Here is a 511,627-nt window from a genome sequence, read left to right as displayed (position 1 = left end):
ATATTGTCAAGATTGCTCTCAAACTCAAAGCAATTCTCCACTCAACCCCCAGCAGACACAAATTATAGAGATAAGGGTTTTTATTCAGACCAGTTGGTGTCTTAGTCAGGGTTTCTATTCCTGCACAAACATCATGACCAAGAAGCAAGTTGGGGAGGAAAGGGTTTATTGAGCTTACACTTCCACATTGCAATTTATCACTAAAGGAAGTCAGGACTGGAACTCAAGCAGGTCAGGAAGCAGGAGCTGATGCAGAGACCATGGAGGGATGTTTCTTACTGGCTTGCTTCCCCTGGCTTGCTCAGCCTGCTCTCTTATAGAACCCAAGAGCACCAGCCTAAAGGTGGTACCACCCACAAGGAGTCCTCCCCTTGATCAATAATTGAGAAAATGCCCCACAGCTGGATCTCATGGAGGCACTTCCCCAACTGAAACTCCTTTCTCTGTGATAACTCTAGCCTGTGCCAAGTTGACACACAAACCAGCCAGTACAGTTGGGATTTTTATTTTGTCTTGCTGTTTGGTTTTTGATTTGTTGAGACAAGGTCTCACTGTGCAACCCTCGCTGACCTGGAACTCTCTATGTAGACCAGGCTGGCCTCCATCTCACTGAGACCACCTGCCTTGACTATAGCGCTGTGTCACTACTCCTGCATTGCATTTCCTTGACTCTGGACTGCCATCTCCCAGCTCAGCCCTCAAAGGCCCAACCTCTCGGATGGCAACTTACTCTTCCCTAGGGCCCCGGCCCTTGGGACCTGCTGGTCACATGTTCATCAGCTCCATTGTTCACAACTCAGAGTAGAACCCAGAAAGCCCAATGTGGACAGGGTCACTAGATAGGACCTTGTGAACAGGAGAAAGGAAGAGTACAGCATAGGAAGGGTTAAATGTCCCCTTCAGCCAATCTCCCAGGCCCCATCAACCATTCAATTCATGGTAGAACACAGGACACAAGAAGGATCAGAGTCCAAACAGATGGGATAGTTGGAGGTACGTGGAGCTGAGAGAGGAATCTGAGGTGCAGGGGTGGATCTCCAGGGTGCTTCCTTCAGGGCGCTGTCCCCTCCCCTGAGTACAGACCACCCTTCTTCAGTTCACTCAAAGCCATTGGTTCCTTTCTGTTCTTGCTTCTTCAGACCCTTGCATCTGGTCAGGATCTTGTCTGGATACAGTTTGCTTTTAACTTTCTGGGACGTCTCACTCTTAGCAAAGAAACCCAATTTGTTCTAAAAGATGTCTGTCAGCAGAGCTGGAGAGATGGCTCAGAGGTTAAGAGCGTTAGCTGCTCTTCTAGAGGACCCAGGCTCAGTTCCCAGCACCAACATGGTGACTAAGAAGGAGAAGGAGAATTCTCTCTGCACACTTTCATGTTCTCTTTTTGCCTTTCTTTCAGTTTTCCCCACTGTCTTCTTTTCCTAGAATTTGGCTATAATCCTATGTGTTAGTTAGGGTTTTACTGCTGTAAAGAGACACCATGACCAAGGCAACTCTTATTAAAAAAAAAAATTTAATTGGGGCTGGCTTCCCGTTTTAGAGGTTCAGTCCATGGTCATCTTGGTGGGAGGATGGCAGTGTCCAGGCAGACATGTTCCTAGAGGAGCCAGAGTTCTACATCTTGATCCAAAGGCAGCAGCAGGACACTCCCTTCCACACATTGGGCGGAGCTTAACATACGCCCCCCCCCAAAGCCCATCCCCACATGGATGCACTTCCTCCAACAAGGTCACGCCCACTTCAACAAGGCCACACCTCCTAATAGTGTCATTTCTCATGGGCCAGGCAACCACCATATCCTATCTCTTTTCCTTTTTACTTATTTATAATTTGTGTGTGTGTGTGTGTGTGTGTGTGTGTGTGTAAGCTAACAGTCTCCATTGTCTGTCTTCCTTAGCCACTCTCCATCTTAATTTTTGTGACAAGATCCCTCCCTGAGCCTGGAACTTGTCCCTTTGGTCAGGCTGGCTGGCAAGCCTTGGAGAAGCTCCTGTCTCTACCTCCCCAGTGCTGGGATTTCAGCTGTACCGAGCTTGGCTTTTTACATAGGTGCTGGGAACCGAACTCATGCCCTCCTGCATGGAAAGCGCACACCTTACCATCTCCCCAGCCCCTTTTGTCTTGATTTCAGTCATTCTTTAAGAACTCCTCTCTCCGGAGGGCTGTATTTCTGGTGCCCTACCCTGTGGCCCCTCAACTTGACCACAGCTCCCATAGCTTGGGTTTAGTTTCGCATACTGGATACTTCCAGCCTGTCTTCCTGCCTGCTCACCCAAAGTTGAGCCTCCACCACGTGTAGCTTTGCCGGATGGAGGGGAAGGAGTTGGCTTGAGGCAGACTGCAGGGAAGGCAGGAAAACTCAGCCAGGCTCAAACCCTGCCACCCACTTACCTGGATTTTCTGTGCCCACTGGGCTGCAGGAATATCTACAGTTATGTGAGCGCATTGGCCATGTGGCCAGCAAAGGGCAGAGCCTCTTCCAGCTCCAACTAGAAAAACCTTAGAAATAGACTATATACGGATTATGAGCTCATTTGCATGACCAGAGAGAGGATAGCCAAACAGGAGCCCTCCAGAGCCAAAAAGCTCAAAGCATCAAAATAAAAGGGCCTCCCTGTCCTTGAGAAGGAGAAAGGGTCCCAGAAAACCAGACTGTAGGTGTCTGTCTGCAGCATCCCGCATCGGGCTGGTGGCCTGGTTCTGTTGCACATGAAAATGGGCAGGCAGAATCCCATGTGCCATGTGACCGTCTCCCTTCCTCTAACCCCAGCTTCTGCCTTCTCCCCTGACCCCCGACCTGCCCAGCCCCTGTGGCTCACACTGAGGAGCCCTGGGAAGCTCCCACTGCCTTCTGAGATGCTGCTATGGCCTGACTCTTCAGCAACCAGCCCAGATGGAGAGTGGTACTTCAGGATTTAACACTTGAGGTGTTGAGAGCTGATTCACCCGGAAAATGCAGCCTTTGTGTGGGAGAGAATGCAGATTCTCACCTCTCCACAGGACGCTTTTCAAAGGACTACATTCTTTTTAGAGCTAATAAACTCTTAGAGGTGTTCTTCCCCAAACACTTTCTTTCCAAACTGGACACAGGTATAGACACAGGGGAGATGACTTAGTAGGTAAAGTGCTTGTCGCAAAAATATGAGAGACATAAGTTTGAATCCCCAGGAGCCACATGTAGCCAACCGGGATAGTACACCTAAAATTCCTATAGCGATGGGTCATAGAGACAGGAGAGTACCAGGGAGTTTGCAAGCCACCCCGGTGAGCATAGCTGTGAACAAGAGACCAGATCTCAAACAAGTGGGAAGTGAGAATAGACATGAATTGTCCTCTGAACTCCATGTATGTGCTGTGGTGTGTGTATACCTGAGCACACACACACACACACACACACACACACACACACACACACACGTGTGTGTGTGTAGGCACACACACACACATAATAGTCATCATCATCACCATCATCGTAAAAGTTGTGCCAGACTTTTGAAGGCTTAAAGTCAAAGATATTTCTGTAACTCTATAAACATATAATTTTTGTCTTTTGTGTTTTCATGTAAAAGCCATCACCATTGCATGTGACCGATCTTTGGTGGAAATGAATTTTGTGCTATCTTCAGGCACGTTGGGGTCCTGATGCTGAAGCAAAACATGTCATATCCCTGGAGAAGTCAGGACTAAAGCGGTTCTTGAAAACCTGGCTGACCACCTCCACCTGGTTTATCTAGTGGGTGCTCACCCTCGCTGTCTTTAAAAAGAACACCCTGGTGCCTGTCATCATCTAGTGTGATCTTTTCTTTTTACTCTGTTCATAATCTTAATTCCATATCCCAATGCCACCAGCAAAAGAAAGACATCATTGTGGATAAACCAACAAAGCATGCAGGCCTGAGATTCTATTATTGTTGGACACAAAAGCCTGTCTGTGAGCTGTGGAGCCAGGGCACCACATCTTGCGGCAGAGAGAGAAGGGTACTCCCTGTGCCCATGTTCTGTGTGACTGTCCTGAATCTGTAAACAACCAAAATATAACACACAAGTTATGGTTTTTTGCTTTGTTTTGTTTTCTAGCATTGTTAATGAACTCTATGCATTGTTTTTGAAAACCTTCTGCCTTTGAGCTGGGCGTGGTGGTGCACACCTTTAAACCCAGAAGCAGAGACAGGGAGATCTCTGTGAACTCAAGACCAGCCTGGTCAACAGATTGAATTCCAGGACAGCCAGGACTACACAGTGAGACTCTGTGTCAAAAATCAGAAATGGTAGGCAGGTAGACAGATGATAGATAAAACAAACATTTTGAACTGACTCCTCCTGCTGGTTTGAATCGGTGTCCTTTTTGAATGTGAGTTGATATCTGTGTCAGAAAAGGGCTGGAGAGATGGCTCAGCGGTTAAGAGCACCTACTGCTCTTCCGAAGGTCGTGAGTTCAAATCCCAGCAACCACATGGTGCCTCACAACCATCCGTAATGAGATTTGATGCCCTCTTCTGGTGTGTGTCTGAAGACAGCTACAGTGTACTCACATGTAATAAATAAATCTTTAAAATAAGCAAATTCACAGTGTAGTAACCAACAAACCCAATCCCAAGGGCATTGCCCTACACTGTCCTCAAACATCATGGCCTCTGAGGATCAGCAGAAGGTCTGGAGCTTCCACAATCACCTCAGGAGATGGAGAGAACCCTGGAGGCCCTGGGGCAGCAATCAAGTGACTCCATCTGGGGATGCCACTTCTCCTTACAACCCTCTAGTCTGCAGTAGTCACGCAACACCACCCAAAACCGGAGGTAGATCCACGGAAAGAGGGCTCCATGCCTGGGTTTGTTCTCCGGGGAGGAGAGCAGGCTGCTGTCCTGCCTTGGCTTCAGCATATAGGAATCTCATCTTAACTCTGGGCCAGGGAACAGTGTCTGGGGAGTGTACCGACCCGCGGGACCTAGTTATTCGGGGAGCCGAGGGGAACCCAAGCCTGAAAGAGAGAAACGGGCGGGAAAAGGGAGCGAGGCCAAGCAAAAGGGGGTGTCTTGTCAAAGCCTCTTTAATGAAAAGCAAAACGCCTGGTTTTGAACACTCCTTAAGAGGAAGTAGGGAGGGGCTGAGGGGGATGCTAAAAGCACAGAAGGAGGAAAGGTCATCCGGGACGGAAGCTGCTGTGGCTTCCAGCAGCTTTTCTGGAATGCTGGTTCTGCCTAGACAACCCCAGGTGTTCAGCCAGGATGAGAACCAGTTGATCAGCCTTATGTGAAGAAGGGGGTGGTTCAGTTGTAAACTGCAAGGTCAGTGAACTCTCAAGGTGAGAGCTATTGAGGGTCTGCTTTCCCAGAGTTTGGTATCCCACAGGGAGAGATTGTGCAGAAGTACTCAGAAACCTACGCACCAATTATGAGCGAGACTCTGAAGGAGAGCACTTGACTAGATCACTCAGCAGCAGGAGTGCATGCCTGGCATTGTCCCTTACTCCTTGGTGAACAGGAAGCAGAGGGCATGACCAGGAAGGACCACAGACAATATATTTCCAAAGATCCATCCCCAGTGACCCTACTTTCTCCAAGAAGATTCTACCTCCTAAAGTTTCCAGAAGTTTCCAAAATAGCCCCACAGCTAGGTGAGTGGGGGACACTTCATATCCAAACTGACCCAGCATTGAAATAGCACAAAGTTCACACTGGGGGGACGGAACAAGCAAAACAAAACCAATTCCATCTTAGTCATTGTTCTGTTGCTGTTAAGAGACGCCATGACAAAAGCAGTCTTAGAAAAGGAAACATCTCACAGCAGGCTTGCTTATGGTTTCAGAGGTTAGTCCATTATCAGCATGGTGGTAAGCATGGTAGCTTGCAGGCAGGTGCTGGATCAGTGTAGCTGAGAGCTGATACGAATGCAGGGGGACAGAGACTGCTCCTGGTACCTCAAAGCTCACCTCCTCCAACAAAACAAGGCCACACCCCCTAATCCTTCTAATCCTTTCAAACAGTGCCATTCCCTGGTGACTAAACATTCATATATAAGAGCTGATGGAAGCCATTCTTAATTAAACCACCACCAGACCCCAGATGACAACAAGCAAAATGTCTGCCTTCTAGTTCATTCTGCGTACAGAATGATGCCCATCAGAGAAGCCACGCGACAATTACCATGAGACAAGTCACAGCAGGGACTCGCCAAAGTGAATGATGTCATACCTCTGATCCCTGGTCACCTGTGGCCTTTACACTTCCTATCAGGACAGCTAACGTATCTGCAGGCATTGCCAGATATCCTAGAGACAAACAGCCTCTACCATTTGGCTAGAGCCTTCTAGTTTACAGAAGCCAAGTTCAGCTAGACAGAAGAAGGAACCAGGCCTGAGAAGGTTGACGCCTCAGTTTGTGACCATTTGGGTTTTTACTATGTCCACCCCAGTTCCCGAATGACACGGAGGCTTATTTATTTATGAAATAATGCTGAGGCCTTAAGCTAGGCTGTTCCCTAACTAGTTTGTAACTCAACTAATCCGTTTATACTTCTACTCTATGTGGGCCACATGGCTACATGGCTGGTTTCATATGTTTCATATGTCTGACTTCCTCCAAGTCCTGGCTGTGAATCCTCCTGTGCCTGACTATCTCCCAGGGTTCCTCTGTTTCCCTGCTGGACGTCCTACCTTCTAATCCTCCCTCAGCTTATTGGCCACCAGATGTTTATTGACAGGTGATGCTTTTACACAGTACGCAAGAGGTTATCCCTACATGAGTTTAAAATATACTACCACCACTGAATAAATCCTGGGCCTTTCTCTTTGGACCTCAGTTTCCCTATCTGTAAATTGGCAGGATTCAATGGGACAATTTTGGAAATCAATTCAAAGCTTCTGGAATTTTTTTCACTTTGAACCCATTCTAGTTCTTTCCCCACCCAGAAATACACACACACACACACACACACACACGAAGATACCACTTTAACTTTTTTTTCTACTTAACTTTTCCATTCCAATGGATTTGAGGCAAGGTGTCCTATAGCTCAGGTGGACCAAGAGCTAGCTTAGGCTGAGGTGACCTTGAGTTCCTAATCTTCCTGCTGGGACAGAAGGCCTTTATGGCCAAGCACCCATTTAGGAAGAGTTAGAGAATCAAACCCAGGTCCTTTGATGCCTCCCTCAGATAGGCACTCTTGTCTGTTGAGCCTAGGCAATACGAGGGATGGGGTAACCCTAGAGTGGGGAAGCTGGTGGCCATGGTAGGTGGAGAAAGATAGTGTCATGGTTAGTTTTACATCAACTTGAAATAAGCCAGAGTCATTTTTTTTGTTTTGTTTTTTGTTTTTTGTTATTTGAGACAGGGTTTCTCTGTGTGGTCCTGGCTGTCCTGGAACTCACTCTGTAGACCAGGCTGGCCTCAAACTCAGAAATCCTCCTGCCTCTGCCTCCCAAGTGCTGGGATTACAGGCGTGTGCCACCACGCCCAGCCAAGCCAGAGTCATTTAGGAAGAGGAACTCACAATTGAGAAAATGCCCTCCTAAAAGGCAAGACTGAAGTGCATTTTCTTGATTAAAAATTGATGCAGGTGGGCCCAGATCCCTGAGGGAAGTACCACCCTTGGGCAAGTGGTCTTTGATGGTGTAAGAAATCAGGTTGAGCAAGCCAAGAGGAGTGACCTGATAAGCAATGGTCCTTCATGCTCCTGCCTCCAGGTTCCTGCCCTGCTTGAGTTCCTGACTTGATTTCTCTCAGTGGTGAACTGCAATGTGGAACCTAAGTAAAAAGCCACCAGAGGCAGACACAATAGTGTGTGTGTGTGTGTGTGTGTGTGTGTGTGTGTGTGTGTGTGTTTCTACTCTTCAGGAGCTAAAGTAGAAAGTTCTTGAGTTCAAGGGGTCTGGGTCACATAGTGAGTTTGAGACTAGCCTGAGCTACCAAGTAAGATCTTGTCTCAGGAAGGAGGGGGACTGAAACTATAGCTAGCTCACTTGGTAGAGTGTTTGCCTAGAATGCAACTAAGGCAAGGGGAAGTGAGGATGAAGTGGTGGCAACATACACAGGGAAAAGAATATTTGTGTCTAATAATGATGGCGGCTGAATTCTCAGAGCGTTAGAGACACAGCTGAGATGCCGATGGTGGCTTTGAGGTGAGTTTTGGTTACAACAGAATCAACACGTGTGCGTGTGCACACACAAACGCATGCATGCACGTGTGTTGATTTTTTGAGAGTTCAGCTGTGATCAGGAAAAGAGAAGGAAGAGAAGGCCTCACCCTCAGCACTCAGATCCACCTGCCTCGTTTCAGAATCCAATAACGCTTGACAGCGGCCTTGAGGGGGAGTTTGGGGAGTTTAATGAAAAGCTGCTCCCATCTAAACAACTCAGGCCTTTTGGAAAACAGTGGAGAGTGGCCCCTCACCTCCTCCACGATGTCCCTGGATGAGGACAGACTGTACTTGTTGGCTTCTATGTGGTGGTTTCTTTCCAGCTACATTGAGAGTTTTCTGGGTTCCCAGGCTGTGGTGCACCCCAGCATGGATTATTCGGGAATCCTACCAGCTCCCTCATTTCTGAATTCTCCCTGCAAGCGCTGTTTTAGAGTTAACACAGGAGTTTCACTTGGCTGAGGGAATAGAGTGCTTGCCTGACCATGCATGAGGCCCTGGGTCCCATCATCATCCCCAATGGCATGTAGGCAGTGACATTTGACCCTGAGAGAGTTACATCTATAAATCCAGCTCCCTGGAAGAAGAAGTGGAGGATCGCTGAGTTCAAGGTCATCCTTGGCTACATCTGTGTGAAGCCCCATCATTAAATAAAACCCAAACAAACAAACAAAACCTACTGAGACACGATAGCTGGTTTAGCAGTTAAAACCATATACTGCGCTTGCAGAAGACCTGAGCTAAATTCCCTGTGGCCATATTGGTGGGCTCACAACTACCTACTACTCCAATTCCGGGAGATATGATGCCCTCTTCTGGCCTCCAAGGGCAACTGCACTCACATGTACCCATATATGCATAATTAAAAATAAAACAAATCCTTTTTTTTTTTTTTTTTTGGTTTTTTTGGATTTGTTTTTTTCGAGACAGGATTTCTCTGTATAGTCCTGGAACTCACTCTGTAGACCAGGCTGGCCTTAAACTCAGAAATCCACCTGCCTCTGCCTCCCAGAGTGCTGGGATTACAGGCGTTCGCCACTACCGCCCTGCAAAACAAATCTTTTCTAATTGACTATATTGAAAAAAAAAAAAAACTAAACAGGAGCCTTTAGATACCAAGTACTATCTATGACCCCTAGCATAGCTCACTTCAGAAATGTCTAAGTTTGTGACATTTCAATGCAATGTTCTTATCGATGTGTTTAAAAACATGTGCAAGAAAAATCTAACATTTTCAGTAAATTTATGAATGTTATATTGCATGCATAGCTACCATGGGCGGAGGGGGCATTCAGTCCACAGGCTGGAAGCTGGACATACCTAGAGTTTCCAGGAAGATGGAAGAGAGGCAAGAAGGAATCTAGAGATGCCCGTGAATTGAAGGCTAGAGCTAAAGGAAATCACATTATAAAGCCGCATTCCAGATCCTGCATTAGGCCACGGATATCAATCATGGCGACTTGCTATTCATTCTCTATGCAAGGCAAACCGGACTGGGTTAACAGAATCAGCCCCCTGCGGTGCACCTGGAAGCCCAGGGGCTTCTCTCTACTGCCCCAGCTGTCAGCTCCATTGCTCCACACCCCCAGGTGGAAGAAGCTGACATTAGCTGTCACAACTGCGGCCCCTCCCCCACCCCCAACATCTGCCCAGACATGAGCTGTGAGAGCCGTCTGGCAGAATGCTGCTACAAACATTTCCGTGCACAGGGAGAGAGAAACGACTGGAACAGCTGATGCCCAGGGCTCTCCCAGGGCGGTGATGGATTTGAAACACTGCATGATGCCTCGGTAGGCTTCATTTACTGTTTTAAGCCACAGAGTTTCTCCCACAGACTTGGATGAAACAGAAGCCAATCTCCTGGAGGCAAAATCTCCTATCTGACTCCTGAACACACCGGGGGTTTGTCACAGCGGAGTACACTGTGAGGCTAGAAGTTGATTTTTCAAGCTACTCAGGATGGTTTGAATCCAACCATTTCACACTGCCCGGACAGTATCTGACCCCTAATTAACTTTTGGGTTTTTTTTTTTCATACAAATGTTGTTTAAATTTAATTTGAGACAGGATCTCATGTAGCCCAGGCCCAACCTCAAACTTCCTATGTAGCCCAGAATGACTGTGAACTTCTAATCCTCCTGCCTCTACCTCCTGAGTGCTGGACATACACATCAGCTCCATGAAACTAGGTAAGCACTCTGCACTCCTAACGTTTGCCTTTTAATTTTAAAATTAGACCGTATTGGTTTTTAGAGCAATTTTAAATCTACAGCAGAATCGAGCAGCAAGGAGAGAGATCTCATAGGTCCCAGCTATGCATGGCCATCTTGTCCACTGTGCACAGCCTGAATAGAGAGGTACACACATCACACTCTCCAAATGACATTATCAGCCAAAGCCCACAGTCCACACTGGGGCTTTCTCTTTGTGGTGTACACTGAGGATCTGGATAAATGTGTCACAACCTGTGTGTTAGTCTGGGTTTTCTTTTCCATGGCTATAACAAAATACCAGACAAAGAAACTTAAGAAAGGGTTCATTCCAGCTCATGGTGTAAAGTACAGTGCATCTTGGTGGGGGCATCACAGCAGCAGATATACACCAGACCTGGTCACATTTTTCCTGTAGTCAAAAACATTGACCAGTCAGTGTAACTTAATCATCAAAGCCCAGGTCCTAAACTCTAATCTCAAAACCCAAGATGGACAGTTCCTAAGGAATGACACCTATTTCATCTCTGGCCTCCACACGCATGCACACACCACACATATATGCACACATAAATCCATCAAGTTGGGAACTAACAGTCAGAGTGTGTACCACAATCTTAGTACTGCACGGAACAGTGTCACATAAGCCTAAAGCCACCAGGATCAGCCTGCTCTCCCCCAGCCCTTACCTCTAATGGATGCTGATACTTTGAGACAGGATCTTTTATGTAGCCCAGGCTAGCCTTGAATTTGCCATTCTCCTACTTGTACCTCCCAGGTGCTTGGGGTTACAGGCATGTGCCACTCTGCCCAGCTGAGGTCTTCTCACTCTGCCCATGTCTAACAGTATCCAGTTGAAACCCTCCCTTGTCAGCTAATTTTAGATTTTTTTAAGATGAGGTTGACAGAGCACCGTGTCATTGCACTGAACAGCTAGAGGGCCGAATCACTGCTACACTCACTGAACTGCAGAGACAGGACCATGTTTACGGGAGGATGATGCATTAGCATCCTGCCTTCTCTAGGAAAAAATTACAGTCAGGGATTGTTCCTGAGAAAGGAGGTGCTGCCGTGGTGCAGACCTATAGAACTAGCATTTGCAAGGAGGAGGAGGCAGGAAAGTCAGGAGTTCAAGGGCATCCTTGCCCACTTGGTAAATTCCAGGCTAGCCTGAGATACCTGAAAGTCTGTCTTTTGTTTGTTTGTTTGTTTGTTTGTTTGTTTGTTTTAAGATTTATTTATTTATTATATTACGTACACTGTAGCTATTTTCAGATGCACCAGAAGAGGGCATCAGATCTCATTATGGATGGTTATGAGCTACCATGTGGTTGCTGGGTTTGAACTCAGGACCTTCCAAAGAGCAGCTCTTAACAGCTGAGCCATCTCTCCACCCACCCACCCCCATTTTTTTTTTTGTTTTGTTTTGTTTTTTTGAGACAGAGTTTCTCTGTGTAGCCCTGGCTGTTCTGGAACTCACTTTGTAGACCAGGCTGGCCTCGAACTCAGAAATCTGCCTGCCTCTGCCTCCCAAGTGCTGGGATTAAAGGCCACCACTGCCCAGCAAAAGCCTGTCTTAAATAGCAGTAAGCAAAAGCTTTTTATCCCAATAGAGAATAGCTTGTAAAATAACGCAAACCACAGCCTTCAGATCATGAGACTTGCAGACTCTTAGGTGTTGATACATTTTAGAATTCTGATGACTTCTTCCAAAGAGAGGGGCTTTGCAAGTCCTAAAGAGAGATGATTTCTGCTCATCCTCAGTAAGTTCTGAGTTTGGGGCTCTCCCTTTGTAGAAATGGCAGAACTTTCCCCCAGGCAGGGATATTCAGCATCAAGGTAAAGCCAAGTAGGTCAGCAGGGTGACTCGTTTACCCAGGATCACCCTCGACTCCTGGATGGAAATTACAGTGCTGTAAACAGCGTTGGGGAGACCAGCATCTGTGGGTCACTTAAGGGAAAGAGGGGAATGATTCCAGAAATGTCAAAGTGGCCAAGGACCTTCAGTCCATCCCATGATCAGTGACAAGTAAACAACAACAACAACAATAATAGTCCAAACCCACCATGCTTTGTGCGTCGAGATATTTACAAATGAGCGCATGAGTGGATGATTTATTTATTTATTTATTTATTTATTTGCTTTTGCTTTTAAACTGTTTCCTTTGTGGTTTTGGTTTCTCTTGTAGACCAGGCTGGCCTCCAACTCAGGGATCAACCTGTCTCTGCCTCCTGACGGTGGGGAATAAAGGTGTGGCATCATATTACAATTTACTCAGAAGGAAGAGACTCACCCCCAGAGAACCTGACCTTTTTGCCTCTTGAGCCGCTGCTGTGTGTTTGCGCCCATGCATTCTCAACCGCTGGGATCTCCCCAGCTAGCTTTGAGGGAGGGCTGTCAGGCCTCTTGTCACAGCTCCCGCTAGCAATCAGGCAGATCAAATGCACAGACTGTCTAAACACTCCCTGAATGTGGGCCTCTGAACGCAAAAACCAGAAAAAAAGGAATGCAGGTTTTGAAAGCTGTCATCAGTCTCAGGAAAGGTGCCTTTTTGAGATGTGTTTTCAGGAAACATTCAAAGAAAAAGACTGCTTATTTGTAATTGGAATTAGCAAGTGAGATGGCTTCTTCGAAGCTTCTGGGCTCTTCTCCAAGGTTTCCTGGTATTTAGTTGGTCACAAGGCCCTCTGTAATAAAGTAATGTAATTGTCATTGTTTATTATAATGGTAGTCACATGTACTGTTAATGCTACATTCATTATTAAAATATTACATTTCAGCCAAACTTGTCGAAATATAACCACTATCCATAGTTATATGTACATTTGGTAAAAAAAAAAAAAAATGATAGCAAGACTGTCATGTGTGCTCAAGCATGGTTGTGCACACCTGTAATCCCAGCATTTGGGGGGCTGGGGTAGGAGGATTGTGAGTTGGAAGCCAGCCTTGGCTATTGTGAGATTCTGTGTTAGAGAAAACAATAACAAAATAATATCAAGCTTAAAGTGGGGGATGGGGTGTTTTTCCGTGTCGTGTGGATGGACTGATGTAGTCACGGGGTCTAGACAAGTAGGAGAGGGAGACTGGAGTGTCTAGTGAGGAGACATCACTACAGAAGCAGACACCGGACTGGTGCCATTCTGGCTAGAGGCCACATGCCTTGAACTCGGGCTGTTCCAGAGCTGGAAGGCCACAGAAGCAGAGCGTCCTCTAGACCTGCCAGGGGGAGGTCCACGGGACCCACTGTAGCTTCTGCAACTATAAGATGAGGCATCTTCTCTACTGTAAGATATACACTTGTAGTAATTTATTAAAGTCTCTACCTTCTCAGGTTCGATTGATGATGCCTGTCCTTCAACAGTGTCAGCTGGGCAAGGGTGGACCAAGAAGCATCCAGGTGCTGGGCTTGACGACATATTCCTGCAACCCCAGCACTTGAGAGGCAGGAGGCTGAAGAGTTTGAGGTCAGCCTGGGCTCTGTTGGCTTTTCTCAGAACACTGAAGGTTACGGGTACAGTACAGGGTGACCTCAGCTAACACCTGACTCAACAACACACACATTAATAAAGAAAGGAGCCAGGGGCACTAGTAGCTTATCTTGTGACAAAACACCTTGTAGAAGGCAAACGTGAGGGAAGTCTAAGGGAACAGGCTGGAGAGTTTACATTATATCATGGATACGGCTGGAGCATTTACAATGTATCATGGACACAGAAGGCATGGGACCTAAGGCAGAGAATCCCACTACATCAAAGCCAGGAAACAGAGAGGGAGGAATGTTCGAACTCAGGTCACTTTCTCCTTTTTATTCAGTCAAGACCCAGCCCACAGCATGCTACACACTTCTGACCTCAACGGGCCTCAAAGTGCTCCTTGCCACCAGTCCGTGATCTGTGATCAACTGCTCAGGCTTTGAGTTTGTACATCTTCTAACCTTAAACCCCATATAAAAAATATTACATTGACTTGCATGTGTGTGTGTGTGTATGTGTGTGTGTTTGTGTGTGCCAAGACACATGTGTGAAGGTCAAAGAACAACTTTTGGGAGTCATTTCTCTCCTTCCACTATATAGGTCCTGAGTATAGAACTGGGCTAGTCAGGCTCAGCAGGAAGCACCCACTGAGCTAACTACCCTTCAGCTGCACTGCCTATGCAAAATGGTTGAGCCAGGAACCTTGGGAAGAGATGCCCTTGTCACTATCTCCCAATATGATGCTCTTTAGTTAACCTAGAGTCTATTTCTTATCCAGTAATGCCCATATACTGAATCAACTCACCCCATATGCAGAACTTCCTTCAGCTAGATGAATGGGATTCTGATGTAGCCACCGGTATGTGCAAGGGGCAGGAATGCGGTGAGGCTCTGCTGGGTAGAAAGGAGGGATCCAAGAAGTGTCACACGCGATGGCCTGCGCCCTCTGCTCCTGCTCTGCACCCAGCTCCAATGCAACACCCACATCTATCAACGACTGAGCCTCAGTCCACCCATCCTTGTGATTTGGCTGGTCCGACAAACCCCAGCTAATGAGGTATAGGTAGGTCATTTGCTATTCCACAGTCAGGCACTGTGCTTTTACCAGCGCTCAACAGCATGCCAGTTGTTTCTCCAAAAGATATATGTGCCCTGCTGCAGGGGACACAGTCTTGCTCTGAGACATCAAAGACTGGCACTGATATAGTGACTCTCACTCTGGGTCACAGTACAAGCACCACACAATACCCTGTCATGGTGGCTACTTCTAGTCTCACAGACACCATGATACTGACAACATAAAATTGAACAGTTGATGTTCTTGCTGCAGAGTCCTTCCTTCTTGGAGTTCTGCTCAACCCTGACAGCCTTTTATGTGGATTGGGTATTGATCAAAACAGCATCCCCAGATATGGAATGTGCTGTCTCCAATCTCTAGAGAGTACTCCTACATGTCCTTCTCCCTTTAGCAATGGGAAATATAAACTGTGTGTTCTTTATCCAAAATTCTTGACACCAGAATGTATCAATTTCAGGTTACTTTGGATTTGGGAATATTTGTACAGTCATGATAATAAGATGTCTTAGGAATGGGAGCCAAGCTGAAACTCAAAATTCATTCATGTTTTATAAGCACCACATATGGAGAGCTTGAGGGAATTTTATACAGTATTTTTAAAAATAATTTTATACACTGGAATTTCACTTTGGGAGACAAGGGGATGTCTCAGTAAGAATGCTTTCTCTGCAAACCCAAGGACCTGAGTTTGAACCCCCAGCATTGACATAAAAAGCCTAGCATGGTTGGGTTTGTCTGCACCCAAGCATGTGTGTGTGCAGCAGACAGGTGGCTTCTGAGAGCTCAACAGCGGCCAGCCTTCCCAAAACAGCAAGCTGTGCTTCAGTGAGAGACCTTCTCTCAAGGCAGAACAGTGGAAAGAGACATAGGAAGCCACCTGACAGCCTGTTCTTGCCTCTGCACATATGCCCATGGGCACGTGCATGTGCACGCACACACACACACACACACACACACACACACACACTTACACACACATTCTTTCTTGTAGCCGCCAGCAGCTACATGTAAACTGGGTTACCTGTTGAGAGAATTTTGGGGTCATAGGGAAGAGCGGCGAAAAGTACGGCTAAGTCAATGTTCACTGATCAAAGCCGTAAACTTTAATGGCGCCGGACCTTTTAACAGTTTGGGCAAACCCTCCCCCCAGACTCCAGGCTGAGTTCCGGTGGAAGTTGTCTAGCTTCTCTTGGAGGTCTTCGTCTTGACTGCTCCGGCAGCTGGGTGGGTCACCTGTTTAATTCAGGAATCCCTATACCAGGAGGAACAATGAACTTAACCTTTACTACGTGCGCTCCACCCTAAGTGGAGCAGAATCCTGGCTAACTGGGAGAATTTAACCTTGACCAAAGTCAAACTCTGACCAAGTGCAAGACTGCCCCAATATGGCTCTGTACACTTTCTCTTATACACACACATATGCTTACACACATATTCTCTCTTTTATACACACGCATACATACACACACATTCTCTCTCATACACACTCACACACACATTTTCTCTCTCACACACACACATCTTCTCTCCCTTACACACACACACACACACACATGCTCACATACACATTCTCTCTCTCTCTCTCTCTCTCTCTCACACATACACACACACACACTTACACACACACTTACACACACATTCTTTCTCTTATACACACACATATGCTTACACACATATTCTCTCTTTTATACACACGCATACATACACACACATTCTCTCTCACACACACTCACACACACATTTTCTCTCTCACACACACACACACATCTTCTCTCCCTTACACACACACACACATGCTCACATACACATTCTCTCTCTCTCTCTCTCTCACACACACACACACATACACACACACACACTTACACACACATTCTTTCTCTTATACACACACATATGCTTACACATACATTCTCTCTCTTTTATACACACGCATACATACACACACATTCTCTCTCACACACACTCACACACATTTTCTTTCTCTCACACACACACACATCTTCTCTCCCTCACACACACACACACACACACATGCTCACATACACATTCTCTCTCTCTCTCTCTCTCACACACACACACATACACACACACACACACACACAATTTTACCTTTCATTTGGAGTATCATACCAGCACTCTAAAAGCTTTTCACTTTTTTGAGATCAAGGATGGTCTTTAAGATTTAGTAATTTCAGGACTGGAGAGATGGCTCAGAGGTTAAGAGTACTGACTGCTCTTCTGAAGGTCCTGAGTTCAAATCCCAGCAACCACATGGTGGCTCACAAACATCAGTAATGAGACCCGACACCCTTTTCTGGTGTGTCTGAAGACAGCTACAGTGTACTTACATATAACAATCAATAAATCTTTGGGCTGGAGCAAGCAGAGGTCCAAAGTTCAATTCTCAGCAACCACATGATGGCTCACAACCATCTGTACAGCTACAGTGTACTCATATACATACAATAAATAAATAAATCTTTAAAAAAAATTTAGTAATTGCACTGTCTTTGGAGTATATGCTCAAACCAGACCCCTAAAATTATTACTGGTTTGTCGTGTGTGTGTGTGTGTGTGTGTGTGTGTGTGTGTGTGTGTCTACATACATGTGTATAGAAGCCAGAGGTCAATATTGGTGGGTCTCCCTTTTTCATTCTAAACCTTATTTTTTGAGGCAGAGTCTCTCATTGAACCTAAAGCTCACGGATTCAGCAAGACTAACTGACCAGCAAATCTCGGGGATCCTTCTGCCTCTGCCTCCCCAGTGCTGGAATCATAAGTGCACCATGCAGTATCTGGCTGGGGTGGTTTGAATAGGAATGGCCACCATAGACTCATGAGTTTGAATGTTTGGTCCATGGGAAGTGGCACTATGCGGAAGTGTTGCCTTGTTGGAGGAAGTGTGTCACTTTGGGGGCGGGCCTTGAGGTCTCCTATGCTCAAGCTATGCCCAGTGTGGCTCACAGTCTCCTGCCTTTAGATCAAGACGTAGAACTCTGGGCTCCTCTAGCTGCTGCCTGCCTGCCTGCACAAGGCCATGCTTCCCACCCTGAGGATAATGGACGAAATCTCTGAAACTGTAAGCTAGCCCTAGTTAAATGTTTTCCTTTATAAGAGTTGCTGTGGTTGGGGGTGAGGGGCTGGAGAGATGGATCCGTGTAAGGGCACTAGCTACTCTTCCAGAGGACCCAGGTTCAATCCCCAGCACCCACATGGCAGCTCACAGCTGTAACTTCAGGATCTGACACCCTCACACATACATATAGGCCAAACACCAATCCACATCAAAGGAATAAAATTAAAAAAAAAAAAAAAGAGTTGCCTTGGCAATGGTGTCTCTTCACAACAAGAAAAATCCTAACTAGGGCTAGAGAGATGGCTCAGCGGTTAAGAGTACTGACTGCTCTTCCAAAGGTCCTGAGTTCAAATCCCAGCAACCACATGGTGACTCACAACCATCCAGAATAAGATCTGACGACCTCTTCTGGTGTGTCTGAAGTCAGCTACAGTGTACTTACATATAATAAAATAAATAAATCTTTTAAAAAAAAAAAGGAAGGGAAAGAAAACCCTAAGTTACTGGCGTTTTACAGAAAATCCAAATTCAGGTCCTATGCCTGCATGCGAATCACTTTGACATGCGATGCTTTGATTTATCCACCTTCATCTGGAATTTGTGTAACTTACTGACACTTTTAATGTGTTTTTTTTTTCCTCTCATCTGACACATTTTTTGTGTGCCCTTTCTGTTGTTGTTTTGTTGAGACCCGAGTCTTGCTCTGTGACCCTGGCAAACCTGGCTCTCACTATGTAAGCCCCGACTGACCTTGAACAAGTGTTCCTCCTGTCTCCGGGTCCTGAGGTCGGATTATAGGCATACCTCATCAGACCCACCTTCGTACAGCACATTGAGAACAGTGTCATTGGATAGTGTGCCCGAGTAAAGTTCTGAAGAATGTGCAGATGACACAGATCCCTTTGCATCAGGCTCAAACAGGAAACAGAAACCACAAAGTAATTTGACCCTTAAGACTTCAGTTAAAAAGAATCTTTGGGCTGGAGAGACGGCTCGGTTGGTAAAGTACTTGCCATGCCGGCACCGAGACTTGAGCTCAGCTCCCTAGCACCAAAATATAAAATGCAGATGTGCTGGAGAATCCTGGAACCTCAGCGCCTAGCGGGAGGCAGAAGGTTGGGTGGATCCTCGAAGCCAGTTAGCCAATTGGCGAGCTCAAGTTTCAGTGAGAGACCTATGAGGCAGAAAAGCAATTGAGGACTTGACATCTCTACACACATAAATGTATAGGTGCGCGCGCGCGCGCACACACACACACGACAACAAAAAAACACATGCACAGCACACAGAGACTCTTCTCAGGTTGGAGGTATAACTTAGCTGGGAGATGCCTGCTTAGCGATCACAAGGCCCCAGGCTCAGTTTTTGACATCATGTTTTAACCATTATTGCTGTGTAGCTCACGCCTGTTATGATAGCACTTGGAAGGTGGAGGCAGGAGGATCAGATGTCCAAGGTCACTCTCAAGAGCCCGCCTACATTAGGGCAGAGTGAACCCTGGGGTGGCAGTATCTGGGTAGAGAAAGTCCCTAGAGATACCGCTCCAGGCAAGCCAAAGCAGGCAGGGCGAGGGCACCACAGAAGCAGACAGCTCGGAAGCTGGATTGTCGGCAGTGCCAAGCCCAGTGCGCATGCCCTCATCAGGAAAGGCACAGTGAGGTAGACACCAGGCACTGGGTGTGCAGCTGGGCTTAGAGCACCCCTGGCATCCTGTAAGAAGAAGCAAGCGCTGGCCACACCAGAACCAACAGGGAAAGCCTCTGCCTTCTCAAGCTCACTTCAGAGCATTGCTTAACAAAGCCTCACCGCTAGGATGAGTCGCTCACTGAGCCTGGCGCCATTAGCACTGAACAGGTGGTGAAGGGATTGAAGATGAACAGCAAGACACCCAGCCTGACCGGAGTGGTGTGCACCTGCAATCGCAGAATTTAGGAAGCAGAGGCAGGAGAGTTGTTATAATCTGAGGCCAGCCTGTTGTACATCGTGAATTCTAAGCCAGCAAGGATTACAAAGATTTTAAGTTAAGTAATAATAATCGGGGGAAAAGTTCTACAGACTAAATTCTAGCACAGTCTGGAAAATTTAGCACAGTCGGGTTGCAAACGTTTGAGATCTTCCTTTCCGACAGGGAGAGGATGGGATAGATTCCCAGCAGCTACACAACATGTATCTGAAACTATTAATCTCTCCCAGCAAAGACAGCGCCTCTGGCCTGCCGGGCTCTCAGGCTGCTGCTGCTGTGTCATCTTAGATCCTGTGCTTTGTGAGGCAGAGTGGTGATTGGACGGAGCTCTGAAGGGAACCCCACTCCTGCCTCCTCCACAACCCTGAGGGGAGCATCGATCTCCTCAGCTGTCCCATTTGCTTCTCTCTTAGTAGGCTGTCATAGAGTGCAGAAGAGTAGGGACTTTCCAACTGTGTGTGTGTGTGTGTGTGTGTGTTAACCAGGGACGTGGTACAGATGCTCAACTTTTGAGTATATCGATCTCAATTTTTTACATGGGAACCATGGGAATCAGGCTTATAGACTTGTCTTAGTTAGGGTTTTACTGCTGTGAACCGACACCATGACCAGGGCAACTCTTATTAAGGACAACATTTAATTGGGGCTGGCTTACAGTTTCAGAAGTTTAGTCCATTATTGTCATAGTGGGAAGCATGGTAGTACACAGGCAGACATGGTGCTGGAGAAGGAGCTGAGAGTTCTATATCTTGATCCCAAGCAAAGAGAGACCGTGTCACACTGGATGCAGCCTGAGCAGAAGCTACCTCAAAGCTCAAAGCCTGCCTCCACAGTGACACACTTCCTCTAACAAGGCCACGCCTACTCCAATAAGGCCACACCTCCTAATAGTGCTGCTCCCCAGGGGCCATGCATTCAAACACATGACTCTATGGGGGCCATACCTATTTAAGCCATCACAGGACCCCAGGGACTCCTGTCAGTCAACTGTAGGACGAGGTTCCATGTCTATCTAATGAGTCAGAGCCACTATCTAGATGGAGACAAAATAAAGGTCATAACATGTACCCTTTAATAAAGATAGTACTAATTATCCTTTGCGTATTTACTTTTTGTAAATATATGGTCTCATGTAGCTACATTGGCTTTGGACTCACTATGGGGGCCTAGTATAACCGTGAACTTTTGATCTTCCTGACTCTTCCTCCCAAGAGCTGGTATTCCAGGCATGTATCACCAGGCCCGGTTTCCTTGTATATTTATATATAGAAGTACGATTCTCAGAAACATAGAGAAGCTGTAGTCTCAATGGGTGAGGGTTGCCAGCAACGTGGTTTGCTGGAAATAAACACGGGTTGCAACAAACCAAGTAATATTAACCTTGTGCTTACACAGCAAAGAGCCACATCTGCCCTCTGTCGTTCTGGGTCCTATCATGCCCACGGCCGTCAGTGGACATGACTCTATAGGAACGTGTTCTGGGGCTGGAGAGATGACTGAGGAGTTAAGAGTGTGTGTTGCACCCACACAAGGTAGCTCCCAATCACCTGTAACTACAGCTCCAGAAGGACTCAATTCCTCTGGCCTCTGCAGGCACCTGCAGGCATATACCCAGACCCCCACACAGACACACATATAATTAAAAATAATAAAAAGAAGTTTAGCACCCCATGTCCCTTGTGCTGGTGCATACCGGTTATGTCTTGCAGATCCTTTAGGGCATGTTCCCTTCCATTACTCATTAGATTATCATACCTGACTGATGTATGCCGGGACTTCATGCTTGTTTTTATTTAGTTTGTATTTATGCCAGGAGAAAGTGTGGGGAACTCTCACAAGACATTCCGCTGCTTGAAGTTACATGTTAGCCTAGAGGAGGTCTGCATTTTCTTCCCAAATAGATGGACAAGGGCACTCCTGCAGGCTCAGAGCTGTCGAAGGAATCTGGAAATCCAAGGGTTCCAGGAGCACCACCTACGATGCCTTCCTTTTTGAAGAAGGGCTCTGACCTTGCCGTTGACAACCTTGCTGGGAGGCTTGGCCCTTAGTGCTACTCAGCTGACCTGAGCCAACTCCACCCAGTGTGGAGCCCGTCAGTGTTCCAGACACCTGACATGCCACACCAAATATACCACACACCGTGCCCTGTGACATTAACAACTATACTGCTGTGTTCAAACGACCACAGGTACCAGGGTCCTCACTGACTAACTCTAACAACTAACCATCTTACCTTTTACTTTCTTGGACCATTCCTGACACCAATGGCCCTGGGTTGAGGGTCCTCAGCAGCAGTGAGTCTGGGATACAGGATGTTTTGTTAGAATGCTCTGTCCATCAATACGCACCCGAGCTGGAGATAGAAAAAGCTGAGCCTCCACTCACCAGGAAGCAGCCTGGCAGAGCTTACGCTAGCGCCAAAATGCTCCGTAATGAGTGTTTGTTACAGGATCCAAAGGACCCATTTGTTCACTCACATTATCAGTCATTGAATATAGGGTTTCCTAGGACAGGGGAGTTTTTATTTATTTATTGTTTTGTTTTATTCATTTATTTGTTCATTTTTGAGATAGGGTACATGTAGTCCAGGCTGGCCCCAAACTTACTCAATAGCCTGGGTTGATCTTGAGGTTCTGATTCCTTGTCTCTACTTCACGAGTATTGGAATTACAGGCATGCACCACCGTGTCCACTTGAAGCAGGGGACTTTCGTGGCCGAGGCCATCCCTGGAGATCTGAACAGCTCGGAGCCTGTCAAAGGAGAGCTCTCCAACACCGGAGCATGTCCTCCCTGAAGGGATAGCTCCATGTCCACCACAGAGTGTAGCACAGTGATTTAATGTTCTGATAACCATACATAAACATGTCTGCTTTGTAACTGTTCACACGCCTGAGTGTTTATTTCTTTTATTTATGTGTACGCGTATGTGTGCTTACGTGAGTTTGTGTGGACTACATGCGTGCAGATGCTTGTGGAGGCCAGAGAGCACCAGATCCCCTGGAATTAGAGCTACAAGCAGTTGTGAGTCACCTAGCATGGGTGCTGGGAACCAAACCTGGGTCCTCTGTAGGGACAGCAAGCACTCAACCACCGCTCTAGCTCTCTGGCCTGTAATTGTACATATTTTACTTATGCATTTAAAACTATTCTTCTGGAAAGGGGTTTTCTGAGATACCAAATGATTCCATGGTGTAGAATGGGTGGACCACCCTCTGATATAGAAGCATCGGCACCACCTTTCTTAGTAACTGCTTTAGAAACTCGGCTTTAGTAACTTTCCACCCTCCTGCCCATGGTCTTCCAACATATTCATCGCACACATACAGCCCCGTAACAGAGGTCAAGGTCTGTTTTCATTTTCTCAGGGTCCTTTTAGACCCTAGCATAGAATATACAAGACAGAGCCTGGTGTTCCTCTTCTTTCAGACCCCACATCTCCCCTACCTTTACTGCTCTTTCAGTTGGAGATGACTGAGTAAAGGAAGCCTGCCCAGCTGGGGAACAAAGAGCACCTCCTCCACATGCTCCTCCCCTTGCTCCTCCTCCACATGCTCCTCCCCTTGCTCCTCCTCCACATGCCCCTCCCCTTGCTCCTCCCCCACATACTCCTCCCCTTCCTGCAGATGGACCCCTAAGTGGTAATCTAGCCTCATCCCCCCAAAAGAACAAGGACCTAAGAAATGGCAGTGCCACAAAATGGAAGGACCCTGGTCCCAAAAATCCCCCCAGGGAAAGAGAGCTTACGTACCCCAACCTGTGCTACTGCAATCTGGTTAAAAACCATTACAGTTAGGATCCATTTGCTCCAATGCATCAGTTTATTTTGTAAATACATTGGTGGCAGACCTTCCAGACTCTATCGATCTAGACTCTAACTCCATCGGAGACTCTTCAATGAAGGACTTGAAGCCAGAAGAAGGTAATGAATTGGTCTAACCTCACCATGATAGCTAAAATCGGACCTACAGCCTGCTACCTCTGTCAGTTGCCATTCCCTTGTGCCAATCTGCCTTCTATGGTCCTCTGTGCGGGCTTGTGCTGGACCCAAGAGGCCATGAGCTTCCTATTTCAGCAAGAGGGAGGGGCAGAGGGATGAGAGGGGATACATTTTCTGGGCCTGCATTAGTGAGCCATTAGCTACCCACAGTGATCAAATTATCCGGAATGAACACTCAACTCCACATCGCATACATTTAAAGGACAGATTTGCTTAAGACTCTCTCTAGCATTCATTACCACCATTTAGTGTAGGCAAACGTGACCATTCGGTATCAGGGGACTGCAGGGCCATTAGGTCCTTGACAGTTCTCAATCATACTCTATATTAGGAGTTCATAAGGATGAACTTAAATGTGCAGGAGTGTCACTTTGATGATTACTAATGACATATATTAAGAAGGTAAGGTGTAACAAAAGCATTGACCTTGAAAATGATGACATAAATACAATTTATCATTTAGCGAGTGCAATTTGTTACTGTATAAGACACACACACACACACACTTATTAAATTGCCATAGTCAGCTTTGTCAGGCTAACAATTGGCTCCCAAAGTCTTGATGGCTCCTGCAACGAATTTTAATATTTTGTTTATAGTGTATGTACTTTTAAAGAAGTAATTTTTTTTTTTTTTTGGTTTTTTGGATTTGGTTTTTTTGAGACAGGGTTTCTCTGTGTAGCCCTGGCTGTCCTGGAACTCACTCTGTAGACCAGGCTGGCCTCGAACTCAGAAATCCGCCTGCCTCTGCCTCCCAGAGTGCTGGGATTACGGGTGTGTGTCACCACCGCCCGGCAAAGAAGTTATTTTTTAAAAGAAAAATAAAAAGTGGGGCTGGAGAGATGGCTCAGTGGTTAAGAGCACTGACTGCTCTTCTTTAGGCCTTTTACCCCCGAATCTGGGCTGCAGGAGCAGCACCAGGCAGAATGTCTTCCTGGTAGTGAAAAGGAGAGTCAAAGAAACAAACTTGCAATGCCTTAAGTTTCTGTTTGGACATGTGTGCATCACATAACTGGTATCCAGCAAGGGTGTTCGATACCAACACAGGGAAAAGGCAGTTATTAGAGACAATAATAAAGTGCCAATCCTGAAAGATAGATACTAACTCTTCTCTCCTCTCCTCTGAAATAATTTGGCTAAGCTCCTTATACAGGCCAGAAATATCTGTTCTACTTGGGGTGAGCAGAGAAGGCTTTGGTGAAAATCTAAGCTTGAGTTTGAAGCCTAGGCAGGGTGTTCGTGGGCAGGACTGAGAGCAAGGACCTTGTAGACAAAGGGAAGCCCCCAGAGTACGAGGTGGAAAGGAGATGGAGTGGAGTGGTCTCGGTAGCTTCAGTCACAGAGTTGAGGATCCACAAAAGCAGAATGGCGGGAGTTCTCATCAAGGCGGGAGGACCGGATGCCGCCAGAGAGTCTAAGCGCACCTGTTGAAAGCTGAGCACAAGACTGCCACGATTGAAAGGATTATGTCTGAAAACTGATCTGACCAGGAGTATAGCTGGCCTGAGGGAGGGGGAACTGGGAGCAGGAAGACTGCTAAACTTCTAGATGTCCAGAGGTAGGAGTCGTGAAGCAGGGTGGTGGTTCTTGGAAGAATAGCAAAGCCAGATCTGGAACTTCAGGACCTGGGGCTAAAAGATTAGTCCCTGTGGCTGGAGAAGCTCAGCAGTTAAGAGCATTGACTACTTTTGCAGAGGTCCTGAGTTCAATTCTCAGCAACCTCATGGTGGCTCGCAACCATCTATAATGGGATCCCATGCCCTTTTCTGGTGGGTCTTGTATACACACAATAAATAAGTAATTTTTTAAAAGAAAAGTAAAAAAAAGAGGGTTGGAGAGATGGCCCAGCGGTTAAGAGCACCGATTGCTCTTCTGAAGGTCCTGAGTTCAAATCCCAGCAACCACAAGGTGGCTCACAACCATCTCTAAAGAGATCTAATGCCCTCTTCTGGGGTGTCTGAAGACAGCTACAGTGTACTTACATATAATAAATAAATAAATTTATTAATTTTTTAAAAAAGAAAGAAAAGTAAAGAAGAAATTAGCCCCATTTGCATCATTCCAGAATAATTCAGTAATTAAGCTCATATGGAAAAAAAGTTTGTGGTGCTAGAAATTGAACCCAAAGCCCCTCGCACATTAGTTCAAAATTCTATATTTTGAGTGTTCTCCTTATGTGTGTTTATGTATAATGTGCCTTAGGCTTGCCTGGTGCCCTGAGGTTCTGAAAAGGGTGTGGGACCTCCGGGATGTGGAGTTACCATTGTGAGCTATGATGTGGGTGCTGGGAAGCCTGGTCCTCTGCAAGTGAAGTGCTGAGCCGCCTGTCCAGTCTAGGGGTTGGTTTGTTGGTTGGTTCGTTTGTTTGGAGACCCACCTTCACCCTGTAATCCAATCCAGGCTGGCTTGGATTCTACTAAGTAGTCCAGGCTGCTTTTGAACTCATGTCCCAGCCTACCAGAATGCTGGGGTTACAGATGTGAGCCCACATTGGAGTTTGTAAAACAACAGCTGGGATAGCAGTGCACCCCTTTAATCTCAGCACTCCAGAGGCGGAGGCAGGCAGGCGGCTCACTGTGAGCCCTAAAACAGCCAGGGCAACATAGTGAGAACCTGCCTTGAAAAATAAAAAAAAGGGGGGGGCATGCAAATTAAAGCTTCAAGACAAGTTTTCTTCGACTCTCTGGCAAGCGGTAGGTGCTTGCCACTCTTCCTTGCATTTGAACAGGCTCCAGCTGTTCAAGGGAATTGAGCTTTGGGGAGGTAAGAAATGAAGCTAGAGCCACAGCCCACGCTTAGATGGCTGGAAAGAGAACTGAAGGCCGGTTTCAACCAGAAGCCTGACATCCAGCAGGTGGCCATCTCCAGCAGGCACCTTAAAAATTCAGCTCTCGAGCTGTACAAAGGTGTTTCAATAAACGAGATAAAAATAACTCTGTGAAACTGCCTTGCAGTGTGGTAAGCATCATTAGAACTTACCTATTTTAAGATTTTTCTTCCCTAGGGTCACAGTTAAGATACCTAATGGGTTTGAATGCTCCTTGATTTAAAAAAAAAAATTTTCCACGCAAACTGTAAAGTGTATTACGATCAACTTAATCTGTTTCAAGAGGATTTCTCAAGGAAACCATTCACTTTGGCCATTAACCAAAAAAGGTGGAAAGAAAGCAAACAGCTGCCCCTGGGAAAGGGCGCTCTAGCTGGAGGGCCACATTTTGGGAGACTCGAGCAGCCTGGAGCACTTAGGGTCCATGGTGCACCGCCTGGAGAGCCAGCGAAGGTGAACTGAAAAGCGGACGCTCTGGCTGGACCCCGCGGGGACCCAGGGAGGAGACCCCTGGACTAGACAAAGGCTGCAGCTCCGGGAGGCCGGGGTGCGCGTGCGCCGCGGAACGCGCGTGCGCGCGGCGGTCAGCACCGCGGCCCGAGGCGTGGCGGGACCCAGGAAGGGAAGCGCCGAGAGGGGCGAGCCGGGCGGTGCGGGGAGGGGGAGGGCCGTGGGGCGCTCGCGCGCGCCCCCTAGCGGCTTGAAGGGGAGGTGCCCGCACAGGCCTCACTGCCCGCCCCTCCCCTGGGGAGGTTCGCGCTCCCGTGGCTCGCGCCTGCGCTGCCCGCCGGCCTCGGGAACGCGCTCTCTCGGCCGCGCGCACTCGCAGTCTCCGCCACCCACCAGCTCCAGCACCAGCAGCAGCGCCGCCGCCGCCACCGCCCACCTTCTGCCGCCGCCGCCGCCGCCGCCGCCACAACCACCTTCTCCTCCGCTGTCCTCGCCTTCTGTCGATTATCAGGTAAGCGCTGCAGCTCTGAAATCCAGTCCCCTTCTGGCCCTGTGCGCCATCCTCCTGCCGCCCCTCGCCCCAGAGATGGATTTAGGGAGCTGGGCATCAGTCAGGCGCAAAGGCGGGGGTCTCTCTGCGCCCTCGGCGCTGGGGAGCTGAGAAGGAACGCGTGCAAGAGATGCACGCACGCGGGCGAATGCGTGTATCTATGAGTGCTGGGGTCCCCACCATCAGCTCTGCGCAAATGAGGGGGGCTGTGCCCGCAGGGTGGGGCGCGGATGACGGTGAACTAGGGAAGGGGTTGTTCTGTAATCTGGAGCTCAGCCTTTTGCCGCAATGGGCGTGGGTCTGTGTGTAGATGGGGGTCCAACGACGACCCCTGAAACCGAACCTGAAATCTGATTTCTTTGCCCCTGATTGCCATCAGCCCTAAGGAAGCTTTGAGTCGGGTTCTAGAAAAGATGACTGCCTTCATGCCTCTCCTCCACCTCCCTGATAGGGATTCTGACACGGCCTTCCTTCACTGGCCCTGATTTAAGGCGGTGGCCCGCCCCCTCCCCTTTTCCTCCTTCAGAAGCCGGCAGGGGACATTTGGGGGCTGGGAGGAATCGGGAGGATGGGGAGGGGTCCAGGCGCTGTCACTTTAGCCGCCCTTCCCCCTGCGCGCGCTTGGTACAGTGACAGGGGCAGCGCCGTGCCCGAGAGAAGGTAGTGCGCGGCTCCCAGTGTGGGAGCTCGAAGAGGCAGGGGTCACCTGGCCTCGCGGTGTCAGCGGGCTGGTTGGCAGCGGCTCCCCGCTCAAGGGCGCGCAGCGTCGCGGCCAGGCACAGACCCACGCGAGGGCTGCAGGTGCATTTCGGGGCGCGTTTCTTTCTCTGCGTTCTGCGCCGGGCTCCCGGCATGTGCGCTCTCTGCCGGAGGCGCGGACTGGCGTACAGGGCTCGCCCCTCACTGCGGCAGTGGGTGTGGACCTGGGTGGGCGAGGAGGGGGGAGTAGGATGTGTCTCCTCCTGCTGCCACCCCTCCTCCGGGTTTTTTCCCTCTCTGAACGCGAGGTGCCATCTTTTTGCGGCAAGTCACGTCTCTATCGTAGCATGCCAAGAGCTGTGGCCGGGTTTTGGAGGACCGGGCTTGGACCCATGTTAAGAAGCATAGGGTGATGAACACGGAAACCTTGGCGTTTTGCGTCTGCAGCCCTGCGCACTCGGGCGTTCACCTGAGGTCGTCTAGGGGAGCTCGCTGCTTTGTTCATCGTGTGATTTAGAATCTGCGCTCCCAGCCCTGTTTTTGGGGGGGGGTGGGCGGGGGAAGGCGGGGAGCTTTCATTCGACGAGGTTATTTGCCTACGCGCTCGGAGCAACTCCATCCTTTCACCGCCACTCATTTCAGAGCCTTTGTTGGATCTACAGATTTGCGGGGGCACGCATGGAACGGACGTGACCCTGTGCAGCCCTCTCCCCGATTCGGCCCAGAGCCACATGGGTGGGATTCGAGATAGACTCTGGTGTGCAGGAGTCCTAAGAGGAAGCACATCCCTCCCTACACCCAGGCCGTCCTGAGGCCCACACCCCACTAGTGTTTTACTGCCAGGGGAGCCAGCTAACCTGGGGAGATTCGGCAAGCTCGACTCCCCGTCCCTACCCTTACCCCTCCCCCGCACCACCACCTTTGAACCCTGTTGAACCTCCCGGTGGGAGAGTGTGAGGAAAGGGTATGAGATCCCCCCCTGGGATTCTGCGGCCACACCCATCCCTCCCAACCCGCGGAGAGGGGGTTAAGGGTTGCCATAGGAACCACACCAGCCAGAGGAGGAACCTCTGGGCGTTGCCCCCGCCCCTTACTCCGTGGAGATTCAGGACCCTGGGGTAGTCTGATAGTGCCGAAAGCCGCGAGGAAGGAACCCCTCATCTCCGTTCTCTTGGCACTGGCAACCATAGCCATCCAGAAAGATACCTCTAATGTACTTTATTATAAGCGCATTGACTTATATTATTTTATTAATATTATTTAAATGAGAGACTTTTATTTAAAAGTCCACATTTACAACAGTCCTTGAAACCAGAGAGGGATAGAAAGCTAACAGGTCCCAGCCTCCCCACCGTACAGTAAGCTCAGTCTTTGAGATATTCTGGATAATTCTACCGCTGAATACTGGTGCGGGCGAGCAGTTTTGCGATCGACGAGCTTCTTAAGGGCTGAACTGCCCACGTTGGCTGCTCCAATTGATGTGCGTTTCCGAGAATGTCTGGGCTGGAAGGGAGGTGGAACGCCCTCTCCCGGTCAAAATGCGGCCTGAGGCTGTGGCGTCGCGGCTGGGCCCGCCTGGCAGAAATTTCATGAGCATCTGTAAGATAGGTTCAAATACTACCCATCCCTCGCCACACGAAGGGCTGCTGGGAGCAGGATTCTTAATTTGGAAGAAGCCAGGCTCTTGGGGGTGGGCGCGGAAATGGGAAGCCCACAGTTCTGTAGGTGGGAAATTAGCGGGAGAGGGAGAACATTTCTCCCAGTGCAGAAACAAAGATCAGACCACGCGTCTTCGAACTCGCTTCCATTTTGCACTGTGTTGAAGGTCGAGTGAGGTACTTGTGCTGCGCTGGCCAAGGCCCGAATTGTTAAGGAAAGATCGTCCGGGCTGCTGCAAGATCCTTCTGCAGAGTTTGAAAGGCTCCATTTCTGCCTTGCTTTAACAAGCCAGCTTCAATCACCTCAAAAGCTAGAAGTTTGTGCTGAAGCCCGGCTGTGGAGCGCTGAGCCAGTCTGGGCTCATCCGAAAGGGCTCAAGAGCCCAGATCTCACCCACCACCCTCCGCGGTTGTGTGATCCCTTTTAGGTCCAAGAAGCCCTAGTCACCCTCTGGTGTTCAAGAAATTGTAATCCCAAGTCTTTTTTTCCGGCTGGTTAGCATTGGGTGGATGACAGGGTCAGGGACAAACTAACCAAGCCAAGTCCCCTGGGCTCCACAGGACTGCCCAAATTTTTCACGGTCCCTACCCCGCCCCTTCAACTGTCGGATCTCAGCAGAAAAAGAAGTATGGAGCCATCGTAGCTTATTACAATTCTGAGATTTGTATCCTGGGTTTGATGGTACTCCTTGTGTTTGCCACATAAGAATACTTGCCCACTAGCCATTTGCAAAGCCTCTCTAAACAAATGGCTATCCAGATGTGTGCTCATCCCGCGCCCAGCTGCCAGGCTGGCTGTAATGACTGCTGATCTATTCTGCACTGTTTGCCTCACTGGCAGATGTGTATAGATAGATAGTAACCTGGCTTGGCTTCAGGGTTCACCTTTGGGTGATTTGGATATTCCTTAGCTTGACTGGCTGGGTTTTTGTTTTTTTTTTTTTTTTTTTTTTGGTTTTTTTTTTTTTGTTGTTGTTTTGTTTTGTTTTGTTTAAGATGAATGACAGCCCACGGTGTTCCTCTCCGCCCCTGCACAGACCCTGTCTGCACAATTGCACGTTGGTGGAAGGGTGTGGCTTTTAAGTGGCTTCTAGTGTCAGGCTCTGTTCCCCAGAGAGGAACAAAGGAAACAGATAGTGCCCAGGAATTGCAAGAAGAGAACTTGGTTTGATTGAGGTAAGGTCAGACTTGTTCCTGTTGGGAAAATGAGCCCTCGTGCTAAGCAGGCCCTCTAGCTTACTTGTCCTTGGAGGGCTCAATGGGCCTGGGGATGTGACTGGACTGGGGTGGCCTTTGTGTAGACTGACCTTTCCTCCTCCCTTTTAAACATCAGCATGTGCAGTTCATTTGTTGGAGATGTTAAGGGCTTGTTTCATTCCGTCTCCCTTGAGCATGTATAAGGCTTTTGTGATTTCCTGGCTGTGTGTATGAACATGCATTTTTTTTCAATTGGATATATGAACCTTTCCCACTGTGTCTTTTTCTATATTTATTCATTTAAGCTCTTCCTTGGCCCCCTTTTGAAAAAGAATCACTTCAAAAGAATGTTTTTAAATACCTAATGTAAGGCTAGATATAGAATGGGTGTCTGGCCCATCATTGTTTGACAAATAAATGGATAAAATGGAGACACACAGGTAAGGAAGGCATTCAAGAGAACGTAGAGAGGGGTGCAAATTTAAGGTCACAGCATCTGGGAAGCTGGGGGACAAATCCAGTCTGTTTTGTCCATGTGTCCAGTCGGTGCCCACACAGCTGTCTTGTGGGCCTCAGGCCGCACAGCACCCGCAGGTGGCTCACCGGCCCCTTGTTGGGGGATGAAGAGCCCAGAGAGGGCTATCACACTCCACCAACCCACCGGTGGGGGGTGGCCATGTTCCTGCTGCAGGCAACTCAGATGGAGAGCCGCTGTAGAGACACTCATCTGATTACTCAGCACACAGGAGTTAGGGTACCTGGCCAGGCGAGAGGGGGGGAAGTCCCTGGCCCCTAAATGGGGCCTCATAAGGCTTGGGTCTCATAAGACTTGGTAGTCTTTTTCTGGAAATCATGGTCCTCAGTGGGGTTGCTGAAATGTCTGGAAAGTGGGGTATTCTGGGGGCATCTTGTGGGTAAAGGCTGCAAATGCTGTTAAATATTGCAGGACAGTTGCCAAATGTCACCAGCACTGGCACAGAAAAGCCAGTGTTTCTCTGGCACTTTTATCTCAATTATATCTAATGATTGTCCTCTAGGAGTGCTGCGAACTGCTGGAGATGACCTCATATAGTCCTCACAAGAATCTCACTGAATATCAGGACCTGTTACCCTCTGACACATAGGGAAACCAAAGCCCAGAGAGGTGTCATAACCAACTAAGGATACACAGCACAGGACACACAGCTAAACCCCATGAGATTTAATAGAGCTTTGTGGGCTAGCCTGGGAACCTAGTCAGGAACTGGGAACCCAGTTCTTTTGCAAGAGTCTGACTGGATCAGCAACTGGAATAAGTTACAGAGGTGTGGATTTGAGTCCTTGGTGCCTGATTTGAACATCTGGAACAAAGGATTTCCCTCTACCTTGGTACTCTGCTTATGAAACAGAGAGCAAATCTTTCCCAGAAACCTTAACCCCCACCTGACTGATGGATTCTCCACTCATCTGTTGTGTGAAGGGCCAGCCAGGTTTAGCTGGCTCAAACACAACTGTTAATTTAGATTGGGGGATCAAGGGCAGGGAAAATGGGTCAGTTGTTAAAATGCCTGTCCCCCAGCATGAGGACCTTCCTGAGTTTAGATCTCTAGCATTTACAGAAAAGCTGAGTCCTGCTGTATACATCTATTAAACCAGTGCTGGGCAGGGAGGTGGAAACAGGTGGGTCCCTGAAACTCACTATCCAGGAGGCTTAGCCAAATTCACAACCTCTGGGTCACTGAGAAACTTTGTCTCTAAAAATAAAGTATAAAGTTGTACAGGAAGACATCAAATGTCAACCTACATACAAATATGTATATACCACACACAGGGGGAGGGAGAGGGAGTCAGATTGGAAGATCAGTTGGATTCAGCTGTGGCTGGGGTGAAATCACTGAGGTTTAGGGGGTGTCAGGTTCTGTCTTAGATTCTGTCCCCCCCATAGCTTGAGCATTGGCACCCAGCCCCGGAATCGTGGACGTACGTGGAGTTGTGAGCACAAGAAGCCCTCATCGAAAGCATCCCAAGTCTCTGTGGGCACCGTGGGCCCTGGAGGCTGTGCTTACTGCCTGGCCAGACTCCAAAGTACATTTGCATTATTTCTGTGCCACAGTGCCACTGAGATTGCTTCAGCCATGGGCTCACCACTACTGTCCGTGAGAGAGGAGAGGCAGCCGAGGTGGGCAGGCCTCCCTCCTAGCCCGCCAGCGCCAGGGATGGGGGGACACACATACCGTCACACTTGCTTCACTACTGTCACCTTGCCAAAGCAGTTGCCGGCCAATAATTCCTTCCCTGTCTCCTCCACTTGCTAGACTTCTGCCTCTAGGACTCCCAGGGAGCATGGGGCATGGGAGGCAGTGTTGAGGTCACCCCAGCCGGCTGTGGCATCTCAGATTGTTCTCTAGGTGTGTGGATAGATTGGGCTTCTGTAAAAACAAAGCCTCAAGGGACTTGCAAGCTGGTATCTTAACCTTTTACCCTGTGCTCATGTGCCAGCTAAAGAAGCCTCCTCACTAGGAGCCAAGGCCAAGGTCATACTAGAGCAATTTTTAATCGTTTTTAGGAATCGTTTTCAGTTTTCTTTAATTAATTTATTCGTGTATGTACATGCACACGTGTGTATAGGTGAGTACGTAAGGGTGCCCTCAGGGGTCAAAAAGGAGCACCAGATCTGACCTCCTGGAAGTAAAGTTACAGGTGGTTATGAGCCATGGGTGTGAGGACCAGACCTGAGTCTTCTTCAAGAGCAGTACATGGTCCTAACCACTTATCCATCTCTCCAGTCCCTTGGACCTTTAAAATACATGATATATGTCAGGCGGAGGCCAGAAAACAAAGCATCAGGTTGTCTATACATTGCCGTCCACTTTTTTATTTATGTATTTATTTGTTTGTTTATTAAAATTTTATTTTAAGCCGGGTGGTGGTGGCGCATGCCTGTAATCCCAGCACTCTGGGAGGCAGAGGCAGGCAAATTTCTGAGTTCGAGGCCAACCTGGTGTACAGAGTGAGTTCCAGGACAGCCAGGGCTATGCAGAGAAACCCTGTCTCGAAAAAAACCAAATTCAAAAACCAAAAAAAAATTATTTTATGTGTGTGGGTGTCTTCACTGAGCTACGCAATAGAAAACCCCAGGAAATGTGTCTCTTACCTGAGTAACTGGGGAAGTGTTGTAAGTGCCTAGAGAACAGGTGCCCAGCACAGAGGGGGTTTAGAGTCCTTGGGTGCCAGTCCCAGCTTCCCTTCCCTATGGTGAGGCTTAACTAATTGGTAGGCTTTTTTATTTTTAATATATTCATCTGTGGCCTAGGGTGTAACAGAGCCTACCCAGAAGGCTGCCTAGAAGTTTAAATGAGGAAATGTGGTACTCACCATGTCCTGGCGTGTGACTGGTCAGTAAATGGCATCATTACCCAGTATCCTTTAGATGGACACTTGTGATAACATATGGAAGCATTTTGGGTCCCTGGTGTTGGAATACACTGCAGCAGATAAATCACACCAAGTAGGAACCAAGCCCAGATCCTCTGGAACCAGGCATTGTTGTTGGGGCGGAAGTGGATCTCCAAGATCACACACACCCATGTTTTAAGCGTACACAGGGAACTCTTGCGCAGCAAGCACGGAGACTTATCTGTTGTCCTGCTTCTTCCTGCTTCCTTCCTGAAACCTGCATCATGCCAGGATTAGACTGCAAATGCTTCCCTACACACCCGCTGGCTCCCCCTCCCTCCGCCCTTCCCTCCCTCCCTCCCTCCCTCCATCATGGAAAGGGTGACCTGGCTCAGTGTTAGGGCCATTGAATCAAAGTGACTGCTGGTGACTGAGAATGTAATGACAGTATCGGAAGGCAGTGCCTGCGGTGAGATTGCAAAGTGGCTCCCATTCTGCAGAAGTCGGCAGCCCGGTGAGTGGCCTTCGTGGCTGACAGTGTCAAGAGAGACTAATGTTAAGTAATCCACACTCCTGAGAAATGAAGCCTGGGAATTTTAAGCGCCCAATAAACAGAGCAGTGTGTGATCCAACGTAGCAAGCTTGGTGGAACCAAGGCCCAGGTCATCACAGAGCAGGGTTTAATCATTTTTAGGAATTGTTTTCAGCTTTATTTATTTATTTGTTCTTGTATGCAGGTGCACATGTGTGCACAGGCGAGTATGTAAGGGTGCCCTAAGAGGCCAAAAGAGCATCAGGTCTGACTTCTTGGAGCTGGAGTTACAGGTGCTTATGAGGCATGGATGTGAGTGCTGGGGACCAGACCTGAGTCTTCTTGAAGAAGACTCAGGTCTTAACCACTTATCCATCTTTCCAGCCCCTTGAGCCTTTAAAATACATATATACATATGTATTTTATATACCTATAAACATATATGCATATATTATATATACATATACATGTATATACACACATATACATATATATATATATATTTTAAAGACCAAACCTCAATACTTTCTTTAATGTGTGTGTATATGTGTGTATGTGTGTGTGTGCATGCATGCCATAGTTTACATGTGAAGTTCACAGAATAATTTGTGAGGGTCTGTTCTCTCCTTCCAATGTCTGGGTCCCAGAACAAACTCAGGCCATCAGGTTTGGGAACAAGCACTGTACTGTATATATATATGTATACAGTACATATATGTACACATATATGTATATATACACACACATATATGTATATATGTATATATATATATACATATAATTTATTTACTGTTGTATTAATTACTTAATCTCAATCAGGAGTTTCTACCTCACCTTAGATCATTCAGTTCCCAGATAAATGACATAAAACTTTTATGTTTATAATAAGCCTTAATCAGTCAGTACTACAGCTGGAGGTATCCACCTAAACTATTCATGTCTACTTCCCTAGCCATAGCCCTGAGTTCTGACCGGCCGTGTTCCATCTGGGCTGCTCTTAACTCCGATTGGCCAGCCCTTGTGGCCATGTTTTCCTGACTCTCCTACCCCATGGCATCTTTTCCTCTTTCCACCTTCTTTCTCTCTATGCCTCAGACCCCCAGCCTGGGAACCAAAACCCCACCTCTCTCTCTTCTGCCCAGCTACAGACTGTAGGCATCTTTCTTCACCAGTCGGGGATAACTTGTGAGGCAAGGCTACATAGCATCACTTGGGTCTATGTGAGATTCTCCTCCTCCCTAGGGGGCAACCAGGGCCAGTATTTAGAATTACAATACATAGCTACAGACCAAACCTCAACACTTAGTGTGTGTGTGTGTGTGTGTGTGTGTGTGTGTGCCATAGTTCACATGCAGAGTTTATAGAATAATTTGTGAGGGTCTGTTCTCTCCGTCCAACGTCTGGGTCCCAGAACACAAACTCAGGTCATCAGGTTTGAGAACAAGCATTGTACTTGTTTGGCCATCCCACTGGACTTACTTATACCTTTGGGAGGAAAAAGTCTTATTTGTGTGTGCACATATGTGCATGCTCCTGTGGTGTATGTATAATATGTGCATGTGTACATCAGGTAGAGGCCAGAAGACAAAACACCAGGTTGTCCATACATTGCCATCTACCTTATTGGTTTATTTATTAAAATTTTATTTTAATATTATTTTATTTTTTCTTATGTGCATGGGTGTTTGATTTACCTGTGAGTGTACACCATGTATATGCCTGGTGCCCACAGAGGCCAGAAGAGGCTGCTAGGTCCTCTAGGACTGGACTTAGAGGTGTTTGTGAGCTGCCATGTTGCTACTGGAAATCAAACATAGGTCCTCTGGAAGAGCAGCCAGTGCTCTTAACCACTGAGCCATCTCTCCAGCCCCCTATTAATTTTTGAGGCAACATCTCTCGTCGAATCCAGAGCTAAGCCACTGACTAGACTGGCTGATGCATGGGATCCCCATCCCTGTGTGAACTCACAGTGCTGCTGTCACAGATGAGCATCATTAGGGTTGAGTCCCTAGGGCTGGGGGGGGGGGGGGGACTTGGGAGGTAAAGTGCTTGCACATGACCATGAAGACCTGAGTTCAGACCCCCCAGCCCCCACATACAAGCCAGGAGAGGCAGTGTGGCTCCTCGTGCTTTCAAGACTCCCCCCAGCCTCTAGCTTGTATTTATATAAGAAATGTAACTGTTACAGCGAGATATAATAGCCTGGTGATGGTTCTAGTTACCTGATTAGTATAGCAAATAGGATACACAGAGAAGGCTTCAGAACAAGCCCAGAGGACCCTGAGCAGGAGCTGGGTTGTGGCAGGAGGTTGCCCTGGCTGCAGACAGGCCCTGTGGATCCCAGCCTTGAGGAGGTCTTTCATTTCTCCTGAAGAAGCACCTACCCTTTTGTGTGACATTAAAGGCAGGCATACTTCTGCCTGACCATCTTTTGCCTATCTATAAGGCCCCCAGAATACACATCAGACACAACTTTAAACTCCTCTTAGGAAAAAAAGTTTTATTCAAGGTCTAACAATAGAAAGTTTGAAATCCACAAGAAGTGGATCTGTAGTCACTGATGATGGTACTTCCCCTGTGGCCCTTCCACTCCCTGGCATCAAGGAGAAGAGGGACATCCGTGATCTCTGGTCCCTGATCCTCCTCCTCCTTCCAGTCTGTGGCTTGGTGTGGTTTTCCTAGGAAGAGTGGATGATACTGTCCTGGTACCTACACCACAGCTGTGACACAGAAGATCCAGGGATGTACTTTGATCTTGATGTCTTCCTCCCCAGGACACCAAGGGTGTTAGAAAACCTCTGTGTCCATAACAGCCTGTCACACAGTCTGCAGCCAGCATAAGATGATAAGCAGGGAATGCTGGGAAGACTCACAGAAGGCTGCCTTCTCCAGGACAGCTCTTCCATCAGAAGGCTTCAAAGTATATGTAAAATTGAAGGAGGCTTACCAAACAGAAACAAACGAAGCAAAACAAACTAACAAAAACTCTCAAAATTGTTCTCTGTCAAATCTAGCCCTGCCGTTCATTTACATGGCAATTCAGGAGGGGTGTGTGTGTGTGTGTGTGTGTGTGTGTGTGTGTATGCTCGCGCACATCTGTCTGTCTGTCTGTCTGTGTCTGTGTGTCTGAGTATCTGTGTGTGTGCATGTGTGTGTGTGTGTGTGTGTCTGGGTATGTGTCTGTCTGTCACACACCCCAGCCCATCCAGTATTAGTGTTACAGACATCAGCCTCAATGCTGGTTTTTATGTGGGCACTAGGGATCGGAACTTCGCTGTCCATGTATGTGTGGCAGGCACTTTAGCCACTGAGCCACCCCGCTGAGGCTCAGGAACAAATGTTCCCCAAATTATTTTTGTCTTATCTTATCCTTCCCCAATGGCCTTACCTCACAAAAGTGGTTTGCTGATGAACAATAATCTGAGACCAGTCCTAAGAGAAGGCTTCGACTTAAAAACTGTCTTTGGTTACATAGCCATAACTGTGAATATTGACTACTGTATGTCTGAGATTTTTATGTTGAGCTTGCTGAAAACCTGGTCACTTTTTAACTTTGATAGTGGCAGTGCATCAGAATTTAAGTACATTTATGTTAATTGTCAGAGGAAAAGTTAGCAATGTGAGACAGAGTAACCAGCAGATGCCTCTAGGGCCTGATGAAAAACCACAGTGTGGACTAATAGGAGCAGGTCTCTCCCAGAGCTGCCCATTGCCTGGAAGACGAAGACAGCTTTTGGAGGTGTCGCCAGCCTACTTCCTGCCTAGTCTTTTTCCAGGAGAACACAGGAAATACTACATGGCCTCAGTCTGCTGTGACTGCTCTGGTTCAGGCTCTGCCCCGCCCCTACATAGCCCGTTCAGGAGGATGGACTTTGAAAAAGAAAATAAAAATCCCTAAATCCGCTTAAACATGGAAAGATCTTCACACTCTCCCCAGGACCTTCTTTAAGCTGGTTGAATATTCTCCTCCAATAAGCCTCTTGGGAATGATATGCCTCCCAGGTGGCTCAGTGCTGGGGTAAGCTCCTCCTCCTGGCTCCAAAGTCTGTCCCTCCCTCCTCCCTCCGTCCCTCCTCCCTTCTCCTTCCCTCCTCCCTCCCTCGCAGCTGTGCCTGAGAAAAGGCTAGTCAAGGCTACACTGTTCCCTGCAGAGTGTTAATAAGCGCTGAGTACATTCAAATACATACCTTGCCTTTTGGTATCATAAAATATTATAAACAATCACAAGCCAGCGCTTAATGATTAAGATAGAGAATTTCTAACATTTCTTTTGATAAGCAGGATTTGGGACTGTAAATTGACAGTCAGGACCAAGGCTGAGAATAAGTTTTAAGACTTAATCCATCATAGCCACGCCTGTAATCCCAGCACTCTGGGAGGCCAAGGCAGATTTGGATTTCTGAGTTCGAGGCCATCCTGGTCCACAGAGTGAGTTTCAGGACAGCCAGGGCTACACAGAGAAACCCTGTCTCGAAAAAACCAAATCCAAAAAACCAAAAAACCAAGACTTAACCCATCATTTGTCACTGACAAGACTGAACTGCAGGCGCCAGGGAGCTGCTTGCAGTGTGGCCTTGGTCATCACCTACTGCTGCATCCTGAATTTAAATGCCAGTTTCCCTCTGGCTAATAAGAGATTTTTGGCAAAGATGGAGAATTCCTGGACCTCTGTCCTTCATCTGCAAAATGTGAATGATACTGTCTCCCCTTGGAATGGAGCAGGCAGTAAGACCTCAGCCTCGATTCCGCTGGCTAGCCACAGAACTGGAATGAAACAGTTCATGAGAAATCCTTGGGGTAGCTCAGAAGTCAGTGCCCAGGGAGGGGCTGTCCCCTGGGAACCGCTACAGCTCCCTGATCAGAGGTCCCTAGTGGGCTGAGTGCAGCCTGAAATGTCACAGCTGCTGTCACCTTGTTCCTGTTTCTAGCCAGCCGTAGGCAGCTGGTCCTCTGTGGTGAACACTAGGTCAGCCGGGCCCATGCCCAGAAGGATGAACAGGCAGCCACAGTCCAGTCTGTCACCAATTTAGAGAGGAGACCCCCCAAGTCAGGGTGCAGAACAGTGGGTGGGGTGACCTCAAGTGATTTCTAGACCTCTCCGGAAAGGAGCTGGGACTTCCTCTTGGTCCCAAGTTGTGACCCTTGAATGGAATTTCCTGGCAGCGTGCCCAATTTTTATGGGATTTTCTGAGTCTTCCTAATTGGTACAAACTTGACACAGAGCCTTACATTCTAAATTTTCCCAGGGTGGATTCTCCCTGTCAGTCCACGGTAGCATCTGACAGAAATCCACCAAGGAGAGAGCGAATTAGAGCCAGATCTCGACTCTGAGACCATGACACTTTTGTGGCTCATTAACTGCGTGACTTTAATTGAGCCGCAGCTGGGCTGAAGGTCATTGGCTTAGCCCTGTGACTGGAAGTTTTCTCTGTCCTCGTCCCCCCCCCCTCACCCCACCCCACCCCACCCCCCACCCCCCGCCCCCAGCACTGGGGATTGAACTCAGAGCTTCATGTGTTCTATCTCAAAGCTGCATCTGCTGCCTGAATGGAAGGTTTCTGAAGAACGGAGCTGGTGGGAAATCCATAGGTCCAGTGTGTAACCCCATCCTGCCAGGGGCATTGGCTGTACCTCAGTGGGCTTCACTGCCCCTAGACGCTTACCGTCTGGTCCTTCCCACTTGGGCTGTGAAACCTTCCATCCTCCTGTCCCCTGAGTGGTGATCTGCAGTCTTAAGCAGTCCCTCCACACCCTGGAGCCCACCCAGCTTTGTCTCTCCAGCTCTACTTTTGCTGACTCCAAAATGAGTTTAGTCCTCGCCCTGGCATCATTATAGAAACAGTTACAATCCCTAGAGTGAGTTCTAAAGTGATGCCCACTGCAGTTTGTGTGCCATTGCCAAACGCTCCCCAGAACACCATGCTGTCTGCCATGCCCGTGTCTGCCCACAAATCCTGGTCATGTTCTGTCACCTGCTAAGCCAAGCCTGCCCTCATGCCCCACGCAGACCCTGGATTCCGTACTTCCTGCTGCCAGCCAGCTGCCATATCCCCTTCCTGGTTGGCACCCACTTACTTTCCCCATCCTCCATGGCACTGGGCAGGTGGTACCCTCCTCACCAGTATAGACTCTGCAGTCTCTGTCCCCTCTGAGCTGTCCCACCCATGCACCCTAGATCCAGGAGAGGAGCCACACACACACACTTCCTCTCCCATGCATCCCCCCTGGAGTAGCTTATGTCTGGCTGCTGCCCTCTTGCCTTGCTTTGTGTATAATTCCTGTGTCCCCCGGGGTTATCGTCCTCTGGGAGTAGAGACTGTGCATTGCAGGGCACCCCGCTCCCCTGGGGCATGTGCAGTCACCCAACTAGCACTCAGAGCTGGCTCAGAATGTTGTGGGTTTGTTTGGGTTTTTGTTTTGGAGCCTAGACTGGCCTGAATCTCATTGGATAGTCCAAGTGGACGTTAAACTCAAGGCAAACCTCCTGTCTCAGCCTCCTAGGTACTGGATTACAGGATGTGCCTGCTGGCACACTCTGGGTGAACTCGGCTGTGTGTTTGTAGACTGTGCAGGCTGTGCTGGGGGAGCCTGACCTGTTTAAAGAAGACGAGCCTTTCCCTGCTGGTCCACAGTCCCACTGCTCCGAACACCTAAAAATAAAAATCACATTTTCTGTGAGATACTTGATTGCTGTCTGTTCTACTTCAAACCAGTCAATCAACCAGTCTCTCCAGTGATCCAGATCCACTTATCAGTACGAAGACTCACAGAACACGGCAATTACTAGTTGCATTTATTTTGCAGTGGTGGCGCACACCTTTAGTCCCAGCACTTGGGAGGCAGAGGCAGGCAGATTTCTGAGTTCGAGGCCAGCCTGGTCTACAGAGTGAGTTCCAGGACAGCCAGGGCTACACAGAGAAACTCTGTCTCAAAAAACCAAAACAAACAAACAAACAAACAAAAAACTGTGCCTTTGTCCTCATTTTCCCACAAGGCTGGGTCATTTTGCAGAGGAGCAAAGAAATTTGGGGGCTTTGGCAGATGGTGTCTTGAACCCAGGTGTACTCCATGTCAAAGCCCTTGGGGCCTCGTCCACAGGGCTCCATGCTCTCTGCCAGCCCCCTGGGGAGCCAGAGGACCTGTCTGTAGCGGTAAGATTCTGGGAAGCAGGCCCGCATGAATGGCTCACTTGTAACATGAGCCTGAAGAAATTATTTTAACCTGAAAGCAAGCCTCTAAACCAGGCTGCTGCTTCATGGGGCCCATGACGGCAAAAACCAGATTTAGCATCACGGACAGGTCCACCCTGAACAAACTCCACTCTCTTAAAATCTTCCAGCTCACAGGAAGCACGAGAAAACATTCACACCCACCACAGTGCTAGGAGGTTCCCAATGATCAGAGGCTCGGAGGTGAGCATGTAAATAAACTCAGGGAAGAGCCAGCCAGGGTCTTCATGGGGGAGAGTTAGTTAAAGGGGGCAGTTTCCCCGGATGACACAAAGGCATCCTTTGCTGCTGGGAAAAAGGGTGGGTTGATGGGGCAGAAGGAGACTCTGTGGTCCCTCTCTTTCAAAGGTCCTGAGTTCAATTCCCAGCAACCACATGGTGAGGAATGGGATCTGATGCCCTCTTCTGGCATGCAGGTGCACATGCAGATAGAGCACTCATATACATCAAATAAATAAAAATTTTAAAAAAGGTACCAACCAAAAGCGGACAGTCCCACTTAGTGAGTCCTGTGGAGCTGAGAGTCAGTGTCTGTGACAGCCCAAGTGTGTGTGGCAGCAGGTGCAAGGGCGTCTGTCTCCGTGGTCCACTAGATAACCCACAAACTTGTCAAAGGTCTTCACGGCAACTCCAACAGTGAGGTCCCACTTGCGAGTAGGACAAACCCTGCTCCCCAGTGGGTCCCAAACTTCCAAAAAGCACTTGAGAAAAACCTTTCTGGATTTGCTAGAATTGGTGTAATTTGGATGAATTTAGAGAAGATGAGTCGTTTCAAGTTGTGGGTGTTTGAGATCAGTGAGTGACATGGGTCCCCTAAAGCAGGCACAGGAGTCGGGCACGGTGGTGCACGCCTTTAATCCCAGCGCTCAGGAGGCAGAGGCAAGCAGAGCTCTCTGAGTTCAAAGCTAGCCAGAGCAACCTAGAGAGAACCTGTCTCAAAAACAAAAGCGAGGCTCACAAGGAGTGGGCCGAGCCTGCGGGGCTCCGGAGAAGACACCCAAAGAGGAAAGAGCCACATCTTATGTAGCACAGTTTTAGTTTTTACTTTAAAGGAGAAAGCAAACTGTTTCTTTACTTATCGTATGGTACAAACTCACAGACCTGATCGATCCAGCCAGCCAGGCAGGCAGGCAGGCAGGAACCATTTCATAACATAAGATGTGTTTGGGCGTAGGTGTAATTTGTAGGTGCAGTGTTCCCATACTGTTATAATGGGGGATAAGTGAGAAAAATCCCACCGTCCAGGCAGCCCCATGGAGCTGTTGAGGAGTGGGCGGAGCCTGCGGGGCTCCAAGGGCTGCCCTGGGAAGCACGTGACTGCTGGGGCTGGGGTGGTCCAAGGAAGCTGAGGCCAAGACCCACGCTCACCCATGCACATCTCCAGAGATCCACAAGACAGGGGAAGAGGAAGGAACCACATCATCAGGTTAACAAAGCCAGTTAAGTAACTCATCTTCAGGTGCAAGTTATTTTTCCCCCTGAAACTAAAGTCTAAAAATAGGAAAAAGAACATGAAAATAATCGGTAAACTAATGAGTGTTTGTCTATTTCAAATCAAATTGATTTCTCCCCTTTCCCATTGCTGTACCGATTGTGTGTAATTCCAGTGATGGCATCTCATTCCACTGTTTTAAACCGCCCTGGGGACCAGGCTCCTTAGTTCACCCAGTATGTTGAAGGGAGTTTTCCCCCATGTGCCCCCAGCCTCTGGCATTCTGCAGGGCACAGAATGAGTGCTAGGCACCGTTGAGTGGATGAATAAATAGACAACGGATTCCTGACTGAATGTAGCATGAATTAGGGCGGTGCGCAGGGGAATGTGCAGAGACCTATGCACTCATCTCTACCTTCTGGAGAGGAGTTACTGTTCTGCATTTGGGTTTGGCATGCTAACAATAGAAATATGTGCACTCTGTGTGTGTGTGTGTGTGTGTGTGTGTGTGTTACAACCAATTTTTTTGTTTGTTTTTCAAGACTGGGTTTCTCTGTGTAGGTGCGGCTGTCCTAGAACTTGCTCTGTACACTGGACTTGGCTTCAGTTGTCTTTTTAGAAGTTACGTCAGGTGCCTTTAAGTTCCCCTGGACCCTGGAATATCATCATGAGCCACAAATCCCACTGCAGTGTCTGTGAACAGGGTCGGGTCTGCAGCATGGGTGACCGGAATTCCATCTGACTCCTAGAGTTTCATTTCCAGAGAGAGGTGTTAGAGTTGTCAAATTTGGGCTGGAGAGATGGCTCAGCATTTAGGAGCACTGGATGCTCTTCCAAAGGACCTGGGTTTCATTCCCAGCATCCACACAATGGCTTACCACTGCCTGTGTCTCAGAGAATACAATGCCTTCTGCTCACCTCCAAGGGCAGGGGGCATACACATGGTACACACAGGAACATGCAGGCAAGACACCTGTATATTAAATAAATAAATAAATAAATAAATATTTTTTTAAACAGCTGAAATTGGCAAAATGGAACCCAGGGTGTCCAAGAGCTAGAGAGATGACTCACTGGTTAAGAGATCTTCCTGTTATTCCAGAGGATCCGAGTTCAGTGCCCAACTCCCATAGCCTGTAACATCACCTCCAGGGGATTCCAAGAGGCTCTAGAGGCTCTTTTGACCTCTATGGGCCCCGCACCCCTACCTTCTCACACACATACACATAAATAAAACTACAATCTATGAAAAAACACACATGATGTCCAGTTGAATTTGGACAGCCAAAAAAAAAAATCTCATAGGAGTAAGAGGCCACAGAATGTCCCCTAAAGGTATTTGGTCCTAATCCTAAGAGCCTGTGACCTTATTTGCTAAAAGAGTCTTTGCAGCTGTGATTATATTAAGGGTCCTGTGATGAAGAGGGAATGCTGGATTACCCTGGTGCTCTTAGAACAGAAACCGGGGGAGGCAAGCTGTGGCTCAGTGGCAGGGCACTTGCCTGGCATGCGTGAGGTCCTAGGTTCAATCCCTGGGGGTGGGGAGCTGCACCAAGTACAGTGGGGCATGCAGTGTGGTGCCAGGGGCAAATTCAGTGTGATGTGCCCACTAGCTAAGGTAGCTGGTAGCACTGAAGAGGCAAGGGCAGCCTTTGCTCTCAGCCCTGGGGGGGAATACAGTCCCACTGACACCTTGATTGATTGATTAACTGATTGACTGATTGATTGATTGATTGATTGATTTTGAGACATAGTATCACTCTGTAACTCAGGCGGGTCTTAATCTGTATCCCAGCTGGCCTCAAACACGTGGCAATCTTCCTGCCTTAGCTTCTCAAGAATTGAGCTTACAGGCTTGTGCCAACATACCTAGCCTCTGCACTGTGCCTCTGTCACCTGAGCTGCCCCTGGGAAGTTCACAGCCTGTGGGGATCCCTAGCCTTTCAGTCATGGGTGGTGGAGCCCTACTGAATGAGAGCATAGCAACGGGGCCAGAAGACGCCAGAAGGTCCAGATTCCCAGAATAACCTTCAAGGAAAGTGGATCAAAATGCTTCCATCATTTCCTGTCACACCACTCACTGAAAAGCACTGGACTGGAGGCCACTGTTAAAGACTGACAGCCAAGTTTCTTGTATGAGGAGGAGGACTCCCTCCAAGCCAGCATCCAGGTGAGCACAACTTAGGAAAGGTTCCGTTCTATCTTTGTCTTCACACCTGGGCTGCTCCCCACACTCAGAGGATCCACAATTCTAGACCCATCCAGAATAGGCCATAGTTCCAAGGCCCCAGGATTGCCCTCCAATACCAAGGGCTTATAAAAGAGAAAATGTACTTCATGGGAGAAAGACGAGAGTGGGGAGCAGGAAAGGAAAATGAGCATGAAAAGCTATTTAGTTTGCCGAGGTCCAGAATGGTCTGGCAGTGACTGCAGCTTGTCAACCAGGCCGAAGCCTTTGACCGAACCTCACACTCTTGAGAATTCATCTTTCCTGTGTGAGCAAAGGTTACATGTGGGGAATCATCATCTATCATGTGACAGTCGGAGAGGAACTGCCTAAGAGAGTAGTCCTTAAAGAAAGACAGTGTGTCCCTGCATACTGTTGTAGATGCAGGGTTCAACGCATGGTTCCTTGGAGAGCAAGGTAGGCATGGCTGGCACCATTACTTAGTAAAGAAAGGCACGTGCAGTCTATAAAGCCACACTCAGGAGAGCCAGAACTCAGGAGAGACTGAACTTAGGAGACACAGAATTCAGGAGAGATAGAACTCAGGAGACACGGACCTCAGAAGGAGAGACAGAACTCAGTAGGAAAGACAAAACTCAAGAGAACTGGAACTTAAAGAGAGAAACAGAACTTAAAAAGATAAATGGAGATGGAACTCAGTTTCAACGGCAGCCTCTGTGGGGGACAGTTGTGAGTGGGACACAGGGGAGGCCATTTCCACTCTTCCTACTCTCCATTCTTCCCCCCCCCCCCCAGTGTATGCACTGTGCTGTTAAAAAGATAAATATATACACAGAGGATGCACCAGATCACATCAAAGAGAGGATCTGTTGGAAGTTTCTTAGCTGGATTGATTGATTGGTGGGTCACACCAGTAGTTCTAGACTTGTGAGGCTAAGGATTGTAAATTCAGGAAAAACCCAAGAAACAAAAAGAGACCCTGTCTCAACTCCCTCAAAACAGTTTAAGGCCTGCTACAAAGACTGTTCTTTTAAACACACATCCCTCCCCGCAATGGTGGTGACCTGGGTGTCATGCCCGGGAAGAAGTTCTAGTATGCACTAACCATCTTATGTCACAGAGAAACCGGGACGCTGTTGCACCAGGCCCCTGACAGCAAGCCTAAACACGTCACTGCCTACACAGAAGAACCTTCCAGTTAAGTTATGGGAATAGAATAGCTGAGCAGTAGCGGGGCGTGGTTGCACACATCTTTAATCCCAGCAGTTGGGAGGCAGAGGTAGGTGGATCTCTGTGACTCTGAGGCCAGCCTGGTCTATATAGTGATTTCCAGGATAACTAGGACTACAAAGGAGAGAGAGTCTCAAAACAACAACAAAATAACTTAGAAGCATAACACACATGGGTGTACATGTGTCTGTGTAAAACATGCTTACAGACATGTAGTTGAACCCAGGAACCAAAGTGTAGAGGTGAAGATGGGATAGTTGAACAAGGAGCAGTAGGTTAGTGTGTTTAAGTCCTCGCCTTAACGTAGATGGGGACAGTCTACACTACCCACTAGGGAACTGTTCGTCATGTGGCTCCATGGATGAAGCTATCTGTTTTATAATCCCAGATCCTTTTTATATCAAAAATAGCTCCACTGCTATTTTTTCCTCTTGGTGCTGTCACATAGATGACTTCATTGTGAAGCTGCTCCAGGGCCGGTGGCACTTCCCGTTTGGAAGGGGAGGAAATGGATGCCGCCTGTCTCCATCTCCCTTCCTTCCTGGGTGCAGACGCGCGCCCTGCCCCTGCGCAGTCCTTTCTCAGGCAAGATGAGCAGGTGAGCATCATGGTGAGTAGGACGCCTTCTGAATCCCTGCCTGCCCACACCACCCACCCCTCCTTCTTTGGACTCCACACCTGCCCCATTCCTGGGCTTGGTGGGGTTTAACCCTCAGCTGAGTTAAAGGGGCTGAGGTGATGCAGTACCTCAGTGTTCTCAAAGTCTATAGCAAGTGCATGCTGTTACCAGCCTTGCCAGGCTAGCCAAGCACCTGGCAGCCTCAGCCGAGGGAACCTTCCAGATGGGCCGTAGGCATCCAACACAGGTGCCAAGAATGGTGCTCCTCCCAGGCTCCTTCAGGCTCCGACCGCGGGGCTGGTCACCCATGTGGTACAGGTCCCAGGTCTTGGGCCCATTTTTGGAATTTCTATTTGGAGATGTAGGGGTGGCCGCTGAGCCTGGGACAGATGGCACATTCCTGGTTCAGCTCATTCCCTCCGCATAATGAGTTTGTACCAGCATGTTTGCAGATGCTTTCTGGTTTTCTCCTGAAGGAAATCCAGTTCTAAAGTGGCTTGATAGCTTTCCCATGGGCCTTTAGCTCATAGCATCCTCACTGGGCACTGCAGGGGCTGCTTGGCCTTTTTCCTGTGTTGCTTCCAGAGAGCTCTCCTCCCCAGCTTGCTCTGGACTCTCTGTCTGGTTTCCCAACCCAGCACTCACTTAGTAGTGACCTAGCATTACCCTTTGAACTTTCCCAGTCCTCCAAGGATGCCAGACTGTGGCCATCCGGTGGGAATAGGGTGGCCGTGTGGGTGCCTTCCTGTGCATTGGAATCGCACAAACACACCACACAAGCCAGTCATCTTCAGGCTACAGAGGACACATATGGAGTCCACAAGACACTGAGGCACATCTGTAGGGCCATGCTGAGAGTAGCAGGCGATAGAAGGGTTCTAGACACTGACTAGTGTGCAGCTGAGGTCTGCCTGACCCTCAGCGCTGTCCAGCACCTGGAAGCATCACACTGGTTTGCCACAAAGTGGGACTGCAAGAATAACAAATGTTCCTTTTCCTTTTTTAAAGATTTATTTATTATATGTAAGTACACCGTGACTGTCTTCAGACACCCCAGAAGAGGGCATCAGATCTCATTACAGATGGTTGTGAGCCACCATGTGGTTTCTGGGATTTGAATTCAGGACCTCCAGAAGAGTAGTCAGTGCTCTTAACCGCTGAGCCATCTCACCATCCCATAACAAGTGTTCTTAAGCAATGGGCCATCTCATAGAGGTTTTGGTTTGAGACCGGATCTCATGTAGACAGGGCTAACCTTGAACTCCTGCCTCCATCTCCCAAGTGCAGGGACTTTAGACATGTGACACTCCACCTGGGTTTCCATCAGGATAGAGTGTTCCTTTAGGGTGTCCCTTACCTGTGGAAAGCCTGGTATAGAGCCAGTAGTAGGGACGTTCCAGAAGCAATTGTCCTTGTCCACGAACTCCATTCCTGGCCTGAGGCCCTGACAGCCAATATGAGCGTGTCCTCAAACAAACCCAACTTAGCCAGAGTCCAGTGGTTGCTTAGCATTCTCTCCTTGTACACAGGCTTTGAGAGCCAAGAGGCCCAGCTCTCAACCTACAGGGCAGGACTTCTTTCCTTGGAGAGGCTGAGCAGCCTGGAGGGGAAGCTAAGGGTATCACAGAGCGTTTACAATAGTAGGTGGCAGCTCGCTTCCTCTTCTTCCTCCTCTTCCTCCTCCTCCTAGAAGGACAGCCTGTCATGTGACCCAGGACATCAGCTCCTGGGCTCTTTAAGGAACCAAAGCATTCATTTCTATTACACAGGCACAGCTTCCGGTCCCCAGAACGATCCTTAGGCCAGCTCACCCATCTCAACCAGTAGAGCTGCTCCCAGCCCCATGGTCTCCTGAAGTGTCTTAGTCAGAGTCTCTATTCCTGCACAACATGTCAAGTTGGGGAGGAAAGGGTTTATTCAGCTTACATTTCCACACTGCTGTTCATCACCAATGGAAGTCAGGACAGGAACTCAAGCAGGGTTGGAAGCAGGAGCTGATGCAGAGGCCATGGAGGGATGTTTCTTACTGGCTTGCTTCCCCTGGCTTGCTCAGCCTGCTCTCTTATAGAACCCAGGACTACCAGCCCAGGGATGGCACCACCTGAAATCACCCTTGATCACTAATTGAGAAAATGCCTTACAGCTGGACCTCATGGAAGCATTTCCTCCTTTCTCTGTGATAACTCCAGTTTGGTTTTGTTGACACACACAACCAGCTAGTACAATTGACCCCTTATCAACTTGACACACAAACACATCACTATTAAACCTCAACTCTTACTTTCTTATTCACCCCCAAGATCTAAATAACTTTAAAAGTTCCACAGTCTTTACAAATTCTTACATATTAAATTTTTAGTCCCTTTAAAATATCCAATCTCTTTTAAAATTCAAAGTCTTTTTTTTTACAATTCAAAGCCTCTTAATTGTGGCTTCCACTAAAATACTTTCTTCCTTCAAGAGGGAAAAATATCAGGGCTCAGTCACAATCAAAAGCAAAATCAAATTCTACCGTCCAATGTCTGGGATCCACTCACAACCTTCTGGGCTTCTCCAAGGGCTTGGGTCACTTCTCCAGCTCTTCCCTTTGTAGCACACACCTTGTCTTCTAGGCTCCAGATGCCTGTACTCCACTACTGCTGCTGTTCTTGGTGGTCATCTCATGGTACTGGCATCTAAAAACACTGCTGTCTCCACCAATAACACTAGGCTTCACCAATAGCCTCTCATAGGCTCTCTTCATGGTGCCAAGTCTCAACTCCTTGGCATGACCCCTTCAGTCCTGGACCATCAACTTCTACTGAGACTTCACCTTCACCAATGGCTTTCCATGGCCTCTCACAGTGCCGAGCCTCAGCTGCTCTTCATGATCCCATCATGCCTTCAAAACCAGTACCACCTGGGTGACTTACACATTACCAAGTCCAACTGCAGCATAAGGTAAAACCTTGGCTATCTCTGGAACACAGCCTCTGTGCTCTCAGAAAACACTTCCGAGAAGATTTCACTTCAATGGTGCTGGTCTCTTCTTAATTACCACTAATTTCTTAGCTCCAGCTAACCAGCATCAATAGTCCCAGTAATGCAAAGGTTTCATTTTAGTAGTATCTGGTTAATCACAGCTGATTCTTCAGCCCCAACTGACCAAAACCACAGAATCTTCACAATCAAAATAGCAATGGCCCTGATAAGAGTCTTTAATCTTTCCTGTGAAATTTCACAAGCCAGGCCTCCATCTTAACTTAATATTAAGAACTCCAACTCCAACTTAATGTTAAGAACATCTGCACTGTTCCTAACATTATCTTCCAAGCCTCCCACAGAACATCCTACAGAGCTCTTAACATCCCAATGGCTCTTCTAGCTCAAAGTTCCAAAGTCCTTCCACAGTCCTCCCCAAAACATGGTCATGTTGTCACAGGAATACTCCCACTATGCTGGTACCAATTTCTGTCTTAGTCAGGGTTTTACTGCTGTGAACAGAAACCATGACCAAGGCAACTCTTATAAAAGCCAGCATTTAATTGGGGCTGGCTTACAGGTTCAGCGATTTAGTCCAGTATCATCAAGGCTCAGGAAGCATGGCACAGCATCCAGGCAGGCATGGTGCAGGAGGAGTTGAGAGTTCTACATCTTCATCTAAAGGCTGCAAGCAGGATACTGGCTTCCAGGCAGCTAGGATGAGGGTCTTAAAGCCCAGGCCCATAAGGCCACACCCACTCCAACAAGGCCACACCCACTCCAACAAGGCCACACCCACTTCAACAAGGCCATACCTTCTAATAGTGCCACTCCCTGGGCTGAGCATATAGAAACCATAACATAATGATGCCAGGACACCATCCCAGTGGAACGGTAGGGCTTCGACCTGCAAACCACAGACACAGGACACTGCTGCTCCTCTCAAACTGGAGCCAGCTCCTGGCAGAGGAGCAATGCTGCCTGTCATCAGAAGCACAGCATCCCCTCGGGATTCTCACTCCCGTGGCCTCTCTGCAGCTGTATTGGGAGCTAACTGGGGTTGAGACTTGTCTTGATGCCTGAGCGTGGGTGGAGGCAGGTTTGTTTCTTGAGCTCTCCCCAACTTCGCTGCCTGCCTCACCTCACCTCTTTCCTCCTGCCGCCTGTGTCAGACAGGATGGTGACAATATGCACTTCTTGAGTGTTTGAGAGCCAGGCAGAGTGGGGTCAGTAGTCTCTGAACCTCTTCCCCACAGGTCTCCATAAGAAGAGACATTGCTGTGGGTTCTGTGCACCAGGATGACGGCTTCCGCTCAGTCATCTCAGGCTGTCTCTGCTTCAGAGGTAGCATTTGCTCAAGCAGACCTATACAGTGCAGGGAAGAGGGCATTGTAAGGGAGGAGTTAGGGCAGGATGCACAGAGAGCCTTTAAAGAGGCCACTGCTCTCTGATGCCCAAAACCACTTCCAGAAATCTGTCCTTAGTGAGGGAAAAGGGTTACTATTAGAGCAGGCAGGGTGGCCCATGCCTGCCGTCCCCGCACTCTGTAGGCTCAAGCAGGAAGGTCCCGAGTTATAGGCCAACCTGGGCTCCGTAGAAAATTCCTGTCTCAGCAAATGGGGAACAAACAATGGTTTACAGCTGAAGATGCTTGACAAGCTGTTGTGAGCAGTAGAAAATGTCGCCGGGCGATGGGCAGTAGAAAATGTTGCCGGGCGGTGGTGGCGCACGCCTTTGATCCCAGCACTTGGGAGGCAGAGGCAGGTGAATCTCTGAGTTCGAGGCCAGCCTGGTCTACAGAGTGAGTTCCAGGACAGCCAAGGCTACACAGAGAAACCATGTCTCGAAAAACCAAAAAAAAAAAAAAAAAAAAAAAAACAACCCACAAACAAACAAACAACAGCAACAACAAAACCAGTAGAAAATGTCAGACAAGTTGCAATTCCACCCTCTAGCTCAGTAGTTCTCAACCTTCCTAATGCTGTGACCCTTTAATACAGTTCCTCATGTGGTAGTGACCCCCAACCATAAAATACTTTTTGCTACTGTCATGAATCATAATGTAAATATATGATAAGTAGGATGTCTGATATGCAGTCCCCAAACCCCTGCTCTAGGAATAAATATATATTGTAGTACACAGCCATTAGAAAATTGTGTCTGTGGAATCTTTTTATTTAAAGATTTTATTTATGTATTTATGTATTTATTTATTTGTTTATTTATTGTATATGAGTCACTGTCTTCAGACCTCTGCGGTTGCTGAGAATTGAACTCAGGACCTTGGCAAGAGCAGTCAGTGCTCTTAACCGCTGAGCCATCTTGTCAGCCATGGAGATTTTTGACGATGTACTTAGTTTTATTTTTATGTTTGAGCATTTGCCTGCACATATGTATGTGCACCACATGTGTGCTTAGTGCCCACATAAGACAGAAGAGGGCAGCAGATCTCTTGGAACTGGATTGCAAATGGTTATTAGCCACTATATGGATACTAGAAACCAAACCCAGATCCTCTGCAAGAGCTATAAGATCTCTTAATGCTGAGCCATCTCTCCAGCCCTCCAGTGCAATCTAAATTGTTTCAAAATGTATATGAAAGGCTGAGTGTGGTGGTTACATCTGAAATCTCAGCATATGGGAGACTGAGGCAGGAAGGGCAATGCAGGTTCAAGTCCAGCTTAGGCTACATGGTAAGAGCCTCTCTCAACAAACGAACAATCAAAGAAGCAAGCAAGCAAACAGAGGCAAAAGGAAATGGGTGGGAAGATGAACCTGGATGTCTCCATTGGTAGCAAGCAGTTCTACCTCTATACTTCATGATGTAGGCACGTGTTACTTCTTAAGTATGGAGTTTAAAACTAGAGTTAGGACTGTCCAATGGTGCATCTCTGTAGGGCCAACTATTCCAAAAGCTAAGGCAAGAGGATCACTTGACCCCAAGAGTTTGGGTCAGCCTGCATAAGAATAAGATCATGTCTCCTATATTAAATAGGTTGAAAAGGTCTTTTAGAGAACAACACACCTGCCAGTCACTGTGTCTGTAACCCCAATAGCTAAGGCAAGAGGATTTACGTTCAAACCCAATGAGTGCCACATCGTGAGACCCTGTCTCAAGACAAACAAAATGCCAACCAATCCGTGAAGAATGTGGCTGGACAATGGACCCACCCAACTTGAGCCCATGCCCAAAGATTGCCGGAGATGCTTGAAACTAGGAGTGTTTTAGATTGAAGGGGGATGTTGTGGTAGGTTTGGGAGCATTTGTTTAGATATACTAGTTAAATATCCCTGATCTCAAAGCCCTAAATCCAAAATGCTCAGAAATCTGAATTTTTGGAGCATCAAGACGTTTTAGATTTCAGAGACTTCATGGAGAGATGGCTGGGCAGTGAAGGACACTTAGTGCACAATCACAAAGACTGGATGTCGGATCCCAGCACTCAAGTAACAAACTGGACATCCCAAGTGTGCCATTACCCCAGCTCTTGGGAAAACGGGGATAGGAGGATGTAAGGGGCTTTGCTAGCTTCCAGCCTAGCCTAGAAAATGTGGGTGCCAAGGTCAGGGAGAGACCCTGCCACAAAGGAACAGGCTGAGAATGATAGAAAATACTGCCCTCTTCTGGCCTGTACACGCATGTGCATACACAGGCACATACATACATACATACATACACACACAAAAAAAAGTATTTGGGGTTTTGTTTGTTTGTTTTTCTGTTTTTGAGACAGAGTCTCTCTATGTAGCCTTGGCTATCTGGAACTCACTCTGTAGACCAGGCTGGCCTTAAACTCACAGAGATCCACTACTTGCCAAGTGCTGAGATTAAAGGCATGCACCACCATGCCTGGCCGTAGTATCATGTGACTGGCTTAAAGGCTCTGTAGGAAGTAGATTCATTCTTTGAAGGGAAACTTGTCTACATCTTCTCTATGCCAGGTCCCCTTCTCAGACTGAACATCGCTACCCCTCCCCCAGGAAGTTTCTTAGAGACATAGAAGCAGCTGATCCTCACATACTTCAGGGGGAAAATGTGAATATGAATATTCATGCATGCACATATGCACTTTGCTATATGGATAGCATTATATAAATATATACCTAAACAGAGACAGCTGAAGTATGGCCCTTTTAGCAGTAGATAAGGCTGGATCTTGAGCCTGTGGTGTTTATTGTATTGTATTTAAGCAATTCTCCTATACGTTTGAAACTTTCCAAAATGGATCCTCGGGGGAAGGAGTACCAGCCAGCCCTCTGCCCTTTTGCTACAATGGAAATATACTTTGAGTCCACATAATAATTTGTCAGTTTAATTCATGAGTGTTTGGTGATCCTTATGTATTGGGGGTGGGAACTCTTGGGCTGTAGCTGTCCAATGTCCACTCTTCCAGGGCACAGATGTTTCGCTCCACTGACCTGTGGGGTGGGAGGTCCTGGTCTGTGGCTGAGAAGTGCCGACTCAGGCAAGTACACCGGCTGAAGTGCGTGCCTCACAGCAGCCGGCTCCCCCCTGCCCTACAGTGGCCCAGCCTCAGATTCTACCCATTGCCTTTCACCGCCTCTCCCCACCCGGCCTCACAGCCCTTGCTTAGGTTCCTTTCCCCTTTTCTATTTCTATGCCCCCCCATGGCTACCCTGCCAGTATATAGTAAACTAAATAACTGTCCTTGGGCTGGCGAGATGGTCCAGTGTTATTACCACACAAATGCAAACCCAAACATAATGACCTAAGTTTCATCCTCAGAACCCATGGTGGACTGAGAGAACCCACTTCTGAAAGGTGCCCTATGACCTCCACACATGTGCCATGGGACATGTGTGTGCATGCACACATACACATAATTAAAATCCCAAAGGTGTTAATAACTAAAGAATAAGTTAAGTAAACAACCTTCATCTTTATGACAAAGTGAAGCCAGAGTCTCCCTCATTCATCCTCAGCCCTCTTCTGTTCCCAGATGATCTGATTTAGGATTCTTGTGTGTGTGGTTGTTTTGTTTTGTTTTGCTTTTGCTTTCTGTCTTTGTCTTGAACCAGGGCCTTCCATAAGCCAGGCAGGCACTCTACCACTGAGCCACACCTCTAGTCCTTTTTATTATTTGAATTTTAAGACAAGGTCTCGGTAAATTCCCCCAAGCTATTCTTGGACTCCTTATATAGCCCAGGGAGGCCTTAAACTTTTGATCCTCCTGCCTCAGCCTCTGAAGTAGCTGGGATTACAGGCCTGCCTGCACCACAGGGCCCAGCACCAAATGGATGTTCGCTGAGGTGTCCTTGGCGTTTCCAACATGGTCACCCTCTTCACAAGAATCCATGGGAACCTGGGCTTTGCCTTTCTCCCGAATCCCCCTGTGGATATCAGCAGAGCCAGGTAGAGGCTCAGTAGCCGGCAAGCCCACGGTGCGGTGCCTCTGCATCCGGCACTGCCTGCTGTATCATCTTCCAGGCTGGCATCCTCCGTGGACTCCTTAAGACATCAGTAGTTCGCTGCCCTGTAGTTTCCTGTTCTAGCCCCTCTACCTACACAGTCCCTTCCCCCTGCCTCACTTTCCCTGAGAACTCGTCCACATCCTTTGGGTCGCAACATGAATTTCACTTCCCCAGGGAACTTTTCTCCCAACCTGTCCAGGCTTTTGACCTACTTAGGAAAATCCAGAAAGAGCTTGCTAAATGTTACCCACGCCCCAAAGCAAAACCAAAACCTCATTGTTTTCTAATCCTACTTAAACCTCCCCTCTTTCCTGATTTGTTTCCCCACCTGCAATCCATTCCCCTAATTCTCAAGTATAGATTGCCTGGTCATTGTTTGCTGTCACCAGATCCCTGAAGCACAGGCTCCCAGACAGCTGACCATGACGTGCCCACCTCTACCAAGCTAAGTCCATTCCGAATGGGGTCTGGTACTCCAAGGAGGGGTTTTCACGCCTGCAGAATTTGTCTTGTTGCTAAGGACTAAAAGAGGGGGTGGTGAGATGGCTCAGGGGACAAAGAAACTTGCCACCAAGCTGACAACTTGAGTTCAAGTCCAGAGCCCACATGGTGGAGGGACAGAAGGGACCCCTGACCCTCACATGCTTGTGCCATGGCATGTGCACGCACACATACATGAATAGATAAATAGATACAGCAGATTGGTAGGTAGGTAGGTAGGTAGATAGGTAGATATACAGAGAGATAGATAAATGGATGGATGGATGGATGGATAGATAGATAGATAGATAGATAGATAGATAGATAGATAGATAGATAGATAGATAAATGGATGGATAGATGGATGGATGGATAGATAGATAGATAGATAGATAGATAGATAGATAGATACATAGATAGATAGATAGATAGATAGATAGATGGATGGATGGATGGGTAGATGGATGGGTGGATGGATGGATGCATACATACATGCCTACATATATACAAGGGTCTTAGACTTGGTTTCATCCAGTACATGTCACAAGATCACATGACCAGCACATTAAAAACTAGAATTTGAATGCAGCTTCATGGTGGTTTTTTTGGGGGGGGTTATTTTTATTTTGTTTTGTTTTGTTTTGTTTTGTTTTGTTTTGTTTTGTTTTGTTTTGTTTTGTTTGAGTCAGGGTTTCTCTGTGTAGCCCTGGCTGTCCTGGAACTCACTCTGCAGACCAGGCTGGCCTCAAACTCAGAAATCTGCCTGTGTCTGCCTCTCAAGTGCTGGGATTACAGGCGTGTGCCCCCACACCTGGCTAAAGATTTATTTATTTATTATATGTGAGTACACTGTAGCTGTCTTCAGATGCTCCAGAAGAAGGCTTCAGATTTTATTATGGATGGTTGTGAACCACCATGTAGTTGCTGGGATTTGAATTCAGGACCTTCAGAAGAGCAGTCAGTACTCTTAACTGCTGAGCCATCTCACCAGCCCCTTGATGATGTTTTTATTTATGAGTTCATTACGATAAAATTTTATTTGTTTTTTTAAAAAAAAACAATTTGAATTCAGTTTCATGATTTTGTTAAATCTTGAGTTCGTTACAATAAAATTATATTTATTTAAAAAAAAACAAAAAACCAGTAAGCTGGCCATGGTGGCTAAGGCCTTTAGTCCCAGCACTCGAGAGGCAGAGGCAGGCAAATAGATCTACAATGTGAGTTGCAGAGTTCCAGGACAGCCAGGGCTACACAGAGAAAATTGGTCTCAAAAAAAACAAAATAAGAAGAAAAAAAAAAGAGTTAGAATTTAAACCTAGATCTGTCTGCCACAGCCTGTATTTTAATACCTTCCACCCCCAATAACTGTTTGATTTCCAGGATTAGATGTTCTATCTATGACTTTCATCCCCAGAATGTGGTAACTATTGTTTAGCAACGAGCCCACGGTAATTCCAAATGCACCTATTTCTGCTTTGTCACAGCTGTCTGGTCCCTGCCAAGAGACCAGGGAAGTAGGTCACGGCTACGGGGACCACGCGCTGGCTGCTGCTTCTGTTTCCGGGGCTGAGGGATGGCTAAAGCCTGCCAGGAGTATCACCCTCCACGGCCCTGCTTGGGTTTCATATCCTGATCCTGGGAAGCCATGACCAGCTCTCACACTGCTGAGTGTGGCCTTCTAGAATTCTCTGTCTGTGGCTGCTGTGTGAGGCAGTGTCTAGAGGATTGGGCGTTGGCAATAAGCAGGTATCTGATGAGCTAGGAGCATGTCTCTTCATCCTCCTGGGGACCATTGCAAACCGAGAGCTTCTGGGTACTGAAGGAGGGTTACCTTTTAACTCACAATCCTACAGAATAGTCACATCTCTAGTCAGTAGATGCCCAGAGCTAAACTTTGCTTTAATAGCCCACTTCTCTATATTATTTTCAAAAATAATCATAGTATCAGGTGTTTGTAACAATGGCCAGAGAATGAACATTACTTTAATAAACTCTTATGTATTTCACTGTGCCAACAGGTTTTGTTTTGGTTTTGGTTTTGGTTTTTTTTGTTTTTGTTTTTGTTTTTGTTTTGTTTTTGAAAATCAAAGTAAATGGCTGAGCATGATGTATCCCTTTACTCTCAGACTCATGGGGCAAGGACAGGTGGATCTCTGTGAGTTCAAGGCCAGTCTGGTCTACATTATGAGTTCCAGGCCAGCCCAGAGCTACAGAGTAAGACCCTGTCTCCAAACAAAATTAAATACAATACATAAAAATTGTAAGTAAATGTTAGTCAAGATGTGGTGATGCTTGCCTTTAATCCCAGAGCATGGGAGGGAGAGGCGGAAGGCTCAGCAAAAAGTTTGAGGCCAACCTGATCTACGTAATGAGGTCCATGTCAGTCAGGGCTATAAACCAGCCCTGTCTCAACAGCTCACCTCCCTGCAAAATAATGCAGACAAGGAGAAGGAGCTCACCATGGTGACATGCGTACACATACGTGCCTGTCATTCCGGTGCGTAGGACGCTGAAACAAGAGGATTGCCGTGAGTTTAAGACCTACCTGGACTGCATAGCAAGATTTGTCATAAAGGGATGGGGTCTGGGGATATAACTGTTAGAACACTTGCCTAGCATATCTGAGGCCTGGAGTTCAATCCCCACCACTGCAAAGAACAACAAAAGTGTTTATCCATGTATTCCTAAGTTTTGATCTCACCATTGCAACCTGATAGTGTAAAGCTTTGTTTTATTTTGACATTTGTGTGTTTGTTTGTTTGTTTGTTTGTTTGTTTGTTTTTTCAAGACAGGGTTTCTCTGTATAGTCCTAGCTGTCCTGGAACTCACTCTGTAGCACAGGTTGCCAGCCTGGAACTCACAGAGATCTGCCTACCTCTGCCTCCTGGTTGACAGGATTAAAGATATACCATGCCCAGCTTGTTTGTATTTTTGATACAGGGTCTGACTCCATAGCCCTGGCCTGGAACTTGCAGCCAATCCCCTGCCTCAGCAACCTGTGTTGGGGTTATAGGCACGAACCACCATAGAACCTCTCTCTGCTTCATTTAGCAAGCACTAAACCATACTCCATGGAACAGCTTTGCTTTATTTTTATTCACTTTTAAATTTTAAACAGCACATTCTTTGCTTTCTTTCTTCCTTTCTCTCTCTCTCTCTCTCTCTCTCTCTCTCTCTTTCTCTTTCTCTCTCTCTCTCTCTCTCTCTCTCTCTCTCAGTTCCTGTATCCAAGGTTGACTTCAATATCCAAGGTTGACTTCAGATTAGCTATAAAGTCAGTAAGGACCTCAAACTTGACACACACACACCACCCCCGCCTCTCCAAACTCTGGAATACAGGTCTACGCCATCAGATCCAGTTTGTGCAGTTTTGGGGTCCAGCCCAGAGATCTGTACATCTTATAATAGGCACTATACACACTGAGCTATGTCCTCAGTCTTGGAGAAATGGTGTGTGTGTGTGTGCGAGTGTGTGTGTGTGTGTGCGAAGGAGAGATGGCCTAGCAGTTAGTGTTGTCTGCTCTTCTAGAGGACCCAGGTCAGATCCCAGCATCCCTTTCTGTCTCCAGCTCCAGGCAGCTCCCTGGCAACCATGAGACTACAGCACACACTTCTCAGAAACATAGAAAGCTTCTGGCCCAGACTTGGCACAGCCCGCCGGGTGGTGGTGGTGCACGCCTTTGATCCCAGCACTTAGGAGGCAGAGGCAGGCAGATTTCTGAGTTCGAGGCCAGCCTGGTCTATAGAGTGAGTTCCAGGACAGCCAGGGCTACACAGAGAAACCCTGTCTCAAAAAAAAAAAAAAACAAAAACTAAAAACAAAAAACAAAAACAAAAAACAAAACAGACTTGGTACAGCCCAAGAGGAAAAGCCAACTTATTTTCCCTTTGCCACTCACTGACTGGGCCACTTCCCACATCTTGTGTAAGCTCACCACAGTGACATCTGCTCTCCTTCACACAGAGAAGGCAGACCCCGGCCCTGAGGCCATCTCCAGCTTTTCTCCTTTGAGTTTAACCCTTGTGGGCTAATGACTGGGAAAAGCACTAGCAAGCACTTGGCTGTCTCCCCGAGTCTGCATCCCAGCCTCACGGTGACCTCCAGCAGAAGGTCAGCAGCTGAGGCCGTGCTTAGAGGCCTTCTCCTCCTCCCAGCAGCCTGGCAGACTCCCCTGGGTAGCCTGCCTCTGCTCTGTCCTTCCCTCCACCATTCTCTTCCCCTTCTCCTTCTGCTCACTAGGCCTGGCCTCTTCAAGGCTTCCTTATGCAACCTGATGTGTTCTTGGCCTCCTGGAGCAGTGTTCGGTGTGGTCCTGTAGGGGGCTCCAGTGCTCACCACTCCTGTCCTTTGGAACCCAGAGGTGGCAAAGGCATTTGGATTCACAGGACTTTTGGCTTCCCCAACAGTCTCAGGACCCAAATTTGGGAGTGATGCTCTTTGTTAGGAGGCCCAGCACAGTCTCTGGTTCCTGTGGGCCTTAGGGAGCTGTCCCCTGGAGCGGGTGCAGACTTTCATCATTCTTTGGGCCTCACACCTCTCTGATCTGGGTCCTTCCTATATATTCTCTTTCCCATCACTCTTTGCCACCCGTCTGCCTCTCTCTCCCACCTCAGTAAAGCTTGTGTCTTAGCACATGCAGGGCCAGGAAGCGAGGCACGGGAGGAGAGTTTGGAGAGCACTCTGACCTCTGCCACTCTCCCGCTCATTCAAGAGGTGTCTGCCCCATGCACCGTATTGAGAAGTTTCCAGTAGTTCTAAATAATTCATTCAGGAGTCTCTACCCTCAAGATGCGCACCACCAGTGGGAAACCAGGAGCATGGTGTGACGCTGATAACTGCCTGACCAGTGTCAAGTGGAAGACAAGAAAGTCATTGATTCCTGTCGATGTCTCCAGATTGCTAGATTCTAGCACAGTCCTCCAGGGAAGGAGACAGGACCTGGGAGACCAACTATGGAATTCTTCCAAAGAGATTCCTAGATCTGCTTCTGGCGTCCCTAGCTTCTTCTACACTCCCAGCCTTGAAGGGCCAGACTCCTCCAAAACCCACCCTTTGCCCCAACCCCTTCCCTGGCAGCCATCTTGTCTCCTTGTCCATGACCTGTCCTTTCCTGTTCTTGACCATGCTGCTTTAATGGGTTAACCCAGCACGTGGCCTGCCCCTCTCCGTGCAGGGATGGTTGACCTGCAACTCTCGTGGCCCACCTGCCCTAGAGGGCGCCCTCTGGCAGGGCCTTTGTCCTGTGCCTCTGCTCCCTGGTGGGAAGTAGCTCATATTCCACCACTGCCCTGTCTTTTGGGATTCCCACCTCCGCTAACAATCCTGAGATTGTACAAACAACGGGCAAGCCACCTTGACAGTTTAATGCAGTTTAAAATTTCCTTAGTGATACGGTTTAAGCCCAAGCCAGATTGGCGCAGGGACCCCTGTGTACAAGCCATTCCTTGGGATGAAGGGTTGTTTACCCTGTGGATCCTGAGGATGCTACTGGGAGACTGGAGACAGGGAAGCTGAGGCTAACTGGTCACAGGCTCTACTGGCCAACTGAGAATCCTAGCTTCTGCCCAGGCTCAAAGGACATCTCTACTTTTAGACACATCCAAAGAAAAGAAATTTAATTTCATGTCTCTTATGCAACTTTTGATTTCGGGTGTTTTGTTCTTAAGTTGGTGATTTGCTTTTAGACAGTCTCACTGTGTTACTCTGGCTGGCCCGAAATTCACTATGTAGAACAGGGACCAGGCTGGCCTCGAACTCACAGACCTGTCTGTGTCTGTTCCACCTCATTGCTGGGATTAGTCATGAGCTGCCACACCCGGCCCTTATGAAACTTTTGAAAACAACCTCCTGTTCCTCTTCTTTTTTCCTCTTCTTTGTTTTTTTGAAATAGGATCTTGCTGTTTAGCCCAGGCTAGCCTTGAACATATAATTCTGCCTCAGTTTTCCAAGTGCCAATATTATAAGCATGGACCCACCACACCCACCTGTGTATGGTTTTGCTGGTGACTCCTGGAACACTCAAAAACCCAGAGGCGTCATGTAGCATGGTTATAGTTCCCACTGACCGTCTTCCCTCTTGATATATACATGTGCACACAGTATAGCCACATATACAGTACACATGCACACATATGTGCACACATACACCAACATACACACGCTTGTGTGCATATGCACACATACACATACTCATGTACATATGTGCTCGTGCACACACACAAACACATATGCGTGCATGTATGTGCACACTCTAATGTGCTCTCCCTCTCTCTCTCTCTTCTACCCCAGTGAAGTGTTTTGTCATTTTCAATTATCCAAGTAGAATTTCATTTCCTAAGTTCTTTGGACTTCTTTCTCATTCCCTCCTTCCCCCATCTCTCCCTGGATCCCGCTTCCCCCCTTCCCAGCAGCCCCCCTGTTTCTGGACATAATTCCTCTGCAGGCCTTCTTTGGCTCTTTCTGCTGCACGGTGGACGCTTGGCATCCAGCAGGGCTGCCGCTTCAGCAGTGCGTTCTTGAGGTGCAGAACCTACATGTGTGCCCGGGCCTCCTTCTCCTGCCTCTCCCTGACCTAGCTTTCTGCTGAGTCCACTCTAAGTGGTCCAGGTCTGCAGTGCCAGTCCGTCCTCAGTGGGCTGGATCTGGTGCGAGCGTATTTTGTTTTGCCCAAATGAGAGTGTGCCTTATTGCTCTATCAGCTGTCAACATGGCAGATGTTTGAAAACACTACAGTGAGGAAAACAAGTACTCCCAAGGGTGTCTCCTGAGGGGGCGTCTCCTGAGGGGGTGTCTCCTGAGGGGTGTCTACAAGGGGTGTCTCCCAAGGGGACATCTCCCTGCCATACTTTTGAAGAAATGCCTGTTCTTCCTGCAGCCTGGGGGGTTTTGTCTACACTCACAGACATGTTCTCTATGAAAGTGATATTCATGAATAATTACTACTGTTGCTCTTTGCTCTTGAAGGGGCCTTTGTGGGCCCCTCACCCCTCCTACAAAGCAGTTGGCTTCACGAAGGGTGTGCCAGGACAGGGTTTTGGCATGGTCCCCGGGATGTCACGAGACCAGGGGATGATCTCACTGGGTCCACCATCTGCCCTGCCTGGCCAGAGGCTGCATTGGGAGGGCCAAGGGGCACCACGTGCCCTGGGTATTTTCAAACAAGAGCCTTTAGAGAGAGCTGGCAATTATTTTGCTAATGGGTATTTCTCCCCTTGAAGGCTCCCAATTCTATAAAACTCCAGAGGCGTCTGCAAGGACAGCTTCGGGTAGAGTATTATTATAACACAGCCTGAAGCAAACCTATTCCATGTGAGGAACTGAGATGAGTTGGGGCATTTGTTTGGTCTGAAAATACAACTAACTATCTCAAAAAAGTTTGGATGCACCCATAAGGCTTTAATGATAGTTACTAGAGATGGCCCGTATGTTGCTTTTTATTAATGTTTAACCCCCACATCCCCTAGACATCTGAGGCTTAAAGAGATTGAGTGACTGACCCAGGGTCACACAGCAGGGTCACACAGGGTCACAGTAATGAGGGGTCCAGGCAGCCAAGCCAGACCATGCCCTGCCCTGTCGTAACTGGTGACTGCCGTTCCTGCTGCCACCACATAGCAGGGGACAGGGGGCGCAAGCAGATATAATGACACACATCTGTACTCTGAGCATTTGAGAAGCTCAGGAAGAAGATCAAGTGTTCAAAGCCAACCTGGGCTACATAGTGATACCCTGCCCCACCCCTCCACCGAAGAGAGGAGTCAAACCTCATTGTCCTTGACCCACGCTGTCATTTCTTCCGTGTGTTTGGGAGCACTGTTTATTTTCTGTCCATCCAAGACAGCACCAAGTTCAGGTCAGTCATTACGGAGAGACAACCTGCTCCTTAGCCATGGCTCCTAACGCTGGCCCCTCCCCCACACCCCTCAGGACACATCCTCAGACTCAAAAAATAGGGATGAAGACATCTAAAAAATTGCCACCTTCCCTCCCCCCAGTTCTCCTCTTCCTCCCCCGACTTCCTTGTAGTCCCCACCTAATGAAATGTCTTCGAAACCAGAGCCAGTTGTGGCCTTTGTTTCGTGTGGTCTTTCAAACTCCTGCCTCCCCCACTGCTTGTGGGCAAGTCCCCAGCAAGCTGAGACTCTCTGGTGGAAAGTTCCAGAATCAGTTCATCCCCTAGATCTTACTCATCTTCCCTGTGTTCACCCAAGGACTGCACTAAGATCGAGGGGCCAGCACCCCAACCATCCCCTGGAGTTGTCCTTACTCCACCTCTGCTGAAACCACCCCAGAGGTCCCCCACTCCAGAGGGGACCCCCCCTGTCCCTGGATGCCTTCTCTCACCTCTGTCTAAGCAGAGTTCAGGTTAGCCCTGAATGCCTCTCTTCTGAACAATCCTTATCTTCTCTATTTTTTTTTTGAAGTCTCCTTATTGGGTGTCCATGTGTCGTGGTGACAGGACTTTCAGGCTACCACAGTGCAGCCACTAACTAATGTTCCACCATCCACATGCAATATTTTAGTGACACTCACAGCCATCCTGTATGACTGCAGTAACTCTGCCCTGTTACACAAAAAGACCCTGCAGTTTGGATTGGGCAGGTGGCCTCAATGTCTCCCCTCTGGTGAGTTTCCCAGCAGACTAAACCTGTCTTTGTTTGTTTGTTTGTTTGTTTGTTTTGTTTTGTTTGGATTTGGTTTTTTCGAGACAGGGTTTCTCTGTATAGCCCTGGCTGTCCTGGAACTCACTCTGTAGACCAGGCTGGCCTCGAACTCAGAAATCTGCCTGCCTCTGCCTTCCAAAGTGCTGGGATTACAGGCGTGCACCACCACGGCCTAGTTAAACCTGTCTTTCAACTCCACACTAGTATTCTGTCTAGACGGGTCTGAGGAGAGATGTGAACCAAAAATCTCCCTCGGGGTGATTCAGATCCCAAAGCCACAAAGTTGAAGAGTCCATAAGCTGAACCCGCTGCATTCTGGGAAGAGGTGGGAAGAGGTTGGCATCCTAGTGCAGAGAGGCTTGATGCAAAGAGGGCGTCTCTGATCCTGAGGTCTGGCATCAGGGGAACCTGGTTCAAAAGGAGCAAAGGGGGGGGGGGGCTGAGCTCTCCTGTGAGTCTCCCTAAGCCATGAAGATGAGGCTGCGTGCTTCCAGGTGCCGTCAGAAGGCCAGATGTGGGCTGAGGAGGCGGCTCGGTGGGTGCATTAGCTCTTGAGGTCAAGCATAGGACCTGAATTCAATCCCTGTGTAAAGCCAGATACTGTCACACCGAGTGTCTGCAATCCCCGTGAGTCAGGAGGCAGAGACAGGACCCTCCATAAGCTGGCAGAGCAGCTGACCCGACAAACCACAAGGCAGGAGGTGAGGACTGACACCTGAGGTCGCCCTCTGACCTCTCCAGGTGGAGAGTGGAGGACAAAACCTCACCCAGTGTCAGACTGAAGGTGAGGTGATTTAAGGATAGGGTAGAGAGGCGCACAAGTATACCCGGCTATAGAATTACTTGCTCTTATTAAAGGAAAATACGCATGGCTTTCAAAGAGGGAGGCCGTAAAGCAGGTATGGTAGCTCTTGCCTGTAATCCCAGCACTTGGGAGATTGAGACAAGGAGATCAGGAGTTCAAGGCCAACCTGGCCTACATATGAGACCTTGTCTCAAAAGACAGGGGAAAATGGAATGGAGGATTTAAAGCTTCTCATATCCATCTGGGCCTCTGAGTTCAGAGGACTCAGATAGACTTAAGTGGTGACATGTACCACCACAGAGGCTCAGCAGCCCACCGCTACCACCATTAGGATATGTCACATGACAGCTCCTGCCCCCAAATTACTTGGGTCTGGGGTGCGTTTCAGTGACAGCAATTACACTAAACACCCAAACATCTCAGAAAGGAAAGGTAGAGGAAAACTAAAGCCACGTGGGCTTTGCAGCCTTTATCTTTATGTTTTGGGAAGGGAGAGTTGAGACAGGGTCTCACTATGTAGGTCATGTTTGTCTTGAACTCAGAGATCTGCCTGCCTCCGCCTCCCAAGTGCTGGGATCACTGGTGTGCCCTGCCTTTAAGGCTAAACTATTTGGCCTTATCAGTAGTCACAAAGCATTTTAGTTCAAACAAGCAAACAAAATCCCCTGAGTAGTCCTAGCAAGGGGTGGAGATGGCTGGAAGGGAGGGTCAGGTGAGAAGATTAAGAATTCAAAGCTAGCCTCGGCTATATAGCAAGATATTTCAAAAACACTGGAACTGGCGGACAGCAGCCAGCTGACATCAGCCACGAGATCCGTGTGCACACAGCGGCGCCACCTCCTCTCTGAAGCGACATCCCTTCGTCTTTTCCCACAAATGCTGATTGTTCTCTCTCGATAGAGAGCCAGGATCATTTCATCTCCTCAGCAGCATGAGTCTCCTCTGTGGATGCTCAGTTTTCTCACATTTAATTTGGCCATTAATTAAGTGTCTGCTTGACACTTGGGTCTGTTATTGCTCCATTCCAGAATGTTCTGTCGTGAACTGCAATGTGATATGACCATGAGCTCAGAGGTCAGCCTCGCAGGGCACCTGTCCTCTCCAGCCTTGTTAGAGAGACAAGCGATGACATCCTAAAGGATGAGTGACTTCCGAGCTGCCAGGACCTGGCCTGGAGAGGGGATGCACGTAGGCTGTGGAGGGCGATCTTGTCTTTAGTCGAAGCCTGATCCCCTGGCTCTCCTGTGTCCTGACAGGAGGGCGTTCCTGACACCTTGGCTCCAGTGGTGGCAAGCCTGCCTGCTGCTTCAGCGGCCTTTGTGTGGAAAAGTGCAGGAGCTGGACCACAGGCATTTGCATCTAGAGTCCAAGGAGAAGGTCCTCAGCGGAATCCAGGGATTCCCTTGTGTCGAGCCAATGTGCTCACACTCTTTAGCTGTCATCTAACTCACATAACCCAGGCTGGCCTCACACTTGACATGTAGCTGAGGCTAGCCTGGAATTCCCTCCATCTCCCAAGTGCTGGGTTTTAAACCCTGACTCTCTTGGAGACTTTCTTTACAGTTTCAACAAATACCCGGCAGTGGTGGCACACGCCTTTAATCCCAGCACTTGGGAGGCAGAGGCAGGCGGATTTCTGAGTTCGAGGCCAGCCTGGTCTACAGAGTGAGTACCAGGACAGCCAGGGCTACACAGAGAAACCCTGTCTCGGAAAAAAAAAAAATACAGCTTCGACAAATTAATCTTTCTAAGCCACCTGTGGACACAAGCACAGAAACCAGCGGTTGTAGCAATTAAATAAACCAATACCAGGAACCACTTGTAACATGGTTTCTGCCCTTAAGAGAATCCTGCTTCCCTCCTGCAGACCCTGACAGATTCAAGAGGAACAGAACAGAAGCAGAGAAGAGAAACCCCCAGACAGGGTTTCTCTGTGTATAGCCCCAACTGTCCCGAAACTCTCTGTAGACCAGGCTGGCCTCAAACCCAGGAGACCCACCTGCCTCTGCCTCCCAAGTGCAGGGACTAAAGGTGTGAACCACCACAGCCCAGCTCAGCCCTTGATTTTTTTGGAAACCAGGTCTTACTATGTAGTTCCAGTTGGCCTGGCTAGTGGTGTGGTCAAAAATAACCCTTGAGAACAATGTCCATTGGGAGGTAATTTGAAAACTCTATCTCTACTTGTTTTGGTTTTTAACCAAATCTGCTTGCTATCTACTTTTGATTTAGTGGGTTTCTTTGGGGCGATGGGATTGTTTGTTGAGACACATATATGTTCGTATGTATATATGCAGGTAGGTTACCTTGGCTGGCCTCGAACGACCAGAGATCTGCTTGCCTATGCCTCTCAAGTGCTGCTGGGGTTAAAGGTATGTGTTAACTATTCCCAGTTAACACTTTATGGACATAATTAACATGATGTAAATGTGATGTTTCAATAAATTCACAAAGCAATGCAGTCATCCCTCTTATCTGAGACCAGTTTGGGTTTTTAACCCAAGGCTGGTGAGGAGGATCGCTCCCTCCTGCCTTAGGAGCAGAACCTGGCTGTGGCAGATCCGCTGAGTCACAGCGCCGGAGGTGGACCTGGGTCTGGCGTCTGTCGCCCCCTAGCGATGTCTGAGCGCAGCAGAAAACCCCACTTGGTGCTGCCTGGAGCACCGCGGTCCACCCACCCCGCCCCACCCCCCCACCCCCACCCCCACCCAGGAAGCTGCCGGGTCCGGGTCCACAGGCGTCTGCTGTGCTGAATCACAGAGCCCAGACCAGCCTCCCTCTGGCTTCCCCTGAATTTCCCTCCTACTGCCTTTTACAAAGGAATGATGGCTTGTGAGAAACAGAGAGTGATGTGGCACAGTAGCTTAGAAATGGGTTTTATTGGCTAAAGATCTGAGTTCGAACTCTTGCCCTATCTACGCGGGTTACTCAACATCTCAGAGCCTGTTTCCCCAGGTGCTAATTATTAATTCTGGCGTGGTTGTACTTCAGAGATGATGCTGTAAACTGCAGGGGCTGGAGTTTAGAAGCCATTGTATTTAATTATGCAACTACCTAAGAGTGTTGAGCTCCCTCTTTTACCCAAGGAGCTCTCCAGAAACTCAAGTGCTGGTTACTAAACCATTTTGCCAGGAGCAGGACCCAGACGATGAAGGAAGCCTATTGTAGCTCCATCTCAGGCAAGAACCGCCCCCAAGACAAGGGCAGTCTGCAGTCCAGGGGGCGATCCCGTCTCCAGATCTGGGAGCTAGGAAAGACCAGGGCTTTCTTCCTTCCGAAGCCTGAAGGGAACTGCTAATTGGTATTTGTAGACTTCTGCAAGTTGAAGTCCCAGGTGAGGAATCACTCCCCAGACCCCAGCTCCACTGAGAACCTTGCTCCCAGGGCATCCGTCACATCCTCAGTAGACTGAACTGTCTCACAAGCCTGTCAAGTCCCTGTGGCTGCTTGCCTATCGGATTCTCACCCTGCCCACAGTAAGGGTTACAGTGAGCTCAGAGTCTCTACCATGGAAAGAAGCCAAAGGAAGAAGCAGACAATTCAAGAGAGCAAGCAGGGCCCAGGAGGGTTTCAGAGAGGTCGGCAAGGTGGCCAGTTGCTGAGGGCTCCCTTGTCCCCTTCCTGACACTTTAGAGGGCCACCTGAGATGGCAAATGGGCTGTGCAGAAGACAGAAGGGCAGATGGCTTTAAGCCTGAGACGCCGCTGTTCTTCAGGGCCAGAAGGACCTAGAGCTTCCTCCGCATGTCCCTGGGCCCCCAACTGTCTGGGAAATGGCATCTGTTAGGGCGACAATAGTAATGTCAATGGAGATATTTATCTAAAAGGATAGCCTGCAAGGGCTCCCAGGGACCTACGAGGAGGAGCGCACTGTCAACAACTCCCCTCGTCTGGTAAATACTTCCTGGTGCCAGGTCTTGGGGCTCTGAGGCACCAACCCAGGCAGGTGTCCCATGAGCCTCTTCCACTCCTGTGTCATCAGTGTGTGTCACAGGACTGGGGAAAGGGTCATCCCCTCTTGCTCTCCAGGGATCTGTTCTTTCTGGGGTTTGCGCCAGTGGACCCCCAAGGATGTTCCAGAACATTCTTTTCTTTTCTCATCACCCTCCCTTCCTTCCTCTTCTCTCTTCTTTCTGCCTTTCCTACACTGAAAATGGGACACCGGGCCTTGTACATGCTAGCTAGTGTTCTACTGTGGAGCTCCATCCCTGGCTAGGCTCGGCTCCTAGGTCCTGAAACCTCAGCTGACCAACCAGCCGTGCAGGGCATAAAGAAGGAGCAGGATCCTAAGGGTACCTGCATTCCCAGGACTGGGGACCTTCCCTACTTAGACAGTTTTCCCCATCCCCCACAAAGGAAAATAGTGGCCCTTGAGATATGCACAGCTTATTTATTTTATATAGTCAATAGTAGCCTGTATTTTTAAGGATGATTTCACTTCTGCACAGACCCTGCAATTCATCCTGCTTCTGGGGGTGGGGCATGTCTGGGCCTCTAGCCCTGACCAGAGGTGGGATGTGTGCAGGGACAGAGGGATCATTAGGAGCCGGGTCATGGCCTGGACGGCGATGTGTGTGTGTGTGTGTGGGGGGGGGGGGGTTAATGAGACAACTAAGCAGTCAGACACACCCTGGACCACCATCCCCAATCTACGGGTAAACTGCAGAACATCGTCCAAATGCTTGAGGGATTCCTGGCTCTCCAGCTCCCGAGTTGGAATGTATGGAAACTTCTAGAAACAGCTGAAGACAATCCAACATGGAAAGCAAGCTTAACTCCACATTGAGATACAGGATATCCATGGCTAAACCACCCAGAATGTGGGTGAGCTCCTTTGATCTTAGAATCTACACAGGGTCAGGCCTGGTGGGAGCTTGGATGGGGGACTATACAGAAGGGTCACAGTGCAGGGATTCTTGTCGAAAACTCATTTATTTACAGATTTTTAAATTGTTATTATTATTTGGAGAGTATAAAAAATATACCAGAGGGGCTAGAGAGATGGTTCAGTGGTTAAGAGCACTGACTGCTCTTCCAGAAGTCCTGAGTTCAATTCATAGCAACCACATGGTGGCTCACAACCATCTGTAATGAGATCTGATGCCCTCTTCTGGTGTGTCTGAAAACAGCTACAGTGTACTCATCATATATATAAAATAAATAAAATCCTTTTTTAAAAAAAAACGTAAAAAAAAAAAAAGAAAGAAAACATATTATCTGTCTTTTTGAGACTGGCTTAAGACATTAAATATATATACATATATATACACAAACACACATACATGTACACACACACACACACACACACATATATATACTGGAGAAGGGAGGGCTGGAGAGATGGCTCAGCAGTTAAGAACACTGGCTGCTCTTCCAGAGGACTCAGGTTCAACTCCCATTGCCCACATGGCAGCTCACAAGTATCTGTAATTCCAGTTTCAAGGGATCTGACCCTTTCACACAGACATACAGACAGGCAAAACACCAATGCACATAAAATAATTTTTAAAAGAAAAAATATCGCTGGGCGGTGGTGGCACACGCCTGTAATTCCAGCACTCTGGGAGGCAGAGGCAGGCGGATTTCTGAGTTCGAGGCCAGCCTGGTCTACAGAGTGAGTTCCAGGACAGCCAGGGCTACACAGTGAAACCCTGTCTCAAAAAAACCAAATCAAAAAAAGAAAGAAAGAAAGAGAGAGAGAGAGAGAGAGAGAGAGAGAGAGAGAGAGAGAGAGAGAAAGAAAGAAAGAGAAAGAAAGAAAGAAAGAAAGAAAGAAAGAAAGAAAGAAAGAAAGAAAGAATATCCTGGAGAAGAGACATGTCTGGCGAGGAGGACTGAGTGCTTGAGGCTCACCTGGGTCTCAAAAGTACAACAAAGGGTCATGGAGATGGTTCAGTGCATAAAGTGCTTGCAGCACAAGTGTCAGGACCTGAGTTCAAATCCCCAGAAACCACATGAAGCTAGACATGAGAGCATGTGTCTGTAATCAAGGAGCACATTGAGAGATGGGGACTGAAAATGGCTGAGAGAACCTGGCCAGCTGTGCACAGCTGGAAGAAAGCAAGAGACCCTGTCTCAAATAAAGTGGAGAAAGAAGACAGACTCCACAGATTGCCCTCTCACCTCCGCCATATCCTGAGGCACCTAAACACACACAGGTGGAGTTCACACACACACACACACACACATGCATGTGCACTCTCACTCACATGGATTGATTGAAAAGATAATGCGTGCCAGGTGGCTCTGTCGCATACCTTTAATCCCAGCACTCAGGAGGCAGAGGCAGGTAGATCTCTGTGAGTTCGAGGCCAGCCTGATCTACAGAATGAGTTTAGGTGTTGGCTAAGGAGTAACACCTAAAATAGATCTTTGACCTCCACTTACACACTTACACACCAATAAATTAATAATAATTTTTAAAAGTGCAATACCTCTGTATTGAAAGAAAAAAAATCTCCTGGTCTACAAAATGAGTTCCAGGAAAGCAGGACTCTGTTACACTGAGAAACCCTGTCTTGAAAAAACAAATCAGGGGGCTGGAGAGATAGCTCTTCAGTGGGTAAGAGCACTGACTACTCTTCTGAAGGTCCTGAGTTCAAATCCTAGCACCCACGTGGTGGCTCACAACCATCCAAAAAGAGATCTGATGCCCTCTTCTGGTGTCTGAAGACATCTACAGTGTACTCACATATAATAATTAAATATAATTAATTATATTTAATTATATTGATTTTTTAAAGATTTAAATAATTAAATCTTTTAAAAAAATTATTATTGAAAAAACAAATCAAGATGTTACGGAAGCAGGTTGGAGCTGCTGCCGTATCCATGACCCATGGTAAACAGGGAGCGCTTGCTGGCCGGAAAAACATGAGGAGGCCCAGAGACTCAGTTCAGAGAAAGCACCGTGAAGAAGGGCTTCTTCCCGCAAGCAGAGGACTAGGAGACCATGCGGCAGAAGCAGAAAAGGGCATACGGGCAGGAGGAACCCAAGTAGCCTTCTGGTTTCATGCCCAACTCTCCTGTCCCACCGTGCTCCTGTTTCTTCCTGTAGTGCTCACAGGTCCCAGCTCCCATGGCATTCCCAACCTTTGCTCTGAGTCCACAGAGGGTTCCTTTACCTCAGGGGACCTCTCTCCCTCTGGGGTGGGGGTGGGGGTGGGGTTGCTTACCTCTCCCCAGTGATTTTTATTTCTGTGGGGCCCACCTCAAAATATTAAAAGTAGCTTTGTATAAAACAAATTTTAAAAACCCATAAAAACAAAGACTCATGAAAAAATTGTAATTTTAATGGAAGTCAGAGTAGGTGGTAGAAAAAGTTCCCTAGAGCTTATTAAATTTAAAAATTCCTAGTTGTTTGTGTTTTGCTTTGTTTTCCAACTTGACACAAGCTAAAGTTATCTGAGAAGAAGAATGTCCATTGATAAAATGCCTCCATCAGTGTACCTGTAGGCAAGTCTGTGGGGTGTTTTCTTTCTTTCTTTTTTTAAAGATGTATTTATTTATTATATGTAAGTGTACTATATCTGTCTTCAGACACTCCAGAAGAGGTCAGATCTCATTACAGATGGTTGTGAGCCACCATGTGGTTGCTGAGATTTGAACTCAGGACCTTCAGAAGAGCAGTCAGTGCTCTTAACCCCTGAGCCATCTCTCCAGCCCCTGTGGGGTGTTTTCTTGATTGCTGGTTGGCAAGGGCCGGCCTAGCCTACCGTGTGTACTGCCGCCTCTGGGCAGGTGGTCCTGAGTTGTATGAGAAAGCAGGCTGCGCAAGCCATGAAGAGCAAGCCAGTTCGACATGTTCCTCCGTGGCCTTGAGGTTGCTGCCTTGAGCTCCTGCCCTGACTTCCCTCCATGATGTGTGACCTGGAAGTTGTAAGATGAAACCAACCTTGTCTTCTCTGATTCCGTTTTTGGTCATGGTGTTTTATCACGGCAGTATAAACCCAGTGGAAGCAAGTGAATCGAATGGCCAGCTGGGAAAGTGCAGCCTTGGGGAAGGGGCCTCTTCTCTCAAGCAGTGATCTTCAGCAAACAGAACGGCCCGTTGTCCTGTCCCCATAGTGTCCCTTTACCTTATGCCTCTTTGCCTAGCCATCCAGGGCCTTTAGTATACTTGTGGATTTTAATACCCTGCCTAACTACACTCTGACTTTGAAAGTCTTGAAAGTCAATCTACCAGTTTCTTTCTTTCTTTCTTTCTTTCTTTCTTTCTTTCTTTCTTTCTTTCTTTCTTTCTCTCTCTCTCTCTCTCTCTCTCTCTCTCTCTCTCTCTCTCTCTCTCTCTCTCTCTCTTTCTTTCTTTCTTTCTTTCTTTTAGGTTTGGTTTTTCCAGACAGGGTTTCTCTGTGTAACCTTGGCTGTCCTGGAACTCACTCTGCAGACCAGGCTGGCCTCGAACTCAGAAATCCAATCTACCAGTTCCTAAGCCACACTTCCCAAGCCCACATCTTCCTTTCCATCTCCTTTACCCACATCTAGTTCTGGCCTTTAGACATGCTGTCCCCCCATGACAGCAGGTACTCTTACACTCCCATTAACCCTGCACATTGCTGCTAAGTTCACCTTAAGGTACCTCTTTGGTATTGTCCCTGCAGTGAGCAGAGTCCAAACCAGCTGCTTCATCCCCCTCCAGACACGGCTGTGCCCTGACTCCATTCGTTACTGATTGGGTGGGGCTGGAGGGGGAGGTGCCGGCAGATCTTCCCATCCAGATGCGAGGCAGGGTGCTACCTCCATAAAGATACAAGCGCAGTGTGCCCAGGGCCCTGGGCGCCAGAGTCCTGGCCACAGTCAGAACAAAGCAGCCACTCTTTTCCTCCCAGTCTCCTTTCCTGAGGAGAGAGGCCCTGAAATCCCCTTCCCTCCATAGCACTGAACTACTTACAAGTCAACGGCACTTCTCAGTGACGTGGAAAGAGTAGGGAAGGACTGCCTCATTGGCCTCATCTTGTGGTTTCAGATATGAGCTAATGAGATGGCAGAGAACAGGAGACAGAAATGTCACCTGCTTTAGTGGGGGTGCTAAACACTCAGTGATACAGGGCATCAGTTTTGCTGGATGGGAAGTTGGGAAACTGAGACTCTCCTACTGTGACTTTCGGGGCGGGGTGGCTCTCCTTGTCCCCAACCCCACTGCCCTAAGAAGTCAGATCGCCGGGTTCAGCGTCCCACTCACCCACTCCATTGCCTTTTTTCCTCCAGGCTTTGAACTAGTATGGCTGAACCTCGCCAGGAGTTTGACACAATGGAAGACCATGCCGGAGACTACACTGTGCTCCAAGACCAAGAAGGAGACGCAGACCACGGCCTAAAAGGTCAGTAGGCAGACATACACAATGGGCCAGTCACAGAGGAACACAGTCTGTGTCTGCCTCAGCAGGGGCTGGCAAGAGGGGTTCAGGTCCTAGATTTAAACGGGCCTTCCTATCTTATGTCACTAGAGCATCAGGAGAGGGATGTCTCATTAATTCGAATGGGCTAAGAAAAGTAAAAATGTGAGTAAAAATATTCACCTCCCCAGATTGCATGGCAAAGTGGAGGAGAGCTCCACTCTCAGCTCGACAGGCGTCCTTAGCTACACAACCCTGGCCATCCCGACTCGGTCAGGCAAGAGTATGCATGTCACTCTGGGATTCTGAGTATATCCTCGTTAATGAACTGCATTGGGTGGGGTACGGCATGTTGCCACTATCCAGTAATTCCAGTATTCAAGAGGCAGAGGCAGGAGGATTGCTGCAAGTTCAAAGTCAACCTGGTTTGTAGAGTGAGTTGGAGTTCAGCCAGGACTACATAGAGAGATCCTGTCTCAGGCTGTCTCAGGGCTGGAGAGATGGCTCAGTGGTTAGGAGCACTTGCTGCTCTTCGAGGGGGCCTGAGTTTGGTTCCCAGCACCCACGTCAGTCAGCCCACCCCATCTGTTAACCCCACTGTTGGGAAACTGACACCCTGCACCTACATTGCATTCACAGATTTACATACATATGTATGAACAAAAATAATGTAAATTTTTAAAGCACTTCTCAGATTTAGTTTAATTAATTAAAACTGCATCGGCCTCTGCTGAGCCTATAATGTAGTCTTCTACCTATGTTTATTTGGCTTCAAACTCCTTCAGACTCACTGGTTATCCATCTCACTGTGTGCATGTGTGCAGGAGCTGTGGGGGTGCTCAGGGAGACACAGAGAGAGAGAGAGAGAGAGAGAGAGACAGAGAGAGACAGAGAGAGAGACAGGCAGAGAGAGAGACATACAGAGAGAGAGACACACACACACACACACACACAGAGACATACACAGAGAGAGAGAGACACACACACACATACACACAGAGAGAGACAGAGATAGAGAGACAGAGACAGAGAGACAGAGAGACAGAGAGAGAGAGACACACACACACACACACACACACACAGAGAGAGAGAGAGAGAGAGAACATTGCTGATCCTTGGAAGACTCTATGAAGCAAGAGTGTGCTATCCTACCTAGAACTGTTCTCCCCAAAGAAGCCAAAGACACCTGAGAGATTCTCATCAAATTCAGTCTTGCTACCGAGGGTTTAGTAGGCGTGGAGTGACAGCTCTGACTTGGCAGGGGGTATCACAGCACCAACTACAGCTCAGATAAGTGAGTGACACAAGACTGTTTTGAACAGTGACAGGAGACTACACGCTGAATACCCAGTGTCTGAGTGGATGCTAAACACTGGGCTATGAATAGGCGCCGCCAGAAAGCCTGTGGAGTGGGGGAGGTGGTCACAGGGCTCGTGAATTAAAAGGCACTGATGTGTAATTTCCTCCTCTTCTCTCCCTCCAAGGATAATGTAAATGAGGGGGATGGGGCTCCACAGTGAGTCTGAGGCCAGCCTAGGATACCTGAGATACTGTGACAAAACAAAAGAAAATATGGAAAGGGCCCTTCTTTGCCCATGCTCTGAGGGAGGCTGGGAGCTGTTTCACCCCTCGATGTACTTGACTCCTCTTTGCCTTTCTTCTTCCTGCTCTGCTTTGTACATAGCACCAGCTGCCCCTCCACTACCCTAGAAGCCCAGAATCTCACTGTTGCCCAAGGGACAGCCTTCGTCTCCACTGAACGCCCCAGCTGCACTGCCACCTAGCAAGTGCCAACCATGCCCAGTGCTCCCCGCCCATTGAGTCCTCATGGCCCTGGCCAGACTTCACATGACTTTCTGTAGCTCCCTGGAGACCCCACACTATGTCATCTAATCTAGACCTCCTGGACACAGTCCCCGGCAGCTCTGAGACTTGACCATGCTCCCTGCTTTGTTCGGTTATCAGCAGGGACAAAGAGGAGTTTGTTTGTTTGCTTGAAAGGCAGTCTGTCTACATAGCCCTAACTATCCTGGAACTCACTACGTAGCCCTAGCTGGCCTCAAAGTCGTGGATCTGCCAGCCTCTGTCTCCTGAGTGCTGGCATTAAAAGTGTAGATACCAGCCGGGTGGTGGTGGCTCACACCTGTAATCCCAGCCCTCTGGGAGGCAGAGGCAGGCAGATCTCTGAGTTCGAGGCCAGCCTGCTCTACAGAGTGAGTTCCAGGACAGCCAGGGCCACACAGAGAAACCCTGTCCCGAAAAAAAAAAAAAAAAAAAAAACAAATCAAAAAAAAAAAAACAAAAATAAATGAATAAATAAATAAAAGTGTAGACACCACACCCATCCCAAGGGCCATTTCTTGTGTTACAGAAGGCATTGCTGTGGTGAGCGTGGCCAATAGCTCCTCACCAATGTGTGTCCCGCCTCACACGCTCTCCCTGAGAATGGTTCTCACTCTTCACATGGTTGAGGAAACCAGCCCTCATGAGTGTATGGCTTCTATCTAAGAAAGATGTGGTCTCCTCAGTCGGCATGGCTCTGTCCTGAATTCTGTCAGAATTCTGTTTTCAAGGACAACAGATTGAATGGGCTCCAGGTGGAGCCTCTCTTTGCCAGAGAGTGGATGCTCAGCCTGCACCTGATGGGGTGTGTTAGTTATGGTTTTATTTCTATGAAGAGATACCATGACTACAGGAACTCTTACAAAAGGCAGCATTTAATTGGGATTGACAGTTCAGAGGTTTTTAGTCCATTGTTATCGTGAAGCATGGTGGCACACCGGCAGACATGGTGCCCAGGTCTCAGAGCCCACCCCACAGTGACACACATCCTCCAACAAAGCCACACCCACTCAAAAAAGGCCACACCTCCTAATTGTGCCACTCCCTATGGGGGCCATTTTCATTCAAACCCCCACTTTAGATGTTAATCTGTTGTGGAGCATGAAGTGATATTGGACAAAGCCCTCTGATACAATGGGCAGCTGGCTCTTGGAGCCTCTAGAGAGTCTCAGTCAACATCTGCATCATAACAAAAAATAAAGGAAAAAGAACCTAGTGCATTCCCATTGATAGACAGAGCTACCCTAAAAGCTCTTCAACCAAGATGTCTTAGTTAGGGTTTCCATTGTTGTGAAGAGATACCATGACCAAGACAACTCTTAGAAAGGCTGGCATTTAATTGGGGCTGGCTTACAGGTTCTGGGGTTAATTGGGGCTGGCTTACAGGTTCTGAGGTTAATTGGGGCTGGCTTACAGGTTCTGAGATTGAGTCCATTATCATCATGGTGAGAATCGTGGTATCATCCACACAGTCACAGCTCTGGAGTTGCTGAGAGTTCTACATCTTGTTCTGTAGGCAAACAGCAGACTGTCTTGCAAGTAGCTAGGAGGAGGGTCTTAAAGCCCATCCCCACAGTGTCACAGGCCCTCCAACAAGGTCACATCTACTCCAACAAGGCCACACCTCCTAATAGCCACTCCCTTGGCCCAGCATATTCAAACCACCACACAAGATGAGGTAAACACCATCACAATGGCCACCTCCCATGATGGGTCTCACATGCTGGGCAAAGAGCCTTGCTAACACACCGCCATGCTAACTAACGAAGGCCTAGGTGGGGTTAGCAAAGAAAACCCTTCAGCCAAAACAGGCATGAAAGTGAGATTAAAGAGTTCACTGAACTGAGTGATAAGGATCTGTGACCTAAAGGCTGAGAGGCCGGAGGGAAGACAAGAGAGGGCTTTCTGCTCACCCAGGAACAGCTTTCCAGATCCATTGTCAGGTTGTCAGTGTAAGGGCCATTGCCTCTATTGAACTTGGGTAAGTAAAAGGTAAACTTCACGCCGGTGGTGGGAGTGCACGCCTTTAATCCCTGCACTCAGGAGGCAGAGGCAAACTGATCTCTGTGAGGTCGGATCTAGCATGGTCTACAGAGTGAGTTCCAGGACAGCCAGGTCTACACAGAGAAACCCTGTCTTACCCACATCCTCATCCGGGGAGAGACCCCAAGAGTGGAACATGGTTGTTTGTGTTGGGGGTGCTGGTCCCTTCATGGTTTGATCATCAGGCTACAGTACCCACACTAAAGAAATTGCAGCTCAATAAGACACAACTCTCAGGTTCCTCTTGAGGTCTGAGGGCTCACTGTGTATGTTCCAGAGTCTCCCCCACAGCGCCCCGCCGATGATGGATCGGAGGAACCTGGGTCGGAGACCTCCGACGCTAAGAGCACTCCAACTGCTGAAGGTGGGGCCTCCCTACTACCACCACTCCCTTCAGTCTAAGCCTACCTTGCTTTGAGCTCCCCCTCCCAACTCCGCGCTACACTCTACAGCTGCGGCTGCGCATGCGTGCTACCCTCGGCTGCACTCTGCTTCCTGTCCTGCTGGCTGAGATGCGCTTGCTCAGTGCTGTGCGGGGCAGTGGGGACTGGGTCCTGCTTCTATGCCTGGCTCAACAGCGTGCGCCTTGGGCCTCTATTGATTCCCTGGATGTTCCGTGTTGGAGAAGCTGGTCCTTGTAGCCCAGCGGGGCTCACACACGGCTCAGCAGGGTTCCCGGCCTGTATCTGCTACCCTCCATGACCCCCCTCAGAAGCCTCCACCTTACTTTTTTTTCAGGGATTCAAGGCCCAGAATGCTCATTTGGCTGAGGAGGGGGGCAGGTCAGACGTCTCCCCGCACATCCGTTAGGAGCGGGTTTTGGTGTGGAATCTTCATGTCTTGGGCTCTGGACTTTGGGCATGGGGTGTGTTTGGCCTGTCTAATTGTTTACTCCACATATGTGGTGTCTGGGTTGCCGTGAAGCTCCTAGTCTTTCCTGAAATGCTCCCCAGTCGGCCCTCTTGCTTCCCAGGTGGGTTAGTTAGACTACCACTTTGGTTGCTGGAGCCCAAAGGCTCTGCCAACTGGAGTCTTTTTGCCTTGCAATCATAAGATATCCGGACATGGGCACAGCTCCCTAATGCCACATATGCGCTTCTGTATTTGCCTGCGGCCATCACAAGGGTTGGACTGTTCCTTTGCTGTTGAAGAACGGCTGCTGCACTCCCAAACCCTGTTATCGACCTTGGGACAAGAACCATGGCTGGTGAGATGGCTCAGAGGATAAAGGTGTTTACCATGCAAGCCCGAGGACCTGAGTTCGATTCCCCAGAACCTTTGTAAAGATGGAAGGAGAGAACCGACTTCACAAAGTTGTCCTTTCAAGTTTCCACACATGTGATGGCATGTACCCACAGACATATTATGCACGTGTTCCGTAATAATGAATGAAAGACAGGTGGTGGTGGAGGCAGCGCACGCCTTTAATCCTAGCGCTTGGGACACAGAAGCAGGTGGATCACTACTGATGTTGAGGCCAGTCTGGTCTACAGAGTGGATTCCAGGCCAGCCAGGGCTACACAGAGACATTTATTGTTTTAAATAAATAAATAAATAGCCAAAAAAGTTAAAAACAAACAAAAACAGTGTGAAGCAAAGTCACCACAAGGACCCGGAACCCAGATGCGTTGCCAGAATTAAATCTAGAGCTTTCTGTAAGTTCCTCCTGGAAGTCTCCACTTTCATCCCCTGGCCAGACCTGGGTCTTTGGCCACCGTGGGCTTCAAGACTGGGGATGCTGGTCACCTTACTTGTCAACCCACTGGGTAGAAGAAATCAAGGAAAAGGGGCACAGAGAATGCTTTTAGCTAACCGTCCATAACATCTGTCCTTCCGCCTCTCCAGCCTTTCTAGGAGGTTGGAGCTTCCACTCTGAGCCCTTTCTGCAGCCCTGAACGAGGCTCGGGAGTTCTGTCACAGAACGAGAATTTGGCCAGGCCGTCACCCCCTGCATCTGCCTTTGGATAAATCCAGAACATGGCCGTCGAGCTCCTGCCAATCGTTAGGCATGTTGGCTCATCCCTGGAGGATGCAGGTGGCATGGCCCTTAGCCTGGCGAGAAGCTCCTGGCCAGATTTCCCTTGCCCTTCTGAAAGCTGGTGACGCAAGACACTTCCTGCTCATCCTGTTAGAACAGTTCTGCAAGCTGTCTGCCACCCTGAGAAAGCCTTGGAGCCAACGCTGGTGCCGGCTTCCCAAACGTGGCTTTCAGAACTCTGTCACCGTTGTCCAGGGAGAAACAACCCACTCACGCAGTCTGGACCTGTACTTGCGTGGGCCCCCACAAGCCTCATTCGCCCTCAGGGAGGGAGGCAGCCCGGGCTGAGCCCCGCAAGCTGTTTTATCAGCACGAGACAGGATCATAAGGAAACTAGCCTTTGTGGACTAGCAGTGTGGAATTCTGGGAATCCCTTGAAACCGACCACTCCCTGGGTGTGCCTCGCGGGAGAGGCCGAGGGTTCGGGAGGAGCTAACGTGCTGGCCTTGAAAAGATCTTGACCTGTGATCCCTATCTCTTGCCTCATCCGGGAAACTGGATCTAGCCTGGTTATTGCCACTTAAGGACCTCTTAGCCTTTTAATTGTGGGGAGGGTGGGGGCAGGGAGCTAGAAGGTAGAAGTTTTAAAGGTCACCTAGAGATGGCACTCTTGTTCTATACATACGGAAACAAAGGCTGCCCTGACAGAGGGCTTACTCTAAGCCCCACAGAAAAATCCGAGGCTCGTTCTCCGCTTCTTCACACTGCCCTAGTTCCCGCCGCGGTCCCCTGCATTGCGGTGAGGAGCACACACCTGCTTTCGGGATTTCCGCAGGAGTCAGGCTGCGTCCCTTGTCGAACTTACACGACCCCTGTCGGCTTTCCAGGCAGGGGGTACTGTTAGTGCGCTTCCTGGGGAGATGGGCAGGAGGACAGTGGCTCCGCTTCGAGCTGGCTTTTCTTGCATGTGGCTGGCAGGCCCCCTCCCTGCACTGCCCCTGCATAAGCAGAAGGGTGACTACTGGTGGTTTCCAGACGTGACTGCGCCCCTAGTGGATGAGAGAGCTCCCGACAAGCAGGCGGCTGCCCAGCCCCACACGGAGATCCCAGAAGGAACCACAGGTGAGGGTGAGCCCCAGGGCCGCCAGGGCCCAGCTGACCTGCCTCGGACAGGTCATCCTCATAGTCAGATGCAGGATGAGTTAAGTACGTGGCTCTGGTTCCTGGCTATTTAGCAGTGACTGCCTGGGATTCTAACTGCTTCCCACAAGGCTATAGAGTCCTCTGATTCCTTCTGGCCCCCAGCTCAGTCAGTGCGCCTATTAGAAAGGTTCTCAACAGGGTTCTCTGGGGAAGGTTTTCTGCCTTCCTCACATTTTCTCCAGTTCCAGCTACAGTAAGTAGCAGGTCACCTTTAGGGGACAGTTTACCCCCAGCAGCACCAAGCATGCTACAGAGACCACCTAACTGGATCCTTCTGAAGGTCTAATATGGACGCTGTTGTTCTGAAATGTGACCTCTCATCCGTCTGTAGGGCTGTCCGGCCTTCCAGCTCTGTCTTTGTAGTCTGCCCCACCCATGCGGACATTGAGGAATTAGGCAGACGGCGGAAGCAGCAGAAGGAACTCTGGGCTCCAGTGCTCAGTCCTTCAAGAGTCAGTCATCCTGGGGTGGGGGTGGGGGCTGGGCAAGAATCACCACCGCCCAGAGCCCCTGGTACCCTTCCCTTTGTGCTGTGCTGGCGCTGTGGGCTGGCTCGTGAAGAACTCCAGCAGTTAGCAGGATGAAGTTGCCCGTTACCTACTGAGAGACACCCGATCTCCGTGGCAGAGATGGGAACACCCCTTCCTGAGGCAACTGTGCCAGTCAATCCTTTTCTGTACGGTGACCAAATGTCCGACTGAGGCAACCTAAGGAAGGAAGGAAGGAAGGAAGGAAGGAAGGAAGGAAGGAAGGAAGGGGAAGGGTCCGTTAGGGTTCGTGGTTTGAGGGGATGGACTGTATGTGACAGGGAAGGCTCGGTGGTGGTCACGCGGCATCTGCCGTCAGGAAGCAGACAGCAGTGAACACTGGTGTCCAGCTGGTTCTCCTTTTTCCCCAGGACCCCAGCCCATGGGATAGTGACACCCATGTTCAGGGTAGGTCGTCCCTCCTCAGTTAAATCTTTCTGTGAATGCCCCGGAAGACCACATGTGCGCAGAGGTGTGTCTCCTAGGTGGTTCCAACTCCAGCAAGTTGACAATGAAGAGCAACTCCCTAGGAGCCTGTAGCAAGCAAGCCTTCCCTCACACATCCACAGAGAATGCCCATGGTAGGGCCACCCCAGCTGTCCTGGAACTCACTCTGTAGACCAGGCTGGCCTCAAACTCAGAAATCTGCCTGCCTCTGCCTCCCAAGTGCTGGGATTACAGGAGTGTGCCACCACTACCCAGCTCACCCCGGCTTTCAAAATGTGTTTCTGCTTTGCAGAGTGATTGGCTAGTCGTAATGGCTTCTGAGACAGATGGGGTTAGATGTTCTTAAAGCCTGGACAGGCCTCAGCCTGAGCATGAAGGCTACTTGAAGGCCATAGGACACCTTACAGGGTGAGGTTATGGGTCACAAGGTTCTTTTTGTGTCTGGCTAGTCTTTCAAAGTTCTTTTTTTCTTTTAAGATTTATTGTATGGATGTGAGTACACTGTAGCCATCTTCAGACACACCAGAAGAGAGCATCAGATCCCATTACGGATGGTTGTGAGCCACCATGTGGTTGCTGGGAATTGAACTCAGGACCTCTGGAAGAGCAGTCAGTGCTCTTAGCCACTGAGCCATCTCTCTAGCCCCTCAAAGTTTTGTCACTGAAGAAGTTTCTCTTCTATCTGGGATGAGAACTCTAGACTGCCCCACCTCTCCTGGGTAATCAGAAGTGCTTTATAGGCCTCATGGTCTCAAAACAGGCGGCCAAGGCCGGAATGTAGCTCACTTACTTGGCAGAGTGCCTGGTTCCGCATACATGAATCCCAGGGCATTCCCCACCAGGCTATAAACTGAGTGTGATGTGGAGGAAGAAAACCTCACAGCTTATAAACGCTCATCGGAAGGGCCAGTCAGGGGTGATGGTCAGGCCCTCAGCCTTGTTCTAAACTAGCCGCTGCTCTGAGCTACTGTGGAGGCAGGTGGGTAGGAGGAGGCAGCGCTGCTTGGCTCTCTCTGCAGGAGCATAGAGGCTACCCTTTCTCTCATGGAGTATCTCCTGAGTGTCCAGACACCTGACAGAGATGACTCAGTGAGGAAAGCTTTGTTTTGGCTCATGGGCTCAGAGGGTTCATAGCTGTTAGGTCCTGTGGCCTCCTTGGACAGTGCATTGTGGTAGCTTCCTGCAGTGGAGGAAGCTCCTCTTGGCAGATAGAGAGCCGAGAGGAGTAGAGCATTGGGTGTGAGTTTTCCTTCCTTCCTTGTGTTTGTTCATGACTGCTCTAACCCCCAACCGGGATGGTACCACCCACATTCAAGGCAGGTCTTCCCTTCAGCTAGTCCTGTCTGCCTGTATCTCCAGACAGAGCCACAGTGGACCGCAGCAGCCCCTGGGTGACTCTAGATCTAGTCGCGTTGACTGTGAAGATTAGCTACCGCAGAGACCTTTCTTGAATCCTTCCAGCTCCTAGCTCCTACTTCCGTAAAGATGGATTCCTCTGCATTGGGTTGTGGAGGATGCCTCATCCCTCCTCTCAGGGACCCAGCTACCCCATCACCTCTGTGGACGATAACTCATTCCGATAGTGGCCCGTTAGGTATGATTTAAGATGCCCCAGTTCCGTCTCTGACCTGTGCCCACAATTCCATGGTGAAGATGTCGACAACCTTGGCCGCACAGCTGCTCTCAGACTTACAGTGTGCCTTTGATCAGCCACCATAGAAGAGCCAGCCCTTCCCGTATCCTGCTGTGTTCCCAGGCAGGACCCTGACTGCCGTTGATTCAGCAGATCCCAAGGCAGAGGGAACAGAAGCCAAGTGTCCCTCGATGGTACATTCAAGACTATGGGGCCGAGCTGTGCATGCCAGCACATGGCCGTTACCCTAGCATTTGGTAGATTAAGCTGGAAGGATCAAGAGTTCAAGGCCGGCTGAGTTACACAGTGAGGGCAACGCCGGTATGTACTGCATAGCAAGACTTGAGGGCCGCTCCACCTCTTGGTGGGTTTAGGTTTGGTAAGGTTCCCAGCTGTTGATGGTGTTAGGGCCTCACCTTGGACCTTCTTGAGCACACGGTTGCAGCTCCTCGGTGCTCAGTGAAGCTGCTGGGGTGTGCTGTGTGACTCTCTACCCTGGGAGGCTGCCTCCCTGGAGAGCAGGGAACCTTGTACCTCCCCTGGGAACATTCAAAGCCAGTCAAGATACCAACTCCTGCAGCGCCTTCTGCCCTGCCCCTTGAGATGTTTAATTTCCCCATCCCCCTTGCTAAGCTCAGACATTTTACCATCCCCCACCATTTCTGCCTCACATCAAGGACAGGGCATCACAATAGTGGACTAGTATGGGAAGATGAATAGACTCTCTTAGTGCCGGGGGAGCGTTGGAGTCCCAGGAAGCCTCTATGTTTTCTAAGGACTCTGTGACTGATTTGCTGTCTTTCAGAGTCTGTCTTCCTTTTCCTTAACCTTGCTCAGACCAGATCCACACTTGGACTTTGCCTTCTAGGCAGTTGACACTTTGTGTGGCCTGGGCTGTGTTATCTGACAAGGAACTGTCACCTGAAAAGCAGCACAAAAGACCTTGATGTGTCTGAGCTGATATCCCAGTGGGTGGAGAGCTTCTACATTCTCCCTGCAGCCCCACCCTCAGTCGGCCACCTGGCTACCTGTGACGTGGCTCTGGCGCTTTCCTTGTGCTCTAGGTGGTGAGTGTGCTGCTGGCTTGCAGAGACAGACCACCTCCGTCTAGAGACGAGGCCATGGCCCGGCTGGCACTGTGTGCGTGCTTCCGGAAGGCAGCAGCCTCTGGTGTGCCTCCAGGCCTTGAGGTCAGCATGGGCCGGCTAGCTTTGTAAACCTGTGTGCGTCCTCCCTTTGCTGGGTCCTGATTTCCCCTTGTTCCTGAGATTAGTGCTTTACTGCCTTGGTCCAGTTCCTGTGGCCGGGAACTTCCTCAGCCTTCTTTGTTTAAGGTAACTGCTGGCTTCTTAAAGAGAACCTAGAGGCCCCGAAAAGGTGTCCATTGGCCCTGCTGGCCTCGCTTCAGCCACGTGGTGCTGGCTTTAGGTGTGATGTGCAGCAAGGTTTAAAGAGAAGAAACGTAGCAGCTTGGAGCATCTCCTTCATGTCTCCAGACCTTCACCATCCTACAAGACATACCCGAGTCCCTCCTTCAGGTTTCCAATATGGAAATAGAGGCTCAGAGAGGGAGGACAGGGGTGGATCCTAGGTACACACCATCAAGCACAATCTCTCCCTGACCCTAGTCCTCCCGCTATGACTCATCCGGGCATCTTTGTGGAGCCAGGGAGGCAGCAGGACCCCAGACCCCTATGGAAAAGCTCTTTCTTCCTAGGTCGCAGTCACCTGGAAGGTATGCGGGTGCTGTGGATTTTGTTTAGGCACATGCTGTCACCACTGTCCCTAGCCGCAACCATGGCAGAGGAGTAAAACACTGCAGCTGGCCCTGCAGGACATGCACACGTGTCACACAAGGAACACAGGTACGGAGAGCATGGGTTGCAACGAGAAGTAATGACCTCCCTTCTGTCCTCTCTCTTTGCTGTCTCGGACCAGCTGAGGAAGCAGGCATCGGAGACACCCCGAACCTGGAGGACCAAGCGGCTGGGCACGTGACTCAAGGTCAGTGGCCCACATCGACTCTAAAACTCAGAGATTGGGAGGAGGGAGATGGGAGCACTCAGTGGACTCTTCCTTGAAAAGAGGCCTTAGCCCAGGGTCCTAAAGTACAAGTCCAGGAGACCCGAGGGAGTTGCCTGTATCAAAGCCGGGCTCTGTAGACACAGAGTTTTCTAATACCATCCTGGTTCAGGTCTTGCCTAGCCTGGGCATGAGCTCTGTGGGTGATGCTCTCACAAGGGACCCCCTGGCCTGTCAGTCATGTCACCGCTGAACTTGTCCTTTCGAGCTTCCTTCTCTGCAGTCTTCATGCCTTATTTTAATTTTCTTTCAGGAACCAAATTGTTATGTTCAAGATAAGTAGCTTTCTGCGGCTAAGTGTCACAGATACACTCTTTTAAAAGAATTTCCCCCCTAACTTTAGAGAGTCTTAGGAAATGGAGATCTCTGACATAGAGAAGAGCATGAGCTGGCTTTGTTTTCTTTCGGTTTTTCTGGATAAATGAACTAGAGAGTGTCCTGTTTGGCAGCCAGGCTATGGATGGCAGAGGAGCTGGGAGGTGGTGTCCTTTACTCGATGAAGTGACAAGGGATTTGTCTTTGGTTTAGCGGTGCTGGCTTCCTGTGCAGGGCTCTGCCTCACTGACCGCTAGCCGAGTTTGTCACCCTTTAGATGACTTGGTCACTAGATTCCTGAGGAGGACTTGGGGAGACATTTGGTCCTGGCCCTGTGTTTACCTGGGAATTATTTTCCTTGCGCCCCTCCACCACTCCCAGTGAGTCTATATTTAAAAAGAGGGGTTTGTTTTGAGATCCCTCCTAGCCCAAGCTGGCTTCCATTTGTACCCAAGGATGACCTTGACCTTTGACTCTTCTACTTCCACCTTCTTTGGAATGCTGAGGTTAGGTTACCTAGTGTGCCACCACACTCGGGTTTTGTGGTTCTGCACTCAAACTCAGAACTTCTTGTGTGCGGGGCAAGCTTTCTAACGACCGAGCTGCATCCTGGCCCCGGCTTCAGATTTACTGAGTGCTTTACAGATCCCTGGGAGCCGCAGAGACTGTCCTCCGGCCCTGCTCCTCCTTCTTAGTTTTAATTAGGCTTAGGTTCCTCATCAGTTTGCACACACAGCGAAGTATGCATAGTGTGCATGCTTCCTGTGTATGTTTGGGGCCTTGTCTCAACTGAATTGCAGTCTTTGAAGATATTACAGTATGTCAGACTCCAGGACACGCCAGTCAAAAATAATTGCTAGGGAGTTTTTTGTCCTTTCTTTCTTTCTTTCTTTCTTTCTTTCTTTCTTTCTTTCTTTCTTTCTTTCTCTTGTTCATTCGTTCTTTCTTTCTCTTTTCTCTTCCTCCTCTTCTTCCTCTTCCTCCTCCTCCTCTTCTTCTTTTGGAGGGGCAAAGGTTATTTTTTGTTTGTTTGTTTGTTTGTTTGTCTTTTCAAGACAGTGTTTTTCTGTGTATCCCTGGCTGTCCTGGAACTTTCTCTCTGTAAATCAGGGCTAGCCTCGAACTCGCCTGCCTCCGCCTCCGAAGTGCGCACCACTGCCCGGCCTAGGGAGCATTTTCTTTCTTTTTTTAAATGTTTTGAATATTAGTAACCATGTGACTTTACCATCATTTTCTTTTTAAGATTTATTTATTATTATATGTGAGTACACTGTAGCTGTCTTCAGACACTCCAGAAGAGGGTGTCATATCTCATCACGGATGGTTGTGAGCCACCATGTGGTTGCTGGGATTTGAACTCAAGACCTTTGGAAGAACAGTCAGTGCTCTTATCTGCTGAGCCATCTCTCCAGCCCCTGGGGAGAGCATTTTCTTGAAGGTAGTAGAGGTCCCAATTTCTTGGGTGGCATTGTGGTCCATGGCTGTCTTGGCCTCTGGCCTGTGAGCCAGCTTGGTGCCAGACCCATGTTAGCTTCCTAAGGCCTCAATAGTTACCTGAGAAGGAGCAGAAATTGGTGTCCCCCCCCACACACACATACACAGCAGCTGGTGTACGTGGAATGCATTCATTGATCCACTGTCATGTGGCAGCCTTGATACCGGGACCATAATTAAATGTAACTGTGAACTCAACCTGCTGTAAGAAAAGGAGTCAGGGCAGAATTGGGTCCCTTGGTGAGTCAGCCACGCCCAGTCCCACTGGGTTAGACACAGGGGTATAGTGTACATATTACTTATGTGTGTCGAGTTACACATGTGTGAGCATATACATGTCCTCCCCTCTCCTTCCCAGCCCTTATGTAATCAAGAGGCGGGCCTCTTAAGGAAGGCTCCTTCCCTACGGTCATAGCTCAGGCATTTTTCAAATCTGTCAGAGCAGGGCTGGAGGCTGGGTGATTTATGGCACCCTTTGGTTTTTACCTGCTCAGAGAGACAGACAGAGACAGAGAGGCAGGCCACTGTCATAACCCAGCCAAGGCCATCTGGAGCCCAGAATCTTCTAGAGACTTGGGTTCTGTGAATGGTAGCTGAGCCCAGGAACACAGGCTGGACAGCCACAGAGATGCCCGCAGGTTCTGGGCCCAAACACCAGAGGGACCTCAGAGGTCACCAAGTCCAAGCCTCTCTTTTACGGAGAAGAACACTGAAGCCGAGAGAGGGTATTACAGCAAGCTAGAGGCAGACAGGCCAAGAGAGCATTTATTCCCAATGAGCAAAAACAGTGAGCTGGGTCTGAGACAGGCGCCTGTGTCTGTGAGGGGAGTCCCAGTGCCTTCGAGGCGTCTTTTCCTACGGCAAGTACTACGGTACCCTTTAAAACAATCTCTTTACTCTTGATAACCATTTGCCACCACTGCCTCTTCAAACCCTGAGGTGAGAGTTCCCAGCCAGCAGAGAGAGATCCCTGAGAGGCTTCTAAGCAGGAGCTCGGTGTTCAAGTCCAGTATGGACTGAGCACAAAAGTTTCTGGGGTCTCACTGCCACCTCTAGGTGATAAACGGTCAGATGCTCCCGGCTTGGCGATCACTCCGTGTCCCCTGGAGCCTCCCGTCTGCCCAGCCCCTCCTCCACTAGCTGGCCCTATTCAGGATCAGGGACCAGAACCTGCCCAGCAGGGCCTGCCCATTCTACAGTCACCTTCTGCTGGGTATCTCCACACAGAACCAGAGAAGGTCGAGATTTTCTCACAAAGTTTGCTTGTCGAACCAGGGCGTCGTGAAGGCCAGGCCCCTGATTCAGGGATCTCAGACTGGACCCGCCAACAGGTGCCTAGCACGTCTGGGGCTCCCCTCCTGCCGCAAGGCCTCAGAGAGGCTACATGCCAACCTTCGGAAACAAGACCCGAGGAGCTAGAGAGAAGCCACCCGGCCGCTGAGCTGCTGCCGCAAGGGCCACCTCAGAAGGAAGACTGGGGCCAAGACAGGCTGGGGAGCGAGGAGGAGGTGGATGAAGATATCACCATGGATGAATCGTCCCAGGACTCCCCTCCCTCCCAGGCTTCCCTGGTCCCTGGCAGGGCATCCCCTCAGGCTAGCCCTGTCTCTGTCTCCGGGGAGACCGCTCGCGTGCCTGGGTTCCCAACTGAGGGTCCCATCCCACTTGCTGCTGATCTCTTCTCCAAAGCCTCCACAGAGACCCAGGCCTCGCAGCCAGAAGGGCCTGGCTCTGGGCCCATGGAGGAAGGGCACGAGGCCGCCCCCGAGTTCAAGTTCCACGTGGAAATCAAAGCCAGCACGCCGAAGGACCAGGATTTGGAAGGGGCTGCAGTGGCGGGGGCCCCCGGAGAGGAGAAAAAGGCCCAGGGCCCCTCTGTGGGAAAGGGCAGCAAAGAGGCTAGCCTTCAGGAGCCTCCTGACAAGCAACCTGCAGCCGGCCTGCCAGGAAGGCCAGTCAGTCGGGTTCCTCAACTCAAAGGTCTGTGGTTTATGCTCCCCCACTCTTCCCCTGGTACCCTCCAGACCGCGGACACTGTCATGAGCTTCTGGCCTTGACTCCTGCACCCTGAGATTCCAGGATAACCACTAAAGCCACGCCTGAGCCGCCGCCCCCTTCCCAGTCCCTGTCCTCAGCTGCTGGTAGCACGTGTTCCTTTCACGCTTGCCCTCGCCGTTGTGCATGCCACCAGCACCTGTGCTTCCTGCCCTGATTAGTTCTCTGTCACTTGAGATGTATCCCACCAGGGACCACCAGCCCACAGGACATTGGGAGGCATACTGCATAGAGTGGATAACCGCATCACTCATTTTTGAGGGCTTGCGATGTATTTTGACATTCACGATCTAGAACATTCCCAGCGTTCTGGAGTAGGCTTGATTAGCCCCACTTTGCGGATGAGGAAAGCTGATGCGCCTCGGAGCAGTAAACTGGCCTTGTGAGAGATCTTCAGATTAAGTAATGGAAGGAGCCGAGTTCAGAATCCAGTTAGGTCTGCTCTGAAAGGCACCCACCCTTGCTGTGGTCCCCACATCGTCTTCCAGAACAGGCTGGAGTGTGTCCTGCTGGTGCAGAGACAGTGCAGCTGCCTGACTTCTGATGCTCTCATCAGCATCAACAGACAGCTTGTCACATTTGAAAGGTGACAGCTATACCTGCGAACAGCCCAATAACCTCTCCCCCGCCCTGATTACAGCAGTAAGCATATCTTCCAGCCACAAAGTGACCCTCCTCTCAGGGTCCCTGTGTGGAACCCCTTCTGTGTTTGGCATGTGAGCCATTGAGGTGGTTCCTGGTTCCGTGGATAAAGCTACTTACCACCAAACCTAATGATCTAAATTCCATCCCAAAGACCCACGTGGTGCAAGGACATACCACATGCATATAGAGATTAAAGGACAGCTGTGGGAGTCAGTGCTTGGTTGTTCTCTGACTTCCATACACATGCGAAGGCATATATGTCACACACACACAGACACACACACTCTTGTCTACTTATACAAGAAAGAAAGAAAGAAAGAAAGAAAGAAAGAAAGAAAGAAAGAAAGAAAGAAAGAAAGAAAGAAAGAAATGTAAGAATAGACTAGTTGGTATTTTAGAATTGTTTCCAGGACCCAGAAACTGATGTCTCTTAGGCTCAGAGTCAAAATCATCTTTTAACTATGGATTAGACCCTACTTATAGAGAGCACCCCAATATATCATAAATGAAAGAGTCTGTCAGGGTGGTGGCACAGCCTGCCATCCTAGCACCCCAGAGGCTAAGACAAAAGGAGCACTGCAAATTTGAGGCCAACCTGGACTAAATAGTGAGTTCAAGGCTAGCTGGGGCTACATAGCAAGATCATATTTTTTAAAAAGAATCTGAGCCACATGCCTTTAATCAGCACTGTTCTGAGGATGGAGAAGACAGGGATCAGGGGGTCAAGACCAGACTCCACCACATAAGACCACACACACCACATAAGCAAAAACTAAGGCAGAGGGAGGGGGAAACCTGCATCTTGTTTCCAAATCCAAGACGAAGGCGGGCAGATGAGTGCCTCCGTTTTCCAAAATAACCTATGGAATTCTTCTCCTCCAGAGGTCAGTAGGCGTGTCTGGGAAGGGGCAGGGAGGTGACCAAGCCGGCTCAGTCAGTCAACAGGTTCTCCAGCACAGGAGCAAGGATTGAAAAGAGAGACAACACTGCAGCACGGCTCAGTAAATTCTGAGACTGAAGATTTTTTCCAATTCTGAGACGGCAGTTTTTTTCCAATCCACTTTTATACCACTTTAATTACATGCAGGTATTAAGGTCGAGTGGTACAATGAAGAATCAAGCAAGAAATAGTCAAGGAACAAGCAAGACAATCAACACAAAGTCAAGGCAGGCTCGGTGGCGCACGCCTGTAACCCCAGCACTTGGGAGGCAGAGGCAGGCGGATTTCTGAGTTCGAGGCCAGCCTGGTCTACAGAGTGAGTTCCAGGACAGCCAGGACTACACAGAGAAACCCTGTCTCAAAAAAAAAAAAAAAAAAAAAAAACAAAAAACAAAAAAAAAACAAAATAAATAAATAAATAAGTAAATAAACACAAAGTCCCATGATCACTCACTCCTGTGATCACTGTTTCTAAGGATGATCAGGATGTCTGAGCCTACTTCCGTGTCCTAGCCTCAAGTCATAATCATGACTGAAGCCTGCTTCTTTGTCCCACTCTTATGTCTGATTCCAGCCTAGACTTACTTCTTTGTCATGTCCTAATGTTGGATTCCTGCGAAGCAGCCCATTTCCTTGTCCTTGGCCAATGTTAGACTCCGCCAGGCGGTACAGCACCCCTAAGGCTCTCTACAGGGAGGGTATAGTTCCACAGCACAGCGAATTTAGAAAGGAAAAATAAGTCCACAGCCCTAGCGAAGCTTGACCACTTCCACTGTTGTAGGCTCGTCAGAGCCCTTGCTGTGCCGTGCTCGGGGACCCTCTGAGGAGGTGGCGTCCTCTGGATTCCACAAATCTATTTCATGCCACCTGCGAGCATCTCCCTGGACAGGGCTTGTTGAGACCTACCGGGACTCAGGAAATGCTGATCTAGCAGGCTGATTTGCAATGATGATGGTGAGAAGCAGGTACTCCAGTGAACGAGTCTGCCAACACAAAAAAGCAGCAGAGTTTATTAGCTCCGCTGTGGCACAGACACAAAGGCCAACACCGCAGAAACTCTGCACAGTAGCATGCGAGGGAAGCATTGCACCCTAGGGCCGGGGATTACTCAGTCAGGTGTTCTGCTGTCCCTGAGTCTGGGAACAGTCTCAGTTGGAGCTTTTGTGGTTAGTGACAGCCTAGCCTTGAGGAAATGGTGGTTTTTCCCTGAGTCAGAAATGGGCTGGCACAGCCGTGTGTCCTAAACAGAGAACACGGGGTTGACAGAGGAAGGAACGCAAAGAACTCCTATTGCATTGCAGAGTCTCGGGTGCCTGTTGGTTGCACACACAGCCTTGGTGTACCCAGAGTCTGCATACTATGCCCCAGGTGATTCCTCCACGGTAAAACGGAGAGACCTCTGGGTTGGAGAGTCAGCACTGGTCACTCTCTAAGTCCCATCTTCATCCACCTGCAGGGAGCTGCGGGTTAACATGGATGGGCTTCTGTGAGCAGCTTGTGCTCCTGGAAGGGTCCTGGAGTGGCAAGGTGCCCTCAGGGCTGCCTCAGAATAGGAAGGGTTCCTTTGAAAGCAGCTAAGGCTGGTGTGGAAGGTCCCTATTAGTAAGATGCTCTGGGGTTATATTCCACAGCAAAGAGGAAGATACCCTCCCTGGGCTTATCTACTCTGATATGGGGTTTGGGATGGTCAGCATTGGATGGCCAAGAAGGTGGATCCAAGGGTCCTTCCTAGCACTGGGCTAGGAAAATAGAATTGGCTCTCCAATTGGGCCTTGAGGCCCTGGAGGGTAAGTGGGAATCTCACAGGAAAGCAAGGCCAAGCCTGGCCGCAGTAAGAGAAATCCACCACCCTGATCGAAGGATCCAGCCATATAGCCTGGAGCCAGAATGGGCTATTCCCCATCCATGGTCTTAGGGCATTTAAATGGCCCAGCATTCAGTGGGGTTGCCGATGAGGAGAGTGAGCTCCCCACAGCCCACCTGCACCACTAACAGCACCTGCCGCATTCCTCTGCATGTGCCCACCCTCGGCCAGCCTGCTTCCCCTCTTACCAGGCTGCTCTGAGCGATGGCCCCCTGTGCTGTGTGACACTAAAGATATGAGACCTTGAACATTTGAGGACTAAGAAAACCAGCCGGTTTCAGCCAAAGGAAACTCGTACCTCCACCCCTGAACCCTGGCGTTCCCGTGAACTTACGTACAGGGCATCACGTGCACTCTCGTCTTGTGTTTTACCAGCTCGTGTGGCCAGTGTCAGCAAAGACAGGACTGGAAATGACAAAGCCAAGGTAAGCTACTGACCGGCAGGTCTCATTTGCCAAAAGGCTCTGCTTCCTGCCTGTGTTTGCTCTCACTATACTGTGTGGAGAATGTTTGTCACTAGAGTACAACTGTCACTTAAAGGCCATTGCTTTTTACAAAGTCAGTGTGTCTGTCTTGATACTTCACGGAGGGAAGGGTGGTCAGCTGCGCCTAGCTCCTCCCCGTTGCCTATTTCCTGCCATTCCCGCCCCCCCCCCCCCTAGTTTAAATGAAGGTGTTCGTAGTCTGGAGTTGGCGCTTCTGACTCTTACCACTAGAGATCTAGGCTCAGTAAACCCAGAGTGTTTTCATGGACACAGTGTACACTGGGAGCCAGAGAGCCGTGAGCGAGGAAAGAAGTGATCGCCAGACAAAGGCGGAGAGGCTTCTGGGTGAGCGCTCAAAGAGAAGAGCAGGGGCTGGGCGGTGGTGGCGCACGCCTGTAATCCCAGCACGCTGGGAGGCAGAGGCAGGCGGATTTCTGAGTTCAAGGCCAGCCTGGTCTACAGAGTGAGTTCCAGGATGGCCAGGGCTACACAGAGAAACCCTGTCTCAAAAAAATCAGAGAAGAGCAGGGCGGTAAACAGGAGAGGAAGCATCCACGCGTCTGAGCAGGCGCCCAGCGCCTGGCGGGGAAGGAGGAACAGCCGGAGCCGCTGAGCTGTATGGGGGCTGCCTTGGGTTCTGACTAGCAGAGGCTCCTTTAACTGAACTCTGGAAACTTGTGGGTTAGAAAGTGTGGTTCAGGGTAAGCCTTTGCCAGTCTTCTGCAACCAACCCCAGGAGATAAAGCAGCCTGCTTGCCACAGACCAGCCTCCCAAGCCCGCCTGTCTTCTGTTTTGCATCTGTCATCCTCTCCCTCCATGCCTTTTTTTGTCTTAGAAAACCCTGAAGCTGTATGTGTGGTGCTGTTTTCCTGGAAATATCACACCTCAGTCCAGATTGGATCAACTGGACAGTTCCTATGAATGCTGCCCAGATGTCTGGCCTGTAATGGCCTGTAACTGGTGCCAGAGCTCCCAATGAGTCTCCAGATGTGGATGATGCTAGCTAGATTCTGGTAGCAAGAGGTTGAGGACCACTCCCAGGAAGGCCTGTTCTGTGCTCATTCGGGCTTCGCCTCACAGTGCTCAGGAGACAGGCAGCCGGGCCTCGTGCAGGGACTTAGCCCTTTTTAAGATTTATTTATTGTGATATGTAAGTACACTGTAGCTGTCTTCAGACACTCTAGAAGAGGGTGTCAGATCTCATTACAGATGGTTTTGAGCCACCATGTTTCTGGGATTTGAACTCAGGACCTTCAGAAGAGCAGTCAGTGCTCTTAACCACCGAGCCATCGCTCCAGCCCCCCTGCCCCACTTCTTGAAGCAGGAGGGAGAGACAGCTGCTGGTCAGCCGAGATGCTTATCCAGTTCCAGAGTGAGGGACAGGGAGTCCTGGCCTCACTCTTGTCCAAGCATGCATGTATTCATCGGTCAGGTGTACACACGCTACACAGTCCCTGCCCTGGAGTGACTCACGGGAGAGCATGGGGCCAAACCTGTTACAGATCTAGACTGCGTAGAGAGAGGGGTCTTGCCCAGCTAGGAAACAAGGGGCTGCAGTACCCACCCTAGCTTCCTCCAGTGAAAGCAGCCCCAGAGAGTCTGTCCCCTGGACTCTCCTCCTGGTGCTGGTGACACCGATTTGACCCTGACCCCTTCAGTGGGAAGTTTGAGAGATTGAGGAAACACAGTGGAATCTCTGGTCAGGACTCCAGAACAACCCACACTGGCTTCTCAGTTCTGTTTCCTCCCCACTCCCCTTTGGTGTTTGTTTGTTTGTTTAGGCAAGGGTGCTCTGTGTAGCCCTGGATGTCCTGGAACTAGTTCTGTAGACCAGGCTGGCCTTAAACTCAGAGATCTACTTGCCTCTGCCTCCTAAGAGCTGGAGTTAAAGGCGTGCCTCTCAGTTTTTATTTCCATCAGTCTGGTCTCACACCCTTTACCACGCTGGGATCTTACTTCCCAGTCAGAGCATCCAGAAGCAACCATGATGTCAGCCTTTAGCCTCCCAGCTAGATCCTTCTCAGAAGACATCCAGCCACACAGACACCCATTTCCTTAGGTGGAATGTTCTGAAGTTAGTTTTGGCCAGATCAAGATTCCATCGACAGCGTTAATTATACTTGAGTCTTTGTTTAATCAGAAAGTATGTGTGTATATACATGTGCATATGTGTGTATTCATGCATGCGTGTGTGTGTGTGTGTGTGTGTGTGTGTGTGTGTGTGTGTGTATGTGTGTATTTGCATGTGTGTGTGGTAAATGTTTGTGTGTGTGTGTATCTGTCTGTCTGTCGGTCTGTCCTTGGTGACATCTGACAGAAGCTTTTGGTTGACTCTGGCACAATCCTCCTTGAAGTATTAGGGGTTGTTTTGGCGCAGTGGAGAGAGAGGGTGGTGGCAGTGAACCTGCACAAGTGTTTCTCCTGAGTCTGAGCCTCTGGCCCATGTCATGTTAACATTCTTTCTTGAGGAAATCTTGCTGCCTTTTTTCTGATGGTCTCCATGCACTTAGGAAGGTGGGGAGCATCTTTAGACCTGTGTTCTCTAGTCAGAGAGAGCTACAGCAAGGTCCAGTCTCTAGAGGAAGAGTGGACCTGCACGCCTACCTGTGTTCAGCATCTCGTTAGACGTTCTGTGCAATGCAACTTTAATTATGTCCATCCATGTCAGCTGTGTGGCTTGTATGTAGCTGATGGGTGATGCCCCCGGTGCCAAAGGGGACAGAGTTGCTGTCCTTTCTTCCTGGAAGGGTGGCGCAGAGGGCTGCTTTGAGCTGTGACTTGCCTTCTTTGTGTTTAGCTTTTTTTACCCTTTTTTTTCTGTTTTTTTTCCATCCTCCATGTGCTGACTTTCATTTTGATTTTATTTATGTTTATGTTTAAGACATCCACACCTTCCTGTGCTAAAACCCCGAGCGATAGGCCCCGCCTTAGCCCCACAGGCCCCACTCCCGGTAGCTCAGACCCTTTGATCAAACCCTCCAGCCCTGCCGTGTGCCCTGAGCCTGCCACCTCTCCTAAACACGTCTCTTCTGTCACACCCCGAAATGGCAGTCCTGGAACAAAGCAGATGAAACTCAAGGTAAGGAAACCACCTTTGGCGAGACCCAGGCTGCTGTACCATGGCGTTCAAATGCTTTCTTCATAAACTCACAGGCAGTGCTACGTGGTTGAAGGGACAGGGGAGGCACTGGGGACTCGGAGCTTCTTGCCTCCCTCTTCCCTGGGGACAGCAGTCCCTGAGATAACCAGGGGATCCACATTTGTAAATTAAGGCTCTGAGCTGAGCAAGGTACCTAATGCCTGTAACCAATCCCAGCACTGAGCAGGATTCCTGTTAAATCTGAAGCTAGCTCAAGCTGTAGAGTGAGTTCCGGGCTAGCCTGGGCTACAGAGTGAGCGAGGCTTGAGAAATAAGAAAAAAGCCAGGTGTGGTGATGCTCAATAATTCCAGAGCCCTGGAGTAAGAGTCGGGGGTCGGGGGGGGGGGTCACTGCAATTGCCTAGACGGCCAGTAATATATAGAAAGTCTCTTCCTCTTAAAAATAAATAGATAAATAAATGATAAAGAACGCCTCAGCTCCCTCTAGAGTTTTTATGGTAACTGGCCACACCTCGTGGTGGGCGGCATGGCCTCCAGCTGCACCCATCCCAACAGTCCCTTCTCTCCTCCCTTCCTCCCGGGTCTGTGGCTCGCGTGGTTTCTTTGTGTAGCTCATGTCTAACGGTCGTCCTCTGGCCATCGGACCCATAACCACTCACAGTCAGCTGTGTCTGCTCCGCCTCTGGTTCCCGGCTTTCAGCCAGTGTTCACGGCCAAGGGCTCGGGCACACCTAAGGAGACACCGAGACCCCAGGGACTGTGGGGAGAGCAGGAAAAAGACTTGGTTTGGCCGTTTGTGCCTTCCACTGAGGCCTGAAGCACGTGTGGGTCTTCAATGGCCTCTAGTGAACCCAGTCTCTGTCGATCGGTTACATCTATAAGAGTCTGAAAAACGGGTGTCCATCCACCAGGTGTGGTCTTCCAGGGTCAGCCTACCCTGACCCTGATCTTGCTTCAAGCAGTACTGTCATTTTATAACACAGGCTAGCTCACCCTGCATCTAAAAGGATCCTGGTACTTGGCATGCAGGTGAACTGTGGGCTGTGTGCTCCACAAACCCTCAAGACTTGTACAAGACCTTCCCAGCATCTATCCCCACCTTCACCTCCTTCAGTCAAGGTGGGAGGGTGGGGTTGACATTTCCTTGGTGACTGTCACCTTTCCCAGTGGTGAAAACCTTCCACCCTGATTCCGTTTATAGGGCGCTGATGGCAAAACCGGGGCGAAGACAGCCACACCTAGGGGAGCGGCCCCTCCGGGCCAGAAAGGCACATCCAACGCCACCAGGATCCCAGCCAAGACCACGCCCAGCCCGAAGACTCCTCCAGGGTCAGGTGAGAATGCTCTCTGGAGTCTTAATCCAGAAGCTTCCAGAAGGTATAACCCTTGCCTCAGGAGGCCACTGACAATTAGTAACCCCTGGCACCGACTAACCCTGATGGTTTGCTGAGCATGAGAGCATTTGTCTTTTTTTTTTTTTTTTTTTTAATCCTTTGACAATTGTCTGAGGGAGTTAATGAGTCCTCGCCTTTTAATCGGTGGAGAAATCTTGCTCGTTTTACTAGCACGAGGAAAATGCAATCACGTGATTAATAAATTGCAGGGAAGGAGCATGACCTTTAATCGACAGTTCTGGGGAGGATTCTGCTCCCAGAAGGGTTTTGGGTGCTGTGTGACTCTGTCGTGCTCCCTGCTGGTACCCAGGAGGCCTGTGGGTGTCTGGGTCTGGCCTGGCTCTTGGCATTCCTGATCCCTTGGCCAGCGGCAGCCCGCATTGCTGGCACTGTGAAGGGTGTTGCCTGAGAGTTGGCTGTTTTCCCTAAGTAGCTGTGGGTCTGGTGTGGTGCGTGTCTCATACACTGACCCAGGAGTGTTAATGATGTGCTAAGTGGGTTTCCATTCTGACCCTTCTCCCTGAACACTGCTGCTCTCACTCACACAATAGCAGGAGCAGGGGCTCTTCCCGGCTTACCTGAGCTTAGGTGGCTCCATGCTGATTGGCTACGTCTCCCTCACTGGTCCCGGCATCTGTCCCTGTCCCTGCTTGTCTCTTGTGCTAGGTGGACCAGCCAGATGCTGCCACCTGAAGTACTCACAGAGACTCCTGTGAGCCAGATTTATAATGAGGCTGTGGATCTTTTTTTTTTCCTTTTTAAGCTTCCAAGCAACCGCAGAGAAAACTACCCCCTGCAGGGGCAAAACCTGACAGAGGTAATTCTGGGTCCATGGCCCTGAATGGTGGGCAGACCCGCTTGGTGTGTGTTCTGCCCTCGTGCTTGTCTGCAAAGCTGGGAGGGAGTGCTGCTTCAGCCCAGGCTACCCCAAAGAGGCCCAGCCTCGGACCTACTTCTCAAGTGAGGTTTGCCCTGAGGCTTGTATGGACTGCATCCTGTGTGTTCAGATTTACTTTGGGAACTACGGCTGTTTGTGGGATGGGGAACATGTGTCTGGACATTTGGGGGTACTGGAGGTTCCAACCATCTCTAACCTAAGTCCCAGTGGGGAAGTATCACCGATAGGCAGAGGGTTTGCTGGGCTGAGACTTTTTGGTTTGTTTGTCAAGAAATGGCATCACATCAAGCAGTGATGGTGCATGCCTTTAACCCCAGCATTTGAGTGGCAGCGGCAAATGGGATCTTGAGTTTGACGCCAGCCTGGTCTACAGAATGGGTTTCAAGTCAACCAGGGATACACAGAGAAACCCTGTCTTTAAAAAAAAAAAAAAAAAAAAAAGCTGGCTGTGGTGGTGTACACTGGTAGGATTTGCTGAAGGAGGCGGAGGCTGGAGGATCATGAGTTTGAGGCCAGCCTGGGCTACACATTTTTGCCAGGCAGTGGTGCCTGGTCTACAGAGTGAACTCCAGGACAGCCGGGGCTATACCTGTCTCAAGAAAAACAACAACAACAACAAAGGCACCTTGCTCTATTTGCCCAGGTTGGTCCCTTGGCTCAAATAATCCTCCTGCTTTAGCCTCCCAAACAACTAGCACTACAGAAGCATGTCCCCACACGTAACTTTTTCTGTATTTAGCAAGTGCTCAGGCAGTGCACCAGACGCTGAGCTGGACCCTTCGTGACCTCCCTGTCCTAAAGATTTGTTTATTTTTATGTTATGTGCACGGGTGTTTGCCTGGTACCCATGGAAGCCAGAAGGGGGTTTCAGATCCCCTGGAGCTGGAATTGCAGCCGGTTCTGAGCCGCCATGTGGGTGCTGGAGTGGACGATCGATCAGCCAGTGAACTGCTGAGCGATCTCTCTAATCCCCAGATACCCTTCTCATAGGCAACATCTTGAGGACTCTGATCTCTTCCAGATGAGGACACAGGCATAGATGAGAGGGTCACCAGGTCACCCAAGGTTACTTTGGAAGTGTCAGGGAAGGGACACAGTCACAACTACCGTGTATCCCTGGGGATATGGAGGCAGAGCTAAGCCCAGAGTAGCAGCAACTCTCCACGGATCCCCGAGCTTGACGGCTTTAGGGGCTATTGAGACTGGAGCTGGCAGCTGACGCTTCAAGGGAGGTCGGCTGCAGTGAGCGGATTTGCTCCGGAGCCTCTTGCTGTGGGCTGGGAAGCTTGAGACGGACCAGTTTTGCAGGCCCGGTGCCTCTGTCATATCTGGCTGTATCAGATCTGGATGGGGGCCCCGAAATTTGCACACCACAGTCCCACCTCCTGCTACAAACCTCGGAGGTTTTCAAACACAACAGGAAAAACCCATAGGGTGTGGTGGCTAAGGGAACTCTAGGTGTGTCCTGGAAGCAATGGGAGGTGAAGGAGGGAGAGTGGGAAGGAGTCTGGGGAGAAGTCCCGGCGGCTTTCCTGGAAGCTGACGGTATTTAGACAGGGCAAGGGGGAGGGCATCCTGTGCTCCAGCAATGTGGGGCGCGGCTTGTGCAGAAGACTCTGGCCAGGTGATTCTCTCTTCTGCGGCCCCACAGTTAGAGGATCTCCGGGTGTGTGGGGGAAGGGTCGGGAGGATCCCGGCTTGAAGGCTACACTGGGGCCGGGTCACTGCACGCCCCCTCCCCGCCCCCCAGTTAAGAGAAAGACCGGGCAGAAGTGTTTGTGGAATGGCACCCAGTCACATCCTGCCTGAGGGGAGTAACAGGCAGCTGGCTAGAACTCATCTCCTGACTTCAGGACACCTCAGGGCTTGGGGAGAGTTGTACCATCCTTGGGAGGAGGTATGCCCTATATTGGGGCACTGATGAGAAGTCGGTTGTTTTACTGAGAAATAGCTGTCATTGTATCAAAGCGACAGAGCAGGAGCGATGCTTCTCAACAAATGGTCTTTATGGTCTCCCAAATCCCCACCCCACCTGGCAGTGGGTGTCCAGTCCAGTGGCCTCAGGGACTTTGCAGACATCGTCCCCGTCCCCCACCACCACCACCCTGCGCGCTCACATGCCCTCAGCCCCTTCCTCTCTCCCGACTCTCCAGGTGAACCGCCAAAATCCGGAGAACGAAGCGGCTACAGCAGCCCCGGCTCCCCCGGAACGCCCGGCAGTCGCTCCCGCACCCCATCCCTACCAACACCGCCCACCCGAGAGCCCAAGAAGGTGGCAGTGGTCCGCACTCCCCCTAAGTCACCGTCTGCCAGTAAGAGCCGCCTGCAGACTGCGCCCGTGCCCATGCCAGACCTAAAGAACGTCAGGTCGAAGATCGGCTCCACTGAGAACCTGAAACACCAGCCGGGAGGCGGCAAGGTAAGGGCCTAGACGACCATGGCGGGAAGCCAGCCCGGGCCGGTAGCTCCCACCTTAGCCAGAGAAGCTCCCCGCACCCTCAACTGACCCCGCCCCACCCCGCCCCGCCCCACAACACTCAGGCCACCAAAGCGCTGGCTCCTCCCTTCGTCTGCAGAGACCCACCTATGGTAGCCTATGGATTTTGCTGGGTGCCGCCCTTGTGGGCTTGGCTTTTGCCCTCGGTTCTGGGGAAATTCAAGGTTTTAATAAAAGCAGCAGGTTCTACGACTGCATTGAAATTTCTAGATCTCTGGCCCCAGGCACCTGAGGCTCCGTCTTCTTTGCTTTTAGTCACAGGCTGACCGACATATCCTCAGGGTTCCGGAAACCGCAACAGAGAGAGATTATGTGGGTGTCAGCCGACTTAACTCCTCAGCCCTGAGTCCTCTGTGTACCCCTTGATGTCTTTCTTTGAGTCCCAGTCTCCTCTTAGAAGGCACTAGCCCCGTGGGATTAGGGTCACCCTACTGACTTCATTTCAACCGTACCCTAAACGCCTTATCTCTAAACCACATGGTGAGGTTGGGATATCAACATAAAAATAAAGGAACACACAGTATGTGGTCACTTCCCCACCCAGCTCTGGACTGAGGGGAGGCGAGTGTGGGGCACAGAGCTGTTAGCCATTGCTCAGTCTACTGTCTCTGTCTTGTGGGCCGGGGACTTCTGGGACAACACACCTCGGAAGGTGCAAGAGGCGCTCCTCAGAGTCTGCCCTCTGAGGGGAGGCTGTCTACCTCCATCAGAACAGTGGACACCGTTCCTTCCTGCTGTTGAATTTGGTTGGTGCTTGTCACTAGAGGGAAACTGACTACAGCTCCTGTGGGCACCTGCCCTGAACACGGTGCTTTGTTGGGGGAACCCTAGCCCCTTCCATGGGCTCTGCTCTGGGCGGCGTCTGGGCGGCGTCTGGGTTAAAGCTCCCATCACTCTCCGTTCAGCGGCCGGCTTTAGGTTGAGTGCTCTCTCCCTGACATCCCTGGGTGTCGGCTTGGTCCCTTGGCTTGGTCCTAGGTTGTATTAACTCCTCTCAGAGTCACCTGTGCTCTCCTACCCCCAAAGATACTTACCTGCCTCCTTCAGAAGGGGCAGGGCATGGCATTTGGGAGGAAGACCAGTTTGAGGCTAATGAGCTATGTGACAAGACTCTGCCTCAAAGAAGAGGGAGAAGGAGGAGAAGGGAGGGGAGGAGGAGGAGGAGGAGGAGGAGGAGGAGGAGGAGGAGGAGGAGGAGGAGGAGGAGGAGGAGGAGGAGGTAAGTCCACAGAGCTGCCGGGTGTGTTGGCGCACACCTGTAATCCCAGCACTTGGGAGGCAGAGGCAGGTGGATTTCTGAGTTCAAGGCCAGCCTGGTCTACAGAGTGAGTTCCAGGACAGCCAGGGCTACAGAGAAACCCTGTCTTGAAAAATCATCCAAGCACCATCCTGTTCCCATTCATTCTGGTCCTGGACAGTGGCTCCTCCAGCACCGTGTCAAGTCACCTCTGTGACTTGTGACTCTGTGGACCCCAATCTGGGCTTCTAAGTGTCACCTCTGCTGCTTGCCCCTTGGGAACCTCTGGGTCGTGCCTTGCTTTGTTCTGACCGGCAGGGGCCGCCATCCACCTAGAAGGCCCTTCCCTCAGCTCTCCCCTGGGCAGTCCCCCCTGGACTCACTGATGTGTGGTAACTGAAGAGAGTTCTGCATCCCATGATGCTCTAAGGCATTGACCCTTCAAGGAGCAGGGCTGCTGGATGGAGCAAGGCTGCAGGGAGCAAGGACTCAGCAGAACCTGCAGCGAGGGTGGCTGCCCGGTCAGCCCCTGCCCTTGGTGGGGTGGCTTACCTGGTTGGGCAGTTCTTTCAAATTAGTACCAGGAACTGGCCTGAACAGGAACTACAACATCCTACAATGCTCCATAGAAGAAAAGGGCGTGGCTCGCCCCATCTGAGGAGCTGTGATGACTTGCTGTTTTCTACAGAGGAGACAAAGTGACTTGCCTTGGGACTTCAGGGGTGACAGCATGAGATGTGACAGAACCATGGAACAGAGGGCAGGAGGGTTGTCTGAACAAGCCCTCAGCCCCACAAGCAAAGAGCAGCATTGCCGTCTCCAGAAGGGATGATAAGCCTTTTATTCCAGGTTGATGGACAAGACCTGTAACACCCACTGACGAGAGATTCTGAGAGCTGAGCTGACATCTTGGGTTCCTGAAATGTCTGTTTAATGAAAACCTATCTCAAAACAATTATTGGCCATGGAAGGCAAAATTCTAAGAGTCTGAAGAATAGGGCCAGAGCTATGGATCCAGGAGCAGAGTGTGTGCCTAGCTTGGAGCCTTGGGTTTAGTCCCCAGCAACAGATAAGCACTTCCTGGTAGAGCACACCTATAGTCCCAGAGCTGCAGAGATGGAATCAGGAGGATCAGAAGTTCAAGGTTGATCTCCACCACCGGAAGAATTCAAGGATAGCCTGGGTTTTTACGAAGCTACGTGATGGTGATGATGATGGTGATGATGATGATGTCTGGTGACCAAGTTCAATTCCCACATTGTTTCGCGCTGTCCTCTGACCTCCAGGCACTCACCCCTCCCCCACAATAAATGAATAAAGCAGGGCTGCAGAGATGGCTAAGAAGTCAAGAGCTCTTGCTCTTAGCCAGAGTTCTGTCTCCAGCACCCACTGTGGGCTGCTCACAGCTGCTTGTAACTCCAGCTCCACGTCACCTTCCACTTTCTCCTGACTTCCTTAGGCATCCATACACACACACAGACACACACACACACACACACAGATTCACAAATAAAAGTTAAAAAAAAATCTTACAAAGTACCCCGGACTCAGTGAGATGGCTCAACAGTTAGAGGCACTGGCCACCAAACCTGAGCACCTGAGTTCGATCCTCGGGACCTTCGTGGTGGAGGGAGGGCACTGACTCCAACAGGTCTTCCTCTGATGGCCATCACACCCTGTCACAAGCATGCACGACATCCGCATAAATGAATAGATGTATTTTAATTTTAAAAAAAGATACTAAAGAATACAGACCCCTCTGGAGTGGTGTTTGCCTTGAAGAAAGGGACTGCAGGGGACTCTGCAGACATTGAGTGTCCCAGCATCCTCAGGTTGGACCAAGGAGGATGCCTAGCCTGGGCTCCCCATGAAGATCATTGATTAGGAAATAGTTGAGGCACCTCTCTTTCGGCCTTGGACTTTTCCCTCAGCTTCCATGGTTTGCCTCAGTGAACATGTCTCACCCTAAGATGCCACAGTGAGCCCGTGTCACTGGAAAATGCAGCCGGGTGACAGCCTTACCAGAGAATACAGGAAGGGGTGTGGAACCCGGAGACAAGAGCCACTGGGAAGTTTTTAAATGTCTACCCCAGCCTCACTGTGACCCCCAGGGATGGACCAGAGTGTTTCCTAGATACAGCCTGGCCTAAGGCTTAGGATCACCACGTTCTTGCCTTGCTGGCTTCTGGTCCGTCCCAAACCTGGGTCTTCCTTTGGTCTCTGTTATGTCCCCATTTCCAGGTCCCATACTTGCCTCCTCAGCTGGGACACAGCTGAGCCAGCCCTAGGCCTTCCATGTCCATCCAGAGGTGACCCTGCCCTGTGCTGTGTCTGAGAGGAGAGAGTGGGGCGTTCACAGTAAGACCAGTGTTTAAAACATGCTTTTAAAAATTACTCACGGGAGCAGGACATGATAGAACACGTCTGTAACCCCAGGAGGACTTGCTGTCAGTTCAAGAGCAGCATGTTCTATGTGTGGCAAATTCCAGGCCAGGCAGGGTGCCATGGATCAAGACATTCTCTGATCAAAAAAGCAAAAACCAAAAAACAAACAAAAAAAATTAAAAAGAAAAGGAAAAGAAAAATCTAAGTCCAGTGATCTGTTGTGAGAGCTCATGTTTTATCTCTGGAGTAGTGGTTCTCAATTCTCAAGCGCTGTATCCCTTCAATACACTTCCTCATATTGTAGTGACCCCCCCCCACACACACACACCACATAAAATTGCTTTCATCGCTACTTCATAACTGTAACTTTGCTACTGTTAAGAATTGTAATGTAGGCCGGGCAGTGGTGGTGCACGCCTGTAATCCCAGCACTTGGGAGGCAGAGGCAGGCAGATTTCTGAATTGGAGGCCAGCCTGGTCTACAAAGTGAATTCCAGGACAGCCAGGGCTACATAGAAAAACCCTGTCTCAAAAATCAAAAGGGGAAAAAAAAAGAATTGTAATGTAAATATCCATATTCCAAAAATCTTAGGTGACCCCTATGAAAAGGTCATTTGACCCCTCCCCTCAAAAGGGTTTCAAGCCACAGGTTGAGAAACTCTGTTCTAGAGACTAGAAGCCTGGAAGCCCACCTTAGACTCTCTGTCCCAGGGCCTCTCATGGAGTGAGAAGTGTTTTCTTGGAATGGAGGCGAGCAGACATAATACTTATCTCTGACTGTAGCAGGTGGGGAGGTGAAGGCAGAACTGTGAGTTCAACGTCGGCCTCAGCCGCACAGTGAGTTCAAGGCCAGCCTGGCCCACCCTCAAATAAAAAAATAAATAAATTATAGAAATTCACCTGTGACTGAAAGAAAGCATTAAATAACAGGAGATGATAGTGCAGTAAAAGGACAAGCCAGGGGTGTGGCTTGGGGACCCAAGTCCCATCCTGACACTGTCAGCAAAGCTATAGTCTGGGATACTTGAGATTCTATTAAAAAAAAAAAAAAAAGATATGGTGGCTTCCGCCAGTAATCCCAGCACTCAGGAGGTAGATGTAGGAGAATCAGGAATTCAAGGTGTGCACACCTTTAATGCCAGCACTCGGGAAGCAGAGGCAGGCAGATCTCTGAGTTCAAGGCCAGCCTGGTCTACAGAGTGAGTTCTAGGACAGCCAGAGCTAAGTAGTGAGACCCTGTCTCACAAAAGAATAAAAATAAAAAGGAAAGAAATTTCACTTCTTTCCTAATTTCCAGTTTTTGGTTACTGTCCCCCTGGTTGACTGAGCAGATGGGGAACTCCTCTGAAGATATCCGGGTCCACGCAGGACATAACCTGCGAGTCCCTCACAGTGCAGGGGTTGTAGTATCACAGGTGACCACAAGATGGCGGTGGAGTGCTGCAAACAGCGGCCAGCAGTTTTAGCATTCTTCCATCTTATTTCTGAGTCGTCTTTTTCCCTAACTGGGGCTCTTTTTCTATCTCTCGTCTCTGCCTGTTTCCTTTTGTTTCTGTCTGCCTATCTTTCTATTTCACCACTGGTTATACAGAGATATGAGGGTTTTTAAAATATGTTAACATGTGTGTGGGGGTGGGGTGGGAGTTGCATGTATTTTAAATGCAACACTTTCCTGACACAGAAAAAAATGCTTTTTTTTTTTTTTTTTTTAAAGATAGGGGCTAAAAAAAAATAGTGGCTCATTTATTCCAAGCTGGTCTCAAACTCATGAACTTTTTTTTTTTTTCAAGACAGGGTTTCTCTGTATAGCCTTGGCTGTCGTAGAACTTATTCGGTAGACCAGGCTGGCCTCAAACTCAGAGATTCACCTGCCTCTGCCTCCCAAGTGCTGGGATTAAAGGCGGTGTGAGCCACCACTGCCCGGGGGGCCTTGAATTTTTTGACATTCCTGTCTCCACCCACCAAGTGCTAAGACTACAGGTATGCATCACCACATCCAGTTTTATACACTGTGAGGGCTTAAACCCACAACCTTATGCATCCTGGGAAAGTCCTCTAATAACTGAGCTCCGTTCCCAGCCAATACCACTGTTGAAAGGCAGCTGTAACGGGTCCTGACCTCTGGTACCTTATTGCTTTCACGAGTTGGCTAGACTGATACAGGCAGGCTTTCTGGGGATTGCCCATCCCCAAGCCATCACTTGAACTCTAAGGAAAGACTACGTGGGGGCCTCAGCTGACCACACCAGGTTCATTTTCCAAATGCAGTGATGCCAGGCCCAGCCCAGTTAGTACCCGCAGTCTGGGGGCTCCTGGGACGAGAGGCTCGGGGCCAAGGAGGGATCCCAGGAGAGTTCTGAACCCAAGCAGAGATAGAACAAAGTCTACTTAGGGTTTTGACGCGGCTTTGGGATCTCTGGGAAGTGTAAACTAAAGTGGTCTATCCAGTTCTCAGGACCACTCCCAGCCCTTAAACACTTCCCTCCTGAATGGGAGGCCCGCAGATAAAAAACGTCCTCCTTTCCCTCAAGGATATTTCCTGTGTCTGGCCAGAGCCAGAGCCCAGTGCTCTGGAACCGCCCATGCTGCTGTTGCTGGAAAAAGGCGTGGCAGGGCTCCAGTTTCACAATGCCAACCACCCCCACCCATACTCCTGCCCCCTCTTCCCCCCCCACCCCTTACCCCCTACCTCCCTACCCCCATCCCCTTGATGAACCTGAGTGTTATAAAAACTTTGGCTTTAATATAACCACTAGCAGTAACTCAAGTCTGCTTTGTAAATACCTATCTAGTGCCAACCCCCACAAAAACTTGTTTCCTTTCCTGTGAGGTTAGAATAAGAAACACACACATACACAAAAGCACACACACACACACACACACACACACACACACGCATGCACGCGCACACACACACACACACACACAGGGTGGGGTCTCTGTATGTTGCAGACTATGTGTGATTGCTTAAAGTCCTCTGATTAATTTGTGACTAGCAGTCATCTTCCTCCCAAAACCATGTTTTCTTTGTCAAATCATGAATTGTATAATCAGTCCCGTTTCCTTTTGCCCATTGACTTCCAGGAAGCTCAGTGCTGACTATAATAGTGCTATATTCATATCTCAGTGACTTTCCTTTATTATAACATCATCCTCTTATTTTCCTTTTTTCTCTTATTTTCTTGTTGTTGTTTTTGTTGTAATTGTTTTTGTTATTGTTATTGTTTTGTTACTATTATTGTTGTTCTTGTTATTTTGGGTTTTCAAGACAGGGTTTCTTGGTATAGCCCTAGATGCTCTGGAATTAGCCCTGTAGACCAGGCTGACCCCAAACTCACAGAGTTCATGCTAACCTCCCGAGTGCTGGGATTAAAGGCATGTGCCACCACCACCTGGCTTGTTTTCTGATTCTAAAGTTCTCCCATATTCTGGCTTCTTTTTCATTTTTATCTTTACACGGGTCTCATTCTATGGCTCAGGCTGGCCTGGAACTCACTATGTTTGTAGTTCAGAGTCACTTTGAACTAAGAGCATATCCTCCTGCCTCAGACAGGCAGGGATGGTAAGCATGGGTCTCCACACTTGGCTTCCTGTCCCATTTTGAAAGCAAGCAAATCTCCTTTAGAGGTTTATCAGGGGACGGTATAAGCAAAGCTCACCTTGGCGGTCCTCACCTGTCAGTCATCTGAGCCCTGAGAGGCCAAGGCAGGAGGCTAAAGAGTGCAATGTTATCTTGGCAACATAGCAGGTTTGAGGCTAACCTGAGCTAGCCTGGGCTACATTAGACCCTTGTCTCAAAAGCAAATGAAAGAAAAGAATAAGAACTCTCTCTCTCTCTCTCTCTCTCTCTCTCTCTCTCTCTCACACACACACACACACACACACACACACAGTAGATAGATGTAGTAGAGGGGGCACTATCCCAAGGAATTGGTGGGGAAACTGAGGCACAGAAGGGCTGAATGGCTATCCAAGACCAACAGTTGAGTGGGGTTCACACAGAAACTCTTTTTCGTGCCAGCCCATGCCCTCAAGCAGGAAGCGCATGCTTGGGCGAGGTGAGCCACTCACTTGCTAACTAGCCCCAGCAAGGAGGCAAGCTGACTCTGTCCACAGATTTCCGGCCTTGAGTGCAGAGCTCTGCCTGCCTCTTCCTCCCAAGCACTGGGGTTAAAGGTGTGGGACAACACTGCCCGGCTTTTTAAAGATTTTTAAAACTCAACTGGCCAGTGGTGGCACATACCTTTAATCCTAGCACATGGGAGTCAGAGGCAGAGGTCAGCCTGGTCTATAAATAAATAAATCCAGAGAAACCCTGTCAGATACTTAGATGATAGATAGATGATAGATAGATAGATAGATAGATAGATAGATAGATAGATAGATGATAGATAGATAGATAGATAGATAGATAAGCACAATCTTTTAAAAAATAAACTGGGCAGGTGGTACACACTATTGACTCCATTGCTCCAGAGACAGAGGCAAGTAGATTTCTGTAAATTCAAGGCTAGCCTGGTCTACTCCTGAGTTTCGGCACAGCCAGGGCTACATAGAGGGACCCCGCCTCAAAACATCATTTTTTTTTTTTTTTTTTAAAAAGCTAAGTTTAGCCCAGGATAGTTTAAAGTAATTATGTATTGTGTGTGCGTGCCACCACATACAGAAGTCAGAAGACAACAGGTGGGGGCTTGTGGCGAGTGTCTCTACCCTCACGGAGCCCCCTCACAGCTCAGCTCAAGACAATCTGGCTGGCATTGATAGCCTTCCCACTCCCCAGCCCCCGCAGTGGGAAGTTCTTTGTGATAAGGTGCCTTGCACTGATGTGTCTGCTTGGATTTTTGTTGTTTTCCTTCTGATCCTTTGACACAGGGGACTTGTGTGTTTACCGTTGTCCACCGTTGTCCACCCGACCTGGTGGCCTCCCAGCTCTGTTCCCCAGCCATGTTTTCTTCCAGGTCCCTTTTGTGATTTCCGAGTCTGGTAGGTTTTTCTGGGTGCCGTCCCAGGCAGCTCCTGTATCCCGAGGAGGCAGGGCTCAGACCTGGCTCTTCCTGCAGCCCACAGGTCAGGGGGCGATGCGCGCCGGGTGTGGTCGTCTCTCACTCTTTTTTTTGGCTATCAAAGGTGCAGATAATTAATAAGAAGCTGGATCTTAGCAACGTCCAGTCCAAGTGTGGCTCGAAGGACAATATCAAACACGTCCCGGGCGGAGGCAGTGTGAGTACTGTCGCACTCTGCACGAGGTGTGCTGCAGCCTTTGCTGTGACAAGTGTCATGAGTGTGTCCTTGTGAGACATTGCATAGAATAAATCATCTCAGGCTCAGGACCTCCCGTGTCCCCAGACTCCCCTCCCTGTTCCATGGATGGTCCAGCAGAATAGGGAGAGCAATTGGCTCCAGCTGGCCCTTCTCTGAGAAGCTGGGCCCCTGTGGCACCGTATATGCGTTCCTAGAAGCCCCGCAGATATTGGGGTTGAAGAGACTGGCACCCATGCGTGGGATGGGCTGACACCTCTTCCCTCATCTCTGGGCCAGTCTCTGCTGTGGGGGGGGAATGGACCATGTGATCCCACTAGACACTAGGACTTCCTGTTTCACGTCAAGGTCGATGCCACCCTCCATTTTTCATCTGGGTCTCCTTCATCTTAGAAGAGACAATTCCCAAGCCTCTCAGTTAAATTTAGCACTCCTCCCCCCCCCCCACCCCCACCCCCGCCCCCTGCCCCAGGACAGCGATTCTGGTTGCATAGAGCCTAAACCAGAGGAGACACAAGTGTCTTTGCCTGCATTGTTTGCCAGAGAAGGGGTTTTAAATTTGTCCCCCCTTTAAACGCCACTGGGAACCCAGCAATCCCCAGTGAGTCCCTGCGAGGTGTGCTCCCTCGATGGGCTTGGGGACTCCCTTGTCCCCTTGGCTGGCCTGTGCCCAACAGGACAGGATATGTAAAGTGGCCTCTGGTTTCTCCCTGCCAGCTCCCCCTCCCTGGCTCCGCCTTGTGAGCGCTGGATTGCCAGGACCCGCTCTCTTTCCTAGCCCGCAGGGTTTATTCTTGCAATGTGCTTCTGCCTCAGGCCCTGACACCTGCCCTGCCTTCTGACTCTGGGACCTTTGGCCCCAGAGCAGCAAGTGCTGGCCCCGTGGCTATTGCCTCCCACGCTTACTCACCATGTCTGCCTTTTCCTCTGTCCTCCACTTACCGCCGGCCTGCAGATCCTGCCACCCCACCTCCCATACTTGTTTTGCTTCATAAGGAAAGGCGGGGCTGTTGGCTACACTGTAGTTACTGCCCTGTGTGATGCCTTCTCAGTGTATAGGAAGAGATGGGTTGCAGGAAAAGGTGATCTTTAAGATCCCCTTGTCCCTGGGCCCAGTAATGCTGTTTATGATACTTTAGTTTCCCAACCCAGGCTTGCTGTGGTTAGGGAGGAGAGCCAGAAGCATCTGGTTTTGCTCATGTCTGGTCTGTTCCTGGGGCTGGGAGCTCCGGCTCCCAAGGGCTGCAGAGGGCGCATGCTCCTCTAGAGGAAGTTGGGACTAGCCAGCTCAGGGCAGCTCTGGTCACATGCTGATTGTCTGACTGTCAGCAGTCTACAGTGCCTAGGATATCAGGGAACTTTCTAATGTATACTGCAATTTGCCAGCCTGAGAGCTAGCCTATGACCTTCTATAGAGTCACAAGATAGCCTGGTCTGTGGCCTATGGCCACTGTTAACTACAGGATAGACCTGTAGAGAAAGCTCTCTTAGGGAGTGGGGCTGGTGGCATGTGGGTTGTAGGATTCCTGGCTGCACATCTAGCTTGCTCCTGGCTCTCTCCAGGGTGGGGGAATTGCTGCAGACAAGCTGCTTCTCCATCTCCACCTCCTGGCTGGGCTGTGGCCTCCCCTCCAGAGCTGCTCTGTGGGATTTAGTACCCCAAGTCAGCTGCTCCCCCATTCCCCACGCAGTACATTTCTTTCTTCTCTGGCCATTTCAGGCTTCCAACATCTCCTATCTGCCCACACCTCCCCCCCCCCCCTGGTACTGACTTTCTAATGACTCTGCCTGGTCCAGACGGAAGAGAGGGAGGTCCTGGCCCCTGCAGCATTCCTGTTCCTTCTTAGAGGGCCTTGGCTCCCCATCGTCACCTGCCTCAGAACTCCTGCTGGCCTCTGGATCTGTTTTAAGATGGTCCTTGGGATTGTCTGCTCCTTAGCCACCCTCCTCTGCAGGGCAGACTGACCCTCTAGCACACTGACGGATGAGGCCATAGCCCTCTTCTGCCATCAGGTCCAATAGCAGAAACACACACATGTAAGCACACACACACACACACACACACACATGTAAGCACACACACACACACACACCAGAATACAAAACACCATCAGCACAGCTATCCATGGATACAAGAGGGATTTGTCTATTGAGACCTCTGGAGAAACCACTTTGCTTTATTGTTTCTTGAACATGAGGTCACCCCTCTCCCAGGACAGGAGATGAGCCTCCTCAGCCTGGAAGGACCAGGGTCTGTGTGGGAGCCCCATAGGACTGAGCAAGTAGCGGCTAGCAAGCAGCTGTCTGAGCTGTAAAAGCACAGATCTGAGAGAGACTGGCTTCCAGGAGCCCCATCTGCCTGGGTGGTCTCCAGAGTATCCTGTCAGGAAAGCCACTGTCACTTGCCAGAGCAGGCTTTGCACAAGAAGGACCCTTAGGCTCGCAGGTCTCCCTGTGTGTCCTGTCTGCTTACTCACGCTTGCTCAGACACTCCCTGAAGCTGTGGTCTCTGCTGTGTGCCTGCCTCCTGTCGGTCGCTTTGCAGGCTCAAGTGTTCAGGAGACTGTCTAAACACCAGCTGTCTCTTAACTCTGAGTCATAGAGCTGATCTGGGTCCTGTTTGCTGACTGGTGGTCCGGGACCGGGGGAGCTTCCTGGATGAAGCACACCCATTCTCGCCGGCTTCTCCTCTGAGTCCCCTCTGAGGAGAAGGCGCAGGGCTGCGAAGGCTTCTTTCCCCCCCGGGTGTCATTGGTCTTTCATCAATTAAATGATTTTATGTTTTTTATACTTAAGTATCTGCTACATAGATGGTCACGTACAGGACCAGGCATCTCTGCTTTTCCGCGAGAGTGTCTTGTGTTTCTGGGATTGAAGATGTTTAGGTCCTACAGCTACTTGGTGAGGACACAGCTCCCTGTGGGATGGGGGTTGGCTGGATTTGGGGGAGCATATTTTCCATCCTGAGTGGGGTGTATTCAGCAGCTGATGGGAGTCACTGACAGTGCTCCATCGGGCTTTGGCTGTGTTACACCGCTAGTAACATAACACCCTTGATTCTCTGTCTCTTCCATCCTCTTCACCCTGCAGGTGCAAATAGTCTACAAGCCAGTGGACCTGAGCAAGGTGACCTCCAAGTGTGGCTCCCTAGGGAACATCCATCACAAGCCAGGTAGCACTTGAGGGAGGCAGGCTTTGGGGCAGGAGCGCTGACCGGGCTGCTGGGTGCTTCCTGGAATAGGCCAACCTGGGCAGAGAATGTTAAAAGGAAAAGTGCTGTGTGGCCTGGGACCTGGGCCTGCTTGTCAGCCAAGGCAAGGGGTGGAAGGACAGGAGGAACTGGCTTCAGATCCTATCCTATGGCTCCCCCAGAAAAGCCTGTGTAAACGGGCCACCCATGGGTGTGATTAGGGGGCCCTCCAAAGGCTGGCTCTGTGAACATCTCAGTCTTGTCCCAGCCAGCATGGGGGACACTTCAACTGCACCAGCTATAACAAGAGACCTTCTGGGCTGTGGTCTTATCTCTGCTCTAACACTGTTCAAAGAAAGCACTCTTCCTGGGAAAACAGGACAGGTCCCCTCCTCTCCTGCTACATCCTGGTGTGGTGACTGAGCTAAAGGGGAGATTAGGGTCTCTCTCCTCATTGTGCAGTTTGATTCCAAGGTCTTGAGGGGCTATGGCTTACAGAAAATCTCCCACAGCTGGAAGGCATCTGATTTAAAATCTAGCATGCCTTCTCTTGGTCAAGTTTCTTGTCCCACTGAGTGATCTCAGGAGGAAGATTTTGCAGGGTAAATATCCTAATGGGCACCTTCTCGATTAGAGGAGAAGCAGGTAGCTTCCTGTGGCTAAGCCTCTTTGCAGATAAAGCAGAGCCCTGGCAACTCTCTGAAGATGTGTTGTTCTTTTGATCACTGGCCCAGCCTGTGGTGGAGTCAGAGTGGTCACATCTTCAGACATTCCCCACCTGACTGTGAGCTCATTCAACATATGCTAAGTCCTCCAGCCCACAGAGGACGGCAGAGGCTGATGTGGGTTGTGTGTGTTCCAGGAGGTGGCCAGGTGGAGGTAAAATCAGAGAAGCTGGATTTCAAGGACAGAGTCCAGTCCAAGATTGGCTCCTTGGATAACATCACCCATGTCCCTGGAGGAGGGAATAAGAAGGTAAGGGGCCAAAGGGAGGTCATCCGGTCAACGTCGTGGACAAGAAGCTTGACCTGTGGGTCCTGTCCCCTCTGGAGGTAGCATACCATCATATCCTGCATATCAGATATTGACATCATGATTCATAACAGTAGCAAGATTACAGTTATTAAGTAGCAATGACATAATTTTATGGTGTGTATGTGGGGGTGTGTGTCACCACGGCATGAGGAAACTATATTGAAGGGTCACAGCATTAGGAGGGTTGTCCTAGAAGGTCCTCTATGGACTATCTGGAGATGGATTCTCATTCTCACCTTAGTGTACCCAGAACAAGGCAGAAGACCAAAGGCAGATAGATCTTTCCCACTAGTTACCAGGGAGCTAGGGCAAAGTCGTAATGCTGACAGGCTGTACTCCAGCGGGCAGAGAGGGTGTCCATGCCCAGGGCCCTGGGTCATGCCTCAGACTGCTATCTCATGCTTTCTACTTCCTCTTGGACTCCTGGTTATGGTATTATTTCCCACCCATTCATCCTGTGTGAGTGTGTGTGTGTGTGTGTGTGGTGTGTTGCATGCATGAGTATACAGGTGAGCACACCCATGCACATGCGAACAGAGGCCAGAGCAGAACATCAGGTGTCTTCCCCTTTCACTCTCGAGAGAAGCCTGCTGATTTCCCTAAGCTGCCTATCAGTGAGCTCTTGGGATGTTACCTGGTCGCATTCCTCAATGCTGAGGTGACCGGCTGCAGGCATGCACAGCCATGCTCTGCTTTCTACTTGGGTGCTAAGGATTCGAACTCAGGTTTTTGTGTTTGCAGAGCAACCGCTCCTACCCATCCCCCTACCCCTACGACATCATTTCTTAAGAAGGGCTTCTTGGTATCATACTTTCTAGCATGTGTGCCAGCAATTGGCACCTAAAAATACCTTAGTCATCTCTGGTACAGGGTGTGAGGCTCGGAAGCCACCAGCATCGTAGTTCTCCAGTCTGCCCTCTTCTTCGTGGCTTCATTTATGCAGCAAGATGGCAATAATCTAGTGAATCGGAGTCTAGAGCTGGTGGTGGGAAGCAGCAGTAGAATGTTGCAGGGTATTTGATCACACTGTGAACCCGACAATTAGGTTCTTTATTGAAAAAAACCCTGTTTCTAGTTGTGGTGTGGCCCAGCACGTCAGCACACACCTTTAATTCCTCTGACTGGAATGCAGTCACACCCTTTAAACACACCTTTAATTATTTCTAACGGTAAAGATAAAGTTAGTTTGTGGAAGGAAACCCTTGTTTGAGAGTGATTTGTCAATTACTTTTTTTTTTTTTTGGTTTTTTTTGGACTTGGTTTTTTCGAGACAGGGTTTCTCTGTGTAGCCCTGGCTGTCCTGGAACTCACTCTGTAGACCAGGCTGTCCTGGAACTCAGAAATCCGCCTGCCTCTGCCTCCCAAGTACTGGGATTACCGGAGTGCACCACCACCGGCCAGCTTTGCGTGATTTCTAAGGGAGGGGCAGAGAGAGAGACAAAGCAGAGAAAGATCTGACAGAATGAATCAGAGACAGGATACGCCCATTGAAGAGAGAGGAAAGGGAAGCTACTTAAGAGCAGTGCAGAGAGCGGAAGGAGACAGCTTTGCTGGGACAACTGTACAGACACAGGTCGCAGAGAACCAGCCGCAGGCCGGGGGAGACAGAAGGACCCAGAGAATGAGAAGGAGGCCGAGGACTAGAACAGATTGCTGGAGTTCGTTTGAGGCCAAGAAGAGAGCAACTCAGGAGAGGTCAAGAGAAGAGCCAGATTGTATCAGTCAGTTTAAAGAGGAGCTTCAGCCAGAACAGCTAAGTTGAATCAGCCAGAGTTCAGCAAGAACAAGAAAGAGTGAGTTTATTCAGCACTAAGTCTCAGAGGCTGAAAACACTCTAGGCCTAGTTTAGGCTTCCGGGACTAGGCCTGGGTTAGCAGACTGAAGCAGTGAGCCTCAAGAAACAATTATGTCAGGCCAATGAAAATACATTTGTAGTAGAGCATGTGCTTAGCATGCTTGAGGCTACGGGTTCCATCCCCACCACTGATAGACTGATGGATGGATGGATGGATGGGTGGATGGATGGATAGGTAGGTAGGTAGATAGATAGATGGATAGACAGATAGATAGATAGATGATAGGCAGATAGGCATTATATTTGTAGGATACATTTATAACATGTAAAATGATATCTGTGTGAGGTCTCTCAGGGTTATTCATGCTGAGCATTATTTGTAATTTGAGAAAAATGGAAGAGCCTTCATGTGCATCAACAGGGAGTAGATGGCTTCTGATGCGGACGCTGCAATGGTATAGCCATTGACATGAAGAAGCACTCTGTAGAATAGCAAAATATTGCTTGCACACACCTATAATCCCAGCAATTGAGAGACTGAGGGACAGTTAGTTCCTGCCCAGCCTGGGATTAATAGTAATATCTTGCTTCAAAAAACCAAGCCACTCCAGTGAGATTGCTCAGTGCATAAAGGTGCTTGCAGTCTCACTTGATGCCCTGAGTTTGGCTTCCAGGACACAGATGTTAGAAGGAGAAGACCAACACCCAAAAGTTGTCCTTTGATCTCTTTATGTGCTCTAGGGCACACGAAAACACACACACACACACACACACACACACACACACACACACACAAAGATAGCCAGGTGTGGTAGCATATTACTTTAATCCCATCAGTTGGGTGAAAAAGTAACTTTTATTCTCCTGCAGTAATGGTCATCTCCTAAGCTTCCTCCCTCAGGCTGATAACATAGGCCAAGCCCTGGAAGCTTCTATTCTCCATACAATGTAATCTAGGCCTAGAGTGTTTTCAGCCTCTGAGACTTACTGCTGAATAAGCTCACCTTTTTCTTTTTCTTTCTAAACTCTGGTTAGCTGATTCAACTCAGTTATTCAGGCTCAAAGCTACTCTCCAAGCTGACATCTTTCTGCTTCTCACAAAATTGCCCCGCTTGGCCTCAAATTAACCCCTGCCGTCTGTTTTCATCTTCTGGCTCCTTGTCATTCTCTGGCTTCCCTCACCCGTGTCTAGCTTGTTCTCTCTTCCTGTTCCTGTAAAACTCTCCCAGTGTCTGCCTCTTCCCTCTCCCTTTTCCAGCTCTCTTAAGTTGTCTCTTCTTCCTCTCTTTTTGTGAGAGTTGGGCATATGCGATCTCTTGTTCTGTCAAATCTTGCTCTGATTCGTCCCTTTGTCTGCCCCTCCCAAACATGTGTCCTTCCTTCTACAAACTAACTTTACCTCCACCGTGTGTGTACTAAAGGTGTGGTCTGTATTCTAGCCAGATCACACAGCCCTAGAAGGTCTTTGGATATGATTTTAGCAGCCATGTTAAATTAAAATTCCTCTATGGTCAAGAAGCAGATTCCTGGACTGGAGAGATGGCTCAGTAGTTAAGAGCACACTGACTGCTCTTCCAGAGGTCCTGAGTTCAATTCCCAGCAACCACATGGTGGCTCACAACCATCTGTAATGGGATCTGATGTCCTCTTCTGGTGTGTATGAAGACAGCTACAGTGTGCTCATATATATTAAATAAATTAATTAGCTGGGCGGTGGTGGCACACACCTGTACTCTGGGAGGCAGAGGCAGGCAGATTTCTGAGTTCCAGGCCAGCCTGGACTACAGAGTGAGTTCCAGGACAGCCAGGGCTATACAGAGAAACCCTGTCTCGAAAAAAACAAATCCAAAAATACCAAAAATTAATTAATTAATTAATTAATTAATTGATTAAAAAAAGAAGCAGATCCCCTGGAGTTCGTCTACATAGCGATTTCCAAGCAGACCAGAGCTAAATACTGGTGTCTTTCCACACAGTAGATAAATAGATGTGTTAAATAATAAAAATTAAGTGAGCAATAATGAAGCACACATCCAGTATGAAAAACAAAGCACAGAGCCCTGTGAGTATTGTTCCCATATGGGTGTGTGTGTATGCGTGTGTATGTGTGTGTGTGTGTGTGTGTGCGTGCGCGTGCGTGTGTGCGTATGTGTGTGCGTCCATGTGTGTGTGCGCATGTGTATGTGTGTGTGTGCGTGTGCATGCGTCCGTGTGTGTGTGCGCGCGCGCGTGCGTCCATGTGTGTGTGTGCGTGCATGTGTGTGTTCGTGTGTGTATGTGTGTGTGTTCGTGTGTGTATGTGTGTGTGCGTGCGCGTGCGTGTGTGCGCGCGCGTGCATGTGTGTGCCCGTGTGTGTGTGTGTGTGTGTGTGTGTGTGTGTGTGTGCGTGCATGTGTGTGTGTGCATGTGTGTGTGTGTGTGTGTGTGTGTGTGTAATATTTAAAGGACAGAGAAGCAATGGTCCTTGGGCAGGCAGGCATGGGACAGACCGCATAACTGTTGTTGGTCGGAAAACAATATAAGTATGGTGGTGGCTCACAAGGATGCAAGCTATTTAGATGAGCAGACTGCTTTCCTAGCGTGCAGGAAGCCCTGGGTCTGACCCACCATTACATAAACTAGGTGTGGTGGCATGCACCTGTGACTCCAGCCTTGGGGACAAGCAGGCAGGAAGTTCCAAAGTCCAAGGTTATCCTCAGCTGGATAGAGAATTCCAGGCAAGCCTTTGCTACCTGAGAGCCTGTTTCAAGAATAAGTAAGTTGGAGCTGGGCAGTTGTGGCTCACGCCTGTAATCCCAGCACTCTGGGAGGCAGAGGCAGGCGGATTTCTGAGTTTGAGGCCAGCCTGGTCTACAGAGTGAGTTCCAGGACAGCCAGGGCTATACAGAGAAACCCTGTCTTGAAAAACCAAAACCAAAACAAAGCAAGAATAAGTAAATATGAGGTGTGGTGGTGTATAACTTACAGCACTTGGAAGGCAGAGGCAGACAGATCTCTGAGTTCAAGGTCAGCCTGGTCTATAAAACAAGTTCCAAGACATCCAGAGCTACACAGAGAAACCTTGTCTTAAAAACAAAAAATGAATGAATGAATGAATGGTTTTCCTCCCACCACAGACTAGCTCTGGTGTGTAGAGCCTTGTCATTAATTTTACCCTCTGCTTCTTGCAGATTGAAACCCACAAGCTGACCTTCAGGGAGAATGCCAAAGCCAAGACAGACCACGGAGCGGAAATCGTGTACAAGTCTCCCGTGGTGTCTGGGGACACATCGCCACGGCACCTCAGCAATGTGTCGTCCACGGGCAGCATCGACATGGTGGACTCACCACAGCTTGCCACACTCGCCGATGAAGTGTCTGCGTCCTTGGCCAAGCAGGGTTTGTGATCAGGCTCCCAGGGTAGTCAATAATCATGGAGAGAAGAGAGAGTGAGAGTGTGGAAGAAAAAAATAGAAAGAATGATCTGGCCCCTCGCCCTCTGCCCTCCCGCTGCTCCTCACAGGCAGGCTGACCCGCTTGTCACCTAACCTACTTTTGTGGCTTGGCTTTGGCTTGGGACTTCAAATTCAGTGATGGGAAAAAGAGTAAATTTCATCTTTCCAAATTGACTTGTGGGCTAGTAATAAATTTTTTTTGAAAAAAAAATATGTAAAAACATGGCCAAAAAACCCAACATTTCCTTGGGCGATTGATAATTGATTTCCCCCCCCCCCCCCACCCCACCCTCCCTCTGAGTGTTAGAGCGTGAAGGAGGCTCTGGAGGCTGCTTCTGGGGAGTGACTGAGGGACTAGGGTAACTAATTGTCCACAGCTCCATCCTAGGGGCTTCAGGGACAGCGGCAGCAATGACAGCTTTGAGACTTGGTGTGTTCGTGGAGCCTTAGGCAGGTGGTGTTAACGTTGTGTGGGTGTGAGGGAGGACTGAAACAGCGAAGGCTGAGAGGTGGGTGGGCTGGGAGTCAGAGGGGAGAGTCGAGGAAGACAGGTTAGGAGAAGGGGACACCGGCTCCTTGCCAAGTAGCTTGGGAAGGACAGGTAACCCCAGCTGCCTGCAGCAGTCTTAGCTAGCACAGACTCCAGCTTGATAAAGCACTGTGGGTATAGTGTGTGTGTGTGGGTGTGGGTGCCCCTTCTGAAGGGCAGACTGCGGAAGAAGGTAAGCCAGAAGGTGGCACCTTGTAGACTGGTTCTCTGAAGGCTGACTGTGATATCCCAGGGCACTGGCTTCCTTCTCCTCCCTCCCTCGGGGTGGGTGGGAGGTCCTGGGCTTCCCTTTGCTCTCACAGGAAAACCTGCTTTACTGAGTTCTGAAGTTTGGAACTACAGCCATGATTTTGGCCACCATACAGACCTGGGACTTTAGGGCTAACCAGTTCTCTTTGTAAGGACGTGTGCCTCTTGGGGGACATCTGTCTGTTCTCAAGCCTGGTCCTCTGACGCTTCTGCAGTGTGAGGGATGGGGGTGGTATTCTGGGCTGTGGGTCCCAGGCCTCCCATCCCTTACACAGCCATTGTATCCCCTCTACCTGTCCTATCGTGCCCACGTCTGCCACAAGAGCCAGTCACTGCCGTTCGTACATCATGTCTCACTGTCCTAAGGGTCCAGCCTCCCCCAGACCCATCCCTGGCTCCTGGGTAGATATGGGCAATACCTGCTCACTCTAGGGGTTGGAGTCCAGGGAAGGCAGATTTGGGCCTTAGTCTCTAGTCCTACGTTCCACAAATCCAACCAGTGTGCCTCCCACAAGGAACCTTATAACATTGTTTGGTCCGCTCCATCACTTCCCATCCTGGACGGGAACCGGTGTGGGCCTGAAGATGACCCTGGGAACTCTACTTTTTTAACTGAAGTGGTTGCTTCTTAGGCCTGACTCCTCCTTGTGTTGGACTGGAGGCAGCCAAGTGAGGTGCCAGTGTCCTGGCATCAGTATGAACAGTCAAGAGTCCCAGGGCACGGCCACACTTCTTCCATCTTCCGCTTCCACCCCAGCTTGTGATCGCTAGCCTCCCAGAGCTCAGCCGCCATTAAGTCCCCATGCACGTAATCAGTCTCCACACCCCAGTTTGGGGGAACATACCCCTTGATTGAAGTGTTTTTCCTCCAGTCCCATGGAAATGGTGCTGCCTCTCCCTGCTGGAGCAGCCAGCCATCTCCACAGATGCAGCCCTTTCTTCCCCATCTGCATCCTGTTGCGTTGTAGTTGGATTTGTCTGTTTGTCTGGGTTCACCAGAGTGACTATGATAGTGAAAAGAAAAGAAAGAAAAAGAAAAAAAGAAAAAGAAAAAAAAAAAGGACGCATGTATCTTGAAATATTTGTCAAAAGGTTCTAGCCCACCACAGGAGATGGAGGGCCTGGATATCACTTGTCTCCTTCCTGACTTGGCTCCAGGCCAGTGCAGTGCTACTCTGCTGGGACATCCCATGTTTTGAAAGGTTTCTTCTGCGTCTGGGACCTCACAGACACTGGATTGTGACATTGGAGGTCTATGACATTGGCCAAGGCCTGAAGCACAGGACCAGCTAGAGGCAGCAGGCTCCACCTGTCAGGGAGAGCTTGTGGCTGGCTTGTTTTGTAGAGTGAAGATGGTTCTCTCTAATCACAACTTCAAGTCCCACAGCAGCCCTGAAAGACATCTAAGAACTGCAACACAAGAGAAAAGGACACCGGTACCATCAGGGAGAACTGTGACCCTAGAAATTCCATGACTCTCCAGTAGATATCTGTGGGCCCACTCCAAGCCTTGGCCTCTTCTCCATAGGGTTTGGGATGAACTGCCCCACTGATGAAGGGGACATCTTAGGGACTCCCTTGGTTTCCAACGTGTTAGCCCCCTGACCTTGCATGACCTCCTACAGCTGCAGGGAATAGGTCTTTGAAGATTAGGAACCTTAGGCCCAGGTCGGCCACTTCTGGCTTGGGTTCAGTTAAGGACAATGTGGAGATTAGGAGGAAGCAGCTGGCTTTTCCCGTTGAAGTACTCTGAGTGCCCAGAGCTACCTGTTGTGAACCTCCCCACTGCTGATGGAGTTTAGCTGTCCACAGAAGAGTTCCAGGGAGGAAAACGAAGTGTGGTTTGATGGTTCATGGTTCCTTCATCATGGTTACCTATTGTGGTTCTCTCTCACATACACATTTACCCATCCTGCAGTTCCTGTCCTTGAGTCGGGGGTGGGGTACTCTGCCATATCTCTTGTAGGGCAGTCGGCCCAAAAATCATGGTTTGGAGTGATCTGGTCAGTGCTGATAGGCAGTTTACCAAGGGATTCTGGCTTGTTACTTCAGTGAGGACAATCCCCCAGGGCCCTGGCACCTGTCCTTTCTTCCCATGCCTCTCCACTCCAGAGCCAATGTCTTTGGGTGGGCTAGATTTGACTGATTCCTCCAAACTCTTAATTCACTTTATCAATAGTTCCATTTAACTTGACTTCAATGATAAGAGTGTATCCCATTTGAGATTGCTTGTGTTGTGGGGGAAAGGGGGGGGAAGGAACATGTAAAGATAATTCACATGGGCAAAGGGAAGTCTTGGAGTGTAGCCATTGAGCCATCTTGTAACCCGATTCATGATTTTGAACACTTGCTAGAGAGAAGAGGTACCATGAAGCTAGAACTTGGGAGGCTTGGCTGTCCTATTGACAGGCTTTCGCAAGGCAGAGGCAGCCAGCTAGATCCTTGCCTTCCCAGCCAGGTGCAGCTCTCAGGTTTGTGTAGGAAATCTATGAAATGCTCTTCCTGCCGCCTTCTTGTGGTGTCCAGAGCCCACAATCAATGCCTCCTCAAAACCCTGGCTTCCTTCCCTCTAACCCACTGGCACATCAGTATCACCTCTGGATTGACTTCAGATCCATAGCTTGCACACTACTAGCAGTGGCCAAGAACACTTCCTTTATCCAGTCTTGTCCAGGAGAGTAAGTGGGGATGAGGCCAGAGGTGGTAATCCACTATAGATCTGTGGCTTTGTGGGCCTTCAAACTTCTCTCTGGCTTCTGAAAGGGTTACTTCAGGCAGTATTGCAATCTCACCCTCCTGATGGACTGTAGCCTGTGCAGTTACTGTGCTGGGCATGATCTCCAGTGCTTGCAAGTCCCATGATTTCTTTGGTGATTTTGAGGGTGGGGGGAGGGACACAAATCATCTTAGCTTAGCTTCCTGTCTGTGAATGTCCATATAGTGTATTGTGTTTTAACAAATGATTTACACTGACTGTTGCTGTAAAAGTGAATTTGGAAATAAAGTTATTACTCTGATTAAACAAAATCTCTGTTCATGAGTTCCAAGTACAAGAAAACAATAGTTTACAAGTACTTCCCCCACTTGGAAAATTCACAACAGGAAATGAAAGTAATAGGCAGCCTCCAGAGCTTTCTTGGTTCCTTCTCACCTCCTACTGCTGGCATTCCACCCTCAGATCATCCGCACTCGGGCTAAATCACCGGGGAGCGTGCAAGAGCTAAAGCCTGCGCCAGTTCATGCAAACTGACCAAGTTTGGTGTAGGGTGTATGAGATCCTTCATCTCTGGAACTTAGAACTTAAGTGTAGAGGACTGGGGCTGAAACAAACTCAGTCAGCGGCAAACCCCAACGTGCGCACACAACTGCACTGCTGTCTTTGTACCTTGGAATCTTACTATAAATAAAGATTTCTGCAGCTTCTTGCTAGCAGTATTACAAAGGAAAAGACAAGACAGCCCATACTTTCTGGAGACAGGGTCTCATGCAGCCCAGGCTGGCCCTGATTCTCCTGAATGCTGGGATTGTAGGGGTGCACCATGCTCCCTTAATGAAGTGCAGGGTCCTCATGCATGCGTAGACAAGCATTCTACCAACAAAGCCATAGCTCATCTTCAGTCCCAACTTATTGAGTGCCACTTTGGGTGTCAGCCTATCCGCCTGGTTTGAGACACTCTTTTCCTACACACGTGTCATGCTATCTGGCCTCCTAGATGCTTGGGGATTCCTGGGCCTCAGTCTCCCATCTCACATAGGAACACTGGGATTACAGATGCCTGATTTTATGTTGGTTTTAGATTCAAATTCAGGGTCTCATCCTGCACTACACTGAGCTGTCTTACTCCTGAGTTCTTTGGTAATTATATCGTCATGATCCTTAGATTGCTAATTTAGAAACATCTGTCTTCCTCAGTTCCCACCAATGTGCCTAGACTCTTCAGTTAATGCATACTTTAGGCAGAAAATTGATCTGGGAAAAAACAGCTCTGAGTCTTGGAAAAGGTGCACCTGCTCACTGGTCCTGTAAAACTGGACCCTTAGCCTTTTTATAAGCAGCTGTAGTCTCTCCCAGATGACAAGAAAAATGTATGCAAACTAAATACTTTCATTGATCACTACACCTCAAAGTTTGACTGGTAAAAAGTAAAAATCCCCAACTGGAGAGAATTTGAAATTCTACCCTAGTGACCTCTAGAAGGAAGGAATGAGGCACCTCATCAACTGTTTTCACTCAAGAGCAGAATGGTACTTTTGTTTTTTGTTTTTTTTTTCGAGACAGGGTTTCTCTGTTTAGCCCTGGCTTTCCTGTAACTCATTCTGTAGACCAGGCTGGCCTTGAACTCAGAATCCGCTTGCCTCTGCCTCCCAAGTGCTGGATTAAAGGTGTGCGCCACCACTGCCTGGCTCAGATGGTACTTTGAACTTTAGTGAACTACTAATCACATCACATGCCCAGTGTAGCCAGGACCGAGTTGCCAGGGCTCAGCAATGCAGCCCCATAGTATGCTGGGGTTTTCAGACACAGTTCAGTGTATCAAGAAAAGCCTGAAACAACTTTCTGTATCTTTTTTTATTATTATTTTTTTCATTTTTCCTTTTTTTAAAGCACTAGTCTGTGCTTTGCAAACAGAATCAAGACATTAACAAAGATCAGCTTCTCTGAAGAAAAGCATTTCTATAGAACAAAGACAGCTACATGTTCGCTGCCATTACACAGCTCAAAGCAGGAAAAGAAAATATTTACAAAATACAAGGTTTTTTTTTTTTTAATTTTTGTCTTTTTTGGTTTTTTTGTTTTTGTTTTTACAATGCTAAAAGGGTTATTCAGAATTTTCAACCTTATAAATAGAAGAAGCACTTTATGCATAGGGATATGGTGCAGTATTGTTGTTTAAAGAAACAATGACAAACCTTTTAACTTGCAAACAGAAAGGAAAAAAAAAATCACTAATGTTGAAAATTGTGAAAAACCCCCAACCATTAAGCAGTCTGCCTACTATTTTTGTACGATTATAAAATGGCAGAAAAAGAAAATTCCTTTCCCCCTCCCCTTTTTTGGTGATGTGATTATACATAAGACAGGCACAAGGCTAACAAGAGGCTCATGGGAATGATGGAAACCACAGCTAGGACCGGACAGCGTTCCACAGGCAAGGGGTGTGGGGAAGAGGAAGAGTCTACTAAGTGACTGTCTGACAGGGCTGTGAAGGAGACACGACATGTGAACTTGTCAGTGAAAACATGATACAGAAGTGATGATGTGTACTCCATGGACTTCCTAGTTTGCAGGGGAATGGGAATGGATCATAGAAGCTCTGATTGGAAGGACTACAGGTATCTGTGTGAGGGCATGGAGGGAGAAAAAATGGGGAAGGTAGGGTAGGGAGACCTGAGCAGCTGCAGCAGGGCACTGCAGACAAGGAGCCAAGACAGATGACCAAATGCAGATGAAACTGAAAACTGGCCTTCTAGGTTCAGATGACAAGATGAAGCCAGCTATTCTGCTGGCCCAGAGCTCAGTGACAAGAGTTAGCCAACAGAGCAAAGAGGCTGGCTGGAAGGGTGCTCCATCCTAGAAGATCAAGGAGGGGGTGACCAACCAGAGCTAAGCCAAGTCACAGATTGGGAAGGAAGGAGCCCAGACTGCTTTTGCTCTTTTTCAACCCTAATCTATGGAGGCTGTGCTGATCTGAAACTTTCTATCTGCTGCCATTTGGCTGGTCCACCCTACCCCACAGGTGCAGGGGAGAGGGGTGATCATCTAACACTGGAAGTCCAGTGATCCAACAGTGCAGAGCATATGCAGGACCAGGCCAGCAGGGTCTCTTCCTGAACTTGTCTGCCAACTGGAGGAAGTGCTCAGGTATGACATGAAACAGAACAAGAAAACAAACAACAAAACCAAACCAACCAAAGGAGGATCTAAATTCCTTAAATTCACTAAAAACTGTGAAAATTTCCAGCATATGATGTTTGAATATCAAACGCAGAGATTTCTGAAGCTTTAATGCCAATAGTAGTGAGTCTGTATAGAGTCTCATTTCCCGCTCATCTGTGAGTTGGACGCTGAGCTGCGACTGTTGCTGCCAGATGCCGACTCTTGAGGGGGACAACAGGAGGCGAGGTGGGTGCCACCTCTGTCTCCCGGCCAGTCTTGCTGCCTGAGGTGCGGCGAGTGCAGCGGGCTGCTGTGTCCTGTGCATCCAGCTGCTCGTCACATTCTGCCTGGGGACTGTAGGCCAGAGGGAAGGTCCGCCGTTCCCATGGCTGGACTGACTGTGGACAGATAAGATGGTCTGGTGATGACCAATTTCCAGTGCCAAGGCCCTGACCTCAAACCGGAGGCCTGCAATCTAGGACTAGTCTGTCTAGAATTAGTGGGGAGAAGTTTAGGGAGACTCTTCCCAAGGTGGGGTACCATAGGAATAATGACCAACCACACTTCATTTCAAAACAACGGCAAGGTGAACTCTCTTTGGCACATGCTGCCCCCTCCCAGTTCTACCTCATATCTTGCCCTCCCCGCATTCAAAGGAGATACCCCCTCACCTGTTCATCTAGCCCCAGCTCTGGTGTGGAGCATCGGGTGTCTTCACTGGCCAGGTGTCGCAGACTGTCCCGAGCCACGGGGGTGAGAGGGGCTGAGTGCAGTTCTGGGCTAATGGGACTCCTAGGAGATTGACCATGGGAGAACTCTGACAGAGAGTGGCTACTACTGACATCAGGGGAGGCAGGCTGTGGGGTGGAGGGGTTGGCACTGCCCAACTGAGGGGTGGTCCGGCCGTCTGATGACCTATAAGACCTATGAGCCAAGAAACACACCAAGGAGTAAGTGAGGACACAGTCATAGGCACTTTTTCTGCTTCTTTTTGGGGGTGGGGGTAGTAAGAGGAGTTATTTTAAAAAAAGCATCTATACCAAAGCAGTTAATATGGACTGACAGTAATGGCACTTTTAAGCCCCATCAACTGTTCCTGCTTCACTTTACCAAATAGGAAGGTCTATAACATGACATCTAAGAGCCATGAGCAACCATCAGCCCTGCCTAGTGGATTCACAACTGGGACTAGTTCAGGTTTTGAAAACAAGAAAAATAGGTGGTCTCCTACCATTCTTTTAAGGAAATGGTTCATGAGACTTGGAGGGCAAGCACTTCTAACCCATCTAAGCCATCTAGAGTTAAGGATGCAAAACCAATCACCATCAAGAGAGGACCAAGAAGGTTTTGAGGCCTTCTAAACGACTCTGGATAATGACTATGATAACCAGTAGGATAATCCAATGGATAACCAATGGATAATCACTATGACAACCAGTAGGCCTTTAATCATACTTTCTGTGGCATCCCTCTCTCAATAGATACTGGGAACCCATGCCCGCCCATTACCTGCTGCCCCGACGCTGGGGTGGCACACTTGTGGTCCACAGCCACCTTGCCCTTTCCATCTCCTCACATTTGGCATGCAGGGCGGCAAAGGCTGCATCAGATAGGTCCTCGATCTGCAACAAAGCAGTTTCATCAATCTCGTTTCCCCAGGAAGCTGAAGTTAGGAATCAGCAGACTAATTCTAGAATCAGTCTCGCCCCCTTGTAGATGCTGCTGGTCATCAAGGAATAGGACGAACTTGCATTTGATACCCTTATGTCTTAAGGCACTGAGTGTTGGGGTGGATGTGCACGTTCCCCCAAGACAGTATAAACATGCTATTACCTCCTCATTCTCTTCATCAGGACTCCCCTTCAGAGACTGAGGATCAACCTCTCGCCAGCTGCAAATGGGAAGGAAAAAAAAAAAAATCACAGGGTTGAGGGCAGGCTATGATGCTCCTACCTTTAAATGAAGCCCCACATACAAACACACACAAAGGCCAGAAACAAACACAGAAGCAGCTATTAGAGGGGAGGATGAGAAGACCGTCAACCTCAACTTTAAATAAACGGTACTTAATACTAGTTGGTTCATATCACACAGAACATAAATCTTCAAACTTTCCTATAGAGGTTTATGAATGAAATAAACATTTTAAGAAATCTGGTTTGATGTTGAGATAACACATTCAACATTTTAAAAGACACAGTCTGAATGTCCTGCCAGGTTTGACCTTTGGGTTGGTGGAGTCATACAATGGAATAAAAGAATCGAACAGAAATTTTATTCCTATCAGGTACCCCTCCCCCACCCCCTATTTGTTCTTGCTTTTTTGAAACAGAGTCTCTCATGTATTCCAAGCGGGCAGCAAACCTCATGGCAATCCATCTGCCTCAGTCTCCCAACTGCTGAACTGCTAAGACTAAAGATATATACCATCTATGCAAGAAGCTACTCCCAATGAAAACAACAACACCCCTCCCACCCACTCCCCAAAACAAAAAGCTCCAAAGTCTTATTCTGTAGCCTAGGCTAGCCCTGAACTGCTGTAGCCTCCTAATGTCTGGAATTAAAGGCATTAGCTACCATGTCTTTTGACCCCTCTTTTTATCATTGTTTCTGGAAATAAAGTCTAGATCTATAGCCCACAGTGTACTCTGGGGAACTAGGATGGACGATCATACCTGGGCCAGACCCTTCTTTTAAAAAGAAAACAACTCGGGCTGGTGAGATGGCTCAGTGGTTAAGAGCACTGACTGCTCTTCTGAAGGTCCTGAGTTCAATCCCAGCAACCACATGGTGGCTTACAACCATCCATAACAAGATCTGACACTCCTCTTCTGGAGTGTCTGAAGACAGCTACAGTGTACTTACATATAATAAATAAATAAATCTTTAAAAAAAAAAAAATTTAAAAATTTAAAATTTAAAAAGAAAACAACTCAAGTATAGGGACTGCTTGGTCAGAAGATAAAGAGAATATAGAACTGGAAGAGAAGAGGAGGAGTTGAGTAAAGAGGTGTTCTTTATACCTTGGAGTAAGGATTTCTTTGTATTGCAGTTTCTCAACACGAGTTGTTGCAGCAACAGACATTGGGATGACAATGTTGTTAATATCAAATGAGCTCTCTCCCCTTCTCCTCCTCACTGGCTGCTGTAAGACAAAAGTTTAAGTTTCAAGGAAGGTACAATGCTACAAATTAGTGATATGACAGAATGACCATGCACACAGGTAATTGGGTAGCAGTGGCCACCATAGCGACATGTGTATATCTAAACAGATTGTCTCTGGGAACACAGTTCTTGGGGTGCACATGTGTGTAGCATGTTTGGCAGCCCCAAGGAATAAATCCATTCACAAGGTACTCCCCCTGACCATGGGTCTCCTTCATGGGTTCATGTGGAAATAAATTGCTAGATTCTTATAGATGGGTATCCAAGATTTTAAGCCAATTTGGTGGTGGTGGAGTTCCTAAGTACTTCATCTACCAGCATTCCTTTTTTTGTTTGTTTGTGAGACAGGTTTCTCTAGACAGCCCCATCTGCTCTGGGACTAACTCACTCTGGAGAGTAGGCTTACCTCAAAATCACAGAGACCCACCTGCCTCTGCCTCTGCCTCTCAAGCTATAGGTTCATACTACTTCTGCCCGGCTTTAACCTTCCTCTTTTAAAATCTAAAATCATTGTTTTAGAGCTGGAGAGATGGCTCTATGGTTAAGAGCTGCTCTTGGAACAATGGTGACTAGTTAGATTAAAAGCATTGAATTCTTTTACCAGAAAAGAGGCTGAGAGAGTACGTACACCTTAACATATCATCTTACCTTAGCTGCCATGAAAACACCTTCCTCTCGAAGATCTCACTCCTCAGCTAAGTCTGTACCAACCACCTTCTCAGCCCTCACATAAATCTCATCTTTCTATTGTTTTGGGGAAAGACAAGAGTGGAAGGAAATTGAAAAGAAGGACCTGTCTATAGCTTTCACCCACCGCCCCAAAAGGATGTGTTTCCACAGTAAGCAAGAACATTAAATCTTCGGGGGAATAATACTTTCAAGGGTCCAATAACAGAAGCAGAGTTGGGCATCTATGGTAGATAGGACACTAAGAATGAATAAAACCAGGTGTAGTGCTGCACATCTTTAATCCCAGCACATGGGAGGCAGATGTAGACAGATCTTTATGAGTTCAAGGTTAGCCTGGTCTACACAGCAAGTTCTAGGAAAGCCAGAGCTAAGCCAGAAAGAACTTGTCTTAAAAAACAGACAGACAGAGTGAATAAAGGAGAGAGCCAAATGATTGAGTCTTCTAGACAGAAGAAAAACTCTATTAGCTGCTTCTGCCCAGAGAGCAAATACCTTATTCTGAAACAGCCTGTTGACTGAGCTGTAAGAGGCCATAGGGAAACAGTGGGATGACAAATATGTTGTCACGGCAACAATACAGCTGGAAACACCCAAGAGGTCATACCCAAACCACAGAGTGTGGTCAGCCCACAGGGAGGGGTTAGTAAGAAAGCTACTACCCCCTAACCAACTATTATATCTCTTTGGAAGGTGAGACAATCTATTCATTTCATTATCTTAGAGGACACTGTAAGATTTCAGATGGTGTCATGAATGATTTCAGGTAATCATATTTTTTTAAATTTCTCCTTTATCAGTAAGACTAGACAGTGACTGACCTCACAAATTTTAGACCATAGCTTAACTAAAATGGTTGAGATTTTTGGAAATCTTATCTGGCTAAGTGATTAGCTATGTGATCTGGCTCACTCTATATGAGTGAGCACTAGTGAACCAAAGGCTTCTATTACTGTCACATCTTAGCTTAAGTTCTATGATCCACACTGAAGGAGTCCTGGGAGAGACAACTTTTCATCTCTTAATCAAGAATGAGGCTCCTAGCCAGGCAGTGGTAGCACACACCTTTAATCCCAGCACTTGGGAGGTAGGTAGAGGCAGGAGGATTTCTGAGTTTGAGGCCAGCCTAGTCTACAGAGTGAGTTCCAGGACAGCTGGGGGGAGGGGGGGAGGCGCCGGGCCACAGCCCTACATAGAGAAACCCTGTCTTGAAAAACAAACAAAAGAGGTAGGTATTTCTCTCAAACTTGTCAAGCCTCTAGCCTGCACCCTCTGCTTCTACATCCCTTTCTGCTAGCACTCATTCACAACGGAAAGACTCTGGTCTTCCCACCTCTACTTTATCTTTTGGGTGGTTTCACTATACAGCCCGAGCTGGATAACTCACGCTTCTCCTGTCTCCTGCTGAATCCTACCCTAAGTGCTACTAGATGTCTGATTTTTAAAATTTGCTAGGTATTTTTTAAAGTCCACTGGATTTCAAGATGCACACAAAACAATCACAATTTGTCTGAAAACCATTAAGGTGATGTATGGCAATGATCCCTGTGAAGCACAGCTATAGATGCCTAAGGAGTCCTGCCTTGCTCCCCTCTGTCCTATCACTACCTTATCAACCTAAATCTGGCCTAGCATTCTGCTTACTGCTCAATAAAGCTTGATTCCCTGAATAAATGAGGCAATAAAGAGCCCAAAAGAGCTTAGTATGGCAAATATCTTAAACTCCGCCACTTGAGAAGCAGAAGCAGGAGGATTTCTGTGAATTTTGAGTTATAGGGCAACTATATAGAGGAACCTTGTCAAAAACGGGTTGGGGGACTAAAACATTAGCATGCTATGTATAAAATATGTACTTAGTAAGTTTAATTCTAAAGGGTCTAAGTTCTAAGTCATTACTCTCCAGACTCATCAGGGCTGACAGATTAAAAAAACAAAAAATACTGACTTTTACCTTAGAGTTAAATTTTTTTTTTTTTAAACATTTGGAAATTTTTTTTTAAAAGATTTATTTATTTTATTTTATACATGAGTACACCACCATTGCTTCCTTCAGACACACCAGAAGAGGGCACCAGACCCCAGTACAGATGGTTGTTAGTCACCATGTGGTTGCTGGGAATTGAACTCAGGACCTTTGGAAAAGCAGTCAATGCTCTTAACCGCCGAGTCATCTCTCCAGCCTGTTTTTTTGTTTTTTAAATGAGAATTACTCTCACTAGTCTTTACCTGATTATGTGAAACCCTTGGCCAGTATTTGGTAGAGTCTCTGAGGAATACTATAACACCTATTCAGACAATGTCTGTGAGAAGAAGGTGAATGAAAAAGGCTATTTGGAAGAGGCAGTAATCTGTAAGTGACCAAAGAAGAATGTAAATTTGTACCTGATTCCAGGAGCTTAGTGAGCACATTTTGTGAGCTCAGAGCTTCTATAATAGCCCATCTCAGGCCGAGGCTTTGTGATGTACTGGTGAGAGAACTGACCTTGTAGTCCGACCACAAGGGTTTGAATCACAATCACACCCTCAATTGCCTCACCTTATGAAACATACTCAACCTTGGGAAGTCTTGGTTTTTCACATCCACAAAAATCAGGATTCATACATAATGCTATCTATTTATTAAAGCATAGCATAGATTTAAATGGTATGTCGTGCATATCTATTGATCCTCTTTGCCTCAGCCTCCTGAGGACTCCAGACTTATACCATCAAGACCAGGAGTGCAATAGTTTAACTATACTTGGCTATAGGTTTGTGTTTAATGAGACTATGTCAGAATGGCTATGCAAATAACTTCCTGAATGGGGTTTGATGGTGTAGAAAGTAGGAAGTATGTCTTAAATGGCTCCCATTATGCATACACTAAGTGTAAATATGGCCACAGTAGCCTGCTGCATATTTCTACTCCATACACCTGAAACAGCATTGATTCTACCTTCTCCCTTGTTCATTCTTAGCAAGGCACTGCCATTCATTCATCAATAGCAGAAACAAGAAAACTATAGTCTTGAATGTCTAAAAACAGCTCTCCCTCATGCTTCTTCTCATGTTCACTTCTTGGCCTAAAAAGATTAGGGTGCTGTGGTATACAAGTTCTGGGTGAAAACAGATCCCAAAGATTCAAACAGCACCTTCAGAAAACCTGTCTCTAGATTCTTCCTGCTCAAAAATCAACCAACTAAATCCATCAAAATACCATCATCATTATCAACAACTACAACAATAACAACTACAACACTGCCACCACAACACACCCTTACCTCTACAACAACTGTCTACCCATGACTTTGAAGAGGGTCAAGTATCTACATTGGTCTCTAGAACTATTGTGAGTGTCTTGTAATCTGGAGAATGTCCTATTAACTCCACATAGGTACTTACAGATGTGCTGGCCGCAACTTGTGAGCTAGAGCTGGTGGGTGTGGAAGTGTCTGATGAGGTGGAGAGCTGCCTCACCAGGGGGCTATGCGGTGGATGGTGGGTAGCTGTCAAGTAGTTTGAACTGCTCATCTCTGTGTGATGCTTCAACACTGCAAAAATCAACAGAAAAGAGAGAAATACATGGCTAAATGGCAAACCAGTTTGACTTCTAACACACTGTTAGGAATGCCAGCAATATACACTGAATGCAAAAAATGCTTTTTTAAGCCTAGAGGATAAAAAAGCTGCAGCAAACTAGTTTATGGGAAGTAGGGGACTGGGCAGATATTGTAGTAAGAAAGAAGTGGCCTGCATTTAGAAGCAACAGTGACCCCTGCTATGCTTTTCTAGCAAGTGATGGACAAAGCTTGGGTTAGGGATTTAAGAGAAGCTTGGGCTGTCCCAGAACGCTCTGAGCAAGTGCCAATGCAGGTAGAGGTGCCGGGCCTGGCCGTACCTTCACTTCTCTCAGATGAATGATCTCGCAATCTCATTTTGCTGTGGGTTGGGTCATGCACAGGTGGCGGTAGGTGGAGCAAGCGCTCTGCTTTTGGAGCTGTCACTCGCTCCACCATGGGCACAGCCCCCACATCGTCTAAGTGCTGCCTGTGGGTCCTGTCAGGCCGTGTTTGGTGATGGGACAGCTCTGAAGAGGGGAACAAAAAAGAGCTGTGAAATACATTTACTCAAATCTTATTTGAGTTCTGAGCTCTTCAGCTATATACTCAGGGAAGCAGGATAGTTGGGGACTCAATATTCTAGTTAATGGTACAATAGTTAGGACAGGGAGAGGGAGTCACAACCAGAAATGTTAACACCAGGCTTCAGAAGTCAACCTGCCCACATCATATTGCTGCTGGCTGTTCACTCAACATTTAAAGTCTTGCCTGTTTGAAATAGCTTCCAAAGTCTTATCAGAAAGCATTCAAAACAATCAGAGTGAGCTGTGAGCTGAATTTGTATTAAATAACTTAAATGCTTTTCCCAAATCCAGAATATTGGCATAGAAAATCAAAAAACACAAGAGGTAAAAACTGTAGCAATAGTGATCCCAGAGGACTCCTCAGTTCCTGGAAACTTACTGGCTGTTGTAAGGAAGGAGTTGACCAACTTGTGTCTGTCTTTACGAACTGGATCTGACAGACTACATGGCATGTTTGCTCTGTGCTTAAGAGAAAACTTTTTGGTAGGTTTGATCTTGTCAAAAGGCTTGTTTTGCCACTGAGACTTCAGCATGCTCTGGAAGTGCAGGCTTGTGGGAACATCTGTAAGAAACAAAACACTGCAGGTTAGTCCAAAAACTTGACCCCTGGGCTCCTTGGTCCTTAAAGGATTAGTCACTGACTCTCCAGAGGTCAATACACCTATTTCACACACCTCTCTTGTTTAACAAGTAGTCTCACTTGCCAAAGCAGGGGCTGCCACTTGGAAGAGCCACTTATGTGATCTTTATTGATGGTCATTCTATTATAAGCTGTTACCATTTCAGTCTTTTATTTACAAGTTCCAATGGAGTAAAAACACAATACCTTTTTCAACATTGATGGGAGACTTCCTTTCCCACGGATAACTTTAAGTTTGTTGGTCTTGGTGTGGCATATTGTAAACATACCATTTCTAGACACTTATATATACATGTGTAAGCACAAAAGAGTCATTGAGCAATTATACATCCTATGCTATCTGCAGTTATAATAAGTACTGGTATCCTTCCTCCAGTGCAAGTTATGCTATCCCCCTTGCTCTGGAGCCCCATCACCTTGCCTTTTGATTATCTATGTTTTCTTTTAACGCTGATTAGTTTTTTTGTTTTTTTGTTTTGGTTTTTTAAAAACATCACTCCCATCTACCCTCTAAGACAAAGTCTTACTATGTTCCTTAAACGCTAGTGATCCTGCCTTAGCCTTCTGAACAGCTGTGACTGTAGGGATGGACCATCACGGCTGGCTCTAAATTAATTATGTACTTTTCTAAGAATTAAGTATTTCAGTAACTCTTTAGAAAAATAACTTTTAGGATCCTAATTATTTTCCTGTAGGCTTTAAAAACAAACAAACAAACAAACAAAAAAAAACCCAAAAACCCAAACACAGCCCCTGAGAGACTTAGGCAGGAAGATTGCTGTGCGATCTAAGACTACAGCCTAAGAGACTGTCTTAATGAAAACCAAACCAGGCCCTTCAGCACGATCTCAACTCTGGTGGCGCACTGTTCACTACAGTGTATTCCTGGTCTTTACTATGGCTTGCTTTGATTTTTTTGTGACAGGGTCTATATATCCTTTGCTGAACTTTGCTATGTACACCAGGCTGGCTGGCCTAAACTCAATTCCTTGCTACTTGCAAGGAGACTGAGACAGCATACATAAAACTGACACAAGTTCAAACCAAACAAACTGCACAATTGGGAAGTGGAAGCAGACACAAAGTTTTACTCCTAAGCAAAAAGCTCTCTGCAACTGATATCTGTTGTAAAAGAAAAAATCCGTTTTCTCCAATGGAGTGTTATTAGGTTTATCACTCCAAGGCAGGCCCCATACCCAAGAGTAGTTTGGCCAACACAAAATGGACTTTATGATTTTTGTGTTTGTTTTTCAAGACATGTTTTCTCCATGTAGCCCTGGCTGTCCCCAAACTCAGAGATCCAAGCTGGGCCACTACCGCCCAGCTGACCTTCATGTTTTTATGTTCTATTTTGATTTTGTTCTGTCATTTTTGACTTATTGGTTTGTTTGGATTTTTCTTTCTCTCTTAGAGAGAAAGAACATGAAGCTATGTGAGAATGAAGACAGGGAGGACCTGGAAGAGAAATCAAAATATATTACATGAAAAATAATGATCTAGCCTCACTCTACAGTTTTTGTTTGTTTGAGACAGTTTTAATGTAGCCTTGGCTGGCCTAGAATCAAGAGATATCCGGCTTCCTTTGCTTCCCAAGTGCTGGCACTAAAGGCTAGTGTTACCAACTAATAATCACACCCTAATCCCTCATCTTCTACAGCTAGAGATAAAGGTTTCATACTACTACTTAAATTTATTTTCCAATATTGGGGTTTAAACACATGGTTTTACACATGCTAATTAAGTAAGAGCTCTACCAAACAGCTACAAGACCAGTCCTATTTTTACCTCCCAGCCCCCAGCTTTTTGGTTGTTGTGGTTTTGAGACAGGTTTCTCTGTAGACCATGCTGGTCTCAAAATTGAAATACACCATCTGACGCCTGCCTCTAACTAGCCAGTAAAGGTGTGTGACACCAGGCTAGCTGATTTTCAAGTTTCTCAGTGACTCTCCTCTACAGGAGTGCTGGGATTACAGATGTATGCCACCAAACTTTACACTGAACAAGATCATGCTGGTGCCTTTACTTGTTAAGCCTCTTTCCCTTCCTCTTATGACCTTCTTGATTAACTAAAAAAAAAAAAGAAAGAGATGAGGTCTCAGCTGGTCCTTTAATCCTAGCACTCAGGAGGCAGAGGCAGGCGGATCTCTGTGAGTTCAAGGTCAGCCTAATTGATCTACAGAGTGGCTGTTGCACAGAGAAACTCTGTCTTGAAAAACCAAAAAAGAGATGGGGGAATCTTACTATGTAGCCTTGGCTGGCCCAGAACTCACAGAGATCTATTTGTCTTGATTTTTGAGTGCTGAGATTTATGGTGAACACCCTATCCCTGTAATTTCAATTTCTCAGTTATTTGAGATGAATTCTCACTATAGTATATAACTTGTTATATCAACCAGTTGGGCCTCAAACTTATGGCAATTTCCATACTTCTCTCTCCCAGGTGTTATAATTCTTATGTGTGCACCACCACATCTACCTCTTTTTATTTTAAGATAGAGTCTAAGTAACCAGCAGGTTTCCTGTCTTAGCCTTCCCTTAACAGCTAGGATTGCAGGACGGTTCCATAAAGCCTATCCGGCTCAATTTTTTATCTGGACAGAATTTATGGGAGTGCCTAAAATATGTTGAAGGTGGAAGACACAACAAGACAAAGAATGGCAGTTTTGATCCCAACAACTCTACAAACTGATGAGGAAATACAAATAAAACCCAGTGCCACAGAATCACAAAAAAATTCTAAATGTAGAGGAGAAACCTCAATAAACACCCAAAAAATTAATAGATAATAAATTTGATGCAGAATACTTGTCCTCTTAAAGCCCTGGGTCCAATGTCCAAATACCCATGTAAATCCAATATGATGATACACATGCCTGTAATTCCAACATATTCAAGATAGATGTAGGCGGATCAGAAGTTCAAAAGTCATTTTGATTACAAAGTGAGTTTGAGGCTACAGAATACATGACACACTCCCTGTTCCTAAGTGAGGATGGGGAAATCAATGGAACCAAACTCACACTATGGTTTAGTAAGAATGTAACCATTTTATAACTTTAAGGAGTTAAAACAACACCACTCTTTCTTTTATCTTTCTTTCTTTTTTTTTTTTTTGGGTTTTTTGGATTTGTTTTTTTCCGAGACAGGGTTTCTCTGTATAGCCCTGGCTATCCTGGAACTCACTCTGTAGACCAGGCTGGCCTCGAACTCAGAAATCCACCTGCCTCTGCCTCCCAGAGTGCTGGGATTACAGGCGTAATACCAATGGCACTGACCAGCAATACCAATCTTGTCTTTAAAAAAAGTGGGGGCAAGGTATGGTGGATCTTCTTTTTAATCTCAGGACTTGGGAGGCAGCAGAAGCAGGCAGTGAGTTTAAGGCCAGCCTGGTCTACATACATAACAAGTTTAGGATAGCCAGGACTATGTAGAGAGATCCTGCCTCAAAACAAAATTGTGGGAAATCTCCTGCCTTTATACCATCTTTTAGAGAAGAATCCAAGAGGGCAGGCCAAAGCAGCTAAATACAGTGGACAGGAATTGGAGCAATGCAGTCGCACGCTGAGTTGTTGGTCTTCATTGATGTATAAAGTGATTCAAAGACATTTGTGAAATAGCAATACCTCAGGGAGGCTATTCAGATAAAGTGTATGGTGCCCTGTAAAGTTGGGCATGTCTGTTTCTGAGAATCCTTCAATTTATTAGTTAGGCGCATTCATTCTAATGTGGCTGTTATTTAGACTATAATAAAATTATCCCAACAGGTACATTATTAGCCATGGTAGTTATAGCTGTGATTGAAATTGCCTAGCTCTGACCTTAAGGAAAGCAAAGTATTTCAAAATCTTACTTGGAATGGTATAGTACCTATGCATACATTCCGTCCTGTAAACTGAGCTTAGTTATCAATTCTCTTGTCTATACCCCAAAACTATGGTTAGAGTTTAAGTGTTGCAAATAAATTTCAAATCAAGAAAATTAAAATCTGATAGGAAAGATATCTTAGCAAGTTAAGAGCATTTGTTGTTTGTATAGAAGATCCAGGTTCAGTTGCTGGCACCCACATGGTGGCTCACAAATAATTCCAGTTCCAGATCTAACCTCTGAGCACCTGCAATACTCCTGGTATACACAGATGTGGCAACACTCACACAAAAATTAAAATAAATAAACCTTAAAAAAAAATCATAAAAAGTCAGGATTTGTATTACACATTTGTAATCCTAGCACTTGGGAAGCTGAGGCAGGAGGTTTACCTCTGACAAGTTTTTGTTGACAGAAAGTGAGTGATCTCACTGGTTTTCTTTCACCCGGAATCCATTTGGGCCATTAGTTAAACTCTAGTAAACTCTGTTGTCTTTCTTACCATCTGGAAATGCTAGCACAGGATGAACACACGAGTCCAACTGGGAAAGGCGCTCCAACAGAGGTGCTTCATAGTGTATTTCAGGAGGCATGGTGTTCACACTGCCTGAGCCACACAGTGCACAAGAGGGATTCACATCACAGCCAGAGCGGACATTCCGGTGAACCTGTGAAAAACAACACAAAACTGACAATTTGTCTTTGATATACACAGTGGTGCTTTAGTCCCAAGCACTAGAATCTCTTGAGCTGTCCTCTACCTTCAAAAACCAAAACGCAACTTCTGACTATATAAAGAAAATATAATGAAAACGAGTTATGTATATTTAATGTTTCCATTATAATTTTGATGTTAGACTAATTCCAAGGATAAATTATTTTAAGTTTCCTTTACGCACTTAAGGATAAGATAGAGTTAAGTGAATAAATTTAAATCTTCTAAGGACTTCTTTCTCCAGATTTATCTTCCAACAAATAGTTTGTGACTCCTTCCTGTCAATTTTAAAATTAAAATCTAGAGGCTAAAAAGGTTAAAAAAAATCTCTGGAATTCAAGGCCTTTAAAAATAATTTTCAACTATTTCCAGCAAGTTTATTTTACTAAAGCCTTTGCTTTAACACTGGTATTAAGATCTACAAATGACCAACATGTATACAAAACACCCATCCACATAACACAAAAATAAATATTAAAAAATAAAACCCCTGAAAGTACTAAAGACAATGGGATAAGCCTATTAGCATCTCAGGCTGAGACAAGTTCAAGACCAGCTGTGGCCATTTATTGAGAACTTGTCTCAAAAATGGAAGAGAAATGAGGATGCAGCCATTTGTAGAGTGCTTGGTTAACATGTACAAGGACTGTATCCTCATTTCATAGTACTATGAGGAAAGAAGAAAGTAAAGATAAAGGAAGGAAAAGAAGGAAGAGAAGAGGAAAAGGGAAAAGGAAAAAACAAAATAGAAGGAAAAAGCAAAAAAAAAAAAAAAAAAAAAGGCTCTGGGCGTTGGTGGTGCACACCTTTAATCCCAGTGCTTGGGAGGCAGAGGCAGGAGGATTTCTGAGTTCAAGGCCAGCCTGGTCTACAGAGTGAGTTCCAGGACAGCCAGGCCTACACAGAGAAACCCTGTCTTGAAAAGAAACAAAAACAAAAACAAAAAAACCCACAAACAAAAAGCACACAAGGGCTGGAGAGATGGCTCATCAGTTAAGAGCACTGACTGCTCTTCCAGAGTCCTGAGTTTAAATCCCAGCAACCACATGGTAGCTCACAAGCATCTGTAATGGGATCTGGTGCCCTCTTCTGGTGTGTCTGAAGGCAGCAACAATGTGCTCACATAAACAAACAAACAAACAAACACATACATAAATAAATCTTTTTAAAAAAAGAAAGAAAAAAAAGCACACTTGCCCCCCTCCCAAATGCTTTCATTAAGAATGAAGTTTTATTTGTATAAAAGTGCTATGTTTAAGCACCAAAGAGGGGTTAGAGAAATGGCTAGATACTGCTGTTCTAGAGAACCAGGGTTCAATTCCCAGTACCAACATGAAAGCTGGAAAGTGTAACTCTAGTTCCAGGGAAATCGACAACTTCTTCTGGCATCAGGATTGCAAGTGGTAACACATATATACACATGGGCAGAAAGAGAGAGAGAGAGAAAGAAAGAGAGAAAGAGAGAAAGAAAGAAAGAGAAAGAAAGAGAGAAAGAGAGAGGGAGAGAGGAAGGAAGGAAGGAAGGAAGGAAGGAAGGAAGGAAGGAAGGAAGGAAGGAAGGAAGGAAGGAAGGAAGGAAGGAAAACAAAATTTAAAAAAAAAGCTAGGCATGGTGGGACACTTTTAATCCTAGCATCTGGGAGGCAGATTTCTTGAGTTCAAGGTTAGGCTGGTCCATATAATGTTCCAGGACAGCCATTGCTACATACTGAGATGCTGTCTCAAAAAACCAAATCATAAAAGATACATGGTAGTGACTTTCCAACAATGAATACAACACATGCTACTCACTGCTTCCTTTTTTTCAGACACAGAGAGAGAAAGACCGACCCACACTATTTGAACCCGTGAGTCACCTCCCAGTCTTGGGATTATATAGGCAAGCAGCACCTGACTAGTAATACATTGTTTTCTTGTCATCAACTCTTCAGAAAAATCACTGATTTACATGACCATGATGGAGACTCTAGACATTAAAAATTCATTGTCCAAATATTAATGCTTACTACAATCCTCTTTTTATTCCCACCCCTTTTCAGGAAATGTTAACAATTCCATAAAGATAGATTCTGCTTCAAACAGGCTACTTTTCTGTTTTTCTCAAGAAGTGTTGAAAACACTATTTGAAGATTTAGTTTCATTTTTTAGTTTTGTATGCCTATATTGTAAGGTCTGCACATATGAATCGAGGTGCCTTAAGTAGTCCATCAGATCCGGGTAACATATTCCCTGGAGCTGGAGTGGTGAGCCACGCAATGTGGGTACTTAAAACCCAACCTGGATCCTCTTCAAGAGTAGTATATGTTCTTAACTACTGAGACATCTTTCCAACTCCTGGAAAATATATATTTTTTAATAGCCTCATTTCTTTTGGCCTCGTTCTCTCTTGAAGTCATTACAAGCAGGCTTTCACTCATTTCCATTTATAATAACTGTTCATTGAGGTCTCTAGTAAAGTTGGCCCAGCCAGTTTCATTTTACTTCATTTGTCAACAGCCTCTGACCCGGACAATCACACCATCTTTCTCTCAGAAACCCTCCATCACACTACAATTTGGTGGGTTTTTTTCTTTTCTTAGTCATTCTTGGTTCATGTTGTCTTAGTTTTCATAGCTCTAAACTTTGAACTGTTAAGAACTCATAGGCATACTTCTCCTTTATCTGAGGTCCAACATTCTATTCCATCATGCTGTACCTTTTCCACACTAGCTACTGGATAAATTGGGGTAATCTATTTATTGATTTTTTTTCTGTCACTAGTAATTAGGTTATTTCATAAATGAGGATTTTTGTTTTTTTATCTAGTATTGTATCAATACTCAGAATAGACTTAACTCACCAAAGTTCAAGTACTTTACAAAGAATGAATGTGTAAGAACAAAAGATTCATAAAGGAAAAACTTATCAGCCAGGTACTCCAAGGTTTCATAAATTTCAAAATGAAATAAACTCTGCTATTCAAGAAATAAGCAATCAAAAACTCATCACAATTTTGAAGTCACCTCCATTTTCTGTGGTAATTTAGAAACTGTACTGAAAGTTAGACAAGATGGCATATGTCTGACTCCATCTTTAGGCCTCAGGAGGTAAAGGCAGGAGGCCTGGGAGAGAAAAGACCAGCCTGGCTAACAGAGACTCTTTTCTCAAAACACAAAAAAGCAAAGAACAAAGGAAGAAGGGAAGGATGAAGAAGAGATAAGAAAAGATATTCTAGTGAAGATTCTTTTTTAAAAGCAAAGTCTTAGCTGGGCAGTGGTGGCACACGCCTATAATGTGGTACACATATATACACATGGGCACTCTGGGAGGCAGAGGCAGGTGGATTTCTGAGTTCAAAGCCAGCCTGGTCTACAGAGTGAGTTCCAGGAAAGCCAGGGCTATACAGAGAAACCAAAAAACTAAAAAAAAACAAAATAAAACAAACAAACAAACAAACAAACAAACCCCCCCCCAAAAACAAAAACAAAAAACCAAGTCTTTGTGGTTGGACAGATGGCTCAGCAGCTAAGAGTATGTTCAGTTCCTTGTTGAACTGGTAGTGAACGTGGTGATATATTACCATCTATAGCCCAAGTCCCAGGGGATCCAACATCCTTTGCTGATCCGAGGGTACTGTGCAACATACAGGATACACATACAACCATTCAGGCCAAATACACACATCAAAACATCTTTTTTTTTTTTTTTTTAAATTCCACACCTTTAATCTTAACACTTGGAAGGCAGAGGCAGGTGGATTTCTGAGTTAAAGGGCAGCCTGGTCTACAGAGTGAGTTCCAGGACAGCCAGGGCTACACAGAGAAACCCTGTCGCCAAAAACAAAAACAAAACAAAAAAACCCCCAAATAAACAAACAAAACAAAAACCACAAAGAAAACCCTTTTTTTGCTTTAGGATGTAATGCAATTTTGCTATAAAAACAAGAGTCTACTACAAACATAAGAATCATACATACTATTGCATCTTTAAATGGACTTTAATTCCATTCACTTTCCATTGAATTAGAAGGTCCACATTCATATTATTTAATATATGTTATTTTTTCATAATATTTTTATCCATTATTTGGGATTCACATCATGAACATAAGTACACTCTTTGCCCAGTAGTCTGAGGTCCTCTGCCTCCAACCCTTGTGACCTATACCCTCCCCCACAAAAAAGCAGCAGCAGCAAGTAAGCAAACATAACCTCCAAAAACCCAAGTCCACTTTGTGCTCATATACTCACTGTAGCACAGCCAAACTCCTGGTGGCAAGTTCCTTAAAGAATAATGACTCCACCAGGCAATACATATGGCACACATATAAACATTCAGGGAAAACAAGCACATTAAAATGAAAACTTTTTTCTTTTTTTGGGTTTTTCGAGACAGGGTTTCTCTATATAGCCCTGGCTGTCCTGGAACTCACTCTGTAGACCAGGCTGGCCTAGAGCTCAGAAATCCGCCTGCCTCTGCCTCGTAAATGCTGGGATTAAAGGCGTGCACCATCACTGCCCTGCAAAACAAATTTTCTAGTTTTAACTCCAAAGTAACTAGACAATGCTCTAGGAAGCAGGTTTAGGACTCAGTATTTTTTAAAGGCTCATAGGAAAACTTGGGGGGCTAGGCAACTTTGGCCAGTATTTAGGAGTGGAAGTGAGGTTGAAAACACACTGATTCTCTGAGTACCCACCTTCTTAGAGAGAGGAACAATACTGCTGGGCCTAACAAGCCTCCGTTTCTTACAGCTCTGCACAGGTCGGGTTCGGGCTGCGACACATGTGCCATCAGACGATGAAGAAACTAAATTCAGCCTTTGCTTTTTATGTAATTGTTCCTCAGCATCAGAGCTGTCACCTGGAACTTGGTCTGCCAGGACAGGCTGGAGACTACAAAAGGAGAGGAAGACACTTTTCAGAACACAGAGGAAACAAAGCATGTAATTTGGGTTCACAGACACAAACAGACCTTCTATAAAAGCAGGTCAACCCTGGATAACAATGCATATTAATCTAAGTGTGTAATACTTTGTTTGTGCTTAGTCACGAGGATGCCAGTATATAATATCTGCAAGGTGCAAAGGTCAATTTTTCATCCTTAGTTTTTCTTCCATAACACAAATATGACTAACAAAAGCTATAGAAAATCTTGATTGGTAAGAAAACAATTTTGTAAATATTAACGAACAGTCTTAAAGACAGTTCTATGAATAATGAATTCTAAGGATAATACATTATTTTACTCACATGCTTATGGAACTTAAGGACCTTCAAATACTCTGTAGGACTTTGTTTTACTCCATGGCCAGTCCCTTTTAGACAATGATAGGTATGAACATACTAAATAAAGTATAGTTGGCATAGTATAAAACATACAAAGTATGAATGTGTGGTAGGGATTTTCCAGTCTTGGCTGGGAATAACTAGAGGCTCCAAATTCAACATTCCTTTTCTTTTCTTTTTTTTTTTTTTAAGCAAATTCAACATTTGTAAGAGTATTAAGTTTGAGAAGTAGAAGAGATAAAACATTACCTGTTAACAACTCCATTGACAGGTCTCAGTGCTCCACATGATTTGGTAGACAATGACTCTGTAATATGACTAATAGGGATACCATGGTTTTCTGATGGCTGAGAAACAGACTCAATCTGAGTAAAGAAAAAAGACAGAACACATTAACATTTATCTCGGCAAAGATGGGGGTGGGGGGTGGAAGAGTATGACTTTAATTCTAGCACTTGGGGGGCAGAGGCAGACAGATCTCTAAGTTTAAGGTCACCCTGGTCTACAGGATGAGTTCCAAAACAGCCAAGGCTACACAGAGCAACCTTGTTTCAAAACAAAACAAATAAACAAAACCATATTTATCCCAGCATTACCACTTCACTGAAATTTCTGACCATGAACTTCAAAACCAAACCAAACCAAACTATGAAAGGAATAAAGTAATTAAGAGAATTAGCTCTGAAGAAAAAAGGAACCTAAACCTTTTCCGATTACAGGTAGTACACACATACATAAGTGACAAAGAAAGGATCTTAACATAATTTTATAAAACAAAAGTTTAACAAAACAATTATAGAGTAACATGACTCTTCCAAAAAGGGTAAATAAGTGACAAGTTCAGTAACAACCAAGAGAGCCAAAAGGAAATTTCAGTATCATTAACTATTTAGCTGCTGTAATATAAAAGTTTGTTTTTCAAAAACTGTTATTTCATTTCATGGTGCTATGAACCAAATCCAGTGTCCAGGGCAGGATGCCTGTCAAGTGCTGTAGCACAGACCTAGGATCCTCAGTTGTATTTTATTTTAAAATAGCTCCATGTGGGGATGGATGGACAGATGGATGGACACACATACAGACAGCACATAGACTTTTTTTCCCCACAGACACAGGGTATCTCTATGTAGCCCTGGCTGTCCCGAACCGCAAGTATACCAGGCTGGCCTTGAACTCAAAGATCTGCCTGAGTGCTGGGACCACTGCTACTACCCAGATTGGATATATTATTTTTTTGACAGAAAGCTAAATTAAAATCTTAAATGATGGCTGGGGAGATGGATTAGTTAGTAAAGTAGTAGTCAAACACATAACCTGAGTTCAGATCCCTAAAGAAACACTAAGCTCAAGTAGTTCACATAAAAAAGATGAGGGCAGAGACTTGAGAACCCACATCACCTTTAATCCCAGCACTTACAAGGTGCAAGGAGGTGATCTCTTTTGAGTTCAGGGTCAGCCTGGGCTACAGAATGAGTTATAGGACAGCAAGGGAAACACAATAAAACACTAACTAAACAAGAACAACAACAACAAAAATCAAACAAACAAGGCTGTTGTTTACTACTCTTGCAATTTGGTTCCTAGCACCCATATTTAGTGTCTTACAACTATTTATAATTACAGATCCAGGGGATTTGACTGACCTCTGTAGACATAACCGCACTTAGACATATATACATAATTGAAAAAAAAATAAAAATAAGAGGCTAGAGAGATAATTCAGAATTAAGATTACTGAATGCTCTTCTAGAGGACCGAGTTTAGATTCCCAGTATCCATTTCAGGTCACAACCATCTATAACACCAATTCCAGGCCATCCTATGCGCCCTCTTTTGGTCTCCATAAGTAACAGAAACACATGTGGTACACAGAATTACATGGAAGAAAAAAAAATATATATATACACTACTAAAATCGCATGCGAGAAATTTGGGTAATGTGAATATAGTTGGAGAGACAGAGAGGTAGATTCTTGGAGGATGCTGTCCAGCTAGCCTCCTGAATCAATGAGTGACCAATCCATTGAAAGACACAATCTCAAAGACAAGTAGTTACTAGGACATCTGATGTTGCTTCCTGGCTCAGTACTTGCATGTATGCACATATGCACTCACCTGCACACATACAAAATTCAAATGAATGTAATCATCTGTTTTATGGATTCTGATAATTATCTGGCTCTAGGGATCAAACCCAGAATCTTGTGCATGCTAGACTAACAACTTATCTGTTTTTTTTTTTTTTGGTTTTTCAAGACAGGGTTTCTCTGTGTAGCCCTGGCTGTCCTGGAACTCAGAAATTTGCCTGCCTCTGCCTCCCAAGTGCTGAGATTACAGGCGTGCGCTATTTATAGGCTGTGTATACCAAAAAAGAGTTAAGAGATCTAGGAGTATGGTGATAATCCCATTATTTGTGAGGTAAAGGCAGGAGAAACAAGACATCAATTGTAGGCTGGGCTACACAAGACTGTTTCTCATATTAAAAACATCCGAATGGAGGTTGGAGTGAGGAGTGAGTCTGAGTGTCAATCATATCTTTGAATTATAGGTAATAAAGACAGGAATGCAGCTAATCCATTGATTCTGGAGTTGCAGGAAAAACACATAAAGACAGTGATTGTAGTTTCTGATTCCTTACACTCAGAATTAGCTCTGGGGTACTCTGAATTCCTTGTAATTACTAAGATGCACTTAATAAATGAATGAAGGTAGCAGGGTTCCCATCCCACCTCCACATGGATTAGTATACCCTAACCCAGTGTTTCTCAACCTGTAGGCTGAGAGCCCTCTGGGGGTTGAATAACCCTTTCACAGGGGTCACCCCTAAAACTACTGGAAAACAGATATTTACATTATGATTAAAAATAGTAGCAAAGTTATGGTTATGAAGTAGCAACAAAAATAATTTTATGGTTGGGGGTCTCCACAACATGATGAGGAAAAATTGGTTGATCTTTTACAGGACCATAGTTCCTACATGGTGGCTAAACAGTCTTGTTTTAACTAGGTTACAAGGGATATGACACATTCTTCTTATCTTTGTGAGTATGCATCACATGTGGCAAACAAATATACATGCAAGCAAAACACCCATGCACATAGTTATGATTTAAAAATATATAGGCTTGCACGGTGACATAAGCCTATAATCCAAACACCCGCAGAAGCAGAGGTAGAAATATCAAGAGGTCAAGCCATACTGAACTACAGTCAAACCAGGTCACAATAATAAAACACCAGATAAGCCAGATATACTCTCTGAAATGCTTGTGCAGATTTACTATCCCAAGGAATCTAAAAGTACAAACAAATATTATAGAAAGAAAAAGTAATGAGAATAGATAGTGTAGGCCTGCGCAGCATTTGGAAGGGGCAAGAAGACCAAGAGTTCAAGGGCACCCTCAGCTATGTGAAACCCTGTCTCCACCACCCTATCCTACTCCCTAAACTCCAAACAAAATAAATATGGGGTGGGGCACACCATGGAAAAAATGAGAAAAAATTAAGGTTTAGGTTAGTATTAACTAGAGGGCGTATGACTGTTCTGGTTCAAAAGACTTATTTGCAGGTATATACCAACAGGCAATTTCATATCCATTTAAAACATAACCACACATGGTGGTGTGAGGCAGAAGTAGGAAGACTTCAAGCTATAGGTTAGCTTGGATTACATAGGAACCGGACCCCAGCTTGGGTTATATAGTAAGAATCTGGCCTCAGCCTTTAATCCCAGCATTTGGGAGGCAGAGGGGGCACATGCCTTTAATCCCAGCACTTGGGAGGCAGAGGCAGGTGTATTTCTGAGTTCGAGGCCAGCCTGGCCTACAGAGTGAGTTCCAGGACAGCCAGGGCTACACAGAGAAACCCTTGTCTCAAAAACAAAACAAAACAAAAAACAAAAGAATCTGAATCTGGTCTCAGAAATAAAATTTAAAGAATGTTTCAGCATAAAATTCTGAATTTGTGTGTCTAAAATGTTGAATAAGTTACCAATATTGACTCACCATTTAATTAAGGATTCCTTAGTAGAAAGATTGAAAGGGTCATTTTTATGTTTGTTTTCTGACACAGGATCTCAGTATGTATTTCTGGCTATACTAGAACTTGCTATATGGCCATCAGACTGGCTTCAAACTCAAACTGATCAGCCCACCTCTGTGTCTTCTGAGTGCTGGGGCGAAAAGTGTTTGCCACCACGCCCAACCCAGCCCAAAGTATGAGACTTAACTGCAAAGACACTTGGGAGAATAAATGGTACTGTTGAGGCCTGTCCCTCTAGCATAGCTGCAGCCATTTTGTTCCATGCCTGCCAGTTTATCATACCATTGCTGTAATACACCCTCTGGTCCCTGACAGAAAAATAACTTGATTCAGAGCAGTATCATGCTGATCACATACTGTTATATTCTAATGTTTGTTAGTCTTAAGAAATCCCACAAAGCTTTATGTAGGACCTATCAAATTAAAGGCCAATATAAACTATTATGCCCAAAATGGCTCTGGTTAGAGCCCAGGACCAGGGAGCACTGCCTGCACCTGTGTGATGAGCTAGCTCACTGTGGTTTTTGCAGTTTTACCCTTTAGAAGCTGATAGAAAAAGATGTTTGTTGTTGTAGCCTCAACCCTGAATTCTGAATTATTGCCCCTGTGTGCTCAAAAAACCATCCCTGAGATTAGTGTTTGTGGTGTGACTCTTGGACCCCAACAGTTACCATTCTTAACAAAAATCTTATTACAAAACACATTTACAAAAATTCATTACAAAAAGAACCTTCCCTAAAGGGAAAGTAAGAAAGTAAAATCACAGGTAATCTTATCATTCACAGCAAATTTCTACTCAGCAGCTACTTTTAATTTTGATATCTACAGATAAACATTTAAACACAAAACTTTTTTTCTCTGATGTAAGAGACAGGGGTTGTTATAAAATAACAGCAATGAAATTCGGATTTGTTATTCTTTAATGTGGATTTTAATTTTCACAAAGGAAGATACATTTTACTCACAAATATGTGTGAAGTCACCCACAGAAAAAACACACTAAATCCTATTGTCTAAAAGCTGCAAAGATGTTAACAAATATTTCATAAACTATCCTGATACACTTCAGGCTTGATTACTTCTACTGCAGTGGTTTATATCACTAGTGTTCTCAGAAAATGAAAGCATAATTCAAACATCTTCAATACCCCCAATAAGGGCACACACTTTTCTTTTTTTCCTTCCTTCCTTTGTTTTTTAGTTTTTTTTCCTAAAGATTTATTTATTTTATGTATATGAGTACACTGTAGCTATCTTCAGACACACCAAAAGAGGGCATCAGATCCCATTGCAGATGGTTGTGAACCACCATGTGGTTGCTGGGAATTGAACTCAGGACCTCTGGAAAATCAGTTGGTGGTGTTCTGAGTCACCACTCCAGCACCTTCCTTTGTTTTTGAAGACAGGGTCTGTTGACTATGTTGGCCTGGAACTCAGAAATCTGCCTGTCTCTAACTCCAAAGTGCTGGGATTAAAGGCGTGCCGCCCGGCTCCTTTGTTTTTTTGTTTTTTTGACACAGGGTTTCACTGTGTAGCACTGGCTGTGCTTGAACTCAGATATGTCTGGCTCTTTTGGGATTAAAGGTGTGTATGCCACCACAGCCCCTGTGAGCAAACAGATTTCTTGAGTTTGACACCAGTCTGATTTGTAGAGCAGGTTTCAAACTAGCCAAGGCTACATACCAACATGTCCTCTTAAAAAAAAGAAAACAAACTATAAAAGGAGCCAAATATTCAGACTTAATTACCCAGAGAGTAGGCATTATCGCTGAAGCTTCCATGAGTTGTTTTTTTTTTTTTAAATATTCAGATGAAATCTTACGCATTTATATAGTTCAGAGAGAGCAGCATAGAAAAGTTAAGGTGGAAGGCAAAATCCTCCTCTGTCTAAACAGAGCCATCAAGGATTGTCTTTGGAGTAATTGTGAGAACTAGAGGTAATGAGGGATACTGTAAATGCTTTCTTTTATTGAAAGAATCAGGTATAAGGCATAAAATAATTAACAGAGTGATAAAAAAGGCAGGCATGGAATTAGTAATTTGCCCTCTTAGCCAAACCAAAGAAATGTAGCAAAAAGCCTTGAAGAAAAATCACACTAAGTAGAGGTTTTATAGGGCATGTTGGGGACGAAGGACAAGCAAGGATCTAAGAACCATTACCCTGAGAAGTATGTTTGGAATCTCAGCATCTGGACAGCTAAGAGGGGAGGATTGCTTAAAATTCAAGGTTGATGTGGCCAAAACAATATGAAAACAAAACCAGTTCCTCAATTATCACCATACTATCTTTTTTACATCATTTTTGTTTGGCAAAAACACTTAATAGTTTAGTTTGGGTTAGTTATTCTCTGACAAACATCAAAATTACAAGGCAAACTGGGTAACAGGAATTTAGTTTTATATTCTAATGAACCACTTCTTAGCTCTAAGCTCTTATCATCTCAATCATACTTAGCATAGTTTTGGGGTTTTGTTCTTTAAAATACTAATTTGGGTCTGTGTGTGGTGCCCTTGCTTGTGTGTGGAGGTTGTAAGACAACTTGGCAAATTTGGTTCTCTCCAGCTTTATGTAGGTGCAGGGGAACTGAACTTAGGTCATCAGGCTTTTGTACTAAGTGCCTTTATCAGCTGAGTCATCTGATAAGATAGTTTTAAGTGAAAAAAAGCAAATACTGCTTGCTACATGTAAGGTGCATCAGTCATTCCAACAAACTTTAGTGAGGATATTATCCTAAATGGAAATCAAAGACCAAAAATTTCACACACACTGAGTTACTTATCTGGTATCAGTTTAAGCATATTCTAAAATGAGGTCACACACCTCAATGCACTTTACTTTTTGTGGGTTGATTATGGAGACATGTATTCATGGCTGGCCTCTTTTTATCTGATACCTCACAATGTAGTGATACGTCTTGGTTATAGCAAGATATATAGCAGCACCAGTTATATGGTGCTGGCAACTGAACCAGGGATTTACATCCCTTGAATTACTATTTTCAGAATTTCAAAAAGAATAATGTTGTTTAAAGTCCAATAAACTAAAAACAGGATTTATATTTATATACATTGTTGCAAATATATATATATATATATATATATATATATATATCCTAAGGAAATAGCAACTGCAAACCATCTTGTAAACCCTAATAATTGCTTAACTTAGTCATTTACAGCCCAACTTACTTAAAAGGACCTAGGCAGTTAACGGTTACTGCTATGAGTCAATATTTCCCAGCCAGCCACCGTTTTTTTTTTTTTGTTTTTTTGGATTTGGTTTTTCGAGACAGGGTTTCTCTGTATAGCCCTGACTGTCCTGGAACTCACTCTGTAGACCAGGCTGGCTTCGAACTCAGAAATCCACCTGCCTCTGCCTCCCAGAGTGCTGGGATTACAGGCATATGCCACCACCGCCCAGCCCCAGCCAGTTTCTATCCCTTTAACTCTACCCTCAAACCTTCATCAGGCCAAAACACCACTCAATATATTTCTAGTGATGCAAGGAAAAGATTAACTAAAGGTAAGAAGATTGTTATCCTGAACTACTGAAGTGCTTACATTTTTAGTATACCTCTTCTGAGATATAAAATTAATACTTAGTTCAGTTTTTCTTTGTATCACTTCTTTAAAGTAGGATGAGTATAGAAAGGAAAAAGATAAATATATAATAATTTAATAACATTGTTTACCAATATTCAAAAGAAATATTTTTACTAAACAAAATCCTAAATTTGAATTTAGTCATTTAAACAATATTTACACAAGGAGGATTTTAATTCTGTTTTTAGAGACAAGATGTGAGGTAGTAGAGAATGCTTATGAATCCCTAGTCCTCCAGCTATGGTCATTCTCAGCCACAACTGAGTTTCTAGGCTATCTGAGATCTCATCTCAATACAACAACATACATACCAACAACAAAAGAGTAAAAATACCTATTTGTGAACAAAAAACATTAAGATAACCCAAAAGTAATGGTAGATGGGAAAAGAACTAAAAAGAAAGAGAAAAAGGAAGAGTCTATCTTTTAGAACCGTATTGTTTCTTAACCTCTCCCTCCCCCAAAAGACCCCTCAACCATTTTGTGTGTGATTATGATGAGAAGTGGAATAGAATATTTAAAAACAAATACAACTGTCATGATAACATTATTAATCACCAAAAAGGACATAAGGCACATGCCTTTAATCCCAGCACTCTGAGACAGAAGCAGGCAGATCTTTGAGAGTTCTAGGCCAGCCAGCCCATCTACATAGTTATTAGACAGCTAGTGCTATGCAGAGAGAAACTTTGTATCAAAACAAAACAAACCCCTACCAAAGGCAAATCAACAAACACACAAGGAAAAAAATAAAAACCTAAAATTTCAGAAAACAGTTTGGATTATACAATGGCATTAACATTCTGCACATGAATACTGTATTCTAGGTTAGTAAATTTGTTTCTCCTATGAGCTGGTAATCATAAAAAGCTCTCTTTACACAGGTATTCTATTGAATACATAATTATGGCTACATCTTTCTAGCTACAGCACTCAGGAGGCAGAGTTAAGAGGATTGCTGTGAGCAATACTAAGTATCAAACAAAAAAACAAGTAACTATCAATAACAAAGTGAAAATTATTATGATCAACTGTTAGCAATTCATGGGTTGGTTTGTTGAGATAGGATTTTACAATGTAGTCAGACTGGTCTCAACCTTATTTTTTCTCTTCTTTAGATTATCTTATGTGTATGAGTATTTTGCCTGCATGTGTGTATATGTGAATCGCATGTGTGCCTTATACCCTCATAAGAAAGGGATGTGGCGTTAAATAGGTTATGAGCCATGATGTGGGTGCTGAGAACTGAACACAAGTCCTCTGCAAGAGCAACAAGTGCTCTTAACTACTGAGCCATCACTCTCTAGATCCTAGTATCAAATTCTTGATTTTTCCAAAGCCTTTTTCTAGTATTGCTAGGGTTGTTCCAACTCATGATTTTTAAAACATACAAATGATCAGACGATAAAATAAAAATAGATGTGGTACAGATGTATGAACAGCAGCAGCTGGGTTTCCTGGCTACATCTATTGGGATAACTTATAACCAATGACACAGTCAGCAATGACTGTAACCACTGGCCTCTCTGATCTAGACACTGTTTTCCAAGGTCTCTAGACATTGTTTTCCAAGGCCAGCCAGCACAGCTTAGTCATACACTACCTCAAAACAAAAAACTAAGATAAATAAGTAAACAAGTAAAAATGCCACAGGAGCCAATCTGAGGGAGTTCCCAATGCCATAACAAGGTAATTCAATCAACTGAATCTAGACCCATATAAAATAATAATGATAATGGAGTTATTCTGAAATGAATAACAAAATCAAGAGCTGTGCAGACAGTAGGATCAGTGGGTGAAACACTTGCCAAGCAAGAATGAAGACCTTAGTTTTGATCCCCAGTGCTTACATAAATCGTGGGCTAGCATAGCAGTCCTCTAATCCCAGAGCTAGGAAAGCAGAGACAAGGGAGCCCCCAGAGCAAGCTGTCTAGCTAGACAAGCTGAATTGACAAATTCTGAGCAATAATGAGAGGTTCAATATAAAAGACAGAAAGCAAACAAGAAAACATACACTCTTTCATGCTAAATAAACAACTAAGATAACCGAATGAAAAGGATATTATTGAATGTCACGGTAATCATAACACTTTGGAGGATGAAGTGCTCAGTGGGGCTTAGAACCTGATGCTTCACTTGACCTACACAGTTACACCCTGTCTCAAAACAAAACAATTTGTAAAATTTCTTTACAGATTGCTCCAAATTAAAGTTATTATATATGAACAAATTACCTGACGTAGTGGTAATGATTTAAGTCATCATAGATGCCTGCATAAGTTAATTTGAATCATACTGTGTAGGTGGCCATAGAAGCTTTAGATCCCTCTGGAACTGAAGTTGGAAGGGGTTGTAAGCCCCTTATGTAGGTTGCTAGAAACTTAATGTAAGTTCACTTAACCACTTAGCCATCTTTCCAGGACCAGTCCTTCATTTCCTTAATGAAAAATTTGTGATATAGGTATGTGAAATCTATCTTTAGAATATTCCGTATTTCCAAGTATTCCAAGTTTTGTTTTTGATATATTAATTTCTATATAGTATCAAAAAAAAGTTATCAAACCCAGGGACTCATGCTAAGTTTAGGCAAGCATTCTATCACTGAACCACATCCCTCACCCCCAATGAATTATCCTAACATTTGATAAAAAGTAATTGAATAACCACATGTGCCACTCTCTCTATTCTGGCTTTTTTTTTTTTTCCTTTTTCTTTTTAAATTTGGAAATAGTCTCATGTATCCCAGGTTAGCCTGACTATATAATCAAAACTGATCTTGAACTCTTTGGTCTTCTGCTCCAACTTAGCACATGATGTTATTACAGGTATGTACTATTATACACCCAGCTTTATGTCTCTGTTTTTGGGTTATTTTTTTTTTTAAAGAGTTTCTTTGGGTAGTTCTAGCTCAGTATCAGAGTTCTGTCTGCCTTTGCCTCTTGAGTGCTGGAAGTAAAGGTATATACTACCACCACCCAGGTTTATGATTTTTTGATGGTTCATTATTCAGCCACTTGCTGCCAATATACTGAAATGTAAATGAATTTAATACATCGATCTTTTATCTTATGACTTTAAAGTTTTCAAGTCAGTTTTGCTTTTGTCTTTTCTAAGTTTAATGCTTTATATTCTACCTATGGTGAAATACAATGCCTTTGCAATATTTCTATTCCCTGCCCCCTTTTTTGGTTTTTTTTTTTTTTGGATTTGTTTTTTTTTCCGAGACATGGTTTCTCTGAATAGCCCTGGCTGTCCTGGAACTCACTCTGTAGACCAGGCTGGTCTCAAACTCAGAAATCCACCTGCCTCTGCCTCCAAGAGTGCTGGGATTACAGGCTTGAGCCACCACCGCCTGGCAATATTTCTCCTACACAAGTGAAAATGCACTGTTTCAACAAGTAGCATTGACATGAATATACATTTTTTGAGGAAGTATGCTTCTAGTCACAGTTTGCTGACAATTTTATTTTTGTAAACATCTTAAATTTCATGTATTTGTGTATAGGATGATGCATAACAATGGTACATATGTGGAAGCCGTAAGATAACCTGTGGGCATTTTCTTTGATAATGTGAGTTCTAAGAACTGAATTCAGGTCATCAGGCTCGATGACAAACATTCTTCCTGGGTGAGCCACCACTCACTGCTGTTTTCTGACACAGGCTACCTACCATACTGCTCTAGTTGGCCCCCAACTCTAAAGATGCATCAATAGAAATCATTTTGTTGTTTATGACACATACTATTATAAGCCATTCATTTGATTTGCTACTATGCCATTGAGGGGTTTTTTGGTTTGTTGGTTTCTATATTCAGAAGAAACAGTTTGTTTCTATATTCATAATTTTCCTTCTACTTTTTTTCATCAGATTTTGGGTATGCTGGACTTACCAAATTAGTTTTACAAGGTCTGAAAATACAAATTCATTTTTTAAACCAAAAATATGGTAATTCACTATTTACAATTGGTTCAATATAACCACAAATCCCACCTCTACAGAGTGAGTCAAATAAAATGAACAGAAAATTAGTATGTTATGTATTTAAATGTTATTTAAGAGACAAAAGCACAAGGAGGTACTTAAGCTGGGCGGTGGTGGCACACACCTTTAATCCCAGCACTTGGAATGCAGAGGCAGGCAGGCGGATTTCTGAGTTCCAGGTCAGCCTGGTCTACAAAATGCGTTCCAGGACAGCCAGAGCTACACAGAGAAACCCTGTCTCAAAAAGAGTATTTATAAGTTATATGCAAACATTACTATATATCAAAGGATAACCAGGAATGACTGTACTTGGTGAATCTCAGTAATCTGTATCTCTTAAAGAATCTGAATATTTCATCTATGTAGCCAAAGTAAGTAATAATAAGATGTTTATAAAATTATTTGTGAAAGCTGTAATTACAGTCTTCATTCACGTTGGCAATTTTTACTTTTCTTCTATTGGTAATGATTTATTAACTTTCTATCTTTCTAAAAGACAGACTTCACTTTTGATTTGTTTATCTTGTTTTTGCCCTTCCTTTTTTTAGTAATATTTATTCATTTTTATTTTGTGTGTATAAGAGTCTTGCTTCCATGTTTCATGTGCTTGCACTGCCTACAGAGATTAGAAAGCACCAGATCACCTCAGAATGGAGTTATAGGTAGTTGTGAGCTACCATATAGATGCTTGGAATTGATTGGAAGAGCAGCTCATGTCTTAACCACTAAGCCATCTCTCCAGTCCTAAAGATAATGTTTCTTGTGGGCTGGATAAGCCTATATATAGGAGGAATCATATAAATAAATGAGGCTAAGTAGTGTCTCCATTCCCTGAAATAGGGTTCTAGATTATGAAAAGGAGAAAACTTGCTGAGCACCAGCATTTATACCACCTGGCTTCTTGACTGTTAATGTGTAACTAGTTACATCAAAAGCTTCCTGACTCCCCCCTCCCCCATGACCTATTGTCTCCTGGAACTGTGAATATTATTTTCATCAGGTTATCTGAACACAGCAACAGAAAAATTAACAGTTCAAAGGCAGCCTGAGGAATTGTAAGAACCAGTCTCAACACCAGCATCAGAACTTAACCCAGCAGAGCTAGATAAAGACCTTTCCAGGATTCAAACATCTCTATCTAAACTCTTACTGGTTTCCACCAAATTACGAGTTAACACTAATAATAGAACAAAAATAGCAAAGTCTTTTGGTTGCAGATAAAGCAAACTCCTTGTCACTTACAACACCACCAACAAAAACAACACTACCCAACCAGAACTTTTTGTTCATTTCTAAGGAAGTATAACTTCAAAGCCAGTACTTTTTAAAGGAAAAATTGAAAAGTGAAAAACTGGGTACTCTTAGAATCCAAAATGAAATTGTACCAAGAGAAAGGAAAAAGGATAAAGAAAAGACATATAGAGGTATATATATATATAAGATTATTAGATACTTTTATTCTCATTATGAAATAAAAATCATTCACAAAAGCATTTTTGGTATTTCTTTGGTAAAAATCACTAATCCAAAATTTTCCTTATTTTTATTTGTTGAGAAATTTTTTTCAATGTGTTTTGACCATACTTACACACACTTGTTTCATCTCCTCCCTTCCCTACACATCCAACTTTGTGTCCTTATTTAAAAAAATAAAATAAAATAAAAAGCCTAGCCATGCCTCCTGATGCACGCCTTTAATCCAAGCACCCTGGGAGGCAGAAGCAGGAGGATCTCTGTGTGTTGAAGGCCATCCTAGATTGCATAGTGAGTTCCAGGACAGCCAAGACTATATTAGATAGATCCTGTCTCAAGATGCCCCCCAGGTCCCTCCCGCAAAAATTCTGATTGTGCTACCTATATACTTCTGCATATGTGGCCTTCCATTGGAAAAAACTAACTCTGCTCAGCAGCTCTTAGTGGGCTAGGGGTAGGATTTTTGTACCCAACTTCCCTTTATTTTGTCTGGGTAGAGTTTATATACATCTTGTGCGTACTGTCATTAACTATTTTAAGTTTACAAATGCAATTGCCCTGCTGTGACTGGAAGACTGGCTTCCTAGTTGCTACCCAAGATCTATGACTCTTAAAACCTTTACACCCTTCTTCCCCAAGAATCTGTGAGCCTCTGGGGATGGGGACAGGGGATGCAAAACAGATGTTCCAGTGAGGACTAAGCACTCCTAATCTAACTTTTTTTTTTTTTAATGTTTGAGACAGGGTCCCATATTTTCTACCTTGATTCAAACTCACTATATAGCAAAACATGACCAATATTCTGATACTCCTCCCAAGCGCTAGGTTACAGGTGAGCACTACCACACCTTGCTTATACAATGCTAAGAATTGAACCAGAGCTTTGTGCATAACAGAGAAGCCCTCTGTCATGAAACTTTATTCACTCTCTCTATCCTACGTAAAATGTGGCTGTCCCCTTTGCCTCAACTTGTTTAAGAGCCTGCCTCCCCCTGCTCCTAATTATATTGGTCCAGAAAAGCTATCCTACTAAAACTGTATGAGTGTGGTATTATACCTATGTGCCCTGATCTAACCACTACTCTGTAACTTTATATGTGGCTGTAGTTTCTTGACCTATTAAGAGCTACCTTCTATCTTTCCCCCTTTTCTATCTTTTATACTTACCAATTTATCTCTCCCATGATCTGTCTTCACCTCAGAACTAAGTGAAAGTAAGTCTGTTGTATGATCTGGGAAAGGTGCCTCCCCAAGGACTATCAACCCCTGTAGGACAAAGAGTAGAAAAACAGAGTGAGTGGTATAAACTACCAAGTTTAAGAATTAATCTCAAATTGGCTGGGGCTCAAAATTTGTTAACCAGAGGCCTTTCTCTTATCTTATAGCTCAAAACTAGCCTGAAAAGCAGCAGCGTTATAGCACTGTACTCATCTGTGCAAGGCCCTGGATTCTTTTTTTGCTTATTTGTTTTGTTTTTCAAGACAGGGTTTCTCTGTGTAGCCCTGGCTGTCCTCAAACTCAGAGATCCACCTACTTCTGCCTCCCAACCCCCAGCGAGGGTTTAAAGGTAAGTAAGCACCATCACTCAGCCAAGGCCCTGGATTCTAACCCCGTCAAAGGGCTTCAACAAAAAAGCTGAGGAGTAGCATAATTTCAGTAAGATGTTAGGATTCAAAGCTGAGTCAGGGAGATGGCTCAGTAAGTAGAGGAGCATGCTGCTATGCCCCATAATATACAGAGTGAGGGAGGAAAGCTGATTCCATGAGTTGCTTTTTTTTCTACAAGTTTTCTCTGCAGCATGTGTGTAAACACTCGTTAATAATGTAAATTTAAAAGACAGATCTGGACATGCCATCCACTTTTTTCACTCTAATTTATCTACATAGCTTGCCTTATATGTCACTCTTTTTATTCTGACCTACCAGATCTAGAATCTTACCCAATTAGGATATTTTATTGTAACTGATACATTATAAACTGTACCTTATTAGATTAATATCATTAATGGAAGGGTTTCAGTTATATGTGTATAAATAATTACTAAACTGGGATGGAGAGATGTCTCAGCTTTTAGGAGCACTGACTACTCTTGCAAATGCCCTGAGTTCAATTCCTACTTTTTGTGTATCTGAAGAGAGCAGCAGTGTAATCACATACATAAATAAGCTAATGAATAAATAAATAAATCTTAAGGGGAAAAAAGTCTCCCTGTATTCTCCCTGCAAGAGAGGTTATCTGAATATACTAGAATGGGACTAGGGACACACTAGATAAAAAGTCAAGACACTCCCATGAAAAAAAAGAGAGGCCAGTAACTCATATGAGAGAAACATTTACCTCTAGAGAAACGGGATTCCCCACTAGGTTGATACTAAAAATTTTTATTAGTTCAAAAATCACATGCTGAGTACACTAAGGACACAGTTCAGTGGTATAGTTAGTCTGTGCTTAGTGTGAAGGTCTCTAAGTTCAATCTCTAGGACATGAAAAAGTCCATTATGAAACCACAAAAACAGATATTTGAAAACATTGCCATAAGTATATGCATAAACAATTGCTTTCAAGTTTAATAAAAAGTAGCGTTCTTTAAAGTTTCTCCATTTAAAAGAAACTTCAATTTGGTGTCTCATACCCAACATCAAAGCACTGAGGAAAATGAGAAAAGAGGGCCACAGATTCAAATTCACTTTTCTCGCCCATAATATACAACTGTCTCAAAAACAAAATCTTAGCCAGGCAGTGGTGGCGCATGCCTGTAATCCCAGCACTCTGGGAGGCAGAGGTAGGTGGATTTCTGAGTTCGAGGCCAGCCTGGTCTACAGAGTGAGTTCCAGGACAGCCAGGGTATACAGAGAAACCCTGTCTTGAAAAGAAACAAAAAAAAATCCAAAAAAAAAAAAAAAAAAATCAAAACCAAAATCTTGAAAATATTTTCTTCCTTAATTCACTAAGCATATAAATCGACCTTCTAAACCCTATCATTTAAAAGGTAAAACTTTTTTTGTAAAAAGCAGAGTTCTTGTGCATTGTTTCTAAAAATTTTCCATCTAAACTGGACATGATGGTAATGTTGGAACTTGGAAGGAGTGACAAAATCATTAGGAGTTCCAGATCAAGGCCAATTTGGGATATATGAGACCCAACTCAGAAAACAAACAAATGAAATTCTCCTGAGGCTGAAGTAACTGGAGTAGTGATCAATGGTCAAATCAAGGCAAGGCTTTGAACACTGACTATGCTGGTTCTAAAATCATAATCCTTCTTCTGTGTCAGCCTTCAGAGGATTGGGATTAAAGGTATATGTAGCAGCCATCTAGGTTAAAACACACTCTACTTTTAAAGACTATCTCCTATCATAGACCTACCCCACTGTATAACGCGTGAGAAGCTCAAGCTTCCCTACGCAAATTAAGACAAATCAGAATCCACTACAAACTAAACTCTTGAGAACTAAGATGGATGAGACAACGTTGTCCATAACACCTAATAACATATATAAGATGGGAAGTTTAACTAGTTTACAGTTTGAAAGTACAAGTATACTTTCCTTTCATCTTTTTATAAACATTTGGTGTGTGTATGCGCATGCATGTGTGTACATGTGTTCATGCATAGCCCAGGATGGCCTCAAATTTGAGGCAATTTTTGTGCCTCAGCCTCTTTTTTTTTATTCGATATATTTTTTATTTATATTTCAAATGATTTCCCCTTTTCTAGCCCCCCACTCCCCGAAAGTCCCATAAGCCCCCTTTTCTCCCCCTGTCCCGCCACCCACCCCTTCCCACTTCCCCGTTCTGGTTTTGCCCTATACTTCTTCACTGAGTCTTTCTAGAACAAGGGGCCACTCCTCCTTTCTTCTTGTACCTCATTTGATGTATGGATTATGTTTGGGGTATTCCAGTTTTCTAGGTTAATATCCACTTATTAGTGAATGCATACCATGAGTCACCTTTTGAGTCTGGGTTACCTCACTTAGTATGATGCTTTCTAGCTCCATCCATTTGCCTAAGAATTTCATGAATTCATTGTTTTTAATGGCTGAATAGTACTCCATTGTGTAGATATACCACATTTTTTGCATCCACTCTTCTGTTGAGGGATACCTGGGTTCTTTCCAGCATCTGGCAATTATAAATAGGGCTGCTATGAACATAGTAGAGCATGTATCCTTATTACATGGTGGGGAATCCTCTGGGTATATGCCCAGGAGTGGCATAGCAGGATCTTCTGGAAGTGAGGTGCCCAGTTTTTGGAGGAACCGCCAGACTGATTTCCAGAGTGGTTGTACCAATTTGCAACCCCACCAGCAGTGGAGGAGTGTTCCTCTTTCTCCACATCCTCTCCAACACCTGCTGTCTCCTAAATTTTTAATCTTAGCCATTCTGACTGGTGTAAGGTGAAATCTCAGGGTTGTTTTGATTTGCATTTCCCTAATGACTAATGAAGTTGAGCATTTTTTAAGATGCTTCTCCGCCATCCGAAGTTCTTCAGGTGAGAATTCCCTGTTTAACTCTGTACCCCATTTTTTAATAGGGTTGTTTGGTTTTCTGGAGTCTAACTTCTTAAGTTCTTTATATATATTGGATATTAGCCCTCTATCTGATGTACGATTGGTGAAGATCTTTTCCCAATTTGTTGGTTGCCGATTTGTCCTTTTGATGGTGTCCTTTGCCGTACAGAAACTTTGTAATTTTATGAGGTTCCATTTGTCAATTCTTGATCTTAGAGCATACGCTATTGGTGTTCTGTTCAGAAATTTTCTCCCTGTACCAATGTCCTCAAGGGTCTTCCCCAGTTTCTTTTCTATTAGCTTCAGAGTGTCTGGCTTTATGTGGAGGTCCTTGATCCATTTGGATTTGAGCTTAGTACAAGGCGATAAAGATGGATCAATTCGCATTCTTCTGCATGCTGACCTCCAGTTGAACCAGCACCATTTGTTGAAAAGGCTATCTTTTTTCCATTGGATGTTTTCAGCCCCTTTGTCGAGGATCAAGTGGCCATAGGTGTGTGGGTTCATTTCTGGATCTTCAATCCTGTTCCATTGATCTGCCTGCCTGTCACTGTACCAATACCATGCAGTTTTTAACACTATTGCTCTGTAATATTGCTTGAGGTCAGGGATACTGATTCCCCCAGAATTTCTTTTGTTGCTGAGAATAGTTTTAGCTATCCTGGGTTTTTTGTTATTCCAGATGAATTTGTTAATTGCTTTTTCTAACTCTGTGAAGAATTGAGTTGGGATTTTGATGGGTATTGCATTGAATCTGTATATTGCTTTTGGCAAAATGGCCATTTTAACTATATTGATTCTGGCGATCCATGAGCATGGGAGGTTTTCCCATTTTTTGAGGTCTTCTTCCATTTCCTTCTTCAGAGTCTTGAAGTTCTTGTCGTAAAGATCTTTCACATGTTTGGTAAGAATCACCCCAAGATACTTTATACTGTTTGTGGCTATTGTGAAGGGGGTCGTTTCCCTAATTTCTTTCTCAGCCTGCTTATCCTTTGAGTATAGGAAGGCCACTGATTTGCTTGAGTTGATTTTATAACCTGCCACTTTGCTGAAGTGTTTATCAGCTGTAGGAGCTCTCTAGTGGAGTTCTTTGGGTCACTTAGGTAGACGATCATGTCGTCTGCAAATAATGATAGTTTGACTTCTTCCTTTCCAATTTGTATCCCTTTGACCTCCTTATGTTGTCGAATTGCCCGAGCTAGTACCTCAAGTACAATATTGAAAAGATAAGGAGAGAGGGGGCAGCCCTGTCTAGTCCCTGATTTTAGTGGGATTGCTTCAAGTTTCTCTCCATTTAGTTTGATGCTGGCTACCGGTTTGCTGTATATTGCTTTTACTATGTTTAGGTATGGGCCTTGAATTCCCTCAGCCTCTTTAAGTACTAAAATTTCAGGCCTATACCACCATGCCTGGCTTAGTTAGCTCTTTCTGTATCCATGTTTTAATGCTTTTAATTTTCTCTTTTTCCACCAAGACACTTTCTCTATGTAGCCCTAGCTGTCTTAGAACTCACTCTGCAGACCAAACTGGCCTTAAACTTAAATGATCAGCCCTGCCTCTCTCTGCCTGGGATTAAAATAAAAATTTCAATACATATATTCAAAAAAAAAGAAGAATGTGTTTAAAAGAAAATATTTAAAGATTGTTTAAATTTATCTGTCTGTTATCAACCTCTAACCAGAGATTTTACTCTGAAGCTTAGATGAACATACATGAACTTCTACACTGTTGCTGTTACATCTCCTATCCTAGCTTCTCTAAAGAGTATTTCACCTGAAAGCTATCATAGCACTTCTCTACGGAACTTTACATGAACCTTTAGGATTGAAAACAAATTGTTTTCCCCTTTCTAAGAAAAAAGAAGCATCTTATGAAAAGGAGGGAGAGGGAGCTAACTATCTGACCTGGGAAAATTCAAACAATAACATAAGCATGCCTAAGCCCCTGAGTACAATACAAACAGTAATCGGGGCTGCGCTCAGTAGGTAGAAGCAAGAGAAAGTCCAAACAAAACTAATGATAGCACAGCATATAATAGAGGCTACACTACAAGTTGAACTTCTGTCAGAGAACAACAAGAAAACTTATTTCCAAAGGGAACTTTTGGGACTATAAAGCAAATTAAGTCTTAGAAAGTAACAGCTAACTTTTGATAGAACAGAATTTCGTGCCTGGATCCTGTAATGCTCGGGGTGCGGGTGGGGGAACCAATAACAGTAACAAAAGTAGTCCTCAAATGATTTCTTTTTTGGGGAACATATTACTTGAAAACTTTTAATAATTTTTTAAATTTATTTTATGTGTATGGCTGGGTGTTTTGCTTGAATCTTGTCTATGTACCACTTGAGTACAATGCCTTTGGAAGATATTTAATGCCTTACAGCTAGAGTTATAACTGGCTGTGGATGCCTATGTGGGTGCTGGGAACCAAAATCTAGGAAGAGTCGTCAATGTTTAATTGCTAAGTGTCTCACCAACTTCACCACCCATGTAATAGATCACTCTTAAGAAAGGTAGCTGGGTGGTGGCGCACGCCAGTAATCCCAGAACTCTGGGAGGCAGAGGCAGGTGGATTTCTGAGTTCGAGGCCAGCCTGGTCTACAGAGTGAGTTCCAGAGCAGCCAGGGCTACACAGAGAAACCCTGTCTTGAAAAACTCCAAAAGAGAGAGAGAAAGAGGGGGGGGGAGGGGAATAAGTTCCAGCACTTGGAAAGCAGAGGGGCATGCAGATCTTTGTGAATTTGAGGGTTGTCTGGTCTACAGAGTGAGTTCCAGAACAGTCAGGGCTATAGAGAAACTCTCAAAGAGAGGGGAGAGGAAGGTAACATCAATGGACAGCAAAAGTAAATCAAGAATGGTAATGCACACCTCTATAATCCCAGTAACTACAGAGACAGATGGAGGCAGAGAGAATTCCAAGTTTGAGAATAATGGGGGGGGGGGAGGGGCGCAACACAGCTGAGTTCCAGGCTAAAGTGTGCTGTATAGAAGGGCCATCTAAAAACCTCAACATTTAACACAGTACCACCTTAAAAGGGAAGACTAAAAGCCAAATATTCTAGCAGACAACTTTAACTTGAAAGACAGAGGCAGGAGGATCATTTAAGGTCATCCTCGGTGACACAATGAGTCGAAACAAATCGGAGCTAAATGAGATGCCAAGGAAGGGAGAGGAAAAAGTTGAGCTCTCTAATTGTCTGCCCAAAAATATAAGAAAGTTGATGCTAACCTACGGTAAATACTTCCATGTCCCCTAATCTCCTACCCAAAGACAAATCTAAATTCAACGCCCTGGGTAAATTAGTGAGAAAATGGATAGATAGCACAATATTTGTGCTTGTCCAGGACACGTAAAGGTCAGGAATTCAATCCCCAGAATCAAACTAATTAATTAAAACAAATGTGAATAATATTAAAATTAGTAGAGAAAGGCCTAGCATACTTTTTCCAAAAAAGGACTCTATTATTACAGTGCTATATAAAAACCAAGTTCACATTAACATATCATTGGACTAAGTTTTAAGACTTATTTGCTAATCTGAGCTCAGAGTAACCCTACAAAATTCATGCTGAGAACCTGAGGCTGTGCCATTTATTTCAAAGTAGGATCTTTGCAGATGACATCAAGTGAAAACTTTAGTGTGGACCATAAATGTAATATTCTATGTCTATTTTTAGTTATTTAATTTTATGCATGCATGGTATGTAGTACTGTATATGCCATACTTAAAGGATAGGAGAAATGTCTGAAGTTGGCTCTCCCCTACAAGCTTTACATGATTCTGAGAGACATAGGACATCAGGCATGTATGTCAAGTGACTTTACTCTCTGGGTCATCTCCAGTCTCCAAACAGCTGTATTTTACTAGGAAAACTTCGATATACAAACAGCTAGTCAAGTGAAGACAGGACTGGCAGCAGTAACCATTAAGTTAGGAAAGGGCAAGAAATGACTCTTTTCTATGATCTCAGACAGAGAATCGTCTGGTGAATACTGACATTCCAATTTCTAGCCTCCAGAACTTTGGAAAAGCTTGCTGCCTATGGTTCTAAGCCAATCAATTTGTGATATTTTCTTGTGGCAGCCTAGAAAAGTTCTTCAGAACAGGGGTTGGAGAAAGAGCACTGGATGCCTTTTGAGAGACTTGGGTACATTTCATAGTACTCACATGGAACCTCATAACTGTCTCTAGTCTGATACCTTCACATAGACATGCATGCAACATACATGATTAAAACAAGTACTTGCTTTTCTTGTGGAGGACCTGGGTTTGGTTCTAGCCATCCACATGGTAGCTCATCAACAACTACAACTCTAGTTGCAAAAAATAGGACATTGTCTTCTGGTCTCTGTAGGCATCAGGCACACAACAAGGTGTACATATACAAATGCAAGCAAAACAGTCATATGCATAAAATAAATCTAAAACAGGAGGGTTTTTTTTTTTAATGCTCTAAAAAAAAAAAAAAAAACTACATTAAAGTATGTGACTAGCCTAATAAGAACTTGGGCTCTTTATCTGTTTCTACCCTATCTCCCAGCCTCACCTCATTAAGAGGTATATCCAGAAACAGCATGGAAAATATGAACAAGTATGTAACAGTTAACAACAACAACAAAATGATAAAGTCAAAAACATTTTTTAAATGATAGGGAAATAAACAAGATGACAATGTATAAAAATTGTTATGTGCCCTCAAGAAAACCAGTAGCTTAACAAATATACATGTTATATACACATACATACACACATCTCAAAACATTGCATTGGATTAACTTTTGATTTGGGAGTAAAAGGGGTTGCTCAGAACATTCTAAACATATTTTTCTTTGATGTTCATACATGCTTTCCAAAAATTTTCTAAAAGAATCACTCCAAAGAGATTTATCAACTCTAAGCCATACATTTAGATATGTTAAGATTAAATTTTATTTCTTCTCTCTCTCTCTCTCCCTCTCTCTCTCTCTCTCTCTCTGCCTCCTTCCTTCCCTCCCTCCCTCTCTCCCTCCCTGTGTGCATGATGACTGTAAGGACATCAAAGGGCAACCTACACAAGTCACTCCCACTATGGACATCCTGAAGACTCAATTCAGGTCATAATACTTGGCAGCAAGCACCTTAACCCACTAAATTACCTTGCCAGTCCCATACTAACATTTTAAAACTCAACATGCAGGGTGGAGAGATGGCTCAGTGGATAAGTGCACTTACTACTCTTGCAGATGATCCAGGTTATATTCCAAGCACAGGTATCTGTAATTGGAAGTTCCAGGAAATTTGAAGCCCTCTTCAGACACCAGGCATACATGTGGCTCACATATGTATGTGCAGGCAAAACACTCACAAACATGTAATACATATGTCTTGAGACAATTTGAGCCATCTCTCCAGTCTGCATGATGAGCTTTGAAATGCTTGCATGAGACTTATGTTTGCTGGTTTGGGTGCTTGCCCTAAGCCTACTGTCCTAAGTTAGTTTTCTAGAGTTCCCAATCAGAAACTATCCCAAAGACACAGTACATATGTACATAGTAGGCACCCAGCAGTTTAAGGGTTTGCTTCCTATGGATAATTTTCAAGTCAAATTAAAAAACAACAACAACAAAAAAAACAAAAGACCTTTTTTCAGAAATGACTTTTCAAAAAGAAAAACTGTTTAGTCACTATCAAGGTAATTATCAGTTCTTTCAAACAGAACACAAGAAAACATTTCTATCATTTATGTTTCTGATAATCTCTTAATTGAAAAATTTCTTCAAAAAAGAGAAGCTTATCAATAGGAGAATATCTGATGAAATAAGCAAAATGAAAAGTAGACATGCCAAATTAAAATAAACAATACAGTCTGTTAATATATGCTTTCTTTTTCTCATATTGGCCCAGATACCATTTTTCCTAAACATATGTCAGCTGGGGGTTATATTCTTCTGTTTTTTTAGCTGCACTAGTACCATCAGATTCTTACTGTTATACTGAACCATTCAACCATTCATCTTGACATAGTTAAGGAATTACTGAAAGACTCTGAAGGGATGGGAGGAGGGAAATAATGGCTGCTTTTAAACTGGTTAGAATATATCAAAAATGTATTCCTTACCTTATTAGCACGTATCTGTTTGTAAATATCTGTTTGCTGACGAATTCGATATTCCAAGTCAGAAACATGGGCCTGAAGCCAGTTCCAGCGGCTGACAATAGCTGCTCGGTCTGCAGCCCATCTCCATTCAGACCTGCGTTTCCTACAAAGAAATAAACCAAGTGAAATCCAAGAGCAATACTAACATCTATACCACATGGGAAGAAGAACAGTGTAGGTAGGTTCTTATATAGACAAACTATCATGTAAAGACACACAAAAAGACAAAATACACAATCCACAGACGACATGGGGCTGGAAATACGGCTTAGTGGTTACAAGCACTAACTGCTCTTCCAAAGGTTCTGAATTCAAATCCCAGCAACCACATGATGGCTAACAACTATCCATAATGAGATCTGACCCCCTTTTCTGGGGTGTCTGAAGACTGCTACAGTGCACTTACATATAATGATGATGATGATGCTACAGTGCACTTACATATAATGATGATGATGATGATGATGATGATGATGATAATAATGTTCTTCCAAATGTCCTGAGTTCAATTCCCAACAACCACATGGTGGCTCACAACCATCTACAATGTGATCTGATGCCCTCTTCTGGTGTGTCTGAAGACAACTACAGTGTACTCATATACATAAAATAAATATTAGAAGTGCTAACTGTATCTGACACTGTGACAACATTCTTCTGAAATTGTGTTAGAGTCTCAGGCGATAAAAGGTATTTTCTTTGTTAAAATAGTATTTTAACAATACTACCCGCCTACCTGCCTGTCCATCCATCCTTTCTATTTGTCTATTTATTCTTATCTATTTTGAGGGAGGGCCTAACTATGTAGCTCCGGCTGCCCTGGAACTCAGAGATCCACCTACCTCTGATTCTCTATTGTTGGGATTAAATATATCTACCAACATGACTGGCTTAACAATATATTTATTTTTTAATCCTTGAAGAATTAAGAATGACTACAAGTATGGAAATTCAGCAGTTTTCTAATAAAGATCAAAATAGAAAACTTTACAGTAGAGTAGAAACCTTCATTTTCTTAGCAAGTATCATAACACAAGTTAAAACTATAGAATTTTTACAGATAAAATCAGAAAGTGGTAAGTAACCTATGTAAATTATAGAGTACATCTTTCAGTATTGTGATTCTCAATACAGCTATGAATATTTGTTTCTAATCTCAATTAAATTTGGGTTTTTGTTATTGGTGCTGCTGAAGCTTAGAGGCAGGGTCTCACGTATCTCAGGCTTTGAATTTCCCCAGTGAAAATTATTGTGTGCTACATTGTCTACTTTTTTTTTGGGGGGGGGAGGGATGGGAATTTAAATTTTATTATTTTATGCACATGGTGTTTGCCTGCATGTGTGTCTATACACACAGTGTGCGTGCCTGGTGCTCTTGGAGACCAGCAGAGGGAGTTGGAGCCCCACCATGTGGGTGCTAGGAATCAAAACCAGATCCTTTTAAGAGCAGCCTGGGCTCTTAATCACAGTGCCACCTTTCTAGCACCTCTCTACTAGTTTTAATTGGAAGCTGAGAATAAAAATTCAGAAAAATATAAACTTGGATAACCAGGTATCAAGACAAAGTAGTAATAATTAAAGCAGTTAAGATGAACAGAAGACCAACAGAACATGATAAAGACTCAAAATTTTAACTGGATACATGAATTGTCAGCTCTTTATATGGACAAAATTAAAATCATTTCAAACTCAAAATACACAAACACATCAAGCCTTTCAAGCTGAGTGGAAAAGTACCATAAAAGGTTTTAGTAGGAAAAACAGAACGTATTTCATATTGCTGATAAGTGTAAAAACTGGTACAATCACTTTTACAGAGCAATTTGGCTAGGTTAAAAAATAAAAGCCCAATCAAAGAAATTATGCTTCTGAGAATATAGTTTTATGGGTGCACAAGGAGAATAGGTTCATTATATAGCCTAATTCAGCTAAAGGAGGCAAAATAAATTATAGTTTATTCCTTAAGATATTACTACAGTAATAAGAATAAAATTAACTAGAGCTCTCTGTATCAACATGACTACATCTCAGAAGACAATGCTAAGAGGAAAATTCCTGTACAGTAAAAACTAAGTGTAAATGATAGTCCAGGTATCCACACAATGTTAATGGGAAAACATGAAAATTAAAAAACAAAGAAAAGAAACAAATACCACCACCACAAAAGAATTATTATTATTATCGGTCAATAAGAAGTTTAAAGCTAGGCTTGGAGCTAACTGACATGCAGATATTCAGGGTCAGTGTTAAGAGTTTGTGGATTAAAAATACAGGAAGTCTCTGACAATGACTCTGAATTTAGCTTATAAACCTCTAAGTATCTCAGGAAACCATCCCAGAACACCAATCACTTGAAACTGCCCAAAGAAAGATAAAAGTTTATTTGCTATCTCTGAGCTTAGACAGTTTAAGAATTTTTTCTTGTTTATTATTATGTGGGTTAGAGAAAAAAAAAGCAAAACCATTTTAAAGTCTGCTTGAGAAAATACTGTAGAAAAAGACATTTAAATATAGCCAACTAAGATGGGCAGTGGTGGCCCATGCCTTTAATCCTGGCTCTATAAAGAAATTCAAAGTAAAATGACTTTATAACAAACTACAGATAACAGAGCTATTCTTGGCAGGTAAGTTGTTTTTCAAAGGGTTATATACTACTTCCAAGAGTGCAAGCAAAAGAGCTTGAAATACTTAAATTCTGAAATCTTGTTTAGATTCATTAAAACCAAAAGAAAAAAGTAAGTAAAACTAAGCCTGTTCCAGATCATGCAAAGAACACAGCTGCCAGTATTTCATAAGAGATTTACTAAGTATCAGGAAGAGGAAATTCTCAGTCACTAACTCCAGGGTGAAGCAAACAAACAAACAGAAAAATTAAAATCAGCCGGGCTAATTCAAGGGCACCATGGTATACTTGGAGTCCCAGGACATAGAGGCACATATATATATGCCGTGTAAATAAAGAGCAGGAATATAATGTTCAAGCAATGTTATTACATTTTCCTTTTTACAATCCTGGACATGTAAACTGACCTTTGGAAATAACAGCAATATCTGCTTCATAGTTATGTTATTCATAAAATGATGAAATCCAACTATCAATGCACAGTGTGTATTTTAGGTAAGAACACACAATAACTATAACTATAACCTTGGGTTTCAATTCCCTATTATCAAAGGTACAAAAGAGAAAGTGGTAAAAGAATAAGATGGAAAGAAATTCCTAAAACAAATTTAAGAAACATGTTTTCAGTTACCTATTGACTTTCTTAATTCTTTGGCTTTATAAACCCTTAAAAGTTCCACCCTGAATGGTAAAACTTAGCTACTTCAATAACATTAACTACTCCCCTCAAATTTATAGGATGAGAAACAAGACATGGATGAAGGGGGGAAAACTTATCTAGTGTAAAATAACCTTCAAGTTTAGAATAAATACAAGACAGAAAAAAGAAAGCCCCTTTGATAAAATTTTCTCTTAGCTTATTCTCTTTTTTCCTTCCACTAGGTTACAGCTTACTAGAAGAATTTGTAGCCATTGAAAACCTGTTTCGCAGGTGTTTTTACACTGCTGATACATCTGTCTCCAGGTATAATTCAACATTTAACTTTTGTCTGTTTTACCAAATTACCTCTGGTGTTAAATGAGATTTATGTATTTATGTTTAAACCTTATGAAACAATTTAAGTATCTTCCTGTTTTGGCCCCTGTGTACACATACAAGAAAACATTTTTGCTTGTTAAACTGAAAAAGTTTAAAAACAAAACAAACCAACAAAAAACCGCAACCCTGCCACCTGCTAAGTTTCAGAGAAATGCTGCTATTAACAGCAATTTCTTCTGGAGAATCTAAGTTTATCAAATGAATAAAAATGTTCCTGTATCAAAAATCCAACCAATAATAATCTGACATAGAAGATAGCTTGTTCTTGCTGTGCATACACCACATGTGTGCCTAATGCCCAGGAAAATCAGAGAGGGTGTCAGCTTTGGAAATGAAGTGGAAATCACTGGGTGCTGGGAATTGAACCTAGATGGTCTTTAAAAGTGGCCAGTGCTTTAACTGCAGAACCATCTTCTCCAGGCCTATACTTGTTTTAAACTCCTACAGAAAAATTAAAGATCTCAAACGTCAGATTTCACTTACATAGTTCCCATTATTTGCCTGTACCTGAGTATTCTTTGGCCTCCATGTATGTTAATCTTATCTCAAATGACTGCAAGTAATTTAGCAGGTTTTTTGGGAAGTGAGATGGGGGGGGAGATGCAAAAACTGTATCATTCAAGTTGGCTTCAAACTTGTGACAATTCTCCTGCCTCAGTTTCCTAAGGACTCCAGACTAGAAATTATTACAAATACAAGGTATTCCAACCACTGTATTTACAACACTCTTGACTACAATAAAGCAGCAGCTGATTCCTTCAAGTCTGGGCAGAATCTGTGGCTTGAAAACCATTCCATTTCTGAAAGATTGACTCATTTTTGTCTTATCTACTGAAGTAATATGAACTAGAAACCTTTTATAAGGTCTAACTTAAGTCTGTCAAGTTTGCTAAAAGCTAAAATTGTTGATTTCCAATCCAAGTTTCTCCCTTCAGTATCTCTGAAGCAAGGTCCCATAACTTTTATTAGTTTCCTAAATGATGATCAAGAGACATTTTAAAAAGTAATGATTCTGCATTTGAGCCAGACAAGGGTTAACTAACTGCAGGACTCCTTAACATATATAAGACCAACAATTTAATTAATGGAGGGTAAGAGTAAAACCTAAGGAAGGATACAGGGATTTCTGTGGGAGGTTAGAAAAGTTGACAGATTCAAGCAATCAGGTTCAATTCTCATGATCAAGTGGAAAAAAAAATTTCTTCTCTAAACTAAATACAGAAATATTTCTACATGACGTTTCTTGACTACTTTATGAATCTATATGCCCTCTTCTCACTTCCAAGATTATTCTTTCTACAACTCACATAGACCAGTGGTTCTCAACTTTCCTAATGCTGTGACTCATGTTGTGGTGACCCCAACCATGAAATTATTAATTTGCTACTTCATAAATGTAATTTTACCACTGTTAAGAATTATAATGCAAATATCTCATACGCAGAATTATCTGGCACGTGACCCCCAAAGGGGTCGAACCTACAGGTTGAAAACTACTGATGTAGACAATAAAGGTTATAAGAAAGGGCCACTGCAAAACATCCTAAGGGTTTCATTATTTTAATACCAGCAAATGTCTTGTACCAACCTTAATATTTTTATTAACTTTTCTTTTTTCTGCTATTTACTGCATATAGTTATTAACATCTGCTTATGAAATTTCATTGTTGAATAATTACTACATCTAAGGGAGTGGAGAATATGAGGCACCAAAAGACTAAATCATTTTTCCAGAGACACAGGTAAAAGTCTGCATTCAACCCAAAACAAGGTCTGCAGATAATCTGGAAATTAGTTGGTCCTTGCCTTCACCCATATCTGAAAAGGTCTGTTGTTCATTACTACAAAACCCAGACTAGAATACTGTCCTAAGAGCAGCTAGAAGACCTTCTATCTCCACTAGCCCTGTAGGGTATTATAGGCTTATGTAAGTTCTCACACTTATATGGCAAATGTTTTACCTACTTAAGTCATTTTCCTAGTCTGGTAACCTTATTTTTAACTGCTATACTTCATCATCCAAAACTAAAACCTATCCAGAATACAATTTTTTTTTAAGACAAAATAGTTCTTCCACTAAATGTGCCTACTGTAGAGCAAAAATAAAATAAAATAAAAATTCTGTTATTCTGTTATTCATATATCCATCTGTATATCTACCCACCTATTTATCCATTTATTATTTTTCAAGACAAGGTTTCTCTGTACTTCTAGCTGCCCTAGAATTGTGGTCACTCTGTAGACCACAGTAGCCTTGAACTCAAAAGATTGTGTCTGCTTCTGCTTCCCAATGAGTGCTAGGTTTAAAAGTGTATGCCACCTTATTTAAATTTAAAACTGTGGTAAAACTGTCCTTTTATATTACATATCATATTTTGAATTTTCAGTTGTGATTGGTGAAACAGTTCAGTTGTTAAGAGCACTTGTTCTTGCAGAAAGCCTGGGTTTGATTCCCAGCATTCACATGGTGGTACAACGTCCAGGGGATCCAATACCTTTCATATATACAAGATGCGTGTATATATATATGCAGGCAAAACATTCACACTCATACAGCAAAATTATAAACATTTTCAGATGAAGTAAACATTCTTTTGTGATTATCATATATAAAATACCTACTACTTCATTGCTTATTAATATCAAACTCAACTTAGAATCTTTATGACTTCATTTCTGCTTCTATAATTAACTATAACTATACTGACAAATATTCAGTTCCTCATTTCTAAAAAAAAAAGGGAAGGAGCAAAGAGGTGTGTGTGCGTGTGTGTATCATTAAGTGAACTGTTAAATAAGTCTTACCAACAAATAGCTCAAACATTGCAGCTCTCTCTTACAGAGCTGTTCAGTTAAGCATCTCAACAGGAATATTTGAAAATCTATGCTGCAGCTACATAAACAATTCAAGAGACCGTATATAACTAGATCTGAATTTGAGTTAAGGTATCTCTTACATAGGAATCTAGTGTTTCCTATTTTGGACAAAAGTATCACAATTTTCTCAAGTACTACTTTTATTTAAACCAAACCACTTAGTTTCCACACAACATAGAGAGCAGCAGTCTACCCCAGTGGTTTTGAGGACATCTCCTTAAAGGTAACTGTCTTAGCCAGGCTTCTCACTGTGGTGACAAATACTTAGCTTAACACTAAATGAAGATACTGTATCTTGCTCTTTCTGTATGAATTCATTGTAGATGGCTTGTTTCTGAGCATGTAACAAAGCAGTGTATCCCAGCATAACATTGTGATAGAAAAAAGTGGCTCACTTAATGGCAGCAAGGAAAGACTAGACACAGGAAAGGGTCAGGACAAGGAATTGCGTCAACGCTATATCCTTTATGTAGTTCTTCCTCCTAAAGTTTCTAGAAGAGACACCACCACCAGTTGAAGACCACCCTTTCAATACATGTGCCTGTGGAAGAATTATCTTTTCCTCTTCTTCCTCAATATTGGGCAATGAATCTAGGACCACACACCTTAAGCAATTGTTCTCAGTTCCCATTTTTGTGTTTTAAGAAAGATCTTGATACCCTAATCCTAACCCTGGCAGCCCTTGAATCTGCAACCTCCTGTTAGAGCCTCCTGAGTACCCAGGGAAAAAAGCCTGAACTTTCAGGCAGTTCAATGTGTGTGTGACATTTTATATTCAAACGCTTATATGTTTTTGGTTTTTGAGAAAGAATGTTGCTACGTCAAGGTTGGCCTCAAACTTCCTCTGTCCCTTTTGAGTGCTGGGCTTATACTGGAGTATACCACACTGGCTAGAAGTATTTCTCATAAAAAGTGAAAATTTGAGAAAAGCAGCACTTCAAGAAAGAGCAGAGCTGAAGCAAAATAACTGACGGGAATGAATTCAGAGGCATGACCATAGACAAATACAGAACAAGCTTCCTTCTCCCTACTTTAAGCCTGTTTCTTCCTTGATAAAATATCAGTACTACCTAACTTCAAAGCTGTTACACTGACTTAATATTCAAAGTCTCTAGACAAGGAAAAGCACATGCATATACATACTGTGGTCTTATCTCTAGAGTGTAGATTTATGTGCATTCGTGTATGAATATACACATGGTTGTGGGGACCAGTGGAAGTTAGAAGATATCTGACTCCATAGAGCTTGAGTTACAGGAAGTTTTGAGTTTCCCAATATGGGTGCTGGGAATTGAATTCCAGACCTCTCTAAAAACATCAAGAGCTCTTTCAGGGGTAATAATACAACTATTGTTTAATGTTACCACATTATCTTTATGATTTGCCTCTCACTATTGGTGGAGATGATGCTAAACAATAGTAGCAATTGGTTTCTGCTTGGAAATACTAGTAAGATAAAAGATGGAAAAGCAAAAAAAAAAAAAAAAAATTCTAGTAATTTCTGTCCTAGAATAATAAAGCCTAAAACATCCTAGTCACTATATCACCACAACACATTTAGGGGGAAAAACAAACAAACAACAAAAAAAAACATATGGGGCCGGAGTGGTGGTTCAAGGTTCTTCTGATCTCCAGGGGCACTAGGCATACAGTGGTGCACAAACATTCAAGTACACACTCATACACCTAAATCTTTACCCTCATGCAGACATATAAACAGGCAAAACATAATGAACATTTGAAAAAAAAGAGCAAACAAACTGGCTAGGTGGTGGGGGTCAATGACTTTAATACCTGGACTGAGGAAGCAGAGACAGGCAGACCTCCATGAGGTCTACAGAGGGCTCCAAAACTGCGAGGGCTACTCAGAGAAATCTTGTCTTGAAATCTTGGGGGATAGGGAAGTAAGTGTATGTGCTTGTTGGTGGGGCTGAAGAGATGGTTTAGCAGTTAAGAGCACTGGCTTTACTTTCAGAGTACCTGAGTTCAGTCCCAGAAACCACAGGATGGCTCATAACCACTTATTACTCAAGTTTTTATACATTTTTTTCAAGGCCAAGCACCTAAATTATCATGTATATGTAGGTTGTGTGTGCATGTTCCATCTTTTTAACCAGAGGGTATCATATTCCCTTAGGGCTGGAGTTACAAGTGGTTAGAACCTACCAGACATGACTACTGTGAACCAAATATGGACCTTCAGAGAGCAGGAAGCACTCTTAACTGCTGAGTTATGTTTCCAGTTCTTGCAAAAAGGACGTCTATTTATCTACTCTGAAGATTTTTTGCATACATACAAAACTGAGTGTAGTTATTTGTAGCCTCTCATTCCCATCCAGTATGTTAAACATCCTCCACTAATCACAACACATTTCATCAAGTAACAGAAAGATCTACTAAACTGCCCTATCAACACAAAGTATCTACATTTTTTAAAGACCCTGAACTCGCATGAAGTCTATACAGTTTGCATACAGCTGAGGCAGAAAGCATAGCAAGTTATACCAAGAGAATACTTCTTTGGAGTACTTTTTGGAGCAAGACTCCAAAAGAAAAACTTTTAAAAGCATTTACTTTTATTTTATGTATACATGGTGCCCAAGGAAGCCAGAACTGGATCTCTGTAACGAGAGTTACAGGCAGCTATGAGTTATGAGAGTGCTAGAAACTGAATATTGGTCCTCTGCAAGGAATAAGTGCTCTTCATTGTGAAGCCATCTCTGCTGCCCCAACCAAAATAAATTTTAAAAAGGAGGCCTGGGCGGAACATGGTGATACACACCTTTAATCTTAGCACTTGGGAAGCAGAGGCGGGGAAATCTCTGGAAAAAACTGAGTACCAGAACAGCCAGGGATAAGAAGAGAAACCATGGGTGTGTGTGTGTGGGGGGGGGGGGGGGAGAGACGAAACAGGACCCAAAAAACAAAAGAATGAAAGAAATAAAAGGAAAAGAAAAAAAGAGGCTTGGAAAATAATTCAGTTAGGAAAGCACTCACATGCCTGAGGATCTGGGTTCCATCTCTAGTACATATGCTGATAGCATATAATTCCAGTATTGAGAGCAAAAGTAGAGTCTAAGATTCTTAACTGCCCAAGCAAGGCGGAGACAACCTGTGTCTCAAAAAAGATGTAGTTTCTGAGAATGATACCTACCTGAAACTGCCTTCTGGTCCACACCTTTCGTGCACACACCATGCACACACCTCAGCCTTTTAAAATGTAAAGGCCTTATACTCGATAAACTTGCACCTTAACCTAACCTAATAACGAGTCTCAATATCACAATAAAAGACATTTAATTTTTTAAAATGCAATAGGCATAACCTCATCTGCAAAGTAATATTTCCACTTTGAAACCAATAATCAAATCTTTAGAACAAACTACCAGTATATCGAAAGTAGAACAAAGAATGGTAACATCACAGGGACACAAACAAATGCAGAATGGGGAGTATAGGGTAAATGGAGTAGTGGTAGGGGAACTATTACAAATTAAACAAGGTTTAAAAAACAGAACAGAAAAATAGAGTGTGTATAATATATTTTCTACATTGTGTTTGGAATAAATCCACTATCACATACAAAATGTATATATATAATACATATAATGAAAAACAAAGGCTGAATGCTGGCCATTTATTATACTATGTAATGAAATAATTTTTAGTAGGAAAAGAGTGTATTTTCACCCAAACAAACCACTGTCCCTTATAAGAATACATGTTAGCATATATACAGGCAGAATAAAATAAAATGCATGAAATATGTATTTAAAAATACTGCAATAAAGGCTAAGGGAAATAGTGAAACATAACAGACCATGTATTATTATTGACTCTTCTGAAAGTAAAACTATCTCTTTTCTACATGTGTAAACCTACAAATGTTTATAATACTAAGATGTAATTATACCCAGCTGGACTTTTCTTTGGGGGGTGGGGGGGCTTCATTTTTTTAAAACAGAACACTGCTACAAGATGCCAGACCTGAGAGAGAAGAGAATGGTGGTGTCCATCTGTAATAAAAAAACTTGGATGATCGAATCAGGACTTTCATAAATTTGAGATCAGTCAGGGCTACATACATAGCAAGTACAGGCCAAACAGAGCTACAAAAATAAGACATTGTTTCAAAACAACAGTGGGACACCTCACCCACCCACATGCAGTTGTGCGCATGCACACCATGCACATGCTGTAAACGTAAAGTATTGGATCCTGAACCTTACTTATTTTCTGGCAGTTCTCTTGATGAATTGAACTTTCAAATGTTGAGGCTTAAGCACAAATTTTCTTCTTTCTTTCTTCTTCTTCTTTTTTTTTATTTTTTATTTTTATTTTTTTGGTTTTTTGGATTTGGTATTTTTGAGACAGGGTTTCTCTGTGTAGCTCTGGCTGTCCTGGAACACACTCTGTAGACCAAGCTGGCCTGGAACTCAGAAATCTGCCTACCTCTGCCTCCCAAGTGCTGGGATTACAGGTGTGCGCCGCCACCACCACCAACTGGCATAAACACAATTTTTCTAATGTCTGCTTGCTGTATCCTCACTTCTTACTCACCTTACTTAGTCATTACTGTTCCCATATATTTAAACAAATGTGTGTCAGCACAGGCATGGTACTTTAATGCCTTTAATCCCAGTACTCAGGAGGCAGGAGAACAAGTGGAAATCTGAGTTTCTGGCTACGCAATAACCCTATTAAAAAAAATGGCGCACAGAGCTAAACAAAGAATTTTCACCTGAGGAAAATCGAATGGTGGAGAAGCACCTAAAGCAATGTTCAACACCCTTAGTTATAAGGGAAATGCAAATCAAAACAATCCTGAGACTTCATCTCACATCAGTCAGAATGACTAAGATCAAAAACTAAGGAGACAGCAGGTATTGTCGAGGATGTAGAGAAAGAGGAACACTCCTTCACTGCTGGTGGGGTTGCAAGCTGGTACACAACCACTCTGGAAATCAGTCTGGCGGTCCCTCGGAAAACTGGGCATGATACTACGGGTCGGCTATACCACTCCTGGGCATATACCCAGAGGATTCCCCAGAATGTAATAAGGATCCATGCTCTACTATGTTCATAGCAGCCCTATTTATAATAGCCAGAAGCTGGAAAGAACCCAGATGTCCCTCAACAGAGGAATGGGTATATTTATATTATGGAATACTACTCAACTATTAAAAACAATGAATTCATGAAATTCTTAGACGAATGTGATGGAACTAGAAAATATCATCCTGAATGAAGTAACCCAATCACATAAGAACACTCATGGTATGCACTCACTGATAAGCAGATATTAACCCAGAAGCTCGGAATACCCACGAAACAATTCATATATCAAATGATGCCCCAAGAAGGAACGAAGGAGAGGCCCTGCTCCTGGAAAGCCTCAGTGCAGCAGTATAGGAGAATACCAGGACAGGGAAGCAGGAAAAGGTGGACTGATTGGGGAACAGGGGGAGGGAAGAGCGCTTAAGGAACTTTTGGGGATGGGGATCCTGGAAAGGGGGGATCATTTGAAATGTAAATAAAGAATATATCGAATAAAAAAAGAAAAATGTGTTTTCTAGCCTTGATGACATTGTAATTCCACAATTAGGTGGTGGTTCTTTATTTTTTTATCCTCAATTGTAAACTTTAAGGAATAATTTTTACATCTTTTTTTAACCTCTCTGGATAGTTTAATATTTGAAACTACAAAGATAATGAATAATCCTGCCACACAAGTCAAAGTACTACAGATTATGTCCATAGGGCACATTGCAAACCATGCATGATTCCCCGTATAAAATAAAGTAGAACTTAAAAAAAAAAATCATGGGTTTAAAACAACACGTTTATGTACTTAAAATTTCAGAATTGTTTATAGTGGTGCTATTTCTCCATTATAAAAATCAACAGCAGTTAAAGACAAAGCACAATTGTGCTGATCAAACTTTGTTTCAGACCCCTAACAGACCCAAGTACTCATGTACAAGCTGAGCATGGTAGTTAAGCATGTGTAATCCAGCATTGAAGAATGGAACTCACAGGCTACCCCATCCTTGACCAATCAGTGAGTTCAGCAATCAGAACGAAAACCTACTTCAAAAATTAAGGTAAAGCCAGACAGGATTGTCTGTGCCTTTAGTTCCAGCACTCAGAGACTGACTGAGTGAGGCCTGTATAAGTCCAAGGTTAGCCTGGTCACTAATGAATTACAGGCCAGGCAGAGCTGTAAAGTAAGACCCTATCTCCAAAAAACAAGTAAGCAAAACACCAAATAAAAGGTAAATTTAAGACCCCCAAAAGGTAAATATTGACCCATGCCCTCTATACATCCACACACTTATACCCTTTATTTATTTATTTATTTTTATTTTTTATATGTGAATACACTCTAGCTGTCTTCAGATACTGCAGAAGAGGGTGTCAGATCTCATTACAGATGGTTGTGAGCCACCATGTGGTTGCTGGGATTTGAACTCAGGACCTGTGGAAGAGCAGTCAGTGCTCTTAACCGCTGAGCCATCTCTCCAGCCCACTTATACCCTTTATGAACAAGTATAAAACACATGTCCCATTGTGTCCATTAGAACACAATGAACAGCCCACTAAGTTGACTCTGATTATATATATATACACACATACGCACATAAATTTAAAATAAATTAACTTCTGCTCTTATTTAAAACATAACATGTAGATGATCAGGCAACCCAGGAATAAGTTTACCAGCATTACATAGTCTGGCAGTAAAACCAATGAGAATCATGGTGAACTGGCAAAAAGAACACGACACCGAAAATCATTTCATTTCCCACAAGCCATCCTAAGTACCTCTGAAAAGATGAGAAGTTCCAGCAGCCCAGCCTTATCTGTAGTGTAGCAAGAATTCTGTATGGCTGAGGAGCTTAAAGCAGAGCCGGATTATTACTAGTCTGAAGTAAATATTGATCTCTTTTTTAATAGAGTTTGGGGTGGCTTTCAATAAATGAGGCATGATGCATGCACATATATAGAGGAAAGGGAATAACTTTTTTTTTTTAATAACTACAGGATTCAGGGAACACAGGTTTCCTTTGTAGGTTTGATGCCAGTTTGGTCTACACAGCAAGTTCAAAGAATAGCCAGGGTTCCGTAACAGGAGCCTGTCTCCAAATAAAATAAAACAGGAGTTAGGCTTGGTGGTACACACCTTTAATCCTTGCATTCAGGAGGCAAAGGAAGGTGGGTCTCTGTTGAGTTTTAGGCTAGCATGATCTACAAATCAAGTTCCAGGAAATGAGATAGATAAGGGGGGGAGAGGTGTCCCTAAATAGATCCTCAAGGTGTAAGGAGTGCACACCAAGTGTTTTACATGTTAAACCATGTCATCCCAAGGTTAATTTTTTTCCAAGTATGATCACTGTACTTCAGGCATATTCCATTTGACCCAAATCCAATCTTCACAAAGAAAGACATGAATGCAAAGTCAAAGCAGGCATACTAGCACATGGCTGCAGTTCCAGTACTTGGGAACCCAAGTTTCAGACCAGTCTTATACATAGGACTTATACATATTTCAGTAAACCACCACAATCAAAGGAACATTTTATAGGGACCGTTGCTGATTGATACATATAGCTCAAGACACCTTGGAATGTATGACTGACTGAACCAAAAAAAAAAAAAAAAAAAAAAAAAAAAAAAAAAAAAAAAAAAAAAACCCAAAACCCAAAACCCAAAAAACCAATGAAACTGTACTTACAAATCAGTTGTCACTAAAATTCTACTTCTTACATGTTACTGTTTTTATGAGACCTTTACTGTGTGAGTACAACTATATTCACACACTTTATAGACCTTTTGAGAAATACGCTATGAATAGGGTCAATACTTAATCCATGACTAAGGAATAAAGTAAATTATAAAGTAATGAGGTAGTTAGGTGCTGCTGCTGCACACTCTAAAAATCCCAGCGCTTAGGAGGCAGAAGCAAGCGGATCTCTGAGTTTGAGGCAAGCATGGTCTGCAGAGCAGGTTCCAGGAAAGCCAGGGCTACACAGAAAAACCATGTTTAGAAACAAACCAAGTAAAACAAAATAAGTCCCCTTCCTCCCCAAAATACCCGTACCATGCATTGTTGAGACAGATTTGTTACAAATAATATCCCAATGTGCTTGTTGACAAACAGATCCACAATTTACACTTAGGTTCTCTTTATTTTGAAAAACATGTAATGGCATGCATTCATCAAAACTGTGTAATGTTATCCCTCTTCTAAAACAACCAACCAACCAACCAACCAACCAGAGAGTGGTGTTCTAGCAGCTCAGTATCTTTATTATAGGAATATGAACTCTCCTGCCCTAACCAAGAATTCTAGGTTTCCCACTTCAGTACAGAAAGATACCTAACTAGTTTCTGAGACCCGAAAGCATTTCTTCCTTTTTTTAAAATGACAACAAATCCTTCTTAAGCGGCTGTCAAAGTGCAGCAAACTAATTGTTGTGTTAATTCACACACAAAAAGAGAATCTCCATAATCAGCTAGCTACCTGGCCCAAGCAGCTACTTTTTTCTTCACTAGAATCCCACAACAATCACCTAATCTTCATTCTCCCACTCCTATTTTACAGCAGTGAAGCATTCCTTTCAAACTAGATTAGCTCAAGAAAGCAGCTGCTTTCTTTCCATACCTTAGAGCAGTGGGTCTCAAACCTCTTTGGGAGGTGAACTACCCTATCACAGAAGTCACCTAAGACCACTGGAAAACAGATACTTACATATTACAATTCATAACAGTAGCAAATTACAGTTCTGAAGCAGCAATGAAAATAATTTTATGGTGGGGGTCATAATCACTGCCTTAAAGTAATAGCTATAATCCTTAAACAGCATACATACAGTCTCAGTCTGCCTTTATGTTTCTGAATTTACCTTCTATTTCCCCTTACTGGCTTGCATGCTTGCTAATACTACATACCTCTAACATTTGGTACATGCTGTTTCTCTTGCCAGAAACACCTTCCCTGTGTCTGCATGGTTGACTGCTCATTTCTATACAAACAGTATTCATCTTTAGGCTGGAGCCATTCCCTTTGTTCCTACCTTTGCATATCTCCCCTTTCTGCTTTACTTTTCACTAAAGTGTTTATCATAATATATGGCCATTATTAGCTTATCTTCACAAACCCTACAACAAGAAAATACAGGGCAGTATTTATATGTTGTTGTCTCAGCAAATGGAAAATATCTGGCCTTCAAAAATAAGCACTCAGTAATTATTTGTTGAACTAACGAGTAAGGAATAATGATTTTTAGGATGACATAACTGAGAACTGGTGAGGAACTAAAGCCAGAATTTGTTCAAAGGCTTGGAATCCTCTATTAGAAATGCTCACAGCCCGAGGCTGGGCTTCTATTTTTGAGAATTCAGCTATCTATTTCACAAGGCTCTAATAATAGCAACTAAGTGCAGAAATGTTTTTATTCTACTATCAATAATTATATTTATATATATATATATTTTTTTTTTTTAATAAAAAATACTTAGATGGGCTGGGTGATGATGGCACATGCTTTTAAACTGAGGATGCAGAGGCAGGCAAATCCCTGTGAGTTCAAAGCCAGCCTGGTCTACAGAGTGACTTCTAGGGCAGTCAGGGCTACACAAAGAAATCCTCTCAACAAACAAACAACCTAACAACAAAAACTTAAAACAGGTATTCACACCATAAAATATGGTATATTCATTCATATTTATAACAGGAATGTTGTATCTAAGAAATACTATGTGTGAAAGGTCCTCATTGACCACAAAGATAATTTAGAAACCATTACCTATCCCATTCAAACAACTTTTGTCTCATGAAAATGAAAGCACAATTACTAAAATCAAGAGTCTAGAACAAATCAACCAATTGACAAGAGTTCAACAAGTGCCAATACCTTGATTGGGGTAGGAACGAGTGTCTCTCATCTCTAGTCACAAACAATTTCATTTCCCGGGATTCATGTCTAATTCAACAAAACCAATTCTTGTGGTTGAGAATGAAGGTCAGCAGAAGGGCGGTCCCTGGGATCATAGGTAACAACTCTTTAGTGTTTTATTTACATAGGCTTTTACTACATATTTCTGGTAGACTAGAAATGTGCAATGTGGGCCAGGCTAGCTTCCAAATGCTAGGATAAGGCTTGCACCACCATAGTGGGCCTAACTCCTTTTGTATGAATGCTCTAAATGATTAGGAAAAGATTAAAGAAAAAAGTGGCCAGGTGGTGGTGGCGCACACCTTTAATCCCAGCACTCTGGGAGGCAGAGGTAAGCTGATTTCTGCGTTCGAGGCCAGCCTGGTCTACAGAGTGAGTTCCAGGACAGTCAGGGCTACACAGAGAAACCCTGTCTCAAAAAAACAAAAAACAAAAAACAAAACCAAAAACAACAACAACAACAACAACAACAACAAAACGTAAAAGAAAAGAGTGAGCCACTGACATGGCTTTAGCAATACAAGTACTTGCTGGCAAGCTAGAAGATCTGAGCTTGAGCCCCAGAACCTACAAGTTAAAATGGGGGAACACATTCCCACAAACTGTCCTCTGACCTTTATTTATTCCCAAGGCAGTCAGATCAAACAACCCCCCTCAAAGGAAAAAAAAAAAACCACATAATAAACCTGGACATAGAAACACACACCTGCAAACCTAGCACTTAGGAAGAGTTTGAGGTCAGCCAGAAATACACAGCCAGAACCCTGGAAAAGGAACAGTAACAACAAAGTAGCTAAAACTGCAATTTCAATGTTTCAGTTTTTGGTTGTTTTTACTGATAAATTCTTGTTATCATTACTACCCATTTCAGTTAAGTTCTCAAGCTTTTAAAACTCCACAATGATGGTAAAAGAGGAAAACATTTTACATTGGTGTTAGTAATGCTAAAAGTAGCTAATACTCAACAAAGCTTAAAGGGCCTGGTACTTCACATACATTATTTTCTATTCTTTCTAACAACCTCTAGTCACTGCATGCAGAAAGTCAGCTTTAGATATAACAGTCTACATGCGAAAATATGCTCAATATGAATTGGATAATAATACCAACAAGGAGTACTTATCAGTACACAACTAGAACAAGCAAGGTGGTTAAAATCTTAAAATATTTTAGTAAAATTTCTCAAATTTATGAGGTTACTTGAGTCTTCCATAGTCCTTTATGAAACAGTTGAGTACCCTACCCTTGAGTATTTAGTTGCTTTGATGAACAGGGAAAAAAAAATGTCAAAATGTATATGGTTATATATTCTAACAAGATGAATTATGATGCTAACAAAAGAGAACAAACAAGAATACTACAGGAATTTCAGTGACCTTGTCTTAATTTTTAACTCACTCTTGTGTGTGGGTAATATATGTGTCAGTGTCGGTATACACATAACGGTTAGATGATAAATGACAATTGTCTGGTTCTCTATGCCATGGGTTCCAGGGATTGAACACAGGTCACCAATATTGTACAGCGAACATCTTTACCTGAGTTATTTTTTTATTTTAATTTTTTATTTTTTGGATTTGGGTTTTTTTTGAGACAGAATTTCTCTATATAGCTCTGGCTGTCCTGGAACTCACTCTATAGACCAGGCTGGCCTCGAACTCAGAAATCTGCCTGCCTCTGAGTCCCAGAGTGCTGGGATTACAGGCATGAGCCACCACCACCTGGCTACCTGAGTTAATTTTTTTTTCTGAGTTAATTTTTAACTACTCTAGTCAGTCTATTTAGTGGATCTATTCAGAGATTAGAAAACATGATGGCATTATGGAAAGAGACATATATATATATATATATATATATATATATATATATATATATATATATATATAATGCATACAGTATTCTGCCTACATATATACCTACCAGATTCCATTATAGATAGATGGTTGTAAGCCGTCAAGTAGCTGCTGGAAATTCAACTCAGGACCTCTGCAAGAGCTGCCAGTGCTCCTAAGCAGGGAGCCATCTCTCTACCCCAAACAAACATATTTAACAAAAAAAAAAAAAAAAAAAATCCTTTCCTGCAATTGAGTTCAAAGGTTCATGTTCACCCCTCACCATTATACTAAGGATAGGTATCCAATCACAGCTCAGAGATTTTCTGAATAGAAACCTACCTACATTATCTAAAGAATTTTCCTTTGCCAAAAATGGAAATAGGTTCCATAGTTCAAAGTGAGAGGAAAAGAAAGCAGAAAAACACAAAATTGCCTGCAAAATATATGCTCATCACCTTCAAAATGGCAAAGTCATTTAAAGTCAAAGGTGAATATACAATTTTCTGTTAATTCTCAGCTACTATAATACACTTCCCAAGCCAGTTGCTTGTGAAGAACTATACTCTTCTGAACTTTGAGAGCATTGCAGATACACATGGTACACAGACATAAATACAGGAAAAAGACATACACATAAACATAATAATTGTTAAAAATTGCCCATTTATAAAAAAAAAAATCACAGAATTTAACCAACAGTACTTTGCTACATGATTACAATATTCTCCACATAGATTATTCTTTTATTAATGTACATAGAGCCAGAGAACAACTTAATATGAAATTTTCTTGGGTGTCAATCACCTTGGGTTTTTTTGAGACAAGACATGTTCATTGGCATGAAATTTGCTGATTAAACTAGTCTGGCTGGCTGGATCTAGAGATTCATCAGCTTTCCTCTCCTCATCCCATGATGGGATTACAAGTGCAGACCATCATGCCAGACGATGTTTTTCAATGGATTCTAGAAATCAAACTCATATTATCATATTTATGTAACACTCAACTAACTAAACTATCTTAATAAACTCTGCAACCCATGATATGATTGTTTGAATGGAGAGACCTAGGTTAGATTACCAAGAAGAAACTAGACATCCTTGGCTCTCAGAGATCTACACAGTACCCATGTGGAGGTCAGAGGACAAGCTCAGGGGTTGTTCCTCAGGCTTCTTCTAGCTTTTCTTGGTCCATAACTTCACCCAGAAAGCTGGGTTAGCTGGCCAGTGAGCTTTAAAGCTCTGTCTCCACCTCCCACCCACCCACTGTTGAGATTACAAATGCTTTTTTACAGTTTCTGGGAATCCAGACTCAGGTCATAATGCTTGTAAAGTAAGGACTTTATTAAGCTATCTCAACAGCATTAAGTAAGTTTGAAACACAAGAATGCTGAGGGGGGAGAGACAGCTCAGTGATTAAGAGCACTGGCTCAATTCCAGTTTCAGAGGATCCAAAACCCTCTTCTGGCCTTGAGCACCAGGCATACATACCATGGACATTTATGCAGGCAAAAAACCCATATATAAAATGAAATTTTTAAAAAAATTGCTGGAGACCAACCTTAGGTGAGTCAATAGAACAGAATCTTACTGAAGTTAATGCCAATTTTTTTTTTCTTTCCTTTTTTCTTTTTTTTGGTTTTTCCGAGACAGGGTTTCTCTATATAGCCCTGGCTGTCCTGGAACTCATTCTGTAGACCAGGCTGGCCTCGAACTCAGAAATCCCCCTGCCTCTGCCTCCCAGAGTGCTGGGATTACAGGCGTGCACCACCACGCCTGGCACAAATTTTTTTTTTCTTAAATGTTTTCCAGTCATCCAATGTATATGCAAAAACTACCAACTCAAGTAAGTCAATAAATTAATAGAAGATTTAGGTAAAAGTCTTATCACAGTAATGTGAGTAGGGATTCTGGAAGCCAGATACGATGGCAAATGTGGCTTATGAATGTTAAGATCTTTAAACAGCTACAGCAAAAAGTGATTTTGGGCATGGTGACATAGCACTGTGGAGATACAAACAGGAAGTTCATGAGTTTAAGGCCAGTCAAGGCTACAGAGTAAGATGTATATCACACACATTCTTTCCCTAGCCTTACATTTTTGAATTGTTATCCTAAGGCAATTTGAAGGCAGCATTCTTAAGAGTTAATTCCAACTATTACAGCACAGTTAAATTTATCTTTAGCCAAGTAAACCTTTACATAGAAAATGTAAAATATTCAAGTTTTTGTCCTTTCCCCCTTCATCACATCAATGAGTTTTTAAGATATGTAGATTTAAACCATGTATAGAAGTTTATAATTAATTACCAAGGTTTAGCTACAACATAAACATTTAAGAAATATTTTAATAGGTACTAGGTTGATCGCTTTTCTATTTTCTTCCTCACAACAGCTCCACTATGCTCCAGTGAATAAATGAAAATCTGAGTTTCAGAGAGGATTTGTCAAAGTTTGTTAAATTATCAGTGTGCTAAGACAAAATTCAAGCTGAATCAAGTATACAGTCCCCAAAACCTTCACAAAATGGACTGCTGTGAGCAAACAGTACTGAAAGTACCCAGACTTCTCATTTTAGGACTCTGTTCTAATCCAGGGCATTGTTCAAGCTTACTACTTTAGCAACACTAATTTCATCACTAAACAATCATAACTAATGACTGTAAGAAACACTAAGAACAAAGATGATAGTGTTCTTGATAGAAAGCCTGGCATTACTATAAAAAAAAAAAGGGACAGGAAACAGTATAACAGAATTTAAAAATGATAGAGGTACCTTGGGGGGTTGCTATGGAGATCAGGCTGTTATTGATCCTCCTACCTCTGTCCCCCCCTCCCCCCCAGTTCCTGGGATTAAAGGTATGCCCATCTCAAAGGAGATTTTAAGGAAATAGTCTATTATAAAAAGAAGCGTTTTCTATTGCCAAGAGCCTGGTACTGTCATAGTTATTAGTTTACTAATTCAGTTGTTCCAAATTTATAAAAACTCAGTGATAATAACAAGGTATCTTTCTTCTACAACAGCTGATAACATTTGATTCTAAACAAGAATATGTTTATCTTTCAACTCCCAGTTAATAAAGCTCTCCTATCATTGAGCAATGCCCCACCCTTTTCCTCCACATCCCTCTGAATCCTGGATACTAAAACAAAAACAACTGGGTGTGGTGGCACTAGCCAGTAATTCCAGTATTTTAGAAGTTAAGGTGGATGCTTCAAGTTCTACACCAGTCTAGGCTAAGTAGTGACCCTTTCTAATGGTATAGGAAAAAAAGGGAGAGGAGGCTAGAGAAGAAAGGGACAAAGGAGAGGGGAGAAGGGGATAGAAAAAAGAAGTAGAAGGAGGAATGTGGGGAGGGAGAGGGAGAAGGGGTCAGCTAAGGAGGAATGTGTCTTTTATAGACACATTCTAAAATATTGAGTGAACTATTAAGTTCTTTGGAATTGGCATTGGATTGTTTAGGCTGATGCTTGCAATAACCAGGTCACGCACACACAGGGGTTCTTAACATGGTTATTTATATGTTTGTATTTTCTACCACAACACATCAAAGGTAACAGTAAGAGGCTGGGGAGTTAAACAAAAACAAAAACAAAAACAAAACACAACTAGGAACCCACAAGCTTGACTTAAGACATTCTGAAAGAGCCACAGGAAAACAGTAACTGGGAAAAACTCACACACATACCTCACAAATATATAGTACCCATTTTTTAGTTCTGCTGTTTTTCCAGACAGGATTTCTCTATGTACTCCAGGCTCACATCAAATCATGGTGATTCTCCCTTCCCTAATGACTAGGATTTCAGTCCTTAAACTAGTTTAACAGTCACCCTCCACCGCATTCTTTGAGATGTCTATTACTTTTGTTTGCTAAACAGTTGTGTGTTCTTGGTTTATGGATCTTAAATAGACATTTATTTTCATATATGGGAACAATATCTCAGTATTTCTGTTCGTCACTGATTTATATTATAAATTACAGCCTGGAGCCAGGTCAGTTTTTAATAACTGATTGTTCTCATTAAAGGGCAGCTGCAGAAACCTCGGTACTGATTATGTATTTTTCACCAAAGAATATGTTGCATTTTGGGAAAGTTTTCTAAAACAAGAAAGTGAAAGCTTCATCAAGGAGGAGAGGTGGTGAGCTGGCCTTTTTTTTTTTTTTTAACCCCCACTAAATATTTAGTGCTAGCTATATTTGTGCTGTAAGGTTTCACTGAAAAATGCCAGATCAGATAATGAAAGAAGTTAAATGTAAGCTGGGTGGCATTGGCACTTGCCTTAATTCCAAGCACATTAGAGACAGGAGTGGATGGTTCTCTGAGTTCTATCAAGGTCAGTCTGGTGTGTAGAATGAGTTAGTTCCAGGAGAGCCAGGACTAGAGAGAAAAAGAAACCCTGTCTCAAACTCCACTTACAGAAAAGAAAAAAAGAAAGAAAATTTATTGCTAAGTAATGTTTTGACTATTTGAGATTATTGGTGACAGGGAGGAGGACTGGTGAATTTAAAAAAACAAAACAAAACAAACAAACAAACAAACAAACAAAAACAAACAACAGAAGAGGGGAAAGTGAAATATGGTAGTGTTCACCTGTAACGGCTAGAGGATTCCGAGTTGGAGGCCAGCTTGACCTGTAGTGAAACCCTGCCTTAAAAATGTCCAGTAGAATTTTGGGAGTGAGGGCAACAGGAAAGACCAGGAAGAAATGAGGGAATCTACTTAATGTTTGTCATATCTGTTACCATTGAGGTACATTGATTTTTATTTTTTTTAACTTTCTATTTCTTGAGTTGGGAACACACATGTGGAGGTCGTAAGAGCTTGTGGAGTGAGTTCTCTTTTTCTACCTTCATGTGGATTCTAGAGGTGGAACTCTGGTTGTCAAACTTGCACAAGTGCTTTTACTTGCTGAACCATCTCTAGTCAGTACAGGAAATAATTTATGTGAGTGTTAATAATGTCAGATTGTTCCTTTTTATTATCATGTCAGTCCTCAACATTTATAAGTGAATACACTTACTTTAGCAGAAAAGGAGAGAGAGGATCATACAACCACTTGCTAGTATGTGTAAAACATTGGGTTCCAAGGGCTGGAGAGATGGTTCAGTGGTTAAAAGTACTTGCTGTTTTGTAGAAGTCTGGAGCTTGGTTTTTAGAATCCGAATCACATGGTGGCTTACAACTGTCTGTAACTCCAGTTTGAGGGATGCTCTTTTCTGTCTTTCACAGGCAACAGGCACACATATGTATAGGTGCTCACTTATACACAAAAAAGGACCTTAAAAAAAAGGGGTGGGGTTCACCCTCCAAACCTGCTAAAATAACAGATTAGAAAACTGTTATCTTGGGCTGGAGAGATGGCTCAGCGTTAAGAGCACCTGCCCTGCTCTTCTGAAGGCCAGCTCACCACCCCTTCTCCTTTTTGATGAAATTTTCACTTTCTTGGTTTAGAAAACTTTCCCAAAATACAACATATCCTTTGGTGAAAAATACATAATCAGTACCGAGGTTTCTGCAGGTGCCCTTTAATGAGAACAATCAGTTACTAAAATCTGACCTGGCTACAGGCTGTAATTTATAATATAAATCAGCGACAAACAGAAATACTGAGAATATTGTTCCCATATATGAAAATAAGCATTTACTTTCAGATCCATAAACCAAGAACAACAAACAAACAAAAGTAATAGACATGAATTTTAGCTCTAGTTAGGAATTCTCTGATAAAAATTTATTAAACTTTAAATTTCACTTGATTGACTTAAGGCCTTTAATCCCAGCACTCAAGAGGCAGATCTCTGTTGAGTTAATGGCCAGCCTGGAACAGAGGCAGTTCCAGATCAGCCAAGGTTATACTGAGAGATCTTGTAAAACTAAAACACCACTAAGAAAACAAAACAAAGTAACAACAAACAAGAAAACACACACACACACATACACACACACACACACACACACACACACACACACACACTGAAAGAAAAAAGAAAGAAAAAGGAAAGGAAAAAGGAAAACTCACTTGAAGAGTATTATAACTGTAATTATATTAAGTCTTGGACTTTTTTTTAAATTAAATTTATTCATTCACCAAAGTCTTGAAATTTCAATGAGATCAGTGTCAATTTACTAAAGGAAGCAAAGAGATGTAAAGTAATGCTTTATACAGTAGAAGTGTAAAGTACTGCTTTATACAGTAGTAGAAGTGTAAAATACTGCTCTATACAGTAGTCCCAAAACACAAAAGACCAGAAGTAGATGAAAACACTAGTATTAATAAAGTCAAGTCACAAATACACACCCCACTTTTTATCTCCTGGCTCCTGCATTCACAGATTAAACATACTTAACATAAGATTTACAATAATATTCAGGGAGGGCTCTAGAGAAAGGAGTATTCCTACAGTTCACTAGTGCTTTCACTTGTAGTAGCCCTTTCTTTCTCATTCATAAGCTCTGTCTGTTCCATGACTAACTTAAAAGCAATTTTGTTGATAAGGGTTTCCTTGAAATCTAAGGCTCATACAACCACCCTCAATTTTAGAATTTGTACCTCAACTGCTAGATTAACATTTCTACTCTGAAACACTTGCAAAAGAAGTATTTTTAATACATACTCAACAGACTCAACATGAATCATAGACCTAGGTAAGTTAAAAATATTAAACATCAAACTTACTGGAAGAAAGCATAAAGCACAAATTTCTCATGACCTTATGTTAGGCAAAACGTTCTTATACTATGAAACAAAAGGCAAAAAAGACAAGGAAAAACAGATGAACTACAGTAAAGTATTGCTGACCAATGAGCATGCTTTCTTAGAAATGTGGCTAGGCTAGTCTGTCTTGGTCTAAACATCCTACTCTGTACTAGTCTCTTCATAGTCACTTGCTAGCAGTGCAGACAGCAACTAAGTGTAAAGAGGTGTGCAGAAACTGGAATCTGCATTCACAGCTAATCAGAATATAAAATGATAGAACAGCTTTTAAAAGTTAAACACAAGTTACTCTATGACTCATAATTAATTGTACTCCCAGGTACAAGCATAAACCAAAACATGTTCACACTAAAAAACTTCTACATGAATTTTCATAGCAATATTGTTTGTATAGACAAAGGTGGAAATAAGTCAAAGCACATCAAAAGATGAACAAAGTGTGACAGAACTGGATTACTTTTGGACCAAAAAGTATTAAATAGTTGGATATGGTAGCACACACCTTTAATCCCAGCATTCAGGAGGCAGGGGCAGATAGAGCTCTATGATTGAGGCCAGATTGATTTACATATTTAGTTCCAAAGCAGCCAAAGCCATGCAATGAGACCCTGTCTCAAACCACAAAAAAAGCAGTAAATAGTTAAATACTAATATAGGCAATATTATTCATAACTGTTAAAATAAAATCCATGCCAGATGAAAATAACAAGGTACCAAAGGATAGTATCATGTTTCCATTTGTGTGAAATGTCTAGAAGCAAATCTATTCAGACAGAAAATCAATCACGGCCCAAGGGAAGTGGAGAAGGAACAATGCTTTGCTTTTTGGAATATGTTTATTTACAAATAGTGAAAATCTTCTAGAACTAGGCAGTTGAGATAGTAATAAAACTTTGTAAATAAAAATGAACTGTGTGAGTGTTAAATATTTATTTGCTAAGGCAGCGGGATGTGTGGATGTGTGTTGAGATCAAAGGACAATTGTTTGCAGGAACTGGATCTCCTCCATGTAGGTTCAGGGAATCACTCAGGCCATTAGGCTTAGGAATAGATAGATGCCTTTACCCATTGAGCCACCTCGCTGGCCTCTATTATGTATTTTTGAAAGGTGATATAAAACATGAATTATAGTCACACACCAATTTTAAAAAATAATAAGCAGTATGATGTGGTGATACATGCCTATAATTCTAGTACCTAAGAGAATGGGCAAAAGAATCCTGAGTTTTAGGCTAAGCTATCTCAAGGTGGGTGGGTGAGTGAGTGAGTGAGTGAGTGAAGAGTGAATAAGAGCTGGGAGTCAAGCTGGGCAGTGGTGGTGCACGCCTTTAATCCCAGCACTTTGGAGGTAGAGGCAGGTGGATTTCTGAGTTTGAGGACAGCCAGGGCTACACGAGAAACCCTATCTCAAAAAACCAAAAAGAACTGGGAGTCAGCAAGGTAACTCAGCAAGTAAAGGTACTTGTCACCAAGTTTGACAATCTGAGTTCTATCCCTGGAACTCAGGAAGGAAAATTGGGGGGAAGGGGTTTAGACACAAGCTCAGTATTTGGCAACGTACAGTCTGGGTTATATTGTCTCAAACAAAACAAAAGAGGACAGTGAACTATACATGAATTCATTTCATTCAATAAGGCCATTTTTACAAACATGAAGGGTTTTTCTCACTTATGATTGATCTAAAAGTAAAAACTAAACTGGTGAAATACAGTCAGCCTAGTATAGTGCATAAACATCTAAACCCCCAGTCCCATCTACATAATCCTTTTCAAATATTTCAACTGCCCAAACACCAGAAATATTAAACATCACAGTATAAATTCTTTCTCTAATAGGATCTGAACCAATGTGAGAATGAAAATTTGTTGTTGGGGCTGTTCATGGCTCAGTTTGGTTATGAGTACTACATCTGCTGCTCTTCCAGAGGAACTGATGGAGTCCCAGCACCACATCCTGGCTCCAGAGGACCCCACACTCTTTCTGGTCTCTGTGGGCACTACATGTATGTGTGGTCCCCATATAATCAGGCAAAACACCCATACACAAAGATGGCAAATACAATTAAACCTCAAAAAATTAGGAGGCAGAGGGCACGAATTAAGCACAAAGAAGGACGACGTAAACGGCAAGCCACATGTCATTTTTTCATTGATACTATTCTAACTTGTTTAGAGAATGACAGCTTATTATCTTTGTTGCCTAAGAGATAAAGAATGATCCTCGCCTTTACAGCAACAGTGAACCTCTTCCTTCTGAATTTAAGAGTTTTAAATAACACAAAAGATATAAATGGTATCCCCTTCTTTTGCCTTAAAAGGATGCGTTTTCAAAACTTGGTCTTGCCTCAGATTCATCTAGGGGGTTTGGTTATTACAACACCCTCATCAGAGCCTCAACAGTTAAGAGCACTGGATATTCGATTCAGTTCCAAACACCCACATGGCAGCTCACAGGTTCCTATGACCTCTTCTGATTTCTTCAATACTGCATCCATGTGGTATGCAGACATTCAAGCAGGAAAATCATTCATATACATAAAATACAGCTTCTGAGTGACACTGGTTGAGTTTTGAGTCTTTTTGAAGAAAACTTATGAAAATAACTGTGAGGACAGATGGCACACTGTACAGACTAAAATATGAAATAACTGTTGTTATTTGTACTCTTAATCAGAGTCATCTTTCCAGCCCCATTATTGTGGTACTTTGATAACTTGAATAAAAAGCTCAAATTAGGTTTTATCTGTTTTTTGTTTAAAAAAAAAGAAAAAGAAAATATTTGCTTTAAAACTGTACAGATTAGTATCTAGATACAAAGGTTAGAATGCATAATTGCTCAGGGATGGTATAAGCATAATATGTGTGGCTCTGGGAGAGGAATGAAGAAAGAACAGAAGAATAAAAGACTCAGCAATACCCACTCCTAGGTCACTAACAACATACTCTTACTAACAGTGACTCAACATCTCTGATCACTAACAACATACTCTTACTAAGAATGACTCAACATCACTGATCACTAGAAACAGACCTATTTTCTTAACTAACAATTACTCGACACCTTTTGACATACAAGTGTTCCATAAAATAACCTCTCGGGGTAGACCACAAATAAAAGTTAAATCTTTAAGAAAAGAACAGGGTTGGGATATGGTGAGATGGCTCATCTAGGAACATCAGGGAGTGCATCAGGAAATGGTGCTTGTTGACAAGTGTAAGTCTGAGCTCAGTATTAAGAATTCCTAAAAATTCATAGTGCTTCAAGATCACTATTTCTTCATGTTTACAAAACTAAAGAATGCATGAGCTATTAAAGTACCAATGGTTTCTTTACAAGACCTAACTTGACATACAAAATTATTTTAAAGTAAAAACCCGGTTTTTCTTGTTTTCTGAACTAAAATTCCCTTTATATCACCAACTCTAAATGCATACAAAATTAAACAAATATGTTTTATCCCAATAGAAGTCTTGAGATAAAGAACAAGCACATTTAGAAGTGGAGGTAGCTCTGGAAAGAGATGTTGATGAGATCACCAGTGGGCCCACAACTGAAGATAATGACTGCCCCATTCTCCAGCAACAGTCAATAGTTCTTGATAGAGGGTTAGGGCCTGAATTCATACCTGGTAGCTGAGAAGTCAGAAGAAGGTGTTGGGACCTGAGCCCAGTTCTTCTCCAAAAGTAGAAAATGCTCTTAACTGTGGAGTTGTCTCTCCAGCACCAAAACTTTCTTTTCTATCATAACCAATTTGTTAATGCAGTATCTGGAAATGCTAGTAAATTCCTCAAATATTTTGTCTAGTGTTTAAAAAGGGGCTCTGGGAAAATGGTTCAGTCAGTAAAGTATTTTCCAAGGAAGCATAACAATCTCACAATGCCCAGTACATACAAAGAACTAGGCACATGCTTGTAACACCAGTAAGGAGGGAGAGACTGGAGGCTTTCTGGGTCTTGTTAGCCAGATTTTCTACCCAATCAACTGTACTCCAACTTCAGTGAAAAAATAGGTAAGGCAGAGAAACAATGGAGAAAGAAATCACCGACAACTTCTAGCCTCCAATGTACATACCATGCAGATATACACACATACATACACAACAGTTTCTTTAAAGAACTTTGAAAAGAGCTAAATAGTAAAACTATCTTCCTAAAGAATGCTTTTGTGCTTTGTTAAACATTGCCCTTGTCTTAGGAGCTAATGGGCAGTTATGTAGCTTTTCATTTTCATCTACACAATAATTTTATACAATTTTTAATTTAAATAAGAAAGTAGGGAGGGAGAGCTCTGGAAGAAGAATCAAGGCCAGACTGGTCTACAGAGAATTCCAAGACAGCGAGAAGTCCTATCAGAGAAGAAAAAAAAAAAGTATACAGGATCAAGGTAAACTGTCTTTAGAAACCCTTTCTCTTGTGAACCAGGTATCAAATAAGACTTGCCAGGTAGCATACATCTGTAATCTCAGCAGTGAAGAGGCCAAAGCAGAACTCTGTCCATCTAAAATGGGTCTAAGAAAACAAACTCTAAGTCACATAAGCAACAGATGTAACATATTATTCATGTTAATTTTCCTTTTCATTTATTTCTTTGTTCTCTATTCTACAAACCTAAAAAATCATCAGTATTTTATGTGCTTCACAAAATCTCTCAAAAGTACTCACTGTGAGATTAGATTGTGAAAGCACTAAGACAAATGCATCATTAACCACGGGATTCTGACACTTTATAGCATATTTGAACAAGCTTCTGGTTTTTAAAACTATTTGATCCTCTTTAACCACAAAAAAACAAGGAAAGCTGTCAAACCACATAGAATGTCTATTTTGCACAGGGAAGATATTTTCAATTAACAGGTGTAGCATTAGCAGGAGTGGTGCTTTAATCTCAGCCCTTGAGAGGCATAATAGAGGCAAGTGGATCTCTTGTCAGTTACAGGGCAACCTTCTACACAGTGAGTTTCAGGATAGCCAAGGCTGAGGAGAAATCCTGCCAATAAATAAATAAATAAATAAATAAATAAATAAGTAAGTAAGTAAGTAAGTAAGTAAAATTTAAATGTGGCACAGCTTAATCTAAATCATAAAGTAACTAAATGCCCAAGAGAAAAATCTCTTCTGGGTTGGAGAAATGGCTCAGCTGTTGAAAGCGAGGCTCACAATCAAAAATATTAGAGTTTGGTTCCCAGCACCCAGGCTGTCTCTCCAGCCAGGATTTAATTTAAAAAAAAAAAAAAAAAAAAAAAAAAAAAAAAAAAAAAAGGAAAAATCTCTTCCACGGGAGTTTTACAGTATTTTATGATTTTATTAAAATATACAATGAACTAAGAAATGTGTTACATCATTCTGCCCCTTCCCAACAGTCTCAAAATAAATAAAAGCCACACAGAAATTTAAAAAGCACTGAGGGAAGGGCATAAATCAACATCCTTTAAAAAATGTTTTATGTGTATGGGTGCTTTGTCTGAATGTATATATGTGTGTGTACCATGTGTACCTGGTGCCCAAGAAGATCTTAAGAAGGCATACAATCCCCTGGCACTAGACTTACAGATGGTTGTGAGTCATTATGTGGGCACTGAGAATTTAACCCAAATCCTTTGCAGGAGCAACAAAAAGCTCTTAACCACTTAGTCATCCTCCAGTTTCACTAAGACAAGTGAGTTTTGTCACATTTAATGGATTAGAATTAAAATAGTTTATATTCTCCTACATTCACATCTATAACCACCACCTAACAAAAGTTAATGTTGTCAACTTGATATAGAAATCACCTAGGAGAGAAGCACATCTTATAAAAACGATCTTGATTAGGTTAACTGAGGTGAAAGAAAACAAAGACAAAAGAGATGAGTATAAATATACATTGCTCCTCTGCTTCACCGGGGATACAATGTGGCTAACCACCTCAATGCCCTGGAGCCAGAACTTCCTATCCATTATAGACTATTGCCTCAAACTATAAACTGAAATAAACTCTTCTTCCCATAAATTGCTTGCCAGTTTTTTTCAAAACAAAAGGAGAAAAGTAACTAATATACCTAATCATCTGTCTAAAACACCCAACAATAAATAAATGGAAAAAAATATTGCACAACCATGTTCCAATATAGCTCCATTTACCAAAACAATTAAAAACTAGCCTAGGGTGGCTACATTTATAATGCAGATCTAATTTTGTTAACTAAGCCAATACCCACCTTCTAAATTCTTTGACAAACCATGACCTTTAAATTTTTAAATTATTTATTTCACATTGGGAACATGTACCATAGTGTATATGTGGAAGTCCAAGGACAACTTAAACTATCTATCTCTCCTATACCACCATGTGGGTCCCAAGGATTGAATCAAGCAAGTCATCAGATTTGGCAGCATGTGCCGTTACCCATAAAAAGCCACCTCATCACCTCAACCAAATATTTCGGATCACGTCTTTTTCTCACAAGAAAAACAAAATACCCCCTTATCCATTCGTGTAGGTTTTAGTCTGCCATGATTACCTCTTTTCTTCCACTCTACTACACTGGCCTACCTATAAGCCAACAGCAACCCTTACCATTTCGGGAACAGCTGTTTCTTCTTTGCTTCTACTGTCACCTCTTGCTTTCTCAAATTTCGGTGTAGAACTACAGACACCTATACCTATGCCCCAACTTCTGCTTTTACAAAAAGCCCTCACAACATATTAGTTCTCATTTGTGGCAATGGCTGCTTTGTAACTCATTACTTCAGAGACCTATGTAAATGTCTTAATTTTCTTTAGGCTATGGAAAGAATACAAATCATTTATATTTCCTATAATACATACTACTTAACAAAAAAAATTGTTTTTCAAAGAAAATGTTTATAGTGAGTCTACTCCTCTTATTTTGTATTATCTTTAAAAACTAATGACACTGCTTTAACAAATTATGGCTTTAAAAAATTAGTCTCAATTGTCAAGCAATGGCAGCACATACCTTTAATTAAAGCACTCAGGAGGCAGCAGCAGGTGAATCTCTGAGTTTGAAGCCAACCTTTTCTGAGGGAGGTTCCAGGACACCCAAGGACTACCCAAGGATACTTGGGGGAGGGAGGGCAGTGAGGGGAAGGTGGGGATAGAGAGATGATCTAAGAGCACGGGCTGCTCTATCGGAGGACCTGAGTTTAATTCCCAGAACCCAAAGCAATGTCTTTAAACATCTGTAACTCCAGTTTTAAATCTATTACTTTCTTCTGGTCACTTTAGGCATTATACACACATGATAGCCACACATTCATGCCAGCAACACCATGCACATTAAAAAGATAAAAAAATTTAAAAGGGTGGGGAAAGGGTGGAGAGATGGTAATAACACTAGCTATTCTTCCAGAGTACCAGTGTTCAAACCCAGCACCCACATGGCAGCACACAACTGTCTGTAACTCTAGTTCCAGGAGATCCACCATCACATACACATACATGTAGGCAAAACACCAATGCACCTAAGTCATAAAAAAAAAAAATCTGTCTCAGGGAAAAATTAATCTCAATCACCTAACATAATGGCATGTAATGAATTCTTTTTTGTTCTTTTTTTGTTTTTTTTGGGGGGGGGGAAATGGAGGTTGAGAAGGGGGGGTTGTTATTGTTTTGCCAGACAGGGTTTTTCTATGTAACCTTGGCTGTCTTGTAACTTACTCCATAGACCAGACTGTCCTTGATGTCAGAGATCTGCCTGCCTGTGCCTCTGAGTGCCATTACTGCCTGGCAAGACTAAGAATCCCTATTTTGACAACAAAAACTTCACCATATTTAGCATTATGAATGCAAAAAAATAAATGCAGAGCAATATAAACACACAGCCATGTTTGGTTTGTAGAACTCATAGTGTGCTAACTTGCAAGATGTATCTAAAACGATGAACATTGTTATTCCTAAAGTATTTCAAACATAAAGGTAACATGTAATTCTAAGCAATGTGAGGTCTCTGACTATCACCCATTCTACAAAGTTTTCCAAAAAAAATGACTGTATTTGTCTTTGGAAAGAGTTTTGGTTTTTTTTTTTTTTTTTTTTGAGACAGAGTTTCTCTGTGTGATGGCCCTGGCTATACTAGAGCTCTGTAGAACAGACTGACCTCAAACTCAGTGATCTGCCTGCCTCTGCCTCCTGAGAATTGGGCTCAAAGGCATGCAACACCACCAACTGGCTAAGAGTGGAATTTCTAACCAGAAAGAGCAACCTACTTAATATATTCTATGTGGCTAACTGATTCATGGAATATGAAGAAATTTAAGTTAAAAATCAAGCTTCAAAAAAGACAAACGCCTAAAGATCTAATGATACCATGTGTGTTTAATCAAGGAAAGATAGATATGAAGCTGGGAGTCAAGACCTCTATTACAACCCTGACTCTATTTTTTTTTTGGTTTGGTTTTTTGGATTTGCTTTGGAACTCATTCTATAGATCAGGCTGGCCTCGAACTCAGAAATCCGCCTGCCTCTCCTCCCAGAGTGCTGGGATTAAAGGCGTGTGCCACCACAGCCCGGCTACAACCCAGACTCTTAATATTAAAAATCTTTTACAGAGAAGTCACCTGATGCGTCTCTTAAATTTCTCATCTAGCTGGGCAGAGGTAGTGCACGCCTTGAATCTCAGCGCTTGGGAGGCAGAGGCAAGTGGATTTCTGAGTTCCAGGACAGCCGGGGCTACACAGAGAAACCCTGTCTCGAAAGAACCAAAACCAAAACCAAAAAAAAAAAAAAAAAAAAAAAAAAAAAAAAAACCAAAAGTTTCTTATCTATAAATGACAATTTTTAGCCTGTCTCATCTCTAAATTCTCCAGGATATCAAACTCATGCATGGATCATTATCTCTTCCATCCCATCTCCACCAACCACATTAGCCTCTCTGCCTCCTTACAAGACTTTTAGTGCCACACTATCAGAAAGCCAACAACTTATTCAACTCACATTATAGCAGTAAATGACTCCTTTATGACCACCTGGATCTTTACCACTTACCTGATTCTTCACCATTCTTAGCATAAAATTCAAATGTACTAGCGTGATAATCAAAAATAATGTAATTCCAGCCTACCCTTCCAACCTCATTTTCTACTTCCTTGAACTTTTTATTGTTGGCAAACAGATTATTTTTGCTATTTTAATTTAGAGACTTCTATAATAAAACATACTTAAGTAAACTATACATATTTAATACCATCTGTCACCCATGTATAAATAGAAAAAAATTAAGTTTGACATTTCAAGACCAATATGGCTGTTAATTTTTGTACAACGCCAATGCACTCCTGCCCCTCTAAGATCCCAATATTGATTGCCTATACTATGTAGATTCCTACAGGGCATAGTGGTCCACATCTTTAATCCTAGCATTCAATAGATTCAAGGCTAGCTTTGTCTATAGAGTTCTAACGGAGTCAGGGCTACATATATCTCAAAAAACCAACACAACACCACACTATATATAATGCCCATAACATGTACCCAGCACACACTGTCTATCCAAGACTTCCTTTCCTACTATGTTGCAGGTGACAAAAATTAATAAAACCCCAAAAGACAAGAAACAAACTTTCCATTCTTACATGTTTTCATCATTCCTTACTTACCAAAGTGTTTCCTTACCCTTTGAAAGCAAAGTTACTATGGATTAACTACTGCTGAAAAGCTAATCTGCAAGTAATTAGAGTCCATTTAAAGTTATTAAAATTATTTACTCTTCTGCTTAGAAAATTCTGAACTACTCTTCTGGAATGGCCTAAGGGTCATTGTGACTAACCTTAGGATGACACATTCAGATTAACTACTAAGATAATTCAGAAAACTACTCTGAACCACATAGAAGGACTTATCTATTGAAGGGACTGGACTTGAGCTTATGTAATGTTTTAAAACATTACATCCTGCGAGGTAATGTGAAAGCAATCCCATGCCTTACCCCTTCCATAAATTCAGTCATGGGGGATGTTAGAAATATTTGCAGATGTGGTAGTGTAATAATAGGACTTGGGAGTTGAGGCAGAAGATCAGGAGTTCAAGATCATCCTTAGCTATATAATCATTTGAAGGTTAGCCTGGGCTATATCTAAGACACTGTCTAATATATATATATATATTGTTTTGTTTTTTGGTTTTTTGAGACAGGGTTTCTCTGTGTAGCCCTGGCTGTCCTGGAACTCACTCTGAAGATCAGGCTGGCCTCAAACTCAGAAATCCACCTGCCTCTGCTTCCCAAGTGCTGGAATTAAAGGCATGCACCACTACTGTCCAGCAAAAATATTTTTTAAGAAAAAAAACAGAGCTGGTTGTAGGGGTGGCACACCAATTTAATCCAAGCAATCGAAGGCAGAGGTAGGAAGATCTCTGGGAAGATTTGAGGCAGCCTAATCTACGCAGTAAATTTCAGGCCAACCAGAGCTTATACCAGCTCAAAAAATAAGAGACTTTTAATCCACTAATAATCTAGCACTGTGTACTTAGAGCAAACCACAGAAAATTATATAATCTAATACTGCTTTAGTAATTTATGGAAGTAAGCCTCATACTTAACAAAATATAAAACTACAGAGGGACAAGGGAGAAAGCTCAGTGTTTAGGAGTATGTGTTGCTCTGCCAGGGGGCCCAAGTTCAATTCCCAGCACCTACATGGCAGCTCACAACCATCAGTAACACCAGCCCCACTCTCTTCTGAGCTCCATAGGCATATGTTTGGAACAGATATATGTCCAGGAAAAACACATTCATGTAAATAAAAAAGTTTATAAAAACTATAGGGCCAACTGAGGTGGCACAAACCTTTAATTCCCATCCAGGACAGTTACAGAGACACTGTCTCAAAATCAAAACAAAATGCAAAACCATATATATATAAATAATATGTACACACACACACACTTCATCATTGGGACTGCACATTTACCTTAAAATTTTCTTAAGTCTCACTGTGTCTCTCAACTCTAGCATGCAGGACCCACTTTCTGACATGCTTTCATTTTAACAGTAATCTTTTTTTTTTTTTTAAAGATTCATTTATTTTATGTAAGTACACTGTAGCTGTCTTCAGACACTGCAGAAGAGGGTGTCAGATCTCATTATAGATGGTTGTGAGCCACCATGTGGTTGCTGGGGTTTGAACTCAGGACCTTTGGAAGAGCAGTCAGTGCTCTTAACCGCTGAGCCATCTCTCCAGCCCAACAGTATTCTTTTTACATGAAGAACAATCATTGACTATATTAAACATTTTTTCTTCAAATACAAAATTAGCCTTTCTACTTACCCTTCCAAGCCAAATTACTTCCTCGAATGCCTGAAAGTATCTGCATATGAATTTCATATACACACAGGCAGAAACAGATGACAATCTTAAGTTTCATTCTGTTTTTATCTTATATGACTATCCTCTTAACTTTCTGAATAAGGGTCTTGCAAAGTCCATTATGTACAGAATTTGCTAAAAGAACACTTCTTGGGAAGGAAAGAATCTCCTAGGAGAGTGGTCAGCTTAAAAAGAAAAAATACTTTCACCCAACTGGACAGCTATATACACCCTAGACTGGGGGAAGAACACCAAGTTTTTTCACCCCCAGGATAAATTTTTTTGTTGTTGTTGTTTTTTGTTTTTGTTTTTTGTTTTCTGAGACAGGGTTTCTCTGTGTAGCCCTGGCTGTTTTGAACTCACTTTGTAGACCAGGCTGGCCTCCAACTCAGAAATCTGCCTGCCTCTGCCTCCCAAGTGCTGGGATTAAAGGCGTGCGCCACCACTGCCCAGCTACAATTCCCTTTTTGGGAAAGTATAAAAATTTATAAAAGGCAAATGAGTAAATAAAAATGTCAACTATGCCAACGTCATATATCTAAAAGCAATATATGAATATGTGTTGGTAAAATTGGATCAGATGGTTTTATTTACCTTATTTGTTCTACATATATCAATATCACAATGTCAGAGTTTTACTTTTAACTTTTTTTTCTTAGTACTAGGGAATCAAGCTAAGGGCTTTAGATATCTATCAGACTTCTAAAAAATAACTATTTCTGGGGGAGGAAAAAAAAAACTTTATTAAGATGAGGGTGGATCTGGAGTTGGTAACCCAGGTACCAGCAGAAACAGCAAATGAGTTTTGTGGCCTGCTTGGCCTACATAAAGAATTCCAGAACAGAACTACATGGAGAAACCCTGTTGCAAAAATAAAAACAACAAAAGGTGAGGGGAGCTGGAGAGAGAGCTCAGCAGTTAAAATAATGGTCACTGCTGTTGCAAGTTCAAATTCCAGCAACCACATCAGGCTGCTCATAACTGCCTCCAAATACTGGGAATCCAATACTCTGTTCTTTTCTCTGCAAGCATTGTATTCATGCTCACAATTCATACCCACACACATATCATTTTAAAGTATTAAAATATGTACTTATATTATTATATTATATTATAATAGATAAACAAGACCAAAAGAAAACTTATTATTTTGCTTTTTTTTTGAGGAGGTGAAAGATAAATGATAGTTTTTATTGTGGATTTTTCCTGAAATCTTATCACTCCAACAAGCAACTTCACTAGTGAAAATGATTTTCATCTGGTAACAATCTTTCTTTATTCTTATTGTACCCCACTACCCTTGTCCACTCAAAAAAGCATAATTTTACTCAGGAATTTTATTTCTGCAGGTGAACACACACCCATACAAAATAGTTAACTATAAACACACATACTGAGCACTAGTCTTGCTAGCTCATGAGAGAAACGAAAAGCTTACTACTTCAGCTCTACCACTGACTCCCCTAGGCTCAGGCTGACTCCCTACTTAGAGATTAAGCACTGAGAGTTAAGTAACCTGGCCTCTCAGCATAAACATCAGAGGGCAATTTCTGTCTAACAATGAAGACAGCCTTTCCCAGACAGGTAGGTCTAGTCCGATAATTATAAAACAAGTTAGCAGTAATAAAAAAGAAGTTGTAATCTGTAAGTGCTTAGATACTCAAGTCTAGAAAGATTAACATCCTTAACAGTGGTCAAGAATTTCTTCCAATATGCTACTCTCATTAGGAATAATTTCACAAATACTAAGACAATAAACTCTACTTCATCTTTTTCTCTGATGCTTGCAAAAAAATTAAGTCAACAAAAATAAAACATCAGATGTCAATCATAAATATAACTGGCACTGAAATGATAAAGTAGACGGAAACCAATCAGGATATTCTTCAATGTACCATCATACCGTTCAAATTCTTGTAACTAACTAGCTATGTAAGAAGAAACTTTCCTTTTTGAGACAGAGTCTCTGTCAGTGGTTTCTGAATCTGTGGGATACAACCCCTTTCTTTGGGGGTTGAATGACCTTCCCTACAGGAGACACCCAAGACCTCTGGAAAGCAGATATTTTCACTAAGATTTATGACAGTAAATTTACAGTTATGAAGTAGCAACAAAAATGTTATGGTTGGGAGCTACCTCAACATAAGAAACTGTAAAGGGCTGTGGCATCAGCAAAGTTGAGAAACACTATTCCACATAGTCCAGGCTGTCCAGGAATTCACTATCTAGAGTAACCTGGCCTTGAACTCAGAGATCCACTCTCTGATTTTCAAGTACTAGGATTAAAGGCCTGTGCCATCACACCCAGCTGGAAAAGATCATGGCTCCCAAATGCTGGCGTTAGAGGCCTGTGTTCCCCATGCCCATTTTCTAGGAATATATTTTCACAAGCAGCAAGCACATGATTGTAAAAATATCAGCTCTAAGCACCTAGAAGACTAAACGAAGAAACAATCTAAAGAAACTATCTTAAAAAAAAAAAAAAACTATCTAAAAAAGATGTTGGAGGCTAGGGCGAGGGACGTGGCAGGGTGGTAGGACACTTACCTAGAATTCATCTCCTTTCCTCTTATAGTGTTTATCACCTCTACCTATTCTGACTGGTCTCTAAAATGTTCTCTAGCCACCAGTCCTGTAACTTTTAAACTGTCTTTCCAATGTGTGTTGTGCTATCTGCCTGTACTGATCAACCTCTATAGACCACAATTCCAATTTTCTTCAAATATCTGCCTATCAAATCTGAATTACTGCTCATGGTTCTAATATCCATTATTTTCCAATTCCACCTTTCTGCTAAAATCTCTTGCTATCCACCTTTCTGCTAAAATCTCTTCCTATTTTATTTCTATCAGTCAGCATTTACCTTACATTGTTATATACTGGACACTAAGTTTCACATTGTCTCCTGGTATTTTAGTCTCCCTTCACAAGAATTCCTTCAAGTAAGGTTTAATTTATTCATCTGTAGTTCCACACATTTGCATTCAGAAAAAGTGTATGACAGCCCTAACTCAATAAAGTACTTTCTACTTTTAGAGAATGAAAACCAGCCAAAAGTTGCAGAAACAGATAGAAGCTACATCTGCAGCAGTTAGTTCTCCCCCCTCCAACCCCCCCCAATTTCCTTTACCTAACTTCTTTCAGAATCCCACAGCATCATAACTGCTAGTCAGAAATAAAAAGGGGGAAGAAGAACTGGGGAGTATCTTTGCTCACACAGATCACAGAAATGGAAGAGGCATTAAATTTAAGATGTTGAGCAACCCAAATACCAAGAAACAATAACTTCAATGGACTATTTTTTTTAGGTAGTCATACTTAGTCCTATAGCCAGCATGTGTGTGGTGTTGTTTAGTTCTTTGAGAATTTGTACAATGTCTTTTGCTTATATTCTCCATTAGCACCTCTACCTAACACAGGATTTATCAGAGATGATAACTTACTACTCCTGGCTGATTTTTTTCCTTCCCTATGGTTGTGGAAATGAAAGAATAGGAAAGTAACAAAATAATCTGACTGCCCCTTTTGGCAGCAGCATCTCTGCATCTTTAAAGAATATATATATATATTCTTATATATATATATTCTTTATATATATATATAAAATATATATATTTATATAAAATACAAATATATATATAAAATATTATAATATATAAATATTTATAATATATATAATATATATAAATATTTATATATATATAAAATATATATATATAATTTCAGAGTACCCTAAAAACAAACAAAAAGAGCAAAATCTACAAAACTTTATAGAAATCCACCCTATTACAGAAGTTCCTCTACAATCAAGAACATCCAAAATTCAAAAGAGTGCTTTACTGTCACCAAGGTGAACAACATCAAGTTTATTTTGGGGTAACAATTCAAAACAGGCTTCAGGAGCAAATAAAATACAAGTTAGCATAAACTAAGCCCAAAACTAAAGCATAAAACAAGAACAGAAAAACAGCATGAAGCCAAGAATGAGCTCTGTAAAGATTATTCAACTGGTATTGTGTGCTTGTCTCTCATACAGAAAGCCCTGTGTTTGTTTCCGGAACCTTATAAGGCATGGCAGCAATTACGTGTTCTATTAGCACTCACAGAAAAAGCAAAAGAACCCTATATCCCTCACTGCACCAAAAAGTATACTCCTATAAAACTCCAACTAACAGAGTTACTGTTAATATCTCAGTAACTAGATTATCCTATAGATTAAGTTCTCTTTGGGTATAGCTTTGTTGTTGTTGTCTGAGAGTTGTTGATTTGGTTTGGTTGAAGTAGGAGTAAAGAGTGCTTAGGATTAAACTTAAGGCCTTTGTGAATGCTACAAAAGTGCTCAACCACTAAATTTTATTTTCAGCCCACTGAATCAAATTTCACACTGGATTAAAACACCCTTGAAATGACAAAAACACAGAAAAGTTTTCAATACATTATATCCTGAACCTATATTAAGCATATAGATTCAGGTGCCTGTTTTTAAATTTTGGAAACATTACAGGGTCTAGGTAATCCTGACTGGCTGGCCTGGAACTTACTAGGCCAAGGCTGGCCCTGAAAGTGTACACCACCTTAATCTGGCGGAATGCCATTTTATTGATCCTGAACATGAAATACCAATTTTAAATGCAGTGTCTGTTATATCTTTTAAAAAATGTTGGAAGCCAGGCATGGAGGCAAAAATTACTTGGTCTTTCTTCAAAGTTTCCTGTCAGATACATAGTATTATCCATGTGGATTATATAAACAAACTTAGTATAGCTAAAAACACAGCTGTCAAAAGAATCAAACTCAATAAAAATGAATCAGCTTTTAATTAGCGGCAAGGAAAAATTATTTTAAATTTTTATTTATTTAATGTATATGAATGCTTTATCTGCACATACACCTGCATGCCAGGAGAGGGCATCAGATCCCATTACAGATAGTTGTGAGCTACCATGTGGTTGCAGAGAATTGAACTCAGTATCTCTAGAGGCATCTCTCCAGCCCCCCAGGAAAAAAACTGTTTGTTTTTTTTTTTTTTTTTTGGTTTTTTCGAGACAGGGTTTCTCTGTGTAGCCCTTGGCTGTCCTGGAACTCAGAATCCTCCTGCCTCTGCCTCCCAAGTGTTGGGGATTAAAGGCGTGCACAGCCGCCACCACTGCCCGGCTTACAAAAACTGTTTTTAAGCATCTCTATATATTTAGCCTTGTCTAGTTAGCCAGACTACACATCTTTAGCAAAAAAAAAAAAAAAAAGTAGATTACTTTCTTGATCTACCCATTTTCCCCAAGTCTTTGTTCCTATTCTCACAAACCTAACAGATTAACAACAAAGGGAGATTACTTAACTCATCTTCAAGTACATTTCCTCAAGTACATGAAGTAAGCCCAGCTGGGTGGTGGGTCTTTAATCCCAACACTTGAGAGGCAGATGAATATGAGTTTGAAATCAGCTTGGTCTACAGAGTTCCAGGACTTCCAGGGCTACATAGGGAAACCCCATAACCCCCACCACCTCCCCCCAAAAATAAAAAAAAAAGCAGTATGTCATCCTGAGAGTATGCTTTAAAAAAAAAAAAAACCTAACAGACTTAGAAAGCAGTAAAACTTTATCCAAAATATGTAACTTGCTGAATTCCAAAAAGAAAAAAGCTGGCATGGTGGTACACACTCACAATCCTCAGAAGACTGGTTTCATAAAGAACAAAAGCCAAGATTTGTTTTCCAACATACACACAACAGCTTATGATTTGTCTGTTAACACCAATTCCAGGAGACCCCATACCGGTAGTCTTCTGTCCGCCACAGGCACCAGGCATACACATACACTTTTAATAATAAAACCTAAAAAAGGGAAAAAATTCTAAAACAAAACAAAAACTGATGAATCTAACTTTTAAATATATATACTTGTGTATACATACAGTTTACAGGAAAGCATCAAGAAGTAAAAAGTGCATTATGTAAAAAGGCAATGAAAACATTCTGAAGTGTTTCTAATCAGTCCTTACAATATGATACCATGAAATACATAACAGTATTTGCATGTCTTCTGGCACCAAACTTCTTTTTCAATGGTAGGTAGTTGAACTGACAGCTTCAGAGGTCATTTCAAGATGAATGTTAGTCACCAAAAAGACTAAGGTGGGTTTAGACCATTGGAATTTTCTTTCAGTCTCACACCCAAAACAGAGATGAAAGGAAATAAAAATTATCTCTAATGACAACTGAAGTGATATGATTTCATACCTATATAACCAAAGTTTCCAGTAAAAATAAAAAAGGAGAGACTTGAAGATTTCTGGATGGCTAGACAGATTAAAGTTCCTAGAAAGCAGTGTCTCTCACATCTCACCCATATACATGTATTCTGTCTCCGTGGAAATGTCATTTATAACAAAAAGTGGTAAACATTAAGGCAGTGTTTCTGAGTACTGTACTGTCTTGCTCAGGCAAACCAAATACGAAAACCAAGCTATGGGAATATTTATTTATAGCCAAGTAATGAAAAGCACATATAAAACAATCTGGGGTCTGCAAATGGCATCTCAAGTAGTACTGGAGGGCAAGCCTGACAACAACGGCCTTCCTAACGAGGGACCTGGTACAATTACCTTTAAAAGTGTCAGAATTAAAATTAAACTACAAGACAACCAGCTGTTACCCTCTAAAAAAAATGACTACTTGTTTGTTAAAAGGAGAATTGTTAAACTCTCCATGGTCATAGATGCCTTCTCTATGTTGTTATAGTTGTTTTCCAACGGAAAGGAAATTTCATATTAAAATGACAGACAGGTATGCTGAAAGTTCAACAGAAAGCACTACAAATTTCAATCAATTTTACTAAATCAACAATTGTCCCTATATCCCAGAATCAACAAAATGTCAAGTTACACATTACAGCTTAAAATGTCCTTAAGTTTCAAAAGCAATCTATTCAGTTATTTTTTTCTAGTTTCTATTCACTAAGTCTTGAAAAGGAAAACTTTCAGCACACAGCAACACAATACTATAGCAGAAATGCCTTCAATTTCTCCACTTCAGGTATATGCTTTTATTTTACTTACCTAAAACTAGGAAAAGATTAGTGCAGCCTAGTTGTCAATATACAAGAACCATTCTTTACAAAATGGGGCTTTATTTAAATCTTGTCCCCCATTTTTCAGGAATGACCGCATCATCATACGTTCTACTCACAGGGGCACATGGCATTGCTCAGGATCAGCACGAGTCAGTTCTTCCTCTTCAATGTCAGACTCCCCTCCGGAGCTACTGTCTGTGACATCCGAATCAAATGCCCGTTCACTGCACCTCAGGTTGGCTATGCCACTAGCTGTAAATCTCTCCAATTCTTCTGAAATTGAATCACTTTTCAAAAAGTTACTAAGTCCCTCTGAAGTAGTAGTCTCACTGGCAGCTTTTCTCAAGGCAGCTTCAGCCTTTCGGGTCAACATCAACTGGCTCCGGGACCTTAAGGATTCCAAGTTTGGCAGTTTACTCAATGTCTTCTCCAAAAATCCACCCAGTTGGTGCTGTAAATGTCTCTCCACCTGCTTGGCTTGCACAACCTGTAATCGCTTCTGTAACCTTCGGGCACGGATCTCAATATCAGCCTGCCGCCTCAGTAAAGCTGTTATCCTTGTATCAGAGTCTAAAGCACTGAAAAGAATGGAAGACAGAGGAGACTTTTTGACTTCTAACTTCACATTTGTCAAGTTAGAGCTGGAGTCTGTACTAGGTGATAACCTACTGCTTCCTTGAAGTGCCGGCTGGTCCATGGAATTAACAGAAGATTTGTTTGCAGTGCTATTATTGCTATATAGAGTTGTGTGTTGTATATCAAGGCTTCTATGTGGAAGAGTGCAATTGGTCATACCCCCTTTCAAGTTCCCAGAGTCAGATCCCACCTCACCCCCTTGTAGAGATGATGAAGTGAGAGACCGTTTTCCCCCATTGAGGGAACTGGAATTGTCATGATCCGAATGTGTTGAACTTTTAGTCAATTTCTTAGCCAATCCATTTACAGGCGCTTGTGGCAGAGCTGTCTGACCACTTGAATTCATGGTTCTAAGATTTTCTAAGGAAAACTCCAAAACTGGCTGTCTCCCCAACAGCTCAGCTCGGAGTTCATAGGACTGAGATAAAAGAGGATGAGACTTAAGGACTGTCTGCTTGCTGAAAACTCCTTGCAATTTCAAAGACTCTTTTGAAGGAACAGATGTTATATCAGAGCAGAGATAAGATGCCACCAATGGTTGCAGCTTTCCCAAGTCTTCCTTGGTAGGATTATTGCGGAAGTCTAGACTGGGATCCTCCGCAGCAATGGCTTTTCTTTTGGTTCCGTTGGCAGAAATAAGAATATTGGTGTTGCCGTTATTTTCGGCACTGCCAGGGGACAAGGTGGAGGATGGGGGAGCCAGTTTGAACCGGATGTGGTGTGCTTCAGCTGCTGCGTCAGTGAGAGCGGGCGCCATCGCAGCCATTCAGCACAGAGAGACAGGAAGTCCAGCCTCTCCCAGTGCTGAGGCCAACTCCACGGCCCCTTACTGCCTCCCCTGAGAACACACTGAAAGAGAAAAAAAGGAAGTCAGAAATACAAGCACATTAAAAAACAACACACATTTTCAACAGAAGTACCACATGAGGCTATTATCCAAACTCTGCCTCCAAAAAAAAAGGAGAATAACTGTGAAGCCATTCTGGAGCCTAGAGATATCTCTTATCTAGGAGAGGAACCCAATTCTTCTACAAGAAAATAATTTTACCCTTTATGTCACTTGTTAACTACAGATTGAATAGTGCCAAAACAGAAGTCTCATTTTGAAATCATCACAAATGGTTGTAATTACTTTATTTAAAAGAAAACCTCTTTGCCTGGCAGTGGTGGTACACACATTTAACCCCAGCACTTGAGAGGCAGAGGGAGACTGATCTCTTGTGAGTTTGAGGTCAGCTTGATCTACACAGAGACTTTCAGGACAGCAAGAGTTGCAAGAAGAAACCCTGTTAGGGAAGAAGGACTGGGAAGACAAAACTCAATAAATGTTACATTATTAACTTATGTCCCTAAGATGAATACCCAGTAACAGACAAAAATTTTATTCTCATAAAAAAGTTTATGCTGATATTATGGGTTTGTGTTATTTTTCTGCCCAGGAATCTAGTTTTCATCAATTTCTTCCTTACAAATTTATATTGTATTACTAGGCTAACTACATCATGCTGTAACATCAATTTTCTTTCATTCAGCACATATTTTTCTATTGGGCTCTTTATTTTCAGAGTATATCTGTGTCTTTAAGAGTCCAACATAACTCTCTCATTTATAATTATAGTTTCCTTTATACTTTTCACTCTCTAGAATTTAGATTCTACCCCTATCACTCCAGGAAAGCTAACCAGTTATTCAACCAAAAGTCCTAGTCTGCCTTTTCCCTAACCATTAGGTAGTATGGACTTCCCTGAAATTTTCTTTCCTGATATCCTTGGAACTATTCTCTTCTCTTCTTCCTTGTGATCCTAAAATGTTGGTACAGCCCAACATCTTTTGCCTTCTCAATTTACTTCCTTAGCAACAGCTACTAGCATGAGGACCACTAACTCTCAGAAAAAAGTTTTCTGAGCTGCATTAATTTAACTTTCTAATCCTCTAGCCCTTGAAACGTCAGAATTGACTTTCTTCTTTAAGATATTTTTTCCCTTTCTCAACCTGCCTCATTTTCTTAAACCCTAACCCATTAATGACATACCTCAATTAACTGCTTCTTCTTCATTCCTGATTCATCTATTTGGGTCTGGAAACAAAGGGAAACCTATATAAAGAACTACACCAACTATCCCTAAAAGCACAATCTCTTGTACCCCTGGAGATCTCAAAAACAAAAACAAAAACAAAAAACCCCAACAACAACAACAACAACAACAAAAATGCCCTCCCCCAAATTATTTGGTTGCTGGTAGGGGGTGTGTGTGACAATCAGAGAATATCTTTTAGAAACTGGTTCTTCCCTTTCACAGTAGATTCAGGACATGGAATTTAGGTCTTCTGGCTTGCAAACACTTTTACCAACTGAGCCATCTCACCAGCCTTTAATGACCATTTTTAAGGTCAATGTTTTCATACTAATACTAAAAACATCATTTGCCTTTTTAAAAAAATATATTTTTACATGGGTGTGTGTGCGTGTGCGTGCCATAGCACACAGGTGAAAGTCAGAGGACAATGTGCAGGATTTGGTTCTCTCATTGTACCAATGTAGGACACAGCAATAGAACTCAATGCCAGTAAGTACCTTAAACCCACGGAGCCATCTCCATTGGTCCTGCCCTGTACCTATGTTAACATTTGCAATAAGGGTACAAAAACAAAGATAAAGAAAACTGCTGGTATCTTAAAACCAAGACAATAGCACCAAACAATATTAATCATAATATTAATCACAGTATTCCTCACTTGCAGCTTGGGCCTATTAGATGGCCCAGCAAGTAAAGATGTCTGACAATTGGTTTGACCAATTCATTCAAGTTGTCCTCATTTCTACACATGCACTATAGCATGAATCACAAAATTAAATTATTAGTTGATTTTTAAAACGTATTCTTGATAAAATAGTCCAGATTATGGATTTTATTAGTTGTATTGAGAATTCATACACATGGGAAGAAAATACCAAAAACACTGAGTGTAGTGCTCATCAGATTTGCTTCATTAGTTACAACTGCCATAAAATAACACCTCAGTTTAAGACTCGTTTCTTACTATTTTTAAAGTGTACCTACATTTAAGAAAGAAAGAAAGAAAGAAAGAAAGAAAGAAAGAAAGAAAGAAAGAAAGAAAGAAAGAAAGAAACTACTACTTCATAATGTGACTTGTAAAAGGAAAACAAGCAACGTGTGGTTGCACAGATCAGTAATCCCAGAACTTAATAAATAGAACTAGGAGGATCAGGAGTTCAAGGCGAACCTTTATTACATAGAAACTCTAAGCCCAGTCTGGGCTACATAAGAACTTTCCTCAAAACTGAAAACTAATTTTAAAAAACATTTTATGAGTATGCAGATTTTGCTGCATGTATGTACACCACAGGTATGTCTAACTGTTCTCAGAAGTCAGAACAGATGTCAGATTCCCTGGCACTGGACTTATAGATGGCTGTGAGGCACCAGGCAGGTGGCTGGGAAACCTAACCTAGGTCTTCTGCAACAATAACAAATATTCTTATCTATGGAGCTAACTCTCCAGACACCAAAATTAGATTAAATTTTAAAAGTAAAACAAACTAAATGACCAAGAATTTGAACTAGTCATATAATATATGCAACATAGAATAACATAGAATATATATTTACTGATAGAAAATGTTTTTATTAAACAACAACAAAAAAAAAAACGGTTGAACAATGCAAGAGCTCCTTTAGATAAGGTAGGTAGTAAGAGTTTGTAATGTCTGCACCATAAAAAGGAATTACTTGTCAGTGAAAGAGAGAGAAGCAAAAGCAGAAAATGTTTAAGAGTCCAAAATACAAAGTAGAGCAAAAACATTATACTACACTTTCTTTCTTTACTTTTTAAACATCAAGATAGACACATGGAATGCAATCTCTGATAAGTGGATATTAATTAGCCCAGAAGCTCTGAATACCCAAGGCACAAATCGCATAACAAATGACTCCCATGAAGAAGTATGGAGAGGGTCCTGATCCTGGAAAGGATTGATCTAGCATTGGAGGGGAATATAAGGACAGAGAAAAAGGAGGGAGGTGATCGGAGAATGGATGGAGAGAAGGCTTATGGGACATATGAGGAGGGGGGATCTGGGAAAGGGGAAATAATTTGGAATGTAAACAAAGAATATAAAAAATAAAAATATTAAAAAAAAATAAACACCAAGATAAGATCTCCCTAGGTAGCTCTGGTTGGCCCTGAACTCAAGAGCTCTGCCTGCCTCTGCCTCCCAAGTATTGGGATTAAAGCCTTTAAAGGCCACTATGCCCAGCAACCATAATACACTTTCTTAAATTCAACAATGAGCAGAATGTCGATGAAAACAATCACAGCAATGTCAGCCTTATAAATTCCACAAAGCATCACTTAACAATTTAAAATCAGAGCTAGAGAGATGGTTCAGCAGTTAAGAGCACTTCCAGAGTCCTGAGTTCAATTCCCAGCAACCACATGATGGCTCACAACCATCTGTAATAGGATCTGATGCCCTCTTCTGGAACAAAGGTATAGATGCAGATAAGAGTATTCATATACATAAATAAATCTTAATTAAAACCAGAAGGTATCTCAGAGCCACTGATCAGGGTTCATTCCCAGAACCAATAAATGCAAAAGGTGGAAGGAGAGAACAAATTCCACAACACTGTACTCCACATGCACACTGTGACACACATACAAAAATATTTTTTTTAAAAAGAGGAAAAAGGGACCAGAAGTCCTCTAATAAATAAAACAAAGAAAGCCTGTCAAACATGGGGCTAGAAAGATGGCTCATTGGTTATGAGTACTTGTTTTTCCAGTACCACATCTCACAATCATCTAACTATAACTCCAGCTCCATGAGACCCAATAACCTATTCTGACCTTCACACATGCCAGTCATCCCTGTGGGGCACAGACATATATGTAAGCAAAATATTCATACATAAGTCAATTTTTGCAAAACTTAAGTCAAACTTATTTTTAAGTCAAGCTTAGGATAATTCACCTTTCTTTAAAGAATTCTAAGCTTTAAAAGCTATATAATATTCATAAATACCAGGGAATAAGTTTAGGGTAATTTGAGCTAAATAATACTCAAATTATATACACAGAATAAGGAATTCTAAACTGTTGTGTGTTCATTTTTAGCTAATCTAGAATACAATCTGTCAAGAACAGATGGCTCAGCTGGGCATTGTGATGCATGCCTGTGATCCCACCATTAGGAGGCAGAGGCAGGAAGAACTCTATTCCAGGCCAGACAACAGTGAAACCCTGTTATCAGAAAAAAAAGCAAAAACAAAACTATGCAGTCCCTGTTGTCACAGGTTTATCTTGTGGAACAAGCTTGTAGAAAAGTGAGCTTGGAAGCTGGGTGGTGGTTGCGCACGCCTGTAATCACAGCACTCTGGGAGGCAGAGGCAGGTGGATTTCTGAGTTCAAGGCCAGCCTAGTCTACAGAGTGAGTTCCAGGACAGCCAGAGCTTTATAGAGAAACCCTGTCTCGAGGAGAAAAAAACCAAAAAACAAAAAAAAAAAACAAAAACAAAACCTGAAAAGTGAGTTTGGTAATAGTTTCTCAATTCTAAAGCAGTATTTTAGAGAAAGAAAACAAAATGGTTCAGCCAGTTAAGAAGTGGGCTCCAATCCTAACCACCTGAACTTGATCACAGAACCCACATGACTAAAGAACAGACTCCTATTGATTATCCTCTGGTCTCTACATGTGTATTGTGCTATACTTGTGTATGTGTACACACACACACATCCACACACCAAGTTTCAATAGAAAAGAATTTACAAACTTCCCTGATGGAGATTCATGCAGCACTTCATCATATTAAATAACTTTTTCTATTAAAACTCCTAATAGAGCTGAAGAGATGGCTCAGCAGTTCAGAGCACTGTCTGCTCTTCCAGAGGTCCTGAGTTCAATTTCTAGCAACCACATGGTGGCTCATGTGTAATGGGATCTGATGCACTCTTCTAGTGTGTGTCTGAAGACAGCTACAGTTTACTCATATAAATAAATAAATAAATAAATAAATAAATAAATAAATATTAAGGAAAAAACGAAAAATACTAATAATACAGGTGGTGGAGGCACACACCTTTAATCCCAGCACTCAGGAGGCAGAGGCAGGTGGATCTCTGTGAGTTCCAGGACAGTCTTGTCTACAAAGAATTCTAAGACAGTGAGGTCCATACAGAAAAACTGACTCAAAAAATAAAGTAAACCAAAACAGAAGACCTACTGATTCCATATACACCATCATTCTGATGAATGTAAGACTATATAGTGTAACTATATTACTTTGTTGTGGTTCTATTATTCCTAATTGTGACAGTTTCAAGGGTAAACTCCTTAATAAAAGTGGCACTTGGAAAACAAACATATACACAGAGGGCAATTTCAAAACCACAGCATTGCTAACATCTTGGTTGGGAAATTTTTAACACGGTGGGGAGTGAAGGGCAATTCTGTATGTTACAGATTATCTATGGGAATCTCTAATTAGATAGACAGAAAGGTAGGGAGATAGGTGGGTAATAGTGCCTTCTCTGAAAGAAGAAAAATCAAGAAAGTCAAGTGTACCTCCAACAGCAAAGCAAAACCACAACTCCTTAAGACATCTTGAAAGAAACAATCTCTCCCCACTGCTCTTCTGAGCACTTTTGAGTCAAAAACCTATATATGAACAAACACCTCACTTTTATTCCTTGTAATCCCGAATGCACTCAGGTGCACAAGACATGTACACTGAAAAAAAAAATTAGACTGCAGAAACCTAAGTTGAAGGGTTAAGGCCATCTGGTTAGCAAATAAGCCAAGTACTACAATCTACCATACTTATACTGAAAACAAAAGCAAAAATCAAGTAAGAAAAAAACTCCTACTGCCCCTAATGGGGTTTCTACTAATAGGGCTTTCTCACCATTACCTCATTTTAAGAGGGGGGAGGGGTAAACAAGGACACCTTTTTTTTTTAATGTTCAAGAATGTTAAAAAAAAGCATATACAAAAAGTTGTCAAGTATCAATTGAGCTATAAAAACATGAGTTAAGCCGGGCGGTGGTGGCGCACGCCTTTAATCCCAGCACTTGGGAGGCAGAGGCAGGCAGAAGGCAGATTTCTGAGTTGGAGGCCAGCCTGGTCTACAGAGTGAGTTCCAGGACAGCCAGGGCTACACAGAGAGACCCTGTCTGGGGGGGTGGGGGTGGGGGGTGGGGGGGGGAGGGACGACACCATTAGTAAAAATTTCAGTATGATAGACAAAGACAAGATAATGGTGATACTCCTTTCTAGTTAGAGAAAATGGCATGAAGAAAATGGCTCTGGGAAACCATAGAACATACTAATGCAGTTAATATAAAAGAAGAATGTTCTGCTGGGGGGAGGGGTAGCAGCGCAGGGCTGTAATCCCAGCACTCTGGGAGGCAGAGACAGGCGGATTTCTGAGTTCGAGGCCAGCCTGGTCTACAGAGAGAGTTCCAGGACAGCCAAGGCTATACAGAGAAACCCTATCTGGAAAAAAAAAAATCCAAAACAACAACAACAACAACAACAACAAAAACCTATATCTATGTATACACACACACACACACCATATTAATAGAAAAGGCATTTTTTTAAAAAGGTAGCTTGATGTGTGATCATGAATGGCCAGCATTCACTCAGGCTTGAGACAACTGAGTATCATTAAGTCTCTAAAATGTGACCCAGGCTCTACAGAGACTAGATGGACATATTACAACTTAGAAAAAAACAATCTAAAGAGCAAGGACTAATGAATACATGATTACAACAATGCAATGAAAACATAGCTAAGATTGTCATCAAAGCAAAAGACAGGGTTTCTCTGTGTAGCCCTGGCTGTCCTTGAACTCAGAAATCCACCTGCCTTCCAACAGCTGGGATTAACGGCATGTGCCAGCACTGCCTGGCCAAAATACTCTTTCAGAGCTTATACCAGAAATCTGTAGAGACTGAGTTTACATAAAAGTCAAATACAGTGTATATAAAAAATGCAATATTTACAAGGACAATATAAAGAAATCTCTCTCATACACTAACTTTACCTTTATGATCAAATTCTTCCATTTATTTCTCAGGCTCAAGTTTGGGATATCCTCTTTATTATTAACCCTACCAGTGCATCCCAAGCCCTCCCCAACTCATACCTACATAATCCTAACAACTACTTTAGTTCCTTAATTGCTTCATTTCCATACTCTTCAAGTTGCTACACTGTTTTTCCCACAAGTTCAAATCCTTCAAGATTTAACTTAGAAGTAATATCAAGCAAGTATATACCAAGATATCATTCACCTAGAAACTTTTAGTCCCTAACTTCTACATCTCCAGCAGCTCCACAAAATTTTCTCCGGCTACTAGAATCTTATCCTTTCTTTCTCCTTTTTTTTTTTTTGTAAATATTTATTTATTTATTATATGTAAATACACTGTAGCTGTCTTCACACACTCCAGAAGAGGGTGTCAGATCTTGTTAAGGATGGTTGTGAGCCACCATGTGGTTGCTGGGATTGGAACTCAGGACCTTTGGAAGAGCAGTCAATGCTCTTAACCGCTGAGCCATCTTTCCAGCCCCCTTTCTTTCTGCTTAAACTATATTATGTACTTCAAGTCAGTTACATTCAACTCAAATTATCTGAATGTTCCCCAACTGCCAATTTATTAACTCTAAGAAAAGCAAAGTTTCTTGATAAGTTTCCTTCTTTCACAAGCTTACCAACTTTATCTAGATTTGACAATCATTAAGTACCATCATGGAGATAGTTAAGAGTTCCCCAAAACAGGCCTCAGAATGCAAACTAATTTTACTAAAAGAAAATCTTATCAACTGACAAAAGAGAACTTGGGAGATGATCCAAAGAACAGCTGGAATAAATCAGATAGTGTATTATAGCTTCAGGAAAGAGGAACTACAAAGTAATCTGAAGATACATCACCACCTGGTGGTACTTTAAAACATAAAAATAAGCCCCCCCCCCCCACCAGCGGTGGCGGACGCCAGTAATCCCAGCACTCTGGGAGGCAGAGGCAGGCGGATTTCTGAGTTCAAGGCCAGCCTGGTCTACAAAGTGAGTTCCAGGACAGCCAGGGCTATACAGAGAAACCCTGTCTTGAAAAAAAACCAAATCCAAAAATCAAAAACAAAAAAACATAAAAATAAGTACACATATAATGTGCACACATATAATGTGTACTGTATTTTTAAAAAGTGGATCTGACCACCTAAACAGTTTCCTAAAACAACTGAGCCTCTTAACTGAGAATATTTCACAATGACTGAGGGTATCTTAACTGGAGGATAGGTTACTAAGAGTGCTGTTCATGGGGAGCGACAGAAGGCTCAGCAGGCTTGCTACCAAGCCTGACTTCTTCAGTTTTATCCCTGAAGTCCAAATGGTGGAAGGAGAGACCCAACTTTCACAAGAAGTCATCTGACTTCCACACCCAGGGACATGCATACCTATATACCATGGTACTTATGTAACAATACTTCCCCAACACACACACACACACACACACACACACACACACACACACACGAGTTAAACTGCTATTTACTAACATTAAATGTCTTTTTACTATGCCAGCCAGTGTCTGTTTTACCTATATTCTTATTTCACCTTCAAGGAAGCATTACTTAGTAAGTCCCACTGTCCTTATTTTATGAATGAGGAAAACTTGATGTTCTAAGATAAGTAATTTACCCAAGGTCACACAACTACTATGTTGCAGAAGCAAAATCTCATACTTTTTAAAGAATTACTTTTATCCATTTTCATAACTAAGCCTGTGTATGGGAGTTTGTAGGTCTAAGGAGGCCAGATCCTGTGGAGTTGAAGTTCCACAGTTGTGAGCAACCTGGTGTAGGTGCTAGGAACCAAGTTCTGATCCTGCGAAAGAACAGGAAGTGCTTTTAACAGTTGAGCCATCTCTTGCCCCAGGCTCAAGCTTAAAATTATTACACTAGGCAAAGTTCAAGAAGGGCCTTAACTCTTTTAACATTAAAACTTTAATTTTATGGGCAGTGGTGGTGCTCACCTTTAATCCCAGTGCTTGGGAGGCAGAGGCAGGTGGATTTCTGAGTTCAAGACCAGCCTGGTCTACAGAGTTCCAGGATAGCCAGGACTACACAGAGAAACCCTGTCTTGAAAAGGCCAAAAACAAAACAAACAAACAAAAAGTCAAAACACAAAAACAAAAACTTTTAGTCTTTAGAGAAAAATCAATGAGAACACCCATCTGTTATCTCAGATATATATTTATTAAAATACATGTATCAATCAAAACACAAAGGATAACAAGACCAGTAAAGGAAGACACAAGCAAAGAAGTAGTAGGCATAGGCTTTACAGAGGAAACAGGTCTTAAGTAGAAAGCTCACACAAGCAAGACTCCTATACCAAAACACGGAAGAATAACTGCCCCAACACCGAAATCAAAACCAATTTCTGCACTTCAATAAATATTCCCTGTGCAAATAAATTGTGATGTAAGTCAGCGGTTTATATTCTAACAAACACCTCATATGTCTACTAACATCAAACCATAAAAAGGTTACAAAATTGTGCAGTTTCATTAATGCCATAAGATATAAACTAAGTGTGAAGACAGTTTTGTGTGTTTTATCTGAAGGGGTTTAGAAAAGTTTGCAAGATTTAATCCACACATCAAATGAGGTACAAGAGGAACGGAGGAGTGGCCCCTTGTTCTGAAAAGATTCAGTGAAGCAGTATAGAGCAAAATCAGAACCGGGAAGTGGGAAGGGTTGGGCGGGAAAACAGGGGGAGGGAAGGGGACTGATGGGACTTTCGGGGAGTGGGGGTCCAGAAAAGGGGAAATCATTTGAAATGTAAATAAATATTTCAATAAATTAAAAAAAAAAAGAAAGAAAGAAAAGTTTGCAAGAGAGAAAGGCCCCCTCCTGAATGATTCTGAGAGTGGGTTCAGTTTATTCCATTCACTTTATGCAGACACCGAGTAACCACCCCACCGACTCTAGCACCTGAAAGTATTACAATGGAGATGGAGTATGCCTGTCTCACTTTCCCTGAGCTTTCCCACGGTCACTTGAGCTGAATATGTGGGTCAAAAAAGCAGCTTCAATCTGAAGCAGTGTAGGATACTCTCAATTTTTAAAAGCAAAGTAGAAAGGTGCTCAGTGAACAGAATGATCAGCACATTCAAAATATTTTTAGTGCCTCTACCTGACTTCAGAACCTCATTATGTATCACAGTAATTAAGGCATTAGTCCAGCTCCTCTTCCTTCTTCCATCCAGTCTTGACAAGCCTCCAGTCTTGCCTCTATCTGACTGACTACATCAAAGGCAAGAATGGAGAGAAGGAGGAAAATCAAATCTGATTATGTGATACTTATACTAAGAATAAATTTCAAATTCCTTATCTACTCCCTTAGCATTCAACATTTGAAGCTCTTTACACTCAGCTTTCACTACACTCACCAGAACACATAAAATTCCAGGTTCTTCCATGTTCCTCTCGTTACCCAGTCTACTCTTTCAAAGTTTAGCTTCAAATTACAAGGTCATGCAAGTGTGCCTCATTCCTTCCAGGTTGAGTTAGCATTCATAATCTAGCCTCATAATCTGCACTCCCTTGGCACTCTGGGCAATAGCAGCCAGTATAACAGAAACTCAGATTTCAGCCCATCACTCCTTAAGCTAAACATTTCTTAAATAGATAGTATGGTTTGTGTTAAATCTACTTTCTATAAGGAGCACAATGCCAGCAGACAAATACAAGCTTTTATACACTGAATGAATCAGATGCAGATCCACTCAGAAAAATTAGTAGGAATGTGTAATCATGAGGTGACACAATCTAAAGTCTTTACCAACTGAATACAGGGTAAACCTCATCAATCTCAAAAGTTCCACTCATTCACATAGCTCTAAATTCTGGTACCCAGACTGGAAAGCTTAAGGTTTCACTATTGGCCTGGAACTAAAGACATCTGCCTGCCTTTGTCTTCTAAATGCTGGGATTAGAAATATGCTCCACAACCATTTGGAATTTTTTTTTACCTATTTTAACTATTATACTTTAAAGGCAATGTCTACCAAATCTTAAATGAAATACTTCAAACTGTACTTCTAGGAATCTACCCAACAGAAGTATTTTCATGGATACACAGATACTGTCATTTTAAAAAATAGCTTAAATTTTAAAAATATAAAGCCCTCTAAGAAGTTTGAGCCAATCTGCATGTAAGACACAGAAACAGAGAGAAAAAGGAATGTGAGGATTTTTAATATTTGTCTGTGTACACTTAGACAGAGGCCAGAAGGATTCCCCGGAGCTGGACTTAGAGGTGGTTGTAAGTCCACTTGACATGCATGCTAAGAACCAAACTCCAGGCTTCTGCAAAAACAGGAAATACTCTTAACCTCTCAGCTATCTCTCTAGCCCCAGATGTAATTTTTTGAAGGATAATTATATAATAAAACTATTAACAGTGTTTATCTATTTCTATCCTATTATGAATTCAAATTCCTTACAAGTTTTAAGTTCAGATACAAAAAAAACACCGAAGTTTTCTCTCTAACAAATCTAGTGGCTTTGAACAATCCTAAAATTGAAAACTTCTTGAAGAACCTCTTGAAGAACCCAAGCCAATTCAAAAGGAAATGAATTGTTCTTCAAGATTCAGTTAAATTCCAGAAATCCTACCAAAACCTACTTTTTCCCTTTAAACTGAATGACTAAAACTATTTTCCAATGCCAGAAAAATGCTAAAAATTAATACTAATAGCCTTATTTTGTCCTACTGAATAGCCCAAGACTAGATAGTGTGGAATAAATTATCAACTACAAAAAGTACAAGTATACACATGCACATATATTTAAGGTCTATATATAGTCCCTATTCTCCACATATAAACAGCTTAGTGAAACTCTCAAGATTTAATATTTCTTTGTGAGTTTGTGCACATGTGCGCATGTCTAGAGATCCTACCCAGGACCTCACAAGTGCTAAGCAAGCATTCTACTAATTTAGATTCTCCCCCTCCCTCCCTCCCTCTTTCTCATACACACTCACACTCTTCTATAAAATCTCTGCACTAGTAAATGCTAAAAACTCAGAAACTAATCAGCCCCAATCCCATTCACACCCTCTAATACTAACAAGTAGTCAATAAAGGCCAAACAGCAAGTAATGAGAGAACTTGGGTATCAGTTAACAAAATTGTTACTCAACCTTGTTATTCCTCAACATTTTCCCTCCGACTGAATATGACCAGGTCTGACCTTACACTGATTTTTTTTTTAAAAAAAACTAAAAGGTGAGGGACCTCAGCAAGTTCATGCCCCCTTTTCTAAACAAGAACAAAATCTACTATATTTAAATTTATAACTAAAATCTCTGTTCAGATTTCTGGTTCAAGTAACAGTGTAAGGTAACAAAAATTACACTGAATTTAGCTCACATTCTCTGACTCCATCATTTAAAGAAATTTAAATACAAAATCCTAGAACTAGAATTTAAAAACAACAAATTCAGAGCCAGTAATTGTAAAAATAATTATGTGGTAGAAATCATTCAAATGCTAAAATTCTATGAAGCTAGCTTGAAATCTTAAAAAAACAGATTTGTGGAAAACAATTTTTATGTAGAGGATGTTGGCACACACTATATAGCCCCACCAGCCAGGAGGCTGGTACAAGGTTCTTAAGTTATTGGTAGTGAGTTGGAGGCCTGCCTAATAGACCATGTTTTGAAAAACTAAAAGTTGGCATTACAGCTCAAGATGCAACTCTTATCAAACAATTAGCATTTGCTAAAACTGTGGTAGCCAACAGAGGGTTAAAGTTTAAAGGGGGAAGAGACAGCTCAGCCATTAAGAACAGTTCCCAGCACCCATATCAGGCAGCTCATAACCACCCATAATTCCTGTTGCAGGAGATCTGATGCCTTTGGCCTCCTTGGATATCTGCACTCACTCTTATACATGTAAACACAATACAAATAACTAATAAATACATATTTTTGAAAATCTGGGGAAAAAACTTAAAATATCCCCTTCAATCATGAAAAAAATAACCAACCTCATTTGGTTCATAAAAGTTTGTAATGTTCATTAAAATCTTCATATACAATCATTAAATTTTTTTCAAGTTTGTTTTTCTTTCTTTTTTGGGGGGGGAGGGGTTGAGACAGGGTTTCTCTGTGTGGTCCTGGCTGTCCTGGAACTCAGTCTGTAGACCAGGCTAGCCTCAAAATCAGAAATCCACCAGCCTCTGCCTCTGCTGGGATTACAGGTGTGTGCCACCTCCGTGGGCAGCTTGTTTTTCTTTCTTAAGACAGGTCTCACTATGTAGCTCTGGCTGCCCTGGAACTTACTACATACACCAGGTAGGCCTCAAACTCAGAGGTCTACTGCCCATACTGGGATTAAAGGTATATGCCATTCCAACTGGCTTCCAAGTTTGTTTTTCATTCACCAGCTATACTCTCTAATTTGGGGAAGCTGGTTTCCATAACTTTACATTTTGGCTTTACCTTTACCCTACCAAAAATTAAAAAAGTTTAACAAATAAAAAAAATTCTACTGGACTTGGGAGCCCAAGCTTTTTGGTAAATCACTACTGTTATCTCTAGCTAAAGTTTTCCAATAGCCTATATACAAAAGCCAGACCTATGACTAAACAGAAATAAATGCCAGAGCATTTTCTTCACTGTTTAGTTTTAAAAGAGCTGTCTTTGTACTCTTTTCTTCATTTAAAACAGGTTCCTTCCTTCATGGGTTAGGCTGTTTTGGTCTCAGGAAGGATATTTTACATTAGTGTCCTTTTCTTGCTCTCAAATAAAATGCCCCCAACACCTGGCCTAGTGAAAACAAGATTTGGACCATTTCCCTTTACCTTTTAAAAAAAAAAAAAAAAAAAAAAAAAGACTTCTTTTGTTGTTTTTTTCGGTTTTTTTTTTTAACCTGAACAGACGTTAGTTTCAAACCTAATAAACTCCATACTAGCTTACAGACACTAAAAATTGTGCAAAAACATTACTACCAGGATGTAGAAATTCATCAAGGCAGGACTCTTCCTGGTTCTTTCATTTCTCAAAATGTAAGCTCAAAAACTGAGGTGACCAGTAACAAAAGACAATAGAAATTAGGAAAGTACTGTAAGTAAAGGGCATCAGCATTTCACAGCTGCCAGAAGAGATAGGAAGTATTATCTTTTGAGTGTTATATATAGATTGAGAAGAGAATTGTGGATCCATAGAAATAACCAGAGATAACTACTAGTTATTACTACCACATACTTAATCTACACTATTTCTTTCCATCCAGATCAAGAAATAGGTAAGTCTTGGAACTATTGGCAACACAATACACACACGCACACAAATAATATATATAATACACAAGAATTTTTCCAGAAAGTCACTTTCATTTCTATCTTAATTGCCTCACAAAAAAAGGTGGTGGGAAAGATTAGTCCTAGAAATCTTCCCCTTCACCCAGAAGCTGAATAGGAAAACAAGCCATTGAAACCCAAAGCTTTCTCTGTACAATATAGGTCAATGTTTTAAAGAGCATTTTGAAAAAATTATTTTTCTAAAATAAGGAAACAATTCCACTCACAGCAACTACTACTCACTACTAAATAAAATGCCTTTGAAAACAGGCAGCACCACCCACAAAAGCTTTGTTTGCAGATCACATAAAATAGTTCATATCAAACCTAGGATTTGTTCACTTTAAAAAGAATTAAAATCTGTGGTCAAACTAGATTTGGTCAAAATCCAGGGGATATACTATATAGAAATACTAATTACAGTGTAGCATTACTAGAGAAAAAAAGAAGACATTGGTAGTATTTGAAAGAAAAAAAATACAATATTCTTTCTTCTCACCTTAATAATAAAATTCAAATAAATTAAACTGTTTTCTAGTTCCCAGAATTTTCCTTGACAGGGCAGTAAATAATCTAAAAATCAAAGAGTGCTCTGCAGATGTAATATTACCTAAGTCAGACACTAATGGTCTGAATTAGGTTTTCAGGAAAGATGCAGCAACCCAATACTTCCAGATTCCTATAAGTAGGAAAACCAAACCTCCAATTTAATCTCAAAATCTGTATATAATTGATGACTTAATTGTGTACAGAAACAAATCATATTTACTTCACATACACTTATATGATAATTACATCAGAATAAAGATCTTAAGAATCTGTGATTGCTAATGGTTCCAAATAGATCACACTTCAAAAATAATGTCAAGCCACCTCAAGTTCTGAGGTCACTAACAAATCACATCAAATATTCTAAAGGTCAAAAGAACTGTACACTTGGTTGGCTGAACTCAGTGGAAATCTAATTCAGAATTCCATGACTAAGGGTCGGTACCGAATACTTACAATACATTTTTTAAATTTCCAAAGGATGAGCATTTTTACCTTGCTATATTTTTAGAGCAACACATCACCTTGCACCTATCACATGACATGATGTAACTGTTAGCAAAGAAAATGGCCCAAGCCATTGATAACATACATGGCAGGTGAAAACAGATCAATCATGCCCAAGAATTACATTTCTTATTTACTTTTTGAAGCTAGTAACTTATCTAGAAAAAGAAAAAATTTACTTTAGCATTTTACAGTTAATATTTACAAGTTATAATAAACAACCAAGTAAAAAGGTTTGAAAACTAGAATTTAAAACTTCTCTATCAAAAATGCAACAGAGAAACACATCAAAAGTATCCACAGCTAGAAGGGAAAAAAAAAGTCTCAACTGACAACAGCTGCAGTTAATTGAAAATTTCTAAATTGGTAAGAGTATAAGACAAGAAACCAAGTACAGCCCATAGAAGTGGGGGAAGGGAAACACGCCCACTTTATGCTTGTGTAAATACTGGTACTTTAAATGACCTTAAAAACAAAAACAAAAACGGGGGGTGGGGGGTGGGATGAGAAATATAAACTGCAGACCATTCTAAGAAACAGAAATCATTTTAATATTACGATTTTCCTTACTTGAAAGTACTTTTAAGAAGAAGTTCTGTAACTATATCATGATTATGCAAGGCGAGGATTATGTAATTTTATCGTTTATTTTAAAATGTTCTCCGAATGTATCAAAAAACAACAACAAAAAAAAAACCCTAAAGCGTTGTGAACTCTCCAAAGGGCAGAGGGACACTTACTTGGCTACAATTTAAAATATTAACATACACCCCCAAAATAAACAAACAAAAATCCCACAATGATTGCTAGCCACGTGACTAAGGATATGGCAACACCAGGATTGTGAATGGAGGGGAGGGAAGCTAGGTTGGAGGACTAGCGAGATTTCTCTTAACTTTGGGGACTGCAGGATTCGGGTCTCTCGATCCTTAAGGTACCAAATTCTAACCCCTAAGAGTTGTTGTACAGCTAACACCCTCAAGTGCGGTTTTATTAATAGGTCACGGAAAATGCTCCAGTGACCTCCAGGATAAAGGAGGAAAAAACAGGCGGAGGAAAGAGCAATTTAAAGTGGCGCCATCATGTCACCCCTTTTCCCCTAAGGCAATCAATAAGCAATAGTTAAGTAACGAGTTTCTCTAAAAATCCACATTGGGATTCCAACATTGGAAAACAAAAGGATTTCTAGGTAAAACATGGGAGTAGGATTGTTTACAATACGGAAAACAATTATAAACTATTTGCTGAGAATCAAAGGCCGTCAGTCGGAAAACAGGCCCCCCAAAAAGCAGTAAGATTCCAACTCACTTAAAAGCAAATAAATGCCTCTTCCTCTTTAGTTGAAAAAAAAAAAAAAGGGCTGCCTGAGACTAGATCCGAAAACGCAAATGACCTCAATATTTAAGCAACAAAAAATGTTAACAATCAAGAGTTGTGATACAAACCGTGAGACAGACATGCAAGATGTGTTTGAGCAAAGAAAGACCTTTTGCAGTCAAGAGAAGTTCAAGGCGAGAGCAAGAGTTTGTTTTTAGTCTTTTTTTTTTTTTTTCGGAAATAAACCATGTTCTCCAGGCCGCCTTTTTAAATAGAACGCCAAAGGAAAGCCCAGCGAACGAGGCGGCAGCTGGTGGGGAAGGGCCCCCGCACACCCCCGCCCTTGGGGCGACTCCCAGCCCGGACCCGCAGCGGGGAAGCCCGGAGAGGCCATTTAAAGTTCCGGGGATTTTTCTTCCCCTGCCCTGCCTTTCTAGTTACAACTAACAAAGAGAGAGAGAAATGGGAGCCACAGGGAGAGCGAGGAGAAGGAGAAAGGGCAGCGGGAGGAGGAGGAAAGGAGCAGCAGCAGCACCTACCACGTGATGGAGGAGCGTAGCCCGGGCAGATTCGGCCCCACAAAATGGGCGCAGTTTGCAAACAGCCCCCCGGCCTGGGCGCCGAGGACCAGCGGGCGGGGGCGCGCGGCGGCGGCTCCGGCCCGGCCCGCCGCTTTCCTCCCCCCCGGCGCCCGGAGCCGCCCTGACTTTCCGGGCGGGGGGGCGAGGCGAAGGGGGAGGGGAAGGCGGCGGCGGGGAGCGGCTGCTTTTTCTTCTCTTTCGGGCCCTTTCTCCGGCCTTCCTTCGTTCCGGCACCGCCTGGGCACGGCCGGGGACCGCAGCCCCGGCGGGCGGGCGGGGGCAGAGGGTAAAGCTGCCCCCCCCGCCCCGCACAAACAAGCACCGCCGTCTGCAGCCCGCGCCCGCACCCCGGCCGCCACCCCGGGCGCTTCTTCCCGGCCCGGGAGCGCACTTCGGCCGCCCCCCAAGCCGCCGCGGCGAGACGAGTCGGCTTCGCTACGGCGCTTGGTTCTCCCGCCGGCTCGGCGAGCGGTGGCGGTGGCGGCGGCGGCACTGGGAAAATGGCGGCCGAGCTCCTTTTCCCTCCCCCCCTTTAATCTGAAGCGGAGGGAGAATGGAGCGAGCAAGCGAGCGGGCGAGTGCCGGGGACACGGGGAGGAGGGACAGCAGCGCCTCCGCCGGCTGCGGCTGCGGCGGGCCGCTCCGCCCCGGCGCGCCGCCAGGGGGCGCCCGCCTCGCCGCCCCCGCGGGCTGCCAGGAGGCGCGGCCGCCGCCGCCTCAGTCATGGCTCCTCGCCGCGGCCGCTGCTTCTGCGCCTCTGTTTGCGGAAACCGGTGCCTGGTGCCTGATACGTGCGGCAGCGACACGCGGCACTGCGGCAAGCGACGCGGGGCCCTCGCTTCGATCGAGGTGAGGCTAACCTGAGGCGCTGACGCCGTCACATTCCCTCGGCTCTGGGGCTGGAGGTGCCGCGCGCCGGTTTGAGGGGAAGGCGGACTGGCACAGCAGAGCTAGGAGAGGACGTGAGCGAAGAACTGTGTGTGCAGTGAATGAAGAACCTGCTGCGGCCACACTACCCTAAGGCCAACCGTGCTCTGAGACGGGCAGGAAGCTCCCTGACCAGTGACGCGGTCCCTGCCACCCGCCCTTTGTCCTACACCCTGCTCTGTACACTGCAGCACACGGCTGGCTGCTAGCCCTAGCGCCACGCTCTGCAGCCGCCAAACCAAAAAAATAGGCGGACGCCATTGCGCAGGCGCGAGCTAGCACTGACTCTGGGCTAGCCCGGGCAGGGGCAGCTGGGAGCTAGAGGGAAAATGATGGCCCACCAGCGTCGGGCCCGCTGGGAACTGTAGTTTTCGTTTAGCCCGCGTCTTGTTTTAGACTTCTTGGTTTGTCAGATACGCCAAAATAGGCAAAAATGCATTCATTACACAATAATATTTATGTTTCCTGCTACCATCAAATTAAAGTTCACTGGCCCGCTAAAAGTTTATCAATGAACAACAAAAGCAAACCTGTCATATTCCTACCGTGACTTAAAAGTGGTGGCATCTTATTACTCTTGACTGCTAGTTTGTCAGCAAGATATCGATTCCTTCCTCCCAAATAAGGCTTAATGTAAGAGAACATTTTCTGGACTGAAAATCTTAATGTAATGCAAAATGCCACATTACACAGTACAAATCCACCACCCTTTAAAGCTAACGATGTCAAAAGATTATTAGGACTCACCAAAATCAAATAGCATAAAACTTGTTCCAACAACTAAATCACCAAGCAGATGAGAAGGGTAGAGTCTACCAAAAAGGAAGATGCAAAATGCTCAATGCTTTGTGTGGTTTACCAAACCAGTATCCGGTGTTATGTGTCACTTCAGCTCCTCAAAAAACCCCCACTATTGTTATAGAACAGTTTTCATTAGCCCACAAAGTCTCTAACTCACCAGGTTTCTGCAACATCTGCATCTAAATTTCCCTTGAGTTTCCATCTGCATTTGTAAAATTACACTCTCAAACATGATCTTGATTCTCAAATATCAAAGGCAGGAAACACCATAGAGTCAAATTACAACCTGATAAACTGATAGATGTATACATATTTAAATATGCATCCAAAAAAGATCAATAGTTTGTGCTTTTTAACTTATAATACAGGTAAGATTGTGTGTGTGCTCACACACACATAAATCCACATAAAACGTAATGCCACAGAGGATGTTTATACATAATTACATGACCAACAGATGGTGAACTAAAGCCCTAATCTGAAGATTACAAAATCTAAATTAGCTGAAAGAAAATAAGGCAAAACTTTCTACAATGTATTCTTAAATATTAGTGAAAGAAACTCTTTATAACATAATCTTATTAACTATCCCAACTCTTAAAATCTTGAATATCTAGCCAGTCACAGTGCTGCATGCCTTTATAATTTCAGCACTAGAAAAGGAGAGGTAGGAGAACTCTATGAGTTCAAGGCCAGCCTGTTCTACATAGTAAGTTCCGTGGCAACTGGGTACAGAGCCCCTGTCTCAAAAAAAAAAAAAAAGAAAGAAAGAAAGAAAGAAAGAAAGAAAGAAAGAAAGAAAGAAAAAAAAAGAAAAGAAAAGAAAGGAAGAGAGAGAGAGAGAGAGAACGAACCACAACCACCAACAAAAACTTAAGTACCTAACTCGAGCACACTGGCACATGCATCCGATTCCAGCATTTCAGTGGGGGTGGGGAAAGCATGAAAATCCAGAGTTCCTGATCCTCAGTATAACAGTCCAAGAATAAAATAAAAATACTAAAACACAAAACAACAACAAAACTAAGTACCCAGTTTATGAACAACTGCATTCAAAGTGAGCAACTACAGACAAAAATCTATACACATGACAGGGCTTCTCATGTACCCCTGGCTGTCCTGGAACGCTCCCTGTGGACTAGGCTGGACCTGAATTCTGAGATCCCACTACCTCTGCCTCCAGAATCAAATTCCATCAATCCTGAGGTGGATCCAGGAAGATCAGGCATTCAAGGTCATCCTTAGCTCTACATCAACACATAGACTTTCAAAATCAGCTAGTCATCCATATGATTGCTGGTGCACAAGGTATGGAAGACAAGACACATGGAGCCCAGAATTGGGAGAATGCTAAAACACAGAAAAAAAACTTCCTCCAGAGAAACAACAAATGATAAGGCTGATTAAAACATCCACTCAAAGCTGAGCTTGATCCCACCCAGAACTTAGGATGCAGAGGGGCCAGATTTCTGAGTCCGAAACCAGCTTGGTCTACAGTTTCCAGGATAGCCAAGGCTTTACAGAGAAATCCTGCCTCAAAAAAAAAAAAAAAAAAAAAAAAAAACAAAACAAAACAAAAAAACAAACATGCAAGCAAACAAAAACAAGGTAGCACAGATCTATAATCACAGCATTTGGATTGCAAAAGCAGGAGGATTGCCCACAAATTACCAGGCCAGCCTGGTCTACATAGTGAGTTCCAAACCACTGAGTACTACACAGTGAGATATTGCTTCAAACAAGAAGAAAAAAAAATCCAATTTATAACCTATTAGAACAGTCATAGTTGATGTACCCAATATCCATTCTATCCTGGACAAATCAATTTTGACTAGGGATTAGTTAGGACTGAACATGAGGTAAGAGCGGAAGCTACCTAGAAAAACTCTGAAAGAACCAAGAAGAAACCATTTATCTTAATATGAGATGGAAACAAAAAACAAAAAAAAATTAGCACCAATCCCCAGTGATACTAATAGTTTAAACTATTCAAATATTTTATTTCTTTAAGATGCCATCAGCATCAAAGGTAGAATGGATAGCTGTCAAGAGTCTTAGTCCTGTTGATAGTTACATCATAACAACTAATTCTGACATCTGCATGACTTCTACAATTCCAGCTATAAACAAAACGAACATCTGATTATTTAAACAGGTGAAGTTAGGTTTCTCACACCTTAAGATAGTAACATAAAGATTAATTTCTCTTATTTTACAGTATGTACTCCATGAGAACCTGTTTTCAAAAAAAGGTATAGCTTTTCTTTTATAAACACCACCTAAAAAAAAAAATTAAGACAATTTTCCTCCTCATACTCCAGCTCCAGAATTACATAAATATGTTCTCTCACCATAGAAATGATCTAATATTAATAAAGAAAAAAGTTAATTATAAAGCAACTTCATGAATTAGCTATAGCAGAAACAAAACAAAACAGTAACAACTAAAGGCTAACTAAACATATTTCTAAAAATAAAAATAAACTGGGAATAATTCAAAAGATAGCATTAAAATTCAACCCAAGCCACCACAGTGGCACACTATAATCTCAACTATTCAGGAGTCTAATGCAGGAAAATCCTGAATTTGAGGCCAGCCTGGGCCAGAAAGGGTGACTCCATCACTGGTAGAATTTACCTTACAAGTACAAAATTCCTGCCAATTCCTGTCACTACATACACCAGACACAACAGGTCCAAACATGTAAACCCAACACTTGAGTGGAGGTAGGAGTTATCTTCTACATAGAGAGTTGAAGGCCAGCATGGGTTACATGAAACTATTCCCCAACCACACCTCCCCCTCCCCCTGCACTCCTCCTAACCGTGTGTGTGTGTGTGTGTGTGTGTGTGTGTGTGTGTGTGTGTGTGTTGGAAACACCGTTATACATGCAAATGCACATGGCCATAAGGACACCAGAAGACCTTGGGTATACTCCTCTATTGCTTTATACCCCCTCTCCCCTCCCACACACACCCTGCTACCCTTTTTAATGGTTTTTTGAGACACTGTTTCTCTGTGTAGCCCTGGCTGTCCTGAAACTCAACTCTGTAGACCAGGCTAGCCTCAAACTCAGAGATCCACCTGCCTCTGCCTCGAAAGAGCTGGGATTAAAGGTATGTGCCACCACTACCCAGTACTTTTCACTTATTTTTTGAGACAGATCTCTCACTGAACCTGAAGTTCACCCATTTTGGCTATGCTGCATAGCCACCAAACTCCTAAATCTGCCTGTTTTTGACCCCAGACACACAGCGCATTGTTTTTATGCAGGTGCTGGGTGTTCAAATTTAGGTCCTTGTGCTTGTACAATATAGTTAGTGTTCCTACCTCCTGAGCTACTCTTCTTTCTTAAGCCATTGGTTTTAGGGTTCCATGTATACATAAGAACATACGGTGACAGAATAAGAAATGTCTGAAGCTACTAAACAAAAAAGCTAGGCATGGTGATATGCACCTTTAATCCCAGCACATGGGAGGCAGAGGCAGGCAGATCTCTTGAGATCAAGGTCAGCCTGGTCTACACAAAAAGTTTTAGTACACCCAAGGCTACACAGAGAAACGGTGGAGGGAGGGAGGGAGGGAGGGAGGGAGGGAAGGAGGGAGGGAGGGAGGGAGGGAGAGAGAGAAGAAGAGAGAGAGAGAGGAAGAGAGGAAGAGAGAGAGAGGAAGAGAGAGAGAGGAAGAGAGAGAGAGGAAGAGAGAGGAAGAGAGAAGAAGAGAGAGAGAGAGAGGAAGAGAGAGAGAGGAAGAGAGAGAGAGAGAGAGAGAGAGAGATCCAGGATAAGAGACACTGGGGGTGGGGGGACTTGGTTCAGAGTGTTAATTTAAACAAACATTGTAATAAAATCAGAAATACTTCTGCCACAATAAACACAATTATGTAACAATACACAAAACTGTCATCTTTTCCAAAATATGTTACTGAGAGCATGTGAACCTGGCTGAATTCAGGAAATGCACCCATATAATGCCAGTTGCAGGATCCAACACCCTCTTCAGACTTTTGAAAGGCAACAGGTATGCCTATACATATATGCAAGCAAAATGTTTTGTACAAAGTAAGTTAAAAAAGTAAACCTTTAATGTAGTAAATTTTGGGCCAGCATAGGCACAAACAAAACTGTGCTAAAAGAAAGGGGGAGGGAATTAAAAAAACAAAACAACAATAACAACAACAAAAAAACCTCACAATTCCTGGAATATCTATGGCAGTACTATCAAAATATGACCTTGTCTAGCTAAGCATGGTGGCACACCTTTAAGCACTTAGGAGGAAGAAGTAGACAGCTCTGTGAGCTCTAGACCAGCCTTGTCTATATACCAAGTTCCAGGATAGCCACAGACACAGAGAAAGACCTTATTTCCAAAAATAAAGAAACAAAATTTAAAATAAAACCTTGTTACTAATATTTAGACCCATAGAACTAAAGTTTTATAACAATGACAATACCTATATTCTTAACTAAAACATTTTGAGAGAGTTACTGAAGATTGAACCCAAAGTCTGAAACATGCTAAATACACAATCAACTAACAACTGTGCTATATATCCCCTGTCGATGTAACTTCTATTCACTAAATATAATTGTTGTCTCTGAGGCTAACTGCTAAATAAGCTCATCCTTTCTAGTTCTTTCTGAACTCTGCATGACTGGTTCAACTCAGCTGTTTTGGCCCAAACTACTCTCCAAGCTGACTGATTCAAACTGGCTTCTCTTATTAGCTTCTGACTGAATTTCTCTGCTTGGCTTCAGACTAACTCTGGCAATCTGTTCTAATCTTCTGGCTCCTTCTCATTCTGTGGCTTGTTATGTATTCACCTGCAACCTGTCTTTGTAAAACTATCCCAATAAAACTGGCTCTGAACTGAATTCAACCAAACTCAGCTGCTGAATTCATCTGAACTCCATTGCATTGCCTGAACTCAACTGAAGTGCCTGAAAAACCCTCAAGTTACACATAACCTTCAAAATATGGCTTCTTCCTTCTACAAACAAACTTTACCTACATTGTTTGGGATTAAAGGATTGTACTAAGGGGATGTCTACATTCCAGCTATCTCACACAGATCTAGGTCTTTGGATGTTATCCCTTGCCAGTGCAGATATATTGCTAGATTAAAATTCCTCAAAACTTTCCATTGTACTTTAAATGTCACTAAAAATGGACATAAAGCTCTATTATTCATTTTCTTTCATCTATAAACATTTATTAAGTTCCAGAGGTAGGGGAGCAGGGAGGAGATGATTAGAAGCTACATGGTACATACACATTAAAAACATCATCTAGCCAGGTGGTGGTGGCGGCGCACGTCTGTGATCCTAGCACTTGGGAGAATCAGAGACAGGCGGATTTCTGAGTTCCAGGCCAGCCTGGTCTACAGAGTTCCAGGACAGCCAGAACTACACAGAGAAATCCTGTCTCAAAAAAACAAAAACAAAAAAACAACAACAAAAAAACCCCCATCATCTATACAATGTTATTTTTTTAGACTTACTGATTATATATATATAAGTGCTCCATCTACATGTACACCGACATGCCAGAAGAGGGCATCAGATCCCATTATAGGTGGCTGTGAGCCACCATGATCCATCTCTCCAGCCCTCCAATGTTATTTTAAATGGGGGAAGGGGGGGGAAATAAAAGCACTAGCCTGGTCTACAGATTGAGTTCCCGGACAGACAAGACAAGGTTACACAGAGAAACCCTGTCTCAAAGGAAAAAGGGAAAGAAAAAAAAAGTAAATAGTTGCCAAAGATCAGTTAGTAAATTTTAATAGGATTATGCTTCCAATTCTTTCTTGTGACACCTTTTTCTGAAAACTGCCTAAATCATCACAGGAAGTCTAAGATTAGGTGTTACTTGAAAGTATAAACAATAAGAGGTAGCAGTGTAAGTACCCCAAATAAAAGGAAAAGTTAAGAAAGCCAAGTAAGCAACAGGGATCTACTAAAGTGTTAGACTTGTCACCTCTACCCTAAATGTCTCAAAATAAGCAAAAGGTCTCAAAGGGAAATTTTGTGACCTAATCTAATTGTATTGAATTCTGCCTTTTTCATTCTTCAGTCTTTGCTGTTGCCCTAGGAGACATCTCTAAGGTTCTTCATTCTGTAACAGACTTTTAAACATTAGTTAGACCTTTAACTATTTTATCTTCATTGAGTAATTAGGCAATTAGACACATCTCAACTGAAGCCATTACTGCTGATACCAAAACCAGACAAAAACCTCATGGTAAAATTATATAGATCAATATTCTTTGATATAGTTATAAAAATCCTCAATAAAACAAAAATGAATCCACAAACATACAAAAAAAGGATTACAGTTGCTAAATGTTTTATTCCAGGTTAGTTTAACAGCTGAAAGTCTGTTGTTATACACAGTGTTATTAGAGAATAAAAACACATGGCCAGAGCTGGAGAGATGGCTTAGCAGTTAAGAGCACTGGCACATGAAGGATAAAAATCTTCAACAACTCCGATTCTAGGTGACCCAATGCCCTCTTCTGGTCTCCCAGGACACTGCACACATGTAAGCACATGACATGTGCAAGCAAGCACCCATACAAATAAAAATCTTTTAAAAAATAAAAATAAAAATGCTCATATGACAATCTAAACATTTTAAAAAGCAGTTGGCAAATTTTAATAAAAAATATTTAACTTAGAAATTAAAGGAAACTTCTTCAACCTGATTAAATGTTATGAACAATTCACAGCTAAGATTTCTTTTTTGAAGATTTACTATGTAGCTTTGACTGGCTTTGAACTTGTAGCTATCTTCCTACTTCAGTCTCTGAATGTCAGAAATAGAGATTCACCAAACTCAATCTTTTCTTCTTGAACTGTTTCAGAGGGTGGGGTCTCAGTGTATGGTTCTGGCTTGTTTGGAACTTACTATGAGACTAGGCTTGAACTCCACTAACCTCTACTCCCAAGTACTAGGATTAAAGCCAGGCATGACCAGATTCAAAATCTTGATAGGAAAAAAAAAAAAAACTGCTCTTTAAGATCAAAAATAAAAGCAAGGCTGTTAGCAGAGCACACCTTTGATCCCAGCACTCAGGAAGCAGAGGCAATTTGATCTCTGGGACTGAAGACAATCTGGTCTAAAAATGAGTTCCAGGACAGCTAAGCTCCACAGAGAAACCCTATCTAGAAAAAATAAATAAAAAAATAAAAGACCAAAACAAGTGTGTACACTAGCACCACTTATAGTCAACATTGTACTAATGGTTCTAGCCTGTGTGGATAGTCAAGAAAAAAATAAAAATATCTGATAGAAAAGAAAACTAAATAAATCTACTTTTATTTGCAGAATCTATAATCTTATATATGGAAAATACTAAATAGAGCTGGGTGTGGTACATGCCTGTAATCCCAGTATTTGAGAGGTGGAAGCAAAAGGATCAGGAGTTCAAGGCCTGCCTCACTACTAAATAGCAAGTCTGAGTCCAGCTACTCCTGGAATGTAGGAGAGACTCTTATCTGCAAAAAGGAAATACCAGAAAACACTAAGGGAATCTCAACATATTGGCAATAATAAATTCCATAAGGGTATGTCAGGTCAATATACTAATAGTAATTATATTTCTACTGGGGAGGTAGTTCAGTGGTTAAAGTGCTTGATATGCAAGAATGAAAAAACATTCAGAACCCTCAAATATGGGGTGGGCATGGCAGCCTACCTGTATGATCAATTTCAGAAGTGGATCCCTAGAACATGTCCTCTTCTTATCTCTTGGGCACCAGGCACAAACGTGGTTCACAGACACACATATGGGCAAAACACTCACATACATAAAATACTTTTTAAAACTTAAATTTGTTGCCAGGTATGGCAGTGTACACCTTTAATCCCAGAAGAGGTAGGTAGATCTCTGAATTTGAGGTGAGCCTGGTTTACAGAGTAAGTTGCAGAACAGCCAGAATTACAAAGGGAAAGCCTATCTCAAAGAAGTAAGTAAATAAGAAATAAATGTGTTTTAAACGATGAAGCTAAAATAATAATTTATAAACAATTTCACTTTGCAAAACAATGTACCACTTGTGAAATGTCAGAAAGCAAGCCATACTTTTGCCCTTTACTCCTCCTTGAGAAATTACCTAAGCACACTAATCTACTCTAAATTACTCTTAAGACAACGAAATAAGCCGATCTAAAGGACTCTAAATTATTCTTAAGAGAATGAAATAAGACCTAGCATGTCACAGATATCAGTTATCTACCAGAGTAATAACTTCTAAGAGTTTAGAACACAGTCTAGTCAGTCAGAGTTTAAGGAACACAAAACCCTATTAGTGGAAGAATTATCTTCAGGACCTTAGGACTGGAATATACTATTATTTTAAAAGCTTAAACAGCCAGGCAATGGTGGTGCACGCCTTTAAACCCAGCACTTGGGAGGCAGAGGCAGGCGAATTTTGAGTTCGAGGCCAGCCTGGTCTACAGAGTGAGTTCCAGGATAGCCAGGGCTATACAGAGAAACCCTGTCTTGAAAAAACAAAAACAAAACAAACAAACAAAAAAACGAAACAAAAAAAAAAACTTTGCCAAAAGCAAGAGATCACAAAATTTAGGTGCTCAACTGAAAAAAAAAATCATAAATTGCTAAGTAACATAGTAAGGGATAAGAGAGTGGTGAAAAACTACTTTTCTCAAAATAGAAAAAAAAATTACAAATGAGAGAAAGCAGTAAAAACCAAGGAGCCCTGAGACTTACTCAGCAAAACCTAACAGCTAGGTGTGGTGCCTCAATTGCTAGGCAATCAAAGTTAGCCTGGGAGGGATATAAACTGAGTTCCAGGACAGCCTGGATTCAAGACCCTGTCTTTAAAAAAAAAAAAAAAAAAAAGCTTATAAGAAAATGCAAAGCTACTAAATGACAGAAGGGTCATTTTGCAAATGGATTTAATAATTGATTATTAACAGTGATTAAAGCAAAACAACTAACATACAACTTTTATTTACTTCAGTATTTACTAGGGAAGATATATGGGAGGAAAACTATTTCTAAATTATTCTTTAAAGCATATAAATCACTGATAGTGAACCAAACTCATCATTGAATATGCAAGATGCTTCCAAACTAACATACCAAATGTTAGACAGACATTTAAAGTATCAATTATTAAGACTGCTCAGGAAAATATACTAACTGACAGTTGTTGGAGACTGGTTCTAATGTTTTGATTCAATCGGGAATCTGCATGTCCAAATGCTAAAGGTTCCTGTCCCCAACTGGTTTTGGGTTGATCAATAAAGATGCCGATGGCCAATGGCTGGGCAAAAGGAGACAGGGCTGAACTTGAGGGTTGTGTGGGATAGGATACAGCGGGGAAGAGTGAAGATCACTGATGATACTGCTCAGCTTTAGAGCTGCAGGAAAGAGAACCAACGAGCCATTTAAGAATTCCAGTAAGCAGGCAGAGGATTAGAAGTGCCCAGCCATTGAGCTAGACAGCATATTAAAATTAAGCTAATGTGTGTGTGTGTCTTTCATTTGATTCCCTGGGCGATGGGCTTGAAGCACAACTCACCAGGAGTATAAAGCAGAGTAGCTAAAAACTCGCTGCAACACATGATCATATGGGAGAATTGACTTATGAGTATCAGGTAGACAGAACTGGAATCTATTTGCTTTAACACCACTTACCCAATCACTTGTTCAACTCTACATATTAAGCTACTCAAAACACTGAACAAAAATGTCAATGTAAACTTCTATTTAATCAAGAAACAGCAAATCTCTTATAGAGATGGGATCAGAGACATTAGCATGAATATTACAAGAGATGGGATCAGAGACATATTAGCAAGGAAAAGGCCCCAAGGCTTAAAAAAGGAGAAATCCCACACCAGCCTACCCAAATTCTCAGAGAAGTATGCAAATACTATTAAGTGTGCTTCTATTGACAATCAATAAAACAGTGGCACACACCCTTTAATCCCAGCATGCCGGAGGAAGAAGCAGGCAGATCTTTGAGAGTTGGAGGCTAGTCTGGTTTCTAGAGTGAGTTCCAGGATAGCCAAGGCTATACAGAGAAACCTTGTCTTGGGGGGAAAAAAAAAAGAAAGGAAGGAAGGAAAGAAGGGGAGGAGAAAGAGGAGGAAGAACAAAGAAAAATATATTTGTGTTGTAGATGGAAAGGATTTCTAAGTATATCAATCGAGAAATATTTGCAAAACCTAGGCTTTCTTTTCAGCGGACTGAATATTTCAGGAAGGATGAACACTGCCTAATATTGCAGTTATGTCAGCTAAAGAAAAACTATTCCTGCTATGGGCAGTTCCTGTGCAGACAAAACTTGTTCCAGAGTGATACATCTGAAATCAAGCTTTCTAACGACAGCAGCTAACTAACAAGGTGACTCTTACTCTACTCTCATCTAAGAGCCTACAGAGAAAAGACAGACAAATATCACACACAGAAAACAGCAAGTATGCTACTGTAGTTATAGAATAAAAATCTAAGCTGCATTTACAGGATTAATGTCTTCAAATAAAAAACTATTCTTGAATAATTATAGAATATTTTTTACATTCTATAACATGTTCTATGCAGAAAGAGAGGGGAAAGAACATGTTTTAAAAATTCTATTCATAACAAAGAAAATGCCACAAGCAGAACTCATTTTCCTTATCCTACCATATCACAGTTTAGCTATAATCTAAAACACAGTCTCAAGTTTTAATGTTTTTTTTGGGGGGGGGTGCATATTTTGAGACAGTCTTGCTTTATAGCCTAGGTTGCCCTCCAACTCACAAAGAACCCTGGTTGGCCTCAAACTCACAGTGATCCTTCTGCCTCAATCTTCCAAATGCTAGTATTTACAAGCATGTACTTACCCACGCAGTGAAAAAAGAAAATAGTAATAAAAAATAAAAGCTGTAGGCTAGCAAGACTAGCAGGTAAAGGCCCTGGTAGCCAAGCCTTAGTACCTGAGCTCAATCATCATAACCCACATGGTGGAAAAAGAGAACTGACTCACGCAAGTTGGTTTTTGATCTCCAAACAAGTTCCATGGTATGTATGTCTGTGTGATCTCATACATTCATAAGTATATAGAGAAAATAAATATTCAAAAACCTTTTAACAGAAAAATAAAAGTGGTGCTGGGAGTGCAGTTGAGCTGGCTGTCATAGTTTAGTTTATTCTATAACTTCTTTCACACTACACATGAAGCGCTAGATTCTACTCCAAGTATCACATAAACTATTCTATAATCCCAAAACTTAGAAAAGAGAAGCAGGAGAATCAGGAGTAAGTTGAAGGCCAGCCTGGACTACATGATACCCCATCCCAAAAACCAAGTAAATTCCAAGTATAGTATATATACCTATATACCAGCATTTGGAAGGCTATTAATAATACCAAGACTGCCTCAAAAAAATCGAAAGGGAAAAGAAAAGGTAGTTCTGGGTGATTATTATAAATCCCAGAGGGGAAATGGATTTGTCAAAGACCCAGAGAAGATCAAAGACATGAAAATGATGAAACAGGTTTCCCTGAAGATTAATTTAAAAACCATGCATCTTCAACTAAGAAAACATGAAAGCCAAGGGACAATATGATTTATTTATAAAAGATGGAAAAATCTGGGCTGGAGAGATGGCTTAGCGGTTGAGAGCACTAACTGCTCTTCCAGAGGTCCTGAGTTCAATTCCCAGCAACCACATGGTGGCTCACAACCATCTGTAATGGAACGATGCCCTCTTCTGGTGCTCTGAAGATAGCAGCAATGTACTCACAAAAAGTAAGTAAATCTTAAAAAAGAAATCCATGGAATGGATTATCACTAAAAGGTGTGGGGTTAAAAACAGATTTCAAGTCAGGCAGTGATGGTGCACGCCTTTGATCCCAGCACTTAGGAGGCAGAGGCAAACAGATTTCTGAATTTGAGGCCAGCCTGGTCTACAGTGTGAGTTCCAGGAGATTTCAAAAAGTGCTTACATCTATTGATAAATTCACCCTGGGTCATCCTATGGGATAGAAATAATTTCTAGAAGTCCTAAGTTTCTAAGAGTAGCTCATTTTTAAGGTCAACAAAACAAATCCTCACCTCAAATATTCACTAATGCCAATCCAGACAGATGGATAGCAACTCAATGAAGCTTCTAGTTATTATATGACAACGGGTTGTCGGAAAATTGGTTCTCTTTTCCAAAAGCAAGTAAATTCTTGACAAAGTTTCTTCCATTCTTTCTACCTATATTTATATGTTGTTTTAGTTAGGGTTTTACAGCTTTGAACAGGACTTGCTTGACCTTGAACTCAGAGATCTGAAGGCTCTGTCTACTGAATTCAGGGGGTAGGGGGGTAGGGAGATGGGGGGGTGTTAAAGGCCTGTACCACTAAGCCTGGACTTGAGCTTTTCTTCACATAGAACTTGCTCTGTCCATACTGGCCTAGAACTCAGAGCTTTGCTTACTTCAGTCTCCTGGGATTAAGGAGTGCACTACCCTACCTGGTCCTGAGCTTGTCATGGCCACTGTTCCTCAAGATCTGAATCACAAGTATGTCCTCCATTTCTGGATTGTAGTTCATTCCAGATTAAAAGTCCAAACTATTCCTTGTTCAACTGCAAGTGCAATCAGTAAATTTAGCTGGGTGGGATCTTGATCCTTGAAAACACTCCCCTAATCTCTTTACCTCTTTGAACACAGGATTTAGCTCTAGTTTACTTCTTGGTGCCCCTTTAATACTTGAATCATATATTTTATGTTTTCTTTCTCACCTTGCTCCTTTTCATTAAAAGGATCTTCTTAAGAGTTAACTTTATGCTGGGCAATGGTGGTGCACCCCTGTAATCCCAGTACTCTGGGAGGCAAAGGCAGGTGGATTTCTGAGTTCGAGGCCACCTGGTCTACAGAGTGAGCTCCAGGACAGCCAGGGCTACACAGAGAAACCCTGTCTCAAAAAAAACAAATCCAAAAAAACCAAAAGAGTTAACTTTACTAACCACATAAAAGATTTTATACCAGGCTGTTTTAAGACTTCCTTTTTCAAAGCAATTAATCTAAATCTCTTCACTTTAGCCTTAGGCAGACTCATCAGATAATGACAACAAGCAGCCATTCTTTACCAAAACACCAAAAAAAAAGTCTTTATATCACATACAGAAACCTCTTGGACCAGATCTGCACAGTTCAAATAACTCTTAGCAGCAAAGTCTTCCATATTCCTATTAGGATGGCCCATTAAGCCACACTTAAAGCATTCCACTACTTTCCAAATCAAAAGTTCTAAAACCTATTCTTCCAAACAAAAGCATGGTCAGCCTATCACAGCAATACTCCAGTCCCTGGTACCAACTTCTGTCTTAGTCAATCTTCTATTGCTGTGAAGAAATACCATGACTAAAACAACTCTTACAAGGACAACATTTAATTTGGACTGGCTTATATGTTATCATCAAGGCAATAGCATGGCACCATCCAGGCATGGTGCAGGAGACACAGAGTTCTACATCTTCATTTGAAGGCCAATAGGAGAAGACTATCTTCCAGGCAGCTAGGATGAGGGTCTTAAAGCCTGCGCCCACAGGGACACACCTACTCCAACAAGGCCATACCACTCCCTGGGCCAAGTATATACAAACCATCACATATATATATAGGAAATACATATTCTTCTATTTCATACTTAGAATCTTTTATGTAGCTCTGAAATTCTCAAGCTCTGGAATCCTGAAATTCTCAAGACATTAAAAAAATCCTCCAAAAAGTAGACATGAAAGTGAACAGCTATAATCCCAGCACCTGGTGGGCACAAGCAAAATCATCAAGCCCTACCTAGTTTATTCAAAATCCCAGGCAGTCCAAGGCCACATAGTGAGAAACTGTCTCAAGAAAAAAAATCAAAACAATATTCAACAGATAGATGTCTCAGCAATTAAGAATACGTGTTGCTCTTATGCTTGCAAGGGACCCAAGCACCCACATGGTATCCCTCAACTATCTGTAACTCTAGTTTCTGGGGATCCAACACCTTCTGCTGACTTCTGGGGCACTCAGTATGGTGGTCATATACATACATGCAGGCAAAAGAGTCATACTCAAGAAAAATAAACACACCTAAAATATTGCTTTAATCTTCAAAACATTTTATTTCAGCCAGGTCTGTTAGCTCATGCCTTTGATTTTAAGCACGCAGGAGATAGAGACAGGTAGATCTCTGTGAGTTCCAGAATAGCCAGGGCTAGCTACATAGTGAGACTGTATCTCTAATTAATTAATTAACTAATTTCAGCAGGGAGTGATGGAGCATGCCTTTAATCTCAGGACTTTTAAAGATTTAAAATAAATCTTTAAATACTTTAAAAGTAAATAAATATCCCTGTATTCAATTCACAGCACCAAAGGTCTACAACAATACAGCAGTTCTGTAGCCTGAGTTTTTTGTTATGTTTTTTACTACCCATGTATTTAAGACATTAAAAATATTTACTCTTGCCAGGTTGTAGTGACCCATACTTTTAGACCAGCACTGGGAGGCAGAGACAGACTAATTTGAGTTTAAGGCAGCCTATGACATTTCATTTGCCAATTTGATAAGTGAAATCATTTACTTTGCATACCTTTGATTAGTTATCAGAATAAAAATGTTTGTTATTTGCTTCTTGGTGGTTTATACTTTCTTTTTGTGAACTTTCATTATGTTCTTCGTCAATAAAGCTTTTTTTTCTCTCTTTCTCTTTTTTTTTTTCATTTTTGGAATTTGGTTTTTTCGAGACAAGGTTTCTTTGTATACCCTGGCTGTCCTGAAACTCACTCTGTAGACCAGGCTGGCCTCGAACTCAGAAATCCACCTGCCTCTGCCTCCCAGAGTGCTGGGATTACAGGCGTGCGCCACCACCGCCCAGCGAGGTTTTTTTTCTCTTGATGAACTTAAAAAATCAGTTGTGATAAAGCCACATGAGTAACTTTGGCTCCCTCTGCTGGTCAAATATAACCATAATCGAGGCAGATAAACTGGATACAACTATTGCGACAAACAACATATACACCGATAAGAGAAAGCTCTTTGTTTCTAAACTTATACTTACCACGTTCTAGAGAAAAGAAGGGCAAAAATCACTCATTACTATGTAATAAAAACTGTAGCAGTCCCCTAGTAAATACATTGCTTGGCTGGTACATTACAGGTCCACATTATTAATGTCTCTAGATTTTAATAATATGAAAACATTCTGGTTACCTTTTGAAATTGACTGAATTGTCATCAAAAGCAAATATAAGGAGAGCCTGGGATATAGCTCAATGACAGAGTGTATTCCAGCATAGTGAGGTCATAGGTTCAATAGAGGAAAAAAACATAGTACAGGGGTGGAGCTTCCCTAATACGAATTAGGTCCTAGGTTTAGTCCTCAGCACCACAAGAATGTAACTAAAACTACTGCTTAACCTCATTCCAAAGCTGTTTACCCTTATCAAACCAGACTGTTTACTTTCAAATAGTAAGACTAAGACCAGCAAATAGATATAACAATTCAGCTTTTCCACTGATACTTTCCAAAAGATGTAGATTTCATTGTGTTTTAGGAGACTGAAGTGGGAGGATCACCACAAATTAAGGGACATGCATGAGCTACAGAGTGAAATCCAAGCCAACATTGGGCTACAGAATAAGACTGTCTCAAAAACTATAAAGAGGTAAGTCCCAAGTCTAGCCATGTCCTTAGATAATCCATTCCAAACAATTCCAAATACTAAATATATGAAATAAAAAATTTAAAAATAAAATAACAAGAGACAGCCTTTGATCCCAGGGAAGTTAGGAGCCACACAAAGTGCAAGAAAAACGGACTAGTGGCCACTCAATATTAGATGTCCTAGGTACGATCACCCACAGCAAGCACCGCAGGCACTGCACACACCGAGGACCAGAGGACCACCGGATACATTCAGTGGTATTTTCTGTTGTTGTTAATATTTTGGTGATAACTGTTACTAAGAAATAGAAGACAGCTAGAGAGATGGCTCAGTGGTTAAGAACAATCCTTGTTCTTCCAGTCTCACGGAGCTTACTCCAGCTCTTCAAAGGACCTGATGCCTTCTTATGGCCTCCATTCACACACATGGCACACATTCACACAGACACACACAAACATTAAAAACAGAGGGAAGGGGGCTAAGTTCCCAAGATAGTAAAAGGACAGGTACAGAGTACACAAAAGAAACTGCCAACATTTCTGCTGAGTGTAAACGATTGGGGCCAGGCTATCAGAGCATGGGGTGCTTGGCTAAAGCAACTCAAGTGTACCTTGAAAGCTGAAAGAGCCACAGTAAAAAAAAGAAAAAGAATGAAAGAAGCAAAGAAAGAAAAAAAAAGAAAAAAGAATAAACCATTCAATAAGATCTACATTTACAAGAAGCTTGGAAGATAGAAGGTAAAGAGAATGATGAGGTGACTCAAATGTCATGCAGGCAAAAAGGTGATGCTCTGAACTCAGAAGGGAGAAGTGAAAATGAGCAGGAAAACATTTATAAAGAAGGTAATAGCCGGGGCTGGAGAGATGGCTCAGTGGGTAAGAGCACCGACTGCTTTTCCGAAGCATGAGTTCAAATCCCAACACCCACATGGTGGCTTACAACCATCTGTAAAAAGATCTGACACCCTCTTCTGGTGTCTGAAGACAGCTACAGTGTACTTACATATAATAAATAAATAAATCTTTAAAAAAAAAAAAAAAAAAAAGAAGGTAATAGCCGGCCAGTGGTGGCGCACGCCTGTAATCCCAGCACTCTGGGAGGCAGAGGCAGGTAGATTTCTGAGTTCGAGGCCAGCCTGGTCTACAGAGTGAGTTCCAGGACAGCCAGGGCTACACAGAGAAACCCTGTCTCAAAAAACAAACAAACAAACAAACAAACAAACAAAAAAGAAGGTAATAAGCCAGGCGGTGATGGTGCACACCTGTAATCCCAGCACTTTGAGAGGCAGAGGCAAGCGGATTTCTGAATTTGAGGCCAGCCTGGTCTACAGAGTGAGTTCCAGGACAGCCAGGGCTATACAGAGAAACCCTGTCTTGAAAAAAACCAAATCCAAAAAAACAAAAAAAAAAACAAAAAAAACAAAAAACAACAAAAAAAAAAAAAGTTAACAGGCTGGGAAGATGGCTCAGCAGAAAAAGATATCTGCTGCCAAGGCTGACAACCTGGGTTCAGTCATGGGGACCCACATGGTGGAAATAGAACTGATCTGATCCCTAAAAGTTGTCTTAGGACCTCCCCATGTACACTGTTGCAGGTGTGCACATGCACACACATACACAATACATAATTAGCAACTTAAAAATGAGTAATTCAAACATAAGCCTGATACATTAAAAAAAAAAAAAGTGCTGGTTAAGATGGCACAAGAAACATTCTGGAGGTCTTCCAAACCCCTGACCTGAGTGACTGAATGGACAATGGTACCATCATCAGGGTATGAAAATAGGAAGAGGTTAGACTTGCAAAAGTAATGAGAACTTCTTAAGAGCCCACTTCATTCCAATATGTCATAATATCTAATACACTATACACTGATTTTTAAAAGTTAAAATATAAAGAGATACCTAATGGGAAATATCAAAGAAGTTGGAGATCAGAAAACTAGTCAGAGCTGGAAAACACACATTTGCAAATCATCAGCATACAGACAGTGATTTACAACTTACTACAGACTCTGAGTTCCTACAAAGAATGAAGAAAGAGGATCAAGACAAGGCAGAAGACTTTTAGGCACAAAAGAAGGAAAACATCTACAAAGACAACTGCAAAAGGCTACCGAGAAATTGTCCTGATAACTGAATCAGCCATCGCCACATTATGTATTGTACTACATAAGAGACATTCTTTGTATTAGTTGCTTTTTTGTTTTTTGAGACAAGACGTTGCTATGATGCCCTGACTGACCTGGAACTCACTATTATATAAACCAGGCTAACCTTGAATTCACAAAGACCAGCCTGCCTCTGCCTCCCAAGTGCTGGTATCAAAGGTGTGCGCCACCACTGCCCAGCTCTTTTTTTTTTTTTTTTTAAATTATTTCCCTCAAGACATGGTGGTGCACATCCTTAATTCTAGCACTTGGGAGGTAGAGGCAACTGGATCTCTGAATTTGAATTCCAAGATATCCAGGGTTACACAAAGAAACCCTGTCTAGAAAAATGAATGAATGAGTGAATGAATGAATGAGAGTGATAGGAAGGGAGGGAAGGAGGGAGGGATGGCAGGAAGGGCGGACAAGTAACTCCAATCTGATGAAAATACAGAAAAAAGTACCATTTCTCCCCAAATTAAACACTAATTTTGAAAAATATAAAAAGAGAAGGAAAATGTGAAGGAAAAATTATTTATGGCATATGCCTACAATCCCAACAATTGAGAGGCTGACTCATTTGAGTTCTAGGCCAGTTTAGGCTATATAGCAAGATTCTATCTCAAAACAACAAACTTTAGACTTAGCACATTTTTACACTAATCAAAGGATTGGTAGGAAACACAAAACTAAACAGCTATGTAACTACATTCTCAAGTAGTTAACAGATAATTCATACATACTATAAGTCAGACTTTTGGTCTGTAGTCCTACCATGCCAAAGGACTCTAGTCCAATAATAGAAGTTACAGATAGCCGGGCAGTGGTGGTGCACGCCTGTAATCCCAGCACTCTGGGAGGCAGAGGCAGGTGGATTTCTGAGTTCGAGGCCAGCCTGGTCTACAAAGAGTTCCAGGACAGCCAGGGCTACACAGAGAAACCCTGTCTCGAAAACACACACACACACACACACACACAAAATAGAAGTTACAGATATAATACTCCATATTTGCCAAGAATTAGAGGTAAAACCTTAAACACTATACATCATCTTTAAAAAGTATGCCTCAAAATATCTAATACCTTAAAACCAAGGAAACTTGATCATAGAGGCCAGCAAGTCCTGGCACAAAACAACTGTTAAGAATTTGAAACACAATTATACAAGGTCCTCCAGTTCCTAGGCACTCAGAACTCTGGCTGTGTTTCTCCATTCAACCCTTCCAACTGTACTGTGGGGGGAAAGGCTCGGGGGAAAAATGTGTCACTTCAGATCCCTTCATATTAATATAAGCACCCATTATTCAACAATAGCAGCCAGAACATAATGAGGATAAGATTCAGTCCGCGTTACCTACAGATTTCCCAAAAGCCCCAATATTTAGGTTACACAGACTGCACTATCCTGGTTCACCCACTATGCTCTGCTGGAATCACCACAACACAGTCTTAGCTATATCATTATCTCACTACCAAGAAAGGTGGGCTGACAGACTTCACTTGATCATGTCCTCTCATCTCCTCACTTTTCACAGCTGTCTCTGCTCAGTCCTACTGGAGAGTTCTCTAGCCATCTCTGAACAGAAAGAGCCATGAGACTTAGAAAACAACTATCATTTTTTTATCAAATGGTCACATGTCCACATTGCACAAAAGAAGTGCATCCAGTGAAAGGAAAGGGCACAATGGCCACCTGTTGGAAAAAAAATAGTGTAAGGGCGCACACACTGGCCTGAGGAGCAGTGGGACATTTGAAGAATTGTACACATAAACCTTAATATACTATATGAAACATCAGAGTAAACAATTGGTTAATGACACGTCTTTTGTAACACATGAATCAGCTACTGATTTGCAAAAGTGGGACACACCCAAGTGCATATGACTCTGAAGTACCTACTTGAAAATGAACCTCAAAATCTGAATTGCCAACACATCTACCAGGTTTAGAACAGAATTTTACAAGTATGTAAGCTATAATAAAGTAATAAGTCGAATTGATCCTTATAATGAAAGTTAATTTAAGAACCATTAATATCTCAATAGCAACAATAGAACAGCAATAACACAAACACAAATCCTAAGAAGCTAATAAATAGTTCTGAGGATGAATATTCTATAAGATAATGGAAGAGTAGCAAATTCAAGAACATTCTAGATGGATCTAGACAGAGTGGCAAACACCTATAATCCTAGCATTTGGAATGTAGAGGCAGCAAATTCATCAAGTTAAGGCCATGCTCAGCAACCCAGTAAGTTCCAGGGCAGCTTGGACTCTGAAGCCCTGACTCAAAACACAAGTGAACAAATAGTCTTGATTCTAAAATATGTATGTGAAATAACAAAATAACAAAAATAAAAATAACAAAAAGCAAATCTATCTTACCTTAAGAGGCATCCAAATAGAGTACATAGTGTCAGGGATAGTTCAGACGGCTCAGAATTAAGCACGAAGAGACTAGTAATTCCCCAGTTACCACGAGTACGGAAGTAGGGAGATCTGAAAAGGAAGACTTTCTTCACTTAGATGGAAAAATAGTATAAAAGATGTAAATAGATCACTCTATCTGGGAAAGATGTTCAATACTAGTTGCCTAAAATGTGGACAAGTGCTGGGTGTGGTGCACTTTAATCCTATCACTCAGAAGAGGCTGAGGCAGGCTGTTATCTATGAGTTCAACCCCAACCTGGTATACAGTGACTTCTGGGCCAGCTAAGAGCTACATACTGAGATGGTCTCAAACTCCACCCCCCAAAAAGGTACAATATAAAATTCTCTTTGTAAAGGGCATATGTGTATCTCTATATATGTGTAGAAATGTATTCTACATAAAAAAAAAAATCTTAAATAACTGAAAATTACTTATCAAAGATTCAGAAAACTAAAATCCCGGAGGAAAAAAGTTATTACTACCAGAGTATTTCATAAACACTACTGAAAATGATTAACAATCTAAAAAGATGTACAACTATTTTCTTTAGTAAACTAAAAAATCTCTCTGACAATTCCAGTGTTTTAACTTTTCTTAAAATTGTTTCAGAGCTGATACCACATTAAAAAAATAAGTAACATCTATTCTTCACTGAAGTACTACATGCAAAAGGAAAAGACCCTTCTTTTCCAGAGATTTTTTTTTTTAAAAACAAAACGGAGGAATTAATTTTGAAGATGGAGGGTGTTAAGTTTGCAGGGACTCAGAAGGATAGACTAAATGACCCCTCGTAGCCTTATGTCCTAGGCCTGAATGAAAATTCCAGCTTAACCAGTTACTGCTTCACTTAAAATGGAGGCTTGCTCGAGGAGGAACACAAAAATAACACACTCACCTCTTTAAAAATAATTTCTTAAAATCAGAGTCGATGTCCCCCGTTTTAAAAATAAAGCTCTGGAGTGGGTTTGCGGTCTCCACGTTTGTCACTTCGGTTAGAGACACTTGGCATCACTTTGCCTAGCGCTCATTGGATTTTGGGGGGTGGGGACGGGAGGAGTTTGACTCTTGACCCGACTCTCAGGCAAGCCTGGGCGCCCCCCCACCTCACCCCGCGACGCGACCCCCAGCTCCACAGGACCGCGGGGCCCAGATCCCAGCGAGCCCGAGTCCGCGCCCCTCCCCCGCCTCGGACCCTCGTCCCGGGGCCCTCCCCACCCCCCGCGGCCCACGACTCCTCCGGCCCGGTCCCCATTGTTAGGAGGGGGCGGCCGTGGCCGGGGCTCGCGGCCCGGAGCCCGTGGCCATAGACCGACTCGCCTCAGGAGGGGGCGGCCCGCGGGATGCCGCTTCCCGTCCTGCCCGCCACGGTCCGTCCCACCTCGCTCGGCCTGGCGCCCCGGGCTCCGCCGGCGCCCCCCCCCCCGGGCCCTGTGGCCACCCGTCGCCCCGCACGTCGCGGCCCACGGCCCGAGCCCGAGGCCTTGAGGGTGGGCGCCAGCCCAGGGTCCCCGCGCCCCACACGCGTCCCCGCGTCCTCAGACCGGCCGCCTTCAGGGCCCTCGGCGGCGCCCGCTCCCGCGACCCCTCAACCTCCCGCCGCCCCGCGGCGGCGCCCCCCGCGGCGTCCTCGGGCCGAGACGCGCCACTCTGCGCCACCATCACCCCGACCCGCCGCGCCCCCCACCCCCCGGGGCAGCAGTGCCAACGGCAGCTCCCCCGGCCCCAGACCTACCTGCACGGCTCAACCAAGCCTAGAGTGGGGGGCGGGCAAGCTTCCGCCCTCCTCTGTCTCCTATTGGCCCGCCGAGGGCAATTCGCGAGCTCCATTGGCTGAGAGTGGACATCCGTCAGAGCTGTGGGGCGGGATGGGGAGGGGGGGAGAGATGCTGGTGCCTCGGCGTCTCTGTCTCTGTATCTCTCTGTCTCTGTCTCGGCCCTAGGAAAGGAGAGGCTTGGGCTGGACGGAGCTGGATGGGGGCCTAGTGGGAGAAATAAGAATAGAAATCCCTACAGTGCTTCACAGCCGTCCACCACTCAACCCCTGGCCTCAGTCCCTCAGGTCCTCTTCCCTGTCACCCCCAACCCCTGCCCCTCACCTCACCCTTCCAGGTTCTTCATCCAGGAAGCGATGTGATGAGAACCCGGCCCGGAAGGCCATAGGGAGAGATTTTATATATGTACATAAAATATACACATATATAAATGTTTATTTTTAAAGTCAGCCAGATTTGAGGTCCTGAGGGCCTGGAAAGGCCACACATCTCACAGACCAGGAAGGAATTGAGAGAAAGCTGAGTCAAAAATCACTCTCAGAGGTGGTATCAGTGGTTGCCTCCTGGGATGACAAGGAGTTCTCAGCAGACCAAGGAAGAGGAAGATTTAATATCTCAGGCACATCCTTTGTAGATACTGATTTTCATGCCACCCATAAACATTCCAACTAAAATCATATTAATTAGCAGAGCATGGTACCATATGCTTGTGATTCTAGCACAAGAGACTAACGTAGAAAATTATTAGGCTCAAAAGCCAGCCTGGGCTACAAAGAGACTATTTCCAAAATTTAAAAAATATTTTTTTTAAAAAAAAATCAGGTCACAAAATCAGAAACAAAATGGTTATCTAAGAAAACCAGGACAACATCCACAGATACTGGAGAGTTTCAAATCCCAGTAATAAGTGATTATGTTCTGAGGAATTCCGAAACACAGGAGAGACTAAACACTCCACAGATGAGGAGTCGACATACTAAATGATCGACTTTTTGTTTTGTTTTGAAAACAACAATAAAAAAAAAAAAAAAAAACGCTAAAATAATGGCAAAACAGCATGAAGACAGAGGAGCAAGGGTCTATTGCAAAACAGAATACCAAAACTACGAGAGAGCCTTAGGTCTTGAGGCTACACTTAAAGGACTGTCTTTAGGCCATGATAGACATGTGACAGAACTAAAAAGAAAATACCCATAAATGAGAAATCTTAACTTTTTTCAGTCTTAGTGACACACAAGGACTCTCTCTCCCAGAATTCTTGTCCATCACATCAGATGCGTCGAGGAAACCAGAGGAAGCCAGACTTACTCCAGAGGATCATCTGGGCTACAGAGAAACCCAAAGAACACTGCTTATACTAAAATACAGTTTGTTTTACAAGATGTTTATTTTTATATGTGTGAGTGTTCCGCCTGCATGGCTGTCAAGTGCGCCATGTGCCGGCCTGGTGCCCTCGCAGACCAGAAGAGAGCCCTGAGCTGAAGTAACTAGAATTACAACTGCTGGAGCCCCTGTGTGGATGCTGAAAACCAAACCTCTGTCCCATGCAAGAATAGGCAAGTGCTGTTAACCGTCAAACTCTCCAGGCCCTAAAATGCAGTTTTGGGACAAGCGTGCCATTAATGACCATCAAGCAAGAACCCAGAAAGCTGTTACAGAAAGTACCACAAGTTTTCAAAAAAACATTTCTAAAAGAATATATAGCAATATAGGTGCTTTTGAATAATAAGTGATAATTAGTTGAATGACCACTTCAATAACTGAGTCATTTTTAAAGAAAAAAATCTGAAACAACTGTCATACAATGTGAAACTATAAAATATTAGATGACAAAGCCATGGTTTCTGCTAAAATTATTAAGATTTGTTGCCTCCACTCACAGTCGGAGGGAATGTTCATATTCTCTTGCTTTAGAGCAACGCTTCATGGAGTTCCTACTCCTCTGTGGACCACAGACTAACACACCAATACACACACACACAACCAAACCAAAACATAAAAACCTAATGTAAAGAAATTACCCTCCCCACCATCCACGTGGCTCCTCCTTCTACGTCTCCTCTCCCCTGCCTCCAAATGCTTCCCCGTTCACATCCACACTAGTAGATGTCTGACATCCCTGCAACTCAAAGAAACACGGCATTAGACAAGAGCTGAAAAAGGGATAGATATAGATATAGATATAGATATAGATATAGATATAGATATAGATATAGATATAGATGCATCTTGTCTTTCTTCAAAGAAAAAGAAAGGTCTGGGGGAACAGTTCAGTGGGAGCCTTCAGAGCATGCCCAAGGACAGAGGGAGAGAAGACACCTGAGGCGCATTGCAGATTTATAATCATGAGGAGATAGAGGCTTGGATGGGATGTCATTAACTCCTAAGAATAACAATAACCTGAGCCAGGTATGGTGGTGTTGAAATCCCTGCACTTGAGAGGCTGACGCAGGAAGATCCCAGTGGGAGGCTACCTTGGGCTACACAGCAAGACCAGTCTTTATCTTACCTTATTCTTGATCCTGCCTTCTAATTAAAGAGGAAGCTGTGAATCCGAGAGGAAGTAGAAGAGACACAGAAGGAATTGGATGTAGGGATGGAATTGATGTAAGATGACCCACATGTCTGAGATAATTTTTAAAATAAAAATGAAACAGTCTCTCTCCGTATTTTCTCAGTTGGTTAATTCCACTTAGATCACCTTCTCTGCAGCTGCCTGATTACTGACTAAAAGTGACTGCTCTTGCAAAGGACCTGGGTTCGATCCTCAGCACCCACATGGTGGCTCACATCAGTCTGTAACTGCCGTTCCAGGGGATCTGATCCCTTCCCCTGATGTCCACAGGCATTCACATACCCACATGTAGGCACAAACTCATACACATAGTATAAAATTAAATAAAACTTTTTTTAAATGTACTGTGTTAGTACTGGGTTGCCTAGCATATCTAGGTTCAATCCCCAGAACTAACACATACATACATACATACATACATACATACATACACATACACACATACATGCATGCAATGCATACCTGCTGGCTTACTTGACTGCTTGCTTCGAAATCAGGTATGGTGGTTCACATCTGTAATCTTAGCACTCTGCAGACAGAAGGATAACTCCAAATTTAAGATGAGTCTTGTCGACCTAGTGAGTTTCAGGCTAGAATGGACTTCAGAGTGAAACTCTGTCAGAGACTCCACACAAAAAGAGCCAGGGATGGTGGCCTTTGCCTATGATCTCTGGTCTGGGACGACGTGAAGGAAGGAGGTCACCCTTTCTACACTGAAAATTCCAGGCAGGCCTGGAGAACCTCATTCAGAAATGGGAAGGAAGATCAATGATGATGATGATGATGATGATGATGATGAGGAGGAGGAGGAGGAGGAGGAGGAGGAGGATTTCCTGTTAGGGCTATTATGAGGATTAAGTTATATAATACATGTAATGAATGGGTTTGGGTATTTTTTGGTTTGGATTTTTGTTATTGTTGGGTTTTTTTTGTTTGTTTATTTTATTTTTTTAAGATAGGGTTTCTCGGTGTAGCCCTGACTGTCCTGGAACTCACTCTGTAGACCTGCTGGGCCTCAAACTCACAGAGATCTTCCTGCCTCCGTCTCCCCAGAGCTGGTATTAAGGCGTGCACCACCACTGCCCTGCTTGCAATGGGGTTTTAAAATCCCAACAAGATAGATTCTTTAGTTCAATAGTACTGCATTTAGCTAGCAAGCATGAGGTCCCACATCTCCTCTCTAGTGTTGAAAAAAAGCCTGCCGGGTGGCGGTGACACACGCCTTTAGTCCCAGCACTTGGGAGGCAGAGGCAGGCAGATTTCTGAGTTCAAGGCCAGCCTGGTCTACAGAGTGAGTTCCAGGACAGCCAGGACTACACAGAGAAAAAAAGAAAAAGAAAGAAAAGAAAAGAAAAAAAGCCTGATAAAGAAGACAATGTACCCAATGCTTAGATGTCATTTTACCATATTTTTGGGCATCTTATATTCCAGGCCAGTCCATGAAAATTCTGTGATGATTATCTGTATTAATGTTATGGAAGACAGCAAGTTTGATTAATAATAATAATAATAATAATAAATAATGATGATGATAATAATAAAGTTTACCTCAACTCTGGTTTATCACTTAAATATTTCAATGTTAGACTATTCCATTTTTGTCCAATTCCATTTTTGTCCAATTATATTTTTCCATTCCTCTGGGAAGGAAGACCAGTGCCTCTTTAAAAGCCTTGCAAACTCACTCAGTGGCAAGGGGAAGTTGCTCTAATTAGGACAGACTGATTCCCAAGGGCAGCCCATAAGTCAACGCTAAATGACTGAAAACCACCAAGCCCTGTCACTGAAGAATGACCCCTTAGAAAAGACTATGGTTGCCAGGTGGTGGTGGTGGTGGCACACGCCTTTAGTCCCAGCACTTGAGAGGCAGAGGCAGGCAGATTTCTGAGTTTGAGGCCAGCCTGGTCTACAGTGTGAGTTCCAGGATAGCCAGGGCTATACAGAGAAACCCTGTCTCGAAAAAACAAACAAAAACAAACAAACAAACAAAGAAACCCAAAAAAAAACAAGAACAGACCATGGTACAATCTATCTCGTGAAACTGGAGGTGCACATACTCGGGGTCCAGCAGTCCCATCTCTAGCTCTACAGAAAATGCAGAATTGTATCAGCGGTGTAGCCTACAGGAATATTCACAGTAGCAATGTGTGCCACGGCCTACAACTGGAAAAATCCCAGCTGCCCGACCATGTTGTGGTTAGACTGTGGGGTCTGTGGGGCTTCTTGTTTGGTTTGACTTCCTTTGATTTGGTTGGTTGGTTGATTTTGGCATTTGGTTGTTGTTGGGGGGGGTTGTTTGTTTGGGGTTTGAGGTTTGTTGTTGTTTGTTTGTTTTGAGACAAGCTCTCCATGTGTAACTTAGGTTAGCTAGGAATTCATTACACGGCCTAAGCTGGCTTAGGTCCTAGTGAGCTTCCTCCAGCAATTTCCCTAGTGCCCAGCTTTAAATTGTGTTTTTGTTTTGTTTTGTTTTGTTTCTTTGTTTGTTTGTTTTTTATCATTATTGTGTGTACCAGTGTAGGCCATAGCACTTGTGTGGAGGTCAGAGGAAAACCTTCAGGAACTATAAGTTTGGCAACCTGAGTTCAATCCCTAGAGCCCACTTGAGGGTGACAGGAGAAATCCCAGTTCAACAAAGTTGTCACCTAACCTCCACCCCTGGGCCAAGTAAGCACACACATTGATAAATATTTTTTTTTTTTTAGTTAAGCTGGGCAGTAGTGGCACATGCCTTAATCCCAGCACTGCGGAGGCAGAAGCAGGCAGATCTCTGTGAGTTCGAGGACAGCTAGGGCGACAGGGAGGAATCCTGTCTCCACCCTCCTCCCACCCCAGAAAAATGTAAATTTAAAAAGAAACACATAAACAAGTCATACATTTTTATGTGTTATGTTTAACAATACAAATAATTAAAAAAATAAAAAATCTCTACAGAGAAATGGACAAGATATCATTGGCTCTCAGGAAAACGAAGATAAGAGAAGACTCAAGGCCAACAGTGTTGCACAGCAAGCCTAGCCCAGCCTCCTCCACTGTCCATCAAGTCATATTTACATCCCTGCAAACATCACATCTCCCCACAGGTCTTGTCTCCATACTCCTCAACACGTGAGTCTGTCTCAGCTGACATTAACGCCAATCAGCTGGAGTCTGAGGAAGTGGCAGGAAACTGCAACACACCGCCAGAAATTTTTTGATGTGTTTCTCTCTTTGGAGTCCCAACAAATGCAGGTCAATTATACAATGTAAGGCAGACCAATACATGGGTGTCATTAGCGAAGAATCCTTCATCACCTGTCCTTTCATGTGCTTGCTTTAGCAGAACATCCTCTCTCCTGTGTCTGCTACAGCTAAATGTTCCTTCATGCGTTTATCCCAGCAAAACACCATTCAACTGACTTTCCAAAGAACCCTTTAGTTTCCACTTTAGAACTTCTTTGGGGGCAGAGATACTCAGCACTTGAAAGAACTGGTTGCCCTTGCAGAAGACCTGGGTTCAGCTCCAAGCACCCATGTAGCAGCTCACAACTGTCTGTGACTCCAGTTCTAGGGGATCTGAAGCCCCTTCTGGCCTCCATAGGCACCAGGTACATGATGCCCAGACCTGCAGGCAGACAAAAAATAAAGATAAGTCTTTTAAATTTTTAAAAATATTTTATTATTTTATGTGTATGGGTGGTTTACCTGCATGCATGTCTGTGTACCAGGTGTGCCTGTGGAGACCAGAAGAGGCCCCAGATCCCCTGAAACTGAAATAACAGAATATTATGAGCTGCCATGTGAGTGCAGGGAGTTGAATCCGGGTTATCTGCAAAAGCAACCAGTGCCCTTAACTGCTAAATCCGATGGGCCAGTGAAGAAAGAATTAGCAGAGGTACAGGATAGTTAGTGTCACCCTTCCATACAGACTTGTGGTAGTCTAGTCCATGGGAATAGAATTAGAAAGATCTGTGATGGGTAGGAGTTTGACAAAACTCGGATGGTGTCCGTAAGGTGTGTTACCTGTGGGATCGGAAAGCCAGCTCTGCACGCGAGTCAGGCCTTCCATACAAAGTGGCAGAGCTACGGAACATGAAATTCGAACAGAGGGCAGCATAACTTTTCTCTGTTTTGTGTTGTGTTTGTGTGTGTAAATTTTCTTAGTCCTCTCCTTAGAAATTTGCACTATCTTGGGCTTGAAAGCTGCATAAGCAGTTAAACGAATTTATTGTTCTTGCAGAGGGGCAGATTTCTGTTGCCAGCATTCATGTCAGGTGGCTTACAAATACCCATAACTCCAATTCCTCTAGCCTGTGTGGGGGACCTGCACACCTGTGGGGTGTATAAAGACTCGTGTGGGTACACATATACACTTAAATAAAAAAATAAAAATAAATAAATATTTTTAAAGGAAAACGTGGGGCTGGAAAGATGGCTCAGCAGTTATGAGCACTGCTGCTCTTCCAAAGGACTCGGGTTCAATTCCCAGCACCCCCATGGAAGCTCACAGGTGAGGTCACCCTGTATCTCCGCTCCCCTCCACTCTCCGGCTCTCCTTTGCCGGTCCCGCTGTCGGCTCTTCCAGTCTCCCTGGCCACCTTTGCTCTGTCCTTGGGTTATTTTTCTTGTTTTCTTGAGTTCCTTTTCTTCTCATTCGGACCACATTTTATGAGCTTCTTTGTACTTGCATAAGCTAAGGAATCTCGTAAAATAACTCAAAAGCTAGTTGCCTTTCCACCGGGGGAAAAAAGGGGGGGGGGATCAGGACCTAAGTTCAGAGCTGGCATCTGGTGTTTGTTTGTTTGTTTTCTTTTTTAACATTTTGTCCAGTTTTTCCCAAAGTTCTGTGTTTGGCACTGTTGCCTCCCTGAGATTAGGACACAGACAACCATTTGTTTTCTCTGAACTGGTTGGCTGGTCACACACTTCCAGGTCCTTATGTCTTTCATGATGTCAGCCATCTCTGAGCAGGAAAAGAAGATCTGGTTTTATATTTTTTTAAAAAAAATTGTTTTAGTCTTTGATTATTATGTGTGTGTCTGTGTGGAAATACACACTTGAATACAGATTCCCTAGAAGGTCAGAGAGAGGCACCTGATCTCTTGGAGCTGCACTGTGAGCCACTCAACACGAGCATCAGAGGATGTGGGTCCTTTGCCAAGCAGCCAGTGCCCTTAGCCATAGAGCCATCGCTCAAGTCCAATTTGTTTGTCTTATTGTTGTTTTTGTTTCATTTTGAGAGAATCTAGGCTAGCCCAGGCTGGCCTCTAAACATAATTTTACTGCTCAAATTGTGATCCTACTGTCTTGGCCTCCCAAGAACTGAGGTCACAGCCATGTGTCATGTGATTAGCTCTCAAATTTTAATAGTTCTTTCTATTGTTGTGGCTTTTTTTGTTTGATTGTTTGTTTTTGTTTAGTTTGAGGCAAGGCCAGCTGAGTGTGATGGTGCATGATTTTAATTACAGTGCTCAGAGGCAGGTGAATCTCTGAGTTTGAGGCTAGCCTGGTCTACAGAGTGAGTTTGAGGCTAGCCTGGGCTACAGAGATGTTTTTATTCTAATTGTGCGCATGGTGCGCACATATAAGAATATTAGGTGTTCTGTCCTCTTATTGTCAGCTTTGTTCTCCCTTGATACAGAGCCTCAAACTGAGCCTTGGGTTAGGCTGGTGGCTAGCAAGCCCCAGTAATCCTGCTGTCTCTGCCCCCACAGCACTGCGGTCACAAACATAGACCACAACAGTTAGAGATTTGAACTCAGGTCCTCATGATTGAACAGCAACACTCTTACTCAGTGAGCACTCTCTCCAGTACACTAGACTTTTCTTAATGTGTGTGTGTGTGTATGTGTGTGTGTGTGTATGTGTGTGTGTGTGTGTTGTATGTGGGTGGTATGTGGTGTGTGTATGTGGTATGTATATGTGGTATGTGTTTGTGTGTGTATGTGGTGTACATGTGGTGTGTGTGTGGTGTGTGTATGTGTATATGTGGTATATATGGGTGTGTGTGTGTGTGTAATATTTATGTGTGTGGATACAGACATGAAGGTGTCACAGAGCATGTGTAGGATTCAGAAGACAACTTGCAAGAGTTGATTCTCTTAAAATATTTCATAAATATATCACAAAAGTTTTCACCAAATTGTGCTGTCCTTAAATAATTCATGAAAGATGAATTACTGAGTGCCCACTTCATGTTTAAAATGTGTCCTGGTTTGCTTCTCTCTGTTGCCGAGATAAACACCCGACCAAAAGCAGCATGGGGAGGAAAGGGTTTATTTGGAATACATGTAATATACAGTCCATCAGCTCATGGCAGAAACCTAGAGCCAGGAACTAAAGCAGAGATCACGGAATATGCTGACCTGCTTGCCCTTCTTCTACAGCTCAGCACCACCCTCCACGGGATGGCACCGCCTACGGCAGGCTGGGACCTCATACACCGGTAAGCAACAAAGACATGCCTCACAGACATGGCCCAACGCCAATCTCTCCTTCCTTCCTTCCTTCCTTCCTTCCTTCCTTCCTTCCTTCCTTCCTTCCTTCCTTCCTTCCTTCCTTCCTTCCTCTCTCCCTCCTTCCCTCTCTTTCTCCCTCCCTCCCTCCCTCCCTCCCCCCCCTCTTTCTTTCTTTCTTTCTTTCTTTGAGACTGGGTTCCTCCATGCACCCTACCTATCCTGGATATCACTCTGTAGACCAGGCTGGCCTCATACAGATTTCCACCTGCCTCTGCCTCCTGAGTGCTAGGATTAAAGGCATGCACCATCACTGCCCAGCAATAATAAAAGTTTGTTTGTTTGTTTGTTTGTTTTTAAAAAATATGATATGCTTGAGCCATTAGCATAAAAGAACTGATCCTGGAATGATGTGTTGCCCTATGGGTTACAGGATAAGGAGATGGCTCAAGTCTGTCAAGTGCTTGCTATGCAAGTGTGAGGACTTGAGATCAAACCCTCCACCACATCAAAGACAGGCAAGGAAGCACATAGCTATAACCCAACACAGGGAAGTAGAGACAGAAGGACTTGCTGGCCAGTCAGTCTAGCTGAACCAGTGAGCTCCAGAGAGACCTTGTTCTCAATAGAGTGCAGAGCATTTGAAGAAGACATTCAAGCCAGGCAGTGGTGGAGCACACCTGTAATCCCAGCACTTTGGGAGGCAGAGGCAGGCAGATTTCTGAGTTTGAGGCCAGCCTGGTCTACAGAGTGAGTTCCAGAACAGCCAGGGCTATACAGAGAAACCCTGTCTCAAAAAAACCAAATCCAAAATAAATAAATAAATAAATAAATAAATAAATAAATAAATAAAATGAAGAATACACCCAGTGTTGCCCTCTGGTCTCCACGTACACACTGGTCTCTATGTACACACGTATGTATAGAAAGAGATGAAAAGATGTATTTCTGAATGAAGCATAATATAAGCCTATCTATTTATATTTACTTTCTTTTATAATATCGTATGTTTATCATTTCCTCTATCTCTGCTGTCATGGATTTAAGAGACTATTGTGCAGCCCAGCATGATGGCGCATGCCTTTAATCCCAGCACTCAGGAGTCAGGGACAGGTGGATCTCTGAGTTTGAGGACAACCTGCTCTATAGAGTCAGTTTCAGGACAGACATAGCTACACAGAGATACTTTGTCTCTCTAAAAACCCAAGAGAGACACATAGAGAGAGAGACAGAGAGAGATAGAGAGACAGAGAGAGATAGAGAGACAGAGAGAGATAGAGAGACAGAGAGAGACAGAGAGAAAGAGAGACAGAGAGACAGACAGAGACAGAAAGAGACTGATTGATTATTACACAGAGCTATTCAGTAGTGCTGGAGTAAAGCGCACACAAGTGAACTGATTGTGTTTACTCCAAGGTAATAGCACAGCTTACCCAGTGCTTCTAGACTCCCAACCATTAGAGGTCACTTGACATCAGCTTTTAGGCTTCTGTCCATCTGTAGCACAGGGTTCATTATGGAAACAATAATTGAGCACCGGCTATGAGCTAGAAAATTGAGTGAGGGGCCTCATAGGAGGTATGAAGTTCATTGTGCTCACAAGCAAGCACTCAGGGAACCTGCAGTCTTAATTATGTGGGCTGTGCCTTCGAAGGAAGGCATGCACTAGCCTTTTACCCACCCAGAAGGCTGGCGGCAGACATGGTTAATAGTCTGGTGACCCAGCGATATCTGTGTGGCCACACTAGATTCTCCTCCAGCCCCTAGTCATGAGCTTGATTTTCTCGGTCAATTGGTAGATTGACTTTATGGAAAGGGTCACATGTAGTTTATCTACAAAACCCATCTTTATGGAATATGTCTCATGTTCTTTACAGAGAGTTTGGGTGGGGTCACATCCAGTCTATTTAGCTTACTTTGTTTCTCAAGGAGATTTTTATTTTGTTTTGTTTTGTTTGTTTTGTTTCGACATAGGGTTTCTCTGTGTAGTCCTGGCTGTCCTGGAACTCACTCTTTAGACCAGGCTGGTCTAAACTCAGAAATCCACCTGCCTCTGCCTCCCAAGTGCTGGTATTAAAGGCGTGCGCTACCACTGCCCAGCTTCAAGAAGATTTTTGTATGCTTTATTGTACGTGAGACTGAGTTAATTGTCATCAAAAAAAGTTTTCACCAAATTGTGCTGTACTTAAATATGCCTAAAATAAACCACTCAGAGTCAGATTCCAGAAGTTGAAGCCAACACCAGCTATTTAGTCATATTGAATTGCCTTCTTGCCTACCTTGAGTTGTTACTCTGTTAGCCTTGGTGGTCACTGAGACCCCTCACTCTGTCTACCAGTGTATGAGGAGATGTGGACAACAGAAAAAAAAAGTGAGCAAAAGCAATTCAATGAGGTGTGACCAAGCTAAAGGGAGACAGAAGACTGCAAGTGTCTCTTTTATCCACTTGATAACAATTGTCTTCTTGGAGGCTTATTGCTGAATAAGCTCACCCTTTCTAGTTCTTTCTGAATGCTGGCTGGCTGGCTCAATTCAGCTGTTCTGGTTCAAACTCCTCTCTCTCCAAGCTGACTGAATCAATCTGGCTTCTCTCAGCTTCTCACTGAATTTACTCTGGTTGGCCTCAAACTAACTCTGGCAATTTGTTCTAATCCTTTAGCTCCTTCTTATTCTCTGGCTTCAACTCCCTCTGCTGACCTGTACTGAACTGCATGAATTCAGGAACGAACTCAGCTCCACTGCACTGCACTCATGAACCGCCTGCACGTTCCCTGTGCTGTTTCTCCTGAGATGTGGCCATATCCTATCTCTAACTCATTCTATCGAATCTTTGATTCATCACTTTGTCTGTCGCTCAATTGGGAGTCATTGTTTGGGATTAAAGTGTGTGCTAAGTGGAGTGCCTGTATTCTAGCCAGGTCACACAAACCTACAAGGTCTTTGGATATGATCAGGGCAACCATGTTGCCGGATTAAAATTCCTCTGTAAAAGACAGTGAATAACTAGTGTTTCAAATTCCAGAAGGTGAGGGGGGGGGGTTAGTATATCCCTTTTTAGGGACTGGTAGTTTGGTGCTGCTAAATCATGGCGTTCAAGAAAGGATCCAAGGGAAACGGCTCAGAATAATGTTAAGGCACTTGCCACCAAATCTGATGACCTGAGTCCAATATCTGGGATCCATATGGTAGAAGATTCCCTCAAGTTGTCCTCTAACTTTCACATTTGTGCCATGGCACAAGTGCATCTGTACACACACACACACACACACACATGCATGCATGCACACGTGAATAAATATAATTCAAAAACAAGAAAGGAACCAAGAGATTAATCTGGAAAGCTGACCCTCATGATCTGGTGCTCACGAAAGGAATTCCTGAATCTTGTAATTATAGACACTCACACCAGGATTAGCTCTTTAGTTCTTTTTTTGTAGTTGTTTTTATAGTACTAGGGGTTGTACCCACACCCACCATGGGAATAAGCCAGGACTCTACAATTGAGCTACATTGCCAACCCTGAAAACCACTTTTAAGCACCATGTCCTGAGATTCTGATCTGATTCTCAGCCATCTAAGGCTGTAGTCACTGAGAGTCTGAGAGCTGCATTCTAAGAACCTCTATCTGGATGGGAAGTCTGGGTCAACTATCAGAGTAGTTTCATGGTGTGTGGGAGGTTTGTGATTCACCTTGGTGGATGGAACAGCTTTGAGCTCAAAAGAGCCATGTAGAGAGTATATCTTATATTTGTATGGATATGACACCTGTCAATAATAAATCTGATAGCCTGTGGCTTACAGGAAATAGGAGGCAGGACATCCAGGTGTAGAAAGGATTCTGGGATTAGAGCCAGGCATGGGAGATGTGCCCAGGAAGATGTGACATGACAGACACATGGTACCTGGGCACAGGTAACCAGCCACGTGGCAGAATGTAGATTAGAACAAATGGGTTAACTTAAGTTAAGATCTAGTCAGAGAAAACCTGGCTATATGGCCAAGTTATTTGTAAATATATTTTGAGTCTGAGTCTTATTTTTGGGAGCCTGGGGCTGGGAGGAAGAAGGACCAAACATTTACAAATAGTATCAGACATGGGGCATAGAACCAAACTAACCGGAATTAATTTTCCAGATAGAGGCACCAAATCTTCCTGAAAACAAAACAGCTTTAAAGTTCTGTCTCTTTAAGAAATAAGGCCAGCAGCCAAGCACTCTGGGAGGCAGAGGCAGGCAGATTTCTGAGTTCGAGGCCAGCCTGGTCTACAGAGTGAGTTCCAGGTCAGCCAGGGCTACACAGAGAAACCCTGTCTCGAAAAACGGCGTTTTAAAACTTTTAAAAAAGAAAGCCCTGTTTTTAGAAAAGCTGCTGCTAAGGAGCTCCTAGGCCTGAAAAGAGCAGGTATCATGCCTAGAGAGGAGCGCACAGCCTGCGAAGCTCCAGGCATAGGGTCCGTGGAAAGGAACCTAAAGGCTCCAGCCCCATCCTGCTATGGGCCCGCTACCTCCGTGGAGTGGACAGAGGCCAGAGACTCCAGCCTAACCCAACGTGGTGGAACACATGGGCTTCAGACTGTTGATGGGCAGGACCCCCAGATGGCGGGCCGGGATGGCTCAGAGCAAGTCATGGAGAAACCCTCTGCTGACAGATAGAGCTCATTGCAAAAACAACAACAACAACAACAACAACAACAACAACAAAACCCAAAAAACAAAAACAAAAAACCAAAAACCAAAACCAAAACCAAAACAAAACAGTCTGAAATTCAAAATGACATATTGTTCCTTTAAAGGTACTATGTAAGTTTTGGCTTAATAATAATTAGGAATGTCCTTAGTAATTTAAAATATAAATATACAACAATCTTAAATTTATATAATGAGAAAGGGGAATATTGATATATGTATCCACATAAGGCATGTTTATAAGTTCAGTTCAAAAAAATAATGCTTTTTCTGTTGCCAAAAAGCATTTCGCCCTAGGAAAGCTATATTCTGCGAGTCAATTGTAAGAACCCAAAGTTAGGGTAGAACAGGGTTGTTTGTTTTATTGCCCCAAGAGAAAAAACATCCAACTAAGGAATCCAGAGGCCACTGGACAAGAGAAACATCTAAGGAACAATACTGTTAAGCTTATTAACTGTATTACACAGTAATTATTAGTTTGGCGATACAGATTACAAATGCTTTCTCAGCACACAGAGACAGGACAGCAAATGCTACAGCTTGCTTTCTGAAGACTGACCAATTTTCCAGTTTTCCTGAGTCCCCAAAAAGGAATTCTACGTCCAAAATCAGTAGGAAGCAATTATAAGAAGACCATCAGGCACCTTACTTCCAGAAGATCCTGCTATACCACTCCTGGGCATATACCCAGAAGACTCCCCACCATGTAATAAGGATACATGTTCTACTATGTTCATAGCAGCCCTATTTGTAATTGCCAGATGCTGGAAAGAACCCAGGTATCCCTCAACAGAAGAGTGGATGCAAAAAATGTGGTATATCTACACAATGGAGTACTATTCAGCCATTAGAAACAATGAATTCATGAAATTCTTAGGCAAATGGATGGAGCTAGAGAATATCATACTAAGTGAGGTAACCCAGACTCAAAAGGTGAATCATGGTATGCACTCACTAATAAGTGGATATTAACCTAGAAAACTGGAATACCCAAAACATAATCCACACATCAAATGAGGTACAAGAAGAAAGGAGGAGTGGCCCCTGGTTCTGGAAAGACTCAGTGAAACAGTATTCAGCAAAACCAGAACGGGGAAGTGGGAAGGGGTGGGTGGGAGGACAGGGGAAGAGAAGGGGGCTTGCGGGACTTTCGGGGAGTGGGGGGGCTAGAAAAGGGGAAATCATTTGAAATGTAAATAAATTATATCGAATAATAATAATAAAAAAAAAACAAACACAAAAAAAAAAAAAAAAAAAAAAAAAAAAGAAGACCATCATCCCAGTCCCAGTTTCATCATCCCAGTGAAACTGTGGTGGATGGTTTTGGTCATTTTATGAATTATAGATATATTGTCATTTAAGGGGATAGCTGCAAATATTTATGGTCTTGGACAGGAAGGAAACAAAATAGGGAGCTGAGACTCTGGGGTTTCTGTTTTTCCTTTTCCTTTTCTCTATCATTCTTCCTTTTTTGATAAAGGGAAGAGGTTGAGAAGAAAAAGAAGAGAATGTAGAATTATGTAGAAACAATAGACTAGACCAGGAGTAAGCATTCTTAAAGGCTGAGCTGCCTCATCAGCTCCTGGGCTTTTTAAAAATGTCCACGGGCCTGTATCCCTGTAAATGTTTGGTCCTCCTTCCTCCCAGCCCCGGGCTCCCAGAAATAAGACTCAGACTCAAATTATATTTGACAAATAATTTGGCCATACAGCTAGGTTCATCTCTGACTAGATCATGACTTAAAATAACATATTTATTCTAATCTACATTCTGCCACGTGGCCCAGGTACCATGTGTCTGTCATGTCACATCTTCCTGGGCACATATGCTGTGCCTGGCTCTATCCCAGAATCCTTCCTGCCTCCCACAGGCTTCACCTCCTACTTCCTGCCTATGTGATCAGACATCAGATTTATTATTGACAGGTGCCACATCCATACAGACGTAAGATATTCTCTCTCAATTCCCCCTTTTTAGTCCAATGAAAGGCTCTTTTACTTTCATATATAAATTGAACACTACAGTAATAACAATTATGAGACAATTATGAAAACTATTAGGTAAGATTTACATTCATAATGTTGAGTTCATTTATATTTTGCAACTTAGGTAAATTGGTTTATCATCTATCATATCTTGGTGAGTTCAGAGTTATGTATCAAAATCTATCCTAACTGGTATTATTATCCAAAAAACATCTTCTTGGGCCTAAAAACATCTTCTCAAGTCCTAAACAACTTAAGTTGAATTGTGAGACTATAACTATCTAGTCTTCAATGCCATCAGAGACTTGAGAAGGAAATAAATATTATCTGAGTACGCTGGACAGCTACCCCATATTCTAAAACATCAGAGCATCATCTTCTGGCCCAGAACGTCTGACAGACCTTTGGTGACGCGGGAATTATGAAGGACTTGCTTACCCTGCCATGGCAGAGCCTGGCAGCTAACTCCCCTGAGTCTGTTTGTCCTTTCGGAACAACATTCTGTCTACAAAGGAAGTTAGGGAATTCCCTCTGCCTGGTTGCTGGTTTGCCACACATAAAGCCATCTTCAAGTGGAGCCTCTTCAGTGCTCATCACCTTCTTCCAAGTCGAATGTGGTGCTGCCAGGAGCTGGCATGTCTCACTGTCAGAAAAGCCTTGAATTACTAAAAACATCTTTAAATGCCATATTCTGTGGATGTCTGAGGTTTCTTTTAAAGATTTATTTATTTATTTTATGTATATATGAGTACACTGTCACTCTCTTCAGACACACCAGTAGAGGGCATTGGATCCCATCACAGATGGCCATAAGCCACCCTGTGGTTGCCGGGAATTGAACTCAAGACCTCTGCAAGAGCAATCGGTGCTCTTAACCACTGAGCCATCTCTCCAGCCCGATGTCTGAGGTTTTTGAAGACCATCTCTCTATACATAGCATATCTGAATAAGAAAACATTGCCTGTTTCTAGATATTTATTATGTGTTTAACTCAGGATGCCTATTTCTGTGAAAATGCATATTAGTATTTGACAGGGCCATGAGTTTGATTGTCTGACCATTAACTTATATTTCTTAACCATCCCTAACAGTTTGCAATAGCAGCTATTAAAAGGACTGGGGCTAAACCTTGCATTTTCAAATGTGTTGCATAGGCATAATGCCTATACAAGAGATGAAACATATACACATTATGTGTAACAAAATGAATGTTAAAGTTTGTATCAATTATTCGAAGAATTATACCAATTAAATCTCTATCAATATAAATAATCCATATCAATGTAAACAAAAATAAACTTATTTGAGAATACCATAGCTCTTAGTTGGAGAGTAGATTCAATAATCTCCTCTTTTATTTCTATATAATTCTATATTCTCTTCTTTTTCTTCTCAACCAGTTCCCTTTATCTAAGAAAGAAAGAATGATAGAGAAAAGGAAAAGAAAAGACAGAAACCCCTGAGCCTCAGCTCCCTATTTTGTTTCCTTCCTGACCAAGATCATAAATATTTGTAGCTATCCCCTTAAATGACAATATACTATTATTCATAAAATGACCAAAACCATCCACCACAATTTAAGGGATTGGGATGATGGTCTTCTTATAATTGCTTCCTGCTGATTTTGGATGATTTGTTCTGGGCACAGGTGGGAACCTGCTGAAAACCTGTGTTGCCCATCACCAGGTGGCTGGGTGTGACCTTCTGCTCTGCAGAATGCATTGCAAAGGTAGGTAGATTACACTAAAAAAGCTCCCATGAAGGGCCTGGGACAGGTGGAACATCCAAAGCTAAGAAGCCATGAGGGGCTTCTTCCTAGGCCAGTGACCTCTTACAGTGCGTATGAGATACAGAATCCAGAACATCTGGCAACCCTTAGATAGCAGCTGTGCATCAAAAAGGCAAAATGCTGAGTTTTAAGTGTATGTATCTGATATACTTCCAGATACTTTTACTGGCTCTGAACTTGGGACCCCTAGGCAAGATGGCTTTTTGATTTTTGGGTTTTTTTTTAATAGAAATATATACTTATTTTTATGAGCCTGAATGTTAGCTTGCAGGTATGGATGTGTGTCATCATGATACCTGAGGAGGTAGGAAGTGGGCACTGGGTTCCTTGAAACTGGGATTAAATATGGTTGTGAGTCACCATGTGGAACCAGGATCCAAACCCAGGAACTGTGGTAAGAGCAGCAAGTGCACTCTCTCGAACCACTTTTGTCTTTATTGTTTTGTTTCATTTGGAGAAGGGTCTTGCCATATATCTTGCCATGAGTTAAACTCCAACTCATGGTAATCCTCCTGCCTCAGCAGCTACATGCTAGGCATCATGCCCCACTGGTCCCAGTTTGTCCTAGTTAATTCAGTCTTAGAGCTTCATTTTATTCATTAAAATTTAAAAAGAGAGGGTGTAATGATTTGAATAGGTATGGCCCACATTTGACTGCTTGGCCCACAGGGGAGTGGCACTATTAGGCAGTGTAGTCTTGTTGAAGTAGGTGTGGCCTTGTTGGAGGAAGTGTGTCATTGTTGGGGTGGGCTTTGAGGACTCCTAGGCTGAAGAACACAGTTCCCCTCTGCTGCCGTGGATCAAGCTGTATAACTCTCCAGTACCATATCTGTCTGGACTGCCACAGTGATAGTGGACTAAACCTTTGAAACTGTAAGCCAGTTTCAACTAAGTGTTTTCCTTTATAAGAGTTTCCTTGAACATGAAGTCTCTTCACAGCAATGGAAACCCTAAGACAGTGGGAATAGGGAGAGGCTCTGTGGGTAAAACTCTTGCCACTAAAGCAGGACTTGAGTTCAGACCTCTTCCCACACTCACACCCACAGACAAAGCCTACCCCCTGGGAGAGGGGTCAACACAGCTGGGTCCCTACACTTCTCTTGGTCATCCATTCTGAAACAGTGAGTTTCAGGTTCCATGAAGAGATTCTTTCTCAAAAATGAGGAGCAACTGAGGGAGACACGAGATGTCTCCTCTGGCCTCTACACGAGCGTGTGAGCATGCTTGTGTGCATGTGTGGTGCACAATTTTCATGTAATTCATTTGGAGGCAGAGGACAACTTTGGAAGTTAATTTACTCCTACAGTCCTGGGAATCAAACTCAGGTGTCAGGCTTGTGCTGAGAGCTTTTACTTGTTGGCCATCTTGAAAATTTTGTTTTGTTTTGTTTTGTTTTTTTAGCATAGATTAGGGTTTATTCAGGGCATGGGGAGGGGAGTTAAGAGAATAGTAGAGGCAGAGAAAGGCAGAGAGGAGAAGATTGTAGAGAAGTAGAGGCCGGGGCTGGAGAGATGGCTCAGTGGTTAAGAGTACTGACTGTTCTTCTGAAGGTCCTGAGTTCAAATCCCAGCAACCACATGGTGGCTCACAACCATCTGTAATGAGATCTGATGCCCTCGTCTGGTGTGTCTAAAAACAGCTACAGTGTACTTACATATATTAATAAATAAATCTTTAAAAAAGAGAGAGAGAGAAGTAGAGGCTGGCCATGACCTCGTGAAGAGAGGGGGAAGGGAGAAAAGCCCAAGAGGGCGAGGGCAAGAGAGAAGCAAGCAGGAAACAGGAGGAAGAGAGGCGAGAGCCATCTTGCAGGTTCTCTCTCTCTCTTTTTTTTTTGATTTGGTTTTTCCAAGACAGGGTTTCTCTGTGTATCTGTGTAGCCCCGGCTGTCTTGGAACTCACTCTGTAGACCAGGCTGGCCTCGAACTCAGAAATCGGTCTGCCTCTGCCTCCCAGAGTTCTGGGATTACAGGCGTGTGCCACCACCACCCAGCCATCTTGCAGGTTCTTATACTTCACTTTTTATTAAATGGCATTTCCTGGAAGTTAGCCTACAGTAGTCCATAGAGACCACCTTCGTTCCTCTCACAGCCTCAGGGTACCCTATTGTCTAGGTATTAGAGTCTAGCCAATCAATCTCTTATTTCTGGACATTTGTATAATTTCTAATGTTTGCAAGTATAAAAAGTATCCCAAAACTATACTTGTGTATTTATGTTCTTATATTGCTAAGATGTATCACAGCAGAAGAGACAGCTCCGCAGTTAAGGGTGTTTACTGCTCTTGCAGAGGACCTGGGTTTGGTCCCCGGCTCCCAAGTTATGGATGGCTCTCACCATCTGTAACTCCAGTTTGAGGGATTCAACGTTATCTTCTGGGTTCCACGGACATCAAACATGTGTGGATAACAGCATGAAAGAAGAACTCATGATTATGGTGCCAAGGGTGACCTTGAACTTCCATTCTCCTGTGTCTACCTCCTGAGTGGTGGGATTACAGGCATGTCCCACCAGACTCAGTTCATACAAACAGTATGGGAGACAAGCCCAGGACTTGGTATGGGCCAGGCAACTGCTCTACCACCTGCCTCTGCATCCCAAGTGCTGGGATTAAATTTGTGTGCCACCACCCTGTCCTTTTGCTCTCTGTCTGTCTGTCTGTCTGTCTGTCTCTCTCTCTCTCTCTCTCTCTCTTTATGTGCGTGCATGTGTTTGTGTGTGTGTGTGTGTGTGTGTGTGTGTGTGTGTGTGTGTGTGTTTTGAGACAGGGTTTCTCTATGTAACTTATGTAACTGCCCTGGTTGCCCTGGACTCGGTTTGTAGACCAGGTTGGCCTCAAACTCACAGAGATCCTCCTGCCTCTGCCATACACAGCTCCTTTTGCCCATTTTTAAGAGATGGCTTCTGGGTTGCAAAGACAGTTTAATTCTGCACAAGTGTGAAGAGTGGAGTTTAAATCCCCAGCGCCCATGCTGGGTGGATGTGGAAGAGACAAGAGATGTCCAGAGTTAAGCTAGCTAGCTTGTGAGCATTGGGTTCAAGTGACAGGCTAGCTCTGTAAAATAAAGTGGAAAGCAACTTAAGAAGACATCCAACATCAACTTTTGGCCTCTATATACAGACAGACACACGCACACACACACACACACACACACACACACACCATATAACATTTGCACACTCATATAAACACAAGTACACCACAAACATACAATATATGCAAATTAAAATCCAGGAGTTTTGGAAAGACGACTGAAGTAGAAACTTTAGAGTTCTTTGGAAAGTCAGTTGGATGGTGTTTGGCTGGGGCAAACATGTGAAGGAAGGTTTGGCTAGGTCAAACACATGAAGGAAGGTTTAGCTGAAGCAGACACAGGTATAAAGAAAGGCTGAGGCAGATTGGTGAAGGAAGGTTTCACTGAAGCAGATACAGAAGAACGCTCTGCTATAGCAAGCACTTGAAAGGACACTTGATTGATTCTTTGCTAATGACACATATGTATTGGTCTACTTTATGTTGTGTAGTTGAGATGCATTTGTCAGGACGCCATAGAGAGAAATGTGCCAAAAAACTTCTGGTGGTGTGCTGCAGTTTCTTGCTGCTTCTGCAGACTCAGGCTGATTGGATGCACGTGCTGAGGCAAAACCCAGGCTGAGGCAAGGCGTGTGGAGAACATGTGATGTTTTGAGAGTATAGATAGGACTCCACAGAGTGACAGAGTTTGGTTTGCTGATCTTCACCTTCCTGAGAGAGGCACAGCTGAGAACTTCTCCTGGTGTCCCTCTGGATCCCTCCTGCTGACTGGAGCTGAGGCTGAGGCCTGGCTGTCTCTACTAGGTTGTGTCACTGCTATTGCTAACCTGATTCTACCAAACTGGACTGCGGGTGTATCCGTGAGGTGTTTGCGAGTGGATCGGATCGAGTGGCCGCTGATGACCTATGAACTGAACTGCCGATTTCCAGACAACACAGATGCTACAAAGAACCTCTCTAAACAGGCCCACTCCCCCCATCCTTTCTTTTCCACTACCTCTGGTGGATGGTGGGCTACAAGGAAGATTAAAGTATTTAAGAACCATCATTAAAAATAGGATTTGAGCCGGTGGTGGTGACGCACACATGTAATCCCAGCACTCTGGGAGGCAGAGGCAGGCAGATTTCTGAATTCGAGGCCAGCCTGGTCTACAGAGTGAGTTCCAGGACAGCCAGGGCTATACAGAGAAACCGTGTCTCAAAAAACCAAATCCAAAAAAAAAAAAAAAAAAAAAAAAAAAAAAAAAGAAAAGAAAAGAAAAAGAAAAAGAAAAAAAAAGAAAAGAAAAAAGAAAAAAAACCCTAAAAAATAGGATTTGAAAAACTTAAAGATACAGCTGGCCCAGTAGTTGAGCATACTCACTGCTCTTCCAGAGGACTGGGACTTGGTTCCCAGTTCCTGTGTTGGGCAGCCTGCCTGCAATTCCACTTCCAAGGGATCTGACATCCTCTTCTGGCCTCTGCAGGGGTCCACAGGTTGTGGCATACGTAACACACACACACACAATCCTAATTTATTTTGTTAAAGATTTTTTTCTTCTTTCCTCAAAATTTAATTTTTTTTTACACTATGTGGGTATTGGCCTTTTTTGTAGAAAATTTAATATACTGATATTTATTTGAATGTGCAGCCCATTAATTGTATTTTCATCTCTGGAATATTGATTTTTATTAAATATTCTTAAATTTTATTTTTATTATATGTACATGGGTGAATTGATTGCATGTATATCTGTGTGAGGGTGTCGGATCCCCTGTAACAGGGGTCACAGGGAGTTGTGAGCTGCCACATGGGTGCTGGGAATTGAACTCAGGTTTTCTGGAAGAGCAGCCAATGTTCTTTACTACTGAGCCACCTCTCTCCAGCCCCTTTATTAAAGATTTACTGTTATGTGTGTGTGTTTGCATATGTGTGCCTCATTAATGCCCACTAAGGCAAAACGAAGGCATCAGATTCCCTGGTACTGGAGTTACAGACCCATTGTAAGCTGACATGGGGTAGATCCTGGATCCTCTGCAAGAGCACTAGGTGCTCTAAACCTCTTAACTGCCGAACCGTCTCTCCAGCCCTTCATCTGTCTGTCTGTCTGTCTGTCCGTCCATCCATCCACCCATCCATCCATCCATCCATCTACCCAGGGTCCCACTATGTAGTTCCGGCTGGGCTGGAATTCACTATGTAGACCAGGCTAGCCTCAAACTCACAAAAATCTGCCAGGCTTTACCTCCCAAGTGCTAGGAATAAAGACATACACCACCATGGAGTAGAATATTAATCTTTTATCTGTAATACACTGGTAAATATTTTTTCCCAATTAGTCACCATTTTTTTCCATAAAAAAATGGAAGGGTTGAGCACAGGACTACCCAGGTCTGGACCAGGTCCTCTGAATTATAGCTTTCAGTTTAGTATTTTTTTTTTCTAGATTTATTTATTTTATGTATTTGAGTACAGTGTTTATCTTCAGACACACCAGAAGAGGGCATCAGCTCCTATTACAGATGGTTGTGAGCCACCATGTGGCTGCTGGGAATTGAACGCAGGACCTCTGGAAGAACAGACAGTGTTCTTAACCATTGAGGCATCTCTCCAGCCCCTCAGTTTAGTTTTTGTTTGTTTTGTTTTGTTTTGAGACAGGGTTTCTCTGTGTAGCCCTGGCTGTCCTGGAACTCACCCTGTAGGCCAGGCTGGCCTTGAACTCAGAAACCTCCCTGCCTCTGCCTCCCAAGTGCTGGGATCAAAGGCATGGCCACCACCACCGGCTTCAGTTTAGTATTTTTATGGTACTCCTGAGTGTGTGAACAAGAGAGTCTCTGATTCTTGTGCCTTCTGCTGGGACTCTTTGCTTTGCCCAATATTGCTGTAATAGTTTTTGTTTCATCTTACTTTGAGACTTTTTTTTTTAAATGTAGAAGAACTCTGTCTGTATGTACGCCTGCACACCAGAAGAGGGCATCAGATCTCTTTATAGATGATCGTGAGCCACCATGTGCATGCTGGGTATTGAACTCAGGACCTCTGGAAGAGCAACAGCGTCCTTAACTGCTGAGCCATTTCTCCAGCCAGTTTTATCTTACTATATTTGGCTATGTTTTGTCGTTAGCCCTTCAAAGCCTGTTCTTTTCTAGTGAGAGACAGAAAGAGATGAATCTGGATGAAGGGGAGGTGAGGGGGAAATGGGAGTGAGGGGAAAGTGGGATCAGAATATATTGTATAAGAAATAATACATTATTAATAAAGGAGAGAAATAACTCATAATAAAGACAAAAAATTTGAGTTCGAGGCCAGCCTGGTCTACAGAATGTGTTCCAGGACAGTCAGAGCTATACAGCAAAACCCTGTCTCAAAAGACCAAAGAGAGAGAGAGAGAGAGAGAGAGAGAGAGAGAGAGACAGAGAAATTTTGGAAACAAAATGTTTTAATATTATTGTACACATTGCTTATACATTTTTTTGTTTTTACAAACTTAAGGGATTTAAAAAGCTTTATCACTATTTAAAAGAATTTTTCTTCAATTTTGTGAGGTCCTCATCTGCAAAAAAAAAAAAAAAAAAAAACCTTTAATTCATAGCTTTTACTTTCTCTTTTGTTTTTGTTTTTGCTTTTGCTTTTTGAGACAGGGTTTCTCTGTATAGCCCTGGCTGTCCCGGAACTCACTCTGTAGACCAGGCTGGCCTCGAACTCAGAAATCCGCCTGCCTCTGCCTCCCAAGTGCTGGGATTACAGGCGTGTATCACCACTGTCCAGCTAGTTTTTACTTTGTACAGTAGGTTTTGTTGTGTGAATGCTCATACATGTGTGTAAGATTCCACCTCTGTGTGTGACGTTGTGTCGGTGTACATGAGGTTATGTCTGTGGGTATGAGGTTGAACCTGTATGTTTATGATGTTGTACCTGTGTGTATGAGATTGTACCTGTGTGTGTATGAGATTACACTTGTGTGTGTTTATGTGTGTGGGTTGTACCTTGTATATGTATGAGGTTGCACCTGTGTGTGTGTGTGTGTGTGTGTGTGTGTGTGAGAGAGAGAGAGAGAGAGAGAGAGAGAGAGAGAGAGAGATTGTACCTGTGTGTATGACATTGTCATACTGTGTGTATGAGGCTGCACCTGTGTGTATGTGTGTGTGTGTGTGAAATTGTACCTATGTGTATGACATTGTCATACTGTGTGTGTGAGGTTGTACCTGTGTGTATGACATTGTCATACTGTGTGTGTGAGGTTGTACCTGTGTGTATGACATTGTCATACTGTGTGTGTGAGGTTGTGCCTGTGTGTATGACATTGTCATACTGTGTGTGTGAGGTTGTGCCTGTGTGTATGACATTGTCATACTGTGTGTATGAGGTTGTGCCTGTGTGTGGAAGCCAGATAACCTTAGATACCCTTCCTTAGGTGCTACTTACCTTGTTTTCTAATTTTTATATGTGTGTATGGTCCTCCTGCATCCTGCCTGCATGTCTGCATATCACATGCATGCAGTGCCCAGTGCCAGAAGAGGACATTGGATCCCCTAGGACAGTTGTAAGATGACATTTGGTGCTGAGAAGAACAACCAGTGCTCTAACCACTGAGCCATCTCTACAGCCTGGCTTTTCACTGGCCTGATGCTTCTCTAGCAGGCTAGGTTTTACACACACACACACACACACACACACACACACACACACACACACAGTGGTGGTATTAATGTGTACCTCATGCTTGGCTTAGTTTGTTTTGAGACAATCTCTTCTTCCTAATGTAGGCCAGACTGGTCTCAAACTCAGGGAGATCTGCCTCCTAGAGTGCTGAAATTAAAGGTGTTAGCTACCACATCTGCCACATCTGATTCTGGCTTTTTAAGATAGAGGTTCTGGGAATCAAACCCAGGTCTATCCTCATGCTTGCAAGGCACAGACTTACTGAGCCATTTCCCACCTCAACTTTCAGGGTTTTGTTTTTTCTTTTTTCTTTTTTGTTTTTTGTTTTTTCCTAAGACAGGATCTTGTACAGCCTTTTTTGGCCTTGAAGTTAACTGAGAGTGAAGATGAGCTTGAATTCTTGATCCTCCTGCCTCTTCCTCTCAAGTGCAAGGGGGTCTTAGCAATGTTCTGCCACTAGGGTTACAGTAGTACTATAGGAATGAAGGCTTCATTTCAAATTATTCAATGGTAGAATGCTGACTTAATGCCCTATAAGCTAATAAAATTTTTTTTTTTGTTGTTTTTTGTTTTTGTTTTTTCGAGACAGGGTTTCTCTGTGTAGCCCTGGCTGTCCTGGAACTCACTCTGTAAACCAGGCTGGCCTCAAACTCAGAAATCTGCCTGCCTCTGCCTCCCAAGTGCTGGGATTAAAGGCGTGTGACGTTGTTGTTGTTGTTGTTGTTGTTGTTGTTGTTGTTGTTGTTGTTGTCTCCGCCTCTTCCTCCTCCTCCTCCTCCTCCTCCTCCTCCTCGGCCGCCTCCGCCCCGCTACCAGTCTGTTCTTAAAGCAGGCTTTTTATAGGAAGAACAAAGTTCACAAGTTCAGAAGGTAAGGGTGGAGGCAGTGCTACATTTTGGCTAACTAGACAAAGTATTATCAGCTGACTTTTAAAGTGGTTGGTCCTAAGTGAGGTAGGAGGGGTGGTAGACCGGTGGTCAACGGGAGTTTCAGAGCACTGAGATACCAGAGTGCAAGTAATACAACCAGGGTTATGACCATTTAGGAAAGATTTTCAGTGTTAGCTATGGATAATTCTAGGAAGTGGAGTCTGAGAACCTGAACTTAATTTCACTTTATGAACAAAATGGAGACCGAATACAAAATGGCTACAGTTATGTTAAAAGGAACAGGCAGCTATTTGGAATGAACCGAAAATGGAGATGCATACCTGTGAGGGATTTTAAGTGGGATGATCTACTTCTAATCCTGTTGTAATCCTTTGATTTACAAAAACAGACCTTTAATCTGGATCCTTTTTTTTAAATAATATAACTAGAATTATTATTAATCTCAATTACAAAAGCCCACATGCTTAAGACAAGCTCAGATTCTACACTACTGTCACTGTCAAGAAAAAGATGGGTAGATACTTTAAGTCAAGAATATTTTTGTTGCTGGGCAGTGGTGGCATATGCCTTTAATCCCAGCACTTGGGAGGCAGAGGTAGGAGGATTTCTGAGTTTGAGACCAGCCTGGTCTACAGAGTGAGTTCCAGGACAACCAGGAGGGCTACACAGAGAAACCCTGTCTTGAAAACAAACACAAAAAATTGTTAACTATACAAGTAGCACATATTTTAAGTACTACCCCTTAGAAACTATTACCCTTTTCTAGCCTTTTAACTCAAAGACAAATCAGGTCCACTGGCTGGTTAGGAGTCAAGTCGATAGTTACATCGATTCATTTAATACAGGATGAAGGATCTAGGAAAATAAAAGGAGAGATGCTGAGCGCAACTGTCTTGGGCTGCTTGGTTCTGCAGGTGCCAACTGCCTGATGGCGGGTACCTGTTCTCCGTGGGCGTCTGTGACATCAGGTACCGAGGGCAGTATCAGAAGTATGCGCTGCTACGGATGCAGAGCGCGCCTTGCCGCCTGCTGGGCTACCTGTCCCGTGCTGCTGCTGCTGACAGTCCTGACGCTGGAGAAGTTCCTGCTCTTTGTATTCCTTCAGCAACTTACGCTCGGGCAGGCGCCGAACGGCTGCGGTGTAGGTCTCACCAGCATCTGGGTGACAGGATTTCTCAGTGGCCGTTCTCTTCACCAGAGAGGATTATTTTGGCAACTTTTATGGGGAAAATGGAGTCTACTTCCCACTTCATTTTGACTAAACAGAAGATTTTGGAAGTAGAGGGGTACTCCCTTGGGATTTTCCTAGGTAAATTTCATCTCTGGTTTTAAGGACACCACCATCTTTCTGTGGATTTTGCATAGCTACAGGTCAGTGTCTTTGTAGGTAGCTACCAGAGAGAATGCATTTCCTGGAGGTTGGAGTCCATGAGCATCATGAAGAGACGTTTGGCAGCAGGCAGGCATGGCGCGGAGGCAGTAGCTATGAGCTCACAGCCTGATATGTTATTTACTAGTCTGGCTCTTCGGGCTTCAGATGTGTCTTCCCATGGCGTTTTCTTGGATCTTCTTTTTAATCTGGATCTTAAAGTGGTAAGAGACACCTTTAATCCAGTCTTTTGTGCTGGAAAAACCCACCTCTAATCTGGGCTAAGCCTTCTGCTGGAAGCCTATCTACAGACATGGGAGAAGGAAGCTTTTGATCTTTGCCTGCTTGGTCTCACTAGCAAGCACATTCCTTCACTGGTATAAGGGCCTACTTCTTCAGGTTTCCAATACACTAGATTATATTTATATATATTATACATATATAATGTATATGAATTAATATGTTATACATATAGTATATTGAAATCCTGAAGCAGGCTCTATATTATAAATTATATATATATATTTCATTCTGTAAGCTTTGTTACTCTTGAGAATCCTAATACATAGTCCCTCCTATCCAATTTAGGGATTTTGAGTGAGGTGGGAGGTGACATGCCTGCTTTTTTCTTCTGGAGTCTTCCCCCTTTTGCCCTTCTTGGGATTGCTTCTGGTTTGGACATCACAGTCCCACACACGTCTTGTCCTTTCCCTGGAGCCCAGGCTTAAGGGGAATGCCAACTAGTCTGTGCTCTGGCTCCTGCCTTTACTTCCTGGAGACTGTTCTTTCTTCAAGTCCTCTACTCCATTCTGCTGCGTTCCATGGAGCATCTGTTCCCTTGACCCCCACACCCACAGGCTTATGGTGGCACCATTATCCTGCTGAAAATGTTAACGTCTCAGTGACTCCTGTACCAGCTAAGCCCTGTGTAGTGTTCACTGTACTTGATTCTGGCTTTGTCTTCATTGACAATTTCATGGCCATTATGTTCCAGTCACTTTGCCCTCACCTTACCCCCTCTCAGTCACTTTGCCCTCACCTTACCCCCACTCAGTCACTTTGCCCCCATCTTACCCCCACTCAGTCACTTTGCCCCCACCTTACCCCCTCTCAGTCACTTTGCCCCCACCTTACCCCCTCTCAGTCACTTTGCCCTCACCTTACCCCCTCTCAGTCACTTTGCCCCCACCTTACCCCCTCTCAGTCACTTTGCCCCCACCTTACCCCCTCTCAGTCACTTTGCCCTCACCTTACCCCCTCTCAGTCACTTTGCCCCACCTTACCCCCTCTCAGTCACTTTGCCCCCACCTTACCCCCTCTCAGTCACTTTGCCCTCACCTTACCCCCTCTCAGTCACTTTGCCCTCACCTTACCCCCTCTCAGTCACTTTGCCCCACCTTACCCCCTCTCAGTCACTTTGCCCCCACCTTACCCCCTCTCAGTCACTTTGTCCTCACCTTACCCCCTCTCAGTCACTTTGCCCCCACCTTACCCCCTCTCAGTCACTTTGCCCTCACCTTACCCCCTCTCAGTCACTTTGCCCCACCTTACCCCCTCTCAGTCACTTTGCCCCCACCTTACCCCCTCTCAGTCACTTTGCCCCCACCTTACCCCCACTCAGTCACTTTGCCCCCACCTTACCCCCTCTCAGTCACTTTGCCCCCACCTTACCCCCTCTCAGTCACTTTGCCCCCACCGAGCCCCCTCTCAGTCACTTTGCCCCACCTTACCCCCACTAAGCCCCCCTCTCAGTCACTTTGCCCCCACCTTACCCCCTCTCAGTCACTTTGCCCCCACCGAGCCCCCCACTCAGTCACTTTGCCCCCACAGAGCCCCCTCTCAGTGCAGGGGGTGCTTTGCTTTGTTCTAGTCTATGATTATTGCAGAATGTGAGATTCATAACCAGGCTACTGTTATTCTCAACCCCCAGGCCTCAACATACTTTTCTTTCTTTTATAAAATAGATATCTTTTAAAATATAGTGAGCTGGTGTGTCTGTAAACATCTATAGTGTTTATATATATAATACAATATATGTAAATATATATATATAACACAAATAAATCTTTATAAAATATTGTCCTTCCCCCACAGCATTTAGCTGGACTTCTCTGCCCATCCTATTCAAGCTGCGACATTCCTGGCCAGCAGCCTCCACCCTTCCTCTGGTGTTATCTCTGGCCCTTGTTCCATTGAGAACAATACAACCACTTTCACCTTAACAACCAAGGCTGCCTCAGGGCAGTCTCACCTGGAGACCAGCACAGACCTTCGTGACTGGAAGCAGGCGACCCACTGAGAAGAACAACCAAGGAATTCGTGGCCATTGGGGGGGGGGGAGGGTTGTTTTCTAAAAACTATATATATTGGCTAAATAATAGTAAAGGCAGTCTCGATCGGCAAACTGTCGTCTTGACTCAAATCTCTTTCGTCGCCTTCCCGTTTATCCCCAGGATTCTCTTCCAGGTCTCCAGTTCACATGTGGCCGCGGGCAGCTACATAATGGTGCCTGAACACGGACAGACCTGATATGGGAGAATTTCCTGAAGTGACCCTATCTGGCGAAGCTTCGCAGAAAAAAATGGAAAAAAGATGGTATCCGCACGGTAAACAACTATAGGAGTTAAATGCTAGCGCTAGTGTAAATTTTTTTCCTTTGAAACTATTGTTGTGGGTGCAGATGGATACAGTTAGGCAAGCAGAATTATGTTGACCCGGCATAATAGCTGCTTGGGATAGATAGATAGGGAAAAATGGGATAGGAAAGTTCGTGCGGAAACTTGCGCCCCGCAGCATCCTAGGGCTGCTTCAGGCGAAAGGGATAGGGTTTGACTCCCCACTCTAAGTTACAAAAAATTGTCTCTAGACAAGAGTTAGAGCAAAGATCTTTGCCCGCTCAGGGGCTTGGGAAAGAAGGGCAGGATACGTCAGAACTCTTAGCTTTTCCTGTCCTTGAGATCGAAGACCAGGAGAATAGGATTAGACAATATCAGACACTGGAATTCAAAGTGATAAAAGAATTAAAGGCAGCTGTAGCTCAGTATGGCCCTACAGCCCCTTTTACACAAGCTTTATTGGATACTGTGATAGAGTCAAATTTAACTCCACAGGATTGGAGAACTTTGTGTAAGGCTACTTTGTCAGGAGATTTCTTGCTTTGGAGTTCTGAATGAGGCTAGCAAAAGAACTGCCACTGTAAATACTCAGGCAGGCCATCCAGAATGGAATGCTGATATGTTATTGGGAGAAGGCGTATATGAAGGAAATACTAATCAGATTGGGTTTCCCATTGCAGTGTATGCGCAGATTGCGATGGCTGCCCGACGTGCTTGGAATCTTTTACCATCAAAGGGAGATCTTAGTGGAAACTTAACAGGTGTCAAACAGGCTCCTGATGAGCTTTTTCAGGATTTTGTGGATAGATTGTTAAAAACAGCTAATAGGATTTTTGGGAATTCTCAGGCAGAAAATCCATTGGTTACTCAGCTAGCTTATGAAAATGCTAATGCAGCCTGCTGCGAGGCCATCAGACCTCAAAGGGGGAAGACAGACTTGGCTGGTTATATTCGTCTCTGTTCTGAAATTGGCCCCTCGTATAATCAGGGTCTAGCAATGGCCACAGCATTGCAGGGGACCACCATCCAGGGAATACTTTCGCAGAGACGAGGAAATAAAAAGTGTTTTAAATGTAGTAGTCTGGGTCATTTTAAAAGTGATTGCCCTAATAACAGGGGTGCTATAAGCGGGCAATCAGTTTGCTCCCCAGAAATCTGTCCTAAGTGTGGGGGAGAGACCTTTTATCACAAATGAATCTGGTTGCAGGAAAAAATCTTCAGACTTTGCTTTTATGCTTTAAAGATTTACAGCAAGCTTTAGCCGCTAAAGGATTGCAAATAGCTTCAAAAAAGGTACAAACCCAGGATCTGTATAATTATCTGGGTTTCAAACTTACAGATCAAGCTGTTTTTTCCCAGAAGATAATTATTCGCAGGGACAATTTAAAAACTTTAAATGATATTTAGAAGTTATTGAGTGACATTAACTGGCTTCGGCCATATTTAAAGCTTACTACAGGAGAATTACGACCTTTATTTGATATTCTAAAGGGGAATGCTGATCCTACATCCCCTAGATTATTAACTTCAGAAGGACTTTTGGCTTTACAGACAGTAGAGAAAGCTATTGAAAATCAATTTGTTACCTATATAGATTATTCTTTACCCTTGCATCTGCTAATTTTTAATACAACTCATTCGCCTACAGGTTTATTATGGCAAAAGGCTCCTCTGATGTGGATTCATTTGAGGGTGTCTTCAAGGCATAATATCTTGCCATATTATGAGGCAGTAGCCCAAGTAATTGTGCTTGGAAGAAAGCAGGCGCTAACTTATTTTGGCAAAGAACCAGATGTTATTATTCAGCCTTATAACGTAGATCAAGATGCTTGGTTAAAACAGCATAGCACAGATTGGTTGCTTGCTCAAATAGGCTTTGAAGGGACTATAGATAACCATTATCCTCAAGACAAATTGATAAAGTTTTTAAATATGCATGAGGTTGTATTTCCTAAAATGACATCTTTACAGCTGTTGCATAACGCTCTTTTAATTTTCACAGACAGCTCTTCCAAAGGAAGAGCTGGATATCTTATTAATAATCAACAGGTGGTTATAGAGACCCCTAGGCTTTCTGCTCAGTTATCAGAACTGACAGCGGTGTTGTGTGTCTTTCAATCTGTAAATAGCACTTTTAATCTCTTTACTGACAGTGCTTACGTTGCATTTTCTGTACCACAATTAGAGACCTGTGGCACATTTAATTCTAATACGCCAGCTGGATCCTTGTTTTCACAATTGCAAAGCATCATTCTTGCTAGAAAAAATCCCTTTTACATTGGCCATATAAGAGCTCACTCCGGTCTTCCTGGAGCCTTAGCTGAAGGCAATCAGTGCATTGACAGAGCTCTAATAGGAGAGGGTTTAGTTTTATAACCTGTAGAAATGGCTAGATGTGATCATGATAAATTTCATCTTTCTAGCCATACATTAAGACTCCGTCATAAGATCACAAAGGAGCAAGCAAGAATGATTGTAAAACAATGCCCTAATTGCCTTACATTAGCACCAGTGCCTCACTTAGGGGTTAACCCACGAGGCCTTATACCTAATCATATTTGGCAAATGGATGTAACTCACTATCCAGAATTTGGAAAATTAAAATTTATACATGTTTGCATTGATACTTGCTCAGGACTTCTTTTTGCCTCCCTACATTCGGGAGAAGCCTTCAAAAATGTAATCGATCATTGTTTACAAGCATTTAGTACCATGGGATTACCCAAGGTCATTAAGACAGACAATGGATCAGCCTATTCTGGTAAGAACTTTATCTCATTTTGTAAAGAATTTGGTATTAAACATAAAACTGGAATTCCTTATAACCCAATGGGTCAAAGAATCATGGAACGTGCTCATCGCACCCTTAAAACCTGGCTTTTTAAAAACAAAGAAGGGGAATCTATACCCCCCCCCCCCCCGCCCCAGGTCACCCAAAGCACATATTGCTTGTGTTTTGTTCATTTTAAATTTTCTGCAGACTGATTCTAAAGGTCTATCTGCAGCAGACAGGCACTGGCACCCCACCAGTTCTAATTCCTATGCCATGGTTAAATGGCATGACCCTTTAACTAATACATGGAATGGTCCAGACCCTGTTTTAATTTGGGGGAGAGGGTCAGTTTGTATTTTTTCTCAAAAAGAAGATGGAGCACGATGGCTGCCAGAAATATTGGTAAGACAGGTAAACACACCCTAAAGCTGCTGGTAAGTATAATTAATTCACAAAGGCATTCCCTAAGCTGCTTCTCACTTACTTGGGAAGAAAGGTTCCTTTGTGTTCTTGCAGTTAATTTGCAAGCCAGGCCTCTTGCCTGAAGCCACAAATTTGCAATCAAATTGAACGCCTTGGGCCTTGGATACTGACCAAGCAGGGTTTTTCTCTTAATCTCCTTTTGTGTTTCAAGAAGGTATCTCTCAGATACAACACTCAGAAGATCGGCTTCTACAGCAATGGCTGCCAGGATGAGGATGGGTGGCTATAAAGGCCAGTCAGCCAGCTCATATTCACAGAGCATTTACTCTACCAGTAGATCCTTGAAAATGAGGCTGCAAAGTATTTGGAACTATGCATGTTTGTTAATATAACAAACATGGGCATCAGTTTGAGGTGCGAGGGGAGGCACTGCAAGGGAAAAGGAAAAAAATCCTGCTTCTGAATTTCCTTGAAAAGCACGTCCGGCTGCATAGGGGTTGACAATTATTAAGGCAGTCTATTTCCCCTCCCCTGAAAAAGATGTCGTTTAATGTTTAAGGGGGCCGGACCTCTATTTTTCCCTCACTGGTTAAAAGCCCGTCGCCACTGGGCGAATATATATATCCACTGAGTTTTTTAAAAAATTAATAATTAAGGGAGAATTGTCCCTTCCCCCACAGCATTTAGCTGGACTTCTCAGCCCATCCTATTCAAGCTGCGACATTCCTGGCTGGCAGTGCCCACCCTTCCGCTGGTGTTACTCAGCCTATTCAGGCTGCGATATTCCTGGCTGGCAGCCTCCACCCTTCCACTGGTGTTATCTCCGGCCCTTGTTCCATTGAGAACAATACAACCACTTTCACCTTAACAACCAAGGCTGCCTCAGGGCAGTCTCACCTGGAGACCAGTACAGACCTGCATGACTGGAAGCAGGCAACCCGCTGAGAAGAACCAAGGAATTTGCGGCCATTGGGGGGGGGGGGCAGGGTTGTTTTCTAAAAACTATATATATTGGCTAAATAATAGTAAAGGCAGTCTCGATCAGCAAACGGTCGTCTTGACTCAAATCTCTTTCGTCGCCTTCCCGTTTATCCCCAGAATTCTCTTCCAGGTCTGCAGTTCACATGTGGCTGCGGGCGGCTACAAAATATAGCCAAAATATAGCTGGTAACACTAGCTCACCTTTAATCCCAGCAGAGGTAGGTAGATCTTTGTGAGTTTGAGGATATCCAAAGCTACATGGAAAAACCCTGTCTCCAAAAATCAAAAAATTTTGTGTGTGTGTATGGGCTATGTAAGTGTGGCGATCAGAGGACACTGGACACATTTCTCTCCTTCCACCATGAGGTCCTGGGGATTAAATTTAGGTTGTCAGTCTCGGGAATAGATATTTTTACCATCGAAACATCTTTCTGGCTCCTAACATGTTTTCTTTCTTTTTCTTTCTCTCTCTTTCTCTTTCTTTCCTTTTCTTTCTTCTCTTTTCTGTCTTTTCTTTCCTAAAGACTATAATTCGCCGTAGAGATGGCTTAGTGGTTAATTCTCAGAACCCACATGGCATCTCACAACTGTTCTCCAGATGCAGATTTAATACCCTCTATTGGCATACAAGGACATCAAGAATGAATGTAGTGCTAGGCAGTGGTGGCATATACCTTTAATCCCAGCACTTGGGAGGCAGAGGCAGGCAGATTTCGGAGTTCAAGGCCAGCCTGGTCTACAGAGTGAGTTCCAAGACAGCCAGGGCTATACAGAGAAACCCTGCTGCGGAAAAAAAAACCAAAAAAAAAAAAAAAAAAGGCACAAAAGCACATGGTGCCCATACATATATACAAAGTACCCACTCACATAAAAATAAAATTTTAAGAGAACTTAATTACATTATTATCTTATTATTTGTGTCTGTGTGTCTGTGTATGGGCTCACACATGGTGAAATGGGAATTTCTGGTTTCATTTGTGCCACATGTTTTTCTAGAAGTTGTCTGGTGAAAGGGCTATTGCATTGGTTCACCTTGCCTTTTTCCGTTGTTCACTTGTCATTAATGTGGAGAGAAGTACACCAAAGAAATTCTGGCGGTATTCTGGTTGCTTCCTGCTGTTTCAGTGGACTTGTGCACATCAGCGGAGCCTCGTGGTTTCTTCTGGATCAAGCTGGTGCTGCAGATTCGAGTGGACTGGACTGCAGACACTGAAGACTGGAATCACCCCAAGGAACTACTTCTAAACAGGGTCTATTAGCCATTTTTCTCCCCTACCTTTGGTTGGTGGGCTATAAAGGGAGGCTGACACATTTTCAAAGGAGCTTTGGAAAAATATAAGTCTACAGGAGGAAAGCATCACATGACATGACTGAGTCTCCAAGGAAACCAGAAATTGCTGCCACTTCGCATGGCAGTCAGAGAATTGCAGAATTTTGTCAGCCTTGATGAGGCTCTTTTAACCGCTGAGCCATCTAGCTGGCATTTAACGTGCTTCCTTTTTCCTTAATTCAGATGCAGTTCAGGACTGTATCATGACGGAAAATTCCCAAGAGAAAGGATATGGCCAATGGTTATGACAGACAGTTGAAGTAGAATTGAATGCTGTGAACAGGGATGGCATTAGCAAAGGAAATACACTGTAATATTAGTGGCTTTACAGGGCATCCAGTAGAAAGAAAAGATTGTGGTTCTTGAGAGAGGGCTCAGCAGTAAGAGTTCTCTCTGTTCTTGCAGAGCATCTGAGTCCACTTTCCAGTGTTCACGTCAAGTGGCTTACGGCTGCCTGAATTCCAGCTCCAGGAGATCCAATGCACTCTTAAAGCCACCGTGTGTACTGTACTCACATGGCATACACACACAGGCACATTAAAACACAAATGGAAACTAAGAACTACTGTCAAGGGTTGCTTCCTGTGTCAGAGATATCCCAAATGAGCAAGTACTGAAAAACATCTAGCACTTATATTTGGTCTTTGGGTGGGGTGTCTTTAAGAGGTCATGAAAATCCAGCTATAAGTTCTAGATTAGGGGGTCACAAAACTATTTTTATAGAAGTGCCATTATAAATATCAGGCATGGAAGTACCCAACGGTAGTCCAAATGGAGGTGAAAGCAGAGGGATCTACAGTAATTCAAGCAACCCAGCCTCCATTAGACCCTGTCTTAAAATAATAGCAAAAGCAAAATACAACTCCCACCTCCCCCCCCCCCAAAAAAAAAACAACCAAACCAAGCAGGGGCTGGAAAGAGCTCATAGGTTAGGAACACTGGCTGCTCTTGAGAAGAACCAGGGTTGGGTTCCTAGCACTCATAAGACAGCTCACAACAAATTTTTGTTTGCTTGTTTGTTTTTTTCAAGACACGGTTTCTCTGTATAGCCTTGGCTGTCCTGGAACTCAGTCTGTAGACCAGGCTAGCCTTAAATTCAGTCTCACGACAATCTGTAATTTCAGTTCCAGGGGATCTGATTCCCTTTTTCTGAACTTCAGGGGAACCAAGCATGCACAGACATACATGTAAGCAAAATACTCATACACATAAAATAATAAAAAATGCTGGGTGTGGTGAGAACGCCTTTAATCTCAGCAGTTGGGAGGCAGAGGCAGGGAGATCCTCGAGTTCAGAGCCAACCTAGGCTAACAGAAAGTGTTCCAGGACAGCCAGTGCTACATAAAGAAACCGTTTCAGAAAAACATAAAAATTAAATTAAAAATTTTTTGTAAGTAATTAAAAAAGAACCATCAGACAATAAATACCAAAACTCCTAATTCTCACAATAATCATTAAAACTCTGTAGGCATACAGGTTGTGTGACAACTACACCACAGATGAAAACAGCCGTAGGAAATATGAAAACAAAACAGTAAGATTGGTAGCGGCTGACAACTGTTGCAGATTAAATCCAGATCCAGGACAGAGTTTTGGGGAATGTCCCATCAGTCTTCTGTATCCTCTCCACTTGACTAATGCCAGAGTATCTGCAAAGCACTTTAGTCTTAACCAAGCACTGCTGAGATGAACATCTAAGATGGTCAGAAAAGAAAAGTCCTGACAGGCTGCTAAGGGCAGATTTTATCATTTTTGTTTGCTTGTTTGTTTTTCAAGACAGGGTTTCTTTGGATAGCCCAGGTTGGCCTGGAACTCAGAAATCTGCCTGCCTCTGCCTCCGAGTGCTGGGATTAAAGGTCTGCCTGGCAGATTTTCTCTTTTGTACCAATGAGAAAAAGATTCATAACTCATTAAAGTTAACTGCTCTAGATCACTCAGCTTGTGAAGGGTAAGACTTACATTCTTGTGCCTCCAGACAACATGGGTTCCCAGGGCCATGAGGTGGACAGCAGAGAGAAGAGGTGCTTGCTGCCAAGCCTGATGACTTGAATTCCATCCACGGGATGGAAGGAGACAATTCTGACAAGTTGTCCTCTGGCTTCCACACACGTGCTGTGGCATGTACATGTGCACTCACGAAGTAAATACAAAATATATGGCTCTAGATTAGGTATTGCATGTGTATCATTCCAGCTTCTGGGAGGCTGAAGTAGGAGACAGTGAGTGTGTGGCCAGCCTGGGCTACACAGCAGATGCTATTTCAAAAGATCCCAATCAGACAAAAACAAAAACAAAAATAGCAAACCAAACAAAACACAAGGTTATGCAGTCCTGTATCCTAAGCTACTTGGGAGGGTGAGGAGGGAGGATCACGACAAGTTCAAGGCCATGGGCTACAAAAGCCCAAGGTCAGCCTGGACAACTTAGTGAAAGTCGGTCTTAGACAGACATTCAAAATACAGGGTTCCAACTCAGTAAGGAGAGGCAGGCAGTCCAAGGCTAGCCTGGCCTACACACAACAGCCAGGGCTATAAAATAGAAACCTTGTCTCAAAAACAAACAGGAAATAAACAAAAAAAACCCAAACCAAATCAAACCAACCGACCAAAAATAACCCCAAACCTTCTAAACAGAATCAACAGCCCCCAAACTAAACAAAACCAAAATTCATGATCCCAGATGTATCTCAATGGTAGAGCACTTGTTTAACACGAACAATGCCTATTCAAGCCCCAGTATCCGAGAACAAGTAAAAATCAGGGCTCAGTGGGGAAAGGTGCTTCGTGTGCAAGCATGAGGACCTGAGTTCGAATCCCCAGCATCAAAAGTCAGATACACAATGTAAGTACCTGAGATCTCTGCATTCCTACAGGCAGGCAGGAGACTGAGACAAGTCCCAGCACCCCAGCCACTCTGGTTCATGAGCCTGGATTTGGTTCCCAGAACTTATACCAGGCAGCTCACAGCTGCCTGAAACTGGAGGTCTAAGGTACCCAGCATGTTCTGGCTTCTGAGGGCACATAAATTCACCCAGGTGCACATGCAAACACACACTTTTTTTTTAAATTTATTTTATTTATTTTTTTTTTGAGACAGAATCTATGTAGCCCTATATGACATTAAACTCTTGCTAACCAGGCTGGCCTTGAGCTCACAGACCTTACTGTCTGTCTTCAGAGTGCTAGGCTAAAGGTGCTCACTACAATGCCCTGCACATATAAGTTAGTTTTATGTTGTAGGGACATGTGGAGACCTGTGTAAAATAATTCTTTTGAAGAAGAGACAGTACTTTTTTCTGTCCTTCTCCACGCCAGCTTTAGGTGACAGGAGGTGACATATTCCAGGGATGTCAGCTCCCCTGGAACAGCTCCTGCTTCAGCTTTCTGTGCTGCTGTTCTTCTCAAAGTCCTAAAGGATCCCAACATTTCCCTCTTCCAAGACAAGCTGAATAAATAAAAGGTCTGCAAACTATTGTAAAACCTAATTTTGTGTATTTTACTCCCCCCAATATTAATGTTCATGTAAAGTTTACCCTTGTTATTCAAAGGCTCTGCCCTCCTACTGTCTCAATCTGACACAGCATTGTAATGCTTATACCAAGAATCTCCTGTCTCAAGTCTGTATAACCAATTCTTACCCTTTATTCTCTGCCTTGTTAATAAATGCTGATCACCCAATGGCTGGGCAAAATAGAGAATTGGGCAGCTGGTCCACTAGCCAAAGGAAGGAGGAGAGGAGATTCAGATAGCCAAGAGAATAGAGGATTTGGAGCCATTGAGGAATGGGTCTGGAGAGAGATCATGGAAACACACCTGAAGCCCCAAGAGCCAGGAAATAGTAACATGCAAGTGTCATGGGTGGGGCTGGGAGGGAGACAGATTAGTTTAGAAAGTAAAGGTAGATTATTGAACTGCTGTAGATTATTGAGGTGCAGTTTTAAATAAGTCTTGGTTTACCTGTGTAATTATTGGGGACTAACATAAGGTAAAGAAATACAGCTGTCAGATTAATTCTCTTTTTACCCTTACACTAAGAATAATTCATTTACAGACAGGGTACTCACTATGTAGTTAAGGATGCTCTGACATTTCTGATCTTCACACCTCTAGCTCCCGAGTGCCGAGCTTCTGGGTATGTGCCGTCAGGACCAACCTGCTCTAACTCAGGTCTTTGTACATAGGCAAATGCCACAGCCTCCTTATTTATCTTTAGTAGTGATGCGACTGAACCACTCTATCCCCGAGCTTTATTTTCAACTCATATTGATCTCTCTTTCCTTCCTCCTTCCTCTTTTTTTTTTTTTGGTGTGTGTACATACATATGGACCCGTGTGCATGACTGTAGAGGCTAGGAGTCAACGTAAGAATATATTTTTTAAGTACTTACCTCCTTTTTGAGGAAGTATGTCTGAAACTGGAGCTCACTGAATTAGCTAGACTGACAGGACGGAAAGGTAGCTTCAAGGATCCTCCTATCCCTGCTTCCCAGCTTTTTACATGGTGATGCACAGCTAAGCTCAGCTCCAACTTTACCAAGTAGACCACCCTCCTCCCATACCCCACCCCTCCGTTTGAGACAGAGACCTACTATGTATACCAGGCTGCCTTTGGGCCACCATGGCTAGCTTCAGAGGTGAAATTGTAACACAAACCCTGTGTCCCCTGAGGGAACCTCAGAAATAACATCATTAAAGAATGAACTGGTAACGGGTTGACCTGCCAAGTTGTAGCTGCTGATAAGAGAGGTTCTGCAGTTTCAAAATAATATATTCTAAAAATTACCATTGTTTTTTTTGTCATAATATTTATTTTGAAATTCCAAATAATACTAAAAAGGGTATGAACTTTAATATATATATTAAAAAGTGTAAGTAAAAATTAGAGAAACATTGTCCTAGGCTCTTGTAGAACATAAAATGTGATCTTTCATCACTATGCTGCTGTGACTCAGTATAAAAATGCAGATGACACAGCTTTTACATAGCTTAACACCTTGATTATAAACTGCTTTCAAAAGTAATTTATTTGGATTTTCCATATCCTTTAATGAACTGTAAATATATTAACAGAAAAGACTTTCCCCCCAAAGACTATACAATTTCTGAAATAAGTCAGGAAAAGCAAAAAGGCGACACAAAAGTACATTGTTTCAATGCAAACACAACACACATGGCACACCCACACTCGCATTTCCCCAGGTTTCCCCAAAGAAACGGACCATCGTTTTTTCTCAGTGAAGACCCATACTATACTCTGGCTAATCAGAGACTTCAAAACTGCTTTCTTCGAAAAGAGTGTTTTTAATGGACTAAACACTGGTTATCACTGAGTTTTTAAGGTACAACAGCAGCATGGTTCAAATGTTACTTGCAGTTCTTGGATAAAATAAAAAAATTGTAAGTAATGAAATACAGAAAAAGTTAAGAGACCCACCTGTCCTTATTTTGAGTACCATCTGTTCTACTGGAAAAAATATTCATCCTGGTGCAGTAATAACCATTTCCATGAGGGAAAAAAAAATCCAATGCTCTAATATGCTTTTGTGTGAGTGTGTGTATTTGTATCCGTGTACTTATGTATAGGTGTGAAAAAGAAAATGAAGTACTTAGTATTCTTAGGTTCCTTCAAAGCAAGCTCTGAAATTTGAAACAAAACAATTTGCTTACCAAAATGTGTATGTTTATTTGATCCCTATTATGTGAAAAAAGAAATTAAAAAAAAAAAAAAGCAAAGACACAAAGAAAAAGAAAAAGAAACAGAAACCCAAGACACTGTTTCTATGTGGAAATAAGGCTTTTGCATTTAAAAGCTGTTAAAAGCAGGTGTGAGGAAAACACGAAAGCAGGCCAAGTGTCTGAGCGCCTTTCAGCCAGCCCTGGCCACAACCATCCCCTATCCTTTGTCTCAAAATCAGCACCAGAAAGTCCCTCTGGCACAGGACATAAATTCCTACTAAAAAAAGATAATTACACTTCAGCAAATTATGCTCCGAGCTTAGCATTCTCTAGGTCTGCAACAGAACTCAGGGTAAAGCTTTCTATGAAACTCTAGATTTGATAATGTAATATATATGTATATAGATGGCTTACGATCTGCCAATTAAAAAAATAAAAGAAATGAAAATTAAACTTTACATAACTAATGAATAATAAAATGGAATATCTGTTAGAATTGAAGTGCTAGCCTATGGGAATTTTTTTACGGTAGTCATTTATTCCCAACTTTCTTTTTCCACATAAATTAATTTTTTAAACGGCACATACATAGATTTAGGCAGGAAATTATCTTAAGTGTTTCCCTGGCACCTAATACCTAACCCAAGACTTCGACTTTATGATAGTATCTAATTCACATATGGATGAGAAGGTTAAGTAACTGACAGGAAGTGACTGAGTCTACAGGCTAAAACATTTTTCCACATCTTTTGTAATCCACCTTATTTTCACAGCTTGACTTACATATACAAGTAACCAGTGAGTATAAGTTTTTCCTTCATCAAATATTCCAAAATATTAACTGTAGGCCTGTCACTCATAAGAAACTATAATTTGTTATATTCTGACATTGGCACTTAATAAAATGTTAACTAAAGTTTCTCTAAAATTTTCAATACATTACAATAAAGGAGATACACAATTTAAGACTGTTTAAATCTGTTACTGTGAAATTCCAATAATTCCCATTTTATATGCATAATTAGATCTTTAAAATTGTGGCCAGTCCCCAAACACACAAACCCATATTATGATGAACTCAGGAGAGAATTTGTCTCTTTCATAAGAAACTTTTCCCTAGGTTAAAAATGTTCAGTATTTTAAACCCAATTAATTACGCTCATTACAAGTTGTGGTGCCTCACACTACTAACAGACAATAGGAAGCAGAGAGCTGAAAGGAACGCACTCCCAGGTCACCATGCGCTCTCGCACTCACGGTTAGGTGCAGCTCCAACTGTATTAAGGCTTTTCTCTATCATGATCTCGGAGGTCTCTCTTTAGTGTTCTCATACCGATTCTTCTGGTAAACACAGTGGTTATTAAGGGCCAGGTTGGCTTTTCATCAGGGAACCACTCTACCATCTCTGGGTGTTGAAGGCGATCCCACAGAGCTCAAAGAGTAAAGCCAGTATTGTCAAGACCAGTTTTAAAGTTTGCAATACCAAGACAACAATGATCAACACTTTGAAGCAAGATGAATAAATTAAAATTCTTGGTTAGACATTAAAGCATTCTTGCCAAGAATACGTGTACACTGTATGGAGGGATATTTGACTCCTACACGAGTCCAAACAGGCCCCCTGCGATTGCTTATAGGAGACACTCCACGCTCACGGTAAGCTATGTTCCTTGGCAATGAACTTTACTCTGTCATAGGCAATGTCTTTTATTGTTCCTTCTGGCACTTGCTAACACCATTCTTGAAGAACCTAGAAATGAAGGTCAGTCACTCTGTTTATCAGGAATAGAACCAAATAAAAAACAATTTCGGAAAAATGACCCAAGAAATTCTGGTTCATCACCATTTCCATATCTAACGGTTCCTTCAAGATAAAACATAACTCTTCCTTCCATGATAGATTTCCAACTGAGGAGATTAAAGAAAAAAAGAAAAGTTCCTCACCCCTCCCCCAAATTGTCATTCATACTGGTAAAAGAGCCAGTCTTGTTAGCAGCTAAGTATTGCACTGCCTTTCATTCTGTGTACAGTCAGGGTCCAATGAAAGTGGCACACTCATGGTCTAGGTGACGAATGACGGCAATGGTGGCTCAAGAGTTGAGACTCAGTGTATGGAGGGACAGGAACATGTCAGCACTAGCCGCAGTCACAGTCTGACTTCTGCAAGTTAAAATTCATCACTTTCTGCTGCATGAAGTTGTGTGTCGTCTGCATCTGTCATGCTGCTCTCCTGGGACTCATCTGTCCCCACTGTACAAATGGAACAAAAACATAAGGTATATGATAATTCAACTTCTTGGTTCACAAAAAATAAGAATTTCATTACATTCAGAAATGAGACCCCACAGACCATAAACTTCCCAAAGTTACCTTAAAAAAGCATTTCAAGTTCTCCCTCCAACACCCTCTGGGCTTTTAAAATGGGGTTTTCTTATGTAGCCTGTCCTGGAACTCACTACGTAGACCACTGGTCTCTTGAACTCAGAGCTCCACCTGCCTCTGCTTCCCAGTGCTGGGATTAAGGGCATGCAATATTAGTTCTATGTCTCACAGCATGCCTGGAAGTTAACTTGTTGTATTTAACTTTTAATGTGGACAGTCCCTGACAGTATAAAGAAATGTAACCTTCAGTTTAAAAGAGCAGTACTGGGACTGTAAATTTTACTTATAAGCTGTGTCTTCCTCACAATAAGATGTTCACTAAATTTTATGGAACAAAAGCTAATCTGAATTTACCTCAGAAAATCTCCAGTTCTCTTAGTATTAATATGTATAAATATTAGTAAGTATGCACTAGTCACACATTGAGTTTTAGATTTGTCCAGGACTAAATAGAATGTAAGCTACCGCTACTACGGAGCTGAGGTTCAAAGTCACACAGCCCACCAGATTCGGGAGTAATTACATTTAAAGGTAATTTCATCTTCTGTAAAGAAAATGCCAGTTTGCAAAGTGCGAAAGCACCCACAGGTTCTGCACACTGTAGCTTTCTGAATGATCTTATGTTTGACACTCACTGATCTGTTCCTCTTGGGTTATTGGCTCCTCATCATCTGGAAGGTAGCGCTTGTCAATTGCCTCTTTAATCTGATTATTGGCTCCTTTAGGATCTAAATCCATAGCCCAAGAGAAATTCATCAAGGCGAGATGAGTTTGACCCAACTTCTTGTAAACCTAAAAGACAAGAACACCCAATTCTTCAACTGTAAAATCTTAAAACATAATTAGGCTTCTGATCTTTGAACTGTAAGTCCATTCAGGAGGGAGGATGTTTTTATCCAACACATGGCTTCATGTTAAGTGTTCTTTATATAATCAGGTGTTGGGTTTGGAATCCTTGCCTTAGTTTTCAGGTAGGAGTTTCCAATAATAACCCTCACCAGCTGGAACCCTGGCAGTGGGAGAAAGGACTACATACAGCAGCTGCTTGAGTGACTTTCATCTACATAGCCATATGCATGCCAGGTATACAATCTACTAATGAACTGCACAGTGACTCATTATGTAGCTCAGGCTGACCTTGAACCCAGAACTTCCTGTTTGTGCCACTCCTGAGATTATAGGACACAGAGCCTGGATCCATGTCAAGGAAACACAGGCATTTGAGTCTGCCCTTAGCTCCACATTTGGTCTTCTAAGACAAGAGGTCTGAATATACAGTCCAGGCTGGCCTTGATCTGGGACAGCCTGAGCTACTCAGTGAGACACTGCAGCTCATTAGTAGATCTGCCTTAGCATTCCAAGTGCTGGGATCACAGGCACACACCACCATGCCCAGCTAGAACATCATCTTTTTAATTGTTACTGCTAAATCCATTTTTTCCCAGGGCTCTTAGTCCAGGAATTCAGTTAAATTTGTTGAGTAGATGCCTTTAATCCTATCACTCGGGAGGCAGAGCAGGTGGGTTTCTGAGTTCCAGAACAGCTTGGTCTACAGAACAAGTATTGTATATACAATACATACAGTATTTTCCAAAATTTAATAGTTGTTGAGGTTGGAGAGATAGTTCAGAGTTAAAACTGCTTGTTGCTCTTCCAGAAGATCTAAGTTTAGTTCTTGGAATCTTTCTCTGTGCAGCCCTGGCTGTCCTGGAACTTGCTCTGCTGACTGGACTATCCTAGAACCTGCTTCTGCCTCCCCAGCTGCACCACTGCTGCTGGCAACAGAAACAAATCTTTTAAAAAGGAAAGAAAAAGAATTTAGTATTTGTTACAAAGGTGCCACATAACACTGAGGCCTCAATTTTTACCTTTCCTATTAAGAAGTAAACGAGGGATTCTTTGGGGACAATCTGTTTCAGTTCTTCAAGTTCTTGTAAAGCAGACTGAAAAAAACAAAGAAAAAATTTAGAGGAGCAAAATCTTACAGAATTCTGACTAAACAAATGCAGTTAGGTACTATATATAGACATACATAATTAAAAACATTAACTATGCAGATTTAAAAAAAAAATCAATGCTGGGGATGGAGAGACGGCTCAGTGGATAAGAACACTGATTGCTGTTTCAAAGGTCCTGAGTTCAATTCCCAGCAACCACATGGTGGCTCCAACTATTTGAAATGGGATCTGATGCCCTCTTCTGGTGTATCTGAAGAGAGTGACAATGTACTCACATACATTTAAAATAAATGTACATACAAAAAAATAAATTAAAAAAGTATCTATGAACAACGAGGAAAAGTATGTTCTGAACTGTTAATAAAATAGTAACTGTTAATAGAAAGTAAGCTTATGATGCATATTCAACTTTAACAGTGACATGTTTTGAAAGGATGACAAACACATTGACTTCTATATAAAGAAAAAGCTCAAAGATACAGTGTGAAGCAGGGATCCAAGATGATGTGCTAAGAAAAGTATCAGGAAATTATGGAATAACATAAGCAAATTTATTTGGTATAAAGAATAATACAAAGGGTATATACTAGGAAGGTGGCTCAGCTTGAAGGGTGCTTACATAGAAGCCCTGGGTTTGATCCTAATACCACATAAACGGGGCATGATGTCCTCAGTAATGTTAGCACTTGGAAGGCAGAGAAAAGGTTCAAGGTCACCTTAGGCCTGATGAGTTCCAAGCCAGCTTATAATGGGAAGAATAGCAGTCCTCGTCTACATTTCCCAAAGAGCTTTCTTTTAATCCGTGCCCCTTGGTTGTAATATCTAATGCCAAATGAGACTTCTTAATTTATTTTTTGCTTTTACTCCCCCAGTGCTGAGATTACAGGCATAAACTATACATGACTTAGGTGGTGTTGGGCACTGAACCCAGCCAGGACTGTGCTCTACCACCTGAGCTCCCCTCTCCCACCATGTTTTCCTACTTCTCTTCAAAGACTAGGTCTCATTTGATCTAGCCTAGTCTTGAATTTGTGATCCTCCTGCTTTCCTCTCTCCTGCCCTGGGATCAGTTGTGTACTAATATATCCAGCTTAGGTTTTGCTCCTTTTTATTTAGTAAGAACCTAAATTTATTCAAACAGGAAACAGAAATTCAAATAAATATATTTATATGTTCATCATTTATGGTTGAATAAATTATCAAAAAACCTCATGCCACCCTGGACAAGCACCCATCACTGAGCTGACCCCTCCCAGAGTGACAGCGAACATGTAGTCACTCACTGTCACTTCATTTACTTTAGTCTCAGAGGATGCTTCAAGTCTTTCTTTTAAGACAATTCTGTGGTGCATAAAGGAGCCTTTCTAGATGTGGAATCCATATTTCTGAATACCCCCACACCAATCCTTCCTAGGGGGCATTGCTACTTTCTTTGTTTCTTTGAGAAAAAATATCACTCTGTAGCTTAAAATGTATTGGGACCACTCTGTAGCTAGAGTGGACTTAGTAGCATTCCTCTTGTGTGAGCCTCCTGAGTGCTGGAATTATATACCTCATTTCATGAAATAAAATGAAACTACGCCCCACTCCTTGGTCTTTATAATTTTTTTTTCTTTTTTTGGTTTTTTTGAGACAGGGTTTCTCTGTGTAGCCCTGGCGGTCCTGGAACTCACTCCATAGACCAGGCTGGCCTCAAACTCAGAAATTTGCCTGCCTCTGCCTCCCAGAGTGCTGGGATTATAGGCGTGTGCTACCACCGCCCAGCTCTTGGTCTTTAAAAATAAGAGAAAACAGTTTCCAAAAAAACAAAACCAAAAAAATCCTCCACATTAATAACATGTAGCTTTTTATTTGTATTTGTTTTTTGGAGACAAGATCTCTCTATGTAGCCCTGGCTATCCAGGAGCTCACTATGTAAGCCAGGATGGCATTGAAGTTTTTTGTTTTTTTTTTTTTTTTTTTTTTTAAAGAGGCATAATACAGTGTGGAAGAAACTGATAAAAAAAAAATCTCACCTTGTATTTTTCATTTGCAAATAAAACCGAGGCTCTGTGAAATTTGCATAGAGGGTTCTTGGGATCGATAACAATGGCTTTGTTTAGGGTATCCAAAGCCTTCTCAGACTTCTTTAGTGCATGCTGAACCTGTAAGTAAGGTCAGTCTTGATATTAATGAAGAAAGGTAAGAAAGAAGCAAATAATGTAACTCAGAACTATGTTGGAGAATTGTCTTTGGCTTCCAGCAGGTTGTTCTAGCCACCCGCCAGAGCCCTCTGGGTTCTCGAATGAAAGACACACACACACACAAGTTAACTTTGATATGCCTTGATTAACTCAATGGCTAGACACTTCTAATTTTTCCTGAGGCTAGCAAACACCCTTCCTCCCCTCTGGGATTCCTGAGTTAATATCTTTCATTTATTTTTTATTAAATATATTCTTTATTTACATTTTAAATGATTTTCCCTTTCCTGGCCCCCCCCCCCCCCCCGCAAGTTTATATCTTTTCAAATCTTTATTTCACTCCTGCTACCCCAGACCCCCAGGGCCGCCCACGTTCCTGGACCCTTGCATACTGCGGGCCTTTAGCTTTCATTTTTCTCCTTCCCTAGCATGACCATTTTCTCCTCTCTCTCCTGGCCCCTTGCCTGCGCAATCTAAAAGCCCTGCCTCCTTCTTTCTGCCCAGCCATTGTATGGCAAATTTTTTTATTATCGATAGAAGCCAGCTGGGGACTGTGACCCGGCTTTTTGGGAGCTAGAATAAGACAAAGCATTAGAACCAGTCTCCAACATCTCACCTTTTCTGTCCAAATTAAAATAATAAAAATAAAAAAATAAAAAAACTCTTCTCTTAGATATAAATTGAACATAACCATAACAATTATGTAAATTACAAACTACAATATATAATTAATATCCAGTCCATTATAACTGTCAATTAGATAAAGCACTCTATCATCTATCCTAAAGAGCTTACAAGTCTATATCTGAGTTATGAAGATAAAGCTTTTAGAGATGAGGCTGTGTAATCTAACTAGACTGTCTACAGGGGTTTAAGTAATTCATTACCACTACATATGTTGTGCAGAACAGGAATTATTAATGTTTGACTATTTGGTCACTAGTTGGTGGGACTGTTCGGACAGGATCAGGAGACCTGGTCTTGCTGGAGGGAGTGCCACTGAGGGCAGGCTTAGAGGTTTCAAAAGACTACTCTGTCCCCAGTTTCTCTTGTTCCTTTGCTCCATCATCCTGAACTTTAATCCCCTGACACTGTAAGTCAAATTAAACAATTTCTAAGTTGCCTCGGTCTTGGTGTTTTATCACAGCAATAGAAAAATAACTAAGACACTAAGTGATTAACAGATTATCTTTACTTCTCTTCTAAGTCTAGCAAGTGCTCCATTTCAAAGATAGCACTGAGGGCCAGAAAAACTGATCTGTTGATAAAGAGTTTAATCTTAGTTCAATTCCCAGAACCCATATACCCATGTAAGGTAGAAGAAAGAACCAATTTGACTGTCCCATGGCCCTCCCCAATAATAGTAATTTAAAAAAAAGCATTCTGAACTCCAGAGATGTTAAATAATGTCTTATAGGATTAAAACCCAGGTTCTCAGACTTCTAATCCACCACTGGAAGCCTATGATGTTATTCATGTTCAATCAATATTTTTAAAAAGGCTGATTTTGAATTACGTGTGTGTGTGTGTGTGTGTGCACAAATAAACATGAGTGTAGGTGTCTGTGGTGGCCAGGAGCCTCAGATCCTTTGGAGTTGGAATTACAGGTGGTTGTGAGCTGCCCGAAGTAGATGCTAGATACCCAACATGGGTCTTCTGCTTAACCACTGAGACACTTCTCCAGCTGTATGATTTGATCTTTACAGCAGATAATAACCACAAAGTCTAAAAGTAAGTAAAACTTGGTTTTACCCTTCACAAGAAAAGCACTTATCATTTATGCAGATAATACATTTCTAAAGGATGATTATGACTCTAAATATTAACCTGTGTTCAAAGAACTTGTTCATGAATCCTGTGTCACTCAATTACACCTTACAGTTTGGGTTATGTAAAACTGTCTCAAAAGAAACAAAATGAGTTACTGGAGAGATGGTCAATGTTTCTGTCTAGGTGCAGTTTGTTTGGTTCCTAGCATCTACATCAGGTGGCCCCAAACTGCCTATAACACCAGCTTCAGGAGATCTGATGCCTTTGGCTTCTCTGGGCATCTGTAGTTAACACATCCATACACATAATAAAAAAATAAAACAAGTCTTAAGTAACAAAACAAAACATCATTTCACACACACACACACACACACACACACACACACACACACACACACCAAGAAGGAAGAGTATACAAACACACAGGGACTTTCCCAACTCCTCTTTGCATCTGCAGGCAGGTCTCACAGTAATCCTAAGCTGGCCTCAAACTTGCTTTCTTTAATGAGAATAACCTTCAACTTGAGATTCACCTGTTTCTCCCTCCAAGGACTTAAGATTGTTAAGTGTGAGGATGCGCAGTTTTATGCTAAAGACTAAACCATGGCTCCTGAGCCACACCCTCAGTCCCACAAAGCATGTTTCCTCATAAGTCAGAAAGGTGCTGGTTAAGCTGGAAAATACTCTGAGACACTGCTTCATTAACAAAACAGTTCAATTTTCATAGTAACCATTAAGTCACCTAAACTCTTAATTAGGAGGTAACAGAGCAATGTTTACAAAGTTACTTACTACTCCAATGTGGCAAAGTAAAACTGAACTCTGAGGGTTGATATCAAGTGCTTTCTGGAAATGCATTTCTGCGAGGCTGAACTTCTCTTGCTTGTAATAAATCATTCCTAAACCATACCTGAAATTGTAAGAGAGTATGATTTTAAGGACACAAGTTTTGGCTGCTAGTTTAGTTCATCTACTAATAAGACAGTTAGGTTACCTGGCATTTCGATACACAAATGGGAAAAAATAATGTCTTATGGGGAGACAAAAAGTATTAGTCATAATAAAAATCACTGAAACATTTTAGAAGACACATTTTTACAAGTGAAAACAATAAATTACCCAAACAGGCAAAACTATGATAGAGAAGCCACACCTTTAAATTCACCACTCTAATGCAGATGAACAGCTAATTCCTGCAGTGATTATGTATGTAGCACACACTTTGCTAAATTATTCCCTTTTTTTACTTTTGTTTTAAGACAGGGTATCTCTGTGTAGCCCTGGCTATCCTGCCTCACAGAGATCCGCCTGCCTCTGGCTCCGAGGTGCTGGTGTGCACCACCACTGCCTGGCCTAAATCTTTATTTTTTTTAATATGCCTAAACTGGCCTTGAATTCTAGCTCAAGCAATATTCCAGTCTCCTCCAAATAGCTGGGAAACAACTGCATGTTCCACTATGGCTGTCCGGTTCTGGTAAACTCAATTTCTTTCTTTCTCTACACCATACCTTACTGTATATAGACCAATTGTTTATATAGCAATATAATTTACATATTAAATAAAATACTATAATAGGGTGGTTTAAACAAAAGAAAAAATGGGTTGGAGATTGCAGGTTAGAAAAACTCTTCTTCCAGAACATTTTTGTTTTGTTTTTTTAAGACAGGGTTTCTCTGTGTAACCCTGGCTGTCCTGAAACTTATTCTGTAGACCAGGCTGGCCTCAAACTAAGAGATCTACCTGCCTCTGCTTCCCTAGAGCTGGGACTAAAGGCATGTGAAATCACGGAGCTTTTTTTCCTACATGGGTGAAAGTAACACATCTATTCACTGGCTAACTATGTTTAGTTTCTATTGGACTAATGGTTCATAAAATTAAAAAAGAAAGATCAACTTTTCATTATCACCATCTCAAAGGAATAATATAGCACAATTATTTGGAAAGTAAAAATGATTCTATGTATATCTACAAAGGAAGTAGAGTCCACACATCCACCCCAAAAACCAAAACACAACAACAACAACAACAACAACAACAACAACAAAACTTACAATAGAGTTGAAACAGAAAAATATAAGTCTTATATCTGTTTCCTTAAATCACATATCTTTTTGTCTCATTTTGTTATTACTTAATAGTACTTTTTCTTGGTCTCCTAAATTTTTAGACTTACTTACATTTAGAAATGTTCATGCATATATTAATACACTACAGACTTTGATCTTTCCTATGATTTCTTTATATTTTATTATTTATGAATGCTTGGTCTGTGCATTATTTATTTATTTATGAGAGCACATCTCATGCAGCCTAGAGGGGCTGGCCTCCCATTCACTATGTTACCAAAGATAACCCTGAACTTCTGATCCCCATTTCTACCTCACCAGTACTGTAAGCCCAGCACGAGGGACTAAGTCCAGTCAGTACATGTGGTTCAGGGGTAGAATAGAATCCAGGGCTTTATGCCGGTAAGAGGCAAGCCTCAGCTTCTACCTCCAGGTTCCTACTCTGAGTTCCTGTCATGACTTCCTCTGATACAGTAACATGGAAGTGTAAGTCAAATAAACCCTTTCTTCCCTACTTGCTTTTTGGTAATGATATTTACCGCAGTAGTAGTAAACATAACTAAGACACCAGGCATGCATGTGATATACATAATACATACACATATACAAGCACAACAGGCGTATCTACAAAAGTCTTAAAAAGGAAAAAGGCACTCAGTGGTAAAGGTGCCTGTTGCCGAGCCCCGTTCATTCCTGGGAGAGAACCAACCCTTAATGTCATGTTCTAGCCTCCATTGTTGGCTGTGGCTCACACAGCCCATATAGACACAATATACATGTGCAAACAAATTAAATAAATAAAACCATCTTTAGTAAGGCTTTGTCTTTTTACTTACCATGCATTATAATGTCTGGGATTTACTCTTATAGCATTTCGAAAACATGCTAATGCTTTGTCTAGTTCTTCAGTTAACACAAACTCGTGTCCTAGTAGAGTATAGGCATAAGCATAATTTGGATCGACCTGGATAGCTCTTTGGAAGAATTTAATTGCTATATCATGCTCCCTTTGTAGACTGAAACAATTCCCTGCAGCACACCAGGCCTGACAAAACAGAAACAAAAACCAGTAAGTTAAAAGTTTTTATGCTCTATAAAGAAAATTCGTGTCAAAAGTAAAAACTTATGATTTTAATGTTTTTGTATCTGAATTTAATTCTGACCTAAGAAACCATGTGTGGTATGAGTGTGGATTCTTGCTCCCCTTGTCTGAGACAGGGTCTGTGCTGTCAGTTGTGTGCAGTAGGCTAGCTGCCTGCAGGCTCTCAGGGATGTGCCTGTCTCTGCTGTCTCCTCCATGTGTAGGCGCTGGGATGACAGCCGTTTATTCACACCATGGTCGGCATTTATCCACTTATTCACACCATGGTCGGCATTTATCCACTTATTCACACCATGGTCGGCATTTATCCACTTATTCACACCATGGTCGGCATTTATCCACTTATTCACACCATGGTCGGCATTTATCCACTTATTCACACTATGGTCAGCATTTATCCATTTATTCACACCATGCCCGGCTTATATGCTCTAGAGATCCGAGTTCGGCTCTCATGCCAGCATAATCATTTTTACCCATTAAGCCATCTCTCTGACCAAACTTTTATTTTCCTTTTTAACAAAACCAATCCTGTGACTAAAGTCAGGTCTCAGATTTTATTTAGAAGACAAAAAAACCCTGAAGAAATTTAAATTCCTGACTTTTGAAAAACTCTTACTCATACACAAACTCCACATGTGCAGGTCAGAGCAGAATGTTCTTCTTTGACAGAGTTTCTCTGTGTAATCTCGTCTGTCAGTGGACATCAGACAAATCCGCACTTGGAGATTTGCCTGCCTCTGCCTCCTGAGTGTGGAATTAAAGGTGTATGGCATCACAATTGGCTCAAGAGGACAGTATCAGGGAACTGGTTTTTTCCTTCCACTATGAGTTCTTGAAACTCTACTCAGAGCTCCAGATGTGCACAGCAAACTCTCACCTGCTAAGCCATCATCTCACCAATCCCACAGTATCTTTTGAAGTTATCTTACAGACCCTATTTTCTTGATTTTTAAAAAGATGATATATTAATATTAGCATTTGTGTCTTCCTGTGAGTTTGTGCACTTGTGGAGTCTGCAGAGGCCAGATGAGAACAGTAATTTGAATCCAGGTTTATGTGCATTTCACAAAAGTATCACTAAATTCACCTGTCACTCTGGCTGTGGGAGATCCAAGTGGGAGGCTCAGAGTTAAACAGTCTGCCTCTGCCTCCCAGAGTGCTAGGATTACAGGCGTGCGCCACCACTGCCCGGCTGAAGTCCACATAATTTAAGCAATAAATTGACTCTCAAATGTTGTCCCTTAAAATCCAAATATATTCACTAAAGCATATATATATAAGATTAGAGTCCTGTTTTGTTGTCTGGACAGGCCTTCCAAGAACTGAGGTTACAAATCAGGAGTCACCAAGCATGACCTTTTTGCATGTGTGAGAAGAATCTTCTCTTCTCTAAGACAATCTCATTAAGTCCATAATTAGTATCAAACTTGCTGTGTAGTAAAGAATAACTGAACTCTTGTATAATTATATCCTATGATATTTTGCAAAAATGACAAAATTACCTAACAATGCACTTGTCAGAATATATCATTAAGTGATATAGGACTATATTTGTTTTGATGATTAAAAGCTATGCTGGCTGGGGTCAAGGCTGTTAACTCAGAGTTAAGGATTATGTGCCTAGCATACATATCCTTACTGCTGGGTTCCAGACCAGCACTGCACCCAAAAATTGAACAAGTAAAAGAAAGTGACTAACAACTTGCTGGTAGCATACCTCTGGTGAATTCTTATCCATGTCTGTTAAATCTTTTGACAGAACTGAAAGAGCGACATCTTTCTGCAGATGCCAGAGTGTTGTCGAGTAGATCTCCATTCCTTCAACTCTGAAACTCTCAATCCTTCTAACTTCTGAGAATATTCTTTCAGCCTGAAAATAAAGAACTATTACTAGAGGCTAGTGCAGGTTACTGTCTTCACAGAACTGAATTTCCACAAGGATTATGCTTTACATGAATTAATAGCATGAGAAATCATTGTGAGATGTCAAATACCGAGGCACTCCTACTCCAGCTAGCCTCGCTCCTGTGTTTTAACTAGGGATAAAGACATAAAGCCTGGAGCTGGAGAGATGGCTCAGTGGTTACGAGCACTCACTGTTCTTCCAAAGGTCTTGAGTTCAATTCCCAGCAACCACATGGTGGCTCACAACCATCTGTAATGGGATCTGACACCCTCTCTTCTGGTGTGTCTGAAGATAGCTACAGTGTACTCATATACATAAATCTTAAAAAAAAAAAAAAAAAAGACATGAAACCTGAAAAGAAGTTTCTATAAAAAAAGACAAAGATGGGGCTGGATCTTTGATGGGGCTCAGAGAAAAAGAACACTGGCTGCTCTGCATTGGACCTGGCTGTGGTTGGCAGCTTTTAACTATCTGGAATTACAGTTCCAGGGCATCCAACATCTTCTTCTGGTACCAGGTACATGTGTGGTACACATAAATACATGCAAACACATAAGATATAATTTTAAAGAGAGAGACAGGGAGAGAGGGAAAGAGACAGAGAGACAGAATATCAACTGAAAAGCTGAGTTGAAATTTTTAGAGGCTAAAAAGGTGAACGGCTGCCAAGCCTACGGCACACGAGTGATGACCAACACTGAGCACCGCGCCTGCTCAGGTACAGCACCCATAACCCTTTCTAAGGCCTCCCCATAGCCAACAGATCACTTTTTTTCTCTCTCCAAATATTTACAGGTTCTAGGACTGTGCTTCTTATAAACTTTATGTGTCGCGTAATTTTGACCCTTTAGTAAGTTCAAAATGTCCAAAGTTGTGGTTCAGAAGGACTATGTGGGTTATGGGTAATGAAGCTGACAGAGACCAAGGAAAGAAGTGCTGTCTGTTTTATGTGTTGGGCACCCGAGAGGCAGAAGAGCCTGTCAGAGCCCTGGAGATGGAGTGAAGGACCCCTGGGGGCCAAGTGTGGCCGCTGGACCTCTGTGGGACTGGACCTCTGCAAGGACAGCAAGCACTGTTCGCTGCTGAGCCATTCTCCAGCCCTGGGAAAGGACATTTATAAAACTGGGAACTTTTGCCCCAAACACAATGAATGATCTGTCATGTAGAATCAGTATGCTTGCTGTCAGTTCCCTCAAATCTCTTTAAATGTTGTGAGCGCTTCTAAAAGAAATAGGTTATATAACATAACAAAGAAATTAGCCACACAAGATACCTTTTGGCTTCAAAAATTTCAAAAGCTATTGTCACCCTTTAAAATCAATTATCAGCTAGGACTGAATACAAAGCAACAGGACTAGAAAGCTGAAGCTAGCCTGGGCCATAAAGTGAACTCAAGTTGGGCCTCGACTACATAGCGAGACCTTGTCTCAAAGATAAAATAAAAAGCCTGGTGGTGGCATTGCATGCCTTTGGTCCTAGCAATTGGGAGGCAGAGGCAGGCAGGTGGATCTGAGTATGAATCCAGCCAGGGTTAAACAGAAAAACCTTTCTTAAAACAAAACAAAACAACCCCTAAAACCCAAAAAACAAACTAAACTCCACAAGTGATTATGACCTATGAGAAGAAAAAAGAAACTAATAATTAAGTTGAAGGACAGATGATGGGGCTCCCTCTGTTGGTAAGGCTTAGAGTGTATGGAGCCCTGGATTCAACTCCTCCCTGGGTTCCTAAGTCAGGGATGGTAGGAGACATCTGTAATTCCATAATCGAAGAGGGAAGGGAAGGGAAGAGAATCAGGAGTTAGAGTAATCCTGGCTTAAAGAGTTCAAGGACAGCCTGGCCTACATGAGGCCCCACCTCAAAACCAAAACCAGCCAGGTATGGTGGTATATGCCTTCAATCCCAGCATTGGGAAGATGAGCCTGGTCTATATAACAGGTTCCAGGCCAGCCAGAGCTACAAGGTGAAAAGATTCTGCCTCAAAGAAAAAAACCCCTGTTATTAGGACATTGATAGTTAATTAAATATAATATTCTTCATAGCATTAAGTTTATAAAGCATGCTAAATGCCAAACATTCAGATCAGTGTATAATTCTGTATATACTGTAGAAAGAATTTATATTGATTGTTCTCTAAAATCCTTTTCAAGGAAGCCCACTAAGTTAAGATTTAATCTGGAAAAAAAAAAAAAAGAACCTCAAGTGAAAAAACACCTTCATAAGATCCTCTGAATGATTGAATGACATTTTCTTAATTAGTGATTGTGCGCTGTGCCACCCGTGGGCTGGTGGTCCTGGGATCTATAAGAAGACAGCCTGAGCACGAGGAGCAAGCAGCAACCCCCCATGGCCTGTGCATCAGCTCCTGCCTTCTCGGAGTTCCTGCCCTCACTGCTCTAGTTTTATTTTTTTAAAGATTTATTTTAGAGTACATTGTAGCTGTCCTCAGACACACCAGAAGAGTGCACTGGACTCCATTACAGATGGCTGTGTGCTCCATGTAGGTGCTGGGATTTGAACTCAGAACCTCTAGAAGAGCAGCCAGTGCTCTTAACCGCTGAGCTGAGACATTTCTCCAGCCCCTCAGTGCTTCTGATGATGAACTAACTGTTCTATGGAACTGTGAGCAAAATAAACCCTTTTCTCCCCAAGCTGTTTCTGGTCATGATGTTTCACCAGAGCAATACTAATCCTAACTAAGACAATTATATATACTAGGAAAATAATTATATAAACATCACATAATAAATTAGTAAATGTTAGCCTTTAAGATCAAGCCTTAAGCATGAAAGTTAAATTAACTCTAGAAAGATATATGCATCTTTGTATACTTACCTGCATATATTCTGAAAGTTCAAAATAAGCCCGTCCAATCTGGCACAAGACCCAACCAGTACTGTAGTGGTGAGAAGGTAGGTGGCTCAAAATATTTATAGCTTCTTTGCAGTTGTATGAACACAAAGCTAAATAACCTTTTCCCATTTCACGAAGAAGGCTCATCAAACCTTCTAGGAGAAAACAATATGATAAGCAAAGGAGAAATACATATAACTTTGGTTTTCTAAAACTACAAATTATTCCTTTAAAAAAAATTCCAGTATTTGGGCTGACAAGATTGCTTTGTAGTTAGAGGTTCTCGCCTGATGCCCTGAGTTTGATCCCTGGGACCCCACACAGTGCATAGACACTCACTCTTTCTCACTAAATGAAATAAAATAAAATGTAATTAAGTTAAAATTTTGTTTACGGGGACTCAGTTGTTAAAGGCATTTTGTGTCCAGTTGCCAGTATTTACAGCCACCTGCCAGTCCCGCCCCATGGGATTAACACCCTGTTCGGGCTTCTTTGGGGATAAACAAATCCACAGAGACAGATAAGAGACACAAATTTTAAAACATAAAAATATCCATTAAAACAATTTTTAAAGCCAGTATTAATCTAAAAACAATCAGGCATGAAGAACTTAAAGTTAGTATAAAATAAAGCAGAAGCACAGGAAGTAGAGTAAGCATGTACAAACAGACCTGCTGCTGCCTTCTGAAGATTAAATGCCTGGATCTGAGGTGTGATTGTGGTTATTTTCCCTTCTGAAATGATAGAAGAGTCCAATTTTGTAATTTCCAGACTATCGTTTATGTTGGGTTGAGTTATTCCTCCTTTATTAGTTTTACTTTTTGTTTTTCTGTTTGGGATTTTAGGTGGAAACTTCATTTTTAACTTTTTGCTATTCTCCTGTAAAAAGGAATAAAATTCCAGGCTTATCATACTCGTTCTTCTAGATGTCTCCATTAACATTTCTTACAAGTACTACACAGAAAAGAATGCATAATCCTCATTAATTTTTTTGTTTTGCTCACCAGAAATTTTATAAAAACCAGTCTTTAAAACCAATTTTTTGTTTGTTTTTTGTTTTGAGACGGGGCTTTACTTTTTTGGCCTATATTGACCTGGAACTTGAAGCAATCTTGCTTTACCCTCCCAAATCTTGGAATTACAGGAATGAACCGGCATACCAAGAGTCATTTCATTTTCAATGTAGCAGTACATTGCCCAACTAATAGTAACTGAGGTCAGTCTGCACCAAGGGCAGATCTTTTCTGAAAGTGTATCACATTCTCATTTAGTATTTGAAAATAAAGAAATGCAACACTAATTATATCAAAGCACTACCATCACATTATATAAAAACACAAAAGCACTGGGATGTGTGAAAGGTAAATTATTCATGTCAGTCAGCAGACCAAGACAAAAAAGGTACCCTCATCTTCTTTGCTTTTAACTTTAAAACAATTACTCTAGACAGATAGTAATAAGGCTGACTTCCCACTCATTCTTTCCTCAGTGATATGTACCATAAACCCAATTGACATTTTCCAATTTTATATGAATTCTTTTGCATGTGTATATATAGAGCTGTGTAATTTATCAAAGGCATTTGTGCAAACAACCATAATAGTTATGATATAGAATTATTCTTCTAGAATGAAGAAATTCATTTGCAGGCTGGAGAGATGGCTCAGTGGTTAAGAGCACCGACTGCTCTTCCAGAGGTCCTGAGTTCAAATTCCAGCAACCACATAGTGGCTCACAACCATCTGTAATGAGATCTGATGTCCTCTTCTGGTGAGCATGAAGACAACTACAGTGTACTCATATATAATAAATAAATAAATCTTATAAAAAATAAATTAAAAAAAAAGAAAAATCCATTTGTACTATTTAAATTGTTGCACTTTTCCTCCAGTCTATTTCCTGAAAAAATAAAAACCCACTAATATTTTTATTATGATTTTTTTTTTGGTGTTTTTGGATCTGTTTTTTTCGAGACAGGGTTTCTCTGTATAGCCCTGGCTGTCCTGGAACTCACTCTGTAGACCACGCCGGCCTCGAACTCTGAAATCCGATTGCCTCTGTCTCCCAGAGTGCTGGGATTACAGGCGTGCGCCACCACCATCCAGCTATGATTTTTTATTATGATTTTCAAGACTGACATGTTTACCTAGGAGAGTCACAAAAATTATAGCTAAGTTCTCCAAATAAGAAATTATTTAGTTCAGCATGGTGGTGCATCCCTATAATCCCAGCACCCTAGAAGGTAACTAAGGCAGGAGGACGGCAACTTCCAGACCAACATGATCTATATAACGAGCTCTCTAAAAAAATTAAAACAAAACCCTTTATTTTAGATGAAGTTAGGAATGAACAGAAATTTCAGCATAGGAAGTTTTAAATAAACAAGACATGCAGAAATCCTTACCTTGGTTGTAGAACTGTCACTAGTGAAAAGGCGGGAACTTCTTCGAGGCAATGCGTTTGGGGGAGATGTAATAGTGGGGCTCAATACCTGAGGTGTTGTACTAAAAAACAAAGACATTTGTTAACCTTTAACATTTGGCTTACGGCCATTATCTATTTTCCCAATTCTGCTTCATTGAAATATGCATTCATCATATAAATATTCTAAAACTGGTCTTTTGGTTAGTTTCTTTTGGGTGTCTATGAAGACTCAGGATTTTAAAACTTCCTAGGCTAGAGGGGATGGTTCCCTGGGGAAGAGTACTCGATGCTCTCCCACAGGACTCAAGCTTTGCTCCTAGCATCCTTGTTAAGTGGCTCACAATTGCCAGTAAGTCTACTTCCAGGTGATGCATGCACTCCACACACACACACACACACAAAACCCCACAATAACAGTATATATATAGGCAACTGTCTAGAGCACATGTTAGCAACTACAAAATGTTAAATAAAATATGGTATCTGTCAATAAACAATAAATATTAGAAAAATAAACAAAAATTACTAGAATAAATAAATGCAACTAACTAAAACAAAGGCTTATTCTATTTAGACAAGATTATATTACCTGTGCACAGATTTATTTGAAATGCAAACCATAAGAACTCTACTTTAGAGCTGGAGAGATGGCTCAGCAGTTAAGAGCACTAATTGCTCTTCTGAAGGTCCTGAGTTCAAGTCCTAGCAACCACCTGTAACAAGATCTGATGCCCTCTTCTGGTGTGTCTGAAGGCAGCTACAGTGTACTTACATATAATAATAAATAAATCTTTGGGCCAGAGTGAGCAGGTCTTGAATTCAAATTCCCAGCAACCACATAATGGCTCACAACCATCAGTACAGCTACAGAATACTCATATAAAATAAATAAATAAATAAATAAATCTTTAAAAAGAAGAGAGAAAGATTTATTTATTTTCGTGACAGGGTCTAACTATGTAACTCTGGCTGTCCTGGAACTCATTATATAGTGCAAGCTGTCCTCCAACTCAGATATCTGCTTGCCACTGCCTCCCAAGTACTGGAATTAAAGGTGTGCACTTCTATACCCAGATTTTTCTATTTTATGAATATGTACCAGTGCCTGCATGTACATACATGCACCACAGGTAGCTAGAAGAGGGCATTAGATTCCCTAAAAGTACAGTTACAGGTAGCTGTAAGCCACCCAAAGTGGGTGCTGGAAGAGAAGCCAGACCCTCTGCAAGAACAGCACGTGTTACCCACCGGGCCATCTCTCCAGCACCAAGGATTCTATTCTTAGAATGCAATTCAACCTAGTTGGCCGAGGTAGTAATAATACTTGCAATCCCTATACTAAGGGAAGTCGAGACAGACAGACGGTTCTCAATTCTAGACCAATCTAAAATGCATACCTTGCCTCAAAAACAAAACAGAATAGAACAACAGAAAACAGTAAACTTAAAACTTGAAATGATCTAATTAAGACGGGGTAGGGGTTTCAAGCGGACAAGGAGAGGCGGCAATGAAGGGGTCTGAGGCCACAACGGAGACGGCAGGGCACCTCCTCAGCATGCACAAAGCCCTAGGTTGAACTCCAGGTATGAACTTGGTTATGTTGCACTGACTGCAATCCTAGCATTTTGGAGGTGGAGGCAGGTGGATTAGTAGTTTAAGGTCATTCTCAAGATACATAACAAGTTTGCAGCCATCCTAGGATACATGAGATCCTATATAAAAGGGGGAAGGCAAGAAGTTCATGGACTAAATCCTTCATAAAGGTAATTCTATAGTTATCTGTCTGGGTTTCTCAACACTTGGCAAAGCAACCCTAGAGACAAAAGAATTTTATTTTAGGTCACAAGTAGATTATGGTGGGTTGGTAGATGTCATTAGCAGCAGAAGCTCTAGAAAGGTGCCCACTTTGCAATCATAAATCAGGTCTCTCATTGAACCCAAAGTTCACTCTTAGGCTAGCTGCATCCTCCTGCCTACACCCCTTAGTACGGGGGTTACAGATGAGAACCTGCCTCGCTCCTTCACAAGCAAGCAGTAATAACTGCCCTGCAAAACAAAAAACCCCAAGTCAACTACTCAGTCAAGTTGTTCTTATATCAAGACTCTGGGCAATCACAGTCTGCAAGCTGTACTCCTGATTAGAACCCTAACATTACAGGTATATTGATTCCTTTAAGATAGTTAAGACTGTAAGTATAACTGTGACAGTTTTAAGGCTTCTGTATCTGAAGTTCCATTTTATGACTGGTGTGCAGAAACAATGGGTGGAGAGAATGGAATCTATATTTGCTGTGTGTGCTGGCACACATCTTTAATCTCAGCCATTGGGAAGACAGAGGAAGCTAGACCTCAGCTTGGTCTATACAGTTAATTCCAGGACAGCCAAGGACTACATAATATAGACTCTGCCTCAAAAACAAAACAAACAGCTGTGGTGATACATGTCTTTATTTCTAGCACTAGGAAGGTAGAGACAGGCCTCAGTTTGAAGCCAGTCTGGTCTACAGAGTTCCTGGACAGCTAGGGCTAACACAGAGAAACTCCTGAATGCCCCCCCCCAAAAAAAACTCCACAAATAAAAAAATAAATGAATAAATAAATAAATACACACATAAATAAATTCAAACAAACACTATAAAAATGTGTTTTTATATGTGTACTTGCTCTAAAGGTCAAGTGTCTATGAACAAAATAATTTTGAAGGAGCATATATATTACTTTGATGAAATAGACACCATAATAAATACCTTGTTTGTGGGCCAGAACTTTGTGTTTGTGCAACAAGTACTGGTGTGACTTCTCGACTATTTCCACTCTGTGAGAAGACAGACTTTGTTCCAGTTTGGCCCATTCTTGCAACAGACTGTAAAACACAGAAAGTCTAGGGTTTGTGATTACAGATTGCACTGCAAATGATAAAAAGTCACTATGATGCCCCCATCTACACTCTCTCCATGAAAACAGCTCAGAATAGTTAATGCCACCCTAAACAATCATTATCAACACTACATTGTGTTAAAAATTTTAAGACAGCTATTACTTTCAATATTTATTAATTAATTTGCTAAATATAAAGACAATGAAACAGCAAGATTTTATACTATTCCTTTTGTACTTAGTACAACAGTTAACTGAGGAGATTAAAAAAAAATCCCCTGGTCCCTTCCTAAATTATAAAGATTCTGCTTCTTTGCATCACCATTTCTTCCTACTTCTAATTTTTTTTTTAAATTTCTGCTTGCTTAGAAGGGGAAGAAGAAGAAAAAAAAAACTCTGTTTGCCTCTTTTGACATAATTGTTCAATGTGACAGAAACAATCTTAATTTAGCTTATGGACATTTATATAACTAGTTATTGAAAAGAACTAGATATATAAGTTGAAAAAGCCAACATCCATGAGTCTGATACAGATGTTAGGCTATGTATGATAAGGACAATCTTTTGTGGTCTGGTCAGTAACTCTAAGGAAGTAGTAATTATAGAAAGTTGGATTCTCTTAATAGGTTGTAGTTTTAAATACGCTTCTTTAATCAATATCCAAACTACATTTCACACAGAAAATACCTTTTTTGTAGGTGCTCCGGTGGGTGGCACGTCAATTACAGAAGGTGTATTAGTGTAGTTTTGTAAATAGGATCCATCTCCAGGACTTGGGGTTTCTAATGGCAAAATCCCAAAACTGAGAAGAGGTTGAAATCAAGGTGTCAAAAAGTCATCAAGGCATATATAAAGCAGCAGTATACTTAAATTAGAAGGTCTAAAAGGAAGAGAATGGCAAATCAGTCTTCAGGGCAAAGAGGACCTGAGGGGCAGATTTAATATGAGCTGTGAATGTAGAGGACTCCACCCCCCCAGAACCACAGAGAAGGCACAAGGACCTGAAGAGAACAGTGGCTACTGATCTTCGACACAGACTGCCTGTTTAAAAGCTAAGATCCAAGGGATGAAAATGAATTCCAGTTCTGGAATAATGGAGACTAAGTTCTGGAGAATACTGGCAATTACTTAATAATTATCAACAGTCACCCACTGGTCTCTGCAGATGCCCTAACCAATCTCCTGGTCATACTATTTTAATAGCTTTCCGGCCTTTCTATTCTTTCATGAGTTTTGTTTAATAGTTGATATGTTTGATAGGTATCCTTTGTGATGTATTATTGTATACATATATAATATACTTTTGACAACATATTTTCCAATGATAAGTGTCAATTCCTCCACCATGTTTTATAAAAGAGCTGTAAATACTGATATAACCATACCATAAACATACATTTGGGAGGATTCACTGCTATCTGTAGATGCACAGCCATAAAGATTGTGTCTTTTAATACATATACTAACTGATGCATATTTAAAAAGCTTTAATATTCTTCCTCTGATTAACTTTGAGAAAGATTATCACATAATCATATAAGCTTAACCTTCTACCTCATAGCTGAGGATGACCTTGAACTTCTGACTTTCCTGCTTCCACCTCCCAAGTACTAAAATTGCATGCATCTGACACTGCCCAGCTTACACAGTGCTGAGAATTGAGCTGAGCTTTGTGCATGCTGTACAAGCATTCTATCCACTGAGCTCCACTCTCACCCGTTTAATATTTAACTCAAAAATTTTACAGATGTATTCTGTTTCTTTTACTTCATTTTCTGAAAACAGAATGCCACTCTGTCATACTGATTTGAGATGCTGTTTAAATTAACTTATGTGATTAATGATAGGATTCACTAAAGATCATTTACATATTAGAATACATTTTAAAATATCTTGGGTGACTTACCTTGGGGTTAATGGGCTAAGAGCAGTTGGTCCTCCTAATAAACTTCGACCAGTTTTTGGTTTATTTTGAACCTGTTTAGATAATATGGAAGTACCAGTTCCAAGGGGGACGTTATCTGGTGAAATTACAGCTGAATCAATGTAAGACACGGAGGAATCTGTATTCAAGGAGTACTTTGAATTGGAAGATTCTAGGTTCAGTCTGTTTAATTCCTGAAACAGAAATGTTCTACCATGTCACTTATGACACACTGTTTAGTTCCATTCGTTCTTGTGGGCTTTCAGAACACTTTGAACATTAGAAAAAATGCACTTACAATTGTGTCTTGGGGTGTTTCTGTAAGGACTGTCTCAGGCTGTCTGTGAGATAGACTGTGATTAGATACTAGAGTTGTACAAGTGTTGGGAAGACAACTGCTAAAATTCTGTAGAGATGTTAATTTAAATGTTTGGTCAGGATCTGGCTTCTCACCTGTGAAGATGGAAAAACAAAACACAACAAAAGACTTGCCTCTGAGGGAATAGTCTCTTTTCAAGTACACATAATTAAGTGCAAATAAAGCCTTGGAGTTTCAAAATTCTCCTGCCCACTTATGTAATCAATCTTACCTCGAAAAAGTCCAATCGTTAATTTATTGTGGAAGTTAACCCTTAAATTAAAGATGTACATGTGGGAAATAAACTAAATAATTTTAAATACCATAAGTCAGGGCCAGCAAGAAGGTTTAGTGGGTAAAGGCATCTGCTGTCCAACCGGAGAGCCTCTGAGTAAATTAAGATTCGTTTTGAGATAGAGTTGCCTGCAAGCCTGCCTGCTCTTGAAGCTGAATGCAGCTTAAACTGGCAGTAAACTTAAGATCCTCTAGTCAGGGACAGTGGTAAACGCCTTTAATCGCAGCATTTGGAAGGCAGATGCAGATGATCTCTGCAAGTTCAAGGTCAGTCTGGTCTACAGATAGAGTTCCAGGACAGGCACAGCTACACAGAGAAAACCCAAACTCAAAAAATATAAAACAAAACAAACACAAAGGAAAAATAGAAAAGGGAAAGAAAGAGGAAGAACCTCCCACCACCTCCATGAGCTTACCTATTTCACATAACGATTCAAAGGGAGACCAGAGGAAAGGATTTAAACTAAGGCTCTTTTGGTAACATTCTGATCCTTTGGCAAGCCGATCTGTCTTGCTGTGGAGAGAAACAATGGATTAAACAAACTATAAGCCCCAAAGCTTTTCATATAATTTTTGATATAAAAACCAGGTAAATTTAATATAAATTCTTACAGCACTCTTTTTGATGCTTCCCTAAATTCTAAATTTCTAAAAGCAATAAAAGTCTTAAGTAGCAAATCAATTCATGGGTATTAACATGAATTAATTAATATTAATCCAAAGGTAAGGAAAAGAAAAATACAGGGGCTGTGGCACAAGCACCTGTGTTCAAACCTCAGCACCCGGCCGCCGGGCAGTGGTGGCACACGCCTTTAATGCCAGCACTTGGGAGGTAGAGGCAGGCGGATTTCTGAGTTTGGGGCCAGCCTGGTCTACAGAGTGAGTTCCAGGACAGCCAGGGCTATACAGAAAAACCCTGTCTTGGAAAAACCAAATCCAAAACAAAAAACAAAAACAAAAAACAAAATACAAAAAGGTAAGGTAGAATGATGTAGAAAGATAACCAACATCTCCTCTGGCCTTAGTGCAAACATGCTGTACACAGCAAGTAAGTTCATTAAAAGGAAAACCCCAATGAAACCTCAATGCCTGAGGATTGACCTAAACTCCTGTGACTGTCCTACAGTTGCTTTTGGCAATTCTAAAATATGAATATTTTTCTATCTAACCCAATCATATTTTAAAAGAATTTCTATATTTTCCTTTAAGATTTTTTTTAACACCCCCATCACTCCCTGTAAATCATTATTGCCTTCAAACATCTACTTTCTTTGAGATGTCACCTTATAGAAAAGAAATGACTCTTTTGCTCTCAGCTCTCTTCTAGGTACTTTCTATTACTCCTTCCTTTCACTCAGCACTAAGGACGGTACCCCAGGCTTGTTGCGTTATGCTGCCACTGAGCCTTTTCTTCTTAACCAAACCTTACCATCCTCTCACTTGATCAAAGCATTTCCCAAACCTTATTACAATACCTTTTTATAATAATAAAAAATTTCATCTACTATTTCTTCCTTCTCCATCACAAGATTTCAGTTGCTTCCTTTAATATTCCCAGGACCAAGTACTTACTGGGTTCAGCTATAATGGGAGAACCTCAAACAATTCATTTTGAATGAATGACAAAAATAATCATAGTTGGATGATAGCACCCAAGCTCATGTTTTGTTTTACTTTGTTCATTTTTCAGACAGTTTCTCTGTGCAGCCGTGGCTGCCTTGGAACTCAGAGATTCACCTGCCTTCACCTCCCAAGTGCTGGGACTAAAGGCGTGCACCACTACTACCTGGCTTTCAATTCCATTTTTAAGTAAGTAAAGATACTATCTTTCTTTATTCTAGTTCACAAATGTGGTATGAATGATTTGACATCACCTGAAAATAACCCACTATTTACCCAGATAATTTATTCTACACAAAAAGCTATTTTAAGTTTATTTATTGTTTGAGAAAGAACCTGACTATGTACCCCTGAATGGCCCAGAACTCACCACATAGACCAGGCTGGCCTTAAACTCTGCTTCCTGAGTGCTGAGATTAAAGGCATACACCGTCATACCTGGCTACATTTTTTTTTTCCTTTTTAAAGCAGTTTCTTTTTTTATTTTTATTTTTGGAGAAAAGTAGGCTTTAATCACATCTCTTATAATGTATAACAGACACAGTGAAAGTGAATGGCATTTATTACGTGTAAAAAAACCCCATGGGCAGTTTTGAATCTTCTATTTTTCTACTCCGAAAGTTTTTTAAAACAGGAGTTAAAAAAAAAAAGAATATAAATGAAAAAAAAAAAAAAACAGGAGTAAGATCCACGTTACTATTATATAGTAATTCTGAGTTCATGCATGTTAAAAATTCTTGTTACACACTTCAAAGGTTATATATTGGAAGAAAATAATACTTAATTTGTATGACTGAAACCTGCCTTCAAGACTCTTTCTAAGGAGAAGCAATGACATTTAATATTAGGGAAAAGAAACCACTCCCTTCCTCCAGTGATAAGAACTGGCTACAGCTGCCGCAGCTATTATCACTAAGTAGGCTGAGCAGGGGGAAAATGAATCAACAGCCTTACTAGTTAACAGACAATGAGGTCATGATGGGAAAGGTTACAACTACAAAGCCAACCTGTGTCTGTAACATCACTACAGGCTATATCAAAATGGGCACAGTCCAGAGCACTGCTGCTCAGGAGACTTCCTGTAGTCTTGAGTCACTCACACTTACCAATATACATGTCCCAACAAGGAAAGAGTGAAGCAAGCTGAATCCCCAAACTCAGTGACAAGGTCGTCATGGCTTTTTTGCTTATTAAACACTCCACCAGATAAGATCTGTTCCCCTTCTGCAAGCCTTTAAAATATAAATTTATTTTAATGTCAATATAAAAAGCACTTCATGAAGCTATCTTTCATTATCATTTGAGTCTAACGACAGACACAGTGAAAAGTGAATGGTACTCTTAGAACAGTGGCAATCGTGAACTTAAGAGACATTCGGAAGTTAGAGATTTATGATCTTAAATTCTCGGTCCTGCCTTTAAACCAGAACTCATTAAAATTTAACTGCTATATGGACAATTCTAGTTTGAGCAGCATTATGTATTATTCATACTAATGAGGCTTTATTTAAATATACCTCATTACTAGGCTGAACAATGTTTCAAAGTTAAAATGGATGAATTAAAAAACAATTGTTCTTCTCAAAAACCAAATACTAAATTGCATTCAAGAACAAAAGAATCACTTTTATTACAAGTGTTAAGATTTATTGGGGAGGCATGCACAAGTCACCAGTCATAGCAGTACCTGTGGCGGTCAGAGGACAGCTTGCAGGCTGGGTTCTCTCTTACCTCATACATCAGGGGATCAAACTCAGTGTGTTAAGTTTGGTAGCATTTGGCAGCAAGTGCAATGACCAGCTAAAACCTCTCTGCTAGCCCCATTATGTGGAATTATCTAATATACCACGTACTATGAATACCTTTAAACCTCAGTGATATTTTTTTCTTTTTTTCATTAAAAAAAGGTTAATTTTTAAGATTTCAACATTAAAATCTTTGGAGGAAGAGAGAGGGAGAGGGAGAGGGACAGAGAGAGGGGAAGGGGAGGGAGAGGGAGAGGGAGAGGGAGACAGTGTTTCTTCATAGCCCTGGCTGTTCTGAAACTATGTAGATCAGAATGGCCTTGAACTCACAAGAAATCCACCTGCTTCTGTTTTTCTGCAATCCTGCTAGGATTAAAGGCATGTGCTATTACCCGCCCAGCAAAATTTTTGGATTTTTAAATAATCTAGTAATAAATAGCTAATTCAATTACCCTTTATGGGGCTTGGTCTGGTGCTGCTTGTATTCAAATGACAAATTCTGTACTCCAAGACCTGGTTGCTCCAAGATAAGCAGATCCTAAGGCATACTGGCTTTGTTGTGGAGACCTTGCCCCACATTACCACCTGCTGGTTAATAAGGATGCTCACAGCCTGGGCTGGGCAGGACAGAAGGGGCAGAGCCGGAGGAGGGAGAAGCCATAGATACCATGATGTGGGTGGGCTACCTGTGGGAGTAGGAGCAGCCCATAGGGGCACATGACATGTGACACCTCAAGATTAATGGGAAGCAGACAAAATAGCATAAAGGGATGACATCTGCCCAGCTCTAGTGCCTTAAGGCTTATTATAAATATCAAGATTATTGTATATTTTATTTGGGAACTAAATAACCTACAGTGGGGTAGAAAACTCCCAAATAATATTTACCACAACACTTAAAGTTAGTTGCTAGACAAATAGCATAGCTACTTACATGGCAATTTTATGAAACTTACCTGTAACCTCTATATACAATCTACAAACAAAACACACACACATGGAGTCCTGCTGTAGTGGCGCATGCCTTTAATCCCAGCATTTAGGAGGCAGAGGAAGGTGGATGTCTGAGTTTGAAACCAGCCTGATCTACAGAACAAGTTCCAGGACTGCCAGGACTACACAAAGAAACCCTGTCTTGGAAAAACAACAACTTCAACCTCAAGAAAACCAAGATAAAACAAAAAACAAACAAAAAAATTCAACACATATGTGAGACTAAATATCTGTTTAGACACTTTTGCCAGTATTTCATCTGTAGTCCCACCTGCCACCAGCTCTGGAATATGGTCAGATGACTTAGCTTTAACGGTAGTGACACTTCGGTATGTCCCTTACTTTGAGTGGTAGAGGTGGGCAGTAACTCTCCAATGATCTCAAAAGGACACCGTGTGTCACCTATCCTAGTGAACTGCCATGTTTCTAGGCTTGTTTAAAGTGCCTAACCACGAGAGCTGAGCCAGAGAAATGAGCCTTAGGATCACTTTGGAAGCTGGGAAGAATCAGTCACAACTTAAACTTCTCTTAAATTGCATTATTGTGAGACTCACAATGTAGCTCAGCTAGTTTTGTTTGACAGTCCCAGGAACTGAATCCAAAGTCACACACATGCTAGGCAAGTGCTTTACCACTGCGCCAGAGCCCTGTGTGAGAGTGACTGTCTAGCTTTTATGAAGATGAAGCCTGGGGTTAAAGATCTCCAGCACCCCAAAAAAAAAATTATCACCATTATAATGAAATCTCTCCACAACCAAATTAAGGCCTTTGTCACTGGTACAAACATTTCAACTGTTACTCAAAAGAGAGAAAAGAAGTTTAACATAGAACATTTTATCCAAAATTCAATGAAAGTCTAACCAAACTAGATAAAGTAGATTTTAATACTTACTTGCTGAGGTCAACACAACATTTTGCAAGCAGGTATTTACACTGTGGGGTGGTACAACTGTGTCCTTTCAAGAGTCTATATGCTTTATAAGCCTTTCCTGAGCGGTAGTAACAGGTTGCCAGTAAAAACAAGGCTTCTTCTGAATGTACTAAGACATTAAAAAGAAAAAAGAACAGATAAATTAGCAACTATTCAGTCTGCCAAAAAACAAGTTAAGCAACAAAAACATTTAGCATGTCATTGCCATTTAATTCAAAACAATTACTAATTCAAATTTGAATTATGGAGAAATCAGTTGTGATAGAACAGGTAAGGTTGGTGGTCCATATCTGTAATCTCAGCATTCAGTGGACTGAAGCATGTAAATCACTTCCAGTTCCAGACCAATCAGAATATACAAAAAAGAAAAAAAGTCAATTTGCCAGTTCCTGATCATCTCTCTAGAAGAACTAAGGTAGTAATATGATGAAAACAATTACATTCTCTGTAAATATGTAAGAAATGCAAACACACACACATACACACCTCTACCCTTAAACAGACCACTAGGAAAACATCTTATTTAGATTTTTTTTTTAACAGACCTCTTAGGTAGACAGAAGTTAAATTTTACTATGAAGGGAGAATGAACCTCATTTCTGTGGTCAAAAATGTTTCTAAATTAAAATGGACAGATTAAAAAACAATTGGTTCTCTGTAACACCAAATACTAAGACAAAACAAAAGTTTAGGGTCTGGGAGATGGCTCAGTTGGTAAGCATGCGTGCTGCCAGGCCTGAGGACCTGAAATAAATCCCTGGACCCCACACAGAAGAAAAAGAGAAACTCGAGTTATTTTCTGACATCCACAGAGGTCATAGCACATGTCCAGCCCATTAGAAATAAACAGTAAAAATATTTTCTGGAGAAAAACAAAACAAGATAGGCATGGTGGCTCTTTTCCCCACCAGAGAACCTGGGAGTCTGCGGACCAAAGGGCAGTTAGGGGTTTAAGACCAGTGTGAGATCAGAAAAATTGTCTCCAAAAACAAAAATGGAACAGCTGGGAGGTAAGTCAGCAAAGTGCTTGCCTTGCTTCTTAGGACCCAATGAAAAGGCTGGCACATGCTTAGAATCCCAGGACTGAGGAGGAGGAGGGAGATTTCTGGGGCTCAGTAGCTAGACAGCCTAACCTACTTGACAGGTTCCATGCTACTGACAAATCATCTCAAAAAGAAAAGTAAAAGGCGCCAGAGGAAAAAACACCCAAGGTTGCCCTATGTTTTCAGCCATACTCAAATACCACATGCTCTTACAATGTATGTGTGTGTGTGTGTGTGTGCGCGCGCACGCATGCGTACAGAAAGGAGTTGGAGAGATAGCTGAGCAATTAAGAACATACAGTGATTTTAACGAAGATTGGAGTTCAGATTTCAAACACATCTGGAGGCTCACAACTCTAACTCTAGTGGATTTGATGCCTTTGGTCTTGGAGGACACTATTTTCAACAAGTATCCACACACACATATATATATATATACACATAATTAAAAATAAGAACAAAGTTAAAAAGACAAAAGAATGAAAAAGAACCGTGCTAGTCACAAAATACAAATGAGTAGATCACAAACCTTCTGCATATAGTCGTTCCGCGAGGAAAACTGCGTCTCGGTAAGCATAGTGGTTTAGTGCTTGCCATATAGCAGCCTGTAAATAGAGAAGGACGTAAATATACACAGTAACTTCTGACGCTGTCTTGAACATAATACTCAAGTCATTCTGTGAAATTTACTTATTTGTATTATTTCTTCACTTATTTATTTACTTTTGTATGTGCACATGAGTGTAGCAGGTGGGCATGTGTGTGCTGGATGGAGGTCAAAGATAATCTCTCCTACCGTGTGGGTCCGAGGGAACTTATTCAGGTCACTGGGCTCAGCAGCAAGTGTGGTAACTTGCTGAGGCTCCTCACCTGCTCTGGTTATTCTTATCTCTTTCTGTATCTTACATATGTGTGCAGAGAGCTTCAGAGGCTGGGGCGGGACGGATCCCTGGGAGGTGGGTATGAGAGTCCTGGTGCAGGTGCTGGGAACCAAGCCCGGGTCCTCTGAGAGAGGCAAGTCTTCTCATCAAGTGAGCCAGCTTTCCAGTCCAATTTCACTAATTTAAGTGATAGACTATCTGATCAGAGTGTGCTACATAAAGTTTCTCATTGTAGGCTTCCAATATCTGCATTTACTCTTAATCCCTGCATGAATCTAATCATCTACACTTCCATATACCCCTTTTCTTCAATAACTTGCTCATCCTAAAAACCTAGCTTAAAATAACATAATCTATACTAACTTCCTAGCCCATTCATCTTTCTATTCCTCACACTCCTTTTTGTGAGACAGATTTTAATTTTTTACTAATTTGGTAGGAAAAGAAGCTTCTATTTTATTTTTATTTTTATTTTTTAAATAAGGGGACTGGGAAGATAGTGAGTCCATACCAGGGATGATCATGATCATCATTCCTCCTCCCCCTCCTCTTCTTCCTTTTCCTCCTCCTCCTCTCTTCCTCCTTCCCCTTTTTTTCCTCCCCTCCTGTGTGTGTGTGTGTGTGTGTGTGTGTGTGTGTGTGTGTGTGCATGTTTGGATATCTTATATTTCTCTGCCAGCAGTTAAACATGATTATTTTAAAATACTTTCATACAGATCAATTCAATGCTCAGTCTCATGGAAAGGACTATTTATATTACTGATTATCACACCACACTAACAGGGCTCATTCGGGCGAGAGGGCCTTTTACTGTTTGGGAAATAAAGATGAGGAAAAAGATTCATAAGGCCACTAAATGAAAATAGAACCTGAAAACAGAACCTGTTAGAAAGGATTGTTGGATTACTCTAGGATTCCGCCAGTTTTAAAGCCATTAAAAAAAGTACCAAATATATGCTGTGCAGGAACATCTAGAACCTCATAAAATGTTCTACCATATTTGTTGCTCATTTATCCACATGCTATTAGCCACAGACTATTCCTTCTTACAGAATTTGCCTGTAGTAGATAGCAACATACTTACCATACTTAATACACATACTTATACAGAGCACAACTGTAATACTCTATGTGAACACTTTTCTGATTCCCGCTCCACCTCGGAGTCTGACAGGACTCACTATCGCTCTTCTCTAGTCTACCCCTCCCCCTACTCCTGTTTTTGAGACAGGGTCTCACTACGTAGTCCTGTCTGGCCTTGAACTCACTATGCAGACCAGACTGGAATGCAACCTGCCTCTGCCTAGGATTAAAGATGTGCATTTACCAAGTGAACCATCTTTCCATCCCAGAATTACTAATTTAAGTGATGAAACCACAACACCCTGTGTAAATTCCACAGTGCACTAAATATTAAAGTAAAACTATTGCTTCTTATATACACTCTTTTTGTTATTTTTTGGTTTTGTTTTCAAGATAGTTTCTCTGTGTAGCCCTGCCTGTCTTGTAGACTAGACTAGCCTCAAACTCAGAGATCCTCCTGCTTTCAGAGTGTTAGGGTTAAAGGCATGCACCATCACCCAACCTACCTACACTCTTTTGGAAATCTTTTGAAAACTACAGATTTCCCCAGTAAAGGCATATAGAGTAAAACTATGTATTGAAAACTTGGTATATATTTGAGGTTTGGTATATTTTTATATTTAAATATATACTGAGATGTATACAATCTGAGATTTATAAATACTCCCTATAAGGCGTACTAATAAAGTTCACAGGAACCTTGTGTGTGTGTGTGTGTGTGTGTAACAGACTCTTAATAAATATTTGCAGAATTGGTTTAAATGATTAAAAGGGCAAAGATACCAAACCAAGGGAGTTATTTTTTAAAAAAAATTTCTTAAGATTTATTTAAGTGCTGGGTGTTTTACTTGCATGCATGTCTGTATACCACAGGCATGCTTGGTGTCCAAGTTGGTTAGTGTGGGTTTTGGGATCTCTTGGAAATGGAATTTCAGATGGTTGTGATCTGCAATGTGGGTATTGGGAACAGAACCTTGTCCTCTCAAAGAACAAGAGTTCCTCTCCAGCCTGGGAAATTCCTTTCTCTTTTGTATTTTGAAGTATCTTCAAATCACACAATCACTAAGAACAGAGAAGAAATGACTTTTAATTATACCAAATCACAGGTGCTGGCTAAGTGCACAAGTTAACAGCTGTACTAGTGATTCCAATGCAGTCCATATTGGAAAGGTCTTCAGTGCCCAGTCAGCGAAACTAAACATAATTTACAGAATAGCTCATAAACAAAGGGATGAAGGCCAGAGAACATGTCGTTGAGTCCAGTACTCAGGAGACAGAGGCAGGAAGATCTCTGAGAGTTCCAAGCCAGTCTGGTCTACAGAGTAAATTCTAAGCCAGCCAGTAATAGAAAGACCCTGACTCAAAATAAAATAAAACACAAACTTTTTAGTCCATAACAGAATTTTCATTCCTTAAAAAAAAATTTCCCGCCGGGCGCTGGTGGCGCATGCCTGTAATCCCAGCACTTGGGAGGCAGAGGCAGGCGGATTTCTGAGTTCGAGGCCAGCCTGGTCTACAGAGTGAGGTCCAGGACAGCCAGGGCTAAACAGAGAAACCCTGTCTCCAAAAAACCAAATCAAAAAAAAAAAAAAAAAATTTTCCCTTAAAGTTTCCACATAACTGTTTCAGAGCATAAAAAAGAGAAAAACAAGCCTCCCCCCAAAAAAAGTCTCATTGTACAGATCATAGCAGTAGTTTCAGCTTAACAATAGTAAGGTAATAAGATGCAACAGACATATAATGTGTATATGTATACATTTCTCATGCAATTTATTATCATTTAAAAAAAAGCCTACTCTTGGAATTTTATCTGGCTTTATTACCAGTTTTAACTAAAATCCACTGTGGAATAGGATGGATTTCCTTTCCAGCTTGTGTATGGCTTTTTGAGACAGTCTCTTACATCTCAAGCTGGCTATAAACTTACTACGCAGCTGAGGATGAACATTAGATCCTTCTGTCTGCACCCTCAGTGCAGACTATGCACATATATCCTCACCCGTGGTCCACAGTGCTGGGACTGCACCAAGGATTCTGTGCATAAACAATACCCTCAGCCCTTAAAGCTCACTCTGCTTGGGTGCTCGTACACAGAGGCCAGACTGAAGCAGCGCATCCTCATCAATCACTCTCCACCTTAGGTTTTGAGACAGGATTTCTCAGTCTGGAATTCAACTGACCCAGCTAGGGCTGGCCAGGAAACCAGAGGGATCAATCATATTTCCTTTCCCAGCACTGGGATTATAGGTATGTGCTGCCACACTTAACTTTTTACATAGATGCCAGGAATCACACTCAAGCTCTCCTTACCAAGTCATTTCTCCAATGCCTTAAAGTTCACTTAAAAGAAAAAAAAAAAAAAAGATTAACTTTATGTGTATGAATGTTTTGCTTAAATATATGTACGTGCCTAGTACCCAGGGAAGTCAAAAGAAGGCACTGTGATCCCCAGAACTGGGAGTTCGAGAAGGTTGTGAGTCATCATATGGTGCTGGGAATCAAACCCCATTTCTCTATAAAAGCAACAAGTGTTCTTAACCCCAAACCATCTCTCCAACCCCTCAGAGTTAATTTTCTTTTTTTTCCCCCGAGACAGGGTTCCTCTGTGTAGTCCTGGCTGTCCTCAAACTCAGAAATCCATCTGCCTCTGCCTCCCAAGTGCTGGGATTACAGGCATGTGCCACCACTGCCCGGGCTCAGAGTTCATTTTCTAATCATGCAAAATAATAGCTTTCATTATGTCATTATGTATACGTGTATAATGTATTCTGATTGTATTCTTGCCCATACTTTCTCCTTTTGTTTCTTGTCATTTCCGAGACGCCATGAGAGATGAAGTCAAGCACACAAGACCATGGAGGAGGAGGAGGAGGAGGAGGAGGAGGAGGAGAATCCTTCAAACATAAACAGTGCCCTCAGTAGTCTTCTAATCTTCCTACCTGAAAGCTGTGCTGTAATCATCCTGTTTCAGCATTACCTTCTCTAAACACACTATGTGTTCATCCCTGGGCACACAGGACAAGAGCCAAGGACTTGGGTTCAAATCCCTGAACCAGTTGTGTCTTGGACAAGAAACTTAATGACTTTTACAGGAAGACTTAATCTATTCATTTATATTTTGTACAGTGCTCAGTTTGTTTCTTCATTTAAAAGAAGAGTCAAGGACTGGAGATATGGCTCAACAACTAAGGGCTTGTACTGCTCTTGCAAAGGAATGGAGTTAAATTTCCAGCACCCCCATCAAGAGGTTCACAACTCCTTGTAATATCAGTCTGGGAGGGTATAGCACCTCTGCCCTCCACAGGCACCAGCACTCACGTACATATACTGTCCCCCAATTAAAAATAGATTATATAAAACACAAGGCTACAGTGAAGGACAGGAGTTCCTAGCACATATCTGTAACTGTGCAATGCACAGTTCTAGTCACTGTCACTGTTGTCTTTCTGATCCCATCACTAGTCTTTCATCCCTCATCAAATTAGTTATTCTCCTTGGAAAGCCAGTTTACAACATACATATCTACAGAATAAAGCGCAAACTCTTTTTAGATATTCAAATCAATTTCATTTTAATTTTCCTTTAACAGAATTTTAGATGTATTGTCTAAAACTAGAAAAATTCTCCATCATTCACTTAACTTGGCTGAAGAGGCAGGAGGATCAGGAATTCAAGCCTAGCGTAGGCTACATGAAACCTGTCTGAAACCTTTGTGCAGGGATAGGGAGATGGATAGCTGGTAAAGCACTTGCCTGGTAAACCCAAGGACTTGAGTTTAATCCCCAGAATCCCTGTTAAAGCCAGGCGGGTGGTGGCGCAGGCCTGTAATCCCAGCACTCTGGGAGGCAGAGGCAGGCGGATTTCTGAGTTCCAGGCCAGCCTGGTTTACGGAGTGAGTTCCAGGACAGTCAGGTCTATATAGAGAAACCCTGTCTCAAAAAAAAAAAAAAAAAAAAGAATCCATGAAAGGAAGGAAGGAAGGAAGGAAGGAAGGAAGGAAGGAAGGAAGGAAGGAAGGAAGGAAAGAAAGAAAGAAAGAAAGAAAGAAAGAAAGAAAGAAAGAAAGAAAGAAAGAAAGAAAGAAAGAAAGAAAGAAGAAAAGAAAAGAAAAGAAAAGAAAAGAAAGAAAGAAAGAGAGAGAGACAGACAGACAGATAGACATAGTGGTACAGGCTGGTTTCAGGGCTCAGAGGCCAGCCAGCCAGCCAGCCAGCCAACTTACAAAGTTTCAGATTACCAGAAGGCCTGCCTCAAAAAGATAAAAGAAAAGAAAAAAAAGAAAGGAAAAGAAAAGAGAGGGGTTAAAATCTAATAAAAGAGTTAAGTCAGCCTTCAGGCCAATAGTGGTGTGATCTACAGACACCTAGAGCACAGTCCAGGTCCTTCTGGTCTGAGTGTCACATGCATCTTCATACTACTCAACTCACTGACTGTGCTCACTACCTTTGGAAAACATTGTCCATCCATTAAGCATAAGGATGACATACCTACCATGCTGGTTACACGATCCTAACTCCATATAAAGCAAAGTAGACACGGCTCAGCAGGTAACAGCGCTTGTTCTAGGCTGACAACCTGAGGTGGATGAAACAAAAACACTCTTTCCTTCACCCTCTTTCTCTCTAACTACACAGTCACTGCTATCTAGCCTACATGGAAATAAAAGACAAAGCTTACTTTTTTGACAAAGGAAGCAAAAGCATCCCTTGGAGAAAAGATAGCCTAGTCAACAAACAGTGATGGCACAACTGGATTTCTTTCTGCAGAAGAATTAGATTTATAACTTTCATCTGCGTAAAAATCAATGTAAAGTGGATCAAAGACCTTAACTAAACCTGAAACTTTTAGGAGAAAATACAGAGAATATCGTTAAATATACTGGGCTAGGTAAGAACTCTTTTATTGTTGTTTTTTGAGATAAAGATTCCCTGTGTAGTACTGGCTGTCCTAGAACTTGCTCTATAGACCAGGCTGGCCTTCCTGCTTCTGCTCCTGAGTGCCACTGCTGGCTGACAAGAACTTTTTTAAGTAGAATACCAGCAGCTCAGGAACTGAACATGATACTACATGTTCAACTACATGAAAATTCATGTTTCTATATAGCAAAGGAAACAATCAGTAGTGTTAACAGCTCACAGTATAAGAGAAAATCCTTACCAGCTCCATTTCAGATGAGGTGTTAATATCCAAAATTTAAAAAGAAATTTAAATTTAAATATCATAAACTACCAATTACCAAATGGGCTAATGAACTGAACAGACAGTTTTTAAAAGTCAGAATGACTGTCATCAACAAACTGACCAGCCGTCAGAGGCATGGGGGGGGGGCAGGAGCCTCTATTGACTGTTGGTCTATTGACTGCAACTTAACACAGCCATTGCTGAGTCAGCTATTCACTCCTGGGCTCCATCCGGAGAGTGCCATATCTATCACAGGGGTATCTGCACCCTGTTTATTGTTGTTTTATTCGATATAAAAAAGTGACTGGAAACAACCTAGTTTTCCACTAACAGATGGATAGTGAAATTTTAGTATATATGGAATTTTATATATTTGGTATATATAAAAATGGAATACTACTAAAGAAATAAAGTTTAAAAAACTGCAGGAAAATGGATGGACCTAAGTGAAATATTAAAATATCTCTTTACCTAATATTATAAATTATATAATATTGAGCTCATACAATCTCAGGGGGAAAATCATGTTTTCTCTCATATATGAAATCTAGCCAATAATAAATGTATGGTACATAAACAAATATCCATGTAAGTACAATATTACAAAAAGAAATGAACAAAAAGGCAAAATATAAGAGGAGGAAGGACTGAATATGGGCATTAGTTTTTTAAAGATTTATTTTATTTTTTTAAAGATCTATTTATTAGTATTTTATTTAAGTACACTGTAGCTGACTTCAGACACAACAGAAGTGGGCATCAGATCTCATTATGGATGGTTGTGAGCCACCAAGTGGTTGCTGTGATTTGAACCCAGGACCCTTGGAAGAACAGGCAGTGCTCTTAACCACTGAACCATCTCTCCAGCCCGTTTATTTTATGTATATGAGTACACCATTGCTCTCTTCAGACACCAGAAGAGGGCATTAGATCCCATTACAGATGGTTGTGAGCCACCATGTGGTTGCTGGGAATCAAACTCAGGACCTCTAGAGGAGCAGTTGGTGCTCTTAACTGCTGAGCCATCTCTCCAGCCCATCAGTTATTTCTTGAATGTTCTCTATATAGAGAATGAATCTCTGTATCTAAATCCAGGCAGATAAAGATGATTCCTCTGATATTAATCAGATGACCAAGGCATTTCTGAACCTTAATCACATGAGCTAAATAGAACCAGACTGGCTTGGGCAAATAATAAGATCTTGTCCTAAAATAAAGAAATTAAGAAGGAGGGGAAGGAGGAGGAAGAGGAGGAAAAGGAGAAGAAAAGAGACATATCAAGTTTGGCCCAGAATACCAATTCCTCATAAGCACCAGCAAAAAGATGGGTCATCCATCCCACATGTGCTGTTATCTTTCAGTGCCTGAGTGACATGCATCTCACTGGGGCGATGGGATGCGAAAGGGACTGCTGTCATCACCACAGATTCGTAGCTGATGATGAACACAGAGCTAAAATCAGCACCCTGTTCAACAGATGGTGGAGGCTCCCCAAACACAGCACCCAGGCACCAGTTCTACAGATTAAAGCCAGATGGGTGGCAAGTTGCTAAGGCAAAGTTAAGAAGCCACACAGCAGCATTCCTCTTTCCTTCTTCCTATCCAACAAAACATTTAGGAGACATTCCACTGAAAGAACTAATGATTCAGTCCTGGGCTGTATTCACTGAAAAGATAAACCAAGAGCATACAGCTGCAAATTCTTACCTGCTGTGTAGTCTTTGCATGCATTGTATAATGTATCGTGTATAAGGAGGTCAGAGGCTGACGTCGGGTATCTGCCTCAGTTGCTGCTTCCTTTTTTTAAAAGCTACTATTTTAATACTACTGTGTGCACATGTGTATGGATATGTGTGCATGTGTACAGATGTGCACCACTGTGCAGAGGTCTAAGAAGGATATCTGGTGTCTTACTCTATTGTGATCTGCCTTATCTCGAGACAGGGTCTCTCAGATGAAAGCGAACCACCCCACTCTTTTTTCAGCGATGCAGCTCAGCCATACCCAGCTTTCTACAAGTTTGCTAGCAATCCAATCTCAGGTCCTCAGGCTTATGTAGCAATTCATTTCCTGGCTGAGTCATCTCCCTGGTCCCACCATCTATTCTGATTACTAAAGTTTTGGGGGGGTTGGGGATAGGGAACTAATTGATCTTGTTTTTCAAGCTGAAGTTAACTTTATTAAGTAGAGTTTACGGGGGAAAAAAATAAATATAGGTTTGGTGAAAACTCTCCTAGCTACCATGAGAAGAGATGGAGAAAAGGCTGTGACTTTTATGTTAAGCAGGAACTAGAAAGAGGTAACTTACTAAAAAAAGAAAAAGGGAGCTGGAGAGATGGCTCAGTAGTTAAGCGGGCTTGCTACTCTTTCTTCCTGAGGAACTAAGTTTAGTTGGAGCACCCACGTGGAGCAGGCACCCACGTGGAGCAGCTCACAACTCCCTGTCACTCCAGTTCCAGGTGGTCCAATACCTTCTTCTGGCCTCCAAGGACACCTGCAAACATGTGGGGGCATGTGCGTATATAAACACCAACAGACCTTAACAAAAGGCATTCCTGAGAATAGAAGTAGGCCAGTAAACTAAGGAAGAGACCTGAAAGTGAGGCTTTGGTTGGTTGTTTTTAAGGACAGAGTCCTGTAGCACAAGCTTGCCTCAGAGCTGGGGTGCAGTAGTGGAGAAGACTTCCAACTGCTTTTCTTGCCTCTGCCTGTCAAGCACCAGGATTACAGCTTGCTGAAATATAATTTTATTTGCATATTTTAAGACAGGGTCTGAGTAGCTTAGGCTGGCCTTAAATTCAAGGTCCTGTTTCTATTTTCCAAGTCCTGGGATTTCAAGCATGTACCATCACACCCAGTTCAAGTATTTTAAATGTAAGCTGTACTGAGATTTAATTTGGACTGTTATAAATTGTTTGGTTTTTGTATTTGAGAAAAAAAATACAACAAAAGGTATGAGAAAGTCAGGAAAAGCAGGGAGAAAGAAAATAAACCTAACCAAAAAAAAAAAGTCATCATAGAAATTCCACTTTATACAATAGAATCTAATTTCTACTTCTGCAACTCTAGCTTTTACTCAATTGGTTGTTTTGTTTTTGTTTTGTTTTGTTTTTTAAATTTCTGCTTTTCAGACAGGGTCTCATTTGCCAGTCTGGTCTCAAACTTATAACATAGCTGAGGCACGCCTTGAATTCTTGACCCTTTTTGCCTCTACCTCCCAGGTGATGGGATTACAGGCGTGCTGTGGCCATACCCAGCTCTCATTCTTAGGTTCTACCATTTCTTTTTTCTTTTTTTTTCCTTTGAGACAGGGTTTCTCTGTATAGCCCTGGCTGTACTAAAACTCACTCTATAGACCAGGCTGTCCTTGAACTCAGAAATCTGCCTGCCTCTGCTTCAAGTGCTGGGATTAAAGGCGTGTGCCACCACTGCCCCCCCCCTCCTTTATCCAGGTCTTTATCTAGGTGGCTCCCTGACTCCACACTTAGTCAAGACTGGTGGGAGGCATTTTTGGCTATCACAAATGGTAGAGACATCTGGTAAATAAACACTCCTTAAAACACACATAACAAACTCCACTTTCTCCAAAAGGTCAATTTTACCAACCGTAAAAAACACGGTCCACAGCCGGGTGGTGGTGGCACCCTCTGGAAGGCAGAGGCAGGTGGATTTCTAAGTTGGAGGCCAGCCTGGTCTACAGAGCTAGTTCCAAAGCAGCCAGGGCTATACCTGTCTTGAAAAAAAAAACCCAAATCCAAAAAAAAAAAGATGATATATGTATGTAGTGCCCAAATCCCTGCATGACTGTTTTGAGATGGGATCTTAAGCATCTTTGTTCAAGCCCGACCTTGAACCCCTTATTTTCCTGCCTCAACTTTCCAAGTGTAGGATATTAAAATCACCTTCAAAAGTCATTTCTATCCAATACATATATGAAGCTTTACTTGCAAAAATAATTGATATAGTTTTATCAGTTGATATTAAATGCCTTTTAAAGCAGCATCAGGTTGGTGAAACTGCTCAGGTGGTAAAGACACCCGCCACCCAGAGTCACAGACACACAAGTGCACACATAGTACATAAGTAAATGTCAGCCAAAACACTGTGCAAACGAAATGCCACCTATTCTATTAAGTAGACTTCTACAGGCACCCAAATTAGCAATGTGGTACATGCCTTTAATCCCAGCCAGGACTACACAATGAGGCCGAGCCACAAAATAAATGTTTGCCTTGTAATATGCAAGATTTTTTTGTAAAGAGTCAAATACAAAGTAATATTTCTATAAGAGCTGATGTGGGAAGGGGCTTATATTTAAATCTGTTTGGCACATTAACTTTAAAGGAGGAAGAAAAGTAGAAATAAACATTTGACCATTATTTATTTCTGCCTACCTATACCTACAAACACCAGGAAGAAAGCAAAGAAAAAAATGTCAACACTATTTTTTCCCCAATACATGGAACAAGTACTGTTTTAACAAACAACTATCTTAATATCTCTTATTTCTTGCCCAGTTTCAACAGCATTCCTTGTCAAGGTTGTCTGCATGTTGTTATTTCGGTTGTTGTTGTCGTTTTGAGTCAGGGTCTCGCTCAAGCAGCCCGCACTGGCCTTGAACCTGCTACACAGCTGAGGATGACCTTCAACTCCAGATCCTCTTTCCACCTTGCTATACTATAAATTATAACCCCAATTCTTAGCTTCTCAGACCCTAAACTTCTCACCATTATCCTAAAATCTAGTGGACCTAACATGGAGGAAAGGAAGGTAAATTTTACTTTTTAGTTTTAATGATATTAACTGTGTTATTGCTAACAATAAAGAAAAAAACAGGAAACATGCTGGATCCTATCTAGCAAAAACAATATTTTGATTGTCTTATTCTTTTATATAGATTAAAAGTCTTAGCTGGGCGGTGGTGGCGCACGCCTGTAATCCCAGCACTCTAGGAGGCAGAGGCAGGCGATTTCTGAGTTGGAGGCCAGCCTGGTCTACAGAGTGAGTTCCAGGACATCCGGGGCTATACAGAGCGCCTTCCTGAGATCTCTTCAGATCTGACTTGGCACTGCATCACACACTTAAAAACCAAATTCAACAAACAAACAAAAAACAACAACAAAAAGTCTTTTTGGTCACGAAATGCAAAAGAATAATTAAGACCAAACTACAATATGAAATAAAAAGAAACATCTGAACAACCTCTTTATCTGTTTAATTTCATGATAGGCCTCAAAAAGGACTTACAAAGGTCTCTACACTAGGAAAAGAAATTTGGAAAGAAATGCAGTTTTGGAAGAACTGAAACAACAGAGACACAATAATAGTTCAGAAGTCATAATCCTGAGTTGCTATATTTTTGCTATAATTCAAATACTAATAGCTGTCACCATGTAAACAGCTGGAAACAAGGTCAAATAGGGAAAACAGTATTTTATGCTGCGATGAGAAATTAAGGAAATGCTGTACTGACGCATTAGAAGCATTTACTATTGACGTATTAGAAGCATTTACTATTTGTTGTCACAGGCTTAGCTAAGGGAATTCACAGTTTCTAAAATTGGTTTGCTTTATAACTTCAAAATAAAGTTCATGGCTTAATGACAGTAATTAATGGAGGCCAATTCTTTCGACCATGTCAAAGATCATACAGTAGGATGAACATCTCCCAAACCTGGTCCATCACCAACCACCAACGGACAAAAGGTTCAGCCTCTTCAGATCTGACTTGGCACTGCATCACACACTTAAAAACCCAATAGGGTTTCTTCAATGACAACAGCACCGTGTACGTCAACGCATACCCTGGTGTGGTTTCAGGAATGGACGGGTATTGAAATGAATGGGAAAGCAATTATTATCTAATTTCCTAAGCACCTTCTAAACCTGCATGATAAAATGCCTCTTGACGCCCAACGGAGGTAATGAAAATCCAGACCTGCCCTTTCGCCCACTCCCCTGCCTGGGTGTTTGCACCGCAGCACCGGGCCTGGGAAGGGGAGTTCCCGTCTCAGATCGTCATTGTCCGGTGGGAAATCCACTGAACGAGAACTACAGTGGACCAGAAAGTGCTACCGAGACAAAAACTAGTATCAAAAAGCAGGATTATAAGGATGTTACCTTCTTTCCTCGACAATCTCACGTAAAACGAAACCAAGAAAATACCAACAAACTTGCCCCACTAGTGTGAAATCTCACCAGCTCGGTTCAAAAGCGCTTCGGTGCCGGTCCCCGGGGCTCCAGCTGAGCCCCTGTCTCCCACTGCGGGCAGGGCCCGCGACCAACAGGAGGAGGAGGAGGAGGAGGAGGATGGCCGGACGCCAGTACCGACGGAAAACGAATGATTCCCGCCGAACCCTGCTCGCACAGGGGGCGAGAAGTAAAGCGGGAACCCGGCTAACCTCGGCTGGGGCGGCGGGTAAGGCCTCGGGACTGACGAAGAGACAGGCAGGGCTCGCCGAAAGGGAGGCGGGAGAAGCCGGGCCTAGGCCGCAGCAGGCCGCGAACTCGCTGTTCGCTTTGCGACCCAGGCATGGCGCCAGGCCTGGGAGCAGGGGCTAGCATTACCTGGACAGGTTCCTGCAGCACCGTCATCCTTGAGGCTCAGACCCACTTTCTGCAGTGCCTCAGGCCCCCCCCGTAGCGGCTCCAGCCCGGCCAGCCCCGGCTCATTTAAACTCACCAGCGACCGTTACCGGGGGATGGGGGAGGCCGAGTGGTTGCCGAGTTCTTCCGAGCGAGACACGGAAATATCCGAAGTGGAGAGAGCGAAACGAGAGCGAGACGGAAAAGCCCGAAAAATGTCGGAAACTGCCGAGGTGGACCGACGGAGGCGGAGCCTGTGGCCGGAAATTGTCGAGTGCTACCGGAAACTGTTGGGTTGAACCCAATAGGAAGTGTCTCTTTTCAGCCACGCCTTCGCCCAATCAGCCACCCTAACTGGGCCACGCCCAAAGAGCAACCGGTAGGATGGGCATGGAGGGAGGAATCCCGCAGACCTGCAGTACACGGCAGAGCCTAGGTCTCGCTTTGCGCCTCTGTCGTTCTGCTTTGTGGTGCATGGTAGATTCAGCGAAGGGTAAAATACTAGTTTGGGGCTGAGTTTAATAAAGTCTTTTGAGTTTAGATTATTATCTACTCTTGGACTTCCTACTCAGGCCTCTAGGAAATTCTAGAAACATTTGGAACGGTGCCATTCCCCAAATACACAGGATTCCTGTAGTCAAAGAGATTATTGTCTGTTTTCAAAGAAAAAGACTAGGCTGAGTGCTTGTCTAGGACTCATGAAGCTGCAAGGTGGATCGCCAGTACCACCTAAACCTGGCATATGTTGACATTACACGCCAGCCTTGGCTGGTGGTCGCAGAAGCATCTAAAGTACAAGATACTTAACTAGATAGCAAATTCGAGGCAAGATAGGATACATGACACCCTAAGCTTATAAAAGAAAATAAATATATAGGAGATGTAAAACTTAAGCTTCGGAGAGGAGGGAAATAAGTACAGATTAAAATTATGGACATAGCTGTTGACGCAGAGGGTTTAACTTTCTGCTTTTTTGTCACTTCCTCAAAATAATAAACCATGGAACTATTAAAAACTATTGTGTTTCATCAGACGAGGGAAACTCTTGAAAATTAGTTTTCTGTTTGGCCTGCTCTAAGGTAGTCGTGAAACTGGAAATCTCCTTTCCCCTGCTTGATGCTGAGGATTGAACCTCTCGATTCTGCATGCGCCCCCATCTTGTTATTCTTTTTTGTTTGTCTGCCTTTTTCAGTTTGGAAACACAGCCTCACCTAAGTTGGCCAGGCTGTCTTTGAGCTTTTAAATCCTGCCAGAGCCTCTGAGGCAATTGCTGGTGCCAGGCCTAGGTCTAGAATCCTTCAGTCTCAATTCCCTGCCCATTCCTCATTTCCACCAAGTTAGCATGGGCCCCTCTCATCTTTTGGCTGATGCTGGAGGGAATTCATGTCATGGTTGCCACCATCTTCCTTTCCTTCTGATAGATCTTTATCCTTTTCCACCAGCCATCCCTAGACACTACCTACATACCCATAGCCCCATGAAGGACAGGTACTAAGGCAATTTCAGTTCGCCAGGCCCTGTTCTTTTAGTAGGATTGTGTTGGGTGAATTAGAGTGGGAACAAACATCTGTGCTGACCGATGTAACAGTCTCTAGCTATTTAAAGTTCAGTTTAAATCAAATGAAATTCTTCAGATAGTCTCCTCACATTCCAAAGACCTAGGTCAAGAGATGACCATGTTAGAGAGTCACACAGACATAGAATGTTTACCCCCAGTTCTTGCTCTTAGCTGGGCTACTCTGTTCTCCTCCACAAAACTTTTCTCCTCACACAATGGTTGCTTATTAGGTAGTGGCCTGTCCTAGCTTCACTTGGTGGCTGTCAAGTTAGATCGAGACAATAGAAGCTGCAAGGCCCCTGTGAGCCTAGGTCTATAACTCAAACCCATTGTTTCTTAATGATCAGTTTAAAATACAGGACCAGCCTGGATCCCCTGGAAGGAAAATAAGCTTCCTCTTTTGATGAGGGAGTGGTGAGGTGACCCCGTGAAAGTTCTGTGCTAGGAGAGGGGTTGCTGGGTCATCTTTGATTTCTTCCCCTAACACCCTTGAACTGGAGATTAGACCCCATAGCTTTGCAACTGCTAGGCAAGCACTACCATGTAGACATACCCTCAGCTCGGGCCATCCTTGGAATTGGTCTGCCATGTCAGGTATAAGATGAGAGAGTGTGTTAGTGGGAATTAGAAGGATAAATGAGAGGTAGTATACTCAAAATTTGACTCCGTGAGCTAAGCAGAACTGTCGATAGAGTCTGATAATTTAGCATGCAGGGAGACGTTACATTAGTCATCTTGTTCTGACTACATGTTGTTCTGACAGAGTAACCGGAGAAGCAGCTTAATAAAAGGGGTTGCCGAGGGTGGCGTCACACACCTTTGATCCCAGCACTTGGGAGACACAGGTGTAGCTTTGGGAGTTTGAAGCCAGTTTGGTCTACACAGTGAGACCCAGGCCAGCCAGGTACCCTGTCTCACAAAAGAGAGAGGAGTATTTTTGGCTCACATTTGGGTGCCCAGTCCATGCTAGTGGGGAGGCATGCCAAGATAAGTTTGAGGTGACTGGTCACATTGCACCTGTGGTGAGGAAGCAGGGAGAGGGAGGCCGCTGCTCAGCTCCCTGGCTTGTTTTTCTTCAGGGACCCACAGAGTCTTGCAACCCACATTTAGGGCAGTCTTCTCACCTCAATGAACCAATCTGGAAACTCCCTCACAGACATCCCCAGAGGCTCTTCTCTATGGTTGGTCACTTTAAATCCTGTCATCTTGACGTCACTGATCATTCATTATTTGGAAACCTTTATTGAAACAGTCCAGAGCTGTGTTTGCATTCTGTAGCAACCACACAACACTATTAATGCTGGACTTGTGGTTATTGTGTACACTGACCCCTTATTACCTAGGGTGTGTCAACTCAAGTCTTGACTTGTTCAGTGGAGTTTTGTAAACCTAAAGTGGGTTTACCAGAGGACAGTCTTTGATCTCTGGTGTCGCTATGGATTTTGAGCTTAGAATCTAATTTTCTCAAAGCCCCTGCCCCATAGAAAAGGACATTTCAAGCCAGAGAGCTAGTTCAGTCTGTAAGTGCTTGCCTTCAAAGCAGGGGGACCTGAGTTCAGTGCCTAGAACTCATGGAGGAAAAGCCATACGTAGTGGCGTGCAACTGCAATCTCAGAGCTGAGGCAGCAGAGACAGGCATATCCCTGGACTCACTGGCCAGCCAGCTAAGTCTACTCCGAGAACCCCAAGCCATTGTGAAACCCTGTGCGGAAAACCAACGTGAAACCAGGCATGGTGGTACAGGTCTTTACTCCTAACACCTGGGAGGCAGAGGCAGGGGCATCTCTGTGAGTTCCAGGTCAGTCGGTTCGACAGAGCCCAGGTGCTGCAACTAAAGCAACAGCAGCAAAAACAAACAAAAAGTCCCCCAAGGAGGATGGTGCTTGGAAATGACACTGGAGAGCTCCACAGATGTGCGTGTAATACACACACACACACACACACACACACACACACACACAGTCTCACTTCTGATTACTCTTCACCAGGTTAACAATTGATTACAGTGGTTTTCTCCTGATCCACAGCAAGCCCACATTATTTGAAGTACTCTGGTGAGCCCTTGTCCTTTTGGTTGTGAGTCTAGCCTTAAGTGGCTGAACATCTCTTCAGCTGAGCCAATGAGCTCTTTTAGAATGTTTTACCTATTTCTGTTCCTGGGCATGGCGGTTAGGTTTTACTTGACACAAACCACAGCTGCCTGGGAAGAGAGAACCTCGGTTGGGGAAATGCTTCGCTCAGACTGCTCTGTGGCAAGTCTGTAGGACATAGTCTTGGTTGCTGATTGATATGGGAGGGCCCAGCCCACTGTGGGCAGTGCTGACCCTAGGCTAGTATGTATGCCTGGGCTGTATAAAGAAAAATAGCTGACTGAGCCTGGGGACCAAGCCAGTAACCAGTGTTCCTCTGTGGTCTCTGCTTCAGTTCCTACCTTGAGGTTTCTGCTGGGATTTCCCTCAGTGATGGACAGTTACCTGAAAATGTAAGATGAAATAAAGCCTTTCCTCTCCAAGTTGTTCTTGGTCATAGTGTTTGTCACAGCGACAGAAGCCAAGCTAGAACACTGGCTGGCCTGTTCCCCATCTTGCAACTGTTTTGGGACCCTGCTGTTATCCCACGTGCTTATCTAGTAAGAGGAGCGGGGTTACAATGAGCATTAGCTCCCAAGTGTAGATTATTTGTTTTAAAGTTTTTATTATTATTTTAAGCTATTTAATATTTATGAATGTATGCATATTTTTGTATGAGTTTATGTTGCGTGCGTGTGTGTGTGTGTGTGTGTGTGTGTGTGTGTGTACCCGAAGAGGCTAAAAATGGGCATCAGATCTGGAAATGGAGCTCCGTGCAGTTGATTGTGAGATGCCTGCTGTTGATGCTGAGAACTGACCTATGGACGCCAAAGGACAGGGAGTCACTTCCTATTTGCTTCTTGTCTCCCACGATGGCTTCCAGCCACCACATCCAGCCTTTCTTTCACATGGCTTCCAGGGACCAAGATAAGGTTTTCAGGCGTGCACAGCAAGCTTGCTTACTGAGGCATATCACCAGGCTCCCTGTGCATCGTTCTCAGAGACAGGGTCTCATGTAGCCCAGATTAGGCCCACACTCACTATACAGCTGAGGCTGACTTCGAACTTATGACCCTTCTGCTGCCACCTCGTTGAGCATGCTGGAATTATAGGGGTGTGCCACACATCCAGTTTATGCAGTTTATGGGCTAGAACCCAGAGCATCCTGCGCATTCAGCAGACACTCTTATCAACTGAGCTACACACACACAACCCAAGTTGTTTCTTTTCCTTGGCCTGAATCTTAATAGACTTAACATTCAGTTAAGTCTGAAGACAGGAACTTTTTTGTCAAAAGCCAGTTGTAGGAGCTGGGATATGGCTTAGTTGGTAGAGCGATGCCCTGGCGTCAGTCCCTAGCACCACATAAACTGGGTGTGGTAGTGCATGCCTGTAATCTCAACGCTTGAGAGCTGGAGACAGAGATCAAAAGTTCAAGGTTATCACTGGCTACAAAGCAAATTACATGCCAGCCTGAGCTGCCTGAGACCCTATATCAAAAAGCCATTACAGTATTACTGCCAAAGGTCAGATCCTCCGGAAGCATCTTAGAGCATACCCAGCAAGTGTGTTCTTTTTCTGACTGCCTCACTTCCTGCTGACATCTTGTTCCTGTTGTGTAAGGCCTGGCTCTTACTTGACCTCACCGCTGCTCCCACCCCAGCACAGTTCCTCCTTCGACTTAGTCACTTTGTATCCTGTGTCTTTGATAACAGCGCTCCTCACGGGCTATCCCCCTCAACCCCCACAGCTCTGTTTTTTGTTTTGTTTTGTATTTGTTTCTTAAATCAACCTCCTTTGCAGTACTCTGCCAGCCCCTTTGGGGGCCTGCCTCCCGAGTGAGCATTTTTCTCGCCCTGAATATTATTCCTAGGCAAATTTGCCTATTCTTGTGGTCTGCATTTTTATCTACAAATCATTAAAAGAAGTGGTATCTGTGGTCAACTACTCATTAGAACACCAAGGCTCAAATAGACTACCAATTAGACATTTTTCTTTTTTTCTTTTTCTTTTTTCTTTTTCTTTCTTTCTTTTTTTTCCTGAGACAGGGTTTCTCTGTGTAGCCCTGGCTGTCCTGGAACTCACACTGTAGACCAGGCTGGTCTCCAACTCCAAAATCTGCCTGCCTCTGCCTCCCAAGGGCTGGCATCAAAGGCGTGCGCCACCACTGCCCGGCTCAATTGGACATTTCTATTAGAATGTTTCACAGGCGCTTTACTCAGGACCTGCACACCGTGCTTGAAATGTTTCCTAACCCAATTCAAGACGACACCGCACTTTACGCCGCTCAGCCGTACCGCCGACACTGTTGCGGGCAGGCACAGGCCAGCTTTGCCAACAGCGTACCCTGAGGAGGCCCCCTAAGTGGCTTGGCGTCTCTACTCAGGGGAGGCCAGGATTCTTGGTGAACTCTGCAGAAAAGAATTTCAGGGCAGGTCATGGGGATGTGAAGGCATGGAGTTTATTGATTAGGAGAGGGTATATATGTGGGGAGAGCCGAGCATAGGCGTCAGGGGAGCAGTGCATCTAAGCGTCTCAGCATCACCTATGGAAGTGGACTCGGGGCTTTTGAGTTGCCTTGTTTTGAGGAGGTAATCTATATCCAGAGGAGGAGGAAAACCATGTTGATCTACTTCTTTTCATGGCAAAAGGATTTGGGCTTGGAGGCTCATTAATAGCTCAGCCTTGAATTCATGGGCATCCTTGTACATCAGCAGACATAGACCTCTCTGATACTAGATTGGACAAAGAACGTTACACTGTGAAAACACAGCAAGACAAAACGTGTGGGCCCAGGGGATTTAGCAATGCAAGATTGACAGGGAGGTAAAGGCTAGATGGTTCCCTGGTTAGCTCTTGTCAACTTGACCCTGACTAGAGTCATCTGGGAAGAGGGACCTCATAAAGAAACTGTCTCCATCACGTGCGTTGTCTTACAGACAAGTCTGTGGGGCACTCTCCTGATTCATGATTTCTGTGAGGGGGCCCCACCCGTTGGGTAGTGCTACCCTTGGGCAGGTCACCCTGCGTTGTTTAAAAAGGCAAGCTGAGTGAGCTCTGAAGAGAAAACCAGTGAGCAGCATTCCTCCTTGGCCTCTGACTCAGTTCCTCCCTCCAGGTTCCTGCCCTGCCTGAAGCCCTTCTTGGCTTCCCTCAGCAATGGGCTGTGATCTGTAAGCCAAGTAAACTCTCTCCTCCCCAAGTCGATTTTGGTCTTACCTTAAAAATAAATGCTGGGCAGTGGTGGCACATGCCTGTAATCCCAGCACTCTGGGAGGCAGAAGCAGGCAGATTTCTGAGTTCGAGGCCAGCCTGGTCTACAGAGTGAGTTCCAGGACAGCCAGAGCTATACAGAGAAACCCTGTCTCAAAAAAAAAAAAAAAAAAAATCCAAAAAACCAAAAAAAAAAAAAAGTCTACTTATGACTTGTCATGCATCATGTTTGCCTGGTGCCCATGTACGGCAGAAGGGGATGTTGGGGCCTCTGGGACTAGAGTTAGGGATGGTGGTGAGCCACAATGTGGATGCAGGGTATCAAACCCAGATCCTCTGGAAGACCAGCCAGTGCTCTGAACTGCCAAGCCATTTCTCCAAATGCCTTGGTTATGACCTTTCTCAGAGCAACAGAAACTAAAGTAGAAAGGGTAGATAGGTAATCTTTCTCCTGGCATGGCGGGGCGGAGGGGGCGGGTTCCGGGGTGGTGGTGGCTGCTTTTTATGTAGGATTTTCATCGCGGTTCTAGGTGTGAAAAGGAAGGTCCAGGGCCCAAGAGTGTAGCTCAGGGGTAGAGCACTTGAGCCCTGGGTCCCATCCCCAGTACCACAAAAAAATCAAAATCAAAAGGAAGGTCAGAGTGCCCTTCTTGCATCTGCTGTTTTTCAAGTTGCCTTTCGTTAAAAATAACCAGTGTGTCAAGACAGCATATTTGATTCTCTACACCCCTCCGTCTAGTTACAAATATAACTTCTCATTTCTTCCTGCTTCTAGTCTTCCCTGTATCCCAAAATAAGTCTGATCGTCTCCAAACCCCCACCCCCATAAGGATTTCCTATGTCCCCCACCACAGAAATAATCTTCCAAATGCCTTACCTCCTTTCTAAGGCCTCCCAGGTCTGGTCTCACCTGTTGGTTCAGCCCTGTTTACCTTTCTCGCTGTCACAAGCAGCATCTCTGCTGTGTAGGACCCCCTCTCCTCAGTGGCTTTAAGGGTCATTTCTTCTCTCCTAGGACTCTCCCTGTTTGTTTGTTTGTTTGTTTGTCTGTTTGTTTGTGATGGGGTCTCAGGTAGCCCAGGCTGGCCCCCTCCCCTCCCCTCTCTGTGCACCAAGGAAAGGTCATACATGGGCACAGTAAGAAAGCTGCCAGAAAGCCAGCTCTGAGAGAAGCTGCTTGCCGGCACCTGGACCATGGATGCCTACCTTGTAAAACTGGGAGAACATAGATTTCGAGTGCTCTTGCCACACAGTCTGTGGTACTTCATTAGAGCAGTCAGATGCAATGACTGTTCTATTTAAGTCTCGTGTCTCCCTGCAGGGAAGGGCCCAGGCATTCTCCATCTGGATCTTTGAAAAGCATCAACTGTATAGAAGAAAAAGGTTGAAAATATTGATTAAGACAGAATCCTTTGCACAGGCCACCCTTTCTTCCCCCAAATGCTTTCCCTTTATTCTTTCAGCAGTGGGGTTCCATTGGTGTTCTCAGCCTCAATGTCTGGGTGGCCCCAGGATGCACCCCATCCTACTTCCTCTGAGTGATTAGCCCCTCCCCGCCCCCACTGGAAGCAATGCGCTCTCTTCTTTCACACAGACATGGCAATTGTAATTTATTTTTTTTAAAACCAAAACCAAAACTCCGTTAGTCAGTCATGATTTTCCCCTCACCTTGCACAGCTGGTGAGACATTAAAGATACACATGTTTAGGAACGCCTGCCGGCTAAGTGGCTTGGATATTTGGTTTTATCTCTGGTATTCTTTGTCTGCTTTCTTCGTTTTGTTTGTTTGTTTGTTGTAAATGTATATTTTATTCTCCTGCTGTAATTGTTGTTTGGAGACTTACTGCCTCAGTCTGTTAACCTAGACCCACTCCTGGAAGCTTCTAGCCTCTGTACACTCTAACCTAGGCCTAGAGTGTTTCCGCCTCTGAGACTCGCTGCTGAATATGCTCACTCACCCTTTCTTGTTCTTTCTGAGGCTGGTCAACTCAGCTGTTCTGGCTCAAAACTTTCCACACTAACTGATTCAAATTGGCTTCCTTCTAACATCTCCTGAATGCTCCGCTTGGCCTCACACAGTGTTTGCCAAAGTGTTCTAATCTGGCTCCTTCTCGTTCTCTGGCTCGTTCTGTCTTCATCTGTGTCTAGCTTGTTCTTTATCTGCAACCTGTCTCTCTAAAACTGCCTGGGTAAAACTGCCACCCTCCTCTCTGCGCTGCTCTCTTAAGTGACTTCCCTTTCTCCTCTCTTCTCCTGTGAGTTGGGCATTTCCCATTCTGTCAGATCCTTCTCTGATTTGTCACTTTGTCTGCCACTCGGTTAGGCATCACTCTCTTTCTTTCTTTCTTTCTTTCTTTCTTTCTTTCTTTCTTTCTTTCTTTCTTTCTTTCTTTCTTTCTTTCTTTCTTTTGTTTTTTGTTCGAGACAAGGTTTCTCTGTGTAGCCCTGGCTGTTCTGGAACTCACTCTGTAGACCAGGCTGACCTTGAACTCAGAAATCCGCTTGCCTCTGCCTCCCAGAGTGCTGGGATTACAGGTGTGCACCACCACCGCCCAGCTAGTCATAACTTTCAAACATGAGTGCATCCTTCTACAAACTAACTTTACCTTCATTGTTTGAATTTAGAGGTATGTACTAAGGGCCCGTTTTTTGTTTTTTTTTTAATTCCAGCCAGAGGGATTAAAGGCACGTGCTCAGGGTTGAGCCACACCACAACTAGAAACAGGACTTTTTCGGTAAATAATACAATCTCAGGGTTCACAGTGTGATCAAACATCCTGCAACAGTTTGTTTGTTTATTTGTTTATTTTGAGTCAGAGTCTTACTCTCTGGCTCTGGATGTCTTGAAACTCAGTATGTAGACCAGGCTGGCCTTGAACTCAGGTAGATCCCCCTGTCTCTGCCTCCCACGTTCTGGCATTAAAGGCATGTCCCACATCACTTGGCCTCTCTTCTGTTCTAGATGCTATTTTGAACATTTTTTCTTTCTTCCTTTTTTTTTTTTTGTCATGCATGATCTGAAGGAATTTAGAATGAAAGCAGTTTTTCCCTCTTTACTGCTTGAGAACCAGTTGCATAGTAATTATACAGACCAGGAATTGTTATGACCAGCCACCTACTTCAGAGGAATCAAGTGGTCATCAATATCTTTTATCCTATGGCACCTGAGGGAGATAGCTCAGTTGGTAAAGTGTTTGCCTCCGAAGCATCAGGACCTTAATTTGGTGGTGTGAGTGTTTGTAAACCAAGTGCTGGGAAGACAGAGACAGGCAGAACCTGGGGTTCACCAGCCAGTCGGTCTGGCCTGTATAGTCAGCTCTAGAATACTAGAGGGGTTTGTTTGTTTTTCCCCCAAATCCAAAGTCTCCAGTGGGGGTCTGGAGAAATGGCCCAGCCAATTCACAGTACCACATAGCAGCTCACAACTGTGTAATGCTGTCTTCTGGTGTGCGAATGTATATATAGACCAAATCCCGTATACATAATAAAATGCAAAAAGGAACAAAAATCCAAAGTGGATAACTCTGGGGGAATGAAGGTCAAGGTTGACCTGTAGCCTCTTTATACACGCGCACACACACACACACACACACACATTCACATTCTTACAGAGTGTACTCTGCACCCTAGAAGGCACCAAGACTAGAGTTAACACCAAAACGAGCTAGAATATATATATGACCAACCAGCTGTCACCTTTGTATTTAAGTAGATTTAGAATCTGTTTTGGTGGCCTTAGCATGATTTATGATTCTCTGGATTATGGGGAAAAAAGTGAACCAGACGTAGGCCTGAAAGCCACAGCCTGTCACGGGAAGCAAAGGTCCTGAAGGAGCGTGGGAGGGACGTAAGAACCCCATGAAGGAGTGCGGGCTGTGGGGCCAGGGTCGGTGCTAGAACCAGAGGAGGTAAGCCTGGTGTGGTGATGCCTCAGAGGATGAGGCAGGAGGGAGGGTCAGGGTTTCCAGGCCATCATCTGCCAGTTAGCTCACACCCAGCTGCATGACACTGCCTCAAAAAGACAAACAGAAAAACAGGGCAGAAGGAAAGATCTTGCAATGATGTCATCTCCAGTGACTGTGCATTTTTCACAAGAGGATAAATAACACAAAAAGTTAAAAAAAAAATCAAATCAAATCAAGGCAGTGCCTGGTATGTGGGAGAGTCCAAAACTGAGGTTTTTTTGTTGTTGTTGTTTTGTTTTTTTGTTTTTGTTTTTGAGACAGGGTTTCTCTGTGTAGTCCTGGCTGTCCTGGAACACACTCTGTAGACCAGGCTGGCCTCGAACTCAGAAATTCACCTGCCTCTGCCTCCCAGGTGTGTGCTATTTGAACATTTTTTTCTTTTCTCCTTTTTTTTCCTTTTTTTGTCATGCATGATCTGAAGGAATTTAGAATGAAAGCAGTTTTTCCCTCTTTACTGCTTGAGAACCAGTTGCATAGTAATTATACAGACCAGGAATTGTTATGACCAGCCTGAGAGGCTGAATCAAAATACCACCACTGCCTGGCCAAAACTGAATCTTGAGTGAAGTGAACTATGAGGTGTGCCCCCTTGACCCAAGACTTGCGTGGCAAATGCACAGGTAAAGAATGAAATAAGGTCGGCTGGGCCGTGGGCTGGTCCAGCTGCTGACAGCACTTGCTGCTTGCTCTTACATAGGACCCAGGTTCGATTCCCAGCATGCACGTGGCCACTCAACTGCCTTAAACTCCAGCTCCAGCGTATTCAATGCACTCTTGTGGCCTCCTTGAATACCAAGCATACAAATACACAAAAGCAAAGCATCCATACACATGAAATGAAAATAAATACATCTTTAAGACTGGCAGGGACTGGAAGTAAGCTAGTTTGCTTGCCTGAAGTGAGGCCTTGTAAGCTTGGTTACTTTTACGGTGTTGGGGACAGTTGCTGAAAGTTTAAGCTCCAGGATGATGACACCAAACAGACTGAGGGTGGTGGTGACTGACTTGGAAAATGAGCTCAGGACAAAGGACTTCGAGGGAGATTACTCTAGCAGCTGAGGATTATGTGAATCGGAGGGGTGAAAGCCCAGAGACAGGAAATGCCACAAAGACATGACCAGAGAGTCTAGGTCTGAATCCCCATTTTCCTAACACCCTAGCCAGTTAAATCTGGCAAAAAATGGGAATCAAGACAATTGTGAATTATGAATTTAAAGGGAATATATGTGTGTTAATGAAAATATTGAGAAAGATTCTGAAAGCATTGAAGATCTAACCAGAAGGCTGGTGTGTATAGACTTAGAAGAAAAAATGTAAATTGAGTTTATCTCACTGGCTAGCATCCTTTTTCTCTCCCTCAGATGGGGTCCATATACCCGTCTGAAGAGTAGACGAAGGCTCTCTGTATCATTTGCGCATCCATGGTGAGTGCTGCTCTGTTCACAGAGGCTAGAAACAGAGTCAGCCCAGATGTCCATCAACCGATGAATGGCTCACGGACATGTGATACAGTAACACAATGGAATTTTATTCAGCCATAAAGAAAAATGCAGTTATGAACTCTGCAGGAACATGGATAGAACTGTAAAAATATACTGAATGAGGTAACCCAGGCTTAGAGACAGACGAGGCATCCTTGCTTCAAAAATTGGGGTTTGTATGTTTGAGTTGGAGTTTCTGCAGAGGTCAGGAAGCTAGAAAGAGGTCCTGGCAGGGCTTACGATGGGGGACAGTCGAAATGTGTGATATAAAAGCAGAGAAGGGAGCACTGAAGGTAGATGGGCTAAGGGGGAAGGGAGTCGGGAAGTAGCAGAGAGGACCGAACAGAGGGAGAATTAAAGACTAATACTATACGGAAAAAGTCACACAGAAACCTACTGTTGAAAAAGTATCTTCTATTCTCCTCTCACACTTGTCATCTCAGAGGCTTGCCGCCTCTGCCTGCTTCCAGCCTCCATACCGTCTACTCTAGGCCTACAATGCTCACAGTTGAGACTTACTGCTGAATGAGTTCATCTGTTACCTTTTTCTGCTCTGCCTGATTCGACTCAGCTGTTCTGGCTCAAACTCCTCTCCAAGCTGACTGGTTCAATCTGACCTCTACCTACTTACCTCTCCCCCTCTCCTCCTCTCCCTCTCTCCCTCTCTCCCCCTCCCTCTCCTCTTCTCCTGAATGGCTCTTCTCAAACTACCTCTAGTAATCTTTTCTACTCTCCCGCTCCTTCTCATTCTGTGGCTAATTCTGTCTTTACCCGTGTCTAGCTTCTTCTCTTCAGTCTGTCTCTGTAAAACTGAGGTAACACTGCCTCCTCCTCCCTCCCTGCTGCTGCACTCTCCCTCTCAGCTCTACTCCACGAACTCTCCCGTGTTCCTGTGCTGCACGCTCTTCCTCCTGTGCTGTCTGCCTCTCTCTTAAGTAGCTTCCCTTTCCTCTCTCTTCTGGTGAGAGTTGGACATATCCTAGTCTGTCAGATCTTTCTCAGATTCATCACTTTGTCTGCCACTCAATCAGATATCACTTTCAAACTTGGATGCTTCCTTCTACAAACTAACTTTACGTTCACTGTTTGGAATTAAAGATTCGTACTAGGGTTTGTCTATATTCTAGGCAGAGGGATTAAAGGTGTGTGCTAAGGGCGGAGCCACACCCTAACTAGACACAGGTTTGAATATCCTGCAACATACTGCTTTGTAAGCTAATTTAAAAAAAAATTAAAAACATCTGAATCATGTAGGTGTTCTCAGCTTCTTCTTCTTCTTCTTCTTCTTCTTCTTCTTCTTCTTCTTCTTCTTCTTCTTCTTCTTCTTCTTCTTCTTCTTCATACTAAAGGCAGGTTTATTAGGGTGAACTCACTGGTCCTGAGGATTGAAGCCAGGGGAGTTGCCATGGGGAAAGAAGGAGGGGAAGGGAGAGGGAGATAGAGGGATGGGGAGGGGAAAGAGGGAGGGAGAGTGGGAGAGAGGGAGAGACAGAGTGTTCTCAAACTCTTAATGCGGTAAGCTCTTTTATATAGCTCAGGCTGTGACCTCAAACATAAAAATATTTTGCTGCTACCTTATAGCTATAACTTTTATAACTATAATTTTGCTACTGTTGTGAACTGTAATATAATTATCTGTGTTTTCTGGTGGTTTCAGGCAACCTTTATCGCCCTCCCCCAAAGAATCCTTTGAGTCCAGAGGGGTCAAGGCCCACAGGTTGAGAACCACTGACCCAGAGCGAGCTCTCTGGATGGATTCTTTGCTTTTTCTTTTGGTAATTAAGTTCTAGGCACTTTCATTTAATTCTGGTTAAATAGCCAAACAATGGAGTAAACACAGACACAACTGTATTCTCCTTCTACTTCTAGATAGTTCCATTTAGCCAAGGATAGCTTTGAGGTGCATTTATAACTGAGGCTGGCATTGAACTCCCAATCTTTCTGCCTCAACCTCCCAAGTGTTAGGATTCCACTCATCTTAATATTCAAGTCTTTAGTATTTGCCATGGTTGGGTTGAATAGACTTTGTTATTTTCCTGGTGTTACAGATATGCTATTTGGAACCCAGGCATGGTGGGTGGACAAAGCCTGTAATCTCAGCACTTGGAGAGATGGAGACAGGGGGATCAGGGCTTCGTGGTCATCCTCTCCTACACAGACAGTTGATGTCATCCAGGGCTACATTACACATTGTCTTTTAAAAAGTAAAAACCCCGCCGGGCAGTGGTGGTGCACACCTGTAATCCCAGCACTCTGGGAGGCAGAGGCAGGTGGATTTCTGAGTTCGAGGCCAGCCTGGTCTACAGAGTGAGTTCCAGGACAGCCAGGGCTACACAGAGAAACCCTGTCTTGAAAAAACCAAATCAAAAAAAAAACCAAAAAAAAAAAAAAAAAAAAAGTAAAAACCCAGATGGCTTAGTAAGTAAGAGTGATTTCTCTGCAAGTCCGAGGACTTGACCTTGACTCTCCAGCACCCACACAAGAAGCTAAACTTGGCTGTGCATGCCTGTGACTGCAGCGTCGAGCAGTGGAGACAGGCAGATTCCAAGAGAGTTCACTGGCCAGCCAGTCTAGCCAAAATTGGCAGCTTCTGGTTCAGTGATAAACCCTATCTCAAGGCAAGAAGGTGGAGAGTGACAGAAGACACATGACATGGTGTTCTGATACCTGCATGAACTCACATGAACACTCAAGTTCATGCAACACTTGAGAGAGAGTGTGTGTGTGTGTGTGTACGAGAGAGAGAGAGAGAGAGAGAGAGAGAGAGAGAGAGAGAGAAAGTGAGAGAGACAGAGGAACACAGAGACACAAAGAGACAGAGATAAAAACTAGAATAGAACAAAAATTCTCTCACAAATGTATAATTTGAATCATTGTGGATGAGCTAGATTTAAAATATATACCTTTTCTAGTATTTATGGGATTGGTTCACAGTTCCAGAAAACAGGGTGGGTACCAACATCCACTGAAGTGCAAGTCTTATGCAAAGTGGCATAAATCGTGTAGTCTTCATATATAACCTAGGTATATAATCCATTATACTTTAAGTCATCTCTGCACCATTTAGACTACTTAGTACAATGTAGATACTGTGTGAGGGTTATGATGAGATACAGTGATGGAGTGAAAAGTTTGTGTGTGTTCAGCCACAGCTGATTGAGAAAGGGTCCTCCTCATGTAGTCTAGGCCTCTCTCTAGCTTTTGGTGATCCTCTTGTCTTGGCCTCCTGAGTGCTTGGATTATAATCAAGCACCACCACACCCAGCTTTCCAAATATTTTCCATCTGCAGTTGGTTGGATCATTCACACAGAATCCACAACAACTAAATTTGGAGTGTCTCACATGAGCAATATCCAGAAGTCAATTGGAAATGTGGAACTCGTTTGATTTGAGAAAGAAGCTGGCTTTTGAGGTATAGATTCCCCCCAAACCCCCAGGCAGGACTAATACCTTAGAAAATCTCTCTGAGTATATGTATTAGCATGTTAAAGCTATGTATGATTACTTCCTGAGATTCCCAAGGCCTCTTATTCACCTTAGCAACAATACTGGCACATTATGGGTGCTTAGTCAATTTGTCTTAGTCGGGGTTTCTATTCCTGCACAAACATCATGACCAAGAAGCAAGTTGGGGAGGAAAGGGTTTATTCAGCTTACACTTTCCACATTGCTGTTCATCACCAAAGGAAGTCAGGACTGGAACTCAAGCAGGTCAGGAAGCAGGAGCTGATGCAGAGGCCATGGAGGGATGTTACTTCCTGGCTTGCTATACCTGTTGGTTGAGCAAATAAATGCTTGTGGAGTAGATTCAGGAGATAAAGGCAAGAAGGGGAATGGGAGAACTTCAGCTCTTTAAGTGCCTCAGAGGAAGGCTCAGAGGCAACAGCACTGACACTGGCCTTGGGGAAGCCACTGGCAGTCTGCTAAGGAGGAGGCCAGAGTTCCTGGAACCAAAGAGGAAGCTGGTATGGAGGTAAGTGAAGCATCTCTAGCATTTAATGCGCATTCTAGAAAAGACCATCTAGAAAAGCTGCCTGCTCAGGCATCTCCTGTCTTTCCTCGAGAGCTGTCCCTGCTTTGGGTGTCAGGACCATCTCTCACGGAGCTTCAGCTCTGCCCACTCCTAGGGCAGTGTCTTGGGTTTTAGTTGCTGGCAAATACAAACCATTTGTGACCATGGACAAGTCACCCCCTTTCCTCTGGGTCTTTATAGTCCCCTCTAGCTAGCAGCACATCCAGGCCAATGAAGTCTGGCTATCTAGATCCCTGCCAAACACCAGCTCTCCTACCTCTGTTCACTGCTTTTAACTCCTACAGGAGAGTCTCGTCCACCTGTTCCTTGGCCTCCTAGGAGCCTCCCAGGATGCAGTTCACAGACACATCACTAGACAGTGTGGGGTGACTGTGCCCAAAGGCCAGGGGCCATAATGTAAGTGCTGAGCCAGTGCTTCTGGGATCTTTGAAATTTGACTTTAGGAGCTGGGTGTACAGCTCGGTTGGTAGATTACTTTCCCAACATGCAAAAGCCCGGAGTTCAATCCGCAGCAACACACAGACTGGGCAAGGCAGCAGATGCCTGCAATCCTGGCAGCTGAGGAAGCAGAGACAGGAAGATCAGAAGTTCAAGGTCACCCAGGCCTTGCATAGGCAGTGAACTCACTCAAGGTTAGCCTGAGCTGCTTGAGCTCTGCCCCTCAGAATAGAAGTGAAGATGTTCGCTTTCAGGCACATTCCCCTGCAGTGGCTAGTTTAGCTACACCAGCTTGGCTCCCAGCGGGTTGAATTCCCAGCCTCCCACCCAGGAACTCTGGATTCTTGAATGAAAGACACACACACACACACACACACACACACACACACACACACACACGCCAGTTAATTTTTTTTTTTTTGGATTTGGTTTTTTTTTTTTCCGAGACAGGGTTTCTCTGTGTAGCCCTGGCTGTCCTGGAACTCACTCTGTAGACCAGGCTGGCCTAGAATTCAGAGATCCGCCTGCCTCTGCCTCCCAGAGTGCTGGGATTACAGGCATGTGCCACCGCCACCACCGCCGGGCTCCAGTTAATTATTTATATGCTGTGACTAGCTCAAAAGTTGGGCACTCCTAAGTCTTTCCCTGCGAGCCTGTCCGGGCAGTGGCCAACGGCCACTTACCTGAATTCTTACATGGCTGGTTGGCTTTCTCTCCTGCAGCTCTTATGTCCCCCCAACCCTGTCATGGTGATCCCCCCTCCTCCTGTCCCTAGCTCCCTGCCTCAGTCTACCTGCCCACCCACTGGCTGTTGGCTCTTTATTGATCAATCAAAAACCAATTGGGGACAAGGACCTTAGCATTTGGACATGCAAATTCCCTATTTGGGGGGCCAGATTAATTCAGAGCATTAGAGCCCAACGTCCTCCCTTCTCTTTTTCCCCACCTTCTGCTTCAAAGCCAGGGCTTTACACATCTCTGAGTCTTCATTTTTTTTTCCTTATTTTTCCTCTCCTTCTTTGGTGGGGAGAAAGCTTATATTCAGGGATTTATTTCATCATTCTGACTTACGGTGTGTGTGTGTTCATGTTCAATAACTTGTGTGGTGGTCAGAGGACCACTTTCAGGGTTCAGTTCTCTCCCTCCACGGGTTCTCGGAATCAAGTTCAGTTGTGTATTATCCTCTGAAGCCACATCTCATTCTAGATTCTAAAATTTCCTCAGAAATATTTAATCTGTATTTAAATTTCACTAAATTCATAGTTGGAAAAGTAGGTCTACCTGAACAAGTTCTCCCAGGAACGCTTAGATCTTGTGATAACTGAATCAAGTGCTAAAATATACATGGGAATTGACAAATCTGCCTCACTTGGTTTTGAAAGTACATCACTTTCAAAACTATACCCATCTAAGCCAGGCCTGATGGACTTATCTAATTCCCGCCCTCTCAAGGTTGATCCTGAGTTCAAGGTCAGCCTGGGTTACATGGTAAACCCTGTCTCAAAAAACTAAATCAACCAAAGGAAAACCATCTCTGTCCAAGTTAAGAAACCAATCCTTTTTATTTTTTTTTGTTTGTTTTAAGATTTATTTATTTATTACATCTAAGTACACAGTAGCTGTCTTCAGACACTCCAGAAGAGGGCGTCAGATCCTATTACAGATGGTTGTGAGCCATCATGTGGTTGTGGGATTTGAACTCAGGATCTTCAGAAGAGCAGTCACTGCTCTTTTTTTTTTTTTTTTTTTTTAAAGATTTATTTATTATATGTAAGTACACAGTCACTGTCTTCAGACACTCCAGAAGAGGGCATCAGATCTCGTTACAGATGGTTGTGAACCACCATGTGGTTGCTGGGATTTGAACTCAGAACCTTCAGAAGAGCAGTCAATGCTCTTAACCATTGCGCCATCTCTCCAGCCCCACAGTCACTGCTCTTAACCGCTGAGCTATCTCTCCAGCCCCCAATCCTTGTTTTTAACTCAGTAACATGAAATTCATTGGAAAAACTCTGAGAAGAATTTGAAAAACCTCATCAATAACTTAATAAAATGTTTTATTTTTTTACCCTCTTAATGTAAACTCGAAGGTTACACGTGGGGTGCATTTGGACCAGATACTTATCAGGATGTTCTTAAAGCTGTCCTGTTCCAGTGAAAACATTTAAACAAATATTATGCACTGCTCAGGTGGCCGGCATGAAGCAGGCCCCATTACATTGTTGGATCTCACTCCTTCTAAGCACAAACATCCCACTCACCAACTCAAAGCTATTGACTCTCTTTACAGTCCATTGGGAGGTCATGGCCTGTTAGGCCACGGAAGCTCCCTCAAGAGCCAGTTGAGTACATACAACTCTGAGCCCCCTTCCTTTCCCTGTCCTCCCTGCCCTATCTCTCCCTTCCTCCCTTCCTCCCTTCCCCTTCCTCCTCTCCTCCCTCCCTCCTTTCCCTTCTCCCTTCATCATGTGTGCAACTGTGCCATCATCTCTCACTGGATGGAGGTTAGCTGGGAAGTCGCAGTCAGTCTCCTGTGTCTCCAGTGAGATCACGTGCCACCAAGGACCTCTTATGTTATGCAGATGTTATGAAACAGCACATGTGATGTGAAAGTTCAGGTTACATCGTGAGTTCAAAGCCACACATACCCAGCACGCATGTATCATCTGAGTCTGAAACAGTGAAGACACTCGATGTTGCCCCACAAACGGTTGAGTTGGAATGTCTGTCTTCTTCTGATATTCCCTCGGAACAGCAGCAGCTAAGACTTCTCCAAAGAAGGTCTCACCAGTTACTGAAACGAACACCCCAGCAGCTATGTTTATCTTCTGAGCCATGAATCATTGGAAGAAAGGAATCAATTCCACCTGCTGGGATTTGATTCATAGTCGTTAAAGCCTGTTTTAAGGTCACGCCTAATCACAGGACGGGACGTGGTACTGGTTGATCTGAAAAGGCAATGAATCATTTTCTGTTCACATGACCACCGCGCACTCTACCAGAGCAACTGCACTAGCTTCACACGTACTCAGACCTCTGAATCACAGAAGCTCTCCTATCAATGGCTGGAGACGCTTTGCAGCTGGTTCGGTCTTAACTGTTTTTACAGAAAGCATCCAATACTTTTATAATTAACCATCAGGGCCACTACAATTTTATTCTGAATCCAAGACCTGTTTTACTAGTTTTTGATGCAATTAAAACATGAAATAGATATGTATGAGGTCTTAAAAAAAGATTTTCATTGTGTGCGTGTTTTCATGCATGTAAGCGCTCAGACGCATGCGCATGCGGGGCTGGTGTGGGGATGCACGTTATCATTCCTTATGCACTGTCCAACTTCTTACATGTATGTATGTATGTATTTTTGAGACAAAGCCTTTTACTGGCCTGGAACTCACCATGTGTGTAGACTGGCTGGCCAGTGAGCCCCAGGGGCCCACGTGTCTCCACCTCCCAGCATTGGGATTACAAGCGTGCTACCTCACCCTGAGCTTTCTTTGCTCCGTGTATCACATGCTAAAGATATTTCAGAACTTCCTGGTTCATGCACCAATTTAGCTCTCAGCGCTTCCAGATTCCTCAGCCATGCTGTCACAGGCATTTCTTAGAGCAAAGCTTTCCCCGTTTCTTCAGACTCGAAGTGGTTGGTCGGATATGGCTGAGTAACCCATGTTTCTCTGTCAGACCAGTGACTTCCAGCTCTTCTTTGCATTTTCATTTTTTCTTACAGCTTCCAGACACTTTAATAATTTTTCAGTCTCCACAGAAAGCACTTTCTCTTTACACAGGGCTTCTTTCCAGTCTTTTGGTCAACAGTGGCAAATCTTTCACTAGAAAATTAAAATGCGACAGTCGTAACAGATCGTTGTGAGACCTTCCATTTCTTGGTTTGTGTTTTATAAGTGCAGAGCAAAGGTGGTACCAACATTTCCTTTCTTTGTGTAGTTGTGTGTGTGTGTGTGTGCATGTGCCTGTGTGTTTGGAGGTCAGAGAACAGCTCTGCAGACTCAGTTCTCTCTTCTCTTCTACCCTTGCCTGCTCTATCTGGGGTGCATAGAAATGGCTTTCCCAGTAAAGTACAAGGACTGGAACTGTCTCCTCAGCCCTCAGGTAAAAGCCAGGTGTGATGACATGTGCTTATAGGTCCAGTGCTGGGGTGTGGGGCAGGGACAAACCGGTTCTGGCATCTTACTGGACCTCCAGTTTAGCCAAAATGGCAAACTCCAGGTTTGGTGAGAGATCTATCTCAAAAAAGAAAGTAGAGCCAGGTGTGGTGGCACATACCCTTAATCTCAGCACTTTAGGGCAAGTCTGGTCTACAGAGCACACTCCAGGACAGCCAGGGCTACAAAGAGAAATCCTGTCTTGAAAAACAAAACCAACCAACTAACCAGCCAAACTAACAAATATCAACAAGTAAAAGAAAGTGTGGAGATAGGGCCAGAGAGCTGGCTCAGCAATCCTTGTAAAGGACTCAAGGTCGACTCTCAGTACCAAAATCAGGTACTCACAACTGCTGGCAATGCTAGTTTTTGGCAGTCTAAGTCCCTCTAACTTCCTCTTCTGGCCTCCCTGGGCACCAGCACGCTTGTGGTACACAGGAACTTAATCAAGTGTGAGGCGTTCACACACACACACACACACACACACACACACACACACACGCACGCGCGCACACACACACACACACACACACACACGCACATGTACATAAACACAGACACATAGACACAAATAAAATAAGGTGGAGAGCAATAGAGGAAGACAATTGATGTCAACCTCTGGCTTCTACAGGAACACAAATGTACACACACACACACACACACACATGATCCCCCAGGAAAAGTCACACAACAGTTAGTTATCTTACTGAAGTTCTATCAAAAGCTCCATTTCCAGGGGAGAAAAACTGTGGCATAAAGAAGTTAACTGGTGCTGGGCGATGGTGGGTCACACCCTTAATCTCAGCAGTTGTGAGGCAGAGGTAGGTGCCGTGAGTTCAAGGACTGTCTGGTCTACAGTGCAAAATTCAGGGCCGCCAGAGCTACCCAGAGAAGCTCTGTCTCAAAGGAACAGCAGCAGCAGCAGCAGCATAAACAAAGCCAAAAACAAACAAAGACATTAAGAGGCCAGCTCATGGCGCTGAGTCAGGGTTTCGACACAGGTGGTCTGGCTCCTGAGCGAGCTTCAGCCTGCTCTGCCAGCTCCTTTATGGGCATGGATTAAAGCACTGTTGACTGCGGCAGTGCCCTGTGATAACCAGATTTATGAGGCACTGATGACAAAGAAGGAGCGTGGGTGACAAGGGCAAAGTGTTAGCAGCCAGGACTGCTGTGGGCAGCATCGGATCCTAGGCAGGAGAGGCTAACTATTTCAGGGTGGGACAGGCCCTGTGCGGGTCAGAGGTCACAGGCAGAGAGGAGTGAGTGTTGATGCGCGGTCCAAATGAGGACTGGCGGCAGGTCTCGGTGCGTTTGTCTCTGAGCTGATATCTGACATGCACTGGCTGGTGTGAAATTCTATCTTATTTTCAACCCACTGAATTTGAAGTCCTTCCAGCGGGGTGGCAGAGTAACCCCGGCTCAGGTGCTGCTGGCTGCTCCCACAGAGGTTGAGTTCGGGCTGCCAATGTCCAGTCTCCGGGACCTCTTGCTTTCTTTTCTTACAGTGGCCAATGTGTGCTGAAGTCCCTGTGGGGGCTTAGAATTCAACGTCAGTGATCAGAAAGTGGGATCTCTGACTCCAGCTACTGGCATCCCTCTCAAGACAGTGAATTTAGGTAATAAGGTTCAATTCTGTTTCGACTCATAACCGCATCCACAGCCCTGTCCCAGAAACCACAGCTCTCTTCCAGTTGCTTCGGGAATGCCAGGCACCCACACCTCACGATCCCTTTAGCCACCTTATGCTGCCCCTCAGTCCTCTGTGCCTCTTTCTCCCCTACAGTTCCTCTGAGGGAACCTGAGAAGCCTGACTTCCTCTGCCTGGAGAATCCATGGCAAGCCAAGGTCCCTTGCAGGGATAGTTTGCCTACCTCACGTGTCATTTCTTACAAATCTCAGTTTCCTGAGATGTTAAAAGGTCATAACCCTGTACTGGAAATGTACAGATATACCACGCTCTACTCCAGAGAGCCCCTCAGACCTAGTGTCCTATTTCTCTCTAGATTTCTATTTTTAATATTTATTTGTATAATTTTAAATTATGTGCAGGTGTGCGTGTCTGTTTGGATTCTGTGCCGTTGAGTGCTGGTACCTAGGGCTGGCAGCATTGGATTTCCTAAGCTCGGAGTCATAAACAGTTATGAACCTCTTGACGTGACTTCTGAGAACCAAACTCCGGCCATCTGAAAGAGCAACAACCGCTCTTAACCGCAGAGTCGTCTCTACAGCCCCTCTGGATTATTTATTAGTTTACTTTTATGGTGCTGGGGATGGACGTTAGGGTTTCATAGATGCTAGGCAGGCGCTCTGCCCCTGAGCCACATCCCTGCCCAGCCCTCTGTTTTTGAGGACCACATTACTATATTTCTTTCTAGAAGAAGAATGATTGGTGAGAGTATTTCATTCATTATAAATGCAAAGACTTTAAAATAGCTGAACTATTTCTTTGAAAGTGGTTGTGAGAACCTCAGTATGTAAATCCCAGGAGGGAGATGATGGCTCAGTGGGTAAAGTGCCCGTAGGGTGTGGTGGTTTGAATGAGAGTGGCCCCCATAGGCTCATGTATCTAATGCTTAGCCACTAGTGACTTGGACTGTTTGAAAGGATTAGAAGGATTAGGAGGTGTGGCTTTGTTGGAGGAAGTGTGTCACTCGGGGTGGACTTTGGGGTTTCAAAAGCCCATGCCAGCCTTACTGTCTGTGCTCCATACTTTTTGCCCTGTGGGTCAGAATATAGCTCTCAGCTACTGTCCAGCACCATGCATACCACCACGCTCTCTGACGTGATGATAATGGATTAAGCGTCTGAAACTGTAAGCAAGCCCCCAACATTGTTTTTTAATAAGAGTTGCCTTGGTTATGGTATTTCTTCAAAGCAATAGAACAGTGGCTAAGGCAAGGGTAAGAATGAGAATCTGAACCTGGATACCTACCTGCCTCCTCTACCACATCTGTAACCCCAGTCCTGGGCGTGTATGGTTTGGAGACAGGTTGATGTTCAGAGTTCCATGGCCAGCCAGGCCAGCCAATCAGTGAGCTCCAGGTTCAGGGAGAGACCCTTTCTCAAAAACTAAGGTAGAGACTGATGGAAGAAGACATTAGGCATTGACTTCTGGTTTTCTCAGGTGACACAAAATTAATGAATGAATGAATACACACACACACACACACACATGGTATGTGCACTTATACCCTATGTAAATAGTGTTTCATACCTGTAATCTCAGTACTTTAAAGTCTAAGACAGGAGGATTACCATGAGTCTGAGCCAGCCTGGGTTATATTAAGAGTTCTAGGCTAGCCCAGCCTACATAGTGAGACTGTAGAGAGAGAAAGAGAGAGAGAGAGAGAGAGATCAACCAAACAATAAATACTGAGAAATGACTCAGCATTTAAGAGCATTTGCAGCTCTTCCAGGGGACCTAACAATTCCACGTAAGGCAGCGCATGACTACCTGCACGCTAGTTCCAGGAGATATAAAACCCTCTTCTGGTCTCCACAAACATGTGCACATACACATAAACACACCCAATTTAAAATAAAACAAACCTTTAAGAACTTTAAAATGAAAATAAGAATCCGATAAATAAAAAATAATCACATCAGATTAAATATATAAGGGCCAGGAAGATGGTTCATTAGATGAAAGTAGTACGCTGCCAAGCCTGATCCCCGAGTTTGATCCCTGGGACCCACATGGTGGAAGGAGAGGACTCATTTCTGTAAGTTGTCCTCTGACGTCCATATATGCCCATGGCTTGCCCCCCCACACCAAAATAAACAAACGACTGTAAAAAATAAAACAAAACAAAACCCAAAGAAGCTGTAAAACACACAGGATCGGGTGCTGCTTAGGTGGTAGAGGGAAGCCTCCAGGCCCGGCCCCTCTGTCCCTCAGTGTCAGGAGTGTCCTGGCGTCAGGAGTCTGTTGAGTGTGCTTTGAAAGCTCCCGGTCATCTTTCATGTCAGAGGTCAGCTGGCTGTGGCCCAGAGACTCTGATGGCTGGTGACTTAGGATGCCAGCCTCCAGTCTTCCAGCTGTGATGTTTTTCCAGGCTGCCCAGGGAACTCTCTCGGTGTTTCTCCACACCAACGCCCCAGGACAGGACCCTTGTCTAGGATGGAGGCAGAGACAGAAGGGGCTGCGGTTTAGATTTTCCTTCCTCGTCACCATCCACCTAACTCCAGTCCCAGTGAAGTAGGTCAGGGAGAGGACATGAAAGGAATACAGAAGGATGTAAATCAACAGTGGGCAAGGGGTTAGGTTTGCAAAGTTAATTAATGAATTACTTTGTATCTGTGGGAGTTGGGGAGCATAAGCCTGTGGGGGTCAGGGGACAACTTGAGGACCTCAGTTGTCCCCCTCCACCCTGTGAATCCGGCGGGCTGAACTCAATTTGTCAGTCTCGGCAGCAGATGCCTTTTCCTTGGGCACCGTCCCAAGGGCGTCAAGGAGTTGGGTTTGATGTGTGAGAAGAGAGGTGAGGCCAAGGGAGGGGAAGAGGCACCGTGGGAGGAGACTGACCCAGATTGAGGCTCAGTACCCTTTTCCTGCCTCGGTTTCCCTTGAAGGCTTCTTTGCCCTCCACACATGGGTATGGGCAGGCCATGGGAAGGGACAGCATGGTACAAGATGGGTTTAGCCAGCTGTGTGCCAACAGCCTGAGAAACTCAAAGGCCTCTCTGTGCGTTAGACTCTTCACCACTAAGTCTGTACAGCACAAGGTGATCTTAGCCCAAGGGCACTTTAGGCTTAATAGCAATGATCTGGGGTTGTGCTTAAGGAACTGGGGGAAGGCAGATGTTTGGCTCCAGGGTGCCTGGAATGGTGGGTTTAGGTGCTCAGTGGGCTAGCCTAGTCTGCCAATTTAGGTGCTCAGAGGGCTAGCCTAGTCTGCCAATGTTGGTTTCTTGTTGCTTAAGGCAGAATCTCATTATGTGGTCCGGGTCAGAAATCTCAGTTCTCCTATGTCAACTCTTGAGCGCTGGGTTATAGACAAGTTCTATTATCCCCAACTAGCAATCTTTATTTATTTATGTAGCCCAGGCTGGCCTCAGGGATACTACATAGCAGAGGATGACCTCCAGTTTCTGATTGTCCCGCCTCCGCTTCCTGCATGCTGGGATTATAAGTGCGTATCACTACTGTGTCTGTTTTCATGTGGTGCTGGGGATCTAACCCAGGGCTGTGGGCTTGTGAGGTAAGCACACCACCAACTGGGCCACACCCTAGGCTCTTACCATCTTCCTTCTGAGGGGAAGAAATGGCGTAGAAAGTGAAGTGATGTTCTTTCTGCCTTCCTCAGTTTTTATCCTGGGGGCTCAACATAGTCTCACTCAACTCAGAGTAGGTGTGCGTGGTAGACAAACTTTTTCTTTTTTTGGTTGTTTTTCTGGATCATCGTTGACTTTTATTCTTTCTCTCTCTCTCTCTCTCTCTGTCTGTCTGTCTGTCTCTGTCTCTGTCTCTGTCTTTCTTTCCAAAATATCATATAGTTGTTACAAAAATTTTCATTAGTATAAGAAGTGGAAAAAAAAAAGAAGCTTCTATCATCCTCCCTTCCTCATGTGCTCTTCAGGCCTAGGTCTCCAAGGGCGTGGCCTGTGAACAGCTGATTCCCACCTCCCCCCCTCCTGAGCCCCTTCTTTTCCTCTCTCTCTCTCTCTCTCTCTCTCTCTCTCTCTCTTACACACACACACACACACACACACACACACACACACACACACACACACATTAGGATCTTGCTACATAACCCAGACTGCCCTCTGTTTCTTCTCCTGAGAGCCAGGATGACCCTGGGCCTCATTCTGCCCTATATTTCATTCTGCCCTTTCTGATGACCACTCTACCCCACGTTTATTTCTCATATAAATGAGGCTATAGTATAAATTATTCAACTATACACATTAGGATCAGTCTTACTGGTCTTCCAATCATAATTAATCATTTAAGTGACCTTGGCCAAGTTATTTTAACGTGTGTGTGTGTGTGTGTGTGTGTGTGTTATCTGAGTAATAATGGTATCTGTTTTATAGAATTATGGAATTATGGAAGGTTTAATGATATTCTATAGGAATAGTGTCTAGTAGAACCTGGTGCACAGTAAGCGACAGATAGATCCTGAGTTTCCTCCTAACGTCCAGCCTCCCAACTTTTTGCCATATCTCTGTTTCTTACAGATTCCCACCCTCCTCACAAGTGTGCAATACTTGTTGTGGAACAGCTGCAGGTAGTGGGTGGATCTGGGGAGCTGAAGTCTGGAGTTCTTGGGATGCTTGCCCTGAACATCACAGGGCTTTGCCCGGTGGTTGGGAGAGTGGGGATGGCAGAGCAGGCTCGACCAGCTGTTACTCCAGGGCTCCAAGCCGGGAGTGTCGAGCCTCAGGGCAGGGCCTAGGGCTAGCTTAAAGGCTCTTGGTTTAAAAGGAATGTGTAGTGGGCTGCCCCTTCTCAGGAGGGACTAAAAAAAGCCTCAACCTCCCCTGGGCTTTGTGTGAGGGTTATCAAGGGCTCATCCCTCTCTGGCTGCTCTGGCCCTTAGGAGAGGGTCTGTTTTCCTGCCCCTCTCTGGGTTTCGACCAATTGGCAGGAAAGGACCAATCTGTCCCAGAAGTGCAAGCTGTGAGGAGTGAGGTGTGTGCATGGGGGTGGGGGGTGGGGGTGAGGGTGGGGGTGGGGGAGGGGGAGGATAGACTGGTGGCTCAAACCTGGTGACAATACTGAGATGTCAGCTGCACCCTGCTGGTGTCTCTTCCTTTTATAGTCAGCAGCAGTTGCTCCCGCTCTCGGCAGCCCCTCTGTGGGGGCTCCTACCCAGAATAAAAGCAGGGCAGGCCTTCCAGTCTCCCATCTTCTCCCTCAGGCGCCACCTCTCTCCTTTTGGTTCCTTTCTAGGTCCCACCTTCACTGGAGATCCTAAGGCAACATGCCTCCCAAGAAGCCTGAGCCTAAAAAGGAGGCTGCCAAGCCAGCTGCGGCCCCAGCTCCAGCCCCGGCTCCTGAGCCCCTCAAGGACTCTGCCTTTGACCCAAAGAGTGTGAAGGTAAGTGAAGCCCGGCATGGCACAGTCAGAATCCTGTTTTTCCTGTTGCTGAGAGATCTATTTCTCTCCGGCTGGACAGAGATGAGGACCACGGCCTGTATGCTCTAGATCATAACCCTGAGGGCCAGCAGAACCAGTATGAGGTTGGGGTCAGAGGCTTTCTGTTTTCAAAAACAGTCACTGCTACGTGCAAAGGGGTTCCTCTGGAGAGACAGCTAGCACTCTCAACCGCAGAATCACCTCTCCACCGGAGAGGTAGACCGTGCTTATGGGAAGGAGACACATAGTGAGAACCAGGGGTGTGGTTGGGAATGGGGAGCAGGGTCAGGGAGGATGCTCTTGTGTGTTGGGGTGTGAGAGACTTCACTCACAAACACACTTTAGGCAAGAGAGGTAGAGAAGGTAAGGGGAGCCTCTTTTCTCTTTCCCTACAACAATGGGCCACACCCCAGCCTGACTGGATAGCTCCTGGCTGGACCCTCCCTAACTTGGTGAGGGAGCTGGGCCTGCTTTCTTCAGCCACCCAGTTTTATGCCCTACTCCATCATGCTCTCCCAACCCCCACTCATCTGGTAACCTTCCTCTCCCTGGGGCTGGTGTGGGCCGACTGATTGACATTTTAGGCCTCCAGCAATCTGGCCCAGCTGCTGAAGGAATGAGCTGGGAAGGGCTGGGCCTGGGAGGGAGGGGGTCTGAAGCCTCTGGAGAGAAGCAGTTTGACACGAGATTGGGAGAGGTCAAGTGGCTACTGGTATGAAGAGCTATTAATATCAGGTCTGGAGTGGTGGGTCCCCTGGGGGAATCTCAGCCTCAAGACATGGCTGGGGTGATAAGAAATGCAGACAAGGTTCTGTGGCACACGAGCAAAGACCCTGAACCCTCTAACTGTATGGGCTACTGTACGCTTCTCAGAATCAGAGCCCACATAAGAAACTCCACACAACACTGTGCCATACTTAATAGGTGCTCAAAAGCATCGCAAGCCTATTAAAACGATACCTTAGTTATTTTGACTCATTTCCAGAGCTTCCCACCTGGATGCTTTCTGCTCAACACTGTGCAACATGTTCGGGTTGGGGGGTCACCCCGAGTCCATTCATTCATTCAACACGATATTTTTGAGTCCCTATTATGTATGGAACACTTTATCAATAAACATAAAAATTTACAGCCTCCCCTCCCAACCTCCATCCTGGTTTGAATGAGACAGGTACAGGTCAGCAGTGACAGAGTCCAGGCACAAGTAACTCCCTCTAGGGGCTAGGAGGGGGGTGGTGTCATGGAAGGAAACCTGCAGTTTCCTACAGTTGGCTGACAGGCAGCACCAGGCAGAAGACCAGAAGTCCCAGGGTGAGCAGTGGTGAGCGCCCAAAGCCAGAAGTGCATCTTGTTAGGGGACTAGGAACTGAGGAGGCCTTGGGGTTGACAGTAAGACCAGCTTATTGTCCTTGGCTGTCTAGGATGAGAGGGATTTTCCCACTGACTCAAAGGAATTGTCAGGTGGGTCACCATAGGCTTTAGAATGACATAGATAACTTCTTTCTCTTTTCCTCCTGATGATGTTTGTTCTGCTTTTTAAAGATTTGTTTATTTTATGTGTGCAAGTGTTTTGTCTGCACGTGTGTGTGTGTGTGTGTGTGTGTACCGTTTGTGTATCTGGTACCTTCGGAACTGGAAGCAGATAGAGACAGATGGGTGTGAGCGGCCACGTGGGTGCCAGGAACTGGATCTGGCTTCTCTTCGAGAGGACAAGTGAACTTAGCTGCTGAAGCCTTCCTTTCTGCAGCCCCCAACCTTGGCTCTGATGGAGCTGTGAAGGCTACACTGTCTCCTAGGCAGCCAGCTGGGCTCCTTCACGGGAGAGACTGGTTAAGGCTCAGCCCAGTGCCCTCCTCTGCTGCAGTTCCTGCCCTCACTCCTGTGCTTCTTTCCCTACAGATAGACTTCAGTGCTGACCAGATCGAAGGTGAGTGTGAAAACCGCATGTTCTGTTGCATTTTCCAGAGAAGAAGTAAGTGGCCCTTTCGGTCACAGATATTATTGTCATTCCATCAGGCCTGTTAGGCACAGTCCTAGCACTTTATATGGACCAAATCACTTTATTCTTCAAACACTGAGGCACAGTAGCTCTAGCTGCTCCTATGTAGCAGGTGGCAAAACCCGAGGCTCAGAGAAGTTGGGCGTCCATTCTCCGAGGGCCCTCAGTGGGGGATCCAGAATTCAAATTCAGGTATCTGATTCTAGACCTCTACTTTCAATTGCACTTTCAGAGTGCTTGAGATACAGTTGATGCGGTGCTGGAGAGATGGCTCAGCGGTTAAGAGCACTGACTGCTCTTCCAGAGGTCCTGAGTTCAATTCCCAGCAACCACATGGTGGCTCACAACCATCTGTAATGGGATCTGATGCCCTCTTCTGGTGTGTCTGAAGACAGCAACAGTGTACTCACATATATGAAACTCTCTTTAGCTTACAGGCACTCACTCTTCATGGTGAAGTAAGCCTGCGACAAGTCCGTCTGTCCTGGTGGACAAGTCCATCTGTCCTGGTGGACAAGTCCATCTGTCCTGGTGGTAGGGCCAGTGGTGGCTTGCAAGCATACTAGTTCTTCTGCAGTCTCCATCACCAACTCTTCTCATATTCAATAGAGACAATTTTTCAATCTTTATATAAAGTGTCAGTAGATGCAACTTTAGGATACATCTCAAGGGCTGGAGGGATGGCTTAGTGGTTAGCAGTGTGTACTGCTTTTGCAGAGTATCTGAGTTCAGTTCCCAGCACCCATGTCTGGCAGTTCACAACCACCTGCAACTTCAGCTCCTGTTCTCTGCTTCCTCAATATACACATAACTAAAAATAAAATAAATCTTAAAAACGAGAAATCTCAGGACTTCTCACACACGGATGTACTTAAATAATCAGACAGACTTTGGTGTTGTTTCCATTTGGGGGACATTAACATGAGGTCTTCCTGGCCCTGGGTGAAAGGATGCCCGAGTTTACAGTGTAAGATTAATAGCGGCAATTGTCAATTTCCTCTCTGCGAAGGTGTACCCACTCACACCCAGTGTAACTGGTACATAGATTTCGGAGCTAGTTTCTGTCTCGGTTGCACACCGTGGAGACTCGCTGTCAGGCAATCGTTGTAGATGCCATGAATTTCTTAGCGCTTTCTAGTTAAATGCGTGCTTCTGTAGTGATGCCAAATTCACAGCACGAGCGAGGACTGGAAACTCAGCTAATAATCAGATTCCTACATCACCCAAGGGACTCGTGGCGAGAGCGCGCCAGGACAGCTGCTGGGTCTCACTCTCCCTGGAGGTTTTCAGGCAGGGCTCTTAGCTCTGTAACCACTCACACTGGGACTTGGAGGCCATTTCTCTTCATGTTGGATTCCGATGGTTTCTTCTTTAATCCCTGTTGTCTCATCATTTGCCTTTTGGTGAAGCTGTGGCTTCTGGTGAGTGACTTTCTTTTTTTCTTAAGACAGGGTCTTAAATAACCCAAAGATTATTTAATCTTTGACCTGGACAAAAATTCACTTTTAAACTGAGGATGGCCTTAAACTTCCTATCCTCCTGCCTCCATCTTCTGAGAGCTGGGGTTATAAACATGCACCACTGTGTCTGGTTTATGTGGTGCTGGGGATTGAACCCAGGACTTCGTCCATGCTAGGCAAGCATCCTGCTGACTGAGCTACGCCCTCAGCCCCAGCCAATGCTTTTCTTCTGTTACAATGGAAACAACATTCTTTGGGAATCAGGAGATGTACTGTCACCAATTCTTCCACTATGAGCCTTAAGAAGTTGTTCGATCTTTCCTCCTCCTCCTTCTTCTCCATCTTCCTCCTCCTCCTCCTCCTACTCCTTCCAGGCTCGTTTATTTACATGTGCATGCTTGTGCACTCACGGAGACCAGAGGCTGGCATCAGAGCTCTTGGAGCTGGATTTACAGGCTTTTGCGAGCTGCCTGATATGGGTGCTGGGATCTGAAGTCTGGTCGTCTGATAGATAGAGCAGGGAGCGCTAACCACCGGACCATGCCTCCAGCCCAGAAGTGACTTTTTTAAAATTTAATTTTCTTCAAAGCAAGAGTATTTGGTTCAGTTCAGTTCAGAGATTTGTGACTATTGTCATCTTGTCTACATCCACTCTTCGTCTGTCCGGAGCTGGTTACCACGCTCTTCTAAGCTTCGCAGTCTCTGGGTGACAGGGCTCCAAGGTCCTCCCCCCTCCCCCCACTGATCCCTTACAGATTTGCATATCCTTCCACCACAGGGGCTTTTTGTGTTAGAGGGGAGGCAGCTGCAGTCCATTGTCAGTTGTAGTTTGTGGGTGTCCACCTCTTTGTGGACAGCATGAGGTGACTGCCGTGTCACTGCCCATTCATATTATTCTAATTAATTAACTGAACCCAAATTGATGGAGAATCAGCCAGACATGCTGGCGGGTGTCCATGATCCCGGCATTTGGGAGGTGGAGGCAGGAGGATCAGGAGTGTCAGGTCATCCTCAGGACAGAGCACACTGGAGGTCAGTCATCCTGGACTACTTGAGATCTTGTCTGAAGGAAACAAAAGCAAACAGATGATTGTAGAATTGAGGCTATTTGCAAAGAGCCCAGGGGGTGCTTTAATTTGGCCTTGCCCCTTAGATACCTGCTCTGTACCCTTCAAGGTGCCAGGTCTGTCTTTTACAGAGCAGAAAGACATGAGAGGCACCTTGGTCTGTCACCTCTGTGACGTACACACTTGGTACACTTTGTGATCCAGCAGCCACCCATGCAGGTGGACATTTTGTCCCCACTTAAAGCTAAGAAGCAGAGGACCCACAGAGGTGTCGATTTACCAAAGGCTGCCAGTGGCTCAGTGGCAGGTCTGGTATGGTCTAACTGTGGCCCCAATGTCACCTTGTCTGGCCATAAAGCTCTTTCAGCCGGGAACAGGCTGTACTGATAATAGGTCGTTATCACTTTACAAACTGTCTCCACATCCTGCCACCTCTTGGTGGCACCTCACAGTGACAGGGAGAACAGGAGACCAGGAGGGAACTGGGACCCAGCCTGACTTTCCTACTCTCCTAGGAAGAGCTGAATTGAAAACCTGGGGAGCCTCTCTCCGGGCAGGGATGCTCTCATTTCTCCACTGTTTTCTAGTCAGAGACTTACCAGGGAAGGGTATGGGATGAGGAGAAACAGGGAAATAGTCAGAGCCTATAACTGATGGAGAGAGAGCCAAAGACTAGTAGTGTTGGATAGGTAGGTCATGGTGTCCCCAGGTGGCTCTGGTTGTCAGAAGATAGGGTAGGACAGTTTCCAAGGACGGCCTGGAACAGCGACTGAAGGGATCTATTTCGTCCTTTACCCCACCGAGCAAACCTCCGCCTTCTCTTGGGGCAGGGAGCTATAACTGGGTGTGTCTCTACAGAATTCAAAGAGGCCTTTTCATTGTTTGACCGTACTCCAACCGGAGAGATGAAGATCACCTATGGGCAGTGTGGGGACGTGCTGCGGGCCCTGGGCCAGAACCCCACCAATGCAGAGGTGCTGCGCGTTTTGGGCAAACCCAAGCCTGAAGGTCAGTGTGGGGTCAATGTCTAAATGTGGTTGATTTCAGCACCCACACAGAATGGTCCAATGACGGGACCCAGCGCAGAGTCACAGGGCCTTTGCTCTTTTCAATCCTATTGGCTCATCTCCACGACTCTGCCTGTCATTGGTGGAGCTTCCCCCCAGAAGCAGTTGGGGCCTAAGCCCTGCGCTGTCGGGGCTGGGAAGAGACCTCTTGGCCCTCTCCTCCCCTGCGCATCTACTTACATGGCGGTCTCTGTCTGTCCTCATGCCCTTTGGAAGAGATGAATTCCAAGACGCTGGACTTCGAGATGTTCCTGCCCATCCTGCAGCACATCTCCCGCAACAAGGAGCAGGGCACCTACGAGGACTTCGTGGAGGGGCTGCGGGTCTTTGACAAAGAAAGCAACGGCACAGTCATGGGTGCTGAGCTTCGCCATGTCCTTGCCACCCTGGGTACGTCCGCTGGGCAGCATGAAACCCGCGTGAGAGTGTCTGGATAAGAGGGGCCACGGGCATATGGTGCGGTTATCTAAGGGTCCCTGCATCTGGCGAATCCTAATCCAGGGCAGGTTTTCCTGGACTCCACAGGACTCCGCCCACATCTACCCCAGGAACTGGGTTTGCCCTGCAAGGACCAGGGTCTGGGAGAGGAGAGCAGATGGCAGAGCAGGGGTGACTCCCAAGGTCCGGCATGGGCTTGGGGCTTCTTTTCTTACCCTCATCACTGTGCTGTGGGCAGAGCGGAGAGACAGAGGGGAGAGGCTTCAGAGCGTGTCGGGAGATCCTTGACCCGGTCTTCCAGAGCCTTTGCTGAGGCTTGGCACTAACCGTTTCTCAGACCCAGGGCGGGTTTTAGGCCTTAGGAGTGCTTCAGTCTCCTTTTCTCAGCCGCTTGCCATTAAGACCCCGTTCCCACACCCCCAGGAGAGAAGATGAGCGAGGCAGAGGTGGAACAGCTGCTGTCTGGGCAGGAGGATGCCAATGGCTGCATCAACTATGAAGGTAAGGTCCTTCTTTGCCTTCTGGGGCGCCCAGGGGAAGAGAGAGGCCTGGGATGGGGCGAGCCAGCCCAGAGGCTGCAGGATGTGCAGATTCTATCTGGGTGCTGTGTTTTCCATCTTGGGAGGGAATATCTGGTATAGTAGAAGGGACATTAAAATGCATATTTATTATTATTGTGTGTACATATGCTATGGGTGCACACCTGTATTCAGAGGTCAGAAGACAATTTTTAGAGATCAATACTTCCTTCTGCCATTGGTTTCTGGGGACTGAACTCAGGTTGTGAGGCTTTTGTGACATGGGATTTTACTCACTGATCCATCTCATCGGCCCAGGAGTTTGGGTTTGGGAGACAGCTCTGTGATAAACCATTTGTGTGTCTTAGAACAAATCACTTCCTGACTCTGAGCCTCAGTCTTCTCAGATGGGGAGTGGGCATGCATGACACCTTCCTTAATGTCGTGGGAGTCTGTGGTGACAATGCCCTTCATGCCATCCGTCTGATGTCAGCACAGAGGGGACACAGTAGAGTTTAGGTCCTTCTGCTCTTATGCCATCTCCACCAGCCCTTCAATACGAGAGCTGCCACCTGCAGGAAGGGCATGGCAAGGTTGGAAGTGTGGGGACAGGAAGCGGCTTAAGAAGTGGAGAGGGCAGAGCTCAGGGGACACTGTGTGGCTGATTCTTCTTCTCCTTCCCTAGCCTTTGTCAAGCACATCATGTCCGGGTAGAGCACCTTTCTCCAGGGTGAGTTCTACCTCTTCCTCAAGGTCCTTTTGGGGTTTATGGGCAGACATGCCTGGAAGTCTTGTGCCCCGGTTGTGGGGCCAAGCTAGGAAGGCAGCCTGGGGTATGCTGGGGGTCCAGCCTTCTCTCCTTTACTGTATAACCTCTAGCCCCGTATTCTGCCTTCTCTGAGGCAGGGTTTCTATTGCTCTGATAAACACCATGACCAAAAGTAACCTGGGGAGGACAGGGTTTATTAGGCGTACAACTCTCAGCTCACAGTCCCATCAGGGCTGTGGGAAGCCAGGGCAGGGACTCAGTGTGAAAGCTGGAGGCAGGCACTGAGTCAGGCCACAGAGGGACACTGCGTACTGGCTTGCTCCTCATGGTTTCCTCAGCCTGCTTCTTACACAATTCAGGGGTGTCCTGAGGTAGCCCTCCCTCATTTGGACTGGACTTTCCCACATCAATCATTAATCAAAAACCAAACCAAAACAAAACAAAAAGAACAAAACCCTACAGACTTGTCAACAGCCAATCTAATGGAGGCATTTTCTCAACTAAGGTTCCTTTTCTCAGATAACTCAAGCTGGTATTAAAAAAAATCCAAAACCCAAAACTAACCAAACAAACAGACAACAACAGCAACAACAAGAACCAGACCATGTCCTGTTTTGACCTTTACTCTTATACCCTTTTGTCTGTCCCGAGGTCTTTCACTGCACAGACTCCATGTGAGGCAAAGCCCCGCCCCAGGTTGAAGCCCTGGCTTATGCTTCTGTCCTTCAGTCCCTTGGTGTAGTGCTCTCCCAGTGACAGGGCTGTGGTGAGGACATGGATGTGGGAAGCTGATGCGCTCTCTTCATCTGGCACTGTCTTTCAGGTGCTGGGCCCTGCGTGAGTAAGCGAGAGACCCACGGTGGCTGCTACAGAGCGTTGGATTCACACGGCTTCTCAGACCCAAACCTTTCCTGGAAATAAAGAGCCCCAGCATGGAGTCTCATCAAGCCTTTGCTTGTTTTGGTGGTTGTTGTTATTTTTTTAAAACCTTAATAAATGGAGTGTGTGTGTGTGTGCTTGTGTGTGTGTGTGTATATGTGTATGTGTGATAATGTCACCTGAGGCTTTGTGTTCTTGAAAAACAATTAGGATCTGGGAGACAAAGACAAAAGGATCCATCTAGAAGTAGAGGCACCAGACACATGAGCCAGAGGTCTTTGAAGGGCAGGCAGCTGTACGGACCACAAAGTTCCTTTTCTACCCTGTCACCCGAGGTAGGACGCGGGAGGTGACCCCCTGGGACTGTCAGGATCCCTCACAAAGTCTTTGCAGCTTCCTTCCCATTCTCCCCTCCTTTAAATAGCTCCAGGCTGGAAACACACACCTGCGATCAGTGGTGGAGGGGTGAAGGCAGGAAGAGCTGATGATCTTTAGCTACTGATTTTGAGGCCAGCCTTGGCTGCAAGAGATCCTGCTTTAAAAAAAGAATAGCTCAGTGTTAGCTCTGTGTGAGATCCTATGTTAGGTCCCCAGCACTTTAAAACACCTAGAATACAGACTTTAGCATAATAACCATTTAAAAATCAATTCAACAATGTTAAGAATAGTTGTATTGTGAGGCCGGAGAGATGGCTCATTGGTCAAGAGTGCTCGCTGCTCGTCCCAAGGACCCTGAGTTTGGTCCCCAGCACCCATGTCCAGGGGGTCACAAGCACTCGTGACTCTAGCTTCAGGGAGTCCAATGCCATCTTTGGCCTCTGAGAACACCTTCATGCACATGTTTTACACACACACACACACACACACACACACACACACACACACACACACACACAGAGTGCACAATGTCCAAGCAAAATATTCATGCACATAAAAATAAATAAGTAAGATATGGTAGCACAAATCTTTTTTTTTGTTTGTTTGTTTTTTTTGTTTTTCAAGACAAGGTTTCTCTGTGTAGCCCTGGCTGTCCTGGAACTCACTCTGTAGACCAGACTGGCCTTGAACTCAGAAATCCGTCTGCCTCTGCTTCCCAGAGTGCTAGGATTACAGGTGTGCACCACCACTGCTCGGTGGTAGCACAAATCTTTAATCCCAGCACTTGCGACGCAGAGGTAGGTGGATCTCTGTGAGTTTCAGGGCAGCCTGGTCTACATAGAAAGATCCTGTTTTCATAAACAAATAAAACTAAAGGGGGGAAATTAGATAAATTTGTAAAACCTCTAAAAAACAAACAACAAAACAATAACCAACCCACACTCAAACAGAAAAAGGAAGAGCATTCACTCACTGGTCTTCCACTGAGGTCCAGGGCTGCCGTCATTGCTACCCTGCGCACACCCTCAGGAACTTAAGTCTCTGTATGCTGTTTCCTCACGTGGGAGCTGTTCTGGTGATCTGAGATGCTGTTCTGGTGATCTGGTGGGAGCTACAGTCACCGTTCAAGAGCATTCAAATATAATAGTGATAGTAATAGTTGAGAACATGGCTCTCAGCTCTTTCCTAGCATCTATGGTTTGGTTCCCATCATCACCATCATCACCACCAACATCATCATCATCATCAACAACAACAACAACAAAAATGCCCAAATATTTTTGGGATGATGGTAATTGTCAGCTTGACACCATCTAGAATCACAGGAGAAGGTAGTCTCAATGGGGAATTATCTAATTAGGTTGGCCTGTGGGCTTGTCTGTATGTGAGGGATTATCTTGATTATATTAATTGAGGTATGTCTACCCAGCCACTGAGAGTTGTACCATTCCCTATGCCCTGGCTTGTGTAATGGCAGAGAAAGCTAATAGAAGCGTATCACATCTATTTAGCACAAGAGCTGTGGCCTCTTCACTGGGGGCTCTGCTCTCCCCAGCCGTGGGGTTTTAGTCTGTTTTACAGTATCAGATGTGAATTTCTTCCTGTGGAGCCCGTCTCAGATTTGCTACCACTGTGGAGGGAGTGCATCTTACCTGGCTGATCAGTAGGGCAGCAACATTAAAATTATTCTAACCCTTTGGGATACGACTCAGGCCTGCCCCTTCCCTAATGCTTTCCCCACTGTCACAGATAAACACACCCAGTAAACAGACTCTCAGCTTTATTCCCCATAATAGAATCACTGGGTTGAGACAGCGGAAGATGTCAGAGCTAGAAACCTTTTAGATTTCTAGTGTGTGTAATCACCTGAAGACAGTGTTTAGCAGCACAGTGCCACCGTGTGCTCGGCATCCTGCAAAAACCCTGGTTACTGGGTCATTTAAGGTAATGTGTGGCAGTGATTGCTTGGGTGCCATGCTCGGTTCCCACCAGTAGATGGCAGAATTGCAGCAGCACCGCCTCTAGCAGGAAGCCCGAGTGTGTCTGAGGGAAACTTCAGAAGTCACTTAGCTTATCTTTGGGCCTTTAGACAAATGGAGAGCTTGTTTATTTTACAAAGAAGCAGAGCCATTAGTTAGCCTGCAAGCTTCATTACAAATTTTGCAATGCAGGTCACAGAGAGGACATTGTTGTGGAAATATGGATTCCTGGCATGACCCAGTTTGGCTCCTAAATCATGTTCCCACTTTGTCTTGGTTCCATAGCTTGTAAGGTAAAAAGGCAGACTGGGTCATGTTTAAAACTTTTTTCTTATGTTTAGTTAATTATTTGTGTATACATGTGTGTGTGTGTGTGTGTGTGTGTGTATGTGTGTTTAGTTATGAGCTGTCTGATATGAGTACAGGGATGAACTCAAGTCCTGTGAAGAGCAGCAGACACTCTTCACTGATGAGTTATCGGGGTTTTTTTGGGGGAGGGTTCGAGACAGGGTTTCTCTGTATAGCCCTGGCTGTCTTGGAACTCACTCTGTAGACCAGGCTGGCCTCAAACTCAGAAATCTGCCTGCCTCTGCCTCCCAAGTGCTGGGATTAAAGGTGTGTGCCACCATTGCCCAGCACTGATGAGCTATCTTGATTGTCCTCTACTTTATTCATTCGTTCATCCATCCATCCATCTACTCACCCGCCCACCCACCCATCCATCCACACACCAACCCACCCACCCATCCATCCATCCACCCACCCACCCACCCATCAACCCACCCACCCAACCATCCATCCACCCATCCATCCATCCATCCATCCATCCATCCATCCATCCATCCATCCAACCATTCATTCATTGAGACTGGATCTCTCACTGACTAGCCAGAGAGTGACCTCCAGAGACCCACCCACTTCTCTCTACTTCTGTAGAGCGATTACAGATGCTGCTCGGTTTTATGTCAACTTGATACAAGCTGGGGTCATCAGAGGGAAGGGAGCCTCCATTGAGAAAATATCTCCATAAGACTGAGCAAGCCTATAGGGCATTTCCTTACTTGAGGATTGATGGGGAATGGTCCAGCCCATTGTGAGTGGTGCTGTCTGCTGGTCCTGGGTTCTATAAGAAAGCAAGCTGAGCCAGCAATGATGCCCAAGCCAGTATAGCACCCCTCCATGGTCTCCGCATCAGCTCCTGCCTCCAGGTCCTGCCCTGTTTGAGTTCCTGTCATAACTTCCTTCAGTGATGGGCTGCCATGTGGAAGTGTAAGTCAAATGGACTCTTCCTTCCCAGCTGACTTTTGGCCACAGTGCTTCATCACGGCCACATTAGCCCTAACTGGGACACAGAGGAAAGCTGCTGGATATGTTTTTGTTATGGGCACTGGGGATCTGAACTCAGCTCCACGTGCTTATGCCCAATAAAATAATCTCGTGTACGTGGGCTTTGAACCTTAAGTGGTGAGAGAGAACTCACTTAAAGTAATTGTGAAAGCACACTCATAGATTCTTTTTTATAAAAACGGCTTATCTTATTTCATGTATATGAGTACACTGTCGCTGTATACCAGAAGAGGGCGTCAGATACCATTACAGATGGTCGTGAGCCACCATGTGGTTGCTGGGAATTAAACTCAGGACCTCTGAAAGAATAGTCAGTGCTCTTAACCACTGAGCCATCTCTCCAGCATCCCCTAGTAGATTCTTTAGGAAACAAAGTCACTCATGGCCTCTCCTTTCATGAATTTATACTCTACCCAAAGGAAAACAATATATATGTGGAAAGTACATCTTTGTTAGAAGACAAAATAGTGTGTTTCTAAGGATTGAGGGAGGAGTGGGGACGAGAACAAGAGATCAGAGAAAAAGGAATAGGAGGAGGAAGAGGAGGAAGGAGGGGGAGGAGGAGGGTGGGAGCGCTTTATGAAATAGGTGTGGCAAACATGTAGATCTACAAGGAAGCTGAGGCAGGAGGCCTGTCGGGCTACTTAGTTGGGAAGATGCTGTCTGAGAGAGTAAAAGCGAAAAAAGAAAAGAATAAAAACAAAATTAGGCATGGTGGCCAACCTGTGTAATCCCAGCTCTCCGGAAATAGACAGGAGTAGCAGAGGTTCAAGGTCATCCTTGGCTACGGAGTAAGTTCCAGGTTAGCCTGAGCCATGTGACTCACTATCAATCAACCAACCAACCAATCAATCAATCAGCCAGCCAACCATTAACCAATCAATCAATACACACACTGAGGATAAACTAAGTAGCAACCTACAACCTAGCATGCTCCATGCCTTAGAGTCCATCCCAAGGTTTCTGCTTGCTTGTTTTTAAAGCAAGAACTACATTCATTGTCCCAAATTTTAAGATTTGACTAAAAAGAGAGAAGAATGAGGAAAAGTCCCTGAAAACAGGACTTGAGATGGGTAAGGGGATGGGAAGGAAAGGGGACTGAGGCACAGTGGGAAGAGATGTGCAGCCACTCAGAGGAGGGAGAGGAGACTTTGGAGGATAGCTTGGGAAAGACCCACTCCTCCCTCCTGCTCTGGTAGCACCCCAGAGGCATCTAGGGGTGGGGCAACCTCTGTGGCTTTTCCTTAAAATCCCTATAACACAGCTCACTTCCACAATCCTAGCACCTCAAGAGAGGCCTGGACAGGAAGATTGGGAAGAGTCTGAGGCCAGCCTGGACTGCAGACCCTGTCTCTAAACCACCAACACCAGCAGCAAGGGGGCAGAGAGAGAGGTGACTCAGCGGCTGAGAGCACTGGGGCACTGGCCGCTCCTCCAGAGGACCTGGGTTCACTTCCCAGCACCTACATGGCAGCTCACAGCTATCCATAATGCTAGACCTGGGGCTGGAGAGATGGCTCAGCGGTTAAGAGCACTGACTGCTCTCCCAAAGGTCCTGAGTTCAAATCCCAGCAACCACATGGTGGCTTACAACCATCCGTAATGAGTTCTGACACCCTCAGATAGGCAGGCTGAACACAAAAGTGTTCCTAAGTGAGATTTTTGCTCCTAAGTGAGATTCCTAACTTCCCAAAGTAGGCTGTTTCATTAGAGGAAAAGCCCTAAGACATACATTCCCAGCCCTGCCCCCCCCAGGGTGGTCCCCAGGGTTTCCACTTGCTCCTCTTTAGGAAAGCTCTGACACCATGCAGCTGGAGAGATGGCTCAGCCGTGAAGAGCATCTACTGAGTTTAGGTCCCGGCACCCATGCAGGGCAGCTCACAACCGCCGACAATTCCAGCTCCAGGGGATCTGAATCCCGCTTCTGCCTTCTGCGCACCTGTGCGTCCGTGCACATACCCTCTTCCTGTTACTTAAAGATGAAAGCACAGGTTTTTTTTTTTTTGAAAGCACAGTTTTAAAAGATCTAAGACCATTCCTGAAAACACAAGTTACTCTTTTCTAAGGTAAGTACTGCAGTAGGGACTGCTTCCAGGCCAACATCCATGAGTGCACACAGTGTGGCCGCTATCATGTGTTTCATTTCCAACCAAGTGATGCATTTCCGTATTTACAGTGTGAATGTTATTAATCTCCTTCTTGGGAACGATGAAACCAAGGCCCAAATAGAGGTTGTGAAATTCTGGTCTTCCTTTGATTCTAGACATTGGTGAAATCATGTCTGCTACTTTTTAACATCAAATCTATCTATCTATCTATCTATCTATCTATCTATCTATCTATCATCTATCTATGTATCTATCTATGTATCTATCTATCTATCATCTATCTATCTATCTATCATCTATCTATCTACCTTTATTGGTGTATGTATATGGTGTTTGTAGTTTTTACTGTAGGTCTCTCTCTCTCTCTCTGTGTGTGTTTGTGTGTGTGTGCACATGGATACAGAGACCAGAGGTAGAATCCAGTAGTCCCGCCACCCCCACGCCCCTCTCTCCCTCTCTCTGTGTGGAGACAGGATCTCCCACTGAACTGGAAACTCATTTATTTGGCGAGTCTGGCTGCCCACCAAGCTTCAGCAATCTGCTTGTTTCTGTATCTGCTCCCCTTCTCCCACCCTAGTACTAGGGTTACAGGCACTGACCATCCTATGCCAATTTTTATGTGGGTTCTGAGGATCCAAACTCAGATCTTTACCCTCGTGTGGCAGGCTCTTTACTGCCTGAGCTAACCCTCAGACTTTAATATTGTGTTTAAATCCCATTTTGAACTCAGGTTTTATTTACCAGCTCCTTGTCATAACTTTACGTCTGTAAGGAGCACTTGGTTGTCTCTGTCCTGAGGAGAGAATGCCACGGAACTCACCTGTTTCCTTATTTAATTGTTTGCAAACTACATAGCTAGAATGTCCGCGCCGAGTACCACTCATTCCTTGTGCGATAGAAACAGGAATTCTTAACCATAAAAGACTCTTGCAGGCCTGTGTGTGTGTGTCAGTTTCCGAGAACAGGCTTTGTGCTTTGCTATCATATTTTCCGGGGGGCAGGGGGAGGCGGGTCAGAGAGCCATAAAAGGTCAAGAAGTGCTGTTTGGAGCCTTTGTGGGATTCTGTTTATCTTCTTGCTGGATGTTTTGACATTGCATCTGCCAGGCCAGTCTTCCTCCCAGGCCACCGCGAACTTGACAACCGTTCTTCTCATTTTTTCCCAGAACACGCTTTATTTCCACCCCCTGACCCCTAACCCCTGACCCTTGCCCTTCCTTGGGAGCTCACTTCGATTTAGAGAGGCAGTTGCTGCTCTTTCTCCTGTGCTCCTGCGTTTGGGACTCTTCTCACCGAACTCCTCTGCATCTGCTCTGAGGTTGTCTCACCACAGAGCCAGTCTGCTCCTGCTCTGCTTCCTGACTCTTACCGCGTGCTCATCATCATGCCCCGTGCGCCTCTGGAGCTCTTTCCAGAACGTTTTGGATCTGCGTAGCATAGTGTAGCGCACGCGCCCCTCACCTGGATGCAGACTCTCATACTGCTGAAGTCACATCTCCAGTTTCCTTTCATCAGAGCCCAGTGCCTTGCACTGGGTGTCCTCCCTCAGAGGACCACAGGCGTGCTCCCTCCCTGTCTTCTGTTGCTCAGCGCTTACATGCACCTTCTCCTCCTACTTTAGCTTTTTTTTTGGGGGGGTTGTATTTGGTTTTTTCAAGACTGGGTTTCTCTGTATAGCCCTGGCTGTCCTGGAACTCACTCTGTAGACCAGGCTGGCCTTGAATTCAGAAATCTGCCTCCCTCTGCCTCCCAGAGTGCTGGGATTACAGGTGTGCGCCACTACCGCCAGGCTAGTTTAGCTTTTCTTTAGGATGGGGTCCATTGTCAAACAAGAATAATTTCCATGTCACGAACATTTGGTCATATGCAAAAGAGTATATGTACTTTCAAAGATTTATTTATTTATTTATTTATTTGTTTGTTTGTTTGTTTGTTTTATTTGGTTTCTTTATGTAGCCATCCCTGGCTGTCCTGGAACTCACTCTGTAGACCAGACTGGCTTCCACTACAGTGATCCACCTGCCTCTGCCTCCCAAATGCTGGGATTAAAGGCTTTTGCCACTGCCACCCAGCCAAAGATTTATTCTTTAATTATGTGCACGAGTGTGTCTGTGTGTAGGCTTGTGCGTGCTAGTGGAGGTGTCTGCAGAGGTGCTGGGTCTCCAGGAGCTGGAGCTGGAGTTGGTTGTAAGTCACCCAGCTAGGGTGCTAGGAGTAGAACCCTGGTCCTCAGCCACGGCAGTGCATACTTGTAATGTCTGAGCCATCTCTCCAGCCTCTACTTGCAAAGAATCTTAGTCATTTTGCTTTTGCCTACATCAGATATGGTATGACTTGTTGGTGACAGAAGTATCACAGTGTGACTGAGCTGATGTAGGGACAGGGAGTTAGAGCGTCTCTGTTTTCCGTGGGAGACTTTGGTGTGAGAGAACGTGGTGAGGGGGCTGCTGCGTCTGGCTGGTCTGGTCTGAAGTCTCCTCCTCAGGCCTGGGGCATCACAGGAGTCTCACGTGATGGCCTCCTTAGCCCTGCTCCTCCTTCACTCTATTCTCACCCCCACCAGCTCTCCACTCTGTTCCTTCCACAGAAGGGCTGGGCTGGAGAGATGGCTCAGCTGCTGAGAGGATGCGGGCTTGATTCCCAACCCCCCACGGGGTTGCTCACATTTCCCCCCATGGAGTTACACAACTGTCTGTAACTCTAGTTCCAAGGGATCCAATGTTCTCTCCTGACCTCCACAGGTACCGGGCTCACGTGTAGTGCACAGATATACATGCAGGCAAAACACTCATATGCACAGAATAAAGAATAAATAATCCAAAATTAAAAAAAGAAAGAAAGAAAAGAAAAGGGCCCAGCCTAGCCTAGCATAGAAAGCCTTGTCACTAATTGGAATGTAGTGAGATTCTTGCTATGTATTTGAGGTATTTTATTGTTGATATTATTTTAACTATAATTAATTTCCCCTCCTTTCTCATCCCTCCCTTCTCCTGGAAATAAAACCCAGTGCCTTGCTCATCATGCTGTGTCACAATCCCTCCTCGCCCTTGAATTAGAGCGAAGCCTTTGTAATATATGCTAGTGTCTGGTTTTTCACAGTGGTGGCTGACTGATATTTTACCTGGACTTTGAGGTTTTCTTTTCTTTTTCTTTTTTTTTTTTTAAAAAGACCCAAATAGCATCAAATTGTTGCCCTTAAGGAATATTAAGTCTAGCATGGAAGCAGAGTCAGGTCTTTGCACAACACGTGTAAAGTGTACCAAGTAGAAGGCAGATGTTCTAAGATAGGCACTATGAAAGGAAATTAGGCTGGCCTGGTGAGATGGCCCAGTGGTTAGAAAGACTTGCTGTTCTTGCAGAGGATCCTGGTTTGATTCTCAGCACCCACAGGGAATCATGATGAAATATATATTTATATAGTTTTAAAGATTCATTTATTTCATGTATGTGAGTACACTGTCGCTGTCTTCAGACACACCTGAAGAGGGCATCCTCTTTACAGATGGTTGTGAGCCACCATGTGGTTGTTGGGAATTAAACTCAGGACCTCTGGGAGAGAAGTCAGTGAGCTATCTCTCCAGCCCTGATGAAATGTATTTTAAAACAAAACTTTGGCGTCCATATTGTTGTATGGCTGACTAAAGACAAAAGCCAATTTGCATGTAAAATCTGGATGTGCCTGGTCACTTTTAGATGGAGAATTAAATCACTTCTAAGCATTTAATTAAGAAAACAGATCTAGATCATCTCCAGTGTTTTCCAGAGATTCTTGATAATTTGATTTTATAACTGTCACGGTAAAGAACACCAATACATAGGACACAAGAAAATTTACACCAATATATCGTATGAAATGGCAGCAATCAAGAATTCAGGATCATTTTAGGAATTGCTCCTCCAATCTCAACCCAAAATTCATTTAACAATTAGTTTTTATTTTAACTGACGGAGAATTTCATCATGCATATAATGTTTTGATCAAACCCACTTCCTATCTCCCTCCCTTCCAATCCTTCTCCTAACCTTCCCTCCCACTATTCCCTTGCAAATTTATGAACACTCCCTTTTCAGACTGACCCCTGAGTCTCCTTCAGCACGTGAAGGGCTACCGGGCTATCTGCTGGACTGTGGCAGCCTCGAAGGGGCCACATTCAGGACGAGAACTGACTTCCCGCCAGCAGCCCTCAAACAGTCACTTTTGAGATGCAGTCCTTTGAATTCATCATATGTAGCCAGAGCTGACTTTCAACCCTGACCCTCCTGCCTCTGTGTCCTGAGTGCTGAGATTGGAAGTATATGTGTCACCACACCCAGGGCCTTGCCCGACTTAGGCAAGCACTCTCTAGGCTAAGCCACATCCTTAGCTCTCCTTTAATGATTCTTAAATAAAAGACAAGGCTGCAGCCACTCAAACTGCAAATTTTAAAATTAAACATTCTAACACAATGCAATCCAAAGTTCTACTAATTGGTTACATACTGAGGAAAATATTTAAAGTCTTTGTTTTCCACAAGCTATTGTGTTTTTATAAAAACGGAAAACTTTGTATGCACAGGAGAAACATTGTAATTAACAACACATGCCTTGGGCTGCTGCGATTCCCTAGAGGCTAAGGGTGCTTGCTGCCAAGCCTGATGACCCAAGTTCAATCCCCAGGACCCATGTGGTGAAGGGGGAGAACTGACTATTCCCAAGTTGTTCCCTGACCTCTGTGTTTAGAAACTTTAGAAAGTGAAGCTCTCCTTGACTTAGAATAGTCAGGGTCTGAAGGTTTACTATGTAGAATCCTCTGTGCACTGACGGGGTGGATGTGAGGTCCAGATGCATGCCCGAAGGTCCAAAGGAACAATCTAAGAAGCAGGGTGAGGAGGGCAGGTGAAGACAGCCGTGCGTTGTCTCAGGACTGCGAGCCTCTGAGTGTGGGAGGGCCATGGGACACAGAATAGAGAGAAGCAATGGACAAAAGAGGGTAGTGAGGCAGGGGGTGCTCCTGACTGGAGAGAAGGAAGCATGGGCCTTTCCTTCTGTTCCTTCCCGGGACTTCCTCGTGGCTTTCAGGCCAGAGTTGAGGACCACAGGCTTTCCAGGGATGGAAACAGTGAAGTGAGCAAGGCAGGATTCTGCTCTGAGCTCACAGTCACCCTACTCTTTGTCATCCTTTCAGGAAAAAGCTGAATCCCCAGGGGCATGGGGTGGGGAAATTTCTGTCTTTCACCCAGGCCTTGCTGTAATGCCTGGCTTTTTCCGGTGCAGTATCAGGATTCAGCCAGGCATGGCTGGTGACTTCTGGTAATAGCCAAGACAGGAAGTGGTCAAGACCTAGAAATAGAGCAGTCCGTGGGGGTGAGAGGGTGGAACTCCTGGGGCCAGTGACACAGAATTCCTGGACTTGGCTTGGGCCACTCAGCATTAGGGATCGCTTTTTTTTTTGTAGACTTCTCAATTTTATCTCAGAAAACAAGATATCCAAGGGTGTTTTAGCTAAGAGATGGGAGCTTTCCCCATCAATGCTAACCTGAAACAGTCAAGGGTGTCTGGCACCTTGTACCATATTTACACAAAAGGAGACAGTGGGTTGTAGGGTCAGCGCTGAGTCAGACAGACCTGTTTTTAATCCCATCTTTGCCACTAATTACCTGGGTGATCTTACGCTAATTACCCCATCTCTCTGAGACTCTATTTTTGCTCACATAAAATGAGGATTCTGGTGTCTATTTTGTGTTCACTGAAAATAAAAAGTATTATGGAAAAGGATGTTCAGTATAGCATTCAGCCCCCAATACTGCAAAAAAATAAAGGTAGATAATAGAATAATGATGAACATTATAAATACCTTCCATATTTTCAAGGCTCAGTTTCCATTTATACAGGATGGCTATTATGAGGAATATTTAATGCCAAATATAGTGGGTGTCCCCAATTTTTAGTTCCTGCTCTTAGGAGAACTCTGGAGAGGAGGGCCTGGGTTAGGAGTTCTTCATGGTGAGCGAAAGTAGGCCAGGATGATGGGAGAGGCCGTTCTTTTGCCTGGAGACCTGTGGAGCTAACTCCCCTCACCCTGCTTTTTTTGCGGGCTTGGAGACCAAATCCTGGGTCCTGCGTATGCTTCGTGAAGTGTGCTAGAGCCTTGGAGACCACTCTTGGAGAGAAGGTATCAAGGGCCTCGGGGAGCCACTGACTAGGTCCTGCTCCACAGAGAGGCTGTAGAGCAGAGAAAGGAGTGGCCGGTGGCTAGAGCAAGGTCTTCTGTATCATAGAGCTCTAGACTCCAGGATCAGTCTTCTGAATTAGTTATGAACCCCTGAGTTCACAGACCCATTTGAGACGCTGGTGACCACTTTCCTAGCAACATAGACACCCAAGCTTTTGCTCAGATTCACAAAGCTCCAGAAACTCTGCAGGTGGATAAAAACATCTCCCTGGGTTCAGAAGAGATAAGTATTTGGGACGAAGGGGCTTCCCTTAGTGGCACTATTTAAAGGCTAGGGAATAACCACTGGGTCCTCCCAAGGTTTGGCAGAGGGCAGAAGACCTGGCCCAGATTTTCAGTCAGTCTGTCCAGCAGTGACATTGCATAGCTTACAGCATCCTCATGATTCAATCAGCCAGCACTGCAGGAAGGGGTTGGGGGCAGCTAATAACAAGCAGCGGCAATAAAGCCATTGGTTTCCTGATTTGTAGGTAGACGTCAGAGCCAGATTGAGAACTCAGACTGAGTCTGCTCTTGGTCTCTATAGGAAAATACCCAGGTCGCCTAAGGTATGTGGGGAAAATGTTTACTTGGCTCCTAGCTATAGGGGTTCAAATGCATGGTGCCTGTATGTGCTCAGTTCTAGAGGACTCTGTGGCAGATGGCAAAGGGGAAGCGCATGTTGGGGGAGCAGTGCTTCTTCAGGGGAAGAAGAGCATTGGTCAGCCAGCCCTTCTTTTTTTTATAATAACTTTCTTAGGAAGAAAATACAAGGGGATCTTAGGAGACCTGTTGGGTTGGTCACATGTAAAGCATCTCATGCCTCTAGTGACTTAAGATCTCTCACTAGGCTCCATTTTAAGGTCCATACTGTCTCTCAGAGAACATAAACCTTTGGTTGGGGCATAGTTAGACCACATCTAAACAATAACAGGCACAAGTGGGCTGATGCTCATAGTTATCGAACCCATTTTAGTCCCATTTTACAGAGGAAGAAAAAGAAGTTTAGGACAGTCAGGCAATTTACCAAGGTAAATCGTGAAGCCAAGATTAAAATTCTGGTTATCTTCAACTAACTTCTGTCTTCTAACTTCCTTTTTCCCCCCATACATTTTATTTATTTTATATATATTTGAGTATTCTGTAGTTCTCTTTAGACACACCAGAAAAGGGTATCAGATCCCATTACAGATGGTTGTGAGCCACCATGAGGTTGCTGGGAATTGAACTCTGGACCTTTGGGAGAGAAGTCAGTGATCTTATCCACTGAGCCATCTCTCTAGCCTTTCTAACTTCTTTTTTAAATAAAGAATACCATATTTATGTATGTATGTATGTATGTATGTATGTATGTATGTATGTATGTATATATGTATTGGTATGTGTGTCACAGCTCAGGTGTGATGGTCAGATTCTTCCTCCATATAGACCTCAAAGGTTAAAGGTCACCAGGCTTAGTTACAAGTGCATTTACCTGCTGAGCCGTTTCACCAAGTTGTCTCTTCGGCAGGACATTTAGTAAGAAATGCCTAAGAAGTCTAAAATGCACGTTGAGAGCTAGGCAGCGGATTTCCTTTTACTAGAGCAAGGCCCTGGAGGAGGAGCTAGGGACTTTTAGAGAGGTACCAGAACAGGAATTTGGCATCAGGGCAAAGTTAGAGCCAAGCAGCAGCAGCCTGTATCAGAACGAGGCGTCTCTCATCTTGGGGATTAACTGGGGAAGGAAGGCTTGTGTTTTGCTCGAGGACGCATGGGTCATCCTGTGGAGCCCTTGTGGGCACAGAGCTTAAATCCAGGCTTGACGAGGCAGTCGTGTATATGTGAGGCTGGGATGGCAAGTTCTGGGGTTCTCACCTTCTTCCCAGCAGAGGAGGACTGGCTTTCTGAATAGGAAGCCTGATTTCTCTCAGCCTGATTTCTCTCAGCCTGATTTCCCAGGGCTCTATGCCATTGCATCCTTAGCATCCTGGGAGCCATCTGGCCCATGGCAAACATTGCCTAACGGGAGTTAAGTGACTGGATGTTGAGTGATAAGGCCAAGTTCATTCCTCCCAGTTTCCTCGGTCAGTTCCAAGAGTACTTTCGAAGACAGCCTCCAGAACACAGAGATTCTAACTTATGCCATTTTTAAAAATCAGCATGAACCCTGAAAAGCCCATTCTTCTACAAGCCAAGGGACAGATGGGTCATTTCAATAGACAGAAGGAGGTCCTCTGCCAACCATGTAGGAGGAGAAGCCTTCGGGCCAGCGAGCTACATCACACTTAGTCTCCTTCACCAGAGGAGTGACTGTTCACTGAAAGGCCTGCAATCTCTCCACAAATAATAACAGCGAGAACACAGTTCCTCGGTGCTCTGTAGGTTAAAGGGTTTTTCCTAATTGTGGTCTCTCAGAACCAAGTAGCCTTGAGAGTGGTTTGGGGTCGTGTGTGTGTGTGTGTGTGTGTGTGTGTGTGTGTGTGTGTATGTGTGTGTGTGTGAGATATTAGGGGGAAAAGTGAAAAGCACAGGAAACTACTAATTTTACAGATAGGGAGAAAAAGAGTGTAGAGAAAATTTAATGGCCTTTTCAAAATCCTGTGATGGTTTAAGGTTGATTGTCAACTTTATGGGATTTAGAGTCGCCAGGGAGACAAATCTGTGGGCACGGCCATCAGGGGTTTCTACATTAGGTTAATAGCCACAGGAAGATCCACTTTAACTGTGGTTGGCACTATTCTCTGGGCTAGGATCCTACTGCAGTTGCAATTTGATTATTTGCCTCACGTTCCTGATACTGTAATGTCTCACAGCAACAAAGTAGCAAACTTTATCCCTCTAGTAGGTAGAGGACCTACATGCAGAACTTCTGACTCTTTGTATAAAGGGATTAACCCTGATCTTTGAACATAAGAAGAAGTCCAAGATATGGCTATAAATATGTTTCTTCCAATTTATAGCAGCAACAACAGCACTATTCAGCAACATCGAGTAGGACCATGGCTGCCTTGGTGGGGATGGATTTGAGGCTGTGAAAGGCGCTCTATTGTAGTTCCTGAGCTATTGGTTGTTCCTGAGTTGGGGAAGGGACTGTAGTATGCAACTCTTGCTTCTTTAGTGCATCTTGTATCCAACCATCCACCTGCTAGACACTCTTCCCTGGTCCTATCTGCTTACTGGGTTACATCGCAGGATAGACAAGCTGTTCTCCAGTATTATTGTTGGGACAAATAGATTGTTAAGATTATTTTGATTTTTATTACATTTTATTTATTTACTGTGTGCAGGGGGCACACATATATCATGTGTGTGTGTAAAGACAATTAGTAGGAGCTGGTTCTCTTTGTCATATGGGTCCTAGGGAATTAAACTCAGGTGACAGGCTTGGTGGCAGGTGCCCTTATCAAATGCTGAACCACCTCTCTGGCCTCTCAATTGTTTTAAGATCGACTATCAAGTGCTGTGGTGAAGGACAATAAAAGGGGGATGTAGAGTCTTTTATTTAGGAGGGTTTCCCTGGGACTGGGAAGACAAGTCCCTGTCCTCACAGCATCTATATGCTAAGTACTGATGCAGGAGGAGGAGGAAACACAGAATCTCAGCTTCTAGTCCTGACTGCTATGGATATGGAAATAACGATGAGGTATGACAAAGTATTTGAGAAGATGCTTTTCAGTTCCGAACAACATGAAGGATAACACTGTGGTCCCTTGAAGGAGAGGAGCACACAAAGTGAGCTGTATTTGTCAGGCTTTCTGCCTTAAGGCTCTTTCTGGATTGAAGAGCTGGAGATTGAGAGAAGTGCATGCTGGGCACTGAACAGAAGAGGTCAGGGTTTGCTGAGGATGTGATCTGAGGAGGACCCTTTTTAGAGATGAGGAAGCTAAGTGGAGAAGTCGCCTTGGTTGTTCCTTGTGGTCTTCCGGTCGGGTGCATGATGGGATGCATGGCGAGATGCATGATGGGATGCATGGCGTGTGCATGATAGGATGCATGGCGGGATGCATGATGGGTTTCATGGCGGGATGCATGGCAGGATGCATGGCGGGATTCATGTGCACACGGGGGATGCGTATGCCCACGGGAGAGTCTTTATGGCTTTCAGAGTGTACCTGAGAGCTGAGCAGACACTGGAGGCTGCTGTCCGTTGCTTGGATACGTTGTTGGGGGTAGGGGGAGTCAACCTAGCCAGATGGTGCGCTCTCACATAGGTGACTCCCCAGAAAGCTCAGGCTCTAGGAATAAGGACCATGCTCTAGAGCGAACAACCGGCTCCCAAAGAGCTACTGATGGTAACCATGTGCACACGGAGATGCTGCGCATTAACCGACACAAACCCTAACAAGTCGGACTGGATGACCTGTTACCCTGGCCCCAATCCAGACCAACCCCACCTACACACAGGTGTTTACACTGTACACATAAAGAAATAGGGTGGGCAACCAAGGTAGGCATGGTAGTGTATTCTTGTAATCATAGTAGTGGGAGGATGAGGCAGGAGGATCATAAGACTATGGCTAGCTAGATGGTATAGTGAGTCCCTGTATAAAACAAAACAAAACAAAACAAAAAAAGAAGTCTGTGGGGATGGCGGAAGAAGTCTGGCTTCCTGAGTTCGATCCCTGCATCCACAGAAGGAGAGAACTCACTTTCAGGAGTTGTCTTCTGACCCCCATGCAAGTGCAGCGGTACGCATGTGCTCCTTTCTCAACAATAATAATTTTAAAACAAAATAACAATAAAAAGAAACTAATGTGGAGACCCTGACAACTGACTCAAATCAATACTTATAAACAGACAGACAGACAGAGAGTGCAAGAGAAGCAGACCCTTAGATGAAACAGAGTGAGCTAATAAAAACTTTATGTGTCTGTACACATATGCACACATGTAGAGAGGGTAGAACTTGCCATCAGGTGCTGCCCTTTGGTACCAACTGGGCAAGACAAGCTGGCTAGTCAACTGTGGGAACCTCCTGTCTTTATTACCACACCTCCCCCCCATTTCTCTGCTTTTTCTTTTCTTTCTTTTTTTATTTTTAAAAATGCAGGTATTTGGGCTTGAACTTAGGTCGCCATGCTCATGGGGCAGAGAGTTTATTTACTGAGGCATCTCCTCAGTTCCAGCCGACTAGAACTTGAAGCAGTCGTCGTGAACAGATTTACAGACTTAGAAGGACTAGGGACCTGACTCTTGAAGAAATAAAGACTCTGAAGAGGGAAATTGAAAGCAAAAAGGAACCAATAGGAAATTCTACAGTTAAAAAAAGTAGAATAGAAAAATAAATGTAAAATGTCTGAAGTGAAGATTTTTCCTAAACTAGTGTACAAGACAAGAATGATTGGTGGATAGCTGAGAGAACCTGGGGTATGCTCAAGGGCAGAACAGCTGCTGGGGAATCCTGAGACTTTGGGGTCCATCTCCAGCACTGAAAACCGGAACAAAAGCCTCGCCTCGCCTTGCCTCTGTGTAAGTTATCACTTAATCTCAAACATGTTACTTGGAGTTTCCATGGGAAAAGAAATTATTTGAAGAAACAATGGTTAAAAGTTTCTAATATGTACTGTGAAACAAACCAGTTATATATCTAACTCCCCAGGATCCTAACAGATAAATGCAAAAGAAAACACTAGTCACCACAGTGTGAAGTAGCTTAAAAAATCAAAGAGGAAGGAAAAAATACAAAGTAGTCAGGAAGGAAAAAAAACCTGGGAGAAACTGACCGACAGAATAATGAAGAGTTAGACTATAACCCATGGGACAAAATAAGTGGGTTCATAGTGATATGAGTCAAATAATTTTAGAAATAGGAGCAAGATAGCTCTTCTTTATGTAGAATATTAATTAACAGTCCTTGAAGGAAGTTGGAAAGTCATGTCAAAAACATAGTAGCATGTGGTGCAGTTGGAAGACAGGGATGGAAAACGGAGATAAGGCTCAGTGGGTAGCAATGCACACCCATCAGTGGCTCTTTTGTTCTTTAGGCTACAGTTCTCTTATTTGTGTGTGTGTACACGTGTCATGTCCCCCCTTCTGCCCCTAGGGCTTATTCTGTGATGGTGCGCGCGCGCGCGCGTGTGTGTGTGTGTGTGTGTGTGTGTGTGTGTGTGTGTGTAGGTCAGAAGCTATCTTGCTCGAGTCTGCTCTCTCTTTCTACCATGTGGGGCCTGGGGATGGAACTCAGGCCTTCAGACACAGAACTAAAGCACTTCTTATGAGGGAGCCAGGCGGCTCCACAGCCTTCTAAGTAAGCATCCAGGAGAGAGTGATCCTCCTTTCACTTCTGAGCGTGGAGGTGAGATCTCTACCTTCTCTCTGGAGGGGAACAACTAGGCTCGCACAGGGCATACGATCAGTGGAGCAGCTGGGACAGAAGTCTTCTGGCCACCATTTGCATCAGGGATCCAGGTGGCTCCACAGCCTTCTGTGCAGAGACCCTGCCAGAAGAGAGTTGGTCTCTTAGGAGTACAGACACAGGCTTACGGGCTCACAGGAGGGACAAGCTCCAGCCAGAGACAGTAAGACCAACAACACCAGAGATAACCAGATGGCGAAAGGCAAGCACAAGAACCCTACCAACAGAAACCAAGGCTACTCAGCAACATCAGAACCCAGTACTCCCACCACAGCAAGTCCTGGATACCCCAATACACCAGAAAAGCAAGAGTTTGATTTAAAATCACATCTCATGATGCTGATAAAGGACTTCAAGAAGGACATAAATAAATCCCTCAAAGAAATACAGGAGAACATGGCTCAACAGGTAAAAGCCCTTAAAGAGAAAACATAAAAATCTCTTACAGAAATACAGGAGAACATGGGTCAACAGGTAGAAGCCCTTAAAGAGGAAACACAAAAATCTCTTAAAGAATTACAGGAAAACACAAACAATCAAGTGAAGGAACTGAACAAAACCATCCAGGATCTAAAAGTGGAAGTAGAAACAATGAAGAAATCACAAAGCAAGACAACACTGGAGATAGAAAACCTTGGAAAGAAATCAGGAGTCATAGATGCAAGAATCAACAGCAGAATACAAGAGATAGAAGAAAGAACCTCAGGTGCTGAAGATACCATAGAAAACATTGGCTCAATAGTCAAAGAAAATGCAAAATGCAAAAAGCTTATAAACCAAAACATTGAGGAAAACCAGGACACAATGAGAAGACCAAACCTAAGGATTATAGGTATAGAAGATAGCAAAGATTTACAACTTAAAGGGCCAGTAAATATCTTCAACAAAATTATAGAAGGAACTTCCCTAACCTAATGAAAGAGATGCCCATGAACATACAAGAAGCCTTCAGAACTCCAGATAGACTGGACCAGAACAGAAAGTCCTCCTGGCACATAATAATCAAAACACCATATTTCTGTATATTTTTTATTTTTTATCAAAAATATTTTTCAGGTAAATCTTTCAATTTTATCAGAAAATGTTTATAATTCCTCTCTCAATTAATTTAGAAATGTTTTTATGTCTACCATTTTAACTGTATAATTTTACATGATAATGATAGAAAAAGAAAGAAAAAAACACAACTTCCTGGTCCAACTCAATTCAGGATCCTGGGAATGGACTCTGACTGGCTGAGCTCAGAGCTCACACATCCCTGTCTATTCTTCAGTATCCAGAGAGCACACCACAGGTTGAAATATGGTAGCCAGGCCCTGCCCTTGCTCCCTCAGGGTTCTGGGCTGGGCTGAGGAGGCAGTCAGAAGGATGCTCAGGCAACGTCTGCATCTCTGCCTGCTGTCCTGTGTACTCAGCTTCTTAGACACTAGCCCTTCCAACCAGGGATGGGGTTTAAAAAGAACGACTATGACAATATCGTAGGTTGAAGGAGAATTGGAGACATGGTGACTAAGTAAACAGAGAGCCTGGATCAGAAACGGGGCCATGGGAAAAGCAGCACAGGTCACATTCTGGGACAGGATGGGTTCACAGTACTGAATCCACAATCGTTTGTTTGGTAATTATGGTTTGGCAATCAATGCAAGATATGGACATATCTTGCTGGGGGAGGACAGGAGGGAACTTATCGCTCTGTAAGTACAAAATAAACATAATTAATTTCAAAATGAAAGGTTAAAGTGGAGGAGGGGCAGCTAGAACAAGAAGATAGGGAAAAGAAGGGGGAGGATGGTAAGCTTCAGCACACAGTGGGGTCAGCACACAGTGGGGTCAGCACACAGTGCGGTCAGCACACAGTGGGGTCAGCACACAGTGGGGTCAGCACACAGTGGGGTCAGCACACAGTGCGGTTCAGCACACAGTGGGGTCAGCACACAGTGGGGTCAGCACACAGTGCGGTCAGCACACAGTGGGGTCAGCACACAGTGGGGTCTGCACACAGTGGGGTCAGCACACAGTGGGGTCAGCACACAATGGGGTCTGCACACAGTGCAGTCAGCACACAGTGGGGTCAGCACACAGTGCGGTCAGCACACAGTGGGGTCAGCACACAGTGGGGTCTGCACACAGTGCGGTCAGCACACAGTGGGGTCAGCACACAGTGGGGTCAGCACACAGTGGGGTCTGCACACAGTGGGGTCAGCACACAGTGGGGTAGCTTTGTTACAGCTTGAAAGTGGGTGTCCCCCAGAGGCTCATTCCTTTGGATAACTGGTCCCCAGCTGGTGGTACAGCTTTGAGGTTCCTGGAATGCTAAAAGGTGAGACCTGGCCGGTAGAGGGGAATCTTGGAAGGTTCAGTTTCATCCACATGAAGTCTCTTGGCTCCCTGGTTGCTTGCCACAGTGTGACCGGCTGCTTCAGGCTCTTCTCTGTTGAGATAGATTCAAACCTTTAACCAGCAGGATGGTTCACAGGGTAGAAGTGTTAGTTAAGGAAACTTGATGATCTGAGTTCTATTCCCGGATCCTACATTGTCCTTGGTTTCCACATGTATACCATGGCGTGTATATATCTGCATATACCTGCATATACCACACCACACCACACACACACACACACACACACACACACACACACACACTACAATTAACCTAAACAGAAGGATATGGTTAGGGGTGGAGGGAAACCTGACATATTTTTTAAAGATTTATTTATTTATCATATGTAAGTATGCTGTAGCTGTCTTCAGACACTCCAGAAGAGGGAGTCAGATCTCGTTAAGGATGATTGTGAGCCACCATGTGGTTGCTGGGATTTGAACTCAGCACCTTTGGAAGAGCAGTCAGAACTCTTAACCACTGAGCCATCTCTCCAGCCCCAGTTTATGAAGCCATTTATAAGAAATACCATTAAAACCACAGTGAAATAGCCAGAAGTTCAGCATATTTGTTTAGGGAGAGTTGCCAAACTAAAAAAATAATCTATTTACTTTATGTGCATTGAAATTTTGCCGGCACGTGTCTGTATAAGGATATCAGATTCCCTGGAACTGGAGTTGCAGAGGGTTGTGAGCTGCCACGAGGGTGAATCGAACCTGGGTCCTCTAGAAGAGCAGGCAGTGCTCTTAAACACCGAACCATTTTTCCAGACCCGGGAGTTGCTAAACTTAAAGTGTTCTTCAGGATGAAGGGAAATGATTCTAGATTGAAACTCAGAACTGCAGAACAGTGTGAAGAGAACCAGAGGTGGTGGATAGGTGGGTGAATCTCTTGTTCTCCTTATTTAAGCAATGAGTAACTATTTAAAATAAAAAAACCTTTAAATTGTGAATTACTGTTTTGGGTGTATGTGTATATGAGTGTGTGGTATATGTGTATGTGGTGTAGGCTTATATATACACAGTTGCATGGGTATACATGCATGTGTTCCCATGCACATACATGTGGAGGTCAGAGGAGAACACGAGTGGTAGGATGTTCTGCTCTGCCACATTATGCCTTATTTTCACAAGACAGGTCTCTTATTGAGCCTGGAGCTGGGCTGCTACCAGGCAGCCTTCTGCCTCTGCACTTCCTCCCATTGTACTGGGGTTACAGGCCAGCATTTGTCCGTGCTCAGATTTGTATGTGGTGGGTGGGGATTTGAACCCAGGTCCTCATGTTGGTTCAGCAAGCACCCTTATCCACTGAAACACCCCCATAGTCTTACTCTTACTATTAGTTTGCTTTGGAATCTTTCCTGTTATGTAGCCTAGGGTGTATTCAAACTTGCCATCCTCCTGCCTCACCCTCAAGTGCTGGGACTGAGGTATGCTCTGCTATGAGTCACCGTGTCCACTAATAAAACTAGTAATGACTAGTATGACACTAGGTCATAGTACCGGAGAGAATACAATTGTCTCCATGGATTTATACAGTTAGAAAGTTCATAGCCATTACATGGAATGATATAGTATCCCGGTGTGTGAGAAGCCTGAGGAAGGAGAGTCGATCTCTGGAGAGGACAAGGCTGCAGGAGGAGGAACAACACCAGACAAGATGGCGCGGAAGAGATGACATTTCAGATGTTTTGAAAAGTAAGTGGAATTTTCCAAAAGGAAAGAGGAAGGAAGGTTGGTCAGATGGAAAGGCATGGAACATTTAGGAGTGACAAGAATCTCTTGGGCTAAGGCTGGGTGATGGATCATGGCCAGGTGTCAGGTCTCTCTTCTTTCCACACCCTCCCTCCAGGCTGGCTTTGAACTCCCTATGCACTGGAGATCTACCTGGAACTTCTGGTCCTCCTGCCTCCTTAGCGCTGGAATTATGGCCATCACTTCCTGTTTTCTGTGGTTCTGGGGATGGGATGGAGCCCAGTACTTGCTAGGTGAGTTCTCTTCCAATTGCACCACATCGCCAGCCCTAGCTTTATTTATTTATTTATTTATTTATTTATTTATTTATTTATTTATTTATTTATTTTTGGTTTTTTGGATTTGGTTTTTTTCGAGACAGGATTTCGCTGTATAGCCCTGGCTGTCTTGGAACTCACTCTGTAGACCAGGCTGGTCTCGAACTCAGAAATCCGCCTGCCTCTGCCTCCCAGAGTGCTGGGATTACAGGCGTGCGCCAGCACCGCCCAGCTTTATTTATTTTTTTTAACAACACTACCATTCTTGCATCAGGAAGCCCAGGCTCCAGCATTTTGCACCTTTCGCATTTCTAGAAGTTTCCCATCTGGGGAAGACCCAAGGAAACTAGTATGGGGATAAAAACAGCAGGCAAATAGTCACTGAGGAAAATACCGTAAAGCTAGTGAATCTGAGTTTGGAGGCAATACAGTGGCGGTTCTGAAATGGTTCTCAGACACCTGCTAATAGCAAGCAAGCATTTCTAGACAGAGGCTCTGCACGGATCCATCTTTCCGAACACAAGCTGCAGGTGTGGTATTGCCAAGCAGCTGCATGGAATGCGTGTGACAGCTGCCTGTTAACTCCTTGAGAGACCGAGGGAAAGAACGAAACTGGAGTAAAGAAGTGAAATAGCAGTGTTGTTGTCTCTGCGGAGGTGGGACTAGCAGAGTCCAGGAAGTGACCCAAGGCTACTATTATTTTAAGCCGAGCACCCAGGCGCAGACACCTGGGTCCCAGATGCAGCACACAGGACCCCCCGGGGGCGCGGTCTCCTCTAGTGAGCGCCAGCGGGTCCTCGTGGGCGGAGGGCTGGGGAAGGTTCTGGAGAGAGGCGCAGGCAGAGTTTCCCCATCACACTCAGCCTTAGGCAGGGTCCAGGAGCGCGCCGGAGGGAGGGAGGGAGGGAGAGAGTGCGAGCAATCGACCCGCCCCGCTGTGTCCCACCCACCTCGTCCCCTCCCCTCTTTTTCCCTCCCCTCCCGCGGCAGGAAAAGCAGCCACCCGCTCCAGGCTCGCTGTGGTGCGAGCGGCGTGAAGGGCAGCGGACGGGATGCGAGCGCCGCGGTCGGGACAGCTCTGGGCCGCTCTGCTGGCGCTGGGGGCGCTGGCGGGCGTTGTCGTCGTCGGAGGTGAGCGAGGCGGGTGCGCGAACTGCGGTGGGACAGTGGGAGCTGGATCGGAGTAGCTTAGCTGCGGGATGGGGGGGTTGGGGGGGCGGATCCTTCCTCCCATGGTCGTGGCCTTGAGGGCGCATCACTGGTGGCGGAGACCCTGGTCTGGCCCGGGGAGCAGAGGCAAGATGGGGCTCCGCTGGGCCGTCCCGGTGCGCTGGCAGAAGGATGCCACTCACCTGCTTGGGTGGGTGGGTGTGCCCTGGGCTGTCCCTTTCTCTTGAGTGCAGCACTGTCTATCCCCTCGAGTTTGTTCTTCTGGCCGCTTCACTGGTTAAGGAGGAGCAGGATTCGGGCTCCGACCCTTCTGGGACCGACCTCTCACCCAGCGCTCCCTGACTGTGTGCTGGGAGTCAGCACAGAGGTCCTTGGGGCTGGAGTTGTTTCTCCTACGTGTGACCCACAGCAGCAGCTGCCTGGATAGGTTGCTTTCAGGCCCACTACCGCTGCAGGGAAGGGGAGTTGTCCAGTCCTCAGAGCCCTAGGGGAGCCGGAGGTGATGTTGATAGAGGTGGAGAAACTGAGGTTCCGGGTCAGCTGGAGCAAGTTAAACCCTGCAAATGGCGCGCGCGCGCTCGCGTGTGCACACACACACACACACACAGATACGGTCTCATATATTTCACTCTGTGTAGTCGAGGATGACCTTGAACTTCAGACTCCCCTGTGCCTCTACTAATGAGTGCTAGGATTATAGATATGTACCACCTCTCGGGGTTTATATGCTGCAGAGAGCTGAAGTGAAAGATTAAAAACTGTGGTCTTTAGCCTACATCGAACAAGCGTTGTAACCACAGAAGAGGAACCAGGATCTCCAGCATTGTGCCCTGGAGATATTAAGTCTCTGTCAGCTGCTGGTAGCTGTTGATGGGGAATGGGGAAATCCGCCAGGAAAGGCGATGTTTCCAACAGATAGGCTAACTTTCACGAGCTTAAGACCTTTTAAAAATTTCTACTCCTTACTTTTTAACTGGCATGTAATGACAGGCCATGCTTAAGTACAGCGTGAGAGTGTACTCACAGACGACAGATACGCTGCACAAGAGGTAGCTGGTATTCTTCGTGTCAGGCAACTTCCAGTTTGTTTCAACTATTTTGAGATTATATTTAAAACATTTTGTGGTTTGTTTATATGTATAACTTTCAAATTTTCTGAGTGTCATATCATCATCATCATCATCATTATCTGTTATTTTGGTCTCTCACTCTCTTCCCACCTCTCCTGAACCCCTCCTTGGTTTGCAATGCTCCATATAGGATCACACTGCCCTGGTGTACCTAAGCCTGGCTTTAAAAATCCTGGAGTTTTGAGGGGGAAATGAGGAGGCTGGGTTGGGAAAGTAGAAAGACCTGAATTCTGTTCCTAGAACCTATTAAAAAAGCTTGGTGTAGTGGTGTGCTCGTAATTCCAGTATTGGGGGAGACAGAGACAGATGCATCCTTGGGGCTCACAAGTGAACTAGCCTGGCCTACTTGGGAAGCTCAGGATAGAAAGAGATCCTGTGTCAACAAAAGAAGTGATTCTGAGGGATGACACTCAAGGTTGTTTTTGTGTCTCTGCCCAGGGACATCTGTGCATGAGTGTGCATATACAAGTGCATGGCACACATGCGTATACACACCAAACAAGCAAACTCTGGATCCTTTAGGACATCCGTTCACAGATTCGTTGCAATTGGAATAATCTAGGGAGGTGTTGGCTTGTGCTAAGCTAACCTCATACTCCCTCTGAGAAGGTGTAGAGTCCTGTTGAGGAACAGAAGATTCTAGAGCATCCTGTAAAAGAGGTGTCTGTTATACTCACACATCATCTCGGTGTTGGCATAGTTGCAGACATCACTAGGTCCCTGGAGAAGCAGGTGGTGTGGTGGCTTTGGGGACACAGTGTTGAGGGGACACAGAACAGGGTGGGAGTGAGGTGCCACAGAAGGGCTGTCGGGGGAGGAGACTCTGCTCTGAGGAGACCCTGACTTTCAGTTTCTATCTACAAAAGGAATCTTTTGGGGGGGGATTGTTTTTTTCGAGACAGGGTTTCTCTGTGTAGCCATGGCTGTCCTGGAACTCACTCTGTAGACCAGGCTGGCCTTCTGCCTGCCTCTGCCTCCCAAGTGCTGGGATTAAAGGCCTGTGCCACCACCACCCAGCTACAAAAGGAATCTTTTTAGGATCATCTAAATACTTTGTTTCGAGACTTCCTTGTATTGCACTGGGTATTCTAACCTAACTAGGTCAGCAATGATGAGGTGCTTGGTTCTCTAGAGTCTGTATTCTGGGAACTGTCCAACTAAAGCTCTCTTCAGGAATCCTTGGGGCCTGGAGACAGGAGGAAAGGCTTTTTGCTGAGGAAAGGGACACCTGGGATTTAAGGAGGTGGGATGGATGGAGGTTTGATCCTCTGATTTGCCCCTGATTGACCATGTGATCTTGTCAAATTACCTAATATCTTAGTAGGGTTTCTTCAGCTGTAAAAGTGGAGAAAAATAGTGCCTCTTGTTTGCAGACTAAATGAGACAAAGGCTCAAATGAAATGTTCCATGTATGGCGATTCCTGTGTTCCATGCATGGTCGTTTCTGTGTTCCGTGCATGGCGATTCCTGTGTTCCATGCATGATGGTTTCTGTGTTCTGTGAATGGCGGTTCCTGTCTTCCATGCATGGTGGTTCCTGTGTTCCATGCATGGTGATTCCTGTGTTCCATGCATGGTGGTTTCTGTGTTCCATGTATGGTGATTCCTGTGTTCCATGCATGGTGGTTCCTGTGTTCCATGCATGGTGGTTCCTGGTTTCTGTGAATAGTGGTTCTTGTGTTCCGTGCATGGTGGTTCCTGTCTTCTGTGAATAGTGGTTCCTGTGTTCCATGCATGGTGGTTCCTGTCTTCTGTGAACAGTGGTTCCTGTGTTCTGTGCATGGTGGTTCCTGTGTTCCATGCACGATGGATTCTGTTGCCATTACGCTGTCTGCTATGGACTGCAGCCAGAGCTGTCGCTGCTTGGAGCATTAGTGTGGTCCAGGCTCCCAGCTGAGAATTCAGCTCTCACAGCTTCTTCATTCAGCCCATTCCTCTGTGGTAGCTTGGCATATTTCAGATCCTGCAGGAATCGACAGAGAGGGCCCAGGAGGAAAGATGTCCACACATTTATTTTTTTTTCTGAGTCTCAACTTTGCATAGAGAGGGAGATAGAACCCATACATAAAACTTCAGCCTCCACACGGACAGCAAGTGGACATTTTGTTCAACGCCGTGCTTGGTGCTTGGCACACAGGAAACAAAAGAACTGTGTAAGGAATGGTATAAAAAGGTGCCTAGAGGGGATGTCTCTTTACTTGAAGAAATCTAATATTTACATGTTTGTAGTCTTGAGTGTTCTACCTGAGCACTCTCTCTCTCTCTCTCTGTGTGTGTGTGTTGAGAGAGAGAGAGAGACAGACAGAGACATAGAGAGAGAAAGAGCCACAGTATATGTGTTTGTGAGAGTGTCTTTGTGTATGTGTGTGTGTTTGTGTGGGAGTGTGTCTATGTCTATGTGAGTATATGTGAGTATGTCTCTGTGTGAAAGTGTGTCTGAGTGTGAGTGTGTTTGTGTCTGTGTGAGTATGTGCATTTCTTTGTGTGTGAGTGTGTGTCTCTCTGAGTGTGTATCTCTGTGAGTATATGTATGTGAGTGTGTGTATGTATCGCTCTTTCTCTGTGTGAGTATATGTATGTGAGTGTGTGTCTGTGTGAGCATATGTATGTGAGTGTGCATGAATATGGGTGATGTGTGAGTGTGTATGAGTGTGTGTAAATGAGTGTGTGTCTCTGTATGAGTGTATGTATGTGAGTGTGCATGAATATGTATGTGATATGTGAGTGTGTATGAGTGTGTGTAAATGAGTGTGTGTCTGTGTGTGAGTGTGTGTGTGTGTGTGTGTGTGTTGCTGAGAATGGAACCCAGGGTTTTGGGCACACTAAATGCGCTTCACTACTAAACCACACCCCGGCCCTTTGGGCCTGTGCACTGATGTCCACCCTCTGATCAGAGGATGACAGAACACCGGGGATCCTCTGAAGTGCCTCCTTTTTCCCTATCTTTGGAGGAGTCACTAGAGCAGTCTTTTATGTTCTTCCCTTCGAGTTCTTGAGTGTGAGGGCAGAGGTGAGAAGTGGCACTTGTGCCCTTGGAAGAGCTTCTGATGGGACAAGGAGGAAGTGGAGTGAGAGGGGGATCTGACTTTGACTCTAGAATTCCCAGATGCAAACTCTTCCTTGGCAGCTCCCCCCTCCTTGGCTCTCTGTTTATCATCCCCTCCAGCTGCAAGCTCCTGCCCTTGTTGGCAGGAACAGCCAGGAAGCATGCCCGCAGGAACCACAAGGCATGAATCAGCAGACAGATAATTAACTGGGCAAGGGTGTGTGTGTGTGTGTGTGTGTGTGTGTGTGTGTGACTGAGCAGCTTGAGGAATAAACCACTTGGCTTGTCCTTAGCCTCTGTGCTGTCCACAGAGTGGCCTTCTGTATCTCACCATCTCCTCCTCTCTCTTCTTCCCAAGTGGAAAGGGTCATGTGCCCACTGCAAACTCAGGCCACTAGCGGATATGAACCTAGGATCTGGAGACAATGCTGTCTAAGGCATCGTTTCTTTGGAAACTACCAGAATTTATTGGAACTTGAGACTATGTAGCATAATGATAAAAACTTACTTTCTCTTCAGGCACACCATGTCTCCAGAAAACTTTTGCTTCTTTTAAGGGGCTAGGATTGGGGGCTAGAGATCTGACTAGCAGATAAGATCACTTGTTGATGTTGCAGAGGAGCTGGGTTCAGGTCCCAGCACCCACATAGTTGGCTCCCAATTGCCTATAACTTCAATTTCAGAGAACTTGACACTTTCTTTCAACCTTCTTGGGCACTGCATACATACATACATACATACATACATACATACATACACTCAAAATACTTGTACACATAAAATAAAAGGCTATATCTTTTAAAAGGAGGGTTAGTCTAGAGAGATGGCTCAGTGTTTGGGAACCTTTCATACTCTTTCAGAGGATCTGGGTTCACTTTTTAGCACTGGCAGGAGACAGTTCCCAACCACCTGTAACTCCAGTCCTTGGGTGCACCTGCTGTACATAAACTAATGTATACACACACACACACACACACACACACACACACACACACACACAGAGAGAGAGAGAGAGAGAGAGAGAGAGAGAGAGAGAGAGAGAGAGAGAGAGAGAGAGAAAGGAAAATGAAGAAGTCTTTAAAAAAGGGTGTCATTTATCATTGAATTATAGCTCATGTACATGGGATTTAGCATCCTCAGGGTGCAATTCTATGTATTTTGGTCAAATTATCACTGCCATAATGAAGATAGAGAATATTTTCAGTACTCCAAGGAGTTCTCTCCAGCTTCTTTGTAAATCTCTTCCCATATCTGGTCCCTGGCAATCACTGCTCTGTCTCCTGTCCCCATAGATCTGTTTGTATAGACTGTCATGGAGAAGAAAGCACGGTGCATAGCCTTTTAAGTCTGGCTTCTCCCATTTGGGTTGCACTTCCATTCGAGTTGTTGCTTGTGTCAGTAATTCCAAGAGTTCACTGGGGTCCTTCTCCTACTGCAGTGAGGTATCACCCTGGAAGCAGTGCAGGTGCCTCCACCAAACCGCGGAGGTTCCGCTAGTGTTCAATCGGAGAGACACATTTGAACCATTAGAGGTTCCTACTGCTAGATATGGAATTGAGAGCCCAGGGGTGGTGCACTCCTTTAAGCTCAGTGCTAGGGAAGCAGAGTCAGGTAAATCGCTGTGAGTTCAAGGCCAACCTGGTCTGCAGAGCATGTTACAGGACAGCCAGGGCTACACAGAGAAACTAGGCTCTAAAAAGAAAAATAAACAAACAACAGAAAGAACTGAGGATTTTGTAATACTCCCTACTTTTTTTTTATTATTATTCTTGGTCCTAAAAGCAACAGATATTTCCAAATATATGTCTATTGTTTATTTTGGTATATATTTTGGTATTGTGTATTATGATCACTTTCCCCTCATTCCTTCCCCCAATGACTCCCAATTCCATTCCTCCAAGTTTATATACTCTTTCTCTTTCTCTCTCTGTTTTTTCTATAACCCAGTGTCCCATTTGTGTCACCCATATACTTAATGGATGTAGGACCATTCACTGGAGAGGGGTCCACCTTTCCTTCAAGAAAATCCACTCTGCATTCTCCAGCAACGTCGGTTGTCAACAGTGGCTAAGTTAGGAGCAGGGACATTGAGCCAGCCCTTGTCCCTGCTGGAACTTTGACTGGCATGATCTTGTGTATGTATGGGGCGGGGAGGGAGCAGAGGTGCCGTGGAATGAGTAGAGCTGTCCCACCACATCAACACGCCAGTGTTTTACTTTAGACCCACCCAACATCTGGCTCTTACGATCTTTCTTCCTGGGCCACAGATGTTTTGTGGTCTAATAGGACATGTCGCTCTTGAGGTCAGAAGACTGGTCAGCATGCCTGGATCCATTCTGCTTCTCATGTATTTGGTAGCATCTCTGAAAAACCAAACCAAACAAAAACCTGGAAAAGCCAACAAAGCAAAACAAGTTCTTAGACTTCATATTTCTACAGAAGACCACAGCCATTCCCGCTGTTCCTTTCCCTGGCAGGTCAGGGAGGAAGAGTGAGGTGCAGACACGTTCACCATCAGAAAGTCTGATTTGTCCCAGTTTGGCTCCCAGTTTGTCCCAGTTTTGACAGTGCTCACAGTCAGAAAGGTGGTGTATTTTCTTAGATCTCCCCCATAAGTACAGTTATCACATGTGTGTTGACATTTTTTTTTCCTGTAGTTTAACTTGTACTGTATGCAACTTCCTTTTCCTTAGAAAAATTTCTCAGAAAAAGAGCAGCAAGCCTGTGGTTAAGAACTTAGGTCACGTCATGGCTTTGTGGGCTTTTATGTCAATTTGCTGGAGGACCATATCTGTAGGCCTTCATCCTGGTTTCTCAGAGGCTGTGGAGTAGGTGAAGGGGCAGATTAGGTTTTTTTTTTTTTGGTTCTAGTTACTCTCTTTTTCTCTCATCTCTTACTAGAGAAACTTCTCTTTAATTTCTCAGTGATTGGGAACTCCATGCAAAGATTCTTTGTGAAGTGAGAAGTCCTGAGGTTCTTGTAATATTGCACTAGGAGAAAGTTCCAGGAGGCTGGCCAAAGCACGCCCAGTAGTCACTTTATAAGTCCCCGCAGTCAACCCTCTTGCTGATGAAACTCTTAGAGGCAGAAAGTCTGGCGTGCGTGTGAGCTCTCCCGATGTTACAAACTCTGGTGTTCACTCTCCCAGATTAATCCCTTTCTCCAAGTGTTTGTCAGGACTGTATTTGAGCATCTCAGCAGAGGTTGGGGAGTGTCAAGTCTTATGACTTGGGAATTCTACACTTGAAAACTGAGCACACTTTGCCCCGAGTGATTCCAGAAGGCCATGGGGGATAGTCGGATCAAAGTTTGTTTTTCTTCATTCTCTTCCTTTATTATCATTAATTCACAAATAAAAATTCTGTGTTTGATGTGTGACATAATTTGAAATGTAAACATTGGGAAATGGCTAAACCAAGCTATAGAGCACGTGAATTAGTGCACACAGAGACCATTTATTTCTGGTGAAAGATTTAAGCTGATTATTTACTTTTAATTTTACTTTTTTTTTTTGAGATAGGGTCTCTGTGTGTAACCCTGGCTGTCCTGGAACTCATTCTATAGACCAGGCTGACCTTGAACTCTGATCGTCACAAAACAGAAGGAAAACCAAAAGATCTATGTATAATAAGTCCTTGGTATATATAACAGGGTGACCAGAATTTTCAACCCTGTGTCTTCTACTTGAAAATTGCTGTTTTTAAACACAGCTGGGCTTAGTAACCCACACCTTAAATCCCAGCGCTTAGGAGGCTGATTTTATTCTTTTATTTTATTTTTTCAGACACGGTCTCATTTAACCTAGGCAGGTCTTGAACTCACTTTGTAATGAGGCTATCCTTGAACTCCTCCTGATCCCCCTGCCTCCACCCCCAAGGTGCTGGTATTCTGTGTACTACTATTCCTGTCTCTGATTTTAATAAATGTTGTCAAACTGCCTTCTTACCAAGATTGGGTGATGGAACTGTTCATGCCACATCCGCCTGGCACCATGCCAGGGAGAGCTGGGGAGGGATGCCCCCAGAATGGCAAAGCCGGATGCCAAGGTCACCTCCAGGACGCCACGGAGCTGGGTGTGAAACAGAACGTGGCACAGGCACGTCTCTCCTGTACACTGAATGAGTCAGTTGGGGTGGGGGTGAGGCTGCTCTGAATGAAATCTCCCAGAATTCTAAAATGCAGCATTTGACCCAGAGTTTAGGCCATGAGGAAGAAATGTCCCCTTGTATACCAGCGACTTCAGGTCCAAGGATGCTATCTACGCCTTCTAGCGTATTAGTGGCCTTGTCGACTCCTTCTGGTTCTAAAAGAATATACGTTTGGAGCCAAGAGCACCCTGAAGACCCTCTGATCAAGTGCAGAAAAGCTGAAAGGGAGTTCCCAAGAAGTGCAGGACTCACCCAAATCACTGACTAGTTTAGTGACTGGTGAGGTCTGGTCCCGGGGGGCTTCTGTCTCTTGCAAGGGTGACTTCCTCCTTACGTTCCATCATAGACAAAGGGCCTGCTTATTGTGACCCTGAGATGGAGGAGAAGAGAGGGGCATTCAGGGTGCAGGGAGCAACCAGAGGGAGGATAATGGGGAAGAAAACAGATCACTGAGTGAACAGTCACCACAAGGCTCTTTCACATATGTTACCTTGGCCAGTCCTCATGCAGTAAATATTATGCCCATATTTGGGAGGCTGGATTGGTGGGGAGGGGATAAAAATAGCTGTCTGGACTTTGCAGAGCTTGTCTGATAAGGCTGGGTGGCCCGCTGAGTACTGCGGGGCAGTGATAAATCTTGGGTAGGCATGTTGACTGGGTTTTAAAGAGAGCAGCGGAGGCGTGGGTGCCACTGAGATCATATGGTCTGCAGAATGGCCAGGACTTCAGACCTCTCGGACTAACTGCTTTCTCTTCCACACATACTCTGTCCCTCCAAGGTTAAGTGTTAGCTTTAGATCACAATGTTCATAGGATGGGATTTTATAGTCTTCATCCTTGGCTTCCTAGATGATAACCAGACTCGATCTGGCTTCACTTATAAAGGTAGGGGCCTAGTGGCTGGAGGGGGCCTGGAAGCGCTGTAACACGAGCGTTTTCTAAAGTGGGTGCGTTTGCTCAGGTTCAAATCCCCCCTCAGTTCCACATGCCTAATCCATCAGCAAGTCCTTGGAATAGAGTGCATCTAGAGTCTGACCTCACCATTTACACTGCTGTCCTTTCAGTCCAAACTGTTGACACCTATTGTCCAAACTGTTGACACCTATTGTCTGGATTGTTTTTTAATAATATCCCAACTGATCCATTTTCCTTGATGGTCAGGCTGAGCATCTCCCCTTCGCTTCTGCTCCGATTCCTTCAGCATCCCTACTGTGTGATGCAGACTGTGCTCCAAGCTGGGTGCCGGTTCCTAGTTCTCCAGTCTCTCCTCTGCTTCTCTCCTTCTTTCCTCTGTCTTCCTGCTATTTCTTCAACGTGGGGAGGTCCATCCATCCAACTTTGTTCTTTGTTCTTTGGTGAATGCTTCCCATTATCACACCACAGCATCATTATAGAATGTCAACCTCCCAGAAGAACCTTTGTGGACCAATGTCTGTAGCTGACACTGCTAGACTAGTTTATTCACTGTTCCATTGCCTTACTTTGTTTGGAAGCATTTGCCTCTGCTTTTGCTCTCTCTCTCTCTCTCTCTCTCTCTCTCTCTCTCTCTCTCTCTCTCTCTCTCTCTCTCTCCCTCTCCCTCTCCCTCTCCCTCTCCCTTCCCCTTCCCTTCCTTCCCCCTCCCCCTCCCTCTCCCTCTCTCTGTTTTTCTATGATTATTTTTGTTATCGCCTTCCGGAACAGGGTCTTGTTTAGTTCATCCATTTATCTCCAGTGCCTAGGAGTGCAGGTAGATGCTCACAGAATGCTTGTTGAGTGAATGAATGAATGAGTGAGTGAATGCTAGGACCGTTGCTAAATACTGGTGGAAAGCTATAAAGCTAAAGGGCCTTCTCTGATCTTACTCATGGGCGGATGAAACGTGGCAAGGTTTCCCTTCCAAGATGGCTTTTTGTTGTTGTTGTTCCAGTTCACAGAAGTACCTAAGGACACACTGCCCATCAAAACAATGTCACGTATGGCTATGGAAATGCAAATCCACTTAGAATTGATTTCTTTGAGTTGTTGAGACCAAGTCCATAAGCTGGTGGCTTAGGACATCAGAAACGCATGTCTGAGATTCTGGGTAGAACCCATCTTTGTCTCTTCTTAGCATCCAGCGGTGCCACTCCAGCCTCTGTCTCTGATGCCACTTGGTGTTTGCCTTTTGTGTCTGTCTGTCTTCGTGTGGGGTTTTCCCTTCTTACAAGGGTATTGGTCATCTTAGTGTCCATACTAATGACCTCATATTTATATCTATATGACCAAATAAGGTCACATTCATAGGTACTGGGGGTTAAGACAGTAGTCTCTCTCTCTCTCTCTCTCTCTCTCTGTCTGTCTCTCGTATTCAACCAATAATGTATTTTAATATTTACTCTTGATGGAAGCAAATCGCACATAATTTGTATTGTTAAATTTCACGTTCAATTGGCTTGGATGCACTTAAGAAACAATTTAAAACCCAGAACCTGATACTCCTGCACCATGGTCTTGGATTTGATGAGACACTGTGGTCTGAGCGCTCTTCTGACGCAGCAATGACTCTTGGAGCTGTTTGCTCCTGAGGGCAGAGGTTTGTATTCTCATGAGGCTCACCTCTCTCTTTCTTTCTCTCTCTCTCTCTTTCTTCAGCTACTGAGCTACCGTTAAGAAAGAAATAAAAACCAAAGATGTTCTTGCACCTTGTTCTTAATAAGCCATGTTTGCATGCATAGGGCCATTAGCATGAGCTATTTTGTTTGTTGACACACCCACCCAGGGACTGCAATGGAAGATCAGGCACCACCTGGGTCACCCAGTGACCCAGTGGACCTAAGTGGGAAGTGGCTAAAGCTCAGGGCCAGGGCTGAGGCTCCAGGCCAGGATTTTCCCTGGCAGGCAGCAGCAGGAGAGATCTGCATTGTGCTCATTAGCACGGATCGCCCTCCATCCTCACCCCAGCTAAGTCCTAAAGGGCCCTGGCCCCATCAGGGTACTGCCCCTACATCCTGACATCCTGTGTCCCTGGACGACATGTCCTTGACACAGCCCTCACCATTGCCTTATGACTTCCCCCGGTTCCAGCTTGCTTCCTTTCTGCCTTTGTTTTATTTCCCCCCCTTGATCTCGTTTCTGGTCCTGTGAACCAGGCTGAAAGGCCAAACCACAGCCTCGTATTTCCACTTTCCAGGCAAACTTCTTGGCTGGCCCCGCCTGTCTTTCCCAGTGACTGTCTTCTCTCAGCCGCCCGCCATTCCTAGATTGGGTTTTGAACCCACATCCCTTGTTCTTTTTCGATTTTCACCACATCTTGATAGTTTTGGGCCCCACCCTTACACCTCTAACCTTCTTTTTAGTACGTAATTAGCTTCAGGCCTATACAATGACTTTAAGGAATTGAAAAAAAAATAGCAAAACATTTGTCTGCTCTAAATAGCTTGAAGCTAAGGATAAAAAAGGCAACAACTAAAACAACTCCGGCCCCAGCATTCATCACACACTATGTCTGCAGCTGTCTCGGTCGTGAATGTTCACTTAATCGTCACAGCGATGACAGTCCTGGTCAGCCTTGCTTGGCTTCGCTCACACGGGTTTGGGGAGCCATCCATTGTTCTCTCTGACGTTCTGGTGAGGACGCCCACTTCTCCAGTAAGCCCTTCTGGACTACAGAGGCCGAGAAGGAATCCAGGCTTTATGAATGACTGGAAACAGGGCTGGAGGAGTCCCACATGCCCAGAAGGGAGGGGCAGCTGGGACTAGCAGGCCTTTGAATCAGCTCGGGCCCAGCTCAGAGACCTCTGATGAGTCAGCCACTCTCAACAACTGCGTTCCAGGACTCGGTTGGAGGGGTTGCTGGGGAATCATTGGTTCTTCCACTACCAACCTGGGATTCATTAAAAACTAAGACATCAAGGGAATAGGGTAAGGGACTTCCTAAAGGAGCAGCTCAGCCCCCACTCTGAGGTCACTGACTGCTGGTACCTGGGAGGGGCCTGCTGCCTCTTATTTCACATTTGGCAAGGCTTTCTGTTGGGGCTGTAAGTGAAGGGCTCATAGGGAATGCTAATTTGAGAGTGGGTGAATGGATGGATGGACAGACTGGGAAGGGTTTTGAACAATAACATGGGCTGGCTGTTGAAACGGCTCAGGAAGGTGAAGGCTCTTGCCGCCAAGCCTGAAAGGCTGAGTTTGACCCTCAAGACCTCCACAGCAGAAAGAAGGAACCTCTCCCAGGGAGTCCTTTGTCTCACACTTGTACTGAGGCGCATGCGCCGTTCATCCTTTCTCATTCTCCCTCACACAAAACCAATAAATCTAGAAAAAAGAACTGGACTGGACCCATGCCGCTTTTCATTGTAACTATCTTCCCTTGGGTTTTCTCTCTTTCTAGTCAGCATTGATGGTGTTTATGTCCAAAGTCACTCTTTGCTGCCAGTCTCCATGGAAACTCCCCAAAGAGGGAAGTTATTGAAATAGTCCAAGTTGGATTCCTCTCAGAACTCTTCTGATCAAGCTGTAATAAAGAGGACTCTGGGCCAGGCAGTGATGGCACTCGCCTGTAATCCCAGCACTTGGGAGGCAGAGGCAGGTGGACTTCTGAGTTTGAGGCCAGCCTGGTCTACAGAGTGAGTTCCAGGACAGCCATGACTACACAGAGAAACCCTGTCTCAAAAAACAAAAACAAAAACAAAATACAAAACAAAACAAAACAAAAAGGGCTCTGTCCAACCCCAGGGGAACAGCAGTGAGGCTAAGGTTTGGCCAGAATGTCCTTGCAGGGAGAAGCCTTGGGTGGCACAGCTGGTTTTGTGGGCTCAGAACCTGGCATCTGTGGAAATATCAGTGACCTTTCCTCCAGTACACCTTGCATTGTTGAGAGTTGCCCCACCTGGATGCGCTGGGGGACAGGCCTGGAGCCAGTGTCACAATTACCATCTTGTGATTTACACGCTCAGATTCATACACACACACACACATACACACACACATTCACACCCAGTCTCATACACGCACATACTCATACTCAGACTAATACATACACACATCCACACACATCCACACATTCACACACTCTCTCTCTCTCTCTCTCTCTCTCTCTCTCTCTCTCTCTCTCTCACACACACACACACACACACACACACACTGAGACTCATACACACTCTGTCTCTCTCTCACACATACATACACATCCTCTCTCACACATACATACACACACATTTTTTACATTTCTATGAGAATAGAACCAACAGTTATTTACCAGCTGGTGTGGTGTCTCACTGGTCACACGTGGGATGGAAAAAAGCTTTTGGAGCAAAACAGAGCCCAACCTCTGAGGAACCCTGGAGCTTCTAAACGGTGCTTCAAGGATTCTAAGTACAATCCAGTGTTTTGAGGAGATGAATGATATCATATATTACCTGAGGTTCCATTTACATATTATATGTATATTTTTTTGTATCTATAGATGGAAATCTATATCTAGATATTGAAATAGAATCCTGCTGCTTGCAATGTGGTCCAGGATAGCTCCCCCTCATGGCAGTAATCTTGCTGCAGCTGTCTGACTGTTGGAGTTACAGGTGTGCACTAGCGAGTCTGGCTCTCCAGATTTTGTTCTAGAACTCTGTGTATTCTGTTTAGAAATGAGCTCATTTGCAGGAAAATAAAAGTATTTAGTCCCAAACCTCTCAGATGGCGCCGGTGCATCTTTGGGCTGGTTTAGGCGGTCAGGCTTCAAGGGTCCAACATATCTTTCCTTGTCTTCCCCCTCCTCTTTTCCTCTCATCTTTCATTCCTTTCCTTGTTTTATTTCCATGCTGGGGATGAAACCCAGGTCCACATGCATGCTAAGCATTCATTGTACTACTAAGCTATTTTCTTAGCTTCTTAAAATGTAAAAAGATACTATGTTCATACAAACATACAAAAGGACACGTATCAAAGATTTTAATCAGTTTAAACAGCGTGGGAACCGGTGAGGTGTTAGAACTAATTCAAAGGGGAATTCAAGGAAGGGAGTTTTATAGTTGGTCAGTCATGTGGAAATGAATTGACTAATAGATTCTTAAAAATTGGCCAATGCCTATAAAATAGTAAGCTTTAACCTTTGGGACTTATATTCTCTACCAGGTGGACATTGTTGATGTTTTTGTCGGATGAGAATCATTTGTATTTTTCCCATAAAAATAGATTTGCATCATCATCAATTCTCTGTGTTAGTCTCTACTTGTACAAACTTGTAAACCACCCTAATCAGTTTAAGACACGGACGTAGATAGTCTCAGACCATGGCGGGGCATTTTCTGAGTGTGACCTGCTCAGCTGTTGAGATAGCTAGAATTTAGTCATAATAAAATAGATGTTTGAGTAGATGAGATGTTCTAGAGATATTGAGAAAACACCCCAGTAATTAGGACAATTTATTTGGAAATAGATTGACTGGGAGCAAAGCAACAAATAAGAGTTATGGGCAAAGGAAACTGTACTGGCTGGTTCTGTGTCAACTTGACACAAGCTGGAGTTTTTACAGGGAAAGGAGCTTCAGTTGAGAAAATGCCTCCATGAGATCCAGCTTAGTGAATCAAGGGAGGGGGTGGGAGGAGAGGGCCCCTTGTAGGTGGTATCATATCTGGGCTGGTAGTCTTGGTTTCTATAAGAGAGCAAGCTGAGCAAGCCAGGGGGAGCAAGCCAGTAGGAAACATCCCTCCATCAGCTCCTGCTCCCTGACCTGCTTGAGTGCCAGTCCTGATGAACAGCAACGTGGAAGTGTAATCTGAATAAACCCTTTCCTCCCCAACTTGCTTCTTGGTCATGTTTGTGCAGGAATAGAAACTCTGACTAAGACAGAAGCCCTTCAGAAAGTTGTTCCAAGAACTCTCAGGCTATGTAAGGAGGAATGAATCTTCCTGCTCCTGGGTGATAAAGACTTCCCCGAGGCACAATAAGCAGAGAGGATTTATTTGTCTGAGGCCAGGGACACCAAGTGAGGGGAGAGGCTTGCACAGAAGCAGCTGCCTGAGGTTCACTTCCTGGCTGCACCTCTCAGCGCTATTTTGGTCCTCCTGACCGTCCTCGTTCTTCCCTGCGGTCTTCCCCCTGCCGTTTGTCAGCTCGAGGACTCTTCACTTTGAGTGGCATCTCGAAGCAGCCTCTTGGCTTATTGAATTCTTGCAAAAAATCCTGAGAGATAGGTCAGCTCTTTCATAGAGAGGAGGGGAGTTGCCCAAGGGCACAGCACGGAGCACAGGCCTTGCCTCAGAAGGGCCTCGCCTCAGAAGGGCCTCAGAAGTGCCACGTTGTTCCTGATCTCTAGTTCAGCTGTTCTCAACCTTCCTGCCACTGCAACCCTTTAACACAGTTCCTCATGCTGTGGTGACCCCTCCCCAAAAACTATAACATTATTTTGTTGCTACTTCATAACTAACTCTGCTACTGTGATGAATCATAACAGTAACAATCATACGGCGGTTATGTAAATGTTATGCTATATATATATCATAACAATAAATATCTCATGTGTGGGGCCCCAAGGGGTTGTGACCTACAGGTGGAGAACCACTATTCTAGTTTTTTTGTGTTCTCTATGCTTGGGCCCCTAAGAAACATGTTCTGGGAAACTTAACACAAGTTCAGATAGTGGGACACGGCCATTGAGGGCACTCTGCTTTTTCATAGCAGAGTATTTAGGTTTTAATCTTACTGCGTCCTCTGTGTAGTGGATGTGACTGCAGTTAGACAGTTGGAGAAGGCTCATGGTCATTAGGCTGGTTCTTGGCTTTTCATTTGCACAGTACAGGTATAAAACTAGTCACTGACTAAAGCCTTTCTGTCAGTTACAATGGGACACTTGGGTCTGTCACTCAGTCCTATCAGCTGCTGCTGCTGTGTCTTGATCCCCTGGTAAAGGAGTGAGTTTTTCCCCATTTTTGTTGTTTTCTTTCTTGTGCAATAGGCCATGTCTGCGGTAGGGTTAGGGTATGTTTGTGCATACCTAGGAAATGCTCACCTGAGTGTTTGGGAAATTTAGCATAGTCGGGGCAGGTTGGTCACTGCTCTGAGCAAATCAGGTGTTAATCTCTATGCCTTTTTGTTGCAGAGTCCAACATCTGTACCACACGAGGCGTGAACTCCTGCCAGCAGTGTCTGGCTGTGAGTCCCATGTGTGCCTGGTGCTCGGATGAGGTAAGGAGCCTATGCCTTATTTGTCAGTGCAAAGACACACTCTCACCTCAAAAGGAATATGAGGTAGTTCATTCTGGAGTCAAATATAAATGACCACGGCAAAGGATTGCTCCAAATACTGTGTTCCAACATGGCAACCATTTAATGAATGTTTTATCATAACCAGACAAAAAAGGTAATAGATCAAAGTACTTTAGACATACATTAGTGAACCATCAGGAGAGGTGGTTACAGCAAAGCGAGGAAATCTCTGCTACAAGTGCCTGATGCCATCTTGTAACAGTTGCAGCCTCTGGGGTGGTGGAAGCTAGAACTCTGCAAGTTTTAGAAAGGACATTATTTAGTAAGTCTTAAGAATGTTAAGTCAAACCCAGTGGCGTGCAATTGATAGCTATTTAGGGAGATAAAATAGCCCCAAATTATTTGGCACCCAACCTGTAGCATTCATTTGATCTTCTTAAATGTTCAATACAGGGGTGGCTCTCCACCCCCACCCCCAGTTTGCCCCAGACACCTTGTTTCCCTAGATTTAGGTGCCTCTGTATAGATGCAGACACAGGGAACTATTTCCTTCCTCCTAAACACTGTCTCTTACCCATCTGAGCTAGACTAGGTGAAGCCTTCTTTTCCAAGGATGCTTGGTGGAAAGTCCTGGAGCCTGTTCTGCACCTCCGCTCCGGCTCCGGCTCCGGCTCCGGCTCTGGACAGTTTGCTTGGGCATCTCTCTTGCTGTGGCTAGTTGCTACCCTTTCCCAGTCTGTGCTTGCTTTGGGCTAGAACATCTCGTGGAAGAGGGGCTTTACATTGGAAACGAGAGGTCCTAGGGGTATAGAGGGATGCCTGCTTATTTCATCTCCCAGAACAAGACAAAACAAACAAACAAACAAAACCCCTAAACACTTAGAAGAGGGATCTTGTGTGTGTGTTCATGTGTGTTTTTGTGTATGTTTGTGTGTGTATGTATATTTATGTGTGTGTTTGTGTTTGTGTGTGTTTTTATGTGTTTGTGTTTGTGTATATGTTTGTATTTGTGTGTGTTTATGTTTGTGTATGTTTTTATATGTTTGGGTGTGTTTGTGTGCATTTTTGTGTATGTTTGTATGTGTGTGTGTGTTGGTGTATATATGTGTGTTTGTGTGTATTTGTTTGTGTGTATATGTGTGTTTGTATACACTTTCTTGGAGACCTTTTTTCCTTCCCTTCTCTCTGACCATGACGCCCCTCTATCTTCTTTCCTTCCTTCCTTCTCTAAAGTATCAATGGATGAAGGGGCACAACTCACTGGCAAGGACCAGACGATGACAGGAAAGGGTTGGCTGTGTCTAGGCAGAGGGTTTGTTGTGTCTAGGTCCCTAGGGAATGAGTGTGTCTGAGGGAATGGCTGTGTTTGTGGCCAGGCTGGGAATTTGGAGCTGGCAAGAGCTGACAGGGGAGGTAGGGGCTGCCTGTGGCTGGGGAGGTTCCCAGCAGGCAGGAATGAGTCAGCACTCCAAGCCAGGTGCTTACCTGAGCTGCAGGCAAGGCTGCTCCTCAGCCACTTGATTCAGTCACTAGGGCCACAGTCTCTGCCCCACACAGCTCCTCAACCACCATAGCTAGCCGCTCGCTCACTGTCTGCTTCTCTTCTGGATCCTCCGGGTTTCCTAAAAAGGCAACCTCCTGGGAAGACTGGGGAGGACGACTGGGGATGGGAGCAGAAGGCTGTGTTTAGCCCCTAGAGGAGGGGCCAGAGCCTCCAAGGCCGGCTCCATAAGCAGCCTTGGCCTCTGCTGCTCAGCACGGGAACTGCTTCTAGGGGCAGCTGCCCAACATCTGGGCCAGATTGATCTCATTTAGCGAATGAAGCATTCTCTGGGGCTTGGGGGAGGGCGAGCCTGTTCTTCTCCATCCCCACAGGTGCCCCTCCCCTCTGGGCTGTCTTCCTTCTGGTTTGTCATATCCTCCTGCCTCTGGTCACCATCACGGTTTTGTCAAGCTTCCTTTCTGAGGAAGTTGTAATTCTGCAACAATTCCAGAAGAAGGGGTGGGACGCAGAGGGTGTCGTTGTTTGGATTGGATGGCCTGAAGGTGGCCGGGCCGGAGCAGAGGGAAGCAGAGAGGAGTTTCCCAAGGAAGGCCTACTGCTACTCAAGCATAATTCCCCCTCATTCCCCCATCTGGATCTTATAGGGATAAAGCAGAGCTGGGTTCCGACCAGCCAAAGCCCCTCCTTAGACCACGTGAACAGAGTCCATGTGGCTAGATGCAAATGTGGAATATTTACCGATCACTATGGTGAATCTTTGCCCTCTGGGGCAGACTGAGGGGCCAGAGGGAGGGACGGATCAGCTTGTTGGTAGGGTGGAGTCAGGGAATGGGTAGCAACCAGGACCAAAGGAGAGCAAAGAAGGGAGGTAGAAAGCCCAATGGAGCAGTCCCCCCAGAATGGGATAGAGTAAATGCCAACATCTACCATCACTAAGTGAGGGGGAGGGGCAGGGCTGGGGAGTCTGACGTGGGGCGGAATGTGTCAAGCAGGGAGGAACCCTGGGCTGTAACCAGAACATGGCTGTTATCTTTTTCCTGAGGGAGCTGGACTTTCCTTACACAGGGCAAGCTTAACTATTGAAAGTGTTTGGATCTTGACTTTAAACAACCAAAGATGGGGTCTGGGGACTGCTCAGCCCTCTGCCTCCCCTGTCTTGACTGCCTCAAGTGGTGCTGATGTTGGCAGTGCCTCTGAAAACAACTGGTTGGGCTCAGCTTGTGGTCCTTAAAGGACAGCAGCTCCTGGGTGTGTATAGCAAGCACTTGGCTGGGTAAGAGGGAAGCAGAGCCAAGTGGATGAGTGGGGTGTCTTGGGCCCACCCGCACAGGGTGTGTTCTTGGAGTAAGATAGAGACATGGTTAGATAATGTGGACTCGGGTAATGCGTTCTCTCTCATCAGCACAGCTAGCCGAGACACCAGCTTCACACAGAGCTAGAACTTGTATTTTTGGCTCAAGTGGTATCCTACCGGAGTCTAGAACTTTCTGAAGTCATAAGGTAATTTAACGAGCTGGGAGTGCTTGTTAAATATAAAGGCTCTCGGGATGGACCCTGGGCCTATTGCATCAGAACAGGTTGTTATGGTAGCAAGGGGGACAACATTGCTACTGGTGGAGGCTGGGATTGGACAGGGTGGGTAGAAATAGAATTGGGGTTGCCAGATAAATACAGAGCACCCAATTCAAGTTGGATTAGATAGCAGATAATTTTCATCTTGGTAGGCGCAACATATTTCCTAAAGTTGGCAACCTTAAGACAGGAAGAAATGCTAGGAATTGATACCCAGGATACCTGAGCCAGGTTGGAAGAGGGGAGAGCTCACAAACTTGACATCCAAGAATGAAAGAGGAAGAACGGGTTTGGGTTGGCAAGTAGAAGACTCCAGAGGGACTTAAGTTTCTACTCTGTATCTGCCAGGGAAAGGCTCAGGACACTAATTACACTGTGTGTGTGTGTGTGTGTGTGTGTGTGTGTTTCAGGGTCTCACAGTCATTTCTGTAGTCTTCTGTATACTTACTTATTTTAATGTATGTGAGTACACTGTCCTCAGATACATCAGAAGAGGGCATCGGATCCCATTACAGATGGTTGTGAGCCACCATGTGGGAATTGAACTCTGGATCTCTGGAAGAGCAGTCAGTGTTCCCGGTGCTCTTAACTGCTGAGCCATCTCTCCAGCCCCTCTTTATACTTATTTTTAACCTGGAGCATAGATGTCCACCTTCAGTTCTACTCCAAACTTGTTATTGTTTAAAAAAATGACAAAAATGTATAATAGGGTCTGGCGATGTAACCCAGTTGGTAGACTGCTTGCATTACATGCATGAAACCCTGGACTCAACCCAGCGTCACATAAACTGGCCATAGTGGCACCATGCCTGCGGTCTTTGTCCTCAGGAGTTAGAGGTAGGAGGATCAAGGTGGAGGTAAAAGTTCAAGGCTGGACTAGGGATTTGACTCAGTGAATAAGAGCACCTGCCTTGCAAGCAAGAGAACGTGAGTTCAAATCCCCAGCATCCTCGTAAAAGTTGGGCATGTTCCCCGTGCCTCTGACTGTAGTGTTGGGGAACAGGGACAAGGAGATCCCAGAAGCTTGCTGGCCAGATGTCCTGTCCAAAATAGCAAACTTCAGATTCATAGAGAGAGCTATCAAAAAATAAGATGGTTGGATCTCTGTAAGTTTGAGGTCAGCCTGGTCATGGGGAGTTCTAGGGCAGCCAGGACTACATGCTGAGACCCTGCCTTAAAAAAAGAAGGAAAGGAAGAAAAGGAATGTGCCCCTCATCCTCATAACCAACAAAGCATGAATCTAGGGAGATAGCTCTGTAATAACGCCCAGTGCATGTAAATCCACTCCCAGGGCGTCCTCCAAGGAGAAGAGCAGACAGTAGCAGCGGCGGCTATAATGGGGACTGTAGGAAAGAGTCCACTGTTACGTTTATTTACACCGGACCCCCAGAGGGTTTGAGTGTATTTGACTCATACTGAGACTTTGTGTTTTGAAATTATCTCACAGTCTTATTTTAGCTCCGGCCCAACCCTGTGAGACAGCTATCACAGTGACGATTATTCATGCTGTACTTTCCCTAAACAGGATTAAGGGGCACTGCTCCTGATTGCCTGTGTCACTGTCCCTGGAAGGGGAGGTAATCCACCATAGCTCTCAGAACCGGGAGCCTGGAGCCTCCCGCCTCCTTCCCCCCAGGGGGCGGGGCTTGACTCTTCTAACAGTCTAGCATCCGGGCTTTGATCGGAACTAGAACATTAACATCAACCCCCTTTCTAGTTTTCTCTCTCAGTGACCTGGAGATATCGGTTTTTTTTTTTTTTTTTACCCCAATCTGGGCTCGGGATGGGACTGTGGCCAAGGGTGTTGAAAAAGTTGCCTTGGTATCTTTGGGATCTTTCCAGAGCTGGAGGATCTCAGGAAGAGCTGGGCCATTGAGTAAGCCTGTGACAGGGCTTCCGACCTCTAACATCATCTATTGTAAAGGGACGGAGACAGCCTGGTCTTATTTTTCAGTGTTTATTTTCGTTTCTCTAAGGAAATTTATAGGAAGCATAAGGACTGTCGGCACGTCTGGGCTTTCAACCCTCTCGTATTATGACAGGTTAGAAAGTGGAGCGAGGAGGGCGTCTTAGAGCGTGAGCTCCCCTCGCCGCCGAGCCTGAAGATCCTGTGTGGCTGCTATTCTCCCTCAGCTTCCTGGTCCCCCCTTCCTGGTTCCCTCCATCAGCCTCTGTCTTGCTCTGGAAAAGCAGCTCCTCTGGCATCCCTGTGATTTAATTATTGCCTTTTTGGAAGATTTTTCTCTGAGGTTTGTGGGCAGTGGGATCAGAGTTAAGAGTGATGGAGATGATGATGTGCGTGTGTGTTCACGTGTGAATTTATGCATGTCTACATTTGTCTACATGTGTGTATATGTACATGTGTGTGCTTTAGAAGGAAGAGCCGGCTTCCTGGGAATGTACGGTTTAGAAGGACGAGAGACAGACAGAGACAGAAATGGGTGGCTGATCACAAAACTTGGTCTGTCCAGCTGTTAGTTCTTTCCACTGCTTTTCTGTTAGGTGTCAGGATAGAGATTTTCTTCTTTCATAGTCAGACATGGCCTGTGGTGTCTAAGGGACATTTGTCACCAAGAAACTCTTATTCCCCTTGTGAAGGCTATTCCTCTGCCTCATATCTGAAAAGCTGAGAAGGAAGGTACAGATCAGAAGCCTCATTGCCTTTCTGTTTGGGTCGGGTTGGGGTGTATGTGTAATGTGTGTGTGTGTGTGTGTGTGTGTGTGTGTATGTAGTATGTGTGGAATGTGTGTGTGTGTGTAGTATATGTGAGAGGGTATAGTGTATGTGTAAGGATGCAGTGTGTATGTGTGTGTACGTATAAGAGAGGGTGGAGTGTGTGTGTGGAGTGTGGGGGTGAGGATGACATGTGAGTGTGTGTGTGTAGTGTGTCTGTGAGGGTAGGGTATGTATGTATATGGTGTGTGTGTAAGGGTGCAGTGTGTGTGTGTGTGTGTGTGTGTATGAGAGGGTGTAGTGTATATGGCTGGGGATGAGGTGTGAGTGTGTATATGTGTAGGTTGTCTGTGAGGGTGCAGCATGTGTATGTGTGTACGTGTGTGTATGTGTGTGTAGTGTGTATAGTGTGTAGTGTGTGTGTGTAGTGAGGATGAGGTGTGAGTGTGTGTTAGTACTGCGCTGTATTACCACGCACACGGGCCTTTAACTCATCAAAGGACCTCAGGATCTTTAGAATGTGTGCGGCTGTTTGTGGGCTGACTCTCTGAAGGTGTTCTGGTGAGCAGGCTATGCACAGCTGAACAGGAAGGACTTGCCCATCTCTCCTGATGATCTTCTCACAGCCTTGTCTTGCATCCCCAGTCTCTGAATGCCTGGGGCATTCTCTGCTGTGCCTCACTTCCTCTCAACGAGCATTTCTACTTCTTATTGCATTCTCTAGTCCACTGAACGCAGCGAAACCTACTTTATGAGGCTGCCCATGGGCAGAAAATCTAGGTGGCATCTCGATTGTGTCCTCCCGAGCTCTGCAATGCTGGGCAAGTGACTTAACTTCTTTAAGCCTCAAACTTCCTACCTAGAAAGTTGAGATCCTCATTTGTGAAGCCTCTCCCTTGAGGTTCTCCTGTAAAACAATAAGTAGCAATTCCAGCATTACCAAGCTGTGAGGGTTGCAGTGACTTTCCTATAGTGCTTGTCCCGTGCTGTATGCAGTGAGGGCACAGTAAATGTTAATAGTTGTTCTTGACTATATATATATATATATATTGATGATGACTTTTGAAAGGTGGTAGTTAGGAGAGTCTGAAGACCTAGACATTGGGAAGTAGAGGCAGGTAGGGGTGTGCCAGCTTTAGGATCAGTCCCCCCAACCTGCACGAGGCAGTTGGACATGAGCATTATGCCTAATGTCAGAGTACAGTGGAACTGGAAACATCATGTCCGCTAACCCCACTTGTCAAACAAATCCGGAAACTGAGGTTCAGAGTGACTTCTGTGGTGTCACGTGGCTAACTAGTGGTGACCTAGATCTGAGATCTGTTTCCTGCTTTCAGTGTCCTTCCAAGAACATTTAATTCTTGCATGTGACACATAGACACAGACCCTGAGGCTGAGGCGATGCATGTCGGTGCGTGTGTGTGTGTGTGTGTGTGTGTGTGTATGTGTGTGTGTGTGTATGTTTTGGTCCAGCGTGAGGGAGGAAGCTGACAGAATGGACAGCCGCTGTCCTCACTGCACTTTCCCCAGCTTGTGGAGTTTATTCATAGGTAGCTTATTCAGGAACTGCTTATCAACAGAGCATGTCAATAGCTGACACTTGCTGAGTACTTTCTGCTTGCATGGCGTTATTTAGCCTTGCATGGCATCCCTATGATGAGAGGCTCTGCTTATTGTTAATTCTGTTTAAAGTAATTTTTTTATTGTGGTAGGATATATATAGATAACAGAATTTACCATCTTGACCTTTCTGTGTGCGTGTGGTGCGTGTATGTGTGGAGATCTATTCTCTCTCTCTCTCTCTCTCTCTCTCTCTCTCTCTCTCTCTCTCTCTCTCTCTCTCTCCATCTTATTTCTTGAGACTCAGGCTCTTTCATTGAACCTGGAGCTCATGGAGATGGCCAGCCTCGCTGGTCAGCAAGCCCCAGGAATCCTCCTGTCTCAGCCTCCCTAGCTCTGGCTTTGCAGGCATGTGTCACCATACTCAGGTGTGTGTGTGTGTGTGTGTGTGTGTGTGTATGTGTGTGTGTGTTTAACACAGGTTCTGGGGATTGAAGCTCAGGTTTCATTCTATGCATCACTTTCCTGACTGAACATCTCCCTAACCACTTCCTACCCATTCCTTGTTATTATTTTTCCACAGTAATGACCTTAAGTGTCTAGGTGAGTGGCGTTGTCTATTTATAATGTGAAGCCAAGAAAGTCTTATTCCCCTTGTGGAGTCTATTCCTCTGCCTCATATCCAAAAAGCTGAAAGAGAAGGAAGTTACAGACCAGAGGCCCCTTTGCCTTTCTGTTTGGGCCAGGTTGGGGTGCATGTGTAGTGTAGGTCAGGTTTCATTCTCAAGCATCAAACACTTTCCTGACTGAACAGTTCCCCAACCACTTCCTACCCATCCCCATAACTGTCATCCGTCCCCATAACTGAATTTCATTACACTAAACTAGAACTTTGGGTTCATTAAACAACTCCTCCTCCTCCTCCTCCTCCTCCTCCTCCTCCTCCTCCTCCTCCTCCTCCTCCTCCTCCTCAGCCTGTGGCAACCATCTTTCCCCCTTCCGTCTCTGTGGCTTTGATGGCTGTCTGTAGCCAGGGATGACTTTTCCCCGTCTGAAAAGAAAGCGAGCTCGGAGCTGTGTGTCATGCTCTGGTCCCCAGACAGTGGTGACGATGATGCTGTGTGTGTGTGTGTGTGTGTGTGTGTGTGTGTGTGTGGTGGGGGGGGTCAGTCTCAGCCAGTCTCAGCCAGTCTCAGCCAGTCTCAGCCAGTCTCAGCCAGTCTCAGCCAGTCTCAGCCAGCTCATTCCTGGGCTCTTATTCTTTACCCTCCATAGTGTCTTCTCTGTCATCTTCATCCTGGATAAGGATGGGAGGCAGGAAACACACAATCATGGTCCTTAGCAAACAGCCAGCACGTAACACAGCCTCTATAAATGGTTTGAAACCTTGACCTACAGAAAGAACCACCTCAATGGTTGTTACTCATTGTGTGTGCTAAACCCCATCTTCCAGTGACTAAAAGATTCCCCAAACAACACTGAAACTTTTATTTAGATACTTGGGTATTTTGTATTCTATTAAACTATGTTTTACTTAGTAAACTTGATTTTGAGACTCACAAACTAATCATATTTTACAATTTGGAAAACACCAGTTTAGCAGGCTTCTTACTCAATGGTCCCTCTTCTCAGTTGTCAATCTATGAACAGGAACTAACTCAGTCTATTCGCCCTTCCTGTGTCCCCAGGGATTAACCAAGGAAGGACCACAGCAGTTCTTTTATGCTAGATTAGCTCCAAAGGGCCAGAGAAGCTCTTAGCCATAGGGAGGTGACTTACCAGGCAGGAGGCAAAGCTTTCCCCTGGGGCTCTTATCTTCATAGGCTCTGCCTCAGGGCTCTCCCCGCTGTAACCTGAAGGAGAACCTGCTGAAGGATAACTGTGCTCCAGAGTCTATTGAGTTCCCAGTCAGTGAGGCCCAGATCCTGGAGGCTAGACCACTCAGCAGCAAGGGCTCTGGAGACAGTGCCCAGATCACTCAAGTCAGCCCCCAGAGGATCGCCCTTCGACTACGGCCAGGTAGGCATGGGGATGGGTGTGGGTGTGGGTGTGGGTGGAGGTGGGTGTGGGTGGCTGTGGGTGGGGATTATCTTGGGGATAGACCTAAAACAAGTGGGCACAGGACATCTTTTGAAGGTCTGAGTAGGAACTCTTGGGGGAGGGGCAGCATAGGAGAGGAATGAGGTGGAAAGAGGAGGAGATGGGGGATGGGGGTGTGGGCAGGAAAATGGAAGAAATGAGAGAGAGGTGTCAGGATTGGAGTCAGATCTGAGTGTGAACCCCAACTCCACCACACTGATCCTTGTGGCTCTGCTTCCTCCTGACGTGCTTTATCTAGTTGATAGCTCTGGTGGAGGTGCAGATGAGGCAAAGTGTGAGAAAGCAAGTTGTAAACCTCTTTCTCTCTAGACGGGGCTGTTTGGAACAGACTAAGTAGGGACAGAGAAGGAAGGGCTATTAGGCTAAGGTGAGCTTTTTGAAGCATCTAGACTTGACTGAATCAATAAGAGTTTGAGAGAGATCTACTTTATGCAAAGCATCTGTGGGATTTGGAGAAAAGCAGGGAGCTATTTTCTTTGGAGACAGTACCTCTGGTCAGCCTGGAAGTCTCCCTGCTTCCGACTCGTGCATGCTGGGATTGCGGGCATGTGCCACCATACCCAGCATACTTCCTGTCCTTTACAGAGTCTGAAGTGTAGCAGCTGACCATTGTATGACTTAGAATATAGACCCTGGGGGCCCAGAGGGTCCCACACATGGGGATTTAGAGATGGTGGGAAGTCAAAGAATGGAAAAGAAGAGGTTCAAGAGACCACAAGAGGACAGGAGTTGTAAGGGTGTGTGTGTGTGTGTGTGTGTGTGTGTGTGGGTGTGTGGGTACGGGAGGTGACCAAAACTTTCAAGCATAATTTGATTCATGGAGGCCTACTCATGTATTTAATCCTAGAAGAAGAGGAGGAGAAAAACAAAAACAAACAAAAAACCAAAAACCTAACATCCTTCTGCCTTACAGATGATTCGAAGAGCTTTTCACTTCAAGTGCGGCAGGTGGAGGATTACCCCGTAGACATCTACTACTTGATGGACCTGTCTTACTCCATGAAGGATGATCTGTCCAGCATCCAGACCCTGGGTACCAAGTTGGCCTCTCAGATGCGCAAGCTTACTAGCAACCTTCGGATTGGCTTTGGGGCCTTTGTGGACAAGCCTGTATCACCATACATGTACATCTCCCCACCACAGGCAATCAAAAACCCCTGTTACAGGTAGGCCCTGTCTCCATGAGCCAGTGAAACTCCCCTTCCCTTTATCAAAGGCTGCTCCAAGTCCTGGTTCCCATTTTTAGCCTCAGGATTTTCCTTCACAGGGTTATTTTTAATGTCTATTTCTATGCACGTGTTTGGGCCTACTTGCATGTATATGTGCTGGGTGACCATGGAGGCCAGAAGAGGGTGTCAGATCCCTCGGGATGGGGGTTGCAGGTGGAGGTGAGCTGGGAACTGAACTCTGTTGTTCCTCTGGGAGAGCATCACGTGCTCTCACCATTGAGCCATCGCTCCACATTTTTCAGGTTGTTTTGTTGGCTGCTTTATGTAAGAGCCTAGCATCTGCAACTTGTTCTCGGCCTGGAAGATGGGCCTACTATCTGGAGTATTGTGCCAATAGGGCTCACAGCTTGCAGGGGTCTTATACGTAAGTGTCATCAGCTTTCTGGCTCTGTCACAAATGTGCAGAAGTGAAGGGGACAAACTCAAAAGCAGAGAGAAGTCTAGATAGATGAGTAAGAATGTAATTGTGATTTCAGAGGAATTGGTTCATGGTCTTTATTATAGTCATCAAGGGCACAAATTTTACAAAGTTAAACTGAAGAACATTACACCATTTTATTGAACTCTTTAATAGTATATAAATGGTTAAGTTCTTTCTATTCACCTTCTTTATAGAAATATGTCTCTTAAAAAGTTATTATTTCATGTATATCAATGTTGCCTGAATGCATGCCTGTGTACCGTGTGTGTGCCTGGTGCCATCAGAGGCCAGAAGAAGGTATTGAATGCCCTGGAGCTGGAGTTGTGAGCCACCATGTGATTGCTGAAATTAAACCCGGGTCCTCTGGAAGAGTATCCAGTGCTCTTAACCACCCAACCGTCTCTCCAGCCCCTCACACCTTTTTTGTTTGTTTGTTTGTTTTTTGAGACAGGGATTTTTGCTCTGTAGCCTAGGCTGGTCTCAGCCTCCGGAGTGCTGTCCTACAGACACTCGCCATCCCACCTTCCCTCTGTGGTTGGAGGAGCTCTAGGAATTGCACGTAGGGTTTCATGTTTGCCAGGCAAGCGTTCTACCTCTGAACAGTGCCTCCAGCCCTGGGCCTCTGTCTAGCTCATGGTTGGCTACTTTCCCTGCTGTCACGATCCAGCGCTTTGTACAAGTAACTTAAGGGAGGAAAAGTTTACTTTGGCTCACGTCTCTGAGGATGTATTCCGTCATGGCAGCTAAGGCATGAAGCGTTTAAAGTGGCTTGGTCTGTGGTGGCAGCAGCCTGTGGCAGCTACCTGCTACAAGCCGCCAGGGCTGATCAGGGAGCCATCGTGGAACAATCCAGCCTTGCCTATATAACCCTATGTATGCCCGGGTCTGTGTTAAAGGTGCTACAACCTCCCTCAATCTGTGCTCAAGCGTGTGAGCCTGTGGGGCCCATCTCATATTCACACCACAGCAGTTTACTGATGAATGGCTTTCTTGACAAAGACTGTAAATCTATGAATGGTAGTGATTTAAAACTATGATTACTCCCGCTGGAGAGAGGGCCCAGGGGTAAAGACCGCTCCCTGCTCTTCCAGAGGATCCGGCAGAGTCCAGTTCCAGTACCCAAGCCAGGCAGTCCTTAACCCAAGCCTCCAGCTCCAGCTCCAGGGCTCTAATGCTGCCTTCCGGCCTCCGTGGGCCCTGCATGCACGCGCTCTGTGTCTGCTCTCTTCCTCCTTTCCCCTCCACCATCAAAAATACACTGTAATAAAATGATGATTTATGGGCTGGCAAGGCATGGCTTTACTTTTTAACTTTATTTTATTTATTATTTATTTATTCGTTTGTTTGTTTGTTTTTTAGAGGCAGGGTTTCTTTGTATAGCCCTGGCTATTCTGGAACTCACTCTGTAGACCAGGCTGTCCTCAAACTCAGAAATCTGAAATCTGCCTGCTTCTGCCTTCCAAGTGCTGGGGTTAAAGGTGTGCGCCACCACTGCCCAGCTTATTTTTTTATTTTTTTATGTATATGAGACCACTATAGCTGTACTGATGGTTGTGAGCCATCATGTGGTTGCTGGGATTTGAACTCAGGACCTTCCGAAGAGCAGTCAGTGCTCTTAACTGCTGAGCCACCTCTCCCGCCCACTTTTTAATTTTATAGAAAATTCTATGGTATAGTTTCAAACTTGGCTCTGTGCTTATGAAAGGCATCGGTTAGTCCGGGGAGCAGGGTCTGATCTGTAAATCTACTGGGTCTCTGCTTGACTGCTGCAGTCAAAAGCATTAATGATAACAGCCATGAGAGCTTGAGCCCAACTCTTTAATTTTTTTTTAAAGATTTATTTATTATATTTACATGAGTACACTGTAGAGCTGTCTTCAGACACACCAGAAGAGGACATCAGGTCCCATTACAGATGGTTGTGAGCCACCATGTGGTTACTGGGATTTGAACTCAGGACCTCTGGAAGAGCAGTCAGTGCTCTTAACCACTGAGCCATCTCTCTAGCCCAAGCTCAACTCTTGCAGAACCACTTTACTTGGTCCCAGGATAGCTCTCACAGGAGAAGCACTATTTTATATCCCCATATAGATCAGACCCTGGGCTACACCTGCAGCTCTGACTTGGATTGGCTTATATATTAATTACTGTTCTTGTTGCTGTTACCAAATCTGTGTTGGAATGCAGGCTCAGAGGGGCCCTCAGAGAGCCCATGCTTGGTAAATGGGGAGCTGGCCAGGGTTTGATCTCCTGTCTGGTTTCATTGCTTCCATTCTTGCCCTTTTGGCTATCTGGAGGTATGGCTGTGATGCCATAGGTAGCTTGAAGGCCCTGGAGTCTAGACTGTCTCAATAATTGTGATTCTGTGAGGCCAGAGGTGTAGCTGTGTGGTAGAGCTTTTATCTGGCATGCATGAGACTTTGGGTTCAGTCCTTAGCACCAACATGTGTGCATGTGTGCTCTCTCTCTCTCTCTCTCTCTCTCTCTCACACACACACACACACACACAGACAGACAGATATATACAGACATACACACACACACACACACACACACACACACACACACACAGATATACACACAGAGAGACCCAGAGACACACAGATACAGACACACGGAGATACACACAGAGACACACACACAGATAGAAACTCACAGAGACACACACAGACACAGAGACACACACAGATAGAGACGCACATAGATACACATAGATACACAGACACACACAGAGACACACACAGAGAGACAGAGACACACAGAGACACACAGATACACACACAGAGACACATAGACACACATACAGACACACACAGAGACAAGACACACACAGAGATATACCCATAGAGATACATAGAGACAGAGACACAGAGACAAAGACACACAGAGACAGAGACAGAGACACAGACACACACACACACACACACACACAGATAGAGAGAGAGAGGAGAGAGAACTAATATGACACAGTAGCCATGCTCCCAGCTATATCTACCCCTCTTTCTTTCCCTGACCCCTGAAGCACCTTCCTTCACATCATGGCTTTTGCTAAGATGACCTGTCATCTCCCTCCAGTATGAAGAATGTCTGCCTGCCCATGTTTGGCTACAAACACGTGCTGACACTAACCGACCAGGTGACCCGCTTCAATGAGGAAGTGAAGAAACAGAGTGTGTCCCGGAACAGAGATGCCCCAGAGGGCGGCTTTGACGCCATCATGCAGGCTACAGTCTGTGACGTGAGTTTGGAAGGCAAGGGCTGCCAGGTGTAGCTGGCACAAATCAAAATGGGGAAGGAAACAGTTCACTTGGGGATTTCTGGTGTGAGGGGGGATGGGAACCATGCGGGACTTGGCACAGTCTGTGTAATAAATTGCTCCTGACACGCAGTCTGTCTTTATATCCATGCCAAGGCCACAGACAACACCTCATTAAACCACAGTAGGTCCAGATCTTTCCTAGGGAGAACATCTTCCCACATTTTCTGGAATTATTTCAGAGTCAAGCCTGGGCTAACTTGACCTCAGTAAAGTGGGCAGATGATAGGGTGGGGCTTCATTTGGCCCAGGCCAGATCTGTGCATGCAGATGGGGTCCTATTATGTGTGAAGTTGAAGGAGGCATGCTTGATCCTCATGCACTAATCGACGACAGGATGGCTTCCTTATGGGAATAAAGCCGGGATTGGAGAGTTCGAGTTTATGTTCCGAGGCTGGGGCTGAGGTCCGTCGCCGAGGCAGCTTGTCTGGCTTTTCATACTGGGCTGGTTCTGGGTCTTTGTTTTGTATTGATGACATAGCTGAAGTCTCGGTGTTTTATTTTGTGTTTTGTTTTCTTTTTGTTTAACAGGAAAAAATTGGCTGGAGGAATGATGCATCCCATTTGCTGGTGTTTACCACTGATGCCAAGACCCATATCGCTCTGGATGGAAGGCTGGCAGGCATCGTCCTGCCCAATGATGGGCGCTGTCACATTGGCACTGACAACCACTACTCTGCCTCCACTACCATGGTGAGATGCCTGGCCCCTACCGCGGTCCGTGCTCACTCTGGTAGGGCAAGGGCTCTGTGTGAAATTGAAAACAGCTCTTCCTCTGGGCATCCTATGGGGCTCCGCTGATGCCCGTCCCTGCAGATCCCACAGGGACTCACTCATCCAGGGTATTCTGTCTGACCATGGAGATGGCTATGCCTGTGGTCAGTGTTCACGCTGAGTCTACCGTCATCAGCACCAGCATCTTGGTGTCCAGCATGGACCCACGCGATGCACCAGGCACAGCTGGGGAGCTCATGTTCTCCCTTCCTTTGAACGGCCCCTTCGTGGAATCAAGCACATCGTAGTTACGGAGGAAAAAAAAAGGGGGGCGGGAGGGCAAAGGTTTCATTGATGAAATAAAAACCCCAGAGAGCAGAGCCTGTTGAGGAAAGGTTAAAGGGCACAGAGTCATTTGGTTTGAAGGAAAGTTGGTCCATGGATAATTTAGGATGACACGTAAGACAACTTCTGTAGAGTTATGTGTTTTAGTTAACTATACTTAATTAAATAAGAGGAAAGGAGCTTAAGTTGAAATAGGAGAAATAGCTGTAAGCCATGAGACAAATGCAGCGATGTTTAATGTAGTAGCACTTTGGGTATTTGGGAGGAAGTCTTGATGCTTTTTTCCTGCCTTGTCTCTGCCCACCCTCATTTCATGAGACAGGGTCTTGCAATGCATTCTGGGCTTGTCCCGCCCACCCTCGGTTCATGAGACAGGGTCACGCAATGCATTCTGGGCTTGTCCCGCCCACCCTCGTTTCATGAGACAGGGTCATGCAATTGCATTCTGGGCTGGCTTGTAGCTCTCAGCCCTTTGCCTTCCACTGGCAGATGTGAGGGTGCGTCAATGTGCCGCTATGTCTGCTTTGATTGTTCGTTTGAGAAAGGGTCTCTCTCATTCTATATGTAGCCCAGGCTGGCCGTCACCTTGCAATCCTTCTGCCTCCACCTTCTGGGCGTTGGAATTAGGAATCTGTGCCACCATGCCTGTTAATTGTTGTAGTCTGCAGATTGAGCCCAGCGTCTCACATTGTGTTAGATATTACCCAACCACCAAGGCCTACTCTGTTTTTTTAAAGCAGAATAAATAGCGGAACCACCTGTAGTTTAAAAATGATTAAACGCAGGACACTGAATTAGGGGTTTCACGAGCTCCCTTGTGAGGTCTAGCATTCCACGGACATAGTCATGACTCGTACTGTTTCCTGGTCTTCACTTCCTTGGTATTAACCACGTCCAAGGCGAGCACTGTCAGACAATGGGTGAGTCAGCTCTGACACTAGTCTATACAGAGCTCTGAGCAGGAGCTGTGAGAGATGAAACAGCTATAATGACCCACTCTTAGGAGCTTTACATGAAGGGAGAGGATATATCCCTACACAGTATTAATAGCATGGAACTCATGGTGGGTGACACAGTCAAGGGCTATTGGCAGCCCTATTGGCAGTCAAGGAGGGCCTACTGGAGGAGGTGGGCTTAGGCTAAGGAAGGAGGATTACCAAGATGACAGTCACTTCTGGTAACAGGAAGAATGAGCTAGGTCAGTGCTGAGTAGGAGAGGGGTAGGGGTGAGAGACGTTTGAACCGTGAGGCTGAGATCATGCGGCAGGTGACCAGTAGAGCGAGGTTAGGACAGTCGCCTCTAGTTCCCCAGCAGTGAGGCCTAGCTCACGGAGATTTGAGCGGGAAGGAGGGTGCTTGGTTTTGGAACTACCAGCCCAGGGGTCACAGTCGAGCTTCTGGGGCTTTACCCTTTCACTCAGGCATTGCGCCACGTTCTGGCGCTAACGATACAATTGCACGGACACAGAAAGTTGGAAAAGAGCTTTAGTTTTGTGTTCAGAATTTGTGAATTTGAGGGACCGCATCTGGTGATGATCACGGCTGGCTGAGTCCCAAGACTCAGGCTGTCATGAGGCAGGAGGTCAGGGAGCATGCGTGAAGCGGGAGGCTTCTGTCTTCATTGGTGTCCTTTTGTTAAGCTAGTAAGATTCAACTCTAGGGACTTCTAATCCTACTTACTTCCCAAAGACTCTACCCTAAAGGCCTTAGAGAGGTGTGTGTGTGTGTGTGTGTGTGTGTGTGTCCACCCCCTCAGCATCTCACAGTGGGAAGTTCGTTTCAGCACTCGAAACCAGAGGGGCTCGCTGAAGCCACACCCAAGCATAACACCCACTTTGATTAGTGGGTAAGTGCTTTTAAGTTTCACCTTGCTTTGGTCATGCCGAATAAGACAGGCTCAACGGCTTAGACTCCAGGGACACCTGTGAGATGTGCCCACTAACCTTCACCTTTTCCCCCTTTCTAGGATTACCCATCTCTGGGGCTGATGACTGAGAAACTATCCCAGAAAAACATTAACTTGATCTTTGCAGTGACTGAAAATGTCGTCAGCCTTTACCAGGTAATTAGGACTCTTGGCTTCTCTCTTGTCACCACAGGTGGACCTGTCCCAGGTGGCCAGTTCCTGCTGTCACTAGCCAGGGACCTAACCAGGAAAAATCCTCTTTAAACCCATTCTCCATTTACATTCCTCCCCGAAGCCTTTTTCCTCCAATCTCTCACATAAGGAAGCCCGTGGTGGTTTGTGTTGGAGGCAGAGGGGTGACTCAGTGGGGGGAGGGGTATAAAAAGTTGTTTTTTAAAAAAATATTTTTCTCAGATATGACAATATGCTAGGTCTGTTCCGGCAGTAACAAGAAAGTGCCCTCTAAACTTCATTTTTAAGACTGCCAGTCGGGCGGTGGTGGTGCGTGCCTTTAATCCCAGCACTTGGGAGGCAGAGACAGGCAAATCTCTGAGTTTGAGACTTCTTCGTCTACAGAGCAAGTTCCAGGACATCCAGGGTGGCACAGTGAACCCGTTTTTAAAAACAAACAAACAAGCAAACACACGCAACCAGTCTGACCAAGGAGGGCTCAAGGAGGAGACCACTTTGTTCAGTGCGATGTGGACATGTTTGTCTTCCTTTCTAGAATTACAGTGAGCTCATCCCCGGGACTACAGTGGGCGTCCTGTCTGACGACTCCAGCAATGTCCTCCAGCTCATTGTTGACGCTTACGGGGTAAGAACGCTGGCCCAGGCGGCCCTGGTGAGTCTGCCTGACGCAGCTTTCTCATCAGAGTTTTTAAAACAAGAAGTAAAAGAGGGGTGCAGTGGTCTATGACGGAAAGCAGACACATACATTTCCTTCAGGAAGGAAATTTATCAAAAAGCCATGCTTGGGCCTGTGAGTGGGAGAATGTTAGACAAAAACAATACAATATGAAGGCTAAATAGAATAGGTTCTTAAAGGGGACAAGAGGCTTCCCTGTAGAACCTAAAGGGGAGCTTCATTGAGAGAGTGAAAAAGGTTCTGAGGAGAGGGAGAAAGAGATGGAGAGAAGGAGAGAGGGGGAAAGATAGACAGACAGACAGACAGACAGACACACACACACACACACACACACACACACACACAGACACACACACGACAGAGAGAGACACACAGAGAGAACAAACTCCCTTGAGAGCAATGGGAGGGGAGGCCCAAGGAGCCTCTTCCATGAGCAGCCTTTGTCTCCAGACCAAGTCTTCCTGATGACCAAGCCCCAGAACAGAGGGACGCTCCACCCTTTCATTTGTTTTAGGAGTGGTGGGAAGTTTCCTATCACGTGATTTGGTTGAACATCGCACACAGAGAAGCCAGGAGGTACTACATACACTGAGAACAGTCAAGTCAGGGCACAAACTGCCTTGAAACTCTCTGTCCCAAGGAGAGCTGCAGAAGGCCTGACTCGGGCTGTGGGACCGCGCCTAAAGGTGCAGGCCCATGTCCTAGCAGAGCTCGGATTTGGGAGCCCTGACGGCCATTCGCCCGTGTGGCCTTACTGTGTCTCCTTTATGCCCCCAGAGGCAGATGGTGGCCAGCCTTGGGAGTAACGAATGGCACCTTCTGAAATGGGCCAGGGAGGAACAGGAACTGAATGTGGGGAGCTTAGTGGCCGAGGAGGCTGCAAATGGGGATTAGATGCTCAGGGATGCAGTTGCAACTGCCAGAGAGGCCCCAGGGCATGTCCGGGCCACTGCCCTGGCTTTGTGTGGACAGGCTAGCTTTTGTCCATGGCCTAACCTTCTTTTGCCCCTCTGCTTAGAAAATCCGCTCGAAAGTGGAGCTGGAAGTACGTGACCTCCCAGAAGAGCTGTCCCTGTCCTTCAATGCCACCTGTCTCAACAACGAGGTCATCCCGGGCCTCAAGTCTTGTGTAGGCCTCAAGATTGGCGACACGGTGAGGTGGGCTAGGGAAGGGGCTGATTCTGAAGCTCTCACCATGGGCCCCGGATCTGTGTGCACCCCCACCCTTTCCGGAGTGAGCTGTTAAAGTAGTAGAGTTGATACCCAATGCTGTCCTTGGAAGGTTACAGCATAGCATTTCCTCTGGGGCTGGTTCGACCCAGATCTACTTCGGTCTGAACGTCGTCTTTCCATCCAGGTGAGCTTTAGCATCGAGGCCAAGGTGCGTGGCTGTCCCCAGGAGAAGCAGCAATCTTTCACTATTAAGCCTGTGGGCTTTAAGGACAGCCTCACGGTCCAGGTGACCTTCGACTGTGACTGTGCCTGCCAGGCCTCTTCCCAGCCTTTCAGCCCACGCTGCAACAATGGGAACGGGACCTTTGAGTGTGGGGTGTGCCGCTGTGACCAGGGCTGGCTGGGGTCCATGTGCGAGTGCTCCGAGGAGGACTACCGACCCTCTCAGCAGGAAGAGTGCAGCCCCAAGGAGGGCCAGCCCATCTGCAGCCAGCGGGGCGAGTGCCTCTGTGGCCAGTGCGTCTGCCACAGCAGTGACTTCGGCAAGATCACTGGCAAGTACTGTGAGTGTGACGACTTCTCCTGCGTCCGCTACAAGGGGGAGATGTGCTCTGGTGAGTACAGGTGCCCACTTGCATGCTCAAGAGAGTCATGCGTGCATACCCATAGTGCCTTGGGAACAAGTGGAGGGCTTGGGGTGGGCAAGGCAGGGCAGAACTGAGGATCCATTTCAATGAATAGAAAAACAGGAATGAGCAGGGGAGGGAAGCAGCCCTTTTCTCCTTGCTGGTGGCTGGAGGAAGCTGAAGTGAATAGGCAAGAGTTGAGGGGAAGTAGTTTATCTTGCTTTTCTTTCTTCTGCTCTTTCTGATAATGTCGCAAGTTCCTAGTCCCTTTGAATTTAAGGACCAACATATTTCTCATCTAAAAAAATCAGTTTCATGGTAGTTAAACTGCTCTTGTCTACAGATGGAAAATATGTGATGTTGGAATATATTGTAAGGCGAATGATAATTTTACTTGAATTTATTTTTCTATTCTTAGAGACTTAGAAAGTAGTGGTACATATGCAAGACATTGGGGCACTTAGAAAATGGTATGCTCATGTTAAATGTTACCCCTGTTTACCATTTGTCTCTTGTTATTTGAATTCTGCCCCTGTGCTGTCCAAAATGGTAACCACCGGCTACATGTGGCTGTTTAAACTAGTTGAGGTAGAAAATGTAAGTTCAGCTTCTCAGTTGTCCGGTAGCCAGGGGTGTGGCTATCATACTGGACCATGCGGATTTTGAACATTTTGACATAGCAGAAAGTTCCACAGGATGGTATGGTGATAGGGACTTCCTACTTGCATGTGAAAAGTGTGTATGTGTATGTGCGTGTGTGCATGTGTGGGTGTATGTGTGGGTAAATGTGTGGGTGCATGTGTGCGTGAGTATGTACATGTGTGTGTGCATGTGTGGGTGCATATGTGTATGTGTGTGGGTGCATGTGTGTGTGTATGTGGGTGCATGTGTGCATGAGTGTGCACATGTGTGTGTGTGCATGTGTGTGAATGCACATGTGTGCATATGGCTATACAGACTAGAGGTGGCCATTGTGTATCTTCTTCAGTTACTTTGTTCCCTACTTTTTGAGACAGGGTTTTCCATTCACCCCGGAGCTCAGCAGTTGGCTAGGTTGGCAGGCCAGTACGCTGCAGAGATTCCTGCTTCGAAGTGTTGAGACAAGGGCGTAAAGACGTGGGCCGCCAAGCCTGGCTTTATTTCTTTAAAACCTGGTGCTGGAGATCTGAACTCAGGTCCCCATGCTTGTAACACAAGCTGTCTCTCCAGCCTGGGGACTAGAATTTTGAGCTGTTGGACCTGCAGGATTCTGAGCTGTCCTTACTGTGAAATTCAGTGCAGTCCTGAGGCCTGTTGGTAACTTCAGACTGGCCCCAGAGACCAATTTTGGGTTTGTTCCCAACAAAGAGGAGCCAAAGTCCTGGTTAAAATGGTCTTTATCTGAGTCCTCTCAGGGCAAGGACAGCCTGAGTTCCCAGGCCCTGGAGGTAGGCTTATGTTGGACAGACAGGCTGCAGGCATTTGCTAGCTGCACCGGCTGGAGCTGATGTATGTGCAGTGTACTGTGTGGTCAGCTGAACCGAGGCTGTGTGACTGCGTTCTGTGGGGATCTAGGCCCAGATGGGCCTCATGTGCATTGAGGGTTGACCAGCTGAGCTAAGTGACTCAGGCACTCACTCTAACACGGTGGCGCACGCCTGTAATCCCAGCATTATAGACTGCAGTTAGGAGGACAAGGCCATCCTTAGCTACACAGTAATTCTGAGGCTCATCAACACCCAACCACCACCACCACCACCACCATCACCACCATCACCACCATCACCACCACCACCACCACCATCACCACCACCAAAAAGGTCAATAAGAAAGATAGATAAGCCATGTAAAAAAACAGGTCCCAGGGGACCGGAGTGACTACTCAGCGGTTAAGAGCGTGCACTATTCTTGTTGTTGTACCTCAGGAGCACCTGCTACTCTGGCCCTGGAGACGCCAATGCCTCTCTGACCTCTAAGGCTCCTGCACTCAAAGTACCCGTGGTCACCATACACATAATTAAAAAAAAAAAAACTTTTAAAAACACGCCCACAAACATGATACCTTTGCTGATCTGAAACATTGTTCACCTCAGTGGGGGTAAGAGATATCACTATTAAATTAGGGATAAAAGTATTAAATAATTCTTAATAATTAATCGATACTATTACTATTAAATTATTACATCATTATTAAATTAGCTAAATTAGTGGCAAGAGATCAGGACCCCAGTGATGAAAACGGGCGCACAGTAGCAGTTTGAACCAGGGTGAGAGGCAGGGGTTTCAGCTCATTTTAATATTTAACAGTATTTCTGACCTGCTCATACTGCCAAAGGCACACACAAAGGAGAAGCGGGAGTGCTGGGAGAGGCTGGCCTAGGAAAGGCCTACAGAGGAGCCTGGGGCCCTTCACCTGGGCGGGGATGATTGGTCCAGGGTGTGTCTGGGGGGCAGGTTCCAGCCAGAGTACTTTTTCTTTGGCCACCAACCCCATAGCACCTTGAGAATTCCCACCTCCCGAGGTGCTCCACTCCAGTCCCTGGCAAGGACTCCTTTGGATGCCACACCCATTTTACAGCTTGTCACCAGGGTATCCGGTGCCCATTGGAGCTTCCCATCTCATCCTTGTGACAGTGTTCTCACATCTTTAGGGACACGTGTTCATGGCGTGCTTGGCATTGTGCTGACATTTGGTTCCTGTGGGCGAACAAGGGGTCATGTGTTGACCTCTCAGAGCTAGTGTCCCTCTTTGATGCCTGCCTTGGGGACATTACGGGGCAGGCGTGCTGTGACTGCTCCTTCCTCATGGCCTCTAAGCCTGCAGGTGGCTGCTTGGCCTGCTCCCCTCCCCTGATCCCCTACTTCAGGCCTTTGAGGTTGCTTGTATCTCTGGCCTGTTCCCCCCCTCTACCTCAGACCGCAGGGAGACAGAGAATGTGTAGTCTTCCTCCCAAGCTCTTTCCCACCTGCTGCACACAGACAGGCTTCCTCTGTGGGCTAGGCCTTATGCCGTAGCCGCATGAGAGGAACTGGTATCAACAGACAGTTTTACTGTTTATTTAATATACCAAAGTGTCTGTCACATGAGGAGTCACAGCCTGCTAGAACCCAGAGATGAGATGTCTGCAGAGTCCCCAGAGAGACTCATGGATGGGGGACTCTTGGGCGGTTTCATGGAGGTGATGTCTGACGGAACCAGCCCACAGGAAAGGAGTGGAATCGTCAGTCAGTCTGGAAGTCTATCTTATGTTCCCTCTGACTGAAACCCCTCTTCCTCCTCCCCCACTCTTTCATTTCTTGCTCCCTCCTCTGGCTTTCCTGTGAACCCAGCCTAGGCCCCCTTTGGCTGGAGAGGTACCAACACTGTGACATTACTATACTGTGGTTTCCTTTTAGGGACTGACCCTGCCAGGGCCTGGGGTCAGCCTGCTGGCTCCCACCGGCTACCCATTCCCATTCCCGACAGCACTCTCTGGCTGGCCCAGCAGACCCTCTTGTCAAAGATCACTTTGTTTAGCCTCACAAAGGAAACACTGTGGGACGCTGTGGGATGCTGTGGGACGTGGGTTCTGTGGAGGCCGAGGCCTCTTCTGAGTCCCGCCAGGCCTCTGTGGTGTTCTCCTTTCTCCATCCAGGAACAGAGTGGATGCGGTGGAGCCCCTGCTGTGTGACACACCCACCCCAGCTGCTGCTCAGGAGGGTTGACTGATTAGAGCTCGTAGCTGCTCTTTGGAGCTGACAGGATCTGCCTTCCTTTCAGAAGCTGACCACTAAAGGAAGGTTGTGCAAGGGCAGTTCCTCTTCCTCAGAGTGGGCCCAGCTCTGGGGTGCTACTCGTATTTCCAAACTCACCATGGGCTTAGGCTGGAAGGAGTTTCTATCCTAGATCACAAACCTGTTCTGTGCATGTGTGTGTTCGAGTGCTCGTGCAAACATGTACTAATATCCATGTGTGGAAATCAGAGGATCACGCTGCCATTCCTCAGGAATTGTCTACCTTGCTTACTGAGTCAGAGCCTGTTGCTCAGGCCTGGTTTGTGAGGGAGCCTCAGGCACCTGTCTGTCTTTGCCTTCCTGGTGCTGGATTTACAAATGCGTGCCAGCGCACCTGGCTTGCTTTTCTTTCTTCCTTCCTTCCTTCCTTCCTTCCTTCCTTCCTTCCTTCCTTCCTTCCTTCCTTCCTTCCTTCCTTCCTTCCTTCCTTTCTTTCTTTCTTTCTTTCTTTCTTTCTTTCTTTCTTTCTTTCTTTCTTTCTTTCTTTCTTTCTTTCTTTCTTTCTTTCTTTCTTCTTTAATTATTTAAATGGGTTCTGAGGCTAGAACTTGGATTTTCTTGACCATGGCAAGCACTTTACTGAGTGATCTATTTCTTAAGCCTCACCGGATTTTCGCGCCTACCTCCCTTCCTCCCTTCCTCCCTTCCTTCTCCTCAGTAAAGAAGATTCTAACATAATATGCTTCTAGAGAGCTCAGCCTCAAGACTTAGAGTGTTTCTCCTTCCCAGCTTTCCTGCCAGCCCCGACTCATCTCTGAGGACAGCTTGCTTCTGGTCTCCTATTTAAAAAAAAATTGAAAGATTTCTAATTAATTAATTAATGTTTTTCAAGATAGGGTTTCTTTGTATAGTCTTGGCTGTCCTGGAACTAGATCTGTAGATTAAGTTGGCCACCAAAATTCACCTGCCTCTGCCCCCTCCCCCCCCACTGAGTGCTGGGATTACAGGCATGTGCCACCACCACCTGGCTGTTTTTTATCTTTCTTTCTTTCTTTCTTTTCTTTTCTTTTCTTTTCTTTTCTTTTCTTTTTTTTTTTTTTCCCAAGGCAGAGTTTCTCTGTATAGCCCTGGCTGTCCTGGAACTCACTCTGTAGACCAGGCTGGCCTCAAACTCAGAAATCCGCCTGCCTCTGCCTCCCAGAGTACTGGGATTACAGGAATGTGCCACCACCGCCCTGCTGTTTTTTATATTTCTAAAATGATGTCTTTATTTTTATTTCATGCACAAAGGGGTTTACCTGCATATATATCTGTGTGAGAGGATCAAATCACTTGGAGCTGGAGTTACAGACAATTGCGAGCTGCCATGTTGGTGCTGGGAATTGAACCTGGGTCTTCGGAAGAGCAGCCAGTGTTCTTAACCACCAAACCATCTCTCCAGCCCTTTTTATATGTGCAGGTGTTCTGCCTGCTTGTCTCTACATCATGTGCATGCAGTGTCTGTGGAGGCCAGAAGGGGGCACTGCATCTCCCTAAGATTGGAGTTGATAGCCACCCTGTAGGTTGAGGGACTCGAACTGTAGCCTTCTAGAAGAGCAACCAGTGCAGTTATCTGCTAGGTCATCCCTCCAGCCCTAAGGTTACAGCCTCGGCTGGGCTTGGCCTCGAGATCTTTCTGCCTCCATCTCTTTAGTGTACGCTGTGGGCCCATCTGTTCTAAAGGAGTGCTGCAGCTGAGTTGTATTTACATGCCTGAGTCTCGGATGATGATGTGTCTAGGAGAGGGCAGCGCAGGGCAGGGCAGCACAGGGCAGCACAGGGCAGCACAGGGCAGCACAGGGCCACGAGCGTAGGGGCCCAAGTGTCCAAAAGACAGTGGGCTCGTCGAGAGCAGAGGTGTGACGTGGTTATGGTCAGAGTACGGCTTTGTACCACCCTCTTCTTGGAGTGACTGATGTGATTTTCAGATCAGTATCTGCTCCTTCCCCCCCCTCTAATTAACAGTCGTATTTTGATTATCTGTCCAGTTCTTCCTGGTGCCATGCTCTAGAGAACGGGCCACTCTTTGTAGTGTTTAGTGGCCAACTTTTAAACTCCTGTTAAGTGAATAAGAGAGCAATCCAGCATTATGAGGTAAAACCTGCCTTCAAACAGCCTGCCCTCCCATGCCAGGCTCCCTCCCAGTTCTACACTCGGGGATGTGAATGACCCCTCCACAGCAGGGCTGGTGGCTCACTGTAATACGGTAACACTATAGCACAGGGCACAATTGCTGTATGCATGTGTATTTTCCATAGACTGATGAGATTGCAAGCTCCCTGTAGCACAGATCTTGTCTGGCACGCTCACGGCTGAGTCTCCGGTATGCAGCATGTGGTACAACTTCAGTAAATGGGTGTTGGGGGCATGGGTGACTGAACGAAGGAATGGACATTAACTGTCTGCCTACTTCATAAAAGATTCATGTTAATCCCCACTTATGATAAAACTAACGTGACAAACCTATCACCTACCAAGAAGCTCATAGTTTAGAAAGAAAAACTGATAAACAAGGAAATATAGCATAAAGGTGGATGTTGGGACAGCCATAATGTCCTGAGAACACCTGAGAAGCCAGTTGGCTCCATCTGAAGAGGTCAGAAAAATTAGTGAGAGGAAAGAACTCCTGAGTTGGGCCTTAAGGGTGAATCGGGGCTTGACAGTGATCGCAGGGTTAAAGGGAAGTCTAGATAGAAAGAGCAATATGAATAGAAACAGAAGACCATAGAACTGCAGAAGGCCGAGCCCTGACTCGGTGGCCCCGGGGCCACACACTTGGCCCTTCTGAGTGCTCAGCAAATGTCCATGCACTCCACTGTCTCCGCTGCTCCGGAGTACTGATGGCAGAATATTAAACTTCCTTGGTTTTAGAAAGTAACATAAGTCTCTTCTCCAAACGCCTCCCAAAGCTGCCCTACTGTGCTCTTGGCTACATAGGGTGACAGGACATGTTAGTTATTTCTTTCGCCTTTACAAAGTACCTGAGAGAAATGAAGGAGGATAGATTTGTTTTGGCCCACGGTTTCAGAGGGTCCCAGTCCGCGTTTGCTTGGTCCCAACCGCTTAGGGCAGGATAGCGTAACAGCAGGAACTGCGGTAGAAGAGCGTGGCTCACTTCATGGTCAGCTGGGAGCAGAGAGAGCACGCCAGGAATAAGTCAGGAAGTATCTACTATACCCTGCAAGGACCCACCCGCAGTGACATTTTCATGGAGGTAGGCCCTACTACTCGTTTACAGAATCTCTCAAAATGGCCTTACTGACTAAATCAAAACACAAGCAGCCAAGGGACACATGAGAAGGAGACGGTCATATTGGTGAGGCTGGATGCCGTCGAGCCATGCTCACAACTTCAGAAAGGAATGGTGGTAAATGTTTCTGCAGCTTTACGATGCAGGAACAGTTAGTTGATCAGCAGAAGTGTGTTGGAGGCGTTTGGGCGGGCTGTGTGAGGTTGGGTGGAGGCTTTTGGGCTGTGTGAGGTTATTGTTAACCAGATTACCGCTGTTTACCTCTTGACACCCTCTTTCCTCTTGTTTTCTGCTGCCTACTCTTCTCTGTGGCATTCACGGGATGTATTTAGCAGTGTTGGCCCCTGCAGGCTGTAAGTAGGCTGCATTTGTTCCCTGTGCTTCCTTGGCTCTGTTGGCTGACTCACTCTGCAGGCTCTCAGTGCCTCCCCATGTACCTGCTCACCCGGGCAGGCGCAATGTGTGTCTTCCCTTCCTGGCTCTGGGCATGAGGCTGCACCACTCCTTCCTCTCATTCCAGTGCACTCTCCCATCTCGTGCATTCCCCCTCAGAGCCTTGCTTCTTACCTTGCAAGGCGAGAGTTAGCTGGTTTGAGGAACACAGTAATGGACCTGGGAGGCTGGTCCATTATGTAGTTGGTGGGAGGGGCTGGCGTGTTCAGCTCAGAGCCCCCGTTGGCGTCTGACTTGACAGGGAGAAGATGATTGTGAGGGTTGGCCTTTCTTGTCATGTTGGAGAGGGAACAGTCATGTCAGGTCAAAAGAAGCAGGTGTAGGAGCTGGAGGAGCCCTTTCCCGTCACCATGCCACTCTGTCAATGTCCCTGAATGCCCTGCGTGAGGACAGGCTATGGGCCAGGCCTCAGGTCTAAGGAGCTGGCTCTAATCTTCAGACGATGCTGGCAGGGAAGGAGGAAGGATTCAGAACAGGGCAAGAGTAAAGGGCAGGAAGTGTGGGAGACATAGACCCGGACACTCCTTTGCTTTCCAGGTCTCCAGGCCTAAACTGCAGTTTGTGTCCATGGGGTGGAGCTCGTCTGTAATGAGCCAAGTCCCCTGCTCACCTGCAGGGCCATTGATAGTGTGGTGATGCAGTAATCCGTTAATCCGCTTGAAACTCCCTGGTGGGTGCACGTGTCTCCTCTATACCAGCCCAAATGTTTTAGATTTTTAGAATGAAACGCGTGCGTGTACACACACACACACACACACACAGCCTTATTTTAATATGTCCTAAGCTGCTCAAACCTCCCCATGGCTAATACACTCTCCCCTCTGATATTTCTGAATTATTACTTACTAAAGTCTACATTCTAACATGGCTGCCTGGACCCAGTTGGGTGGCCCACTCAGGCTGCGCTCTCCCGGCTTCTTCACGTAGCTGCTTGCCCTCGCTTCTCCATCCCCCAAGCCCGATCTTCCTGCTTCCCTGTCATGGTGATTCTCCAACCTCCTTCTGTGGGCCCTTGCCAAGGTCCTGCCTTTGTCTCCCTGCCCAGCCATTGGCTGCCGGCAACTTTACCAATTAGATCCAACTGGGGGCAGGGACCCTCAGCATCTTACGAGAGATTTCTGTGTGATTTTGGGAGCTGAATCAACACAAATAACAGAACTAATTCACAAGTGTAAGGTTGGAGAACAGGGGGACAGTTCGTAGCCTGTTGTCACGGGACGGGCTTCTCACCAGCCGGTCTGCTGCCCGGGCTCTGTTCGTAGGCCACGGCCAGTGCAACTGTGGGGACTGCGTGTGTGACTCAGACTGGACTGGCTACTACTGCAACTGTACCACTCGCACCGACACCTGCATGTCTACCAACGGGCTGCTGTGCAGTGGCCGGGGCAATTGTGAGTGTGGCAGCTGTGTGTGCGTCCAGCCAGGCTCCTACGGAGACACCTGTGAGAAGTGTCCCACCTGCCCAGATGCCTGCTCATTTAAGAAGTGAGTGAACAGCGTGGAGAGACCTGGGAGGCTGGAAGAAGGAAGAGGGCCCCTGGCCTAGAACCGCCAACTCTTGAGGCTCTGCCTTAGAGAACAGTTTGCCAAATGGCCGCTTTCCTTTTTTTTCCCATGAATGCTTTTCTTTGGGGAAGCTGGAGATGGCACCAGCTGTGCAGGGACCAAAGCAGAACTAATCGGAGCTAGCCCTCTTCCAGAGTGGCATCATGGAGCCCTCTGTATCGGGAGGGGCATCAAATAGGACATTCTCCTAAATCTCCAATCAGCGTTCTGATTTCTATGGGAGGTGCAGGGGGCCGAAGTTAGGGTGGGCCTCAGGTGTAGTGGGCGTTTGTCAGCACAGAGTTGCCCCGTTTGCATGTCGAGGAAGCATCAGTCAGCACCAGTCTATGGCTCTGCCATTGCCAGGTTCACAGTCATGCACTCTGAGCTGCGGTACGGCCCAGTGCTTAGACAAAAGAGCCTCGTGCTGGGCTCATGCTCTGTGGTTACTGTCTTAGGTATGTTTGAACAGAACTTTAATTTTTCAGTGGACTCTCAAATCACATGAACAACCTCTGAGAATTGGTGGGAAGTCACCATTACTATCACCTATACCGTCACCTTCATCATCAATACCACCATCACCATCACCTCCATTATCACCTTCACCATCACCTTCACCATCACCTCCATTATCAACTTCACCATCATCACCACCTCCACCATCACCTCCACCATCACCTCCACCACTACCTCCACCACCACCTCCACCATCACCTCCACCATCACCTCCACCATCACCTTCACCATCACCTCCACCACCACCTCCACCATCACCTCCACCATCACCTCCACCATCACCTTCACCATCACCTCCACCATCACCTCCACCACCACCTCCACCACCACCTCCACCATCACCTTCACCATCACCTCCACCCTCACCTCCACCATCACCTCCACCATCACCTCCACCATCACCTTCACCATCACCTCCACCATCACCTCCACCACCACCTCCACCACCACCTTCACCATCACCTCCACCATCACCTCCACCACCACCTCCACCACCACCTTCACCATCACCTCCACCATCACCTCCACCATCACCTTCACCATCACCTTCACCATCACCTCCACCATCACCTCCACCACCACCTCCACCACCACCTTCACCATCACCTCCACCATCACCTCCACCATCACCTCCACCATCACCTTCACCATCACCTCCACCTTCACCATCACTATCATGATCACCTTCACCATCGTGACCATCATCATCTCTGAGGAAGCTTAATGAAGACTATTCAGTCCTATAGTCCCAGCAGTCATGAGCCCGAGGCCAGGGTTTCAAAAGTTTAAGACTAGGTTAGGCTCTGATCCAGGGTTGGCTGGCCAGGTCCTGTCTGTGGGTGAGGAGGGCCTCTTCACTCCTGAGCTCCATGGTGCTTTCTGGGTACGTGGCCTACGTAGGGCTGTCCCTCCAGCTCTTTAGCTTCCGTGTCCCCCCTCTCTAGGGAGTGTGTGGAGTGTAAGAAGTTCAGCCGGGGAACGCTGCATGAGGAGAACACCTGCAACCGCTACTGCCGGGATGACATCGAGCCTGTGAAGGAGCTGAGTAAGTCCAGCAGTCTGAGAGTTTCATAGGCCCAGGCCGGACGGTTCCGGTTCCGTCTCAAAACCCACAGCTTCCTTTTCCAAGGTGGAAGAGCAGTTGCCACCCAAGAAAGGCCATGCGGGCCTGATGTGCAGTGGGCACACGGCGAAGGCCGGCTTCCTCAGAGTCTCCCTGTCCTTGCAAATGTGTTCCGCAGCTCACAGTTCCCCAGGCTCAGCAGGAGCGCGTGCAAGGACGTGCAAGCCAGATAATTCTTAATTTCCTCTCAAAGGAGAGGACGGTAACAGACTCGATTTTATAGATGAAGAAACCAAGGCATACGCCTGTGGCTGCTGTCCCTAGCTTAGGAGGCCTATTAAGCGACACTGGGCCCCGTGGCACACACCTGTGACCCTGTCACTCAGGAGGCTGAACCCAGTGGGTCTTCACTTTGAAGCCACCCTGGGGCACAGGTGTGAGTATTCCAGGCCAGCTCCAGGTACAGAGCAAGACCAGTTCTCAAAAACGGATTTTAAAAAAGTGTTAAGGGTCCCGGCTGCGTGGTTCAGAGCACGGGCTTCAAATGCAGAGGACACAGGTTAGGTTCCCAGCACACTCCCCCCACCCCCCTTGGTGGCTAGCAACTATCTGTAACTGCAGGGCTGGAGGATCCAGTGCCCTCTTCTGGCCTTCATGGGCACAGCACACACGTGGTACACATACATACATGCAGACAAAAATATACATAAAATAAAAAACAGACTATAAAAACCGTGTTAAGTAATGCCCAGGCTTTTGCTTACAGCTTGTTGATTTGCAGGGAAACCTTCAGCCTATGGAGACGTGATCACAACTGCTCCCCTATAGCTCTTTTGGCCTCTGGACCTCCAACCCCAGCCCCCTGAAATAAGACTGAAAAGTATGAACAGAGGAATTAAGTTTCTTATTTACTGTGATTCTGACCTGTACTCTGAGGTGTCTTTTAAGGCAGTCTTTGCTGCTTTTGGTATATCTGATATGTTGTCTGAGTTGAGAGGGACTGGGTGGTGCCCCAGAGATGCCAATCTCTGCACAGATAGCAATCACGTGCAGAGGAGAAATGCCTCTTTGTGTGAGCGTCACAGGAAGACAGTTAGCTTTGGGTAGGGGAGTGATAGGGGAATCAGATCTCTGATCCTCTGAGGGCAGAAGTGGGTGATTGGGGATTGAAGTCAAAGAAGTGTTTTTATCTTGAAAGGAGGCCAGGCTTGCTGTGATCAGCAAGGGGGGTTGAGGGGATGGATGCGTTTGTGGGGTGTGTGTGAGAGGGTTTATCTGACTTCACTGAGTCTTCTCTTCTTCATCTATGAGAGAGAAACAATGGCCCCGCCTAACTGGGAGAGTTAAGTGCTAACACAGAGTAGGTGCCTACCTCCCTCTTCCCTCTCTCTGTTCACCCAATGGTTATCATTCATTTCCTGGTATGGCCCCTGTCGGTTTTACCTGTCTGCATCCATTAGTATATGGCGAGGTACACCCTGTGGAGAATAACTAACTCAGTGTCTCGCAGAGACCAGCAGGTTTCAGAACGAGGAGGGCTGAAGCGTGATGGGAGTCAGAGACAGGAGTGTGTGTGTGGGGACGCCCTCCGGCAGTGTGTCTGCAGCTGGGGGGACACCCTCCAGCAGTATGTCAGCAGCTGGGGGGGACGCCCTCCGGCAGTGTGTCTGCAGCTGGGGGGAGGGGGCACCCGCAGTGTGTCTGCAGCTGGGGGAGGGGGCGCCCTCCAGCAGTGTGTCAGCAGCTGGGGGAGGGGGCACCCGCAGTGTGTCTGCAGCTGGGGGGGACGCCCTCCGGCAGTGTGTCTGCAGCTGGGGGGAGGGGGACGCCCTCCGGCAGTGTGTCTGCAGCTGGGGGGAGGGGGACGCCCTCCGGCAGTGTGTCTGCAGCTGGGGGGAGGGGGCACCCTCCAGCAGTGTGTCAGCAGCTGGGGGGAGGGGGCACCCGCAGTGTGTCTGCAGCTTTTTTTGTGCTGTTTAAATCTCATGTACAGTGGGGATGTCATCTTTCTTTCATAAATGAAGATGGTCAGGGCAGATAGGTAGGTGCCAGCGCCAGTAGGTGGTAGGGACAGGTTTTGAATCAGAACATGCTCTGATAACACACCCGGCTTGGAGGGAGAAATAAGAACCAGAAAGGGACCGTGGGAAGGAAACTTCATCACGGAGGGCCAGTCAGTGCTGATGGCCAAGCACGATCGACCTCCAACCTAGGCATCTTGCTTGGTGTCAGGCAGTTTCTGGTCATACACTTTACAGATGTCCTATTTGCTGGGTTTGGGGAAAACTCTTACCTTCTGGGGTTTGATTTGTTTCTCATTCTCCATATTCTCTCTTCCCTGTATCAGCGGATACCGGCAGAAATGCGGTGAATTGTACCTACAAGAATGAGGATGACTGTGTCGTCAGATTCCAGTACTATGAAGACACCAGTGGAAGGGCCGTCCTCTACGTGGTGGAAGAGCCGGGTACGTGAGCCCTGTCCCGGTCCTTAGGGAGAAAGAAATTCCCTGTAGGAATTTCTCATTGTAACCCTTTCAAACAAAGCAGCCAAAGAGGCAAGGGGGTATATATTATCAAGAGCTAGCAAGAAGGTGACTCACTGGGGCTGAGGATGGCTCGCACAGTTAAGAGCGCTGAGCTTGGACCCTAGTACCAGCTCAGGTTGTTCACATCTTGCATGGGCTAAAGAATAGAAAGGGCATTGCTTAGAGAGTCCAGAGAACGCTGTCGTGGGAAGGGCAAAGAGGGGCCCGTGGACGTCCGTGAAGGACACACACGTTACGGGCTGACCAAGGCTTCCTACTGTCCCCTGCCCTAGCCTGTGTTCTGAGCCCTTGTGTCTCGGAAGGGCCTTAGGTCTTTGCTGTTGGTTCTGCCCTCACCTCACCTCTTTGCCGCAATCTGCTGGTAATCCTGTTGGCTCACTAACCTAAATCATCTGGCTTGGGGTTTGAGACTGGGAGCAAAGGTGACAGTCGTCTGACGTGGCCAAACAACCCGGGGTCCGGTCGCTTCTCATGTTGCCAGTACATCCATTTTTCCCCACATTGGGAAATGGGATCCACAGGTCTGGCGACCTGCAGGTGCCCTTGGACATCGTGGGGCTGGAAGTAGAACCCTGGGCCCACGTCTTGCCCCCCCTCCCTTTACCCAGCCCCCATGGTTTCCAGGGACTCTCACTTGGAGCAGCAGAGGCAGCTGGGGCCTTGAAGCTCGGGAAGAGATTATTCTCTTTCTCTTCACCACCTCATGGCCTTGTAGATGTTTTCTTTGGAGGGCTGAGTCACCGCAGGGCAGTAAAGAACGTTTCCAAATGCATTTGGCTACACGAAATGGGTCTCTGAACTGGGCTCTCTTCATTCTTGGCTAGGGCTGCCAGAAATAACACGGAGTGCTCTGTGTAATATTTAGTATACACACGCAAAAATAGTAACTTGTTTATCAGAAGTCAGATCAATCTGGACTTCCTATACTTTTGTTTACTGTGTCTGCCACACCTCCACGGCTGGTCTGGCTTTGGGTCACCCACTGCCTATGAGGGACCTCTAGAGGCACCTGTCTCTGGTGTCCCGGCTTTGGGTCACCCACTGCCTATGAGGGACCTCTAGAGGCACCTGTCTCTGGTGTCCCGCCTCCCGCTCCTGGTGGTGACAGACTGTTTTCCTCTAGGATTCCACCTGTGTTGCCCAGACCACTCTGCAAAAATTTCACTTTGAGGTTTGAGGGTCAGCTCTATCCCAAGCTTTCAAAGAATTTACAATTGTTTTTCCCAGAAGAACTGGGGCCCTTTGCTCCTGGTAATCTGGACACTGGAACCTCACTGGCTCCCTCCAGGAGCCCCTTAATTATCCAGAGGTTGTAATTTTGTGGGCTGGGAAAGGGCCAGAGTGGTTTGTGGTAGCGGTTGTTTTTGTGTCGTATGTGGTGAGCCTGGGTGTCTGTTTAGAGAAGGTGGGAGACAGAGAGGAAAGGGAGTGTTCACTTCCTCTCCAAATTCAGCAACACCCATACATACAACAAACTCCGGGTTTCATAACACTGGAGGCTGCCAGTGTGAGCTCACTTGTTAGACACCTGAGGTTTATGGAAGCTGACTCTATAGAATAGAATCAGCTGACCTGTGGATAAGTATCACACCTTCTGTCTGCTTTGGAGACCAGCTGGGTTGAACAAAGAAGTCAGCTTCCAGTAGGTGTAGATTTACTAAGGTACTTGGCTGGTAGGCTTCCTGGAGAAGGGCTGGTTGAGTTTACAGCTCTCAGGAATGTAAACATCTGAACTAGGGCAAGAGAAACGGGACAATAAACGACAAGGCTAGGTCTGAGATACCAGCAGTGATGATGGTAGCTGGTGTTTATGGAGAGTTAACTTGATGCCAGGCACTGTTCTGAGCTCTTTAAATCTATTTAGCTTAGTCATTCCTCATCACAAGCTTTTGACTGTGAAGACTTGTTCCATTTTAAAGATGGGAAAGCAGGAAACAGACACCCAGAAAAGCCAAATAGAGGTCAAATAAGCAGTGTAAGCATTAAAGCCAGCATTCAAACCCAGGCAGTCTTGGCTCCTGAATGCAGTGGCACAGACCTAAGGACAAGTCACACCTTGCCTGTGTTTTGGGGAGACTGGGGAGAGGTCTCTGGTAAGCAGAAAACTAATGTTCTCAATATAAAAGAGTCAGCTGCCCCCACTGTTAGCCGAGTGCTGCTCTACAGGAATGTAATTCCAGGGTTAGCAGGGTGTGTGTGTGTGTGTGTATTTGTAATGCTATGGATAGAGCCTAACGCTTCATGGAAAATAGCAAGGTGTTTACCAATAAGCTTAGTTACCCCCCAAATCAATTTTTTATTTAAAAAAATTGTTTTTGAGATTTATGTGTGTGAGCAACTTGCCTCCCTGTATGTGTGTGTAGCATATGCATGGCTGGGTACCAGTGGAGGTCAGAAGAGGGTGTCAGGGGATCTGGAGCTGTAGATGGGTCTGAGCCGCCATGCAGGTGCTGGGAACTTAATCTGGGCCCTTTGCAATAGCGGCGCTTGCTCTTGAGAGCCATCCCTCCACTGAATTTTAAAACATACACTTGGGTGAAGCCACACCGAATGGTTAGGTTCAGCCTGAGAACCCTGATTTAGGCCACGCAGGGCAGATTATTGCTGTCCTAAAGATTGTCCATTTTAAAAGTGACACACTTACTGTTTTTGATGGTCCCATCTCCAGTTCTGTATCCCTTTGTTAAGATCTCGTTCCCGGACATTTCTGCTGACTCCTGCTCTCCGTCTCTGCCTCCCAGAGTGTCCCAAAGGTCCTGACATCCTGGTGGTCCTGCTGTCCGTGATGGGGGCCATCCTGCTCATCGGCCTTGCCGCCCTGCTCATCTGGAAGCTGCTCATCACCATCCACGACCGGAAGGAATTTGCTAAATTTGAGGAAGAACGAGCCAGAGCCAAGTGGGACACAGTGAGTGGCGTGCGGAGCTTCGCGTCCCCCCCACCCCCCAGGCTTGGGCTCAGGAACCCGAGGTTGAGGCAGGAGGATGCTCAGTGGTCAGTGAGCCTCCACAGCTGTCCCCGGTTATCCTTCTGTTCTGGAAACTGGGAAATGTTCTCGTGTCTGTATGTGTCACGAGACCTCCCAATCCTGTAGCTTACAGTGACTACATGTTGTGATCACTGAGTACACATGGGACACTGTGACAAGTTGAGGGGACAGGTCAGAACTGTATCAGGAACATGCAACACTCTGTAGAGTGGTAACAAAGTCAAAAGTTTAAACATGAATGGCAAGTGACACAGTCGCTAACATCTCCTGAGGGATTTACAGAACTGTTCTAAATACTTCTCACACTATCTCTCAGCCCTTCTGACAGACGTACGGCATTATTATTCATTCTCATTTTATAGTTAAGGAAACTGAGGGCAGAGAAGTAAAGTAGCTTGCCTGACAAAAGAAATACAGGAATTACTTTCGGGGTCAACCTCTTAGATGTAATGGCCTCACATCTGTCTACCTCATTTTTCTCCTTTCCTGCAAATAAGAGGTGTCAGCTTCCAAACCGGGATCCTCTGGAGATCCCCAGAGTGCCGTTTAACCCGATTCAATCCAATCCAACGAGCATCTAAGCAACAACCCCCCTGCATGCGTGTGGGGGCATGGTGTGTTTCTGAGGTCAGGGGACATTCTGCAGGGGTCACTTCTCGCCTCCCAGGCAGGCTCTGAGGATCGGACGCAGCCGCATCGTCCCTGGGAGCAGCTGCCTTTCCCTGCTCTGCCGTCATCAGATGAGCGTTCTCTGAGCGCCGTCCGTTTTATTTTAGTCTAGTCTCCGTCTGTTCATTTTTTTCCCTGGACGTACCAAGTGACCGATTTACTCTCCAGTGTCCAGGGTTAGGCTGACCTAGGTTGCTCCTGGTGACCCTGGATTTCGTATCCATTGGACCTAAGAACTAGAGATATTTCTGTTCGGAATATGCAGCTCAGTGCTTTCTCAAACTTCCTAATGCTGTAGCCCTTCAGTACAGTTCAGGTTCTGGTGCTCCCAACCATAAAACTATTTTGCCGCTACATAACTGTAATTATGCTACTGCTGTGAACCGTAATGTAAATAACTGATAAGCGGGATATCTGAGATGTCACTCCGCTGGGACCACAGCGCACAGGCTGAGAACACTGATGAACGAACGGCATTTGAGCCGCTGGGGGACTTCTCTAAATTTCTTGACATGGAGGGAATGTTCTAAATTTCTTGACTACTATTAAGGAGGATTCATTACTTTTTGTCAGGAAGTAATTTGGGAAACCTGGTGAAGGCACACAACAGGTCTGTGGGTAGCAACTGATTCGAGAGATGAGATAAAAACAAGTCAAGAATTATTTCAGCAAAAGCTGGGCTCTGTGTTCCAACCCCACCTACTACATTTTCCCGTCTGGCTCCCGTCACCTGGCACTACCTTGATGAAGGGAAAGAAAGAGTAGGGACAGAAGAGGAAATGGGAGAGATGGGCCGAAATGGTACACTATGCTGGGACTGCCAAATATCCTTCCACTCAAAGTGACGGACTGAATTAGAAATCCTACAAACAGTGGCAGAGCAGCAACATGCCATTGCTCTCCTCTCCTTACCTATTCCCATTCTAAGAGGAGACGTGTAAATGGAAGCCGTGGCTGGTTTCGGCAGTTCACTCCAGAGGTCGATGTCCTGGATAAAATTTTCAGATGATGTGTTTAACAGTTCGGGGTAAGAGAGTGCATGGAGCTGACCATGGATTCTCCTCTGTTCCCTCTGCAGGCAAACAACCCACTGTATAAAGAGGCCACCTCCACCTTCACCAATATCACCTACCGGGGGACTTAATGAGAAGAGGTCATTCTTAGACCATCATCAGATGACGCCAGGACTGTGGGAGTCTCTGCCATTATGTTTACAGAGGACATTTTGAGTGTGTGTGGGGGGGATTTGGGGTGTGGGTTGGGATGGGCTGGAAGAATGTCAGTATGTGGGAATGTATCTCTGTGTGTATACATATGTGTTGAGTACGGGGAGATGTGTAACTTAAAACTTGTGATGTGTCTCATGGGCAGAGCTCCACAGCCTTGTCCTCAGGATCCTTTCCCAAAGGATTCTTCCTGCTTAGCTTGAGGGGACTCATGATGGCCGGCAGGTGCTTAGTACCTCTGAGGGCATTCTCCTAGAAGGGAAGGGTAGGGCTGAGGTCCCCCATGCCCCCATTCCAGAGGAAGTGATGCCAAGTGTTGGTTCTGTACCGACTTTGTAAGTTTGTGGTTCTTGGAGCTGACTGTCAGCAGCTACGGTAGGAAGTGCTTGGCGTTGAAGCTCAGTTGTCTCGTCTGTGCCTCTGCCACCTCCCCTCCCTCGGGTTAAGCAAGTCCCCAAGAGTTGTCTGTGTCTTTTGCCAACACCTCAGTCCTGCTACGGTTCTCTCATAAGGAAAGTCCTTGTCACCTGGCTCTTTGGCCTATTGAGCGTGAAGATGGCAAGGCCACTCAGGGGTCATGCATGGCCTGGAGGGTGTGCCAGCACCTCCAAGTTCATAATCACAGCCATTCAGAATTGCCTCATTGGTAGCTCTTCCCTGGAGATGTGTGTAGCCGTGTCATTGTTGTGTCAACACCATGTCTTCCCTCCTGCTTCCACACTCTCATGGCCACAGACTTTTGCTACGTGCTGAGGACTCTCGCATGATCAGACGCTTTCTCCTTGGGGAGAGTGCTGTGGTCAGAGCTGGAGGTCCATCTCCTCTCCTGGCCTTCTGCTCCTCTTCCCAGGCACCTCCTCACACCTCACCTGTGCCTCTGTGTGCCTGCTACGCCCAGCCATGGGGGTGATTGTGTGTATCTACCTCTTGGGTGTCTTGTGAAGGAGTCATTCCCTTGAGTCTGTTGAGCAAAGTGCCGGGGAGGAGTTGAAAGGCCAGTCAGCTGCATGTGTGGCCTGTTCTCCTGAGGGCTGGACAACCTCATTTTAGCTCAGCCTTTAATCTGGGAGGACGCAAGCGCAGTTTTATTTTATTCCCTATGGGGACACCCAAAACTATGATGAGGTCCGATCATTCTAAGGAATATGTATATAAACATACTTGTGTTATTATATTTGTAATTTTGTATGATGACAAAGGAGAACATTAAGAAACCCATACAGACTGTGTGGCGTACATTCTTAGTAACTTGCCAGACAGTCTGTAAAGGGCTTCTCTCTTCCTGGAAGTTTGTGAGGATGTGTACGTGGGCACATCAAACCTTTCTTGAGGAGGATAGACTGGCTGCTCTCTTGTCCCAGCAAGAGTGGTTTGCTCTGTTGGCATTGACTTAGATCTAATATTAAAGACCAATGTCCACCACTCAGAGGAAAAAAGGCCTAAAAACAGCATCTTGATGGTCAGAGACCCGAGTCCTGGCCTAGGGGTTGCTGTGGAAAACATTTGAAAGTTAATTCAGGAAAGCCACTTTCTTTTCTTGGAGTTCATGTTTCTTTTGGACCAGGTAACATGGAAGGTCTATTTTAAGTGTCAATATTCTTTTGAGAGATAGGGTCTCATGTAGCCAAGGATGGTCTTGAACTTGCTATGTAGCCAAGGATGACTTGAATTTCTGATCCTCTGTTTCCACCTCTCAGGTGCTACAATTACAGGCCTGAGCTTTCACGCCTGGTTTATGCAGTGCTGGGACTAGAACTCGGGACATCAGGCATGCTAGGCAAGAACATTACCAATTGATCTGCATTCCCAGTTTTAGTGTCAATATCCTAAGATGCTGAGATCAAATAAGGCATCAAATATGTGGTCAAGATCCTGTGTATGTATAAGGGGACTGGAATGCTGCCCAGTAGTAGAACAAGCAGTTACGGAATGTCCTGGGTTTGATTCCCAGCACAGAAAACGTGTGTATGTGTGTGTGTGTGTGTGTGTGTGGTTGTGGGGGAGAGGTGCTGTTGCTAGTGTTTGTCTTTTACTTTCAAGACTGAATGCCTTGGTTTTCCCAAGAGCAGATGCTGTTCTTATAACTTGTTTCAGCGAAGTCTCATCCCTTCTCAGACTCCCTTCATCCCTTCTCAGAGTCCTTCAAAAGTGACATCAGTGCAGTGGGTGCATCTGATGTAGTGCCTAGTTTTTGTCCACTTCATTCTTTCTTGTTCATTCTGCATACATTGGCATCTGCGTACGGGGGAGGACTGTCAGCAAGGAGTGGCTGATCCAGATGTTGGTGTGGGAGGAGGCCTTGAGTACAGGAATAAGCCAGCTGACTGTTCTGTTTTACCCTTGGGTTACTCTTGGCTTAGATGGGGGAATGCAGTAGAGGGGTGGGGGAAGATGGTCAGAGATCCATCCTTTGGCTACTGAGGCAGAGTCCGTGAGAGTAGAGTGGGGTTCTCTTTAGAAAAGATAGTTTAGATGAGGAAGCTAGCAGGGGAGGAAGAGAATATATTAAAAAGGTGAGAGGAATCTTGTGTGTTTCTGGAATGAGGCCTGTGGTGTGTGGGTGGCAGTGCTGGTCAGTACATGGGCATATCTAGCTGTTCTCACTGGAGGTGGAGTCTGTGTGGAATCCCGAGGGTGAACATCTAAATTTGCTCTGGCATTGAATATGTAACACAGAGCAACTCTGCCTGTCTCTTCCAGGTGATTTTTGTCCAGTCTCAGTGTCTGAGGACAATAGGAACAAACAGAGCATGCCTGGCAGGCTGCTCCGTTACCTCAGAGATATTCTGAAGCTGCCCACATATCAGGATATTTCTTCTCTTTGTTCATTTCTGGTTGAAATTCCTTAAGAGTCTTCCTGACACCCTCACCACCTCCTCCTGGGTTGTGTAACAGGGAATTAAATGTGCTTTCCAAAAGAACTGGCCTGAGGCTACCCCTGTGGTGTTATTTCTGTTGCTGGGTATAAAGAGAGTCACTGCTTCAAAAGTGACAACTTTATAGCAAAAGCATGCTTTCAGATGTAACAGATGGTGCCTGCCGTGGGAGCTGGAGCTAGCTTCAGAGTTCGAGTGGTGATAGTTTCAAAATGAGTAGGTTACTACTTTCTAAGGGTTTTTTTTTTTTTTTTAATTGGGGGTTATTTAGGATCTTTTGAAAACAAAGCAGAAAGCGTTGGTATAGTCCAGGTTTTTGCCTGTGGGAATCATGAGTAAAAGCTTAATGACAAATTATTTGCAGGACTATGCACAGCCTAACTGCTACTTAAAATGGCTAGTGGCAAACTATAGTATCACCTAGAAAGTTGAGTTTTTGTTTGTTTTTGTTTTTTAAATGCAGTTAAGAGGCTGGAGAGATAGCTCAGTGCTTAAGAGTGCTTTCTGCTCTTTCAGAAGGACTGGAGGACTGGAGTTCAGTTCCCAACTACCTGCAACTCTAGGTACAGGGGATTCCTTTCAGGCCTCCCTGGGCACCTGCATACATATGTATGTACACAAGGGCACAGACAGAAACACATACACATACACACTCACAAAGAAATGAAAATTGACAAGTCTCATCTCAGAAGTGCACCTTGAGCAATGCTGAGTAGTCCTGGTACTGGGGGAGTGCAGTCACACAAACCTGGGGAGTGCGGACACACAAACTTGGGGAGTGTGGACACACAAACCTGGGGAGTGCGGACACACAAACCTGGGGAGTGCGGACACACAAACCTGGGGAGTGCGGACACACAAACCTGGGGAGTGCGGACACACAAACCTGGGGAGTGCGGACACACAAACCTGGGGAGTGTGGACACACAAACCTGGGGAGTGCGGACACACAAGCCTGGGGAGTGTGGACACACAAACCTGGGGAGTGCGGACACACAAACTGGGGGTAGTGCTTGCGAGTCACTTCCTAAGGCCTCTTGATATAGTCCCAAGACACGGGAAACCAAAGATATAAGAGGCTGCCGCCAGGGAACAGGACTTACCTTTTTACAGAAAACTTTGAAGAAAAAAGTACACACTAAAATAATGTTTGGAGCATAACATGGTAAATATACAAGCTGCAACAGAGCTATTATCAAGTGTTCTGTACTGTACACAACTGAATGCATTGTACTTTGGCAGCAACAGGTTCGTTTACGTGTGAATAAGGAGCATTTTGAATAGCTATGGTAACACTTGGTGATATGAAAATTCAGCTCTCTTACAATCTCAGGAGACCACTGTCATATACACAAGGATTGAATAATAAATGCAGGGACCCATAGCCATACATTTTACACACACACACACACATACTAGGCAGATTCCTTGGAATACTCAGCTGGCACATTTAAGTGGGATGACATTTAAATGGATGTCACCATCAAATCCCTCCCCCCAGAGCTCAGGGACCCTGTGGAAGAGGAGGTTAAAGGAGTGTAGGAGCCAGAGGGGATGGAGGACGCCAGGAGACAAGACCCTCTAAATCAGTGTGAACTAAACTCCTATGAAGCCACCGAGACTGAAGCAGCGTGGATCGGGTCTGTGCGGGTCTACACCAGATCCTGTGTATGTATGATGCCGTTCAGGTTGGTGTTCTGTGGGACTTCGAGTGTGTGAAAGCTCGGGTCTCAGATTCTTGTGCCTTCTCTTGGCTCTTTTCCTTCAGTTGGTTTGTCTTGTTCAACTTTGATGTGATCGTTTTTGTTTTATTATATTATCTCTCAGAAGCCTGTTCTTTTCTAACAAGAGACAGAAAGGGAGTGGCTCCGGCTGGGAGGGGAGGTGGGAAGGATCTGGGAGGGGTAGAGGGGGGGGGAACCATAATCAGGGTGTATCATGTTAGAAACGAGTCTGTTTTAATAAAAGGGGGGAAAGAAAGAAGAAAATCTAAGGGCAGAGCCCAGCAATCTGTGTTTTAATGACCCCTCCTAATGATTTTGCTGGATGTTGGTTTGAGAGTGGCTAGCTTGAGAATGCTTGATGATAGTTACATTGCTGGTACATCCATGTCCTTCTATAAAAATAAACATAGATGTTTATTATTAATTAGCTCAGTTATTGCACTGTAGATATTTATTGGACAGATTCAGAAAACCAAATATTAACTCAGGAAAAAAAATCTCTTTAAACGTTTCTTTTTAAAAAGTGTGTGTGTGTGTGTGTGTGTGTGTGTGTAGAAGATATCTTGGTGGTGGGAGTTGGGTCTCCCCTTTCATCAAATGGGTCCTGAGGATTGAACTCAGGGTTTGGTGGCAAGGGCATTTATTCACTAAGCCGTTTTGCCAGCCTTGGAAATGTACTTTTGATCCATTTTCATCTTGGAATTCTTGAGTTTCTTCATATCACATATTCCTTAAAAACAAACAGGAAAAACAACAAAAACTAAACCCATCAATATGTCTGGGTCCTTTAAAAACTGCAACTATAAGGCTACTTAATTATAATAACTCTTTTCTTTGCCTCATGAATTCCTTACGTCATGAATATTTGGGGGCGGGGCTGGAGAAAGGGCTCAGTGGCTAGGAATGCATAACTGTTCTTTCGAAGACACAAATTCAGTTCCCAGTACCCACATAAGGCCTCTCACAACTGCCTGTGACTAACTTCTGAGGATCTCGTGGCATCGCTTGGAGTCTGTGAGCATCTGCACTCAAGTGCACATGCCTTCCTCCCTGTGCAGAATTAAAAAAAAAAAAAAGCTTGCCAGAATGTGACAATACATGAGGAGACAGAAGCAGACAGATGTCTGTAAGTTCCAGGCCAGCAGGGGTACACAGTGAGACACTGTCTCAAAAAAAAAAAAACCATTTGGGGATGGAGTGATGGCTCCGTGATTAAGAGCACTCATTGCTCTTCCAGAGGACTGGGGTTTGATCTCTAGCATGAATGTGGTGACTCACAACTGTTTGTAACTCTAGTCCCAGGGGATCTAATGCTCTCTTTTGGCCCCCTAAGGCATCAGGCAATGCAGGGTACAGATATACGTGCAGGCAAAACATGCACACACAAATTTAAAACAATTTTTTGGCAACATAATATTCAGCATTATAGAGAGACTTGAGTGGACCCAGACAACCACTGAATGCTGAATCTGTGGGATTTGTCCACAGCCACATCACCCGAAATGTGTTCAATCTCATCTGGGATCTTTGAGAGTCTCTGTGTTTTATTTACATTTAGACATTTGGGAACTAAATGTCTGGGGATGGAATGTTTATGCTAGTTTATTGTTTCTGTGATGAACACTTGAGAAAATACTTTCTTGAGGAGACAGTTATTTTAGGTCGCAGTTTTGTGCTTTCAGTCTGTGGCTGGTTTGGATTCAGTTGCTTTTCTGTAAGGTGGAGACATTGTGTGGGAGGGCCATGGGGGGAAAGTACTTTTACTGCATGGTAGATAGATAAAGAGGAAGGGCTGGGGATGATATTTCTCTAGTTAGGCCCTCTCTCCTAGTTTCTACCACTCCAACCCAAAGCCATCAAATTATAATTCTATCAGTGAATTAGTCTATTGATTAGATCCAGAGCCTTTTATGATCCAAACACTTCCTTAAACCTCCTCTGATTATTGCAATGGTGAAGAGTCCTGGATACATAAGGCAGGTGTGTGTGTGTGTGTGTGTATGTGTGTGTGCATGTCAGGATGTAACATGAATGATTTCCAGTCCTATTCATGACAAAGTCTTCATTTTTATATGAAATTTGGTGAGTGTGACCTTTATTGCCCAGATCTCCAGGTGATTGGTATGCAAAACATTATCTAGAGGAAGAGAACATATAGAACGAATACATATCACAAAGGAGATCTATGAGGCTGGCACACGCAGTGCATGCTGGGTATGGATGCCTCGGTAGCACTGTCGAAACCAGTGCTGAGGACCTGGAGTGCCACTGGTCTTCAGCTCACACTGGAAGGCTGAAGAGACTTCATGTCAGTGAAAGACAGACAGGCAGCAGCAGTGGCTGCAAGCAAGTAGATGCACTTACCAACAAGGGGACAAAGTGAGCAAAAGGCTACAGCTTTCTTTCCTTAGACCTCGTTTCTGGGCAACCAAGGAAATGCCGCTCACTCTAGAGGAGGCTTTCCCCTTTTAATCCTTCTAGGAAGCAGGCTTATAGACTCCCTCCCCCCAAAAACATGTTTTAGTTGAATTCACCAGACAAATTGACAACCAAAATGAAGCATATCTCAGCAAACAGGGGAAGGACCCACTTTTGAAAGTGGGTGATACCAACCAAAGGCACAGAATGAAACCGGGAGGAGGAGGAGAAGGAGGAGGAGGAAGAAGAGGAGGAGGAGGAGGAGGAGGAGGAGGAGGAGGAGGAGGACGCATTGGCTAGTCAGTGAACACATGCTCTGTTCTTGTTCTTGTTCCAGCATGTGTTCAGCTCAATTTATTTTATTTTATTTATTTTATTTTTTTTTTGAGACAGGGTTTCTCTGTGTAGTTCCTGGCTGTCCTAGAACTCACTCTGTAGACCAGGCTGGCCTCGAACTCAGAAATCCTCCTGCCTCTGCTTCCCAAGTGCTGGGATTACAGGCGTGCGCCACCACTGCCTGGCGGCCCCAAGGTTTTTCTTTCTTTTCTTTTGAGACAGTTTCATGTAGCTGACTCTGGCCTTGAACTCACTTTGCAATCTTGCACTTCTGATCCTTCAGCCTTCAACTGGAGAGCTGGGATTTGAAGCCACGGTTTTTGCACATTTTAAGAAAACCCTACAAATGGAGCTACATCCTGGGCTACTCTGAAAAGAACTTTAAGAAAAAAGTTGCACAATGAACTGTTTTACAAAATGTATTAGCTGGACTTTCTGGTGACTAATGCATAATTGGCAAGGCTTGTGGGGGTCAGTGATGGGTGTGTAAACGTCACTTTGGTGGCCAGTGCAAGTTACTAGGTAAGAAACAGAAAACATGTTGATGGGTGTGGGCTGGAGTTAGCTTTCCCTGATAGTTGTTATCATCATTTGTTGCCGCCCGCGGCCACATGTGAACCGGAATGCCCGGAAGAGAATTCTGAGGGTAACGGGAAGGGGGCGAAAGAGAAATGAGTCCAGAGGACAGTTGCCCATAGAGACCGACTTTACTATCATTTAGCCAATATTTATAATCTTTGGAAAAACCACCCTGCCCCCCAAATGGCCGCGAGTTCGTCGGATCATCTTCTCGGCGGTTTGCCTGCTTTCAGTCACGCAGTTTTCTGCTGGTCTCCAGGTGGAGCTGCGCTGAGGCGGCCCTGGTAGTTAAGGTGAAAGTGGCCAGGGGAAGGGTGGAGGCTGTAGGCCAGGATCATTAAGGCAAATTGCTAATGTACCCCAGCATATGCCTCCTTAATCTTACAGCCAGATGTGCAATGCCCATCTAGATAATAAGATCCAATGAAGGAGGTGCATCTTCCAGTAACATCACTTAAGGAGAGATGCATGGTCTTCCTTTCATTTCTGTAGGAATTAGAAGCAAAGCAGCCGGTGGATCAGGAAGTGGGCTTAGGGGGCTGTGTCCATTGCCTATTAATACAGAACAGGTTACATCACAATTTAGCAACTCAAAAATCCTGCTGCCCAGCCTCTGGAGTCAGGAAGTCAGGAATGGCGTTCATTTCAGAGGTTTGGGCTCAGAATCTTGTGAGGTTGAAGAACTGGCCACAACTCCAGTCAACCGAGGGCTCATAAGAACTGGAAGATCATTTTTTCCAAGAGAGTTTTCTCACAGGGTCCTTGGCAGGAGACACGGTGTCCATGCTGGCTGAACTGCCCAAGTGTTTGTTGACTTTTCTCAGAGTAAGTAACAGAGGATAGGGAAGAAGTCAGGATTTTTAAGACTTAGTTTTATCATGTCATATCATAGCTCACGGAATGGGCCAATATTCTATTGAGGATGGGATAATCACCACCTTTTGAGCAGGTTCCATATTTTATGGGCAGAGTTATGGTCCTTCCTTTCCCCCAAAGGTATCCACATCCTAATAGTGGAATCTGGGACTATGCTACCTTACACAAAAAAATGGCTTCAATATAATTAAAGATCTTGAGCTCAGATTATCCTGGATTGTCTGGTAGGTACTATATACATACAAGAGTCCTTTTGAGAGCCAAGAATCAGAGGAGAGTGAATTGGCCACAAGCTAGTCAATGTGGCCATAACACTCAGAGTCTAGAGCCATTGGTTTTATCCCTGTAAAGCTCTTTTTGGACTTTTGACCTCTAGAAATGTTAAATAATAAATTTGCATCGTTTAAATGACTAAATTTGTGGGAAATTTTTTTAACAGCAGTATTTGTGGATATAGTTTAAAACTACCACTGTCTAGCCTCTGGCTACAAATTATTTTTAGCTTTCCCACATGTAAAATAATTTCACCCTCTCACAGCCCCAAAGTCTTATCTCATTATAGAACCAACTCATGTCCTCTAAATAGGTGCAGGAGTAGAAGATTGTGTTTCTTGTCCTCAGGTACAAAACCCTCCTCCAATTGAATGCAAGTCAAGGTTGGCTAGCTAGTGAGCCCCAGGGATTTGCTTCTGTCTCCTAAGCACAAAAGCATGCTACCACACCTAGCAATTTGCTCTGGGAATCAAATTCAAGTCCTGCTTGCAAGGGCAGTGCTTTCCTGACTGAGCTATCTTCTCAGCCCCTCTGTGTGGTTTTGAAACAGGGTCTTACTGAATTCACTATGTATATCAGGCTAGCCTTGAATTCATGGCAACCTGTCTCTGCTTCCCAAGTTCTAGATTATTATGTATTGCCAGCATTACCAGGTATGGTTCCTGTGTGTGTGTGTGTGTGTGTGTGAGCACACACGCGCGCACTTTCTTGTAGGTGTTCTTGGAAATAAAATTCTTTCAAAAATTTTTAGTCTTGTTTAAATCTTACTGAGCTCTAATACATGAGATTAAAGTTAGTCTTACAAACCCCTTTGTCTCACAAATTCCTTAAGACAGACACATTTCTTTGCTTTGTGCTTCTGTTGGTGAACAAAGACTTGATGCTTCCTTAGAAGTTAACTGATTTTTAATAAAAGAACCTAGAATAGACAATAGGAAAAATGGCAATTTCTTCCAAGGATGCTGTTGAGAGAATATCTACATACCAGAGAAAGGAACTGTGTATATATACATACATACACACACACACACACACACACACACACACACACACACACACACTCACATACATACATATACATCCATATTGTGATGATTTGTATACATTCAGCCCAGGAGTGGCACTATTAGAAGGTGTGGCCCTGTTGAAATAGGTGTGGTCTTGTTGGAGTAGATGTGTCATTGTGGGTGTGGTCTTTAAGACCCTCATCCTAGCTGCCTGGAAGTCAGTATTCTGCTAGCAGCCTTCAGAGGAAGATGTAGAAGTCTTAGCTCCTCCTACACCGTGCCTGCCTGGATGCTGCCATGTTCCTGCTTTGATGATAATGGACTGAACCTGTGAACCTGTAAGCCAGCCCCAATTAAATTGTCCTTATAAGCATTGCCTTGGTCATGGTGTTTTTTCACAGAAGTAAAACCCTAAGACATATATGTATAGATTATATAATGTAAAATTAAAATATAATATAATCTATATTATATAATATAAATATAATTTAAAAATCACCTCAAAATGGATAAAATACCTAAATGTAAGATCTGGAACTGTAAAACTACTACAAGAAAATAAGTTCCATGACACTGGCCTGGCAGTATTTTGCACTTAATCTTAGAGGCAGGGGCAACAAAAGCAGAAACAGACAGAGAGGAGATTAGCAGCTGAAAGCTTTTGCACAGCAGAGGAGTCAACGGTCCAGACACAACCTAAAAAGTAGGAAAATATTTGCAAAGCATACTTGTGGTGAAGGATTCACAGCACAAACGACTTAATGGCAAGAAAAGTAACCATCCAATGAAAACAGAGCAAAGGTCCTGGTGAGCCCACCCCGCCTCCAGTGGGTCCCAGGCCATGGTCAAACTCACAAGCTCACGCCACAGAAAGACATGAAAGGGACTTGGAGGTGTTGATGGGCGTGGGAGGGAGATAAAAGGAGGCATGGAGTGGGAGCAATCAGAAGGTACTGTATACACGTTATGAAGTTGTCAAAGAACAAATTTAAATAAACAAGTAATAGATTAAATAAACAATAAGTAAATCTTTTCAAGTGTGGAAAAACATAGGCAAAGGCTTTTAACATTTCCTGAAAACAGGCCAGCAGATATCTGAAAAATATTTAACATCATGCCTCATTTGGGAAAATAGAGAGCGGTGAGATCTTACCTTATATTTGTTAGAACGTCTATTACTAAGAAGGCAAATGGTAAGTGTTGGTGAGGGTGTAGATGCAAGGGCACTGTACTGGGTAGGTTTTGTCAGCCTGGCACAAAGTAGAGACACCTGGGAAGAGGCGAGGACCACTGGGAACTGCTAGCAAGAGGGAGTATCACTAGGAAATCACATCCATCAGATTGACCTGTAGGCATATCTGTGCGGCCATTTTCTGACTACTTGACAGAGGAGACTCTAGCCTGCTGCGGGTGGTGCCACTCCTGAGCAGGTGTTCTTGGATTATATAAGAAAGGCAGTTGAAGAAAGGGAAGCAGAGTGGTAAGCTCCTGTTTCTAGGTTCCTGCCATGAGTTCTATCCGAAATGGTGCATAAGCCCAAATAAATCTTCCTTCTCTGAATTCATCTGGTCAATGTTTTATCACAGCAACATAAAGTATATAAATTACCATAACTGTCATGAAAAAAAGTATGGAAGTTTCTTTTTCTTCTTTCTTTTGTGAGTTCTTTTTGTTCTTTTTCTGTTTTCTTTTGGCTTTTTGAGACAGGGTGTCTCTTTATAGCCCTGGCTGTCCTAGAATTCACTGTGTAGACCAGGCTGGCCTCATAGTCACAGAGAACCACCTACCTCTGCCTCCCAAGTGCGGGGATTAAAGGCATGTGGCACCACCTCCCCTCTCCCAAAGGCTTCTCAAACACCAACAAATAATTATGATATGATCTAGCAACCCCAAGAGAATAGAAGTCAGTGTATCAAAGGCAGCTACGTAGCTATGTTTACTGTTGCACTTTTTATGATAACCAACATATGACAGAAGCCAATGGATGAATGGATGCAGGAACTGTGTACATTCACAGAAGTGTCTGTCAATGGATGAATGGATACAGAATTGTACACATTCACAGCTAAAGATTATTTTAGACTTAAAGAAGGAAATCCTATAATTTGTGACAACACAAAGGAAATGGATGGACATTTTGCCACAAGAAATAAGTCAGGCCCAGGACAAATACTGCATCTCACATATATGTAGAATATGAGAAGAGATGTCTCGACGTAGATAAGAACTTGCTGGTTTTCGGAGAAGGAGACAGAGTAGGGACAGGGGATTGCTCAAAGGGTACAACATTTCCACTAGATAAGAGGGATACAATTTGAAATTTATTGCACATCATTCAGTTACGAGTATATTTTATGTTTAAGAATTGGGGAGTAAATGTCAAATGTGAGGCAATGATTTGATTCAACCATTCTATTCTCAGTACATACATTAAAACACACCATATCTTATAACATAGTAGTTATGAATTGTTAATTTATGAGTTGTTAATTTGAAAATAAATGAAATAGAAATAAAATTACTTCATGTTTACATGAAGACAGAAATGGGTATCATTAAATGAATGAAATATAGTAACATTTGCTAAAGTACCACAGGCATTTTTTCATTAAATTATTTTATTTATTTACATTCCAAAAGTTGCTCCCTTTCCCAGTGCCCCCTTCCTGAGTTCTTCACCCCAACTCCCACACCTCTGAGAGGGTACTTCCCCACCTGTCCACCTCCACGAGCATCTCTCTTCCCTGGGACATCAAATTTCCAAAGAATTAAGTGCATCTTTTCCCACTGAGACCATACAAGGCAGTCTTCTGCTACCCATGTGCCAGGGCCATGAATCAGCCCATGTATGCTCCTTGGTTCTTGGCCTAGTCTCTGGGAACTCTGAGGGGTCTGGGCTAGTCCACAGGCATATTTTTAAATTCTCATAACTTTGGAAGGATGAAAAAAAAAAAAACCCTGAGATTCAAAGAGCATAAGAAATTTGCCAATTGTTCACAGTAAGGGCAGAATTTGAATGGTATTCATCTATTTAAGGCCTTGCTATCCTCTCCAAAGTTAATAAGGGAGAATTTTGGGTGGGTTAATAGTATGAGGAAATTCACTGATCTGTTTATAAAAATAATATACTTGAAGACCAGCAAGATGGCTCAGAGAAGAAAGGTGTTTGCTGTCAAACCCGATGACATGAATCCAATACCTGGAACCCACATGGTGGAAAGAGCCAAACCCTTAAATCCTTTTCTGATCTCCATAAGTGTGTACCAAGAACCAACTCCTTAGAACGTTTTCTGATCTCCACATATATACAGTGGCATGAACCATATAAAACACGTTTTTTTTTTTTTTTAAGGCACTTTATGTCATAGACTTCGGGAGAAAAGTATTTTCAAAACATTCTTTTCTTCACACAATTTAAAAATTCAACACATCCTAAAATCATTTATATTCACAGAACGGTATTTATACACTGCTAACATGATTTCATGTGCGGGACTCGCTGATCCCTACTCCCCAAGCTCTTCCCCACAAAGGAAGCAGCCGGATGACCTTGAGTTGCGGTCCTTTAGAGACCAGGAGGCACAGAAGGTGCTAGAAGGGATGGTAAGGGCGTGTCAAAGGATTGATGGGAGGCACACCTCAAGTTGGGGACAGGCCACAGCGGGACTAACGAGCACCAGAGAAGGACGGAGAGTCGAACAGGAGGCAGCTGGGACCCAAGTCTGAGGACAGTCTTCCAACCATGTCCACAACCGGCCTCGGTTGGATCAGATGAGGTCACAGGCCCTTGTGAGGTGTAGGGACGCGCGCGCCACCTCAGCGTTTTCCAGGCGGCGCCCAGGCGGCGGGTGCTCCCCAGCTCGGCCGCTTCTTCCCAGGCAGCCCTCCTCGGAGCCGGACCCCTCAGGCAGTTCCATGGGCGGAGCTTCAGGCTGATCAGGTGATCTCGGGGGCGTGGCCTCGCGGGCAGGGGGCGTGAGCGAGCTTCCAAGAAGGACATGGCACAGAATGCAGACCCTCGGGGACACGAGGGCAACGGTGGGACGATCCAGAGAGTAGGGTTTAGAGAGCAATGGTAGGACCCTCAGGTGACAGAGCTGGAGAGGCGAGACTTGCTGAGGAAAATGTAAGCCGTGTCAGAGGTTGAGAAGTGATGCAATATTAAAGGAGAAAGCAGACCTCAGTGTAACTGGATGGAGGAGCGTTGCTTGCAGAAAGGTGGAGAGGTCTCTCGGGGGTCAGTCAATGGGTTGTCCTGGCTATGTGGAGACTTAGTGGTTGGGAAACTTCCCGGCGCCTTCAGCTCTACGACCGTCAGAACATTCGTTGTACAGAGCATGGTTTCTGTGTTCCCACGTCTGCTCCCCTCTCAAGTTTCTACCTCTCAAAAGCAAAGCTGGTGGGAAATGCTCCACAGCGGAAGTTCTTGCATGAAGTGGAGGATCTATTGTCAAGCAAATAAGATAAATGGAGGTTAATGTTTGAACATTCAATAGTGGCATTAGCTATAATGTATCTGCAATTGTGGTACAGTTTGCCCATTAGGATATTATCAGTTTACAACAGAAAAAAAATTCTCTGATAGTTGCAACTAGTGCTGTAATACGATTAACAGGGTAATGAATAACTCATCAAATGTGGCTTGCATAACATTAAAGACTTCTGAGTTTTTAAAAAAAATCTTGGTCATTACATTTGCATACTGTGAAAGTCTTTGGTGTGAAGCCAGGATAAAATACCTTTTGTTTACAACAACACTGATACCCTCCATCAAATTTTCAAAATGTTTGAAAATTATGTGTATATGTGTGTTTCTGTGTGGGTTGTGCATGTAAGTGCAGTGCCTGAGGCAGCCAGAAGAGGGCAGAAGAGTTGTGAGGTGCCTGACATGGGTGCTGGGACCCCAACTTGGGTCCTAAGGGCGTATTTGCTCTGAATCACTAAGCCGTATTTCCAGCCCCATGCAGTATCAATGGCTTGAGGCAATATTGTGCGGTACAGGACCAAGGTTTTGGAGCTAGATTCCCCGAACTCAGAGTATAAGTCCTGTTTGTTGTTTGGGTGTTTCTGTAAGATTGTGACAATGACAATTCCTTAAAGGATAATAATTATGCGTAACACATGAAATAATTCATATCAATGTGTTTATTGTAATGTCTAGCATATATTAGGCACTCAGTCATGTGGTGGTTGTTTCTGCACGTCTGTCTTAGGGTTTGTTTAAATAATAATAGCAACAACAAACATGACTTCTCTTTCTTTCATGTCATTTGAGCTACATTTCTCTACTTCTCTGTATACTAAAAAGGTAAACTTAGCAAGCGGGGTGACCTCTGATTTGTCACCTACTAGCTGTTTCCTCCAGCTTTTGTCCACCAGTCTACATTGTTGCTATTTATTGTGCATTATAGTCTGAGCATTTCTTTGAAGAGGCAACTTCAAGTAGATGAATATAATCCTTTCGTCTCTTAAACAGGGGTATGAGCTCTTCTTCCTGTTTTTTCTATTTATAGTTTGTGATTTCTTCTTACTTTTTTCTGTTTATAGTTTGTGATCTTATCTTCCCATTTTTTCTGTTTACAGTTTGTCAGGAAACACTTTTATATTATTTCTCACTTCTATTTATTCGTCAAGGCCTTTGGGTCCTGAAGGACAGAATTTACTTCCAAACAGAAAAATGGAGAAAACACATTTAATTTGCAAGGTAAGTTATTCAAGACAGTTTTTTTTTTTACTTTTAAAGATCTCCTTTTAAAATTATTTTTTATGATTGTTTATTATTTATGACTTTTAAACATTTAAAGAGTATAAAGTTCTGATAAACCTGTTTAGTAACTGATGACTTTTGAACACTTTTTTTTTCCTGAGACATGGTTTCTCTGTATAGCGGATCAGATGAGGTCACAGGAATTCACTCTGTAGACCAGGCTGGCCTTGAACTCAGAAATCCGCCTGCCTCTGCTTCCCAAGTGCTGGGATTAAAGGCATGTGCCACCACCGCCCGGCGACTTTTGAACTCTTTTAGTAGACTTATGTTGGAATATTATTTAGCAATAAGGTAGTATTGTACCAAAAGAGCTTCTAAAGCCTATTGTGAAATTCTGTAGACATATATTAAACTATAATATATATTTTCTGGGTTCTTTGGTATGGTAATTTTTAGGTCATCAAGTAATTTAAACACATTGTCAAAGTGGCTATACCATTTTGGATTTCCACCATTAGATAGGCCCTTCAGAGAGGACGAGGCTCCATCGGCCCCTCACTGTTCTGTGACAAGATGTGTTTAAGTTCAGTCTTATAGAGATTGTGTGCAGATAATCACAGCTGCCGCGAGTCCGAGAATAACACTGCCATGTCACACCAAGGTGTCGGAGTTCTTTCTACTCATTCTTCTGTGAGGTTTCCTGAGTCATCTCGGTTGGACATTGGTCTTGGTCTTAGTCACCATTCTGTTGCTGCGAAGAGATGCCATGACCAAGGCAACTCTTACAAAAGAAGAGAGCCTTGCCTGTGGATGCATAGGCAGCAGGCAGAGAGAGAGAGAGAGAGAGAGAGAGAGAGAGAGAGAGAGAGAGAGAGAGAGAGAGACCCTGAGCCTAAGCCTGATGTTGGGTTTGAAACCTCAAGGCCCACCCCAGTGACACTCCTCCTCTGACAAGGACACCCCTATTCTAACAAGGCCACACCTCCTGATCATCCCCCAAATAGTTCATCTGGTGGGGACTAAGTGTACAAATATAAACGTTATGAAGACCATTCTCATTGGAACCACTGCAACATCCAATAGTCATTTATTCCCTGTATTTTGACTAGTTAAGAGTCTGTATAGTCACCAATGACCACCGTACACAGAAGCTTCTCTAATCAAAACTAATAGCACTTTCCTGTGGACATAAACACAGTTATTTGGAAAGCAATTTTGACAGGCATATCATGTCTGTGTAGCAAAGCAGCAGCAGCAGCAGCTTCCACACTAGGGCTTCTGACCTTCCTAACTTCTGACCAGGTTTACTGTCACACATGTGCCAGTCAGAAAGCAGTTGGTTAGCCCCACAACTGGTTAGCGTTATTTTACCTATGAGCTCATCTTTCCTGGCCAGCCGTGTTGTTGTAGGCGGGGCCACAGCCAAGTAAGGCAGTTGTTGCCAATTCTCTCCAGGGAAGCCTGCAGAACAGCTTCTGGCACTGTGGGGGCTGGCCAGCAAGGAGAGGGCTTCCAGCTGAGTTTCAGCTTGGTTTTCCTATTGTCTTGAGACCAAGGCATGTTGTATCTTTAGCAAAGTGCTACCAACTAGTTCTGGTGGCAACTAACAGCAATGACAATCACTGGTATTATATATTATTAAAATTATAGTCACCCTGCAGTTAGTAATTAGATTATTAAGACATTCCTTCAGTGCAATCGGAAACATTGTACCCTTTGATTCTTTTCTTCCCTTTTCTCCATCCTTCCTTCTTTCTGTCAGTCTGTTTCTATTTGAAGATTTCATTACACTGTATCTTAGTCATAGCCACCACTCCCTCACTCCCACTCCCTCTAGACTCAACACCGCCTCCTTTCTAACGTCATCTCTCTCTCTCTCTTTTTTTTTTTTTTTAGACATAACTCACTGAGTTCAGGTTGTGATGCCCATATGCACACAGGTTTAGCAAACTGCCAGCATCTTTAAAATGTTCACTCTCTGTGTGTGTGTGTATTTATATGTGAGTGCAGGTGTCTGCAAAGGCCAGACAACAGCACTGGTAGTTTATGTACCCACCATCACTGTACCTGCATTCCCTTTCTTCCACATTTTGGTCAGTTAATCTCTTTGATAACAGCTCTTTGTGATGGTTATGGTTGTCAACTTGACAGAATCCTGAATCACTTGGACTTCTGTCAGCCTCGTTTTTTGTATTATTTTATTTATTTTCTATTCTTTGAAAACTTCATACATGTATGCACTGTATCTTGGTCACATTACACCCAAACTCCTCTCCTCCCACTCTCCTTGGGCTCGCCAGCATGTCTCCCTCCTAATTTCATGGTGTCTCAGGCATTTAGAACCCATGGTGGTTCCATACAAATTTATGGATTGTTTACATTTCTGTGTAAAGTCACATCTAAATTTTGATAATTTCATCAACTCTATAGGTTGCTTTGTGTAGACACACAATATTTTTTCTTCCAATTTATGAGGATAGTTATGCTCATCTATTTACTTCTGTCTTTACTCTCATTTTTTACCTTTATTTATTTATGTGTATGAATGTTTTGCTTGCACATCTGTATGTGCACACATGTATGCCATATGCCTACAGAAGTCAGAAGAGGGCACTGGATGTCCTAGAGCTAGGGTCATGGATGGTTGTGAGCCATCACATAGGTGCTAGGAATTCTTTGCAAGAACAACAATTGCTCTAAACTGAGCTGTTTTCTCCTGCCCATTCTTGAGTCTCTTGTATTGTTATATAGTTTTCATTGTTACCGTTCTAACAGATGTATAGTGGTATCTTGTTTAACTTGCTATTTCCTAAAGCATAATGTTTAATATCTTTTCATATGCTTATTAGATTGATGTCTGTACATCTTAGGATGCAAGCTTTGTTCAGAGACCTTGACCATTTCTAAATTGGCCTCCACACATGTAACAAGGATGAGTGTATCTGCATACATACATACATGCAACATGCACATAATAATCCTTTATTAGATGGATCCTTTGTCAATACTTTCTCCCAGTGTCTGGCTTGCCCTTTCAACCTCTTGCTGGTGTCCCTCACAGAGTAGATGCTTTTTCATGTTAATGGAATGTAGTTTTTTCCCCTTGTGTAGACCATGCCTTAGGTTTGTATCTGAAAACAGTTAATATTTTTGGGCTAAAATGATTATTTTGAAAAATATGATAAAACTTTGCACCTATGTATATTCATGAATTCTATGCATTTTATAGCAACATGTTATATTAAGGGATACATGCTCTTTTAGAATAGTAATGTTCAAATGAATAAGGTACTTTAAAACCAAAGTCCCTTTAGTTGAATGTTATATCTAATATGTATTTGGAAAACAACATGCATGACTGTGATTATTGGCTATTCTCAGACTGAAGAAAGCATTGATGTATCAATTCATGGCTCTGATACTTATTCAACCAAGTTGACATCAAGAAATATTGAAACTAAGAAATACTGCAAAATTTCTAAAACAACAGGGAAGAAAATTTCATCTGAAAGTAAGGGTATAATCCCAGAATATAAAAAAATGTAAGTTAAAAAAAATCTTTGAATTTATTTTATGAAACTATCCCCTTTCAAGTTTAAAACGGCCAGACATGCAGCACATATGTGTCACAATAGGGTTGTGTGCTGTGGTCATTCTCTTAGGGACATGGTTTTAACACCTGCGTGGCTGCTCTTACACCTCTTCTTGTTTCTGTTGCAGCTCCATTGTGGTCTAAAAGCTTTCACAGAGGTTCAGTTAGATGGGAGCAGTAGCTCATAGGTCTGTTAAGTTTATCCTCAAGAGAATTTAAGAAGGACATGGAAGAGGTCTTCCATCTGGGCTTGGGTTTATGAAATTAGGTCACTTGAATCCTGTAGTTTCTTTTTAGCATACCAGTTTACCTGGATGTCTTTTGTTAGTTAAAAAAGAAGTTCTGGCATTTTGTATGCACCTAGGCAGACAGTCTTCATTTTTAATATTTCTTTTTTAAAAAAGATTTATTTTATGTATATGAGTACACTGTTGCTTTCTTCAGACACACCAGAAGAGGGCATCGGATCCCATTACAGGTAGTTGTGAGCCACCATGTGGTTGCTGGGAATTGAACTCAGGACCTCTGGAAGATCAGCCAGTTGGGGCCATCTCTCCAGACCCCTTAATATATTTTTTTAAATTTTATTCGATATATTTTTATTTATATTTCAAATGATTTCCCCTTTTCTGGTTCCCCACTCCCCGAAAGTCACATAAGCCCCCTTCCCTCCCTCTGTTCTCCCACCCATCCCTTCCCACTTCCCTGTTCTGGTTTTGTCTTATACTGCTACACTGGGTCTTTCCAGAACTAGGGGCCACTCCTCTGTTCTTCTTGTACCTCATTTGAAGTGTGGATTATGTTTTGCATATTCCAGTTTTCCAAGCTAATATCCACTTATTAGTGAGTGCATACCATGATTGATCTTTTGAGACTGGGTTACCTCACTTAGTATGACGTTCTCCAGCTCCATCCATTTGCCTAAGAATTTCATGAATTCATTGTTTCTAATGGCTGAATAGTACTCCATTGTGTAGATATACCACATTTTTTGCATCCATTCTTCTGTTAAGACAGAAAAATTGTTTATTATACGGAAGATATACATTGAGAAAATGTTTGGGGTTTATCTCTTTTTTTTTCCTACTAAGTTTTGGTCTAGTGGATTCGTGAAGTTAGAAATTACCTGTGTATTGTAATTGGAAGGGCATTTGAACTGAAGTCATTCGAGCATAAGTTCGTGTTTTTGTTTTTTTAATACAACATTTTGACCACTATTTACGTTTGTAAGATAACAATGATCAAGGTATTTATCTCTGGAAAGCAACATAAAAGTTATCTGACAAGGAGAGGAAGATATTGCAAGTGTCTCTTCACCTTCATTAGTAGTGTTGAAGTGTTCGAACTCACGTCTTGGGAGACACATGTCCCAAAGGAGTGGGATGTAGGACAAATATTTTAATTCATTATTTATAGCAAACCATTTATTTTTCATAAAATGGTGGAGGTAATTCATAATTTTAAACATGTTTATACTTTAAAAAGTATGACAGCTTAAACCCCATGTAGGCCTATGGAAGCCATGATTAAGTCAGAAACAGAAAGACTTTATCTCATCAAGGATAAATGGGCTGGGTGTGGTGAGGCATAAAAGTAGCAGGTTCCAAATTGGGTAATGGGCCGTGATGCCAGTTTAGGAGGTCACTACCAACTTGTCTTTCATAAAGAAATAGATTAAGGAATTGAAGATGTTAGAATGTTTCTTTTAAACACAACTGCACTTTGAAAAGCAGGTCCAGTCTTTATATATTTGGCCTCTTTCTGTTCCTATTTCCTAGTAGAAAAAATATTTTAGAATGTGAGTCATAGTCAAAATAGTTGAAAGCCGTTTCCTTTGACGCCAGAGGTCTGTATAGGTGACTAACCGTAGACAACTTTGGGGTGTGTCAGGGGAATAAGAGCAAGGCATTGGGAATTTGGGAGGGTTGGGATTAATGAGAATATAGTATCAAGAGGGGCAAGGTATCTGTTAAGAAAGATAGTGGGTAACTGATGAAATTCCCTATTATTTCACAGTTTTGCTTAGGATTAAATTTACCAGTAGCTGAAATAGTGGAATGTCTCAAGGATAGATGATCTAACATCAGCAGAAACAGTAAACAGAAGGAGAGGCTGTGTAGATGAAAAGAGATGTAAAATACATTCCAAGCAAGCATGGAGAACTTACTGTATCCTGATGCAAAGTGTGGAAGTTTATGATTGTCTCAGCCAGGTTTTCTATTCCTGCACAAACATCATGACCAAGAAGCAAGTTGGGGAGAAAAGGGTTTGTTTATTCAGCGTACATTTCCACATTGCAGTTCATCACTAAAGGAAGTCAGGACTGGAACTCAAGCAGCTCAGGAAGCAGGAGCTGATGCAGAAGCCATGGAGGGATGTTCCTTACTGGCTTGCTTCCCTTGGCTTGCTCAGCTTGCTTTCTTAAAGAACCTAAGACTACCAGTCCAGGGATGGCACCACCTACAATAGGCCCTCCTTCCTTGATCACTAATTGAGAAAATGCTTTACAGCTGGATCCCATGGAGGCATTTCCTTACCTGAAGCTTCTTTCTCTGTGATAACTCCAGCTTGTGTCAAGTTGACACAAAACCAGCCAATACAATGACATTTAGCAGGCAATGGGAAACTTGTACACCCATTGTCTATTTGGTGATACTAAGAAATGTCTTTTAATTTTTATATGTCATAATGATGTTTTAAAGTCTTGTTTTTAAAAAAGAAACAATACCTTATAGATATGTTTATCAAAGTTGTTACAGATGAAGTAGTACTGATGAACTATATGTAGCTGAATAAATATTGGGATTTCAAATTTATAAAAGATGGAAGCAGGGATAAAAAGATGTAATTAGACCATTATTTAAGCAGGGTGATGGTACATGGGGAGATTAGCATATTATTTGGAAATTTTCACAATCAAAGATTGAAAGGAAAATAAAGCCAGAAAAACAACTCAGCAGTCATTTTAATTTCTGTGCCATTTAGATATGAAACAGCATTATTCGTGTATAGAGAAGAAAAGTCTACTGAGTTTTCAGGATCAAAAAAATTCAGGAGAAAGAAAAGTGTGCAAGTACAGCTTCATAGTAAAAGAATGGAGGTAAGTCAACACCTGGTAGATTCCCCTTTTGTCCTCAGCCTCCGAATATTCTTGATGCTTTAGTTCAAGTGTTGAAATGTTACTATTTTGTTTTATTTTTTATTATTATTTTACATTTTACTTATTTTTTTACACTCCACATTTTATCCCCCTCCTGGTCCACCCTCTGACTGTTTCCCATCCCATCCCTCCTCCCCTCAACCCTCCCGCCCCCCTCCCTGTGTCTCCATGAGAATGTCCCCACCCCTTATCCCCCACCCCACCAGACCTCTTCACTCCCTGGGGCTTCCAAGAGACTTGAGGGTTAGGTGCATCTTCTCTGACTGAGTCCAGACTTGACAGTCTTCTGTGTTGGGGGCCTCGTATCAGCTGGTGTATGCTGCCTGGTTGGTGGCTCAGTGTTTGAGAGATCTTGGGGATCCAGGTCAATTGAAAATGCTGGTTCTCCTGCAGGGTGACCCTCCTCCTCAGCTTCTTCCAGCTTTCCCCTAATTCAACCACAGGGGTCAGCAGTTTCTGTCCACTGGTTGGCTGCAAATATCTGCATCTGACTCTTTCAGCTGCTTGTTGGGTCTTTCAGAGTGCTGTCATGCTTGGTCCCTTTTTGTGAGCACTCCATAGCCTCAGTAATAGTGTCAAACCTTGGGGCCTCCCCTGGAGCTGGATCCCAATTTGGGCCTGTCACTGGACCTTCTTTTCCTGAGGCTCCTCTCCATTTCCATCCCTGCAGTTCTTTCAGACAGGAAACTGTCTGAAAAAACTCAGACATGGGTCAGAGTTTTTGATTGTGGGGTGACAACCCCATCCCTCACTTGATGCCCTGTCTTCCTGCTGGAGGTGGGCTCTACAAGTTTCCTCTCCCCACTGTAGGGCATTTCATCTTTGAGTCCTGAGAGTCTCACACCTCCCCATCTCTGGTGCATTCTGGAGGGTCCCCCCACCTCCTACTTCCTGAGGTTGCCTGCTTCCTTTCTTTCTGCTGGCCCTCAGGGGTTCAGCCTGTTTCCCCACCCAACGCCTGATCGTGTTCCCCCATTTCCCTCCCTGTCCACTTTTCCACCCAGGTTCTTCCTTCCCTCCCCCCTCCCAAGTGGGACTGAGGAGTCCTCACTTGGGCCCTCGGCTTGTTAGCCTTCCTGAGTTCTGTGGACTGTATCCTGTGTATTCTGTACTTTTTTTTTTTTTTTTGCTAATATCCATTTATTAGTGAGTACATACCATGCATGTCCTTTTGGGTCTGAGTTACCTCACTCAAGATGATATTTTCAAGTTTTATCCATTTGCCTGCAAAACTCATGATGTCCTCATTCTTAAGAGCTGAGTAGTATTCCATTGTGTAAGTGAACCACATTGACTGTATCCATTTTTCTGTTGTGGGATATCTGGGTTGTTTCCAGCTTCTGGCTCTCACAAACAAGGCTGTTATGAACAGGTTACTATTTTATTTTATTTTTCAAAATGTTACTATTTTTAATATTGGGTTTTTCCCCCGCCTCCTTTCTTTCTCCTGCCCCCTCCCTCCCCCCTTCTCCCCCCATCCTCCCCCCCCTTTGCTTGTTTTTATCAAGACAGGATCTCTCTGTGTAGCCCTGGCTGTCCTGGAACTTGCTCTGTAGACCACACTGGCCTTGAACTCAGAGATTCATCTGCCTCTGCCTCCTGAGTGCTGAGATTAAAGGTGTGGGCCATTACTGCTTGGCTTCCTTTCCTTTCTTGTGTCTGTGATGGTTAGTGCCTATGAAATGTAATTACAAAAAGCAGTTTTATACCAGGAACATGGCTAAGTGAGATGCTGTGGTATGATTATCTTTCTGGAGTCTTATTGCTCCAGTCACTGGATAACCAGGTGAACTCGCTCACTAATCAATGTACTTGCTCTTGTCTCTAGATGGCCACTCCCTATTTGAAGGTGTCAAAGGAGAAGATAACCAAGAAAGAAAGCCCTTTATCCAAGGTGCCAAGTCACAAGCCTTCACTAACTCAACGTACAGCTTCAACTCCTGGGTATTCAAATCATTTTAGTCTGATATTTGAGTGTGGGGCTTGAACTTGGGAGTTTTCCTTGCGATTATGTATCTCTTGCATATACAGAGTGCCAGTAATATGTTTAAACAAAAAGGCTGTGACCTTAGGAAGGCTTGGGCGGAGGCAGGAACACTGTATGTGGGGTTGGGGGACTTAGATTATATCCTGTTGATCACATGTCCTATTTCAGTTTCTGTGAAATTCACATTGCATCTTGGGCCTTCCTTCCAACTATTTAAAAGAGAGGGTCTTATGATGTATAGCCCTGACTGGCCTTTGTAGACCAGACCAGCCTCAAACTTGGATTTCCACCTGTCTCTGACTTCTGAGTTCTGGGATTAAAAGTGTGCACTGGCTCCACATCTATTAAAAAAAAACTTTAAAAAATTATCTCCTCTCCTCTCTTCTCTCCTCTCCTCTCCTCTCCTCTCCTCTCCTCTCCTCTCCCCTCCCCTCCCCTCCCCTCCCTCCTCCTCCTCCTCCTCCTCCTCCTCCTCCTCCTCCTCCTCCTCCTCCTCCTCCTCCTCCTCCTCCTCCTCCTCCTCCTCCTCCTCCTTCTTCTTCTTCTTCTTCTTCTTCTTCTTCTTCTTCTTCTTCTTCTTCTCTCTCTCTCTCTCTCTCTCTCTCTCTCTCTCTCTCTGTCTCTCTCTGTCTCTGTCTCTCTCGGTCAGAAAAGGGAGTTATAGGTGGTTGTGACATCAGACATGGGTGCTAGAAACTAAATTTGGGTCCTCCGGAAGAGCAGCAAGGGCTTTTAACCAGCTAGCCATGTGTTCAGCCCCTCCCTGTCCATTTTTGTACAAGAATCTTGTATTGTTGACTCTTTAGATTTCTAACAACACTAATATTATTATTTCAGTTATTTACATTTTATAGTATTAACAGATCCCCTTTTCCAGACTTTTTATTTGTAGGCAATGGTGGAGTCTGAGATTTATTTCTTTCTGGGTTTTTTTTTCTGTTTAAAGATGTTCTTATTTGCCTTATAAACCTTTCTTTAAAGAATAACTATAGCTTGTGCTAAGAGTATGAAAAATTGAAGCAGAGCCAGAGACTAACGAGTCAATGTACTGACAAGGGCAGATTCTGCTCCATGCAGAATCATTGTCACAAAGAAGCAAGATAGGGATTTTGGGGTGAAAATATCAACTCTTACCACGTGGAACCTCTTTAAGAAAGGTTCTCTTGGTTGATATTTGGAGCACATACCTGTGGTCCCAGCCCTTGGGAGGTTAAGGCAGGAGGATCATTAAGAGGTCAAGGCTAATCTGACTATGTGGTGAATTTAAGGAAGCCTGGGCAACTTTGCTGCATTCTAATGTGACCTTTTCTCTGCTAGGAAAAAAGAGATACCTTCTAATCTCTCCCTGACAATATATGAACAAATGCCTGAAGAATTCTTAAAACACCAAGAACTAAATGGTAATAAGAAATTCTAGAATTTATACTTCCTCCCTCCGTCCTTCCCTCCCTCCCTGTCTCCCTCCCTCCTTCCCTCCCTCCCTCCTCCCCTCCCTTCCCTCCCTCCCTGTCTCCCTCCCTCCTTCCCTCCCTCCCTCCTCCCCTCCCTTCCCTCCCTCCCTGTCTCCCTCCCTCCTTCCCTCCCTCCCTCCTCCCCTCCCTTCCCTCCCTCCCTGTCTCCCTCCTTCCTTCCCTCCCTCCCTCCTCCCCTCCCTTCCCTCCCTCCCTGTCTTCCTCCCTCCTTCCCTCCCTCCCTCCTCCCCTCCCTTCCCTCCCCTCCCTCCCTGTCTCCCTCCTTCCCTCCCTCCATGCCTCCTTCCCTCCCTCCCTATTTCCCTCCTTCCCTTCCCTACCTCCCTGTCCCCTTCCCTCCCTTCCCTCTCTTCCCTCCCTTCCTCCCTCCCTCTCCTTCCCTCCCTCTTTCCCTTCCTCCCTCCCTCTCTCCCTTTTTCCCCTCCCTCCCTCCTTCCCTCCCTCCCTCCTACCCTCCCTTCCTCCCTCCCTCCCTCCCTGTCTCCCTCCCTTCTCTCCTTCCCTTCCCTCCCTCCCTTCTCTCCCTTCCTGCCCCCTTTCCTCCCTTCCCTTTCTCCCCCTCCCTCCCTTTTTCCCTCCCTCCTTCTCTTCCTTTATGAGCCTATGCAGTGCTCTCTGGATTCAGACTTACCACTCTTCTGGCATGGTTAGCATCCTTTTTAATTTTTGCCCACATTTTCTTGTGCTAATTTTCTTGGGGTCTAATCCAAACTTTCACCATTTTCCTCAAATTTTCACTTCTGTCAGCTCTTCTTTAGCTGTATTAAAAGATATAAAAAAATTGAAATTTGCTTTTGTCTTAGGGCTCCAGAGCTCAGCTGGTGAAGGGCTCACCATGCTGGCATGAGAACCTGCGTCAGTTCCAGCATTCATGCTAAAAAGTGTGGGCATTGTTGTGCACACTTGCAATCCCGGCCCTTGGAGGCCAAGGCAGGCAGGTCCCTGGAGCTCACTGGCCAACCACCCTAGCTTCAGTGGCAGGCCTCAGGGCCCAGTGAGAGACCTTGTCTCAGAAGACAGAGGGATCTTGAAGAATGACATTTGACCTCTGACCACCCCCCCCACTTACCCACGTGCACACATGTGATTTGCTTATTTAAGATCTACGAAAGTAAACATTCTACTTCCCATTTCTTTTCAACGGCATTTAACATGAGAATTACCTCCTCAACATCTTTTAAGTGCACAATGTACTGTCGCTATTTATACATTTAATGTTGTAAGAAGGTCTCTAGAGTTTATTGTGTGCGATTGGAGCTTTACGCCCATTGCCGAATGACTCCTTCTTTCCCCTCCCCTCAGTGCTTAACAACCACAATTCAGTCTTTGCTTTTTACATTGGACTGTTTCAGAGAACTGGTGTAAGGAGACTGGTCTGTCCTGTGGCTGGCTTATTTCAGTAAGCACAGCATCTTACAGGTTGTTCCCATCAGCTCACATTACGATAGTTTTTTAAAAACTAAATGAATAATATTCTGTATATATACCATGCTTAAAAGTTAATTCATCTTTTGATGGCTGTAGTTTTTGTATTTGATCCTATGTCTTGGCAGCGGTGAATACTGCTGATTTTAGGTGTGGAGGTGCTATCTTACTTACAGCCTGATTTAAAGATTTTTTTATATTTTATTTTATTTTATTTTATTTTATTTTATTTTTTGAGATGGCTTCATGTAGCCTAGGCTGGCCTCAGACTCACAATGAGCTGGAGGATGAGATAACTTTATGTAGCTCAGGCTGACTCACAATGAGGTGGTGGATGAGATACCTTTATGTAGCCCAGTCAGACCTCAGACCACAATAAGGTGAAGGATGAGATAGCTTCATGTAGCCCAGGCTGTCCTCAGACCACAATGAGGTGGAGGATGAGATTGTAGCCCAGGCTGTCCTCAGACCACAATGAGGGGAGGATGAGATAGCTTCATGTAGCCCAGGCTGTCCTCAGACCACAATGAGGTGGAGGATGAGATAGCTTCATGTAGCCCAGGCTGTCCTCAGACCACAATGAGGTGGAGGATAAGATAGCTTCATGTAGCCCAGGCTGTCCTCAGACCACAATGAGGTGGAAGATGAGATAGCTTCATGTAGCCCAGGCTGTCCTCAGACCACAATGAGGTGGAAGATGAGATAGCTTCATGTAGCCCAGGCTGTCCTCAGACCACAATGAGGTGGAAGATGAGATAGCTTCATGTAGCCCAGGCTGTCCTCAGACCACAATGAGGTGGAGGATGAGATAGCTTTATAGCCCAAGCTGTCCTCAGACCACAATGAGGTGGAGAATGAGATAGCTTCATGTAGCCCAGGCTGTCCTCAGACCACAATGAGGTGGAGGATGAGATAGCTTCATGTAGCCCAGGCTGTCCTCAGACCACAATGAGGTAGAGAATGAGTTTTACCTCTGACTTTCCTGCTCTGTCAAGTGCTGGGAATGTAGGTATGCTGCCATCATTCCCAGTTCAGCTGATTCCATTTTTTTTTTTGTAAAAATAAAAGCTCAGAAGTAGGATTGCTAAATCATATAGGTTTGTTTCTTTATAGAGAGGTAATAAAAACTATTGGGAAGACTTCCTACAGTTCTTGCCTTTTCTATCCACAGACTTATAAACACCTTTCAGTCTCCCTTTCTGCCTCTTCAGAAATGCTTCCCTTTCAACAGACCAATCCCTTTACATTTCATTTATACTTATTTATTTCTGCTTCTTCAGGTTCATATACATATGCATTTATATACTTATTATAAACATCATAAATATACAATATATTCATATCGATAATATATAACATAAGTATATATAATATAAATGCATGTAATATAAACAACAAATACATATTTATATATGTTACATGTTTATGTTTTGAGACTTGGTCACACAATGTAAGTTTAGCCCACTCTGTAGATGAGGGCTGGCCTGGAACTCACAGAGATCCTCATGCCTCTGCCTCTCAAGTGCTGAGATTAAAGCCACAATTAATCTCGTTATGCTCTGATTTGAAGTTTCTCCTCCCAGTTTTTATTCTTCCTCCTTCCTTCTTCCTTCTTCTCCTCCTTCTCTTTCTCCTTCTTCTTTTTGAATGTGTATGGTTGGTTTGCCTGCATGTATGTCTGTGCACCATGTGTGTTCATGGAGGTCAGAAGAGGCATGGGATGCCCTAGAACTGGATTCACAGACAGTTGTGAGCTGCTGTGTGGGCGCAAGGAATGGAAACCTCGTCTGGAAGTGTTCTTAATCACTGAGCCACTGCTGCAGCCCAGAGAGCAGCTTCTTCTTCTTCTTCTTCTTCTTCTTCTTCTTCTTCTTCTTCTTCTTCTTCTTCTTCTTCTTCTTCTTCTTCTTCTTCTTCTTCTTCTTCTTCTTCTTCTTCTTCTTCTTCTTCTTCTTCTTCTTCTTCTTTTTTTTTTTTTTGTGGTTCTTCGAGACAGGCTTTCTCTGTGTAGCCCTGGCTGTCCTGGAACTCACTCTGTAGACCAGGCTGGCCTCAAACTCAGAAATCCAACTGCCTCTGCCTCCCAGAGTGCTGGGATTAAAGGCGTGCACCACCACCACCCAGCTCAGAGGAGCTTCTCAAATACCTTTCGGTTTTCATTAGTATCCCATCAGTTTTGCTTCCCATTTTACAGAACTGTCTTCTACCTCCGTTTCCCCCAAACACTTTTATTGTTATTTTCCTTTCTCCCGCCCCATTTCTATTACTCTCTTCTCTCTTTGCCCATCTTCCCTCCCTCTCTTTATTTCTCCCTCCCTCTTTTCCTCCCAGGTTGACCTAGAACTCACTATGCAACCCAGGCAGGCCCTGAACTTTGGTCATCCTACCTCGGCTTTCCTGGCTATTGGATCTTTTTCTTAACATTGTATTCACCGAACAAAACAAAATTCAATATGACAGACTTTTTGTTTTGAAGGGGAGAGGAATCTATAAAGTAGTTCTGGAAAGAGGAAAAAGGAAAATCCTTGCCTTCTAGAAACAATAAGAACATAAAACATTTCAGTTGCAATGCACCCTGCATGCCGCAGGAGCAAAGAGGGGAGGACATACCTCAATCACAAGTTAGATTTGGAAGGGAGAGTCTGGGCAGACAACACACTCGCCTCTTCCTTGTTTTGTTATTGTTTTCTCCCGGGAGTGTGGGACGGCTCTCATGATGGCCGCTCACTTTAGTTAATGAGTGTTTTGTTCTGTTCACGAAGCCCTTTCCAGGAGTTGTTTAGTTTTCAGTAAAGTTCGCAACGGTAAGATCAATGTGAATGATGTGCCAATGGTCCTTCACACCTTGAAGATTTCTATGAGTGATTCAGAAATGCGTCAGGCGCTGAGGGCCATTGACGTCGATGGTAAGTTGTTCTCATCCTGTGTGCTTGAATGTAAGTTATGTTTATCTGACTGATTGTAGATGACAGGAAAGCTAAATGGTAAGTACAACATGAAGCTTTTATAATGTCTTAAAAACATGATTTATGATGATTAAAAAGCTATATCTCAGGTGAACATGTTGGATTGATTATGGCACTAGATTTTGATATAATTTCATCATTGAACTATGAATGGACTACTTTCATTTAGTTATTTTAATAGTAATTCCACATTAGCGATGTAATAAATATCTGACCAAGTCTCTCCAGATCTCCTAAGATCTTCACAGTAGTTTGCATCTAATCATAAAGTCCATGAAACAGCCCATTTTTCTGTTTTTCCAGTTTGAGGAAAGCAGTCCTGAGTTGTGTGCTCTTTATGCCCTTTTATATACTTTCATTGTTATGGATATGTTTTTTAGAATATTTAAATATCTATTTAAACATTTTTCTACCAAGTTTATCATCTTTCAACTTTTATATCAATATTATATAAAAAGATTCCTTTTGTGTTTTTGTATCTACCTCTTGTTTGCTTAATCATTTGTATGCTATTATTCTGTGTAACTTCATCATATTTTGTTTTCCTGTTGCCTGAATCTTTCTGGAATAAGTGCTTTGACATAATGAGAGTGAAAGCCAGTGGAAGCCCTGGGCGGCCTTGGCCCACCGGTGACATCTCCTGCTTCCACTGATGTTGTTGGACTGCTTATTCCAGAAAGAAGATAGCTTCATATCCACTGTCTCATGGATGGATGTGAAACTTCTTTCCAAGTCTGCCATGATACATGTCTTGATGTGTTTAACTTTTAAATCTGACTTCATTACAATTTTCAAAACTGACCGCAGGAAATTAGTTTATGCCAAATTATGTTTCGAAGACTTTGGATTATTTGAAAAAAGTACAGGGAAAAAGTTCCTAATGTTTTATTGTCAGGTAGGCTACACATTATGATGTCAACATTTTATGTCTGATTATATACTTCACAATTTGTAGGAGTCAAGAAAAACATACCATATCTCGGTGATTATAAATGTTTGTCATTTACATTAGCCTAGCTTACATTGAATGATGTCAGAATGTCAGAGCAGGAGGGGGGGAGGGAAGGAGAGGGAGGGAGGAAGGGAGGGAGGGAGAGAGAGAGATCAGAGAAGTCAGGTGTGGTGAGAAACAACTTTTATCCCAGTGCTTGGAAGGTCAAAACAAAAGAATTATGTTATCATTGGTTACATAATATGTTCTGGGCCAGCCTGGGCTACCTGAGACCCTGTATTGAAAGTCCGAAGAAGAAAAAATGTCAAAGAAAATACAAATACCCATGGACCCTTTGGTCTTGCTTTGATTTCTGAATATGTAATGCAGAAGCTATCATGGTTTTCGTTATGTGTCTCTTTGGGGGCTAGAGAGATGTCTGGGCAATTAAGAATATTTGCTGTTTTGTAAAGGGTCAGAGTTTGGTTCCTAGCATCCACACTACATGGTTCATAACCATCAGTAACTTCTGCTCCCAGAGATGTGACGCCCTCTTCTGACTTCTTCCCAAACTTACACTCACATGCAGATACCCTCCCCCATCCCCCCACAAGTACATAATTACACATATAAACTTGATGGAACCGTGAATAAAGAGCAGGAAAGTACTGATTATCCCTGATTGTTGGAATTCTATTATTATGGAAATACTGTTCATTATTTAATATGGTATTCAAGGTCTTTCCTGGTAAAGTCTCTCTCTTTTTAAAAATCTATATTCTCTAATAGAATGTCAATGTGTGACAGCTCTTGCAGACAAGCATGGGGTTCTGATATCAGTTAATTACAGTCACGTTATCTGTTTGCACTTTAAGCTTAAGTTTATTGATGCTCCGTGTCCTTGATTCTGAACTGTTTTTATAGTTAACGGAATGCTGGATTTTACAGAGTTCCTTACAGTCATGAATGATACTTCTCCATCAACCGCTCAGGATCCAGGTAAAGATGATATAGATCAAAAGTATAAAAGAGAATGGTTTGGATAGTAACCGGTTTCAGTGTAGGGCTAGAGAGAGCAACTTCTGTCTTAGCGTCACGTTCTTTACTTGACAGTTAAGAGTATGAAAATTAGGAGTTTTTAAAAAGGTTTTTTGTATGTGAATCTCTATTTTTCTCTGTCTGTTTTATATCTCTGTCCGTCTTTGTCTCTATCTCTCACCCTCTCTCCCCTCTTGTGTGTGTGTGTGTGTGTGTGTCTCCCATATGTGTGAAGGTATCCATGGAAGTCAGAAGAGGGCATCAGATGCTGTGGACCTGGTATGAGTCCTGGGTACCAAACTGGAGTCCCCAGGGTGTGGCAAGCACCTTGAAGTGATGAACCATCTCTTCAGCCCCTGATTTTTTTCTGTCATAAAAACTTAGAGCCAGTAAGATGGCCTAGTGAGTAAAAGCATTTGCTATTCAATCCTGACAACCTAATTCAATCTCCAGATCTCTCTCTCTCTCTCTCTCTCTCTCTCTCTCTCTCTCTCTCTCTCTCTCTCTCTCTCTCTCTCTCATACACACACACACACACACACACACACACACACGCGCGCGCACCATAGTGTGTGTGTGTACAGATCAGAGGACAACTTTCAAACTTTGGGGATTCAGTTCTCTCCTTCCACCATGAGTTGAGTCCTGGGGATTGGACCCAGGTTTTCAGACTGGTCTGTCAAACACTTTTACCCGTGGAGCCATTTCACTGGCCCTGAGACTGCTATAATTTGATTATCACCTCTGCTTTCTCTACAGAATATTTTTACAAAAAGAATCTTCTTTGCCTGGTTAGCTGTAAACCTCTATTCATGCACACCTTCATTTTTTATGTCTGTGTTTCTGTTCTTGTGCGTGCTTGTTTTCTGTTGAAGCTGCATTTTCTTCTCCACCGACTGTACTTTCTCCACTCTATCAAAAATCAGCATGTAATTTCTCCCCGAGCCTTCAGGTACTTATTGACTTCTTAGTTATTTATTTTGGATTACAAGTAAATGATAAAGTTACTTGTATTATGTATATGTACATGTATAGTATTGTAAGTACTATTCATGTTAGTTATAGAAACACTACTTCCGAAACTCTTAGACTGTTAGTGTTTTTTTTTTTTTTTTTTTTTTTTTTTTGTTTACCCATTAGGCAAGATCGATCTCTTAGCTCAGTCCTTGGGATCTTGTATTTCATAGTCAATCAGACCAAGAGTACGAGGGTGTGATGTAATATTCTTATTCCAGGAAATGCAAGCAAAACTGATTTTCATTCACTCACACGATGTTATTAAGTGCCGGCCGTGTGTGCAATGGCTAAGATACTTGCCTCCTTCCCCCTTTTGATTCTTTACTTCCTATTTAGATTTTCCTTCAAGTTCCCATGATACTGGGCTTCTCTGTCTAGTTGTCATCCAATTTAAAGCCTTTTTTTCTACCCATCTATGTGTGTAGACTTGTAAATACTTCGTAGCTATGAACTATCACTTATATTTTTAGTTTCTATTTCTTGGGTTTTATTTGTTTATATTTTGCTCATTTTTATTGGTTTACATTTCAAATGTTATCCCCCTTCCAAGATTCTCCTCTGCAAACCCCCTTTCCCCCTGCCTCTATGAGGGTGCTCCCCTACTCGTCAACCCACTCCTGCCTCAGTGCCCTAGTGTACCCCTACTCTGGGTCATTAAGCCTCCACAAGACTGAGGGACTCCCCTCCCAGTGATACCCTATAAGGCAATCCTCTGCTACATATCCAGCTGGAGCCATGGGTACCATGTGTACTCTTTGGTTGGTGAGCTCGGGCAGGGGGTGGTTTCTGGTTGCTTGATATTGTTCTTCCTAGGGCTTGCAAATCCCTTCAGCTCCTTCAGTCTTACCCTAACTCCTCCATCGGGGTCCCCTCGATCATTCCCAAGTTTGACTGCATGCATCCGCATCTGTATTGGTAAGGCTCTAGCAGAGCCTTTCAGGGGACAGCTATATCAAGCTCCTGTCAGCAAGCTCTTCTTGGCATTAGCAATATTTATTTTGTGTTTATGGTCAAAATGTTTTGAGAGTAATCAAGATCTCATGTTTCCCATTTTTTAAAACAAAATACAAAATAATGTATTATCTAAAATTTAGATATAAGATGTCTAAGTATTGAGTTCTAAGAGCTCTTCAGCTCTTTCTAGCTTATTACAAGTTTAATATTCACTTTAGAATATTTTTGTCCTATTTTGAGACAAGGTCTTTTGTCATCTAGACTGACTTTGAATTTGCTATGTAGCTGAGACTGGCTGTGAATTCTTGAATTTCCCAGCTCTACCTCCTAAGAACTAGGATTGCAAGCATTCATCACTACATCTAGTTAGAATATTTTTATTTTACCACTGTTGCTTACAAATATACATATATGTAATACAAATGTGTTTTCAAGGCAAACGAATTACCAATTAGTAGCAAGGGGAAACCAGAGGACCTAGATCTTACAGAATCTAAAAAACAAGCAACTCAAATTCCCCCAAACAAACCAAAACCATCAAAGCATACTGTTGGGAATCAAGAGATCTCTCCCCATTTTCTTCAGTGATGTAGCGACTGGTAAGGTGCTCAATTCCTATAAATAATCCCTTACCCACGGTCCTGTAAGTAGCCATATTTAAACTCAGTGGTTCAACAGTAGCAACACAAGACTTGAAAGCAGAGGGGGAAGGGAAGGGTAAGAGTGTTCAGGTCGAGAGGGAGCAGGAGAAGGGTAATGAAGGTGAATGTGGTGGAAGTATGGCGTGTGTGTTTGGAATGTCACATTGAAACCTGTGTGCCTGGGGTAACCTTTTCCTTATTAGGTTACTGGTATAAAATCAGGCTGTTCTCCAGGAAGAGCTGTCAAGTCTTGCAGTGCCATAACTTTTGTTCATTTTTTTTCCCCTCCAGAATTTCAAAATGTCTTGAAGATGTTTTCTAAGGTGAAAGGTGGCCGTGTGGCCACAGATGATGTGGCTGCTGTTTTAGAAAGCATGGATATCCCAGTAACCCCCGAGATGCTCAAGGATGTGATACAGCATACTCAGGAGGACAGTGAGTTATTTGAATTTTTCGAATCGGTTGTTACACATTATTAGCCTTCATGCCGTCTTTTCTCCCCTGACGTTATCTTTTGCTGCTGGTACTGCTGACTGATACCTGCATAAAAATCAGTGTGGAAGACACACAAGAGTGTCCTACAGTTGTTCTAGTTTGATATATTTTTGAAAGGTAAGAATAAAATGAATTTTAAAAGTTTCAACATGGCTAGGCAGGGTGTTATACACTTTTAATCTGAGCTCTTGGGAGGCAGAGGTAGGCAGACCTCTATGAGTCTGTTTTCTGTGAGTTCCCAGCCAACCAGGGTTAGTCACATAGTGAAACTCTTTCTTAAAACACACACACACACACACACACACACACACACACACACACACACACACCCTCAACACTGTGGTAGTCAGATAGCTCAGTTGGTGGTGAGATAGCTCAGTTGGTAAACGACTTGTTTTGTTAGCATAAATACTTGACCACACAATAAGACATATCTCTCTCTATATATATACACATACATATACATATATATGTATGTATACACACGATAAAAATAAACTAGAAATTAAAATCTTAAAACATTCAGCCTCATCGTTTCTCAATGGTCCTTTCTTGTCTTTATAGATAGGTCATTTATTACAAAAGAGGACTGTTGACTTGAAATGAGGAGACACAGAATTCTTGAATTCTCAATTTTATCATGTCATTTTGATCAAAATTTCCTGTCCTATTTGATTATTCTCTAGGCAACACAGCTTGACTTCATATTTTATGCAGATTTATGAGATGTTCTATATTATGCTAATATTTGTCCAAATGATAGAAAGCCTACCATAATAGTTTGGTTAGTGATTACTGAGATGATTTGTTCATTCAACAAGCCAGTTAGTTATTTAATACCTGCTATACCTGGAGTAATGACAGGTAGAATAAAATGGATTAAAACGCAGTTCTAGTGTGCAAAGAATCAGGAAAATGATAATGCTCTGTGGTAAATACCTGCAGTCAGCTGTGCATAAGGCTGTTATTGGAAACACCAGGGAGAGGTTATCAGAGAAGGTGATGTCCAAACTAAATATTGACAGGTCGGTAGGGGGTTTTGGATGAAGTGATGGTGAAGAACAAGAGAGACACCATAGGCTGAGACAACAGTTTGTATAAATAATGCAGGAAATAAAATCAGATATTATGTCCTTTTTAAGTGGACTCCACTGGCTTTTGTCACTTGCTAGTGATGACTTTTTTGGAGCTAGAACTGAGCTGTGAAGAGTTCCATAGGTTTGTTATTTATTTGTTTGGTTTACATTTTTAAAAACTTTATCTGAATAAGTTGTGTTGGCTGCAGATGTGCACACACAGCCCATGCACTTACTACAGAGGTTGGCAGAGGGATCAGAGCCCCTGAAACTAGGGCTTACAAATAGCTGTGAGCAGCCATGTGCGTGCTGGGACTGAGCTTTGGGCTTCTGCACGTGTGACGTGTTCTTAACTCTCATCTCTCCAGCCCCAAGTCTTTTTGTTTTTGAAGCAGGATCTCACTCTGCATCTCAGACGTGCCTAGAAGCCATTTTGTCGCCTTAGGCTGGCTTTGAATGTGTGCGAGTCCTTCTGCTTTGGCCTCTCAGAGCTCCAGCTTATTATTTATGACGAGCTCTTGCATGGTAAATGTGTGTAGCATTCATAAAAGAGGAGACGTTTAGAGACAAGCTTCAAGCCTTATTGTTTGATGGGTATGCCCTACCAGGATAACCGATCTATGCGGAACATTGCAGAACCTTATGTTTTGGTTTATGGAATCTCATCCAAGTCTTCAGGTCTCCAGATCTCCCATGTGATTTGGGAAGGTAGACTGAGCAAATTCAACTCATTCCAGAGGATTGCTGTAGAAACTGGCTGTACACATCTATCACACAGCTTGTGGTTATGAATAGGGGGATGGAGTAGAAGCCCGGGTCATCTTCAACAAGTCTATACTGTAAAGTGCTCTTAGCTTAAGCTCTTAGATAGTTCTGAAACCTATTACCCTATTGTAATTCACATGGGTGTACCTTTTCTTTGGGACTATGGCAGTCCAGCCTCCCAAGTCTACCTGTACCAGCTTTGATCCTTTCACACTTGGGGCAGAATGACCTTTTCAAAGCACAGATCTGATCATTTAACTCTCCTGGTGTAACGTTCAACAACAGCTCTTAGGATGAAGAGCACTTTAAGGTGACATTCCAGGCTGCCCTGGATAGTTTTATGTTACTTTGACAGAAGCTGGAGTTATCAGAGGAGACATTGATTGAGGATGTGCCTCTGTATCAGGCCATAGGCAAGCCTGTAGGGCATTTTCTTTTTTTTTTCTTTTTCTTTTTTAATTTATTGATATATTTATTTACATTTCAAATGATTTCCCCTTTTCTGGACCCCCACTCCCTGAAAGTCCCATCAGTCCCCTTCCCTCCCCCTGTTTTCCCACCCAACCCTTCCCACTTCCCTGGGGGAGGCCCCAGCCCATTGTGGGTGGGGCCATCCCAGGGCTGATGGTCCTGGGCTCTGTAAGAAAGCAGACTGAGCAAGCCACAAGGAGCAAGGCTGTAAGCAGCACCCCTCCATGGCCTCTGCATCAGCTCCTGCATCCAGGTTCCTGCTCTTTCTGAGTTCCTGTCCTGACTTCCTTCAGGGATGAACCCTTTCCTGTCAGGTTGCTTTGGTTATAAGAACCTTTACTAGGAAAATTGCCTTGTATTATTTGCCTGTTGTATTCCATAGCTGCCTGCAGCTATTATGAACTGGGTTGCTGGAACAGAAGCTAAGGGATGAATGGGAGAGGGGCGAAAGGAAGGAGGGCCAGGACAATGTTTCACTGATCAAGGCCGAAATTTTAATGGCGGTCAGACCTTTTAACAATTTGGGCAAACCCTTCTCCCCAGACTGTGGGTTGAGTTCCAGTGGAAGTTGTCTAGCTTCTCCTGGAGGTTATTGTCTCAACTGCTCCGGCAGCTGGGTGAGTCACCTGCTTAATTCAGGAATTCAGAGACCTGGAGGAACAATGAGTTTAACCTTCACTCTGAGCACTCCACCCTAGGTGGAGCAGGATCCTGGCTATCTGGGAGAAGTTAAACTTGATCATCGTCAAGTACACTCTTAGTACTCCACCCAAGGATAAAAATTCCTGCCTTAACCTACTTCCCTATTACGCCCTAATGGCAGATTCCAGCCCAAAGCCAGGGATTGTCTTTGACCAATGTCAAGGCATGACTCCCAAATATGGCTCTGTATATTTGCCATTTACTTAGATCTTCAGTTTTATTTCAGAACCCGTTCTTGATTTCTGTGTCCTTTCAGAACTGTAGACATATAGCTATTGCTTTTTAAAATGTTCCTTGAATAGTCCTCTCTTCATACACACATGCCACACACTGTTACAAAGAAGCGTCTTGTCTTCTAAGTATTAAAGTCACCCCTGGGTGTTGGGGGTACCTCGGGCATGCTAGCCAATCGCTCTGCCAGTGCTTTATCTCCAGGACCCACGAAAACTATCTAAATAGGCCTGTTTGATGATGAGAGTTAAAATCAACTGGGAAAGACCTAACTGCAGAAAGACAAGTTAAAGTACACACCATGAGAAAATAACAGAAACTTGGTGCAGAGTTATGGCTCCGAAGTAGAAAATTGATGGGGACGTGGATGGGTCAGGATCAGTATGACTTCAGACTGAAGCATGAGCCTTCGTGTGCTTTTCTCATTAGTTACAGTTAATTGGTTGACATTGATGAAAGCAGAAAGGTTTGTAGGTTCTGTGTTGGCTCTCCTCGTGGTGGAGAGAAGATAGAGTCTGTGGATGGTGGCAGGAGATCAAGGGTCTCTGGGAGTTGGGTATGGCGTGTGGTGGCATGTGCGTGTGATCCCGTCACACGTCTGTGATCCCAGCAGATGACTACTATCCTAGTGTATGCCTGTGATCCTGGCACATGCCTGTAATTCTCATGCTCGCTCCAGTTTAGGGCCAGCAGGGACTATACAGTGAGTTCTAGGCCAGCTTAAGTTATGGCATTAGATTTTATTTCAAAAACAAAGCAAAACAAAAAGCAATCTACAAGGGTAGAAAAGTTGACTTTGGAAATAAATTCTGCTCAGAAACCTTCAGTGTTTAGGTGAATATAGATTTTTGATACTATAAGGTATGGGGTTAGGTCTCAAGCTGTTTGGCTTACATATTAAGGGAAACAAAGATTTGGAACACCACTTATGATACACACGTAGAGGGATTGACTCTGTAGATGCTCTCTCTCTTTTTTGTTTTGTTTTTTTCCGAGACAGGGTTTCTCTGTGTAGCTCTGGCTGTCCTGGAACTCACTCTGTAGACCAGGCTGGCCTGGAACTTAGAAATCCTCCTGTCTCTGCCTCCTAAGTGCTGGGATTAAAGGCGTGCGCCACCACCCAGCCCTCTGTAGATGCTCTTAAGTAGATTTTATTTATTAAAAAATAATTTAAAAAAGATTTATTTATGTATGTGAGTATAATATCACTCTCTTCAGACACACCAAAAGGAGGGCATCAGATCCTATTATGGTGGTTTTGAGCCACCATGGTTGCTGGGATTTGAACTCAGGACCTCTGGAAGAGTAGTCAGTGCTCTTAACTGTGGAGCCATCTCTCCAGCTCCATCAAAAACATTTTTTAAGTGGTAAGAAGTAGATGTTTTGCTGAGAGTTGGGGAAATAATTGTAATACACATTCTCCTTTCTTGAGTTCACAATCTAGAAACCGAGACAAAGGAGTAAATGCTTTAAGTGCTATCTATAGTAAATCATCAAAAATATTATAAAATGCTAATTAGATTGTCTACCACAGACACTTAAAATGTGACTCCTTTAATGAAGAAAACTATGGTCTTAATTTTTTCTTCATTGTGTACTGAATTATTAATGAGCAGTTTCAGATAGTACTCACAGCTCATAGTGGGTGGCCCTCTGATTCCACTTTCCCACATTTCTGAATAATATTCGTATTGTATTCAGGTTGGCAGCTATATCTATGTTAAAAAACAATGAAAGTACTTTAAATTCCTCTTTCTATTACAGATTACCACACTATGGACATTGGAGACATTATATTTACTTTGGATGAACTACAAAGGCAATACGAAGACATTTGTAAGGGATCACATGTGGCTATTATACCTTTTGTTTATAAGTAATCTTTAAGTTAACTTCTAACCTACAGTTTTTTTTAAAAAATATTTTAATGGGTAGTAAACCTCTAATCCTAATTTTCTAATCAGGGAGACCAAAGTATAACATCCTGTTACAAGTGTACCTTCTTCATATTGATTAGATGAGTTTCTCACTGACGTTAACTCTTTAAACGTTCTTTACTATTTCTGAGTATTTGGTATACCTCTTCATTAAGTACATCCTTTTTTGATCTCTTGATGAACTTTATGCCACATTTTAAATTTCAGATATTCATTTGTTCAAATATAATTTTGTCAAGGTTATCCCAATAAATTATCAAAGTTCTGCAGTTTGGCTAAGCTTATTACAAAAACAAACTCTGTCCTCAATTTCCCCACCTTAGGTATTCCAGGGGTAGCAATTCTTTGACTATTTTAGCTGACTCCTTGATATTCATATTTAGAATTTATTGTTGATTTTTTTACTTTAAATTAATTCACACACACACATATACATATATATACTTATGTGAAAAAGTGTGATAATTTTTGTAATGAACACACCTTTTGATTGAAGATAATTATTTATATTGGGAACTTTCAAACTTTTAAGAATTTTTAGGGTATTGAGAGAGTGAGCTTCCTGTTATGTCTTCGGCACCCTCACTCCTCTCACACAGGTCCGTTCTTCCAACACGTTCATAACTAATTTAAGGAGCTTCTAATTCAGCATTAATGTCATAAGCCTCTGAGGACACTGCTTACAGCTGAGTTAGTGCCTCCGGCGTCTTCTTTATGGCTGCATCACATTAATTCCCTCCTTTGAATTAATAATTGTCATTTATTTATTTGCTTGTTCTTTTAAAAGAATTTTTACTACTGATTAGTTATCTTTGCAAATTTGGGTGTACCAGTTATTCTGTCAATGCTGTCTTATTGCAAAAACCTGTCTTTCGGTACTCTGGTCTAACAGCGCGCATACTGGAGAACTAATGGATTTTGTTGATCTTTGCATCTTTTGGATGTTTACAGTCAAGGCTTCTCTGTTGCTTATTTTATAGGCTCTTCACTTCTCTATCTGATTTGGTCGTTGTGTTTGACTAATAGAAAAATATTTAATTGTGTTACTTGTTTTTTTTTAAATGATATATATTTTAGAAATTAATTATTTTTCAGATGAATATTTCCCAAATTCTTCTTTTAGTCTGCAAACCATTTCCTAAGTGATCTAGGAGTGTCTTAGTTTAATATAATCCCATTTACCTATTTTTTTTTTTTTTTTGCTTTTGGCATCATATAAAAATTGTTGAGCATATATTTTCCGTGTTTTTCTTTTTTCTTTTTTGTTTTTTTGTTTTTGTTTTTCGAGACAGGGTTTCTCTGTATAGTCCTGGCTGTCCTGAAACTCATTCTGTAGGCCAGACTGGCCTCGAACTCAGAAATCCGCCTGCCTCTGCCTCCCAAGTGCTGGGATTAAAGGCATGCGCCACCACTACCTGGCTATTTCTGTGTTTCTTCAAGTAGATTCGTGGTTTCAAGTCTTATGTTTATGTTTTTGACCTTTTGATTTTTATATGGAGAATTTATGAATTAATTATTTTATTAGTTCTAATGTGTAGTATTGGAATCTTAAAGGGCTTTCTTTTAAGATTTATTTATTATATGTAAGTACACAGTAGCTGTCTTTAAACACCCCAGAAAGGGGTGTCAGATCTCATTACGGATAGTTGTGAGCTACCATGTGGTTGCTGGGATTTGAACTCAGGACCTTCAGACGAGCAGTTAGTGCTCTTAACTTTTGAGCCATTTCTCCAACCCCTTAAAGGGCTTTCTATTTGTAAGATCTTGTCAACTGAAAACAGGGACAATTTATGACTGCCCCTGGGTGTCACTTTTCCTGTCTGTTCCCTGTTGCTGTGGCTAGGATTTCCAGTGCTGTGCTGGAAAGAGTAAGCCTGACCTTAAAGGAAACATTTTCTACTTTTCATTATCAAGTAGGAAGCTAGGCAGAGGTTTGTCACATGTGGCATTTATTGTGTTGAAGTATATTCTGCATCTATCTTGGTGACAGCTTTTATCATTAAATAATGTTGTTTTACTAAATGCTTTTTTGTGAATCTATTGAAATTAGCATGTTATTTTTATCTTTTATATTGCTTAAAGTTTTAAATTATATTAATGTATTATTATGTCTCAGTGTGGATATACAAGTGTGCCTTCACACATACAGATCAGAGGACAATTCACAGAAGTCAGTTCTCTCCTGCCACCATGTGGGTCCTGGGATTCAAACTCAAGTTGTCTAACTTAGTAGCAAGCACCTTTACCACTGAGCAATCTTGCCAGTCCTTTTTTAGGCTGCTAATGTATATTATATTTATAGCTCTGCGTGTTGGGCCATCTTTGCATATCAGGTATAAATGCCACTTGGATATGGTGATTGATCCTTTATATATTCTGTTGACCACACTGGCTAGTATTTGTTGAAAATGTTTGCATCCGTGTTCATTGAGTTATTGTCCTGTAGTTTTCTTTTCTTACAGTGTGTTCTTCTGGCTTTGGTGTCACAGTGATCCCGACCTTGAGTTTAGAGGGCCCGGAGAGAGATAGCTCAGTAGTCAAGAATGCATACTGCTCTGATAGGGGACCCACGTTTGTTTTCTCGGCATCTATGTTGGGTGATCCACACTGCTTGTAATTCCAGATCCAGGATCCAGCATTCTCTTCTGAACTCTTGGCACCTGAGTTCACATGTACACATTGTTCATATGCACATAATTAAAAAACAAAAAATCATGAAAAATAAAATAAATATAGAAATATTTCCTCTAATTTTTGGGAGTGTTTATGTATTAGTTCTTCAAAAGTTTGTTGGGTCTTACTAGTGATACCATTGCATCCTGGGGTTTCCTTTGATGATACTTTTGTTACTAATCTGTCATTTTAGTTGTAATTGGTCTGTTAAAATATTCTATTTTCTTTATGATTCAAATGGAAAATGATATTTTTTGTGATTTATCTATTTTTAGATTATCCAATTTGTTGAAGTGAAATTTTCTATAGCTGCTTGTGATCATCTGGGTTTCTGTAGTGTTATATCTTATCTCTGATATTTTTGTTTACTTGAGTCTTCTCTATTTTCTTGGTTTAGTTTTTATTAATTTTTTAAATTATTTTATTTTCCTTTAAAAAAAAAGGAAAGAAAAAGAGTGCGGCAGCATGCTTCTGTGATCCTTGTTCTGAAGAGGGGGAGACAAATCTGTGGGGGTCACTGGCCACCAGCCTATTCCACTTGGCGAGCTCCAGACCAGTGAGAGACAGTCTCAACAACCAAGGTGCATGATACCCAGGAAAGAATCACACTCAAGGTTGTCCTCTGGCCCTCACATGCACACACACACACACACACACACACACACACACACACATACACACACATACAACCACATTTATGCACTCCCCATAAATGTGCATGTATATTCATGCACTCACAGAAACCTGTAATGATGACTCAAAAACCATCAGTTATGGTACTAGACTAATCTGAGACTGTGAACTTTTACTGGAGTGTTCTATTTTCTTGTGTCTCTACGTTACTAATTGATTCTTTGTGATTCAGGATTTCAAGAGCCTGGGTTGTCCTCAAACTTACTGTGTAGCCGAGTTTGACCTTAACCTCCAGGTTCTCTTATTTCTGCCTCTCAAGTGCCAGGTGTGCACCACCATGCCTGGAATGCTTTGGCATTTTTCATGCTGTTTTTATTTGCTGTTTGGTTCTTTGCCCGTAATGGGTCTTGATGTCATCTTGTTTGGGCTGAGTCTTATTGGAGTCCTCAGAATTTCCAATGTACTTGAATATTTCCCAAGATTTAGAGAGTTATATATATTTTTAACTATTAAAAAAGTGTTCTCTTTGCAATGACTACTTGAACCTTGATTTTTAAACATGTATATATTTATAATTATGTCATTATGTGTACGTCTGTGATGGTTGTAGGTGGATACCTGCATTTGGGTACATTTTGTCTGCAGAGGCCAGAGGTGTGTGATCCTCCTGGAGCTGGTTACAGGTGGTTGTGAGTCAGCTAATGTGGGTGTTGGGAATCGAATTTGGGTCCTCTGGAAGGGCAGTCCGTGCTCTTCACAGCTGAGCTATTTCTCTAGACCTCATTCTCTTGCTCTGTATGTAAACGTTTCTACTACCTTTGTTTTTTTCTCCTTACACACTCCCATAAATGTTTTATTTTAATCCTGTCCCTCAAATCCACTAACTATTCTTTCTTCTTTTTCACTCTTTGCTTTTCTTAGGATTGCATACTGTAGTTTCTGACTTTGAGCTCTTTCTCTACTTGATTGGTTCTGCTGTACTTTGTCATATATATTTTTTCATCTCATGCATTACATTTAAGTTCCAAATTTCTTATTTTTATAAATTGATTTTCTACATTAAATTTATAATTTTGAATCTTATCTTTAAGATGGAATAGGATTAGTTTTTCGTGTATTATGAAAATTTTCTTACATTTCTTTTTTTAAACGGTCTTTTTTTAAAAAAAAGATATATTTATTATATGTATATGTGTAAGTATACTGTAGCTGTCTTCAGACCCACCAGAAGAGGTCATTAGATCTCGTTATGGATGGTTGCTGGGATTTGAACTCAGGACCTTCGGCAGAGCAGTCAGTGCTCTTAACTGCCGAGCCATCTCTCTAGTCCCCTTCTTACATTTCTTAAAAAGAACTATTTTGAAATCTTCATCAGGCAATTTTGTGGTTTTGCATTTTTTGGGGAACCAGCTAATTAGAGGTTATTGTCTTCTTTGGGTAGTGTTATGCAATTTTCAAGCTTCTTGTTCTTTTGTGATGATAATTATAGGAGAAATAAAACTTTTTTCCAAGCTGACTTCTGGAAAAGTCATTGAGAGATGAGAGTCAGCTAGCCAGGTAACAGGTAGGCCTGTTTACATGCCACAAATGTGAAACCAGGAGTCTTAAAAGATTTTTTTTAAGTTTATTTCACTTTGTATGTACTAGTGTTTACTTTCATGCACACACACACACACACACACATACACACACACACACACACACACACACACACACATCATGTGTATGTGTGGTGCCTACAGAGACCAGAAGAGTGAATAAAATTCCTTACAACTGAAGTCAGGGATGGTTGTGAGACACCATGGTCTGGAAGCAAAACTTGGATCTTCTCCAAGAGCAGTAAATGATCTTAGTTTCTGAGTCATCTTTTCAACCTTCAAAGATTTAATTATTATCAATTTACACCATCTTTAGTGACTTTAAGAATTGTAGAACTCAAATATTTATCTTCAGTTTATTTTTGTTCAGATTAAACTATGAAACTTTCCCATTTTCTAGGAGAAATGGCTTCATATTCAAGATTGCATTGCTGCTCTGCAAAAATGTTGTATTTCTTTTGATTTGTAGGCATGTGGCAATCTGGTAGACTTGGGTTGAGGATCAAGTATTAAAACTTTTAAGATTTATTTATTGTTATTGTTAGTAAGTACACTGAAGCTGTCTTCAGACACATCAGAAGAGGGTGTTGATCTCATTACAGATGGTTGTGAGCCACCATGTGGTTGCTGGGATTTGAACTCAGGACCTTCGAAGTAGTAGTTAAGAGAGCTCTTAACTGCTGAGCCATCTCTCCAGTCCGTATTAAAACTCTTGAAGTATGTTGAAATGTGTTGTCACTATAAGGCATCCTTGAACCACCACATGGAGTTTTATAAATGAGGTTGTAATTTCAGACATTGAATTATTATAGAGTTGTGATTTCTGTACTACAGATGCTGAGAACATTCACGAGAATAATTATTTGGATTCTAGTTTTATTAACAAAAGCTTCCCTCTGCAACTTCTTCTAGTGCTGCACACTCACAATGAGGGTGTTTCTAACTGTTATTTTACTAGCCTGTAACCTTTCTCAATTGGGCAGTAGAGAATGATGCAGCCCCATAGAGTAGTTTTTTTTTTAAACTTTATTTTATTATTTATTTTTTATGGCTCTATATCAATTTTTTATTGTTAGTTGTTGGGCTGTATTTTTTATTAGACATTGTCTTAATTTACATGTCAAATGTTATCCTCTTTCCTGGTTTTCCCTCCAACCCCCCCATCCTATCCCCCCATTCTCCTACTCAATCCATCCACTCCCTCTTCCCTGTCCTGGCATTCCCCTACACTGGGGCATCCAGCCATCTCAGAACCAAGTGCCTCTCCTCCCTTTGGTGACCAACAAGGCCATCCTCTGCTTGAGCTTCGTTTGTTCTGTGAATTGTATCTTGGGTATTCTAAGCTTCTGGGCAAATATCCATTTATCAGGAGTGCATACCATGTGTGTTCTTTTGTGATTGGCTTACTTCATTCAGGATGATATTTTCTAGTTCCATCCATTTGTCTAAGAATTTCGTGAATTCATTGTTTTTAATAGCTGAGTAGTATTCCATTGTGTAAATATACCATATTTTCTGTATCCATTCTCTGTTGAGGGACATCTGAATTTCCAGCTTCTGGCTGTTATAAATAAGGCTGCTATGAACATAGTAGAGCATGTGTCTTTATTACATGTTGGAGAATCTTCTGGGTATAAGCCCAGGAGTGGTATAGCTGGATCCTCTGGTAGTAAAATGTCCAATTTTCTGAGGAACTGCCTAACTGATATCCAGAGTGGTTGTACCAGCTTGCAAACCCACCAGCAGTGGAGGAGTGTTCCTCTTTCTCCACATCCTCACCAGTACCTGCTATCGCCTGAATTTTTGATCTTAGCCATTCTAACTGGTGTGAGGTGGAATCTCAGGGTCGTTTTGATTTACTTTTCCCTGATGACTAAGGATGTTAAACATTTCTTTAGATGGTTATCAGTCATTTGGTATTCCTCAGTTGAGAATTCTTTGTTTAGCTCAGTGCCCCATTTTTTAATAGGGGTATTTGGTTCTCTGGAGTCTAACTTCTTGAGTTCTTTGTATATATTGGATACTAGCCCTCTGTCAGATGTAGGGTTGATAAAGATCTTTTCCCAAATTTTTGGTTGCCATTTTGTCCTATTGACAGTGTCCTTTCTCTTACAGAAACTGTAATTTTATGAGGTCCCATTTGTCAATTCTTGATCTTTGAGCATAAGAGATGAGTGTTCTGTTCAGGATTTTTTCCCCCCTGTGCCCAGGTGTTCGAGACTCTTCCCCACTTTCTTTTGTGTCAGTTTCAGTGTGTCTGGTTTTATCTGGAGGTTCTTGATCCACTTGGAATTGAGGTTTGAACAAGGAGATAAGAATGGATCAATTTGCATTCTTCTGCATGTTAGTCGCCAGTTGAACCAGAATTCTTTGTTTAGCTCAGTGCCCCATTTGTTGAAAAGGCTATCTTTTTTCCACTGGATGGTTTTAGATCCTTTGTCGAAGATCAAGTGACCGACCATAGGTGTGTGGGTTCATTTCTGGATCTTCAACTCTATTCCACTGATCTACCTGCCTGTCACTATACCAATACCATACAGTTTTTATCACTATTGCTCTATAATACAGCTTGAGGTCCAGGAAGCTGATTCCCCTAGGAGTTCTTTTATTGTTGAGAATAGTTTTAGCCATCCTGGGTTTTTTGTTATTCCAGATGAATTTGATAATTGCTCCTAACTCTGTGAAGAATTGAATTGGAATTTTGATGGGGATTGCATTGAATCTGTATATTGCTTTTGGCAAGATGGCCATTTTTACTATATTAATCCTGCCAATTCACGAGCATGGAAGATCTTTCCATCTTCTGAGGTCTTCTTCTATTTCTTTCTTCAGAGACACGAAGTTCTTGTCATACAGATCTTTCACTTGTTTGGTTAGAGTCACACCAAGATACTTTATAATGTTTGTGATATTGTGAAGGGTGTCATTTCCCTACTTTCTTTCTCAGCCTCTTTATCCTTTGAGTATAGGAAGGCTACTGATTTTTTTGAGTTGATTTTATATCCTGCCACTTTGCTGAAGATGTTTATCAGCTGTAGGAGTTCTCTGGTGGAAGTTTTGGGCTTAAGTATTCTATCATATCATCTGCAAATGGTGATAGTTTGACTTATTTTCCAATTTATATCCCTTTGACCTCCTTTTGTTGTCTAATTGCTCTGGCTAGAACTTCAAGTACTATATTGAATAGATATGGTGAGAAGGGGCAGCCTTGTCTAGTTCCTGATTTTAGTGGGATTGCTTCAAGTTTCTCTCCATTTAGTTTGATGTTAGCTGCTGGTTTGCTGTATATTGCTTTTGTTATGTTTAGGTATGGGTCTTGAATTCCTGATCTTTCGAAGACTTTTACATGAAGGGATGCTGAATTTTGTCAAATGCTTTTTCAGCATCTAATGAAATGACCATGTGTTTTTTTTCTTTGAGTTTGTTTATATAGTGGATTACATTAATGGATTTCCATATATTGAACCATCCCTGCATCCCTGGGATGAAGCCTACTTGATCATGGTGAATGATCGTTTTGATGTGTTCTTGGATTTGGTTGGCAAGAATTTTATTGAGTATTTTTGCATCAATATTCTTAAGGGAAATTGGTCTGAAGTTTTCTTTGTTGGATCTTTGTGTGGTTTTGGGATCAGTGTAATTGTGGCTTCATAGAAGGAGTTGGGTAGTGTTCCTTCTGTTTCTTTTTTTGTGGAATAGCTTGAAGAGTATTGTGATTAGGGCTTCTTTGAAGGTCTGATAGAATTCTGCACTAAAACCATCTGATCCTGTGCTTTTTTTGGTTGGGAGACTTTCAATGACTGCTTCTATTTCTTTAGGGGTTATGAGACTGTTTAGATGGTTTATCTGCTCCTGATTTAACTTTGGTATTTGATATCTGTCTAGAAAATTTTCCATGGCATCCAGATTTTCCAATTCTGTTGAGTATAGGCTTTTGTAGTAGGATCTGATGAGTTTTTTTTTTTTTAAGTTTCCTCAGTTTCTGTTATATCTCCTCTTTCATTTCTGATTTTGTTAATTTGGATACTGTCTCTGTGCCCTCTGGTTAGCCTAGCTAAGGTTTGATCTATTTTATTGATTTTCTCAAAAAACAGCTTCTGGTTTTGTTGATTCTTTGTATGGTTCTTTTTATTTCTACTTGGTTGATTTCAGCCCTAAGTTTGATCATTTCCTGCCATCTCCTCCTCTTGGGTGTATTAGCTTCTTTTTTGTTCTAGAGCTTTTAGGTGTGCTGTTAAGCTGCTAGTGTATGTACCAGTTTCTTTTTTGAGTCACTCAGAGCTATGAGTTTTTCTCTTAGCACTGCTTTCATTGTGTCCCATAAGTTTGGGTCTGTTGTGCCTTCATTTTCATTAAATTCTAAAATGTCTTTGATTTCTTTCCTTATTTCTTCCTTGACGAAGTCATCATTGAGTAGAGCATTGTTCAGCTTCTATGTGTATGTGGGCTTTCTGTTGTTTTTGTTGCTATTGAAGACCAGCCTTGATCCATAGTGATCTGATAGGAGGCATGGGATTATTTCATTTTTTTTTTTTATATCTGTTGAGGTCTGTTTTGTGACCAATTACATGGTCAGTTTTGGAGAAGGTACCATGAGGTGCTCAGAAGAAGGTGTATTCTTTTTTTTCTGGCTCCACTCTCTCAGGCCAGATTTATTTCATATATATGTACATATGTAGGTACACTGTCTGCAATCAGTTAGCGCGAGGTACTTATATTATTTTGATTTAGATGAAATGTTCTATAGATATCTATTAAATCCATTTGGTTCATAACTTCTGTTAGTTTCACTCTGTCTCTGTTTAGTTTGTGTTTTCCTGATCTATCCATTGATGAGAGAAGGGTGTTGAAGCCCACTGCAATTATTGTGTGAGGTAAAAATGTGTGCTTTGAGCTTTAATAGTTTCTTTTATGAATGTGGGTGCCTTTGCTTTGGAGCACTGATGTTCAGAATTGAGAGTTCTTCTTGGTATATTTTTCCTTTGATGAGTATGAAGTGTCCTTCCCTGTCTTTTTTGATGACTTTCAGGTGAAAGTTGATTTTATCTGATATTGTAATGGCTATTCCAGCTTGTTTCCTGGGACCATTTTCTTTGAAAAATTGTTTTCCAGCCCTTTACTCTGAGGTAGTGTTTGTCTTTGACACTGAAGTGCATTTCCTGAATGCAGCAAAATGCTGGGTCCTGCTCACGTATCCAGTCTGTTATTCTATGTCTTTTTATTGGAGAATTGAGTCCATTGATGTTAAAAGATATTAAGGAATAGTGATTGTTGATTCCTGTTATTTTTGATGTTATTTTTATATTTGTGTGATTATCTTCTTTTAGGTTTTTTGAAAGAAGATTATTTTCTTGCTTTTTCTAGGATGTAGTTTCCCTCCTTGTGTTGGTGTTTTCCATCTAGTATCCATTGTAGGGCTGGATTTGTGAAAAGATATTGTGTAAATTTGGTTTTATCATGGAATATCTTGGTTTCTCCATCTATGGTATTTGGAGTTTTTCTGGGTATAGTAGTCCAGGCTGGCATTTATGAGCTCTTCCCCAGATATTCTAGCTTTTATAGGCTCTGGTGAGAAGTCTGGTGTAATTCTGATAGGTCTGCCTTTATATGTTACTTGACTTTTCCTCTTACTGCTTTTAATATTCTTTCTTTGTTTATTGCATTTTGTGTTTTGATTATCATGTGACAGGAGGACTTTCTTTTCTGGTCCAATCTATTTGGAGTTCTGTAGGCTTCTTGTATGTTCATGGGCTTCTCTTTCTTTAGGTTAGGGAAATTTTTTTTCTATAATTTTGTTGAAGATATTTACTGGCCCTTTATGTTGTAAATATTTGCTCTCTTTTATACCTATAATCCTTAGGTTTGGCTTTCTTATTGTGTCCTGGATTTCCTGGATGTTTTGGATTAGAAGCTTTTTGCACTTTGTATTTTCTTTGTTGTGTCAATGTTTTCTATGGTATCTTCTGCACCTGAGATTCTCTCTTCTATCTCTTGTATTATGTTGTTGGTGTTTGCATCTATGATTCTTGATTTCTTTTCTAAGTTTTCTATCTCCAGAGTTGTCTTGCTTTGTGATTTTTTTATTGTTTCTACTTCCATTTTTAGGTCCTGGATGGTTTTGTTCAGTTCCTTCACTTGTTTGTTTGTGTTCTTCTTTATTTCTTTTAGGATAGTTATTTATGTCCTTCTTGAAGTCCTCTATTAGCATCATGAGCTGTGATTTTTAATCCAAATCTTGCTTCTCTGGTGTTTTTTGGTATCCAGGACTTGCTGTTGTGGGAGAACTGGTTTCAGATGATGCCATGTTGCCTTGGTTTCTGTTGGTAATGTTCTTATGCTTGCCTTTTGCTATCTGATTATCTCTGGTGTTAGCTGGTCTTGCTGTCTCCGACTGTGGCTTGTTTGGTTCCTGCAAGCCTGTGTATCTGTAGTCCTGGGAGACCAGTTCTCTCTTGTGTACCTCGGTGTGCAGGTACTCCTGGGAGACCAGCTCTGTTGTGTTGATATTTGTATATGTAGCTCTGTGGCCCAGGAACATCTCGGCACAGATGGGAATCAGAAGACTCCTGTCCCAGACTGCCCCTGGATTCTTGTATCTTGAGGGTTTTGGGCTGGTTCCTCCGAGCAGCAGGGATAGTTCTACCTTCACTCTCAGACCTGTCCACACTCTTGGAAGGCTAGCTATCTCCCTATGCCACCAGGGTATGCAGCCCTGTGGCCGAGGATGTTCTCCAGCAGCAAACAGAAACAGGAAGTCTCCTGCCCAAGTGTTCAGGCTGGGCGGGATCCTCTGAACAGCAGGGGTGGTCCCACCTGCACTCTCCGGACTGTCCACACTCCTGGATGGCTAGCTATCTCCCTACACCACCTGGGTATGCAGCCCTGTGGCCAAGGATGGTCTCCAGCAGCAGGTTTTTTTTTTTAACTTTAGGTATGAATGAATGTATTTAAATATAATAGGGTGTGCTGGTTAATAGTTTGGTCATTTAATCACCAGCCCTTTCAACTGTTAAACTTTGTTTTACACATTTAAGTGATTCATCATTTCTGTAATGGACTTTATGAGGACTCATTGATTTGCTTGAAATGTTGTAGAAATCATATAAATAAATGGTAAAGCTGAATATATTTCTCTCATTTAGCGGTTATAGATGAAACTACTTCAGGTAAAAGAGCATCAACTATTTCAGGATACCAACCACAACAGAAGAAGAAAGGCAGTTTGCTTTCCAGAATGCCCGAACCTAGCACACCAAAAAAGCAGATTGTGCCTCCTCAACCACATCCCAGTAGAACCACTGGGAGTCAGGATGAGCCTGACCTTAAACTCCCCAAAAGATCTTCAGAGATAAGACGACTCTCAACTGGGATCATCAGAGATTCCGTGGGACTTCAGGAGGAGCCTGACCTTAAACTCTCCAAAAGATCTTCAGAGACAAGACGGCTCTCAAGTGGGATCATCAGAGATTCCGTGGGACTTCAGGAGGAGCCTGACCTGAAACTTTCCAAAAGATCTTCAGAGTCAAGACGACTCTCAAGTGGGATCATCAGAGATTCTGTGGGACTTCAGGAGGAGCCTGACCTGAAACTCTCCAAAAGATCTTCAGAGTCAAGACGACTCTCAAGTGGGACCATCAGAGATTCCGTGGGACTTCAGGAGGAGCCTGACCTGAAACTCTCCAAAGGATCTTTAGAGTCAAGACGACTCTCAAGTGGGACCATCAGAGATTCCGTGGGACTTCAGGAGGAGCCTGACCTGAAACTCTCCAAAAGATCTTTAGAGTCAAGACGACTCTCAAGTGGGACCATCAGAGAGTCCATGGAACTTCAGGAGGAGCCTGACCTGAAACTCTCCAAAAGATCTTTAGAGTCAAGACGACTCTCAAGTGGGACCATCAGAGAGTCCATGGAACTTCAGGAGGAGCCTGACCTGAAACTCTCCAAAAGATCTTTAGAGTCAAGACGACTCTCAAGTGGGGCTACCAGCAGTTCTGTGAGACTTCAGGAATCATATCTAAAGATGCACGACTCAAAGTCTAAATCGCCTTCCTTGAAGAGTGCTGCAAGCCTCAAGTTACTGGATAAAAGTGATACCTCTATCTCAGAACGTCAGAAGGTGGCTGTGAAGAAGCTTTCCAGCAGTCTACAACCTGTTTCATCTACGAAAGAATCTGCAGTCAGCGTCTTAGGTCAGCACCATATGCCTTAGTCAGTAGTTAGGTTCTCAAGTGTTTCAGTCTATGCAGAAATGAGAAGCATGAGATATTCACGAAATAATTAAACATTTTTTCCTGAATAGTTTAGTTGTCAGCCTGTGTAACCACTACTTTTGATTTGCAGACCAGTATATGTTATTCTGTGATTTTGATGATAATTCCAGGGAGAGCTGGAGATAGATGGGTCTTTGGAGCCTGCTGGCTAGACACCTTAGCCTAAACAAAGATCTCTATGCCAGTTAAAGACCCTGTTTCAAAAACTATGATGGACAGCACATGAGGAACAAGCCCCAAGGTTGACCTTTGACCTCCACATTCACAGGCACACAATCCCACAACATGCACACTTACACACACACACACACACACACACACACACACACACACACACACACAGATGGGAAGAAGAGAAAGGGTGGGGGGAAAGAAGAGGAGTAGATGCAATTTTCTTTGGTAAGCTTTTTTTTTGGTAATTTATTAGAATATGTAAGAAATTTGTGAACTTTTTTTAGAGTCCTATAATTCAAATATGTGAAGATATTCCTGGTATGTCAGGTATTATTTTTTCAATGGATGGAAAATATATATATAAAAGAATGATTAATATACTTCTTAGGTATCTTGTGCTGTAAGACCCTCATCAAAGATAATTATTTCCTACTTTGGTTCTACTTCCATCACGGAGGTACCTTGTATGGAACTTAATTATATACTTGTTATCATCTGTTGAAGTTACTTCGTCATGTCTTTTCTCTTAAAAAGAAAACTTTAAAAACACACTTAGCATTTAATGCAGTAGTTAAAATAAGGATTATTGAAAAATAAATGATTCAAACACTAGCAAGTAACTCAATAACTTAGTTGAGAAAAGAGTTATGATCCATTGAGGAAGACTAGGGTTATTTATTGTGATTCCTCTACCACTTTGCTGCTATTTCTGTTTGTTCGGTAAGAATTAAAGTCCTAGGTTTACAGAGTAACAAAGGAGCAAACATTCAGTCAGTGGATAGAAGAGGCCTTCACAAGTCAATGTCTGCCTACCTGGCTTTATTAAATCAAATGATGTCACCCACCACTTCCATATGATGTTCTGTATGTAAGGAAGAAAGAAGTCATTGATTTGGTACAAATAACTTCCTTAAAAGTATTCATAGTACTGGGACCTCTATAACATGTGACTGCTTCCATGATTAAATTAAAAAAACTAACCCTTTATTTAAAACTGACATTACATTCACAACAGTTGTAAATATAGTATAATGATTTCCAAATATTCTTCACTTGCTTTATCTATGTGTTAATATCTTATATATCCATGGCACAATGATCTCAATAATGAAATTAACATTGATATAACAATTCTTACTGACTTTTGACCTTATTCAAATATTATTAATTGTCTCAGGAACATCCATTTTTCTGATCGCAAACTGACCCAGGATTACACACTTCATTTAGTGGCCAAGTTATCTTTCATTCTAG

At 44.0% G+C, this 511,627-nt stretch overlaps 5 protein-coding genes and 1 long non-coding RNA gene across 28 annotated transcripts; 3 read left to right on the top strand and 3 right to left on the bottom strand.

The window, feature by feature from the left end:
• The first annotated feature begins 27,593 nt into the window (after positions 1 to 27,593).
• Mapt (microtubule associated protein tau) lies at positions 27,594 to 125,186 on the top strand. 10 transcript variants are annotated; one of them, XM_052197233.1, is made up of 14 exons: positions 27,594 to 27,718; positions 75,463 to 75,575; positions 79,753 to 79,839; positions 82,489 to 82,575; positions 87,202 to 87,267; positions 90,430 to 91,134; positions 95,034 to 95,083; positions 98,026 to 98,223; positions 99,446 to 99,578; positions 102,690 to 102,955; positions 111,783 to 111,875; positions 115,005 to 115,086; positions 115,967 to 116,079; positions 121,106 to 125,186. In XM_052197233.1, exons 2-14 carry the CDS (start codon positions 75,476 to 75,478, stop codon positions 121,319 to 121,321), a joined length of 2,196 nt encoding a protein of 731 aa, XP_052053193.1. In that variant the 5' UTR covers positions 27,594 to 27,718; positions 75,463 to 75,475; the 3' UTR covers positions 121,322 to 125,186. The 10 variants fall into 10 exon arrangements, with proteins under 10 accessions (XP_052053193.1, XP_052053196.1, XP_052053194.1 ...); XM_052197236.1 differs by lacking the exon at positions 90,430 to 91,134; XM_052197234.1 differs by lacking the exons at positions 82,489 to 82,575; positions 98,026 to 98,223.
• Positions 125,187 to 126,720: 1,534 nt separating this feature from the next.
• Kansl1 (KAT8 regulatory NSL complex subunit 1) lies at positions 126,721 to 256,419 on the bottom strand. Of its 8 annotated transcripts, XM_052197228.1 has the most exons (17): positions 255,540 to 255,682; positions 254,599 to 254,712; positions 216,346 to 216,390; positions 213,794 to 215,162; positions 170,215 to 170,356; positions 160,773 to 160,871; positions 146,754 to 146,869; positions 145,916 to 146,111; positions 141,028 to 141,193; positions 136,401 to 136,583; positions 135,776 to 135,964; positions 135,280 to 135,428; positions 131,070 to 131,191; positions 129,880 to 129,937; positions 129,556 to 129,668; positions 128,718 to 128,970; positions 126,721 to 128,444 (listed from the first exon to the last, which is right to left on the bottom strand). In XM_052197228.1, the coding sequence occupies exons 4-17, from the start codon at positions 215,077 to 215,079 to the stop codon at positions 128,217 to 128,219; spliced, it is 3,300 nt and encodes a 1,099-aa protein (XP_052053188.1). In that variant the 5' UTR covers positions 215,080 to 215,162; positions 216,346 to 216,390; positions 254,599 to 254,712; positions 255,540 to 255,682; the 3' UTR covers positions 126,721 to 128,216. The 8 variants fall into 8 exon arrangements, with proteins under 8 accessions (XP_052053188.1, XP_052053187.1, XP_052053185.1 ...); XM_052197227.1 differs by lacking the exons at positions 216,346 to 216,390; positions 255,540 to 255,682 and adding an exon at positions 256,377 to 256,419; XM_052197225.1 differs by lacking the exon at positions 216,346 to 216,390.
• A 40,797-nt stretch (positions 256,420 to 297,216) lies between these two features.
• Cdc27 (cell division cycle 27) lies at positions 297,217 to 341,859 on the bottom strand. 5 transcript variants are annotated; one of them, XM_052194938.1, is made up of 19 exons: positions 341,761 to 341,859; positions 328,578 to 328,653; positions 326,967 to 327,114; positions 324,443 to 324,568; positions 322,133 to 322,230; positions 321,363 to 321,517; positions 321,047 to 321,258; positions 319,828 to 319,942; positions 319,011 to 319,144; positions 316,244 to 316,343; positions 314,511 to 314,718; positions 313,822 to 313,994; positions 310,797 to 310,949; positions 308,811 to 309,019; positions 306,700 to 306,817; positions 303,970 to 304,098; positions 301,865 to 301,939; positions 300,632 to 300,788; positions 297,217 to 299,864 (listed from the first exon to the last, which is right to left on the bottom strand). In XM_052194938.1, exons 1-19 carry the CDS (start codon positions 341,785 to 341,787, stop codon positions 299,782 to 299,784), a joined length of 2,496 nt encoding a protein of 831 aa, XP_052050898.1. In that variant the 5' UTR covers positions 341,788 to 341,859; the 3' UTR covers positions 297,217 to 299,781. The 5 variants fall into 5 exon arrangements, with proteins under 5 accessions (XP_052050898.1, XP_052050899.1, XP_052050900.1 ...); XM_052194939.1 differs by having other exon boundaries at positions 313,822 to 313,991; XM_052194940.1 differs by having other exon boundaries at positions 319,011 to 319,126.
• Positions 341,084 to 378,037, top strand: Myl4 (myosin light chain 4). Of its 3 annotated transcripts, XM_052194944.1 has the most exons (9): positions 342,009 to 342,157; positions 368,886 to 368,935; positions 369,601 to 369,748; positions 371,687 to 371,714; positions 375,172 to 375,321; positions 375,597 to 375,770; positions 376,242 to 376,319; positions 377,022 to 377,066; positions 377,929 to 378,037. In XM_052194944.1, exons 3-8 carry the CDS (start codon positions 369,632 to 369,634, stop codon positions 377,048 to 377,050), a joined length of 576 nt encoding a protein of 191 aa, XP_052050904.1. In that variant the 5' UTR covers positions 342,009 to 342,157; positions 368,886 to 368,935; positions 369,601 to 369,631; the 3' UTR covers positions 377,051 to 377,066; positions 377,929 to 378,037. The 3 variants fall into 3 exon arrangements, with proteins under 3 accessions (XP_052050905.1, XP_052050904.1, XP_052050903.1); XM_052194945.1 differs by lacking the exons at positions 342,009 to 342,157; positions 368,886 to 368,935 and adding an exon at positions 341,084 to 341,611; XM_052194943.1 differs by lacking the exon at positions 368,886 to 368,935.
• A 23,381-nt stretch (positions 378,038 to 401,418) lies between these two features.
• Itgb3 (integrin subunit beta 3) lies at positions 401,419 to 459,290 on the top strand. The gene is made up of 16 exons (XM_052197392.1): positions 401,419 to 401,489; positions 401,701 to 401,841; positions 418,261 to 418,346; positions 427,501 to 427,696; positions 428,691 to 428,943; positions 432,503 to 432,665; positions 433,275 to 433,436; positions 435,769 to 435,864; positions 436,436 to 436,525; positions 437,595 to 437,734; positions 437,939 to 438,363; positions 447,073 to 447,295; positions 448,819 to 448,919; positions 451,285 to 451,404; positions 454,227 to 454,393; positions 456,222 to 459,290. Exons 2-16 carry the CDS (start codon positions 401,763 to 401,765, stop codon positions 456,285 to 456,287), a joined length of 2,367 nt encoding a protein of 788 aa, XP_052053352.1. The 5' UTR covers positions 401,419 to 401,489; positions 401,701 to 401,762; the 3' UTR covers positions 456,288 to 459,290.
• On the bottom strand, positions 418,478 to 420,616 carry LOC127695334 (uncharacterized). Its single transcript, XR_007979965.1, has 3 exons — positions 419,853 to 420,616; positions 418,942 to 419,166; positions 418,478 to 418,661 (listed from the first exon to the last, which is right to left on the bottom strand). It is a non-coding gene; the product is annotated as an uncharacterized LOC127695334 (long non-coding RNA).
• Positions 459,291 to 511,627: the final 52,337 nt, after the last annotated feature.

Source organism: Apodemus sylvaticus, chromosome 10 (assembly GCF_947179515.1).
Source record: "Apodemus sylvaticus chromosome 10, mApoSyl1.1, whole genome shotgun sequence".
NCBI classification, from domain to species: domain Eukaryota; kingdom Metazoa; phylum Chordata; class Mammalia; order Rodentia; family Muridae; genus Apodemus; species Apodemus sylvaticus.
Note: the sequence above shows the minus strand (reverse complement) of the source record. Positions and strands in the feature narration are given on the sequence as shown.

Bases quoted from the DNA above. Each gene is read 5' to 3' on its own strand.
- Mapt (XM_052197233.1), top strand. From the start codon at position 75,476: ATGGCTGAACCTCGCCAGGAGTTTGACACAATGGAAGACCATGCCGGA. The intron at 91,135-95,033 runs GTCTGTGGTTTA...GTGTTTTACCAG, and splicing joins TCGGGTTCCTCAACTCAAAG to CTCGTGTGGCCAGTGTCAGC. The intron at 102,956-111,782 runs GTAAGGGCCTAG...TGGCTATCAAAG, and splicing joins ACCAGCCGGGAGGCGGCAAG to GTGCAGATAATTAATAAGAA.
- Kansl1 (XM_052197227.1), bottom strand. From the start codon at position 215,079: ATGGCTGCGATGGCGCCCGCTCTCACTGACGCAGCAGCTGAAGCACAC. The intron at 146,870-160,772 runs GTAAGTATAAAA...TTCTTTACTCAG, and splicing joins ATCATGGGAGAGATAAATTG to ATTGAGTCTGTTTCTCAGCC. The intron at 128,971-129,555 runs GTAATGGGCGGG...CTTGGCTCATAG, and splicing joins CCCCAGCGTCGGGGCAGCAG to GTCTTATAGGTCATCAGACG.
- Cdc27 (XM_052194938.1), bottom strand. From the start codon at position 341,787: ATGACGGTGCTGCAGGAACCTGTCCAG. The intron at 327,115-328,577 runs GTTTGTGATCTA...TTAATGTCTTAG, and splicing joins GGAACGACTATATGCAGAAG to TACATTCAGAAGAAGCCTTG. The intron at 309,020-310,796 runs GTATGCTACCAG...CTGTTTTGTCAG, and splicing joins TGGATAAGAATTCACCAGAG to GCCTGGTGTGCTGCAGGGAA.
- Myl4 (XM_052194945.1), top strand. From the start codon at position 369,632: ATGCCTCCCAAGAAGCCTGAGCCTAAAAAGGAGGCTGCCAAGCCAGCT. The intron at 369,749-371,686 runs GTAAGTGAAGCC...CTTTCCCTACAG, and splicing joins TTGACCCAAAGAGTGTGAAG to ATAGACTTCAGTGCTGACCA. The intron at 371,715-375,171 runs GTGAGTGTGAAA...GTGTCTCTACAG, and splicing joins CAGTGCTGACCAGATCGAAG to AATTCAAAGAGGCCTTTTCA.
- Itgb3 (XM_052197392.1), top strand. From the start codon at position 401,763: ATGCGAGCGCCGCGGTCGGGACAGCTCTGGGCCGCTCTGCTGGCGCTG. The intron at 435,865-436,435 runs GTAATTAGGACT...CTTCCTTTCTAG, and splicing joins ATGTCGTCAGCCTTTACCAG to AATTACAGTGAGCTCATCCC. The intron at 438,364-447,072 runs GTGAGTACAGGT...CTCTGTTCGTAG, and splicing joins CAAGGGGGAGATGTGCTCTG to GCCACGGCCAGTGCAACTGT.